The sequence below is a fragment of the Knufia obscura genome (assembly GCF_036327395.1).
Source record: "Knufia obscura strain CCFEE 5817 isolate CBS 148926 chromosome Unknown scaffold_2, whole genome shotgun sequence".
NCBI lineage: Eukaryota > Fungi > Ascomycota > Eurotiomycetes > Chaetothyriales > Trichomeriaceae > Knufia > Knufia obscura.
In genome coordinates this window covers 2,264,216-2,804,938 of record NW_027042688.1, presented here as the reverse complement: position 1 = coordinate 2,804,938, position 540,723 = coordinate 2,264,216, and the positions used below count along the sequence as shown (strand labels likewise).

General features: G+C 50.3%; 198 protein-coding genes and 1 non-coding gene across 199 annotated transcripts in view; 95 read left to right on the top strand and 104 right to left on the bottom strand.

Moving 5' to 3' along the window:
• Positions 1-1,203, bottom strand: part of PMZ80_002882 (uncharacterized protein) — a gene marked incomplete at both ends in the record, with an annotated part of 1,915 nt that extends 712 nt beyond the window's left edge. Inside the window, 6 exons of the mRNA XM_064871313.1 lie at positions 1-72; positions 120-291; positions 368-754; positions 840-909; positions 958-1,050; positions 1,108-1,203. The exon at positions 1-72 is cut by the window's left edge and continues 712 nt beyond it. Coding sequence (XP_064733766.1) covers positions 1-72; positions 120-291; positions 368-754; positions 840-909; positions 958-1,050; positions 1,108-1,203 — 890 coding nt within the window. The remainder of the gene's footprint in view (positions 73-119; positions 292-367; positions 755-839; positions 910-957; positions 1,051-1,107) is intronic.
• A 951-nt stretch (positions 1,204-2,154) lies between these two features.
• Positions 2,155-3,228, top strand: PMZ80_002881 (uncharacterized protein; the record flags this gene model as incomplete). Its single annotated transcript, XM_064871312.1, has 3 exons — positions 2,155-2,410; positions 2,483-2,756; positions 2,814-3,228. 3 exons carry the CDS (start codon positions 2,155-2,157, stop codon positions 3,226-3,228), a joined length of 945 nt encoding a protein of 314 aa, XP_064733765.1.
• A 953-nt stretch (positions 3,229-4,181) lies between these two features.
• Positions 4,182-5,115, bottom strand: PMZ80_002880 (uncharacterized protein; the record flags this gene model as incomplete). The annotated part of the gene is made up of 2 exons (XM_064871311.1): positions 4,182-4,961; positions 5,110-5,115. 2 exons carry the CDS (start codon positions 5,113-5,115, stop codon positions 4,182-4,184), a joined length of 786 nt encoding a protein of 261 aa, XP_064733764.1.
• A 345-nt stretch (positions 5,116-5,460) lies between these two features.
• UTR2 (putative glycosidase CRH2) lies at positions 5,461-6,873 on the bottom strand (the record flags this gene model as incomplete). The annotated part of the gene is made up of 3 exons (XM_064871310.1): positions 5,461-6,221; positions 6,274-6,711; positions 6,762-6,873. The coding sequence occupies 3 exons, from the start codon at positions 6,871-6,873 to the stop codon at positions 5,461-5,463; spliced, it is 1,311 nt and encodes a 436-aa protein (XP_064733763.1).
• Positions 6,874-12,051: 5,178 nt separating this feature from the next.
• PMZ80_002878 (uncharacterized protein) lies at positions 12,052-12,941 on the top strand (the record flags this gene model as incomplete). Its single annotated transcript, XM_064871309.1, has 1 exon — positions 12,052-12,941. A coding segment is annotated over one exon (890 nt), but the record flags the coding sequence as incomplete, so codon positions are not given.
• Positions 12,942-14,168: 1,227 nt separating this feature from the next.
• On the bottom strand, positions 14,169-18,275 carry PMZ80_002877 (uncharacterized protein; the record flags this gene model as incomplete). Its single annotated transcript, XM_064871308.1, has 1 exon — positions 14,169-18,275. The coding sequence occupies one exon, from the start codon at positions 18,273-18,275 to the stop codon at positions 14,169-14,171; it is 4,107 nt and encodes a 1,368-aa protein (XP_064733761.1).
• A 912-nt stretch (positions 18,276-19,187) lies between these two features.
• On the bottom strand, positions 19,188-22,305 carry KIP3 (tubulin-dependent ATPase kip3; the record flags this gene model as incomplete). The annotated part of the gene is made up of 2 exons (XM_064871307.1): positions 19,188-22,056; positions 22,106-22,305. 2 exons carry the CDS (start codon positions 22,303-22,305, stop codon positions 19,188-19,190), a joined length of 3,069 nt encoding a protein of 1,022 aa, XP_064733760.1.
• Positions 22,306-23,412: 1,107 nt separating this feature from the next.
• Positions 23,413-24,936, top strand: PUT1 (proline dehydrogenase; the record flags this gene model as incomplete). Its single annotated transcript, XM_064871306.1, has 1 exon — positions 23,413-24,936. The coding sequence occupies one exon, from the start codon at positions 23,413-23,415 to the stop codon at positions 24,934-24,936; it is 1,524 nt and encodes a 507-aa protein (XP_064733759.1).
• A 706-nt stretch (positions 24,937-25,642) lies between these two features.
• Positions 25,643-26,884, top strand: PMZ80_002874 (uncharacterized protein; the record flags this gene model as incomplete). The annotated part of the gene is made up of 2 exons (XM_064871305.1): positions 25,643-25,717; positions 25,766-26,884. 2 exons carry the CDS (start codon positions 25,643-25,645, stop codon positions 26,882-26,884), a joined length of 1,194 nt encoding a protein of 397 aa, XP_064733758.1.
• A 1,191-nt stretch (positions 26,885-28,075) lies between these two features.
• On the bottom strand, positions 28,076-30,199 carry PMZ80_002873 (uncharacterized protein; the record flags this gene model as incomplete). The annotated part of the gene is made up of 1 exon (XM_064871304.1): positions 28,076-30,199. One exon carries the CDS (start codon positions 30,197-30,199, stop codon positions 28,076-28,078), a length of 2,124 nt encoding a protein of 707 aa, XP_064733757.1.
• Positions 30,200-31,173: 974 nt separating this feature from the next.
• Positions 31,174-31,800, top strand: mxr1 (Peptide methionine sulfoxide reductase; the record flags this gene model as incomplete). The annotated part of the gene is made up of 1 exon (XM_064871303.1): positions 31,174-31,800. The coding sequence occupies one exon, from the start codon at positions 31,174-31,176 to the stop codon at positions 31,798-31,800; it is 627 nt and encodes a 208-aa protein (XP_064733756.1).
• A 424-nt stretch (positions 31,801-32,224) lies between these two features.
• Positions 32,225-33,846, top strand: FRS2 (Phenylalanyl-tRNA synthetase, beta subunit, cytoplasmic; the record flags this gene model as incomplete). Its single annotated transcript, XM_064871302.1, has 2 exons — positions 32,225-33,702; positions 33,753-33,846. 2 exons carry the CDS (start codon positions 32,225-32,227, stop codon positions 33,844-33,846), a joined length of 1,572 nt encoding a protein of 523 aa, XP_064733755.1.
• A 1,068-nt stretch (positions 33,847-34,914) lies between these two features.
• On the bottom strand, positions 34,915-37,057 carry RPS21 (40S ribosomal protein S21; the record flags this gene model as incomplete). The annotated part of the gene is made up of 3 exons (XM_064871301.1): positions 34,915-35,149; positions 35,289-35,485; positions 35,960-37,057. The coding sequence occupies 3 exons, from the start codon at positions 37,055-37,057 to the stop codon at positions 34,915-34,917; spliced, it is 1,530 nt and encodes a 509-aa protein (XP_064733754.1).
• A 491-nt stretch (positions 37,058-37,548) lies between these two features.
• On the bottom strand, positions 37,549-38,784 carry PMZ80_002869 (uncharacterized protein; the record flags this gene model as incomplete). Its single annotated transcript, XM_064871300.1, has 1 exon — positions 37,549-38,784. The coding sequence occupies one exon, from the start codon at positions 38,782-38,784 to the stop codon at positions 37,549-37,551; it is 1,236 nt and encodes a 411-aa protein (XP_064733753.1).
• Positions 38,785-39,140: 356 nt separating this feature from the next.
• Positions 39,141-40,319, bottom strand: PMZ80_002868 (uncharacterized protein; the record flags this gene model as incomplete). Its single annotated transcript, XM_064871299.1, has 2 exons — positions 39,141-40,068; positions 40,117-40,319. The coding sequence occupies 2 exons, from the start codon at positions 40,317-40,319 to the stop codon at positions 39,141-39,143; spliced, it is 1,131 nt and encodes a 376-aa protein (XP_064733752.1).
• Positions 40,320-40,666: 347 nt separating this feature from the next.
• Positions 40,667-41,802, bottom strand: PMZ80_002867 (uncharacterized protein; the record flags this gene model as incomplete). Its single annotated transcript, XM_064871298.1, has 2 exons — positions 40,667-41,588; positions 41,618-41,802. The coding sequence occupies 2 exons, from the start codon at positions 41,800-41,802 to the stop codon at positions 40,667-40,669; spliced, it is 1,107 nt and encodes a 368-aa protein (XP_064733751.1).
• Positions 41,803-42,568: 766 nt separating this feature from the next.
• PMZ80_002866 (uncharacterized protein) lies at positions 42,569-43,693 on the bottom strand (the record flags this gene model as incomplete). The annotated part of the gene is made up of 1 exon (XM_064871297.1): positions 42,569-43,693. The coding sequence occupies one exon, from the start codon at positions 43,691-43,693 to the stop codon at positions 42,569-42,571; it is 1,125 nt and encodes a 374-aa protein (XP_064733750.1).
• A 1,658-nt stretch (positions 43,694-45,351) lies between these two features.
• On the bottom strand, positions 45,352-46,407 carry PMZ80_002865 (uncharacterized protein; the record flags this gene model as incomplete). Its single annotated transcript, XM_064871296.1, has 1 exon — positions 45,352-46,407. One exon carries the CDS (start codon positions 46,405-46,407, stop codon positions 45,352-45,354), a length of 1,056 nt encoding a protein of 351 aa, XP_064733749.1.
• A 460-nt stretch (positions 46,408-46,867) lies between these two features.
• On the bottom strand, positions 46,868-47,995 carry PMZ80_002864 (uncharacterized protein; the record flags this gene model as incomplete). Its single annotated transcript, XM_064871295.1, has 1 exon — positions 46,868-47,995. The coding sequence occupies one exon, from the start codon at positions 47,993-47,995 to the stop codon at positions 46,868-46,870; it is 1,128 nt and encodes a 375-aa protein (XP_064733748.1).
• Positions 47,996-48,403: 408 nt separating this feature from the next.
• PMZ80_002863 (uncharacterized protein) lies at positions 48,404-49,576 on the bottom strand (the record flags this gene model as incomplete). Its single annotated transcript, XM_064871294.1, has 1 exon — positions 48,404-49,576. One exon carries the CDS (start codon positions 49,574-49,576, stop codon positions 48,404-48,406), a length of 1,173 nt encoding a protein of 390 aa, XP_064733747.1.
• Positions 49,577-51,864: 2,288 nt separating this feature from the next.
• On the top strand, positions 51,865-53,781 carry PMZ80_002862 (uncharacterized protein; the record flags this gene model as incomplete). Its single annotated transcript, XM_064871293.1, has 3 exons — positions 51,865-51,937; positions 51,984-52,068; positions 52,089-53,781. The coding sequence occupies 3 exons, from the start codon at positions 51,865-51,867 to the stop codon at positions 53,779-53,781; spliced, it is 1,851 nt and encodes a 616-aa protein (XP_064733746.1).
• An 884-nt stretch (positions 53,782-54,665) lies between these two features.
• On the bottom strand, positions 54,666-54,736 carry PMZ80_002861. Its single transcript has one exon. It is a non-coding gene; the product is annotated as a tRNA-Gly (tRNA).
• Positions 54,737-55,987: 1,251 nt separating this feature from the next.
• On the top strand, positions 55,988-57,841 carry PHO8 (vacuolar alkaline phosphatase; the record flags this gene model as incomplete). Its single annotated transcript, XM_064871292.1, has 1 exon — positions 55,988-57,841. The coding sequence occupies one exon, from the start codon at positions 55,988-55,990 to the stop codon at positions 57,839-57,841; it is 1,854 nt and encodes a 617-aa protein (XP_064733745.1).
• Positions 57,842-58,741: 900 nt separating this feature from the next.
• Positions 58,742-60,497, top strand: PMZ80_002859 (uncharacterized protein; the record flags this gene model as incomplete). Its single annotated transcript, XM_064871291.1, has 5 exons — positions 58,742-59,210; positions 59,259-59,331; positions 59,383-59,517; positions 59,583-59,892; positions 59,976-60,497. 5 exons carry the CDS (start codon positions 58,742-58,744, stop codon positions 60,495-60,497), a joined length of 1,509 nt encoding a protein of 502 aa, XP_064733744.1.
• A 365-nt stretch (positions 60,498-60,862) lies between these two features.
• On the bottom strand, positions 60,863-63,624 carry hmt1 (ATP-binding cassette-type vacuolar membrane transporter Hmt1; the record flags this gene model as incomplete). Its single annotated transcript, XM_064871290.1, has 2 exons — positions 60,863-63,358; positions 63,406-63,624. 2 exons carry the CDS (start codon positions 63,622-63,624, stop codon positions 60,863-60,865), a joined length of 2,715 nt encoding a protein of 904 aa, XP_064733743.1.
• A 1,726-nt stretch (positions 63,625-65,350) lies between these two features.
• On the top strand, positions 65,351-69,618 carry RTC1 (SEA (Seh1-associated) complex subunit; the record flags this gene model as incomplete). Its single annotated transcript, XM_064871289.1, has 2 exons — positions 65,351-65,544; positions 65,595-69,618. 2 exons carry the CDS (start codon positions 65,351-65,353, stop codon positions 69,616-69,618), a joined length of 4,218 nt encoding a protein of 1,405 aa, XP_064733742.1.
• A 1,422-nt stretch (positions 69,619-71,040) lies between these two features.
• Positions 71,041-72,918, bottom strand: PMZ80_002856 (uncharacterized protein; the record flags this gene model as incomplete). Its single annotated transcript, XM_064871288.1, has 1 exon — positions 71,041-72,918. The coding sequence occupies one exon, from the start codon at positions 72,916-72,918 to the stop codon at positions 71,041-71,043; it is 1,878 nt and encodes a 625-aa protein (XP_064733741.1).
• A 428-nt stretch (positions 72,919-73,346) lies between these two features.
• On the top strand, positions 73,347-74,891 carry PMZ80_002855 (uncharacterized protein; the record flags this gene model as incomplete). The annotated part of the gene is made up of 1 exon (XM_064871287.1): positions 73,347-74,891. One exon carries the CDS (start codon positions 73,347-73,349, stop codon positions 74,889-74,891), a length of 1,545 nt encoding a protein of 514 aa, XP_064733740.1.
• Positions 74,892-75,859: 968 nt separating this feature from the next.
• Positions 75,860-77,249, top strand: PMZ80_002854 (uncharacterized protein; the record flags this gene model as incomplete). Its single annotated transcript, XM_064871286.1, has 2 exons — positions 75,860-76,657; positions 76,704-77,249. 2 exons carry the CDS (start codon positions 75,860-75,862, stop codon positions 77,247-77,249), a joined length of 1,344 nt encoding a protein of 447 aa, XP_064733739.1.
• A 4,310-nt stretch (positions 77,250-81,559) lies between these two features.
• On the bottom strand, positions 81,560-82,106 carry RPL34B (60S ribosomal protein L34B; the record flags this gene model as incomplete). Its single annotated transcript, XM_064871285.1, has 3 exons — positions 81,560-81,751; positions 81,845-81,968; positions 82,069-82,106. 3 exons carry the CDS (start codon positions 82,104-82,106, stop codon positions 81,560-81,562), a joined length of 354 nt encoding a protein of 117 aa, XP_064733738.1.
• A 487-nt stretch (positions 82,107-82,593) lies between these two features.
• Positions 82,594-89,682, top strand: PRP8 (pre-mRNA-splicing factor 8; the record flags this gene model as incomplete). The annotated part of the gene is made up of 1 exon (XM_064871284.1): positions 82,594-89,682. One exon carries the CDS (start codon positions 82,594-82,596, stop codon positions 89,680-89,682), a length of 7,089 nt encoding a protein of 2,362 aa, XP_064733737.1.
• Positions 89,683-90,802: 1,120 nt separating this feature from the next.
• On the top strand, positions 90,803-92,308 carry PMZ80_002851 (uncharacterized protein; the record flags this gene model as incomplete). The annotated part of the gene is made up of 4 exons (XM_064871283.1): positions 90,803-91,348; positions 91,405-91,603; positions 91,670-91,775; positions 91,849-92,308. The coding sequence occupies 4 exons, from the start codon at positions 90,803-90,805 to the stop codon at positions 92,306-92,308; spliced, it is 1,311 nt and encodes a 436-aa protein (XP_064733736.1).
• A 1,653-nt stretch (positions 92,309-93,961) lies between these two features.
• On the bottom strand, positions 93,962-94,841 carry PMZ80_002850 (uncharacterized protein; the record flags this gene model as incomplete). Its single annotated transcript, XM_064871282.1, has 2 exons — positions 93,962-94,021; positions 94,074-94,841. The coding sequence occupies 2 exons, from the start codon at positions 94,839-94,841 to the stop codon at positions 93,962-93,964; spliced, it is 828 nt and encodes a 275-aa protein (XP_064733735.1).
• A 2,142-nt stretch (positions 94,842-96,983) lies between these two features.
• PMZ80_002849 (uncharacterized protein) lies at positions 96,984-99,155 on the top strand (the record flags this gene model as incomplete). Its single annotated transcript, XM_064871281.1, has 1 exon — positions 96,984-99,155. One exon carries the CDS (start codon positions 96,984-96,986, stop codon positions 99,153-99,155), a length of 2,172 nt encoding a protein of 723 aa, XP_064733734.1.
• Positions 99,156-100,042: 887 nt separating this feature from the next.
• Positions 100,043-100,951, bottom strand: PMZ80_002848 (uncharacterized protein; the record flags this gene model as incomplete). Its single annotated transcript, XM_064871280.1, has 1 exon — positions 100,043-100,951. One exon carries the CDS (start codon positions 100,949-100,951, stop codon positions 100,043-100,045), a length of 909 nt encoding a protein of 302 aa, XP_064733733.1.
• A 1,448-nt stretch (positions 100,952-102,399) lies between these two features.
• Positions 102,400-104,166, bottom strand: PMZ80_002847 (uncharacterized protein; the record flags this gene model as incomplete). Its single annotated transcript, XM_064871279.1, has 4 exons — positions 102,400-102,505; positions 102,556-102,766; positions 102,940-103,053; positions 103,104-104,166. 4 exons carry the CDS (start codon positions 104,164-104,166, stop codon positions 102,400-102,402), a joined length of 1,494 nt encoding a protein of 497 aa, XP_064733732.1.
• A 925-nt stretch (positions 104,167-105,091) lies between these two features.
• PMZ80_002846 (uncharacterized protein) lies at positions 105,092-108,275 on the top strand (the record flags this gene model as incomplete). The annotated part of the gene is made up of 7 exons (XM_064871278.1): positions 105,092-105,541; positions 106,775-107,189; positions 107,234-107,365; positions 107,415-107,430; positions 107,714-107,736; positions 107,793-107,948; positions 107,998-108,275. The coding sequence occupies 7 exons, from the start codon at positions 105,092-105,094 to the stop codon at positions 108,273-108,275; spliced, it is 1,470 nt and encodes a 489-aa protein (XP_064733731.1).
• A 546-nt stretch (positions 108,276-108,821) lies between these two features.
• On the top strand, positions 108,822-111,611 carry PMZ80_002845 (uncharacterized protein; the record flags this gene model as incomplete). Its single annotated transcript, XM_064871277.1, has 1 exon — positions 108,822-111,611. The coding sequence occupies one exon, from the start codon at positions 108,822-108,824 to the stop codon at positions 111,609-111,611; it is 2,790 nt and encodes a 929-aa protein (XP_064733730.1).
• Positions 111,612-135,073: 23,462 nt separating this feature from the next.
• kap95 (karyopherin Kap95) lies at positions 135,074-137,871 on the bottom strand (the record flags this gene model as incomplete). The annotated part of the gene is made up of 4 exons (XM_064871276.1): positions 135,074-135,263; positions 135,314-137,658; positions 137,720-137,778; positions 137,832-137,871. 4 exons carry the CDS (start codon positions 137,869-137,871, stop codon positions 135,074-135,076), a joined length of 2,634 nt encoding a protein of 877 aa, XP_064733729.1.
• Positions 137,872-138,450: 579 nt separating this feature from the next.
• Positions 138,451-140,946, bottom strand: PMZ80_002843 (uncharacterized protein; the record flags this gene model as incomplete). The annotated part of the gene is made up of 1 exon (XM_064871275.1): positions 138,451-140,946. One exon carries the CDS (start codon positions 140,944-140,946, stop codon positions 138,451-138,453), a length of 2,496 nt encoding a protein of 831 aa, XP_064733728.1.
• Positions 140,947-141,578: 632 nt separating this feature from the next.
• Positions 141,579-143,312, bottom strand: PMZ80_002842 (uncharacterized protein; the record flags this gene model as incomplete). The annotated part of the gene is made up of 1 exon (XM_064871274.1): positions 141,579-143,312. One exon carries the CDS (start codon positions 143,310-143,312, stop codon positions 141,579-141,581), a length of 1,734 nt encoding a protein of 577 aa, XP_064733727.1.
• Positions 143,313-145,372: 2,060 nt separating this feature from the next.
• PMZ80_002841 (uncharacterized protein) lies at positions 145,373-146,293 on the bottom strand (the record flags this gene model as incomplete). Its single annotated transcript, XM_064871273.1, has 1 exon — positions 145,373-146,293. The coding sequence occupies one exon, from the start codon at positions 146,291-146,293 to the stop codon at positions 145,373-145,375; it is 921 nt and encodes a 306-aa protein (XP_064733726.1).
• A 2,878-nt stretch (positions 146,294-149,171) lies between these two features.
• PMZ80_002840 (uncharacterized protein) lies at positions 149,172-149,744 on the top strand (the record flags this gene model as incomplete). Its single annotated transcript, XM_064871272.1, has 1 exon — positions 149,172-149,744. The coding sequence occupies one exon, from the start codon at positions 149,172-149,174 to the stop codon at positions 149,742-149,744; it is 573 nt and encodes a 190-aa protein (XP_064733725.1).
• Positions 149,745-150,037: 293 nt separating this feature from the next.
• On the top strand, positions 150,038-150,790 carry NAS2 (putative 26S proteasome regulatory subunit; the record flags this gene model as incomplete). Its single annotated transcript, XM_064871271.1, has 1 exon — positions 150,038-150,790. The coding sequence occupies one exon, from the start codon at positions 150,038-150,040 to the stop codon at positions 150,788-150,790; it is 753 nt and encodes a 250-aa protein (XP_064733724.1).
• A 565-nt stretch (positions 150,791-151,355) lies between these two features.
• Positions 151,356-152,284, bottom strand: PMZ80_002838 (uncharacterized protein; the record flags this gene model as incomplete). Its single annotated transcript, XM_064871270.1, has 2 exons — positions 151,356-151,810; positions 151,924-152,284. 2 exons carry the CDS (start codon positions 152,282-152,284, stop codon positions 151,356-151,358), a joined length of 816 nt encoding a protein of 271 aa, XP_064733723.1.
• A 1,378-nt stretch (positions 152,285-153,662) lies between these two features.
• GSP1 (GTP-binding nuclear protein gsp1/Ran) lies at positions 153,663-154,541 on the bottom strand (the record flags this gene model as incomplete). Its single annotated transcript, XM_064871269.1, has 4 exons — positions 153,663-154,000; positions 154,053-154,206; positions 154,259-154,351; positions 154,473-154,541. The coding sequence occupies 4 exons, from the start codon at positions 154,539-154,541 to the stop codon at positions 153,663-153,665; spliced, it is 654 nt and encodes a 217-aa protein (XP_064733722.1).
• Positions 154,542-155,062: 521 nt separating this feature from the next.
• PMZ80_002836 (uncharacterized protein) lies at positions 155,063-155,527 on the bottom strand (the record flags this gene model as incomplete). The annotated part of the gene is made up of 1 exon (XM_064871268.1): positions 155,063-155,527. One exon carries the CDS (start codon positions 155,525-155,527, stop codon positions 155,063-155,065), a length of 465 nt encoding a protein of 154 aa, XP_064733721.1.
• Positions 155,528-155,667: 140 nt separating this feature from the next.
• PMZ80_002835 (uncharacterized protein) lies at positions 155,668-156,565 on the bottom strand (the record flags this gene model as incomplete). The annotated part of the gene is made up of 2 exons (XM_064871267.1): positions 155,668-156,362; positions 156,448-156,565. 2 exons carry the CDS (start codon positions 156,563-156,565, stop codon positions 155,668-155,670), a joined length of 813 nt encoding a protein of 270 aa, XP_064733720.1.
• A 515-nt stretch (positions 156,566-157,080) lies between these two features.
• Positions 157,081-158,269, bottom strand: fsf1 (Sideroflexin FSF1; the record flags this gene model as incomplete). The annotated part of the gene is made up of 3 exons (XM_064871266.1): positions 157,081-157,856; positions 157,907-158,040; positions 158,166-158,269. The coding sequence occupies 3 exons, from the start codon at positions 158,267-158,269 to the stop codon at positions 157,081-157,083; spliced, it is 1,014 nt and encodes a 337-aa protein (XP_064733719.1).
• A 932-nt stretch (positions 158,270-159,201) lies between these two features.
• On the bottom strand, positions 159,202-160,586 carry PMZ80_002833 (uncharacterized protein; the record flags this gene model as incomplete). Its single annotated transcript, XM_064871265.1, has 2 exons — positions 159,202-160,312; positions 160,447-160,586. 2 exons carry the CDS (start codon positions 160,584-160,586, stop codon positions 159,202-159,204), a joined length of 1,251 nt encoding a protein of 416 aa, XP_064733718.1.
• Positions 160,587-161,731: 1,145 nt separating this feature from the next.
• On the bottom strand, positions 161,732-162,371 carry PMZ80_002832 (uncharacterized protein; the record flags this gene model as incomplete). Its single annotated transcript, XM_064871264.1, has 2 exons — positions 161,732-162,319; positions 162,366-162,371. The coding sequence occupies 2 exons, from the start codon at positions 162,369-162,371 to the stop codon at positions 161,732-161,734; spliced, it is 594 nt and encodes a 197-aa protein (XP_064733717.1).
• An 887-nt stretch (positions 162,372-163,258) lies between these two features.
• On the top strand, positions 163,259-164,365 carry PMZ80_002831 (uncharacterized protein; the record flags this gene model as incomplete). Its single annotated transcript, XM_064871263.1, has 1 exon — positions 163,259-164,365. One exon carries the CDS (start codon positions 163,259-163,261, stop codon positions 164,363-164,365), a length of 1,107 nt encoding a protein of 368 aa, XP_064733716.1.
• A 277-nt stretch (positions 164,366-164,642) lies between these two features.
• Positions 164,643-166,645, bottom strand: PMZ80_002830 (uncharacterized protein; the record flags this gene model as incomplete). Its single annotated transcript, XM_064871262.1, has 3 exons — positions 164,643-165,436; positions 165,483-166,436; positions 166,495-166,645. The coding sequence occupies 3 exons, from the start codon at positions 166,643-166,645 to the stop codon at positions 164,643-164,645; spliced, it is 1,899 nt and encodes a 632-aa protein (XP_064733715.1).
• Positions 166,646-167,127: 482 nt separating this feature from the next.
• On the bottom strand, positions 167,128-168,315 carry PMZ80_002829 (uncharacterized protein; the record flags this gene model as incomplete). Its single annotated transcript, XM_064871261.1, has 2 exons — positions 167,128-168,251; positions 168,309-168,315. 2 exons carry the CDS (start codon positions 168,313-168,315, stop codon positions 167,128-167,130), a joined length of 1,131 nt encoding a protein of 376 aa, XP_064733714.1.
• Positions 168,316-169,472: 1,157 nt separating this feature from the next.
• On the top strand, positions 169,473-171,098 carry PMZ80_002828 (uncharacterized protein; the record flags this gene model as incomplete). Its single annotated transcript, XM_064871260.1, has 1 exon — positions 169,473-171,098. One exon carries the CDS (start codon positions 169,473-169,475, stop codon positions 171,096-171,098), a length of 1,626 nt encoding a protein of 541 aa, XP_064733713.1.
• Positions 171,099-171,870: 772 nt separating this feature from the next.
• On the top strand, positions 171,871-173,022 carry PMZ80_002827 (uncharacterized protein; the record flags this gene model as incomplete). The annotated part of the gene is made up of 1 exon (XM_064871259.1): positions 171,871-173,022. The coding sequence occupies one exon, from the start codon at positions 171,871-171,873 to the stop codon at positions 173,020-173,022; it is 1,152 nt and encodes a 383-aa protein (XP_064733712.1).
• Positions 173,023-174,468: 1,446 nt separating this feature from the next.
• Positions 174,469-177,939, top strand: PMZ80_002826 (uncharacterized protein; the record flags this gene model as incomplete). The annotated part of the gene is made up of 1 exon (XM_064871258.1): positions 174,469-177,939. One exon carries the CDS (start codon positions 174,469-174,471, stop codon positions 177,937-177,939), a length of 3,471 nt encoding a protein of 1,156 aa, XP_064733711.1.
• A 1,622-nt stretch (positions 177,940-179,561) lies between these two features.
• PMZ80_002825 (uncharacterized protein) lies at positions 179,562-183,012 on the bottom strand (the record flags this gene model as incomplete). The annotated part of the gene is made up of 3 exons (XM_064871257.1): positions 179,562-182,865; positions 182,918-182,945; positions 182,997-183,012. 3 exons carry the CDS (start codon positions 183,010-183,012, stop codon positions 179,562-179,564), a joined length of 3,348 nt encoding a protein of 1,115 aa, XP_064733710.1.
• Positions 183,013-183,561: 549 nt separating this feature from the next.
• On the bottom strand, positions 183,562-185,199 carry PMZ80_002824 (uncharacterized protein; the record flags this gene model as incomplete). Its single annotated transcript, XM_064871256.1, has 2 exons — positions 183,562-185,102; positions 185,157-185,199. 2 exons carry the CDS (start codon positions 185,197-185,199, stop codon positions 183,562-183,564), a joined length of 1,584 nt encoding a protein of 527 aa, XP_064733709.1.
• Positions 185,200-185,789: 590 nt separating this feature from the next.
• On the bottom strand, positions 185,790-186,716 carry PMZ80_002823 (uncharacterized protein; the record flags this gene model as incomplete). The annotated part of the gene is made up of 1 exon (XM_064871255.1): positions 185,790-186,716. The coding sequence occupies one exon, from the start codon at positions 186,714-186,716 to the stop codon at positions 185,790-185,792; it is 927 nt and encodes a 308-aa protein (XP_064733708.1).
• Positions 186,717-187,244: 528 nt separating this feature from the next.
• PMZ80_002822 (uncharacterized protein) lies at positions 187,245-187,976 on the top strand (the record flags this gene model as incomplete). The annotated part of the gene is made up of 1 exon (XM_064871254.1): positions 187,245-187,976. One exon carries the CDS (start codon positions 187,245-187,247, stop codon positions 187,974-187,976), a length of 732 nt encoding a protein of 243 aa, XP_064733707.1.
• Positions 187,977-187,993: 17 nt separating this feature from the next.
• SPT14 (Phosphatidylinositol N-acetylglucosaminyltransferase GPI3 subunit) lies at positions 187,994-189,445 on the bottom strand (the record flags this gene model as incomplete). The annotated part of the gene is made up of 1 exon (XM_064871253.1): positions 187,994-189,445. One exon carries the CDS (start codon positions 189,443-189,445, stop codon positions 187,994-187,996), a length of 1,452 nt encoding a protein of 483 aa, XP_064733706.1.
• A 327-nt stretch (positions 189,446-189,772) lies between these two features.
• On the top strand, positions 189,773-192,271 carry DBP6 (ATP-dependent RNA helicase dbp6; the record flags this gene model as incomplete). Its single annotated transcript, XM_064871252.1, has 1 exon — positions 189,773-192,271. The coding sequence occupies one exon, from the start codon at positions 189,773-189,775 to the stop codon at positions 192,269-192,271; it is 2,499 nt and encodes an 832-aa protein (XP_064733705.1).
• Positions 192,272-192,569: 298 nt separating this feature from the next.
• On the top strand, positions 192,570-193,681 carry PMZ80_002819 (uncharacterized protein; the record flags this gene model as incomplete). Its single annotated transcript, XM_064871251.1, has 2 exons — positions 192,570-192,641; positions 192,701-193,681. 2 exons carry the CDS (start codon positions 192,570-192,572, stop codon positions 193,679-193,681), a joined length of 1,053 nt encoding a protein of 350 aa, XP_064733704.1.
• Positions 193,682-195,126: 1,445 nt separating this feature from the next.
• Positions 195,127-197,201, bottom strand: PMZ80_002818 (uncharacterized protein; the record flags this gene model as incomplete). Its single annotated transcript, XM_064871250.1, has 2 exons — positions 195,127-195,318; positions 195,369-197,201. The coding sequence occupies 2 exons, from the start codon at positions 197,199-197,201 to the stop codon at positions 195,127-195,129; spliced, it is 2,025 nt and encodes a 674-aa protein (XP_064733703.1).
• Positions 197,202-198,579: 1,378 nt separating this feature from the next.
• On the bottom strand, positions 198,580-200,331 carry sif3 (Sad1-interacting factor 3; the record flags this gene model as incomplete). Its single annotated transcript, XM_064871249.1, has 2 exons — positions 198,580-198,923; positions 198,978-200,331. 2 exons carry the CDS (start codon positions 200,329-200,331, stop codon positions 198,580-198,582), a joined length of 1,698 nt encoding a protein of 565 aa, XP_064733702.1.
• A 585-nt stretch (positions 200,332-200,916) lies between these two features.
• PMZ80_002816 (uncharacterized protein) lies at positions 200,917-201,999 on the top strand (the record flags this gene model as incomplete). Its single annotated transcript, XM_064871248.1, has 1 exon — positions 200,917-201,999. One exon carries the CDS (start codon positions 200,917-200,919, stop codon positions 201,997-201,999), a length of 1,083 nt encoding a protein of 360 aa, XP_064733701.1.
• A 503-nt stretch (positions 202,000-202,502) lies between these two features.
• On the top strand, positions 202,503-204,605 carry PMZ80_002815 (uncharacterized protein; the record flags this gene model as incomplete). Its single annotated transcript, XM_064871247.1, has 1 exon — positions 202,503-204,605. One exon carries the CDS (start codon positions 202,503-202,505, stop codon positions 204,603-204,605), a length of 2,103 nt encoding a protein of 700 aa, XP_064733700.1.
• An 871-nt stretch (positions 204,606-205,476) lies between these two features.
• On the bottom strand, positions 205,477-207,507 carry PMZ80_002814 (uncharacterized protein; the record flags this gene model as incomplete). The annotated part of the gene is made up of 1 exon (XM_064871246.1): positions 205,477-207,507. One exon carries the CDS (start codon positions 207,505-207,507, stop codon positions 205,477-205,479), a length of 2,031 nt encoding a protein of 676 aa, XP_064733699.1.
• A 582-nt stretch (positions 207,508-208,089) lies between these two features.
• PMZ80_002813 (uncharacterized protein) lies at positions 208,090-208,886 on the top strand (the record flags this gene model as incomplete). Its single annotated transcript, XM_064871245.1, has 3 exons — positions 208,090-208,161; positions 208,216-208,378; positions 208,429-208,886. The coding sequence occupies 3 exons, from the start codon at positions 208,090-208,092 to the stop codon at positions 208,884-208,886; spliced, it is 693 nt and encodes a 230-aa protein (XP_064733698.1).
• A 1,302-nt stretch (positions 208,887-210,188) lies between these two features.
• On the top strand, positions 210,189-211,646 carry OYE32_1 (NADH-dependent flavin oxidoreductase; the record flags this gene model as incomplete). Its single annotated transcript, XM_064871244.1, has 1 exon — positions 210,189-211,646. The coding sequence occupies one exon, from the start codon at positions 210,189-210,191 to the stop codon at positions 211,644-211,646; it is 1,458 nt and encodes a 485-aa protein (XP_064733697.1).
• Positions 211,647-212,750: 1,104 nt separating this feature from the next.
• Positions 212,751-214,790, bottom strand: PMZ80_002811 (uncharacterized protein; the record flags this gene model as incomplete). The annotated part of the gene is made up of 3 exons (XM_064871243.1): positions 212,751-214,347; positions 214,616-214,688; positions 214,742-214,790. 3 exons carry the CDS (start codon positions 214,788-214,790, stop codon positions 212,751-212,753), a joined length of 1,719 nt encoding a protein of 572 aa, XP_064733696.1.
• An 855-nt stretch (positions 214,791-215,645) lies between these two features.
• Positions 215,646-217,479, top strand: PMZ80_002810 (uncharacterized protein; the record flags this gene model as incomplete). The annotated part of the gene is made up of 2 exons (XM_064871242.1): positions 215,646-217,251; positions 217,298-217,479. 2 exons carry the CDS (start codon positions 215,646-215,648, stop codon positions 217,477-217,479), a joined length of 1,788 nt encoding a protein of 595 aa, XP_064733695.1.
• Positions 217,480-220,904: 3,425 nt separating this feature from the next.
• On the bottom strand, positions 220,905-222,744 carry PMZ80_002809 (uncharacterized protein; the record flags this gene model as incomplete). Its single annotated transcript, XM_064871241.1, has 3 exons — positions 220,905-222,375; positions 222,536-222,644; positions 222,699-222,744. The coding sequence occupies 3 exons, from the start codon at positions 222,742-222,744 to the stop codon at positions 220,905-220,907; spliced, it is 1,626 nt and encodes a 541-aa protein (XP_064733694.1).
• A 772-nt stretch (positions 222,745-223,516) lies between these two features.
• Positions 223,517-225,326, top strand: PMZ80_002808 (uncharacterized protein; the record flags this gene model as incomplete). The annotated part of the gene is made up of 2 exons (XM_064871240.1): positions 223,517-223,521; positions 223,577-225,326. 2 exons carry the CDS (start codon positions 223,517-223,519, stop codon positions 225,324-225,326), a joined length of 1,755 nt encoding a protein of 584 aa, XP_064733693.1.
• A 1,760-nt stretch (positions 225,327-227,086) lies between these two features.
• PMZ80_002807 (uncharacterized protein) lies at positions 227,087-228,101 on the bottom strand (the record flags this gene model as incomplete). The annotated part of the gene is made up of 3 exons (XM_064871239.1): positions 227,087-227,438; positions 227,492-227,625; positions 227,694-228,101. 3 exons carry the CDS (start codon positions 228,099-228,101, stop codon positions 227,087-227,089), a joined length of 894 nt encoding a protein of 297 aa, XP_064733692.1.
• A 1,020-nt stretch (positions 228,102-229,121) lies between these two features.
• Positions 229,122-231,137, bottom strand: PMZ80_002806 (uncharacterized protein; the record flags this gene model as incomplete). The annotated part of the gene is made up of 2 exons (XM_064871238.1): positions 229,122-229,255; positions 229,304-231,137. The coding sequence occupies 2 exons, from the start codon at positions 231,135-231,137 to the stop codon at positions 229,122-229,124; spliced, it is 1,968 nt and encodes a 655-aa protein (XP_064733691.1).
• An 865-nt stretch (positions 231,138-232,002) lies between these two features.
• Positions 232,003-232,841, bottom strand: PMZ80_002805 (uncharacterized protein; the record flags this gene model as incomplete). The annotated part of the gene is made up of 2 exons (XM_064871237.1): positions 232,003-232,423; positions 232,477-232,841. The coding sequence occupies 2 exons, from the start codon at positions 232,839-232,841 to the stop codon at positions 232,003-232,005; spliced, it is 786 nt and encodes a 261-aa protein (XP_064733690.1).
• Positions 232,842-233,846: 1,005 nt separating this feature from the next.
• Positions 233,847-234,614, top strand: PMZ80_002804 (uncharacterized protein; the record flags this gene model as incomplete). Its single annotated transcript, XM_064871236.1, has 1 exon — positions 233,847-234,614. The coding sequence occupies one exon, from the start codon at positions 233,847-233,849 to the stop codon at positions 234,612-234,614; it is 768 nt and encodes a 255-aa protein (XP_064733689.1).
• Positions 234,615-234,751: 137 nt separating this feature from the next.
• Positions 234,752-235,552, bottom strand: PMZ80_002803 (uncharacterized protein; the record flags this gene model as incomplete). Its single annotated transcript, XM_064871235.1, has 1 exon — positions 234,752-235,552. One exon carries the CDS (start codon positions 235,550-235,552, stop codon positions 234,752-234,754), a length of 801 nt encoding a protein of 266 aa, XP_064733688.1.
• A 673-nt stretch (positions 235,553-236,225) lies between these two features.
• PMZ80_002802 (uncharacterized protein) lies at positions 236,226-238,160 on the bottom strand (the record flags this gene model as incomplete). The annotated part of the gene is made up of 1 exon (XM_064871234.1): positions 236,226-238,160. The coding sequence occupies one exon, from the start codon at positions 238,158-238,160 to the stop codon at positions 236,226-236,228; it is 1,935 nt and encodes a 644-aa protein (XP_064733687.1).
• A 1,838-nt stretch (positions 238,161-239,998) lies between these two features.
• On the top strand, positions 239,999-241,696 carry PMZ80_002801 (uncharacterized protein; the record flags this gene model as incomplete). The annotated part of the gene is made up of 2 exons (XM_064871233.1): positions 239,999-240,279; positions 240,334-241,696. The coding sequence occupies 2 exons, from the start codon at positions 239,999-240,001 to the stop codon at positions 241,694-241,696; spliced, it is 1,644 nt and encodes a 547-aa protein (XP_064733686.1).
• A 1,137-nt stretch (positions 241,697-242,833) lies between these two features.
• OSH6_2 (Oxysterol-binding protein OBPa) lies at positions 242,834-243,578 on the top strand (the record flags this gene model as incomplete). Its single annotated transcript, XM_064871232.1, has 4 exons — positions 242,834-242,936; positions 242,990-243,095; positions 243,142-243,252; positions 243,302-243,578. The coding sequence occupies 4 exons, from the start codon at positions 242,834-242,836 to the stop codon at positions 243,576-243,578; spliced, it is 597 nt and encodes a 198-aa protein (XP_064733685.1).
• Positions 243,579-243,642: 64 nt separating this feature from the next.
• Positions 243,643-244,843, top strand: OSH6_1 (Oxysterol-binding protein OBPa; the record flags this gene model as incomplete). Its single annotated transcript, XM_064871231.1, has 2 exons — positions 243,643-244,187; positions 244,234-244,843. The coding sequence occupies 2 exons, from the start codon at positions 243,643-243,645 to the stop codon at positions 244,841-244,843; spliced, it is 1,155 nt and encodes a 384-aa protein (XP_064733684.1).
• Positions 244,844-245,421: 578 nt separating this feature from the next.
• PMZ80_002798 (uncharacterized protein) lies at positions 245,422-248,503 on the bottom strand (the record flags this gene model as incomplete). The annotated part of the gene is made up of 2 exons (XM_064871230.1): positions 245,422-247,283; positions 247,345-248,503. 2 exons carry the CDS (start codon positions 248,501-248,503, stop codon positions 245,422-245,424), a joined length of 3,021 nt encoding a protein of 1,006 aa, XP_064733683.1.
• Positions 248,504-249,367: 864 nt separating this feature from the next.
• On the top strand, positions 249,368-250,492 carry PMZ80_002797 (uncharacterized protein; the record flags this gene model as incomplete). The annotated part of the gene is made up of 2 exons (XM_064871229.1): positions 249,368-250,011; positions 250,066-250,492. 2 exons carry the CDS (start codon positions 249,368-249,370, stop codon positions 250,490-250,492), a joined length of 1,071 nt encoding a protein of 356 aa, XP_064733682.1.
• A 58-nt stretch (positions 250,493-250,550) lies between these two features.
• Positions 250,551-251,297, bottom strand: PMZ80_002796 (uncharacterized protein; the record flags this gene model as incomplete). The annotated part of the gene is made up of 1 exon (XM_064871228.1): positions 250,551-251,297. One exon carries the CDS (start codon positions 251,295-251,297, stop codon positions 250,551-250,553), a length of 747 nt encoding a protein of 248 aa, XP_064733681.1.
• A 685-nt stretch (positions 251,298-251,982) lies between these two features.
• On the top strand, positions 251,983-253,251 carry PMZ80_002795 (uncharacterized protein; the record flags this gene model as incomplete). Its single annotated transcript, XM_064871227.1, has 1 exon — positions 251,983-253,251. One exon carries the CDS (start codon positions 251,983-251,985, stop codon positions 253,249-253,251), a length of 1,269 nt encoding a protein of 422 aa, XP_064733680.1.
• Positions 253,252-253,831: 580 nt separating this feature from the next.
• Positions 253,832-255,457, top strand: PMZ80_002794 (uncharacterized protein; the record flags this gene model as incomplete). Its single annotated transcript, XM_064871226.1, has 1 exon — positions 253,832-255,457. The coding sequence occupies one exon, from the start codon at positions 253,832-253,834 to the stop codon at positions 255,455-255,457; it is 1,626 nt and encodes a 541-aa protein (XP_064733679.1).
• A 425-nt stretch (positions 255,458-255,882) lies between these two features.
• On the bottom strand, positions 255,883-256,419 carry PMZ80_002793 (uncharacterized protein; the record flags this gene model as incomplete). The annotated part of the gene is made up of 1 exon (XM_064871225.1): positions 255,883-256,419. The coding sequence occupies one exon, from the start codon at positions 256,417-256,419 to the stop codon at positions 255,883-255,885; it is 537 nt and encodes a 178-aa protein (XP_064733678.1).
• An 816-nt stretch (positions 256,420-257,235) lies between these two features.
• Positions 257,236-258,135, bottom strand: PMZ80_002792 (uncharacterized protein; the record flags this gene model as incomplete). Its single annotated transcript, XM_064871224.1, has 2 exons — positions 257,236-257,603; positions 257,691-258,135. 2 exons carry the CDS (start codon positions 258,133-258,135, stop codon positions 257,236-257,238), a joined length of 813 nt encoding a protein of 270 aa, XP_064733677.1.
• An 857-nt stretch (positions 258,136-258,992) lies between these two features.
• PMZ80_002791 (uncharacterized protein) lies at positions 258,993-260,966 on the bottom strand (the record flags this gene model as incomplete). The annotated part of the gene is made up of 2 exons (XM_064871223.1): positions 258,993-260,587; positions 260,642-260,966. The coding sequence occupies 2 exons, from the start codon at positions 260,964-260,966 to the stop codon at positions 258,993-258,995; spliced, it is 1,920 nt and encodes a 639-aa protein (XP_064733676.1).
• A 1,040-nt stretch (positions 260,967-262,006) lies between these two features.
• On the bottom strand, positions 262,007-262,381 carry RPL43 (60S ribosomal protein L43; the record flags this gene model as incomplete). Its single annotated transcript, XM_064871222.1, has 3 exons — positions 262,007-262,175; positions 262,276-262,306; positions 262,363-262,381. 3 exons carry the CDS (start codon positions 262,379-262,381, stop codon positions 262,007-262,009), a joined length of 219 nt encoding a protein of 72 aa, XP_064733675.1.
• A 1,072-nt stretch (positions 262,382-263,453) lies between these two features.
• On the top strand, positions 263,454-264,743 carry PMZ80_002789 (uncharacterized protein; the record flags this gene model as incomplete). Its single annotated transcript, XM_064871221.1, has 1 exon — positions 263,454-264,743. One exon carries the CDS (start codon positions 263,454-263,456, stop codon positions 264,741-264,743), a length of 1,290 nt encoding a protein of 429 aa, XP_064733674.1.
• Positions 264,744-265,200: 457 nt separating this feature from the next.
• Positions 265,201-266,798, top strand: PMZ80_002788 (uncharacterized protein; the record flags this gene model as incomplete). Its single annotated transcript, XM_064871220.1, has 2 exons — positions 265,201-265,679; positions 265,736-266,798. The coding sequence occupies 2 exons, from the start codon at positions 265,201-265,203 to the stop codon at positions 266,796-266,798; spliced, it is 1,542 nt and encodes a 513-aa protein (XP_064733673.1).
• A 674-nt stretch (positions 266,799-267,472) lies between these two features.
• On the bottom strand, positions 267,473-269,428 carry PMZ80_002787 (uncharacterized protein; the record flags this gene model as incomplete). The annotated part of the gene is made up of 1 exon (XM_064871219.1): positions 267,473-269,428. One exon carries the CDS (start codon positions 269,426-269,428, stop codon positions 267,473-267,475), a length of 1,956 nt encoding a protein of 651 aa, XP_064733672.1.
• A 715-nt stretch (positions 269,429-270,143) lies between these two features.
• On the top strand, positions 270,144-272,099 carry srp72 (Signal recognition particle subunit SRP72; the record flags this gene model as incomplete). The annotated part of the gene is made up of 1 exon (XM_064871218.1): positions 270,144-272,099. The coding sequence occupies one exon, from the start codon at positions 270,144-270,146 to the stop codon at positions 272,097-272,099; it is 1,956 nt and encodes a 651-aa protein (XP_064733671.1).
• A 702-nt stretch (positions 272,100-272,801) lies between these two features.
• Positions 272,802-275,606, bottom strand: PMZ80_002785 (uncharacterized protein; the record flags this gene model as incomplete). The annotated part of the gene is made up of 2 exons (XM_064871217.1): positions 272,802-275,341; positions 275,396-275,606. 2 exons carry the CDS (start codon positions 275,604-275,606, stop codon positions 272,802-272,804), a joined length of 2,751 nt encoding a protein of 916 aa, XP_064733670.1.
• A 388-nt stretch (positions 275,607-275,994) lies between these two features.
• Positions 275,995-276,706, bottom strand: PMZ80_002784 (uncharacterized protein; the record flags this gene model as incomplete). The annotated part of the gene is made up of 2 exons (XM_064871216.1): positions 275,995-276,357; positions 276,416-276,706. The coding sequence occupies 2 exons, from the start codon at positions 276,704-276,706 to the stop codon at positions 275,995-275,997; spliced, it is 654 nt and encodes a 217-aa protein (XP_064733669.1).
• Positions 276,707-276,983: 277 nt separating this feature from the next.
• ROK1 (RNA-dependent ATPase rok1) lies at positions 276,984-278,960 on the top strand (the record flags this gene model as incomplete). The annotated part of the gene is made up of 1 exon (XM_064871215.1): positions 276,984-278,960. One exon carries the CDS (start codon positions 276,984-276,986, stop codon positions 278,958-278,960), a length of 1,977 nt encoding a protein of 658 aa, XP_064733668.1.
• Positions 278,961-279,265: 305 nt separating this feature from the next.
• PMZ80_002782 (uncharacterized protein) lies at positions 279,266-280,370 on the bottom strand (the record flags this gene model as incomplete). The annotated part of the gene is made up of 2 exons (XM_064871214.1): positions 279,266-279,917; positions 280,144-280,370. 2 exons carry the CDS (start codon positions 280,368-280,370, stop codon positions 279,266-279,268), a joined length of 879 nt encoding a protein of 292 aa, XP_064733667.1.
• A 1,201-nt stretch (positions 280,371-281,571) lies between these two features.
• On the bottom strand, positions 281,572-283,881 carry PMZ80_002781 (uncharacterized protein; the record flags this gene model as incomplete). Its single annotated transcript, XM_064871213.1, has 2 exons — positions 281,572-283,676; positions 283,725-283,881. 2 exons carry the CDS (start codon positions 283,879-283,881, stop codon positions 281,572-281,574), a joined length of 2,262 nt encoding a protein of 753 aa, XP_064733666.1.
• Positions 283,882-283,931: 50 nt separating this feature from the next.
• On the bottom strand, positions 283,932-284,360 carry PMZ80_002780 (uncharacterized protein; the record flags this gene model as incomplete). The annotated part of the gene is made up of 1 exon (XM_064871212.1): positions 283,932-284,360. One exon carries the CDS (start codon positions 284,358-284,360, stop codon positions 283,932-283,934), a length of 429 nt encoding a protein of 142 aa, XP_064733665.1.
• Positions 284,361-285,072: 712 nt separating this feature from the next.
• MRD1 (Multiple RNA-binding domain-containing protein 1) lies at positions 285,073-287,527 on the bottom strand (the record flags this gene model as incomplete). Its single annotated transcript, XM_064871211.1, has 2 exons — positions 285,073-286,530; positions 286,724-287,527. The coding sequence occupies 2 exons, from the start codon at positions 287,525-287,527 to the stop codon at positions 285,073-285,075; spliced, it is 2,262 nt and encodes a 753-aa protein (XP_064733664.1).
• A 2,524-nt stretch (positions 287,528-290,051) lies between these two features.
• Positions 290,052-291,248, bottom strand: PMZ80_002778 (uncharacterized protein; the record flags this gene model as incomplete). Its single annotated transcript, XM_064871210.1, has 1 exon — positions 290,052-291,248. The coding sequence occupies one exon, from the start codon at positions 291,246-291,248 to the stop codon at positions 290,052-290,054; it is 1,197 nt and encodes a 398-aa protein (XP_064733663.1).
• Positions 291,249-291,786: 538 nt separating this feature from the next.
• PMZ80_002777 (uncharacterized protein) lies at positions 291,787-294,857 on the top strand (the record flags this gene model as incomplete). The annotated part of the gene is made up of 3 exons (XM_064871209.1): positions 291,787-291,839; positions 291,887-291,996; positions 292,045-294,857. 3 exons carry the CDS (start codon positions 291,787-291,789, stop codon positions 294,855-294,857), a joined length of 2,976 nt encoding a protein of 991 aa, XP_064733662.1.
• A 1,789-nt stretch (positions 294,858-296,646) lies between these two features.
• PMZ80_002776 (uncharacterized protein) lies at positions 296,647-298,104 on the bottom strand (the record flags this gene model as incomplete). The annotated part of the gene is made up of 1 exon (XM_064871208.1): positions 296,647-298,104. One exon carries the CDS (start codon positions 298,102-298,104, stop codon positions 296,647-296,649), a length of 1,458 nt encoding a protein of 485 aa, XP_064733661.1.
• A 1,692-nt stretch (positions 298,105-299,796) lies between these two features.
• On the bottom strand, positions 299,797-300,718 carry PMZ80_002775 (uncharacterized protein; the record flags this gene model as incomplete). Its single annotated transcript, XM_064871207.1, has 2 exons — positions 299,797-300,434; positions 300,487-300,718. 2 exons carry the CDS (start codon positions 300,716-300,718, stop codon positions 299,797-299,799), a joined length of 870 nt encoding a protein of 289 aa, XP_064733660.1.
• Positions 300,719-302,019: 1,301 nt separating this feature from the next.
• On the bottom strand, positions 302,020-303,131 carry vps66 (Lysophosphatidic acid:oleoyl-CoA acyltransferase 1; the record flags this gene model as incomplete). The annotated part of the gene is made up of 3 exons (XM_064871206.1): positions 302,020-302,755; positions 302,807-303,044; positions 303,101-303,131. 3 exons carry the CDS (start codon positions 303,129-303,131, stop codon positions 302,020-302,022), a joined length of 1,005 nt encoding a protein of 334 aa, XP_064733659.1.
• A 1,737-nt stretch (positions 303,132-304,868) lies between these two features.
• On the top strand, positions 304,869-308,482 carry PMZ80_002773 (uncharacterized protein; the record flags this gene model as incomplete). The annotated part of the gene is made up of 3 exons (XM_064871205.1): positions 304,869-304,959; positions 305,012-306,783; positions 307,454-308,482. The coding sequence occupies 3 exons, from the start codon at positions 304,869-304,871 to the stop codon at positions 308,480-308,482; spliced, it is 2,892 nt and encodes a 963-aa protein (XP_064733658.1).
• A 357-nt stretch (positions 308,483-308,839) lies between these two features.
• On the top strand, positions 308,840-310,036 carry PMZ80_002772 (uncharacterized protein; the record flags this gene model as incomplete). The annotated part of the gene is made up of 1 exon (XM_064871204.1): positions 308,840-310,036. The coding sequence occupies one exon, from the start codon at positions 308,840-308,842 to the stop codon at positions 310,034-310,036; it is 1,197 nt and encodes a 398-aa protein (XP_064733657.1).
• A 1,036-nt stretch (positions 310,037-311,072) lies between these two features.
• Positions 311,073-311,756, top strand: PMZ80_002771 (uncharacterized protein; the record flags this gene model as incomplete). The annotated part of the gene is made up of 1 exon (XM_064871203.1): positions 311,073-311,756. The coding sequence occupies one exon, from the start codon at positions 311,073-311,075 to the stop codon at positions 311,754-311,756; it is 684 nt and encodes a 227-aa protein (XP_064733656.1).
• A 549-nt stretch (positions 311,757-312,305) lies between these two features.
• On the top strand, positions 312,306-313,439 carry PMZ80_002770 (uncharacterized protein; the record flags this gene model as incomplete). The annotated part of the gene is made up of 1 exon (XM_064871202.1): positions 312,306-313,439. The coding sequence occupies one exon, from the start codon at positions 312,306-312,308 to the stop codon at positions 313,437-313,439; it is 1,134 nt and encodes a 377-aa protein (XP_064733655.1).
• Positions 313,440-314,641: 1,202 nt separating this feature from the next.
• FCY21 (Purine-cytosine permease fcy21) lies at positions 314,642-316,207 on the top strand (the record flags this gene model as incomplete). Its single annotated transcript, XM_064871201.1, has 1 exon — positions 314,642-316,207. The coding sequence occupies one exon, from the start codon at positions 314,642-314,644 to the stop codon at positions 316,205-316,207; it is 1,566 nt and encodes a 521-aa protein (XP_064733654.1).
• Positions 316,208-317,956: 1,749 nt separating this feature from the next.
• ENT3 (Epsin-3, clathrin recruitment and traffic between the Golgi and endosome) lies at positions 317,957-319,773 on the top strand (the record flags this gene model as incomplete). Its single annotated transcript, XM_064871200.1, has 4 exons — positions 317,957-318,038; positions 318,090-318,161; positions 318,214-318,335; positions 318,382-319,773. The coding sequence occupies 4 exons, from the start codon at positions 317,957-317,959 to the stop codon at positions 319,771-319,773; spliced, it is 1,668 nt and encodes a 555-aa protein (XP_064733653.1).
• A 775-nt stretch (positions 319,774-320,548) lies between these two features.
• On the top strand, positions 320,549-324,166 carry PMZ80_002767 (uncharacterized protein; the record flags this gene model as incomplete). Its single annotated transcript, XM_064871199.1, has 1 exon — positions 320,549-324,166. The coding sequence occupies one exon, from the start codon at positions 320,549-320,551 to the stop codon at positions 324,164-324,166; it is 3,618 nt and encodes a 1,205-aa protein (XP_064733652.1).
• A 1,023-nt stretch (positions 324,167-325,189) lies between these two features.
• On the bottom strand, positions 325,190-327,096 carry IMD1 (inosine-5'-monophosphate dehydrogenase; the record flags this gene model as incomplete). Its single annotated transcript, XM_064871198.1, has 3 exons — positions 325,190-326,334; positions 326,535-326,843; positions 326,895-327,096. The coding sequence occupies 3 exons, from the start codon at positions 327,094-327,096 to the stop codon at positions 325,190-325,192; spliced, it is 1,656 nt and encodes a 551-aa protein (XP_064733651.1).
• A 2,970-nt stretch (positions 327,097-330,066) lies between these two features.
• PMZ80_002765 (uncharacterized protein) lies at positions 330,067-331,119 on the top strand (the record flags this gene model as incomplete). Its single annotated transcript, XM_064871197.1, has 1 exon — positions 330,067-331,119. One exon carries the CDS (start codon positions 330,067-330,069, stop codon positions 331,117-331,119), a length of 1,053 nt encoding a protein of 350 aa, XP_064733650.1.
• Positions 331,120-331,369: 250 nt separating this feature from the next.
• Positions 331,370-333,510, bottom strand: PMZ80_002764 (uncharacterized protein; the record flags this gene model as incomplete). The annotated part of the gene is made up of 5 exons (XM_064871196.1): positions 331,370-331,940; positions 332,250-332,374; positions 332,423-332,533; positions 332,592-332,912; positions 332,977-333,510. 5 exons carry the CDS (start codon positions 333,508-333,510, stop codon positions 331,370-331,372), a joined length of 1,662 nt encoding a protein of 553 aa, XP_064733649.1.
• A 193-nt stretch (positions 333,511-333,703) lies between these two features.
• Positions 333,704-334,103, bottom strand: PMZ80_002763 (uncharacterized protein; the record flags this gene model as incomplete). The annotated part of the gene is made up of 2 exons (XM_064871195.1): positions 333,704-333,784; positions 333,846-334,103. The coding sequence occupies 2 exons, from the start codon at positions 334,101-334,103 to the stop codon at positions 333,704-333,706; spliced, it is 339 nt and encodes a 112-aa protein (XP_064733648.1).
• A 5,412-nt stretch (positions 334,104-339,515) lies between these two features.
• Positions 339,516-340,334, bottom strand: PIB2 (Zn finger protein; the record flags this gene model as incomplete). The annotated part of the gene is made up of 1 exon (XM_064871194.1): positions 339,516-340,334. The coding sequence occupies one exon, from the start codon at positions 340,332-340,334 to the stop codon at positions 339,516-339,518; it is 819 nt and encodes a 272-aa protein (XP_064733647.1).
• A 2,122-nt stretch (positions 340,335-342,456) lies between these two features.
• On the top strand, positions 342,457-343,038 carry PMZ80_002761 (uncharacterized protein; the record flags this gene model as incomplete). The annotated part of the gene is made up of 1 exon (XM_064871193.1): positions 342,457-343,038. The coding sequence occupies one exon, from the start codon at positions 342,457-342,459 to the stop codon at positions 343,036-343,038; it is 582 nt and encodes a 193-aa protein (XP_064733646.1).
• Positions 343,039-343,443: 405 nt separating this feature from the next.
• On the bottom strand, positions 343,444-343,932 carry PMZ80_002760 (uncharacterized protein; the record flags this gene model as incomplete). Its single annotated transcript, XM_064871192.1, has 1 exon — positions 343,444-343,932. The coding sequence occupies one exon, from the start codon at positions 343,930-343,932 to the stop codon at positions 343,444-343,446; it is 489 nt and encodes a 162-aa protein (XP_064733645.1).
• Positions 343,933-344,555: 623 nt separating this feature from the next.
• PMZ80_002759 (uncharacterized protein) lies at positions 344,556-345,627 on the top strand (the record flags this gene model as incomplete). The annotated part of the gene is made up of 2 exons (XM_064871191.1): positions 344,556-344,980; positions 345,027-345,627. The coding sequence occupies 2 exons, from the start codon at positions 344,556-344,558 to the stop codon at positions 345,625-345,627; spliced, it is 1,026 nt and encodes a 341-aa protein (XP_064733644.1).
• Positions 345,628-346,001: 374 nt separating this feature from the next.
• Positions 346,002-347,711, top strand: ECM14 (putative metallocarboxypeptidase ecm14; the record flags this gene model as incomplete). Its single annotated transcript, XM_064871190.1, has 1 exon — positions 346,002-347,711. One exon carries the CDS (start codon positions 346,002-346,004, stop codon positions 347,709-347,711), a length of 1,710 nt encoding a protein of 569 aa, XP_064733643.1.
• Positions 347,712-348,171: 460 nt separating this feature from the next.
• On the top strand, positions 348,172-349,419 carry PMZ80_002757 (uncharacterized protein; the record flags this gene model as incomplete). Its single annotated transcript, XM_064871189.1, has 1 exon — positions 348,172-349,419. The coding sequence occupies one exon, from the start codon at positions 348,172-348,174 to the stop codon at positions 349,417-349,419; it is 1,248 nt and encodes a 415-aa protein (XP_064733642.1).
• A 1,008-nt stretch (positions 349,420-350,427) lies between these two features.
• Positions 350,428-351,666, bottom strand: PMZ80_002756 (uncharacterized protein; the record flags this gene model as incomplete). The annotated part of the gene is made up of 1 exon (XM_064871188.1): positions 350,428-351,666. The coding sequence occupies one exon, from the start codon at positions 351,664-351,666 to the stop codon at positions 350,428-350,430; it is 1,239 nt and encodes a 412-aa protein (XP_064733641.1).
• A 3,061-nt stretch (positions 351,667-354,727) lies between these two features.
• On the top strand, positions 354,728-356,353 carry PMZ80_002755 (uncharacterized protein; the record flags this gene model as incomplete). Its single annotated transcript, XM_064871187.1, has 1 exon — positions 354,728-356,353. The coding sequence occupies one exon, from the start codon at positions 354,728-354,730 to the stop codon at positions 356,351-356,353; it is 1,626 nt and encodes a 541-aa protein (XP_064733640.1).
• A 701-nt stretch (positions 356,354-357,054) lies between these two features.
• Positions 357,055-357,843, top strand: PMZ80_002754 (uncharacterized protein; the record flags this gene model as incomplete). Its single annotated transcript, XM_064871186.1, has 1 exon — positions 357,055-357,843. One exon carries the CDS (start codon positions 357,055-357,057, stop codon positions 357,841-357,843), a length of 789 nt encoding a protein of 262 aa, XP_064733639.1.
• A 270-nt stretch (positions 357,844-358,113) lies between these two features.
• Positions 358,114-358,639, bottom strand: PMZ80_002753 (uncharacterized protein; the record flags this gene model as incomplete). Its single annotated transcript, XM_064871185.1, has 2 exons — positions 358,114-358,481; positions 358,570-358,639. 2 exons carry the CDS (start codon positions 358,637-358,639, stop codon positions 358,114-358,116), a joined length of 438 nt encoding a protein of 145 aa, XP_064733638.1.
• Positions 358,640-359,739: 1,100 nt separating this feature from the next.
• PMZ80_002752 (uncharacterized protein) lies at positions 359,740-360,801 on the top strand (the record flags this gene model as incomplete). Its single annotated transcript, XM_064871184.1, has 2 exons — positions 359,740-360,183; positions 360,232-360,801. 2 exons carry the CDS (start codon positions 359,740-359,742, stop codon positions 360,799-360,801), a joined length of 1,014 nt encoding a protein of 337 aa, XP_064733637.1.
• A 540-nt stretch (positions 360,802-361,341) lies between these two features.
• On the top strand, positions 361,342-362,772 carry POA1 (ADP-ribose 1''-phosphate phosphatase; the record flags this gene model as incomplete). Its single annotated transcript, XM_064871183.1, has 1 exon — positions 361,342-362,772. One exon carries the CDS (start codon positions 361,342-361,344, stop codon positions 362,770-362,772), a length of 1,431 nt encoding a protein of 476 aa, XP_064733636.1.
• Positions 362,773-364,320: 1,548 nt separating this feature from the next.
• PMZ80_002750 (uncharacterized protein) lies at positions 364,321-365,876 on the bottom strand (the record flags this gene model as incomplete). The annotated part of the gene is made up of 3 exons (XM_064871182.1): positions 364,321-365,064; positions 365,120-365,284; positions 365,334-365,876. The coding sequence occupies 3 exons, from the start codon at positions 365,874-365,876 to the stop codon at positions 364,321-364,323; spliced, it is 1,452 nt and encodes a 483-aa protein (XP_064733635.1).
• A 2,677-nt stretch (positions 365,877-368,553) lies between these two features.
• Positions 368,554-369,515, top strand: PMZ80_002749 (uncharacterized protein; the record flags this gene model as incomplete). Its single annotated transcript, XM_064871181.1, has 2 exons — positions 368,554-368,907; positions 368,961-369,515. The coding sequence occupies 2 exons, from the start codon at positions 368,554-368,556 to the stop codon at positions 369,513-369,515; spliced, it is 909 nt and encodes a 302-aa protein (XP_064733634.1).
• A 633-nt stretch (positions 369,516-370,148) lies between these two features.
• PMZ80_002748 (uncharacterized protein) lies at positions 370,149-371,907 on the bottom strand (the record flags this gene model as incomplete). The annotated part of the gene is made up of 2 exons (XM_064871180.1): positions 370,149-370,887; positions 370,934-371,907. 2 exons carry the CDS (start codon positions 371,905-371,907, stop codon positions 370,149-370,151), a joined length of 1,713 nt encoding a protein of 570 aa, XP_064733633.1.
• A 341-nt stretch (positions 371,908-372,248) lies between these two features.
• On the top strand, positions 372,249-373,974 carry GWT1 (Glucosaminyl phosphatidylinositol (GlcN-PI) nositol acylation protein; the record flags this gene model as incomplete). The annotated part of the gene is made up of 2 exons (XM_064871179.1): positions 372,249-372,374; positions 372,427-373,974. The coding sequence occupies 2 exons, from the start codon at positions 372,249-372,251 to the stop codon at positions 373,972-373,974; spliced, it is 1,674 nt and encodes a 557-aa protein (XP_064733632.1).
• A 4,421-nt stretch (positions 373,975-378,395) lies between these two features.
• PMZ80_002746 (uncharacterized protein) lies at positions 378,396-378,848 on the top strand (the record flags this gene model as incomplete). Its single annotated transcript, XM_064871178.1, has 1 exon — positions 378,396-378,848. One exon carries the CDS (start codon positions 378,396-378,398, stop codon positions 378,846-378,848), a length of 453 nt encoding a protein of 150 aa, XP_064733631.1.
• A 793-nt stretch (positions 378,849-379,641) lies between these two features.
• On the top strand, positions 379,642-380,613 carry PMZ80_002745 (uncharacterized protein; the record flags this gene model as incomplete). The annotated part of the gene is made up of 1 exon (XM_064871177.1): positions 379,642-380,613. One exon carries the CDS (start codon positions 379,642-379,644, stop codon positions 380,611-380,613), a length of 972 nt encoding a protein of 323 aa, XP_064733630.1.
• Positions 380,614-381,560: 947 nt separating this feature from the next.
• Positions 381,561-383,651, bottom strand: PMZ80_002744 (uncharacterized protein; the record flags this gene model as incomplete). Its single annotated transcript, XM_064871176.1, has 3 exons — positions 381,561-381,868; positions 381,925-383,105; positions 383,644-383,651. The coding sequence occupies 3 exons, from the start codon at positions 383,649-383,651 to the stop codon at positions 381,561-381,563; spliced, it is 1,497 nt and encodes a 498-aa protein (XP_064733629.1).
• A 2,642-nt stretch (positions 383,652-386,293) lies between these two features.
• Positions 386,294-387,253, top strand: PMZ80_002743 (uncharacterized protein; the record flags this gene model as incomplete). The annotated part of the gene is made up of 3 exons (XM_064871175.1): positions 386,294-386,299; positions 386,330-387,068; positions 387,150-387,253. The coding sequence occupies 3 exons, from the start codon at positions 386,294-386,296 to the stop codon at positions 387,251-387,253; spliced, it is 849 nt and encodes a 282-aa protein (XP_064733628.1).
• A 1,188-nt stretch (positions 387,254-388,441) lies between these two features.
• Positions 388,442-389,563, bottom strand: PMZ80_002742 (uncharacterized protein; the record flags this gene model as incomplete). Its single annotated transcript, XM_064871174.1, has 1 exon — positions 388,442-389,563. The coding sequence occupies one exon, from the start codon at positions 389,561-389,563 to the stop codon at positions 388,442-388,444; it is 1,122 nt and encodes a 373-aa protein (XP_064733627.1).
• Positions 389,564-390,231: 668 nt separating this feature from the next.
• On the bottom strand, positions 390,232-391,089 carry PMZ80_002741 (uncharacterized protein; the record flags this gene model as incomplete). Its single annotated transcript, XM_064871173.1, has 3 exons — positions 390,232-390,373; positions 390,426-390,570; positions 390,630-391,089. 3 exons carry the CDS (start codon positions 391,087-391,089, stop codon positions 390,232-390,234), a joined length of 747 nt encoding a protein of 248 aa, XP_064733626.1.
• Positions 391,090-392,051: 962 nt separating this feature from the next.
• Positions 392,052-394,071, bottom strand: PMZ80_002740 (uncharacterized protein; the record flags this gene model as incomplete). The annotated part of the gene is made up of 2 exons (XM_064871172.1): positions 392,052-393,272; positions 393,319-394,071. The coding sequence occupies 2 exons, from the start codon at positions 394,069-394,071 to the stop codon at positions 392,052-392,054; spliced, it is 1,974 nt and encodes a 657-aa protein (XP_064733625.1).
• A 96-nt stretch (positions 394,072-394,167) lies between these two features.
• PMZ80_002739 (uncharacterized protein) lies at positions 394,168-394,651 on the bottom strand (the record flags this gene model as incomplete). Its single annotated transcript, XM_064871171.1, has 3 exons — positions 394,168-394,401; positions 394,481-394,495; positions 394,643-394,651. The coding sequence occupies 3 exons, from the start codon at positions 394,649-394,651 to the stop codon at positions 394,168-394,170; spliced, it is 258 nt and encodes an 85-aa protein (XP_064733624.1).
• A 327-nt stretch (positions 394,652-394,978) lies between these two features.
• Positions 394,979-397,809, bottom strand: KAR3 (kinesin-like nuclear fusion protein; the record flags this gene model as incomplete). The annotated part of the gene is made up of 2 exons (XM_064871170.1): positions 394,979-397,194; positions 397,254-397,809. 2 exons carry the CDS (start codon positions 397,807-397,809, stop codon positions 394,979-394,981), a joined length of 2,772 nt encoding a protein of 923 aa, XP_064733623.1.
• An 855-nt stretch (positions 397,810-398,664) lies between these two features.
• Positions 398,665-399,995, bottom strand: PMZ80_002737 (uncharacterized protein; the record flags this gene model as incomplete). Its single annotated transcript, XM_064871169.1, has 2 exons — positions 398,665-399,849; positions 399,918-399,995. The coding sequence occupies 2 exons, from the start codon at positions 399,993-399,995 to the stop codon at positions 398,665-398,667; spliced, it is 1,263 nt and encodes a 420-aa protein (XP_064733622.1).
• A 734-nt stretch (positions 399,996-400,729) lies between these two features.
• Positions 400,730-401,449, top strand: RPL17B (60S ribosomal protein L17B; the record flags this gene model as incomplete). The annotated part of the gene is made up of 3 exons (XM_064871168.1): positions 400,730-400,732; positions 400,782-400,998; positions 401,109-401,449. 3 exons carry the CDS (start codon positions 400,730-400,732, stop codon positions 401,447-401,449), a joined length of 561 nt encoding a protein of 186 aa, XP_064733621.1.
• Positions 401,450-402,047: 598 nt separating this feature from the next.
• PMZ80_002735 (uncharacterized protein) lies at positions 402,048-402,905 on the top strand (the record flags this gene model as incomplete). Its single annotated transcript, XM_064871167.1, has 1 exon — positions 402,048-402,905. The coding sequence occupies one exon, from the start codon at positions 402,048-402,050 to the stop codon at positions 402,903-402,905; it is 858 nt and encodes a 285-aa protein (XP_064733620.1).
• A 1,855-nt stretch (positions 402,906-404,760) lies between these two features.
• Positions 404,761-407,565, bottom strand: PMZ80_002734 (uncharacterized protein; the record flags this gene model as incomplete). The annotated part of the gene is made up of 1 exon (XM_064871166.1): positions 404,761-407,565. One exon carries the CDS (start codon positions 407,563-407,565, stop codon positions 404,761-404,763), a length of 2,805 nt encoding a protein of 934 aa, XP_064733619.1.
• A 3,210-nt stretch (positions 407,566-410,775) lies between these two features.
• Positions 410,776-411,685, top strand: PMZ80_002733 (uncharacterized protein; the record flags this gene model as incomplete). The annotated part of the gene is made up of 2 exons (XM_064871165.1): positions 410,776-410,891; positions 410,953-411,685. 2 exons carry the CDS (start codon positions 410,776-410,778, stop codon positions 411,683-411,685), a joined length of 849 nt encoding a protein of 282 aa, XP_064733618.1.
• A 748-nt stretch (positions 411,686-412,433) lies between these two features.
• On the bottom strand, positions 412,434-413,849 carry PMZ80_002732 (uncharacterized protein; the record flags this gene model as incomplete). The annotated part of the gene is made up of 1 exon (XM_064871164.1): positions 412,434-413,849. The coding sequence occupies one exon, from the start codon at positions 413,847-413,849 to the stop codon at positions 412,434-412,436; it is 1,416 nt and encodes a 471-aa protein (XP_064733617.1).
• Positions 413,850-417,366: 3,517 nt separating this feature from the next.
• On the bottom strand, positions 417,367-417,974 carry PMZ80_002731 (uncharacterized protein; the record flags this gene model as incomplete). The annotated part of the gene is made up of 2 exons (XM_064871163.1): positions 417,367-417,550; positions 417,604-417,974. The coding sequence occupies 2 exons, from the start codon at positions 417,972-417,974 to the stop codon at positions 417,367-417,369; spliced, it is 555 nt and encodes a 184-aa protein (XP_064733616.1).
• Positions 417,975-421,264: 3,290 nt separating this feature from the next.
• Positions 421,265-422,217, top strand: PMZ80_002730 (uncharacterized protein; the record flags this gene model as incomplete). The annotated part of the gene is made up of 3 exons (XM_064871162.1): positions 421,265-421,330; positions 421,377-421,396; positions 421,662-422,217. 3 exons carry the CDS (start codon positions 421,265-421,267, stop codon positions 422,215-422,217), a joined length of 642 nt encoding a protein of 213 aa, XP_064733615.1.
• A 301-nt stretch (positions 422,218-422,518) lies between these two features.
• Positions 422,519-423,718, top strand: PMZ80_002729 (uncharacterized protein; the record flags this gene model as incomplete). Its single annotated transcript, XM_064871161.1, has 1 exon — positions 422,519-423,718. The coding sequence occupies one exon, from the start codon at positions 422,519-422,521 to the stop codon at positions 423,716-423,718; it is 1,200 nt and encodes a 399-aa protein (XP_064733614.1).
• A 731-nt stretch (positions 423,719-424,449) lies between these two features.
• PMZ80_002728 (uncharacterized protein) lies at positions 424,450-425,997 on the top strand (the record flags this gene model as incomplete). The annotated part of the gene is made up of 1 exon (XM_064871160.1): positions 424,450-425,997. One exon carries the CDS (start codon positions 424,450-424,452, stop codon positions 425,995-425,997), a length of 1,548 nt encoding a protein of 515 aa, XP_064733613.1.
• A 739-nt stretch (positions 425,998-426,736) lies between these two features.
• Positions 426,737-428,683, top strand: PMZ80_002727 (uncharacterized protein; the record flags this gene model as incomplete). Its single annotated transcript, XM_064871159.1, has 1 exon — positions 426,737-428,683. The coding sequence occupies one exon, from the start codon at positions 426,737-426,739 to the stop codon at positions 428,681-428,683; it is 1,947 nt and encodes a 648-aa protein (XP_064733612.1).
• A 283-nt stretch (positions 428,684-428,966) lies between these two features.
• Positions 428,967-431,094, bottom strand: PMZ80_002726 (uncharacterized protein; the record flags this gene model as incomplete). Its single annotated transcript, XM_064871158.1, has 8 exons — positions 428,967-429,282; positions 429,336-429,424; positions 429,473-429,783; positions 429,834-430,270; positions 430,378-430,522; positions 430,573-430,699; positions 430,749-430,784; positions 430,843-431,094. 8 exons carry the CDS (start codon positions 431,092-431,094, stop codon positions 428,967-428,969), a joined length of 1,713 nt encoding a protein of 570 aa, XP_064733611.1.
• A 628-nt stretch (positions 431,095-431,722) lies between these two features.
• On the bottom strand, positions 431,723-433,435 carry PMZ80_002725 (uncharacterized protein; the record flags this gene model as incomplete). Its single annotated transcript, XM_064871157.1, has 2 exons — positions 431,723-433,111; positions 433,160-433,435. The coding sequence occupies 2 exons, from the start codon at positions 433,433-433,435 to the stop codon at positions 431,723-431,725; spliced, it is 1,665 nt and encodes a 554-aa protein (XP_064733610.1).
• A 1,181-nt stretch (positions 433,436-434,616) lies between these two features.
• HIS4 (trifunctional histidinol dehydrogenase) lies at positions 434,617-437,715 on the top strand (the record flags this gene model as incomplete). The annotated part of the gene is made up of 1 exon (XM_064871156.1): positions 434,617-437,715. One exon carries the CDS (start codon positions 434,617-434,619, stop codon positions 437,713-437,715), a length of 3,099 nt encoding a protein of 1,032 aa, XP_064733609.1.
• A 4,461-nt stretch (positions 437,716-442,176) lies between these two features.
• PMZ80_002723 (uncharacterized protein) lies at positions 442,177-443,874 on the top strand (the record flags this gene model as incomplete). The annotated part of the gene is made up of 3 exons (XM_064871155.1): positions 442,177-442,225; positions 442,279-442,638; positions 442,688-443,874. The coding sequence occupies 3 exons, from the start codon at positions 442,177-442,179 to the stop codon at positions 443,872-443,874; spliced, it is 1,596 nt and encodes a 531-aa protein (XP_064733608.1).
• Positions 443,875-444,641: 767 nt separating this feature from the next.
• On the bottom strand, positions 444,642-445,670 carry thp1 (uracil DNA N-glycosylase Thp1; the record flags this gene model as incomplete). The annotated part of the gene is made up of 1 exon (XM_064871154.1): positions 444,642-445,670. The coding sequence occupies one exon, from the start codon at positions 445,668-445,670 to the stop codon at positions 444,642-444,644; it is 1,029 nt and encodes a 342-aa protein (XP_064733607.1).
• A 413-nt stretch (positions 445,671-446,083) lies between these two features.
• On the top strand, positions 446,084-447,129 carry PMZ80_002721 (uncharacterized protein; the record flags this gene model as incomplete). Its single annotated transcript, XM_064871153.1, has 3 exons — positions 446,084-446,146; positions 446,195-446,259; positions 446,316-447,129. The coding sequence occupies 3 exons, from the start codon at positions 446,084-446,086 to the stop codon at positions 447,127-447,129; spliced, it is 942 nt and encodes a 313-aa protein (XP_064733606.1).
• Positions 447,130-448,178: 1,049 nt separating this feature from the next.
• On the bottom strand, positions 448,179-449,251 carry PMZ80_002720 (uncharacterized protein; the record flags this gene model as incomplete). The annotated part of the gene is made up of 3 exons (XM_064871152.1): positions 448,179-448,391; positions 448,432-449,176; positions 449,226-449,251. The coding sequence occupies 3 exons, from the start codon at positions 449,249-449,251 to the stop codon at positions 448,179-448,181; spliced, it is 984 nt and encodes a 327-aa protein (XP_064733605.1).
• A 466-nt stretch (positions 449,252-449,717) lies between these two features.
• PMZ80_002719 (uncharacterized protein) lies at positions 449,718-450,227 on the top strand (the record flags this gene model as incomplete). Its single annotated transcript, XM_064871151.1, has 1 exon — positions 449,718-450,227. One exon carries the CDS (start codon positions 449,718-449,720, stop codon positions 450,225-450,227), a length of 510 nt encoding a protein of 169 aa, XP_064733604.1.
• A 703-nt stretch (positions 450,228-450,930) lies between these two features.
• On the bottom strand, positions 450,931-451,682 carry PMZ80_002718 (uncharacterized protein; the record flags this gene model as incomplete). The annotated part of the gene is made up of 2 exons (XM_064871150.1): positions 450,931-451,418; positions 451,472-451,682. 2 exons carry the CDS (start codon positions 451,680-451,682, stop codon positions 450,931-450,933), a joined length of 699 nt encoding a protein of 232 aa, XP_064733603.1.
• A 174-nt stretch (positions 451,683-451,856) lies between these two features.
• PMZ80_002717 (uncharacterized protein) lies at positions 451,857-452,024 on the top strand (the record flags this gene model as incomplete). Its single annotated transcript, XM_064871149.1, has 1 exon — positions 451,857-452,024. One exon carries the CDS (start codon positions 451,857-451,859, stop codon positions 452,022-452,024), a length of 168 nt encoding a protein of 55 aa, XP_064733602.1.
• A 1,169-nt stretch (positions 452,025-453,193) lies between these two features.
• On the top strand, positions 453,194-454,180 carry PMZ80_002716 (uncharacterized protein; the record flags this gene model as incomplete). The annotated part of the gene is made up of 1 exon (XM_064871148.1): positions 453,194-454,180. One exon carries the CDS (start codon positions 453,194-453,196, stop codon positions 454,178-454,180), a length of 987 nt encoding a protein of 328 aa, XP_064733601.1.
• A 1,346-nt stretch (positions 454,181-455,526) lies between these two features.
• PMZ80_002715 (uncharacterized protein) lies at positions 455,527-457,395 on the top strand (the record flags this gene model as incomplete). The annotated part of the gene is made up of 1 exon (XM_064871147.1): positions 455,527-457,395. One exon carries the CDS (start codon positions 455,527-455,529, stop codon positions 457,393-457,395), a length of 1,869 nt encoding a protein of 622 aa, XP_064733600.1.
• A 935-nt stretch (positions 457,396-458,330) lies between these two features.
• Positions 458,331-461,382, bottom strand: PMZ80_002714 (uncharacterized protein; the record flags this gene model as incomplete). Its single annotated transcript, XM_064871146.1, has 3 exons — positions 458,331-460,455; positions 460,507-461,120; positions 461,167-461,382. The coding sequence occupies 3 exons, from the start codon at positions 461,380-461,382 to the stop codon at positions 458,331-458,333; spliced, it is 2,955 nt and encodes a 984-aa protein (XP_064733599.1).
• A 721-nt stretch (positions 461,383-462,103) lies between these two features.
• PMZ80_002713 (uncharacterized protein) lies at positions 462,104-463,505 on the bottom strand (the record flags this gene model as incomplete). The annotated part of the gene is made up of 2 exons (XM_064871145.1): positions 462,104-463,289; positions 463,339-463,505. 2 exons carry the CDS (start codon positions 463,503-463,505, stop codon positions 462,104-462,106), a joined length of 1,353 nt encoding a protein of 450 aa, XP_064733598.1.
• Positions 463,506-464,589: 1,084 nt separating this feature from the next.
• PMZ80_002712 (uncharacterized protein) lies at positions 464,590-465,567 on the bottom strand (the record flags this gene model as incomplete). Its single annotated transcript, XM_064871144.1, has 1 exon — positions 464,590-465,567. The coding sequence occupies one exon, from the start codon at positions 465,565-465,567 to the stop codon at positions 464,590-464,592; it is 978 nt and encodes a 325-aa protein (XP_064733597.1).
• Positions 465,568-466,929: 1,362 nt separating this feature from the next.
• On the bottom strand, positions 466,930-467,442 carry PMZ80_002711 (uncharacterized protein; the record flags this gene model as incomplete). The annotated part of the gene is made up of 1 exon (XM_064871143.1): positions 466,930-467,442. The coding sequence occupies one exon, from the start codon at positions 467,440-467,442 to the stop codon at positions 466,930-466,932; it is 513 nt and encodes a 170-aa protein (XP_064733596.1).
• A 1,116-nt stretch (positions 467,443-468,558) lies between these two features.
• Positions 468,559-471,378, bottom strand: PMZ80_002710 (uncharacterized protein; the record flags this gene model as incomplete). Its single annotated transcript, XM_064871142.1, has 1 exon — positions 468,559-471,378. One exon carries the CDS (start codon positions 471,376-471,378, stop codon positions 468,559-468,561), a length of 2,820 nt encoding a protein of 939 aa, XP_064733595.1.
• A 1,008-nt stretch (positions 471,379-472,386) lies between these two features.
• Positions 472,387-473,537, top strand: PMZ80_002709 (uncharacterized protein; the record flags this gene model as incomplete). The annotated part of the gene is made up of 2 exons (XM_064871141.1): positions 472,387-473,197; positions 473,245-473,537. The coding sequence occupies 2 exons, from the start codon at positions 472,387-472,389 to the stop codon at positions 473,535-473,537; spliced, it is 1,104 nt and encodes a 367-aa protein (XP_064733594.1).
• Positions 473,538-473,989: 452 nt separating this feature from the next.
• On the top strand, positions 473,990-474,598 carry PMZ80_002708 (uncharacterized protein; the record flags this gene model as incomplete). The annotated part of the gene is made up of 1 exon (XM_064871140.1): positions 473,990-474,598. The coding sequence occupies one exon, from the start codon at positions 473,990-473,992 to the stop codon at positions 474,596-474,598; it is 609 nt and encodes a 202-aa protein (XP_064733593.1).
• Positions 474,599-475,127: 529 nt separating this feature from the next.
• Positions 475,128-476,975, top strand: RPS25 (40S ribosomal protein S25; the record flags this gene model as incomplete). Its single annotated transcript, XM_064871139.1, has 5 exons — positions 475,128-475,565; positions 475,641-475,707; positions 475,761-475,909; positions 476,614-476,668; positions 476,743-476,975. 5 exons carry the CDS (start codon positions 475,128-475,130, stop codon positions 476,973-476,975), a joined length of 942 nt encoding a protein of 313 aa, XP_064733592.1.
• Positions 476,976-477,216: 241 nt separating this feature from the next.
• Positions 477,217-478,050, bottom strand: PMZ80_002706 (uncharacterized protein; the record flags this gene model as incomplete). The annotated part of the gene is made up of 1 exon (XM_064871138.1): positions 477,217-478,050. One exon carries the CDS (start codon positions 478,048-478,050, stop codon positions 477,217-477,219), a length of 834 nt encoding a protein of 277 aa, XP_064733591.1.
• Positions 478,051-478,497: 447 nt separating this feature from the next.
• PMZ80_002705 (uncharacterized protein) lies at positions 478,498-480,363 on the top strand (the record flags this gene model as incomplete). The annotated part of the gene is made up of 2 exons (XM_064871137.1): positions 478,498-479,469; positions 479,518-480,363. 2 exons carry the CDS (start codon positions 478,498-478,500, stop codon positions 480,361-480,363), a joined length of 1,818 nt encoding a protein of 605 aa, XP_064733590.1.
• A 1,509-nt stretch (positions 480,364-481,872) lies between these two features.
• Positions 481,873-482,927, top strand: PMZ80_002704 (uncharacterized protein; the record flags this gene model as incomplete). Its single annotated transcript, XM_064871136.1, has 3 exons — positions 481,873-482,019; positions 482,070-482,257; positions 482,435-482,927. The coding sequence occupies 3 exons, from the start codon at positions 481,873-481,875 to the stop codon at positions 482,925-482,927; spliced, it is 828 nt and encodes a 275-aa protein (XP_064733589.1).
• A 1,501-nt stretch (positions 482,928-484,428) lies between these two features.
• On the bottom strand, positions 484,429-485,284 carry PMZ80_002703 (uncharacterized protein; the record flags this gene model as incomplete). Its single annotated transcript, XM_064871135.1, has 2 exons — positions 484,429-485,134; positions 485,181-485,284. The coding sequence occupies 2 exons, from the start codon at positions 485,282-485,284 to the stop codon at positions 484,429-484,431; spliced, it is 810 nt and encodes a 269-aa protein (XP_064733588.1).
• Positions 485,285-485,566: 282 nt separating this feature from the next.
• Positions 485,567-487,816, bottom strand: PMZ80_002702 (uncharacterized protein; the record flags this gene model as incomplete). The annotated part of the gene is made up of 2 exons (XM_064871134.1): positions 485,567-487,679; positions 487,782-487,816. 2 exons carry the CDS (start codon positions 487,814-487,816, stop codon positions 485,567-485,569), a joined length of 2,148 nt encoding a protein of 715 aa, XP_064733587.1.
• Positions 487,817-488,471: 655 nt separating this feature from the next.
• RPS22 (40S ribosomal protein S22) lies at positions 488,472-489,123 on the bottom strand (the record flags this gene model as incomplete). Its single annotated transcript, XM_064871133.1, has 2 exons — positions 488,472-488,731; positions 488,991-489,123. The coding sequence occupies 2 exons, from the start codon at positions 489,121-489,123 to the stop codon at positions 488,472-488,474; spliced, it is 393 nt and encodes a 130-aa protein (XP_064733586.1).
• Positions 489,124-489,649: 526 nt separating this feature from the next.
• On the bottom strand, positions 489,650-490,672 carry TGL2 (lipase 2; the record flags this gene model as incomplete). The annotated part of the gene is made up of 1 exon (XM_064871132.1): positions 489,650-490,672. The coding sequence occupies one exon, from the start codon at positions 490,670-490,672 to the stop codon at positions 489,650-489,652; it is 1,023 nt and encodes a 340-aa protein (XP_064733585.1).
• Positions 490,673-491,217: 545 nt separating this feature from the next.
• PMZ80_002699 (uncharacterized protein) lies at positions 491,218-491,784 on the bottom strand (the record flags this gene model as incomplete). Its single annotated transcript, XM_064871131.1, has 5 exons — positions 491,218-491,391; positions 491,442-491,542; positions 491,597-491,639; positions 491,688-491,726; positions 491,782-491,784. 5 exons carry the CDS (start codon positions 491,782-491,784, stop codon positions 491,218-491,220), a joined length of 360 nt encoding a protein of 119 aa, XP_064733584.1.
• Positions 491,785-492,087: 303 nt separating this feature from the next.
• Positions 492,088-492,333, top strand: PMZ80_002698 (uncharacterized protein; the record flags this gene model as incomplete). Its single annotated transcript, XM_064871130.1, has 1 exon — positions 492,088-492,333. The coding sequence occupies one exon, from the start codon at positions 492,088-492,090 to the stop codon at positions 492,331-492,333; it is 246 nt and encodes an 81-aa protein (XP_064733583.1).
• A 79-nt stretch (positions 492,334-492,412) lies between these two features.
• PMZ80_002697 (uncharacterized protein) lies at positions 492,413-494,051 on the bottom strand (the record flags this gene model as incomplete). The annotated part of the gene is made up of 2 exons (XM_064871129.1): positions 492,413-492,885; positions 492,932-494,051. The coding sequence occupies 2 exons, from the start codon at positions 494,049-494,051 to the stop codon at positions 492,413-492,415; spliced, it is 1,593 nt and encodes a 530-aa protein (XP_064733582.1).
• A 13,772-nt stretch (positions 494,052-507,823) lies between these two features.
• PMZ80_002696 (uncharacterized protein) lies at positions 507,824-508,296 on the bottom strand (the record flags this gene model as incomplete). Its single annotated transcript, XM_064871128.1, has 2 exons — positions 507,824-508,189; positions 508,240-508,296. The coding sequence occupies 2 exons, from the start codon at positions 508,294-508,296 to the stop codon at positions 507,824-507,826; spliced, it is 423 nt and encodes a 140-aa protein (XP_064733581.1).
• A 1,262-nt stretch (positions 508,297-509,558) lies between these two features.
• Positions 509,559-509,933, top strand: CSR1_1 (phosphatidylinositol transfer protein csr1; the record flags this gene model as incomplete). The annotated part of the gene is made up of 1 exon (XM_064871127.1): positions 509,559-509,933. One exon carries the CDS (start codon positions 509,559-509,561, stop codon positions 509,931-509,933), a length of 375 nt encoding a protein of 124 aa, XP_064733580.1.
• Positions 509,934-510,027: 94 nt separating this feature from the next.
• PMZ80_002694 (uncharacterized protein) lies at positions 510,028-510,249 on the top strand (the record flags this gene model as incomplete). Its single annotated transcript, XM_064871126.1, has 1 exon — positions 510,028-510,249. The coding sequence occupies one exon, from the start codon at positions 510,028-510,030 to the stop codon at positions 510,247-510,249; it is 222 nt and encodes a 73-aa protein (XP_064733579.1).
• Positions 510,250-513,287: 3,038 nt separating this feature from the next.
• Positions 513,288-515,672, top strand: PMZ80_002693 (uncharacterized protein; the record flags this gene model as incomplete). The annotated part of the gene is made up of 3 exons (XM_064871125.1): positions 513,288-513,620; positions 513,681-513,787; positions 513,839-515,672. 3 exons carry the CDS (start codon positions 513,288-513,290, stop codon positions 515,670-515,672), a joined length of 2,274 nt encoding a protein of 757 aa, XP_064733578.1.
• Positions 515,673-516,741: 1,069 nt separating this feature from the next.
• On the top strand, positions 516,742-518,081 carry PMZ80_002692 (uncharacterized protein; the record flags this gene model as incomplete). The annotated part of the gene is made up of 4 exons (XM_064871124.1): positions 516,742-516,831; positions 516,958-517,485; positions 517,532-517,687; positions 517,737-518,081. 4 exons carry the CDS (start codon positions 516,742-516,744, stop codon positions 518,079-518,081), a joined length of 1,119 nt encoding a protein of 372 aa, XP_064733577.1.
• Positions 518,082-520,099: 2,018 nt separating this feature from the next.
• On the top strand, positions 520,100-521,030 carry PMZ80_002691 (uncharacterized protein; the record flags this gene model as incomplete). The annotated part of the gene is made up of 2 exons (XM_064871123.1): positions 520,100-520,243; positions 520,293-521,030. 2 exons carry the CDS (start codon positions 520,100-520,102, stop codon positions 521,028-521,030), a joined length of 882 nt encoding a protein of 293 aa, XP_064733576.1.
• Positions 521,031-521,783: 753 nt separating this feature from the next.
• On the top strand, positions 521,784-522,842 carry PMZ80_002690 (uncharacterized protein; the record flags this gene model as incomplete). The annotated part of the gene is made up of 2 exons (XM_064871122.1): positions 521,784-522,407; positions 522,468-522,842. The coding sequence occupies 2 exons, from the start codon at positions 521,784-521,786 to the stop codon at positions 522,840-522,842; spliced, it is 999 nt and encodes a 332-aa protein (XP_064733575.1).
• A 613-nt stretch (positions 522,843-523,455) lies between these two features.
• PMZ80_002689 (uncharacterized protein) lies at positions 523,456-525,081 on the top strand (the record flags this gene model as incomplete). The annotated part of the gene is made up of 1 exon (XM_064871121.1): positions 523,456-525,081. The coding sequence occupies one exon, from the start codon at positions 523,456-523,458 to the stop codon at positions 525,079-525,081; it is 1,626 nt and encodes a 541-aa protein (XP_064733574.1).
• Positions 525,082-525,875: 794 nt separating this feature from the next.
• PMZ80_002688 (uncharacterized protein) lies at positions 525,876-527,697 on the top strand (the record flags this gene model as incomplete). The annotated part of the gene is made up of 4 exons (XM_064871120.1): positions 525,876-526,365; positions 526,417-526,718; positions 526,769-526,890; positions 526,944-527,697. 4 exons carry the CDS (start codon positions 525,876-525,878, stop codon positions 527,695-527,697), a joined length of 1,668 nt encoding a protein of 555 aa, XP_064733573.1.
• A 562-nt stretch (positions 527,698-528,259) lies between these two features.
• Positions 528,260-530,068, top strand: PMZ80_002687 (uncharacterized protein; the record flags this gene model as incomplete). Its single annotated transcript, XM_064871119.1, has 1 exon — positions 528,260-530,068. One exon carries the CDS (start codon positions 528,260-528,262, stop codon positions 530,066-530,068), a length of 1,809 nt encoding a protein of 602 aa, XP_064733572.1.
• A 351-nt stretch (positions 530,069-530,419) lies between these two features.
• On the top strand, positions 530,420-532,123 carry PMZ80_002686 (uncharacterized protein; the record flags this gene model as incomplete). The annotated part of the gene is made up of 1 exon (XM_064871118.1): positions 530,420-532,123. One exon carries the CDS (start codon positions 530,420-530,422, stop codon positions 532,121-532,123), a length of 1,704 nt encoding a protein of 567 aa, XP_064733571.1.
• Positions 532,124-533,983: 1,860 nt separating this feature from the next.
• PMZ80_002685 (uncharacterized protein) lies at positions 533,984-535,640 on the bottom strand (the record flags this gene model as incomplete). Its single annotated transcript, XM_064871117.1, has 2 exons — positions 533,984-534,754; positions 534,807-535,640. The coding sequence occupies 2 exons, from the start codon at positions 535,638-535,640 to the stop codon at positions 533,984-533,986; spliced, it is 1,605 nt and encodes a 534-aa protein (XP_064733570.1).
• Positions 535,641-536,492: 852 nt separating this feature from the next.
• Positions 536,493-539,102, bottom strand: PMZ80_002684 (uncharacterized protein; the record flags this gene model as incomplete). The annotated part of the gene is made up of 1 exon (XM_064871116.1): positions 536,493-539,102. The coding sequence occupies one exon, from the start codon at positions 539,100-539,102 to the stop codon at positions 536,493-536,495; it is 2,610 nt and encodes an 869-aa protein (XP_064733569.1).
• Positions 539,103-540,723: the final 1,621 nt, after the last annotated feature.

Genomic DNA, 540,723 nt, shown 5'->3' with positions numbered 1-540,723 from the left:
ACCTTCCCACTTCTAACCTTATCGACGACATTGGACAGAAAGTCGCGCCGGTCGCCACTCTTTTCGAGTCGTCTAGTAAGCGGTCAGCCTTGCAAGAGATCTCTGCGGAAAATGCCCACCTTGTTGTCTTTTCTCTGGCAAATCCCGTGACCTTGTTTCTTAGGGTTGTAGTCCATCTGGTTGGAATCAGCCTCGCTAAGCGCAAAACGAGTGGGAAGCGACGGATGTTGTCCATGAAAGTGACTGTATGTAGGTGGGAGAAGATAGTGTCAAGCCAAGCATTTGACGTTTCTGAATCCGGATCAGCCGCTCGCCCATGTAACATTTCGATTCGAGAAGGCGGACGAGTGGGTAGGGGATCTCGTACCTGATGCTATGCATCCGAAGGACTCGCCGAAGGCCATCTCACCCGCAATGTCGAAAGAGAGCATCATGTACCACTTTGTGAGATCCAAGCCTCGCTCGGTGCATCCGAGCTTCCCGAGCTTCTCGATGAATGCATCAATAGATCGTTGAATGACTACTTCTTGTTCGGTCAAGGCCTTGACTGACAAGGCTGTCGAGAAAAGAGCTCTCTTCTGCACTGCTGTCTTATGATCCCTTTCGCATGCTATGTCAGCTTCGGAGAAGCCAGAGCCGAGCATATCGTAAAACTCGCTCTTAGGGATAACAGGGTTCCTGGCAATGTAGATATCCTTGAACGCCTGAACTGTTGCGAACGAGAGCTCATTGGGACCAACACGGAACACGTCCCCTACAGAACATGTCAGCTCTGTGCTGCTCGCGAGGCCGAGGGAATGCCTTGCAAGCAAGACAGGCTCTGCAGTTCCATCACTCACCATACTTGCGGTGGCAGTCTTCTATGGCTCGATGTGGATGCCCACTCATCGAATGCCAAAATCTCCAGAGCTGAATGCCTTAGCGTTGACTCGTGCAGCGGATAATAGCTTCACCTACCAGCGTGGTCCTCGCCCAGAATGGCCCTGGATATTTGGCGAGACTATGGAAGTAGAGGTTGTATAGCACCAGCAGAGCAAAGTATGCCACCACCTATACCACCGATCAGCATGATCTCTGAAATGACCGGAAAAGAGCAGTCCGTCGTACCACGATAGTCCAGAAGCGGAATGTCAGCATTGTATGTACCGCCATGTTAATGTAGTCGTCGTTGACGAGCTGTCCATGGTAGTGCGATTTAAGCATGCTGAAGGTGATGATTGTTGCTCGGCAATGAGCATGGACAAGAAGCTGGCGTGTCGGTAAGCACGTTCAGTTATGCGGTTATGCTTCGAGACGCTTCAACCCTATCGTTGCTGAGCACTTTTCTTGCAGCCAGATCCGTCTAAGTCATTCCTGGAAGCCGCATCGAAGACCGTGTTGCGTCCTTCTTGCAACAGAAGAGACATGGATGATGCACCAAGATCGACAGCACCCAGCATGCACCTGCAGTGACACGTAGCAATCGTGTCTGGAGTACCCTCCAGCATAACCCTGCTGTCCGAGCATGTCATACATGAACTTGTTCTTCACATCTATGTCGGGGTGTTCTTGATTTATGTGATCTGCGGGATGCCTTGCTGCTGGTCCGCGATCCCCTCGTTATCATGCATGGACGCGAATTATGCGACCCTGTCATATGTCGATTAAGGTCACATCGGGCGGCTATTACCGCGCCATGCGCCGACCCCTGTCAGTACTTCTGCAGATCTATGCCGGCAGACTAATTTGCTATTTGTGAAGAATCCAACATTCATGCTATTGGTGCGCTTGCGATGATGAAGTTGGTGCCGGGGGTGTTCGTTATGGGTTGTTGAACGAGTACGCAGGACCGAGGCCATGGATTGTAGACAACTGTCATGGTCTTCACGCCTGATAAGTGGCTTCCAATCATTGGCATGATGTTGCTGTACAATAATCCTTCTGTTCGTTGTTGATCCCGCCGGAATGCTCTCCAGGATACCCATGAGCCAGCTCACACTACTGTCAGCCGAGAAGACGCTCTCGATCGAGTATTGACGCACATTCCATGTGATAAGCTCTGAGAAGCGGCCAGGACATCTAGATAAGTGCTGTGCCGGCAATCCCGCATAGTAGCAGTCGTTTTCTCCTTCGTTGGCTGATCAGTGCCAGATAACCGTAGTCATGGGTTCCATCATGGAGGATGAGCCCACCTCTCTATACAACCTGAAGCCATCTCTTCTGAGATCCCTATGCCATCCACGAGTTGAGGAAGTCTCGAAAGAAGTGGATGACTACTTCTCGGAAAACTGGCATTGGAAGGACGACAAGACTCGACTGAAATTCATTTCCCAGGGCATCCCGCGAGTCACTTGTCTTTACTGTGCCAAAGCGCTGGATGACAGGATCGCATTTGCTTGCAAGCTGATCACAATCACGTTCCTTACTGACGGTCAGTCAACGCTTCTTGCACATGCTGCTCGCCGGAAGCACCTGTGACTGAAAGCAGTGCTGATCTTCGCAGATGTCCTCGACCATATGTCCATGGATGATGGCATTGCATACAACGAAAAGCTCATGCGTCTGGCGCGTGGCGACGAACTTCCTGACCGTTCCGTGCCCGTCGAATATATGATGTACGACATTTGGGAGAGCATGCGTGCCCATGACAAGGAACTGGCAGATGAAGTCCTCGAACCCGCTTTCGTGTTCATGCGGGCACAAGTTGACAAGGAGCGACTGAAGCCAATGGAAATGCGGAGATACTTTGAGTATCGAGAGAAGGATGTCGGCAAGGCGTAAGTCACCTGCATGGATGTACCCTCTCTTCGTACGCTGATCATTCGTTCTTGCAGCTTCCTCTCAGCGATAATGCGTTTCTCCATGGGTCTGCACATGTCGGAAGCAGAGCACGAGCTCGCGAGACCGGTCGAGGAGAATTGTTCGAAAAGTATCTCTGTCGTCAACGACATCTGCAGCTATGAGAAAGAGGTCCGTGTTGCAGCTCGAGGCCATGAAGGCGGTGCATTGTGTTCCTCCGTACCGATCATGGCGAATATTGCTGATGTGGATATCGAGAGCGCCAAACGTATTCTGTGGTCAATGTGCCGGGAGTGGGAGGTTCGGCATTTGCAGCTGGTGCAGGACGTGCTCAAGAAGAATAACACGTCCGTAATGGCGGCATATCTCGAAGGACTTGAGTACCAGATGGCAGGAAACGAGGTGTGGTCGAGAAAAACCCCACGATACAATGATCCGACGGTTGGTTAAACCTCTCATGTTGAATTCTTCATAGTCTGAGCTTCTAGCTTGCCAACTTAGCATCTTCGAGCCTTCATAGCATAATATGCGATGAATCAGTGTGTTGCTAGCAGCCACGTTCGGTGCACACACAGCCTGAGAGTTGACATTTTTTGGAAAGTAAGACGGTATCTCCATGAGAGGCTTTGGATGATCGAAACAATCTTGCGAGCAGTCCGTATGTGCACTCGTAATCTCGGAAACGCCGGGCCTGGCTCCACGCATTGAAGGTGCCAGGCTGAGGATGATTTTAAACTAGGAATCAGTGCTTTAGAATGAACCGTGAACTTTTGAAGACGTAAACATTCTGCTCGTCACTCGTCACCAGTGCGCCTTCAGAAGACGAGACTCGAGGCCATGTTCCTTGCTCAGAGAACTGTGAGATAACGGACCATGAAGCTGGTGGCAAAACTTGCGGCTTGAATCCCTTGCAAGGCAGTCTCGAACCTGTTCGATTTGGAAAGGAAGGAGCGGCTTAGTGGGCCAATTGGAATGGTCGCAACAACAGGCCGGTTAACAGAGTAATGTTGAACAGGCAAGCACCATAGATGCTGTTTGAAACCTGGGAGGCGCACTAAATCAACCCAGTCCATGTGCGACAAAGGTGCGACGGACTGATACTAATACTCGGTCCAGAGGTCACTCCATTGAGCCCAGCTGCGCAGTATGCACGTTTGCACAGTTGTATATCGTTGCTCACAACGGCATCATGTGAATACCTAAACGAACAAACGCCGTTCGGTCATGAAGCGCTCCCATCGGTCGCTGCAGATTTATCCTGCTTCCTGATGTACACCAGCTCTTTCCCCACCAGTGTCGGCCCATGCAGCCGTACTCGCACAGTTCCCACGGAACCTAAACCGACTCGAACGAAGCCGCACTTCCTCATCTGCAACAATCCACTCATCCCATGCCCTCACGCCTCACCGTCTCCCCCTCTCCCTAACACCAACCCACCCAACCGGCAAAAATAAACCCCCCACCCCCGCACCCCCCTCAACCCCCCTCTCCTTCGCCAACAAATTATACGCCGCCGCCGCATTCGCCGTATCCATAACATCAATCCTACACCCCAAAACCTCACTAATATACCCCCTCGCCTCCTTACTCAACATCCACAATCTCCCGCCCGTCCCAATAATCAGCAGATCGGGTTTCGGGTGGACTAGCTCCAGGAGACTGAGACTGCGCGGGGGGATGCTCAGGATACCTTTTCTTGTGTCAAGTAGACTTCCTAAGGTTGGTTCTGCGTCTGTTGTGGTAGATGTAGACGCCCGCCAAGGCTCCCATTTAAACGCCTCGCCGCCCACTAGCATTATTCCACTGCCACCCTCTGTTTTCGCGCCGTTGTCGAGGTGGAAGCCGTCGGATGTGCATGCGTCGACGGAGGTGGCGGGGGTGGGGATGTGGCCTAGTACATCCATTGCGCCGAAATCTGTTTGGGTGTCTTCTGTTGAGCGGGGGCCGCGGTCTGCGTGTTTGGGTGCGTAGCGGTTGCGGGAACGGGAGTGTAGTTCATCTTGGGGAGATCGGTGGGAGGTAGTGCTTGAGATGGGGCGGTGGGAGGAGGGGAGGCTTCGAGGGCATATTTGTGTTTGTCGTGCTGTGACTTTCGAGGATGAGGTGAGAGGTGTGTTGACTGCTGAGCGCAGAGCTCGGAGGAGGGTACGAGATGGTGCTTGCATTGTGTCTGGATCCGTGGTCTGGCTGGTAGGATAGCGTGTTGGTCGCTCGATAGATTCGTCGTAGACACCTTGACCTATTTGGCAGGTATAGATGGAATTCGCTGCTGAAGTACAATGCAGATGCAATCACAAGTAGCTGTTGATGAGCTGCTGGTTGTTAGATCACGAACATTTGTTACGAACCTATGATGTATTCCTTCCGCAGCCCTGCAGCTCCGAGTCCCTGGTCATCAACCAATCAGAAATGCTTGAGTTAGCTCCCCAAACAGCAAGGATGACATCTATGCATTTGAAGATGCATGCTCTACTGCCTACGAGCAAATCTGAAGCAAGTCTACATGAGCATTTACGGAGCCTGAAGTTCTTGATTCAACAGCATTAATTCGTAAATATCCAGACAGCTGCCGGCTAGATCAAAAGCGCAATGCACCGCAAACAACGTAAACAACTGGTTTCGGGCCTTAACCAGCCAATGCTAATAACACAGATAAAATAAGCAACAGCTCAAGCCTCGTCATCACAATATACACAACCCCACAATAGCCACCACCACAGCAAACAGACTCCCACTCAGCACAGTTTCAGGCTGGATATTCGATGCGCCACTCGAGCCTCCCTGCACGAATCCTGTCGCCGCGCTACCAGTACCCGCAGCCTGGGTCTGCTGTGACTGAGTCACAGTAGCACTCGTATCACCCGCATGGTTATCAACACCATTTCCAGCACCAGTCATACCGGGCACCGTATTCGCTGTCTTCGAAGCATCACCACTAACACTTGCGCTTGCGCTTTCGTCCTGCTTGCCTTCATCCATGTTAAGACCTGTCGCAAGGAACGAACCAAGCACAGTCGGGTCGTCCGTAATCTCGAAGTCGCCCTCGTTCGCAGCCTTGTCGGTCAGCTTGTAGGTCTTCTTGCCGTTGCCCTTGGCGTCTGAAGGGGCATCGTAGCACTTAATGTCGACCGAGTCGAATTGAGCGTAGTAGTAATTGTTTGTCATATACGGGCTGTCCCAGCTGATTTCACCACCAGCCCAATTGATTGTGCCCTCTGGGTTAGAGGGTAGACCGGCAGGCCAGAGTGAGAGTTGCACTCGAGCAGGCGATTGTGGGTACGAGTATCGATTGGAGGTTTCGTTGAAGGTGTCTGATTTCTTGAGCGTTCGGAGGACTTTGCCGTCGATGGACCAGGTGAGTTGATCGGGAGACCAATCGATTTCGTAGTCGTGGTAGTTGGCCATTGAGTCGCTAGAGATGGTAAGGTTCTCGCCATTGTCATCTAAAAATGGTTAGCTAATTCATTGCGAAACCGAGTCGAGTGTGTAACGTACAGTTCGTTATGCCCAGCGAGTAGAAGTTGGATTGTGCAGTCAAAAGATCTGTACCAACAAATTCGAAATCGATTTCGTCCTTGGTGTCGGATAGAAGAATGAAAGCAGTAACAACACCTGCGCCAGCGCTGGTCTTCATCCTCGCGCCAATCTTTCCATACCAGACGTAATGTGTGCTGGCCAGTAACGTTCCAACTGTGCCTTGGCTCATGGTGAGAAGGAGACTATCTTGGTATTCTGCAGGCTCGCCGGAAGAACTCCAGTCAGCCTCGGTGGCGTCTCCCAGATATTCCGTGTTGGCCTGTATGCCCTCGAGACTGCTGAAATCGTATGATTTTGACTGGCACACTGGCATGGGTACGCATGCGTCGAGGCTGAACGAGTTGATGGGGTCGCATCCACCGAGGCAGTATGCGCCAGTACCGCATTCACCATATTCTAGCCACCGTCAGTGAATATCCTCGTCTCTTACATTGTGGCCAACATACGTGAGCAGCAAGGCGAGCTCTCGGGACAAAGAGAACCAGCACCACATTTCTGGGCAACAGCGGGGGCTGCGACGGCTGCCAACAGCAGAGACGCTGTCAAGTATCGGCCCATTCTGCAAGTCTTCCTAGTCGCCGTATTCCCAGCAATCATGCAACGAGTGTTCAGAGGCTGGACGTCAATTTTGTTCTCAGCTTCGGGTGGGGGTCGTGCGACAGGTGGTCAAGAAGGTATTCGTGGTACAAAGATGCTCGTCGATGGAGTCGTTTATATTTGCTGGCGTCTATTCTCGGATTTGCCGTGTCACGATTAAGGCAAGGGGTCAGACAATGGCGAGTAGTAATAGTACAGCCCCTGAGTGTTACCGCACAGCGAGTGACTAGAAGGATCGTAAGGGAAACGTCGAGAAAGATGTGCGTCGACTACCCAGAATGAACAAAGAACAATGAAGTCGCCGTGGTAATGGGCTGAAATGCACGTAAGAAAAGATGGTGAGCGCAGTTGAGTCTGAACACGAGAGATGTGAGGGAGCAATGGCGAATTGCCTGCAAATGATGCGCTAGCTGGGGCTAGGCAGGGGCCTCAACTGGTAAACCATGCCCTAAACGTGCCAGTCGTGCGCGTCAGGTGAAACCATGCTTCCAGAATTGAGCTTAGCTTGACATCTCGCATAGCCCCGGTCACAGCTCATTCGCCAATCGAGCTTCTAGTGTGGTTCGAAGCATTAAAAATATGCCACTGGTTCCCCAGCAAGCCCAGCTCTTTGGCTTGATTTTTGTCCGTGGCCACGAACATCTCATTCCCGATCACGGGAAGCAATGATATAGAGCAGGAGAGTGATGATAATTGCCTCGGCACCAAGCAGCTGCGAACAGCCCAAAGGGCTTTTGGACAGCCTGCGTGACCTCAGATGCTCGTTGGCGCCGACAGCTTGGGAGGCTATGCTCGACGACGTACTATGCAAACTCTATCGAAGCGGCTGCTGCCGTTCAGCCCTGCATCTGGGCCATGCAGGCTGAGCGCGAAAGAGAGAGTTCACGATACAGACAGTGACCTGTCCCATCTTGATATTGCAATGCAGCATGCTTGTTTCCACAGGGTCTACCGATGAGGATGCGGAAGTAGTATGCGATAACCCGGGTCGCGTCGAGCATGATATCAATACTTCGATGCACACTGAGTTAGGTGAATAAATTTGGCATTGAGCTTTGAAGATACTCATATCTGCACTGTCACTTTCTCAAGCAGCCACCCATGCCGGGACGTCCACTGAGTCCAAGCGTCCACTGTGGCATGCAGGCGACAAAGCCTCGCACAACGCAGCCAATCCTTTCTACGACGAGTGTGGTATTTGGCTGCGTCCTCCCTTCGCGTCCGCGTACTCTCGAAACAGTAGATGGTGTATGATATGGTACGCGTTGTCCAGGAGCGACAGACGACAGAACAAGCAGTGATCAACAGCGCTTCATTCTACTCGCAGTTCGTGTTTAGTGTAAGAGGCTAATGCTCCGTAAGGCTTTCCTCATCTGAAGAAGAAGCCGAAGCCACACACCTGCACCGACCCCCTCCAGCTTCGGCTTTCAAGACCTGGTGCAGCGACGAGCCCGCCCGCCCGGCCACTAGCAAGACTTTTCAACAACAGGCAGGCAGGACAGCGTCACACAATGACCTGCGTGTACCAACATGCGACCATCAAACTCATAATCGCTGCTATCTAGAAGAAGTGAGTGGCGATGGATGTGAAAGTAATCGATCAGCAGCACGACGGTATGTACCTGGAGCTCCTGCCACCAGATTGAGCAGAGGAAGGCCAGCAAGAATAGATATAGCACATAAACTGCATGCCGACCGTTGTTGTAGCGGCTGCTGCGGAGCAAGGGACTCTTGGAAGACGCCGCATACGGATGGAGCTCAGGGGACCTGTTGACCGCCGACAACGACTGTTCCGCTACACGATCATGCCGTGACGCCATACGCCCGGCTTCGCACGATGACGTTGTGCTCCAAGTTTCAGGGTTCTGGTCGTTCTGAGGAGGAACGCAAATCTCTGTTCCCCTCTTGCAACCTTTGTATCTGTTGTCCTCCATCATTGGCCTAGCCTGAAGGTGAACTCCAGGACCCTTCTAAGCCTTAACGACGTCTTCGTCTCGAAACGCTGGGCATAGGCTCTGACTGCTTCTCTTTTGGCGATGCACGCAGGGTATTGGTTCGGACCCCTAGGTATGGTGAGCACTCCCTGTCTAGTTAGCAAGCATCGCACCGGCGGCCTGGGCGGCTTGACAGTCTATCACTTGCCAGCGAGAAGTTACTTAGCCACGCCGCACGCAAAGATGGTCGTATGGGCGTCGGAATGTTGCGAGATAGCACAAGGATGTTAGGGGCAGCGTTCAATGTATACAGTAGGTCCATTGAGGCAAAGAGTCTGCACTCCTCCCTGCGACCAGTCACGTAGAAATGCGTATGAACAAGTCGCTCACCGCATCTTGCAGAACAGCTTTTGGAGTGCCGTTTGTCAGGGATAAGGTAAACAGGACACTATGGCAGACACAGTCGTCGGAGATATCGCTCTGCTCGCACTGGAGCGTAACGATGCCTTGTCTAATACACTCTCAGCTTCCACGGATGGCGCATCGGAGGTTGGCAGCTGCAGTCCCTGATCGAAGTACTTCAAGGCCCCTCAAATCGATGATGAGATTTCGCATGATTAGGAATGCGGAGTGAGTGGTCCTCCGAGTCGCGAACCATACATCTATGCTCCGCGTGCACGTGTGCCCGAGTGAGCGGCAGCGGGGAATGAATGAAGCTGCTATCCATAGGACTATCACTTGCAGATCCTGGTAGACACCAAGACCTGATGATCCTCGTTGCTGGATCCTGCACATGGGATGTGAAGTGTTGGATCGCTCACCATGGATTCGTCAACAACTGTATGCACGCCGATCAAGCCGTGAGGCCACGGACCGGATTGCAATGATCGCTGGCAGTCGTTCCATGTAGACGCAGCCAACAAGCTCTTGTGCTTCTAAAGTCCGTAGCTTACATCCTTCTGGTCTGGCCAGAGCACGGAGAACTTCTGCGGCCGCATGAAGAGTGACGTCGATGAATAGGAATCATAGATTTGAGTTAGAACATGTCTGGGGTAGCAGGTGCGGACTCGAGAAGTCTAGGCACGGCTTGCAGAGCAGCGCAACGCAGACTTGGTACAAGTGCTGCGTGTCTGGTGAAATCGAGGGGGAGCTTTAAGCTCAGCCAAGTCGGGATGATGAGCACGATCTGCTCGCGACAAGCACGTCCACCATGAATACGGGTAGTGCTGACTATTCATCCCCTCCTGGACCAGTGATTCTCGTAAAGTCCGCCACATGTTCATTTCGACTACCACAAGGTGTAAATTGTTTTCTCGGCAGGGTGTAATCAGAAACGCCCTGTTCAATAGTATGTGCACGAGTGTTGTACAGATACGAGTACCTGCTTACAGTCTTGTGAAGAAGTCGGTACCGTCGGTCTTTCTTGTATGTGCCACCGATTGGTCTGTCGAAAGTGATGATTCACAGATAAGGCAGGAACGCAGCCAAAGTTCGTGTATACCTGGATCCGATCTCCGTAGTTCCAAGTGGCATGCAGTAGCGGAAGATCGCCGGAAAGTAAGAATCGTAATAGCACACACCAGAGCTCTTCGCATACAGCTTTTGTGAGCGTTGTGTATTCATAGTTGATAGAGAAGGACCTGGCTGTCTTCCTTAGACTTCCTCGGTCGTTCGATGTTTTGGGGGAAGCCGCTCGGAATCCTAATCAAGTTACTACCGGACGTTGACCGTAGAGGATGCGCTTCGATATCATGAGGACGCGCATCGATCCGGGAAGCAGTACAAGGTCGTTTAATAACCCGATCCGCTGTAGCGAACGCCATGCCAACGTTGCATCTTTCATGGTGTCTGAATCTATCGCGAATCAGCGAGCCTTCTGTTTTCGTGTCGGATCTCTAACAGCATTTTCTGCTCACCTAAAGTACTCTAGCTGCGGAGGCATTGAAACAAATCCTAGAATTTTGGCATGAACCGGTGCCGTTTGAGACCCATGCAAGATGCCGAGCTTAGCGCCCGGCTGACGACAATCAGCATTTGCGAAAAGCAACGGCTTGCTGTCTCAAGTGCATCATCATTTTTCGCCAAGCGCAATCATCCCGGTTAACGAGTAATTCGACGGCCTTGCGATGTCGCAAGGATTATTGTTAGTATGGTGATGTTACTCGTAGTGAGTACTCTCTCTCAGCTTGTGTCACAGAGCTTTGCTCACAGTTGCCTTGAAGGGTGAAACAGTAGTGATCGGCCCCCAAGTCGCCCGAAAAATTGCTTTTGTACAAACGTCCGCTATGTAACGTAGTGGCTCAGGTGGAAATTTTCGTCTCCTTTTCGAGCGGTCATAATTTCTGCTATTCATTTGCCAAGAAATGCTTCGGTTGGCTTGTTTCAGGGCTCAGTCGTGCGAACAAAGTGTTCATTGGTTAAAACCGCCGAGCGCTACGCTTCCTTCCGTGTTGGATAAATTACAGCTTGCCTTTGCTGTCATGCTCTGCAACAAGGTGATGTGTTCATTCTGGCTTTCGTTCATGAGCGGCATGAGGTGCAGTGAGCAGCAGCGCATCGTCCTCGGAGCAGGAGTCTAGGGTAGATGCTGGTACGGCGGACAGTGTTCGGATCCAGTTCGTCGCTCAGACAAGCTTGTCGATAATGCTAAGATAATAATGAGATCCATTTGTGCAATCAACCTTGCACGCGAGATGTACCCATACCGTCTCCATCAAGTACGCCGCTTGATCTTTTCCGCTCCGATACTGGCAGTCCTGTCGAAGATCAGTGGGGTCATATTAGAGTGTTTACCTTATGGGCCAACCATGTTTCGTTCAGGCTTACGAGTAGCACTCCGTGATAGCTATCATTATTATGCAGCTTGTTCAGTGGTGGCGGTCATCAAGCAGCATGCCAAGTAGACTTGTATCATGGACCAAGCGACCATATTCCTTCCGTGTACCCTGAGTTGGGGTCAGTAAGATCAGGGGATCAGCATTCATAAACCGTAAAAGAAGCACCGGCAACCTTCTTGACGGACCAAAGTCAAGTCTTTAGTGACCTTGTTCTTGTTCGACCTTCTCTTTTCCCGTCCAGCTCAACCACGTTCAAGACTCTTGCGCAACCTTTGCTTTAAGACGAAGGGCCCCCAAACATTTTCAGCTGAGTAGTGTTGTGTGACAGAAGGATATTCTTGGGACGAGCAACAGCATCTAGCCATCAGTCGCCGACCTCAAATACGTCGAAGCTCGCACTTCTTATACCGACCAGGAGCTTTACAACTTGCTCACATCTCCATACGGCACAATGGGTCACGCAGCGTCGAAGCCGGACCCGAACGCAAAGTTCAGAGTCATTGGCGCAGGTCTTTCCAGGACAGCAACGACATCCTTCGGTGCAGCATTAACAGAGCTGCTCGACGGCCCGTGTCACCACGGTGGAACACAATTGTTATGCTCTGATGAGTCGGTGATCAAGAGGTGGATCGATGTATTCCGAAAGACACCAATCCAGAACGAGCAAGACAAGAAAGTAATACATACTGAAATCAAGTCTTTGATGGACGGATATGTTGGCTGCACAGATCTGCCAGGTAATGCTGTCGTGGAAGAGCTTTTGGAAATATACCCAGATGCAGTCGTCATCTGCACGGTCCGTGACCCAGAGAAGTGGTGGCAGTCGATCCGACCTATTGTTGAAAACGCCAACTTCACGGTGCTGTCCTGGATCCTAGCGCCAGTACCAAGGTTCAGGTACTTTAGGACGTACCACGATGCCCTGGATGAGGGTAACTTCGGCAAAGCTCATTTCAAGGAAGGTGAGAAGAAGATGCCGTCAGCAGTAACATACGAACGACATATCGAATACCTCAAGAGAGTGGTACCGAAGGACAGGTTGTTCTTCTTTGACGTTCGAGATGGTTGGGAGCCGCTTTGCCAGATCTTGGGCGTGCCAGTGCCGAAGGACAAGCCATTCCCGAGATTGAACGATGCTGCGGCTGTTGAAGGCATCATGAAGAGTGGCATCAAGCAGGGCATGGTGACTTGGGCCGGTATCGGTGTCACTGCTGCGGCAGGTCTCTACACTGGTCTCCGCATGGCGAGGATTCTGTGATGACGCCACGCATACCATCGATTTGGTTCAACATTATCTTCCTTGGGTGGAATAGGGTATATGGATAGGGTTGCTTGCTTGGCGTTTGGGTCGGCTGCACTGCAGAGATAGAAGTGTCGCTAAAAGAATTCTGTGAAGTCCTAGACGGTTATTTCGTATTTGTTCGAGTATATTTTGTGTTGATATCCATAGGAACTGCATAGCCATTTGGTAGTTTTATGATTAATTATTGATTTTGCTCCAGGGCGGGTTACTGGCTTGGTAGAGTCGTTGCTTTATGCCAAATGCTTCAGGCTGAGACTAAGACATGGGAGTCAACGTCTCAGACACTTTCGGCTGAACAGGTTGTCAAAGTAGCATCCTCGAGGGCACCATGATACGTATATATTTATATCGCATGAGCAGTCGTTAGGGGTTAGCCATTGTCTCCCATTTGCGGTGGCTTGAGCCGAACGAGCTGAAGAAGGCGTGGGGTTGTACTCAACGAGCCTAGATTGGCAGTGTCCAAGTTAACAACAGCGGCGAGCCGAAGTATGAGCCAGGAGAAGTCCCAGGACAAAGGGCGAACATAGTAACAAAGCATGAAGATGTCGAGAAAATCACAAGAAACCTTGTGAGCTGGAGGTTATATCTGTTGTCGTAGAAGGAACACTCAGCCTGAGCGAACATCCTTGTTCAAGAAGGAGCGAATCAGAATTTGAAGCGATCGATCCTTCCACACCATATTCCAATCTACTTCTAAGACAACGAGATCCTACAGCCGCACGCCTGATACTCGGTGTCTTCAGCAAGAGACTAGCCTACCCAACCGACAACGCGCTGACGAAGTAGAACACATCATAATAACACAAGCAATCAGGGCTCGCGCAAGGCCCAACTTGGCATTACTTGGTGGACGTCGAGTCCGACCGGTGAGGACGGCGTACCCATGAAGGTGATGAACCCCGGGGTACCAAACCGACACAAACCGACACGAGTGCACCGTAAGGGACCGCTCCAAGAGCTCTTCGGTCGCTGGATCAGGAATCGAATCTCATGGAGGATACCGCCATGGAGACGACGTTCTGCGTGGTTCCAGAATTCGCTTGTGACTGATCACGTTCAGGCCACACCCATATCATGATTATCATACCAGGGCCCAACAACTCCACCGCTCGCACGCTTGCTAGAACTCCTACCACAAGCACAAGCAATCCAATGCCACTTCACCAAACATCATGATCACCATTACCTCCTAATCACACTCGGCCCAGTCATCCTCCCACCCCCACTACTCATCAAACTCTGCCTCACAATCATCTCCGCCGCCGCCGCAGCCGCCAACCTCTCCTTCTGCCTCGACCGATCCCTCAAATACCCTGCAGCCTCAGGCCTCATCCGCAAGATCCTTAGTATCATATCATCGCTCGGCTCAGCCTGCGCAGCCTTCCACTTCTCCTCTTTCGCCTTGCGCATAGTGCCCAGGTTCCTCGCCAACATTATCGACTTCGCACGACGGGCTCCCGGTGCTGCGCCCGCGGCTAGTAACCCGCCCGCGGAGGGTGCCCCGAGGTGCGCGGGCGCAGAGAGACGGGAGCGCTGGGCTTGCTGGGATTGGGCGGTTGCGGATGCCATGCGCTCGGATGTGCGGACGAGGTTCTCTGTTGTTTCGAAGTAGAAGAAGTTGAGGGTTTGGATCTCGTGGTATTTGGGGCTTTTGAGTACGTTTGTTGGGACACCGTTTGCTTGGCCGGTTTCCTCGTCGACTGCGTTGAAGAATTCGAAGAGGCTTTGCAGCCATTTGAAGACGATGTCTAGTTCTGGTTGTGATAATTGTTTCTGTTGGGAGGGGAGGTCGGATAGTGCCGGGACGAGGAGCGATTCGATGGTCATGAGGACTTCTTTCCATAGCCGCGTCATCACTGCTATCATGGCGTCCGGTGTGAGTGTCTGGTTCATTATGAAGAAATTATCATCGAAATACTTGAACAATGGCATCAACGCGTTCGAGATATCGGCTTCGGTTGGCCCGGTAGGACCAGTGGGTGGTGCATTACGATTGCGATAGGAGGAAATGTAGCTCGACACCTTTGCAACAGAGATGGTTTTGTTGGTCAATTGCCGCAGTGTCTTCACAGATAGACAATGATTGATATACGCCGACAACTTATCGGTGATGTTCCTCGTCATGTCTCTTTGCGTGCGTTGGAGAGCGCGGAAGGCTTTGCCGAAGTAAAATTGGATGTCGTCTCTTTCGCCTTCCATACTGACCCTCACGAGGACTCGGCCTTGAGTATCAAGGTTAAGCCAGTACTCGCGCGGGAGGAAATCGCCGAAATGGTTGGGGTCAAGTTTCAAAGACGTGCGACCTACGTAGTCGTGGTCTTTCATGCTGTCCCAATCCCAGACTGTTGCGATGAGGTTGAGGGGTCCTTGTGTTGTAATGTCGACTGATTCGTCCCAACGAGGGTTGAGATTGCGGTAAATTGTCTTTGTCTTGAAGAGGCGCTTCTGATACTCGTCTGTAAGTACCACGTAGGGGTCGCTGAAGCCGTTGACATCGAGGGCTTTCAGGCCTTCAGCTTCAACGAGCTTAATGGTGAAGACATAATTCGTGATTTTCCTCCTTTGCTGTAACGAGACCGGGTTGTGGCGTTTGATCACGTCTGCGCATGCGTCGACGTTCATTTGCGATTCAAGTTTGTCCCACTCATGGATAGCGAAAGAAATGTCGTTTAGTTTGACGAAGGACTCGGGATAGAATTGAAAAGGCTCGACTCTTTGCTCGTTATTCCAGGCGTCTTTGGCATATTGCAAATACTTCTGCTGTGTCGTCTGCCTCGCCATTGATTCTTGTTCAGGGGTTAACCTATCCATTTCGCGATGGAACATCTGGTCGAGGACTTCGCAATATCGAGATATGCCGTTGCCGAGAGATTTTGATAGAGCGGTCATGAATTTCGCGTATGTGAGATCATCATCCCACTCCAGCTTCGCGACCTGCTCAATGACCTGGTTGAATGATCTGAAAACGTCCAGTACTGAGTTGCTGTGTCTTTCGTCTTCAGTTGGCGGTATGTTCTTGTCCTCGTTCCGAACCTGAAAGTTGTCGTGTTTTATTGCTTGCTCAACCCAGCCCATAATTTGCGAGTCTGTAGCGTTGATCCACTTCCACACAAATTCTTGTAATACATCTTCGACCTTGTATGGAAATGGCTTCCCAGGTAAGGCATCAGCGTAGACCCGCCTGAAATCAGCCAGTTCCTTGTACAGCTCGAATCCATCTTCTATGGGCACATCTTGTGCTTTAGCTTTCGATGTCTCAATCACCGACTCTATCATGGCCTTCGAGTCCTCCGCAAAAGCAGGCAGCATACATTGCAGCAATATGCTCAGCGGCTCGATACCCAGAATCTCGGGATTTTTTCGATACCTTTTTTGAATCTTTTGTGCTTTCTCCAGCACGCGCTTGCCCAGTTGCATGACATGGTAGAACTCCCAGGTTTCTTGTTCGCCAGGAATCTCCTTTTCAACGAATTCAGCATACGTCTCTCGCGCTTTATCCTCGAGCCCTTCCGATACCTGCTGCCTGAAATGCCCAAAGTCGTCTTCTGAATAGCTGAAATTGGGATCGCTCTTGATGTGCTCATCTATTATCGCCAGAATCGGTCCTAGTAGAGGTGACTGTTTATTGTCATAGCATGTCATCATCGCACCATACAGTTCTCGTAGCAGTCCGTCATACAGTCCTGAGAGAATCTGTTGCATCAGGCTGAAATCTGTCACGGTCCACTTGAAGCGGTCATATAGCAAGGAGGTCATGATCAGTGAGCTGCGCTTGTGCTTGTTGTCTTCTTGCACTGGCTCCTTGACATAATTGAAAGCAGCATCGAGCTGGTCCAAGGTCAGCATCTGTTCGCTGAATTTCTCGCGTACGCAGTCGAGAAAGAGGACTATCCGCGAGAACTTTGGTATGCGCCATCTTAACGCGAGCTCGTTTAGAAATTCTGCTGACTGTTTCGATAGTAGTGGAGGCATAGCTCCGTTCGCGCCGCTGTTCGGCTGGTCGCCAAGGTCCCATGTTATAGCTTGGTTCATGATATATCTGAACGTGCCCCTCGCGTCAGCAGGAATGAAAGTGTAAACATGCTCGTCATCGTCGCCTGTCGAGGGTCGATCGTCGATTTTCAGACCGTTCAGATCAGGCATCTCTAACGAATAGGAGGATCCACTAGTAGGCGAGAGTGTTTTTGCAAGTTCTGCATATTGACCATCCGCAATCGTCGAGGCTCTAGGGTTAAATTGAGGTAAGCTCGCGGCACCGCTAGTCTTTGCCAATGTTGGATTTGTCTGCATTATAGCCAGCACCATTTGTGATAGGTCGGGCGCTTCATTCTTCTTCCATTCTTCGAAGGCTTCCCTTGTGTCGAAATCATGTTCGCTGAGCGTCCACCTCGTGCCCATGTTCAGATGTGCCTGATACGTCTTCAGATCGCGCAGTGCAGCCTCCTCTGTCCATTCATGCTTGTGCTTGTCAATATCCGACTGTAGCATTGTGTTCCGTAGGCCGAAAATGCGGCCGACAATTTGTACATGCGGCATATCTTTGACCTCGTACGTGAGCGGAATCTCCTCTTCCACACTCTCGCCTTTTGTTTCTGTGCTCGGGCTTGCTAGATCCTCCTCGTGCTTCAGCAGCTTGCGCTCAAGATTGCTTAGCCGTGCAGCGAGATCTCGTCGCTCGTCGGACCAGCCTTTCTCCTTCAGCACTGAGCTCATCAGCCGCACGAAGAGCGCAAGATGTCGATCGACCATTCTCTTAACTCCATCGTCGTGTGGTGGCTTCCCTTTACTGAGTTCCTGGGTCGCTTTAGAGAAGAACATCAGGACCAGATCTTCCGCTCTCTTCGCCTCTTCTATTTGCTTGTGGAATGTAGGATCCATGAAATGGTTGAAGAAGATGGCGAATGTCCTTCGAACATGCGGGTCCTGGTACTCTGGTCTCTTGTCCTCACTCTTGATGATAGCCTGTAGCCTCTTCTCCAACGCCTTAACGAAGCCATGCGGGTATCTTTCACTCTTTGAGTCTCTGACCATCTGGAAGTCCTTCATCATGTCATTTAGAGAAGCAGAGGTCGCCGCACGAGGGACTTGTTTCTGTATTGTCCTCGTACGTTTTGCTCTTGGTTGAAGCAGGTAGGCGAGATATGCCACGCGCAGGGCGTAGAGGTAGGCATCGCTGCCATTGATCGACTTCTTGCGCGGTCTGCCTGTGCTATATGTTCGGTCGTTGCCATTTTGTACACTGTTCACCCGCCTGTTGGGGACGCGCGAGTACTGTGAGGACACAGACATCGAAACCACATGTGGTCACCAACCGGGAGGATGCGACGCTGAATCTCCCTCGTAAAAAGAATTGGTTCGCTCGTTCGTGGTGGCCCTCGTGGTGGCCCGGGGAGTTGTGACAGGCGAGGCCCGCTCGCTGATTCTGACGCAATAAGAGGGCTGGCGTGGTATAAAGTACTGATGCCGCAGCGCTACGCCGAAGTGTTCGTAGTAATATTCCAGTGACAAGCACAAAGAAGCAGGGTATCACAGAAGAGTCGTCAAGTCGTAAAATATCTGAAACGTTGGTAAAGCAGGGAAGGATCGCAGACCAGTGCCCAATTCCCACAACTCAGTGTCGGCGAGTCGGATGGTCCTCTAAAGTGGTCTCGTGTTCTGCCGCTGAAAGAGGAACAACTTGAGATGGTGGCGTCCTCCAGTTTTAGATCATTCTATTCGTGTAGCATTGATAGTTCCTGCCAGGCGGACTCTACTCGTAGCAATCAATCCTCAGACAGAAGCTGGGGATACAGATAATGATTTCGGCACCAAACATCTGACAGTTCAATAAAAAGAGTGTTATAACACCGAGCACCATGGACTTGGCTTACGAGGAAAATCGCCATTTGTTCACGAAGCCCAGCATTTCGTAGTCACTACTTTGTGACAGAATGAACCCTGGTCATGAAGCGTGTTGGTAAGACAACTCACTAGTGTATAACACACAATAAACAGAACCAAGTGCTCATTATTGATATTGATCATCAATACCAAAGCATAGACGCCATGCCCAAACAGCTCCGAGACATGCCGTCAAGTTCCATATATGCAATTCCACGAAGCTCTTTCTGTATGACAGCCTGTAGTCTGGCCAGAAACGTGGACTCTTTTCCCGAACACCAATCTTGCATCTGTACCCGCAACCAGAACAGTAATTGTACATCAGCGCCATGTGCCCTTGCCAGAAGGCATCAAACTCGATCTGGCCCCAGCGAAATCCCTTGTGCCACTCTGGTTGACACTACTCAATCTCATGGCAGCCCGCTCACCAACGCTCATACCTCTAGAGTGGCTGTTCTCGGAAGCACCTCCCATCGTTGTTCTTCTCATACCTCCTGAAGCGACTCGGTGGTGACCCGTTATCCCGTCCACTCTCGGGCTTAGGACGCCAGCTTTCCATCCGTCACCCTTGGCTGGCGGTGGCATTACCATTCTTCTAGTATGGCCCGCTCCAAACAAGTCCCCACCGCCTGGCGGTGAAGCAGCTGTTGCAGCTGTAGGAGATCGGCGGCGATGAGCCTTGCTGACCCCCGAGTTTCTGACTGATGATGAACGCTTGACGGCATTACTTATCCTCACAGCATTCAATTTTGACGTGACATCAGAGGGATCATGGTTTTCACCATCTGAGCTGTTAGCTGGCGTGCTTTCATCATCCCGTTCGGAAGGCGGTGACTTGGACTGCCGGTTGGTGTTGACTTCGCGCAGAGGCGATTGCTCGTTATCGGAAGATGAAAGAATCGTCACCTGTGGCACTGGTGGCAGCATCGATGCGTTAGGCGAACCTTCTGATTTCCTAGACAGAAAGCCTGTCTTGAACCTGTCGTTCTTGGAAAGAACGTTTAGCGTTGGCTCAGGGGCAGGAGATATTGGCGAGGATTGGGGGGACGCCGCGTCCTCCATTCTTCGTGTAAAGGAAGAGATTTCGGACACTTCTGGCATGGCTGGCAACTCGTTCGTCGGCTCGTCGACTACGGGAGATGGCGTGAACTTCTTCGGTGTCTTCTCGTATTCAGCAAGAGCACCGTCTTCGGTATCGTCCTTCCAACGTACGGCTCGTTTGGATGTCTTCACCGGTGACCTTCGCTTCTTAGGCGTAATGTTCAGCTGAACACCCTTCTTCGCGCTACCCAGGAAAGCACGTTTTCGTGGAGATGCTCTTATGGGTGTCCCAGGCAGATGCTGACCGTTCGGCATCAGATTGAGAGGTCGAGCTGGACTGCCTTCATCAGGGGCCTTGAATTGTTTGCGCCTCTTGGGTGTGCCTGCCTTTCTTGGTGCGAACGCTTCGACAGGTACAAGACTTCCATCTGGCTTGACGACGTGCGATACGGCGCTTGTGGCACTAGTAAGCATCTTTGATAATATGCCTGTGGCCTTCTCTATTGCTTCGTCGACGGACATTCGATTCATTTGGTTGATCGCAGCAATTGTTTCGAAGTGTGCTTGAAGCAGGACCTGTGCTGTGACAGCATCGCCCAGTTTATCTTGCTCAGCAACTGCCATCAAGGCTTCTCGCTCGGCATTCGCCTTCAGCAGCTCAACCTCTCGACTGAGGGTCGAGGCGTCTAGCGTGTCCCCCGTATCGAATTCTTTCAGTGAATTGAGCCCAAATTCCAATGCAGAATTCAGCGCACGCTCCCAGTTGCTCTTATTGACCTTCTGTTGACAGTGATGACGACCAGATTCAAGCTCGATCATGATACCCTGTGCAGTTTTGCGAATTGCTTGGAGATTTTGCAGCGGGTCCTCCTCTTCCATCATATCGACGACAGCGTCGAAAGCAGCAATCCAGGAAGACAGCATCGAGATTCGTCGGCCAATCTGGCGCAGCTTGACCATATTGGTGACGCGCTCTTGACGTTCTTGCGTTGAGTGTTCGTACGCATTGCGGATTCGCACGATACCTTCTCGTGCAGCTGTCTCTTTCTTCTCGTTTTGCTTTTTGAATTTGGTCAAGGCTATGGTTTCCTGATCTTTGGCCTGTGCTTTGAGCTCGTTGATGAGAGCCATCTGTTCATCAATTTTGACCAAAAAGTCCTTGACATGACGATTGACATTGTACACATTCCTTGTCACTTTGGTCTGGATATTCTTGGCTCGGTTCGCATACCTCAACGTGTTTTGCGTCTCATCAAAGTGCTCGCTCGAAGGACTGACACAAACAATCATCACAGTCTTGCAGTTACCACCCAAAGAGAATTTTAGTAGCCGTGTCAGCTTCGAGTTCCGATAAGGGATGTGGTTGCGCTTTCGGGGATCGCATAAAGCATTGATACAGCCTCCAAGAGCAAGGAGCGACTTGTTAATGTTGGCACCTTCCAGGAGTCGCTCCCCTCGGTTCTTGGTAGCACTTGCTCGTTCACTACCAGCTAAATCGATGATGCTGAGAGTCGCCATAGTATGTGGCTCCTCAACGCCTGCGCTTTTGTCTTTTTGCGCGACGTTGATCTGTAGGACAGCGTGTGATCGGGAAGAGGTGGCGTTGGCTTCAGTAGGAGACATGGTTCTCAGCTGGTTGCCTTTCATGATCATGTCCATGACTTCTTCAACATTGCGTGGGTGATGACTCGAGAGACCTGCCACAGACACAGCTTGATGCGAGTCTTCCCTCAGCATAAGCCCTCCTTTAGGAGTTGTCCCTTCTGTCAAGAGGTCGCGAATGGTCTCGTTGTATATCTCGAGGTACGAAAGGGAGATCTCCGTGACTTTCTCGGCCGCCAGCTCTCCCACTCTTTCAAACAGCTCCTGCATGGTGAGAAATATAATGCCGGGTTGTTGGACTGTTCCTGTTATTGTATGCGTCTTTCCACAGCCTGTGGCGCCGTATGCAAAGACTGTAGCGTTGTATCCGTCAAGCACACTGTCCAGCAGCGGCTTCGTGGTGGCCTCGTAGACATCTGCTTGTTGAGCGCTATCGTCAAAAATACGATCGAATCCAAAGGTTTGGTCCTTCACCCTCCTTCCCATCGATGGTACAACGGACCTCGAGAATTTTTGCACCGGATTGTCTTCGGGAGGGTCGAACACTCTGTTGATTGTATTAGCTATGAGATCCCGGCAATGGTCTATTGACTTACAAGCACTTATCGTCGACGACCTTGATGATAGGGCGCAGCCCCTTCTTGTTCAGCTTCGGTGTCGGCGCTGCAGCCAGGGAGCCGTCTCCTAGGAAAAGGGTCGAGTCCTCGCATTTCGTTAACTGGGCAGCTTCTCGTATTGTGAATGGTCGCACTCGAACTGTGACCGAGATGGACGAGGCGCCATCAGTGACTCCCATAGTAAGCTAAGTGTGCCGCCTGCTCGTAATATTCAATGCTTATGAGGTCAATATACATGCAAGAAGAGAAGGGACAAACTCCAGAAGCTGTAAGTCAGACGCAAGAAGTCGCAGCATTGACGATGAGCAGGAGTGTTGCAGTGTATGGGCAGTATTGATACAAACATCACAGGCCAGTGTTTAGAGGAGTTTAATTGGTTAGCTTTGTTTAGTTTTGCACATTTCGGGGAAAGTGCCAAAGAGCCTCCTCTAGCGCCGTTTCGACTTGGCCCATGTCAATTATCCTCCGGGACTGCGGGCTCAAATTAGCTGGCAGGGGGCGCAGGTCAGCGGCCGACAAGCAGCCCGAGCTACAGTGGTAAGCTTGCAAGAGGAGCTTCTCTTGATCTTTGCTCTGTCCTCGTCGGCTCGTCCAGAATTGCGATGCTTTGACGTATCGTGTGAGAATGGCTAAACGGTGTCCTCCCTCTTAAGCACGCGACATATGCATTTCCGACTCGCTGGTTGCCGCAGACCACTCGAAGTACAACTCACCTCCCGAGCTTTGTCGTTGTTGATTCCATGCGGATCTTGAAATGCAGCAGCAGCAGCTAAATCTACAACTTCAAGCGTTCCTGTCCATGAGCGATGTCGGTGCAATCAGCATTCCATCGATATCCGAGTCTGCGCAGAAGAGCCTGGTCGAGATGCCAGTCTACAAGGGCAACTGGAGAAAGCCAAATCAAAGATCCGTTGATAGCAGAATCCGCCAGCTGAAGAATTCATCCCTCGAATCGTGGGAGTCGCGGATAACAACGGTAAGCGAAGGATCGGAAGGCCAGCCGCTGGAGGTTTGTCAGTGGTGCGGGCGACACAACAACGGTCTGCAGTGGAGATGGACGCTGACGTACCGCTTTGTCCAATTCGTCCTTCCCACGCTTTGTGAGGCCAAGTGCTCTTGTTATATGGCTGTTGCTATCATCGGAGCACGGTTCTCCTCAGCTCAACGGGTATGTATGCGGTGCGATATGAAGGTTCATGTATGAGATAAGTATAATCCTTTCATATTGTGTCTAGATCACTTGTCCTCATATTCATCCTTCTGCACATAATCTACCATTCACTACCATGGCTTATCAGTGCTCCGTCCGCCCTCGTGTTCTCATTCTGTTCAACCAAGCCAGCACCGATTGTGCTACGATCAAGGCGCACAAGACTTGTTTGCCAGTCCTTATCCGGACAAACCAGATATCAGTGGAGAACAGGCCAAGATGTATACATCAACGGAGGCACGCTCATGGCAAGCGACGTATCTCGACAGCTTCTATTGATATTCCCGACGACGGAAGGGCACCTGAACAGAATAACACGAACATAATGCCCTCGCGGACAGCACTGTCCGTGCTATCGTGGCCAAACTTGCTACGATCCTACATGATCAGCTCAATTTCCTCCGTACCTCTCATACTCAAGCCATCCATCTCCGTTATGGCTTACCTTGCACATTCCAAGAGCCGCCTGCTTAACCCTGATCACAACAGACTACTTCATGCATTGCTCAAGAAAACTTTGTACGTTCAATTTTGTGCTGGTGAGAACGCAGCCGAAACACGAAGAACAATAAAGCAGCTCAAAGAGATAGGGTATAAAGGTGTAATACTCGGACATGCTCGGGAGGTTGTCCTATCCAAAGAAGAAGCAGCATCGCTAGGCACTGTCCAGGAATCGACGGAAGCGGATTTGAAAGAGGTAAAGCGATGGCAGGATGATACACTGAACACCGTCATGCTCACGGAGAGAGGCGACTATGTTGCGCTAAAATTCACAGGTTCTGGAAAGCAAGCCTTACAGTATCTCAAATCCACAATACCGTGCGCTCCTCACTTGCGGGATGCTGTGCACCAAGTGTGCAAGCTTGCCAAAGAAAGGGGGGTGTCGCTCCTATTTGACGCAGAACAAGCAGCTCTTCAAGAAGGCATTGACAACTGGACCATGTACTACATGAAGCATTACAACAAAGAACGAGCTGTCGTGTATGGCACATATCAGGCTTATGCTAAGAAGACGCCAGGTGTACTCGCGCAACACCTGGCAACAGCTCAAAGAGAAGGATATGTGCTAGGTGTGAAATTAGTACGCGGAGCATATCTGGGTTCGGATCCGAGAGAGCTTTTCTGGGACACTGTCGAAGATACGCACAAATGCTACGACAACATTGCGAAATGTGTTATGGAGAGAAGGTACGAGGGTCTTCTACAACCTGCCAAAGGCGCATCGGCAGAGTTTCCGGAGGTCGAGTTGATTTTAGCTTCACATAATATGGAATCAGTGAGGAAGGCACGAGCCCTCCGAGACGAACAAGCACGATCAGGTCAACCTAGAATTCGAATGGCATATGGTCAATTGATGGGTATGGCAGACCATCTAAGCTGTGAGCTTGTTCAACAGACCAACTCGAAAAAGGATATTGTGGCTCAGACCGTCGACGTGCCAGAGGCGTTCAAGTACCTGGTATGGGGCACCATGAGAGAGTGCATGAAGTATCTACTTCGAAGGGCTCGAGAAAATCAAGATGCAGTTGCTCGAACTGCTGATGCTAGGAGAGCATTAGGTAAAGAGATAGCAATACGCTTGGGACTCGCCAGAACGTGATTAATGAGCTGGAATCGAAATGCCACCTGATTTGATAGGTCAGATTTCAATATACCTTCCTGCATTGCGGCTAGCCATTTTAGGACTGGTGGTCCCCCTTCTTGTCCTTGTCACTTTGCCTCTGCCAGCACCGAAACCCTTCACAACAGTTTGTCTGAGCTCCTTCTATTCTCGAAAGGTGCAGAACGATTAGGTGGAGGGACAAATGATAATGATTTGGGAAGGACACGATTTCCTGGTGGGAGCGACCAGCAAATGTCCGATGCAGGTACTCATGCCAGTCGCGCCTGCCGTGGGTGGCTGCATTAGAGGTGAGTGCTTCCCCGAAATCTACATGTCGTCTTTGTCTTCACTTGCACTATTTATTTCAACCGATCCATGTGTTTCATATCCCACAGCACAGTGCAATCATCTAGATTTTCTTATCGATTTCGTCACGGAGAGCCCGCCATGGTTGCCTATCCGAACAACCAACAAGGCTTGCAACGCGACTTTTACCACCTCCCCACCGACCAAGATTCACTGCCCTCGCTCATTCACAGCGAGAATTCTGATGATACGAATCCGAATGTAAACACATATCTGCCCACATTTACCACTTTTCTTGTCGTCAGCCCCTCCTTCTTGTCTCAACATACCTTTTTCGTTACCACAGCATCTGCAAATCTCTCGCAGCCCGCTTCTGACAGCATCTCATCAGCATAACATGGGTGGTCCACGAGAGGACATCAACGACGTCCTGGACGATGTGATCGTCAAGATCAACAGAATAACTGACCACGTATGGTTTCCACCTTCCCTGCGATTCAATTGACTAACCTCTATGCAGCTTCGTGGTGCAGGTGAAAACGAGGCAGCCAATCAGTTCACCCGAGACATGACAGCCACCTTTCAGAGTCTCATGAATGTCATTGCACCCTGGGACCTCGAGCAATGCTTGATGCATTCGTGCAGTCAACAGAAATTAATGTCGGCCAAAACCGAACCTCCACCACGTTCCTTCTCCACGACACCAAGCAACACTTGGGCATCAGTTGCTGCCACCGAGCCCGTCGCAGACAAGCATGGCATCATCAAATTCCGACCCAGCGATGCAGTGAAGCGAACCATCGAGCCACAGGAAAAGCAAGAGCATAGACACGATGCGCGGGACAGACGAGTGGTTTGGGTTAGTCCCTGGTCCGAGATGCGACCACTCAGTGACATCTCCAACGAGATGAGGGAGGTCGGCGCTATCTACTCTATCGCCTATGCACCTGAGGCACAAGCAGTTTGTATCATCTTTCAGCACGCCTACTGCGCTGTTCAGTTCATGCACAATTGTGCCGAATACATCGGTCGACATGGAATCAGCCCGTTCGGCAGCGAGCACGATGTATCCCCTGGCCTGCCATACCAAGTCAATGACGGTCTTCGAAGAATGGATCCTCCCCACAACGAAAGACGAAGATTGACCTTCGCAAGATCACAACTCTTCAGTAACGGCATTTCGGAAGCTCGCTTCCGCAAGGACATCGAGGATATCGTTGGTCCTTCCAACATTGAACGTCTGTGGCTCTTCAACACTGGTAACGCCACTGTTGTCTTCTCTGCCGTACCTCTTGCCAAGATGGTAAGAGAGACGTTTCTCAAAAACAGTCGAACCAAGAGGCATGCATACGAAGGTGTTATGGTCAGCTTCTCGCATGATCCTTGCGAACGAGATCTCCATCTTGTTTCGCAGATTCCTGGCCACGCCAACTACATAGGAGGGAATGGCAGTGACAATGGAAATGGCTACAGCAGAACTCGAAGCAATACTATCTCTACCGACTACTCTAATGCGTCCTCAAGGAGGATGTCGGCCAACTCTTCTGATTTCCAGACTGCGCTTAAGCGCCGCAATACTGGCTCAATGAAGCCACCCGTTGACGAGGATGGATGGCAGACGGTCAAGAAGCGACGATAGCTTCTGGCATCGACCGTGTGCCCAGTAAGGCACGCTTAGCACACCCAGATGCACCACAAGTGTCGAGACGGACACGACTTCCACGCATATTCTCGGCAGGAAGGAGAGGAGAAAATGCGCTGATACTTTGCGAACTGCGATATGGTTCAGAGCATGTTGAATCTCCACGTTGTTACAAAAAAGCATGTGCAGAATGAGGTGTGGCGGCGAATGCACGCGCCAAATATTGATGTTCTTGAGCTAGACAGCATTTTGTACCTGCTTGCCATGACCTTTGCATAGCATATATTAAAATGAATCACGGATGTCTTCCACCGATGCCATAGTCTATGCCGAAAAACACTGCTATTCTGGCAATCAAGCTGATCCATCCTTCTCGGACCTACCGCTGCTCCTCCCGTATCAGCTATCTTCCCTGCAGCATCTGTAGATTGCTGTATATACTCACCTCAGAACTCTCTATCCAGGCACGATAGAAATGCCCACCGTAGGTAGCCAGCAATAGTGTCACAGTCCATGGCAAACGTTGCATAAATCATAATCATGCTCAGGACAACACTAGGGATATTATCCTAAGCGACAAGTCCTGGCTTTACCTTCCACACGAAGCAAACCAGGATTAACACATAAATGGTTGACGATACGTAGATCGGCGGTGCGCAAATTAGGAATGTTCTGCAAACCTTGCAATTGCCTGTCTGGTGGAGGTTCTTAGTGTTGCCGTATACTTACGCTAAGCGGGTAGATGTATTCCTAAGTAGACTAGAGGAGGCTAGTTAGGGCTAGTAGTTCGAGTGAGTCGACGCGCGGTTACTAAGGTTAAGGCAAGGATGTCGGTATGGGTATATGAGATATGGCGGGCGGGAAGGACGAGGGCGTGGCTGGTGTTGAAGCCTTGAAGGTGAAGGTGCTATCACATTACTTGGCTGGACAGGACATGCTCTGCCTGCAGTGGTTGGAAATAGTTTCTGCAGCTCAGGCATGTGGAAGCTATCACGATGTCGAAGTTATTAATGAACCTTGTAGAAAGCGTGATATCTGGTTTGATGAATGAAGTGGTTCAGTACAGGAGTCTGTGGCTTATAACAAAGACATCTCATTCACCGAGGGTATTCATGGTTGTTCCTCAGTGATGGAAGTTTGCACTCATGTAGATAACCTCAACTAGTCATACTGTATACACTCGTCTGTTCAGCGTCCGGCCAGAAATTTAGGAGGTCGGTAAGCAGTTGGCCACGCATTTCCACCTTCACACGCCACGTTGTTCTCTCCGATACCTTGAACACGACAAAGCCACCGCCCACTTAACATTGGCTCGGGACCACCACCAAAAGGACCGGAAAGGTACCGTAGATCCCATTCACCGGCGATGACTACTAGCGTTGTAAGACCAGAAGGATTAGGTGGATTGTTGCGCTCACAGGTTGCCTCACTGCCAGAATCGATGGAGAAGCACGTACTTGAGTCCGAGTACAGGTTCATTCGTTCCTGTCGTAGGGATAAGAATAATTCTGTGATTGTAAGATTTGTGATTTGAGGGTCGATGTTGATGGAGGGGTTGTAATTGGTGTTCCAGGCGCCATGGTGTATCCGAGTCGTGCCGTTGCGTTTTCGGAGGGTGTCGATGGATGGGAAGTGGAGGGTAAGATGGGCTAGATGCGGAAGGGCCGCTACGGCGGAATGGTATGCTGGTGTGAGGACGAGGGAATGGTTGTAAGGACGCGGAACGTCAATATTTAGGTGTGTGAGGCGTGGGAGGGTTGCGAGCTGCTGAAGTTGTTGGGGAGAGAGGTAAGGATGTGGTTCCAGGGGTTTGGGAACTGCGAGGTCGTCAGGCGCGTATGTGGACGGGACCAGCAGCGCAGGTAATGCAGAAGGTGGATTGAAAGCAGGACTGTGGCTGACTGGACTCGTTTGATTCCGATAGGGAAGTGGGATTGCTACGTCGAGATTGCCCTCCAGAACATCGCTCGACGGTCTGAAAAGCGTTTCGTGGGACCAGATGGTGAGGTTCTGGAGAGTGCCATGGTTGCGTATGATGCTCTCGTAGAGTGAGCTTAAGCAGTAAGGCTCGGAGAGAATATCGCGTGGGTCTGTGAGGTTGCCTTTGATATCGATCAGTGTTAGGAAGCTGAGATTATTGGGTAGCTGGTCGAGGAAGGAAGTTGCTGTCTCGACGTGCACATTGGCGATGCTGATGTCTCGAAGATTGGGCAGATGGGCCGCGAGCGCACCCAGGGTAAATGACTGTGTGTTATGGAGACTGAGGGTGTGTAGCTTGGACCAGTCCATATGTTGTAGCCATTTGTAGACGTTCGGAATTTGTCGAGATCTTGGCATAGGACATCGTACCCTCCTCAAGAACCAATAATCTTCGCTATCTTCACGACGCGGATCGAATTCAGCATCATAACGTCCCTTGACCCAGAACACGAGATGGATCCATGCCTTGCGCAATTCACTAAAGAAGTCTTCGTTGTCGCCCTCGATACAAGCGTATTCGTGCATGCCGTCTCCATCGGCGTGAGCACCCAAGCTGTAGCCGTCCAGATGTAGGGTCTCAAGAGGAGGGAACGACTGACGTTTCTGAAGCTGATCGAAGGTGAAAGCGACTGGCTGCTTGCTGGCAGGTAGACAGGTTGGGTAGTGCTCAAGCTGTAAGCTGAGCTGTTTCAGGTTCGAGGCTGAACCAACGAGACGCTCGAGTGCTGGCATGTGTTCTGGCTCCTCTTCATCGCCGTATCCGATATGTGCTACGATGCTGTGAAGAGTTCCACGACCTGCGAACGTGCCGAGCAATTGGCGAAACTCAGCATTCTGCCATCGATCGTTAGAGAACCTAAGGTGTAGCCGCGCATTGGAATGCTTCTTCTCAAAGGTATTGAGCAAATCGTGGGCTGGCAAGGCGCTGGACTCCCAGTGTAGATCTTCAAGAAATGTCAAGTTTGTGAGGAAGTCATTGACCAGGCTGGTGGGTACCAGCGGTTGATTGCCTTTGACCATGAGCTGAGTGACCGGTAACGTGGCGTTCAAGAAACCTTGACGACGGAGTGTTGAGAGGCAATCCCCCACATCATCTGTTCCTTCGAAGACGTATCCGCGCTTTTCGGTGAGCCAAATCGAGTGTTGCTCGACGTAGAGCGTTAGTGAAGGTCCCTGCAATGAGGCGAGGAACTCAGCCGAGCAGTTCGAAGTGCTGTCACTGGTGAGTGTTGCGGATAAAGGACGTTGTGTATCAGCTGGAGTCGCTAACGCAAAAGGACAAATGAGGATGAGGCCGCATAGTAGGATGCATTGCCATGTTCTTTGAGACATGCTGATGGACGCCACAAGGTCGCGGTTGAGTTGGGTAAAGAGACAGCTACGGCCGTGGACTCCTCGGCTCGACCTTTGGTAGGGATTGCGGGCTAGAAGGCCGTACAATTCACGCATCGAGATCGAGGTCTTGGAAGAACACCTAATGCGAGACATTCATTGCTGTAGCAACAGATCATCTCAGTCAGCCAACACAAACATCAATAACCACATATGCGCTTGCACAGATTGACTCCGGCAGCAGTACTCGAGTGATACAGAACCTGCAAACCGAGAATTGGTCGCTGTATAAACATGTCAGTAAGCTGCCGAGGCAACGAGGCAAGCAGATAATCTTTCATTCCTAATATGTTTCGTGATTTGGACGTCCCACTCAAGAACGAAGGACGGCAGAATAGTGCGATGACCTCTGCACTTCAAGTTGTCCAGTACCATCATGGTTTCCGAATCGTGAAGCAGCTGCGTTGCAAGTCCTTGCCGAAGCTGAGGGAATTGGGCTTTTGACTTGCTTGCGTATTAAGGATGACACCGCAGCACGCTCGAGTCGTGGGACTGGTTGAGCATTGCAGTCACATGCTAGTGTATCTCACTGATATAGACCAGGACGTTTTCACTGTGAATTGGTACTTCAAGGGCAGCGTCCAAGGACGTCGAACTTGAACTCGAACCTCACGGTCCACGGGTGATTGCCTAGCTTTACCATATTTGGACTAGTGAAATATGCAACGTGATCGACGTTCCGAGGCTCATGACGTATCACATCCCTCTTCCAAATACTTCGAGACTCTCGCCACGATCGAATTGGTGAATGCGCAGCACGGATTGCATAATCACGAAAAGGTAAACAATTGGTATATTAACATTAATATTGCCTCACAAACTCCCTGACACCGTGAACTTTGACACCTACCATCACCGTGGCACAACCCTTTAATAAATCAGCGCTCGCCGTCCTCTTCATCGCATTCGCAATCATGGCCTTCCAGATGCCCAGCTTCGTCAACAAGCTTTTCCGACCATTCACTACCGCAGTGTCGAGGCCATATGTACAAGACTCGCTGGCAGCGGCAAACTACCCACAAGGTACAGAAAGAGCCATCTTCGCAGGTGGCTGCTTCTGGGGTCTCGAGGAGCTCTACCGGAAAGATTGGGAAGGCAAGGGCATGCTCGATTGCAGAGTAGGATATACAGGTGGCCAAAGTGAAGCCCCAGACTACAGGGCTGTCTGCTCCGGTCGGACAGGTCACGCCGAGTCTCTCCTCATTGCCTTCGATCCTCAGAAGGTCACTTTCCGACAACTCACTGAGTACTTCTTCAAGATGCACGATCCAACAACTATGAACAGACAAGGTGCCGATACCGGAACACAGTACAGGTCGGCTATCTTCTACGAGAACGAGGACCAGAAGAAAATTGCAGAGGAGATCAAGGAAAAGGTTGGGAAGGAGTGGTACAAGGGCAAGCCAATCTCAACTGAGATTAGGGCCGCCACCAAGTGGTACGATGCCGAGGACTACCATCAAGATTACTTGAAGAAGGAACCATACGGCTACCACTGTCCAGCTCATTACGTTCGACCGTTGCCACCGCTATCATCATGAAGCTAGCGCACGATGATCGGTGGCTATGGCCTTGTTCATAGTTTGAGACGGCTGTAGGGGGCTGTAGCCTCCTGCTGAGTTCATGTCCTGCGGGACAATGTCGAAATACTTGAATGCAAGTTCACTAGACTTCCCAGCATGTATGCAATCACATCGCTTGATTCTCTAGATTGTGAGCTGACAGCGAAATTGAGGCAGTAAGGCACCATGCTTCACGTGATCTGTATCGGGAAACGACTGTTGCAGAGGGGTGATTTGGAGTCATACAAAATAATTGTGTAGAATATACAACTGGAATACACTAGTCTTTGCTGAACGTCTCGCTATAGCACTCTCGTGAGAACTTACGGACTTCACCCGACGCTGAGCAACTTTTCTCCGCCGTGATCGTATGGTAATTGCGCAGCGAGAACCAGTCGCAAACATGGCTGAGGACTTGACGGCGCAAGTCCTCAGCGTGCTCAACAACGCCGATGGCACCGTCCTGACTTCCGAAGCTTTCCCAGACAAGGACTTCGTTACAGTCAAATCTGCTGTGGACAAGCTACGTTCACGAGAATTCCTCGAAGCCAAACAAGTTGATCGGATAGAGCTCGAACCTACACAAGAAGGCGCAACATACGTGCAACACGGCAGCCCAGAAGCACGTGTGTACAATGCTGTTAAGGAGAAGGGGAAGGTTGCCATCAAAGAGCTCGGAGCCCTGATAGGGGACGCAAATGTAGCCAAGTTCGGGCAGGGCAATGCATTCAAGAATAAATGGATCAAGAAAGATGGCGACTCCCTAGTGCCCGTGGCAGACTCGATACAAGATGTCACAGGCAATCAATTGAAAGAGATTTCAGAGACGAGAACCTTACCAGATTCGAAAGCGGTGGCAGATCTCAAGAAGAGGAAGCTGGTCACGGAACGAAAAGTCGTGACATTCGAGATCAAGAAGGGACCCAACTTCTCCATGGAGTTCGTGAAAGAGCAGACAGATCTGACGGCGGAAATGCTGGCAGATGGCTCATGGAAGAAGATCAAGCTGAAACCATACAACTTCAAAGCAAAGGGCGCACCAACACCTTCTGGAGCACTACATCCGCTGAACAAAGTACGCCAAGAATTCAGAGACATCTTCTTTGAGATGGGCTTCGAAGAGATGCCAACGAACAGATATGTCGAGACCGGCTTCTGGAACTTCGATGCTCTATTCGTACCACAGCAACATCCTGCTAGGGATATGCAGGACACTTTCTTCATCTCAGATCCTCCGAAAGCTGATCCGCCGCGAGAAGATCCACCCTTCAACAAGCTCGCAGATATGAAATTATCAGATTCGCCGTCGCATGCGAGATCAAAGTCGGACGTACAACAATCAGATGATTATAAGCAATACTGGCAGGACGTCAAAGCAGTTCATGAAAACGGCAAGTTTGGCTCAATAGGCTACAGATACCCATGGACGGAGGACGAGTCGTTGAAACTAGTGCTACGGACACATACCACTGCGATATCAACATACATGCTTCACAAGCTTGCAAAGAACCCGAGGCCGGCACGCTACTTCTCGATAGATCGTGTCTTCAGAAATGAAACAGTCGACGCTACACATTTGGCAGAATTCCACCAAGTAGAAGGCGTGATAGCTGATTGGGGCCTGACTCTTGGTGGTCTGATAGGCTTCATGGAGGTCTTCTTCGGCAAGATGGGTATCACAGATTTGAGGTTCAAGCCTGCATACAACCCGTACACTGAGCCAAGTATGGAGATCTTCTCCTACCACAAAGGGCTGGGGAAGTGGGTTGAGATCGGGAATTCTGGTATGTTCAGACCTGAAATGCTTGAGCCGATGGGTCTGCCGAAGGATATGCGGATTTATGGTTGGGGTTTGTCGTTGGAGAGGCCGACTATGATCAAGTGAGTCAGAATTATCAGGTAGTGAGGTCGCGGGTCGCTAACGTGTCCAGATACGGCGTCTCCAACATCCGAGAACTCCTAGGCCACAAAGTCGACCTCAACTTCATCGAGACGAATCCCGCCGTACGACTTGACAAGGACTAGTCGTCCATACGACAAAGGCGCAACAGAAGACCGCGAAGAGCCGTCTCGCTGACTCAAGTAGGCCCAACAGAAGACACACGAATTGCACGAGAACAAGCCGAACGTGAAGCCGAAGAGGCATTCATAGGGCGTATCAGGAGGAATGTGGTCGCCTGTCATCCTGGCCCTGTCCATGGAAACTCTGGCCACATTACCCCGAATGGTATCTTTATCGCTGATGATCTGCTCGCGATGATGATTGACTCCGGCATGTCTCTACGTGAGATTGTGATTCAGGAGTCTCATAGAGGATAGAGAAAAGCTGATTACGAGAGGACGATAGAGACGATACCCATGCCATTTTTCACAAGGCTCTCTACCATGACATATCTACCCTCCCTCATTCCCGTTCTCACATCACTCGTTCTCCGCCTCCCCTCTATCTATTGCTTTGCACTTGTGGGACTGAGGGGACAAACCGGCACATCAAGGCTTCTTCATTCCTTCTCCATAGGTGAAGAGGTAGATCATACTTCGTACATACAATCAGCCGAATATCAGCATCCATTGCCATAACCGCTTACTGATGAGCTGTGATTCCTGAGGATTCGGGTCGGAGCACAGATACGGGCGGGACATACCAAGGCCATTCGTAGCACGGTTGTAGCACGGTATAAGAGAATGCGTTGATTCTGGGTGCGGGCGTCAGGTAGAGTACGCACAAACTCAGCTATCCTTTTGTATTGAAGCTCTTCGCTTGTCTGAGTTTTCACATCTTGCGCTTGGTATTAGAAAGGCAGGCACGATCAAGTGCCTCGTTCTCTCCCACTCAGAGCAAAATCGTGATAAAGGTTGTAATCTGAATTTACATTTCTTGAATCGTGTCTATGCCATTATTTCATGCCATGACCTTGGATAGGCTCTTGACCACATCTCATTCAGCATGACGTGCATGTCTTCTCAGCGAAATGCCATACCAGCAAGTCAAGCAGCTTAGACCTTGCTCACAGCAACGCTTCTCGCCCACTCGAGCTGGCTCTCCTGCTCACCGCCCCACATCCCACCTCCCAGTCTCTCACTCGTCCACACCTATCGCGTCTGCTGCCCACTCCAAACACTCTTCAAAAACCCATCCTTCTGCGCCAATCTGTTCATGCAGTCGTCGCCCTCAGCCCTTGATCGCACGAATCCACACAGCGCATACGTCTGGTTCTCGCCCGTGTAGCGGCCGTTCTCGTCGACTTTGCCGACGCTGATTTGCACGCTGGCGTGGTCTTTGGCTTTGATGATTCGGTTTGTGGCGGAGCATTTGCGGGGGACGTAGCTGGGTGGGTGTTAGTATGTCTGATTGTGTGGAATGTGTGGGATATGGTGGGAGGTAAGGTGTAGGCGTGTTGGGGTTCTTCTTGGGTATTTTTGGCCTGTGATCTTGTGGTTTGCGGTTTTGTGTTGGTGTGACTTACAGATCGACGATCTCTCCCTTTTCGTTCTCCATGTTGACTGTGAGGGTTGTATGTGACTTGAGGACGTGTCTGAACTTGTATTGTATCGTAGAGGACGTAGGGTTGTGGTCTAGCGTGCGCAATTGTGGTGGTGAGCGGGCAGCGGAAGTCGCAAAGTGCGATATGAGCGGGTCTGCCAAGACTTCAGCCTGAGGCAGCTACAACGGGAGAGGAGAGCAATTTCGATGAATTGAGGATGCCAAATTGAGGACGTACTGTATGATACTTATACTACTGTAGGTACACATGCCTTGATCTTCATGCGACACGAGTTTGTATTTGCCAGTCAGCCTCTGCATTCCCGGCACGACCGACGTGATCTAGGATGCCTCCCATCCACGTTGATGCCTACTACAGCGATATCCTTACTGCCTCAACCCGGACGAAGGCCCGTGTCCCGAATTCATAGGAGCTACGCGTCCAGATCGTCTAGAGAACCGGACAGCGCCACCTCACCTGCTTGCGGACGTCGTATCTTGTCATTCTCTGCGATTGCTTTGCTGTTCATAACGATCATCAGCTGAACCATGTGTCCATCGCTACTCCATCACCCTCGAGCACTGCCACGTCGATCAAGTCTTCCTCTTCGATAAACTTTTTGAGGGTTATGGGCACGTTTCTCCTGATGATACGGCAGTAGGCTTTGGACAGGAATTCTCCTCCTCCTTCAAGTCTCTTATGGTAGGAATCCCATCGGTGGACACATTGCCATCCTCAAAGACCTTTCGTGTGAACTCATCGACCATTATTTCGTTGCTGAACTCCTTCCACATCTCAGAGTCGAAGAGCTTTTCGAGTTTTTTCGACAGATCATCTTCTTTGGGACTTGCACATGTCAGAATGCGCCACTGCTTTCCTCTCACATATCTAACCATCGCCTCGTGCTCCTGCTGCCCAGCGAAGTCCAGCGGCTCATCTCCTGCCGAGACCACATGGCTCATTTGTTTGGAAAATCGCACATATGCCATTATGAACAATATCTGGGTCTTGACGCAGACGCCATCGTCGATGATCTTGGACACGTACTGTTGGTGGTTGTTCATCAAGAGAGCCTTCTCGAAACTTCGGCGCTTGAACATCTGCGCTACGATCTCCATTTCCTCTGGAATGTCCGGGTGCGACCCACCCCACCTTCTTATGAGGCTGCAAACGTCGGTACTGGTAGGGTATAGGTGATCACAGATTCTGCGTATCGTGTAACGGAGGGTCATCAGCCATTTGTCGGACCATAGATCCTTCCTCGCCATCGCGACGAGACAGGCATTGGATCGCGTATCGCTGTCCGGGATACCAAATGCAGTCATCCTCTCCAGCATGAAGACGCCCATGGTCATCGCCTGTTTAGCCTCTTTGCTGTCATCGTCTTTCAGTACCTTGTTGGTCGTGTTCACAATTCTTGAATACAGCTTTGAGAACGATTCCAAATCTTGAGGGGTGATTTCGGTGAGATCTCTAAAGACCGCCAACTCTGGAAACTGGTTCTTTATGATCTCGCGGGGAATCGCAGAGGAAGCGATGATATCGCGGAATCGAGTACTGACTTGGCCAAGTGGCGTATGCGACTGGGATATGTCTGGTGGAGGACCGCTATCATGGCCTTTTGCAGCAGGAGCTGTCAAGTGCGACAATGTACCAATCCCCTTAGGCACATATGGCACAAAGGCGAGAATCTTGATGAGGATCTCGTTCGGAATTTTGTGGATGCCTTTCAGCTCTGAAGGATACATCATTGCGATGTTTTGAGGTCGACGTCTCGTACAGGTATTGGTCCTTGCGTTCGGTCGACAGATACTGGGGGGTGCAGATGGGAGGATAACAGCGACAATCGTTAAGTTTGGGGTGGAGTAGTCAGAGAAAGACAGAAATACACAAGAGAAAGAAAATGGATTGGCAAGATTCATGCATTTTGTACGGTTCACAGTCACACGCGATCGAAAGTGTCACTTGAGGTGAATGCTCGACCACCCGCGAAGGAGACGTTCAGTTGGAGTGAAGCGTGACTCTTGCGACAAAACACTACATGTCGTCCATGGTCGACACTATGCATACGCCACGCACCCACGCTTCTAGCTGTCCAGAAACTCTACCAAAAGCATCCCAACATCTCTCTCGAATGGAGCAGGCGACCTGACATACATCAGCACCAATTTCTAGCAAATTCTAATGATTTGGCTGATTTCGACACTCTGCCCTCTAGCCGCATGCTCCTTATCGGCATGCTTCACCCTATATCGCGATCGTCCTCGCTATCCAGATCCTCGTCGTTATCCTCATCACCATGGCCGTCCTCGGCATTGGTGTCCTCTTCCACGTCCTCATTCCCAACGTTGACTGGTCCATCATACAATTCCGAAAGGTCGAAAAGGCCTAGTCTTTCGATGTAAGTCGTCAGATCTTCAGGTATATGTCGTCCTCTGATGGCTTGGTGAGCTCTGCGCAAGAAGATCCCAGCCTGCTTGAAATCATCCATGGTTGTCCTTGCCGATCGATGAATGTCTGCCAGATATTGCTCAGTGCAGAAGTCCTGAAATGACTCGCGCATTACTGGTCCCAGTACTCGAGCTATGTGTGACTCTCCAGCTAGAGCAACACCAGGTTCTTGATCATCGGAGAGTATGCGCCACTCCATACTCATTGTGAACTTGCAAGCCTCCTCGAAATCTTCTTCGTTTTCCACAGGCAGAAGACCAGCTATGATAGCAGTTTGGCGCAGTATCACTCGTCGAATGGTCCAATAAAGTCTGGTGGTGGTTACTCTGAAGTCGGTGTCATCCTGTGCGATGACCGTCTCGTGTAGCAGGCCAGAGTGGTTGTTGGTCAAGAGAGCGGCCTCGAGCGTCCTCAGACGAATAAAGCGCAATGAAGCACTATGTGGGCCTGGTTCGAGCTGTCCGAGCTCTCCTACCATCACTTCCCAATCGGAATCTGTTGTATAGAAGTGATCCCGAACTTGCCGAGCCGTGAGCCGTAGGACCATGCGCCATCGATCACAAAAGAGATCCTTTCTTGCCCATGCAAGAAGATAAGCATTGGTCAGGTTCTTATCACCACCATCTACAAGTATGGACATGTATACAAGCAGGTACAGACCAGGGATTACAATATGCTTCAGCATGTCGCCTTCCTCTTCCTCAGTCAACTCGTCGCTGGCTTTACGGATCCTGGAATCCAGCCACCAGAAGTCTAGCAGATCCGTCGAACTGACACTAGTGACACCCCACAAAGACGCCACTTCTGGAAGTTGATATCGAACCGTCTTGAGGCGGTGTGCCGGTGAGTCGATGACATTGCGAAAGCGGGAGTCGACTTGTCGAAGCTGATCATGCGAACCTGAAGGGAATCGTGACTCGTCGGATGTGGTGGAATTGGACGGCACGAACGGTACGAAGGCAAAGATCTTGACAAGAATCTCGTTCGGTACTTTGTTTATGCCTTTGGGCTCTGGAGTGGCTGCCATTGTGATGTCCAAAGTGGTCTACCTTGCAAGAATTGACCTTCGTATTGGGTATTATGGCGCTGCTGAAGGAATGCTGGAGAATTACGACGACGATTCCGACCTTCGTCCAGCCGATCTGTAAATGGTGGTGAGGCTCGAGAAGTAAGAACCATTTGGGCGAGGAGAGCCTGAAGTGATGGGTGAAGATCAAAGTCACATGCACGTGAGGTATTGTTGAAAGTGAAGACCCTGACTGAGAGTGAAGAAAGCTTTACTTGGAAGCGACGCGCGACGTTTTCAATGCAAGGCTACTGATTGTCATAGTTGGTCTATGTCGATGCTATGCATGAGAGCTTTCAGGGCTGATGGCGTCAACATCAACTCAGCGGATATCCCCAGCTTTCGAGCACATCAGCCTCTAGCAAGTTTTCTTTGCGGATGAAGCTCTCCAGAGGTGCGGGCATGCCTTGCTCAACAATGATGTTGCGCATGTTTCTCAAGATTCTTCCACCCAGCTTCAATTCCGCATAAGTCAACTCTACCTGTGTTCCTGGTAGACGACCATTGAACACATCTTCAATATAGCTCTGATTTTCTCTCTCGGTCGCGTCAGTCAGTAAGACGAAGTCATGCATGGTGTCAGGATGTAGTTCATTGTCCGGTCCCTGCTGAGATAGCATACGCCAGCGCTTGCTCTTTAAGAACGCAATGGCGTCCTCCTTGTCTTCCTCGTCGCTCTCAGCCATCGTGTGGATCTCGTCGGCATAGATGGCAAACTCGATTTTGCGGTATCTACAGAGTGTGTCATGCACCCAGTCACCTAGATCTGCGTCCAGGATGGTCTTGTGGGGTGGCCTGCGCCAGTTGTTCTTCAGGACGGCACTCTCGAAACATAGTTTACAGATCAATGTCCGTATGGCAAGAGCAGGAACTTCGGCGGCCAGCCAGGGATCTTCAATTTCGAGCAGGTCCATAATAGCGAAGTGGCTCGGGTAGAAGTACTCGAAGATGCATCGAATGGTATATCGTAGGATCATGAGCCATCTCGACGAGAACAAATCTTTTCTTGCCCAAGCCATCAGGAACAGATTGACACTGAACCATTGTGTGTCGCCGATAATATAAGTCATATACTGCAGGAGGTGAAGACCTGTGGTCACAACTTGTTTAGCCTTTTCTCCCCGTTGTCCTGCCACGAGCTCAACCGCATGTTGGATTTCGACGTGCACCTTTGAATAAGAATCGAGTCTCGATTGACTGATATCGTTCTTTGCATTTAGGGATGTCACTTCGGGGAATTGGCATCTTGCTGTCTCTAGGCGGAAGGCGGCGGACCGCACTATCCCTCAAAACCTTGTATCGACTTGGTCAAGGAGGTGATGCGACGTGTGTGTGGGTGTTGTCAGATCTTGCTGAATGTATGGCACGAATGTGAGGATCTTGACTAGGACCTCATTCGGTACCTTGTCGATACCTTTTGCTTCGGTGGGGGACGTCAGGTCCAAGCCGATGTCGAGTTTCTGAAAGACGGTCTTGCGTTTCGATTTGCGAGGCATGGTGCGATTGACGAACGACGTTGAGCTCGTGAATGATGTGGACGGATCTGGTAGTCCAGGTTCAAGTTGTCAACTTATTGTGACTGAGGGAAAAGATTGAAAGCACGTGGGCTTGGGTGGAAAAGTGAAAGGATCACTAGTCAAATGCCAAATATTTCCGTTTGTCACTAGCTAGTGTTGCGGACCGGGTTAGAACTTCCCAAGGCAGGAACGTATTCATGTAGGGCAATTCGAGGAAGCATGGCATCACAAATATAACGATGCCCTGTACTCACATTGCATCGACCACATCTCGAGAACTTTGCGTATACCAACCTAAAGCGATCGAGCCAGGCCGAGAAGCATTCTCAAGCTGACTGGGTCTCGTCAGGTACACGCTCCAACAACCGAAGCCTCACCACAGCATCATGGACGGGTCGCGGTAGGCTATTTGTCTGCACCTGATCCAAGGTTCTCCTCGCAAGTTCGCCAAAACCCTTCAGATCCGTATCTATGTTCATTTTGCCAGCAGCCGGTCCAAGCTCGAAAAGTTGTTGTGCTGCCATATCCTCTTTCATCTCCGATATGAATGGCCTCGTGATCGCAGGATTTGCCTCCGAGGGGTCCCTGATGCATTTGAAGTACTTGCGCTCCAACTCAGCCTCATCCACTTCTTTGGACCCATCATGGTCCTGTGCGTTCTTTCGGAGCATTCGCCACTGCGTCCGCTGCACATAGTTCAGTCTCTCTGGATACCGTTCATCCTCATCACCAGCCCAGATATAATCTGTACTTTGGAACAGTGCCACATAATGACGAGGTGCCTCGCCTTGCAGCACACCCTTGGTTTTTTGACAGATCATGTCGCTGAGGTGTTGATTGTGCTTCTTCATGAGCAAAGCAGTCTCAAATGCTCTTCGTTTGAGCATACTGAAAGGTGATCCTTCCACTCTTTGCATTTGCATCTCGACAAGAGGTGTACCGCCGACTGGGTTGAAGAGGAACTCTGCAAAGTTCATGTCGGTTGTGAAGACGTAGTCGTATATGCGGCCAATGGTAAAGCGAAGAGCTTGAATAGTCCTGGGCTTTAAGGATGCTCTTAAAGCAGCCCAGACGTACACGATGTTCCTTCCTCTGCCATCTGCGACGGTCGACAGGTAATCGAGGAGATGAACACCAAGAGTCAATGCTTCTCTTGCTGTCTGATGGTCACCCTCGTTTGAGATAAGGCCGATTGCAATCTTATCCGCGCATCCTTTGACTTCAGCCCAAGCAATTCGATATATGTCACTTTCCTCAGGTTATTTAGAAGCCCCAACTCTGGATATTGGCGTCGACCGATCTCAAGTAGGGTGGCAGGGCACGGAACAAGATCGCGGAATCTGTCGTTCACGTCCGACAACGCGTAGAAGTTTTCGACCGTGAACGGCACTTGCCCGAGAATCTTGACGAGGAGTTCGTTCGGAAGCTTGTGGATGCCCTTCGAGGCGGTCGTGTTCACCATGTTGATGTCTGGAGGAAGGTAAGATGGAACTTTTGCAAATTTTGTAGTTCGAAGTAACCGTGGCGGGCGCAGTTAGTGGTCTTCGTATTGCCAGGAGGCCGTCTGTCTTCGATGAGGACTCAGAGTCAGCGTAATCGACGCTAGAAGACAGTGAGTCCTTGACTGGGTATCTTGGGAAACAGCGGGATTGTGGAATGAAGGATCTTTTACACCACTTGGGTATTGAAGCATTAATAGGACGCATATTTAGAGAGATAAGCAATACAGGGCGAACGAATCTTAGTGAACGACAAACGCGATCGTGGCTGGAGGTGACAAGCCAGCAGTGTAGAATCTGGTGTTGGTGCAAATCACATGGTCTGCACTTGTGACACTTATCTCTAGCGCACAACGTATCGGCAGTAATCCTGATTCGACGCTCCTGCATTTTCATCAACGGCCAGAGTAACATGAATTTACTCCAGCGCTGCACAGCTACGTTCAAAACGTACCACTGCACGTCGTCGTCCTGCTACGTAGCTGTGAACGTAGCAGCTCCATAGCTAATGTACCTACCTATTTAAGCTTAGTCTCTATCTCGGCGAGATAGTCACCTGATTAAGCTTAGTAAGCTCATCACGTGTACTATGATCGTATCATCTAACCAGGTATAGTGTACTCTGAGGACTCAGCTTCATAGCGGCTACGTTCACTTCACTTCAATTCATAGCGGAGGAAAGTCGCCTGCTACGTTCAGTGCTATGAAACGTAGCTGTGCAGCGCTGGTTCACTCGAATGTCTCGAGAAGTCTGTTTTCCTCAACCTCTCTGTCCCATTTCGCTGGAGACTGCCCGAGGTCAATCAGATATTGCGCCTGGCGCAAGACGCTGCCAACCTTCTTGTAGTCACAATCTGATCTGAATCCTCCTGCCGTCGATGTATCCTCGAAGGTCTGATGCATCTTGCGGTCGAGGAGCAACTCCGTTACTAATGGCACCCCAATCGCTTTGTTCTGAGGTTCTGGCGATCCGAGAACAGGCGGGGCATCACGATCTGCGGGTGACAGCATCCGCCACTTCTTCCCTTGAACGTACGCAAGGACGGCGTCGTATTCTGAGTCGAGAGTGTCCAGCTCCTTGACATCTAGGTAGCGCACAGCCCTAAGGAGTGTCATGAATTGCCCCTTAGCGGTTCGATTGAATCCCGTGAAGGTATTGCCAAGCACAATGTCTGAGAAGAGGCATTGGTGGTTGTCGAAGAGAACGGCTATCTCAAAGGCTCTGCAATAGAACGTATTCAATAATCCAATGTGGTCGTTCTCGACGCGCATATCTTCCATTGTAATTGGGACGTTCAAGAAGATCAAGAAGTGAGTGAGGGTCGGAAAGATCGTATCACATGTGCGATATATCGTGTATCGTATGGCAAGCTGAACATTATCAGCGAACCCACTATTCTTTGCGCCGATTATGAGGCGTGCTCTTCTCTCGCCGTCAGTGTCCATAAGAGTGAGCATCGATATATGGTCCAGTAGATGGACGCCGATGGTCAGAGCTTCGATGGTCTCCCTGCTGTCCTTAGCCTCCGACATCTTTCGTACTGCAGCCTGGACTCTTACATTATCAGAGACAATGCGAGTCAGAGCCTCGGTCGAGACGGACTGGATGTCTCTCAAGGAAGCAATTTCAGGATATTGGCATCTGACTAATTCCGTTCGGTAACCAGATGACGTGGCCACAGCTCGAAAACGTGTGCTGACTGCACACATAGCTCGGGTGTTCTCTGGTCTATGTGGTACAAGTGCTAGTATCTTGCTGAGGATCTCGTTGGGTAGTCTTTGGAAGCCGCTAGGATTATTGGAGACAGGCAAGGGGGCTTCGGAGGTCTTTGGGGCATATGAGGCTTGCGTCATCCTGTCTGTAGTTCCTTCTGCTACTTCTAAGTCTTTCAATACCATGTGTCTGCAGATCGTTGTAGCAGGTTCCGATAGACGACTGATGAGCTGACCGTGGCCAGACTGATGAAGAGACGGGAAGGTGAATAAGTAATTCTGCTCTAGTGCCGTTCGTCAGTGGTGATAAGCGGGTGACAGCATAGCAGTGTCACTGATACTCTACCCTTCCGTGACTGTCAGCCTGCCATTGACAGTGAATTGGCGACGCGGACCTCTCACGGCTTGCGCGACACGATGTCCGGCCTGTATTGCTCATCAAAAGCATTGATCATTCTCGAATGCAATGTCGATGGCACAGCTGCAACATTTGCTTGCCGAAGGGCGACGTGAGGCATTCTGAGCGCATCTAGGGACTGACAATGTGGGCACTCCTCTCTCTCTTTATTGATTCGGCTTGCCCGACCCAGGCGAAGTCCCGTGCCTGAATATGCCTGGGGAGCTTCAACCTCTCCATCTCACCGAAGCATGCAAGCATCGTTTCCCCTTGACACAAGACAACCCAGCTCTTTCGGTCACTTGTCTTGATAGCAGCGGTGCGAAGTCCCTGTACTCACATCGCGACGGACACATATCTTGCAACCCAGGATGAGATGCTAGAAAAGGAGACGCCCTGCTTGCTGAACGAGGTAACGACGCGTGACTGAACGTGTTCACCCATGATAATGTACAAGATTACACACTAGGTATCGCAAGCTGCCTCGCACCGTTGCAGCTTCCATTGTCGATCGCGTGCCGACGAGTATACGAGCTAGGATGTTAACGGGCTGGAACAATCGGCCAACCTGCTTCAATGATGAATACTGACATGATCGGAACATGAACGAAGCTGCGCGTGAAGTACTAGCAGCAGAAGTCAGCTGGAACGCTAGTACCAAGAGAGATTAGTGGCACAGAGCGCCAAGGAGCTCGTCCTCGGGCTGGGCTGTACTCCGTAGTAAGCGGCAAACTTAATAATCAGCGCTGATAGGGCTCGGAATAGGAGATCGACTGCTCAACTTATCAACCTCTTCTTTCTCCTGCTTCTCGCAGGCATCTCACTCGTCTCGAAAATTATCAATGGAAAAGGACACCTCTCGCGTGGCGCGGCGGCACCGTCGACCACTAGTCTATGCCCGGCGCGTGTCTACTGGAAACTGGCTCATTCGCTTTTGACATCCTGCGGCATGAAGAAAGGCGAGGTCTTCGGTCATAAAAATGCTCGTTCTCAATTATACCCTATGTCTTTCTGACTGTACGACCTATGGGCTGAAGTTCGCCAGGTTGTGATAGTATGGCATGCCCTATACATTCGCTGGATGATGCTTGTGAGGAGATCTATCCTCGTCTGAATCAATTACTGGCTTTTCAAACAATCGAAGTCATGTTTTGGGTATGATTGAGCCATAGTTGGAACAACCCTCCAAGTCAATTGTGGTCCGATTGCAGCCTTGCTGCATGTTACTGCTTGTGCTGAATCTGCTGAGTTATAGCATCTCGTTTTAGTATAGCTTCAGCTCTTGTTGCCTCGTGGACTTTCAGCTCCAATCCTCCAATGGCCAATTCGCTCCTTGCCCACGACTCGCGAAGCCACGTCGTTGTCTAGCGGACAAATCCTCGCTCCGTGTCATCTCAATCCATCACGCGAAGAATTTGGTCAGCTGCTCTTCTTCAACCAATTTCATCAAGTCTTCAGGGATGTCCTTTGCCTTCACATGAGCTACAACGGTTCGAAGTCCAATGCCAGCACGCTTGAGATCAACGTCGAAGTGGGCACCACAATACCCACCCTTGTCCTCCACATAGTCCTTCACGAGGTTATCGACCAAAGTCTCCGAGAACACAGGCACAAAGAAGGCTGGGTTAATCTCCGGGTCTCTGGCCAAACGCAACGACGGACCTTCTCTGTGAGACAGCATTCGCCACTGCCACGCTCGGAGATACCCAATTCCTTCAGCATACCTCGGCTTGTGGATATCGCTCTTCGTCTGGTACTGCAAACTGCATAGCAGCAACTGGAAATGAGATGCAGCATCCATGTAGAATTGGTCCATCTCGTTCTCGTTGATGGCATCGACAATGCGCACATTGTGATGCTTGCGGAGTGCCGCGGCTTCGAAAGCTCGCTTCCTGAATGTCTCCAACCACACGATGTTCTCACGGAGGCCGTTCTCTGCAGCTCTCAGCTTACGAATGTCCTCGAAACGAAGCAGGCATGCGTAGAAACCGTATGATGGAAAGTATGTATCGCAAATTCGACTGACGGTGTACCGAACAGCAAGCTTGACTGGACCAGGTAAAAAGTACTCTCTTGCAGCGACCCAGAGGTACACCCACGTTTCGACGCCTGGAACGTCGTACTCAAGCGTGTCCATGAATTCGAGGAGGTACATCCCGAGTGTCAATGCTTGTGTGACCTTGGGCGTATCCTCCTTCTTCGCGATCTTCTTGACTGCTGCTTCGACTTTGGCATATCGAGCCATGTAGCGCGCCAGATGGTCAGAGTGCAAGACTGGGGTGCCGCAAAGCGCTATCATCTCGAAACACTGATTGTGAGCGATCGCAAGTCGCAAGGCATTGGAATCAGTGATCTCGCGAAAGCGCTTGTTGACCTGTTTCAGCGTCTGAAGGGCCTTTGGGCTGTACGGTACGAGTGCCAGGATTTTGGTCAGGAGCTCGTTTGGTACTTTGTGCATACCGACAGGGGTCCAGCCGGCACGAGGCTGAAGTCATTCATGATCATGCAGAGTTTAGCCGACATCGTGTGTGCAGAGGACGATGAATCTGCGAGGGCTATGTCAGACTGTCCGAGGTTGACCTGGGTTATGTCAAGTGCAGCTCACGAGAGCCCAAGATCTGACGAAGATAAGAGTCGCGGTACAGAAATCTTCTCGTTCAAAGCAGCAAACATCTGATGCACGTGATGCATTAGTGAAGGGAAGATGCAGAGGATTTTCACTAGCTATGCGATCCACATTTCTACCAACAGAATCAGCTTCTTGCTGGCACAATCGTGGTGACCTCTTGGTAGCAGATTTATGCAGCAACAGAACCATCCTGCGAGTCCTGCCCGTCGGCATGGCCACCTATGGTTCCTCCACTCCAGCCAACGTTGCACTGTCTATCCTGCTCCCATCCATCTGCCAGATGGTGTTCCTAGGAAGCAGCATCGAGACCATTGAGCTTATCGAGCATATTCTCCAATGAACATGGTAGCTGCAGCTCTTCCGGTCCACCACATAATCCGATGTTCTGAGCCTTCAACAGTAATGATTCTCCCAACAACTTTAACGATATTAACGGAGTATCTGGGTGCAAGCTCTTCAATGGATCGTCGTCGAAATGTATTTCCAGAGCGAGACTTGTCCAATACTCTTCCACGAATGAACCGACGACCTCTGAATATGGAGCTTTATGAGTAAAGTTGGGCAGAGAATCTATGGATACCAGCGAGTCCTCCTTACTCAATGGACGCCATAGATATCCTTTAGCCCAATCGAGCCGTCTGTTCTCTGACATGAAGTCTGGGCCGGAGAGGACGCCGTTGGTCGGTGTACCGTTGACCATGCTCAACACAAGCGGTGTTCCTCGTTTGAGTGTTTCCAGTATCACGGTTGTATCGTGCTTCTGGCGGACAAGCTGTGTCACTGACCGGAGGTTTGGCATGGATAAGACCGTACTTTCGAAGGCCCTCACTTTCAATACTTCGGTCAGTGGCAGTAATTCTGGTGACACTTGTGACACCCGTGCTGCCACTGTTCGGAAGGGCGCGATGGCTGAGCCTGGAGGGTAGAAGGCGTGATATAGTTGTGCGATGGCGTATCGCACCGAATATCTAGCGAGGCCGCAAAGAGTATGCTCCATCGACCAGCGGGCTAACGTCATTCTCTGATTAGAGTCTAGGTTCATTATGTGTGATATGTTGAGGAGATGTTCCAAAATGTGAAGGCCAGTGAGAAGCATGTATCTTCGCGTTTCGTTGGCGTCGTCAGGACACAGGGTCTGGGATAGGGTCTCGAGCTTGGAGCTGACCATTGCGATGCCAGAGAATTCAAGCATCGTAACTGTTCTGATATCGTGCAAGGCAGTGATCTCAGGGAATTGTGCTCTCAAGGCTTGCATTCGGTATGAGCCCGAGTTTGCGATTCTTTCGAAACGCGTGCTGACATCGGTCAGTGTGGCATGTTGCTCTGCAGAATATGGCACAAATGATAGGATCTTCGTGAGGAGCTCGTCGGGCAGTTCGTTGATGCCTGTAGGAACAAGAGACACAGATTCTGACATTTCGAAAAGACGAATGAGGAAGTCGAGTGCGACTGTGATACGCTCTGCCGTGATGTTCTTGAACCCGATGGAGCAAAGCGAGATGTATCAAGGTGTGAGGTAAGACAGTCGGTGATCAAGGTATCGAGAGGTTTAAGTACACATCTCTAGGAAAGGTGGCGAACATAAAGACCAAGGTATGTGTTTGCCCAAACTCATAAAGTGCAATAGAGTGTGGTAGTTGGAGTGCATTTGGTGTCACTGATGACCAAGCCTCAGAAAGACATTTCTACGACCAGGTGCACTCTCTCGATAACATAGCGCCGTTTCGCGTAGTGATCCTAGTTAAACCATCATCGACCATCAATGAGTCCAGGAACGCCATCTTCGCAAGCTTCATCTTCGCTCGAACTCCTATGTACACCTCGATCATGTGCGACCCAAAGTCTCTTGGAACTTCTTAACCAACCATCCGTCCACCATCTTTGATGTGTTGGCAACCATGTCCTCGAGCGTCGGTCCTATGGCTTTGAAGATTGTAAGAGTGTTCGCATCCAAGGCCGACGATGCAGCCATCGCCTCGAGATGTTTAGAAAAGTCATCATCATGATGTAGCTCCGTCATGAACTCCTTGAGAAATTCGTGGTGTTCCCCACCAACATCGGAGGGCACCTGATCACCACAGTGGCACTCTTTAAAGCTCAGCATTCGCCAATTGAATGACTTCGTCTTCTGAAGGTGAAGCTTGTGGTCTCGATCGTTATGGATACCTCTGTGAACACTTTGAGCATGGTCGTAGGCCGCTAGGAGAGCTCGGTACTCAGTACACATTCTCTCGCCACAGATATCGAACGTTTTGAAATGTTTGTCGCCGCACAGTGGATTGCCACACTTCTGCCATTGTTTGCGGTGGTCACTCAGGACGAAATCGGTGAGGTTGTGCGTATCGTTGAGCAAGAAGGCTGTCTCAAAGGCGCGTCGTCGCAACATGAGGATGTAAGGCTCGGCGCCGGTGGCTTGTTGGTAGGAGGACGTTTCCATGTAATACAAAGGATGGAACGTGCCTAACTCGATTTCGGAGAAGTGACTGACATAGCTGGATTCGAAGACAAGCTTGAGGACATACCGCAGAAGCCAGGCGTGCAACGGCCCCAAATTGGATCGTACATACTCGATTGACCGCATCTTCTTGCGCTCGCTAAGAGCTTGGTTGTTCAAGACCGTCATGATATGGTCGAGCAGATGGACACCGTCGACAATAACTGCCTTGGTTGTGGTATCATCACCATTGTAAATCTTGCAAACAGTGATTTGGACCTTGAGTTCTTGTTTGGCGTACTCCAGAAGGTCTTGCTGAGAGACTGTGACTGGATTTCTCAAAGCCACCAGGGTGGGATATTGGTACTTGAGCACTTTTAAGCGCAGGTCATTTGAGTCAATGAGGTCTCGAAATCGTTGGCTGACGAGGCGAAGGGACGCATGTTGCGCTCTCGAATATGGAACCGTGCTGAGGATTTTGAGGACAATTTCATCTGGTGCCTTCCCAAAACTCGTTGGCGCAGTAGCGTTAACTGTCTTCGGAGTGGGTGAGGAGGACGCCATGGTGCTTTACCTGGTTCAAATTAGCAGCTGAACTCTAGGACTGAGGAGTTGGACCATACTAGACGTGCCCAAAGTGATAACAGATGTCTAGTGCAAACAACTAAGGTCGCAGATCGTTAGCATTCGCAGGAAGTGTTGAGAGTCTGTGACTGGACCTCTGGCACGTGATCTAGAACTTTGTGAAGTGAAGGGTGAAGATAATCGACACAGCATGCGGAGTCAACGATTGCATCGCATGGCCATCCAGGAAGGCGCCTACCTCGCTCTTTCCATCTGTACCAGAAAACCATACTTGTAAGTGCAACCTGCCACAGAGTTCATACTGCCTGCTGCATATTGCGGGATGCTGTGCCTTGCCATACCATGCAAACTTCAAGGTCTGCTAGAAGTCCCAGCCTAAAGGCGGGTTCTCCATTCTCTTGATTTTTTACTTCCAGTCATGCTCATTTCAAGTGGACAACTCCTCTATGATCGATCTTTCTCAAGGCAACCTCGCAAACGGCATCTGCCCCAGATGTGTCCTCGACCTCGATGACCCTCTCAATGTTTCCCACGAACACATGTGAGCTGTCGCATTTATCCATGGCAGTCGTGGCTGGGACATAGCTTTTTGATTCGAAGATATCACAGAAAACGTGAACCATGTCCCGGTGCAAGGCGGTATCACACCTATTTTGTGCTTTAGGGTACCGTGCTCTCCTAAGCATGTCGGGTGCTTGGAATTTGTATACGTTTGCAGGTAACAAGTAATCGTACGTCTATACCAGCGTTAGAAGTGGCTCACGAAGATGCTTCGATAAACATCCCAGCGTGGCCAGCACCTTTCTATGCCTGTCAGCTGGCTTCGCTTATCTTGCCACAGCTTGCTGAGCTCTAGATCCTTGACTCTAGATCGAGTCGAGCCACCTCAACACCCACCCCGACTTCTGACCGTCGAACGATTCTGGAGCCTGCCAAGGCTCAATCGATCTTCCGAAACTCATAAGGGGACTGACTGTGAAGGTTTTCTGCCGTGTATTTGAAGTACCGTGTATTTGAAGTACAGGGTAGGAACGTAATATTCAAAAAGTGGTGGTAAAAAGTGGGTTGATCTTACTCAGAAATCTCAGTCAGAAACATGATGGTATCTGAAGCATAGTAGCATCTTGAGCGGGGACATCGGCGAGACAAGCCTAATCTTTAGCTGCTCTAGGCTTCGAGCTCAGGCTCTACCACTTAAAAATCTCCAGCGTCATAACAAATTTGTAACGTCCCACTTTTTTCCACTACTTTTTGAATATTACGTTGGGACCCGGCAGTCTGCCTAATCCACCTTCTGTACTCACCGGATTAGGTATACATAGAGCTTGGCAGCAATCTCGATTCTCGAATCCCTCAGAATCTCGCTTACAATGGATCTATGGATTAGGTCCGAGAATCAGGTCGAGAGTCGCCTCAGAGACTTGCAGCATTTGGCCACCGGCTCCGCCCGGACAAGCAAATTTGCCGCTTTCTGTACGCTCAACCTGCCTGAACTGTGCTCGAAGAGCGGCGACTTTGCTCGTCCGGGCGGAGACCGGTTGGGCGCCCTGCCAAGACTTGAGCATGCGGCCGAGGCGAGGTTCCTAGGCCCTTTTCAAAACAGATTAGCGTACTATATTCACCTGTGCTTGTGCTTCTTGGGTGCTGCCACAGTCGTCCTCCTCGCACCCCGATTCAGCAATGTGGCTGGTCTACCTCGTCAAATCCGTGCACGAGATTGGACGCGTCGATCCGATCAGGCTGTCCTCCGGTAATGTGAAACCAGGATATGCATGGGGACTGGATGGGGCATGCTTGAGGCGCACCAGCGAAACTCAGGCTGCTGTAAGACAGCAAGCATAATCCCGTCAATTCATTCTACATCAGGCCCTCTTCGGCCCCATCCCCAAAACGGTACACGAATGGTTTCCTGCTGTGTCACATAACAGGTCGAAATTGCCAGCTGTGATAGTAATCAGCCAGGCAATGATCACATTCAGGGTATGCCTTGCCGAACAGCCCGACTACAATGTCCCAACCTTTGAAAACCACAATTGGGAATATGTCAGACTATCAGTGGTGGAATCCTTCCAAAAAGCGACCGCATACGAGGCGGCGACGATCTGGACGATCTGGCCCGCTACGATAGTACTGCTCGGAACATATGGTACAAAGGACAGGCGAGAGACGATACTACCATATCTACAATCCTGCACGAGTTCGAGTTGAGCCGCAACAACGGTCTCACATGCTCTTGCAAGGAGCCATACTAGCATTGTAACGCTTACATGGACTTCTCCCACGACCTGTACAATGCTCATGTCGCGCAATTGCGATCATCAGAATACCCACAACTCGCGAGTACGTCCTCGCTTCATCCTTCCAACTGCTCGCTAACGTCACATAGATACTACATACTTAGACCATGCTGGAACCACCCTCTATGCAACCTCACTTATCGATGCATACCAACACGACCTGCGAACACATTTGTATGGGAATCCACATTCAGATTCTCCGCATCAGATCTCTCGACACAACGCATAGAGCACGCGAGACTCGCTGTGCTTGATTACTTCAATGCTGATCCAAACCACTTTGATGTGGTGTTCACTGCCAACGCTACCGCCGCGATCAAGCTAGTCGCCGACTGTTTCAGGGACCAGGACTTCAGATATGGTTACCACAAAGATGCTCACACCAGTCTTGTCGCCGTTCGGGAGCTCGCCAGTCTTGGTGCACAGTGTCTCGCATGTGTCGAAGATATCGACGACTGGGTACAGGCTGGAATTGACAACACAGATACAACGAATCTGTCACTGTTTGCTTACCCTGCACAATCGAACATGAACGGTTATAGACCACCTTTATCATGGTCTTCCAGGATCCGGAGTCTGCACCAAGGTCGAAAACAGGACATCTTTGTCCTTCTTGATGCCGCATCGTATTTGACCACCGGCCGACCCGATCTATCTGATCACGATGCAGCACCTGATTTCATCACGCTATCCTTCTACAAGATTTTTGGCTACCCAGATTTAGGAGCTCTTCTAGTGCGTAAGAGTGCGTCGACAGTACTCACTCACAGGAAGTACTTTGGAGGAGGTACGGTGAATCAGCTAACCGTCATCGGAGGTGCTTTCCGTACATTGAGGTCACAAAACTTGCACGACTTCCTCGAGGACGGCACTTTGCCCTTTCATAACATTATTGCCTTAACTCATGCTATCAATGTCCAACGACATCTGTTTGGCACCGCTGAGGATATCTCAAAACATACCGCTCATTTATTGGCGTGGCTCTACGCCCGCCTGACTAGTCTCAAACACTCGAATCACCGGCCAGTCTTCGAGATATACGGGGACAGAAATGCTACGTATGGTGATGTCAAGACCCAAGGCCCAATACTAGCATTCAACGTGCTTCGCTCTGACGGCACATATGTCGGCAAGACACACTTTGAACGTCTGGCTATCGATTGTGGTTTCCAGCTTCGTACCGGTGGCGTCTGTAACCCAGATGGCATTGCCTCAATGTTAGACCTCGCATACTGGGAGGTGCGGGACAACTTCGCACATGGCGTCCAATGCGGAGGCGATATTGATGTTATGGGCGCAAAGCCAACGGGCATCATTCGAGTAAGCCTCGGAGCTATGTCAATAATGTCTGATCTCGAACGCTTCGTGGACTTTGTGGAATACTTTCTTGTGGAAAATACGACTGGTACATCCTCACTCGCCACGCAAGCGATGCAGGATACCTCACCTAAAGTCGTCGCACCCGTGGAGGGTTGCAGTGGCATGATAGTAGCTCATGCAGATTACCCACGATATCGAAATTGGCATAATCAGTGGTGTGTCCTCAACTCCCACACTGGAGCATTAGTCAAGTCTCCGTCAGAACTCTCCTCAATCAAAGCCACTGTCGAGCCCAAGATCGGTGTCTTGCGTCTCACTCACGTGAAGACTGACTCCACGTTCAGCATTTCACTTCGGGAGCACCCATCCTCTATGGGCACGTTAAGTACACAAGCAATCGACGTCTACACCGCCACAGACCTTACCGACTGGCTGACTGCGACCCTGGGCTTTCCAGCTGCACTAGCACGTCACCCTCTTGTGGATGCAAACACTAGTCTAGACGGCACGACACGACTTGTATCGTACCAACTTGCCGTATACAATTTACCTCACGCACGATATTGAACGAGCACTATAAAGTCCATGCGGCAGAGTTTCTAGCGAAGGAACCACTCCAGCATGAACCCACGTCGAAACTGGACAAAGCTAACACCAACATTCATTGGTATACACAAGTTGGTTGGTGGAAGACACGGTCAGTACCCTCGTTGAAAAGTGAGAGAGATAAGCAGCAGAGTATGCTAGCTACTGCAGAAATCGAATTCGTGCCAGCCAGAGATGATCCCGAAACAAAGCGGCCATCGACTGCGAAAAGTGCGAGGTGGAAGGGGACAGGCGCTCAGAGATTGGTGGCACGCGTTTTGAGGCACCGGGAGCGGGGTTGACAAAGGCCCAAATGCAGCTGCCGCTGTCAGGTAGCATATAGACATAGAGGGCCGTCTTAACACTGGGTTGATTCTTCGAGCAATTCATACTTTTCCAGCATCACTACAGCTAGATGCGGTGGGTATGACACGAGAAGCATTGGGCCACTCGTCGTTGGTAATCACAGCATGATCTTGCTTGGAGCTTCGATGGTGCCACCGGCAGACGATAGGCTTGTCCCAGTAGATTCTGCAACTGTGCGATCGTGGCGTCATACTCTAGGCAATAACTAGTGAAGCACGTGACACTAGTCTTTCGTCGGCCAATCAGAAACGCGCCTCCTGATTCCTCAATCGAGGTGTGAGCTGAGTGACTGAAACCCCTTACCTCCTTCGCAAAACGAAAGAGACCAGAAGCTTGAAAGCTCTTCAAAGGAGCGCTCGTTTTGCTGAAGGACGCTCGGCTGGAACGAGAAAAACTAAAATTGGGAGATGTCCGATCGGCGCATCCAAGAGGCAAATCAATCGACACATACAACGACGACGTCGATGCCGACGCCAGCAAGGTTCAGGCGCAAAAAGAGATGCATCAGCCGGGAATCGAACCCGGGTCTAGTCGATGGCAACGACCAATTCTACCACTGAACCACCGATGCTTGGGTGGAAGATTGAAGCATATTTGTTGGGGTCGATGCATAAGTCCGTATATCACTATTACTCCGTAAACCGAGCAGGATTTGGCCGGCAGCGTTGCCGCGTCCGCGAACCTTAGCGCAACACTAGGCGGCAATCGGAGGCTTGAAGCTCCGACCATATCTACAGCAATCCCAGTCGCTGGCAAGGCTATGGTTGCCCCATAGTTGAAGTCGCTTGAGTGACCAGATGATGCAGACTGCAGAGATGCTGAGAGTCTGTGCAGCTGCTGTAGGAGAGAGATCTGTCCGAGGTGGATTTGTCTTGCCATGCAGGTCGAAAGGAGATTCGTCAAGCTCGACGAGAGGTAAGCGATGTTGGGCATCGTCGTGAGGCCGTGCGACCACATCGTTCCCGTTGCCCATTTTGATTCATGTCGCCATTATGTTCTCGTGCCTGTTAATGGATTTGATAATGCCTACCTTGATTGTGTAAGACCAGTCGCCCATGACCGATTGCAAAGCTATCAGCAACGTGCTGTTCAACGACCGAAGCTCCAGCTCCCTCTTTGATTAACTCTGCTGCATCTGTCGATGAGGGTACGATGTTAGAAAAAGCCCCTTCAAGCTCTGGAAGGAATTCAGAGACATTGTCGTTCATGTAATATTGACTGAGTAACACGGTAGAACATGATGTGGCTGATCTCGTGATCCGATGAGTATTTTCACCAAAGAATACGGACACTTCCAACGCCTGGCATTGTCGGTGCAGATACTAGTAGTGTATTGCTGAGGTATCAATAGTGATCTAGAGGAGCTCGATATCGAATCAAGGTATCTGCACCAGCGCTTGATCCATCAATGGTTTCTGGGACGAGCTCCGCGATGCACAGGATAACAGTCGCTGTTGGAATCATGTTGATTCCTGTCATCATCTCAGCATCTTGACATCAAGTCCTCACCGCAGCTGGGCTGGCTGGTTTTGGTGGTTTGAAGTGGTTGTAGACACGGCATCCAGCCGAGTCAGCCATAGGAAGGCCGGCGACTGCGACTGCGGCAGGAGCACTCGGACCAATGACGTTATAATTTAGGGGTGCAGCAACTCCAATTCGGGCGTATGTCAATAGAGGAAGGCACGTACTGTAGCAACAGTGTACGACGAGACACCTCTTTTGTGACACCTGCGCCGAAACCTCTACCAACCATTTATTTGATCCAGCTACTTTTCTTCCTGTCATCAATGTCAAACTCTACGTCGATTCCTGTAAGGTAACAATGGCTCCAAGCGATCGGCCTCTCCTCGCCAGAGCAGATTCACAGGACTCGTATCGTGAAGCCAACGAGGAGGATGCTCTTTTGACTGGCCAAGCTGCTCCTGCCTCAGAATCAGAGCGTTCGCGGTGGCAGAAATATCGAGAAGCTGGCCTGAGCATATACGCACTCCTTGCGACTATTACTATTATAGCACTTGCAATCGTGGTCAACCATGAATCGAAACGAGCACATGCCAAATTACCGAATAATGGCTGGGGCGAGGATGGAAAGCCTACAGGAAAGAGGAATCTGATATTCATGGTGTCGGACGGGATGGGTCCTACGTCTCTGTCGTTGACAAGAAGTTTCAGACAATATACAGAAGTGCTACCAAAAGAGGATGTACTGGTCCTGGACGATCATTTGCTCGGCTCATCGAGGACGAGAAGCTCGAATTCCCTGATCACCGACTCTGCAGCTGGCGCAACAGCATTCAGCTGCGGCATGAAGTCTTACAATGGCGCAATCTCGGTCCTGCCAGATCATACTCCCTGCGGAACTGTTCTAGAAGCTGCAAAGAAAGCTGGTTACTTGACCGGACTAGTGGTCACGACTCGGCTAACAGACGCGACCCCGGCATGCTTCGCTTCCCATGTCAATAACCGGGCATACGAAGACATTATAGCAGAGCAGATGGTTGGCAACCACCCGCTTGGTCAGGTAGTGGACGTGCTGATAGGTGGCGGAAGATGCCACTTCCTGCCGAACACGACTGAAGGTTCTTGCCGGCAAGACGATACAAACGTCGTGAAGATGGCACAAGACAAGTACGGGTACAACTACATCGACAACCGCGAGGACTTTGACAATCTGCAAGCCAGAGGTGGTGTTGAGCTACCTTTGCTAGCACTAATGGCAGACACCGATGTCCCATACGAGATTGATCGAGTCCATATGGATGACGTCTACCCATCTGAAGCTGAAATGGCGGAATTAGCTCTCAACGCGCTTGAAGCTGCCTCGAAAGACTCGGCTGCGAAGGGCTTCTTCCTCATGATAGAAGGTAGCAGAATTGACCATACAAGTCATGGCAACGATCCAGCTGCCCATGTTCGAGAAGTTCTGGCCCACGACAAAGCTTTCGCTACTGTTCTGGACTTCCTCAACGATTCGGAAACACCAGGTGTTGTTGTTGGTACATCTGATCACGAGACTGGTGGCCTTGCAGCAGGACGGCAAGTTGGCCAAGCATATCCAGTGTACGCGTGGTATCCCTCAGTGCTTGCCAATGCATCCCACTCCGCTTCCTACCTTAGCCACAAGTGGGCTGCATACCTTGACTCTGATGCGGGTCAAAAGGCATCACGGAAACAAAAAGCAAAATTCATTAGGCATGAATTGTTTGAGAGGGACTTCGGTCTCTACAGCATTCTAGAAGAAGAGGTTGAAAGCATTATTGATGCTACAATATTCTGGCCGCCGAGCTGGATATTCGCAGACCTCATTTCTCAGCGGGCCAATGTCGGCTGGTCTACACACGGACACACGGCTGTTGATGTTAATATATATGCATCAGATCCAAGACACGCGGAAGCCCTGATTGGGAACCACGAAAATATCGAGGTCGGCAAGTTTTTAGCTGATTTCCTGGAAGTGGACGTTGAAGCCATCACAAAAGAGTTGGTGCAGAAGGGTGTACGCACGCACGGCTCAGACGAAAGTGAGTGGTCATGGATGGGTCCGACCAATTCTCCAGTCTCAGAAGAGGGCCTCGCGCAGAGTCATGAGCACCAAGATATACATGCTGAACTGCTTAATTCGAGAAGTGGTGGGCGTTTCGAGGCGCAGATTCGCGAAGACCGGATCTTAGCATGATTGGCCTACTTGCATAGTGTGGGATAGAGAAAACACGATTTTGTTGCAATGCACATATAAAGGACGGGAATGCACATATGCTGACTCGCTAGGGCTGACTGGCATTCTGGATAACGCTGAGGTGGCATGAGTGTCCTGTCTCCCGCTAGACTTCCGGGTACCATCGTCGTCGTACCGTCACGCCTCTCCTCGTACTTTGGTTATTGTCTGTTATTCTTCCACAGCCTCAGACACCAGGCTTAACCTACGATTTATGCCTAACGGCACGACTGAACCGCGGTCAATTTCCGAGATGCATAGCAAACCAGGATGGTCCGAGCGAAACTAAAACGGCACGTTGCGATCTCTGCAGGAAGTTCTTCGATAAACCAACCAGCGTTGTGCTCGAAAGAGCACATGGTGACTCCCCAACATCAACCCTGGGGTCTCCGCACTTTTCCGCACTGCCCAGACTTGCCAAGGGCATGGCAGTGGGACAACTCAGTCAACTTGCCACTCATGAGCGCTTGGCTAAGCACTTCACTGGTCTCAATCCATGCAAGCGGCATGGCGAATCCTTGGCCTTCAAACATGCTGCATCCAAGCATGATGGTCGTTCTTTTGGATGGGCTGATAATCCCAGAACAGAAGTCGCCACACTCGAAAACATTTTGACTTGACTCGAGCATCAAGTGCCGCACCAATGGTCAGTCCGATCAAGCCGCGGTTCAATCGATGTCCAAGATGGGCTACGGAAGTTCACCTTTGCGGGGACCATTGGCATTAGCACATACAGAAAAGTCTGAGTCTAAAACAGAGGCATAAGAACGATGTTATACAGCATTCCTATCTTCGCAACCCTCGCTTGTTCACCCTCCTTCTCTCAATTGCTGAACCTCTACAGCCGTCCGTCTCTTCGAAATGGCAGCCCCTCAAGCGGTACCGCCATCTGCTGCAGCTGTCTACGCTGAGAAGTCCTACCACAACCAAGTCGAAGATGCATCTGCGTCTTCGAGCAACTCCAAGCATGAAGCTGAGCCAGCCAATGAGGCTCTCTCTCCGTTCTCCGCGAAGCAAGAACGCAGCATTCGACATCGCATCGACTGGCGACTCATCCCGGCCCTAGGCTTGATGTACGGTGTCAGCTTGATGGACCGGAAGAATGTCTCGAACGCCTACATCGCCGGCATGCGAACTGACCTCGACTTGAGCGTCTCATATCGCTACAGTCTTATCACATTGGTGTTCTTCGTCACATATGTTATCTTCCAGCCGCCTCTGACATATATGTGCCGGTTGATTGGCCCGCCCATCTTCTTGCCTGGGTTATGCCTCGTCTGGGGTTGCGTTATCATTGGATTTGGTTTCGCTAATTCCTGGACCACTTTGGGTAAGGACATCGGAGTACTTTCAACGTACGAATGCTAATAGAGCTCAGTTGCTTTGAGACTTTTGCTTGGGACCCTCGAGGCTGGTTACTTCCCAGGTTGCGTCTACCTGCTTTCAACTTGGTATGTTTTTGTCCTCAGTCGACGTACTATGACAAGAGCTAACATTCACAGGTATACCCGTTATGAAGTCGCTCGCAAATACTCAGTTTTCTATCTCATCGGTTCTATGGCCTCCGCTCTCTCAGGCATTCTCGCCTATGGTATCATGCAGATGGAAGGCGCTTCCGGTATTCGTGGCTGGCGATGGTACGTTCCCTCCACTGCACCAATTCCTCTTCCTCTGTGGCAATCCCTCTAATTCACCATACCAGGATCTTCATCATCGAAGGTGTAATCACCTGCGGCCTCGCCATAATCGGCTACCTCCTCATCGTCCGCTTCCCCGACCAAGAACGCGACAAACCCTCCTTCAAATTCCTCACACGCGAAGAATGCGACTTCGTGATCGACAAGCTAAACCGCGACCGCTCTGACGTCGCAACAGACTCCTTCTCCATCAAGAAGTTCCTCCGACCAGCTCTCGACTTCGAGATTTGGGGGTTCGCGATCATCTTCTTCTGCATCACTACCATCACCTACAGCTTCGCTTTCTTCTTGCCAATCGTGCTAAGGGACAACATGGTATGTAATCCTCTTACACCTATCCTAGCGCATCTCCAACGAGACACGCTTCCACTCCTCCATCCCACAACTAACAACCCCAGGGCTTCTCTGTCGCAGCCGCTCAATGCCTCGTGGCTCCGCCCTACGTCTTCTCTGCAATCTTGATGTACTTCACCTCCTGGCTCGGCGACAAATACAAAATGCGCGCCCCAATACTCGTCCTGAACGTCGTCATCTCCTTGATTGGCCTGCCAATGATGGGTTTCGCACCAGGCAGCACAGTCCGCTACATCGGCGCTTTCATCGGCGTCGCCGGCGCAAACGCAAATATCCCCGCTGCGATGGCCTACCAGGCTAACAATATCCGTGGACAGTGGAAACGGGCATTCTGCTCTGCGACGTTGGTGGGGATGGGTGGGGTTGGTGGGATTAGTGGGAGTTTGATCTTTAGGAGTCAGGACGCGCCGGGGTATAAATGGGGTTTTGTGGGGACTATTGTGGCGAGTTGTACGGTGATTGTGGTTTGTGCGATTTTGAGCTTTGTGTTTTGGAAGAGGAATAAGAAGGCTGAGAGGGGGGAGTTGATTATTGAGGGGTTGGAGGGGTTTAGGTATACGCTGTAGGGCCTTGGGTGGTACTAGCTGAGCTGACTCTCGGATGCTAGATTGTGGCCTGAGGTTGTTCGCGGCAAGAGCACTTGTGGTTTCTGCTTGGTGAGGACAGCGCTCGGGAACATTTTGTGGCAAGAACGATTGGCCTCACTTTCGAGTCGTCTAGTCAGGTTACGTCAAGCTGACTTGAACCTCGCAACAAAACGTTTCATGTGTCATTTACATGTAGCTCATATCTGAGCTCAATTTCAAGAGCTCCTTTTCAGCTCACCATTGCTTCACTTGAGCTCAATGACATAAGCTCACGTTGCTGATTACTTTCACAATCTCATTACATCCCCCTCACAACCCCCTCAATCCCCCCTCACAACCCTCCCTCACGGATGTCCCTCCGGCCTCCCCCCATCAATACTCATATTCCAAGCCGGTGTCCTCCCCAAACTACTCTGGCTAAAATTGACCCTCTTATGCCCCTTCCCACTCCCACTCCCACCCCTCTTCCCCTTCACCCTCTCCATCTCCTCCTCACTCACACTGGCGCTATCAATTCCCGCCGCCTCCTCCGTCCTCTGAGCCTGCTTCCTAAGCATATCAGCCTCCACCGCCGCCTTCTGAGCCCGCGACTGTTTCCTCCACATACGCGCGTATTTCCCGTTTAATTCGATAAGGTCGGAGTGTGTGCCTCTTTCCACGACTGTGCCGCCACTTAGCACGAGTATCTGATCTGCTTCGACGATTGTGGAGAGACGGTGCGCGATGATGAGCATTGTGCGGCCTTTGGCGAGTGTGCGGAGCGCATCTTGGATTTTCTCTTCGGTTTCTGTGTCGAGGGCGGCTGTTGCTTCGTCGAGGAGTGTGATCTTTGGATCTTTGAGGATAGTCCGTGCTATTGCGACGCGCTGGCGTTCGCCCCCAGATAACTTCACGCCTCGCTCGCCCACTTTTGTCTCGTAGCCGTCTGCAAATTGGAGGATGCGGTCGTGGATTGAGGCGGCGCGGCAGGCAGAGTAGATCTGCTCGTCTGTGGCGTTTTGGTTCGCGTAGCGGAGGTTGTAGAGGATTGACTCGTTGAACATGTTGCAGTCTTGTGGGACGACGCCGATGTTGCGGCGGAGACTGTCGATTGTTATGTCGCTGACATCGTGGTTGTCGATTCGGATTTGGCCTGTGGTGGGGTTGTAATAACGGAAGAGGAGGCGCATGACGGTTGTTTTGCCGCCGCCGGATTCGCCGACGAGGGCGGTGGTTGTGCCGGGTGCGCAGTGGAAGGAGAAGTCTTTGAGGGCGGGTTGGCGCTTGTCGTAGCTGAAGTTTACGTGGTCGAAGACGATATCCCCTTGGCAGTCTTGGAGGTCTGTGGCGGTGGGTTTGTCGGTGACGTTGGGTTGTTCTTTGAAGAGTTCGAGCATGCGTTCTGCGTTGATGAGGTTGTTTTGGATGGCGCGGTAGAATGTGCCGAAGAAGTTGAGGGGCGCTTGGAGTTGGGCCATGTATATCAGGAGGGTGACGAAGTTGCCGACGCTTTGATAGCCCTTTGCGACTTGAAATGCTTCGATGAAGCTGACGGATAGGAGGGCGACCATGAAGAGGGTGCCTTGGACTGTGTTCATGAGTGCAAGTGTTATTTCCACAAAGAACTCAAAGCCTTGCATGGTTTTGATTGAGTCTCTATATCTGTCGAATTCGTATGCTTCGGCGTTGAAGTATTTGACCGTGTCCCAGGAGTGGAGTGAGTCGTTCTTGACTGCTTCCATTTCTCGATCGGCTGTTGTGTAGTTTCGTCGTAGGGTTACTCGCCAAGCTGCGAGTCTGATGGTCACATAGATGTACAAGAAGGTGACAATGGCAACGACTAAAGCCAGGTAGATGTCGAATTTGTATGTGAGGTATACTATAGCCACAACCAAATCGAAAATCATGGGTCCGACATTAAAGGTGACCATTTCCAGAAATGAGTTGATGGCGCTTCCTTTGTTGAGTGCTGAGATGAGTTCTCCAGTTCGCTTGCCAGTATGAAACTCGGCGCTCAGGCTATGAACATGTTCGAAGGCGGCTGTGGAAATTGCTCTGTAGGAATATTGCTCGACTGGTACCCACAAAATGCTTCTAGCAGCACCAAGGATACCTTGGCCACCTTGCAGCCATCGGAACAAGATATACAGCGTGATAATGATCCATGGTGCACGAATGCCATTACCGTCCTCTCCTGATAAGGCGTCCGTTATCTTGCCCGAATAGATAGGGACCAAAAGGTTAATAGCACGTTGTGCTGCCATCAGACAGAAGCATGACAAGGCAAGTGCTTGCAGCTTGAGCGATTTTCGAGGCCAAAGATATGGGAGGAGTACAGCAAACCCTTTTAGGTAGGCGTACCAGGTGACAATGGGTGTTTCTGTAGGCTTGGCCCAGGCATCTGGCTGCTCCTTGCTATGAGGCGTCGAGCCATGGGTTGCACCGTATGTGTGGCCATTAGCATGACCGTTCGAACGTGGAGATGCATCAGTGCCGCCGAGAAGTGGTTGTGTAGTTTCATCAGGAGTGCTGGAGGTGTCCCTTGTCTTCCTCGCAGCAATTTTGAGAGCAGTGTAGAGAATAATCAGCCCAAGAATTATGATTACCCGAATAAAGTACACAATCACTTCAAAGACTTCCCATGCCGTAATATCGTTTCTCAATTCGCCACCAAGCTGATCGCCGACTGTTGGTTCGTTGTGTGGCTGTGTATAAATGTCGAGAGCGCTTCCGAGTATGACTAGTTCGAAGGGAAGAGCGAAGGACCAGGTGAGGATATGGACCCAAGTAGGAGACGGTGTCGTATCTATTACTGAGATGAACACTATTCCCCAGCAAAAGAACGACCCAACGATGAATAGCTGTTCTGGTTAGCTAAGAAAGAGACCATAGAGAGTGCCACACTCACAATTGCGCTTTGTCCTGGCCACCAATCTACACTCCTATAAGTGATCACTTGAATGAGAGTAGCCACACCATTGAGCACAAATGTAAGAATAACTCCACTCGTCAAGATAGCGAAAGCAGTCTTGGCTCGTGGAGAGAAGTCTTTGGTGGAGACAGCCTCTTTGATCTGGTTGTTGGACTTTCTTCTGGTTGGTAACGGGCGACCTCCGGGACCTTGCATCGAGTGGACCGTGATCTTGTCACCATCGTGTGGACTATTAATTATACCGAAGGTGATGAAAGCGATGAGAAAGATGCCAAGAAGGATTCCTGGGTACAGGGATCGAGTATAGTTGAGGATGAGGAGAACTTTCGGTAACGACAGACTGCTTGATGCTATGAACGCCATTGCTGGCGGGTTGACATTGATATTGATGTCGAAGAAAGGAAAGACAGAGAAGGAAAATTGAATTAAGTGAGAGTGGCGTCAGCGTCAACTTCGTGAAGAGGGTGAAAGTGATCACGAAGAACAAGCACGCGATTCGCTCGTTCAACTGTTCGATGGACAACTGCCTGGATAGTCAGTCGTAATCAGTACTCGCTCAATAGTAACAGTGAAGCTCGTCTCACCTTGATTAAAGGTCTTCAAAGGTCCTATCGAACGTCGTTGTACATGAATCAATGGTCAGCTGAATGGTGTATCACGTGGTTGTATGTTGCTGCGGTTCGCCTCGAAGCTTACTCCAGTGCGTACGAGAGAATGTGGATCTGGACCGTGGCGAAAGCAACGCAAGCTTGCTGAGCCTGGCTCTGTCGCCTCTGACGCTGAGGACGAGGGATTTGACAGGGAATTGCTGCTGGCTAATGTAGAAACTTGACATGAAGAGAAATCAAAGCTGAACACAAGAATCTTTGACAGTCAAAGGCGAGCCCAAGGTTTTTCCAAGCACCAGAACCGACAACCAATGAGAGCTTGTGCGCAGTCGATGGGACCGAGCAATCTTTGATGATGAGGGTGTGGAGGGCAGAACCAGCTGTTCGATGGACGAGAGCTTTCTCTCAGAATCTGTCATCGATGTCTTTTGCACGCTTCCATCCGATAGATTCCTTTCTTGCGGTGAGTATGCAGCTTTCTCACTCGTCACACCTGTTCAAGGAACACGGTGACAAGTCACTATCTCAAGCTCGTCCGATCTTGCCCGCCTCGTCTTGCTGCCACAAAGGCCCGATGTAAAGTCACATATGTCGCTAAAGCCCAAGGTTCCAGTCTCTCATCCTACGTAGTTGGCTCAATCACTTGGACCGGAGCCTCCAGCATGCTTTGTGGCGTTTCGGAGGATTTGTCGAAACAGCGGTCGAGAGAGCTCGAAGAGCCGAAGACCTATAGGACAGTGACGGTACCAAACAATATACATATGCATGCAGCTCTGTGGTGCAGTTGCCGACAGCAGTAGTGTTATGTTAACGTGCCCAAACGCACTGTAGCTGCATAGTAGCCGTATTCTCCGGAAGTGGTGAGCGGGAAAGTTAGGTGCGGTAACCTAAAAGGGTACCAAAGTTGTCTCCCCCGAAACGCCCAGACACGTAGCTTGAAAGGATAAGCCGCGGCCGCTGCATGCACCTTGACTCTTCCCCGAGATCGATCAGCGCTGCATACCAGTCCGGATTGAGCTTGGGGTTCACACCCTTGTCGTTGACTAAACACCGTTGTCGACTTCATTTTACTGGTTCTGTGATCGCCTGGGCCATTTTTGTTTGCATAGCTGTACCACTTGATCCAGAAAGCCGACACGCAGCCTCGTTTTGGGCCAAAACAACTCTCGTGCACAGTCACCCTCACCTGCAGCCCAGGTTACGACAAGCATTCACAAGTCGACCAACAAGGCATTGCAGTTGTGCAGGTCCACCCACAAGATGAACATTGGTGCTCACGATCCTGTACCTGTCGATTACTTTCCGACGTGAACATGGCCGAGTCCAATCAACTGTCGAATGTGTCTCAGCCTCCGCCGGCCCCTCCATTACCTCCGCAACGACCGGGCGTGCTTCAGAGATTTATCGGACCATTGGCATTCAATAGGCCTTCAAGAGTACAGGGCGCGCAAGCTGCTCGGTCAAGCAGTGCTAGCCCCAAGGATGTCTCCCACAATCGTCCGTACAGGTGAGAGGAGGATGCGCATACGTATAGAGTTCCTGGCTAACATTTGGCAGGAAACCACCGCAAAGAGAAGCTTTCCATCGTACCGGCATCCCTATAGCTGCCATTGACATCAACGAGAGCGCAACCCATGCCATCTTGGCTGGAAGAGATATTCTCAAGACCGTGAAAGTTCAGGACAGGACCACTTTCGAAGATCTGAACATCCGCAGCGCTGTGAGCAATTACATCTCCACCCAGCCGCTCAAGCCAGATGATATACATAAGAGACGCGAATTTCTGCCGGCAAAGGACGTCCGTTGGTCTCACAAGCACTACTCGCACGTAGTAGCAACTGCCGCCCAGAATGGCAGGGTCGCTCTTTATGATGTGTCGAGGGGCAGCTCTCGAGTCGAGCTACATCACCTCTATCAACATACCGGCCAGGTCAACAAGCTAGATTTCGACCCTCATTCGGGTTACATGCTGCTTTCTGGCAGCCAGGACAAAACATGCAAGATCTGGGACATCCGGGAGCCTAAGAAGCCTCGTGGTTATGCCCAGTTTCATGTTCGTGCTCCGGTACGGGATGTACGATGGTCTCCTACGGACGCCATGGAGTTTGCTCTGTGTACCGAAGATGGTGCTGTCCAGAAATGGGACATTCGAACGCCACAGCAAGCCCTGTTAGGTATCAAGGCTCATGAGAAATCGTGCTACACAATCTCGTGGCACCCTGACGGTAAGCATTTGGTCAGTGGAGGCGTCGATAAGAACCTCAAAGTCTGGGATCTTAAGAGCCAGAATCGTAGACAGAAGCCGATATTCTCGTTGCGATGTCCTGCTGGCATCATGAACCTGGCGTGGAGACCACCTTGCTGGTCAGCTGAATTCGCAGAGCGCGGTACCTGGCAGAGCACCCAGATCGCGACCTCTTACACTGACGACGATCCTCGCATACATGTCTGGGACCTTCGCCGGCCACACATCCCGTTCCGAGAGTTGGCTCAGTATGATACCCGTCCTATGGACCTGTTGTGGGCCAACAAAGACCTTTTGTGGACTGCAGGAGGTGCAGGATTCTTCGCTCAAAACGATGTCTCGTATGCGCCCCAGCCAGAGGACTCTTTGCCTCTCGGTGCAACTGCTTGGGCTGCAGATGGTAGTTTCTATGCTGTGACTGAGGAGAGGAGGGTGAGAAGGCATGATTCTGCGACGGATCCGGCTGCGATATTTCTGAATATTCCACAGGAGAGGTTGAGTGGGACTGAAGATGGGTTGGCTAGCCGTAGTCTAACCGATGATGAAGGGACCGACACGTCTTTCTCGGAACACACTAGCAGACGTCAAAGTAAAGCTGCATCAACGCGGTCAGTCATGTCTCAAGCAAATACACCACCCACTCACGACGACTTCCCACGAATTCTACCTCTCGACAGAGCAGTCATGGCAAAGAAAGACATGTTTATCAACGGCCAATTATCTGCATTGACACATATTCCTGGGCTGCACTTACCTCAGGAAGTTGTCGACGCAATCGCCAATGGCTATGCCCGGCCGATGACAGCAAAAGAACGAGAAGCCGAACCTGATCAAATACTTCCCAGACTGAGAGACAGCTTCCAGCACAACGCTATCATTGCCCAAGCTGCAAGTCTTCACGGAACAGCAGGAAATTGGAGACTGATGGGAGCTGTAATCATACCGGAACTCGAAGCATGGGCAGATAACAATCGGAAGAAGAGACTGGACGCAGAAAAGACAGAACGACAGCTCAAAGAAGACAATAACGGAAAAGGACCTGAACGGGACATGTTATCTCCATTTGCCAAAATCTGGCCAAAAGACAAAGACGTAAAATCACCTGCACAGTCAGAGAAAGTTAGGAGCAATCTCTTTCGTGGAGTGATGGAATCTGAAAGAGGAAGTAGCGACCAAGGAAGTCACGCTGGTTCGAACATGACCACCCCGCGACAACAGCCTATTCTTGGCTCTCCAGCAAGCAACAGACCTGCAGGAAGTACTTGGTTCACGCTAGACGATGCTATCGACCCTATACAACCATTACCGCCATCGCTAGCTAATGCCCATTCCACCGCAGCCAAAGCTTCACGAGCGCTACTCGACACCACCAGCGACCCTTCAGAATCTCCCCTGGCTTCACCAGAAAAAGCCAAAGGTCATAGAAGAAATGTCACAGAATCCTCCAGGCAACGAGTGAGCAACCTAGGCATCAAAGATAGCCCGAGCTCAGCTCTCAAAGCAGTTCCCACAGATGACCTCCCGAAACGTCTTTCGAGTAGAGCTCTAGAGGATAGAAGAGCAGCACTGAAGGACTACAAGGCGCCTGCGAGGCAGCCACTATCCCTCGACCCGCCCGTTCAAGCTCCTCGATACGGCAGCGAATATAGGCACGATTCGACCGAGAGCTTCCCAATGTTTCCAGCATCAACATCAAGCTCTGCAAGAGCCGATATCGGCCGGTCCTTTGAGGCAGCGGAGAGCATGGAAGAAGGTCCGGCTGTACCCAGACACGATTCGGATGTCTGGGTACAGCCGGACAGTTATTACAACTCGGTCGGCAGATCCGACGAGTACGAAGAAAGTTCGGGTGGTAGTGGGGGGAGGGATACCCAGACCGCAGATTTCGCCATGGACGAAAGCCCAGCGTCCATGGCGTTTGGTCTAGATGGGACTACAGACTCGAGGCCTGTCCGCGCTTCCGAGTCTGTAGAAGCAAAGTTCAGAGAAGTCCTTGCTCGGAGCCCGAGAAGCAAGGATGAACTGGTGGCCAAGTCACCTGTGGTTCAGGCAGGTGCGGAACAAGAGGGCAACCAACCCTCGACTGGTGGGTCAAGACTTGACTCGCTAGTTGAGGAGTCAGTTGCCTCTTACTCTGCCCTGCTTGGACCACCAATGCACCACTTCAATCCTCTTCTCCGTGGCTCGAGCAAGGACATTGAGAGCCTCAGCCAAATAGCCGAGGGTGATGTCAGCCGGAAGTCAAGCTACCAAGCTTCAGATTTCCGCCCGATTGACATCACGAAGTACGAGCCGTTGGTTCCCTGGCTGTTCTCAGCCTACCACCATGTCTGCCAAGCAATCGAAGCAGACATCACCGAGGGAACCTACGGCTCGACTTCCTCTCAATTCTCTGCCCATCTCCTCTCCCACATCCACCCGTTCTTCTTCCACCAATCCTTCCGGGTCAAGCCAACACCTGCCGACCTCGCCAACGTGCCTACCAAAGTCGCAGATAAACTCCAGCACCCAGCCTTCTCGAGCCGCCTAATTATGAACATCTTCGCAACACATATCGAACGCCTGACAAATCTCGGTCTCCACGTCGCAGCAAACAACCTCCGCAAGCTCGCAGTCGAAGACTTCGATTATCCTCTCCTCGCAGGCCCCGAAGCACGAACCCGCAAAGACGAATCAACGGGTGAGACACTCAAGACAGACCCGCGAAAGCTCACATCCACATGCTCAGAATGCAAGCAACCAATGCCTGCCCACGCAAGAGCATGCAAGAACTGCAAAGCCTCTCGTGACCCATGCGCAATCTGCGAAGAGCCCATCGGGAACCCCAATATCATCGATGCAAATAACGCTACAGCTTTATCGTCGACCGTTCGAAACCAATCAAATCTGGCGAGCTACTGCCACGCCTGTGGACATGCCGGCCACCTATCGTGCATGTCAGAATGGTTCTCCGACCCGTTCAGCAAAGGCGAATGTCCAACAGGCTGCGGCTGCGACTGCGCACCAGGAAAGCTCCGAGAGGAAAGAATCGCAAGACAAATAGCTGCCCGAGAAGAAGAGAATGCGATCCGTGGCACGACAACATCATCTAGCATGGCACGAAAAGACCCAAAGATGGCCGGGCATAGTGCTGCCGTCGATAAAGCACGAGATACGCTGAGAATAAGTGGAAGCGGCTCGGGAGGCCCCCAGGTTTTAAACACGAGTCGTGAGAGAGGAACACAGTCTAGTGATGAGAGGACGACGCCCAGCTCTGGCAGTACAGCTTGGAGCAGAAGTGGTGGAACGAGTTTTGGGAGACGCGTGAGGGTTGTGAGACCTGGTGAGGACGAATAATCTGCAACAATGATTGGAGTCGACGTTTCAGGAGGACGCCAAGTGATTGGAAAGATGCTTTATGAATTATGAGAAATGACTTATGAGGGACGAGTTTATGTGCTACGATGATGAGAAAGCGAGCGATAATTTTTAGATACCCGGGAGGGCACCAGTTCCCAGATGCATGCCAGCATGCAGTGATGTACAACAATGTTTCAATACGATGGCCTTGGGCTGCTTATAATTTTCGGTTCTACTCTTTATTCCTTTGCTGTTTTTCACGCTCATCCCGATGTATAATTTAGTCGTGACTACAGTACCAGCTTCTATTCCATGAAACTATCAGTCTCCTCCTCAATGACCACACCGAGCTAGGTGCCACGACTCGTGATGGACTCAAACGGACAGTGACGCCCTCACTTTTCTGAAAGAACCCTCGCCTCACGCACACAATCACGAGATCATCATGCGGACTCTAACGGGTGTTGGAATTATCCATCCAGATACAGGGGTCTGTCCGGGCGCGAGCGGGAAGAATGGGCTTAGGAGGCTAAGAACACCCTCCGGACATGTCCGCCTCAACCATAAGAACATGCCACTAGGACTTGCAAGAACTTTGCTATGTACAAACTACAAAAAAGACTGGGAATACTCGTTTGAATATTTACGTTCGACGTGCTATATGACTTACTACGTCTCGACGAGTATTGGTAGAGTACATCACCTATGCACAGGTTCACATCGAGCATGCTCATGAGTCGTTAACACAACCACCGTGATAGTATCACCAGCTCATCCGCGACACCCTACAAGGAAGACTCACAGCCTAGCAGTTTGAGAAGCTTCTTCGTTTAACCCATTATCAGGTCTTGAGCTTGCGGGAACGCTGGTGCAAGTGCACTAAGACTTGGACTTGAAGCTCACACTTTCACTATTGGGAAGGACAACCACGGCGACTGTGACACGTGCCCAGAAAGCAAGCTGCTCAATTAGACCGAAAGCAGATAGAAGTGCCATACGGCAGTACAGAGATGGATGGGTCGCGAAGTTGAACGGCTTGGACGAGAATGCGAATAAGTTGTAGCCATGATGTGGTATACAGTAGTTACCTTGAACGGGCCCGAGGAAGAACTCAAGCTGGTTGTTTAGTATTCAAGATTGATACCGGGGGCACCCCAAGAGTCTCGTCGAATGCGATCTTGAAGCAGCACGGATGCTCAGAGTGCTGGTATGGTCGAAGTTTGGGTCTCGAGGGTATGTCACTGCTGCTAACATGTCGTCTTCGATACCTACTCCGGCAACATCGGTCTTCTGCAAGACACTGCCAGAAAGTACGATATCTGCAAGTCGAGACGAAGTGGAGTTAATGATATTGATGCCCTCCCGAGCCTCCACTGTAAATATGTGACGCCTTCGCTCAATGACAACAACGCGGTATGATCAAAACTTCCTTTTCTTCCTCAAACCGTTTCCAAGACCTGTATTCGAGGCAGTAGCGGCACTCGTATGCCCAATCTTCCTCTTCAGTTCCTCCCTCCGCCTATTCGCCTTCTCCTCTTTCGTCAGTTCTTCTTCTGGTTCTGGTTCTGCTTCCTCCTGCTTGTCGTTTATGGACTGATGCTGTGACTGGGAACGAGACGTCGCAGATGCATCGCCAGCCTCAGTCTGCGGCACCGGAGAAGAAGAGTGCTTTAGCCGACCAAGATTGTGTTTCGTCTGGGACTTGTTGCGTGAGGGGGAGGCTATCGGGCTTGAGGCGTGCGATGTGTCGTGAGCTGCCACGTCGGGCATCTCGTCGTCTGCCTTAGCGTCTGGGTTGTGCATAGTGTGCTGGGCTTGCGAGGCGGGCTGGGAGGCGCCTCTGCCAAGTCTTCCGAGGCGTCGGCTGGGTGTATTCTGGGTGCTGTTTTGCTGCTGCTCATCTGCTGCCTTTTTCTCTGGCGTTGCAGATTCTGTTGCTTTGCGCGAGCCTCCTAGACGGCCTAGTTTCCGGGGTGTGGAGGGGGCTGAGGCTGTTGCGGCTGAGGATGACGATTTGGGTCGCTTTGTGTTGGTGTTTGTTGTTGGTGGTTCTGGTGGCGGTGATGAGGATTCGACTGGTGCTGTTGTTACGGGTCTCGAGGGGGGCGGTGAGGATGAAGGTGGTTGCGTTTTGCGAGCTGAGCGTGCCGGAACGGGTTTGGACTTTAAGCCAAGGTGACCGATACGACCTTTAGGCTTGCTGCTTGGGGCCCGGACCGACGAAGCTTCTGTATCCGTTGAAGAGCTGGAATGGCTGCGTATGTGTTCACTCGGTGGTGGAGGCAGTGGAGGAGGACTAGAGCCGAGAGGTGACTGCGCTTGCTTGTCGGGCTTTCGTGGTGTTCGTCGCTCCAATGGCCTCTCTTCATCAGATTCAGTATCTGAGCTATCGTAACTGCCCCGCTGCTTCGCAGCACCGTTACGCTTCTTCTGAGTCTCGAACTCATTGTCGCTGTCAGTATCAGGTCGTACTGGACTTGACGAACGATACAAAGCTGACTGAGCTACTTGACTAGTAGTGGCCGTAGCTTTAGGAAGCTTCTCTAGCCACTTCTCATGCTGCTGAGGTGTATGCTTTGGACACGACTCTACTGCAAGCCTGAAGAGCCCTGCTATCTCGAAGCTTGCGTAGTTGCTATCAGAATTGAAGAACTCTTTCCACTCAGCTTTGTTGAACTCTCTCAGACCTGGAACGTGCTTCTGCGCATCCTTGATCGTTACTTGCCCCTTCCGTGCCCTGGCACCAGTAATTCCAGGGAAGATCAGGCTCAGGTCCATCGATGAGCCTTCGATCTTTTCGAGCAGTCTCGAGATAATGTGGTCCTTGGTCTCAATGGTACCAATTAACGTGTCGATTTTCTTCGCAGATTCTGACGCCTCGAACAGACATGGTCGCAGAATATGCTCTGCCATCTGGCCAGAACCTTGCGATTCAAGATGAAATTGCCATTTCAGAGGCTCCAGAGGTCGTGGCAAGGTGAGGGTAGTCTCCAGCAAGACAGCTTCCGAATCGGATCCTTCATCTTTCTTCAGGACATTGGTGCCCTCAGCAAGGCTTTGGCCCAACTTCTGGAGCAGGACTCGAAGCTGGGATTTGGAGTCTGGGTCAATGCTGGTTTTTGTGAACTTGGCGTGTTCGCGGACAGCGTCTGACGAGGCTTCGGCTGCCCATAGCGCGATGAGGTCTGTAAACCTAAGCTTTATGCCCTTTTCATCAGCGGCATAGCTGTAATATAGCTTCGGACATTGCTTCTTTCTGTTTGTGGTCAACTCCTGCCAGCCTGTATTCACGATCATCGCTACGGTGAAAGTAGAGGTGAGAGGCCTATTGAGGAGATTCCAACAGCAAGAAATCGACCATCATCGGTCAGTGTTGCACCCTTCAGTATGTCAATTTGACGGTCACTTTGCGAGGCTGCAGCGACTCCAGCACCACACAGCATTGTGTCATATGTGCATTCATTTGCATGTTCTCTCGAGGAGTGAAGGAGGAACAGGTAAACAAGGCCTACAACCTGGCTGCCTGATCAGGCAATAAGATGTAGCTTCTCAGGCACTCAGACAGCACGTGACAGTCTGCAGTGCCGTTTGTGGTCGCAGCCACTACCACTCACTACTTCGACTCAATTACTCCGTATGTGCCAACCGTGATACTGCCCGAGCTAAGCAAGAACTACGTGATTTATCTACGGCGACTACAGTGATCCCTTTCTGATAAGGTCACGATGGAACATACGCGCGGCGAGAAGAGAAAGCGCGACGCTCGAGAGTCATCACCGTCACGCTCTAGAAGCGAGCGACCTCAGCATGATGCCAGCCACCGTGGTGGGCGACCAAATGGAACGAAGAGCTGGGCACACAGCGACCAGGCACGCATCAATCAGATACAGGAAGCAGAACGACATCGGGAGTTCCTAGCGCAAGAAGGCCAGTTCGTTCTGCGGCAGAAGAGGAAGGCTGCGGGAATACGTGTTAAAGAAGGTCGCGCCCGTCCTATAGACCTGCTGACGGTAAACCTGCGGCTCATTGATCCGATTGAAGATCTGATCAACGACGATGGGCAAGAAGAAGAACTTGAGTACATCGACCCAGGCAACGTCATTGAAGGACTTTTGCCATCTCAACTTACGGAGCTTCGCAAAGGAATTGACGACTTCCTCGACCTTGAGCGCAAAGCCGCCACTAGGGACTACTGGGCGACCATGTGCATTATCTGCAAAGACCGGCAGAAAGGTGTCCACGACAGAGCCGTTCGTTCCGTATCAGCTGATATAGATAATCTCCTACGGCCAAAGTCCTACGAGGAGCTCGAGAAGCTAGAGAAACAAGTCAATAGGAAAATTGATTCTGATGAACCCATCGACACTGATTACTGGCAGCAATTGCTCGCTAGTCTGCTTGTGTACAAGGCCAAAGCGAAACTCAAAAAACTGTACGCGGGTGTTCTTGACAGCAAATTGGCCAAGTTACGGAAAGATAATGCAGAAGCAGCCGACCAAGCCCAACGCGACCTATCAAAAGAGCCTGCACCGTCAACTGGATACTCTAAGACAATTGACCCAGATGCATTGCTAAATCTTGATGCCAAGGACAAATCATTGGTGATCACGGACGAGCATAAGTTCCTTCAAGACATTGCACATGAGAGGCGCAAGGTCGTCAAGCCTGGTTATATACACACCTTCACCAAGACATCGACTGCACAGGCAGGTGTTGCATTGTCACTTGGTAGATCTGCTGACGGCGATAAAACAGCTTCCTCTATGTTCGACCGTGAGGCTGCGAAGGGCGTTGAGGAAGACGAAGAAGTGTTTGCCGGCGAGGAGCACGTCGAAACCAAGAGTGCCGATCTTTGGAAGGGCAAGTACCGACCGCGCAAGCCACGATACTTCAATCGAGTGCAAATGGGCTACGAGTGGAACAAATACAACCAAACTCATTACGACCACGACAACCCACCGCCGAAAGTGGTGCAAGGATACAAATTTCACATATTTTATCCAGATCTCATCGACCCGACCAGAGCTCCGACATACAAGATAACAAGGGAAGGAGGTCGAAAGAAGGGCGAGACTGTTGCCCCTGCAGGTGAGGAAGATACCTGCATCATTCGGTTCATCTCAGGCCCTCCATACGAAGACATTGCGTTCCGGATCGTTGATCGCGATTGGGACTATTCAGCAAAGCACGATCGTGGCTTCAAGAGTACTTTTGAAAAGGGCATTCTGACTCTGCATTTCAGCTTCAAGAAGGTCTACTACCGGAAGTGAAGGTTCCGGCGGCATGTTCTTCCGGAACCCGATTGTCTTTGTTTCCAAGACATGCAAAGCGTTCTGAGCAAAAGTCCAATAGGTGAGTTCGGAAGCTTCCCCGAACTTTCTAATCAATTCGATCGTGCCAAATGCTCTTATCCTTTAGCAACGTTGACTTCGTGGACATCTATGCTAACACGCATGCCGGATGCTCGATTCCGACATCGGCCTGGTAGCCGTGTAACATTCAGGTTCAGAAGCTAGATCCTTACTGATAATCTGATGTACTACAGCTACATTATCGAAAAAGGCCGGCATGTCGATTTAGGCTTGATCTGGTTCTGAGAGGCTGAAAGTCCTGCATGAAATGTTCTGGAGCATGAAAATCTCCGTCCGGGTTGATAGTGGGTCAGACGTCTGCAGCCTGCAGGTTACCAGGATTTCAAGCTCGACCAAGTATGCAGAAGCATGCAGAGTGCCGTGCGGTACTTCAACATGCGTTTTGTGCCACAGAGCAAGGCTTTGCATCATGGAATATTTCCATTCGTCGCGGAAGGAGCTTCATCTTAGAGCAACCAGTCACACAGGTCCTTCTTCAGCACTACCGCTCAATCAGGCAAAATCTGGAGCCTTGAGTACGGCAGAAGTTGATATCTTCATCTCTCTGAACTTCTTTGTTTGTGCGTGGCTACAGCCAGTTGCCTGTTTGCATGAAAGCCCAGAAGAAGTCCAGCAACCTTAGCTTGAGCTACGATTGCTGTCAAATAATGTCATTGAAGCATTTGCCTCTGCTCTAGATACATCTCCATGCACGGGTTTACCAAAGACAAATCCCAATTCCTTTCTCCTTCCTCATTGTTGTCTCTTATGCAAGGCGCCCGCTTTGACAGCGAGTCCTAAAGTGAAAAAGAATTGCAGCATTCTGCCGACAGCAAGCTCTAGAGGCATCTGGTCAACAGCATAGCAAATATCCTCGCCAGCCTTCAATGGCACAAGAACGTACCAGCTCTTTTGGTGGTGGTGATTGCGTCGAAGACGAGGGCCACCAAACGTACTTCGTACCTCGGACGTCTATCTCAAACGAGCACAACATGCTCGCCTATAGTCATCTCAGCAATCACGACCAACACTCTCTGCCTTTACTCCCAGGCAACCCCTTCAGCCAGTCTTTCACTCACGGACCGAATTACACTTCACTCAGCTATAGTGGGGCGGCCAACCCACCGAGCTACCATCAATTCGCATATCATCCACAGTATGACTTCACCAATTTCAACTCAAACGTTCTTTACCTGCCTAGAAGCAGGTCAAGCATACAGCCTAAGCCATTCTGCGGTACCATGGAACCTCAGATGATGCTTCGGCATGACGACCACTCGCCTGTCACGCAGCCCTACGACTTCAACTCGAACTTTGCCATTCCCGCCTCGACTTGCTCCCCCGAGATGATATCTACAGCAACCTCTTCGCCTCCTTTGTCTTTCAGCTCCTGGAACGATCAGTATTATCCAGGCTCTACCTGGCAACACAATATGCCGACATTCCAATTACCAGAAGTAGAAGAAAGCACTACAAGCATGAGCGATGGCTTCGAGGATGAAGACGAAAGCATTTATGACAAACCATATGCCCAGCTTATTTACGACGCTCTTATGGAAGCACCAGGTCACAGAATGCTGCTTCGCGATATCTATGAGTGGTTCGTCCAAAACACTCGAAAGCCACGAGAGTCGGGCACAAACGGTTGGCAAAACAGCATACGGCACAACCTCTCCATGAACCAGGTATGTGCATTCGCGGCTTCTGAAACCAGTCACTAACCACAAGCAGGCCTTCGAGAATGACAAAAATGACCCGGCTTCGAGTCGAGGCGCGCGAAAGGCGAACAGCGTGTGGGTGCTGACCGAGCACGCCATCAAGCACGGAGTGCAATCAACAACACGGTATCGCAAGACTGGAACCTCCAAGAAGGGTGTTGGCAACAGAATACCCGCAATACAACGTCAGCGATCAGGGGCAAAAGGCGGTCGAGCTGCACGGCGTGCTGCACGTTTGAAACGTCAAGAAGAAGGTCATCGACGAGCAAGAACCGTTCCACCAGAGAGCGAAACCCCGACCTCTTTCGGCCACAGCAGAAGTCCACTGTCTATTGCTCAGGACCAATGGTCCAATTACAGCTACAGTCCATCAACACCCGCTGAGGATCATTTCCTTAGCACAACCTACAGCTTGCCCCACCGCTCATATTACGAGTTTGATCAGGAAATTGAGCAGAAACAAGAGACAGAGACCTTACCATATGAGGAGGAGCACCTACGTCAAATGCTTTCCCAATCAGCTTCAGACGATGTATTCGAAGATGCTGCTCGTCTCTAATCTGCGGAACTACTAAGCGATGGCGCTTGGTCAGGAGGAACGGTGAACCCCTGTATTGTATGTATTTTGGCGAGGCTGTACAGCACATAGTCGCTTTGCATTGCATCGGAGTGATGGAGATTGGATCTCTTGTTCTGCGTTCGGCGATAGTATTGCTTTCATGGACGAACCTGATTCATCACAAAAGCATTGTGTACAATCTGCTGTTGGTGTGCTCGGTCGTGGGCAATGTTAGCAAAGCGACAATACGACTTCTTGTGGGCTTCAGCAAGGTTCACTACCACCGGTTTCCTTATTTACTTCTTACTCCACCCGTTTTATGCCGCCATCATTGGCTTGGCGCTGACTTTGTGTCTGGTCATGGTACTCGCTCCTTTCGTTCTGCAGACTTTGACTGACAGGTAGCACGCGCAGCTGTCGTTCTTGTATTTTGACAGCACTAGCTTCACAGGGTCAGACGTGCCGGTACACTTCCGAGGCGATACGGCTCATCCTTGAGGATTGACTACTCACTTCCTAGTGCGCGGCAGGCGTTGTACAATGCAGTCGTCGGACACGTCAGCAATAAGTAGTCAAATTGTGATTGTTCTCTCCCAGCGATGCTTTGAGTTATGTGCTCCTGATAACCAAGAAAAACAACCCGGGATAGCCCCGTCAAGAATCCTTGGTAGACGTCAAGAACCCTTGCGGAGCGGTCCGGGACATGAAGAAGTGTCACCGAGACCGTGCAAAACAGTACATGCCTGCCAATGCAACCTAAAGACAACGTCGGTGAACATTCTACAGTTACGAACACAGCTTAAGCAGAAGGCCGTGAGGAATTCATTAATGATGACTTGCTATGCTAAAAGCTTTGTGTTCAGTCCTCTGTGCGAGCTAAGCATGACCCGCAGATGACAACCTCGTATGGCGTTGGCTTCGGTCTGATCAATTGATATCAGAAACCCATTTCTGCTGGCGAGCTGTTATCATTCGCTCGCCTACGACTGCAGATGCGAGCGGCATTCGTCTCCTGATCGGTACGTAATGGGTGACAAGCCACGACTCGCAAAGGACAACCAGGGCAATCTCAACATCCGCTCACGCCGGTGGTCGAACACGAGAGGACGTTCGCAGCACCAGCACAGCACATCGTGAACTCAACACGCTAGCCTGATACTTATTTCCGAAGCCTTCAAGCACGATGGACTCCTTCAAAGCAGTAAAATATCCTATGGCCGTTCGCGACATGTTCTCCGGATCTCTCGCCGAGTTGTTGCTTCTGCCTCGCTAATACAGCACCTTTGCCATCCGAGCAAGATTGCGTTTCGCTTCTCGCCAGAAGAACACGTTGACCGGCACTGAATCTGGAATTGACGATGGGTACCGAGATGCATCGACCTTATTCATATCCACTCGTAAATCGTTCCGAATTGGGAACATACGAGGTTGTTCTTCGACCAGCCTTCCCTGTCACTGCACTGACGGGTCGCAGATCAACGTTTTCTGTCACGCCACCCAGCTAACTGTCACAGCTGCATCCATGCGCAAGCTTCATCATAGTTTCATCCTTGTCACAGTCTATGGCCGCCTCTGTGTTGGTAAACTCGCGAATGTCGCGCTGGTAACGCACAACATCAGAGCCAGATAAACGAAAACAACTCCAAGGATTCTCCCAGCGGGTTTTCAAGGTCGTTTCGTTTCAAACCAGGACATGCTCACGGTCAAACATGCCAAGAGTCCGGCAGCCTGTCAGATTCGGGACTATAAGATCGTCGCGGCGGAAGGGTCCAGAGTCCTGTACTCTTCTAGAAGCCTAGAAGCAGTTTGGCGTATAGCCAAACCAACCTCGCATTGCCCTAACTGACGTTAATAGCGCACGTGGAGAACACCTGCAGTAAGAGGGTGGACCCTAGTAATCAATCCAGGACTTGTGACTGATCAGACAACGGCGCCGTGACTGTGACTTAGCAGGAGTCTCCAACAGCGAATATCGCACAATCCCCTGCGAGTCTGCCAGCATTGCACGTCACGGACGAATATCATGCCGCGACTTGGATCGGGGTCTGGTGAAGACAGCTGAAAGTCCATCGCTCGAGATGAGGAAGGCTAGCGGAAGGATCATGAGACGTTCCGCGCTGGAGAAGCGGCCTGAAATTCGAGCAGTACACGTAGGCTCGTGAGGGAGCCTTGCAGACGTCATCTACAAGGGAAGCATAAGCCGGACATTATCAATCCCGATGTACAGAAAGTAAGGACAGCGTTGCCCACCTCCTTGTCCGATGTCGCAGCGCCTGATCGGATCTGGGACCTCCCAACCACATCTACGATGAGAGCAAGGCTGTTGCCGGTACAGCATATGCAGGCCCGCATTCATTGATGCTGTTGTACATCTTTCAAGCTATGATCATGCTTCACACCGGATAGTCCTGACACTCATCACACTATCTAATCGCACCACTCTAGCCATAGGGGTAAAAGCCTTTTCAGCATCATCATAAGTATCGATACCTACAACATCAACATAACCAGAAACCCCTAACACAAGCCCAACAACCTCATCTCAGTCTCAAATCAAAGGTAACACAAGACCACCCGCCAGGCCGCCTTGGAGCCACTCAACGGCCTTGCAGTTCAAAAGTGGCCTCAACGTGCATGAGGTGCCCCGCTCGTCCCTGAGCTTCAACGGCAGCACGCAGAACTGACGGCTGTCATGGCAACAGGCAGATATGACAGTTTTGACAGCGGATGCCTCGTCTATACTTACTTGTGCGTCTCCATCATCGACTGGAGTTGCAGGTAGGTGGGTGGTTTGTGAGACGTGGGATGACGACGCTGAGATGTCGAGGACTGGTTGTGTCTGCGTCGCAGTTAAGCTTGCGCGTTGGGTTAGTGATGGGTGGGTGGGTGGTGTCTAATAAGTGCATTGGTGTCCAGCTGGCAGCTAGCACGACGATCTACCTCGGTGAGCAGCGCTCTTCTGCCATATGTTCATGACCGCTACCAGCAATACAACATCACAAGCTCCAACCTCCCAACATTCGCAAAATGCCCCGATCGTCGTACACACGGTGGTGTCCGCTGTCAAAATCTAGCATGTTGGGACGGGTTGGCTTCGCTACACGGACCCTTCGCGCCGCACCGTAACGGGGTACACACACGCCAACGAAACGAGCCTCCCGCCTCCTTGCGAGATGAACTCGAGAGGGCCGTGATACGTAGCTCGTACATAGCCTGCTGCTCAAAAGACCGTGCACCGTCGATAGGGCTTCTGAGAAGCAGGATTTTACTGCTTCGGGCATGGTGGGACAGGGTGATGTATGGGAAGTGGGATGTGGGACGAAGCTTTTTTGGACGACGATGCAAGACCGATACGAGGCTTGGTTCTTGAGGGAGTGGGTTTGGTCCAATGATGTGCGTGCGCTGAGTGGTTGGAGCTCTGCCTCACGCAGAGGAAGTGGGTACTGCACACTGAAGGTCTTGCAATCTGAAGGCGCACAGTAAACAGTCAGACAGGGGCGGCTGGGTCGAGCACGACTCGGAGTATACATGCGCGGCGCAGCACAGAGTGGTGATCACGAGATAGGAGTTCGGACGGAAGTATGAGGCATTGATGAGCCCGATTCGCAATGATGGTATGGGCAGGACACTTGTGGGAGGCATGCTATACGACCTGCGCTTCTCAAGAGCGCAGATAACGAGAAAGTGAGGACCAGGTGTAGCTTGTGGGTGGGGTCAAGGACCGTTGGTACAGTTTCGGAAGGGTGATGTAAATCATTGTCGTACGATCCCAGGTGTCCGCTGTCAAAATCTCACATATGGGACGTGATACTGCGCATGATCATAGCTGCCACAGAATGGAGACTCGGACGGCCAGTGCTGGTGCGGGCGTCGGTCGTCATAGGCATGACTGAGAGGCGTTGAGTGCATGGTCTGTCTATTGTGTTAGCTCGGTTTTCAGTACATCGTTCTTCAGCCTGGATCTGTTTCACAACAACGAACCACTTCATAATAGGTATGCTCACGGTAGGAATTCGTTCAATGGTATCATTGTATCATCCACGCCTCATAGTGATCAAATGGGCTGAAGTACTTTCTGATTTTGCCGGTTGTGCGACCACAACAACTTTGGCCAGGCACGGATATACACTCTCCCACTGAGGCAGCACATTCCGTGCTCACTCGGCCTCAGCTTCAACTTCAGCCCTCAGCTGCCGGCTACCACGCCGATATCGCAAGAAGACGACCATGCCACAAAAATGCTTCGTTGCTCTTTCCCATCATTCCTTCAGATGCCAGACTAGAACACAATCGAGAGAAGTAACGTCCGCTTATTTCTTGCCAGTCTTCTTCTCCTGCGTCTCCTTCAGAACCTTCTTGACAATCTTTTGCTCCTCAATAAGGAAAGCACGGACAATTCGGTCTCGGACGCAGTTGGCGCATCTTGAGCCACCGTATGCTCGGGATACTGACTTTTGGGTCTTGGATGTGGTTGCGTATTGTCTTGGTCGAAGGGCTGGGATCTATATGGGTGTTTCTGGTCAGCACTCGTCCTCCTTACATATCTCTTGTCGAGTAGACAGTCCTCTGGCGGCTATAGAATAGAATAGACGTACACCTGGGAGTTTTGTGCCGCAGTCACCGCATTTCGGGGCCGTTCCTCTCTTCTTGGTGTGCAGGTATCTGAGTTCACCACCTGGAGTCTTGATGATCCGGACCTTGTTTGATCGGGTGTTGTATCTGTTCAGTCCATTGTGTTAGCCATAGCGCCCTCCCAAAGGAACTTTTTCGTAGTCGCATTGTGCTTCGATGCTCGTTTTGTGGATTGTGGGGGACATACGGGTTTCGTCGTCGGTACTGGAGGCGTTGGTTGACCATCTTGACGGTATTGACGAGGGACACTGGGTGGTAAGAGGTCAAAAGTAATGGTCGCTGTCGTTCGTGATGCGATACTGGAACTTTTTAGCGCAGGAAAGTGCGGTCTTCGTTGCCAAGGCTAGATGGGAGCCAATCACAAAATGATACCTGCAAGCCCGAGAATTGAGGCTTCAAGGCAGCTTCAGCGGGGAGAGGAATCGCGCTAGTGACTCGCAGATGCAAAAAGTTGAATTCGTTGCTGTATCTGCCTGCAGAGATCTTCTGAACAACTCTGCTTCATCCGTCGCAGTCCTCAACGTCGCGCATCTCGCGTTGCTGACTGGTATAAAGTCACGTTTGGCGCAAGGAAAGGAATTGCTGGAGCTCGCTCGAGAGCGAAAGCAGCAGTTGCGCATCAAATGGTAAGGTGAACCTATACAAGTCTACAAGACAGTCAAATTCATCCTGTACCTCAGCAGTCATAACACTCAGCTCACCTCGAGCCATCATGAGCTCAATTCCACCCCCACCACCGCCAGGATGGGGCTCTGGCCCTCCACCACCTCCAGGCATGTCCAGCGCACCCGCACCACCGCCGCCACCCGGCTACCGACCAGCACATGATCCTCAGAAAGCCAAGTTCGATCAGCGAAAGAAAGAATGGCTGCGCACCCAGAAGAACCGCTTCGGCGAAAAGCGGAAAGGTGGTTTCGTCGAGACACAGAAAGCAGATATGCCGCCTGAACATCTGCGGAAGATCGTCAAAGATATTGGCGATGTCAGTCAGAAGAAGTACAGCAGCGACAAGAGAAGTTATCTCGGTGCGCTCAAGTATATGCCTCACGCTGTGCTGAAGTTGCTTGAAAACATGCCTATGCCATGGGAGGCTGCGCGAGAGGTCAAAGTGCTGTATCATGTCAATGGTTGTCTGACGCTCGTGAACGAGTCGCCACGAGTCATCGAACCGGTATTCCATGCGCAGTGGGCCGCTATGTGGGTTGCCATGAGACGGGAGAAGAGCGACAGACGACACTTCAAGCGCATGCGGTTTCCACCATTTGACGATGAGGAGCCGCCATTGAGTTGGAGCGAGAATATCGAGGATGTGGAACCGAGTGAGCCGATACAGCTTGAACTAGATGAAGAGGAGGATTCAGCGGTTCATGAGTGGTTCTATGACCATAGACCGTTGCTGGATACAAGTCACGTCAACGGCCCGAGTTACAGAACTTGGAATATGTCCTTGCCCCAGATGGCCACGCTGTATCGGTTGTCACATCAGCTGCTGAGCGATGTGGTTGACAAGAACTATTTCCACATGTTTGATCGGGAGTCTTTCTTCACTGCGAAGGCGCTGAACGTGGCTATTCCTGGTGGTCCAAGATTCGAGCCGCTGTACAAAGACATCGATCCCAACGATGAGGATTTTGGCGAATTCAATGCGATCGACAGAATCATCTTCAGAGCGCCCATACGCACAGAGTACAGAGTAGCCTTCCCATACTTGTACAATTCATTACCCAGAAGCGTCAAGCTCAGCTGGTACTCGCATCCACAGACTGTTTACGTCAAATCAGAAGATCCGCATTTACCTGCCTTCTATTTTGATCCTGTCATCAACCCGATTTCGAGCCGATCTGTCGCACCGAAGAATATTACAGTCAGTCATGAAGACGAGGTTTTTGGCGCAGGCAACAACGAAGATGAGGACTTTGAAATGCTCATGGGTGCTGAGCCTTGGCTTGCGGACGAAGAGCTGTACACAAGCGAGACCTCTTCTGCGATCTCACTGTGGTGGGCACCATATCCGTTCAACAAGCGGTCTGGCAAGATGGTTCGTGCTCAGGATGTGCCGCTTGTCAAGCAGTGGTATCTCGAGCACTGCCCTTCTGGACAGCCTGTCAAGGTCCGAGTTTCATACCAGAAGTTGCTGAAGGGCTACGTGCTGAATGAGCTGCACAAGAAGAAGCCAAAGGCTCAGAACAAGCAGGATCTGCTGAAGACACTGAAGTCAACAAAGTTCTTCCAGCAGACGAGCATTGACTGGGTTGAAGCCGGTCTTCAGGTCTGCCGACAAGGCTTCAACATGCTCAATCTTCTTATCCACAGAAAGAATCTCACATATCTGCATCTCGATTACAACTTCAACCTGAAGCCAGTGAAGACGCTTACCACCAAAGAGCGGAAGAAGTCGAGATTCGGAAATGCTTTCCATCTCATGCGAGAAATTCTGCGGTTGACGAAGCTGATCGTTGATGCCCAAGTGCAATACCGACTCGGCAACATCGATGCATTCCAGCTTGCAGATGGCATACTGTACGCTTTCAATCACGTTGGTCAGCTGACTGGCATGTACAGATACAAGTACAAGCTCATGCACCAGATTCGATCTTGCAAAGATCTCAAGCACTTGATCTACTATCGTTTCAACTCTGGTCCGGTCGGCAAGGGCCCTGGCTGTGGTTTCTGGGCGCCAGCTTGGCGAGTTTGGCTCTTCTTCCTTCGAGGTATCATTCCATTGCTAGAGAGATGGCTCGGAAACTTGCTATCTCGACAATTCGAAGGCCGACACAGCAAGGGCGTTGCTAAGACAGTGACGAAACAGCGAGTCGAGTCTCACTTCGACCTTGAGCTGCGAGCGTCTGTCATGGCTGATCTACTCGACATGATGCCGGAAGGTATCAAGCAAAACAAAGTCAACACGATTTTACAGCATTTGTCAGAGGCGTGGCGATGCTGGAAGAGCAACATTCCTTGGAAAGTGCCTGGTCTTCCTGCTCCAATTGAGAACATCATTCTCCGATACGTCAAGTCGAAAGCAGATTGGTGGATCTCTGTTGCACATTACAATCGTGAACGAATAAGGAGAGGCGCCACTGTTGACAAAACTGTTGCGAAGAAGAACTTGGGCCGACTGACCAGATTGTGGTTGAAGTCTGAACAGGAGCGACAGCACAACTACATGAAGGATGGCCCTTACGTGTCTTCCGAGGAGGCTGTTGCCATCTACACAACCACGGTGCACTGGCTCGAGTCACGAAAGTTTTCTCCAATTCCGTTCCCAAGTGTTTCGTACAAGCACGATACCAAGATCTTGATTCTTGCTCTAGAGAGATTGAGGGAGGCATACTCAGTCAAGGGTCGTCTCAACCAGTCTCAACGGGAGGAGCTGGCCTTGATCGAGCAAGCATATGACTCGCCTGGTACAACTCTGGCACGAATCAAGCGCTTCCTCCTCACGCAAAGAGCCTTCAAGGAGGTTGGTATCGACATGAACGACAACTACACCCAGATCAACCCTGTGTATGATATCGAGCCAATCGAGAAGATCACGGACGCCTACCTCGACCAGTATCTATGGTACCAGGCTGACACGCGAAACCTCTTTCCATCCTGGATCAAGCCATCCGACTCGGAAGTACCTCCTCTGCTGGTCTACAAGTGGGCTCAAGGTATCAACAACCTGACCAACGTCTGGCAGACTGAGAACGGCGAATGCAACGTCATGATGGAGACCCAACTCTCAAAGGTCTACGAGAAGATAGATCTGACCTTGCTCAATCGACTGCTGCGACTGATTATGGACCACAACTTGGCTGATTACATCACTTCAAAGAACAACGTCCAGCTCAATTACAAGGACATGAACCATGTCAACAGCTATGGCATGATTCGTGGGCTACAGTTTTCCGGCTTTGTGTTCCAGTACTATGGTCTGGTCATCGATTTGCTCTTGCTTGGTCTGCAGAGAGCCAGCGAACTGGCAGGTCCGCCGTCAAGCCCCAACGACTTCTTACAGTTCAAGGACCGGGAAACAGAGACAAGACATCCCATTCGACTTTACACAAGATATGTTGACAAGATCTGGGTCTTCTTCAGATTCTCGCAAGACGAGTCGAAAGATCTCATCCAGCGCTTCCTGACAGAACAGCCTGATCCGAACTTCGAAAATGTGATCGGCTACAAGAACAAGAAATGCTGGCCGCGAGATTTGAGAATGAGATTGATGCGACATGATGTTCACCTTGGCCGCGCTGTGTTCTGGGATCTCAAGAACAGACTGCCACGGTCGATTACGACGATTGAGTGGGATGACACTTTCGCTAGCGTCTACTCCCGAGACAACCCGAACTTGCTCTACTCGATGTGCGGCTTCGAAGTCAGAATCTTACCCAAGATACGCAACTTGACCGAGGAGTTCCCTGTCAAGGACAGTGTTTGGGCGCTCGCCAACAATGAGACGAAGGAGCGGACCGCCTATGCTTTCCTGCAGGTCACCGAGGAGGACGTTGCGAAATTCAACAACCGAATCAGACAGATTTTGATGTCGTCTGGAAGCACCACTTTCACGAAGATTGCTAATAAATGGAACACCACGCTCATTGCGCTGTTCACTTATTACCGAGAAGCTGCTGTGTCGACGGTCAATCTGCTTGATACGATCGTCAAGTGCGAGACCAAGATCCAGACTCGAGTGAAGATTGGTCTGAACTCCAAAATGCCCAGCAGATTTCCCCCCGCTGTTTTCTACACGCCGAAGGAATTAGGTGGTCTGGGCATGATTTCTGGCTCGCACATCTTGATCCCGACAAGCGACAAGAGGTGGTTCAAGCAGACCGATACTGGAGTCACACATTATCGTGCCGGTATGACCCACGATGAGGAGACTCTAATACCCAATATCTTCAGATACATCATACCATGGGAAGCCGAGTTCATCGATTCGCAGCGTGTTTGGACCGAGTACTCGCAGAAGCGACTTGAGGCCAACCAGCAAAACCGAAGACTAACCCTGGAGGACCTCGAGGACAGTTGGGACCGCGGTCTACCTCGAATTAACACCCTTTTCCAGAAAGACAGAAGTACATTGAGCTTCGACAAAGGTTTCCGAGCCAGAACAGAATTCAAGCAATACCAGCTTATGAAGAGCAATCCGTTCTGGTGGACGAGCCAGAGACACGATGGTAAGCTGTGGAACTTGAACGCGTACAGAACCGATGTCATCCAAGCTCTGGGTGGTGTGGAAACTATCCTGGAGCACACCTTATTCAAAGCAACGGCTTTCCCATCCTGGGAAGGTCTCTTCTGGGAGCGCGCAAGCGGATTCGAAGAATCGATGAAATTCAAGAAGCTTACTAACGCTCAGAGGTCTGGTTTGAATCAAATTCCGAACCGTCGATTCACACTCTGGTGGTCGCCAACGATTAACCGCGCAAATGTGTACGTTGGTTTCCAGGTGCAGCTCGACTTGACAGGTATTTTCCTGCACGGCAAGATCCCCACTCTGAAGATCTCTTTGATCCAGATCTTCCGTGCTCATCTGTGGCAGAAGATTCACGAGTCGGTAGTCATGGATCTGTGTCAAGTCTTCGACCAAGAACTCGAGCAACTCGGCATTGAGACCGTACAGAAGGAGACAATTCACCCGAGAAAGTCCTACAAGATGAACAGCTCTTGTGCTGATATTCTGCTATTTGCAAGTCATAAGTGGAACGTTACGCGACCGTCATTACTTTTCGATACCAAGGATCAGATCGAGGCTACGACGACGAACAAGTTCTACGTAGATGTTCAGTTGAGGTACGGCGACTATGATTCACACGACATCGAACGATACGTCCGAGCGAAGTACCTCGACTACACCACTGACAGCATGAGTATCTATCCCTCAGCTACCGGTTTGATGGTTGGTATTGACTTGGCATACAACCTTTATTCCGCATACGGCCAGTATTTCCCTGGTCTGAAAGCTCTTGTTCAGCAAGCGATGGCCAAGATTATGAAAGCCAATCCTGCTCTGTACGTTCTGCGAGAACGTATCAGGAAAGGTCTCCAGCTGTATGCTTCCGAAAGCAACCAAGAGTTCTTGAATTCGCAGAACTACTCTGAGCTGTTCAGTAACCAGACACAATTCTTTATTGACGATACGAACGTCTACCGAGTCACCATTCACAAGACCTTCGAAGGCAACTTAACGACAAAGCCAATCAACGGTGCTATCTTCATTTTCAATCCTCGTACAGGCCAGCTCTTCCTCAAGATCATTCACACTAGCGTCTGGGCTGGGCAGAAGCGTCTAGGCCAGCTCGCCAAGTGGAAGACAGCTGAGGAAGTCGCAGCACTAATTCGCTCCTTGCCTGTTGAAGAGCAGCCGAAACAGCTGATCGTGACAAGGAAGGGTCTGCTTGATCCCCTCGAGGTGCACTTGCTCGACTTCCCGAACATCTCAATTCGTGCCTCTGAGCTACAATTGCCCTTCCAGGCCGCAATGAAGGTCGAGAAGCTTGCTGACATGATTTTGCAAGCCAAGGAGCCTCAGATGGTGTTGTTCAACCTGTACGACGACTGGCTGAAGAGCATTTCGTCATACACAGCATTCAGTAGATTGGTGTTGATCTTGAGAGCCCTGCATGTCAATACCGACAAGACCAAGCTTCTGCTTCGACCTGACAAGAGTGTTATCACACAACCGCATCACATCTGGCCATCGCTGTCAGATGAGGACTGGATCAAGGTTGAAGTCCAATTGCGAGATCTGATACTCAACGACTATGGAAAGAAGAATAACGTCAACACACAGTCATTGACCTCCAGTGAAGTCCGGGACATCATCCTCGGTATGGAGATCTCAGCTCCGTCGCTACAAAGACAGCAAGCAGCAGAGATCGAGAAGCAGCAGCAAGAACAACAACAACTTACTGCTGTTACCACCAAGACTCAGAACGTTCGAGGTGAGGAAATGGTCGTCACGACTACTTCGCAGTACGAGCAGCAGGCATTCGCGTCGAAGACCGAATGGAGAACTCGTGCCATCGCTACGACTAACCTGAGAGCAAGAGCCAACAATATCTATATCTCGTCAGACGACGTGCACGAATCAGAGGATAGCTACACCTACATTCTGCCCAAGAATGTCCTCAAGAAATTCATCACCATAGCTGACCTACGAGTTCAGATTGCCGGCTATCTGTACGGCTCCTCACCACCTGACAACAGCGTCGTGAAGGAAATTCACACGATAGTCATCGTACCACAGGTCGGATCAACTCGAGACGTCCAGCTGCCTCATCAGCTGCCGCAGCACGAGTACCTCAAGGAGATGGAGCCTCTCGGTATCATTCACACCGCTAGTGGCAACGAGACGCCATACATGACAGCTCAAGATGTGACACAGCACGCGAAATTGATGCAAGCACATCCAACATGGGACAAGAAGACGATTACTCTCACAGTTGGTTTTACGGCTGGCTCTGTATCCCTTAGCTCGTGGAATTTGACCCCTGCTGGCTACGAGTGGGGTGCCCAGAACAGAGACACGCAATCTGATAACCCATCCGGATTCAGCACATCCTTTGGCGAGAAGAGTCAGCTGTTGCTGAGCGACAAGGTTCGAGGATACTTCCTGGTACCAGAAAATGATGTTTGGAACTACTCATTCATGGGTGCCAGCTTTTCGGGCAGAGTCGAGAAGGGCGGCGTCTATGTCAAGGTTGATCAACCTAAGAGATTTTACGAAGGAGTTCATAGACCTGTGCATTTCGCTAGCTTCAACGAGTTGGAAGAGACATGGGCGGATCGGGAGGATGTTTTTGCTTGAGGTGAACCCAAGAAAAAGGCGTGACAGGAATGAAAGAAACGCAAAGGTTGGACGGCGTCCAATCGAACCTATGTGTATACATAAGACACAGGCGCATAGGCGTTCATGCATTGCTGGACCTGGGGAACAACAGCGATCGGGCTATATGCTGGCTCTGTCTGCCTCGCGGTGACCACCTTCGTGGCAATTCTAGACAATGAAATTTTACATCTTCTTCATCTCCTCGGTGCAAAGGTAGTTCGTAGTTTTCACAGTGCCGCTATTACAGAACCTCCGACGGAGAACTAAGCTGGCCGGATCCATTCTGAAGTTGGTCTCGGGAGCACCCCAGTACCTTGTTAGATATGATATTTCGAGCCGTAATAAGACCTAGATGGGGCGCGTTATGAAAAAGTGAATCAAACCCTAGTATAATGAAAGTCAGCGCTCTGGGGCACGCCCGTACTCGCAAGAAAGGTTATTCGATACATCAGCAACGTTGATTGTCCGCTAGGAGAGAACCTAGTGACTGTTCGTTACCCTACCAGCCTACGTGCGTGCCTGTTAAGCATGCTGCTCTTGCGGGAATCTACGACTGCCAAGCACGTAAGGGAACCTCCGCAGCATGCCAAGCTGCACGATGCTAGGAGCTTCCAAGACTTGGTTACTCTCCTCTCCTCGCACCAATCGTTTCGACGTAGCTTTGCTAGACAAGAAATGCCATGCATTTACCATCATCAAAGAGGAAGGAGAGATGGTGCCTGACATCACGCTCTCTTGTCATAGCGCTTGTAGCGAACACCAGGTGTGCTCGAATCCTTTCCAGCATCAATCGACAGCACGATTTACGACGCTTGGAGGCCAGAGTCATGGGTTGTGGCCTGTCCTACTCGTCTCACACCGCAGATATGCTCGCATGTGGTACAGCATTCGACGCGGTAACGATGCGATAAGCCAAGCTATCATGATACTACCTCCCTCTTTTGTGTAGCTTCGTTTCGCGAAGCTTTCACATCATTACTTTAGCATTGGTACATATAGCTCATATCACCCAGTCAGCGTTACATGTCTCGGTTGCCTTCACCCTCTCTGTCGGTATTGCTGTTTATGTGATTGAGCCGCATCCAGTACTCTTGCCAGAATGAGGTCCTTCCTCATCAACTCGCTCTTGGTAGCGCTTGCATCGAGCATAGCAGTCCCCAAGCCTGGCTATGTGAGTTACGATGGCTACAAGGTTTTTCGAGTGAAGACGCAAGGACAGCTTGACATTATCCGACACAAGCTCAGCTCTCTAGCATATGACGAATGGAGCCAAGAGCCAACACACCTCGACATTGCCATCTCACCGGACGAGCTGTCCACTTTCGAGAGTCTAGGACTCGATTCTCACTGCATGCACGAGAATCTCGGAGCATCCATCAGGGCAGAGACCAGTAAGTCCTCGATCTGGAAACGACAAGTAGACGACATGTCATGGTTCGACACCTACCACCCATACGAGGATCACATGGCATACTTTGATGATCTGCATTCGAAATTCCCGGACAACTCAGAGATGGTGTCTTCCGGCACATCATACGAAGGACGAGACATCTTCGGCATACATTTGTGGGGAGCGGAGGGTCCCGGGAAACCAGCAGTACTCTGGCATGGCACAGTCCACGCTAGAGAATGGATTACAGCTATGGTAGGCCGGCCTCATCGACCTTATGGAATTTGCCACAAGCTGACTATCTCACCTAGGTGATCGAATATCTCTCTATGCAGCTCGTTACTGGCTATGCAAGTGATAATGTCACCACATCCTTCGTGGACAACTATGATTTCTACATCTTCCCCTTCGTCAACCCGGATGGCTTTGTATACACACAGACCAACGAGAGACTGTGGAGGAAGAACCGCATGCCACCACCACCCGATGCAGAAAATCAGACCTGCTTTGGTAAGTCTATATCGACAACGTCCAATGAGGGCAATCTGAACACCGATTAGCTAACAGTTCTCGTAGGCAGGGATGTGAACAGGCAGTGGCCGTACATGTGGGATGCTAACCCGGAGGGTGCCAGCCCAAACCCGTGCTCGCAGACGTACAAAGGAGAGACACCAAGTGATAGGTGAGTTCACGGATCTGACTATGTCCACGTGGACAACGTGCTGTTCTAGAATCATGCTGATGTTCTACCACAGTCCCGAAAACCAAGGTCTCGTAGCATTCGTCGACCACCTCCGCGACACACAAGGCATCAAACTTTACATCGACTGGCACTCCTATGGCCAATACATCCTCTCCCCATGGGGCTATAACTGTACCGTCTATGACGAATCACTCGGCCGCCACATCAAGCTCGCCGCTTTGACTGGTGACGCCATCCGGGAGGGTGCGAATGGCACTACATTCACTTTTGGACCTAGCTGCAGCACGCTTTATGCTACGACTGGAAGCAGCGTGGACTACATCTATGGTGTGGGCAACTCGGATTGGAGCTATACTATTGAACTTCGTGACACGGGTGACTACGGCTTTGTTCTTCCACCTCAGCAGATCAGGGGTGCTGCTGAGGAGCAGTGGGCTGGGATGCAGGTCATGTTGAGTTTGTTGGATGAAGTCTTCTTCGATAATGAGGGTCCGGTTATAGGATCGGCTTGAGAAGGATCATTAGCACAGGGAGACTAGCTGCTCTCCGTATATTCAGGGAACGAACTTGCGAGCCAGCGCTCGCTACCAGTAATGGATGAATTTGTTGCATCTTTCATGGTGCGCCCTTGCTTCCTGTATGATCATTGGTGGCATGAATTTTTGACACGAATAAACTTCATTTCCAGACTCCTTTCCATGCGCAAATTCAAGCTTGACAGCTGCCTCAGTTCCAGGGGCACGCCAGTAGCCCGTGAAGGGTCACCATCAGAGAAACAATTGTCGATATATTATGGCCGGTCTGCGAGTCTGCGAGACGTACATGAGACTTTCATCTCATACCTGGGGAGTACGCCAGTCGTGAGTACTTGTGCGTAGATGCGGCCACGTCGACATTCTAGGCGGAGAAATCGCCAAGGTACTACTGGTATAGAAGCCACGACTGAATTTATTCCCGAGTCTGACGGACAACTCCCCCTCAACACACACAACAAAGGGCTTCATAAGCTGTGCATTGTCTCTACATCTGATAACGTCTACAGTACGTCCGTAGAGCAAATCCAATGCAAGTATCGATGATAATTCCCGCTCCTTTCTGCATTTCGTGATAAAGTTGGTGCAGGTTCATGACATTGTAGTGCTTACAGTTGAGGCGGCAATATCCGTGTTCGTTCTTAGCTTCCTCTTTAGGCATGCGCCAGTAAAGAGCCCTCTGCCATGTACCCGGCAGCTAGACGGAGGTGTTGTTTGTTTATCGAACTTACAGAACGATCTCGTGGTTGCTATACAATTGGACGGCGTCCAATGCAAGTCTCATAATAGCGTCAATCGACCAAGTATAGAAGCGTCGGACAGAGCATTCATGAGAGTCGTGTTGTTTGACTACTGCAACTACTAGTACATAGCATGTGGTACGGTCTTCTCCGGGCTATGACAGCTGCCCACAATGACTACTGTAGACGCCCTGTTACCTGGTGGCCGCTGATAATACCTTAGTAACTTGCACTGTATCTAGCGAATCGAAAGGAATACACCAACCTACAAGTTAGCGACAACACGTTGGAGATGCTGTCGTGTCGTGAAGGCTACCTTGTAGTTCTACGGATGGGTAGTAGACGTGGTGGTAGGTGATGGCTCAGGGTATGAGTATGCCGAGGAGTATGCCGAGCTAAACTATCTTATAGCTAGTAACAGGTCGGGATCGTCGAGGAGAAGAGTAGTCGTTTCTTTAGAATCGAAGCTGGTCATTGCATATGAACTGAATCTTAAAGGTGAGCGTGAGAAGCACAGCAGAGGGACGAAGAGTATGCCCAAGTATCCAAAGTAATGTAAGCAGTCCAAAAAGCATCATATTGAAACACTGTTATACATCATGCTGTATCAAACGACCAACGAAACCACTGGGCAGCACTGGCGTGCCCCTGAACCCTAACTTCAATCATGCCAGCACTAATTACAAATTCCGGACCGCGCTCGTTGCGGATATGTACGATTTTCTGCCAGCCGCGGATCCTACAACTTCGGTCGTTCACCCGATCCAGAAGATCACAATCTGCTTGCATTGTTTGTACCGCCAGTGGCATCCTTGAATTGCAATCCTGGTGTCACCTCTCGCTATTCCTGTATCGTCGTTGCCGGGGAATAGTCTCGTTGTCTCGACATGGTTTATAGGATTTTTCTGGACACCGCAACCACATTCTCAGAAGTGACTCGATAATCGATCACCTACGATTCGTATTAGCAAGACTTGTGAGCGAAGTAGTGTGAGTGAACGTACCTGCCAATGGTAGATCCCTCGCCCTTTGGCATTCCAGTCTACTCCAGAACTGAGGTATACCTCAACATCGCCCCTGCCACTATTCTCGAGTATAGCTGCCATCTCCTTCAGATCGAGCAGGTCGACTGGATACACAAGGTTGTCATCATCCCCTCCTGCTCGGAAGCGCTCAACATCGAGGCATTGGTATTCGTACGTGTAGGTGGGATCATCGTAGCCCTCGAACACCTGCCGCATAGCGTTGTATGGGACTGTGACTTTCTTGATGTTGGGAAGGTGGGCCGCGACCAGCTCAAATGCATCACCCAAACCATAACCTCTGCTCCGGCCGTCGTAGCCTCCGAGGGTCAACTCCTGGACGTTGGCGCGAAGGGTCTGAAATCGGCGGCGCAGAGTGCAGACAAGGTGTAGAGCATTCAGGCCTTTGTCCTTGTCGTGTGGGATCGTGAGTTTGTTTGGCATGTTTGCGCAGAAAGATACCACATCTTGCGAAATATCCTTGTTGACGAGTAGAAGGGATGGCTTAGACCATGGACTCTCCACGATGTTCAGCTCTCGCCGTCTTCGTTTGCCGCGGCCGGTGTAGTATCTGTTGAATGTGATCGTGACCTCACGTGATGTGAAGTAGTACCCGTATATCTTGTCTTTCAATTCTTGCGGTAGCTTCATAAAATCGAAGAACTTGGCCTTGGGAGCGGCAGGAGGAGGTGGCGGAGGTGGAGGGGGTGCGACAAGCGCTTGAGCGTAGGTCAATTTGCTGGGTGGCATTGCGTTCTGAATAGAAGGTGCTATGGTGCTGAATGGGTCGAAGGCAAGACACAGCGCAAGCAGTAATGGCGTCCAGTACCCAGAGAAGAAGGTGGCGGCTTCCCTTAGTAGTGATCCCGAAGAGCGATGGTGTTCCAGATCGTGTGTAGATTGATTGTTTGGTTCGAATGGGGAGTTAGGAAGCAGAGCAGATGGTGCTTATGACATAGGACGTGGTTTATAGTGATATATATAGCTAACAAGCCGGTGGGCGTGAATGTGTTTGCACGATCGGCATCCTTACGCAGTGCTGTGAGCATCACTCTGAACGGTATTAGATCCAGTGCAACCGAAACGTGTATGAAAGGAGGCTAGGCGGCTGAAGATGTTGATAACAGATTGAGAGTGTCTGTTGACCCAGTCAGCTGGTTGCGAAGAGTTCTGTTTGTTCCCAAACGTCACTGATGACAAAGCTTGTCAGAACATTCGTGCCGAGTCCCAAGGATACTGGTAACGCGATTAGGGGAGCACCTGCAAACATATGGGTAGCGTCTATGGCTGACCTCCAAGTAGAGTGGCAAGCTGATTGACGGTAGAAGCAATTCTGCAATGTAAAGGAATCATGACCAGGTGCGGTGTTGCTATCGGGAGATGAAGCTCGAGCCGGAGATCTATGCCGTGTCTTTAGGAACAATTGCCCTTGTCCACTGACAGCACAACGACGATGATCGGACAGCGATCCAAAAAACATTGACAGCCACACTCAAAGTAGATCAAGCATCTGTTGAGCCGCAGACGCAGGCGTGCGCGGCAAGGTCCTCATTCGAGCGCTATCGATGACCACGTCAATCGCTAGTAACTTCGCTGACATCTCAAGCGAGCGAGGATGGTTTGTCATGGCGACGAGGTACGCGAACACATCTTGAGGTGAAGGTCGAAACGAATCGCAGATCGCTGCCGGACGCTGGCCGAACGAGTTGAAATACGTACTCGAATGGTCTCGAGCGGACGCAACGCTCTGTAACGATATGGTGTGATGAACACTCAGGAAAGGAGCAATGAAGAAAGGGGAGCACATACATGAAGCCATGAACGTTTTCCATCTTGGTCTGGTGATTCGTCGGACATTCTTCTACGTTGACTCCAGAAAAGTTGAGAACCTCTAGCAATGGTCTCTGCCCACTTCGACCGCCATGCTCGTCAATTTGTTGCTTCGCCAATGTCTGGACGGGGACAAACAAAACCGAAAATGAGATGGATCCTAAGACGAATTCCTCATCCCGCCGTAGTGGCACTCAGGGTCGGAGCACTTTAAAGCAGCAGATAAACCAGTAGTGAAGACAATGAGTGTCGCGACTGCGGTGCCATGACCGGCTCTGGATGGATGTACTTGCGTGACGAGAGATGCTCGGAACGTGACAAGAACGTAGGAATCACGCGCGTTGTTAGCACGGTCAGGCGTTCAGGCTCTCATTCCTTTGTCCACAGGCTTGGCGAGCCCGCTAGCAATCCCCGGACAACGCTACCGGTAGCTTCTCGGAGCTGCAAGGGCATGTGCCTTGTCGCAATCGTGGCAACCACTACCGCCTATTTCTGCTCTAGTGTGTGCCTCACTCTGAACGATTGAACCTGCACATGAAACACAAAGAATACCTGGAAGATTACCTCTCGACTAGTATTACTTGGAAGAAAGCCAAGGCTCATTGCCCTCAAGTCTGTCATTGATCGAGGAAGACCAAGAAATATCCCAGTCTCGGCCAGCTGGTCTTACATCACCTTCGCAGTTGCCCGCGCGTCTTGGTAGTCTTGGAAGGCTGAAGCACCATTCATACACGAGAGAAGAGCCTAAGCAGCCCCACTACAAGGCCGGCGATTTTCTGGACTCAACCACTAACAGCGAGTGCTGCGCCTTCGAAGGCCGTCGTATCCAAGTCGCCTCAGTAAACCGCCTCCGACACTTCCTGGTCCGAAGCCCATCCCACTGCCTGAATCTCTCTTTCTTCTACTGTTAAACCCAAAGGCTGCGCCTTCAGTTCGCCTACACCGCCGCTTCTTCCATTGTTCTTCTCGAAGACATCCTATCGCAGACATTGGCTTACTGATATCAGTGAGCCTTAAATTGCACGCCCCACGCTATCACCATCTCACCTCAGTCCTACGCCGATGGTCGAATCCGTCGACGAGCCTCCTTTACGTGGTTTACACTCATGGGCTAAGAAACTATTGTCTCGTCGTAACCCTTCCGAGAAAGATACACGATCCTCTTCACGAAGTCAAAATATCCTCCCCCAACATGCTGGCGACACAGATCAAGTTCGTGGTCGAACTACAACCTCAGATTCCCGCACCTCCAACCACACGGATACACAGCAGGAAGGCACACATGCTGTGGATAAGGAAGGAAATGGAGCGGAGACTACCACCATAAATGGCGAACAAGAGAAACCTCCCAAAGCTCCAATCCACCAACGTTTTGTGCGAGATGCAAAGCGTATCATTACCGCCAGCTGGATCAACTGGTTACTCGTCACCGTTCCAGTTGGCATCATTCTAGGTGCCGTCAACGACTGGGGTGGCCTCAATGTTGTCAGCCCAAGCGTCGTCTTTGCCATCAATGCAGTGGCCATAGTTCCGCTAGCATCCCTGCTGGCATATGCCACCGAATCTGTCGCCTCAAGAATGGGTGACAGTTGGGGAGCCCTGCTCAATGTCACTTTCGGAAATGCGGTCGAGATCATTGTCTTCGTCCTTGCTCTGGTTGCGGGCGAGGTTCGAATTGTCCAGGCAGCTGCCGTCGGCTCCATCCTGTCTAATCTTCTCCTGATACTCGGCATGTCATTCGTACTCGGAGGGCTTCGGTTTCGAGAACAGCTGTTCAACCGCAGTGTCTCCCAACTGAGTGCCTGCCTGGTCAGCTTGAGTGTCATCAGTCTTCTGCTACCGACAGCTTTCCATGCTGCATTTGCAGACGACGAGCTTGCAAACGTACTGGTGCTGAAGGTTAGCCGCGGGACTTCGGTCGTCCTGTTATTAGTCTATGTGCTTTACCTCCTCTTTCAGCTTAAGTCACATGCCTTCATGTACGAAAGTACACCTCAACATGTCATCGACGAAGAGTCACACCCAGGTGTGCTCGCGCAGATGCTTGATAGCTCAAGTTCATCAAGCAGTGACAGTTCCTCAACCGACTCCGACTCAACAGCCGGATCTCACAAGACTGCCAATCGAATCAAGCGCGCACTGAGACGCAAGCGTCGCAAGTCAAGCTCAAGCACCAAAGAAGGCGCTCCTGGATCGTTCTCTCGAAGTGACACCCACACCGACACTCTAGTAAATGCTACTCGAGGTATTGATGATGCTGTTCTGAGTGGTGATGAGGCTGATGCCGAAGGTCTTCGTGGTAGGGGACACAATCCAACTGTTCACACTAGAGACTTCGAGAATCGGGATGACAAAGAGAAGCGCAAAAAGCGAAGCAAGAAATGCAAAAAGATCAAGCCTTCTGAGAAGAAGCCGGACAATCTTGAGCTAAAGGAGCCATTTGCAGAGAAACCGACTGTTCCAAGCATTCAAGTTGGATTTGCGGAGAACATCCAGGAAATTCCTGATGGGCCTACTGGCCGCCCTGTTCACTATACACGCAACCTGTCTAGTGCCATCAGGCCTGTATTGAACTCAACCAATTTCCCACACCATGAAGCGACAGCACGATCCTTGGCACCACCTGGTATGAGAACATTGGATCGGGCGACCTCAAATGGAAACAGACCCCGTGCATCATCCATGCCAGATATCCACCGACAACAGAGTTCCGTCCGAGCGGCTTCACCACGACCTGCCAGTATTCCCGCCAATACGACTGTCGAACAGGAAATCGTCGAAACCGTCGATCCCGAGATACACTTGTCAACTACTTCAGCTATAGTCATGCTTCTGATTTCAACAGGCCTCGTAGCACTTTGTGCAGAGTTCCTTGTCGGAAGCATCGATCATCTTGTCACCACTAGTGGTGTTGGTCAAGCCTTCATTGGTCTCATCATCCTGCCTATTGTCGGAAACGCTGCTGAGCACGTTACTGCCGTGACAGTTGCATACAAGAACAAGATGGACTTGGCCATCAACATTGCCTTAGGAAGTAGTATCCAGATCGCCTTGTTCGTGACCCCTTTGATGGTACTCCTAGGATGGGCTATTGGTGCAGAGATGAGCTTGTACTTCAGTCTCTTCGAGACGATGTCGCTCTTCGGTGCGGCTTTTGTGGTCAATTACCTGATGATTGATGGAAGAAGCAATTACTTGGAAGGTGAGTTTTTCCAAAAACCTGTTCCGGATTGAGCATATGTTGGCCGCCGGGCTCTTGATCCCACACCGTTTGTGCAGAGTTACTAACGGATTTAGGCGTGCTTTTATGTGCAGCATATATCATTATCGCCATCAGTGCCTTCTTCATACCGACATGTGGATTGTCTGACACAAATGGGTTGATAGATTCGCCTGGGTCGTGCTGAGGGTGAGAAATAGGAGGAGATCTTCGGAAACGAAGTTGATGGCAAAACCAGGACGCGACTGGTGTGGATTAGCACTCGGTCTGCTGTTCTTGCTAATGTGATCACGAGTTTATGAATTTTACGCCAACTTAGCTCGGTAGAGCTACCAAGCCATTCATTTTGCGACACGCATCACGCAATGCAATGAGCTTCATAATGGTTGTCTGGGTGGCCGGGTGCTACAACACATCATGTTCCAACTTGACATGCTGACGCGGTACATAGCAATGCATAATATCTGTGCTCAATTTCTTCCTTGACTTCTTCCTCTAGTAGTGATGATTATCGGCCATGGTGCTTCGGGTCGAGGGCCGAGCGCCGAAGTAGCCGATTGCCTACCAAATCTACCCCAGTACCTCGTAAGGTGCGAAATCTGGAGCAGCACGATACTCAAACAGCTCTACTTCGGAACCTCTACTCCGTGTTTGTGGTGGGCGACGGTTGAATCTCGCTTGACTTGGGTTCTTGATCAATTGTTTTACAACCAGGTTGACCTATAGCAATCTCTGATGTGGCGTCGATTTGTGGTCTGGTCCCAGGAGTACACCAGAGTGCCGAGCTGGCCGACTGCCTGCCAAATTCGAATTCTGGAGTACTCCAGTATCTTGTAAGGTGCGAATGCCATTGCATCAACAGTTGTCATACTTGTTCATACACATAGGATACTGGGCCTCTCTAGCTCTTGCTTCTCCTTTCCTCACCATCAGCTTTGACCTTAGCTTCCTCCTTGACCTCGACTTCTTCCTCAATCTCAAACTCATCATCGCCTGGGTCCTCATCTTCGTCCTCATCCTTCGCTTTTCGCTTGCGTGAGCCCTCGTCCTTTTTAGCCGCCTTTTCTGCTTCACATTCTGCTTGATAGAGTTTGCCGACATCAAGGACAATCCTCTTAGCCATAATTGCATGATCCTCCATGTCTTTTCCTCCATCTTCCTGCTCGAACGCTTCCAGTAGTCTCTTCCGCAATATACAAAATCCACCCTTGCAGGTATTGTTCAGGCCTTGGCGAATTGTCTGAAGAGTGCTCTTGCGGCCGTGGAAGAACCCTCCTTTGTACAGCTCATTGAGCCTTTTGAAGGCAGGTTGAGCGGCACCTTGTATTGCGTTCGTCCCTTGATCCTTCAGAAGCCAGTCAGCCATTACCTCATGCAGTACGTCCGTCTCCTCAGGCGCCCAATAAGGCATGTGTTTCCTTAAGGGTTCATACATATAGCCGCCGTAGTTGTTCTTGCCGAGTGTATGCATCAAGTCCTCAAGTCCAAGTACAAGTCCCTGTGCCGCAGTGGGCGTCTCCAATTGCGCTTCTTTTGCTTTTCGCTGTCCTTCTACGTATGTTAGGTTGAAACGATTGAATGCTATTGCTGTCGTGATCTTTCCATCTAGGATCTCAGAAGTTTCCTGGGCCAGTCCGGTCGGTTTGGTATCCCAAATTTTCGTAGTCGTCGTGTTTCGCAGCTCGTCAAGCGACACTTGATTGTCTGACTTGTGGAGGTTTAAAGGGGTACCCGAACTTCCTGGTGGCACGCGTATTGGGCAATCTTTGGTCACCTGCTTGGAGAGAAAGTAGGCTGAATCATTCTGCATCGGGTCATCAATTCTGTGGCTACATGGTAGTAACCAAAAACATGGTACTTGCCAGGCGACGCCAGGCTCCGCGTAGCGTAAAAGAGGTCGAGTTTCTTTTAAAGGCTGGGGCCAGTCCATTTGTCATCCTTGCCAAAGATGGTCCTAAAGTCTGTGGTGTAGGAATGCTCAATGATAAACTTGAAGATCTTCTATTGCTGCCGCTGCCGCATCGAACCATGGTATGAAGGCCGCAGTAATGCTTCCTAGGCCACCAACTTTCGAGCTGGGGTTAGACTTTCGAGCCGACACGTGCTTGGACGTGATACGATATTTGTCGTCGGTGTAGTGCTCGACTAGCCACTGGGCAATCGCTCCGTAGCGTGTCTGAGTAGAACTTGATGTGAAGTGGATGAGGTTAGACGTTGCTGCTAAAGCGTCTTTCGCTGCTCCTGGAGAACTCGCAGAGCGTCATCGCTGTCAATGACCTCAATAGGTGAAGGAGTAGCGTCAGCGGCAACGATTTCATTCTCGGAAGGAAGAGGGCTTATGTCAGACATAGTCGTTCTGATCTTGAGCGTGCTCGGCAATGAAATCGGTGAGGGCCTGAGCGAGAAGTAAAGATAGTGATTGAGACCGCGGCCAAGGCGAAGTCGAGCTTAGAGTGAGTTTGCTGGAAAGGTTGCTGGAAAGGTTGCTGGAAAGGTTGCTGGAAAGGTTGCTGGAAAGGTTGCTGGAAAGGTTGCTGGAAAGGTTGCTGGAAAGGTTGCTGGAAAGGTTGCTGGATTGCAGACGCACGGTCGTACCACTGCTTGATGAGTAGCCATCGCAGAAATCATGCTTCGGAAGGCGGTGAGCAGGAAAAGTTGATTGGGGAAGGAACGACGCGCAAGATGGGAAGGAACGACAAGAAGAGATGGATTAGCAATTTGCAATGAAGAGCAGAGACTATACGCAATACCAATTCAGTCAATGGTACATCCCAGCCACAGGAGGAAGCCTTCCATTCTCTGTTGCCCTCTTCTATTCTGGTCGCTGCGGAAGGGGTTGCCAATTTGAAGCGAAGGAAAGGTCGCTCGGCGAGCGAGCCAAATGATAACGGCCAGCAAGTCCTGAATCTGTCATAGCTACAAAGCTCTGCGAGACCAGACGCTGGGGTTCAAAGCTAACCGACCTTGCGACGTGCATCTGAAGCTGGCTGGCCCTGTCATGCCGGAACCAGCCCGATGTCTCGCAAGGAGCAGATACGATGGCAAACAACCCCCTGACCATGACTAGTTGCATCAATAATACATGGTCGTATAATTCTGATATGCAGGAAGATAGGCTCAGTCCATAAGCTGTCTGGCGCTGAATAGGTCGGAATGATCAAGTCACGTGACCAAGATGATCAGGTGACGATCGTGCATCTTTCGAACAAAATCTCGGCAGGCTTATGCTCTCCAAACAGCACCGCTCCTTTCTTCCGGCTAACTCGCCACATTGATCAGCATGCTCTTTACGCTCAGGTACTCGTCTATGCCCTGCCTGCCACCTTCTCGCCCATATCCACTCATCTTGACACCTCCGAAAGGACTGCGATATGTTAGCAAACAGCCGAGGATGGAAGAACTCAGAGACCTCACCTTTCGCAAGCCGACAGCAGGCCCAAGTTGACGCCGACCATACCCACCTCAAGAGCCTCAGCAACCCTCCACATCCGAGGCATCGATTCTGTGATCAGGAAAGACCCGAGTCCTACGTCGCAATCATTCGCTAAATCAATGACCTCTTCTTCCGTCTTGAACTTGTACAATGCTACAACTGGAGCGAAAGTCTCCTCGGAAGTGGTGATGGCTAATGCACATACGTTAGTAAACTTGTAACAGCGTTACCTGTGCTGGGAAGGATGCTCAATGTTGCGCTAGTGTTTTTCAGCCGAGACACATTGTGCAATACGTCTCGGACATTTAAGCATGAGGTGAGGCTTGTTGCTGGTTAAACCGTAACGGATTGTTTGGAGAACTTACCCTCTTTCGACATGCCGGAAATGATAGTTGGTTCCAGGAAATACCCCTTGAGTTTGCCGTCTCCTTTGTAGGGTGAACCACCAAGGATAACCTGGCCTCCATGCTTTTTGGCATCTAAGAGGGTATGATCAGCTTTATCACAGGGTTCGGATAGTGTTGCTTACCAGTGATATGGTTCATTGCCTTCTCAACAGCTCTCTCGTGAGTCAGAGGCCCCACAAACACACCTTCCTCGGTGCCAGGCCCAACTTTCAGAGTTTTGATTTTCTCTGATAAGGCTTGGGTAAACTTGTCATATATTCCCTCCTGTACGAAAACACGGTTCGCCGTTACACAAGTCTGACCCGAATTACGGAATTTCGCGAGTATGGCAGCCTCCACAGCAGTTTCGAGCTTTGCGTCGTCGAAGACAATAAAAGGGCTGTTGCCACCAAGCTCCAGGGACAGCTTCTTCAGGCTATGGCTACACTGGGCAGCAAGCAACTGCCCGACTCTTGTACTGCCCGTGAAGGACAGCTTTCTGACAAGCTTGCTTTCGCAGAGCGCCTTGCCTACTTCGCTGACTCCGTTCAATGTGGTGATAACGTTGATGGTGCCCTTGGGAAATCCTGCCTCCTGTGCAAGAACTGCTTGCGCAAGGCAACTCAGTGGTGTCTCGCCGGCGGGGTTCCAGACTGTTGTGCACCCGGCAGCCAGCGCGGCCGCGCACTTGCGCGTAATCATCGCGATAGGGAAGTTCCATGGAGCCAGACAAGCAGCAACACCAAGCGGCTGTTTGAACGTCAAAATGCGCTGGTTCAAGTTCGCGACTGGCACGGTTTCGCCATGCGTTCTCTCAGCCTCTCCAGCAAACCACTCCAAGAAACTTGCAGCATATGTCACTTCACCTTTAGCTTCAGTCAGCGTCTTCCCATTTTCGAGACACAAAATCAGTGCCAGGTCTTCGGCGTTCTCTAGGCAGAGGTCAGACCACTTCCTAAGCCACCGTGCTCTTTGGCGGGCCGTGGTCTTCTTATACGATTGGAATGCTTCATGGGCTGCCTTGATAGCTTTGTCTGTGTCCTCACGACCCATTTCCGGTATGGTCGCCAGCTTGTCAAGTGTTGCGGGGTCGTAGACGTTGAAAGTCTTTCCATCCGCTGCTTCCACCCATTCTTCGGCGATATAGCCCTTTTGCTGGAATAGATCCGACCTTTTGAGGTCCTTGAGAGACTTTTGCTGTGCCATGATTTCGAGATCCGGATAAGAGCGATACACTACGACAGGTCAGTACTACCACGTAGTAAAGGATGGTACAGCCTCTGCTTTACGAGCTGTTGGCTCCCTGGAATTGCTGAGCTGAGTACTTCGAACCACAGGACAAGCATATCGTATGCGGGGCCACTCTCGGGCCAGACTCATGCGGAGAAGGCAATGGGGAGTAGCGCTAATTCACGAGACCAGCATTCAAGAGCAAGCCAGTCGGAGAACAATTGTACTCCAGAACACAAGACCGCCTCGAATTCATCTGCTCTTTGTAGCCTTGGCATTGCCTCATTGCTCAAACCGCGCCCTGGACTTCTGATAGACGGTTGTTGTTTGAAGATATAATCGCAGCTCGTGCCAGGCGGCAACCATCTTCTCGATAGTGTCTCTCTTCACTCATGTCAAGGACACTTAGCGCCCAGGAGACGGTGGCCAACACTTCGTGTCTACGATGACGAGCCATTAGCAGCCATCGGCATCGCTCGTGAGCTTACCAACAAGACCCCCTATCTTCTTCAGCAAGACGGCTTCCACTGATAACTACAATCGTGGGCTGTTCATTCACGTCCAGCATAGTGATGGAGATGTAGGTAGCCTGGGTTCGAAAGTGATGCAACCATATTGCCGTGATCACATTGTTCGGGTCTTTGATGAAAGGAGCGGTGCATCACTGGAGGTGAAACGATCGGTCAACACTTGAGAACCACGTGGTTTGTGAAAGTGACACAACTCGCCAAGCGACAAACAAATGTCACTAATCACCTCCACCACAAAGAGCATCATCTGCGTTCACGCTCAGGGTATATCTTTGCCCAAAAACGCTTTCCAGAACCTCTCCTCCTGACCAACCAGAACGTGCCGTTACGCAGACTCACGTCCTGGACCCTCAACACCTCTCCAAGAAATAATGGCATTGTTTCTGCTACGACTTCTGTTGCTTGGTCTTCTGGTGGCCGCGAAGCATGCGCTTGTGCAAGAAGACTTAGCACATATTGGGTTAGCACTCAGATCGGATACGGTCGTCCTCGCACAGCTCAGTGATGATGGCAGTCTCAACTACACGGTGAAACACAAGGCAGATGAGGGCTACTGCGCTTTCATGGCCTTGATGCAGCACGAGCAGACCGATGCCATGTACCTCGAAGAGCACGAATTACTCGCGAAACCATTCGCTCCCATTTTCGGCAAGAACAGCAGCGTCTTTGATCTTCCAACAACCAACCTACAATACACAAATGCCTTAGCTCGCAATATTCGAGCGGTCGTCAACCAGGCAGTGCTAGAGCTCGGAAAGGCCGTTAAATGCGACTGTATCGTGACGCCTCAATTCGGCACCAACCACGACTATTACATGCTTGTGCGCTTAGCATCTTAGCTCGCTGGATGTGGCAGTGTTGGGGTCGGACAGGTCAAGCTTTTGCACGATGCGGTTCTATGGGGAACTGAGTCTGATATGGTTGATGGCAAATGAGGGCATTTCCATCACAAGATAATGCACGCGCGGCGAATGATCATGCTATTAGAGATCGAGCGCAGCTATATACGAGTTGCATCCATAAATCTGAAGCGCTCACGCCCACGGCCCTACTGCGCTCGGACCTGCGATTACAACAACACCGACGACTTTCTTGCCAGCCTGCAGGAATGCTTGGGTCGATTCGACAATGATTGCCTCAATCCTGACAGGAAGCTGCTAGATGAATATGCTCCCCGGCAGGTCGCGAAGACAGATCTGACGAAGGTGTTTCTGTCTGGGAGCATCGGGACTCGTACAAAGGAGATTGTTGCTTTGCTAAAGGCTCGCTATGGTGAAGATATCATCGATGCTGCAAGTACTAAGATCGACCCTGAAATTCTTGGAGCGTTCGGAGCAGCTCATTGGGCCAAGATAAGCCACAATTTTACCTATCTGCGACATGCAGAGTCATGGGACCAGCGGGTGATGAGGATGGCCTATCAAGGGGAACTGTAGAGAAGAGTCAAGCACAAGGACGTCGATTGGATTGAACGACACAGATCTAAGAGCCAAAGTCAATACTGTACTAACGTCGAAACCATAACCTGAAGACGCGGATTCAACAGCCGCAGCACCAATTGCACAGTTGAGCTAAGCTTCTCCACCGCTACTAGCTAGCACTGGACGCAACATGTTTCATAGTGTTTCCTACGTCTTATACGGCTTTGCTCTATGATTTGGAAGGAAATACCCGGTTCGCAGGACATTCATTCTCCTCTGTTCGCTGTTCTTATCAATTCCAGTGACTACACGTTCTATTCTAATCGCCACACTTACGAGCATACTTCTGACACAGTCATGATGGTCAAGAATAATCTACCACATCGGGATGTGAAACAAACGCGATTCAACACAATGATATTGATACGATACTGTCACGACCGCAAACGAGTCACAGTCCCAGCAGTATATAAAAAGACCTTCCTCTCGCTCGGGTTTCAGCAATACACGATCTTGACCAGATACGGTCTTTGTCTTTCATTTGCCAACCTTCAGGAACAATGAGGATCTTTCAAAGACTGTCCTTCGCCATTCTGGCTGTCATCCCTCTTCTCGTGCCGACAACACTCGTAGAAGCTCTACCCACAGCCGTCGAGACTAGGGACGCCGACACCACAAGCGTTCAGAACGCAATCGATTTCCTGCGATTTACTGCCACCACTGATCATCGATTTCACAGCCCGTGACTCGGAAGGAGTTCAAGCCGCCCAAGACGCAATCGATACGTATTTCAAGAACAACTGGAAAGGCTTTAGGTTTGACAATCTCAAACAATCATGCCCCGATAGGAACTATCTACAGTACTACGATGTGGTTCAAGCTTTCCGCGACCTTACAGATATGATGGACGAAGTCACTTTGGAGAAGTACAAAATGCAGCCAGATACGGATACACAAGCTTGGGACTGGTTCTTCATGAGATATGACCCTGGCGATGACGATGGCTGGGGCGTTGGCGACAAATGGTCGAAATGGATCAACATCCAGCGTAAGTCGATTCAAGCATGTTCTGCTCTCAATCTGACTCTGCAGACAATATCTTGACTTTGCGCAAAACACCGAGGACCGGTATCACGCTCGACGGTGTGGACATTACGGACGACCTGTCTGGGTGTACTGTGGGGACAATCCCGATGAAAACACCTGCGTGCGCGACGGTGCAGCGTACGTCCGAAAAATGCTATAGGCAGGCACAAATACTAATGGACACCAGGCGTGCATACACAGTGGTTGGGGAGGTTGTCCGAGGCGGCAAGTATACCCAGCTGCCTGTTCACTTGGGAAGTGCTAACAGATATTGAATTAGACTGGGAGCTGCGTTTGTGCCCGAAGTTCTTTTCAGCGTCAACTTCCACACGAGGACGACTGGAGGAGCAGCAGAAAGAGGGAACGAAAGCCGTATGGCTTGACAGCCTGGTAACCTGGGAATCGATCATTTATCATAAAATGGCTGTAAGTACCTTGCTCTCAGTGTGCTGCTCATCTGCTTACTAGATGAAAGCATATGTACAGGTTCGATTACGATGAGATGAGCAGTAAGTGGCAGCAGCGGCCAGCTCTCGCAGCTCTGAAGCGCTGACATTACATCTAGCCATCATCGATTATCCAGACGCAGACATTGCTTGTGATGTCGCTAGTAGAAATCGTACTTACGAGCCAGAATGCTCATTTGCGTTCGCATGGAAACTCACACCTTTTCCACTGCAGGACAATGTTCGGACTCCAAATCCCGAGGCTGGCAGAAATGGTATGTCGCTCGAGAAGCTCCAAACACAGACAGAACTAATGTAAAGTAGCTGATAATTATGCCTGGTGGCTTACCAAGCGATGGTTTGATAAACGAGGAATCAGCCCTCCTTTGGACGAAGAAACAGTCCCAGGTGGCAGAATACCTCCCGCAGCCAGGGCTCAGACCCTTGGCCAGAACATGGCTTTTACAGAGGATCAGGGCTGGGCCATCCCGAATCCCATCCCGTTGACAAGACCTCTCATCAATGGTTCGGAGCCATACTATCCAGTCGATGATGTCGGTATATACGTGCAACCTGCACCGTCGATGCGCAAGAAGGCTTGAGTCAGCCAAGGAATACTATCATATGCGTTAATGGGAGCGCAGTCAAAAGTGACTATCCAAGGAGAAGGGGCAGTATTCAAGGAAATATTGCAAAAAGCATAGAGATTACACTAGCCTAAGCTGGAATAGCTCGACGTCTAGTCAGTGAATGACGCGGTACGACGCGAAATGCTTCAGTAATTTTCGAGGAAAGACATGGTCACTCGCGTTATCATAATTTTGAGCCGCTCCCTCATACATTCACTTTGATCCGGCGTGTGAAGCTGTTCTTCGAGTTCGTACTACCAACACATCTGCGTTCTGGCAGGCGCGGTGGCTTCACTTCTCCATCCCAGGTTGTCTCTTCGATTCAAGCCAGCCGGTCTGTGCTCTCCGCGTCCATGCATAAGACATCATATATCTTGGGTTTCTTCGCTATGGCATAAACATTCGGTAGCCAGATCTCAAGGAAGACCCGAGCCTCTGATATTTTCAGACGAGCAGAACTGTCAAATCGAGCGTGCAGGTAGAGGCTCTAGGGGGAGTGCAAGACACTTCCCACCAAATATGTCTCCCACCTCAGACATTCAGAATCCGGTCGACCGGCACAAATTCTACTTCCAGTTTGTGACGACTCCCACCGCTGATACACCGGGCACAACCGTCCTCCTGCATTTCGACAACAAACGATATCTCTTCGGTCGCGTTGCGGAAGGAACTCAGCGAGCATGTGTGGAAAGAGGGGTGTCATTGAAGAAAGCCAGGAACATCTTCTTGACCGGCGAAACAAAATGGGAGCAGAACAGTGGGCTTCTGGGCATGATTTTGACCATGGCAGACGTGGCAGGTGATGATACCGCGGAAGAGAAGAAGACCCTAGGCGATATCGTTATACACGGCGGTCCCAAGATATGGCACAGCATCGCATGTGCACGAAGGTTTATCTTTCGCACTGGCATGCCCCTCAATGTCCGAGAAGCTGATCCAAAGGCTTGGAAGCTCTCCCAGCAGCCGGACTACGTGGATGCCAACATTCTGCTATGGGCCTTGCCCGTTGAAAGGAAGATGCGTCGCGGTAGCGGTGATGCCATGCCGAATGGCCGTAGCGCAAGCCCGAGTACAATCCAACGAGAGCAGAACCTGCGCCAGAAAACCGTCCACGACATGTTCGACTCGGACTGGAGAAAGGATCGCTTGACCGAGGCCGTCTTTCGTGACATCAAGTTACCCGCCATGATCTGGAAGCGCGATCCCTCGACGAAAGACTTGCAATCCACATTCTGTACCAAGATGGAGGACGCGCCATATATCGATCCTGATGAGAAGGTTTTAGTACGCATGCCTTGGCCCTCCGCGCTTGTCACTGAGCTTCCTCCAGCTGACAATCTTCCCACGTCTGTTTCTATGTCCTATTTTGTCAAGGGAAGGCCTCAAAGAGGTGTTTTCCTGCCCAAGAAGGCAAAAGAGCTTGGTGTTAAGCCTGGTCCTGACTTCGGTAAGCTCAGTTCAGGTCAGTCTGTCACCCTGGAGGACGGACGAGTAATCAAGTCAGAAGATGTGCTGGATGCGCAACTGCCAGGCTATGGAGTCGCAGTTCTGGATGCACAAGATGTACACTACCTACCAGACTTGTTGCAGAAGCTCAATAACATGCAAGATGCCGAAATATTGGTCAATGTTCACGCGTTCATTTGGATCCTCGGCCCTGGTGTCCTCCATTCTCATGGCTTTTCCGAGTTCAGAGCAAGTTTTCCTTCTGTCAAGCATATTATATCTTCTGTGGACGATAGTCCGAACTACCTTGCAATGGACTCGTTTGCTGCTTCTGCTGCACGGCTCGCTCAGATACGACCCAACGTGTTTACCATACCGAAGCATAATAATGACACCAGTGGCAAGGACTTTTACGGAGACGATCTAATTCAAGCACAGAGAGCTCTCCTACTGCAAGCGGCTCCTAAGTTCGAGCTCTCAACCAAGGACATTCCAGAATATGTCAATATCGATGCTAAAGTGGCGGAAATGTCGGACGAAACACGATCGCTGATATCTGCACTGGAGACCTCTGGTCCTTCGGCGGAGGAATTCAAGGATATTTCTATCACTACACTTGGTACTGGCTCTGCACAGCCTTCGAAGTATAGAAACGTGTCTGCAAATCTTCTGCATATTCCATCTATTGGGTACTTCATTCTCGATGCTGGTGAGAACACAATAGGCCAGCTGAGGAGACTATACCAGCCTGACGAGCTCGAGGAGATCCTATGCAACCTGCACATGATCTGGATCTCACATCTACATGCTGACCATCATCTCGGAACGTTGTCCCTTATGGTCGCGCACAGAGAAGCTACTCGAAAGCGGGCAGAGGCTGGCAATCCCGTGTCCCATAAGCTCTACCTGGTCTCTGAAACAAATATGACTGACTACCTCGAAGACTACAAGTCCGTCGAATCAACAGATGCGGTCATGCTGCGAGTCCTTCAGTCACAAATTACAGACGTGAATTACCAGCCTGTTCGCCTCAAAGACACGACGCTGCCAATAACACGACTGGATACAGTTCGAGTCAGCCACTGTCAGAGAGCACAAGCCATCTCCATTACGTTCTCGAACGGCTTCAAGGTTTCATATAGCGGTGATTGCCGTCCTTCTGCAGCTTTTGCCGAGATTGGCAAAGACTCGGATGTGCTAATACACGAAGCAACCTTCGATGATGGCATGGAAGGTGATGCCATTGCAAAGAGGCATTCGACTATCGGCGAGGCGCTTGGTGTTGCAAGTGCAATGAAAGCGAAGAATGTCATACTCACTCACTTCAGCCAGCGATATCAGAAATTGCCGACGCTCACAGATGTCAAACCTCCCAATCGACTCAACTTCGAAGAAGGCGGCGATGCCAACGATCCACCAGGACCCATCGAAGATCCAGCTCTTACTGAAAATGCCGTGCTCACCGGTGACGACCTCAAACAAATGGATCAAGCTGCGCATGGTGCAGCACGTGTACAGTCTACCTCTCTTCCACCGGCATTGAAGCATCAGACGTCTTTGCAAGAAGCCGCCGAGCAGATGTCCATTTGTATCGCCTTCGACCTCATGCGGGTCACCATCCCACAAATCAAAGACATGTATAAGTACTACCCTGCCATTGAGTCGATGTTCGAACACGAGCAATTTAAGAGCGACGAGAGAAGAGGAGAGCTTCGAGCTGCAAACGAGGCGCTCATCAGTGCTAGGAATAAAAAGGGTCAGGATAAGGTCAAAGCTGGCGAGCAGAAGAAGAAGGACAAGAATCAGGGTGGCAAAAGTGTAAGTGGAACACAGACATCCGTGAGTGACGGGGTCGAGGAGTGAGGCTGTAGTTCGAGGTTCGGCGCCACGTTCCTGTATGGTGAAGTTATGCTAACAAACATTCTACGTAGGACAAGAAGAAGTCAATGCCTCAGAAGCAAAACAACCAGGCGGACGGAACGAATCAAGCCAAGCCCAACTCTGCCGCCGAGGCCAATATACCACAGCCTACAGCGAAGCGAGGTGCAAGCCCTGTTTCGGCAGAGAAAGAGGAGGAAAACAGCACGAAGAAGCCGAAGCTGCAAGCTGAAACCTGAGCACATGTACTACTGGGGCATACTCTCAGAAGCCACATAACTCTCCTCCAAGGAGGGCCAGAAGTCCTACATGTTCGCATCATGCTTGCCAGACATCGAGGGCTCACGTTCATTGGGAAACACATCGCGCACGCCGTTCAGCACCGCAACGGTGTTCGACGAGCAACGAAACATGTCGGCGGAGGGGCGCACTACGCTTCGCATGCCTAACCGACGAAGATATTGAAGTGGTGTGTAATCGACGACAGCCAGGTAGAAGCCACATAAGCAGACCCAAAGCCGACCTGCGATGTGTGCAGATACTCTCGCGACGGTCCCCTTCAGGGCGTGCTGACTGTATGTGCCTAATTTTGCTCAAAGCAATCCCATTGATACTTACGGGCACATCTGCGAAAAAGGGCCGTTTTGCTCGATGTGCCCCCCAGAGTCCTAGGCCTAGCAACTCGCGAGTAAGAGTCAACTCACGAGTCGCTCTCGATATAACTCGTAACTCTTAAGTTGACTCGCGAGTTATAACGAGTTAATTAGTTATAGTTATCGTATCTTAATTAAGCTAGCTTTAAGCTATTATCGTAGGTATTCTCGTTTCTTGATTATCTTATTATTTATACTTATTATTATTACTAAAATGAGGTACTTAGTACTACTAAAAAGTTACTTATACTTATATAAAGTCGCGAGTATTAATATTAAGTTATAAGCTATCTATTATAGCTATAAAGAACTATAATTATTCTATTATTTAAGAATATAATAGTCTATCTATATTAAAAGGTTTATAGAAAGAGTATTAATATACTTATTAAAAGAATTATTATTATTCTTTACGTTAAGATAACTTATTTATACTTTAAAGATAAAAGATATTCTAGTTAGTAGCCATATACCCTCTTTTTTATAATATATAGTATATTCTATCTTAATCTTTTTAGTATTATAGTTTTTATTTTTTTTATCCTCTAAGGTTAATAACTAATTACACCTAAAGTAATCTACTTTACTGTTAGGTATAAGTAAGATTAGAATAGTATATATTATATAAATAAGATTAGTCTTCTTATACTACTTTATAAGTTTTTCTTATATATATTAGTATACTTAAGTAAGATAATAATTAAACTAGTTCTTATCTTTATATTTTTAAATAATCTTCTTTATTAACCTAATTAAGGCTTTTATAATAGATAGCTATTTCTATATAAAGCTCTATTAATTATTACTAGCTTTATCTTAAATAAGGTTAATCGCTTATTAAAATAGTTAAAGAGAAGCTTAAATCTTTTTAAGCTCTTAATAGTCTTATTTAGTAAGTTTCTAGTATACTTTAATATTTTACTATTCGCTTTAGTATATAATAAGATATTCTTTAATCTTTAAAGCTTATTTAATAATATTATATTAACTATTTTATTATATTATATTATTAAGTTTAACTATAAGTTCTATAAAATAAAAAGATATTAGTAAAGTTCTATTAAAAGCTTACTATACTTACCTAATTAGACTTAGTATATAAGTACTATACTTAATTAAAATTAATAAAGCTTAATAAGCTAAACTCTAAGAGTTATAAAGCTAATAATAGCTAATTATTTAATAGTATCTTAGCCTATCTTTCTAAACTACGATTTTATAAAATCTTAAAATTTATTTAATAAATATTATAATATACTATTAATATCGTAGTTATTAACTATTATTACTTTAAATACCTCTTTTCTTTTAAATAATAACTTAATATATAGTATAAGATTAAATAGCTTTTTTAGTACTCTCTTCTTTTACTATTCTTATTATATAGTATAAACCTAATTAACTTTTATAATAGCCTTTTTATTACCGACTTATTTAATAAATAGATTAAAATCGTCTCTAAAAAGAAATACTTTTATAGTAAGGTTAATAATATAATTAAAGTAGTGTAAGTAACGGGTATTAATATCTTTAATATTAGATTTAATTATAGTAAGTAAAGCTTTAATATAGGTATTATTAGAATTAATATTATTAACTAAAATAAACCTAGTATATAAAAACGAACTAAGATACCTATAAAATAAGAAAGAACGGGATCCGATACGATAGATAATAGGTAAAGAGATACAGTACGTAGATAGTTCGTATACGATTATATATTAAAAAACTACTATAACCCCTTTTCCGCTACTATTAACCTCCTACTATTACGATATCGATATACCTAGCGAAATAGGTATAGAAACCTTTAATCTACGCGGTAAGAATAGATTAAAATAGGTTTTAGTACTAAGTAAATATATAAAAAGCTACTTTTAATATACTTCTATAAGCGCTTTAAGGTATAATTCTATATATTTTATAACCTAAGTAGTCTCTAATATAGATTTATTTTAACCTTATTAACCTTATTACTTAGACGTTATTATTATTATTATTACCTATATCGTTACGTATAAAGGCTTAGTAGTTATATTTATAATCTTCTTATATTCTAGTTTTACGCCTATCTTCTTTAACTTTTTTCTTCTTTTATTAATTATATATAAAGTAGGTATTCGCTTTTGTATAAGTTAATAATAACGTTCTAGATCTACTTTAATATATAACTATTATTATTAGCTAATACTACTAGCGTTAGAAGTATAACCGTAATTATTTATAACCTACGATATTCTATAATATAAAAGCTAAATATACCTTTTAGGTTAACTAGTAATACCTTAAGATAATAGATATAACTATAATCTATTACGGTATCCTAAAGCGATATACCTTCTATTAGAAATTAGTTAATATTAAACTATAAATAGTACTTAAAGAATATTAGATTATACCTTAATTAAGTATAGCCTTTATTCTTTCTTTATAACTAAATCGTATTATAGCGTAAATTAATTTACTAATGTCACAGACGTGGGTTGAACTGATTATATTAACTAATAGACGAAAAGCAGTACAGAAGATCGTAATAAAAGGTTGCGACTGCGTCGGCCTAATATAACAATAATCAGGCTGTTAGGCATTAACAGTCACGTGGTGGTTGGTGGGCGTGATATTACCCCCCCCCCCCCCTTTCGAAGCAGCTTGGTCCTCTAAGCACCGTCATATCCTAGTTCCTTTTTTCAAAAACAAACTCACATATATTACCTATACAACCGTGTATCCTTAGCTCAGGTTGTAAGTAGTCGTTATCTAGCTTAAACTTTTCTTCAGACCTCAAATCGGTCTTAGCTTTTATAAGTAATTTATAGCTCTAACTTACACGCTTCTAGTTGCTATTATCACTTTAAAGTTTTCCGGTACTATCCTAGCTTACGCTTAAATACCGTATACCTTTTCGGTTTAAACCTCGTCCCAGCGCTTATAAAGGATCAACTCTTCCTTACCTACGCTCGGAGTCGTACGCCTTTAGCCGTTAATAAAGTACTTCCGTAGGTTTACGAGTCTCGCGTCTAATATTACTTTATATTTCCGTAAATCACTATAAAGAGTAACGTTTTTTATTAAGTAGCTATAAGCTACTAGGGCGACCTAGTTAGGCTATAATTAGAGTAACGCTGCTTATTAGGTACAACGGTTATTAACTACGATACTATAGTGTTTCTACAGCGCGATTTATCGTTTAGTAAGCGACTCGCTAATACCTTAAACTTAATTAAACCTCTCAGCTAGCACTTATCTATCTAAGTATTTCGCTCGGCGTTAATGCATTTAACTTTCTTTATCTTTCCTCTAGATCGTACCGTAAACGATTACTTCTTATCTATCTCTAGCGTATCGTGTCTTTAATGATCGTAGACGGAGTCTTCAAGGTTTAGATTCTACGGGCGCGTCCTCTTCTTCTTCTAAAGAATTAGGTACCACCTAGAATTAGTAATCCTTCGGCGAGCCGGATTTATCTAGGTATTTCTTATAGAATATCTAAACATGGTTATCGCAACCAAAGAGTACCTCCTTCTAGTCTCTTTAACCCGGTTTATCGCCTTCCTAAGCTACTTTATATTATAATCGTTTACTCTTTCGTCCTTACTAGCGAGAGCTAACTATCTCTTTTACTACCTATTCCTCTTTCTCTAAGTCCGGTTAAGTGATAACGATAAGAGCGAGAGGTTCTCGTTTCTTAGCTTAGCTAAGTAGGATAGGAGTATCAATTAACGGATAGAGTAGCGAGATATAGAAGACGTCGTAGATTTATATACTTTTTGATAATTCTAACTTAAATACTTATAGGTTAACTTATTAAATCACTTTAAATAGTCTAAGGTTCTTATCATTAAGTTTCTTCACAGAACGCTTAATTCGAATATAGCGTGCGTTAAGCTAGACCTTATCGCCTACTCTAATAGCTATAGTTAAATAATTAGACTTAGTTTCGTATCTAGCCTATAACTACGTAATTTCTTTACGTAAGTATTAGTAAAGTTCTTCTATTTAACTTATAAATCTATCTACGTTATTAGCGTTAAAGCGCATAGGGCCTATTATAGGAATTATAGTTAGCGTAGGCACTACGTTTATACGAGGGTAATAACCGTATATCGTAAAGCAGGGCGTTATCTTAGTTATTTCTAAGATATAGTTATTAGCTACGAACTTAGCGAGAGGCAGCTATTCGATTTAGTCGTCTTATATATAATTTATATACGCGCGCAGGTATTATTCTATAAATTAGTTAGAGATTTCTAATTAACCGTCGGTTTATAGGTAAAAAGATGTACTCTTAGCGGATAATATTCCTAGTCTATTACTTAGGCGTTTATAAAAGGTCGAAGTGAATTACGTCCCTTTATTAGAGACGACCTTTAAGGGTAATTCGTGTAACTTATAGATATTTACTAAGAACAACTTTGCGGTAGAGGTCGCGTCGATCTTCTTTACGGGTATATAGTGCCTTATCTTCGATAAACGATCCGTTACTACTATAATATTAGTGTAGGTTACTCCTTCGTAAGAGGTACTTAGTAGGAGTTTAACTACGAAGTCTACTATAATATTAGTCTATAGCCTATACTAAGGTGGCGTTAGCTAATAGAGGCCTCCGTCCTTAGTATCTTAAAAGGCTTTCGTTCTCTTATAAGTGTAATAGTTAGCGATATAGTTCCGCGTGTTATTCCTTATATCGGGCTACTAGTAGTTCCTCTTAATCAGTAAGAAGGTTTTCGTCTCGCTACCGTAGCCCGCGGGTCCCTAGTTATAGTATAACTCTAGGATTATCGTTTATAGACTACTAGGAACCTAAACTTTACCTTAGTATCTAAGGTGCGTTCCGTTTAGGGTATAGTCGTTAAGAGAGATATAATAACCTCTTATCTCTTATATAACCTTAGTAGGGAGCTTCCGCGCTTCCTTCTTCACCGCGTTAGTAATCTTCTGTATTAGGGTATCTTAAAGGATTACTTCCTAGAGCTCTTTATCGATACTCTTCTCTGCTTTAGCTAGTTTCGTAGCTATAATATATACGGTATTTAACTATGAGGGAGGCAGGATCCCTTAGCCTAAATTATAGGGTTTAAGAAGCACTTATTACTGGTACTAGATCCGGGCGTCCTCTACCCCCTTCAGTAAGTCGGCTAATCTCCTAGTTAGCGAGTCTAGTTTAGTACCCTGTTTCCCCGGGCGATAGGTAATAGTAAAGTTAAATTATAAAAGGAATTCTCACTATTAAGCTTAGCGACGATTCAGCTACTTTATTGTCATGAAATATTCTAGAGCTCGGTAGTTACTCTTTACCTAAACCGGCTATACAGTTCCTACTAGCTCGGGTCTCTATTCCTTAAAGGCCTTAACGATCGCTAGGAGTTCTTTATTATAGATCTCGTAATTGCATTCTTATAGCGTTATCTTCTTTAAAAAGTATACTACCGGTCTAAGTATACCTTAATTATCTATTTAGGACAGCACTCCTACGACGATATAATCGGAGGCGTTAACTTTAACTTAGGTTTCCTTATTAGGGTCGAAGTAAATAAGTATCGGCTCGGATATGAACTTAGCCTTTAGTTCGTTAAAAACCCTCTAGTGGAAGAGGGTCTATTCAAATTTCCCGTTCTTAGTTCGAGTAAGGTCGATAAGAGACCGAGCGATACGGCTAAAGGCTTTAATAAATCTTTAATAGAAGTTAGTAAAGCTAAGAAAGGACAGTACGTTCTTAACGTTCCTTAATACCGGCTAGTTTCTAACGGTTTCTACCTTATCGGGGTCTATCTTAAGACCGTCGGTAGTAATTATTATCCCTAGGTACTTTACCTCCTAGATATAAAATACGCTCTTATTTATATTAATATATAGGCCTTCCTTCTTTAACCGCCGAAGCACTTCTTTTACGTACCTCTTATACTCGGTAAGCGTTTAGCTAAAGATTAGAATATCGTTAAGGTAAGCGGTATAGTATTTATTAAGTATATTCTAGAGCGCGGAGTTAATATAGCTTTAGAAAGTCCTAGGCGCATTATATAAACCGAAGGGTATTACTAGGTACTCGAACTAGCTAAAATATGTGTTAAAGGCGGTTAGCTATTCCTAGCCGAGCGTAATTCTTAGTCGGTTAAAGGCCGAGATAATATCGAATTTCATAAAGTACTTTACCTTACAGAGCTAATTTAATATTTCCTTAATTTGCGGTATCGGATATCTATTCTTAATAGTAATTACGTTTAGGGCCCGGTAATCTATATAAAAGCGTAGACCGCCGCCGGATTTACGTACTAAGATAACTAGCGAGGCTACTTAGGATAAGGAAGAGCGGATAAAGTTCTTACCTAGGTGTTCGTTTATATACTTCTGTATTACCTTTAGTTCCTTTCTAGTCTAGTCATAAGCTTTCTTATAGGGGAGGGGCTTACCTTCCTCGAGTCGGAAGACGTAGTTATAGCTAGGGCGCGACGGCGGTAGTTCGTTAGCCTCTTAACGAGAAAACACTAATAAGTATTCGTAGTATTCGGTCAATACCTTCGTAGTAACGGCTACAAGGTCCGTAGTCTTATCCTTATTACCTTATATAAATTTCACGTAATTATCTACGCTCACGTTACAGTAGCGTAGAGAGGGTAAGCTTATAATATAGGGCTGTATATTCTTTAGAGTAGTATTCGTAGTAGATAGTAATAATATCGTAGCTATCAAGTACTTAGAGTTAGTAAGAAGATCACAGAACTCACTAATAGAACATTCGGTAATCTCAATTCCGTCTATTACGACTATAGGATATATCTTTACGGGAGTATACCCGAAGACGGTATAATCATATCTATATAGTAAACAATTCTATAGGCAGTGAGAAGTCTAGAACTTTACGATACGGTTAGCCGGGTCTAGAATAACGTGGTATTTCGATATCTAATAGGTTCTAAGGATAATAGGGAAGTTCAGCGTAGGGGCTATATAACAAAAGAGACGTTTATAGTATTATTCAATCGCAAGATCTAGTTTAATATAATATTCGATTCTGGATTACTTACTAGTATTAGCTAATCTTATAACCTTTACTTAGGTAAGGGGTTTCAGTTCTAATCCTAACCGTCGAGCTGTTAAAGCGTTGATAAATTAAGATAAAGCGCTAATATCGATTAGGTACTGTATTTCCTATTATAGGCTATCTTTTTAGGAGATAAACCTAGGCACTATAAGAAGTTATCCCTCTCCGACCACGGAAAGGGATAATATCTATAAGTTTAAGCCTTCTCGGAGGGAGGTTTCTAGTATAAGCGAGCGGTTCCTCGTCTTAGTTTAATAGGAGCGAATGTACTAGGTATCGTTAGTTTAACCTTTACCTTATATAGTAGTATCGGCCGCGGCCTAACCCTTAGGTAGTATAGGTAGCCTAGGTTTATCGCACTTAAATAGAGGTCGTTCTATATCGAGACTTAGATATAGAACGTCTAGTTTTCCGACTTAGTCGGTAACTCCGCAGTAATATCTTCGTTAGTAGGGAGCTCCTCTACTATAGTATTATTATTAGATAACTTCTAGCCTCGCGCTTTACGTCGTGCTCTACTCTATAGCGCTAACGAACAACTATTACTAAACGAATCGTATCCCGTCTTTTAATAAGCGAAACACCTACCCTCTTTCTCTAACTATTCTCGTAAGCCTAGAGTAGTTAAGGGAGAAAGACGTTTAAATTCCTCCGGGAAGGGGCCGAGTCGGCTACCGTCCTTAGGCTTATAGGAGGTAGTAGTAGTAGTAGTCTTTATCTATTAAGAGGTATTCGTACTAGCGCCTACCGTCTTAGTTATATTCAACCCCTAGTTACTATTAGCGGTTTTATTTCGTAGATATCTCTTATCGTTATCTTTAAAGGATTTATTTACTTTATAATAAATATTAACGAGGTCTTAAAACGTATTAATACGGTATTTATAGTTCTAACTAATAATAACTCCTAGTCGTAGTAGAAGCTTCTTATAGAAGTCGTCTTATTCTACCTTATCTAGTAATTCAGGCGTCTAGCACTTTAGACTGCGATATCGGTTATAGAAGTCCTAGAAGGACTCGCCTTACTTCTATTAAAGGGCTCTAAGCTTAGGGAGCGCGTTCTTAACTCGGTTTCTCTCTTAGAAGTTCTATTTAAGGACCTTTAACACCTTATCTTTAGTCTAGAAAGCGTCCTTCTTCTTTTCGTAGGTCGCTAGGTTACGGGGCTCAAGTATATTAAAGGCCCTATTAATCGTCCGAGAGTAGATATACTAAATAGTACGTTTCTCCCTAATATATATAAAGTATTCGTAATCTTCGTCTAGCTTAAGTATAAGGGAAGTATACTACTCTTTAAACTTTATCTTATCCTCTCCGTTATACTTATTAGGGTTAGGATACCGGCCTTAAGGGGTACGAGACGAGTTAGTAAAAGTGGTATAACCTATAGCCGTAAAGGTATAGATAGCTTCCCGTCAATTATAACTAGCGTCTAAGTCTTCGCTATTAGAGTAGTCTCGCTAATCCTTTCGTTAAGTAGATAAGCGAGTAAGTATCTTATCCTAGCGCCGCCTAGGTCCGCGATTACCGAAGTTATCGTCGGAATCAGAGTCCGAAGGCTCGTTTAAAGGAGCAGTAGATACTACTTTCTTTAAGGTAACATCTTATACGGCCTAGAACGCGGCGACTAAGTCTTACTAGCCCTATAATTCCGCATTAAGAGTATCAATCTTCTTATCCGACTCCGCTAGCAGCCCTCATACCTTCTTAATAGTTACTTTCTTCTATTTAATCTTATCGTCCTTCGTTATAACTACCTATTCTAACTCTTAAACTCGAGCTTAGTATTAATTACGATCTTTAGAGGCTTAAACGTTTTAAGACTTAGTGAGTATCTTAACTTCTTCCTTCTCTTCTAGAGTCTTCTTTAGGGCCTAGTTGTATCGGATAACGCGGCTAACTATTCGAAACTAGATATAAGGTAAGGCTACGACGCGCTTAACGAACTCGATCTAGGTTTTAGTAATAAGGTTAAAAGGATCAATACTAGAGTTAGCTACTGCGACAATACGTTCTCCCTTATCGTTAGTCTCGTAGTTAAGATAAGATTAAAGGTTAACTGTCTTCTTTTAGATAGTCTTTTATAGTTCGGCCTACTAAGCTCCCTCTATAGGCTGTAATAAGGTATTAGCTGGTTTAGCGACCCTCGGTAGGAGGTACCGAGAGGTTACTTTATCGTCGGAGATATCGTTATCTATTAGGAATACGCCTAGTACTAGCGACTCGTTACGGGTTTTAATAGACTTTCGCGGGGTATCTAGGTTATCGTCCGCTCTTATAGTCTAAGAGGTTACTTATATATCGGTCTTTAGAGGAGGTAGGTAAGGAATACCGTTTAGGGTAACTAGCTTGCCCTAACGGTCCAATTCAATGTGTCGCTGTAGTAAGGGAGATCTTCGTATTAATCGTTCGTAATTCATATAACAAAGTTAGCGACTACGCAACTACGATAAGTCTCTGTTACTATAAGTTACGAGTTACTTCTTAAACTCTTTATTAACAGGTGCGCTGCACCACTAAGGTTAAAATAGAACTCCTCTACGATTTGTAATTAGAATGCGGTGTCGTAGAAGTGTCCTCTAGGTTTAGTAATACTGCTTAATATCATAGACGTGGGTTAAACTGATTATATTAACTAATAAACGAAAAGCAGTACAGAAGATCGCAATAGAAGGTTGCGACTGCGTCGGCCTGATATAACAATAATCAGGCTGTCAGGCATCAACAGTTACGTGGTGGTTGCTGGGCGTGACAACTTTCTTTAACTATAAGTAACTTTATATACTAAGTAGATCTATAATAATATATTATTACTTATTAATATAGGTAAGCCTTAAATAAGAATATTTACTAATAATTTATAACCTCTTAATTACCCCTTATTCGCCTTCTTACCTATTCGCTATTAAAGTCTTTTTAAATCTTATTTTTAACTCTTAACTTATTAATAATAGCTTCTATTAATCTTAATAACTACTTAATTTAATATAGTAAATTCGTCTCTAAGATACATAGGTATCGTATCTAGATTATAGTATAATTACTAACGATTTAATAGCCTTTATAACCCTTTAAAGATTACTATTCTTTATAATTAATTCTTAAAGGTCTATTAAGAATATAAAAGAGCGTATAATTTAAAGTATAACTTAGTCTTAAAGTAGCGATTTTCTAATAACGAGATTCTTAAGAACTTTATTAACGCTACTCTTAAGAAGATCGTTAAGCTCGGCTTTAGTAAGATTATAAAGTATAAGATAATTATTAAAAAGAGTATATTAATAGCTAAGTACTATTTAATTCGCTAACGATTTTAGTTATAAATAAACTTAAATCCGAACTCTAAAAAATAATTAAGCTTACTTAAACCCTTATTGATAAAAAAAAGGCCTTAAAAGCTACTTGTCTTAAGTTCGTTAAGGCTATTAAAACGAAGCCTTTGTAATCCGCTAGCGACGCTACTTAAGCTACTTTCGCTAAGCGAGTTAAGGCTTAAATTAATCTTAATATCGCCTTCTTCTTCCTCTTAATTCTATTTAAGAAAGTTAAGCTAAACGCCGGTAGCGGTTATCTATTATTAGCTTTAAAGTCCGGTACTAGTATCTTATTTATTAGTAATATCGCTAGTAGTAAGTAATTAATTTCTTATAATAATATTTAATACGTTTAAGAATCTATTTAAAACCTTATAATCGTTATTTAAGAACTTAAGAGTAAAGTCGCTAGTATAGATTTAACTATAAAAAAGATACTAAGCGTATACTAATTAGTTATAAGTAGATTAGGTATATTATTTAGAGAATAATCGCTAACGAGTCTAAAACGAATCAAAAGAGTTCGCTAGCGAAGATAATAATAGTAATAAAGAGATAACGCTTATTAAGTAAGAGAAAACTCTTCTAATCGTAGTTAGAAACGATAATAAGAAGAATAAAAAAGGGTTTTAGGTATAGTTTAATACGGTTTAGTAACGAGATAATAATAATATTTTTATAACGATTTTATAACGAGTTAATAGCGATAAGTTATCGTTCGCTATTAAATTTAAATTAAAAGTAATAATATTAGGTATATAACGTTATCTATTTTATATTAGAGCGCGATTAAGTAAGAGTTAATACCGTCTTAGCGATAATAAATTAAAATAAACCTAGTACGTAAAACGGACTAAGAGCGCCGGCGAAGAGAAATTTAATTTAGTTAATTAAAGTAAGTAAAGTATTTAAAGTAAGACTTAGAAAACTTTTTAATTTAGATAAGTATTAAGTAAAGTATTAATTTAATTACTTACTTATTTATTAAGCTATTAAGTTATATTATATCTAAGCTATAGTGTTTATCTACTTATTAAAAGGTTTACTAAAGTATTAGTTTAAGTACTTAGTTATTAAGCTATTAATTAATCTACTACTTTTAGTATATAGCTAATAAGTTATTTATTAGTATATTAATTTAAGTATAACTAAAGTATTATTTTATATATTAATCTACCTAGTTATTTCTTTATTTATTATTTTATTACCTAAAGTATTTACTTATTAACTTAGTAATTTATTAATTTATTACTTAATATATTAAGTAAAGTATTAGTCAATATATTAGGTAAAGTATTAGTTAATATATTTATATTAACTATATATTCATTAACTTAATTACTTAATAAAGCTATTAATTAAAGAATTACTTAGGTACCTACGGCCTGTAAATAAAAATCTTACTGAGATAATACTGACATCGCCAGCGATTTTAAGCCGAATTAACGCGTGTTAAGCACGCGTTAATTACGTAAAAGTTACTACGGAGTTGCTAATATGTTGCCAGTAAGTTACTAATATACGCTGAACTATACTGAGATACGCCGATTTCGCTAAAAATAAAAATCACATGTCAGTATCATCTCAGTAAGATTTTTATTTACAGGCCGTAGGTATCTAAGTAACTTAGTTATTTAGTTATTTAGTTATTTAGTTATTTAGTTATTTAGTTATTTAGTTATTTAGTTATTTAGTTATTTAGTTATTTATTAACGTATTACTTAAGTATTAACCTAAGTATATAGTTATATAGTTATATAGTTATATAGTTATTTAGTTATTTAGTTATTTAGTTATTTAGTTATTTAGTTATTTAGTTATTTAGTTATTTAGTTATTTATTAACGTATTACTTAAGTATTAACCTAAGTATATAGTTATATAGTTATATAGTTATATAGTTATATAGTTATATAGTTATATAGTTATATAGTTATATAGTTATATAGTTATATAGTTAATAGCTTAAGTATTTAAAGTAATAGATATTTAAGTAAGTTTTTAATTTACTAAGTAAGTTCTTAATTAATTAAGTAAGTTACTAATTATTAAAGTAAGCTATTAATTAAGAAAAGTACGTAAGTATTAAAGATAAAAAGGTAAGAAAGTAAGAAGTAAGAGAGCGAGTAAGTTAATGCCTTAATTTTAAGGTATCTAAGTCTGTTTATAGTATAACTTCTCCGCGCCTTCGTCGACAACGAAGAGGTCTTATAACTTTAGATAATCTTTACAAATAGAGAGTACGATTCAGCGGTTTTAGAAAAATAATTGCCGTCGCGCAAAGACGATTCGTTATCGTTACGCAGCTGTTAAAAGAAAGCGGAAGTTACGACGCAAAGAGATTTAAGGTATCGTAAAGTTATATAATTTAGAATCATATATAACTAATTATATATACTAACTAATTAAAAGTATAGCTTTATTAATATAAAATACCTTTAGATTCCTACTTCGTAGGATAACTTATATATATCGTATTCTACTTATTATATATAACGTAATTACTATTTATAACCGAGTTTAACTTCTTTAATAGAATTAAAATTATATTTTATTAACGATAAGGATACTAAAGAGAAGGAAAGTAAAGAAGAGAAAGAGAAAAAGTAGAAATTATATAGCGCTTCGCCTAAACGTAAACTCTTATTTAAATCGTAGTATAGCTATTCTAGAATTTAAGTCGCTTCTTACTTTCGGTAACTTAAATTACTTCTTACTTTTAATATATAAATAAGTTAATAAAGTTCTAATATAATATTAAAATAAAACGATTAGCCTAGTTAGTCTTATTTATCTTATCGCTTTTTAACGTAATATTAAAATAAAATAATTAGCCTAGTTAATCTTATTTACCTTATCGCTTTCTAATATAATATTAAAATAAGATAGTTAACCTAGTTAGCCTCGTTTACCTTACTACTTCTAAATATAATATTAAAGTAAAAGAGTTAGCCTAGTTAGCCTTATCTACCTTAACGGTTTCTAAAAAAAAAGAGTTAATAGTAACTATACTAGCCTTAATATTAAATATTCTTATTATAGCTTTAAAATATATAAAAAGAAAAAGAAAAGAAATAGAGAATAAAAAGTAAATAGGTATTATATATCTAATTATAAAGAAGAAGTAACGCTAGTAAGAAAAATAACTAGTTCTTAAGTTTTAGAAAAGACGAGAATATAAGTAAGAGAGAAGAAGGTAAAAGAAGATACTAGTAAGATCGTCGCTATAGGTTAGCTTAACGATTCTTTATTATCTTACTAGCTTTAGTAGTTCGGAAATATTTAAAATTAAAAAGCTTCTTAAATAAAATACTTAATAGAGTCTTAATTCGAGAGATAATAATATAATTAAAACCTAAAGTAAAATCGTAGGTAAAGAGATTAAGAACGACTTAATTAACTATAATACCTTATATCTTATATACTATAATAGCGAAAGCGAGTATAAAAGGAAATTATATATAAGTATAAATAGCTACTCTTTAATAAAACTTATAGTATTTATAAAGAATAAGAATATTATTAGATATAAGTATAGAGCCTATATAGTTATTAAAGCGAAGTAATATCGCTAAAAAAAAGATACTTACTAATTCGTATTTAAGTACTAAACGATATTAATTATAGTTTCTAAAGAACCGTTTATAAGTTTATTTTTAATTTAGATATTTTTAATAAGTATAAAGCGAGCTCTTATTAAGATTAAGATATTATTATATAGATTTCTAGCTTAATTAGAGAATACCTTACTAGCTTTTAGCTTTTTATAAGTAGTATAAGTAAGATATACTAGCTACTAAAGGTCTTATATTTAATTATAGTTATAGATTTAAACCTTTATTTTTATATTATAAATTTAAATCGCTTTATTAAATAATAGTATATTATTAGAAATAATAACTTAAATATAAGAGAAAAGTAGTCTCTAGTTCGTATAGGTAATAGTATTTAAGTAAAGATAGTTAAGTACTAGCTTAAACGAATCTACTTTAGTACTAGCTTATTATTAGATAACGTTAAGTTTAATAGTAATATTAAACTTAAGGTAAAAGTATATTTAAATAGTTTAATAAGGTTTATAGAAGGCCTTTAACTAAAGAGAGGCTAAGCTATAACTAGTAGTAGCTAAAAGAAGTCGCTAGCTAATATAATAGTAAGTTCTCTAAAAGCCTTATAAAAACGATAGAAAAAGATCTTATAATATCGTAAGTTAATCTACAAAAGTATTTTTAAATTAATTATAGACTTCTTATTAATAATAAGGTAGTATACGTATTAAAAACGGGTTTAAATAACTTAAAGATTAGTTTAGTTAAGCTTCTTATACTCGATAAGAAACTAGATTAAGAGTTAAAAAAAAGAATAAAGCGTATACCTAATAATACTATAAGCGATAATACTAATAAGAGCGGCTTAGATGATAAAATTTAAGTAATTAGCGTTACTAGTTATTTACTAATAATAAGTAAAGAGTAGTATAATTATAAAAGACTTACTAATACTCGTCTTTTTATTAAAATTAATTAGAAACTAATTAGAATAGAACTTAATAAGTATATTAATATAGTAGCTAATAATAAGGTTATAAAGCTAGTACTACTTAACCTTAAGATTATTTAAATTTAAAGTAAATTTCGTAACGAGATTAGTAGAAAACCGTTTCTTCTTTTACTTTTAGTAGTTATCGTTAATATTATATTAACTAATATATAAACTCTAATTATAAATATAATTAAAATTATATAACTTAAGGTAATTAGAGTTCTTAATAATTACGTTATTATACTATAATAGCTATTAAATAAGATCTATTTATAATATATTAATCTTTTACTAATTAACGTTACTAGAATCTTTAAAGTTATTCTTAAACTTAGAAAGTATCTTTTTTATAAAATAGTTATTAAGAAGAGTAAACTAAGTCTCTTTCTAGTATTAATATATATCTTAGAAGATAAGAAATAGTTTCTAAAAGTTTCTAAGCCGAAGTAAGTTTTATACCTTACGAAAAAAAATATAAAGTATAAGCTTTATATAAGTATAGTTCTTCTCTTATATAAGCTTATATTAAAAGTAATAACTAAGAATATAAGTATTAACTTTGAGTCGCTATTAATATATAAATAACTTTCCTTAGAAATTAAAGATATAAAGAAATTAAAGATAGTTAATATAATTATAAAGCTTAAGTTAAAGCTTATACTTCTATAGTAAATTATAACTATATTTAAGGTACTTACTCTCGGTATTAGAATCGCTATTAACGTATAGAAACGTAAGCTACTAATTTTTAAAATAATAATTAATATTAAATATAGTTCGGTTACTCTTTTATAAAAAAAGATTAAGAAGAAGATAATAAACCTTTTAAGCGAACTAATTACGTTCTTTAATAAGTCGGTTTATCGTTTTTAATATAAGAAAGAGTAAAGAGTTTTAAGTATTTAGATTTAAGAGTAGTAAAGCTATAATTTATTTATACGTTTTCGACTTTAACTTAGCTTTTATATAGTATTTACTAATATAATTAAGAATTATATAAGATCTAGTATATAAAACGATATTAATATTAGCTATTTATACTATAAAAAGGGTTCGGTTATAGTTATTAAGAATTAAGTCGTTATAAATAAATTAAAAATAAAGAAATCTAGAATCGATAGGTTTTTTAGTAATAAATTAATCTCTCAATAGAAATAAGTAATAAAAATAATACTTAACCTCCTTAGTAGCGTATTTCTTTTACTAATAATAGAGGTTAATATACTTATATTATTATATATAATTAAAAATACTTAAGAGATACTAAAGCTCGTTTAGTTACTAGTTAAGAGTAAGAGATAAAAGGGTCTCGTTAAGAAGTAGCTATTATTTAACTTAGGAGTTAATAATAGTAATATAAACTCTTTAGAATTACGTAAACGCTTAAATCGCTTATATATCTATCTTATTTAATTCTAAAAACGAATATTTATTACTTTAGTAGATACCGTATATATAAGTAGATTTATAGCTTTACTATTTTATACAGAACTAGTACTCTCTAATATTAAATTTAAAAAAGAGTATATATTATTTAAATAGCTTAAATCGTTACTAATAGTAATAAATAGCGATTAAGAAGTTATTATGAATATTTTATTAAGTAATAGTAATTCGCTTCTAAAGCGTATTATCTTATTACTAATTATAGTTTAAGAGATATTTATAAAGGCTATACTAAGTTTAATCTATTATAAAAAGCGTAATAAAGAAATAAAGAGATTTAAGGTTCTTATTATAGGCTTTTAGATTTCGATATTACCTAATTTAAAATAACTAAGTACCTTATAAGCTACTTATATATTAAGTAATTAAGTTTTATAAAGCTTAAACCTTAAGTATATTAATAATATAGAGATCTTTAAGTATATATTCTAAATATTAATTTAAAGATCGCTTAATATACTAGTACGTCTTACTATTAACTTAATTCTATATATATATATTAAACGTAACGTATTAAAAGTAAGAATAGTACGTAAAGCACTTATTATTAAACTTAAAGAGATACTAAATATACTTAATATAAGTAATAAATTAAAGGCGAGGAGTAACGAACTCGGCTTACCTAAGAAGAAATAGTATAAAAAAGATAAGAGATAAAAGAGTCTAGAATTAATTAAACTCCGATAGCGATATTTATTAGAGAGTAGATAAAGTAAGGTAATATTAATATTAAGAAGCGAGTTTATTTTATAGTACTTCTATTTTAACGGTATTAGTAAGGAGGTTAGAAACGATAAAAGTATTAGTATTATTATTAGCCTCCTTAACTATTAACTCGTTAATAGAAATAAAAATATTCTATATTAAAACTTAGTAAGTAACGAACTCGTTAAGAAGTAAGTGATAACTAAAGATTCTTCTTACCTATTTAAATATTACGATATCTAGGTTAGCGATACTAAAGAAAGAAAAGTTACTACTAAATAGTACTTTATTATATACGAAAGTTATACTTAAATTACCGTATAAATTAAGAATTAGTAGTATAATCGTTAGCGAATTAAAATAAAATAAGCTTAAGGTCTTAAGAAAGAAGAGAAAGAGAGTTATATACTTTACTAACGTTACGTAAAAAATTAATAATATATTCTTTATACCGGTATTAGATACTATATACGTATTAAATTCTTAAAAAAACGTAAATATAAGTAATAAGTATCTTCTTAATTTAGCTAAGAACTAATAATATAGAAACGAGTTTAAGATTAAAAGTATTAGTATTACTAAATATAAATAGTTTCTCTACGAGTTTATATTAATTAAGATATAAGTACTAAGTATAAATGTTATTCTTAAGCTTAAGATTAAACTATTACTCTTAGTATTAAATATAGAACTTAAGCTTTTTATTTTTAAGTACTTCTTAAAAATCGTTAATATACTACTAATTAAGATTAGTTATAATAGAGCTAGTAGACTAGTTTAAGTTAAAAGTATTTAGTAAAGAATTTAAAACGAATAAGACCTAATTTTAGATACTAGTATTACGCTAAGAAGAACTCTCTTAATAATATAAAGCCTATAAACGTAAGTACTAAGACGATAAACTATTATTTTAAGAGTTACTAGCTTAGAATAACTATTATAATAAATCCTTTTAAGTTTAATTTAATAATACGGTTAAGGTTAGTAACTCTTTAAAGGTAAAAAGCCTTTAACCTTATAGTTAAGAGAGCTATATAGATAACGAAATAAATATAAAGAAGAGTATATAGTTCTAACTAATACGTAATAAAAGTAAAAAAAGTTAAGAATTAAACTATAAAAGAGATAAGGCTAGTAGATCTATACTACTATTAAACTAAAAAAGAAAAGATAGTAGTTAGTTACTCGCTTATAGCCTTATAATAAATCTTAAAAACGGTTATTATAAAAGAGAGGCGATAGGATTAATACTATTACTACTTAGTATAAAAGCGATTAGTCTTTAAGGCGATAGGGGACTAAGAGGCGCTTACTTAATTATCCGCTTCTTTAAAGCGTTAAAGCTATTATAATATACGCGATAGTTAGCGGTAAGACGTATTTTATAAGTAGGTTAAAAGTTATAAAGAGAATATAGCTTCTAATAATTTAAATAGGTTTTTAGATTAGATTATAAGAATAAAGTAGAATTACTAAATAAGCTTATACTTAATAGATAAATAATAGAGGATAAGTAGGAGATAAGAAAGCCTATAGGTAAGAGATAAAGCTAAAGCGAAATTAAGTAAATATTAAGTCGCGATTATCTAATAATCGTTATATAATTTAGATAAATTATATAATTCTAAATTACATAATTTAGAATTACGTATAGCTAATTAAATACATTAACTAATTAGAAGTATAGCTTTATTAACATAAAATACCTTCAGATTCCTGCTTCGTAGGATAAAGATACTAACCTTATTAACGATTTTATACTTAATTAAAACGTTCTTTAGTACTTTAGTTATATTTTTATTTGAATATATACTAAATAACCTATATAAATTAATAATAACTAACTAAGTTATTATTTTATTATTCTACTTATTTATAAAGTATATAAGTACTATATAGTAATATCTAAATATTAAAGTTAATATAAATCCTTAATAGTAACTTTAATAGTAACTACTTAACCTTAGTTTTATTAACTACGAATTTATTCTTTATTTAATTCCTTATAGTTAATATACTTTATAAGTAGTTCTTGATATTACTATTTAGTACTAAATAAGCCTTATAAAAGTTATTATCTTTAATCAATATAAATAAAAGATATTACTTAAAATACTACTATATAATATATACTTAAAAAGCTTATATATTTAAATATATAATTAACTATACTTAGTCTTCTATTAGTCTTATTTATAAAAAGAAAGTAACTAAAAAATCATTATTAATATTAAACGATATACTAGCTAAATACGTATTGAATATAATCTTATATTATTTTTTTAAGTACTTTTATACATTTAATAATCGGCTATTATAAAGAGTATTATAATTTTTATAGCGTATATATTTTTAATCTCTAATAACGTTTAGTATATCTCTTAAGGTATAAATCTTTTTTCTTTTTTTATACTTAACTTAATATAGCTTTAGAATAACGCCATATTAAATTTAAACGTTTATAGAGTACTATTAATAACTAAGTATTATTAGTAAGCTTTATTTAATTAAAGTAGCTTAATAGTAATTTAAGAGATAATATTTCTTTAGTATTAGCTACGATACTATAAAGAAATACTATAAAAGAAGTAAGAGGAAAAGATAATACTACCTTTAAAACCACTATCTATACTGCTATAGTAGTAACGTATAATACTAAGACTAACTCGCGAGTTAACTCTGTACCGTTATATAACCGACTCGCTACTCGCGAGTAAGAGTTAACTCAAGAGTTGACTCGGAAGTTAATAGCCCTGCCCCAGACATTATGCCACGAAAGAATTACACCATAGATGCATTGATATGCTGGGAACCTACGAGGATAAGAAGCATATCTAGCAGACCACCAGACGATTGTACTAATCTGACCAGCAAGGACGAATCTACTCTCCCCGATGACCGTTCTGGGTCACAATGCCTTCTACTTGAACACAACGGCATCTCAATCTCATCTACTTATACCCATCCGACGTTGGTTCAAAGATCCTCGTCCAGGCACACTTCTAAACTCCATAGCTTTTTGCGCGTCCCACTACACACTCTCTCCTCTCCGCTTCTCTCTACCCGATGCCCTAGTCGCCCAACCATCAACCACTGTTCTGTCTCACTGCACTTGGCCCGTCGTTGATTACACACATATTTCCAACACAGTCCAGTCCATCTACGTATTCCCGCCAATTTCTTGATAGCTGCAATGATTTCCCATTTACGATCCTGCTTGAGATACTGACCAACTCACCGGCCGTGCCCGCCCTGCTTGCAGTATGCATATTATTTCACTCAGCTGCCGACACAACAAGGCAGGCACCACCCTAGAATGGCGTCAGCAAGACGAGGCAGGTACGGCTTGTGATGGGCTAAGAAGGCACGACCGTGAGAAAGTGGGAAAAGGAAGGTACGAATCATGCAGAAGAAAGGTACGATTACGAAGAAGGGAGGCGCGACCACGAAAGACAAAGAAAAGGAAGGCGCGACTGTATTATAAGGCAAGCACGACCAAGCGACGGCCATCAGGAGGGTGCGGTTCTTGGTCCAGGAGTGACTAGGCAGGTACGACCTATGGCTAACCAGCAGTGACAGTTCATACTTGGGAAGGCGCAATGAACACCTTATCAATTTTGGGAAGGTACGACCATGACCATGGAGGAAGGTACTACTCGAGCAAGCCGGCGTGGCAGGCGCGATCATGAGAAGAGGAAGGTACCACCTAGTCAGATAATATAGGGAGGAAGGCGCGATCGCGTAAGGAAGGCAGGAACGACTGTCCAAATAGATGGAAGGCACGGCCGAGCAACTTAACAACAAAGGGGAAACTGCGATCTTGATCCTACTAAGTAACGAGTCAGGTACAACTACGGTAAGCTATGCTATGGAGGAAGGTGCAACTCTACTCTGGTAAGCTAGACATGGTAGGTGCAGTTGCGGGACGAGGCATGTACGACTAAGGACTTGTTAGAGAGGAAGGTGCGATCGTTAACAACCGCAGGCGCGACTATGCAGATGGAAAGTACGACTAAGTCGTAGGAAGGCACGATCTAACAACGGTCGACAGGAAGGCGCGACTCTTTATCCGGGTGGCAAGGCAGGTACGACCCGTGGTAAGCTATACCGCGAAGAAAGGTGTAGATTAGCCTAGCTGAACAGCAAGTACGGTCGTGAGATAAGTAAGGTCCGACACCAGGAATTCTGTAAAGATAAGGCGCGGACGCATAATAAGGCAGGAACGACTGTATAATAAGGTGGGAACGATCGCATAACAAGACAGGAACGACCGTATAATAAGGTAGGAACGACTACACAATAAGGTAAGAACGACTACACAACAAGGCAGGAACGACCCGCAGATAAGGAAGATACGATCGTTAAAGGAGAAGCTACAACGGTAAAAGAAGGAAGGCACGACTGTGCAGGAGGCAGGAGGTGCCCAGGAAGATGATGGAAGGAAGGTACGCTACATATAAAGAGGAAACCCCGACCACGGCATGAGAAGGTGCGATCTTGGTGGCACAACGAAGACAGCGTATGTTTTAAAAGTACGGAATGGGACCGAGAGCTGAATCTGAGTGCCGTGGCGGTGATACTACTATTCTGCAGTAAATGTATAGATAGAGATGTACCTGTGGATAGACGAGGTGACAATTTCTCGATAACGGATATCGCGCAGAGCGGTCTATACTTCTGCATTTCGAAGTGTGGTCATCGCCCACCGAAGCTCCACGAAAGCAATGCCCACTCACCTGATCGGCCGTCTCCTACCGCTGCAGGCAGAGAGGCACGCATTCAACCCTTCGGTCAGAAGACTCGAGCTTGTTGACGCTATCCATGGACAAGGCGGGTAATGCACAACATGACATTGAGTGATGCACTCCAGGTCACAGCTGCCGGCAAATCCTGTTGGTTGTCATCAGACGAGCCACATCAGCGCTCGCCGTCCTTTGGTGTCAGATCTGTACACGAGGTCAGTAGCAAGCACAGCTTCGACACACTAGGTACAAGATTTGTGTTCAACTTCTCGAATTTCAGGGATCCTACATAATGGGCATACATGCTAGTGCTAATGGATCCTTGAACTCGCGCTCTCCTTCATCTCCTCGGCTCATTGGCAGTTCCCTGCTGCTGCGCTCTCTTCAGTTTTCTCTCTTCCCAATTACTTTCAGCGTATGGGGTAGTGCGATCTTCAATGTTCGCTGTGTACATGATTGGGTATCGATGTCGATTTCGTGGTGATATCGGATTCATTTGGGGGTATCGTCTTGGAGGGATAACCAGGGCATGCTTAATGCAGAACCTGTGCTGGTTGGTAAGTAGGTGGCGGCGTCACTCCATTCGTAGTGGCCAATGCTGCTTGTTCCCATCAACATGGCCAATGAATGCGAAGCAGGTCTCATCAGGTGGTCCACAGGAGCGACGTGTTGCTCCTGGCCGACTTGTTGCGTATGGTCCCAGAACGTGTTGTTGAAGATGTCCACGTCGATCCCAGGCCGCTGTCGACGCGGTCCTAGGTACGAAGGCCCGGGACAAGACTTCTTTGGACTCCTTGACGGACTTTGACTCGGGTCGGCCTCAGCCGGCAGTTGACGCTTCCGTTGCTATAGATGGTCGTCTGCCAGAGTATCGCCACTCAGAGGATCTTGAGACATGTCAGTGTCTGGTGCACTGAACGGTCTGGTGCTATGTTGTGGTGTGTAGGGGCGTCGTGGATGTGCGACAGGAGGGGGCAGGGAGGATAATATATACTGCGGACATCAGGTTCATGAGGCATTCATGAGATTACCTTGATGCGCACTTTGTCGCTTGACTGTCTCCCTTGCCCATCGCGCCGCTACTATCGTACGGTTGGAGAACTCGCGTGTCTGTCGCGTCTCCTTGATGAGCTTTGTAAGCCAATCAGCTCGGAAAAAGTCGGCAAGCTGTCCGTCAGGGAAAGCTTCACCCAGGTCACTGTATCATGTTAGCAAGAATATCCAGAAAGGTGCTCAGAAAGCACTTACCCAATGATGCCCATACAGGCTCGAAGAAGCCCCTCGTTGTGGTTGACGTCTCCTGCGACGATCTGCAGGAACTGGAACATGGGCTGCGCATATCCCTGCAGAAGATTGACTCGTTGTGTACCCTTGAAGGCGACGATAATGCCATCCCAGGCATCCGCAATACCTGAACGTAGCGACACAATATAGTCAATCATGTCATACGAGACATCATTAGCGACTGTAACCTGCGATGCCTGCGTCAGGACCTGCGCAACGACTGTGAGATAAGTTTCGAAAGCTGGACCGATGTTCGAGGCAATATCTCCGAAGGTCTCCAAAATCGGAGGCTTGAGCTGATTGGTGATCTTGTCGGAGCGCAGGTTGTTGAGCAGATCATTCATGAACTGGTCGCAGAAAGGCTGTGCTTTGTCCTCAAGGGCACGAACGATGTCGCTAACAAGACCAATTCCTAGAGAGCACATATCTGGCGCTTCCTGATTGCGCAGAGCAGCATTGAGGTACGGTGCAAAAGACTCCATGTACTTCAGGAAGTCACCATTGAGGGCGTTGCATAGTCCGGACACGATCTGGAAGATGACCTCGGGTACTGCTGTGTTGCCAGTAGCATTGAGCATCTCGATGCAGATCTGCATGATTCGGTCCGACTGTCCAGCAATATGCTGCTCCAGTCGTTGAACGATGGTCAGCAAGACACTGGACAAGCTGATTTGCTTCTCCTCGAGGTTGAGCTTATCTTCGATGCTGACGACGTCCTTGGCTTGTGACAAAGACTGGCTCAGGCGGTCGATGATTACTCCTGTAAGGTCATTGACCATACCTAAGCTCTGGTTCGCAGCGTTTGTGATGAAGCCGCCAAGGACTTCATATGCGGCTGTTCTAACTTGGTTGGCTCCGTCCTCTTTGGTATCGGCCTTGTCAGTGACTTGCAACAGTGCCGTGACGCTGTCCTGGAAGTGAGGTGTAAGAGGGTTTGTGTCGGAGCCATCCTCGCTGACTAGTCTTTCTGCCAGATTCAGCAAAGCCAAACAGCACGATGATGCCATCTTCGGATTGCTCATAAGACCTTGGAATAGTGACTGCATCAGTGGCTGCAAGTGAGTGCTGGTATCAATTGACTCGTAGCAGTAGTCACAAATTCTGCTGAGAGCATAGGCTGCTGAGTCTCGAACTTGAAGGGAAGGATCTTGCGTCATGCCAATAAGTACAGGCAGGGCCTGTTTGACAAGAGGATCGAGGACTTTCGTCTCTGGTCCGTCCATTATGGCACCGAACGAGGCCACTGCGGCGTCACGCTTTCGCCAATCTTCTGCTCGCAAGTTGCCTTCGACAAATTGCAGAACCATTGGTACAAGCTCTGAGCCTATGGTCTGTGCATACAGTTGCAGACATTGGTAAGCTGCTCGTGCGGTGTTGTACTCGTCATCGGCATCGTCCTCCTCAACCTTGGACATGAGATCTAATACATGGGGGATGACTTCTCTTGCAGCGACTCGAGCGAAGTTGAAATAAGGTCGCAGCTCGTTTGAACCTTCTTGTTGTGCCTGAGAATTGTCGTCCTCAATGCTGATCTCTTCTTCGCAGACCGTGCACCAGAACTCAATGGCGAGCTTGGCGACGTCTTCCTCATCGCTTTTCATGCCTGCAATGGTCAAGCCAAAGAGAGCCTTTTCCATGTAGAATCGCATCTTATCGTAGTATATGCCCATAATTCTGTTGAGGCAGCCGAAAGCACCAGCTTGTACTCTCGGGTCTTCAGACTGGGTGGCCTCGCAGACGACCTGCATGATGTAGTTGCGCTCGCCTTCGTTCTCAAAGTTGGACCGAATGAACTCTGTAGCATCACTAAGGGCGGCCAGAGCAGCATTCCGGACATCTTGATTTGTCTCTTCCTTTCGAGCACCTTGCACGACGGCTGTGAGGATGGCGTTTGAGTGCATAACGAGAGCCTCTCTCAGATCAGCATCCTCGCTCTCGCAGATGAAGCCAATAGTGGTCAGACTCGACATCTTTGTTCTTTCTGGGCCAGAACCTACGTTGCTGACGAGCAACGGCATAAGTTCAGGCCACTCATTTCTTGGAAGCTCAATAGCAGCGATAGTAGCCACCAATTGCGCGGCGGAGCTGGCGGCCATGGAAGGAGAGCTGAAGGTCTGTAGTGCCAACTCCTTGACCTGTTTCTTGATGCTTGGATCCACGGTCTGCAGCCATCTTGCCTGGACTTCTCTTAATCTTGCAACGTCTCGGTATGTGAAGGCGTTTTTGAGGGCTAGACCTGCAGCCTGTCGTATCGAGGCATCGGCGTTTTCATTGGCAAGTTCGCGGGATAAGACGGATAGATATTCTGACTGTGGTGGTTGTTAGCATTCTGTTTCCTGAGACCAAGCACAGTAGTAGGAGGGGACTCACAAAATTCTGCTGGGCAGCCTGCTGCAATTGCTGTTCAGCGTTCCCACGAGTAGCAGCATCTGTGTCGAATTAGCGGTCAATTTTCTTGATATTCAATATGCTGAGATCTTACCAGGCGACAAAGTGTTCGTCAGAACTTGGTTGACATCCATGCTGGGCCAAACAGTCCTGCAAAGCCGTGGGGAAAGAAATCGAAGTTGTTGAAGTGGTTAGGGTGGGTTGACCGCAGATTTGTTTAGGTGAGGAATTAATGCTGTCGGCGGGTCTGATATCAAGGAAAGGAAGACTCGCTGAATGCGCATTGAATGAGATAAAAAAGGCCCTCTGCGCTGCAAGTCTACTGAGCGCAACTGCAATGCACAGAATGAAATGCAGATGTCGTTCAAAGAAAATTGGTTGGTCCTGTCACAGGCGGTTTGGACAACAAGACGCAGACATTCTGTAGTGGGCAGCCTTGCAAGCGCGGCCGCTCTTGCCTACTTGCGCCCTAAGTCAGGGTCGTGCTTGCACTTGTCTCCCACAGCCAATCCTCCGCTAGTTTGCACCTTACGCGGCAAGTGCGGCACTAGCCATGCTAGGCGACCAATTACAATTAGGTGGAGAATTCAGTTTGCAGGAATAAAGCAGAAGCAAATCTCACATCACAAACCACTCAATTTCCCGACCAAGCGGAGAGTGCCTCTAGAACAGCTCATCGCGGTCAGGCGTCAATGAGAATTGTTGCCGACGCTTCATCCACTCATCGACTCATCCTCGCCGTGACCGGCACCGCCGGCGCTGTCCAGATCAAAGACACCATACCCACGCCCTTGCTCATCTAACACAGTTATGGTCCTTCGTAGCTTCCTTCCATTGATCTCTAGCTTCCACGGCCTCAGCCCAGCCTGCGTATACGGATCACCTCGACCACCAAATGTGTGCCTGACAGCTTGTTGAATATCATCTTGCAACCTCAGACTCATGACCTTCATCTGTGTGGAAGTTCTAGTCAGGATCATGGCTTCCTCGTCATCAACGATCTTTATGTCGAGGATCTCCTTTGCACCTTCTATAACGACCGATTTTGAGGAAACGTTGCTTCTCGCCGAGGTGGCGTCAAGAGTTTTGCGTAGCCAGCAGATCTGTCCCTCGCCTGTTGAACGCCTGCCAAGGATATGAAGGACGGCATATTCTGGTTGATGTACAATTCTGCTATCCATGACTTCTCCGTCCATGTCATCCGTGAGCTTGCACATATACTGAGCAAGCACGTTTTCTCGGAGTCTAGTACCCACCTGCTGGAACAAACGGTCACATTGACCAGTCAGCCGAGTTGTCAAAGTGTTCATCGACGGACTCAAGCTGGATTCTGTGTCTGCCTGTCGAGCTTGCTTGAACTTGTTGTATGTGTCAAGTTCATCCTCGTCTTCTGTGCCGGTTGCTTGGCCTTCCCTGATGTATTTCTTGACCGACGTATCCTGCAGCCTCTCCGATACGTACTTCAGCACCTTCCTAACCTCGGAGTGATCACTACTCTCGCGCATCTCATCGAGCTTCTCACTCGTATCTTCAAGCCCCGCCATCTCGACCTCTCGTTTTAGCCATTTGATAAAGGCGTTGAAGCCAGCGATTTCGGCGTTGGTGTCTCGTAGCAGGTCTTCACCAACCACAGCCATGATGTCGATCGTGTCTCGCAAGCCATCCAAGACGCGCTTGTCGATATCGAAAGTGCTGCTAGCTGCAGCGAGGCCAGTTAGACGTGACACAACAATGCCAGCTCTCTCGACAGCCGGGTTCCAATTCTCGCTGATTAGTCTACGGACCAACTCAAGGCACTCATAGACGGCTTTCTCCCATCTCTTTACTCCTCGCTCACCGAGAATGTCAACCAGCCACTCCTTGAACTTCCCATGCACTTCACCTGTCAGCATGACATGATAAGCTGAGGTTTCGAATGTGCTGCCTTCGCCGTCCTGCTCCTTCAGATCCTCCTCAAGCGTCCGGATGAACCTGCCTGGCAGGTCGAATGCAGTCTTGACTTCTCGAGCCAGCTGTGACTCGATCTGCCGCAGATACCGGATTAGATTGTGTAGCTGTGTGGCTTTTGTGGCCAGTATAGGAAGTGTATGCGACGATTGTCGGATGAAGCGCAGATCAAGGCTGAGCAGATGAAGTGGCTGAGAGGTGTCTTCTGATGCATCGTGTGACCTTGTCTGCCTCCTTCTAGAGACCCCGTGTCTTTCCTCTACGATGGCATAGATTTTCTCAGAGAATGGATGGGTAACGATGTGTCGGATCATGCCAAACGTGCAGCCCGTCGGCGTATTGAGTGCTCGGTTAAGATCGACATCGCCAACCTCGAAGGAGTCGAAGACACGTAAATGTATATGAGAATCGCTCTGCGCTACTGCCACCACATCTGCACTGATCGAGCCTGCATTTTGCTTCGCGGGATGGAACATAGTGTCGATGGATGTGCGAGTGGAGAACACATCATCTTCTCCCATGCCATTCGATGGCAGTGTCGCAAGCTTAGGCAGAAACTGCTCAACGTCAAGGTTCGCAAGCTCTTTCGGGAGATTGGCGTTGAGTTTCAGTAGCTGGTCTATATCAGCATTCAAACTCAGCAGGTCATCAAGACTGGTCCCTTTCTCTTGCTTAGCGGCGTCTAGCTGTTGACTTGCAGTCTGCGGTGCCGTGAAATGTGTCGAATAAAATACCGAGGTGGGCATACATCGTCGCTTGTTAGATCCTGCATTGCGATCAATGGACTTGCGCTTGCTACTAGGAGACTTGGGGGCACCCGAGCTGCTTGAAGATGTTGGTGGTAGCGAAGACAACGATGAAAACGTATGCACAATCTTGCCACTGAAGCTGTTGACAAGTCGAGTGGTATTGTCGCAGGTGACTATAGTAAGAATAACACCGTCGCTTCTCCATGCGACATCGACGACACCAGTGGCGCCGTTGTCGCTCTCAATGCTGATCGTGAAAACTTTCTGGCCATTCAGGCGGTAGACATCCACAAGCACTTCTTCGTCATCCTCACCGGTATAGTTGTCAGCACTGGGCACTTTCGACACGACTGCATCGATCGTCGATTCAGATGCTAGTATTCGAGGAAACACTGCCACTAAGTCCATGGTCGGACAATACTTCAGCCCAAACTCTGAAGCTAAATCATCCTTTGCGCCTGGTCGGGTTGGCCCGATCGGCATAGGAAGCAGGTTTGTGCCAATGAGCTGCATATTGATTGTGACGAAATCAATCGTGGCCTCGGGCGGATTGGCCGTCGATAATAGTCTAGACTCGTAGAAAAAGACAGAGGTAGCACCGATAATGAAAAGCACGCGTCAAGACAGGCAGTGACGCGGCTGCTGTTCACGACGCGTGGGTAACGGGCGATTTCTGTAGACTTCCACGCATGCGACAATCGTCTCTTGAGAACGCACACATAGCATGGAAACCTGAAGCAAGCATGATCTGTTCAGGAAAGGGGGGAGCAACGAAGTCGTTATGCATAAATCCTACTAGGACGAAGACCGGAGGTGCTTTCGCAGCGAAGATAGGCTTGCACGTGCCTGCCAGTGGTTCATGCCAGGTCAAAGCGGAGCTCCTGAATCGCGTCTGGTGTGGATATTTTAGGTATTAATTGTCCGGATTGCTTAGAATCAGCCTCGAGGCTTCCTTCATAGCCACATATAACGAAATTTATAGAGCTTCGTCACTATATACAGTACTTTTCGTTCACATAGGCACGCTTGCCCCTGAACCCAGACATATGCCACGGCGCCCTTGAGCCGCAGCTCGTAAGCATATACCCTCTCCATGACACCGCGCGTTTAATCCAACGGAGAGTGATCATGTTATTAATATTAATCTATTGTTGTATCATGTCGCTGAGGTAGCTCAATTCGTCTAGAAGTCGCTGCATACTCTCCGAGTGCACAATATCGTCTTCACGATTGTTTATGGCAACATCACGATCAGTATGCATTGACGAAGTATTGTGCACAAAACCTGCCAGTGGGCGTGGCGAAGCTGGCTTCAATGTAGTCTGCGATCGGCAATCGTATTCTGGCAAGGTGTAGTGCTGGACCTGACTGGGTAGCGCCACGACCTGCGCGGCTCTACTAGCGTCCAATTCGGCGAATTCAGCGTCCGTGCAAAAGTTGGAGGTGGAAGGTGTGGTACTGGTGCTAGAGGTCATGCTTGAGTAGCTGAAACTCGCCGGCAGGGATGGCTCGTTTGCAGCGGTTTCTGCATGGAACCTGCTGTTTTTCATTTGGTTCCTCCCGTCAAGTGATGGCACTGGTACTGATGTATCCACGTGTATCGAAGATGTGTCGGAAGTCGTGGTCCAAGCAGAGAAATGACTCTTTTCGTGGAATGCCCTACTCATAGAACACATTTCGGTGCCAATAGTGGTAGCAGAAAAATGGCTCTCCAGCTGCTCAATATCCAGTGGTTGACGTCGTGGCGGCGACTCTCCAGAGATGCTCATAGGATAAGCTGAGGAAGGTGTATTCGGCAATGTCGGCAACCTCTTTTCGAGATCTAGCTCGGCCATGGAGGGCATGTCTTCGGCCTGTACATCGGCAGGAGTGTTTGCCTTGGATGCCACTTCTTTCAAAGCACTCAATGGGTGATAAGTCGATTGCAGTAGTGGAAGACCTTCGCTGGGTCGTACTTTCTCGACTGAGATCGCGTTGGGTGGACTCAAATGTTCGCCGGGCGCAGATCGATGTTGGCAATGCTCACCAAAGGACAAGGTCGGAAGTGTGTCATCGGAGTTCGCTCTGAGAAGCAAGCCACGCTGCGGCGTCCGCGCTCGATCTGTTTCAGCGTTTCCCCTTCGAGAGCCCGCTTGACGTTCCGCCGATACAGCACGGCGAGTACTGATCATCTCGTTGTCTGCCTTGGACTCTGGGCTCTGCGAACGAGCTGTGCGGATACGGAATGCCGCGCGAAGTCCGCCACTCAGAGCACCGCTGGCCGAGGGCGTCGGGTAAGCGTCCACAGACACCTTCCTTGGCAGTCGAAGGAATCGTGAGGCATTGGGTGTCTCCTTTGACGGCGTCGTAGTGCGAGACATATCGTTGGTATCGGGACACTCAAGCGTCGGAGAAGTGCTAACGCGCAAGAGTTCGGGTTTAGCCGGAGCTGGTCGTGGATTTATGAACTTGTCCTCAGGGCGCATGGTTCGACGCTCAGAGCTTGTTGAACTCGTACTTGGGTTTCGAGATCTATTTCCACTGAGAGCATATGGTACGTTCAAAACGTTGACAAGTTGACCGGGCATCATGGGACAATTCGTTGTGGCTCGTTCACATACATTGTGAAACTCCAATTCATCGTCCACCTTGTAATGATACCAATATGTTCCACCCATCTTGAGTCCACCATCTCTCGATCTGATGGCCTCGCTTGGTCGACCATCGCATATGATATTGGTGAAGTTGAAACAGCCAGACCAGTACTCGGAGCCTGACTGAAGATCCTTGTGCATAGGATATCCTATTGTGAAGTTGTCCCAAGACCCATACAGCACCAGTGTTCTCGTTGAGCGCGGTGCTCTGACGCGAAAAGTGATTAATGTAGTTGCTGGAGACATCTTGAACCTGAAATAACGACTGCTGCTCGGACGCCTAATAAAGCATGTATAGTAATGAGCGACTTATACCAGTATCGAGGTCAGTACAAGGAAATGAATGAATATGCGAACACCAAGGAAAATCGTAAGAACTTCGTCGTCGTCGAAGTATCGAGCACCAGGCTCTATCGGAATGAACCAAATGTTGGAGGAGAAAGCCAGCAACGACTTTGAGATTTGAGGCTGTTAAGAATCTGTCCCGACAAATTACAGATTTGAAACTGACGTTGTAATCCACCGACACTATTTTCGAGCTGTTGAATCCGGCTTTCGAGGACCAATAGCGAAGAAGTAACAATGACCCCTTGTCTCGAGAATGTCGTTGCGACAGTCGTGCAAGATGTCGCTAAGCGCAGCGCGGCTGTTTGAGATTGAGGGCGAAGGTGTTTGAGCTGCGAAATGAGGTGCGAGCCAATAAGAGGCGGCAAGTGCGATTGCCTGGCGGTTAGTTGATCAGGTAGGAAGGTCCCAAGCCGAAGCGCTTGCTGAGATTGTGATGTGGTTTACTTCCCAAGTCGTGCCGAGCATAGATTGTCAATAACCACGGCGATCGCACAGAATCATCGAAAGGACGCTGTATGTCGGAGAGACCATAAAGAAAGCAACATGTTTACCTGTGGAGACAGAGGTCGAGAAGAAGTATCGAACGGCAAGTCACGACAGCCCCATGCACCGTCTGCATCTCCAGCACCACGAGGACGATCTTTGACACGACTTCATCAGATCCCCTGCAAACTAAAGCCTGTCGAAGTCGAGCTTGTCACACTTTTGAGCTCAACAACCATAAAGATGTTGCCGAAAGCGTCACTGTAGACAAGGTTCAGGAGTCCAAACAACTTGACGTGGAGCTACCAGCCACAGCAGGTGGACCAATCCCTGTGGACTGGAGGAGACAAAAAGCCATTTTTGGCTGTGGTCACTCAGGCTACCCTGTGAAACAGGAAACGTGGCTTGTTAGATTGACGGATAAAGTGTAGTTCGAACCCAATCTCGAGGCCAAGAGAAGCGGATGCGGCTGATCTGTGGGATACAAAGGCATTAACGGATGCTAAACCAAGAAACGGAACGGAGTTCACTGATCTGGCTGGGAAACAACCAATCAACTTCTGAGACAGCCAAGACGAATCCCGTGCTTACAACAAGATTCAGAACTGTTCGGATCTGTATGACGAGATGGCCAGCAGCTCCGCCTTGTTCCTGTGGCATGATCCCATTAGTAGCGATCGCTCTTCGTGTGACGCGGCAATAGAAGTACTGAGTTACAGAGTTGTTGCTCAAGCTTCATGTTCGAGTAAACGACGAACGCATTTACCCATAGACTGTCGTTGGCCCGGTCTAGAACTGTGTCTGGAGAAATCTTTGCTACAGCCAAGCTCGTCTCGAAACCTGACACAAAGGGTGCACAAGCAAGGCGTTCTGGGGGAGGCATTCCGTTTTGTTTTAAGATTGCAGCGGACGTTGATAGCCGAATCAGAAGCAGCCCGCAAGCGCCGCGCTAGATCACTAAGCGAAGGTCAAATTACAAGGGCACGAATCATGCTGGATGCATAACTTGAACAGGGTCGAGAAGGTCATACGTTCTGCAGTCCATACGAGTATCATGATTGAATTCCATTAATTATGCTAATGTACACGCCCAGTTCATCGGCTATGAAGCGATATTGCAGGTGAAGCATTCGTTCTTTCTCAGTCATATCTGTGCGAGCTTCTGGCTTCGGATCGGCTCATGACCTGATACAACTGCGACCAGCAGCAACGATAATGTTGTCTCGCCCGCAGCTTCGATGTCGGCCATACACCAGTACCGGCCCGGACTCAAGGTGAGGATGTATTCCAGTCTTGCGATACTGCACTCCAGTCAATATATTGTGGCTGCAGCTAGCAGATTTGAAGACTGCCTCCTTTGGATCCAGGACCAAATGCAATGACAATAGTGCAGGCTCCACAATCATCATATAACGTGGAGATCGTGCAGTCTGATCAACGTATGGTGTGTTCATTCTTGGGAGAGTCTCTTCACTTTATCTCTTGCGCAACGCTTCATCCGAAGCTCGTTTTCGATCGAGTCTTCGATTGATTGCGCCCATCGTGACCTTCATAATGCCTTCGGCCGTCAGAACCGCACCATCAACTCCACTCCATGGTACAGTATCGACCATGTCGCGTACGCCATGCTCATCTGCCAGAGCATCATCAAGCTCCTTCAAATCCTGGGCAGCAGCTCTGTCTTGGCCAACTTGGAAGAACTGAATGCCAACTTGCCACGGTTCAGCACCCATTTTGTCGAGCTTCTTCGCGCTACTAACGATCGCAGATTCGACATCATCAGTTGCAACTCCATCGGTGATGACAATGATGTTGAGCGGTTTTACAGTGGCCGCCTGACCACGGGCTTGTCTCTCAATCTCTTTTGGCAGATCCTTGAGGTATTGTTTGAGGATCGCATTGAGTCGAGTCCCAGTCGGCGTTCCCCCTGAAGGTCGCACGCTTCGGAAAATCTCCTGCACGGCCGCAGTGCTTGTCACATTGGTGTACGCCCCAATGTTATCGTTCGCATATGGGTTTCGATTATTGAGGAAGTATACATCTATACCATCTGCGTCCTGCTCAGTGCATATGGGAGTGATCGCGCTCAATGCGTCCGAAGTCTCCCTCCAACTTCGACCTGCCATTGATCCACTGTCATCGATGACAAAGACTGTATCGAATTGGCCTAGGAAGGCATACGGTGAGTCGGCAGCTGTTTGGAGCCCTGATCGCGATGATTGAGATGCCATGACTGGAGGTCCTGCTGAATAAGCTGGAGGTGCTTCACTTTTGGAATCGGTCGCAGGTTGTGCGGTCGGTCTGAAAGAGGACGTGGTTGTAAAAAGGCTCTGAGTGTTCGAATCCATGGACGAAGTCTTCGACTTGCGACTGGCTAATCTTTTCAAGAAGCTCATGTTGCCTTTGGAAGGTAGGTTAGATGAGGAATGACAAGAATCGAAACACGTTAAAGAGATCATGGTCTTCGTTGTTTGTACCTCGTGATACAAGTGTCAGACGTGACAAGGGCAAGAACAATGGTTTCGGCCGCTTCCTTCGGTTGAACTTTGGTTTGCGTATTAAGGAGCCGTTCGTGTTAGCGCTACAGTGTTCTCCATGGGAAGCTACGTTGGTGAGCATATATATTCACTGCCTCTTGAATCATGAACACTGTATATTGGGACATTCAGGAGGCAGTTCTCGTTACCTACGAGGTTGGTCAGGCAGAATTTGCACTGCACACAGTCAAGAATGCTCTATGAATTCTCATTTTCACCGTGTTTTCTCTGAGCAGTTGATGTTCAAACGATACCTGTGCTCACTCAGATAGTCATTGGTCGCTGGGCGGTGCTGCCAGGGAGGGGTGTTCTGGCCACAGTGACTCCACAACCAGTAGCTAATTGGAGCGCACAGTGCAAGGCGCACTTGCTCCAGCGGCGGCTCCTAAGGCTGAGTCTTCGTGAGCCTTGCCTTAGCCCGGAAGCGTTTGCCGGGCCCAAGCTCGCACCGAGTCTGACCAAACACGCAGAGAAGGATCGAAGAGGGCAGACTTCGGAAAAGCCAGAGACCTCACTTGCATTCACTTGTTTAGCCATTAAGAGAATCCTTCTGTGCGTCTGAGCTTTGCTAAGGCCACAAGCCCCGAAAGATGCTTGCAGTCGTTCTTGCAAATGGCAAATGTCAGAATCCCCTTTTAAGTGCAGCTTCAGCTGTGATCCGTGAGTGAAGTTTCAAAGCACGTGTTCGATGGCCAGTACTTCATGTCTATGCCGGCCTACTGATGATCGTTCTTGCGGTATAACATTGTAGGATACCTTGTCAGCGCATCAAGGAGTAGATACCTTGTAGCCCATCAAGAAGTAGGTGCACAGGGGCGCGATCGACGAAGGGACAGTACGTCGTGATACTTGTCATCATCCGCTGCTGCCTTTGAAGTTTCAAGAGTTATCTTACTAGTAGGTACCTGCGATGAGTACTACATATATCGGAGCAATTACTACGCGCCTGCTCCGGCCTTTCAACCCTTTCGCTCCTGCTTCGTAGCGATTAAGACAAAAATTATTCTCCTCGTGCCAACGACTCTTGAATATGACATTGCGACAGCTAACCTCCTGGTAGGCCGGAGCTCTCGGCAGAAACTCGATGTACTCCTTAAGCACAACTGCAGCCACAAAACCAGCAGGCAAAATAGGACAGCACTCCACACAAGCCTCGTCGCAAACGTCGACTGACTACACTCTGTCAGCCAGCCAACCCCTTCTTGGCTGCACAAGCTCAGTATGCCTCCATTGCGGCGCCTACTACTGTCACAGGCATTTCTATGCATCACACAGTACTACGTTTACCACAGAAACTGCCTCAAAGAGTGATCCAGACTTCTGCTCTGAAGTGATACCTCTTTGCATCATTGAGACTGTGCATCGACCTCCTCAGATAGGCTTGCTCACGGCGTGGGACAAACTCATTAGTGGGAGTGGTCGTCTGCACCTGTGTGATGAAGCCTTCCCACGAGCTGCTCTGACACGACCAATACGTTGCCGGGAACACGCACATGTAGAAGCCCCCAATGGACGGGCATCCGGGGCTCGACCAGATGAAGCCTGCAAGTTCTCTGTTCGGAGCCGGAGACATGCTCGGTCACCCCTTGTCCTCTCACCGAGCCTAGACAATACCGATGTCGAAGACTCTGGTGCTGAAATTGCATCCACATCAGACGCCACTGCTCGCCCATACTGTCGTCCAACATTGCGACAGCCCCCTCCCGCTACTCCCAAACTGGATTCGACCATAAACAACCCTAGCAATGCAATTCGAAGCGTTGCCGACCCAGGGGTGAGACCAAGGAAGGATATTAGGATAGACAGTCCGGCAAAGCGGCAGGAACTAGACTTCGCTTGTCGGACATCCGTGGCCATGTCGAAGTGCCCCGGCCCGCCACCGCAGATTCCACCACCGCCTCGTCCATGGCAGAGTGTTCTGCCTAGCTCAAGGCTTGGGAAGCAATCCACCGAACTCGACAGACCATCGATAACAGAGGACTGCTCCAGCCAGAGCGACACATATCAGGATCCTAATTCCGGATCGATAGGTCCAAACTAGGAGTTTCGAGGCCTTTACAGAAGTTCGAAGGCGGTGGCCCCGCAGTCATCTGATCTAAGTGCTGGACACAACAAGAACGACGACGACCAACTGGCAGATGCCGAGACGAGCTCCTACCGGGACAGTTCGGGTACACAAAGAGTCGTTTCCTGCTGGGACCCTCTGTCAAGACGGTTGCGACTAGCCCATCAAGGCGATAAGGCGTTCGCGACCTACCAAATAGACCAATTTTCCGTAGGAGCCTCGGACGAACTTCCCCATTCACTGCGTACCGAGCATCAGAAGCTCATGCACTCAAGAGGTTTCAATGCAGCTGGGACTGTCTCCTTGTCAGGGTCACCACGTTCGTGGAATCGATCAGCAAGCAAGAGTGAAAATCCAGCATCATTTGCACAAGAGATGAGGAAATTTTTGGATGATAGTGAATGCGCGTTACTAACTGAAAATGCCATCGACCCTGGATCGCAAGCCGAATGTGAGAGCGATGGGTCATCGAGTGAGACTGACCACGAATCCATCCTGCGACTAGAGCCACCTTCTCTGACCTTCACCAATACTTCTGCGCAGACTTCATCCTCGATAGCAGATATGCCTATTGCACGCGCACTACCATCTTCGACTCTGTTTGGCCTAGAAATATCCTCTTCCTCAGGCTCGTGCCATGGGGAAAACCACAAACCATGCGAAAAAAACAACATGCCAGCAGAACATGGTGGCGCAGAACGACCTAAGGAGAAACAGGCGTATCCACGAGCTGCCAAAATGAATTTCGACATCGACGAGCTTGAATTGTTCCCGTACGACAGCTCGAGAGCCATGGTTTCTGCCGATAAGCAAGATGCAAAGGCAGAAGTACAAGAAACAACAATGAACAACCAAGACTTCATGCAACACGAAGAAGAGAAGAAATTGTTGCAACACGACGAACATGAGTTACTCCCAAACCGACACAGTGGTTTCGAAGGATCAAGTCATGTTCAATGGACCAGTGATCTGCCTGACCAAATGGGTGCGCTACTGGAGTGCGGCAGGAACGCAGATCGTGAGAACGCTGTTAAGGACATCGTCGACGCGTATTTGGCGGCAGATGACGACCTTCCAGATGGCAAAACATATCGTCAAGCAGTTAAGCGAGGAGGATGTGAATGGAGGCGGAAGAGGGAGGAGGAGAAGGCTGTTGCCCGCAGAATTTTCAAGTCGCCATTAGACTGGAACGATGCTACGAAGATGAGAACGTTTCTGAAAGAGTCAAGGAGGATTTGGGAATGAGGACAAGTCTTCTCTCGTAGCATGAATCAGGATAGGATCGTGAAAGAGTTTCAAGATCGCGAAATATGATCTCTGCACGTGACATGCCCTGCAGCATGCGGGCTTCTTCTCCACGATTCGGACCAAACAACCTTGCATCATCCGTCAGTACTGTATCACCACGCATTTCAAAGTTGCCTTGCGCATATACAGTACTACATACCATTCCACCTTGTATTACCAGTCTATCAGCAACCCATATCTCTACTCCCACACAGTCCAACTCACCAACCCACCACACAACAAACCCTGACATGGGCCTCAAAATGGACAACTTCACCGACCCAAACCTCTCAACCATCCACGTCCCCTCCGGCCCCACCACCTACACCCACACAACCCCCGACTACAGCACCCTAACCCTCCCCCAACTAATAACCCGCAAAGACAACCTCGAGGCCGAACTCAAGGCTCTCGGTTCAGTCCTGGACTCCCACGGTGTAACCATGAATACCACCCTGACGACATTCGATGGGTATCCACGGGCGGACATCGATGTTGCGCAGATACGGGTTACGAGGAGTAGGATTATTTATTTGCGGAATGATTGGAAGGGGCTCATGGGGAGGATTGAGAGGGGGTTGGTTGAGCATCATGAGGGGATGAAGATTAGTGGTCAAGATCGAGATGGAAAGAGTGAGGAGGAAGAGGGGGATGTGTCTACGACGTCAGAGAGCGGGGAGGTGCAGACAAGTTCGAGCCCGCCGTCTGCGCCTGAGGCCCCGTTCGCGAAGGTGAATACAGTTGAGCCTGGCAGTCCAGCGCACGAGGCAGGCCTCAAGGTGGGAGATCTGATCCGGCGGTTCGGCAGTGCAATCTGGTCGAATCACGAGAGATTGAGGAGGGTGGGTGAGGTGGTACAGCAGAATCAGGGACGGCCGATTTTGGTGAGGGTGCAGAGGAAGACGACGGATGGGGTTGGAGTGCAGGAGTTGGAGGTGAGGGTTACGCCGAGGGGTGGGTGGGGTGGACGGGGTAGTTTGGGGTGTCATGTTGTGCCGATATAGGAGATTCGGGTCAGCGTGTGAGACGGTTGGGCGGTGTTTGGCTGGCAGCCTTTCGAGAGAATGTATTAACAATACCCAATTCACTATTGTGGCAGAGGCGGAGAACTGCGATGTGCTGTGGACAGTGGTTTCCTCGTGCCGAACACCGGGCTCACAATGCCGTTCGAGGGAGGCCATTACTATGCGATCAGCTACGGTGATTGCTTGATTCTATTCTTACAGTGTATGTTCACATCGGGCATCTCGTGGAAGCGGACAGTCCTTGTGCATCAAAGCAATTACACGACGACTATCATAAGAACTCACGACGTGACGAGAGCACGGAATGATCAAAAAAACTCAATCATTTCAATCAATATCATTCATTGACCTTTTTGTACAAAAAGCCCATCTTGCAGATAGATGGCATCGATCCACCATTATGCAGATACAGGAGATCACTACCGAGTATCCGGTCTGTACAACCTCAAACTCATATCAGAAGACTTGCTTCCAAAGCATCATGCGACCACGCCTCCCTATGTACCACTCAAGAATCGAACACGCTCTCGACTTACAATGCCGCTTACAAAGCAAACATCGCAAGTCCAGCGAAGCCAACAACACCAACGACATTCGCAAACGCAGTCGGCAGCGCAGCAGCACCGGTGTATGGCTTTGGTGTCGCGCTCGTGGCAACAGCTGCGGCGGAGCTGGATACATGGCTAGCATACACGCTGGAGCTAGCCTCGGCGGCCTTGGTGGTGCTGGTTTGGACCTCGGGGGCCTTGGTGTAGCTGTACTTGCTTGAGCTTGTTGCGGTGCCAAGTGGGGTGGTGGTGGTGGTGTTCATGGTGGTGGCCCAGCCGTACCAGCTCTTGCCGCCGTCGGGGTAGGAGGTGGAGGCGAAGGTTGTGACGGCGGAGGAGGATGTAGAGGCGGAGGTTGTGAGGGTTGTTGAGGGGGTGGATGTGCTGGCGGATGTGGTGGTGGTCTCAGCGCCGCAGGATGAGCCCTTGGTGACGGAGAATTGGGTTGAGTCTGGAGTTGTGTTAGTGACGCGTGTCAAGGAAGGGGGGGAGGCGCGTGGCGGGCGTGGTAGGAGCGCGCACTCGACACGCGTGTAACGATGTGGTTGGGTGGGTATGACTTACATTGGAATTCACCAGTGCCATCAACAATGATCAACATGCCGTAGCCGGAGTCTGTGTTCTGTGTGCCCTCTGACAGAGAGCAAGGGACGCTCCATGAGTAAGAACCTGCTGCTGCTGAGACACCCTCGACGATGGCAGCGCCCTGGAGCTGGCAGTTGGAGCCTGGGCCGTTGCAGAGAACCAAGCTGACGGTCTGGCCGGCGACTGAGCTGGGAGCCCAGGTGACTGAGTAGGTCTGGCCTGTGGTGACTGGGGAGCTGAGATCTGGTGTGAGGAGGGCACCGAATGTCTGCGAAGTTGGCTGGGTGAAGGCTGAGGCCGCGGCGACGAAGCCTGCAGCTGAGATGACGGATTTCATCATTTTGATTTTGGTAGGATTAGTGATGTTGGGAGTTCCTTGTAATTCGTGGGAGAAGGACGGGGATATTGTTTGCAGAAAAAGAGTGACTGGGGTGTAGAATGAATGACTATTTTAACAAAGAATGGCAGATCGACTGGCGAATCTAGATTTGTGAGTGAACAACACGGTTGACGAGGAGAGAAGGAGGTTGAAGGTGGTCGAGCGCCATATTGTATTCTATTTCACTTCTAGTTTGAGAGCCCGTACCGTAGATTGGTGTTGCGTCCAGGGGAAACAGTCTAACGAGGCTAAAGATGGACTCGGTGCACGCCACGAGCGCATAACCGGCCTCTTGAACGCTTTAGGCTATAGTCCAAGCTCGAAGCAGCTAGCCGCAACTCAGTATGCAGACTTGAACCAATGACGTGCAGTGAAGGGGGTTTACCCATGCCTTTCACTTTTGCCTGACAGTTTTATCAAATTGTGATTTCTATTGGTTCCGCGCATCATGCTTTCGATCGCTTATGACTTCAGCTAATTTCTACCCGGTGGCTTATGGGGTAGAGTTTCAGAGTGATCTTTTGTCTGCACCACCAGCTGGCGCAACAAGATGCCTGTTTCTAATCAAATGACATCGTCCTGCACATCTCGCGTGGTTTCTTGCCTGCAAGGAGATTTTACACGGTGATTGTGCACCGATGACAGAACGTGGAGCACTTTACGATTCCTTGTTCATCGATCTTTGCCTTGAAGCTGGCCGGTGGTTCTCAGCGCTTGGTTCGACAGAGGGTGGTAGCTGACAGACGTGCTGACACGAGCGCGCAGGTAGTCTGTCGATAAGCACAGGATTACGAGGCCAAAAGGGTTTCAAGAACGCCTTCAGTCCAGCCTTGCGGTGCTGTTACTCAACATGACTGGACCACGGAATCTTGAGTCAGCAAACCCCGATCCTCGTCCGTAGCGGAGCACTTCTTGTAGATTAACTCGATGAGACGAAATAATTGTCACGGGCAGATTGAGCCCGTACACCGTGATATCTTTGCGTGACTTTTCTATATGCCTCGCTATGCTTCTGATTGTGTAATGATCTATCGTAAGTCATCTGGCTTGCTAAAGGATATCGATTGTTGGTATTGAAACCATGTCCTGGAAAATGTGGTTGTGATGTATCCTCCAGCGACCGGCTGTATAAGAGATGGCTCGCAGCTTTTGACAGAAGTATCGCCTTGCGCTGGCGCGGCGATCCCGGATTCAGAGGCCGAATATCAAATATCAAGGATCTTCTTCATCCCCTCGCTCACCCAAATCCCACCATATTCTCCTATGCAATCCGGCTCCGTTTGTCATGCAAGCTCATCAATTCGCCTGAGGTCGTGCCTCTTCTCGAGCGGTTTGTCATTTACAGATCCTGGTCATCCTCATCAGGCAGAGGCATGGCAGCGGCTTCGGTCATCTCCTTCTGGTATGCATCGAGAGTAGCCTGGTCAACTGTAACCTCTGGTGGTGCAAGAGCTGGAGCTGCAACGAATTCGAGGGTGCTGTTTCCGACCAGCTTTCGGGCGAGCCACAGGAAAGGCTTCTCGAAGTTGTAGTTGGACTTGGCCGAGATGTCGTAGTATTGGAGGTTCTTCTTTCGGTGGAATGTGATGGTCTTAGCCTTGACCTTTCGCTCCTTCACGTCGACCTTGTTACCGCAGAGAACGATGGGGATGTTTTCGCAGACACGGACGACATCACCTACACCTGATTAGCCGGGTCCTGCCTGCTTGTTTGAGCCTGAAATGCTTACGATGCCAGTTGGGGACGTTCTTGTATGTGATTCGAGATGTGACATCAAACATGATGATGGCGCATTGGCCGTTGATGTAGTAGCCATCTCTTAGACCACCGAACTTTTCTTGACCTGCGGTATCCCAGACATCGAATTGGATCTGGCCAAGGTTCTGAGGATGGATTAGTCGAACGCCAGTTGGATTGAGGACTGTAGATACGTACGGTTGAGAAGCCGAGAGGGTGAACTTCTACACCTTGTGTTGCAATGTACTTCTTTTCGAACTCTCCAGAAAGATGTCGCTTGACGAAAGTGGTCTGCGGTTATTTGTTAGCTTCCTCTACGGACATGCGGTGAGTGGTGTATGTGCTGATTGCGCTGAGCTCCATACATGATCTGCGCAACCGCTGACAGTGGAATGAATGAATGTGGTCGTACCTTTCCAGTGCCACCGTCACCGACCAGGACGAGCTTGAAGGTAGGTGGGGCCTGCGCGGCTTCGGCCATTTTGTGCTGTGTTTTTGATAAAGAGTATTGAAATGAGAGACGATGTTCTGCGCAACGGTCAGGTGTATAGTGGTGACCGATGAGAGTGGTTGAGTTTCTGCTTGAGACAGAAGATGTAAGAAGACAAAAAGTTGGGAGTTGGGTAAAGGTGCCTGCTTGGGTTTGTTGTCAGTCGTTGCCTCACCCAAACTTGAGAATTCTCGTCCGCCCCAGCCTTGGCGTACGGAATTGCGGCCTTGTCAGGTCATGTCACGTGCACAGGCATTGAACCAGAAGCACACTTACAACGACGGTTTCGTTTGCCATCGATACTGGGTTGTTGTCACATCTTACGTGAAAGGAGGGGTGCTTGTTGCCGCAGGACAGACGGCAACTATGTCAGTCAAAAACGACATGCAGCGACAGCACTGATATAGGAGAAGTCACAGGCAATAACAGAATCTGTGATGTTAAGCTAAAGTAATTGTATGGTTGTTGTGTCTGCTTCTGCGCTTTTCTAATTTCTTGTGCGCATTATTTCTTCACAAATCATGGATAGCTTTGTCTAATCTTGGCCGCTTGCGTGGCACCGCCTCCTCTTCATCGTCAACATCGGTTGTCCCATCAAGGGCACCTGCAATCTCACCACCCAGCACAGTCTCTTCCCCCTCCACCTCATCATCAGCCGTCTCCTCTTTCGCTTCGAGATCTTCCATCGTTACCAACACCATCCCACCTCCACCCAACTCACAAGGCGGCCAAACCGGACCCAACGCACCAACCGGCAACCCAGCCGCAAGGTTCCACTGACCCTGCCTGACCCTCACAGCATCCCTCTGACCAGCTTTGTGCTTCATCTGCTGTGTCCATTTCTTTCGCTCCTCCTCCTTTCCCTTTGGCATAATGAAAGCCCGGTTGAGGAAACTGCTTACGCCCTGGCTGCCTCTTTCGATAGCCTTCAGCACAGTTCTTCCGGGGAGCCAGCGACCTTTGAAAATGGGACCCATTTCAGAGGCGACAGAAGTGTATTCTGGCAATACACGGCCCGCGCCACGACCAGGGACACCTGCCTTGTGACCGGCATGGAGGTCGGTAAGGGCGTAACGTGATGTGCACCACCTTTCCTCAAGTGGATGCCAGTCGGGTGTCATATTGTTCGTGTTTGCGTTGCTGGTGCGATGAGCCGATCTCGTGATGGCCCGACATGTTCCCGGAAGATCCTTCTTCGCCAGTTGTTCAGGTCATCGAGGTGAGACTGGTTCCGCCAATTGAAGGTAGCGTGACCAGGATACTTGTATGTAACTTGATTAACTTGCTTGGGCCTGGGCGCAGTGAGGTTGACAGTAATGGCAAGTTTACCGGTATCGAAGTCATTGTGTTTGACTCTTTCTGTGTCCTCCTCGTGAGGTAAGGGAGCTGTAGCCAGCGAGCGATCTAGAGAAGCGTTGTATTGCGCGAGTGTTGGGACGTTTCCAGTGGCATCTGTGTAAGGAGTGTTGCGATCGAGTTCGTCGGCTGTGTGTTGAATGCGTGCGGTACTGAGGTTCCAGTCATACGCCTCAAGGTAGAACAGAGCGTCTCTCAAATCGCTTGTAGGTGACATGGAACTGACGAGGGAATGGATGATGCCGAGTTCGGTAGTGGTGATGCGCCGTGTGCCAATGTGAAGAAGTAGCGATTGTGTTTCTGGCGAAAGCAGCTCGGCGAGGATGGCTCTCTTCTCGGCGACGATGCCGGTCCTAGCGAACATAGCTGCCGTGAAGAGCACTGAAGTGGGAGTGGTCTGTCTTTTGTGCTGCGCTGACAGGTCGTCGTGCTCGGAGTCAGGTCGTGTATCAATACCTATATTGAATTTAGTACATGGAGATGAACCCAAGGTTTGAGCACGCCTGGAGGCCCAGAGGTGCTTGTATAGGTTCTTGCTTACCATTGTCATCGCTTTTGTCGTTTGCTTGACTTTCGGGTTCCTCCATGTCAACAAACTTGTCTTCATGACTTTCGGCAGCACGCTCCTCCGTCATTTCTCCGAACGACCGCTTGGACATATTGTTCTGCTTTAGCTACTAGAAGCTGCTGGCTGGGAGAAGATACTGTATTCTTCAATGTAGTTCAGATGTCTTCTGCCCAGTTCGCGTCTGTTGTATGTGAGCACAGAGCAGGAAGAGAACAGAACAGGCAAACTGGGATTTCGAGGAAAAGAGATGGGAGATAGTAGAGGAACAATAGGAAAATATGACGCTCTTGTAGTAGCAAGGAAGTGCAAGCATCGAACAGAAACATCGAAAACGAGGCCAAGGGACGACACGCGTTGAACTCGAATGCAAGTCACTGTATGAGGGCGGCACACCAACGACACGAATAGTGAATCTGAGCTCGTCGACAGTCATGCCAAAATCCTGGTGTGGTCCGCTGACAGGCCCTTGCTGCCATGAAGAACCGTACGCTCATCACTATGCTCTCTGGACCACTTCTGTGTACCTCATCGTACTCACATGAACATGTGACAGACCAACTGAAGCTGCTCGCGCCTGTATGTCGTTCAAACTGTGCATTTCACCGATCATATTCCCCTATTAAACTCCACCGTCCCACCCATTCCACCTCTCTGATGGAACTCGTCCTCCAAACTACTCGCCATGACAGCCTGCCTCTGCGGGAAGGCGGCCAACGCAAGAGGTAATGCAAATATACTCGTCGTCAAAATCAAGCCAAGGTTCACTGGCAGCACCATCCTCGGCCTCTGCTGCAACCACTCCGTCTTCTGCAGCCTCACCAACACCAGCGGCGGTACAACCATAATCGGTGTAGCATTGAGCACACGACTGATCGCAGTCTCGCCAACAGCTAATGTAGCGGCCTTCTTGCTCTTGCCTAGACTTTGCACCTCCTTGCCTGTTCGTTCTCTTTCTGCTTTCTCTTCTTCGGTCTGTACTGGGAAGATATCTATGCCGCGTCTGATCTCCTCCCCGCGCATGAGGAAGACGTTCAGGGCGCCAGCACTTGCGACTGCTGCGAAAGGGACGAGACGGCCGAGGATCATGCGGGTATTGGGAGAGACGCGCTTGAGACGGGGGACGATTGCGTTCAGGCCCAGGGCAACTGTACAGGAGGCTGATACTGCTGCGAAGTAATTCTGGACGAGCTGCTTGCGGGTGAGGGAGGTCGATTTGTTGGAGTTTGCGTTATTGATCGCAACATTAAGAGACTGGTTGGTGATTTGCCAGAGGAGGGTGCCAGTTGTGCCCATTCCTGGCGTGAGCATGCCCGCCGTGACTACCAGATTCGACAGGACAAAGCATGACATGCGAAAGGGAAGCAGGACTGGCTGGCCGGTATCTGCGAATGTGGTTTAGCAGTTGTATCCGAGCTCGAGCTGGCTGCCATACCAGGATGAAGTGTGGAATCTATTATCTTCTTCGCCTGCCATATCTCTGGCGTCATGTTCTTGACTTCGCCTTTCTTGTAGGCCGTGACCGCTCGTTTGGCGTTTTCGAGACCTGAGGACGACACAAACAGCGTCCTTTGGTCGATGTTAGTGTAGATCCTCGTCACAACTGAAAGCGAGGAGCTAGGAGCTCAAAAGTATGTACCTTGAGCATCATGATGCGATGCGCCCGGTAGGAAAGTCGCGCATGTTGTCCCTACCTCGGATCTGCGATATCTGCTGATTGTCGCACGCGGCCCCAGTATGTCGACAGGTCATACTGTGATGTGGGCAAGTCTCGATTGCCTGGCAGAGAGGCCGACATGATGCCAGTGGGAGGTCTGAGGACCCGGCGGCAATCGAGCGGACGAGATTTGAGCTCGAGACTGGCTGTGAGCAGTTGAAAGCTCAACTTCGTGCTCACCGATGCGGGAAACTCGCAAGCTTGAGGTTGGTGAGCTCCATACAATTCTCGGCCCGGTCAGCTTGGCACCGATACAGGCGGGTACCTACCGACCAAGTGCCAAGGCAATGGGGGGAAAGCTGAAAAGCTGTCGTTCGTATCAGCTACTTAACACTCTGGCTGGTTCGTAAAGCGTTGCATTCTTCCTACTCTATGAGCGCTCCAAGTCTATGTCAGGGTGGAGTCTACGGTCAGCTGCCGTTATCATCTACGCTGGTTTTTTCCGGCTGGTCTACTATGCTCACGGGCTGATTCTATCCGATCAACTTCGCTCATCGTGCAGCTTCGAGAAAGGTCGCCGCAGATGAGATTAGGGTCCAAGTCGGGAAAGTCTTCAAGCTGGGCGAAATTGTTGAGGCTCACGATTTGATGGATAAGAATAAGGCAGATGGTAAGATTGTATTTCTGATATTGAGAGAATATCGCAACGGAATGATTGGCGCAAAGTGGATATGATGATAGCATGGGAGACGCTCATTGATGTGGTAAAACTAGACCTTGCTGATAAATGCGATGTAATATCTATGCGATATGATCCAACATCATGGCGCGTACCTGAATCCAGGCGTTCCCTCCAACACATACTCTCGTCCTTCAGCCTGAGCCTGGTCCGCCAGCTTGTTCTGTCTCTTGAAATACATCGACAAGCTGAAAGTAATTATCATATACAGTATCAGCATCGCTATCGTGGACCACATGCCAGGCAAGTACAATGGCGCGTCCTTGGTTTGAAAGATAGTAGATCTGACAGCGTTAGCATAAACAATCTTTGGTTCACATCTTGATATTGGCACCTACCCAGCAATACCTCCAGCAGCTCCTACACTGATCATAACTGCAGCAACAACACCCTTTTTCTCGTTTCGTCCAGTCTGATTGTTGCCATACGCCAGGGTTGCAGGAATGTTCGCCTGACAGCCGAAGACAGCGAGGAATAGACCGAAGTATCGAACACCAGGTGGCTTAGGGTAAAGGATGAGTAGGAGGCCTATTGCACCTATCCCAGCTTGCGCGCAGAGTATAGGCCACCTTATGCGCATCTTATCACTAACATAGGCCATGGAGAGACTGAGGAAGATAGCCAGGAGGTAGGGCGGTGACGAGAGCAGCTGAGCCTTGGCATAGCTGAAGCCCATCCCCTCCCTCAAGATGATCGGTTGGAAAAACGCCAAAGAATATACCGAGGAAGCACAGACGAAGTACTGTATGCTGTAGAGCATAAGTTTCCAGTCCAGAAGCATACTCATGACTTCTTTTGCGCTTGGATGTACGACGTCCTTTCCAGACCTATCGACCTTCACTCGTTCGATCGCGATATGCTTTTGCCTGGCGTCGAGAAATGTGACCCGCTCCGGAAATTCGACCAAGAAGAAAGGCGCAACAAGGCCTGCCACAACGGTGGCAATGCCCTCGATGATGAAGATCCATCTCCAGCCTGCATGGTACATACTGTCTGGTCCGCCGACTCGGATCAAGGATAGTACGTAGGCGAAGATCGGGCCGAAGGCAGAGGTAAACATGGAAGCCATGTAGAAGATCGAGATCCTCCTTGCTGTCTCGTATTGCTTATACCAGCAGCCGATTATGTAGACACTTCCTGGAAAAAGACCAGCTTCAAAGGTTCCGAGCATCGCTCGGAGGACGGCAAGCGCGGTCCATGTGTGGATGAAACCCATTGCCAGGACCATGAACCCCCAGGCCACGATGAGGAAGCTGAGCCAATATCTTGCACCAATGCGTCGAATTACATAATTCGAAGGCAGTTCGAAGAGGGCGTACCCTATGAAGAAAACTAGTAAAGCTACCGAATATCGGGATCCAACTGTGAGCTGTAGATCTTGGGCAAGACCTGCGATATAGGCGGCAGAGATATTTGTGCGGTCGAGGAGCGACAAGCCGAAGACACTGGGTAGGTCAGACGATACGTCAAGTGACAGGTATCGGATACTTGCACGCATAACATCGGGAAGACTCTGAAGTCAATTTTCCATCTGTACAAATTTCAGTCACAGTAGGAAAGATCATGACTGGTTACGAACACTAGCTTTCGCTCCTCCTCAGGTGTCCAGTCCTCGGCGGACGATGACGGCGATTCTTCATCCTTGCGGAGAGAGTTGTCGGAGGAGTGTACGGTGTCTTCCTCGATGTGCGAAGTATTGATCTCCTTAGCGTCTGCCATGGTGAGACTGTAGAAGCAGAGGGTAGGATGCTGAAGTTGAATGCTCAAGCTAGGTCGTACATAGAAAACGAAGAAAACTTATGCCTTGGACCCCTGCGGGAAGCCATGATGCAAGTCTTGTCCCTCGGCGTGTAGTCCTACTCATGCGTGGTCGATACCGAGCACCTTCTGTTGCCTGGCTGAACCCAAGCCGATGCTGTCTCGCAAATGAAGCTTCTGATCATCACGACGCGAAACGTGGCAAGCGGCCAAGCTATAATGTCCACATACGACCGCAATTCTAGATCTGGTCAGTGGTGGATGAAGACAAAGATCCCCATGCCAAGACGCATGGGGAAATCCTTCGTTGGTAGATGCTGGGGCTGCCTGTGGAAAAGACAGATGCCAAGTAGATCAAGGTCGCTGCCAAGATGAGCACGAGTCAACTCCCCGCGTTACCACTGACTCGAGCGTTGCAGTGGACTAGGATCGTGGAGAAGCGACTGGGGCAGGTTTTCGAGAATGCTGGGTCCGTTTTCGAGATGTATGATCAGGACAAGAGGCGACCTTGACGGTAGCCATTGTCAAAGAGCGCGGTAGCAGCAAACCAACTTGCGAGAATACTTAGGGAACATAGGTAACATCCGGAGAGCGCCACTGCAGCTATCGACACTACCAGCACGTCGACAACTGTCAATGCTTGATCTCGAAGATACGCGGCTGATTCTCTGCCATTGCACATGTGGAAGTGTACTGCTGTTTAACCCCGATGTATGACTCCAAGAATTCATTTACTCCCGACTCCAAGGCTTCAACCAGGGCGCTGTCCATTCGAATGTTCGGCTTCGCTAGCGATTGGCGATACTGAGGAGTTCCCGGCGTTGGAACGTCCGTAAGAAAGACTCGGGAATCGCTGTCTCAAACTCTTTCATCCACGTCCTCACCAGTAGGACTAATTGAACAGGCACTAGTGCTGACGAGCGCAGACCAGCGCCAGCATTGAACCAGACCTCTCAAACTCATCATCATCTTTGTAGGGAAAAACCACATTTACCAGGTAGCGGTGGACGGGAAGACCTTATACTTAGAAGGTGCTCCGTAGCTGGCTTGAGACCAGAAAGATATCTTGAGATTCTTTGCCACCAATGCGATTCAAGCTGAGTCTATCAGGATAACTGCCCAACCAAAGACGAGCCGAACCCTCGTCTAGACCGGTTTTTCTGCTTGCCCTTGCCATCCATAGGGTGATCCTTTTCCCACTGTTCATCGGCCCTGAAGGCTTCTACAGCCATGTCGAGATCCCACTGACTGCCTTTCAGGTAAAGCTGTGCCATACTGTACTCTGCGCATTTTGTGGTTACCATCCACCTCCTCACTTTGTTCTTCCTCTCCTCTTGCTCCGGATCTGGAGGCGAAGAAAGTGGAGGCCCGTCGTAGTAAGAACGCGGTATCAGCACGAACTTTCGCGCAACGAGTAGCGAATCGGAAAAGAGGCTGTTGTGTTTGCGCAGCACATCCTGAGGCACCCGGTATGCTAGGGATAAGGAAGAAAGGGTGTCCTCCGGCGTGAGGAAGTGAACAGTATCTTCTGTGTCTGCCGGCGGTCTGATGGGCGCCTGACCGCCCAGTCGAGCTTGCGCTCGAGGCGTTAAGGACTCGTAGGCCGGAGGAGGATCAAGCGGCTTCTTCTCGTCATCCCTGTAGGACGGTGGTAACCGCAGACCCTCGGCCGGGAGCGCCGAAGGCCCCGTACTCTGCTGACAAAACGGACAGTATGTTCGAAATCTTTCATTCTTGTACTGGCATGTGGCGCATATTGTTCGTCCGCAGCATTCGAGGCGGCGATCTAGACATATTGGCTTCTCACTCTCGGTATCGTAGGGCACCTTAGTGTCAGCAAGGACAGTGGCGCAAGTACAGCATGCCTCAGTCAGGGACATTGTGCGGATAGATTATGAATGATGGAGGTGCAAGAACCATGGTGGCCACTCCTGGATTATGAATTGATGAAGGCCCTCCATCGAGTCTCCTGCGTGGTGACATCAATGACAGCCGGCCTTGTCTTATCGATTGGGACGCGTCTGATTGCCTGAGGCATCATTCGACTACGCGTCAAGTTCTAGATACAGGGTAGCTCCTTTCCAAAGATAAGGTTCTTATTGATACTCTCCGGTCAAAACCTCGTGGAAGGGTGCTGACTCACTCACAAAGTCGATCGTGATACTTCTGAAGTGTTGTAAACCTCATGGTCCCAAAACGGAACATGCCGCACTCCTGCGCATTGAATGCCTCTGAGACACTGGCTGAGTCAAGCTGAGACAGACCACTCGTCAGACCGATATCCCTGGTAGTACTCAAGTCATGGTCTACGCTGGGGTGAAGAGAGACAGGAACCATGTCACTCTTTTTAGCAGAAGATGTCGTGGGTAATATGAAGTTGGTAGAGTATCAACAGCCCAGACATAAAGTGCTGCACCATCGGCCTTTTCTGTGGTCAGCGCCTGCGGTTGAACGGTCTAATAAACTAGCTCGTCCTTGGTTGTCGAAGCCCATGGCAGTTCTGGCGCCTATCGACAGCGTAGTGGCCGTAACACATATCTTCAAATATCTATCCCTTCGTCGACTACAGATCTGGAGGAGCATGCAGCCTTTGAGTTCAACTCTAGCAGGTCCGACAGATCAGCGAAAATACCATGGTACTATTACGACTATCCTTTAACTTGTTCCAGAACAGTGACTCCACCTTCCCACGACCAAGGATTGAAAGCTTGACCTCCCTACTGGCTGGCGATGGGCTAAGCAAATACTCTTGCTCGTGCGAGCAGGTTCAGAATAACAGAAGTGTCGTGCGGAAACTGGGTCCCAACTTCAGCTTCTTGCTGCTGAACGAGCAAAGCCTTGAAGACCTGATGACTGAGTATGCAGCATTCTCCTCCAAGAACGCCGGATTGCTCTCGCAGGATCAGCAGGAAGATTTGCTTTTCCGTCTCAAGACTCATTGCAGTTGCGGAACTGTCGAGATTACTTCTGCAGTGGTCAGTCTGCCTAGCAATGAGCAGCCAGCAGAGCGTCGTCCGACCAGAAAACGCACAATCGACGAAATCTTTCCGGCACCTTCGAAGAAAGCCAAGGTGGAAGAGTCCCCTCTCAAGCTCGATCGAGGCTGTCGCACCGCGCCAGCGGCTCTCAAGATATTTCGACAGTGCTCTGGACACAGTGACAGGAGAGCAGCTATCAACAAAGGCTTACTAGGAGAAATTAAAGCGGACGTCAACCGCGAACGCCGAGGCAGAATCTACATACTCCAGTCTGCAAGCAAGCCAGGCTTTGTCAAAATTGGATCTACTCGAGCTCCCCTGGCTTTGAGCCGCTTACAGGAGTTGAGGAGATGCTTCAACGATCTCACCTTTGTGAAGCAGACAACCGACGTGTTGTGGCCCATTAAGATCGAGCGTCTGGTTGCAGCGGAGTTTGTGCTGCACCGCAAGTATCAGGATTGTGCGATGTGTGGGACACAGCACAACGAATGGTTCGAGATCGATGCATTAACTGCAGAGAAGGTGATTCAGAGATGGTCGAACTGGGTCAACAAGCAGCCTTACGACAGTGGGACCAGAAAGCTCAGGACAGAGTGGCACAGAAGATCCGAGATCAAAGCGCTGCTTTCTTGCGAGCCGGGCAAGTACGAACAAGACAATACTTGGGATGAGTACACCAAGATGGAGTTCGTGCCCCAAGCTGGTCGTTTAGACCGGATCAAATGGGTGCAATTGGTCGAGAAGTCGACATTCGGGTTTTGAATCGCTTTAACCTTTCGGGCCACCCCAGCCTCCCTATAGGACTGGTGTTGCTCAGCAGCCTCCTCAACAATTGGGAATGCCAGAAAAGACCCATTCCATCTATGTATCTAGCGACTTTTCACCTCTACCAACAAGCTCCTCCTATCGGACCACAACCTGATCACCATGTATTGACTAAGAGGCATGAAAGGAACCAGCAGCGAGCGTACGTATGTCTCTATGCGTCCAAAGATACCCGAGTAGTGCCCATCCATCTCTCGGCTCTCTGCCGGTCAATTCACGATGAATGATCCGGCTTCTTCAAGGCCTTTTGCAGCATTTCCGCAACCACATGAAGTCCATCGAGTGCTGTAGTGATGCTAACAATACCGTCGGGCCTCACCAACGCCACAGCACCTGCCTCTTGCTTCACACAGTATGTGTCATAGACCTCTTGATGGGCAGTATGCAGCCTCATTTCAGCTTGGATGTAAAGCTCCTGTGGCATGTCTTCCCATCCAAATCCCCCCTTATCGTTTGGCTGCAGCACAACCTCCTCGACGAGCCCTTCGTACTGCCGTACCAATGCACAGACTCTTTCGATGGCCTGTCGAGACCTGCCTTTGGGGAAGTCCTTCGCTGCCAGAACCAAAATTCGGTATCTCCCGTCCGAAGGGAAATCTTCGTGCAGGTCGATGGCAGCCCCATCGGCCCATCTGTTGACTTTGACGTTAAACAGCCTCCGACCAGTTCGCAAGACGCCGGTTAACAAGTCCTTGCCTTGCCATTCCACGGCGTCGTTTTTCTCTGAAACAAGTAGGCTCGGTCGTTCCTCCATTCCGCATGCGAGGACCTGCTCACTCATTTCTCTCCATATATCTCCCCATCCTAGGCCTTCCTGATTCCAGCGCTTGTCTGAGCTGACCACCCTTGCCGCCCAAGCGCGTCTCTCGTCCTCATAGCTCCGGAGCACCTTGACAGGTTCAGGTGTCAAGCCCAGCAGGTCGTACGCCAGTCTCCACGAAAGATAATACGAATCCTGGGTGCTGATGTTGAGGCCCTGTCCTTGACGAGGACTATGGTTATGACATGCTGATGAGTATTAGCCAGATGCTGCCTCACCTGCGTGACCACTTACAGTCTCCCACCAGAAACACTCTTGGATGGCCAACAGCATCATCCACAATGAACCGCTCCGCCAATTTTTGCCCAACGCTCCATGTCGCCCACCATATCGGATAAGTCCCTGCCTTGACCTCGACCTTGTACGGCGCAAATAGCTTAGCAGCCCGGTCAAGAACATGCGCCTTTGTAATCTCCGCTTTCCTTCGTTTCACCTCGTCTCGACTTCCGCCGCCTTCTACAACGACAGACTTCTTGTCCGCACTAGAGCCCATATCGACATAAAGTCGGCACAAATTATCACCATTTGACAACCTCTCCCTCGGTATGAGCAGTCCAACATTCCTATTGCCATCAGTTGCGTCCATGAACCGCACGATACGGCGAATATCAGGATGATCTGACGTAGGTACAAAATCTATCACTCCCCAGACTTCGTCCGTAGAGTCTCCTTGCAGCTTCACGTCGAAGCTGCGTCTCACAACAGAGTGCGCCCCATCAGCACCAACCAGATACTTCGTCCTCACAGTCCTGACCTGCTCGCCATTGCGAATTCTCACAACAACAGGGTACTCAGGATCGTCCTTGTCAAAGCTAGCCCCCAAAACTTCAGACCCATATTCCACGCCACGCGCAACATACTTAACCAGATCATCACTCAACACCTTTTCAAAACGCCCTTGATGTAACCCGTAAGTCTGTCCAAAACGAGCTGGGCTGAAAAAGAAAGGATTGGCAGTCGTCTTCTCGAGGTTACCAGTGGCTGTGCGGGTCCATTGACTGGACTCCGCGAACTCGCGGCCATACTTGAGGACGTCGTGCTCCAGGCCCAGTGTAGCGAGTACCTCGACTGTGCGAGCAATGATTCCGTCTGCGTGGCCAAGGACTGTACGATGCGGTTTTGGGTCAACGCACAGGACGGAATCGTCACCCAGCCCGAACCGGGCGAGCAGTAAGGTTAGGAAAAGGCCTGGAGATGATGTGAGCAATTACTTAGGTATAGTCGGCCAATGCCCTCAAGCACGAACCTGATGGTCCAGCACCGGACACGACCACCTCATATTTGCTCTTGCTCGGTGTATGTGGTGGGCTGAGTCGTGGGAGGGGCCATGCTTTTGAGTAGCAGTACTTCTCAGCCCACTCATCGGACACATCGAACTCCTCAGTCAAGTCCGTCATTATTGTAGCACTCGTCTGAGCAAAAATTGCAAGCGATGCGAGATCCTAGCCTCGTTGTCCTTTGACAACCAGAATATATACTCTTGATGGCACACATGGTAGCGAGATGTTGCAGGCATGAACATCCCTGTCAATCTGCCCCTCGCCATCTAGCGTCTACCAAGCAACCGGCGCCCTGCAGAGAAAAGAGGCCTTAGATCTCTCACACCGCATTATTCCATTAATGCTTCAGAAAGCCAAGGAGGGTTTCTAGTCAAGACGGCTAACTACTTGGGGCAAGTCATGCGAGGAGATTGGCTGTCCGGGCGGAGGGCGGGTCCTGCAAAGCTGGGCTCTAGCTCTGCGTAAGCAGAATGAATAATACTATCACCATAGGTTCTATATTATAAATCTTGATATGAGGCGCATCTAGACTGTAGCTAACGTCCGGTTTGAGGATATTGCCCTCACCCTTCATGCCTGGACTGATCAGATAACAGTCCTTAATCCGAGTATAGATCGACAGTCTGCGCTCCAATCTTCTGTCCGCCCTCGGCCAGAGGCACGCGGTACAACATGAACGGTTTCTGCCTCAAGTCCTCGCCCCCAGTCATACCCGGCATCCTGAACAACTGATTGGCGGTGAAGTACAAATAGCCATCTGTGCCGATACTGAAAGTATCCGGCCAACCAATCCTTGGATCCCTCGCATATGTTGACACGGAAGCATTGGCTGGGTTGAAGATAACGATTGAATTGGTTTCGATGCTACCAGCATACACCAATCCGTTGCTATCACTCTCCAAGCCATCAGCATGGCCCTTCTGACCCAGATTCATGACTGATGCTTGCGCGAGAAGCTCGCTCGCTGGACCACTATCGAGTAGTCGTGCCGTGGGAACAGCGTAGAGATATCTCGATGCAACTGGACAAAAGTACAAGGTCTCACCGTCGGGCGAGATAGCGATTCCGTCTGCGCCACCGCTGAAGCGCCTGATGGGAGAGCCGGTGCCAGGGTTTGTGTACAGAGGCTGGCCCCAGATGGTAGCGAAGAACCGGTCTTCACCTCGGACTTGCATCGTGCCTTCAAGGTGGCGCCAGGATTTTCCGGTACCAAGATCGACTATGATCAAACCATTGCGACCTTCATTGGAAGAGTCTGTGATATAGCCTACACCTTGACCTGATTCCGTGATGTCGAACCGAAGGTCGAAGCGAATATCGTTCAGGTAAGACTCAGGGTAAGCGACCTCAGGCGGGAAAAGTATTGTCTTGATCACACTATTGCTCTGTAGATCGACTCCGATAAGCTTTGGCCCTCCGTATTGAGATGCAGTAAGTGTGCCATTGGGAAGTGCTGCTCTTCCTGTGTCTAAGATCCACAGCCTGTCTTGAGCGTCGATGACCACGCTTTGAACGCCAATGAGGTAATCTGGAAGACCTTTGCTTCGTGCTGGGTAGGAGCTGTAGTCGTAGGGACCATCGGGGGGAGTATTGATCTCAACTGACGGGTAGGGAGTCTCGGAGGAGCTATTCACCAGTTCGGCTACTTGATAACGGGTATTTTCAGGATCGAGGCCGAGGGGGTAGTTCGAGAAGAGTCTGCCAGAGGCTGAGACTGCGATTCCTGGCAAGGTCAGCTCAAGCTTGACTTGTATGAGACACATCCTCACCTGTTGGCCACTGGTCATAGTATCGGTGCACTACTTCGAGCGCAGGCCCGGCTACTCCTGGGTCTTGGGGATCCTGCTGGGCAAGCACAGTCAAGCCAAAGAAGAAGAGGGGAAGCGTGTTCATGGTCATCGTATGGAAGCAGGCAGCATGCTATGCAGTAAAGATGTCAAACAACAATCTGCGCCAGTGCTTTGCTACTGTAGACGCTCGAAGTGCTCACCTTCGCCTGCTGTCGCAGCATCAACCATAGTCGCGTATGTCACTCATCCTGCGACTTCTTTCGAAAGACCGGGGAGTTCGCAGATCTCGCATTGAAAAGGCAGGAGATACCCTGCTTGGCTAGCATTAGACGCAGAAATGTTGTACAACGAGTGGACTCGACAAGGAAGTAGGAGGGTAAAGAACTGATTACAGCACCACAGGTTCGGCAGATATTCCTCAGCTGCTCCGCGTCATTGGGCAGGGATTCTCGGCTCTTGGCGCGGTTTAGGTAGAACATTGAGCAGTGGTGATAATGTTGTCTTCAACGTCGCCCAGACGATGTGAATTGTACCGCAGCTGACTACATCAAAGGTGGTAAAGAACTAAGTGTCGTGAGCACTCTAGATGGCACGATGAAATCGCTCGGATTCAAGGTGCCGTTTTTCCTCCAACCAGTCGCATCGCAACCTAGCAGCCATAACCATACATTGCGGTGAGCAAGTTTTAGGAGCATCTAGTGTAATGGTCGACATGTTTGGCCATCGACCGAGCAGCGCGTACCAGCCTATTATCGGCGCAGACTTCTCGAATCTAACTCAATATCGCACAAACCGGTACAGGCCATGACTGGAACATCCTTGGATTGGGGTACCAGCAGAGCTACAGAACCAACACTTTCACCTCGTCAAACATGTCTGTTCACTTCCTGTTGTTGCTGTCTTGACTTCTTGTACCACCTTCGTGACCATTGTCGTTATTGACAAGTCATTGTCTTTTCTGCTTGTCGCAATCACGTCTTCTAACAACCCAAGCCCATGGCAGCATTGCAGCGCGCTTAGTTGGCCACGAGAACACAATACCTGGAGGTACTCGTGATCACTCAGCGTGCGCGAAAACACAAATTCGAAATCCTAGGACGACGCCAGAAACTTCTGCGGCTGTGACAAGCCCTTGAATCGCTTGTTGCAGAGACATGGAGTTCAACCGACATGGCTTGCAAGCCGTGATCGTACCATATCTTCCAGCCGACTGGAAAAGTGTTTCCAATAAACGTCTAGGTTATAGCCTTCAGCCAAGAGCTACTGATCCAGACCTACACACCTACATTGGCACTTCGGTGTATCTGAGATGCCATTTCCAATATCAGCAGCTGCGAGTTATCTGCACCGATGCTGTTGCCGATCCCATCACGACTGATCCCAACGTCGGTGTTACGTGGGTTAGCAGCGAGCATATCGACCCGTCGACGGGCTCCCTAACCAGCGTTTTATCCACTGCGAATGCGGAAGGAGCTTATAGCTACTACCCGCGATTTGGCGAGAGTGTCGACTCCCTGAAAGGGATGCAGTGGTGTCACGCGGAAAGCTACGCAGGTCTACTCAGTAAACTGCCTGCGGATTTTAGAAAAGACCTTATACGATACTTGTCGGCTCCGACGACCACTAAACCCTACACCTGTTCACTACCACCTATTCCTATAATCAGCACCTCAGCGAAGAAATGTGGCAGTAAAAGGCCCATCGATGGCGATTTTGAGCCTGACACTGTACTTGGACTGTCACATACCGCCTCCACAGGGCAGGTTGGTAAAACACGAGAATCTGACTTAACGAACCGCAGTTCTACAGTGGGCAGCTCTCTAGCAAGCACCTGTCGACTTCTCAACGCTGATGCAAAAGCACTATTGTTTATGGAGAATGTTTTCATGTTCTATTGTCCTAGCCAGCTTGGTCGATTTCTCGAGTGTGCTACACCGGGATCTGCGCTGCTCAAAGTATGGCCTCGAAAGTTTAAGCATATTGTGCTTCATGTCAGGAGCCGCGATTTTTTCGCGCATCAAGAGGAACGTATCGAACACACCACAGTTATACCTTTGAGCCCCCGAACCTACTTCGACGGAAAGGACAAGAGGAGCAGTGCCATTGCAAACGCTAGCAATACCGGCAACAGCGTAACCACGGCTGGGCCACAGACAGCCATGACCAGTAATATGCCTGCACTCCATGGTATTATCGCCACTACTACTACTGGGCTCAATCCGTCAATGTACGGTCACCCAGGTACTATTGCACCAGCACCAGCAGCTCCGTGGCTGCCACAAAACAGTATTACTCAGCCTTTGACACAGCTCAATCCTACTGGGCAGGCTGCAGTGCCGACAGGATCAGTGCCACAGCACACGCCTGGCACAAACGTCCAACGAGACGATGCCCGACGAGGGCAACCAAGTCAGCCACCAGAAATCACCAACGATGCATCGAAGATGCTCCGATGGTGCGACAGAGTGCAGGTCGGTCTTCTCACAGCGAACCTGAAACATCGACATCGAGCCATTGCTCTTCGTCGAACACAACCAGCGTCTTTTGTTCCTCCCGGTAGCTCTCAGCTTCAGAATGACCAACAACGAACGAGGCAAGAGAAAGATAAACGTTGCGAGTGGTCCAATAGGGTGGGCAATCTTTTGAGCACTTACAAGGTGGAGAGATTGGATATCGTGTACGGGAAGGGGCCCGACCTTATTGAGTCTCCTGACAATCACGTCAGGTCTTTCAGAGATCCTACCGCTCCAGAAGTGAAGGAATTTCTGTTGAGCCTCTAGGCACGTCTCCACGCAAGCAACTTGGCTAAGGAAGTTGATGAGCTAGGAAGTAGAGAGTCGGAAGCTTGCATCTAGTGTGGGAACGGGGCACTCCTGTCTCGAGGACACAGCTCCCCGTTCCATCTTCCTCAGCTGTGACTCGAAGGGCAATACCGGATGTACGGGCGATGCCACGTCTAGCAGCCGCTTCAATGTTGGACCTAGATAGGGATTGCACTTGAGTGACTAGTGCTCGTCCGTACATAGCATTCAAAGATATGTGTCGTGTTCTTCCGTACCGTCTATTGCCGACACTTTTCTACCCATCCATCTTGCTCTGCTTTATTCATTAGATGCCGCACATTGTCGTTGGTTGTGACCACCATGGAGTCTAATCATTTGGACATGAACATGATCTCTCATTGTTAGGGACCTCCACAGTCAGAATGGATGCACTCTGAAGTGTAGCTTCCGGCTGTGGGGAAGACCCCAAATCAGATCGTGAGAACGGCATGCTTTGTGACGCGCGAGACGACATCATTTGAGACTCTGACCCTGATGATATATGTCTAGTGTCACCTCACTGTTTCCGCATCGAAAATCTTTGCGAGACTCCCCGCTAGAACATCGCTAGGAGATAAACGTCTGTTCTGTCGCAATAGGCTTCGGTATGATCAAGCAGTTCGCAGATCCTCGCTATAGCCAAGCCCACTGATCCTGCGCAATTCATCCTAAGATCAACTCAAGTGACTGACATATACGAGGAAGGTCAGCTCTAGAACGACTTCTCAGTATGGCCGCCGATACTCCACCCATCGTCCTCTTCGGTTATGACTCGAGTCCGTTCACGCAGAAAATCCGGCTTACTCTACGTCTGCTACAGCTCCCATACACGTTCGTGCTTGTACCCAGCATGATGCCACGCCCGGTCCTGGTCGACAACTTCAACCTCACATACCGCAAGATACCCGTCCTTGTCATTGGGAAGGAACTTATCGTAGACACTTCGCTTATTGTCGAGTGGCTGCACTCCGATCCACGTCTCAGGGCCTACCGCGGCGAGAAGGCCAGGACCGATGGGAGAAACGGCGGGCAAGAAGTGCATCACGATGCACGAAGTAGAGTGCTGGCACGGTTGCTGAGCAGCCATTACACTGACCGACCACTTTTCCGCCTCACGACTGGTCTCATCCCGAGTGTAGTTTGGCGAACAAGTTTCGGAAAGGACAGAGCTGGGCTCATTGGTCACAAGTTGGATGCTGACAAGCTGGAGCGGAAGGTACCGAAGAACTTGGCGGGGCTGGACACGTTTCTTAGTATACTCGAGCCACTATTTGCTGGTGAGGAAGGTTGGTTGCTAGGAGGGGAGAAACCAAGCGCTGCAGATGTCAGCCTGTACTATCAATTGGACTGGGGTGAGAGGATCAGCAGAGGAGAGGGCATCGAGGACTTGACTGGTGGAGGGACCGCGGATGGGTTTGGCCAAGGTATGAGAGAAGTATTCAATAGCGGGAGATACCCAAGTTTGCTTGGATGGTATGAGAGATTCCGGAAGTATATTGATGGTTCACCGAGCACCGAGACCAGGGTCGAACGAGGAGATGAGAAGGGCGTAGATGAAGTTATGAAACGATTGGAACAAAGTGGGAGTAGTGAGAAGGTGCCGTTGTTGCCTACGCCGTGTGCCAGTTTGGAGACTTTAGAAAAGAGGAACGGCCTGGACATTGGTAAGAAGGTAAGTGTTGCACCACAAGATACGGGTCAAAACTATCCTACAGTTGGGACGTTAGTGGGAATCAGTCCCGAAGAGGTAGTCATCATGCCTGACGTGCCTCAGGCTGTTGGTAAAGTCGGAAGGAAGGCGCGGATCGAAGGTGTAAGATTGCACTTCCCGAGAGTCGAGTTTGTGGTCGCTCCTGCCAAAGTCGATAGAGCGAAACTGTGATCGTTGTGGTCGAGCGATGAAAATATAGCCCATCGTATAAAAGTTGCCGGCCTCGAAGTTATGTTGAACGTCGTATATGTACGCGCCTTGTCAAGCACGATAGGTATCGCACCAAAGCCTTGCCTATGGCTTTATAATATCTTGCTGGACAACTCACGGATGAGACATAAAGGCTACACCGTCGCGCCTCTGAATAGTGTCGTCGGCGTCGTGCTCCTCAACACGCCCTCCAGGCAAGTCAGTCGGGCACACGAGCACGAGTATGTGAGACCTGACGTGCAGAGCAGCATCCTTCTGGTCTGTAAGGAGGCGCTCATGTCGCAGAAGGGGGTTCACGCAGGATTTGCCTGCGCGACTTCCATCGCTCACGCCAAACTCCATCGAGACCCACCGGCCATACAGATAATCTTCTCGAGGTTCGTCATCGACCACAACATCAGTGCCTGTTGATCTGCAGTGGATGCACTCAGAACGTTTTCATGACGAGGAAAGATTCTGTCGAGCCACCAGCAGCACCTACAACTTAAGTGTTCTTGGTGTTGTAGCGTCCAGGAAGACATATGCGAACCTCGCTCATGCATAATATGTTTGAAAAGCGACCGTACCCTGTGCCAGATATAGAGCGGCCTACCAGGATCTGACTCGCTAGACCAGGCTTGCAGAAGCTCTATGAGAAAAGAGGCAAAACGGCACAGAGCGAACGACTCTAAAGCGGCACCATCCCTCGAATGGGCCTAGCTCTTGCCGGGAGCCAACAGCTGCGCCTCTCCTCAGCGACTTTCTTGGGCTCCTGGTGTCACGATGGAGCTTAAGGTTCGGGTTGCGGCTGTCCTTTTTCGACGCCAGAGACAGTCAGCGACGCTATCCCACCTGCGTCTCGACGCATGTCTGGGCCGGCTCATCAAATCCATCGAAGTCCGCAGTTGAGTTCAGCGTGAGAACTTCTCTGATCCGACATCAGCTCTACACTTTCTTCACGTCAACTAGTCATTCGCTACTTAATATTCACACCGCCGTTGATTTGTTGTTGTGCTTGAAAGCATTATCGAAGTGTAACAACGATTGCCGATCCTCGTGGGAAATCTGGGTCATTGGTGATACAACGGAAGATTCGGCCCATCCTTTCGATTTTGCCAACACGTTTTTGCTCTACATCAAGACACGCTCGTTGCAGAGTCCAGCTTTCTATCGACCTGTCGTCGCTGCGTAGTGACTCGAACCAGACCAGCATTGTGGGGATTTGACATTGGTTACGCTTGGGGATTGATTCGCGCGATCTTGCGCTTCACGCGCCCGGACGGCCTCGCTTCAGATCGAGGTTTCATTGCGTCGCTGATCTGAGACTGATGATGTGCGCGTAAACTGTCAGGACAGCTTGGGAGAAGAACGAGCCCCATCGGACAAGAATTGGCTGTCGCGGCCCAGTAAGAGCGAGGAGTTACAACCATGGCTCACGACGATGGAAGGCCGAACAATTTCCTGCAGATACTGCTATATACGTGGCTACTCTTGTTCACAACGTCAGTGAACGGTGCGTTCGTGGAGTTTTCGAATTGCGCTCCGGACAACGTAATTACATCGAACCCTCGAGTACTGCAGTTTGTACCTCTCAATGTCTCGGCTATCTTCAACACAACCGGTGACTCACACCTACTCAACGTCACGTTCTACGGAAACGTGACTGGGCAACTCTACAACGGGACATATCCGCCACCCGACGATCCGTCCTGGAGTGACTCAAATAGTACCTTTGGCAAGATTGTGGACGTGCAAGACGGCGCCGAGTTGGCGACCACGCTTTTCGCGACCTACAATGTGCTCAGCTACACACCCTACTCTGCAAATCCGTCTAGGCTTTGTGAAAATGTGGTGAACGAGGGTTGTCCCCTCGGCCCTGCATTCTACCGTAACAGCACCGATTTATCAGACTTGCCCGGTTACACCATAGCTCATGATATGGGCTCATCGTATGCCTTTTCCACGATAGAGACAACAACTAAAATTCAAGCTGGGACATCAGATGGACCATACTATGCCTGTGTGGCTGCTCGAATCACACCAGATCTAGGTGATGGGCTGAAAAGCTTGATAGGCTACCTGCCCTTGGGTATTCTGGTTGTTGTGGGGATTGCTACCGTTGCGGCTGCTATATTCAGTCCTTGGGGCTCCAACGACATATTCCATTGGAGCAGCAACTATGGTCGAGATGAGGATGTCCTCAGGTTGATCACGCCTGGCTTCGGCGACTGCCTCCAATACATTCAATTCGTGGTCTTCACAGGCAGTTTGAGCCTCCATTTCCCAGGCTTCTATCAACCTGTTGTTAGCGAGCTGGGCTGGTCTTCTCTTTTATTCAACGAGAGTCTTGTTACTGGAGGCAATGGCTCAACCCCTGTGGTTGATGGCATTTACCAATATCGGCAGAACTCCAACCATGGCCTCGACCGCATCACACAACTGATCGGTATGACCTCACCAAGCGACGCTTGGGCCGATATGATGGTCTGGCTCCTGGTCATCACGGCCAGCGCTGTAGTTCTGACGCAAATTGGCTTCCTGCTGCAGTGGATCTATCGGACAGTCAAGGACGTTGCTCCAGAGGATCTGCGGTCCAAGAACTGGTACTTTTCAGTCGGAAATATTGTGAGGATAGCTATTGGCTATTTCTTGCTTCCATTGGTCGCGCTGTCTATGTATCAGTTCGTCATTGCATCACTGGGCCCAACCTACGCAGTTGCTCTTGCTGCTGTTGTCCTAGTGATGATCATAGCTTTTGCCTCTTGGCTCACTTACAAATTCATCCACACCCGACCGAGGTCATTCATGTTCGACGATCTGCAAACCGTGCTACTCTATGGACCGCTCTACAACACATATCGAGACGAGACCGCTACATTTGCGCTGATACCAATTCTTGTCAATCTACTACGAGGCATTGCGATCGGCGCTGTACAGGACTCCGGGGTGGCTCAAATCATTCTGCTGGCTATATGCGAGATTATCCTCATAATAACGCTCAACTTCATTAGGCCGTACTCGGCTGCTACTTCGATGAATGTCTATCAGACCTGCTTTGCCGTCCTTCGACTACTGACGGTCCTGCTGTCGATCGCTTTCGTTCCAGCTCTAAGCGTGACAACAGCATCTCGTGGCTGGATTGGATATGTCATCCTCCTGATTCATGCTTGTGTTCTCGTGTTCGGCTTCCTGATCAATGCTATCCAAACGCTCGTTGAAGTCATCGCACGACTTGCTGGCGCTGGTGCCACTGGCGGTAGGGACGTCGCAAGAGGTGGATTGGTCAAAGTCTTTGGGGTGAGGCAGCTATCCAGAAGATTACCCAGGCAAGACGCTGCAAGGAATTCAATGGGCTCGAATGCTCATATGTTGATAACACCGAGTGACAAGGAAGAGATGACAATGGCACGTTCACGCACCAGGACCATGTCAGGAAGTTCGGACATGCTCTTGGATGGAACCAGACGGAAACGCACAAGTCATGTCGATGGCTCGAGCCAAGGACGCCAGACACCTGATGGAATGAGCACGTTGTCGAGATTAAGCAAGAATTTGGCCTCCCCTGGCGCGATAGTCGGTCTGACGAAGACGGAATCGAGAGACCCTTACTACCGCCCACCAAGGAGAAATACAAACGATTTCATGACGACGAATGGGAAGCCAAGGCTATCGGGCTTGGATCAGAAAGATGCTGCAGAAGCTAAAGAGGCGGCTATTAACGATGCAGGTGAAGGATCGTCGCAGCTCCGCACTGATCGAGATGAAGAAGATGGCAATGGAGCCGAGCTCACCAAAACGAAGACCGATTACGCGATTAGAGAGGTCGACTACTATTATGGGGTGAGAGGAGGGCCACTCTCAGGGGGTGGTGGCACAAGGAAAATGAGAACTGGTCCCGCTGATCCCACAGGGCGTGTATCATCTGCTCGAGGCTGGTTCAAGGGCATACTCGGTGGCAAGACAAAAGAAAAAGGCAAAGGGTTTGAGGTTGTCAGAAGTGCAAAAGCACCACCTCCGGGCTTGATGCCTCCAACGTCTGAAGATGATAAGGATATGGAAGTCTCAGAACCATATCAGGATGAACCCGAGCATGGCCAAGAGGAAATCGTGCGTGACCGAGAGGAGGAGATGCCTCGCGCCATTGACGATGATGCAGCATCGTTCTCAACAGCTGGCGAGTCTTATGCCAGCCCGATCCCAAGAGCACCGACCAGACCACCAGCATTACCAGCATTTGACTTTGTTGGTGGCATAGAACTTCCAAGCCGCATAAACTCGGAAGCATCACGTAAAAGAGCGGCACCCGTCGACAATGATCTGCCACCCGTTCCTCCTGTCCCGCGCAAGAGCTCAAGACGAACCTCAAGTCCACGAGCAAAACCGGAAGATCTACGAGCACCACCTGTAGCTGCAGCTCCATTAGAGAGTCCAGCAAGATCTAATCGTGAACTCCATATCGACACTACCTCACCACAACAGCGGCTTCCTTTTGCTCGCACAGCATCGAGTCGACAGACTAACAAGCGCAATTCCGCCGCCGTGTCCGAGATCTCAAGCTACATGGAAGAGCCGCTCGCCGACGACATCGACCAGCCACAAGCTCGCCGTTCGCAGGTGGCAGAACGTCCTAGTAGCGTCGGCTACGTCAATCAACACCGAGCCAGCGATAACATCAAGTATAGCCCAGACGAGGCTCACATACCAAGGCTAAGCACAGTCGAGTATGGCTATCAGCCTACACAATCGCAACAATCACAAGTACAAACGCAAACAAATCAGAAGGCGCCACGACCGGAACTAGAACATGTGTCGTCGCCCGAGACACCATGGACGCCAGCATGGAACGGAAGCAGCGCATATGGTGATGGAACGCAGAGACAGAGCCGTTTCCGAGATTGAAGTTCATGAGAGGGAAACGTGGAGGAGGAGGATCGGTGGACATATTAATAGTTATTCTGATGGAATGTGTTTGAACAGAAATATTTGCTGGATATAGGTAAGACCAGATACATGACGAACGAAACGACCAATCTGCACAGTGAGCATAATGGGTTGTGCTCCGGATTTGTGGAAAGTGATGGCATGGCATATAACCGAGTAGCATGGCATAGTATAGCACAGCATAGCATATATTTTTCATTCATGATATGAGAAATACAACTAAGGTTCTTGAGCATCCGAGTCCTTATCAACAGCCTAATTCAGGCATTGATAGAAGATCGCTTCTCCCAACCCTGTAAAGCCGTCCTGTTCGTACCTGCGTCCCACGGTAACCTGTGTGCTGGTGAAGTCGCTTCTGCTCCCCTTCAGTCGTTTGCACCCGTTGCAAGCCAATTGTCAGCAAGCCTTCCGATCTATATTATGTTACTTGCGCCTCTGATACGCCCTCTAACTATATAGAGCCGGACCCATCATCGCAAGGTTGCTACTTCATCGGTGGGCGTTGGACAATTGTAGAATTTATACAGGTGCAGTAATTACTGTCCTCAGACCGCCTCCGCACCGCGAAGCTTTGATTTGTCCTCGACTCCCTCCATTGTACTCAGCTCTAGCTTGTTCGTTATACCAGAGTATGCACACAGTAATATAAGCCTTCCCAAGCTGGAGAGTGATTGTACACTGCCCAGTCTGATATAAGATAGCACACCGCGGGGGTTCGGCGGAGTCTTATTTCGTGCTCATATCCGAGGCATGGGCGCTCATCTCCGGGTACTCTTCCCAGCACTGAAGATACCCAGCGAGGCCAGGCGCATAGGTACATCAATATAGTTGCCAACTGGATATTACCGTACTGTAGCAGACCACCTTGAGTATCGTCTACTCTTTTTGCTACACACTCACAGGATCAAGTGCGAACCGTTCCTGTCACGCATTACGAAACAACCATGGCACCTTGAAAATTCTACGTCCTCTCGCACCCGTGGTCTTTTCCTCTCTCCACAGAGTCACTCCTGCCCCAGTGAAATAGCCAGCCATAACAGTACTTTCCCTGCTCGGGTCGTGCCTTCCTCCCTCCCAGCCGTCTGCTGGTCGTGCCTCGCCGATCAAGAATCTGTGCTTCGAACGTAACAAGCGAGATCTGCGTCCTTGCGGCTCGTAACGACGTTTCCTGGTTCCATCGAGCCGCACCCACCTCTTTTTGGTTCGCACATTCACGCCCATAGGTTTGCGTCGGAATTGCACAGGCTCGTTGTCCCACCTTCCGTTCTAGATCGTGCCTCTGTCTGAGATGTAGTGCCGTGGGCGGAGTTGTGCCTGCCAATCCATGAACAATCTGCTGCGTACACGCCTGATAACTTCTGGTTCCAGGTCTGAATGCTGCGGTTGTGCGGAATGATTAGCAGCTCATCCTATGCACGGTCCATAACGTAGGAAGAGAGCACACACAGCAGTAGTCGTGAAACGAGAATTTGGGATACTTATGTTTCGGTCGTCGTTGAGAACACAAGGCAGATAGATGTGTGACCGAGTCTTGCTAAGCTCACTAGATGCCCACAGATATATTATCCCATGTTCGCTGATCACGAACCATGCGCCACCCCAGCTTCAGCGTGCCAGTCGTCGAACGACAAGGTCGTGTCTTCACTTTGACCCATGAGCATATCTTCGAATCCGCCGTATTGGCCGAAAATCTCGTCCCATTTGTCCCAGTCGAAGTCGACCTCTGGCATGAAGTTTGTGTCCACATCCATATTCGGGTTCGTGTTAGTAAGGTAATTCGATGGGTTATTGTTGACGGCCTCAGGAGGTATTCGAAGTTGCGCTTCTGCTTGTGAATGTGGTTGAGTGCCAAAGCCACTGGGATGTGGTGAGCTGAAGAAGACCTGCGGCCATGTCATCATGCCTAGATAACCAAAATTGTTCGTCGTGGGTACTGCAGAGGCCGTCTGCGGAAGAGCGGCTGTTTGATTCCATGGTGCAGTGCCATGTTGTTGCTGGGTTGTAGTGATATGCTGGGTACCATAGCCATTCACCTTCGGGACGTTGAACGTCGGTCCTGGTGGCACAGGGTAGTCGCTGAACTTCGGGCCTGTAGGACCGCCGGATGAAATGGTCTGGTCGCCGTTATGATTAATGAGATGCACAATAGGCGCCGAGCGGCGCTCCTGAAGATCCTGGTATGCGACTCGCTCCAGCTCTAGAATGTTTCGAAAATTACAATCGTCCTTCGTTGATTGGTCTTCCACACCTGGAACACTACTCAGCGTTGAGGTAGGGGGTGCCTGCCCGAATGCTCTGTTAGGCTGGGACCCTCGGATCTTCTTGATGAGTTCACCGATGTGGAAGGTCCCGGCACCTTCACTACCAAGACCAGACCTTGTCTGCAGGATGTCGCCGGTCTTCTCTCCACTTGGTTGCTGATGATCTGCAACATTGTTTGTGACTACTTCAACCGGATAAGGCATCAGCTCTTGGTTGTGTGAGGCTCGTAGAAGTAGAATCTGTGGCACTTCAAGTGCGATGTCAAGATCAGCCAGTCCTCGAACGATAGGACCTTCTACTCGATCTCCCGGGCTTAACTCCGATGGATGGAGACGCTGTTTCCTCGCATACTCAGCTACTGTGCCGCTGAAGAGATTCCGGTGGCCCAGCCCAGCGTTCGACTCAGTACCAGTGCGATTGCGCCTCTGCTTGTGACTCAGGATGATGTCCTCTCGAAGACTGCGGATGAACAGATCGTTCTCGCTCAGCGGCTTGCCGACGCCAACAGAGATCTGATCCTCCTCTGACCACAGTACATCAGGATCAAGACCTGCCTTTTGCCACGTTCTGTGTCTCAACTTGCGGAGCATTGTCCAGGCTTCAGTGCCTCCTTCTTTCAAGGGCAGAGCAATGAACTTGTTGTCCACAATCCCCTTTTCTGGAGATGCAAGCGAGAACATCTTATCGATCATAGCTCGGCTTCGTGGTGCTTCATCACTGTGCGGCCTATCATGCAGATCAATCAGCATAATAATTGTGGCATGCATAGGATGTAACGTGCCACCCCATGCCCATCTGAACCTGCAGAGCTCAGGATCTTTGGCAAGTGACAAGAACTTTCGCATAAAGCCATGGCACACCTTCAAAGCACAATTCCTGGCCACAGCCCACATCCGACTCTTTGGGTTCTTGAGGAAAGGTGCGTAGGAGATACAGTCAAGTCGATCTACTAGCAGAGAAAGCGTGATTCGTGCCCACTTATGGAATGCGATAGTGGCTGTTTTATGGTGCATTGTAACACCCTCCAGGCCCTCCGAGCTCGAATGATCGCGAAGGAAGAACCCGATTTCGTGCTCAGTGATTTGAGATCCCATGCTGTCGAGGTGATCGAATTCTGTAACGGCTCGGACCACCTCGGGCGTGAAGTCAAACTCAGGTGCACCTCGACACGGGATACGACTGATGGTTGCATGCACCTCCTTGCTCGTCCTTACTATGAGCTTCCGCAGTTCTTTCAGTTCGTTCATGGTCATCGGCTGGGCACTCATGTTGACCTTCAGTGTTCTCTTGGTTGCAGCTGCGAGGATGTGTCTTGCCTTGGCCACGAGGTGATACACAGACACAAATGACGAGGTTTTGCAGCTAGCAGGATCGTCGGGTCGGTCAGACTGCGTTCCTGGTTCTTGCAGATGTGCCTCATACTCTTGCGCTTCTGTCGTGCCTACCAACATCTCTTTGAGTTCGGAGACCATTTCCGTGTCTGTGTAGATCTCGTCAAGGACAACCGGCATACCGGACACAGTAGAAACATCGACATCAAGGGAAATTGTCTCCCACAACAACCGTCGCTTCATTTCGGCTTCGGTAGCATCCAGAACCTTCAACGTTTTCTCACTATGCAAACCAAGACTCTGGGCCGCTCGAATGATGAGCATGTTGCATATGCTGTTGTTGACAATATTCTGTCCTCCGATCGCAAGGTGCTGGCCTATGATAGCTGCGGCTAATGCCCAGATTGATGGGGTTGCTTCGGATCTCATGGTCTCAAGTTGATGCTCGAGTCGTCCTCGAAGGCTCTGGACCCAGAATGGCTTACAGTTGGTCCTCGGGAACCACTTATCTTTTGCCCGATCCGACAGACTGATATAGCCTGTATACCAGATGAGGGTCAAATACGGCATGAAAGAAGCATCTGGATTTTGCTCGCCTTTGTCCATCCCGCGTCGATACCACTGATTGAACGCCTCGTACTTCGCCAATACAAGTCGTGGAGAAACACTAGGATAGATCGGATAAGTCGAGAACAACCAGCTTCTGAACAATACGCTGGACTGCTCTTCCGTAGGAGCCATCGTGTCTGTCTCGGGCGAATATGCTCCAGTCAAGTCATATCCAAAGGGCAGCAAAGCATTCTTAGGGGGTTTGGATGGGACGTGACCGGGCTCGATAGAAGGCTGTCCTTGACCGGCGCTTCGCTTGTCCTCCATAGAACTCTCCTGAGCCTTTCGTGGCTGAGGTTTGATGCCGCTCCTGAGCAGATTGTTGAGTTGGTCAAGCTTGGTCAGCACATTTGCCCAGGGTGCTCCATCTGGCACGGAGGTGGCGTTGGGAATGCCATACAGGGTGAATGGGTTGTTTGATGTATCTTCAGCCGCGCTGGAGGATGTAGTGGCAGCATTGTCATATTGGCTGCTACCAGGCGAGCTGCCGTTCGAGACTGGAGTAAGCCGGTTGATGTCATGCATCAAGGAGGTCAGCTGGTTCAATTTCTGCTCGATGACCTTGATTGCTGGAGGCGGGATCGCGTCATCGTCACGATAGCTGCTATCAACGGCGCGTCGCTTGCGAGAGTCATCTTCTTCGACGGGGAGCGCGTGTTGCACAGGCTGTTGTATGGCTGGCCTATGGTCATCGGCATAGATACATTCTTCGCCTGCTTTTTGGCATCCACTACATATCGGATGCGCCTTGTCGCACTTGACCTGATGATGCCATGTTAGCTTGGTTGGACAACAAAAGGATGATGGACTGACCTTTCTTCTGCGACATGTTTGGCAAGAATAGCTCGTTCGATTCCTCGTGATCTGCTTCTTTTCTGCTGCCATATCTATTGGCGACGACTTTGAAGTGGGACCGGAAAAGCTTCCAATGAACCTGTCGGGCTCAAACCTCGATTCAGTTCCTAGCACTGCCGCGCATCGTCAATCTTGCACGCTCTCTGCGTAGTGCGAGCAACAATTCACAGTCCACTCAAGTGAGTGCGTCCAGCAACCCAGAGGGCAGAAAAATGGGACCCGGATAACGTCGTCGCATTAGAGACTCGCAGGATATCCGGGAAATCTTCTTTTTGCATTGGAAACAGACCTGGCAGTCGTCGTTGCTTCCGCGTCGAGGGACTCGGATTAGTAAGAAGTGGAGCATGATCAACGAGGCAGCCAATCACAATTCACATACATGCTTGTTGATTGAAGGCAACCGGGAATCATTAAAGTCACAGAAGACGTCGCAGCCCCCAAGGGATCCTAATTTCTTGATAATCGTTCCTACTCTATTGAAATGTAAATTGAATGCATGATATGGGTTCAAGCTACTCTCAATTCATGAGCCTTCGACACATATCTCGCTCTTTCTCCTATCAAGTGGCAGTCTGTGCTCGGGAAAGAACCTGACCTCATGTCCCTGCAACCCATTCATCGCCGGCGGGTAAGAGCGTCCGTTGCATGCTGGCACTTTCCACGTGAAGGAACATTCTTCAGGTTGTACCTGCTGTACCTGCTGTACCTGCTGTGCCATGATTCTGCCTGCCGCGTACGCGCATGCACCATAGCCGAACCTGATAAGAGAGTCGCCTGTCAGACTCCCAGTTACGAAAACACCAGGCGTAACTTCTAGATCCTCGCTTACTCTTTCGCGGAGCGTAGCACCTGTGACGTTGCTCCACTGGGCTACGTGGTGACATACTTCCTGGCGAAGCTGTTGGTTCAGGTAATCTAGCGAACCTCGCCTACCCACCACGTATGCGAAACTGCCTACCGTGCGCTGGAATGGAGGCTTGTCACCCGTTTGTAAAGTGACCACGGCATTATCGCCGTGAGACTCGACGTCCACGATTGCTGTGTTCGGTAGCCCTTCGTAACTGGTATTCCAATCTCTCGATAAGTCGATCTGCGAGGGTTTTCGTTGGTTCGATGGTCGTCTTCCTTCGGCCTTGGCTTTTTTCGAAGCGAGAGCTGCCAACTTCATCTTGCGATATACACCAGCATATTCTGGATATGAGTCTTGGTGACAGGCACGCAGCGGAGACGGGTTCGTACTAGGCGCCCATTTGTAGATGTGAACGATCTTTTGGTCGGATGGTGCGGAAAGGATGACGTCTGCTGCACTGAAGCCAGAACCGACGACCAGCAGCGGCTCTTTCGAGGCAGCAGGCGTAGGAGGGCGCAACTCCATTAGTGGTTGAAGAAGTGGTCGTGGTGGCACGAGACTGGTGAAGGTACCTGAAGCCAGCACAAGGTGCTTGCAGAGCAGGCCATGCGACGCAATGTAAAATCCGTCTCCGTGTCTCGAAATGCCCGACAACGATTCGTTGGGAAAGATGGCATCTTGTATACCGACCATGTCAGGATATCTGGCCAGATACCCAGCTACATCTCGCCGGGTCGGCCGCAGGTAGAAGGGCGCATGTTCACCATGGACGCTGTAGTAGTATTCCTCAAAGCTGTATCCTGGAAGAGACAGCATACCAGCATAGCTCAACGCACCAATGTCCCAACTTGCCTTGACTGGATTGTCGGCCCATTGTCCGCCAGTATGCACGTTCTTGCCGACCACCACATGAGGCACTGCTCTGGAAGGATCATACTGCCACTTGACGCAGGTCTTTCGTTGGGCTTCGTCGGTCTCGCCGTACGGCCGGATTAAGGTGTCAAGCAAGACATTAACGGGAAGTGCTTGCGTTGAGTATGAAAACCTCGAGCCGTAAAAATGCTCGGTCAGATGGTCGACATTCGCTGTGAGCAAGTCGATATGGTTCTTGAGCTTGTTATGTAGGATCGGGTCAGGATGGGGAGACCCAAGGTCATAGAGGGGTATATTGCCGTGCAAGATATACGACAGGATCAAGGCGGAAGGACCACTACCTGATGAAGCTGGTCAGTGTTCGTCTGAGGGTGGAGGGGTATATCTCGACTCACCCACGATCACCGTATCAACCTGGTGTGGCAGCTGTCGAGTCATGGCATGCTCGTGGTCTGAAAGGAGACATTATGAACGTGAAGTTCGGGCTGAGCATTTTGCGCGCGGTAAATGAGATTAACTCTATCTACCGGCCCAAATCTACCGTAACATGATGTTCGTTACCTCACGATGTTCATGATGGCTAGACCAGGATCTGCTGGAGTGCCAGCAGAAAGCAAATTTTAGGCCGACGCTGGTGCAAGTTGTGTCACCCCACACTGCCTAAAAATCCCATTCTTCGACCGCCGAATAGGGCAGCAATGATCCGCATCACACCCCGACCACATGATGCCACACGTTGATATGACGGGTCGACCTGCCAGTGGAAAGCTTTCCTGATTCATGTTTCCGCGTCTTGATATGTCATCATAGCTCGTACATGTCTTGATACGGCAACAGGACAGCGAGAAACGCGTGGTTGATGCACGAACTGGTGCACGAACGATCACGCCATCGAAGGACGCATGCAGCGTAAGCTCAGGTGCAGCAGTCGAAGCACTATTTACAACAACTCAACAACGCTTAAGCATAGATATGCATATAAGGACACGGATACGACGCGAACTATGCGATAGGCAAGCGAGTTGTTGTTATGTCTGCCATTTCGGTTGTCGCTTCTCGAAGAAAGAAGCAACTCCTTCTTGAGCATCGGCCGACCTAGCGTGCAATGCCATGACTCGCCCTGCCCAGGCTACAGCATCTTCATAGCCGTCAGCACCAGATCCGGACGCGCCATTGAAGGACAGCTGCGTCCAGTATGCCCACTTGCCAAAAGCTTGTGGCTGACCAGCCGTCTGCTGTGCGAGCCGATCGACAATGTGGGCAACGCGTTCTTCTAGCTGAGCCTCGTCTCCTACCACTTCTACTGCTCCAGCTGGCAGATTTTGTGCCTCCACGGGTTCGGCCATTGCAAGCATCCGATACGTGAAAGCTGAACCGAGACGTCGAGCAACAGCCGTTGATGGGGATGTGCATGGTAGTCCTATCGATGCACCAGGTAGCTGGAACTTGGTGGTGCCTAGTGTGATCGGGAAGTCAGTAGTAAAGGCAAGTTGAGCACCTGCAGCGGTCGCCAGACCCTGTACAACGGCCACGACTGGTGCTGGTGACCGCCTGATCAAATTCATGACTTCTGCACATAGTGCGAATGCCTCCTTAACCTCCTCGTATGGCAATTTTCGAAGTTCAGCGAGATCATGACCCGATGAGAAGACTGGACCTTCTGTCCTCAGAACCAGTACGTTAGGGAGTCCCGCACGTGCCTTTTGCCATTCGCCCGCGTCCACCAACCACGAATAACGACTTCCCGCACCAGAAGTTGATGCAGCAGCTTCAAGTTCGTCAACAAGACCTGGCTTGAAAGCCGGCAATATGTTTACCTTGCCGTCAGGGCCCCTGTTAAAATCGTGCAGCTGATCTCGCAGACTGCGAAGCACGGCAAGACTCAAGGCGTTGCGCCTCTTCACGTTGTTGATGGTAAGATATGCAGCCCTTCGTGGCAAGCCTGGAAAGCTCATCTTGGAAGACACAGGAGACTTTCCTTGAATTCTTGTGGCCCGGAGGTGGGATATGAAATTGGCCGGTTATCTCCCTATGGGGAGCACCTTAACACCTCGAAAACAGTGGCAGCTGAGAGTTTACTGACACTTCAATTAGCGACCTGTATCTCTGCCCACAACCTCTTCGCAAGATAGTCCTTACCTAGAAGGCACGCCAATTACCAGATTCTTCGACAGTGGTACCCGCTTGCCGGGTGTCAAGTTGAGGAAGCTGGGCCGAGGCACGGCTGGTGCCTCAGGCCATCATATGACGTCTGATTGCTTGATGTGACGCACTTCCCAGCACTTTCGTGAAGCATTTGTGCAACCGTTTCGATGAGACTGGTGCACAAGTTTACCAGCACAAGTATATCGATCGGCCCACCTAGGATCTAGTTTATGAAAAGCTTCGCACAACGCATATCATCTCAGATAGTAGTCGAACGTGTACAAAACTTGGTCTTCAAAAGGACCTTACCGACTAGCAGTTCTTGTATCTTCAGCACCATGTCGTGGATGGACTCATGGTCGCGTCCAAACAAGTCATCTGCTACACCTCCTCCCTTGTACCTGACAGATGAGAATGTCAAGTACTGTGCAGCTTGCGGTCGGGTGATTGGTGCAAGGAAGTCACATAAGCAGAACGAGGTCGTGAAGTACTGCTCGGATAGTTGCCGAAAGCGTCGGCTGAAGCCTCTGGATAAGAAGATCGACTCGACCATTCTTGCATTGCTTTCGGGCCAGGAGGATTCGGGAATTGAGAAGATCGACGTCAAAAGCAGGTATCGAAAGGGTGATCGAAGGAACATGATTACCTGTGACGAAATTGAGGCGATTGTGTTCGATCGGAAGGTAGCAGCAGTCAAGACGCCCGATGAACAGACAAGTGACGAGTTCGAAGAAGATCCATATGCTTCAGAGAAAGAGATACCGGCTGGCGATCTTCAGGGCAAACCTCCCAATCCAACGGGTCCAGGCTCGGAAGAAAAGCGGCAAGAAGGACAGAAACGTGCTGAGGAGCGGGAGATGGTTCGTCGAGCAGCTAGGCGCGCTGTTGTGTTTGGCTTTCCCCTCGACGAGAAGGAAGAGGTACGGAAGGACGGTAAGACCAAGCCTGCCGCTGACCAGCGTGCATCGTCCGATGAAGCACCAAGACGAAAGTGCGAAGCTCTCATGAATGGCCATGTTGTTGAACCAAGCTTCGCAAAAGGCAACTGGTCTATTCGATGGCGAGAGTGAAGCAGTCGTACTTTTACTCAGTGTACGGCAAAGCTCCCGTTGCGGCGATCCATCAGGTCTGTATAACGAGGTCGGTGCGAATTGTGCTCCACAGGCTTATTCTTCTCATTGACGAATGGCTTTCGAGGCCAGTCCTTGGCGAGGTCGATTTTGTCGCGAGGCGCGAACAATTCAAGGAAGAAGAAAATGAGGTAGTCAATGATGGCACAGAGGCAGAACAGCTTTCCTGCCCACACACCACAACCATAATAGCGCTTGAGACGGTCGATCAGCGCATAACTTTGGACGCCAGCTCGAACCCTCGCAGCACTCCAGCTGCCATCAGCATGTACACCATAGAATTCTTCTTCACTGATAGCCCCGGTAATGCCATCATATACACGTTCAGTGCGTTGGGCAACATCAGTCCACGAGTACATCATCTTGACCTGATCGTGGAATTTGTCTGTCGTGACCTTGCCTGAGCGTAGTTTTGCTATTGCAATTCCAGTTGCCCTTACTAGATCGTCTTCTTCAGGCTTTGCGAAAGTGGTCATGTGGGGAGGCAACACTTCTGGGATACCTCCGACTCTGGTACAAACAACATACAGCCCACAGCTTGCCGCCTCAACAATGACAGTACCAAACGCCTCTGTCAGACTTGGATGTAGGTAGATTTGCCCGCGCACCATGACGTCTCTAACTTCTTCATGTCGAACAGGGCCGAGAAGCTCAACCCGGTCTTGTAGCATACGTCTTTCGATCATCTGCTCGAGGTCGATTGCCTTTGGACCCGACCCAGCAATTAGAAACCGGACGTTGGAATCTGCAGCGAGAATTCTTGGCATAGCTGCAATGAGCAAGTCTGTGCCTTTGTTGTAGAAGAGTCTCGAAATGACAACGATGGTGATCTGATCATCTTGACCAAGTCTTCTGGGCAACGGCCGTGGCTTCATGCTATAGCCCATGTCCTGCGACTTCGGAGCGTATGTCAGTGGTTGGAAGTTCTCAGCAACCACTGCATTGGGAATGACTGACACGATCAAAGGATCAAGCTGTGCTCTCAAGACCGTGTTCTCCTTGCATGTATGGCTAACGCAGATGATGTGGTCGACATCACTGAGACTAAATTTCAGCAGCTTGTTGGTCAAAATAGATCCTGCATCTGCGAAGCCGAACAACGAGTGGTCTGAGAAGACTGTCTTCAGCCCCATAGTCCTCGCATGCAGAATGGCTTCATGGCAGAAACTGCTCAAACTTGCATGACCGTGCACTATTTCGATGTTCTCTCGTAGAATGATGTTCCGAAACATTGGGAAGAAGGAGAAGACTGTCGGAAACGTCGTTTCTCTGTACATGACCAGAAATGGCACATGGTAGACCTTCAGACCATTGGTGAGGTAGTGGACTCCTGTGCGACCTTTATAGGCATGGGTAATTACCACGACTTTGTGGCCTCGATCAATCAGTTTTGTGGATAGCTGATACATGTGACTTTCGACCCCCCCTGGCTGGGGAAAGAAGAAGTCACACACCATAGCAATATTGTATGGCATTTCGGGTGCGTGGAACAGTCTGTACACGCTTCAGTCTGACTCTAGAGGCCATCGCACGGCTATTCGGCCATCGAAACGGCACGATACCTCACATATAGCCAATATGTCTGGAGTAATGAAGACTTTCCTTGTTGTTATCCTTTTAGGAAGGTACGACCTGCGTACTTGGTCATTCTAGGTGGCCGTGATCTTATCGATAGAGTCGCGAAATACTCGAGCCGCAGCATACTAGAAAGAAGTTCTGCTTGTTTAGCTGAAAGGATGTCTCAGTTCTATGCGCGCTACATTCCTCTCTCTGCTCCAAAAGCTTCATCAGAGGACTCGAGATCCAGTCTCAAGCGACTCAATACATTAAAGCCACCTTCGGAGTCAAAGAAGAGGAAGCTCGAGCAGGAACGAGCTGGCAAAAGTCAGAACTCGAAGCACGATGCAGATGAGATAGCGCAAAGACGAGACCAGGAGTCAGTAGAACAGACGAAGTCAAGAGATCGAGGAGCGGAGAAGGAGCGACATGAGCGCAAGAAGTCACGGCAGGAGCGCGCGAATGGTGCTGTGACGAAACACGAGGAGCCGACTGCCGTTGCGCAAGACCAAGACGATGGTGTAGGCGTGGAAAATGATGCAGACATTTCTTCTAGGCACTCGAAAGTGCTCTCAAGGTTCAGCAAGTCGAAGGAAAGAGCAAGCAGACACCCGCCGACGACTCCAGATGAAGAACAGCAGCCTCCACTCAACCATATACACCCAGACAGGACGAACATAGTACATGACCTGAAGCCTATACCTCAGCCTGCTGTTAGTATACCAGAGAGGCCGATTCCGACATATTCTACGGCTCCAGACTGGCTGAAGAATCCTTTGACTGTCAAGCACAATGAGCAGCGCAAATTCGAGGACTTGGGTGTGGGCAAGAAGATACTGCACCAGCTAGCTGCTCAGCAGAAGGAATACACTCTGCCTGTGCAATCTGCTGTTCTGCCACTGCTTCTAGACAGAGAAGTGCACCAGAGACCTGATCTGTGCGTGGCAGCTGCAACAGGGTCTGGGAAAACATTCGCCTATGTTCTGCCTATTCTCAATTCTCTGCGAAAGCGGAAGCAGATACGCTTGCGGGCTGTAATTGTTGTACCTACTCGGGCGCTGGTCAAGCAAGTCGTACAAGCACTAGAGTCATGCTCGGCAGGTCTGGATGTTCGGATAGGTACTGCCGAAGGAAGCAGAACACTTGCTGAGGAACAGGGCCAGCTAGTGGAGGAGACTATGGTGTACGATCCAGAAGAATACAAGCGCCAGCGAGAAGCACCTATCGACTGGGATACATTTTCTCTGAATGACTTGATCGATCAGGCGAACACAAAAGAGCTGACGACCAACGTGGGCCATGTCCAGGTGTTTCTGTCAAAGGTCGATGTCCTAGTATGTACACCAGGAAGGCTTGTCGAGCATTTGCAGTCGACAAAAGGATTCAACCTTAATGACGTGCAGTGGTTCGTAGCTGACGAAGCAGACCGACTGCTGAATGAGAGCTATCACGAGTGGTTAGAGACCGTGCTGCCTGCTCTCAAATCTCAAAAGGCTACTGAGCAAAGAGACAAACTTTTGAAGCAGATGTATATGGATGTGCCGAAAAGGAGGGTGACCAAGATCTTGTTATCAGCCACTATGACGAGCGACATCTCGCAACTGCTTGGTCTTGAATTGACTGACCCCAAACTCGTGGTCGTGGAAGACGCCAAACTTCAGCAATCTAACCAGGAAGCAGATATCGATATGACTGATGTGAACGACAAGGCTGAGTTCAAAGTACCACCTCAACTAACAGAGTCTGCAATCGCCTTCAAGGACAGTGAGAATAAACCCTTGTACCTCCTCGAGCTTCTGCATAAACACATCTTCGTCGGTGGCTTGGTGTCACAGGAAAAGGGGAGGAAACGACTTACCAATGGGAATACACAACATGACACCATTGCCACGGGCAAAGATGATGTGTCGAGTAGTTCTTCGGAGAATGATGAAAATTCAATTGCCGATGACACTAGCTCTTCAGCATCCTCAGAGAGTGATACCGGTAGTGATGTGAGCAGCATCGCGTCTGACGATACCTCATCCTCAGGGTCAAGTCCAGACTCGGCTTCAACGATTTCTTCGAAAACAAGGCAAAGCAAGCAGACAGCGAGTCGGTTCACCAAACAGCCTGATGACCGCGCCCAATCGAGGGTCCTAGTCTTCACACGTTCCACAGAGTCAGCTCACCGTCTTGCCCGTCTGCTCGCATTGCTCCAGCCACCACTTGCTTCACTCATTGCCACCTTTACCCGTTCCTCGACTACGACCGATGGTCACGCGAAGAACACGAAGTCGATATCACGCAACCAGTCAAAAGTCCTCCAGTCCTTCACCGCAGGTCGCACTCGCATCTTGATATCTACTGACGTTGCAGCCCGTGGTCTCGATATACCGAATCTTGAACACGTTATCAACTACGACGTTCCTCCCTCTCCACTCATCTATGTACATCGCATTGGTCGGACAGCAAGAGCGGGACAAACAGGAAACGCATGGACTCTACTTGAGCATCGACAGGGAAAGTGGTTTTGGGAGACAATTGGCGGAAGAAATAGCGAGAGCGGGGAAACGAAGACCATCGGACGGGGTGAGAAGCTCGTGCACAAGGTCAATATCGTGATAGACAAGGAGAAGTGGATGGCTCCATATGAGAATGCCTTGCGCAAGCTAGGTGAGGATGTCAGGGGACACTGAGCTACCAGCACCCGTCAGCCTATGAAAGCATTCCGCGACATGGCGCTCTTCGTCGCTACTGCTTCTCTCTGCATCAGTAATGCCGCTAACTCCGCCGAGACTTCCTGGATGGTCTAAAAGCCGTTACTTCCATATGCTGCGCCAGCTGATCGAAAGCAAGCACGGCAACAGCACGATCTGCTAGAGCATACTACTTCTTAAACGACCTGCTCGTTTGCCACCCAGGTGACCGTTCATGACGGCCGTTTAGAACAATAAGGACTGACTCCATTCCCAAACCTTCACCACTCACACAGCTATGACAGGGCAATATGCCAAAGACCAGCCCAGCAGCTCCTCCAATCGCATCGAGAAGGTAGCCATCGTCGGAGTACGTTGACTTCCCACCCACCGCACAAGTCAATACAGCCAACTCTAACCACATGACAGGCCGGCGGCTCAATAGGAAAACACATAGCATCGCACCTCCTAAAAACCGGCAAACACACCATAACAGCCCTCGCCCGCCCCGACAGCACAGGTCAACTCCCCGATGGTCTCCACATCATCAAAATCGACTACACCAGCGACGACGACACCGCACTAGTAACCGCCCTCCGCGGCCAACAAGCCCTCATAATTACCATGTCAGTCTCCGCCCCACCCAACACAACCCTCAACCTCATCCGTGCAGCCGCCAAAGCCAACGTGCCATACATCCTACCCAACTGGTACGGTCACGACCCCGCAAATAACAGCCTATGCAACGATACCTTCCTCTCCGACCGGCGCGACAGCATCACGTCCGAGATCGCGCGGCTAGGAGTGAGTGCGTACATCCTGCTAGCATGCAATTTCTGGTACGGATTCAGTCTAGGCGGTGGACCGGATCGATACGGTTTCGACTTCAAAAACCGCTCGCTGATCCTGTTCGACGCTGGGAATGTGCCCATTAACACTAGCACGTGGCCGCAGTGTGGGAGGGCGATTGCGAATCTGCTGAGTTTGAAGGAAGTGCCGGAGGATGAGAATGACACGTCGCCTACGTTGAGTCAGTTCCGGAATGGATCGGTGTATATTTCTAGTTTTCGGGTGAGTCAGCGCGATATGTTTGAGAGTGTGAAACGGGTTACGGGGACGAGAGATGCTGATTGGAGTGTTACATGTGAGAGTGCGGAACAGCGGCGGCGGGATGGACGGGACGCTGTGCAAGGGGGCGATATGCGGGGATTTATCAAGTTGATGTATAGTCGGATGTTCTTTGGTAATGGGGATGGGGACTATGAGAGTGCCAGGGGCCTACATAATAAGTTGTTGGGTTTGCCTGTTGAGGATCTGGATGAGTTTACTGCTGTTGCGGTTCGCTTGGGAGAGGAGGGAGAGGTAGTGAGTTATGGGCATGGTGCTGCTGATAATATCACTTCGTGGTAGAGAATGGTCAATGGTAAGTTCAGAGACCCATCGGCAAGAACATTTGAAGGCACGCGGCTTCTTGAGCTTTGTTCACATTCTCACGGAAGGTGCTCTTTTGCTTACGCAAAACCTGTCAGGACAGGAAAGATTGAAAGAAGTAGTCGCCAGCCCGTTTCACGCTGAAACACGAATACAGATCACTACCTGCATTTCCAACATGAGTGATTCAGATAGTCCTGCGTAGATCTATATCGTTGGTGGTCGCTTGTTACCATAGTGTGACTCTGCTACCTGATGAACACAGCATGTCTTCGAACGCTTTCAACGTACATTAAGATATACTGTCAACGATTCCCTTTCGATCTACGGCATCTGCTCAACTTGACTATCCTCGAAGTCCTGTGACCCTCAGCTTGCAGCCGGAGTAACAAAGTGCATGACTTGACGTGTTGGCGGGTCAAGGCGGGATAAGCCGGTCCTGCCGCAGCACATTAGCCGGAAGGGAGCCTTGTCCAGCGGAATCCGTACTCAAATGCATTGTCGAAAGCTTCGTTTGCTATTTGGTATTCACAGCACAGCACACAAACCGTGTAATACCGTGCGAAGAACCTACGTAGGCAGCAATCCTGGTACACGTGCTATACAGTCCAAGCATGATGTTGACCCGAGCTGACCGTGCAAACCCGTGTGATTCGATCACCTGCTTCGTCTCGAACTGAGAAGACCCTCCATGACTTAATGCCTTCATTCGTTACCAGTACAGCAATCTGCTACTCATGCTTCCCTTCGTATTCTCCCCATCCAAGTGTCTCGCCGTATAATCAATAGAACTGTCCGTTCATCATGAATTCAAGCGTGCCTCATCCCGGCTTTGCCCTCGGGAACAAGCTCCGTTGAAACCAACACGATATCACGATGTTCCGACCTCGAATATACCTCCATGTGTCGACTTTCTCATGCTACTCCGCGACCAGTGCAAACAGTCCGAAGCAAGCGTGAGCAGAGCCTACATTCCCCGTCGTGAAGGACAACAGTCTGCCGAGTCTCGTGTCTCCCGCAGCTGGAAATGGGTCTGGGCCGTCTTCGAGAGCAGATCGGAATTGCGGCCGGCGCTCTTGCACCGACATATCTGATTTCCAAAAGTCGCTGCGACAACGCTGGGAGACACAAGGTAACGCACCCAGCCGGCAATCTCAAATACCTTCTGCCGGTCACCCACGTCACCCGATTTGCGCACTGGTCAGTCAGTAGCACAACTCGTTACAAAGAGCGGTTCAACAGATAAGTATAAGATCTTTGTTCGTCATTCATGGAGATAGATGTACATCCAGCATAGGCAGGTATATGTTCAGACATTCATTACCAAGAATCAGATCCCACCAATGCCTTCTTGCCACCCGCTGAGGACACTCAACTTTTGTCTGATTGATCATTACACATTCATTCTGAACTCAACTGGCCACCTAAGACGCCGGTACAACGACCGCGGTCTGCGCCGTGACGACCAACCCAGCCACCGCAGCCGACGACAGCGTCGAGATGACACCTGCAAGCAGCGCTGAAAGTGCAACCTTCGAGACATCACCTGCTCGCTGCGGTGCAATCTGCGAGAGCACACCGATCTGGGTACCGAGGGAACCAAGGTTACCGAAGCCCTGTTTCTATTAGTATCTGGTCTCGATATAGCAGGAGGCGAAAGACTTACACAGCAAGCATACGTAGCAATAAGCACAGATCGCGGGCTGAGATTCTGGTACTCCGGGCTAGCAAGCGTCGTAAAAGCAACGAATTCATTGATGATGACCTTGACACCGATGACTTCACCGACTGCACGGAGATCCTGTCTTGGGACACCGAGGAGGAAAGCAACGGGGTAACAGATATATCCGAGGATAAGCTGGAGAGTGAGACGAGGGTTCTCAATGCCGAAGAATCGTCCCCACCAGCCGAGGAGGCCGTTGATCAGACCGACGAGGGCGATAATGCAGAGGAGTGTGGCGATGATCATACCGGCGATCTTGATACCGAGCCATGCACCGTTTGCGAAGGCGTGGAGGGCGTTGGCGGCTTTGTGCTCGTCGTCGTCTGGGACTACGACGCGGCCCGATGTGATTGTTTCTTCTGTTTCTGGGTATCGCAATTTGGAAACAGCCAAGGAAGCTGGAATGGACATGATGCAGGAAGATACGAGGGCTTGCGGGTTGAGACCGAGACCGATGTATGCGACCAGCACTGAACCGGCGATTGTCGCGAAACCACAGGTCATGACTTGGTGGAGTTCGGCCAGGGTCAGATGTGGTACGAAAGGTCGAATCAACATGGCGGATTCACCCTGACCGATAAAGGGTGTTGCTGCTGCGACGACGGCCTCGGCGCCAGAGACACGGAGAGACCAATAGAAGAAGGTTGCGAACTTGACGACGAACCACTGGAGGAGACCGGAGTAGTACAGTAGCTGCACGAGCGCAACGAAGAAAATGATGGGTGGAATGACACCGATCAAGAACCAGCCGATACTGGGGACATCAGCATCCGTGAGGAATGTAGTTCCTTCCTGTGCGAAACCCAGAAGTTGACGGGCGAGGAATGAGATGAAGTTGAAGATATCGTAGCCAGCTTCGGTTCGGAGCACGAACAGCGCAATGATGAATTGCGTGAGCATGCCACCGATGACCGTGTGCCACTGGATGCGCGAGCGGTCGCGGGACGTGGCGTATAGACCCGCGATCATGACAATAAGACCGAAGAAGGAGACGGCACGGTTGGCACGGGTGTTGTCCTCGACTTCCTCGGAGATGAATGTGCCCAGAATCATGACCACCACTGTTCCGGCAGCCGCAAGTGGCTGGTGCAATTTCTTTGGGATCATGTCGTAGACACGGACAACAGAGTTGTTCCAGACAAAAGCTGTGGGCCTCATAACGATGGAGACCGGGACGTGGAAGGTAATCAGACGCAGAGTTATGGCAAGGTAGACCAAGAACGGCTTCAACCAGCCCAGGTTATCTGAGCGGTGGTAGATCAGACCGACGATCCACCATGCTGTGAAGAGTAGCCATATGGCAAGGTGGAAGAAGATGCGATATCTCTTGTAAAAGTGAGAGACGCGGTGTTTCTTGCCATCTCCTTCTTCGCTCGAGAGGCGGGTGGGTGAGACCACACCTTTTTCTGAGTCTAATGCATTGAACTCTGGCTTCTCATCGACTCCTCGAAGCGTGTGAGAGGTGTAGTCTTGGGAAGATTTTTCGAGCAGGTCTCGTCGTGGCTCGTTTGCTCCTGTCGCATAAGTGACGTGCTCGTCTTTGTCCTGGGCGGCAGAGGCTTTGCGTCCGTGGTGCATATGCGAATGTTGATGTTCATGCGAGTAATGGAGGGCCAGATCTGGGTTCGCGTCTACGCCATGTTGGGACGACGGATTGTGACCGTGCGCAGGTAGGTCGCCGTGGTGTGGTACGGTACCTCCACGTGCTCCCAGAGTCTCGGGCTCGGGTTGGTGGGTGTGGGAGCCCACGTTGGTCTCCTTGTCCACGCCGCTCATCTTGTCTCTCGCTTAGTATGAGGATCGTCGAGATACTTGGACAAGATGGTGCTTCTGAGGAAAGCGAGAGCAAGTATTAAGACGGGCGATGCAGCCAGGAAAGTAAAGATGAGGGCGGGAGACATGAAATAATATTATGCTAGGGACCTAGTGACACGAAGCTGAATTGGTTAAGGGCAAAGATAAGGCAGGAGCTGCAGACAGGGTTCTAAACCGAAAGAGATGGCACCCCCGACGGCTTAGACTCGCTTGTCGTTGGCGGACAGACAAGAAGAGACTGGGCTCGAATGGAGAAGCGTCTTGTCAAAGATATCGCATGGCTTTCGATTCAGTGGGTGGATATGGATCATCGTTGAGTTTGTGAGCCGCGACCGAGCTTGGAGTGCGCGAGCTCTGTGAGTGGTGGAATAACGAAATGGGGTCCCCTTCGATGGCGCTCCCAAGATGCAACATCGCTATCCAGCATCCTGTCAGTTGTGCGGCGATTTCAGGTGGGCGTACAGAAATCTGGGCTGACAGCACATGGACTCGAAATTAGTCCTGATAGCATCATGACAGTTTAGTCGTTCCGGTTGCTCATTGTTATGCGAAATCTACAATTGCAAGAATGAAAGCATTTGTGTGATACCCAGCGGCATCAATCGCCCTTTCGAGTTCGAGATGCCAAGGAAACGGCAAAAATCTTGGGACACAGTTCTTTCTTGTCCTGATAGCATAATTTTTATGGATGACCTTTGCGCTTCGACGTCTGATTCGGTGCAACTCCAAGCTCGTGTTCGTCTTGCAACAGCGTGGCAAGTAAGATGCCCTAGCTTATGACTTCCTGTTATTTCCAATCGCATCTTTTTGGTGTTTGGAAATGCAGGTCTCCTCAACTCGGAACAGCACTAACATCAATTCCGTTAATGCATTAAGAATACCCCACTGCCACTAGCTCACGCTACGAACTGCTGCGAAAGCGACTGGTGCGGATGTGAGGCTCGAGCTGCTGTTATCGTCAAAGTCGCGTGTCTCGCAGGTGCCGGCTTCGCCGAAACTGGTGATCAGCATTTGCACTGTCCTTCATGCTGCAAGACTACGTGACTCTGAGTGTGGGACAGTGTCCCTCGTGGCACATGCGGAATTCTATATACTCATAGCAAGCCAGAGGTTCAGGAGACTGCAGCAAGCACATCCCGAGATCAGTTCAAGGAGAATAAAATTATTGACAATGACAGACGGTCGCGTCCGATACAGAGACGATGCCCAGAGATATGCAACCGCGCCACCAACGCCCTGCTAAGTGATTACTTCCCGAAATGTCAGACGTGTAGCAGGATCATAATCCTTGTTGTCGGCTCTAGAATGTAGATATGCGCCTGAATCCGCCGGGCTTTTGTTACAAAAGTTCATGAGATAGTGGCGGGAGGCCCCCAGCTATCACGTTTGCTCCCGCATGTCCCTTCTTCGCGGTCAAGATGCCGAATCTCAAGAATACCTCGGAACAGGTGACCAGAATCGAGATTCCAATCAGGACAATAATGATCCAGGTAATTCGTGACATTTTGTTGTCGGAGACGTAGTCTGATAGCACTTCTGCCAAGTCCAGGAACACGCGACATCGTTCGTTGAGGACCTGAATTCGTGGCTTGATCTCCAGATATTCCGTCAGTGCGGTGTACAGCGGATGCAAGGTCGGTTCGTCTTCCCAGATTAGGTTGGGCGTGTCAAGCACGTTTGATGCTAGTGAGCCGAGGTCAGCATATGCAGTAGGGCGTGGGTGGGGCGGATACTTACATAGGTTAACATCCACGCGACTCTTGAACAGACCTCCAAGTAGCTTGATGACTTCCTCGCGTTTCATACCGAGCTCACCTGTCTTGGCAAGGCGTGCTGGAACGTCCTTTGCAGCTTCCATCTGTCCTGCCATGGTTTCTTCGAAGAAGCTCAACTTTGTGCTTTGTGCTATGGCATGGCTGATAGCCAGCTTGATCATGTGGTCACCGCTGCGTAGGGTGATCATGTCGTTGTAAATTCGTGGTCTCGAGAGCTCGTTGTTGTATTCGAAATGGAACTCTTCTGTCTCGAAATCTTCCTCGTCGAGAGGATTCGTGGTCAGAGACAGGCTAGATGTGATGTGACCTTTCTCATCAACCAAAGTTGCAAATGTGAGGTCGGCAAGCACATCTTTCTCTTGCCGTTCAGTGAAATTCCAGAACACAACCACTCCGTAGGAGAAGACAAACATTTCAGCGTATCTGTAGGCATCAGTCGGCACAGTGTTGCCGGTTGGACTGACAGATCGGGCTGAGAAATTGCCAGTGCTGTCTCTTCTGATGCCATTGATTTGAGCCCTTTCGTCTTCCTGCTCAGCAATTTCGTATTGATTGGCATCTTCGGGTATTTGGTCTCCTCTTACGGAATGCTCTTCTTCCTCTTCATCGAAGTCACCTCGATAGTTCCTCTGCTCGCTGCGCTCGATAGCTTCGTCCAGCACCATTCCACCTTTTGCGCTGACGACGGGCGGGCTGCTCAACAATCGGTAGCCATCGGTTCCCGGCAGAAGAGGGAGATGATAAGCACAGTACAAGCAATCGTCATACAGCTTCGCTCTTGCGCCATGGCGTTGCCTGACGAAGGTGGCGGTAGACTGTAGCTTATAGGCCTGTGCGGTACAGAACGCTGTCACTCTCGGCAGCTCTTTCTCTGTACGCTTATGCTTGGGAAGGCGCTCAGCGTAGCTCTTGGACTTCTCTCTCCCTGGTCGTCGGTAGTCCTCATCGTCCTTAGGCGGACCTGTGTCCTCTGCAGTGGCCCCAAACTCGCCCTTCTCTTCGTCTTCTTCTATAGCTTCTGGAAGCAAGACCAACTTCTCGGATGTCTTTGTCGACCGAGGAGGCATATGCGACGGCGCAAATCGACCGCTTAATCTTGGATCCAGCGGTCTACCCGACATAGTACGAGACTGCCGGGGACGTTGAGGTCGCCTTTGCTGAGCTGAAGGGACGTCTGAAGCATACTGTAATACACTATCGACAGTGATGAAGCGTGATGGCTGACGGCGGGCTTGTTGTGGTCTTCTATCACCACTATCGGCAGCTAATATCGAGGGATTTCGTCGAGGCGCTGGGCCTCTTGGAGGTGGTGCCATCCTGGGATTGTCGAGGACAGTTGGATACGATACCCAACTACTCGAGCTTCTTCAGCGCAGAAAGATGTCTCTTGTTTTATTGCTTTGCTATTGCGAATGCTAATTACCTTAAGTTATGCTCTGGACAACAACTATTTCAATGAAAAATAGCGTCATCGGTACCACTGCCACTAGTGACTGGAGCGCCCGTAGTGCAAGACTTGGGGGCAGCTTTTAACCAACCTACACTCTTCAACATCACTATCAATTACTACTACTGTATTGCTGAGAGAACACCTACATGAAGCTTTGCACGTCTGTGATATGAAAATGAGATCCATTGCTGCCTTGGTTTGGGCCTAAGGATTCGATGAGCCGTGCCGACCTCTTTACGCTGGTGGTCTATTTCACCATAACCTCCGAGCTCCAGACATGCATGTAGGCTAGAGGCATCTCGGCCATTTGCTTATGCATGCGTTATTGGTCACTATCGACGTCTCGCACTTTGTGAAAGTGAACATCACCTAGCGGACTCGAGAGTAAAGTAAGTTTCTTGTCTTATGAAGTGTTGGGATTGGCCTGTCCGTTCTTTCAGTGATCGCAGCCATGACACATCCGACACTGTTCTTGACAACTGAAGATCCGTACGCCATCTATGGCCCTGGCGAGAATGTTCGAGGCACGGCGAATCTCGAGTCGGTCGAACCTGTCCAGGCCAAGTACATAATCATCTTCATATTGGCTGGGTGTAGAGTCACGAGTACAGGCACAAAGGCAGCGAAGCAAACCTTCTTTCATAAGCAGTTCAAGGTCCCGTTCCGCAACAAGCGAGGCAATGCAGCCCGACAACTGTCTGCTGGTCAGCACAAATGGAACTTCGAATTTATGATGCCCGCCTCGAATGAGCTACCGCCATCCTTCTTTTACCGCGATCAGGAAGGCTCCGTGGAGGTCTGGTACCGCCTGGTCATGTGTCTCTACAAGAGCGATTCGACCGGACCTGCGAAGGACGACATGAAGACCTTAACGATCAAGTACTCGCCCAAGCGATCGCCGTCGATAGTCGCTGACGGGCCGCTGTCTCAATTGTGTCAGTCGGTACCTGTGAAGCGGTATGGTGACGAAGTACATTTTCGGAGGCAGAAAACACGCATGCGGATACCTCGTATGATCAGACGAGCATTAGGCCGACGTCAGCCATATGAAGAGAGGTTCCATGTGACTATTTGGGTGCCACGCGTTGCGCCTTTCTCAGACCATTTGGATATCTCTCTAAAGGTACAGACAGAGATCGACGACCCACTGCGTGTGGTCGAGGTCAGGCTTACGAAAGTGGAATATCGTCTCTGGGCGACAACGCGTATAGCTTACGATCAGACAGTGCGGACCCGACGACACCAGATACAGTCCAATGTATGCACATGTAACAGTTTGCTTGAGCTGAACAGTTATTGGGTATCTTTACGAAGGCACGCGCCGTTTAGGATACAGCCCAAGATACATGGCGTGCCCCTAGACAAGAATTCGTTCAGCACGCTCGGGCCAAGTTTCGGAACGAACAATATCTTGAGGGAATACAGCCTGGATATTGACCTTTTCCTCCTCATCTATGGCAAAACTCATCGAGCCAGATTCGAGAACAATGAGTTAATACTGCTGCCTTACGAGATGCACCTCGTAGAGGAGTGAAGCAACAATTATCATAACATTCTGTAGTGAAGAAGAATATACAGCAAACCAGACCGCCATTTTCGTAAAGTGTTTGCTGCGTGGGCTGAGCACGTCAGGCTGGTACTGTGACATGAGCGGTGCAGGATATGACTCGATGAGTCGGTTTGTGTGGTCGAACCATTCCGAAACAGGCTAGAGTGAAGGTTTGTACAGCCGTAGCCTTGCGTGCACCTCGAGAAATGCTGCCTGCCAATTTTGTAATCAAACAAATTTCTGCACCTCGAGTTTCATCTTCACAATCAGTACACACATTCATCGACTTTTCTGTTCCACGTAAGCATCAAGTCAAAACTGTCACTCACTGTGCTTCGTCTTGATCCGAAAACATCACTAGTGCGGTTGGTGAAGGGCCCACTTGGTGAAATCAACACTCGACAATCCTACAAAAAGTCTTCTTCTGCCAACCCATCTCTACTGTAATGTTTCCATCAGTCTGAAACAAACTCTACACCAAAATCGCAATGGCTCGGGTTAAGGCTTATGCAGCGCCTCAAGTAAAGGCAGAAGACGAAGCCGAAATAACTCCTTCAAGAAGGACGCGTCGCCAAACTAAGAGTTTGGTCGAACCTCGAGACGCGTCAATTTCTGAAGCTGAAGACGTCGAAGAAGCCGAGCCTGCTCGATCACCTTCACCAGAGCCCGTTGCCAAACCAAAACCAAAGCGCAAATATCGGAAGAGTAATGCCACAAAGGCAGCATCCGATCCAGCCGATGACGGAACTCCAGAACCAGCTCCCCAACTAGCCAAGGACGGTAGACGGAAGGGTGGCAACAAGCGAAAATTCCATCATGAGTATTGTCTGACTTGTGAGAATTATGGTCGAGCTTGTGGTGGCCGACGCGAGGGCGAGCCAGGGTGTGCTGTTTGTCGTGAGCCTAATCGAGAGAAGGGTGAGAAGTTGCGAGAATGTCTATGGGCGAATCCAGAAGCAGGCATCACTACTTACAAAGAAGCGCGTGAGGTGCACAAGAAAGCCCAGTCTGAAGCAAGGGAACAAAGAGTCAGAGCACCCAAGCGACCAGTACCAGTGGCAGATCTCACATACGAGAGGACTCCTTCCTCCTACCTCACCGCTACAGATCCTTTAGGCATTGTGCCTCATCCCCGACCAGTCGGCGGTCATCAACCTCGACTAAGCAGACCCTTGAACGTGGTGCCACCACCAACAGGCACTGTTCGGCCATCATCTATCAATGGCTACTATACATACAATTCTCCACAACCTCCAAGCGCACCAGGCAACGAGGGTGATACTATCACTGTCAATACGTCCCAACATGCCCGACACCAATCTCACCCAGACATTCAAGGTGTCCACCGACCACAAGTCATAAATCTACCGAACGGAGGAGAGCCACAGAATGATCAACCACGACGAGCTTCAATGCCACATCCGCCACACTACTTCGCACCACTCAGTCTTCCTCCCGGTCTGAATCCATTGCCAGAGTCCTACTGGGCATATTACAACCCAAAGATGCGCGCATACATTGTTCCCATACACCCTAACTCAAATCTCCTTCCACCGCCAGCATTCATGCGAGACCACGCTGCAACATACATATCGCCGTATGATGCAGATCAGTCCCTGCAAGTCTCGATGGACGGCCGAAATCCTCCTCGCCCCGTCTTCCCAACGGACTTGCCTCCGAAGAACACTGGATTCAGTGTCCCGGCTAAGTTGAAGCTGACAGTCGGCAAAAGAAACCCGCTTGATACGAGCGGCACTCCTTGCCGAAAATGGTCTATCAGCGACTCCAAAGTCCCAACTCTCGGTGGACATGAGTTCAAGTCAAAGCACTGGAGTCGAGCTGTCGATGGAAGTGGAAGTAGTCAAGAGCTAGGAGCTACTCCCATCAACGGCACTGCGATAGCAAGCAACGCAGTCTCCAGCGAAAGCGGTACACGAAAGAGCGTCGAGAGCTCCGAGCTCAGCTCCGCTATCGATGTCGACGAGAGTATGCTCGCAGCCACGCCTCAAAACAACGACGGCGATGAAGATATGGTTGAAGTCGTCGAGATAGCAGCTCACGACGACTTGCAACAAAACGCAGATGAGACCGAATCCGATGAAGAGCAGGAGCAGGAAGAAGAGGAAGAACCGGACCGTTTCCTCTCACACCTCTCAAACGTCTACAAAGAGACCATCAACGGCACGAAGCGCAAACACATCTCATCACCAGCCCCAGCAGAGACCGCAGCCCGCTTCGTCGCTGTGAACGAGAACTATGACGACTCTGACAGTGATGCCACCGACTCAGAAGGAGAAGATAAAGTCGTGCCTGTGAACGCGCGGAAGGCAGTCGCTAAAGCTAAAGCGCTCGATGACGCGTGGAAGGCCTTCTCGGCTGATGACCCGAAGGTTCAGCCAAGTCGTGGAAGAGCAGCGAGGGTGTCTAGGAGTAGCAGTGTCTATGAGGATGCGGCTGAGGAGCCTGTGCGAAGTAATGGGTTTGCGGCTGTGAATTCGGGTTCGAGGAGGAAGGGTGCTACTTCGTTGGAGCATAAGCGGAAGATCTTTGCGGATTTGTCGAGTGGGGATGTTGATATGGATGGGGCGTAGGGAGCCGGCGGGCAGAGCATGGAAGTGGGCGGAGAGGTTAAGGCTGAGGCTGGTAGGGTGCGAAGCTGCTCGATTATGTGAAGGGGCTTGAAACCTTGTGAGGTTACAATAAGGGTGCTACGTGAAGGCGCAGGGGACTAACTATCTTGTTACGCATCTTGTTTTGACGGTATTGGAGCTGTGATGGCGAAAGGAAAAGTGTATGGGATAATGGTGTGTGGTGTACGTGCTAATGGTTCAAGAGCTTATCAATAGAGAATTGTGGGCGTGCGAGGCATGATTAGGGTACCAGTTGAGATAATGATCAGTATCGTAGCAACGCTGTAGCAGCAGCAGTGGTAGCACACAGATATTACAATCATATTCCAACCTCTTGGACATTCAGTCACTCTATTAGTCCTCTAGCAGCAGCACAGTCCAATTGCTCTTCGATACTTGCGCACCTTCATTCTCATACCGTACAGCTCTAACATGCCCCTCGCCACTCTGCTCGTGCGCTGAGCGACGATCAAAAGTCAGTCGGTTCTCGAGTTCACAACGACCAGTGGGAGTGGGCAGGGACGCTCGATCAAAGGTCGCAACGATGCTGATTCATGGACTGCGTGTTGGCACGCTGACCATGTGAATCGAGCGAATCTACTGTAGATCTGAAAGGTTTCTTCTGTCTGGGGCTAGTGCGAGCCGTTAACTGCCTGAAGGTACGAAGCACCGTAGGATGAAGGCGCGACAGGCAGTCAGACCTTGTGCCAGAGGAAGGAGCGATCGGAGGGGACAGAACTAATTCGTCATCAATATCATTCATCATTCATGCCTTCATTGGCACAACCCGTCATTATCAACTGTCAAGTAGCTCCATCTCATCAACCTCAACCTAAGTATCACTCTTGACCGGATGCAAAATCATCATCGGCAAACACATCCTCCCATTCCCACCCTCCACCTGCCCCTCCCACTCAACCTCCCCATTCCCCTTCTCCTCCCCCAACCACCTCCTCCACAAATAACCCGCAAACCCCGCATTACTATACCAACTACTCCCTCGAAAAACATGCTCACCCGGCCCAAACACACTCCCTCCCTGCCCATGAAAATGTCCCTTCCCATGATCCATACCCGCCGCTTTCCCCTCGGCACCCACCACAGCATTATTAAAGATCTCGTCTGCGTGCTGAGCTGGCCAGTCTCGATCCATATATGTCGTTATGGGCGCGTAGACCGCCTTAAGACCGTAGTGCAGCGCGATGGAGGCAGGGTACATCTCGGGGAACATGGTGTGTTTATTCCTATAGGTTTCCTCGTGCATGAGGAGGAGGAGACGGCGCGAGAGACGGGTGGCGGCTATCAGGGCTGCGCGGGTTGGGGGGCGGGTTGAGGTGGCTGTGTTGTAGCCTGTTATGTCGTTGTGGAAGGCCCAGCGCGTGTTGTTTGGGTTGAAGAGGGGGCTGAACGTGATTAGGTCTGTTATTTCGCGGGACGCGGTGGGTGGTGGTTGGGAGGGGATGGGTAGGAGTTGGTCTGCGGGGAGTTGTGGGCCGGAGATTGGTGGATTGCCGGATGCCGCTGTTTCTTCGATGATGGATTGTGCGAAGGATGCGTAGGAATTGTTGTGGAGGGCGGGGATGAAGTATTCTGATGAGCGTTCCCAGAGGTGGGAGCGGTCTTGCTTGTCTGCCCATGCTGTGACTTTGTCGAGGAGTTCGCCGTAGTGGCCTGTTACTCTGATGTCCATTTCCCATTGCCAGAAGTAGTCGAACTCTGGGTGCTTTGAGGCGAAGTACTGCAGGGGGAAATGGAGGGATCTGTATGCTTCGTAAACGTCGCCGCCAGAGAAATTGACGATGCTTTTTGGGAAGGGTGGTGGGTAGATGAGTTTCATTTGAGCTACGGACCATAGAGTGCCCATGCCTTCGAATTCTGGTGGGAGACTGTTTCGGAGTGTTTCGTTGTAGAGCTCTTCAGATGCCCAGATGGGGAGTGAATCGTCCTGAACATGGATCAGGAAGTGGACGTAGACCTGCCCGCCGCTTCTGAGAGATAGCTCATTGATCATTGCCCGTAGGATCATGATTCGGTACGGAGTGTAATTGAATGTATGCCATGTGCGCAAGATGAAGGCTGTCCGAGGGCGAGTAGCCAACTCTTCTGCGTTTCTTCGCACGCAATCCTCTTGCACATCGCTCCATCTTTCCGGCTGACGCTGAGGTCGCATCTCTTCCTCAAGCAAACTATCTCCCCGCAACGGTATTCCAAGCCCACCTTCTTCGGGAAGCCCGGTCATGCCGTATGGCTGAAACCGATTCATTCGATCGTAGCAGAGGGATGTGTCTATGTCCATCTCTTCCAGTGATCCGAACAACGGAGAAGGCATGCCTTGTGGCATCCCGTGGTGGGCGCGTATCGTAGGAGGATCTATGGCGCACTGAAGAGCGTCATCTCGAAGTGTATCTGTTCGCACGATGCCCACAGGGGTCGATGGACGCGGGAGGAATGGCTCTCCTGCTTGTTGCTGCTCGGGTACATATTCTGATGGAGGCACAATTTCATGGCGACCTTTGTAGAACCCATTCAGGCGTGGGAACTGCTCCCACCAAAAGACTTCTCTTCCTCCTCGATCAACCGATTTGCCGAGAAGTATAGGCGCATCATCATCTACTTCCTGTTGCCTCAAAGCATCACTTACGTAGCTGGTGGTAGTGCCCAGAAGCAAGACCCCAAGAACGAATAGACCTGCTGTCGCAAGCCATGCTGCTTTCCGTGGATTGAAGCTCGAGAGACTGATCCGGCGTCTGTGACCAAGCTGAGGAGAGCCGGAGCCAAGTGGAGAGTATCCCACAGTCTTCTTGTTCGTGAAGGGCAGCAATTCTAGCTTATCGGAAAGCTGCTGCTGGAGCTGCTCGAGCATTGGCGGGTGATGAAGGTGGCACGGACAGCCACAGGGATTACAGGCACGTGCGCCTCCACTGGGATCGCGCTCAGGTGATGGCGGGAACACTGTCGACACCAGAGATCATAAAATCAATGACTACCGACATTGACGCTGAAGTCGTTTACACCGTCGACAGTAGACAAGGTATGTGTACTGTCCAACAAACACGCAGGCATGCGGCCCTTATCGCAAAGTCGTTTACTTCACCACTTCTAATTACTCTAGCCTTCGCGTCCTGCATTGGACATAGCCTATTTCGGCTATTGCACGCCGTGTGAAGGTTCACGGGCTCTAGCATCGTGCCCTAAGCCTGCCGAAGTCAAGCCCAATTTATGCTTGTTTTTCTCCTCATCTCTCCGGAGCCGCAACTCCTCAGTTTTATCGTTCGACATTTCCACTGCTTCCATCGTTTCCGTCGAACGTCATCCACGGAACACCCAATGATGTGACATCCCATCGTTTGTGATGCAGATGTAAGTTTCAGCTCAAGAGGTAGGTCAGAGTGTCCAAGCACTGGTCTCTATCATCCTTCACCATATCATATCTCCGTTTGACAATATGCCAACTGCTCTGGTAACTGGAGCTAATTCGGGCATTGGTAACGCCTTTGCCCAGGTACTTTTGAAAGAGGTCAGCTCAAGCTACATACAGGTCAGTACCAGCATGGTCCTGACACATTGGCAGGGCTACAAAGTATTTGCTGTCGATCGTCATGTCGGCGAAGGCTTGAAAAACCTGCGCGAAGCCAGCGTGGGTGAGCTCGATGTCACTTCACCCGATGCGATCAAGCAGTTCCGGGACAAATTCATACAAGACGACCCGATCGACCTGCTGCTGAACATTGCAGGTTAGCATGCCCGCAGCTACGGCTGGGCCACCCATCTAACAGTCATGCAGGTGTAGCAATGCCCAAGGAGAAGGACAGCCTTGAGTCAACCACCATAGACACGTTTGAAAAAGTCTTCGCGGTCAACACTTACGGCCCGATGTTCGTCGTTCAAGCACTACTTCCAAATTTGATGAAGTCACCGAACGCTAAGATTGGTACCGTCACCTCCAGGGTGGGCAGCATAGGCGACAATACAAGTGGTGGCATGTACGCCTATCGATCTTCCAAAGCAGCTGCGAACTCGATAGGTAGGAGCATGGCAATGGATCTCAAGGAGAAGAACATCCCTGTCCTACTGCTGCATCCAGGGTTTGTCAGATCCGGTCTATTGCCTGGAGCGGATGGACCAGAATTTGTTGAGCCCGAGGAGGCCGCCAGCAAGTTGTGGAACAACGTGGTCAAGGTCAAAGGTATGAATGACACAGGGACGTTTTGGCATCGCGAAGGACACGAATTGCCATGGTAAGGTTTAGGGTAAGCACAACGTCACTTCAATCACCTCAGCCGTTCTAGGTGCCAGGTTGGGTTCGCGAATAGCATTGACGAGTCTGCAATTAATCGTAATGCTATTTACTTTCAAGCTGAATTGAAGTCTGCCTCTCACGGTGAGTTCAGATATGCTCAGCTCCTACCAGCACGGGACCTCTGAGACTTATACGCCGCAAGAAGATCTTTGGCTTGCTCTGTCATTTGTCTTTGCTAGCGATGCGTATCATCTGCGCCAAATTGAGATACGAACCAATCAATATTTCACATGACTGATCAACGACTCGTAGGAACATGAGCTTCTCTTCCTTCACGGAGCCAGGTCACAACTGGCCATACCCCGATGGTGCCCCTTCGTCCCCTGAACTCTTTACTGAGGTCGGATCGTCGTTGTTGAAAGCGCCACCATGATCAATTACTAACTCGATGTCGTGTCTCAAGAGAGCGTCAACACGGTCTTCAATGCGCTGGCAAGGGGACGGGTAGGGCCTATGTCGGCAGTAATGGTGCTGACCAACTTTCGGAAGCAGGACGCTGCATGGGTGTTGCTGGCCGGCTGACTGTCCATGGCACGAACGCTTCTATAGCTCGGTAGGTCTTGTATTACAACGTAACTTAGAATGCCCATATGGACGGGGTAGTATGTCAACGGATGGTGGCGCCTTCACCAATCAAAGAATCCCCGTGCTCCTTGCATTGCCTTCAAGCTAGGATGTCATTCTGTTATGAGCATTCTAATTGTACTTCTAACACCTCGGCATACAGATCCCAGCAGGCACATTAATAAGCACCATATCACGTCATAGGCATGCCTCAGTAGTTCCCGGCTCATGTATTGGCTTAGGTAATGTTACTCCCTCAAGTGGAAAGGTCTCCGGTCACCCTCGGCGGAGAGTTAGGCGGGAATTGACTGGAGACTTTCTGACTTTACCTGACATAGGGAGTGGTACTTTCCTCATCCGGCACATTCAAGAAGGAAAACGTCGCTCCTGCTTCGTCCAAGTCTGTTGACTAACATCGTGGCTGCTCGGTGGAACCCAGTGCGTATACAATCATCCCAGTTAAGGTACTCGACTCCCAACATATATGTATATATATCGGGTAAATATTGAGGTGTAATCGAGATCTCGGGGGCTTGAGTCTGGAAGTATAAACAACAGTGAACATTCACCTTGGACGACGGTGGACAGTATGATAACCACCTGAGCAGAATAAGGCAAAATCTAGTCGGCAACAATCGGTGATACCACAACATCAACAGTGCGCTCCTCATATCAAAATCATGGCACCTTCCACCATTTCACCAGCATCCACTTCCACAACGACCCTGCACGATGAAGCCTCCAAACATCATGCAGAAGCACTCGCCGCCCAACCTAATGTCAATCCAGGCGTCCCAGGAATACCATACTTCATTCCCCAGCACAAGACCTCACCAGGCACCGCCTACCCTTCGAACACCAAGACTCCAACGCTCTTCCAACCCCTCACCATCCGCTCCGTCACCCTCAAGAACCGCATCGTCGTAGCACCAATGTGCCAGTACTCCGTCGCCGCCACAGGTCCAACAACAGGTGTCCTGACGCCCTACCACATCGCAACTCTAGGCCACTACGCGCTCAAGGGTGCAGCTCTAGTCTTCATCGAAGCAACATCCGTGCAATATAATGGTCGGATCTCACCAAATGATTCTGGTCTTTGGTCTGACGCACAAATTGACGGAATCAAATCCGTTGCTGATTTTGTGCATGCTCAAGGTGCACTGCTGGGTATTCAGCTTGCACATGCAGGACGTAAGGCGAGTCAGGCTGCGCCATGGATTGGGGGTGGTCATGATGGGCGGCGACGGAACGGGATGCGAGCCACGAAGGACGTGGGCGGTTGGGGTCCAGGGGGTGTCGTCGGACCGAGTGGTGGAAAGGAGATGATTTGGGATGGAAAGGACGAAAGTGACCCGGAAGGTGGATTTTGGGAACCGCGGGAGTTGACGCTGCAGGAAATCCAGGAGATGATCGAAGATTGGAAGAGCGCTGCAATCCGTTCGGTCCGAGCCGGTGTCGATGTGATCGAGATTCACGCTGCACACGGGTACCTAATTCATCAATTTCTGAGTCCAGTCACAAACAAGAGGACGGACAAATACGGCGGCAGCTTCGAGAATAGGACAAGACTTGTGCGGGAGATCATCACTGCCGTCAGAAGTGTCATTCCAGAAGGCATGCCCTTGTTACTGCGCTTGAGCACAACAGAGTGGCTTGAAGGCTCAGATGTGGAGAAGGCGGCTGGTGGAAGCTGGGACGTTGAGAGCACCATCAAGCTTGCGAAGCTCTTGCCTGACCTTGGTGTTGATCTGCTTGATGCGAGCAGCGGTGGAAATTATCGCAGCCAGAACACTAGTCAGTTCACGATTAAGGACTACCAGACAAAGAATGCTGGCAGGATCAGGAAGGAGGTGAAAGAGGAAGGTAAGAAGTTGTTGATTGGTGCGGTTGGTCTCATTACCGATGCTGAACAAGCACGGGATCTGGTCGAGGAGAGGGAGGCTACGATTGGCGAGGAGGCGCAGGCTGCTCATGAGGTGACTGATGCGGAACAGGGGAGAGATCCGCATGCTGATGTTGTGCTTGTGGCGAGGCAGTTCATGAGGGAGCCCGAGTGGGTTCTGCGGGTTGGTCATAAGCTTGGTGTTGATGTGGCTTGGCCCAGTCAGTTTCTGAGGGTGAGATTTCCTAAGTTGTAATGTCATTTCTTAGGTAGATGGATATGGCAGGCGCATATGCGAGTTCGCATGAGTTCGTGGAGGTACAGCACGCGGCAAAGCATAGACTCATTCTTCAATCCGCCTAAGTGTGCTAGTAGCGAAGTCTTGACGATGAATGCAAGCGTTCGGCACTCCCTTCACCCGGATATTGTGATGTCAAGAGCAACAACATCCGAAAGTAACCTTGATCGACATGCTATGTGCTGCAGGTATGCCGCGGCACTATCTCGAAGCTTCACGCTCCGGCGCTGTTCTCGGTGGTCTCGTTCGAGCCACTATAAGCGACGGGTTATAATTCGTGCTTGTCTGGATCTCGGTCTGTGAGGTTGATGCATGATTCGCCCATACTCTTATGCGCCGGTTCGTACTTCTGCATACATGCGTCTGCAGCAGTTAGCGTGCCCATGAACGGTCTCACGTGCCATCTGAGCACGAAGGTGGCGAAGAATGCTTCTGGCATGTGCCGCTGGAGGAGGACCAAATAGTTCATTCTTTACAGATGCCGGACGCTGGCTTCACTACTCAATACGTGCATTGAGAGTAGAGCTGCAAGTACAATAGAGGAGCTATGCTCAGCAGGCGATCGCACTATAGCTTCTTCAATCAACCACCATTGACACAGCCCACCAGATGGGATATCGGATCGTGCTCTTGTTTTGACTGGCACTGATGTAGTGTGACTGTGAGCACATGTAATAACAACTTGTTGCGCCAGAATTCCTGTTTCGTCGTGTTGCATAGCTAATACCCTGTTAACAAGCATGTATCATTTCCAAAGAAATTCGTAAGGCCGCAGAGCAATGTCCACAACGCTTTTGAGCAGCGCGAGTGCCACCGTGATGCTAGAGTGATTCGCGACCTCGCTGGGCGGAACCCATTGAGAAACACATGTGGTGAGGAACATTTTTCCAACTGTTCGCCACAGCATAGATGGTGCCATCGCCTCTTATGCCAGCACGTGGCACAAGGAGGTCAGAGTCTCCAGCCCGTTTATAAGCCAGATGGCACCAGACTCTGGAACGTTTGTGTCGATTCAACGACAATGCGAGCCCACCGGAGGGCTCTGAGCTCAAGGTCAACGGATTATATTTTGAGCTCCTCCTTCACGTTGGCGATCAGAACCTGTAAGTCCTCGGCGGTCACCTGACCGATATCCATGACCTTGACGTTATACTTCACCGTCGATGGTTCGCCTAGAGGGATCCGGCTTGCCACGTCCAGAGTTTCGTCACTTCCCGTCATCTGCACAGCGATGGGACGCTTGATGGTCCTGGGCTCATCTTGTCCATCGAGCCGTATCCTCTTAGGCTTCTTCGTGCTATCGTATATGATCGCATGAGAATTTATGTCTTCTCTGCTCAGGCCAGGCTTGAGGAGGGCACGACCACTATATGTGGTCACTGAGACACACCAGCAATAGCCGTGCCTCGTGGTGATGACGACCATGCGACGTGGGTGGACGTAGATCTCTTCGCCCCTTGGCCCGAGCACGAAGTTCTTGCCGCGTGCGCTGGCTTGTGATCGAGCTGAGGCGGCCCTGCCCGTCGAAGAGCCTGCAGGCTCCGGCCACAAGATTGCGAAGACTTTGCCAGAGGTGAAGAAATCAGGGCTCCGAAGCTTGTATGCTTGCTTCCAGTTGTTGCGTGTGATGGGATCAACGATGGCTTCAGGATCCACCACGTCCAGCTCGTTGTTCGGAAACTCTCGAGTCAACGCGTTCAGGGTATTCGCGGTATTGATTGGACGCGCAATGGCCGTGGCATTGTCCGAGGTTGCATTAATTCTGCTAGAGCTTCTTCGAGGGCCGACAGGTGGTACATCACTTACTTGCAGTGGGGGTTCTCCGATTGCCGCTAGGGGTCTGGGTCCGGTTGTTGGAGGCTGGTGGAGTGTTGATGGCAGCAGTCGATAACTAAAAGGAATTGTATTCCTGCCGCTCTGAACAATGACTGTGCCTGCAGAAAATCCTGCTTGGTTTGCAAAGCGTCGATTTTGATGCTGCTGGTCTGCTAGTGACTCCGGTATGGCCGGATCTGGGGCGTTGGTAGCACGCAAGGTGCTGGAGACTGTCCGCTCTGTAGGAGCGCTTCGCGCAATACTTAACCTTCTTCGTCGTGGTCTCGCAGGGATTGCGAGAGGACCATGTGCTTCAGCTTGATCTTCCACAGTACTTCTCAGCGCACTAGCCCTGTCGTTAAAGTCGCGCTTTTCCCGGGTGCCAGTTCGCTTCAGATGCACAAAGAACCTACCATTCTCGAGATTCGTTTGCCGTTGACCCCACGTGATCTGTAGAAGCGCCAAACTGTGACGACAATTCTTGGACGAGTCGGATTTGCCCATTCTCTCAAATCTGATACTTTCCCTCAGTAGAGTTCGTTCGGCCTCTTTGTCTTCTCGCCAGAGGTCGGAGTCGGCCTCGATGAAGTCGACGCGTTCATCTGTAGAGCGGCACTTCACCAGACGCTGCAGGCCAGAACCTATCTGCGGAGAAAAAGGAAACTCTTCATAATCGTCATCGTCATCGCTTTCTTCTTGCGTATCGTCTACAGCTTCGACTGTTTCTCCGATGGGTCGTGTGGCCAAATTTCGAGCGCCTGCAGGTACACTCGTCCGAAGCGGAGCAGCTCGGGAATCCCTGGGTTGCCCAGTACCGGCCACAACTACCTCGGCGTCCGCACGTCTGGGGTGATATGATCTGGACCTCCCCGTTTCCGATTGTACAACGAAACTGTGGGCGGATCACAAGGTCAGAATTACCGCTCTGCGATCTGGCTCCGTTTTTGGTAAAGGATGGAGTCAATCAAGAATACTCACGCGCTAGAAGGATCAGGCAGTCCTGACTGTCCACTTGTCAGTCTATCTGTCGGCTGAGGTCGTACAGAAGGCGGATTTCGAGGCCGACTACTAGATCAGTAAGAAAACTTGTAGATATTGCTGAGGCGGCGTACCTCGGCAGAGCCTGTGCAGATACCGGAGCGCGTTCTCTCTGCGTTGGGAGAGGTTGATCCTGCTGCTGTGGCACTAGTGGAACGCATTCAGACTGGGGATCGTTGCGCAGAGGAAAGCATACGTACCAGCTCCAGGTTGCTGTCGCCGATGGCGATCTGGCGTATCAGCAGGCATATTGGCTGATACGGTCGATCAAGGCGTTCCAGTACAAGCATATCGTCAACTTATCCTACCCATCATCCGATGGTGATGCACATGTACAAAGGCGAGCTTCACATACAAACGGAAAGACCATCGCAGTTAACAGGAGCAGCTGATCCGTTCTCCTATGATGCACCCCATATAAGCGCGCGGAATGTGACCGAGTGACAAGCCGTGTAGACATGGCTCTGAAGGTTGCGTCGCATCGTAGTCGGCTCGAGAAGACCACATAACTGGGGGAAGATATCTGCATGCAACTAAGAATTGTTACATTAGGCCAGCGCTAGCCACCTGGTGGTAGTGGCGTTTCGAGAAAGGAGAGCTGTAATGACCAGGACGACTTTGTAATTTCGTTACGCTAAGCAGTTCAACCCTCGGTAATGAGCCGGGAGCTCAGGCTACCTAGGTAACAGTACATTTGCAATCGTCTCAACTTCGATTGGATCAACTGAAGTACTTTCTCACAAAGCAATCGCCTGATGAGTCTGCAGCGTTCCATAGTGAGGCGTTGACTCTGGAAGGATGCTTGGTTGACAGCTGCTCAGGTGCGATCCGAAATTGGCGGCTTCGGATTATTAGGTATGGCTGAAACAAGCTTAGGCCACTCACTTGTTTTGGCCCACAGAGCCTCTTTCTGTTTGTGCCGTTCTTACCACTATCACTACTGCTCGTGATCACATCGGGGCACGGGGCTATACACGCTGGGTCCGACCATGTGCATAAGCATAAGCAGGTTGCCGCTTATCGACAGCTCTGCTGATTCATGACTTCAGTCATGGTCGACGTCGTCCAGATCATCGCTAGATCGCTTAGCACTGATCTTGGAACATGGAATCTCCCGTGGACGGAAAGTCGATAACATGGCCCATATATGGGAATGCAACCCATGGCTCGAACGCTGAAATTCAGGAACTAGTGGTACCGAAGCCAGACAGCCTGGCCTCGTCGGGCAGCAAAGATGAACCTACCGCTATCATCACTGATGATGATCAGGACGTGGTCATCAGAGGGTCAGAAACTGGCTCAGTATCATCGGCGCGCACGATGGATTATGGTGCACTGTTGAAGGAGATGCCAAGTTTTGAGCCATACACATATTCTAGTAGTGGATCTATGGCAGGCATTGGCGAAACAGGCAACCTGCAAGGACAAAGCATCAGAGATCCGGTCAGAGAGCCACTTGTGCGTCCTGTCGTGAGTGGTGCTTCTCAAACTCTGGACGAAGTACGAGTAAGACTGGAGGCAGTCGAATCGCAACGAGAAGAATTGTTACTTGCACAATTGAAGGTCGAGGAAACAGAGACTTTGTCCGCAGAAACACGCAAAGATTTCAGGCGCGAGATTGCCAAAGGGACTATCATGCAGCAGAATTCAGCGGCACCTGACGACGAGGCTAGAGGATATTGGGGAAAACACCTGTTGAGGCTGGACCAACTACTGAGGACGTTGGAAGAGAACGCCAGAGTTGTGCAGCGCCAGCAACGTCGCGTGACTTTGGCACAGACCAAATTCAGAAATGCTCTTGATGAGCTCTACGTGACCTTCACTAAAGGTGCCCGTCTAGGCGAGAGTCAAGCCAGCCTCGCCGATATCGGCGATGAGACTCGAACTTATGGTCCTCAGTTCCTCGGTGGCCTCGCAACTGGCAAGAATGATTGTACAGAAGACCAGGACATATTGATCGCAGAATTATTCGAGGCGCCACTTCACCCAATGAGTGTCCATACCGACTCCGCAAATCGAAGTCTAGTTTCATCTTCCAGCTCTGGTCTTGCCAGCCATCAGCCGCAGACGACAGAGCAAGCATCTGTTGCCAGCCGCAAAGCACGATCGAGAGCCGCAAGGCGAGACGTTCGCGCCGCATTAGCGTCAGCTCGAGAAAGCACGGTCCGTGGCCAGAACCTACCTGCTTTACGTGGCTTCGGCGACCAGCTACTCTTGCACGACTTGCCCGAAACCATGCTTGCTGCAGAAGAATTCGAGATACTGAAGGCTGATGATGCCTTGGTTCGCATACGGCTTGACGATTTAAAACCCGAGCTCGAAGGCGCTTGTCTTGCACTGGATTCCGAGCATCCAACCAAGCCAGTCGCTCAGCCACGGCGGGGGTTTGCTCAGAAGTTTTCTGACATAGATCGTCCTTCACTCGACATTAACGACTGGGTATCTCTGTGGGGCTCGAGCATGTCTCAGGACTCCTGGGTCGATTTTCAACGCACAGTTCATTATCAAGACATCGTACCAATTGAGACTCACAGCGGAAGAGTGCCGAGATTTATGTTGCGGCGATATGATCCAGCTATGATTACTCCTGTAACAGACTTGCTTCGAGTGCTCGACATCCCGTCGATCCCTGTTCAATCCGGGATTGTGCAAAGATTACAAGTGAAAGTGGCGAAAAGTATCACTGATAGCTTGAAGGTACATTATACAGGTATGCTATGATATCCCCTTTCTGCATCATCCTAACACTCGAGCAGGAAGGCACTCGCCACACTCGCCAAAGCATCGACTCTCACCGAACCTGAGTCCCGACGCCTCGTATGAGAACGTCACTGCCGCAGCCGCAGAAGTGCTGTCAGGTGTTCAGTCGGAACAGCCACACGAGGACCAGCCACAGAGCTCAGAACAAGGTACGGAGAAGCCTCTTGAGCCAGACTGAGTACGGCCGACTGCCACATCATCCCACTTCATCAAGCGCACTACAAAGAGATCGTGCTCACACGGCCTGTGCATATGTCTCGTACGTACAGCAGGACGACTGTACGAGTTCTTTCAGCACATTCTTGGCATTCCCCAGCGGCATCAGATGGCGCAATGCGCTTCTGGCTCAAGCGCTCCACCTACAGCAACAACGAAGAGGTAGCATGTCAAATGCCATAACCCAGCCATCGCACGGGGTGTAGCATTGTGTTCGCTCTGCAAATTCACAACGAGGCCTTGAAACAAATGCATCTCAGAGGCTGGGGCATACAGCCGTTGACGTCGAAGCACTCAATTTGTCGTGCTCAGATGGCCGCAAATGAGAGCATATCTTGATGTGCAGCCACTCAAGCTTGGCATCAACCTCGAATGCATGGCACAGAGGACTCACGATGTCATCGAGCAATCGAAGCTCAGGCACTGTAATGACAAATACGACTGAGATGGAATAAGATGACCCGAATTCTGCACTTGGGATGCTGATGCAGGAACAGATGGCCCAAATCCCTGCAATCCCGAGAGTGTGGTCGGTCTGCTTGGCACCACGGCTGTAGAAGCGAAGAGATAGACTCTGGAGGAACCGAAGAGGCTTATGCACAGTGCCTGAGCGTAGAAGACTTGATTGAAGTAGCATGTGGCATCATAGGTTGGAAGACTCGCGGCACAGCATGTGGCGTCCTTCCCAATTCGCGGTTGTTGACGTATCACGACGCGATGTTTGGGGTTGAAAACCTTTCCCGTAGGCGAGGGCATGCGAAGGTCGTGAACAACACGCTTGTTTACTAGTATTTCTCGTTTGGAAGCAGTCGCAGAGTAGCATATGCGCGCCCTGCATTGGTGAGGTTCGTGTCCTCATTCTCAGGTGACGAAGCGCTTTTGTTTTGCCTTTTCTCGAAGATGTGTCCTCGCGTCCCACTTCCACCTTGTTCCCAAGGCAAGAGCACTATTTTGGCGTCATGCGTCCTGCTCGATTTGCTATTGTCCCCTGCTGCAGAAGCTTTGCTACGGTGAGCTATGTAGGCAGCTAAACTTTACTTGAACGTGCTATGTCGGCTTCTGCTCCATCAGGCGGAGCCAACCATAAAGAAGAACAAGGGCGGGAGCGGAGCAAGCTGATCGAACATCTCCTGGATCCTATAAAAAATTGTGATGACATTGCCTCCTTGTACGCGTTCATTAAGCTTCTGACATAGTGCAATCCTGTTGGCACACAAGCTGGTACTTGACTGTCAGGACTCTTCTGCCAGCGCACACTGACACGTCGACGACAGAGTCATCTACAAGCGGGACGTTGGGCATTCAGGTGAGCTTCACGGCTTGGAGGATATGGTCGACTTCCATGGAACGTTCACATTTGTCATTACACTCTTGTACAGTCGAGTCCCACGACTACGGCAGCTCATGATGCCAAAAGGTCATGGCCGCAGACGAGACACTGGATTTTGTCAGGCCGTGTGTGCGAAAGCATGATCATCCTTGGCAAAGCTGGCACAGTCGAGCTCGCAGACGCACGAGCCAGCAAACCAGTGGAACGAAATATCGAATGCCACTGCCTCACCTATTGGGTATACCGCAGGTCCGTCGCAAGCTAGTGCGGGCTTCTCAGCAGGCAACAGAGTCCGTGGAAGCCAATCCAGAGGCGAGATTGTGGTTCTGACCACTTGCCTCTCCGTTTCGTCCATGCAAGCAGACGCAAGATGACATGGCTTCGCTATCAGTGGTCAGTCAATATTAGCAGCACGAAAGAGCGGTGACGGGTTCAGCTAAGCCTATTCTGGGTCGGCGTGCTGGTAAGGCTACCACTTGTGTCTTTCCAACAGTGTAGGGTCAATGTGCTCAGCGCTGGGCTCAGTGAAGTGTGCTATCACAAATATGTGGTGGCAACGACGATGACTCCCACCTACGGTACGTCGAGCGGTGCTACCAGCATTATAGATGGTCTTCTACGTTCTTGCAGGCTGCTAACGAAGGTAGGCTGGTTGAATTGGATGCTGGCGACGATCTCGGGAGCCGTCTTCCTAACCCTAGGCCAAATCACACCTTGTTGATAACCCTGTGGACTGCGATGTACACTCCTTCTCATTGTCGCAAATCCCGAACAGTTGCTACCAATGGAACAAAGCCTTGTATTACACGAGGCCTTACATATCCCTCTACAGGTTGCAGCCACTGAGCCAAAGCCGTTACAACAGTCTTGGAACCCAGCTCTCGATGCAGAGCTCGGCGTTGTTGACACGATAGGAGAAAGTAGGGGCTGCATTTGTGCGACATCTATCGCTTCGGTGTTCAACAATCTGTTTCATACCAACAAGAAGCTCTTGAGGCAATGGTTCATGATGTGTGTATAGCATTGGCCCATGGTCCGGGCCATGAAGCCTGTGCGAGGTCTCAGGAACCCGGTCTTGGCACTTCATGACCATACAATGCGCATTTAGTACCTCGCTGCATGCCTCACTATTGCGACCAGATACCACTCGCGTGCAAGCAGCTCGTCAAGGGTTTTCGTATAGATCCCAAGTATTTCAGCCACAGCCGGAGGAACCAAAACAAGTGCGCAGCTGCTGTGGGCAACAACTGCCGTTCCAATCGCGGATAGATCTGCAAGGATCACACGAGAATCACACCCCCATCCTTGCCAGATTTGGTCTTCTCCTCTTTTCTTGGTAAGCTTGTACACATCGCGATTGACGCGTTTAATCAAGGCTCAACACGTAGGCCGTCCGTTCCGTAATTTGTGCAACCGTCTGGAACGAAATGCCGTCTAATGCCATCAAAGGCAATTCTGGCTTTGATACGACTCAAGGATCGGGCGTGCTGTTGGTCTTGGCAGCGTTACAGATAGCGAAATGAAGCTGTCACAAACTCGAATTGTTTGTATCAAGCTGTTGCTCGTGGTATTCGCAATCAAGCCGCGGCATCTTAGCCATTCATCCAGCTCACAGCCACAGACATCTAATTGGCTGAGCATCTGAGTCCGGTGTGACAGATTCCTGGACTGGTGAGTATTGTTCATGCTCTCGGCTCGGTTTGGGCATTGCACCGAGGTTGCGGAGCGTTCCGCTCGTGTCGATTCTCCGAAGACACCCAGTGTCACGTCTTCAATGCTTCTGCGGTGGTCGGGGCAAGTATCACGAAGTGCTGCTGTTCTCGTGAACTACTTATTGTCCTTGCCGGACACTCAAGCCCCTGCCAAAATTGGTTCTGAGCTCAACGCATGCGCCGTGTCTATCGCTCAGCGATAAGGCACAATCTGCGACGCAATTGTTATGCGCTCCAATGCGATCAACTTCGTGCCTGATGGCGACTCTAAGAAGATCGAACGTATATGTTGTGATGAGCAATAATCCATCAAAGTTGCTGCTATCTCAATGTTTGAGTCGCTGATCACGCTCTTGACAGCGGCGAAACCTCCTCATCGAAATTTAGAAGCAGAGTGTGAATGTGGCTTGGGATCACATTCCCCAGATGTTGAACTTTGATGTTGTGATTGATACTCGATGGCTTAGCATAATAGAGTCGGCTGGACGGTTTGAGGGTCTTGCCATCTTTCATCTTGACTGCGATTGGATCTTTTGGAAATTCAGGCTCATTTGGCAGTAAAGTAGGCTTCAGAGTGCTATCGTATACTATCGTGTGAGCCGATCTTTCTCTGTCTGACAATTTCTTCGCAGTGATTCCCTTGCCGCTGTAAGTCGTTATCGGGATACCAACTGAAAATCCGTCTCGCATGTTGACAATGATGAAACGGCGATAATTACTGAAGATCTGCTCCTGGTTGTCAGCTTGTGTGATGAACCCGCTCTGCCCAAGCCTGTCCAGAGACGCGCCGCGTGGCACATCTTGCATCTCAGGTGGTAAATGTGAGCCATAGTTTTCATGCCAAAAAACAGCCAACATGCTGCCAATCTGAAAGACTTCGTCCTTCTTCTTGCCATAGTAGACCTTATAGCTTTCGTGCAGTTGGTTCGTCACTGCCTTGGGCCAGCTTTTCGTGTACTCTGGGTTGGGTCCTGGACGGTAAGGTCGGTCTCCAACTGCTGCTGGGCCACCCCGAAAGGACCCTATGTCCGAAGTCATACTCTGCCTGCGCTGGCCTTGACCAGATGACCTTGTTGCAGTTGGTGCCCCCAGTCCACCTTGAATGTTCGGGGGCGGTTGGTTCATCGACTGCGAGGCGTGCCGGGCTGGTCCTCCCTTACTCAGGCCTGCAGTATTCATGGCACTTTGAGGTAAATTCTGTGACCCAGGTGCCTGCGTCACTGTCCCAGGCCTCCCTGAAGACTTTTTCACAGCGTTGTCGCCCTCGCCCTTCGCCTCCTTGATTGTCTTTGCATCGTGTCGGTTAGGACCTGTCGACGCTCCAGTTGGGGCTTCATGCGGTTCTTTGCCCACTTTCACTCGAGCCTTCTCGAGGTAATTCTGGCATAAGAGTTCAAACTCGTCACGGTCTTTGCCCTTTCTATTCCGTCTCTCTAGCCATTCGATTCGTCCTTCGATACTTTTAGCTCGAGAACTAAGTTCTAGCATCAAATATCGCTGAGCAACGCGTCGAGCAGCTTCCTCGTCGCCACGTTTGATGTATTCGAGGACAAGCGTGGCCAATGTACTGAAGTCTTCGTCCCAGATTGAGGGGTACTTCTTACAAAACGTCAAGCAGGTATCGAATTGCTCTTCACCGTACCCGATAAAATAGGTCAGCAATTGAGGGATTGGCTGCAAGATTTCAGCAAGCGTGGGCTCTTGAACTGTCGCTGAATTTGAAGGCCTGGGCCGCGCTTGCCGTGCTTGTTGGGTTTGTTGACGGCTCGCATGCACATAATGTTCAGGCACGGTACCGAGGGGTACATTGGAGGCGCTATCAGAGGTTAGCGACTACCACTGTCTGCTTGGTTCAGACACAAAGAATGTTGACAGTTCAATGAAATATGGTATGTGCCTGACCTGGTTCTGGGCGTGAGTGTAGTGATTTGGCTGGCACTGCGCGGCACTGTCTCCCGGTCCGGATCACTGCTGACTTTTCAATGAATGCCAACAAGGCCATTAGAGGCACGTACTCGGATGCTGTAGACGCATCCTCCGAGGCCAACACCTCGTCAACTTGTCCTTGGCGAAATACTAAGGTCTCTAACACCGATGTGAGTCCTCAGCGCAAGTAAACACTAACTATCTTGCTCTCACCTTCACGTGAGCCTAGTGGCTTCGCACGTGGCTTAGGGGGCGCCATAACATCTGTTCAATCGCTGTGAAGTACTTTGTGACAGTACGCAGAGCAAGACTGAAGCGACCGCGGAGTATTGCCTCCAGAGTCGGGTGTCCAGCCTGAAAGCAAGTAGACATGACTCTATATGTTGCTTGACAGTGGCCGCAAGCGATCTCATGCAGCTTCAGAGGCATGATGCGCTGGCGACCATCTAGTGCTCGATGATGTACGTGGCATGTGCACGCGCCCATAGTCTAGGTGTCGATGTACTGTCGAAGCTGTTCATCCAGAGTCGAGTTCGTCGGGAAATATTTAAGCGCCAGCAGGAAGGCTTAGAGGGCCGACTGGTGGATTCGCTTGTGGTTGCCAGCCATGCCCCCATGCTTCCCATTTTCAAGATCCATTACATATCTGGGTCGTCTTCGTAATGTGCTTGATCGCCTGTGACGCGCTGGTCATTACAAGGCGACTCTCTTCTCATAGCTTCATGTTGCCTTGCAGGCCGACGTGGTCCTTACCTACTAGTCCCGTGCGCACCAGCGTGCTGATTCCGGTGCCTTGTCATCGTACAGACGCCTAGAAGGCTCTGCATCTGCGACATGACGCCTACCAATCCAGGTTACACGCCGCACTTGACTCGTTCGTGATGGATTAAGTGCTTGCTTTTGTGTTAATGCGTGGTCTCATGAGATAATATATCTCTGGCTGTGATCATGAGTGTGCGATCTGACGCCAGTTCGTCTTCCAAATGGTTTGAAGCATGCCCGACGAACCAGATGCCGACCATCAGCAACACATGCGGTGAGTTCGCCCGGAGTTGTGCTTTGCCTATTATGGGGCTGACGCTCACACGCAGACCGGTGCTGGCTACTCCAACGCAGCTAGATACAGGACAAATCTATATGTACCCTTCTTTCACTACAGAAGGCCGGCTGCAGCAGGCTGGCTGTGAGCCAATTCAAGAGAGCTATGCCCCAATCAGCCCGCGAGTGCCCGAAGATAGCGAGCCGCGCTCTTCGCTCGACGGCAATACCGTAGATAGCGGAGATGAATCTGATAACAAGAACTTGGAAAGTCAGGAGCCCTCAGAGTCAGCTATAACTTTGGGCGCTCTACACGACAATGAAAATGGCATCACATCCGCGCTCATCGAGCGAATGGCTCAGCGACCATCGAGACCAAGTGATCGGCTTCGCCTCGAGGCCTTGCTAGCCGAGCTTCGAAGTGTTGCGAGATTGAGGATGAGCGCGTTGAGAAGGCGGTCTACTGCGAAAGAGCGAAGCGCACAGATGAGGATCTTGCATCACCACTTGCTGCAACAAATACATCGTATGGTCCAACTACTGGGAGAGAGGCTGCCTGTAGAACGAGACGAGAGTGCAGCGGACTGGGATGACTGCCTCATTGATATCAAAGACTACGTGGTGGAAAGTGGCAAAACTGGCAAGGAATTTGATGACGAACAAAAACGTTTGATTGATCTTGAATGGGATATGTGTGCGATGGAGAACAATCTATACGGTCAATTCGAACCACAAGGTGGAGGTGGTATTGATGACAGTGGCAACGCGTCTACGAATGATCAATCCGTCGCGGCAGACATCGTGGCTGAAATGGCGCGCCTTCTCTCGCCTACGATGGGGCCTACTCGTCAAGGGAGAAGTCATAGTCCGCCTGAAGCCCTCAGTGATGATCCTTACGCTGGCGTACCATCTTTTGCGATACTGAGCTCTGACAACCACAACACGCATAGCGCAGAAAGTGGATTGAGCGCTTTTGGACAGCGAAGTTCCGAAGGAATCGGCGATCAGTTCGGCCGTGGCGCCGAGGCTCTTCAAGACCCTTCACAGCATGTTTTTGGACAGATGTCCGAGAACATACTGGCAGATGGGTCCCAGTTCTGGGACGAAGAGGTCGAGCTGTTAATCGAAGAGGCACGCAAAGAGCTGCTGGAGAAGTCTCCTGGGGTCATTGACCCCTTTGAACGTAACTTGCAGATACTGCCACGGTGGCTTTCTTATGGAACGCCATGGAACGGCGAGTTGCTTGACAAGGAGAGGCAAGCGAGACCTCTGATCGCTACGTCTAAAGCGATCCGCGCCCTGCTCTGGCACACCTTAGCAGTGCTCTGTTCTGGGCTCCCTGCGTCCGCATCAATTGCACCGCTGAAGGACTTACATAGCTTTGCAGACGTCAAAGATCTGTTAGTGGGCACATGGATGTGGGATCCTTGGACACTAGACGACATACCCAATGGGCACAGAAACGCCTATCAAGCGGAACCATCAAGGTCACAAAATGCCGCGTCCGAGGCCAAGGTTGCTACGGCCCTACCAGGCAAGCCTTGTGATGAAAAGACCGGTGATCATGAAGATGGCTCAACTGCTCTCAGCCCGCAACCGTCCCAGCAGCCTGATACATTAGAAGGTGTCCAGATATTCGATATGCGAGACCGTACAAGAATGGAGCAAGTTGCCTTGCCATGTAGCCCAATCATATCTCCTCTCCGAGCACCATCTTCTGAGCCGGCACTGGAAGCATATTCTGGTGACGTTGTTTCACTTGAGCGAAGCGATCAGCAATTGCGTTCAAGGTCAGAACCGTGATCCGAATCTGCGCCACGACCGTTCATGCACAGTCAATTGTGGTATGGAATGGCCCTGGGGAGTTTTGGCGGAGGTCACACCCAGCGTGGCAAGCAGTGTCGTGAGCATCTTGGGTGCCGCATTTTAAAACCCATCTCGCCACCGATCTTCCGGGAGGCTCTCAGCTCCACAGCAGAAACAGCACCTCCTCAGTGAACCTTCCAATACCCACTGAAACATCGAGACAGTGGCCATCGCATGACCATCACCAGTCCGTCCTCCGAACTCCGAACTTCGGTACCATCTTGCAACTCACCCAAGTTGAGCCTACTAACTGCTGGCGCCGTTTTCCTATGTTATAGTCACACTCCATCTCGGAACTATCTTCTGTCATGTACACATTGCTTCGTTTTGTTTTTAGATTTCTGGCTCGTTCTCAACACATTGGGCGCGCTGTGACGTACAAGAATAGTCTAATCGGCGTTTCTTCTTCCTGGGCTATACAGAGGTGCCGTTCTGTTTTTCATCCTTCTCAATAATGCGCTGCGCAACTACCGAGATCTCGGCTGCGGAAGGGAGCTCTCAAGCCTCGCAATAGAACCTGCAGTCAGTCCCGAGGGCTATAAGGTGAGGTCAATCTAAAGTCAAGTCGCTAACCAGCTGTCAGCCCCGAATACATGAACAGTTGTCACAACTACTATCACGGCCACCATTCGCGCAATTCAGGACCGACCCTTGTTACAGCGCATAATTCTCCAGTGCCAATTTGTGTCAAGGGAGAGCTGAACAATAGCTCAGTCGCCATGACCGATCAAGGATAGACCAAAGAGCATGGAGTCGGAAAGCACGAACGGTGTCTCGCAGTCAGGTTGAGGTAAGGCTGGTGCGGAGTTGTCCCAGGATACTATGTAGCAAAGTACCTAGCTCTGGAACACAAATGCTCGGTAATATATGTCGAACCTCTTTTTAGTGTAGTGACGCCTAGGATCACTGTACTGTTCTTCTGCTACGACAAACAAGGCAGTATTGCACATCGTTCGTAGTACACGATGATATTTGGGTAAAAGGCTCATCCGAAAGTTAAGATCGTACAAGCGGTAAGAGGAGTTCGACAGACATGGTGCGTGTTGAACGACTAAATTACACGAGGGGTTACACAAGGCACTTTCCATGAAGCCAGCCCGAAGACAACATTATGTGCTGTCACAATAGTGATTACGCCAAGCATAGAGATTGGTTCGTTATTCATTAGTCGTGGTTCACCTGTCCAAAATACAAGTGTACATCCATCCTCCCGAGAGCCCTGTGTACATCCTGCCCATTATGTCCATGCGCCAGATGAGAAACAGAGTCCAAGTGTACCTTCCAGATCAACGGCTTCGATATGTCCAAGATATACCAGCCGAGTTTCGAAAGTGCCAAGTCCGTAGTTGTCGAGATTGTCTGTGACCTTGACTCCGAGCACGTCGAGGTTGTTCGGCGCGCGCCACAGTAGCAGCTCGTACAACACCTTGATCGGCAGCAGCACGATGGCCTTGTCTTTCGCTTTGGCTCCGCCGAACAGCTATCGCATCATCAGCATGAGGCAAAGACAGCCTTCTCCGGACAGCCTCCGCATGTCCATCTGCAGTAGGCCCTCCCCGTATCAAATCCTCGCAATCTGTCCTGCCGCACCACTCACACATCCTCGTTGCCTGAAACTCTCTTCTTTGCTCATCATTCGCCACCCTTCGCGCAACGCCAAACTCACTACCCTGAAATGCAGTTACCCCCGATCGTATTCAAATCTCCCTCCCACCCCGTCCATCCATCCCCAACTGCATATCCCCATCACTCCCCCTACTCAACCTCCCCGTCCCAGCACCACTAGGGCCCCCCGTCACACTCCCACCACCCAGCTCACGCACCGGCTCATCAACCCAACACACACTCGTCAGGTCCATCATCCACTTCCGATACTGCTCCTCGAGAAACTCAATCGTGAGCGGTTTCGGCCACGTTTGAAAGGTAGAGTTGCTGGTTGGATCACGGAGCATCTGTTCGTAGGGCTTGAAGAGGACGCGGTGGTGGCTGATGTCGCGCCATTCGTCGTCCATGTCGATGTGGAGTTGGGCGCCTTGGGCGAGTTCGAAGCTGCAGAATGAATCAGGTCTGTGCACGGTCACGAGGGGTGGTGGACGACTTACCCTATGTACACTCCGTTTGCGCTTCCTAGGCTGATTATTGATGCGCCTGGGGAGGTCTTGACGAGATGGTAGATCTCACAGTATGGCATCAGATCTGTGTGAGATGGGTATTGTGGAAAGTGTGGGAATTTTAACTGATTCATTCCGTTAGTAAGCGCTCTTTCACACCCACCACTCCTTCACCAAGATCGCAAGAACTTACAAAATGCAGATCCCTTTTCGCATTATCAGCATACTTATCCTCCCAGAAATACCTAAGCACGACCTGATCTGTTCTCGAAAGTCCACTCATCGTGCTCGGAGGCACTGGATGTGGTTGATGATGCGAGACCGGCCTGTGCAAGAAATCGAAGCTGGAATTACTCGCCGCCGAGATGGGTCTCGAGTCGTTCGCGCCGTGGTACCCAGGCGGCGCACCACCAGGAATATTCGAGGTTGCGTTCGTGGCAAGGCCGCCGTTGGGCGCTGATTGACCACTTAGTGGTGGTGTGTATGCTCCAGTGCCCGATGGCTGAGTATCACGGTTTGAGCTGAGTGGCTGTGGTGCAGATGTTGACGTTGCGCTATTCTGTGAGTTGCGTTGAGATGAGCTTCGGGAGAACCGTCTCATGGTGTTTGTAATTGAGGGTGACATTGTGAAGAAGAAGGAGAGGCTGTGAGGTCGAGGTCAAGTTGGGCTGATGTGATTCTCGAAAAAGCACGAGGCAGGCGATGTGAGATTGGTGTGATTCGGTCAAGCGATGAAGCTAGAGATGGACCAGTAAGGATGCGCCGCGACTGTGAATCAAGCCACGATAAGCTAAGAAGTGATGGCCTGGCTGTACGAAGAGTGCTCGAGGATTTCTGGTTCGGCTTTGATTTTGTGGTCTTTTCTTGTTTGTGAGAGCAGATCCAAAATCCTGAAGGTTGGGTAGCGGATCTGGTCGATTGGAGGACATTGCGATCTCAGCCAACGACGGTGAAGATCGTGGCAGAAATGTCCGTTGACATGGTGCGCTAGCCTCGGAAGCCAGAGGAAGCCCGAACAAGCTAAGTATAAATCCCGGTCGGCTTGTGGCTGGGAGGCCGCCAGGCCTGAACGCTAAGCCCGATATGGGTTCTCAATGATTTAATCTCGAAACAGGTCTTGGTGTTAGTGCTGTGAATTGAGATGAGGTTTCCAGCCTCGTAATAGTTGTGAAGTTTATCGCGCGAGTCTGATGTTGGCTGGGGCAGTAAATGTTGTGGCATATCCACGGCGAAACTCAAGGAGGCAACAATGCGGGTCATGCTACTATCAGAAGTTGCGACGCAGTGTCACTGACCTTGATCTTAACCCAGCTGGGTGCGTTAATGATCGTTACTGATGATCGGTTGTGCGTGGAATGAGATGGGCAACTTGAACATTGACGAACGTGTAGTCTGCCTGCAGTGCTGCAATTCCAATGCTATGTTTTCAATATTGATCTATTATGCGACTCGCGCTGAGCAGGCGTGCTACTGCTTTAGGCATTTCTGGTCGTAACAGAGTTGCACCACCAAGGCAATTCCCAATACAAGCATTAAGAATGGTCCTTTCTGGTCGAAGTGGAAAACGTGTCGAATACAAGTCAGTCGACCTCCTTCGTCTATGCACAGCAGTACCTTGATTCTATCCGTCGTTGTTTAGAGCCTGTAAATTGATAAATGCCGCCGGACCGCCATCTTGACTCAGTACTTCGATGAGAGCCTCGGTTTGGCGCCATATTGTTTCGAGGGCGGCGGTTGGAGATCTTCCGAGCGAGACTGCCACGATGTTAGTGATGGATTCTGTTCAAACCATGAATGACTTACTCAAAATGGCTGAATTGAGATCTTCAGCTACTTTTGTTCTCCCACTCGCATCAAGCAAATGGCCATTCTGACTTGGTGAAGGATCGAAGTACGGCATCAAGCTGAATATGTCGTGGAGATACTTGTTATGCTCTTTGCTCTTGTTGCCAAACTCTTCCCTCAGCGTCTGACCATATTCAAGAGCTTCAGTGGTCAGCTGAGTATATTCGTCTGTTTCCGACAAATCTGCTGGTGCTTTGCCGCTTCCGTTCACGGAAGATTGCTGCTCGTCATCCAGTTCCATAGGCTGGTCAAAAACATCATCCACGGCAGACGAATGACTTACGCCATTGCTCGATTGCCTGTTCTTTCGTAATGAGTCTCTCGACTTGTCTATTTCCGCTGCCTTCAACACAAGCTCAATGAACTTGCGGCACCTCAAGTGAAAGACGATCTGAGCATTTGACTGTGATTGTAGAACTCCTTCAAAGTGCTCATTGGTATGAGCCAATGCGGTATCAATATCGCCCTGCAGTATTGCCTGTCGGATCTGCTGCCTCGGCCTTGCATCAGGGGCATCAGCATTCTGTAGCTCTGGTAACATCGAGTCCTCGCCGTGCAATGCCTTCCTCTCGTCTTGCACCTGCTCAGAAAATGCTCTCGATGTTTCGATGTATCCACCGTGAGACAAGAACTGTGCTACCAGCTCCTGCATGAAGGAAGCTTCGTTGGGCTGATCGCGATGCAGTCTGTTTGTCCTGGTCTTTGATATCTGAAGAGCAACCTTCTCCTCCTCTTCCGCCAACCTGTTTCTGACATCGTAGACAAAAGGGCCTTGCCCAAGATTAACACTGATCAGGATACCATTATGCTTTTTCATGCCTATGCAGGGGAATATGGGCGTCGATGGGAAATTGATGTCTTTGAAGGCAACGCCAAGGTCATGACCATTTTTGGTGAAAAATGCAGAGCCCTTATTGAAGTCAATGCCACAACCAATGATATCCCTCTCGCCAAACCCTGATCTATAGGTATGTCCATTTGGCTGACCATCATATATCTTGCCATCATCGCCATGGTAAGCCCATGATTGTGGCTCCCACCCAGGCAATCTTTCAAGGGAAAAGAAAGAGCTCGAGAAGCCAACAGCCACGGCACAGTCCTTGCTCTTGTTCCGAATGGTGATCTCGTAGTAGTAGATGCCGCACTGCGGGCTTATGGGGTGATCAGTCCGTATTGATGCCGCTTCCAGATCTTTGCCGTTCACACCACTGTATCTCATCTCATAGTGATCACCAAGCAGGTCTAGGCCTTGATGCTTATCTGTGCTGCTCAGTTTGGACGGTAGAGGCATGACATCGTCCTCTGCAGGCGGGATGCTTTCTATCACATCATATGTCATTCCTCTGTGTGTCGGAGGTGTGCGCGCGATGGCTGAGCTGTCCCATGTCGGCCCACGCGAATCTGCCGCGCTGGCATCTTGATCTCGCAGTGCACGAACCTTCACCTCGTACGCAGCCTCGAGCTTCCTGGCGTAGCGAGAGTTCTCGAGATAGGAGGGCATGAAGAACGGCGGTACTGCTGGTCTTTGTGACGAGATAGACATGCCGCTGCGGTGTGCAGACATTCCGTGCTCACCCCCAGTCACCCTTTGATCGACTTGGTATTGAGGTGGGTAGGAATTGTTTGTGACGGTGGCAGCGTTATGATGGAAAGCACCAGATCTCGCTGGACTATTCAGGTTGTTTGCTTGCGCTCCGGTCACCACGGAAGCGTATGACAATCGCCTAGGTATGTTTGCAGAGCCAGCGTAAGAGCTTCTCCTAATCGAGCTGCTCCCTCCGGCATCAGCCATTTCCTCCTCTTATGCCCAATCCGGGCAATCACAAAGGGGCTTTCCCAGTGGTCGAGAACCTGATAGCCTCTTTCAGATGTGCAACGACTAAAATCGGAGGGTATGGGCGTTTGTTGGTGGCGCTGAACAGTGGTATCTCTCTGGGTTCGGGACGAAAGTATGCACTGGGCTTGACGTGGAGTCTATGCCGCTCGCCTTGATTATCGGATAGTCACATGTGAAAGTATCAGCTGGTGTAAGTTGGTGTTTGCGATGTTAATGGCGGGATACTCGTACGTGCTAGGTACCGGGGGCATGTCATCATTGGTCACGGGGCCGGCAAGTGGGTCAGCTATGTTGTGCTTGCGACGTGAAGTAGAGCCAGCATGGTGATGTATAATGCAATGCAGGAATCCCATTTGGCATTGTACAAGATACACCTTTTGGAGAGACCTGAATGTTAATGGGCACGTCTGTCGCACATGAAAGAAATTGAGGATAGCCGGCAGTAGTACGACGATTACGCCGCAACATGGCATTGATCTTCGACCCTTGCATCTATGGACGTGCTCTTCATATGTTGGTTCCATTCCATAAACAATGTATTCTCTCACCAGTGCGACGAGATCGTCTCATCGGAAGCATAGACATTTCATGCCAACCCAACAGTACATGCGCAAGCCCAAGAAGAAAACGCCATGCTAGATATTGTATCCCGCCTAATCCGAAGAACATAATAGATACCTGAAACCAATATTTCCATGCCAACCTCGTGCCAATGTGTAACTTAGCATAATAGTACAGTGCTGAGGTAGCGTGCCTGGGGTCAAAACTTTTGCCTTTAACGCCAAGATGATGCAACATGTTGGTACATGGTTCGGTTGTGTCAAGATTGAAAAGACGCTGAGGGTGGCGCCAACATCGGTGGCGGTGAGCTGGCAGCAGGCGTCGTGATCTCCATCTTGTCTGGATGATCACCTGCGTGACTGCCTGCAGCGTCATCACTCCTTTCGCTGGGCTTTTGGTCGCTGCCATCTTGCATAGAGATGTCTTTGTTGGAACTGTCAGATGTGCCATCCGCAAATGCAGAAGTCTCGGATCCTTTCCAACCCGAGACCTCCCAGAGGTGACCAGTAAAGCTCTTAAGCTGTAGGCCTTTGCGTGCCCACCGCCGACAAGGTGTTCCGGTCCGGTCAAGAGCTCTGAGGTTGGCGTTGATAAAGCCAGTGTTAGCCTTGGGACCTAGTTTGTGGTTGGCAGTGGTGGTGACTGGTTTGGATGCACTGTGGTCGATCGTGCCGTCCTCACTGTTTTCGGATTAGTCACTATCAGCAATCATGGTACAGAGCAAGTGACTTACAGCCGTGGTTTCTTCTTGGGCCCTGGTTTACCTCTTGGCTTTGGCATGCCGTCAGCTGGCATGGGTGTAGACCTTTTCACCCCATTGACTGGCGGAGGAATCTTGTTAATGGTACCACCTGGTGATTGTACATCTTGTGTTGGTAATGGTGTAGAGTTTGCCTCTGAATTGATCTCTTGCGACACGACTGTCTTCAGCTTCGGTGGCTCTTCGACTGTCGGAGCTGGCGATGAAGCTATTGATGGCGACTCCTTCTTGGGCAGAAACCTTTTGAGCACTTTGGGAGGTATTGACAGCACAACTATCTTGCTCTGCTTCTTCGATGACTTGTCCGTACGACCATTTGTCAGTGGTGTCGCCGACATGATGATTGTGGTCGTCGACATTGACGAACGATACTGTTACAGGTGTGTGGTGTCGATAGCAGTATCGCTCGTCGACGTGTTATCGATGGTTGTGGTCAGCAGGTGTGATGGTGAGTTTGCTGTGTCAAAATGCGGAATGCAGCACGAAGACAGGCGGTAAGGGTTGGGTGATGCGTGATTAGCTGTGAGGCAATTGTGGTCGGAGCTGCGAGTCGGTGGTACACTCTCAATTTCAGGTTGGTGCTTAATTCATTATGTCAGGTCTCTGGTTTGTATCTCTAAGGTGGTTGATGGCGATGAGGTGAGAAGAAAGGGAGTGATGCATGGCAAATGGAAAGGTTGATGATGATGGGGTGGGACTGAGGCATGATTGCTCATGGTTGCGATAATAGCTGATCCTGCTACTAAGCCGTGTGCAAAGTCAAGCGTCTCAGCGAAGATGCGCATTCTTTCCAGACTTGCCAGATCCGATGATTTCGAGTGTTCAGAAGCGTGCAGCGCACCCAGCACTAGCGCGATTTGACGCGCCCCACCCGTGCCTGCAGCAAATCACAACCTTGAAAGGCACACCTGCGGATGTTCAGGAGACCGTGGAAGTCGCTGCGAGACAAAGCCTGCGCAAACATGATGCCTCACAAGCCTGGTGAGCCAGCTCTGGCCGCCCGTGTGCCAGCTTCGCATCGAGTCTGACTTGTCACGGTGCCCGCCAGTCTCGCACTTTTCTACCTCTTTCTTTCAGGCAGGCGCAACACGCCACTTCTCATCACAAAGGTCGCTCCTGCCACAAATACACAAATACAAATGAGATCATCGTCGCCTCCATGGACTGCCTGACCAAATCTGAGAATGAGCCTACCAATCCCATAGTTCACTGAAACTGCAATCGCACGCGACTCTGGATCTACGTACTGAGTCCCCGTCTGCACAGATGCCCAGCAGCGGTCAAGCTCGCTTACTACACTGTTTGCATCAACCCACGCCTAAAGTCACTCTGTCTCTACTAACATGAATCCTGCTAAACGCAGACGACTTGATGCCACTGCCTCGACCCTCTCTAAACCATTTCGTTCTCCGTTGAAAGTGATCCCTAATCACCAGGCTGCAATACCAAATGAAAAGAATGATCATGCTGACAATCAGGCAACGACACCCTGCCAGGCTCTGCCGGCCACCGATGCACCAACAAAGCTACCAACTTCGAGTCCAACCAAGCATCCGGACGAGGAAGTGGACATCACAGAGCTGCAGAAGGAGTATTCTGCTCTAAGCCAGCAGCTGAGGAAGCTTCGACAAGATCTAGACGCGGTTGAGCAAGCGCACAAGATACAGTCGACGAACCAGGAAGAGAAACTCAATAGGCTCATCCTGAAATGGCGAGATGTAGCTCGAGACGCTGCGGATGAGGTCTTCGAATCAGCTAGCAGCCGAGTCAAAGATATGGGTGGATTACAAGCCTGGCAAAAGAATTCGATGATCAACTCGAGTCAAGATCGGTTCAGTGACTGGTTCGATAATAAGGAGGAGCAACCATCATCTGATCCGGTAGATGGCTTCGAGGAGTCCGCCAATAACCATTTTCAAGAATCATCCACACTCAATGAGGGAGATCTTGCAAAAGAAGAAGAGGTTAGCTGTTCTTCAAACACATGCAGGAACAACCGTTTACTGACAAACCCGCAGCAATCATTCACTATGGACGTGATGCTTCAACAGCTCAACATTGACCCTGATCTACTAGGCTTCGATACCAAGAATGAGCAATGGTCGAGCTAATGCCCCTACAAATGTCAACCGTGATACCGTCCAAGTTCCAGAGATTCTGTATATGCTGGTGTCCTCCCTATCCCGCTTCTCCATACCTTGTAAACCAAGCACAATCCCCTAAATCCAAAATCAACCCCACGAGCACCCTACCACTGCCCACCCTCAACCCCCGGCCAATCCCACTCCTCATCACCCACAACCCTCTCCCTCCTCCCACCCCTTCCCCTAAAACTCGTACTCCCAAACCCACTATCCCCCCTAACCCTCCAAACCGTCTCACTCCTCCTCGCAAAATCCCTCCACCCCCTCAACTCCCCCTCCCTCTTCCTCCCCATCCTCCCCTCCCACTCCCCCATCGCATCCCAAACCTCATTCCCCATATCAATCTCAACCCGCCCATGATAAAAGAACACGATCTGGTGTTTCGCTATGCCCAGTCGTTCCATAGCCGGCATATACGCATCGCATATAGCGGCTAGATACTCCTTGCGCAGGTTTTCGTTGTGCAGCGTGGTGGCGTCGGCGAGGTAGACTGCTGTGTGGAATTTTGTGAGGGCGTCGCGGATGAGGAGGGCGTGCGGGATGGACCGGGGTTGTGGCACGGGGAAACTGAAGAAGGGGTTGATGCGACTGGTTTCGGGGTGGGTGTGGGTGGGGGTTGTGTCGCGGAGTTTGTAGCGGGATGTGTCGAGCCAGGGTTTTGGTGTGGAGTGGGGAGGGTGGGCGTTGAGGTATAGCTCTTGGGGGGATGCTGGGTAGGAGAGGTCGGTTGGAACGGTTGTGTAGGGTGGTTGGTAGTGGTGTGGTAGTTGTGGTTCTGGGTTGTAGTTCTGGTCGCGCGATGGGTGTAGAGTCCGTTCTGGGTATCTTTGATATAGCAGTGTTTCGATGTCGGGGATCTGGTTGCGCTTGCGCGCGAGCATGATTGCGAGGGAGTTTTGATTCATCTTGAGATGGGGTACTTCGGAGGTTGTTTGGGAGCGATTTGTTGTGATTGTTAGGATCAGATGCTTTCGAGAAGGATATTCCAGCTAACAGGCCAATCGCCACATTGGTGAAATTTGCGCGAGAGTGAAGTGAAAGTCGCTAGTAGTGATATTCTGGATGAAGCAAACATGTCAATCTTCACGATCACTATCCTGACAATCACTGGGTAGAGAATGCAGACAAAGGAAACAGGTACACCACATCCGTGTAACGACTCAGATGGGCATGGTGGTGGCTCGGGAATGTGCTGGCAGCAATACCAAATCCAAAGTGTATAAGTAATTGTTAAATTGCGACTATTCTGTACATATTGCATACTACATAATCATGCTCCCAAAACAATTCGCTTGCCATACTGCTCAACGCCAACTGAAGCAAAGGGTATCTCGATTTGTTGAAACGTCAAATTGCAAACCAGGAACCATTCATGTCTGTATTCCAGAATTAGAGCGTACCGAGGAACGCCATGGGTACGTACGCACATCGAGTGGGAAAGTGCGTGACGATGGTGTGCTGAGCCATGACAATGTGTCAGTTTATGCTTGTCAGGTTGAGCCTGACGCCGATGTGGTACTAATCAGAGACATGGTTGTCGCCACGTTCGTCTGACCTTGAGGAAAATGCAGAAGATAGTCATGAACGAATACTCACCCGTCGGCCTCCAATAACGCCTGCGCCTGGTGTCCTGAAGGGGGAGTAGTACTCTGGTGGCTGTTCTGTCGTCGTCTGGCTAGATGGAGGTACTGCGATCGATGAATGCCGTTGGGCCTGTCTCGACGCCTGGTCGCTGTAGGCAGCCGTTGTCTGGACCTCCTCGTACTCCGGTATCGCTTCGGGTCGTCCATTATCACTAGCGCGCAAAAAAGGATTTGAGAAGTTGAGCTGTTGGTCGAGATGTCTGGCCATGGCTTCGTCGTACTCGTCTGTGCCCTCCACCAAGCTCAGATCGAGCAACGGATTCTCCATCTCTGCTGGTGGCGCAATTGCACCTTCCTGACTTATTTGTATCGGTGTGCGTAATGTCATGCTCGACTGCGTGAGAGCATTGCTCGATGAGCCGGCACTGCTGGCAGGGTGGAAGGAAAGGCCTAGCTCGAGTGTGTAGGAACGGGAGACGAGACAACTGTGGAAGGTTGGCGTGAAGATTATGCGTTTTGAGTTGCGGTTCAAACCGACAGGGGACTTGATGGAAGTACCCAATCCCTCTTCATCCGAGACCGACGTATGTGGCAGGGACACTGGGACTAGCACTTTTGCTGTGTAGAACGGTAGAGACGAGTCATACGATGATGAGGCTCCAGGTATCGATGCTAATGAGCTTGATGATGTGGAAGACACTGTGGAGAAATTGGAGTCGCGCCGTTGTAGCTCGTCCAGTCCATTGCCACCCGTGCGCTTTGAGTCCTCTGGGTTGTGCTTTGTCCAAGCCACACTGCCAATATTTCTGCAGGAAAGCGCGACTGTCTCTGGGTACAACCCATGCATTGTTGACCAATTGTTAAATTTCGCAACTTCCGGAATGACAGTGTAAGCCGCTGCGCCGAAGAAGGTGTTGACTTTGAGCTTGGCCACCAGGTTCGCCATCTGTGGTGGTTGCTCCTGTAGTGTTGCAGGATCGAAGCGTAGCGTGACCGCAGCCATGGTCGTGACAGAAGACTTGGTTGCGCTTGCGGGTACTGGTAGATTCAAACTTCTCGGTTGAGTAACTTCGGCTGTAAGACGGCCAAGCTTCTTACCGATCTTAAATACACCTTTGCGAACATTCTTCTCCTTGCGAAGGACGTACGATGTACTCTGCTCGTCAATTGATAACGGAGGCTCTTCTTCACGAGCAGAAACAATCCGTATTCTCGCAATCTTTTCCTCACTGTGGATTGTTCGACCTGTAGCAGGCGATGCCTTGCCAACCTTGGCTTTGATCGAGTAGCAAATTCTGGCCATTTCCGGAGACAGGTCATCCATCAGGGCGTTGCCTACGCCTGAGAGCATCGGGTCTCCGATACTTGGTGGAAGTCGCAGATGTGCTTTCTTAACTTCGTCGTTGGCTGTCTTATGAGAGCAGATATATGGTAGAAGGCGATCCGGCACTATAAAAGTGAAGGGTACTATGTATGCTGTGTTAGCTTTGCCAAGCATATCCTCCGGTAACGACTCGGGCGAGATCGGCTGCTGCACTCGCAAGAATGTGTGCCTCCCTGTCGTCCGCCCAATAGTTGGGGAAGCGGTCGCAACTTTCTCGACATAGGTCTGAGCTTGGCCTTCGAAGACGATACTGAGGTCGCTGATAAGTGTGTCCTTCTCAAATTTGAGCTGGATATGGCCTTTGATCTGGTCGAAGGTAGAGTAAGTACGAACGAACTCATCTTTGCCATCAAGGACGATTTCTAGCTCAGACTTCTTCCGCATCCCTCGCGCTAGCGCTTCCAGTGTAGTGGACCCTCGTCGTACGTATGGGCCAGTGATCGCATGCTGGGGTGGCTCAGGCAATGATTGTGAGCGCAAGTTTGCGCTTGAAGCAAAGAAAGAAGGCATAGTGCCAGAAGTGTTCGAAGACTCCTGCTGAGGCATCATGTGGTGATGAGGCGATTATAGGTGGATGAAGGTGGGTCTTGTGATAAGATCGCCAAGTAGTTGACCAGTCGTGGCTGCAGGCTTGTTCTCCGCGATAGGCGTGGAAGATCGGCTTGAGATGCACCACCCAGTCTTGCGCGTTGGCCAGACTGCGGGGAATAGTGATTGCAGCCAATCAGATGACGAACAGGTGCTCGTCAAGCGGAAGCAAGGAGCCGTGCAAGCTGGCAAGTTTTGGGCAACTGTTCAATCGATTCCTTGGGCTGTGATGCTAAAGGGAAACAGTAGTAACTCACAATGCGTGACCGCAAGAGCCTGTATATATCTGGTTCACGCATGATGTAACGAGATCGGCCCTGTTCTCTAAGCATGTCAACAAAAGGCGTACAAAGTGAGTCACGGCGCGAACATCTCCATTGGTCGGCAGCGTGTACCTTGATACGGCTTGCATGAAGGGCGTGAAGATGAAGGCTTCTGCACCAGTTTAGCTATGGCGGAGAATTTTGGGTCGAGCAGAAGGGGAAAGGCGCATGTCAGCTGAGTAATTCCAGGCGAGCACGACCAATCATAGAGGTGTTCTCCGTCGAGGTCCGGTTTCGCTCTCCATGGCGTACTCTTGCCTATTAGATGGATTGTCAAGTTCTTTCAGACCATAGGAGCAAGCCACATGGAAGTGTCGGTGGCTTCTGAGGCTAGCATGCCGTGATACAGAAAGAATGAAATCCTCCAGATACGGCATTCTGATTGTTCGGCGATATGTGCTGCCAAATGATTCTGTACTAGTCGGTCGACGGTCGTGGTCGGTGTAACACTGCCTTGGATTTGCGAACTAAACGAGACCTGTTGGCATTTACTGCTTTTATTAATCACCGACTTGGTTCAGCATATACCATAACCCTACTACCATCAACTTCTACTTCTTCGGAGCCCGAGTCCTTGTCCATGCCCCTGTTATGCGTAATTTTGTCGCTACCAAGGTCTGGGCTGGCATGAAGCGGCATTGTTCTGTACGAAGCACGATCAATCCTTTTCGAGGCGCGGCCTCTTGTATGCAAACGCTGAAACCCTGTGGGCACGCTACATGATTGAATCGGGTTTGCTTTGTGCCCAGTGCTTATGTGAACGACAATATATGCTGATTTGAGCCTTCGTGATGGACGAACTGAGCATGTCACTCAGGGTTACGGAGTACGAGCGACAGCGAGCCTTTCAGGCTGTCACGGCCGGCAGAAACGCTCCAGAATGCGGTATTTTCCAGAGCCCGTACGGCCCGATTGGCTTAATTTTGGCCCAGTGCAACGTCCTTTGCCTCATTTGTGATGGCCTTGCTGACAGGCTCAACCACCAAGCCTCATGCATCGAAGTCAAACGGCGTCGAGCTCTTTCGACTTCTCCGCCCGGCCTTCAGGCACGTGTCTCTGCTTCGAGAGTGACGTTGATGTCCGGCTTATTGTGAAGTGAAGTGGTTTGCAATTATTGTGCTGCTATTCTGTGGTCTTTGTCCGAAGACAATCAAAAGTCAGTGTTTCACGATTGTTTCGGCAATAGTGGGTGCTGATCATAACCGGTTTGCGTCATCGTCGGTTCTCTCAAGCCGACAACCGCCTGTTCAAAATTCCTGTTCGCTGTCTCACTGCGCTGGGCAACCAAACAGGCATCGACTACTTGTTGCTGTACCAGAGTCGCCAGAACCATTAGGACTTCGGGTGGTACTCGTACCTGATTGACATCGCCTTAAATCCTAGATTCGTCCTCCACCATGCTACCTCAAATATCATAGCGACTAAACGGACCCAAGCACATTCTCGTCGCCGTCATCGCGGCCGCCAGCCAAAATGCCAACACCACACTTTCTTCATAGACAGACAAGCAGTTCTAGTCATAGGACACTCTCTGGCTTCATCGCCCAGACTATTTCTCGTACAGCCTCGCCGGACAGCAAAGCACAAATACTATCAGCCGCCAGGCCCATCGAAGAAGAGACGCTGCCTAAATATAGCCCACAGACATTTTACTCTGCGAAGATTGGCGAGAAACTGAACGATCGATATGAGGTTGTCGCAAAGCTGGGGTATGGCATGACTGCCACAGTCTGGTTGGCTAAGGACCTGCATGCGTAAGTACTGCCTTGGCCTGCAGCTACCGTACGCCGCATACTAACTTGGTGCAGCTCAGCTGGCAAAGGCGCTCGGAAATATGTCACAATAAAGATCAATGTCAACACCCTTACCGAGGATTTCCTAAAAGGCCGAAGAGAAATAGCACAGACGTTGATGCAAACCAACAGCCGGCACCCCGGGTACACTCACGTGCGATTCATGCTGGACACATTTAAAATCAAGTCAAAGTACGGAGACCACCTGTGCATCGTGTATGACGTCCTGCGGGAGCCTATAGACGAGTGCCAGGAGAAGTTCCCTCAGGGACTATTTAACAGTGATAGACTTCGAAAACTCCTTCCCGCTCTCCTGAGAGGCTTAGACTACATGCATTCGGAATGCCATGTGGTACACACAGATCTAAAACCAGACAATATCATGATGGGCTTGGGAGACGATCCTAATGGGGTTCTCGACAAGTTTGTTGCGCATCAACATGCACATCCACCGCCGAGAAAGGCCCCTGACAGCCATGATGGACATATAGTGTACAAGTCTAGCAGTGACCTATTACTGGTCGGTGACGATGATAAAGGCAAATCAATCACAGATGCCGCCTTAGCTTCGGCCAAAATCACAGATATCGGCCTGGCAGAATTTGGTAATCGCGGCCCGCAACACAAACCAATCCAGTCGAACGCCTTCACCTGTCCAGAAGTTTTGCTTGGTGCTGGCTGGTCGTATCCGGCAGACATCTGGAATCTTGGGGTCATGATGTGGGATATAGTTGAGACTCAAGGTTTATTCGATCACATCAATACTGCGCCTGGCAAGTATCATGCCAACGAGCATCTTGCACTGATGATCTGCCTCCTGGGACAGCCCCCAAAAGAGTTGCTGGATCGGGGTTTGAAAACTTCCAATTACTTCAATTACGACCGCGAGAAGGAGGAATATGTCTTCAAGAGCCAGAAACTGGTTGACAAATGGTTCATGGATGTCAACTGGGACAATGCAGTCCACCGCATGCAAGGTGCAAACAAAGAATCATTCATTGACTTTGCGAAGAAAATGATATGTTGGCTTCCTGAGCAGCGGTGGACGGCAGCTCAACTGCTTGAGCATCCTTGGCTCAGCTCTCAACCTGGCTCAGTCACATGCACTTGTCAAGACTTTGAGCAAGCTTCACGGGTCATCTCCGAAGGCAGAAAAGCAGACACAGGAATGGAGAGACAACGATCGAGTACTGCCAATAGTGTTGCGAGCAGCGCACAGTATACTGATGCCGAAGATTACTTCTCTGCAAATAAGCAAAACGGGCTGGAGACACCACCACGGCAAGGCATATCTCAACGGAGCACAAATACCAGTATCATGAGTGTGGAGGCGCTGAAAAGCAATTTACCGAGTCTTGTTGTGACTCCTTCAAAGTAGGACTTGGAGCCTGTCACGGAAGACTTGGAGCCTCCATTACCCATCCCGACGCGCACAACATCGATCTCTTTTCGACAGCGATTGAGACCTTGGATGAGACGAAGTTTGACATCGCCAGCTGATCTGCCACAACAATCAGGGCCGAACGGGTCAAAAGCATGAGGGAACTGGCAGCATAATGAACTGATGATACATACCCCTTCTGAACCGGGAAGACGACGATTCTCGAAAGCATTACATACGGCGTAAGTGGCAGGGCTCCGATTTGATACAAAAACTCGGCAAGGGGTGGTACTCAAGGAGAGGGGTGCTCTGCACAATGGTTACTTCCTGCTTTGGCTGTTTCTTTAGCATCACGTCGCGTGTGGAGGGTGGCGTATGGTGGGCCAGAGTCGAGCTGGAATTGAGGTGATCTCATGTTTACATAGTCCTTTCTGTAGCCTTTGAGCTTGGACATAGATCGACGTAGTGCTTGCAATACAGATCGCTGTTGCGTCTCGCAATCCCTCAATTGCCAACTTAAACCTAATGCTAAGAATAAATTCTCGGATGTTGGCGGAAGCCGAATCTCAGCTGAACGAACACCTCAACCTTGATAGTCTTGCCGCACGTGGAGAGGCAGACCAGTCAATGCACATGTCTACTCGAAAAGGCGACATACGGATCAAAGGGAGGTAAGGTACTTTGGAAACCGAATGCCGCGTCCCCCATGGACGGTCTGGGCATTGTAATACGCGGACGAGGGTCACGATCCTTTACCTGGCAGATGACGTCGTGCCCTGACACCCCACAGCAAAGGTCCAGCTGCTTTTCGCATCATGCCTGACTGTGCTTCGTTTACAGCGCATGGAAACCCGCGATACCTATAGGACTATTTCATGTGAATGGCGGATGCCTTGCTGAACCATACCAAGCTCTCATCTCGCGAGCCTCCCTAGACCCTCCCCCACTAGACTCTGTCCACCTCTCCAGAAGCAACAAGAAAACGGCAGTGACAGCCCACCTTGATTCAGGAATCCGCTCCTGCCTTTGTCTCGCCAAGTGACATTTCAGTCAGGCTTCAGCCATGAAGCACTCCATCACAGGCCATCTGCGGCATCGCAGCGAGTCTCTCAAGAGTACAACATTCCGCCCACCATGAAGATCAAAGAGGCACTAACAAAATGGAAAGGTCGATCTTCAACAGAGGAACAACGAGACGATGAGGATACTACGGTCGTTGAGCCAGATCAGAATAATGGTATGGGACTCAGAGATGGAATAGTCCGACCCACGAGAGACTGACGAGCACAGTGCTCTCACATATTATCTCCCAGCTGCGCCCGGGCGCCGACCTGTCCCGGATAACCCTCCCTACCTTCATCCTCGAGGAGAGATCGATGCTTGAAAGGATAACGAAGTACGTTGGAATCACATTGGAGGATGAACGGAACTAAAAACACCAGCTTTATGGCACACCCTGAGGGCCTGCTGCCCATCCCCACCATCGACGATCCTCTAGAACGCTTCCTGTCTGTGGTCAAGTTCTACCTCAGTGGGTGGCACATCAAACCACCGTAGGTTCTGGTTGCCTTGTATGGAGGAAGTAATACTGATCCGGCATAGAGGAGTCAAGAAGCCGCTCAACCCGATCCTGGGCGAGACATTCACAGCCTGGTGGGACTACCCAGACAACACGAAAGGATATTACATATCTGAACAGACCTCACATCATCCACCGAAGTCCTCCTACTTCTTCATGGCACCCGAGCATCACATTAGGGTAGATGGCACTTTAAGACCACGGAGTAAATTCCTCGGCAACTCAGCAGCCAGCTTGATGGAAGGCATCTCATACTTGCGGTTTACGAACCGCGGCAAGAGCAAGGGTGGAGAGAAATAGTGAGTATACACCAGCACCGGAATAGACGGCACTGACATCACGTAGTACCCTCACACAACCCAACATGTACGCCCGTGGCATCCTTTTTGGCAAGATGAAGTACGAACTTGGTGATCATTCCTATGTCCGATGTCCCGAGAACAACCTCTCTGCTGATATCGAGTTCAAGGTCAAAGGTTGGGTTTCGGGTGGCTACAACGCAATCGGCGGCTACATCAAGAACGACAAGACCGGCGAGAATTACTACGAGCTTTCGGGAACATGGACCGGCGAGATGTTTGCCAAAGACCTGAAGACAGGCAAAAAGATACCCCTTTTCGATGCAAGTCATGCCAAGCACACCCCACCAAAAGCACGACCGCTCGAGGAGCAAGGAGAACGCGAATCGCAGAAACTGTGGCGAGAGGTCTGCAAGGCCGTACACGTTGCTGATCACACTGTGGCGACTGAGGAGAAAGCAAAGATCGAAGACAGACAGAGACAGGAAGCACATGAAAGGCAAGAGCAAGGCATCGAGTGGCAGCCGAAGCTGTTCAGACGGGTCGATGCCAGGCCGGGCGGCAAGGATGAAGGGGAGGAAGACTTAGAATGGATCATTGATGCTGATATGTGAGTTGTGCACAACTTGCCTAAGAAACAAAGCTGACCAAAGAAGTGACCCGCATGCAAAGCCGGACCAGATCGTCCAGCAAATACTTTCGATAGCACCGATATTGCCTGGACAGAAACCTGGTCAACAGAAGGCACCACAACGGCAGACACCACAGCAGCAATCTGCGCCAGGATCAGAGCCAGCGCCGGCACCAGCCAAGAAGGCTCCATCGATCAAGGAGCAACCACAAAATGACAATCTCATCGATTTCGCCGCTCAACCTCACTCATCGAGCTCTGCAGCATCACAGCCTCAGCCACCAATGTCTACGACCTCGCAGCCACCGTCGTCAGGTCCCGCACCGTCACAGCCACGATCGATACCTCCTTCAATGCAGCAGACGAGCGCAGACCCAATAGCAGGCAACCCTCTGCATCCGACCTCAAACCCAAAGCAAGTGCCTATCCACGAAGCGACAACAATAGGAGTCCCAGCCGGAAACCCACCAAGACAGACGAGCCTAATGGACGAAGACCAGCATTTGAACGATAAGATGGGTAGCATGAGTATGCAGCAGCCGTTGAATCCGACATCCCAGGGTAGCGGGATACCGATCAAGCGGACGGATACAGAGACGAGCGATACGGAGGTGTTTGTTGATGCGCAGGGTTAGTTGCAATGCTTGGCTTGAGCTTCGTATACCACTTAGATCACAGCGAGCGCACAGAAAATGCATAGCAGCAGCAGCAGCAGCAGCATTCAAGGCGCGAATTAACTTGGCAAGATATAATTTTCAGATGCATTCAACTGCTCAAACTCGTCTATAGAGTCATGTGGTCTGTGTCCATCGGACCACTGGTAGTCCAGGGACATCTTCGAACCGCTCTGTCCGCTTCTGCACGGCGTACTATGCACATCATGTCAAGACTCTGCAGCCGATCTCCTCGAATACAGACAGCGAAGACTAGCCAAAATCCGCTGCTAGGCTGCCGCCAAGATCAACCATCGTGCCGCTGTCGTAAGAAGAGATGAAGTTCGCCTCTGTGCCCGACCAGTTGTTACAAGGACCCTCAGTTAACGGCTGTTGACAATATAACCGTCCAAAATACTCCGTTGCACCATCTCAGTGTCCTGTGCCGAACATCAGAATGACCGCTGCCCGTAGCAACAGAAGACGTGTCGCTCACCTCGAATATGTAAGTCGAGCAGTATTTGCAGACACAAACCTACTGTGCATTGATTGTCACCGTGTTATTCTTCCTCTTCCACTTCCTCGAGCACTGAGGTGTCCTCGTCTTGCTTGAATTCTGACTGGAAGTAGACGACCAGATTTCTCAGATGGACTTTCCCTTCGATCATGCCGAGATCCTTGACCTTGATATTCCAGTCAATGCTCTGGGGTCTGTCGAAGTGCAGCCGGCTTGTCCATGACAATGTCTCGCCCTTTGCCATCTTCACAGCTATGGGTGACTTAAGGAGTTTGGGCTCGTTCTTGATAGACTGCGGTTTGTTCTGGTCATCGTAGATAATGGTGTGGGCCAGTTGTTCCTGAGTGGACATCTGCTTGTTTACAAGCCCGCTGTCACCGTAGGAATTGATCGGAATAGCCCAACAGTAGCCATTTCTTGGTTTGACTATGACGAACCGTCGTAAGTGGCTGAATATCTGCACACCATTGGTCGTTACAGTGTTTGTGTGGAATGGCTTGTCAAGCTTTCTTGAGACCTTAGATTGATTCGGTCCTTCGCTCTTCCCAGAGTTCTCGTGCCAGACCATCGCAAACACACGTCCTCGCACGAAGAATGCCCTTGCTTGTTGACCTTTACGGACGTAGTAGGATTTGTTGAGCTCGTCTTTCTGCCCGTACTTGCCGTACCCAGCCAAGGATCCCGGTCGCGGCCCCAATTGGTCCTTCTCGTGACCAATAGCTCTTGAATTCTTAATCAGAGGCGGTAGGTCCATAGACTCAATTATGGCATCATCTGATAATAGCGTGGACATGCTAGCAGCCGGCGAAGCAATAACGGACTTCGATGCATCCGACGATCCCGGAGTGACTGAAAATCCAGGCTCTGAAGTTGCTGCCGACAAATATTGAGAGCCATAAGTAGAGTCCTCCAGGAATCCATCGTCCCAGTGCAAGGACGTGCTCATGTCTGGATTTTCCCTGTAGGCATAAGGAGCGGCAGAGATACCGGTTGCCATGGTCATCGTATCTGCATAATGGCTTGTGTCTGGACGCGTCCTGAGACCTGAAAAGTGGCGTGGCACAGTACGGGGAGTACTCGAGAGCACGCCCTCGCTCGGCTCATGCAACCGTGAATATGGGAAGCGATTGGGCAATTTTGGAAGAGCTGACCGGGCAACGGCAGAAGCCATGTTCTCTTTTGCTAGCGTAGCTGTTGTAGTAGTTTTTGTTGACATTGGTGACTCAGCAGCATGAGTCAAAACGACAATCAAGTCATCGATGTCTTGGTCGAACCCAGTTTTGCTGTCCGTTCGATGCACAACACGTTCTAGCCATTGTTGGGCTAAATCGGGCGCAAGTTCCATCCTCTGAACTCGAGATAGCAGAAGCCAACGCTCGGCAAACCTCCGTGCAGTCGAATATCTGTTTTTGTGCAGTGCCTCAAGGGCCGAATGCCGAAGGATGGCTACGTCTTCGCGCCAAATACCAGGATCCTGTTTGCAGTAAGCCGCACATTCTGTACGAGTGTCGAGCTGTGTGAAGGCCATCAACTTTGAAGACATGGGTGGCTGTTGAACCGCGTGACGGCCGCCGGACCTCTGGACCGCCGTCTCTGTAGGACGCTTGAATGTTGTAGCCAACCTGGGAGTGTGGCGGGCACGGCTGCCTATTGGCGTTTCCAATTCAAGTTGTACAGAGCCACCATGCTCAAACAAAACGGGCTCTGGCTTCGGTGGGGAGCCGTAGTCGCCAGCATAGTAGAGCTTCACTGATGTGGCACGCAAGTCTTCTTTGATTGCTTGAAGGCACGCGTCTATTGGCATAACCAATATTTTCTGGAAGGCGTCCAAACCGATCACGGAGCCGATGACCTCCCCCTTTTGAGCAGCAAAAACCCAAGCTCCGCTGTCTCCGATCGCAAGACCTGCAGCTTCTGTTAGTAGCTACCGGAGGGCATGATGATGACTTGATACTGTCAATCTCACCTTTTGTGTTTTCCATAGACACTCTGTATGCGTCTACAAATTGCATGGTCGACGCGAGCATAACCCTGACTGTCCCTCGCTCCAATTGTCCCCACGAAGGCTCGTGGCCGAGCCGTGTCATAGCAACACCCACTGATTGCCGGTTCCCTGTTGCCAGGCTTTCTGATCCTAAGTATTGTGTCAGTTGCGTTGGATAGGGTAGCCTCGGTATCGTCCACAAGGGAGCGCAGTTGTATAACCTCGCCTGCCGTGGGTCGAAATCTAGCTCGATCAAAGCCCAGTCGTGGTTGCTGCCACTGCTCTGATACGACGTCGTTCTGACGCGGCCAAAGTCAGCCCACTGACTGGGATGATCAGAGCTATAATAGCTCGCGATGTTCTCGAAGTGCGAGTCTTCAGGTGACTCTGGTACCGTACTACATGCTTCATCACTGTCAGCAACACTATCAGTATCTGAATTGTCGCTTTCACTGTCACGCGGCGGGTGATCGCTGTCGATCAGGGCTCCGGCTCCATCCCCTTTCTTCTCATGACAGCCAGCTGTGGCGTCGAAGGGTGTGAAATCATCGTCGTCCTCGCAGAAATGGCCTGTCGTAAGACCATAATGGGCAAACTTCCCAGGTTCCGGCTCGATTGTTATCAGGCCACTGAGTGTGCTGTAGGCAAACCCATTCTCTTTCGGTCGACGCAGGAGGATCCCACAAGCGGACCGAGCTTGCGTGACATTTGTTGCATCCCAGTCTCGTGCAGAAATTTGCACATCCCTTGAGCCTGCTGCTAATAGTGTGGTTTCAATCACCAATACGTCGAAAGCAGGCAGCAGTGTGTTCTGAGGTCTCAATTCGTCGACGATGTCGCGCCGTTCGAAGTAGCGCCACACAGTATTGACTGCACTGCTATTGCACGAGACCAGAACTCCGAGGCGTCTAGCAATTTCTGCGACAGAAAACCCACACTGTTGTATGTTTAGTACCGTGATCTTTGTTTTGTGTTTGCGCAAGTAACGTGGCAAGCCGCTTTCAATGAGCCTGCGCAAATCATCAAAACGACTTTGCTCTTGGTCAGGAAAAGTTGGCGTGATTTCCCGAAGTTCGCTCTTTTGCCTACTCGACTTTCGTCCCTGTCTCCTCGAGAACACCTCGCGAAGGTGAATAGACATAGGACGGCTTTTGTCGATGGTAATAGTTCCTGATCTGGTGTACGTCGAGGACATGTTAGAGGACTACCGCTTCATCTACAACTCGCACTGAATCATGATCGCGACGAGAAAGGTCGAGTATACGCAGGCCAGCTTCAGGTGTCGATAGTTGTTCTCAGACGAGCTCTTGATCCAATTCATGGCGCGCAGGATCGTTCATGCCGGACAGCCAGTCGGACCATTCAATCGTGGCTGCGCAGCAAAAGGAAGGCCTCGGGCATGTTTTGCCTTCATGCAGGCTTGGGAAGGCAAGATTCATAAACCATTCGATGTGGACACTTAGTGATAGGTTTGTGCCTAACGCAGGGTTTCCGACAAGCAAAGTGACTTACAGGCGACCGAATGATGTTACGGTGGCTTGAGAAGCATGCAGAATCGAGGCTTAGGGGCGTGCATAGCCTTCGTTTGTCGCTACAGACTACGATAATACACGAATCAGCATCTGTAACGCTTCTTGGCTGCAGGTGAATAGCAGATGGCCCTCTTTACCGGTACTGGAGGTCGAACTGGCAGAACAAGTCCGCCTTGTACAGCGCCTCGATTTGCAGGTCAAATTGTGTCGATATGGCAAGGACAGGAAGGCTGCTGAATCCAAAACCACGATGGATCGTCTGTCGCTCATTCGCCAGTTCTCTCGACCTATGTGATCTAACAGACACCTGAATCCGTTCACGACTTATAGTAAACCATTGCGGTGATCATTCTGTCATGCAGATCTCACGCAGGCCCCTAAGATCGTTTCCGAACGACCACGCCTTTCGCCTATGGGCATGTCTCTGGGATATTCACCCTTGTACAAAGGGAGCTGGCGACCATCAGACTTGCATGAAGCAGAATTGCACTGACCAGCTTGAAGCACGACTTGGTCGACATTTGCGCTTCTACAAGGGACTTACAGAGACGTACTTAGTGAACCCTGCACAAGGGCAGCCTGCTCTCGACACGCATGATGAAGTCCTCAGGCTCATATGTGCTCTGAAATCTATGCCGGACCGTCCAAGGCAAGAGGTCGTACGAGCCTGCTTCAACATTCAAGCCGGAAACTCAGGCTCATCAACTAGCGACCAGGAGCGTGCGCTTGACATCGCGGTTAGAGTCATGATCATGATGAACAGCCGAACCCACGGTTTCTCTCCAGGGATCCTAGAATCTGGCGGGTATCAGTCAGGATGGGTGCATGGTCACAGCCTAGCACAATTCATCGAGTCCTCTTTTCCGGGCACAAACCCCCAGACCTGGGACCAGATGCAGGCCGCTGACGACGATACAATCTCAGCAATAACAGCCCAACGTCTTGTCAAAAGAGCAAGACTGTCGTTCGAACCAACCGACGACCTGCGCAAGCATCTGGAGCTCGATCGCAAGAGTGGCACAGTTTCAATTTTCCATCATGCGGCTTTTCTGAAAGAGCATCTGAAATTGACCAAGGGCCTACCTATGGATATGACGGTGTCGGACCAGCTAAGAAGGTTAGTCACTAATAAATCTACTACTAAATAGTCAATAAGACTGACTTCTTCTAGGGGTGCCATACCCAGATCGTTGGCTCTGGAAACTCTCGTCTCCATACAAGAGGTACTCTTTCCGCATGATGATACCAAGTCTCGAGACATCCTCCGAAATCTTGTTGATCTGAAAGATTTCGATCCCGAATGCCTTTTATTTGATTTCAGCACGATCCGGGAAGAAGACGAGCATCATGTTGAATCTCGGCACTTCGGTGCGCGACTGATGGCCTTGCGTGACGAGTTAGAAAGTCCCACGCCGCGAGGTTTCCTGGAAGAGTGGTTGCAGAGGAAAAGCGGAGCTCGACATATCATGATGGCAACACTTATCGGTGTTCTGGTTGCGGTCCTCTTGGGCTTCTTGTCTCTCGGGGTGGCTATTTTCCAGGCTTATGTTGCGTATCAAGACTGGAAGGATCATGGTTCGGGTAGACCTGTCGTATAGTCCTGAACAATTGTCCAATACTAGCTGTGCTCTCTATGTATTCAGGTTGAATTCTAACTTATATAGCCGATTCTTTCGGCAGGCTGACGCCCGATATGCCCTCCAACTCCTTCAGCAGTTTCTCCTGCTTCTCTTCACTACCCGCATCCTTCTGGTAACTCCTCTCCTTACAGTGATACCAATGTTTCCCACTTTGGACTCCACCCTCTGCAAGCATTACATATGTGTCAACGGCGGCATTGATATCGTCACTTGCACCGGCACCACCCATCTTAGTTTGGACCCAGCCTGGATCCAGAGACGACACCTCGATATTAGGCAACTTCCGGGCAAACGCGAATGCCATCATCGTGTTGTGCAGCTTCGAGTCACCGTATCCGCAGCTCTGGATGTTCCTCAGACTCGAATCACCGCCTTGATGCAATTGACTGGATAGGAACACCAGCCTCTTCGGCGGCTTCACCAAGCAAGCAAGCATATACGGAGCTAACGTGTTCGTCGCGAACAAGGTCGGAAGGCCCTCCGGCCCTTTCGAGCTAGAAGGGATATGCATCACACCTGCATTGTGGATTATGGCGTCCCAGGGACCTTTATCGTTGAGTTCCTTGGCGAGGCTCTTGGTTGCTTCTGTGCTTGATAGGTCTGCGATGATCGCATCTTCGGCACCCGGACAGGCTTTTTGAGCGTCGCTGGCCCGTTGGGCGTTGCGGCCGTGGACAGTGACTTTGTGGCCGCGGCTGATCAGGGCGTTGGCGGCGCGGGCGCCGAGGCCGTCGGAGGAGCCGGTTATGAAGACGCGTGCCATGTTGTTTGAATTGGAATGAGATGAAGGTGTGTAGGGACTTTGTTCTCGGTGGGGGACCTACCTTTGATATTTACGTCTTTGCATTTGCATCATATTTGCGAAGCATCATTGCCATCGTTGCGCTCATCGATCTCGGATTTAGGAGCTAGGGGAGGGAGATTGCACGATATACTAGTATGGTCACGTCATCATAGACTTACTACGGACAAGCAGAAACATGTGTATAGCAGTATAACGTGTTTCACATTCCGGCACTCCTACACGTCCTTAGTGCAGTCCAGTCCAGCTTCACTTCACACTTCATCCTTCACCGGCGCGCCTTCCTCATCCTCATACTTCAGGTCGTTACTCATCAACGTGATGGACCTAACGTGCAACATCATGGCACCTTCTGCGTCTGAGACTCATCCGCCCGACGCGCTTGCCTTTCGATTGTGCCAAAGTGCAAGGTCTATCAGACATGGCAGGCACTGGAAGAATGAAAGTGTCAGAGACGAAATGCGTAGTGAAAATCTCTGGATTTCCAACACTTACCTGTTGTAGCACATTCTAGCCATTATCGATACTGCTGTATCACAGAGCTACAAACAGATCAGATCGTAAGTAATATTTAATTATTTGTTCTTGTCGTTGCATCCACAGTCGTTCTCATTCGCCATAAGAATCCGATCTATCGTTCTACAAGATGGATCAACAACTTTCCACGAGAGCTGAGCCCGAGACGACAGCATCTCAAGTCGTCCGTGAACAGACGCCTGAACAGTCAAAGAGTGTTAACAGCAAGGACAATACCAAGCTTGGGAAGGAGCAGGAACCAATCATTGCAGACACAGACTCGGCCTCAGAGTACTCTGAAGACCGGGTTCTCGAAACGACGACAGAACAAGCTGATGAGCACGATCCCAACAATTCCGTTGCTGGAGACGCACCCGAGGGCAGCAGAGAGGAGGGTGATGACGAAAGTGATGGAGAGGACGATGATGACCACCATGACCATCACTCCCACAACATGGATCGAGACCCCGAAGATGACCCCGAAGACGATCTTCTCGTTCAGCCGAAGACTAGGTTCAACAATCGTCCTCATGGTCTCTTCGAGGACCTGCGCAAGACCCTCGGCTCGCCATTCAGAGAAGAGACCAAATGTCCTATCTGCAAGGAGAAGATCATGCCGTACCACCGCACACTTACGCATCTGGCTTGCGACTGGAGTTTTCACCGATCTTGCCTGGAAACATGGCTTCTCGCCAATCCAGGGGAGCAAACACCTTGTCCTATCGATCGCAAGCCTCTTCAGATGAAAGAGCTATCTAAGAACAAATCGAGATTTCTCACGCCAACGGAGCGCAAGATCCAGGAAGCATGGCCACGGTGTTCCTGCCATCTGTGGCCGAACATAGTATTTACGCCAGAAAATGCACTGCATCGAAACCACTTTTTTGAGGGACTTCCTCCAAGCGCAGATGTTCACACGCGTATGGCGGCTATCGTTGTCGCTCACCTCATCGATTGTGCTCGGTACGGTCTCATATTCAACTTCCCTGGCTTTGATGGGCTCATGGACATCTGGCACGATCTTTTCTACCGCACACCCCCGCCACCTCATCCAAATGCCGGAAACAGCTTCTTTGAGATGATCATTGCACCAGGGATTCCTGTTTATCTGGATCCTGCGCAGGTCAAGGAGATTGCTGCTGGTCGATTTCGCAGGCTCGAGACTGTGCGAGACCAACTGCCTGGCCTGCGAGATGCGATGGGTGAAGATCGAGTGGTGGAGTTCATTGGAGCGAGAAATGAAGCCATCATGGCGATTCTGGGTGGCGCTGAGGATTGGAACATGAGTTTGGAGGCTGTTGAAGCACGACAAAGAGTGCTGGAGGACAATCTACAAGGTGATCAGAACAGCAAGCGAGCAGCGGTGAAGATGACTCTGAAGAGAGTGGTAGAAAAGTGAGACCTTGGTGGACTTATGGTTAAGCAGCCATGGAGACTTGCCAACACATGCCAAGCATGCCTGAGCATGATTTTTGAATTTTGCCGTTATTGGTGAACATCCATGAGCAATACAAGGTGCTTTTGGATCACATTCTCGCTTGACATGACAGTGATGGTGATGAGCAAACAATCGAGTCTGTCTACATTTACTGTCTACGGCAGCCTGCCATCGCGGAACATTCCTAATGGCCTTCGGCCGATCATGGGTACTTGTGATACCATGTGTTGCACTCAGCGTTGCTCCAATAAGCTGCAGGCACATTTTCGAGATATGGCAGGAGCGATGGAGGAGATCGGAAATAATCCTGAGGTGCTCCTGCCTCTTCCCACTCCGCTTGACGTGCACCTAGCGCGTGCCTTCCGTCCAGAGGTAACAAAATCCTTCACCTTCAGTTTCAGCTTTGGGTTTGACTTTCGCCTGCCCACCTTGCTGTTCAACACGTGGCTTCTGGCAAAGCTGCGAGATATCTTTACACGGCAAGACCATCTATGCTGTTCTTCACGTGAGTTCTCATACATCTTTATGCTAACAGAAAGTGATGTTAGGCAGGATCTCGCCACGCCGCAACGACGGCAACGGCCAGAAACAAACAGTGCTGCAAGGTCGGGTGCAAAAGAGCTATTATCAAAGGCTTCGCCCAAAGAGCCATCGACTGCTGCAGGGTGCAGGTTCGATCAATTACATCGATACTGAACGCTTGACCTTTTTCGAGACGTCCATGCTACACATACTGTCGTTCGCCCAGAAGCTGCTCGATGTCTCAAAAAAATGTACGTCGGAAAAATGCCAACCACAAACATTGCAGGAGGTTCAACAGCCCGCAGTCCAACCGCAGGATATCCAAACAACCAAGGCTTTCACGCAGTATGCAGTTCAGCACGAAGAGAAGGGCAACGGCTCCGTGCCAGTAGATGTGGAGAACAAGTCATCGAGCTGGTCACCTTTTGCAACCAGAGCGAAAGCAGCGGGACCCAGCGTCTCCTTTGCTTTCATACCACGAATTGTTTCTGATACCATCGTCAGTGCAACAACCTGGAAGCGGACCCCATTGTCTGCATCTGTGAGCGAAGCCGGCCACGATAAAGCTGCCTCAACTTCAATAAGCAAGCCTCAGGAGGAGCAGAATGTACCAACCAAAGTCACAACTGCCGTTACAACGACGTCCGTACAGCTGAAAGCGCCACAAAACACACCCAGCGGCGTATTCCAGACAACGAAGCAGCCCACGGTCGAAGCCAAAGTTATCTGTTCGACTAGTACAGCGTTGCAGCAGCCTACGGCAACTCAAGATGCAGCTGTCGAAACAGCTCAAGGCACGCAGAACCCCTTCATACAGAGCAATGTCACCACTCTGGCTACAAAACTCCCACAAGGGCAGATTACTCCTCAAAGTGCACCTGTCCAAGCTGCCCAAGCCTCTGTTGCAGTTGGCCCTCAAGTGAAAGTACACCTCAGTGCACATACCGCCCCCGCGGCTCAGGGCATACAGCCAAGTACTGCGATTGTCCAAATTGCGAGCACAAAGACATGTTGCGGCGTACCCCATTGTGCCGCTGCACATTTTCACAAGCCGTCGACGGTCAAGAATCCATTCGCGGCATCTCAGGAGTACCCCAGTACGTCTGCTCAAGTATATTCCTTGCAGTCGATACGGGAACCGCACGCAACCACTGTAAGCAAGAAGAGGACCTACTTCGACTATGACAGTGACAGCAGTTACTACGGGGAAGCCCTGCATCCGAAGAGGTTGAAGTACTCCGACGTTCAGATCAAGGAGACGGAAGTTATCGAGATCGACGACACACACGATACTTACCAGCCACAAGCTGTCGTCTCCTACAAGGAAACTCAACTCAGTGTCTCGACTTTGCCGCCCAGCTTTAGCAGGCATGAGCTGCATACCTTCGGCGTTGCATTGGTTCACCTTCGTCACGACACCTGGATCGGTGACGGCGAGTACCCACATGAGTTTGAGAATCGTGGCGGTATACTGTTAAGGGGAAGGCCTCCCTATCAGAGTTTTCCATTGTTGCCTCCCGGCGAGACCTACAGCGGTTGCCAACGTCCTGGACCGGACAGAGTCGTGCTGGATGGCGATTACTCTTATGCAAACATTGTTAGACACGACGATGATGTTCAGGGTGGCTTCCGTCTGCTTGGCTGAGTCTGTGTAGGGAATAGATTGGGTGACACGTCCCAGCCAATATATGCGTGGTGATACGCCATTAGGTGGCTTGTACGACTAGCACGGCGGGTATAGGTATGGAGGAGGAGGTAATACACTTTAGCTGACAAGGATTGATGAGCTGGACGTACTCCAAGAACAAATAATGCACATGCAAGGAACAAAGTCATGCGAAAGTACTTTCTATTATGTATGACTCAATATGCAAACCAGCCCCCAAATCAACGAGCTAATTAGTGACGCCAATGATGCTTTTGTCTTCGTTCGTGATATCAAGAAAGTAGGAAATAAGAACGCTTTTCAGAACAAAAACACCCCAACACCATCGCTAGTCCGACATTCCGATAATGTAATCCCACAAATCCGACATCGACATCAATTTGGAGCATCTCGGGCGGACCCCGTCACTTCTTCGCGCCACCTCGGTCCGCCCAGATAGCCTTTCCTGCCTGCTTCACCCTCGCCAGCATCTTTGCTCGCTCAGCAGCCTTGAAGCTAAGACCGGTGGGGTCACTGTTGCTTTTGACGAGTCCCGGGGGGTCGCCATTGGTCTTTCCTCGATCCAGAGCCTGACCCTGAGCTTGAGCTGAAACTGGTGCTGGTGCTTGGTTCTGACCTGGCGCGCCCCCGACAACACGTTTCTTGTACTCGATGAACTCGTAATCGGGCTTCTCGTCACCGAGGTAACCCTTCCATGCTGACCACGTTTCGTTCGGGTATTTGGGCTTCGGCATAGGCGGGAGTACGTCTGCTGAGCTGATTGCGGATGGGGTACTGGGAGTGCCGGTTGAGGTTCGGGAGGAGCGGGTTGTGAAGCGTGAGGGGCTGGCGGAGGCGGAGGCGGATGTGGAGGGTGTGGTGGGGGTGGCATTCGGGGTTGAGGCTGGGGCCCCCCCCGAGGGTTCTGTAGGGTGAGTTGTGTTTCGTGGTTTTGACGACATTTTGGTGCTGTGATAATTAGACTTTGATATGAGTATGGTGTGCTCCCGAGTCGTACCTTCACTTGCTTGTGGTAGTCTTGGAAAGATAGTGGTATATGTGTATATTGGTCAAATTGAGCGGGCAGGCTTGATTTAAGTACTCTGAATGACAGGGACGCGTGACTGAGTTTGCAACTTCATTTTGATGTCCCCCGTCTTCCAGACGCGCCCGTTTGCAGTGCGTGCTGGCTGCTTGGCACCGCTGCAGTAGTGTTTCACGCCGCCGATGACTGTAGTTCCTGTTTGGGGAAAAGTGCTCAGAGACAATGAGGTTGGTGGCTGGGACACGAACTCGTGGAAAGGAATGCATTGCCTGTTTGAGTAGGAATGAAGGTGAGCAGATAGAGGACGTTAGTGACGTTGGCGGCAAGGCGTGATGCGGGCAACGAGGGAAGGAAGATGTAGCAGGTGGGAAGGTAGATGTACCTTTATTGGGAGGTGAGGACACAAAGTGTCTCGTATCTGATCGAAGAGGTATCATCGCCAACACCGAACGAGCGATTCTCAGCGTCCAAACAGGCTCCGCACGGAATATCAAGCTGGCCGCTCACGTCGTCACTGGGGGGCACGCCAGTATCGTACAAAGAGCGATCACTGGAGAGACGTTAGTCAGTATATTGACGTGGTTGCACGAATATGCGGAACGTTCATAAGTATCTAATCTCGCATGTGGGGAGTACGCCAGTTCTTGACCTCGTTGCTTGTGCGGCCACGTTGATATTCCGCGCGGAGACAGGCTGCAATATCAGTTATCCAGTATCTTCCGCACTCACCGACCTAAGCGAACTTCGAGCACCACCCAGCAATCTTCTTACCAATATCATCCGGATCCTCAACACAATACCAGTGACCCATCCCTTTGACGACATCCATCTTCTTATCACTAACGCCAGTCAAACTATCGTGGATAAACTGGCACCCGCTTACCGGCGCACTCTTATCGACTTCGCCAGCAATGATGTAGATGGGACATTGAACAGCATCGTACTTTGGCGATTTGGCGGCTTCAATGGCTTTGCAGTTTGCGCAATAGCCTTCTGGGTCTTGAGACATGATCATTTCTCTGATAAATGACTTTTGAAGTTGGGTCGTGGAGGGACCTGTTGCTGCGTTGGGGATCGTGTTGGCCATTGTTTCGATTCCGCCTATGGGATTTATCAGTACTGCGCTTGGCCCAACAATGGATGGTCTTTTCCCAGCGACTCCAGAAGATAAATAAATGGGAGACTCACCCTCAGTCACAGTCTTCACCCTCTGCACAAAAACCTCAGCAACCTGGGGACTAGGATGCACAGGTCCAATGCAGATTGCCGAAATGATCCTCCCAGCACCTTTCTTGCTAGCAGCAATAGTAGTCGGTACCATTCCACCCATAGAGTAGCCTACCACCACCGCCTTGTCGACCTTCAGGTAGTCCATTAACCCAAGCACGTCATCAGCGATCTGCTCAATGGATGTGTCGGGGTGCATATCGCTGAGGTACTTTGATCTGCCGGCGCCATAATTGTCGAATGTGATGCAGCGGTAGTCAGTAAGGTATGGCAGAATGGGACCATAGTAGTTCTGGGTAGAGCCTAGACCGTGAACAAGGACGATAGCCAGAGCTGTAGGTGAGTTTGAGGATGAGGCGTAGTCTGTGTAATGCAGTTGTCTGCCTTCTATCTTTGCGAAGGGCATTGTGGCTGGGGGTTGTGAATGTGATAAGGAGTAGGGGGAGTTGTGAACGACCGAAGTTATGGCACGATCGAGCGGTCCTCAGCTGTGGTACTGTGATTCTTTTGTTGTTCTCTTGCGGTTCCCCAGCCTGTGTAAAGTAGCTACGAGAGAAAGAACAACACTAGAAACGAGGATCAATATAAATCACTTCCAGCAAGAATTTGGCGAAATCGCTGGTTGAGTTTCATCATAGTATGTCGGGGTTCATCGCTCCTGCTCGGAAGCAGGATTCGGGTAGTGCACATGTGAATCATTCATGGCGGAACACGGGAGGTTAGAAAGGGCAAATGCCTGGCGATAATGCCTAATGTTGTGGTAGAAAGTGCTTTCTTCGAACAAGCAGAAGACAGCTGCATTGTTATGACGATCGCAAGGACTCATCGTCGATGGATGGATGCACTTGAAGATGTGATTGAAAGGAGAGGTCCATGAAGAAAGTGCGAAGGAACTGTATTAACGTCGCGACCAGAAAATCCCCCCCTGAGCGCCCTAAACTTCACTACTGTTAAGCATGCCTAATAGAAACCACGTCACAGGTTGGAAGCAACATCAGGATAATCTTCACACAAACGATCTCTGCAATTGCTGTAAAAGCTATGTAGCTCGAAATGCTCATCCAAACACCAGCCATCCTGTTGTTGAGTTGAGCTCGGGGTATCATTCGAGAAAGTTCATCATCCATCGTCCACTCCAGTCATCAAAATGAGACGAGACACCTGCCTACAAAATACAGTTTACATGTGCCCTGCCAGTACGCCCGTGCTATTATCATAATTCATGCCGTCGTACAGTGTTTCGATCCTCGATACAGAAAGAAGTCACGCCCTCAGAGCAGTGACTGCTTTGTGCACTTCATCGCCAGCAACCTTCTCCCACTTGGCTTTGCCTTCGAGATCAAGTGCTTCGAAGTCTCCGATCTTTTCATACAACATGCGTGACACATCACGGTTGATTCTGGTGTATTCATCTTTCGAGATTTGCTGTTCATGATAATGTGGCTTTAGTGCAGCGGAGACCAGCTTCTGCACGTCAGCTTTATTGGCCGTAACTGTTTCTCGGGTTGGCGAGGTTTCGTTGGATCGTGCTCTTGATGCCGAAGAACTGGCAGCAGCGATGGGTATGCGAGGTCGACGAGGTTTCGGTCTGGCAATATTCGGCGCAGGCAGTGCTCGATGACCATTTTCTCGCGGTGGTGATTCTGGACTGTTAGCCCTAGGCTCGGGTGAATGTGACCTTTGAGGTGAAAAGCCAGCAGGAGGGAAAACAGGTTGGATGGTGGACGAAAGACCAGGAGGTGAGCTTGGCCGGAACCCGTTCATCGGTGGCGGTGTGGCAGAAAGCGCTCGAGGTGACGATGGATTAGATGTGGCAGGTGATGAAGGCCGTGGTGATTGTTGCTCAGCCGGTGGACTTGCAGGATAGCGTGGTGATGGTCTGTGTGAAGGAGGGCCCGATGGTCCAGGAGAGTCTTCGACTTCTTGAAGCAGAGACTGAAGGAAACTAGGCGCAGCAGAATCTAGTACGGTCCTTGGTCGAGGTTGTGGAGTAATGCGGCGCGATGGGGATGAGCGCACAGCTGCCTGCGGTCGACGTTGTGGTTGCGGAGCAGGAGTACTAGTCCTGCGTCTCTTCACTTCTCGAGCAGGTGAGCTAGACACTTCTCGTGCTGTGACGGGTGAGGATGTCCTAGACTTGCGCTTTCGTCTCCGCGTGGTGCTTGGTTCTGGCTGCACACCGTCGCCTCGAGCTTCTGCAAAGGCGTCCCAGGCAGCTACCTCTTCTGCCGACTCCTGAGGAGGTGCTGTTCGTGCAGCATGGCGTCGACTAGTAGTATTGTCATCGAGGATAGTTGACCCGATCTCGCGGAAACTGTTCCCAGCTCCTGCTAGTTCAGCAACTCGCATGCGTCGTTCCCAAGCCTCGTGTTCTCGACGGTTGGTCTCGACAGCTTGCCGGTGGCGTCTCATAAGAGTTGCTGGGCTTTCGTCCTCTTCAAAGGGAAAGTCGAGGTCCAGACTGAGACCTGACCACACGGACTGCCAGACTTGATTCCAGCCATCATCATGTGTAGCATTGTTAACCCTCCTTCTTCTCTCCATGCCCCTTGTCCTATTTCTTCTTCGACCGACCTGACCACGGCCGCGTCTCGAGGTTCGTTGCTGTGGATCTGTTGCTCGCTCCGAGGCGCAGTTGTCGCAAAACCATGATGTGTAGGGCACCTCGTCGACATCGACGCAGTAGGTGTGCCATAGCTTGCCACAGCCGTCGCAGTACATCAGAATGTCTTCGTTATCGCCTTCGCCGCACACTTGGCAGGCTTCTTCTTCTTCATCCGGGACTTCGAGGAACATGGAAGGGTCGACATCTGCCACCTGCGCCTTGTCTTGCACAGTATATGATGAGATAAGATCGCCTATTCGAGTAGTATTAGTGACATTTTCTGGTATATGGTACCTAGAGAATCTACCTCCGATATAGTTGGTCAATTCGACCAGATGGAAACTTGCACGACATATCGGGCAACTGTTTGCACGTTCAACCCATGGTTTCAAGCATTCGTTGTGTAGGTCGTGACCACAGGGTTGTAGATGAGCAATAAGCTCAGGCGGACTTGTTATTGCATTGTCGACATTGTCGTTGGTGGTGGTGAGGACTCGAGCTGGGCTAGTGGCTGCGCTCTCAGCGTTCTCAGCGGCTGCCGTTGGAGACTTGGCAAGGGTCGTGGATTGCTCTGCAACTCCATCAATACCGGTGCTCAAGTCTCCTAAGCAGACAATGCAGGTGTCTGACATACGAAGACTTTACACTGCAAGGTGTACGCAAAAGTGAGCAAAAGTGGTGGTGGTAGGCGTGGTTGATTGTTGAAGAGTTTAACGAGTTGTTCAGCGGCGGGAGAGTCGTGAGAGTATGATGGAAGAGTAACTCCAGACTCGCGGCGAGGGTTTGGATCAAGCCAAGCCACTAAGCTGCTTAGAGACAGGAACCAGGCAAGAGCTTGGAGATGGACAAGTCACGATGGACTTGCCGCTCTTTGTCCAATCGGCCTGCTTGTGACCTCGTGGCTTCTCTGGTAACCTGTGAAGGTCCTCAGACCAAATTGGCCGATCAGATTGCGCCTATTGATACTGTCAGCAGATAAGTGACTTAGATATGGATGATGCACGTTTGTAGAACTTCACTTAGCAGAATCATTGACCCTGTCATGTGCGATTCTGACTCGAATCGTGCAGTGGTTCGCCGAACTAGCGGTGTGCACACAGACATGTACCGCTAAATGTCGCTTGGGGTCATCTCGAACCAGGTCAAGGCCGAAGGTTTACAGGCAGTCTCGTCTTCCGCTGATCGACTTCATTTCATGCTTGTCCAGTATATTGATACCAGCGCAGACTGTAGACAACATTTGCGGAGACTGAGGCTCGATTGCTTAATATCGCAAGGTGTTCCAGAGAGACAACGAAGGAAAGGGAAGATCAGGGTACTCGAACGTCCTCGGGCTTGGTTCAACTCGATTTCGCTCTTTGATTCGTCATTGAATTGAGGTATCTATGCCGGCAATTCGGTCGTTCAGCATGCTCCGTCGTGGCTAGACGTGAACATTAGGACGAAATGTGATGTTTCGTCGGCTGAGATGAATTCGTGGTATATCATCATGTAGAAAAACGCAACTCCCATCCCCATTCACAACAACTTCATCTACACCTCAGCAATTTCTCTCAGACGTCGGATCGTCGATCGTGTCGCAGCAGCGGCTGGGGTTCTGAGCAGGTCGAATATGTCAGTCTTCGATTCGCCCTGGGAAGATATTTCCTGCTCTTGCAATGATGATGTTCACTTACGAGACGGTCCATGCACCACCAGCAACGGTCTTGCCGCATCCTTTGCAGTTCCAGATGCCGACAGAGTGTCTCTTGACTGTGTTCTTGCCGCAGAATGTGCAGATGTATCGGGCGTGCTGTGTGATCTCCATCTTCTTCACCTGCTTTCGGAGGGATGCACCGTATCTGTAGGTCCAGTCTTAGCATGACACCCTACATGAGTCCGGTGATAGGGTCGCGGTGTTGCGGTCGGCTCGATGGAATGGGAATCGTGGTTGTCGCATACCTTGTGCCATATTTACCGGTCACGCCGACCTCTGCAGAGCCTGTCAGTACTATTCCTGAAACGCTCGAGGGAAGATGCTGGACGCACTCTTGGTTCGCTTCGTCATTTTGGCTTGTGTGGACGAAGTTGTGGGAGTCTTGAATATGGTGATCAGATACAGATTGTAAAAGTTCGAGATCGTTGATGTTCGCAGTCGGAGGCGCCAAGGATGTGGGATTTCGGCAAGCAGGACTACCGCTTTGGAAAGTCGGCCGATATGCCTCAGGCACTTAAGGCCTGTGCCTGCGCGCTCCAGCTACAAGTAATTCTAGAGATCAATAATCACGTCGACATGTGTGTACATTATTGATGCTGAAAGGTCACATTTATATCACAGGCTCTTTACGCGTCCTCCGACGATCCACGACTTCGCCTGCTCAGCCCAAGCGCTTGCTATCGATCTTAATGTGAAGTGACCCAGAGAAAGGTGCATTCTCCTATGCCTCTCGAACTCGTTCCCCAGGCGCTCCAGAGCGCTCCAGCCATTGCAGATATCACAATTTCCTAGAAACTCGAAAGCGTGCAGTCGTAATACGCTGCTACGAGTCGCGAGCCTGGCGCGTCTCTACGGTGAGTTGGTTGACTCCGGCTGTGCACGAGACGAGTCTCGTGCGTATCCTTCGAAAGATGTCCGATGAGCAAATACAGTCATCTTAAACACGATGTGCTCTCGTGAGCCTCATCAGCAAAGAACTTTGCACAAATGTCCTATGCAACTACCACTTTCAGCTAGAGTAGCACATGGCATCGACATCGTTCTGCCCTGTAGCACAGTTCCGGGCGGCGTTAATTTAAATCTGCCTCTTTATGCACGCCTGGCTGATGTGCAAAAAGCCCAAAGTCCTTGGGACAAGCCACTACTTTCGGCTTCGTTGGGCGTAGTCATGTCAGCCACCAACTGGTGTCGGACAGCTGGTGGAGATCTGTCCCCCGAGCTGCTGCTGCTATTGGCTTGTCAGCGTCGAACGCTGCCAAAATAAGAACCGGGCCAGGCTTGACAAGCACTCCACGCTGGCACTTCGTTTGTGAATTTCGATTCCCCTTTAAGCCGCCGGTATCTGTGTGCGAATCCTCCTCACATCGCTATAACGTCTGCCAACAAGGCCACTACCACCCGACTCGTCAAGCTCATCGTCAACATGGCTTCTCAACGGGAGTACGATATCATCCTACTGGGAGCGACTGGCTATACGGGTAAACTCACCGCCGGATACCTCACATCTTCCGTGTCGGAGCCCATCAAATGGGCTATTGCTGGCCGGTCTCAGTCGAAGCTCAGTGACCTTGCAGCAAAGTTGAAGTCTTCGAGCGGATCAGGCAGCGCGCCATCAACAATAGTCGTCTCAGAACTTACTGTCCAGGAAGTCACCAAGATAGCTAAGACGACCAAGATCCTCCTGAATTGTGTCGGACCATATCACAAATACAGCACACCAGTAGTCCAAGCATGCGCCGAATCAGGAACTCACTACTTCGATGTGACCGGCGAGACGCCATGGGTTCGTGAAATTATTCAGAAATTCGAGGACACCGCCAAGCGCAACAAGGCAGTTCTTATCCCAGAAATCGGGATGGAATCAGCACCGTCTGATCTTGTAGCATTCAGCGCGGTCAAGCTTATCCGAGAAATCTGGGACTGTGGTGTCATGGACATGGTTTCAGCCGTGTATGAATTGAAGAGTTCTGGTGCATCAGGCGGTACGCTCGCGACAGGGTTAGGATTATTCGATCACTACAGTGCCAAGCAGCTCAAGGAATCTGCAGATCCGTTTTGTCTTAGCCCCTTGTCACAGCGAGATCACAGGCATACGAAAACGCCAGAACCAACGACTTATCGAAAGACAATGGGTCAGAGACTCACAGGTGTCTGGCAGTACCCTCTGCTTGGTACCCTCACAACCAGCATCACAGCAGGACCAAACCAGGCCATTGTCCACCGAAGTGCTGGCAAGTACCCATACTACTATGGCTTCAACTTCAACTATGCTGAGTACATGGCTGTCAACCCTGGGCCGGCTGGGTACCTTATCTCTTTGGCGCTTATGTTCCTGACAATCTTCCTTGCCTTTCCACCTACCCGAGCCATCATCAAAGGCTTCATGAAGTACAAGCCTGGTGAGGGCCCAACTGTTGAGTCCACCAAGGACAACAGAGTAGAGATCCGAGCTGTTGCCGTTGCAGAACAGCTGTCCAAGGTGCCGAGAAAGGCATTTGTTAACTTTGTGTTCGAGGGTGGCATGTACGAGCTCACGGCCCGGCTGATGGTTACTGGGGCAATCACTCTACTGAAGGACCAGGATAAGGTTGTCAAGACGCATGGATATGGGTTCCTGACACCTAGCGCGCTTGGCCAGGGATATATCGACAGGCTGGATAAGGCAGGCGTGAAGATCAAGGCCAAGCAGTTGGGTGATGTTGGAAGTAAGTAAGCTCACCAATGACGAGATAATTGTCATGCGGACTACAGAAGCAGCACAAAGATGATGGCGGGCATATTTGCGTAAGGGGAGCATGGCGTGGGTATCAGAAAACCACAAGATGGCATATAGGGGCCGTGACGCGACAAATAATTCCATTGCTCATTCAGGTCATGATCTCTCTAGCTAGATAGCGTATTCATCAATTAGTAACTACTGCCCGACTAACGTCCTTTATCCTGACAGCACGTGGCCTGCCAGTGGTCAGTGCTGTTGGAAGCACGAGGCTCGTCTGTGCATAAGTTTGATGCCGCTCGGCCAATCTCAGGGTGCCTCGGCTGTTTTGAGCCCCCAACACCGTTCGTGCAGTAACCATGCATTCACTGTCAGTTACAGACAACATCCAGCATCATCCTCACTTCCCTTCGTACCTGCCGAATACTATACACAGGCCACTCTTTCCTTCCCAATGTCGATACTCACCCAGTCTCAAACAGACCTAGACTCATCAATATCATCACTACGACGACCACGAAAGTCCAAGTCCAGCTCATCCTCCGAAGTCTCCAAGACATACAAACATGCTTCACAACTATATCTCACACGTCGACTGGCCGAATGCTACGAGGCATTACAACCGGTGATACGACCATCCGACAATCCAAGTCAGACGAACGGGAACATCAGCGCATCCGAGGATGACACCCGGCCACGGGCCCCCATAGCACTTGCAAGCACATCCCAGCGGATCAAGACATGGAGTCTCTATGCTGCCCTATTAAATGCCATCATCGAGCTCGGCGATGAGGAAGGGAAACAAGACTTTGGCAGCAAGCAATACCGAGAGATTGTTCGTAATGTTCAATCTAGTGAAGTTTGGGAGCAGGTAGTGGGAGATGGATATATGGGACGGGAATGCAGTGTTGATGCTGAGGTCGTATACAATCTGTATGTGTCAATTCCAGTACTCGGCACAAGCAGTATAAGGACTAATGGCACGGCAGATCCAACCTGTTATTACAGAAAGCCCAAGATCAGACTGTGAACCAGACACGACTCGAAACGTACCTCTCCTCCTCTCCCTCAGCGAGCATCGACCTCTCAGCTCTGAATGACAGTCTCACTTCCAATGGTACACCAGCAGGCTCGTTTCAAAGCAACGGCCTAGACACACCTAAGGACCTCAACAGCCGAATCAAAATCCTCGAGCTATTCACACTACACGTACTACCGCGAAACAATGAATGGGACTACGCAAGATCGTTTATCAGCAACTCAGACATTCTCGACGAGGAAAGGAGGGAAGCATTCGCACAGACTCTAACCGAACTACAAGAGGCAGCAGAAGCACAAACCCAGACCGAAGACGAAGACCTAGTCGGCTTCGCAGACGAGACAGAAACCGAAACCGAAGACGAGAAGATCCGCATGGACGAAAACGACAACGAAGAAGCTATACACACCAACGGAGACTCGAGTGACAAGCACGAACAGCAAGAGCACAGGCCACGGACATCACATCACCAGCGAACAAGCAGCGAAGTAGACTACGGCATCGACGACGAATTCCTAAAATCACATATACAAAATAAACAGCAAGTGCAGACACAATCAGAAGCACAATCTACAGCAACAACAAAAGCCACCTCCCAACGCACACTCAGTCCCACACCATCCGCACCTCCACCCTCAACCTCCTCCGCCCCATCCCGCCCCTCAACATCCCCATCCGCACCACAACCTACCCGAAAACCCTCAACCGCCCCAACACGCCGACCACCCACCAACGGCGCAAACAAGAGAGACACAAACAAGAGCACGAATAACCATAACCAGAAATCCGGCATCTCAAAGCTCTTCCTGATACTCTCGAACCTTACAAGCACGATAGCTACATCCTTAACACGGAATCCGACACAGGTCTTCAGGACACTGATGTTCCTGTTTGCGTTTCTGGCGGTATTAGCGCGCAAGGATGTGCGGGAACGGCTGAGGAGGGTTGTGGCGGGTGGATGGACGAGATTGAGTCAGACGGCGGGGATGGGTGTTAAGGTTAGTTATGTGTAGATTGGGTAGAAAGAGTATAATGGACACTGTGAGCTCTGACCACCCAGGTCTCACATTGCTTCCAAAGAGCTGGCTAGAATGCCGGAGTGATTCGCACATCTAAGTTATGCTACGGATGAGCAGTAAAAAGTGAACATCTCATGCATCTTGCTTAACAATGCAGCCATTTGCACAGTACTACATCAAACTCGGACGGCAGGAACAGCGTAAGAGTGGGAGTAGGAGGGGTCTGAATGATCAGGCTCAATGCTGGAACAATGGGCGGTAATAACGTAAGCCCAGGCCAGCGCACACAAATCTTCTGAACAGTGAATTATAGTCGTAAGACTTGGTATGATTCTCAAGCAGGCATGAGTCCCGCTATTCTACATCTCAAGCAGTTCTTCTTCCTCGCCCCAGCCATCAGGTATAATCATATTCTTCATCTTGATGAGTTCCTGTCTGATCACGAGGAACAACGGCTGTGCTAGTGGCTGCCACTCCTGTGCTTTGGGGTTGAAGCGTCCAGGGCCCGTTGCTGGTGTATTGCACCATGTCTTCGCTTCAGGGTTAAGAGCTAAGGAGGACGCCTTGACGCGTTTGTGGGTAGTATCGTCCCCACGTTTACTGGCGTCCTTCAAGCTCAACAAATCAGTCTCACCGTCCTCCTCATCCTCGCTCTCATAATGCGGCTCCTAATCCACAATCCTCAATACCCCCTCCACCGTCCCATTAACCTGCAATTTATTCCCATAAACATCCCAGAATGCACCCTCTTTATCCCATCGTGGCATCATCTTGCCTTCTTGTACCATTCTGTCCATTTTCGCGTTTACGTCCTCAACCGGTGTGATCGGTCGTGATTGTGACTCTTGCTGCTCACCTGGCATTTCTGCGGCGGAGCCGGCGATCTTGTCCCATATCGTTGTGGAAGAGAAGGCGGAGCGAAGGGATGCGACGGCCGATTCGTCTTTCCAGTCGACTGGTTTGGAGATTGAGGTTGGGCGGGGACGGGGGGGTGGTGGTGGAGGTCGAGATTTGACGGCGACGACAGAGGTGGGGCTGGTAGAGGTATTGGATGTTACGGAGGCGATGCTGTCGTGTTTGGAGTGGCCGAAGGATCTGGTTCGAGAAGGCTCCGAGGAGGATGTAGGTGAGCCGACCGCTGTTCTTGTCGCTGTGACTGGAGTCTTTGGAGTTTGTGGCTGTGAGGTGTTTGTCTGTCCTGCGGAAGAAACTTCACTGAGATCATCCATTGACTCCGTGGCAGTGACATAGCCATCCGTCACGCCGAAATCAGGTAGTGAGGAGGATACAGCCGCCGCTTTGGCGACATCTTGCTGCTGTCGGTCGTGGTCGCGTTTCCTAGAGCTACCCCCCCGCTGCAGCTTTGATGCCATTCTGATTGCCACGATGGCTGTGATGTAGCTGTCGTAGCCAGCCTCGTGTAACCATGCACCACTCGTATAGCGATCAAATTCGCCTGATGTGTATAGCTCTGGCCCACCTTCTTCTAGCTCAAGCTCCTGAGCCACGCTTCCTAAATCAAGACGGCCATGCTTCTCGCTGAAACAGCTTGAGAGGAACTTGGTGTCAATTATTGCGGGGAACATGTCGTGGATCTTGTCTTTAAACTCTTCTAGTGATTGTGGCAAATCTCCAATAGCCATTTTGTAAAGAAACATGATATCTGTCATGCAGTTGTGGCCTATCAGTATCTTCCTTCGTGAGCGGAGCTTGTTGTTGAGATCCGCTAGAAATGCCTTGACTGGCTTCTCACCGTCTGCTGCGCTGACTGTGGCTGGGAGAGCGGGCAGCAGGTAATCGTCGGGTAGTCGTGAGAGATCGCGGCCCATTATGCCGTCTATAATCCAGCGGAAACCGATGGCTCGGGCGAGATCACGTTCTCGGTATTCTGCTTCTAGTGTCTGGCGGCTTGCTTGTTGTGTTGAGGTAGGGTTTGTGACTTGGATGAAGTGACCCATGCCTTGTGTTTTCATGGCCGGAAATTCATTTTGGACGGTCTGGTGGACGAGTCGTCGCTGGTAGCCGTTCAGCTCGTCTGGTATGCCAGCAGGTTGACCATGAGGGATGTTGAGATACTCGGCCTGTTCTTCCTTCGGTTGAGCTTGCCACTTCAAGATGGAATCTTTTATGTGCGTTACTAAGAGTTGATCGTCTTCTTTGAGTACCATATCGTCTCGCTTCGAGTCCGCCGTCATCTTCTCTCGTGCCTTTTGTTCTTCCTGTATCGAAAGGTAAGGGACACCTTGAACCATCTGTCTGCCAAAGTCGAAGCCATTCTTGTGAAGGAATGATATGGCTCCGCTACTCATAGACCATTTTCTAGTAAATTGACGTTCTCTCAGAAGGGGTAACGGGCTGATATTGAAGTTGTATGGCTCTAACACATATCGGCCTTTCTCCTCGTCAAGCTTCACCAAGGTGAGACCTATCTGCAATGGTTGGTATTCGTGCACTGAAGCTCTAGTTTCTTCATATCGATCCTGTACAGTTGGCTTGCCTGAGCGATCCCTATTCCGCTCGGCAATACCAGAAAACTCAAAGTCGAAGGAGATAAAGTGAGAATCAGCTATGTTTTGTAGCAAGCGCACTGCTTCAGGACCAAATTGGTTCTTCGTGATGTCCATCCTTGAAGCTGAGATGGGAGCTCTAATTGGATATCGCGATGGCCCATCGTCGAAAAGGCCAGGGAGGAAACGTCTCAATACATTAGGGGCACGCCAGATAGATGAGGTCGGTGTCGCTTGACTTCTCAGATGCTTGCTAGTTAGTGGTTTGCTGAACAAACGCGCAATGAGAGAACGCATAAGAGAGTGATCGAGGTCAAAAGAATGTCAGATGTTAATGAAGATGAAATTAGATAAGTGAAGTGATGGAGAGATCAAGTCAATGACGAGGTCTTCACGTTGTTGCCCTTTGCCATCAACACGCTTGACGGTGGCGCCTTCCTCTAACATCGTGACCTCCTTCAACATGCATGGTATTCGTTTCAACAAACGTGTCGAATCGAAGCAGACGCGTTGCTGCTCATACATCTCCTGATGCGTCGCGTGCCGTCCTTGAACACTTGGAGAAGCCAGCGTCATTTTCGCACAGAACTTTTGAACTTCATGATTGTGGGGCACGCCTGTACCCGAACCGTGACCACTAGTACCATCGATACCACAATATGGCATTAGTATGAGAAGTGATGGTATTGTAGTGCCTGCTGGATATTGTTTTGCTCTGCCTGAAGTCACAGCCCAACCTCTGGAGTACTATCGAGCAGGAAATGTTACGTGAGCTGGGCGCAATACCTCGAGATCCACCTGCTACCCACCACCCTCGGCGGCAGTCGCAACAATGAGTAAAACTCTAGCCTCTTTACTAAAGAAGAGCACCCTCGACGACCATGATTCTTTTCTTCAAGCGGCCGACGACGCCCTCAAAGCCTCCTCAAACGACACACAAGCACAACAGGTCAAGGCTGTTGCGCTGGTGAAGTTGGAGCGATACTCAGATGCGCTGAAGTACTTCGACGAGAACAAGGGCGTGGAGGAATCGTTACCCGAGGCTTATTCGTATTGTTTGTACAGGAGTGGAAAATTTGAGCAGGCAGTGGAAGCGGCATCAGCAGCACAAAAGTCGAGAGGAGCACAGCATATCACACTACAGGCTGCCTACAGAGCAGAAGACTGGGATGCTGCGGTTCAGGCATACAATACCTTATCGAGTTCGACGGTGGCCAAGGAGGACTTCGACCTTCGAGTGAACAAGCTTGCAATCGACGCAGAAGGACTGTGGCTGGAAAAGATAAGCAAGAGTGCAGTACCACGAGCAAAGACAGATGACTTGGCAGCCTTCGAGACAGCATACAATGCAGCATGTATATCAGTGTCTAAAGGTCAGCTTGGGGAGGCAGATGTGTTACTGAAGCGGGCTGTCAGTCTCTGCGAACACCATGAAGAACTATCAGACGAGGACAAAGCGGTTGAGCTGGTGCCTCTCAAAGCACAACGAATATTCATTCTACAGAGGATAGGCAAGGCCGAAGAGGCTGCTACTCTCGCGAAAGAGGTTGAAGCCAGCATGAAAGGTGCTGCAGTGGACGCCAGAACACGCAAAATCGCTGAGAGCAACGTCTTAACTGCATCCACCGACATCACGAATCCATTCATGGCACACAAGATGTTCAACTCAAGTTCGATACCAAAAGAAGAGAGATTCTTCGCCAATCAGTCAGCAGTACTGTCTTCCAACGAGCGCACAGTCCAGATGCAAAGCTTCAAGTACGATGGCCTGATTAACGCTGCAAGAAGGAATCTGAAAGGCGACGCACTACCATCAACATCCTCCGACATCCTACTCACCTCCATGTTCGAAGCAGCAGCCCTCGCCCGAGGTGAAGTAAGCAAAGCCGCAATCAACAAAGTCCTCCCCGAACTCGAAAAACGACCAAACGACGTCGGCCTAGTAATGACAATCGTCCAACTCTACATCCTCACCGGAAACGCCACAGCCGCCGTCGACGCCCTCCACGCCTTCTTCGTCCGCCTCGAGAAATCGACCAGCGAAAAGGACAAAGACATCAGATACTCCCCCGGCCTAGTCGGCCTGATGATCAGCCTCTACCGATCCCAAAACCGTCGCTCCCAACTAAAACAAGAACTTGCCAAAAGCGCAACATACTGGCGCACCAAATCGAAAGCACCGTCCTCCCTACTCCGCGCAGCAGGCATCGCACTCCTCGAATCATCAAACCTCGAAGACGCCCAAACAGCAAGCGACATCTTCGACAAGCTATACGAGCAGGAACCCGACGACCACGCCACAATAGCCGGCTACGTCGCCTCACATGCCTCGTCGTCAGACTCAAACTCAACCGTGCAATCTCTCGCCGAAAAACTCAAACCAATCTCAGACCTCACCTCCACCATCGACGTCGACGCCCTCGAGTCCACCGGCATCCCTCAATCCGCCAATGCCCTCGCCATCGCGCAAGCAGGAACATCCCGCAAACGCAAGGCCGGCGTACCAGATGACACATCATCCAAACCGAAACGAATCCGCAAAAGCAGATTACCCAAGGACTTTGATCCGAACAAGAAGCCCGACCCGGAGAGGTGGCTGCCTCTGCGAGATCGATCAACCTACAAACCGAAGAAGAAGAAGGGGAGGAAAGATGATCGGACGCAGGGGGGTGGGAATGTTAATGAGAGTTTGGATATTAGTTCGAGGGCTGAGGGGGTTCGGAGTGAGGTTGTGACTGGGAAGGAAGGGGGTGGGAAGGGGAAGAAGAAGGGGAAGGGGAAGAAGTGATTGGTTGATGATTGAGGCATGTCAAATGTGCATGAGCATGAAGCATGAAGTATGAGATATGAGCATGTGGGAAGCTGTAGGGCCATCATCACCGCACATTTGCGTCTCCCGGAGGGAGCTGTGAGCTATCTGAAGAATGAAGAATTTATGCTCGCCCTGCGTGGATTCATCTGCAGCATGTACATTGTGAATCGTTTTGTGACTTTGGCAAGGTGGTCGACGGGGTGCTACGTTACATGCGTGCGTGATCACTCGCAAGAGGTGCTATACCCACGACCTATCAGAACAGTATTAGGGCAGGCACGATCCTATGCCATTACCAAAGCAGGTGCAACGCAGTGATTATATTAAGGCAAGTATTACCCACGACTAAGGGACCCGGAACGCACGATCTAGAGAAGCAAGGCACAACAGCAGGCACGACTCGTTCTACAGAAGGCACGACTCGTTCTACAGAAGGCAGGACCCATCACCAGGAGGAACGACGTAGCTCAAAGTGAATGGGGCAGGACCTTTGTAGAGGACTTGTACGTTGGGCTGGTCAGAAAGTCGTTGTGTCTCTCGGGTGTTGTACGCCTTCTTGCGAAGAGGCTTTACCACAGCAGGGGATTCCACCTCATCTGAGGAGCGGAGCATACTATAGCCACGACATTGCGCTTCCAGAGGCCACTTGCCCTGCTGTTGTGTTGGGTAATGACTCAATCAATCCTCCCTGTAATCCCCTCCGCTACTCTCCTCTGTCCCGCCTCTAGCGTTTCTCGGATTCTTCCACGCCTCGATGTTCTGCGTGTCCCATTCATCGTCATCAGTATCATCCCCACTCATCTCATAGTTCTGCACATTGGCAAGTGTGCTCGCTTGACCACGTTCAACCGACTGCATGATCTGGCTTTTACTCGGCTGGGCTCGTGCAGTCTTCTGCCAGTTCTCGACGGAGAGGTCCTCCATTTCGTCGTCTAGGTCGTTGACGTCGACGTCCTCGTCTTCGCCACCATAGGCTGCGAGTCGTGATTTAAGTGGGCGGCGGGGTGTGGCTTGGTCGTCGCTTTCCTCATCCTCAGCCATCAGGTCTTCCTCGTCGGTACTGTCTAGTGCTGCACCTGCCATTTGGCTACTGTGTTTGTGCGGTGTTTGTGTTTCTGCGATCTCGATGCCATCATCGTCGTAGAGACCTTCTTCTGCAAGGTCCTCGACCTCGACTTCGTCGCCGGTCTGGGGGGTATTCGTCCCGGTTGGAACATCTGTCATGTTAGCGAGCATATCGGCGGTGTATAGTTTGCCGTCTACAACTTTTGAGCCTGCTGGTCGACCGCGACGCTTGCCTTCGTATGACTTCATGGTTGGATCATCGCCGAAATAATACCTTGGCTTCGGTGGTGCTCTTGTGCCTGTGGTTGACAGCATTTCGGTCGCCGTTACCTTCTCGCCGTTTGAGATCTTGATGTGAGCACGCCATGATGTGAGGGTGTGCATCGTACGGATGTCGTGATAAGCTGCTGTCTCTAAGCCGTTGACGGATGCAAGAGTAAGTGCTTGTGCTCTGCTATCAGAGACTAGCCACCGAATACCATCTGGTTCGTCTGGCGGTAGCTCAGGGATTCGCTCATCTGCCTTTGTAGCATATTTTCGACCCGCAATAATACCTGTTATGTCGAAGCTGAGATCTGGTTTCATTGCTGCTGGAGATTCTCCAGGTTTGTACTTGTATTCTCTTTGGCCTGACCATAACCGAATGACATCTGCCTCGTAGAGTCGTCCTAATACCTGGTCGTAGGATACCTCGTACTTCTGATTGGCAGCATGCATTAACCACCAAGAGCCATATTCTGCAGTGCCGACTGGGCGAAAAGTGTACTTAGCATCTTCTCGCCGGATCTCCGTAGGAACACGAACTTGTGATGACGTGTTCGGGTCCTCAATCGTGTAGGCACTTTTGATATCTGTCGTAAATGCTTGACCGAGAAAGGTCACTGCATGGCTAGAGCATATCGCAGGTGTATCATGCTCCTGATGCTCGGCTTTGAACCCTGCCATCCTAAGGCGAATGGAATCGACCACTATGACGTCTGTACATGCCACACCTGTCTCGGGGAGCAATCGAATGGTATCGCCGATCGTGATCAACTCCGAACCAAGATATACACCTTTTGCTGATATGTAACCTCCTGCCTTCCAATCACCATTGTAGCGCCACTTTTCGACCAGTGACACCGAGGTCATACATGTGAGGGCATAGAGGATCGAAGGATGTAGGTCTTTCTGAGGGATACCTTTGAGCACTAATTGCCAGTGCGATAGCGGACGTATGCTGCGCATAGGAACATACTTGTACTGTTTGGACATGGACTTGTCATCATCGTTGTTCGGATCGACCATTGTTTCAACACGGAAGCCAGCAGTATTCAAAGAGGTCTTCTTCTCCGGCACATCGAGCACGTCGGGAAAGTCGACTGTGCCATTCTTCGATGCAGCCGAAGGTACAGCAGCTATAACACCTGCTCTCCATCGGGGGAATCCCAGAAACTTCTTCTCTTTGGCGTCGTAGAGACAATACTCGTTGGTCGTTGGATCGCGAAGCAAGAACTGCCCCTCAGGAAAGTTAGGAATCCACAGCACCAGCTCGCCAAGGCGTGGAACGAAAGAGTGTTGTTGCTCGATCTGGGTCAAGTATTGTGGCATGCTCTCTCTTTCAGACAACCAGTCAATAGAGTCTTCTTCTCTGATATCATCCTCAATGCCATGACGGCTGTCTTGACTTCGGAAAGTTAGAGCAATGGCTTCTTTCCAGACATTTCTCGTCCCTTCCTCGTCAACAGGATAAGCAGTTTGTACTTGTCGTGCAGTACGGCGGGATCGGTCTGTTACCATGCCCCCAGCGGAAGCCGATCTTGAAGATCTATCGTCTTCGCTGACTCCTGGAAGGCTTCTTGTGGGTAAGGCTCGATCCTGGCGTAGTGTAGTTCTAGGAGTGAGTACTGCGCGCTCGGAAGCATCAAGGCCCAAGCTTTTCCTAGGTCTTGGTGGACCTGGTTCTGGCTTGTAATTCCCACATTTGACACAGAAACATAGCCCCTTCTTGCCGTCTAGGATCCAGAAGAAGTGAGTCTGAAATCTTTGTATCGAGTCGTAGTATTGGCCTGATGGGTGACCAAACAATCGTTTGTAAGTTTGTGGTCCTGATGGTTGGTCCATCTCGAACAGGCCATAGCCATCAGGAAGCCGGTCCAAGTAGTAATTGGTACCTGCGATCCAGGTCAGTATGTCTAGCAGTCGATATCATATTGTAGCAAACTTACTAGGGCGAGCAGTGCCGTCGCGCTCTGCCCATGCTTGAGCCAGTTTTGTCAGGTAATTTCTCTCGTCGGACCTACGATAAGGATGCGATGGCCATTTCGACTGTGAACCATCGCTAATACCTGGAGGGAATTTACGCTCCTCCCATCCCCCAGCACGAACCTTCGTGCCTGCACCCTTGGGCAGACCTAGTGGAGGCGCGTTTCGCGACATGATTGATAGCGAAGTCGTGTCTAATACACTACTTCAATACTAGCTCAGGCTTCTCGATGAATCTGTGCAGATTCATGGTAGAAAACTTGTTCACAGTGGCTGCCTAAATCAGTAGATGCTGTGGTTCGCGCTCGAAGTGTAAAATACTGTCAAGTGAGAGATAGCATGTGAGATTTGTTGCGCATGCACTGCACTCTACGAAGAGATGTATCTATCCCTTTGACATGTCTGGTAAAGACAGACTCTGGCAAGCTGCGCAAGGTCAATTCAGATGTCGAGTGTTTAGCGAGTCGATGAAGTGTGAGATTATGGACGCGTCGGTCTCTGACTCTCAGATCAACACGTGTTTATTCACGAATTTCGACACATGCTAGTGTTCTTGTATATCTCATGTTGCGGTCTCTGCTTCTTCAGCAGTTACGACCATGTTTCTATGTAATTCAACTTGCACTTTATTCATTTTAGCAGGTAAGTAGCCAGCTAGCTGATCGCCCTTCCAGTCGAAGAACAACTGCCACTTCCCAGGAAGTCTCTCTACGGCATAGAAGGCGTTGATGAAGGCAGCTTCCATGTCATCAAAGACCACTTGTTCTTCATCTTGGCTCCAGTCCCACGGCCCAATGTGGTGTGCTATACTTGCGCTCTTGCCCCCATATTTCAATTCCATTGTATCTTTATCGACATAGATCCAATTGAGCAATGGAGGATCGTCCCATACCTGGCTCACCAGGCCCAACGGAGCAGGTGCGCGCTGTGAGGAGTCAGCATTTCTTTCTTCCTTCATCTCTCCGTAGGTGTCAGAAGTGTACCTCAGGATCCGGGTACTCGATGTAAAAGCTTTCTGCTACATAGCCATAGTCACCTTTTTGGACCACATCAGGAGGCCCAACCCAGAGTCGATCTGCCTTGACAACGATCCTGCCACCATTCAATTCTTTCGCCTGTTTGCTATCACCGGCACATCGCACATCAAGGTGAAACTTCTTCATGCGCCTCTCATCTATCTTCTCTTTATCTTTGTTCCTTTGTGCTGATATGGCTTGGGCGACTCCAGCTGTAGTTGGAATCGCCGTAATGATCAAAAGCGCTATCATGTCCATCTTGCTGGCATGACTCAAGCACACTTCACATCGTCATGTCAAGTTCCGCGACACCATCGTCATTTGGTGTAGCCTGCAATGTCAAGAACATTCGAAGTAGTCTTCAGAGAGTGCAGGAAGGCAGATTGAGCCGTATTGTAGGCATTTGCGCCGGTTTGTCTTCGGCAGATCTTTTCACTAGCGCCATATTTTTCTTGAGGATAGGCTATGGTTTCAACTGATGGGCTTTCTGTTTCTTCGTGGACTTCTCGGACCGTAGAAAGTGTTCGACATAGATATGGACTCGTTGCGACTGCTGACAAGAGGTTCGGGGTTCAAAGTAGCCGCCAAATCTGCGCAACAATCTCAGCAACGACCGTCGAATGGGGTGGCCGAAAGTCCTCGGGAGACAAGTCCATCCGCCAAGAAGCGCAAAAGGGCAGAGTATGAGGCGGATAGCAAGGGTGTCGATTACAAGTTGTCACAGGACGAAGTTCGGCAAATACAGAAACAACACAAGATCAAGATCACTGACTTAAGAGCGCTTCACAAGGAAGATGAACAAGAAAGTCGCAAAGCTCAGAAAGAAGCTTCGAGGCTCTACCCTCAACCATTACAGAAGTTCTCAGCATTGAGGAATGTCAATGTCAACAATGCACTACTCTCAAATATCGCTGAGCAAGGTTACAAAGAGCCTACTGAGGTGCAGCTTGCGACAATACCGATGCTGATGCCAGATGATGGAACCGAGCCGGACCTACTCACTGTTGCCCCTACCGGAAGCGGTAAGACCTTGGCATTCATGATACCACTGATCAACAAGATCAGCAAGGCACATCAACAAGAAGTTGAGAATGCATCCCACCGGCAAGTCAGCGCCATAATCATCGCCCCAACCAAGGAGCTAGTCACCCAGATAGTGAACGAAGGTCGAAAGCTAGCAGCACGAACAGGCGTCAGCATCACAGCCTTCAAGAAAGGCATGCGGCTACACGAAGACATCTCAACCGCCGAACACGAAGACTCAGCATCAGAGCCCGAAGACACAATAAAAACACCTCTCGTCAAGTCCGACATCCTAGTCTCAACACCCCTCTCCCTCCTCAACGCCATCACACCCTCGAACTCAAACTCACCACTTCCCCTCCCAAACATCACCAACCTAATCCTAGACGAAGCAGACGTCCTCCTCGACCCCCTCTTCCGCACCCAAACCCTCGCCCTCTGGTCCGCCTGCACAAACACCCACCTCCGCACCTCCCTCTGGTCAGCAACAATAGGCAGCAACATCGAAGAACTCACCACCTCAACCATAACCACCCGCCAAACCACCCTAAAAATCAAATCGAAGAACCGCTCACCCCTCCTCCGCTGCATAATCGGCCTAAAAGACACAAGTCTCCCCAACATAACCCACAAACTCATCTACGCATCCACCGAAGCCGGAAAACTCGCTGGTCTCCGCCAACTCATCCGCCCGCCACCAAGCAACATCGGCAGCACTTCAAAATCAAAACCAGAAGCCCCAATACTACGCCCACCCTTCCTAATCTTCACTCAAACCATCCCCCGCGCCACAGCCCTCCACAACGAACTCAAATATGACATTCCCGCCTCCTCATCCTCTGACGTCCCGCGGATCGCCCTCCTACACTCCAGCTTGTCGTCCACCGTGCGCGCAAAGATCATGCAGCAGTTCCGTCTGGGACAAATCTGGATCCTCATCACAACGGATCTATTATCCCGCGGCATAGATTTTCGAGGTGTAAACGGCGTAGTCAACTATGACATCCCCACCACATCTGCATCCTACGTCCATCGAGCCGGTCGAACTGGACGCGCAGGACGCGAAGGAGGCGTGTGTGTTACGTTCTATACGCGGGACGATGTGATGTATCTAAGACCGATAGCGAATATAATTTCGAAGTCGCAGAAATTACATGGCGCCACGGACACCAACGGTGGCGCCGAAACAAACTCTGATAACGGCATCCCACCCTGGCTTCTCGACGCGCTCCCCTCCCTAACAAAGAACACGAAGAAAGAGCTACGGGAGCGGGGCGTAGATGTTAGAAGGGCGGTGAAGGAGAGCGATGATAAGAAGGAGCGGAGGAGGAAGGGGAGGAATGCGATTGGGACGAAGACGGGGTATGAGAAGAAGTTGGAGAATCGGAGGAGGGGGATGGTTGAGGGGAGTAGGAGAAGGAAGGAGAGGGAGGTGCAAGATCAAGATCAAGATGGTGGCGGTGAGGATGAGTTTGGAGGGTTTGATTAGACTAGAAATTGCGTGTCTGCTCTTGTGTAAAAACTGGTCAACGATTCCATGTTGTTGTTATAATTACCAGTGCGGAACGAGCACTCAGCATGTCACATTGCCATCCCATACCCAGTCAACCCGCCGAATAATATGTCCAAATATTCCGCCTCAGCGCCTCGCTAACGTCCCAACAACATCAATGTTAATGTCAAACCTAGATCACGTAACTTCGTTCACGCTTGTTCCTCGCATGCTTCACTCCGGACAACTGAAGTCATCCTCGGACACATTCACGACCAAGTGGCAGACCAATCCCCGTCAACTCAACCCAGCCCATAATTCGCATATTCACACCCACACTCCCCACCCATCCCCGCCGGCACATCCACAGCATCGGTCTCCTGCCCATCAACATACCTGTAACACTCCGGCCCCCCACTACTCGTCTCCACATACCCAATTGCATAAGGCCAATACACAGAACTATTCGTCGTGCCCACCGGCGGCCCAGTCACAGTTCCACCACCCTGGCTATCACTATACAACCTCACACTAACGACCGTATTGTTGTAGTAACACCGTGTGGCCGCATTATCACCCGTTATGTCCCCATCAGGAACAACTTGCTTCCGATATGTAAAACTAAATGTGAACGCTGAACTGTCCACATCACCTGGGTTGTCAAGTGAAAGTGGTACACCCACAAACGGATATGAAAACGTCGGATTCGTGTTACTTATCTGTAGGTCGAGCGTGCTGTTGGTGAGACTAGTGATGCGCCAGAGGAGCGTATTGAATGCGCTTTGTGGGGATGTGGTATAGGTGGTGTAAGGGTAGCAGCGCCATGTTGCGGAGTTGGAGGTGCAGAGGGTGGACTGGGTGGTTAGGTAGGTTGGGATTGACCAGGTGCCGATGGGGAAGGGTTGGGGGTCTGTGGTGCTTGAGTCGGAGGGGGCGGATTCGGATACGGAGACGCTGGAGAGTGTTAGTTGGACGATCTTTGTTGCTCATGTGGTGTGTGGGAAAGGTGAAGACATCGAATGGGTTCGAGAGCCCATACCTCGTATTGCGGAAGTGATTTCTGTGTAGTGGTGGGTGTGCGGGCGGAAGTAAATACCTATTAACTTTTCTCCGTGTCAGTCCGACGCCTAGTCCAGTACCAAGCGCAAGTGCAAGGATAAAGAAAATGACAGCGACACACCCAAAGCAGATCATCTTCCGCCGGCGTTTCCCTTGCGCAATGAGATCCTTAGGCTTATTCTGTCGAACGTCGGCGAATTTCTCGCCTCGTGGGCCGACGATGGTATCGTATGCGTCTGGTGGTGGGACATCTGCGTCCGCTTTCGCCCACGTGGGAAATGGAAGGCCGAAGAACCTCACTTGCTTGACGACACGATTTGGGTTTCGAGGGGGCACGTCCGGGGCCATAGTGTTGCTGTGCTCGTCTATTGCGCCGAGGCGAGTGGAGGCTCGGTGGTCTCGTCCGCGACCACGGCCGTTTCGTGGCGGTGTGGAAGAGTGCGGCGCATGGTGGATGCGTGGAAGTGTGTCGGACTGCTGTTGCTGTTCGGCAAGTAGCGCTATTGGGGATTCTGGAGTGGTGGGCGGGCTCGAAGTACTACCTGAGCCCGAGCTGGAATTTGAGCCGAAGTTTGAAGTTGATGGGCTGTGGTGCACGCCTGAAACTGCTTCTTTCTCGATGTCGTGGTTGTTGGCCATGTTCTTGGAGACTTGTACCAAGTAGACGGAAATGTTCAGGATGTACTTCAGTCGGAAGATTTGAGGTAGCAAAGTGACAAAAACGGGCCGGTATATGGATGCTAGGTCCTCTTCAGCTCATTTTCGCGATCCAGAAGACCTCAACTGAAGTCAGCAGGATTCAAGCGAGCGAAGCCTGATAAGCGAAGCAATAGCAGACAAACACATGCGACAGCGCTTCAGCCGCTGATTCTCAGAAGTTCATATCCAGCGAGTCCGGTCCAAGAGATCGAGCTTGAATACTTGATCTCGGCATGTTGTCATAAGTACACGGATGTTTGACATCCCTGACCTTGTCTGTGATGACGGGAAATATGCAAAGCACTGCCATTCGTTCTTGAAGAAAAGATGCTTTCCAAGCCCAGGATAAACTCCGAATCAGTCTTTGTCCGTCAGGCTGGCGCACAGAACGCAGCTGAAAGAGGAAGGAAGCATAGTAAAGTTCTGGTCAAGCGACCGCAAAGAGAGGACGGTGAGATTGCACTGCCCTCCTGTTGCGCGAATCAAATCTGCTGTTGGCTTGCGGGGGTGTGGAGGTGACGTGTTCGCCAATCGCCGTGCCTAGACCGAGATTCTTATCGATTGGCGATCAATAGCTAGCTTACTTCGTGAAGACAAATACTAAGATGAAGGTCACGCGTGACAGCACCAGCACTTCGAAGGGGAGGTAATGCTCTTAAACAAAGGCTGGCATCGAATAGCAGGGGTCGCAGAGTCAACTCGCTGACGAACCTTCAGGCAATTGTTATGCGAATAGGATCGCTTGAATCTAGCAAGAGTAGGAAGCCACCATATATCGATCATTACCTACGCATCTATATTCAAACAAGCTAGCAAAGTCGTAATCATATCAACGCTCACGCTCACTCCTCTATATCTCCTCAACCTTAACCTGGTCTAGCACGTGCCTCCCTCCCATGGGCGAATCGAACTGCAAGCCATTCTCATCATTTGATGGCAGCACAGGCTGACTCCTCGGCCGCCCAATACTAGTATTGAAATCAACACCAGGAAAGGCCATCTGGTCTATGGTCGGATGATGGTCACCAAACAGATCACCTGGACTCTCATACTGTGTATGAGCGCTGATCAGCCGGGCAAAGTCGTCCCGAACCGGCGTATCGAACGTGAGCTGGTCATGATCAGGCTCTGAAAGAGTGTCAAGATGCTTCAGCCGTGAGGGTGTGCGGCCGTGAGCATGATTGCGATTGTGATTTTGTAGAACACCAGCGAAGCTATGATGACTCATCAAAGGCGGCCTTGTAGCCTTCGGTGAGTCAAAAGCGATCGGATGCTCCGTCATCCCTTTCTCCTCGAGGTCTGCGATTACCGCTTGACTCATTTGTTCTTCTTCGGCGGCAAGGTCGAGGTGGGTCATGTGGCCTATCATGCTGTGCTGGGAGTCGAAGGACATGCCGACGTCCGGATCTGGTGGGCCGATCTCTGCGGGCGTTGGTGTTGAGTTCTCGTAGTGCTCGGGTTCTTCGACTTCCAGATTCTGTGTGTCATATTGAGGGTCTTGCGTATCGAATTCGTGGTCCTGCGTCTCGTATTCGTCTTCCATTTCTGCTCCAAGTTGGGCTTGAAGCATATGGTGCGCGCTCATATCGAAATTTGCTAGGGAGCGCCGGCCACCACGATCGGGACTGCTCATTGGAAGGTGATGGGGTATGTGATAAGATGATGTGACTGCGGTGTCATGATTCGAAGGTAGCTGGAAGTTGGAAGGCAATGTGCTGTGGTTCACCACAGTATGTTGTACTGGCGCAAACGAGGACAGAGGTGCTTGTAATGGAGCAGCAAAGTTGAACGGCTCACACTTCATGTCTGTGAAAGTGAGAGACTTTGGTGTAAAGCCAGTTGCTCCATTGAAATCAAATAGCCGTAGAGGGTCGTTGCTCATCGTATGCAAGGGTGTAAAGCCACTATGATATGCCGAGGTCTCGAATATGTTCGGTGATAATGGAGCATCGCCTACTGTTCCGTGTTGCGAGTAATCCTCATCCGTCATGTCTGTGTCGAAAGAGCTACCAACCATGCTATCCATAACAAGCGGCAGCAGCGACGACTCCATCTGATCAGGCAACGGGCTGTTTGTTGTGATGCGACTGGGAGGAGGCACAACCTTTTGCCAACTAGTGATGCCAGCATGTCCGTTACTTGCCTCTGAGAATGCCCACAAGAGAACAGCCATTTTCTTCTTAGGACCTTCGGCATGAGGAGACGCATAGACTTCCTGCATGATCGTCAGACCACGGAAGAAACTTCTTGAGTGATCTTCTGCACTGGCAAGCACAGACGCATCCTTGGTGTCCTCTGCCTCTTTCCTCCTCTGCGTGAGCTTTGTGAATTGTGATGCCCACCAACCAGCCTCAAACCCCAGGGGAACGACACCAATGTCGGTGATCTGACATTGTTTGTGCTCCTTCTTTTGCAGATGGTGACCGTTCATGTACATGTGATTGACGCAGCTCCATGTCTCCAAGTCGCCTAACGCTTGTAAGTTATCCCTTGTGGAATTACGGAAGTCAAGACTCAAGATGTGTACAAGCTTCGATGACTGAGGTGGAAAATCCGACATGAGAGAGAACCTTGATTTCACAACAATGATATCGAACTGTTCATCTGTTGAACGCAGTGTGGGCTCGAGGTCGGGGAACTTGCCACGCCAATCCTTGAAGTTCTCTAGTGGAATTGGTGGTCCGGCACAGTGGCTGGTTGGAAGGCGACTGTAGTCGTGTATTGTCTTTGTGTAATCCTCGGGTAGGCCAACCCACATGTCGAAGCTGATGTTTTCGACGCTGTGTTTTTGGGAAAGCAGTTCAAACCAGCTTTGGCCATCACCGCTCTCCAACTTGGCTTGGGCGGTCAGCTGTCTCTGTAAGCGGACTTGATCGGCTATCGACCCAAAATAGAAGTCTGGTGAATTTTCGACATTTTGACCTGTACTCTCGTCGGTAATGGTCAAAGCTTGCCCTAGTACTCATCAGCATCGGTCATGTGCAGAGCCAAGGGTCGACCTACAGTCTGGATCTTCTTTCAGAAGGTTCGACAAAACCTGTATATGACTTGAAACCTGCTTCCGGGTACGTTCCTCTCCCGTGTCTTGTAGAATCCACTCCGCGATTAGCTCATTGCGTCCATGAGGTCGACCATACTGTGTCTTCTTGTGTCGACCCATTGGGGGTATATGAACCAGTGCTTCCACAAGTCAGTAAAGATTTTGGGACTTCATAACGACGACTTGCCATTTTGGAAGGAATCCTCAATGGCATCTGACCAGACAGGCTTGCCATCTTTGCCCGAATCTAACCTCTTTCGATCACGATAATTGATGTACTTAGGGTTGCGCAGGTATGGTCGGTCACGACCATGCAGTAGTCGGTGTTGAGGGTGAGAGCTCCGTCTTGCCTTGTGTTGAGCAAGTCGATCGTTCAAGGCTTGTTTGTCGTTGGATCCAAGTATTGGCGCTGATAACTGATATTGTGGTTCGCTCACAGCACGGCTACCATTGCTGGATGGCTTCTTGAAATTCAGATGGTCCTTCGTGTCTATTGCATAGTTTTGAGCATTGCCTGATGTGCTTGTGAGTATTCGACTGCGATGTGCCGATTCTCGGGTGTGGCCAGACCCAACACCATGTGTATGCCAAAGCGCCATCACACCGACGAAGTCTGCTCAGATCACCTATTCGGCATGCGTTGTGCTATGTGAGCAAAGGTCACGAGCAGAGAGGACTTTGCTTTGCGGAATTTGTGCACGAAGAATACCTTTGTTAGCAAAAATGCAAGAAGGAGGATGTGATGCGATGTAGGTATTTGAGGGAGGAGAGGGAGCCCTTTGCTCGAGCAAGCACTTTCCCTTCCATTCTGTATCTGGACCACTGCGACCCTCCTTCGACCAGGCGCGCGAGCAAGTCATTTCCATCGAGCAGTGAAGCAGTAGCGATCACCAGCAGTCGAGATATTTTGCCGCAACAACGCAATCTCGATGCCCCTGCAGCACAGACCCCGGCACTTTGCGGACGAAGTAAGGGGGGCGAAATGCTTGACCCCACAGCGCAACCTCATCAAATGTACGAGAAGCACTTTCGCAAGCTCAGACAACATAGCAACAAGTGCTTGCATACCAATGCAGGAACAGATTTGTGTCATGCGATCAGAAAGTGGTCGATTCATACTTGCTCGAGACCTTTGAGCCGCACGCAAATGCTGAAAGCAGATGTAAAGAAACATCTGGATAAGGCTGCTGCTGACAACAGGACGGTTGTAGAGTAGAGAGCTTACATTGGATAGAACACAATTCTTGCTTGTGTTGGCACATCTCCAAGGGAAGAATGAAATTTCTTGGCGCCACTCGGGTCCACTCAAGATCATCCCTCGAGCTCTTCGTCTCGTGCAGTCTCGAGGCTAAACTTCTTACGACCTGGACCTTTCAGGCTGTTGAAGTGGGCACGGTTGCTTTGCTGCTGCACTTTCTTTTCAATGGCCCTGATCTCCTCCTCGGGATCGACATTGTCTCCCTCCGCGAACTGAAGCACGAGCCGACGTCCAAGAAGATGTGTATTGGTGAGGGCATCCATGGCATTCTGTGCCTCCTTTGGTGTCACAAACTCGGCGAAAGCAAAACCCCTCGTGGTATTATCAAATTTCCGGGGTACTCGCACCATTTTGAGCTCGCCATATTGAGCGAACAAGGAACGTATATCCTTCTTCGATGTTTGGAAAGGCAAGTTCTTGATAATGATCTTGGTCTGGTTTGCGTCCTTCTTGCGCTGTTTGTCTGCTTTGCGAGTTTCTTCGCCTGCATCGGTACCTTTTGAAGATATCTGCGCAACCAGCTGATGGCCGTCTAGTGAATGGCCCGCTAGAGCCTTGACTGCTGACTCGGCTTCTTGCTTCGATCTGAATTCCACAAACCCGAAGCCCATGCTCAAGACCTGGCCCGGTCGCTTCGCATCAGTCCTTGTTTTGACACGAGCAGACACGAAACCCGGCAGGCTGCTAGTGATCTCCTTCAGGCGTGAAGACGTCGTTGAGAAATTGAGGTTCTTGACAAAAATGGTTGAGGTCGTACCTGTGCTGGTGGGGGTTGGTATATCTGGTTTAGGCTCATCCATCCTAGTCTCGATAGGAGCATCCAGAATTCCTTGAGGTGCCTTCTCAAGATAGAGCACCGAGCCTTTGATATTCTTGTATGACAGGTTCTTCAGAGCTTCGGATGCAGGGTAAGCCTCGTCATATTGCACCAGAGCCATGGTTCCAGCTGGTGGGAGCAGAAGCCTGCTGATAGGTCCAAAGGGTTCAGTCAGAGCTCTCAACTCAGCTTCCGTCGTACCATAGGGAAAGTTCTTCAGGAGGAGGCATCGGTCATCGCGATTGCGACTCTGGAAGGCTTCAACACTTACGCCAGCACTAGTCAAGTATTGCTTAGTTTCTTTGATCAATTGAGTCTCAGCATGTGCTTGCTTCACGGCTGCATCTGCTGAGGTCGGATCGAGGATATCGGATTTTGCGACCCCTAAACGATCGGCTATCGAGGACAGTACGGCGTCCGGGTTCATATATAGTGAGTTCCAGCTGAAGGTCTGTTTTGCCGCATCCAGCTTCCTTCGCACAGCCTTTTGCTTTTTCAACGGCATCTGGGAGATTTCATATTCTGTGAGACCTTTGTCCCTTTTGTCAGAAGCTGGCAGAACATGTAAGAGCCGGCCTTGCAGTGTTATGCCGTCACAGCTCTGCAATGCAGCTTCCGCTTCGTGGGACTCGGCAAATTGGATGTAGGCGGTGCCTTTGCTGGTTGATAATCTGGCGTCCTTCACGAGGTGTACCTATAGGCTGAGTTAGCTCGGGTGTCCCAGCCACGCTTGTATTTGTGCAGCAGATAGTAACCGACGTCAGAAGTGAGAAGCATCTACTAAAATACTCTTTCCCATTCTCAGCATATGCAATTGCATAAGCTGTCCCTATCAGGAAATCATCATGTCGATGTTGGTTTGATGTAGGAAAAATGGATATGCTTACCTCTTGAACTTTTCCGAACGTCTCGAACTGCTGCCGTAGGTCATCTTGAGTCACAGAAAATGCAAGGTTACGCAGAAACAAGCGAGCATTAGGCACCTTGGTGATCTGTTGCTCCTCTTGCTTAAGTGTAGGTCCCGCATCGTCATCAATCACAGAGCTTACCACTGCCTCTGCCGCATCAACATCGTCGTCTTGTCGTATGTGCACCTCGTCCGGGTCAAGCAGATCCAAGGTGCGATTTATCCTGCCTCTGAGCCAATCATTGTCTGTCGCCGCAGAGGGAGGAGCCTCAGTGTTATCTTCGTCCTCGGCAATAGTTCCAGCGTCGTCCCCTGCTTGTCCGTTGCCTTCTTTCTGCGGCTGTCCCGCGGTCTTCTGTGCTCTCAGTGCTTCGCCATCATCTGCTTGCAATCTCTTTCGTTTGCGATTGGGCTCAGGGTTGGTCAAGTTCGGCCTCCGGTGGGATATTGGTGCAGCGGCGCCAGTACTGTCCCTCGAGACTTCAACGGGCCTTGCCAAGTCAACTCCAATCTTGGACATGCGAATATAGGTTTTGTTGAAGTGTTTTGCAGCATTGTGAGCGGCAGCCGAATCGGCAAAACCGACGAAGCCTATACGACGATCAGCTAGCACATGTGCGTCTGTGACCTTGAACTGTGAGCCAAAGTGAGAGGCAAGCTGCTCGCTGGTGAATTTGGGAGGCAATCCAGAGACAAAAATGCGCGTTGTTTCAGGTACATTAACAGAGGTTGACAGTGACCCTGTGAGCGCCGTCTCGGAAGACAGGGTCTGCGTTTGTGTCATCTTGTATGCGCGACCTGCGTGTTCATGAATTTGGTGGATATGAAGCAATAGCAGATGGTCGGAGTGGGCCTCCAAAAAGTTCTGGAGAAATTTCCTTCTCTGATTAGTGCCTCAGGCAGGAAATCCGGGATCCTGCAGGAACGGTGGACATGGTAGTCGCCCGTAGCGCATTGGGCTTTCGATGTTGTTTGTGGAGGCTGCAGGCGCAACTTGAACTCACGGTCAGCGACTGCCATCCTTCCACGAAGCATTTTCTACCCTTCCTCTTCTAGCCCTAACAAACACATATCCTTGCTGCAACTGCCTTAACACCACTGCCCGTATCGAAGTGACTCAGTCAACATGGCTGGCGAAGACAAGAAGGACAAGCTTGAGCGTAGGATCACCGGAGCACGCAAGATCATGCGCTGACTTTGTGACAGCTCAAATCAAGTCGGTTGATATGGTACTATTCACAGGAAAAGGTGTAGAATGAGGCTGATCGGCTACCAGAGCGACGATATGCAGGCCGAAGCTATTGAAATAGGTAAATAAAGATCACGGTGACCTGGAAGGCATCCGACTGAGCATGTCACAGCGCAAGAGGCCATGGAGAAGTACACAATTGAAAAGGTGTGGAAACCAAATCTGAGGAGAGCGTGAGCGGGACTGACATCTGGCTAGGATATTGCGCAGCATATCAAAAGAGAAGTACGGATCACATGTTCGGAGGAAGGAGGGAGTACTGGCTGACTGATCAGTTCGATGCGAAGAAGGGTGCGACATGGCATTGCATCGTCGGGCGAAACTTTGGCAGTTTCGTGACACATGGCAAGTTCTATGAGTGATGATCTTGAGGACGTTACTAACTCGTCGCAGAAACCAAGCATTTCATATACTTCTACCTCGGACATGTCGCTATACTACTATTCAAGACACAATAGATCCGGCTCTTACGATGCCGCCCGCTCTTTGGGCATCCTCTGATACCCAAGGACACTGAACGAACGCCCTATGAACAATGGCCTCCAGAAGCAGCTGGGGTGGATAGATGGTCGGTTCTTTGGCTGGCGCTGATTTTCGGAGGGTTGAACTTTTGATATCGGATATCTGAGAAATCGTTACAGAATTGCGATTCATTGGTTCTGCTAGAAGGTGCAAATCTAGGTTCAGTCGCATGGAGCAATGGAAGTTGTTCAGGCATCATCTGGGCTTCGGATTTGGTCTCCGCAGTTGACCCAAGGCTGAAACGATCGACCGCCAAAACTGCTCCAGGTGATCGTCAGCGCCCAGGGTGGCTGAGCCGAAAGTGGTGACACGCGCTTCACCTTGGTATTCTGTACCTTCCTAAATTCTCTACGTACTCTACATAACCCAAGTTTTACAAACATCCTTACGAGTCAAAAGAAAAGCAGCCGCATCTTGACTTACCACGTCGTGTAAAACATTATTGCTGCCACGCGCCAAAGACAAAACCGCACCGACAACATAAAGAACCTCGTCGCATTTGCCTCAACGACACCCACTCTTGTGCATCTACCACACCTCAACATCCCTCATAATCAAACAAGATGGCCTTCTGTATCACATTTGGCACGCAAGAATTTTCCAACAACCTCAAAGGCGCCGAGAATATAACAGCCCAATGTCGGAACTGCGGCAACTGGTCGGCTCGTTGCATAACTCGATGGCCCTTCTTCACCGTCTGCTTCATTCCGCTGATCCCATTGGCACTGCACAAATACGAGGAGGTTGCATGTCATATCTGTCGCTTCCACCAGGATATTAAAGATCGGCCGGATGTGCAGAGCATGATTCAGAATGGTGGTCAGGGAGGCGCGCCGCAACAGCAACATCCAGGACCGAATCAAGGCCACGGTGGTGGACAGCCGGGACAGGGTCAGCCAGGTGGGTATTATGGTGTTGGTCAGCAGGGTCCGGGTGGTGGTGGCGCGAAGCCGCAGTATCATTAACGTGAAGGGAGGCACAACCGCGAAGAGTTGGCTGTTTACAAGCGCAGCAAGAGAAAGGTGTTGCCGGCAACTTTCAGGTCTGGAACGAGGACGACCAGCCAAAGTAACCAACCAACCCGGTGCGCCAACGAAGCGTTGAAGGCACAATTATCTTCATGTACAAACAGAATCCGCTACGTCAGCGTTCATCCTACCGCAGAGAAAGCATGTTTACGATGATGGATGCAATCGCATTCATACAGTTGCGGCAAAGAGTTCGGGGTCTATTGGCGCAAGAAAAGTCGGCATCGTCGACGACTTCCTAATACATAATTCTCCAGCGTCAGCACATTTTCAATCATGGTTGGGCTGCGGCCTCTCCTGACCGACCATCAATCATTCACCACCATTCCGCCACATGACGATAAGAGCACGCCAGAGATGCAACCTCAGAACCAAGAAATGCCTGCTCAGAAGCCCTTGCTCTCCGCCTGTGGTCTTTGAACTCGCATATGAGGCCAGTCGATGAAGGTATCATAACTTGATCTAATCTGATGGCACATTCTATCTACACAACATGCTTCTTCCAAACTCTATTTATCTTGCCGCAACGATGGACTTTTCGCAACGTAGTCAGTCATGCGCACCAGCCCCTTCAACCTTTCGTCTCTGCTCCCACCCAGAAACAGATTGACCACGGGCCAAGCATGAATTCCTGCAGGTTCAGCATGTTTCGTCACAAAAGCACCGTCCTTTTCCATCCCTTTGACCATCTCACTTATCCCTGGTGCAAAGACTTCTTCTGCACCGTATATCACTCGCAACCCATCTGTAGGACTTGCATTCTTCCATCGACCAACACTAAGACCAGGACTTACGATGCCGTCCGTGCGACACAGTTTACCAGCATATTGAGATGCATATAGATGCAGACTGTCTCGGTTGAGGTAGTCACTCGGTGTGTTCCTGTTCAGCTCGCTGACCATATGCGTCCAGGGCGACAACAGGACAGCCAGCGCGGGTCGCTCGTCTTTCTCGAAGCGGGAGTCTGCTCCAAGCGCACCCGGCTGCAACAGCAAAGACAGAACAAGCGTCGCACCAGCCGAGTCCCCACTAACAACAATCTTCTTCGCACTTCCTTCCCCAAACGAGCTGCACAGAAATTTGTATGCATCCCGCGTCTGCTCGAACTGGGTCGGCCACGTCGCATCAGGTACTAAGGTGTACTCCAGCGCAAAGCAAGCGGGATTCTTGTACCCTCTGTCCTTCAGACACGTGAGCCACGCAATTAGGAACTCGAGATAGAAATAGCTACTGCCCATACTGAACCCGCCACCATGACAATAGAAAATTATCACATCTGGCTCCTTCTCCGGTTCAGTCGCGACCCACAGTCCAGTAAATCCATGTCGCTTGACTTCAGTATACTTGACGGGCGAGTAGAGATAGCCATGCCGCAGCAGACGCCAGCGAAAGAAGGGATGAGCAACCGCCTTTGAGAAGAAGACGCGGCCTATCGAGGCAGGTATGAATGCGAAGGCGTACCTCACGCATCGAATGACAATGTCCTGGAACAGCGTAGCATTCTGGCAAAAGGGCGATTGTTCCGTTTCTGGTAGACGGTATCGCTCGTAGATGAGCTGGTAGGGAAGCTGGAAGAGAAGAAAGGGTAGGACTTTTACAACCACCAGAAGGACATCGTATATTCCTGCTTGTATGAAGAGTTGTGGGAGGAGACAGACGACGAATACGGCACAGTCTACTAGGCTTATTGGTCCCAGCATTGGCATGGTGACCGGGTATGTGCCTCTCAAACTCGAAGACTGCCAGCTCTCCTCATGGTGCTTCCTTAAAACACCTCCCACGTTGCCAACGCCCTACTCTACAGAAAATACAAAGATCTATGCTAGCAACGACGTTGATGATCTCATCAGTGGAGGAAAAGTCCTTCCCACATCTACTCGTAAGAAACGGCTAGTACCTGGCGATCGTCTAAAATGGATTGCCTGAGCACCTTCCGCACGTGACATGAATTTTGTCCGCCGACTGCCCGTGCAGTGCTGGAAGTGACATGAATACCATAGAGTAGTCCACGTATTCATCAAGAAGTGCAGCAGTCGCAAACAACGAATATTTATTCCAATCGCCTTACCGCAGTCGTTCCTTTCCTACTCTACAATGAGCATCCCGCTTTGAAGCAGAGCACGAATTGGTGGCATTGTAGTTCTGCCTTCTCCAATTGTTTCAGCCAGAGAATCGACCTCGTCTGCATACTATCGAATACACCACATTAAACATACGCGCCAGCAGTTGTTGGCAACTTAAAAGATGGCTCAACAAGCCCCTCTGGGACCTGGCAGCGCGCTCTATGAGCTTGCAATGTATGACAATACATTCAATCTCAGCAGCACATGTTAACAGTGACCAGGAGCGCCGACCTCAGCAAAGTCCCAGAGAAACTAGTCTGCAAGAACTGTAGCCACTTTCTGCTGAATGCCTTCAAGGCAGTCTGTTGCGATGGTTCTCTGTGCGAAAACTGTATGGTCCTATTCCTACTCTGCCTGAGCGAAACTGACCATGAGGCAGGCAACACTACAGCAGCTGGCAGTGCATGCCCTCTTTGCAAACACGAACCTCTCCTTAGCAATCCTAGCAAAGCCCTCCGTGGCACTGCACGAAACTACCTAAAGTCTGCCTTGGCCAATGCTGAGAAATCCACTGAGCCGACACCGAGCGTACCACCCACTGAATCCCAAGAGAAAATACAAAATCAAGCTCCAGAAACGCCAGCAGAGAATGGCGCGAATGGCACATCTGCAATGGAAGAGCAGGTTAAAGAAAACATTGAGACTGCACAAGCGAACGAAGAGTCAGCTGAGCCGTCTACTGAGGTCGTACAGTCTATCGAGGTAAGGCTATCTCTCCAGAAGCACGATCGCAGCCGTGCTAATGAGACCCAGGAACCCACAGAGACCTCAAGACGAGATACGTTGGGCTCGGCGTCAGGCAATGAACCTGACGACGAAGACATCGAAATCAACGTTGGTCCAGACTACGACCTTTCCCAAGTGCCTGACCCGAAGCAGTTCGCGCTTGAGGACGAGCAGCAATTACCTCAAGAACAGCAATACCACCACGAGCAGCCAAGGAAGAATTCTACAAAACCACAGAAGCAGGACCAGAGTTCGAATAACTCGTTCAACTATGATAACAACAATAGCATGCCGCCCGAGGCTCAGATGAACCAGATGCAACAAGCGTGGCAACAAGCCAATGGTCCGGATGCTGGTACTATGCCCAACATGAGTACGTTTATGGCCCTATATTGTGACCTTGTTATGTTCTTTTCTGACCCACCTCCTTCAGTGAATGCCAACCCTGCTATGTTCGCGCAAATGCAGATGAATTTCAACAGCTTTCAGCAAATGATGCAAATGAACCCAGCGATGATGAACATGATGGGACCAGGCATGCAGAACTTCATGCAGAACATGGGAATGCCGCCTATGGGTTTCAATGGCAACCAAGGTTGGGCCGGAAATATGATGCCTTTTGGCAATCAAAATTTCAATCCTGTCATGAATAATGGTGCTAGCTTCAATCAAGGCCAGTACAATCAGAACAACTTTGCAAATGGTAATTTTCGTAACGATAGGCAAGGTTCATTTACTCGCGGTCGTGGCGGCCGCAAAGGTCGTGGCCGTGGTGGGTACTATCAGCAGCAGGACCAGTATCAAGGCTACCAAAACAACAACAACAACAATTACAACATGCCCTATCAGAACCAGTATGGCCAAGGGCCGAATTACTTACAAAACCAATACGACCACCAAGCCCAGGACGCTTACCCTACTAACAATGATAAAGAGATTGATCAACATGCAGATGATGATGACTTTGCACCAGGAGGTCAAGATGAGGTCCAGGAGGCCCTTGGCGAATCCTACAAGAAGAAAGAGTCCGAGCAACCTGAAGAGGCGAAGGCACAAGACGAGGCAGCTGAGGAAATCAAGCAGGAAAGTGATCAAGAACCGTCGACTACGATCGAGCAACGACCCATGGTTGAATCACCGAAGCAGGAATTGAAGGAAGAATATATCCCAGAAGCATATCGGGAAGACCTTGACACTGCGCCTTCCGTACCTTTTAGTGCTCCATTAGGTCCATCCGCCAAGGATGTCCCTTTCCGTGCTCGAGGTCATGGTAGATTTCCATCTAGAGGTCGAGGATCGTACCAAGGTTCGAATGGATATCCTCCTCGATCACCCGCAAGACCAGTATCTCAACAGCAGAATGTCCCACCAAGTACAAACCAAATGCCTGGGGTTGTAGGTGCACCGACCGGACCTAGAGCGATGCGAGAAAAGGATGCACCTGCTCCCAAAGCTCCATCACGAGCTGAGAGCGACGTTGGCTTGAAAATCAGAGGCACTGCCAACAAACCTAGAGAAGACCTTCCAAGAAGTGCCACACCACGAAGTATGCACGATGACTACGACGATCGAGATAGAGACTCGTCTCGTCGGCACTCGAAATACGACAGAAAGGAAAGCACACGCTACAACAATCAGACAGATGGATATGGCGCTGAATCAGAACGGGAACGTAGACGAAGAAAGTCCAGACGAGAGGATGATTACGACTACGACCACGAAATGCAAGATGCAGAGTACTCCCATTCAAGATCTGACTCACAAGACCGAGACACATCTCGCCGCAACGGTCACTCTAAACGAGACAAGGACAAGCCTAGAGATAAGTACTCTAGCAGCACGTCCAAGCACAAGCCATCACGACGCCACGAAGACGAATACTACGACGATGACGCCACCAATGACTACGGCGAAGATACCACTAGCCGCTCGAGGACGTCCAAGAAATCAACCAGACACGAGGAGAAAGACGAACGCCGAGACCGAGACTACGAACGAGCAGAAAAAGATAAGCATCGCAAACGATCACGGCATGACCGCGACAGAGATGATGGGTATGAAGATGCAGATGAAGAGGAGTCTAGAAGACGTTCTCGGAAACACAAGAAAGAACACGTCTCGTCTAGCCGCAAAGACCGAGATCGTGAAAGAGACCGAGAAAGAGATAGGGATGAGACAGATATCGGGATGCGCATTACGGGCCGGTCACATACCTCGCATCGCTCTGATGTTGCGACGCCTACGAAGCCGGCTGCGGATAAGGATCCTCATACGCTGGAGCGCGAGGCGAGGAACAGAGAGAGGATGTTGAAAGAGCAGCAACGACGTGAGAATGCGGCAAAGGGCTCGACGACGCTTAGTGGGGGGAGGAAGATGGCGGTCAAGTATGAGGATGAGCTTGATGGGTCGTTATCGTCGGGCAGGTTGAAGGGGGATGGGTATAGTAAGAGGAGTCATCGGAGGTAGGATCTCAGCGACAGCAGTGAGAACAATAGCAACAGTGACAGCTACAGCAGTGGTGCTAGACCTAGTCGTGGTTCGTCCTATTCACCTGCACTTCGACGCGCCAGGCGAAGAAGCAAAAACCTTGGCCCGGAAGCAAGGCGGAGAAGGAATCGAAAGAAGCGGGAACGACGTGAGTTTCGAAAAGCCCTCGAGCAGCAAGAACAAGCAGATGAGATGCTTCGGTGTCACTGGGCGGTAAAGCTCAATCATCTCGGACATTGCTGTAGCCGCTTTGCTCACCCGCACGTCTGAGCAGAACATCACAGGGCAGTTGCGTGTTCAGATGGCGTCACAAATCAAGTCGCTATACGGTGCTGGCTCGGTGTCAGGTTGATCGTATCACCCACAGTTCGATGAGCACAAAGACGGCGAGATGAGCCCAAAGCATGTCCCAGGAGCGGCGTGCAGATGCGCAAAGAAGCTTGTCGTGAGGTCGCCGGACCTAAACTCAACACGACACAACACAATACAGCTCGAGCGATACCATGAAAGCAGATTCGATGCGGAGTATACTCGCGGCAATCATCATCGAATGATGTCTACACATCCACTTTGATGTCGCGCTATATCTTTAGATCAGATGTTCATGTTCAAACATCTGATACTGGAGCAGTGCCAACGTGCGTCCAGGACGAGCAGGTCAACATACTGTACTATACCACACCATATGAACAGGTACGGAAAGGCATCATTCGCTGCGATAACCGGTGTCATACTCTCTGGTGCGTGGCGCGCATCCATGTATGTGCGGGACCGGGGATACATGGCAGACCCATCTGCATATCTATGACCATGTCCACATTCATTCTCGTCCTTGAACAGACAGGGCAAGACATGATAGTACTCAATAAAATAAGAATCAAAACTACATTGTGTTTAATGTGTTCCTGATATTCTGTTGTCCCACCGTGCATCGTACCACTTCCAATGCCACTATACTACTTGCTCACCAAGCGTCCCTCCTGCCAGCAAGAAACCCGAATTGGTTCTTCAAGACTGTTAAAGGCTATGTAAGATTAGTAAGCTTGAGGTGATCTCGAGGTAAGACCAACACCTAACCCACACAGCGCCTTACAAAACAAAAGAAGTTCGTTCATCTCTTCGCATGAGAAGCACAGCGCGTTCGTGCACACTCACGTATTCCCCTGTCGATAGTCAATCAGGTCTGTACGTGGAGTACCTAGACGGGTATCGACGAGCACTACAGTACATCTAGCAAGAGAGCGGATGTGCGTGGGTGGGAGTAACCGGGTGGCTACGGTAGATTGTCTGCTTGGATGGGGGGAAGGTGTGCCTGCCTGGCCTACTCCAGAGAAGCTAGAAGGGTTAATGAAGACAGCTGAGATGGTAGAACGATCTGGGGAGCAAACGAGCTCATAGCTTAAGTGAGGAGCACCCGGGATGAGCTATGCCTGGGACGCGGCGAAATTGGCCAGTATTAACAAGGAGGGCTACACCATGGTCTATAGCAGAGGTGTGAGATGGGTAGACAGTAACGGGAGATGAAACACTGAACATAATTGTTGTGCAAATGTATGCAACTGATAAAATTCTGTCTATATTGATATACTATATACACACGAGACACTACACCTATCTGTCTTCTTTCCTGCATCGCTATGCTGGGCTGCGCTCTGCTGTATACTATAGTTAGCTGAGTATGATATGCTTGACTGTGTTTATAGACTCATTGTCTTGGTCTTGATACTGGTTCTGTGCTGTTGCCCAATTGCTCGCTCAACGCCACGCTCTAGTTGTAGACAGTCCAGCAGTAGGAGAAGAAGCACTGCTGCTTCGATTGCTTGTGTTCTTGTTCGGGTGATGAGTTACCCCAGTTACCCCATTGGTTGTTATCGTCGTTGGAAGACGGCTTCGTGCTTGTGGGAGCTGCGGAAGTAGTTGTGCTCTTGCTAGTGGTCTGAACGGGCTTCGTAGTTGTAGGAGCTGCGGAAGTGGTTGTGCTTTTGGTGGTCGTCTGAGCGGGCTTGGTTGTGGTGGAGAAAGTGGTTGGTGCTGCTGACTTTGTGGTGGTCGAGGTCGTCGTCGTCGTTTTGCCCTTGTCGTTATCGTCCTCGTTATCGTTATTTCCATTTCCATTTCCATTTCCATTGCCATTGCCGTTGTTATCAGCTGGCTTCGTGGTAGTTGGTGCAGCTGGAGGTGTTATGCTTGATGTTTTTGTCACGACTGTGCTGGTTGTGGCTGGGGTTGTTGCTGGGGTTGTTGCTGATGAAGTTGTGCTAACCTTGCTCGAGCTGGATGAGGTGCTGGCAGAAGAGCTAGCAGAAGAGCTAGCAGATGTTGTTGGCACAATGCTGCTAGTTGTCGACTTGGTCGTGCTAGATGAAGTGCTAGCGGAGGAGCTGGCGGAGGAGCTGGCCGATGTGGTCGGCACGGCTGAGCTAGTCGAGCTTGTAGTATTCTCCGTGGTAAAATGAGATGAGCTAGACGAGGTGCTAGCGGAAGTGCTGGCTGAGGTAGTGCTGCTGACGAAGCTGCTCGTGGTTGACGAAGCTGACGAGCTGGGCGTCGTCGTTGGTATAATCACTGTGTCAGTTGTTGTGGTCGATCCGGCGGAACTGGTCGTAGTTACATCCGATGTGCTGGAAGTGGTAGGGAGTGTCGTGGATGTGACTGATGTAGTGGAAGACGCACATCCACCCTTGTAGGCGTTTGATCCAGCGATGACGACGTGGAAGTCAGAGCAATATTGACCATCGTTGGTAGCATCACTTGGGACAAGATCCTCAGACCAGAATGAGCACTTAATACGGGTGGTAGAAGCTGGGTTGGTGCAGTTCGCGCCTGGGTCTATAGTAGGGTTGCGCTCGTAGTAGATGTTGAAGGATGTGCATCCTGACCAGAAGCCGCAGCACTGGGAAGCGCAATAGCCGACATCGTAGGATGTGATCTCTTCGACGCCGAGATATCCCCCTGTAGTACTGGCTGCCTGCTTATCTTGGTAAACAAGGCCCCATCCGGTCGGTGTGTTAGCTGATGTGGCAGCATTGGAGTAGGCCGGGTTTGCAATGAAAGCATCAGCAGTGTCCGGGCTGGTGACAGGGCCACTGCCTAGAGGCTGAGGAGCGCAATCGCCCTCTGTTCCGAAAGCATGTCGCTTGTTGAAAGACTGGCCGGGCAACGCTCGAGCGTTGACTGAGGCGGCAGCAAGGGCGAGAACGCCGTAAAGGATCGTCGAGGTATGCATCGTGAGAATGAGTGGCTAGGTGTTGAACCTGATAAAGAGTGACTGACTCGTCTAAAGAGTGGCTGAACAAGATGCTGATGAACAGAGAGAACGGTGCAAGGAAGGAGCTTACCTGGTATTATGTACTCGTGCAGAGTGCTTGCACAACTCTGGACAGGAGACCGCGTACCAACCATTTTAGTGTGGACCTAGCCATGGACTGATTAATAATGGGTTCGAGTCTAGCAACAGTCTTCGAGCTGGACACAGCCTTGGCCCCAACAGATCCAGCCAGGAGGTCTTCGTCCGTCGAAGGTCGTCCGCTGAGCTATGCCCGCCAAAGACTGCATCCGGAAGCCAGAGGAGGCCAGAGGAAGCCAACAATGCTCGGACCACTGCGCCGAGGGAAGCCTTTACCGCCACTGCTAGAGAACAAACTTTATTCAGCCGAGACGAGCATCTCATTGAGGGCATTACGCGAGCGTGTGGATCGATACTGCTTCTGCTTCATGCGGATGGTGCGAGACATGGAGTGGGCAAGACTGTCTGGCCCAGCTTCTTGCAATGTCGTTGTTGTTGCTGCACGAGAGTATTCAGACGGAGTCTTGGAAAACCGTGCTACTCCTATTGTTGGGTCGACGTTGGCGCAGGTTCCCAGAGCACTATCGACATTCGATGGTGGATCAAGATGTCATGCGCAAGCGCGTGCCGTCCAGATCTCGCCAATCTGGCGCGAGCATCTTAGTCAAAGCAATTTCGTACAGATGTGACACTTTAGGATGAGAGGAGATGCTTTAAGACTGGTTCAGCAGGTGTGAAAGTTTCTGCAAGGTCCAATCGAGACTAGCGGCAAGGCGTCAGCATCCCTGTCTCTGCAGCATTTATTCTCCGCGCGCTATGATCGAAGCATGATTTGGGACTTTGTGTCAACAATGCGGAACAGGGAGAGCAAAAGGAGCTGCATGAAGTACAGCAGGAGATGAAAAGTGCCGTGCTCAGTAGAGCAGTCCAGGTCTGCTCGGGCTCGAAGTTCAGCTCGGATGTACAAGAGAAATGTCATTGGGTTGTAGGCTATTGAAGAGGTTATTTCGGTAGCCGGGCGCACAAAGGCATGATCCGCATGTTGATAGTCGAGTAGTAGGCACGATCTCCTGCTCGAGTGCCTTCCGGTACAGTATCCCTCAGTCCATCGTGGCTGCTGTCAGGTGGAATGCGATGCATGACCCTAATGGATGGACTGCTTCGGCCAAAATTGCATCCATGGTTGGGGCTCATCGATTGCATGAGATGTCTCATGCTGCAATTCGGTGCAGAAGTGGCTCATAAAGGAGCCAGCAAGGACATGATTTGGGAGGTGGATATCAGAGTCCACGCGATCGCAGCCACGTTTCTGATGCTCCATCAAGCTAAAGTCAGAGGATCTGAAACTGCAAAACTTCGGCAAGCAGCAAATGCGGGCCTGATGTACGTATATCAACTGAGCAGTTGTCCTGATCGTTTACTATACATACAGTGGCCGATGGCCGACGGAGAATCCCAGGTGGATGATTTACTGCAAAAACAAGTGGTCCCAATTCCACTCATTGTTATCGGTTTCATACGTGACTACGAAAATCTAGACAAATAGGAGAAGTTTCTCTTCGATACTGAGGAACCAAAACAATGCTCTTTGCGTGTCAACTGACCAGGTCCGAGCGCTGGGACCTTTTCATTTCATAGCGCAACAGCGGCACCTACAACTGCGAGCACACCTATCAAGACTGTCACCAGTATCCTGCCTTTGCCAATCTCGACTGCTGCTGCTGCACCCTTCTGGAAGGTCACAGTTCCGTTCTCGTTTTTGCTGCCAGTATAGGTGATCGTTGGAGCAGTCGTTGCGGTCATGCTTGGTGTACCTGTCCCATTCATGGCTCCTGTGGCAGTCACCGAGGCTGCGGTGTCCGTCACATAGGAGGTCAGATTATACGCAAGTTCCGAGCCTGAGCTTACAGCAGAGCTCAGAGCAGCGCCTGCTGATGGAGATGATGTGATGCCTGCGGCAGCAGTGTCTGTTGCAGACGCGGAAATGGCGGAGGAGATCTCGTTGCCGATTGAAGACGCAGTGGCGAGTGGGTCCGTGGTGACATTGGTCATGTTGGCGTCATCACGGATTGCTGGAAGTCTATATTTGCCTCGTCGCTTGAGCTCGCCGGGTGCAAACGATGTAACGGCAGCTGATGCGGAACTGGTATCCGTAGAGTTGCAGTTGACTTGCCACGAACCGATCTTGGCTTTAGTCGCAGCGACACATTTTCCGGAGGCTGGTACTGAACCGACGAGGCTGGAGCAGCCATAGTCTTCATATGCAAGCACTTTCTCGGTCAGTGATCTTTGGTTGGCGATATATGAGCAGACCTGACTTACCAACACAGCTTGAATCAATGCCATCGATTAACTTCATAGCCATTGTGCCAGCCGGAGTCTGGTGGCATATCTTGTCATCGGCCACTGACTGTGATGAGGTGTATCGGTCGATGAAGAAATCTGGGCTCTGAGCATCGCAGAAGACACTGCGATAGTATTCGAAAGATGTTGCACTGACAAGCGCTGGGGCCAGTAGCAGGCAAGCGAGACCAATTTTCATGTTGAATGCCATTTTTGTTGTGATGTAGCAGTCAAGATGGCAGCATGCAGATGAGCATCGGTCATGTCGAAGAAGTACATTATTACATTGCTGTGCAGTGTTGCGTCCGGTGGTCGAACAATGAAAGCTGCATCTGCTGTCATGGGTGGTCAGTGCGCATTTGTGAACAAAGACATTGCGAAAACGGTTCCGCTGCGACCAAGAAGAAAGTCGCGCGTAGACAACAGAGACCTCGATGATACAGTAATGAGGTGATGGTTGAGCTGCCCATTGTCCTGCAATCTGCTTGTTTCATCGCAACGTGGATCGAGAGAAGGACTTCGAATTGCATCAGTGCATCCACTGGCTTCAAGATACCTCTACTTGCTTTGCTCAGCTGATATTTCTCGCTGTGCTTGCAGACTGTTTCTCCAAATTGATGTTTGTAGTAAGGCTGACCAGGTGTGTTCCCTGTTGGCTGTCGGGATGAGATGGTTCGCTCAAGTACTTGCCGTTGTATAGAGGTGAATTGGAGAGATGTGGGAGTGGTTAGAGAACGTGATAAATATAAGATCCACCTGAATCACCTGATTCGAGACTTCCCTCTACCTCCAATGCAATGTGTCTAAGAAACACTTCACTGGAAAACAATGCTTGATCCTTTGCTTGAGAAATGGTTCCACAACTCTTATCATCTTGTTCCTATACTGGCACGGAACAAGAGCCAATGCCACTTCGGCGAGATGCTTGAAGCGTAGGGCTAGGTCTATCATATAGCTTGTATTTCCCTAAGCATACCGAATCCCTTCGCATAGGACCAGTCTCAATCATTTTCAGGTGATTGAAGCGCCGGGCACAGGTGCAATGCACACGACCCTGAGTAATCGTGAATAGAACGCTAGGTCGAGACATGAAAGTTGTGCATGGTATGTCCGACATCGACATTGTCAAGGTTGCGTTGGGAGATACCGCCCGGCACCGTGGTGCTGACTGCCTAGTGCGAATACATGCTCATGCTCCTTTTGTTTGTCAGCGCTGTCTGAGGACTCCAAGCTGCTCGTATGGCCATTGAACATGAGATGTCAACGGTTCCGATTCGTGTAGGAACCATTAATCTTGCTTCAGGAGGGCGCCGACGGTCGGAGCCACCATATGGGTGCTCGGCGCATGACGAGAAGAACCCGGCACGTCGAGGTTCGCATGGAGCGGCGGCTGCTCAGGCCATCGAAAAAGCCAATCGCCTCTGAACGATACAGGCAAGGGGAATGGGGGCTAGAACGTCAGATCGCTGGATCGCGTTGATGCTTCATCGCCTCCCATATAGCGCGTCATTTTTATTTTCGCTTCTGTTTGGCACTTTTTGTCCACATGGCTATGAAGTCTTGTTTCTCCTTGACTCCCAAACCGACGCGCTTGACTCTACCCAGTCTCGCAAGTGCTTCTGCGATTTTATCCAGGAAGGCTCTTTCTTCCTGGTTCATCCCGTTTTCTTCGTCACTGCCAACCAGAGTTTCTGCCTCACTTGAAACGTCTGTGGTGTCAATTGCAGTAGTCCTAGAAGTGCCCTGCATGTTTGCAGGATTGTAGACATACTCAGCTATCCTGGTCCTGATGCAGTGAGTAGGCTTGCTGCATAGGTTCCAAAGGAACGTAAAGTAGGTATGGGGTATGGGCGTAGTAATGTCAGGGGAGGTGTATCTCAAGCTGACAGGGTATACCTTCGTCTTCGATGATGCTGAAAGAAGGCTCGGGCTGAAAGGCAATATAGCTCGACCATTGCTCGTTGTGCATTCTGGAAAGACCACGACATATCTCTTTGGGCTTTGTGCTGTCAGGGTCTGCAAGTCTAGCATCTCTGCACCTTCTGGAGGAGTAGTCTGTGGATGGAAGAAGCTCCGTGAGACTGCTTCGAGCAACCCTACTCGCCGGACCTGACGAGTCGTAGGATAAGAAGCTGTGAAAATAGGATCGAATATAGCCGCAAGATACAGAGGGTCTATGGCAGAGGTGCTAGAGGCAGCTATAATGGAGCCAGCTTGTGGAAATCGGTCCTTCTGAGAATTAACAGTCCTATACACTCATTAGCCTCTCTTCTTTCTGCGCTGTGTGTGATGTAGCCACCCTCTGCGCACTCCGTCAATCTGGAGGTCAATCCACCATATGCCCGGCACGCCCAGTATCGACCATAGCGAAGCCTTCTTGCCAATGGCCCCAATCGGAAGCCATTGTAGAAAGAAGAAATATGTCAAGCTGAACGCAAGGAGGAACGGTATTCGGATCAGGAAGAGGAAGATGTGGAACGGAAGGTAAACACCAGCTGGCTCGGGTGGTATGGGCAGGAAGGGTGCAATTCCAGATCCTTCATCCAGTCAGCTTAGCAGTTCAGGTAAACGCATTTCGTATTTAAGCACCCACCACGGTCGCGGTAGGCTGAGAACTTCTCCATCTTGCTCAATCCTTGTCTTGCAGATGCCAGGAACACTACTAGGTGAACGCAGCAGGGTCTGCGCGTGTCCTTGCTATTTTGATTTGTCTGACCGCTGTAGGATGGTCATCTTCTTACCGGGTAGACACACAAAGCAGCAAACGTGGATACACGAGTGCGGAGGGGTTATAGCATTAAGATATTGCCTTTGAGTCCTTCGGTACCTGAAGAATGTCAAGCGTCACATGTCACAAATAAATCAATCTCCGCTGCAAATGACGGCTTGGACATGTGCAGTGCTTGGCAGAGTCGGAAGGTACGGTGCATAGTACCGCTGGGTGTTCGGACTACGACGCCATGTATAGCATGGAGAGAACCTCGGGAAATGTTTGATTTCGGGGTTCCCTATTTGTATGAGATGTTACTGCCCGGAGGTGACGAACTCAGGATGCGTGAACTTTGAGTCTTGGAATGCCAGTAATGCTGAACCCAGGGACTCCTCGATGCATTCGTCCTTACTCTTTCAATGTTTGAAATTCCATAGACGAACAGTATAAGTAGAAGCTACACGTGTACCTGGAACGAACAAACAATAGATTATTGGTGCTCACGTCGACCTCGGTTGGGAAGAGACGTTGATGTGTCCAACTCCAAGGCAAGGGCAGCTAGCCCGAGGACCTCACAGAAGCCCGACTGCCTCGATGTCCATCACACGAACTGCGGACTATTCCCACCAACCCTTCCGGTGTTGTTGATGTCTGCAAGCTGAGTTCGTGGCCTGGTTGTCTAAGACATTTCGACACATTAGACAGGTTTCAGAGTCGATATCGACTCTTTCTTGACTCTTTTCTTGACTCTATCCCAGTTACCTGATCAGGTAACTCATACTGTTAGTAAGCACTGCTCGATGAGGATAGAAGTGCCTAGACACTTATGGAGAGCCTGTATGCTGCGAGGATAGAGAGCCCACATTCCTTTTTAGGGAGTCAAGATCATCTTGACTTAGTCGAGATGATCTCGACTTCGTTGTACGAACTACTTGAACAGGTAATTGACTCAGTTACGCGATAAGGCAAGTACTACTAGATCGAGGAGTCAAGATGAAGTCGATATCGACTCTGAAACCTGTCTATTAGGAGTGGAAGTCGAGATTCCTAACGCACCTGGCTGCCAAGCGGTTGATGCTGACTGCACAGGGTTTGTTAGCCTAAAGATAACGCTCTAGGCGCCCGGGAGCACAAAGCTGAGCTGCTGATAGGTCATGACCTGAATAAGCAGCTGCGTGGCATGCCAATCAGGCACGCCACTATGAAGCTAAAAGTCGAAACGGAGCGCGAGATGTACTTGTGAGACCCTCCCATTCAAGGGCGCACAGCTCAGAGAATCGTGCAGACGTACGCACTACAACATGTATAGGTCGCACATCCATGTGTATAGCGGCAACCACAGTCGCAGTATCTGACACAGCATCGTAAACAAATCTCATACGGAGCATAACGGTCTAGAGAAGAACTCGAGTGTGCTGCAGGTTGCAGATCTCGAACACGAGGTGGGCAGGGCAAGTCCGTCGGAGTGCAACCCTGCACTTGCTGCACGTCCCGTTCTCACCATTCCATATCGCAGCATCGTGTACTTCGCTTCCTTCTCGATGAATCGGCTTTCCGGTAGTAAGCTCAAGAGCTTCTGGTTGTAATCAATCTTCCTCTGGCATTCTTTGCCAATTACATTCGCTTCGTCGATTTCCCTTCTACCATAACCATGGCATCTGATGTCCGGCCGCGGCATCCCTTACTACTAAGCATCTGGATATGCCTGTTAGCATCGCTTGCGAGGGCCTTCTATGTGCCAGGTAAGTCCTCCAGATCGCATGTATCGGACATGGCATTGACAGCGGCGATCAGGATACTCGATAAAAAGTTACAAGCAAGACGAAAACATCCCCCTACTAGTGAACAAAATCTACTCGGACAACACTCAGCTGCAATACGCCTATTTCGATCTGCCCTTTGTCTGCCCACCAACAGGTAGCAAGCACCATGATTCGAGCTGGGCTAGCGGTCAGAGCTTGTCCCTTAATCTAGGCGAGGTCCTCCGTGGCGATCGTATCAAGAATTCAGACTTCGAAATCAATATGGGTCAAGATGTGGAATGTGCGTACCTCTGCGATAGAATTGTGAATGGACACGATATCGAATGGGCTCAACAGCTCATAGAGGACGGCTATGTGACCGAATGGATCCTAGACAATCTGCCTGGCGCAACCTCTTTCGTTACAGTGGATAGAGAACGCAAGTACTACGCTGCTGGCTTCAAGCTTGGATACAAAGACTACGATACGACGACCGGAAAACCTACATACTACCTGAACAACCACTACACTATGGTCGTAAGATGGCGCAAAGCACCCGGGTCTGCCGGCGACAATGGTGGCAGAGTTGTGACTGGTTTTGAAGTATACACCAAGAGTGTCGACCGAGGACAGCGCAACGAGACTGGATGTCCCAGTGATTTGGACGAAAGGCCGAATCCTCTACCTCTTTACATTGCACCGAATACGACGGATCTGTCCGAGCAGTATCCCGATTCCTCTTACATACCACAGGCGAAGATTGATTTGGATCAGGTTTTCATGAATATTCCATATACGTATTCTGTCTATTTCAGGGAAGAGAAAGAAATCGAGTGGGCAAATAGATGGGATCTGTACTTCAATGATCAAGCAGAGAGTAACACCACACACTGGCTGGCAATAGTCAACTCCATCATCATTTCGAGCATTCTCGGGGTTGTATGCATGATCATCTGGGTTCGCACGACTAGCAGAGACACCAAAGGAAGGGGTGATGGCCTACTTGAAGAAGCCACACTACGACCCAAAAGAAGAAGTGAGAAGAAGACGAACGGGTTGCTCGAAAAGGAGGGCCAGGACCTCATGGACGATGATTTGTCGGACGATGAAGCGCTTGAGGACCTTTCTGGCTGGAAGATGCTGCACGCGGACGTTTTTCGACCCCCGGCTCTTGCTGGACTCCTTGCACCACTAGTAGGCTCTGGCTTCCAGCTTGTCTGCATGATAGGAGGACTGTTATCACTCAGCTGTCTGGGAGTGCTGAACCCCAGCTGGAGAGGCGGCTTCATCACGGTCGGCGTTTTCATTTTCTTCTTCGCTGGCGGCGTCTCTGGCTACCTCTCAGCCCGGCTCTACAAAACATTTGGAGGCCAAAACTACCGCAAGAACACCCTGTTAACAGCACTTCTGTTCCCAGGACTGCTTTTCTCGCTGGTGTTCTTCCTCAACCTCTTCACATGGGCACAAGCCTCGAGTACGGCAATTCCATACACCACATTGCTGGTTCTTGCCTTCCTTTGGCTTCTGATCCAGCTTCCTCTGGTCCACCTCGGCAGTCACTACGGCTTCTACCGATCGAAAGGGTACAGTCACCCAACTCGGACCTCTACGACCCCTCGCCATATCCCATTTGACAACACAACCTGGTATTCGCGAAACCGACTCCTCCTTTCGGTCCTCGCGGGACTCGTACCCTTCGCAGTCCTCTTTATCGAACTCATTTTCGTCTTCAAATCAGTCTACCTAGACAAATCGTCATACTATTACGTCTTCGGGTTCCTCAGCATAATTACTCTACTTCTCGCAATCACAATTGGCGAGACTGTAATAATTTGTTTATACGTACAACTGTGCGCAGAAAATTACCACTGGTGGTGGACGTCCTTTTTAACTGGTGGCAGCTCAGCTGTCTGGATATTTGTGTACTTGAATTGGTACTACTGGACGAAACTGCATATTGATGGGTTTGTGTCCACTTTGTTGTTCTTCAGCTATGGAGTATTGGCGTGTCTGGTGTATGGGCTGGCTACAGGCACAATCGGCTTCTTGGTAGGATACACGTTTGTGAGAAGGATATATGGCGGGGTCAAGGTCGATTAGATGAGATGATCAGCACGGCACAGCTGCTGGGATGACAGGCTAGAGAATAAGAGAAATTCAGAACAACGGCCACATTGGCGCAATAATACGCGATATGAAGTTGTTTCGCTTGAGGGCAGCGGCGTCCGTTCTTTGAGTGTTGCATTTCTGCGCAAGCACGTTGATAAGATGTACGGTCGTTTTGAGCCTTGAGCACAAATGAGCATGGCATATGTCAGTAGCCAAGGGATATTACACGTGTTGACGCGTAGAATACGCGCTTCAACGCGTTCGATGACAACCACTTACGCCATTCTTGGGAACTCCGGATACGACCCCAGGTTCCAACAACAGCACCCTTCTTGTCCCAATCCATCAAATCAAGAATCGACTCACAATGGCTACAATGGCACAGTTCATATCTGACGCGCGCCCACACATCCTCTGGGCAGATATGTACCACACAACAGGCACAAAGAAAACCGCAAAGTGCATCCTCTGTAGGAAGAAGATCCCACCTTCTAAAGCCACACTAACACACACAACGAATGGCTGCAGCAGCACCATCTGTGAAGCATGCTTCGGCGACTTTCAAATTCGAGAGCGTGACGCCAACCGCGCATTCGCGTGTCCGTACTGCGAGTTGACATATAAGCTCCGTCCAACGTTTGGGCCACCTATGCCACCTCAGATGATCATGGATCAAAACCTCCAGTACACAAACTGGATGTTGAAAAAGATCGTGGTCTACAACAATGATCTGCGGCTCAATAAGACGAGATTACCAGGTGACGACGATTACGTGGACGACGATCTCATGCGTCGGAACCGGCGGGGTATTTGGGATTTGGCGGCTGCGTTGCAGACTGCTATCATGGCTCACAACGAGCGGATGGATAGAGAGGAAGGTAAGGGATGCATCTACTCGCGGTGTCCGCCGTCTTGGTTTGGCTTGCCGACTGAAGCTTTGAAGGATGTGGAGGAGACTCAGCTTGAGAGGCTGAGTGAGGAGACTACACCTTATATGATCCTCAGCAAGAACTCGATGGACATTCTGGAAGACTGTCCAGAGTGGTTGATAGAGGAGCAGATTGAGAGGGGTGTCAGACTTTATCATGACTGGCTTTGCGAATATGATTATGCAGTTGAAGCTGCAAGAGAAAAGGGGAGTCCATTGTCGTGGAATGACGATGAAGGCGAGCATGACGAATACTACAGTACATTTGAGTGGGCTGATAACATTGAAGGGTTTATGGATAGCAAACTTGAAGGGCGGCGATTAACGGGCAGTAGGCATAGAGCGGAATGGTTCACAATGGAGTCGAGTATCAGAGCGGCGATCTCGAGGGAGATTGTCAATGAGTTTCTGATAAAGGACTATGTTGGGTGGGACATGCCGAATCGGGCATCTGAGCAGACTCAGAGGATGGCAGGAGCTGCATGAGATGAGATCCTGCTTGGTCTGATGATTTCACAGCGGAAGAATGATTGCCAGCAATCAGAAACATGAGCGCAAGGAAACATCTCTGAGTCCGAGGCATGGCAAAGCGACTACGTTGGATCTAATGATTAACAGTCCCGTGCCTCGCTCTGCGGCTTGTGCCTTGTATAGGATCAGACATCCTGCAGCGCACCGACGCTTGGACCGTGCGAAAGTTCAATAAGTGCTGCCTGCGGACTTGGCGGTGAAGCTTGTCAGCCAAGGCATTCATGCTCCACCGAGTCATCTCGCCAAATTCCGGACAGCACCACGACTCACCAATTTGATCCCACCTGTTACACACCACAGAATCATAGGACTATGGCAGTCTCGGGTCTCATCGATCTGCCTGCAGAACTCCTCAGCCATATCCTAGAAGAAGTCGGTGGCAGAGAGCTGAGGCGTGGCAATGGTTCCGCTAGGCTCTGTGTCTGCCAGAAGTGGTACAAAGCAGCTCAGCCTGTCTACCTATCTGGCTTGGAGGTTGGAGACATCAACATCTACAGACACAATATCAGTAAGCTGAGGACTGCTTATGGCTACTCTGGACTTCGACCCCTCATGCATAAGAATACGAGAAAGTTGCGGGTGAGACTAGTCGGGAATTACCGGGAAAAAGACAGCGCTCAAGCTGATTATTACGGTCATTACTCTGACGATGAGACTGACCACGATGTCGACGTCGTTGACAACAAGATCGAGAATATATCTCTTGAGAAGAGGCGAGATAAAGTACTGTCACGCCATCTAGATGCACTCTTTACAGACTTAAATAACTTCTCAGTCCTGGAAACTTTGGCTTTCGAAGCTAGCCCTCAATCTACGCGTCAGCGCCCGGAGGGTCCTCGATGGAGTTATATCCAGCAATCCACAATGTCGAATTTGCTGAGGAATGTTCCTTTAACATGGAACCTGAAGAACTTCACCTTGGATATGTGTGGTGTCAAAGATGACTTCGAAGGGCTGGACAGCTCCGTGCACCTCTGCAAAATGATAGCGATCGTGCTCCCGCGCATCAAGAATGTGAGGCTGAGGATGCCCCGATTGTGTCCAGCAGTGTTGCAGGTCGGAGCGATACGCCCAGATGAGATAAAATTGAAGTCCTTGATCATCAAGCTTCATCTCCCAGTATTAGGCCGTCGCGGCTTTCCAATCACAACGCCTTGTGCCCAGTGGCATGGAGAGCTATCGCTGATCGTGCTTCTCGCGCGCACTGCACGTTCTTTCCTCCAGAAGCTAGGGCAGATGCGCGGTGATGCAGCTGACACGAGTTCGAAGCATGGCATGGATCTGTGCCGCATATCTTATAATCGGGACACCGAAGGTCTGATTCGGACGCTAGACTGTCTCATAATGCAGCACGTTTGGCTTGGTAGAACTCCTCACACCATGGAAGACTGTGGAAAGTCATGGTGGTTCGAAGTCACGAAAGGAGATCGGTTCGCTAAAGAGCGAGTATTCAGATACGATGTCCCCAGAGCTGAGAAGGAGATGCGAGCATCGATGCCGGATATTTAGTTGCTGGTGAGACCGTGATATTGCGGAGCACTGCACCTGCCTATATACAGTGACTGTCATAAGTTTGAATCTAGACCTTTTTCGAGGGTACTAAAACCTAAATTTTATAGCTACCTCCTGTACTACAGCTATACTAAGTATATATATCTATATCATAAGGTCTTGTTTACACTTTATTATATTTTTAGTTTAATAAGCCTAAGAATAAGTATAGAATTTAGAAAATTCGTCTTTTCCTATAATTACTATAAATACTTTATTAGATAAAAGACCTAGCGTTTTTCCTCTTTATACTAGTAGTTAAATATATAAAATATAATATAGCGTACTTAGAATCTCTTAATTAAATTTAGTTAGGTAGGGCCTAAAGTCTAAAATTTAGTATTCTAAAATTTTCGTCTTTAAGCTTAATTTAGTACCTACTATTAAAGTATACTTATACTTTTTCTTCTTTATATATACGTACTAGCTACTTAACTTTAGTCTTAGCTATTTAGAATTCTAATATTCCTTCTTATTAATAGGGTCGATACTAGAAAGTCGACTTTACTAGATTTTAGCGCCTTATATCTACTTTTCTACTCGATATATATAAGAAAGTTCGCCTAGTATAAGTTATATACAGTAATAAACTACGCTTTTAGTCCTTAGGTAGCTTAGGTTTATACCTAAATAAAGAATTTACCACGCCTACGAAAGTTGCTACTTTGGCCCTGAACTGACACTTGGATTTAAACTTATGACGTAGTACTGTAGGTATGTGGAACATGACAGCGGTTGTTACTTGATTGAGACTAGCGCCACAGAGGACTTTCTATTGACTCTTTCACGTTGATTACATTTATACTTACGCCTCACCTCAGCTCGAAGTCAGTCCGCCATTTCCATTGGTAAAAGCATCATGACCTCCTCGAAACCTATAATCTTCTACGACATCGCCTCGAATCAACCTTTACGAACCTTTGCCCCAAACCCATGGAAAACTCGCTATGCACTCAACTTCAAAGGCTTGTCGTACCAGACCAAATGAATTGACATGCCGGACATCGCCTCGGTCCGTGAGAAATTGGGTGTAGCGGCCAATCGTACACTTCCAGATGGCACACCGTATCACACTCTACCCGCAATGCAAGATCCGTCGACGGAGAAAGTCATTGGTGACTCCTTCGAGATCGCCTTGTATCTCGACAGAACATATACCGACTCCCCGAGACTAGTTCACCCCGGCACGACAGGCCTCACAGCCGCGTTCAACGCGCAAGTCGACGGACTGTTTACCAAATACGTTGCACTCGCGGATCAAATGCCCCATGACGCCCGCGTAGCAGAGAAAGTCAACGACATGATCGCCAAGCGATTCGGCGCAACTGCATACGAGGACTTCAAGTTGAGCGGAGAAGCTCGAGAGAAAATGTTCGTTCAGTTCGAGAATGCACTGGGTGAGTTTGTAAAAGCATACTATCACGTTGGTGGCACAACAGATTATTTCTGGTCGGAGACCGGAACTGCGGTCGCGCAGGCGCAGAATAGGGGCAGAGAAGAGAGTGGACCGTATCTGGAAGGGGACGAGTTGATGTATGCCGATTTAATTGTCGGAGCATGGTTGGCTATGTTAGAGGCGAGTATGAAGCCAGAAGATTGGCAGAGAGTGAGAACGTGGCAGGATGGATTCTGGGCCAGACTTCATGATGCGTTGGCGCCGCTGAGGGAAATCAAATGAGGACAAGGCCTGGGCAGTACGGGGAACGATGAGAGAAGCTGTGAGTACTGCGCCAGGGACACACCCCTTAGTACTGAAGCGACAGTTCGGCATCTTACCCGATCGGGTCACGCCAAGCTATGATAGTGTTGGCCTAGGCATCTCTCGGAATTTTTGCTTCATAAGTTGTAGACTATACACAATTGTGAGACCGAGCAACGTTGAGTTGCAGTAGCCCAACGTGCGTCGCGCGTAGCACAAAGTTGTGCCTCGTTTCAGGCTGCCGTACGTTAGATGTAATGTGTCAGTCGCGACCGAACCGACGCAGCTGATCCGGTTGATGTAGCCACGGCGACCCCTTACTTCCTCCCATTCAATGCTTCTAATTACGCGTTTAGGATCAGGCTCGTCCAAATAATCTGGTGCTAGGCTGTCACATTCACAAGTTCTTCTTTCCTTTCTGACGCTCTTATTGACAGCGCAGCCAAATAAAGTCTGTCTTAACCAGACTGCATGTACAACATATCTCATGCTTCGACTCCACTGATCACAGAGCTTCTCCGACGCGATATGTCTTCAGAGTCGTGGACGTGCAAATTCCAGCTGCAGCAGGGCTCCCAAGAAGGGTCTGCGCTCGTGCGCCTCCCAGCAGAAGTCAGAAACCAGATACTGAACCAGCTTTTACTGAGCGATAAACCATTGAGCCATCTTCCTGCTGAACCGAAAGATGATGAGCATCGAAAGATCTCAAAGACGTACGACGACGATGCTAAACTCTCACCGAACTACAGCTTCTCTCCGGCTGTACTGGCGACGTGTCAAACCTTGCACCAGCAAGGCTCTGCGATACTCTACGGCGAGAATGAATTGACAATCACTGTGGTTGTTCGCCCAGAAATTGGGAGATCCGACGCCTGCTACATCTTTGATGGCTCCGTACCGATACAAGGAGACTGGGACGCCTTCGCTTCGGATTTCGACTTCTTTGTGCATGGCAGGATTTTCAGGCTTCGATGCCCTGATCAGAAGTTCACCAGGTTATCGTCTCGGCGCCAAGCAATTAAGCGTTTCCAGCGCCTCCGAGTGGTAGTGGAGGCTCGAAAGTCAGGCTACATCGATGATTACGAGTACAGCTCTAACTTTCGACTCTGGTTCATGTCGAATGCTTCTTTGTACTTGCGAATTCTTGTATCCGGCAAAGATGTAGTGCTAGTCCCTATCGCTGCACGGCCACTTCCTGAGCCGCGGAAGCCTTGGAAGCTAGATGATCTGTTCATGTACCGTTGGTGGAGGTGTAAATCATTAGTAATCCAAAGAGCAGGCCTGGATCAAGAAGTCGCAAAGCACATCGAGGATGTTGTCACAGCATCGGACCCAGCAAACTGGAAAGACCTCGTTATTCGCTTTCTCGAACTGGACAGTCACATACGTTCGATAGATACCGAGACGCCGCTGCCGATCTGCCGCCATGAGGAAGTCTGTGGTATCATGCACCGCCTCGCCCAAGCAGCTGTGCGTTACGATGACGAGGCTTTCGAGGATCTACAGCACTCTCTCGTGAAGGCAATTCGAATAGCGCACCTAATATGGGTAGATGCACAGCAAAGGATGATCGCATCGAACACAGCCATTGTCGACGACCACCTTGATCACATTATAGTCAACCACCGCGATGACGAAGAGTCATTATACAGAACTTGTTAAAGGACTTCGCTGTAAGGCGAAACGCTAAATGCAAGTGGTCTGGCTTGACTAGCTACCAACCAGTCATCTACGCAGCTAGACTAGCAGCGGGTCTTCTCATTGAGCAGTCTTGCTGCAACGGTAGCCCTTATTTTGGAGTGAAACGGCTCGTCTTATTCCGTAGGAGTGTTTGACTGTAGTCGACTGCTTCGAGTTGAAGCCTTTTCGTCTTAGTCGTGGTCTCACAGTGAATTGCTACGTCGAGCACATCATGTTGAAACTTGAATACAGCAGCCTGACATGCGAAGTTAGTGACTGGCACATCAGGGTATCATATGACCTTCGCAAGTGGAGGGGGCTGGTCTGCTGTGTGTCCAGCAAAATCCGGCGCACCAAATCCGGTTTCTTGTCTCTTGTGTGGCATCTGTACAGATCAGCAACATCTAGGATCGCTGTCATCTACGATAGAATGGTCCATGCTGTTTGCGCTATACTTCGCAGCAATGCAAGCTCATGTCTGCGAGCTCGGAGCATACCATCCCAGCACCACATTGCACCAGCAGCCCCGCTTATCTTTCAAGCCTATCAAGCTTTCGCGATGCCGGTTCCGACAAAGCTTAGACGGCACCCACCGCGCGCGTCCACCCAATGGATTGGGCAGCCATTCTGAGATGGCACTTCCCGAACAAAAGCCTCATGCACAAATGGGTGTGTTCACGTGGTAAGGGTCCGCTACAGCCCACATTTCGTGCAGCGAACTTGTTTCGAGAAGCAAGCGACAGCTGCATCAGCCTGATCGGGCATGCTGGCCCGAGACCACTTGCCTCCCAACGTGAACCCAGCTCAAACCTCAAGCTTTCTGGTTGGCTGAGCACATTTCCTTATCAACGCACTATCTAGCCCTTCATGGACCCTCGCACACTCGATCCCAATTTGCGTCTTCGCTATCTGCAGCTAACTTGGAGATACGCAGCTAAGTAAAATGGCTGTCGACATGTCCAGAACACCAAGCTTCATATACAGTAGTGCTAAACCCTCCCTCCAGGTGTTTCTCGGTGTTCTTGTGTGATATCTCGTCGGTCTTTGAAATCACTGGATCTCTGAACCATTTCTCTGGTCGATTGATTGTGTCACCAGATTGCGCTACTACCAAGGTCAACGGCACACGACAAGTCTCGGAACAGGTCAGGCTCAGCAACAGAGGACGAAATCCTATGACCACCATGGCGGACATCGAAAAGACGGCCTACGAGAAACATGACTTTCACGATATCTCCGACTCCCCCCCTTACCGACATGGCACCATACTTCCACCGGACGACTCCGGTGCCGTACATGGCGAATCCTTCACAGCCGGAAATTCATTCTACGCCAAGTTCCAGCGTCTTGCAGCTAGATTCCGCGTCGAACTGCGTGGCATCGAGCGCGTGCCCACAGATGAACGAACAGACAAACATGTCTGGAAAGTTGGCACGATGTGGTGCGCAGCCAACATGGTCGTCTCGTCCCTGGCAATCGGCGTCCTTGCAGTTCCAGTCTTCTACCTAGGCTTCGTCGACGCTCTCCTCACAATCTTCTTCATCAACTGCCTCGGCGCCATGCCCGTGGCCTTTTTCTCAACCTTCGGTCCGCGCTTCGGCCTCCGTCAAATGGTCCTATCCCGCTTCTGGTTCGGCTACTACGGCGTCAAGCTCATCGCCCTCTTTAACTGTCTCGCCTGTCTAGGCTGGTCATCCGTCAACGTGATCGTCGGGTCCCAGCTCCTCCATGCCGTCAATCCAGCAATGCCAGGCTGGGCCGGAATCATCGTCATCGCAGCCGGCACATTCATCATCACCTGCTTCGGGTACAAGGTAGTCCACTACTACGAGATGATCTCCTGGGTGCCCTGCCTCATCATCTTCCTCATCATCCTCGGCGTCTTCGCCCACACCGGCGACTTCTCCAACCTCCCCATGGGCCGCGGCGAAGTCGAAGCCGGGTCAATCCTCTCCTTCGCCGCATCAGTATTCGGCTTCGCGACGGGCTGGACGAGCTACGCCAGCGACTACACCTGCTATCAACCCGTCAATACCTCCCGTACCAAGATCTTCATCTGGGTCTACGGCGCCCTCATCCTAACCTTAACATTCACCGAAGCCCTCGGCCTCGCAATCGCGACTGCAACGGTAAACAACCCCGCTTACGCAGCCGCCTACGCCGACAACGCGATCGGCGGGTTATTAGCAGAAGTGTTAATCCCGCACCTCGGCACGTTCGGCAAGTTCTGCCTGGTGATTGTTGCCCTGAGTATCATTGGAAACAACTGTCCGAATATCTACAGTATCTCCTTCTCCGTCCAGATCCTAACACACTACGCGCAATACATTCCACGATTCGTCTGGACGTTCGTGGCCACGCTCATTTACTGCGCGATCGCGATACCAGGATACAGCCACTTCGAGTCCGTACTGGAGAATTTCATGCTAGTGATTGCGTACTGGCTCGCCATATACGAGGCCATTTCGCTGCCCGAGCACTTCATTTTCCGCGGCGGGTTCTCTGGGTATGCGCCTGAGACGTATGACCAGCCTGCTAAGCTTCCGCCGAGTTTTGCGGCGTTGTTTGCGTTTTGCTGTGGGATTGCGGGGGCGGTGGTGGGGATGGCGCAGGTGTGGTGGTTGGGACCGATTGGGGGGTTGATTGGGGGTGAGTTTGGGGGTGATGTTGGGTTTGAGTTGGCGTTTGGATTTGCATTTGTGAGTTATTGTTGTGCGAGATATTTTGAGAAGAGGTATTTTGGGAGGTAAGGGTGTGTGTGTATGGCGAGTGAGATTGTTAGAGGAAACAGATTTCATTGCTGACTGATAAGGTATCTATTTTCATCAAGATGAGATGGTGTTGCTTGGCATTTCGTGTCCGGGAAAGTGCTATGCAGGAATTATCGGCCGATTGTGCCTGTTCGTGCAAGGAACGTTCACACCCGACTATCGTACGAATTAGGGTCGTAACACTCAATAAGTGGTGCGAAAAGGTGGGTCGTTCTTCGATTGTCTCACGGGATCTGTGCTTCGAAGGTCTGATCGCCTATAGTCAGAGCTGGTGACCCCCGGAGGAAGCCCAACAAGCCTCTAGCCCGAGAGCTTAGAGCACCATCGGTATCAGCACGGTATGTCAATAAATGACAGTCCCACTCTTCAGCACCATTTATTAAGTGCTACGACCTTGACCTGTATATCTAGTAGCGTGTTTGACCAAGCCCAGAAGCTCGAAATGCACGGCAACAACCGGAAAGCACCAGATCGACCTTCCACAGCGTGCTGGCTGGAATGAAGATATGACATTTGTTGATTCATGCATACTTACCAGACAAGTTCAGTGGACTGGGGTTGTACCCGAGCCTTGAAACGGGTGCATTGTTCTGCACAATGAGACTATAGTCCATGAGCTTGTTCGACGTTGGATAGGACCGAACAAAGCATGTGCTAAGAATGTTCCCAGAATAACACACAATGTTGCAACGGCCCGAGCTCATATACTTGAGCGCGGCCAGTGCAGATGCAGAAAATCCAACACACATCTCCCTGAACGTGCAGCGCACAGTGACTCAAACACATACTCAACGATTTCCCTTCACAAACCACCTCATATTGATCAACGTGCAGTGCACGTATTCCTCCAGGTAGGTTCGGAGCAAAATATCACATCCCCAGGTAAGTCTCGGTCCATCGCCATGACACCCTCATCAATGCTAGCATTGCTAGTCTCGACCTACACCTTCCTCAGCACATGTATATACACCGTCGCATCCAGCAGCGGATGCGGAGGAACATACTCATTCAACGAGTTCTGCTGGACGATTCAGAGTTTCTTTATGTTGCCATGGCAGATTCTCAGTGCAGCCGTATTCATTGCGTATGACATCTCATATTCGATGTTGTCCAGCTTGACTGATTTCCTGGAATGGTGGTGCGGCAACCGTGAGGATGCGGAGAAGATTATAGCTGGTCTCGTGGCGTTTATGGCGACAGGAGCGGCATGTTTGTTGGTAAGTTGGAAGGTTTCGTTCAGAGTGACTTCGATATCTATACCGGTACCAGCTGTGGGACTTATATAGAGCTAGCAAATTGTAAGAACATATCTGTAATTTGAGTTAACCGTGTTCAGCTGTGTTTCGATGCTTGGTCGCATGGCTTCTTGGGTTAATATTCGCTCTTCCCTCTGTTCGTTCCTGAATGGCCTGGTCGTGCATCACATCGGAATTAATATTCGTGAATTCGATCAACGTGAACCTTACAAGGACATACAAGTTCATCAAGCTGGTGCTTTGTTTCAGGTGGGTGGACCCTTTATTGTTTCCGAGCTGGTGAAATGTGGCTGACCAATGACATGCGACCAACCAAGACCCTGTCCGGCGAGGAAGGTGCGGAGCGGGAACACATTTCACAACTTGGACTTTTGGACGAGGCCCCTGTCTATTGACTTCCTCTTGTAAGAAGCTTCTCCTCGTCGGACGCGACTCATACTCTCATCAGCATCAACACCTTACTTATCTCACTATGGATTTCGACAGTCTCAAATCGCAGGTGTCGAACCTGACCCTCTACGACCTCAAAGCCGGCGTACGGAAGGTTCAGAATGGTTCGTGTAGAGCTCGAGTCCTTTCTGGGTGAAACACTAACCCAGGATCAGCCGTGATGAACTTGACGGAGATGGAATCTATGGTCCGAGAAGCCACCAACGCCGATCCTTGGGGAGCTCCTAGTACGAGAACAAAAAGGCATTCGAAGCATATACTGTGCTAACGAACAGCCAGGCTCTTTGATGCAGCAGATCGCCTCAGGAACACACAACTACCAGCAGCTTAACGAGATTATGCCCATGATCTACAAGAGGTTCACAGACAAGACCGCGGAAGAGTGGAGGCAGATATACAAAGTGCGCTTGCAATATGCGCAGGACAACTTGTTACTGACTATTGTAGGCCCTTCAACTACTGGAGTTTCTCGTAAAGAATGGCTCCGAACGTGTCGTGGATGATGCCCGATCACATCTGTCCTTGATCAAGATGCTCCGGCAATTCCACTATATCGATCAAAATGGCAAGGACCAGGGTATCAACGTGCGCAATCGCTCTGCTGAACTGGGGAAGCTGCTGGGAGACGTCGAAATGATCCGAGCTGAGCGAAAGAAGGCAAGGATAAACAAGAACAAATATGGTGGTGTCGAGGGTGGCGCTGGTCTTGGTGGTGGCTTCTCCAGTGGCAGCAGCAGCAGATACGGTGGCTTCGGTAGTGAGACCGGCGGCTTCGGTGGTGGTGGCTACGGTGGAGAAGTCTATGGTGATGGAGGCGGTTTCGGCGGTCAGGATCCAGAAGCCAGATTCCAGGGCACGCAACGTAGAGGAGACGACTTTGAGGAGTATGATGCTGGTGAGGACGATGACAGCGCTGCACACAGAAGACCGGCTGCCACAACAAGCGCAGCTCGCCCGAAAAGGGAAAGCAAGCCAGTAGCGGCAGCACCACCTAAGAAGAAGGAGCCGGTGAAGGATCTCTTCAGTTTCGACGATGATGAGCCAGCAACCCTCTCTCAGCCCAGTAATGGCGCTGTTGCAGCTTCTTCTTCGGGTGCCATGGACGATTTCGGCACATTACAAAGCAGTACTGCAGCAGCGGACGACGACTTCGACGACTTCCAGTCAGCCACCTCCCCAACCCCGGCTCAGACGAACACAAACCCGCTGGCAGCACTATCACCTCCTCCCACTACATCTACAACGACTTCGGCAACACGTTTCGCAGCTCCACAGCCCGTTGCGCCTCCACCAGTGAACACGATACTCTCTGCTCCATCACCAGCACCTTCGAACACCTCATCGATAGCGCCGACCTCGGCAGTCACATCTCCCACCACGCAGCAAAAACCTCTACAACCAGCAGGCGGCTTTAAGCCAGCTGGACCCAATTATTTCACATCAGTCCGTGCAGACATCAACACACCTGGCTCCAGTCAGCCGGCCTCATTCGCCTCCAGACCCTCCGCTACGCCTTCAACTTCGGCGTACACATCAAGCACATCGATGGCTAGTCTAGGCAAGCCAACGCCAAAGCCAGCGGCGTCATCTGGTGGCGATGCATTTGGCTCCATCTGGAGTACAGCCAGCACGAAAGCAGGCGTGCAACAGAAGGCCGCGCCAAGCAAGGGACCAGGTATGGCAGCTATGCAGAAGGAGAAGAGCTCGGCCGGTATCTGGGGTGCTGCTTCGTCTACACCTCCGCCTGGTAGAGCTGGCGCGCAAAACCCACCCATGAGCGCGCAATCACAGAAACCAGCTACGCCGTTAGGCAATGGCTTGGATGACCTGCTTGGGTAGATACAGAAGTGAGTGGGCTCTGTTGGGACGAATACAAAACACATTTTCACACTTTAATCTTCTTCCGGATCAGTATATCGTGGGAATCCAAGAGCGCGCTGAGACAGCGGGTGTCGTGCTGCTGTCCGCTCGGTCGACATTTTACGTTGTAGATGCACTGTGAGCGCTGTAATCAAGCAGTCTACTAGTGGTCGAAGCAGGCTGGTATCGTGAATTTCACAACAACCAGGACATTGTGCACAAGGAAGTTACCGTCCGAAAGGTTAAGGTGGTTCAAGACTACTTATACCTAGGTACGCATCCCTGTAGTCCCGTTCCGGCCCCGTGGGTTGAATCTGTACGGAACCCCGCTCGATCCGAGGTTCGTGGATCAGTGACGTAGGTTATCGAACCCGGTCAGAAGCTGTGTACAGACTTTGAAGTGTAGCAAAAGTAAAGTCGAGCGCCTTTTTCTCGTTCTACGCGCCTGCCGTTCTCGGTTTCAGTCGTTCTCGTTCGCTGAATAGAAGGCGTGGCCAGCGACAATTTGAATTTCTGATGCTCGCGAGCTTGCCGTACCTTCGTCATCTCGCAGGGCTCAGCTTAGAGGTCGCCCTAAGTTAAGCCACAGCACCAACAAATTAGCATTCGGCAGTGTCGCAGCGCGGGGATACAGCAGTATCATTACAGTAGAGCTTCCTAAGTACTAGAATCATTCTCATTCTCGTTTTATCTTTTCTTCCCTATAGGAGCTCCACCTCTATTGTTTGGCGGTGGGATCCGAACGTCGAGCGATATGGAGAATAGACCAAGCCATAAGCGCTCCAAGTCGTCACGGATCCTGAATGCATTCCGCAGCAACAGTCCCTCTGGCGGCAGCAGGGACAACGGTTCTGACGCTGACTCTCCAGTCGAAGGAAAACTTGGTCTCTTGACGCCTACGAGTGCCCTCGATACAAACAGATTGACGCCCACATCGTCGCATATCAGTATGGCCTCGTCGAGCCCAGTCAGTCGAACGAGCACCCATCAAGCTTCCGAAGAGAACCAGAAGGCACCCACAACAGGCTTGAGCACGACACCGTCGATTGAGGATTCAGTGCGCACGTTCAAGCTCTTTGAAGCTCTGCGAAGCAAAGACGAAAGTGCCATCTCAAAGGCCATTCAAGAATCACAACCTACAGCCTCGAATACCCAGCCGATCCCGGGCACCACTATACTACACCTAGCTATACAGTGTGCCGAGCCACAGATCGTCGACAAGGTCATAGATGAGGGCCAGGGTCTCGACCTGAATGCGCAAGACAGGGATGGCAATACTCCTCTACACCTAGCTGCACACCTGGGAAGAGCTTCGGTAGTCAACAAGCTGCTCGAACAACGAGGTATCAACGATGCTGTATCCAATAGAGCTGGAAAGACGCCTCTTGACCTTGCCCGCACCCCGGAAATCTTCAGCCAATTGCAGCTGGCTAGATCGCTCTTCATTGATTCTGTCGTCAAGCAAGTGCACGAAGCTGTTTCCAAGCAGAACTACAAGAAGATTGAAGACATACTGGTTGACACCAGGATAGAAGCCACCATCGATGTGAATGCTCTGGAGCTGGCAACAGACCAGGCTACTATCGAGAGTGGAGGCACTCTCCTTCACGAGGCTGCTCGCAACAAAGATTTACAGCTGGCGCAACTGCTTCTTTTGCACGGTGCTGATCCGTTCCGACGAGATCGGAGAGGAAAATTGCCTCAAGATGTTACAAAAGATGAGAGAACAAGAGCCATTCTCAAGAAGTCTCCTGCCGCAGCAGTGGCGCAAAGAGGTGTACAAGAAAAGGCAATTTTGGGCACTTCTCCAGGCGCATCACAAGACAAAGAGCAAGGCAAAGATTCACGCGAGATGAAAGGCTACCTCAAGAAGTGGACTAACTACACCTCTGGTTACAAGTTGAGATGGTTCGTGCTCGAAGACGGCGTGCTGAGCTATTACAAGCATCAGGACGATGCTGGCTCGGCTTGTCGAGGAGCAATCAATATGCGCATCGCACGCTTGCACATGGATGCTCAGGATAAGACAAGGTTCGAGATCATTGGAAAATCCTCCGTCAAGTACCACCTCAAGGCTAACCATGTGGTTGAGGCAAAGAGGTGGTTCTGGGCTCTCAACAATGCTATTCAGTACACCAAAGATGAAGCCAAGGAGGAGAAAAGAGCTACCGATACAGAAAGTGAAAGCGTTAGAGGAAGGCAAGCAGCAGCTCCAGGTGCTACACTGAGCGTGCCTGCCGCATCTTCGAAGGTCAGTTTCAAGTCTGGCGGCGACACTATTTTCGACTCTCGAAGTGAAGCTGGTGATGAGCTATATCGAACAACTACCGCCGCCGGCACAGCATCTATTCCTGGTGAGGAAGACTACGACGGAGACGATGCGAGCAGTCATGAAGGTCAGCACCGAGCTGGTCAGGACACCAAAGATGCATTTGCCATTACTGCGCAGTCCGCTAAACTCCAGCTGGATCTGCTGTCGCGCGTGTCCGGAGCACTGAATTCAAGGCAGACGCTCAAACCTGACACGCCCATGTCTGATCCAGATGTGGTCCAAGCATTTTCTACATACGATACGGCCGTGTCGAGCCTGAACAGCTTGGTCGCTGATCTGCTCAAGATTGCTCGAGATCGAGAGGCTTACTGGCAGTACAGATTGGAAAGAGATGCCGATGCCAGGAAGATGTGGGAAGAGAGTATGGCTGCTATAGCCTACGAACACGAAGATCTTAAGAAGACTATTGCCGTCTCGGAAGATAAGAGGAAACGAACGAAGCGCGCCCTGAAGGAAGCGTTAGAAGGCCAGACTAACGTACCTCAGGATTTGGTGGAAGAGCCTGGGCAAACCGATCAATCAATCTCCTTCGCCCAGATTAGATCTGAAGCTCAGCAATCCGCTAGACGCAGATCCTCAGCATTTAGACAAGGCAACAGGAGAAAATCGGTCATTGCGCAGTACACCAACGTGTCCGATTCGGAGTCTGGTGATGACGATGAATTCTTCGACGCTATCGACGCAGGCGAGATTGAAGTCATATCAGCTCCTTTAATGAGTCCACCACCAATTGAGGTCCCAAAGACCGGCGAAAAAGATCCTTTTACCACAGCCGCCGAGGAAAAAGAAACCAACGAAAGAGTCCGCAAGCAAAAAGCCATCGAACCCTCCTATAAAGGCTATGAATCAGGTATAAGAACAAAACTACCCATAGACGCCGACAACCGCCCCAAAATCTCCCTCTGGGGTATCCTCAAATCCATGATCGGCAAAGACATGACTAAGATGACCCTTCCCGTTTCCTTCAACGAGCCAACATCCCTCCTCTACCGTGTCGCGGAGGACATGGAATACGCCGACCTCCTCGACATAGCCGCCGACCGCACCAACTCCCTCGAACGCCTTGTCTATGTCGCTGGTTTTGCCGCCTCAGAATACGCAAGCACTATTGGACGTGTCGCTAAGCCATTCAACCCGCTTCTGGGCGAGACATATGAGTACGTCCGTCCGGACAAAGGCTACCGTTTCTTCGCAGAGCAAGTCTCTCACCACCCACCCATTGGCGCTGCATACGCCGAGTCCGCGCGCTGGGATTACTGGGGTGAAAGCGCAGTCCGTACAAAATTCCAGGGTAAATCCTTCGATGCAAACCCTCTAGGAACATGGTATCTGAGACTTCGACCGAAAGATGGACCCGAAGAACTCTACACCTGGAAGAAAGTAACCACGACCGTCATCGGAATCATCACCGGTAACCCCACAATCGACAACTACGGCGCAATGGAAATCAAGAACTGGAACACAGGCGAGACCTGCGTGCTCGACTTCCGACCACGAGGGTGGAAGGCAAGCAGCGCCTACAACGTCATCGGCAAAGTCACCGACTCACACGGCGTAACGAAATGGTCCATCGGCGGCCGCTGGAACGACAAGATTTACGCCCGTGAGACCGAAGGTTTCGAGGATGCTGCTATCGGCGAGGGCAAGACCTCCAAGAGCGGCAACCAAGCCATCCTCGTCTGGCAGGCTGGCGAGCGACCGGCTGGTATCCCCTTTAACCTCACGTCCTTCGCTGTCACTTTCAACGACGATAATCCGAAATTGGTGCCGCATCTTGCGCCTACGGATAGTCGGCTAAGACCGGATCAGCGGGCCATGGAGTTGGGCGAGTATGATAAGGCGGCGGAGGAGAAGAATCGGGTTGAGGAGAAGCAGAGGGCGGCTCGAAGGGAGAGGGAGGCGAAGGGGGAGGAGTGGAGGAGTAAGTTCTTCAGGCAGGTTAAGCATCCGGTTACGGGGGAGTCGTACTGGGAATTTAATGGGGAGTATTGGAAGCGGAGAGATGAGGGGGATTGGAGTGGATGTGGGGATATTTTCTAGGGGTTGGGGGAGGTGAAGTGAGTTGGATGGTATCAGTACATAAAGTGAATTCAGGATCTATTCTTATCATAGCATCGTTCCGTGGGAAGTGTTCCGTTTGCCTTGATATGACTGACCTCACCGTGTACTAACTCGATGGCGTAGATTTGGTTTGAGTAACTAGACAAAAAGTCTGTCTTATTGAAGCTGACGTGCAGGACTAGACCGACGTCAAGCCTCGAATGAACATTTGGTCACCATTCAGCTCAACACGCGGTTTTGGACCTTGGACACAAGCGCATCTGACCGCAATGTTCTTTCTCGCTGTCTCGAAGAGTAGGAGTTCAATCAACGTATGTGCTTCAGGTAATGTGTTGTGTCGTATTGGTTCGGTGCCCTCCTCGGTCCACAACTAAAACCCATTCTTCAGAGCCGCATCTGCCACGCGTAGAGATGCGCCGAGATCTGAGCAAGGTATCGAGGATTCCGAATATCCGGGCGGGAGAGATAGATGGATGGCTGCTGAGCGCTGAAAGAGGGTGGATGTGTTGGGTGCAAGGACTGCAGCGGCGTCTTCTAGGCTATGGAGGGCCCTTCGTGTCTCCCTCGGCTCTGTGAGGTTGGTAAGTGCTGGGTTCGCCTGGTTGAACCTTGATGAGGGTGTTCGCATTGAGGTGGTTGAGAGTGCGCCCCGTCCTTCTTTGGTTGTAGAGCGGCGAACGGTACGACCACTGTAAGACCGTCGGTGCCGATGGCCAATCCAGGAAGTTCCCTCCTGACTTATAGCCAATTCAGTACACCAGAATAGTTGTGGGGGATGGGTGGTCAAGCACTGGCGTTGATGAACAAGCAGAGAAGTTGACATTATCATCAGAATCGTGTTCATTGCTCGCGCCAATATCTAGGTAATCGAGTCTCTTCGCTGTCGTGTCCAACGAGCGGTCCAATACGCCAACCTGTAATGCTTTTGCTCATAATACATCCATGCATCTCTTCGTTGGGTATCTTTCTTCACATATCTTCTTTACTATCTCATACTGGCATCTACGAGTAGAGCTTCTTCTCGTAGCTGTGTAGACCGTGCACATTGCCCTCGGCCATAGCGCTCACAGTCCTCAACTCGAACCGCACCTTCCCTTCTCGGGTGTGCTGGCGCAAATCCTTCAAGCTGGTTTCACCCATATCTTGAAGGGAATGCTGCAAACCAGCAAGCAGGTATGGCACGAACTTCGTGATCGAACCTCGATCGGCCACTGATCCACTTACACCCTGCGCGACAAGCACAGAAGCACTTTCAGAGAAGTATCTGGCTGTACCAGCACTAGCAGCTTTGGCGTTCTTTGCATTGCCACCACCTGCCCGCTTGTCTTCCATAGCTGCAATGGAACCCATACCCCGGTATGCCTTGACAAGTTTGCCCTCTGAGCTGACGAAGTACTCACCAGGAGACTCAGTCGTGCCAGCCAAGAGACCACCCATCATGACAGTCGAGGCACCCATCGCAAGACCCTTGACGATGTGACCGACGTTCTGGATGCCGCCATCAGCAATGCATGGCACGCCGAACTTGGCAGCGAACGCAGAGACGCTGAACACAGCAGAAGCCTGTGGTCTTCCGACCGCCATGACTTCTTGTGTGATACAGGCGCTTCCACTTCCCATACCAATTCTCAGACCGTCAACACCTGCTGCGATCAGAGCTGCAGCTTGTTCTCGAGTCACGACGTTTCCGCCAATGACGTCGATGCCAGGGTACGTCTCTTTGATGTACTTGATCATCTCGATCTGGAACATGCTGTTGCCCTGACTAGAGTCCAACACAACGATATCTAGGCCTGCATCAACCAGCTTCTGTAGTCTGCTCTTGTCTTCTGGTCTTGTGCCGATGGCTGCGGCTGAGATCAGTTGCTTGGAGTGTGGGAGTTTCGAGGCTAGAGGGTAGTGGAGGTTCTTCATGAGATCGGATCGGGAGACGAGGGAGACAAGGTTGCCTTCGCTGTCTACGATGGGTAGTTTACCCTTCTTCGACTTTCGGAGGACTTCGTTGGCTTCTTCGAGGGTAGTACCCTGGGTGGCTGTTACGAGATCGGAGGACATGACTTCTGTGACTTTGGCGTAGGAGTCGTGGTGAAACTGGATATCGCGGGTTGTGATTATGCCGATGAGCTTGGACTTGAGCTTGCCGTTCTCTGCAGTTTGTGTGTTAGCGCAGGATCCTCACGCTGGTATCCAAAGCCGAGAAGTGGTTGTTTGAGCTGATCAGACAGAAATCTCCATGTATTCCCCATCGCAAGTTCATGCTGCGGATGAACGAAAGTTTAAAAGGGTAAATTATGTTTGAACATCATTTGAGCTCTTTTGTGCAGATCTGGAAGAGGAATGTGCATACCTGTAACTGGGAACCCGCCGAAACCCCATTGCTCTTTCAAGTCTTTGGCTTCACCGACGGTTGTTTCCGGAGAAAGGACGATTGGCTCAGAGATGAAGCCGTTCTCGAATCTCTTGACTTTTCTAACCATTTCTGCTTGCTCGTCTGCAGAGCAATTGTGGTGGATTATGCCGAGTCCGCCCAGGAGAGCCATATATATGGCCATTTTATCCTCTGTCACGGTATCCATGGGTGAGGATAGGAGCGGAGTCTTGAGGGAGATTCTCTTTGTTATCGGGGAATCGAGAGTCACTGAGGAGGCTGCAAAGCCTGCAGAATCGAGTTAGGACAAAACACTTCCGACTACATCGAAATGCTTACCAATGTAGCCAGGCAGTACAAGAAAGTCATTGTAAGTGAGAGCACCGTGCTTCTTGGAGTCAATCAATTCATGAACGCTGAGTCCATCTCTGGACTCATAATCCTTCTCAAGAATCTCTAGAGCTTTGGTGTGATCCATTGGCTTGCCCACAGCAAGAAGTGGTGCACTCGAGCCGCTGGCGTCGCCGTTAAGGATAGGCATTTCGATAAGTAGTGGAAGACAAAGCAAAATGCGGGAGAAAGGACACACAGGTAGCAGTGTAGATATCACAAAACAGAGCTATGAGCCGTGTGAGGTCGAGTCCTTTTCCGAGAAGAAAGAAAAGAAGACCATGACCAGATGTCGCGTCCAGAAATTTTTGACCGCCCGACCCTCGAAAACTGCCAAGCTTCAGATCAGGCGCTAATTTTATCGATAGCGCAAGAATCTGGGGTATCACGTGCAGCTGCACATCCTTGACATTTCTGGACTTGCTGGGAGTAAGCATGCAAATTCGTGTCCATTGAAGTCGCCAACCTTGAAAGCGTTAGATTTCTTTGGACCTCCATCAGAGGGAGTTGCCCTGCCGAAACGACGCTGGACTGACGCAGAGCACGTGATGAGCCTCAAAACGTTCACAAATCATGAGAAGTCGTAGAAACGGGCGAACACCCTGGACGGATATGGTGAGTTTATGTATTCTTTAGCTACTTCTGGGAGTATTATCAAATGGTGATGTATCATAATTCATGAAAGTATTCTTAGGCTCGCTCTTCGCCCGAGATATTAATGTGGCCGCATGTACGCACAAGTAATCACGACTGGCGTACCCTCTAGAAAACATGATAAAAGTCTAATGGACATCTCCCAGATTCACGAACTGACCTCAACATGTCGATTAATGTTTCTCTAGAAACTGCTCTTTACAGGCTACTGGCGTACCCCAGGAACTGAGGCAAGCGGCCAGCTTGAATTCGCGTGTGGAGGCTCCCCTTGCTGGCACGCTGCAGTTGTAGCCTGTATTCTAAGCCCAGGTAAGACTGTTGAGCGCGAACTGGTAACCCGTCACCTGCATATTCTTGTCCACACTTGTGATATTCATGCCACGAGCACGTGGCTTGCCTGACCACCAAGAATTATTAACTCCCCGTAGCACAGAATCTCATCGCAGGAGCGGAACGTTTCAATCCCGTTCAATACCTGGAGTGGTTGCTGCGGGAATGTGTCTGATATGTATGCAGAGGAGTTGGTCTGCGCGAGCGTCGCTTGAAGACTGGATTTCGAGGCTCGGGGGCACCCCAGTACAGATAGCGAGACCTGCTTGACTGCAATAATCCACTCGTCTCAAGACTGGACTTCGAGGCTCGTGGTACCCCAAGTGTACGAACAAGACCTATGAAATCATGCCATCATACTATCGATCAGGGACTGGATTCCGAGGATGGGGGCCACCCCAGTACACAAAACAGGATCTAGTAAACCATGCCGCTATACAACTGATCAAGTACTGGAATTTATACCTCGGGGGCACCCCGGTACACAAATCGAGACCTACCCTTCGATTATGCCGTTGTGCTGTCTTCGCCGTCGTCGGACCCATTGCCGAGCGGCGAATAGGACAGTCTCTAGCATGGCATTTGCTTACTACTTGAAACGTGAAGCATTGGTTGAGTCGCTGAGGTCGAGCACTTTCGGCACAAACAGAGCCTCAACGACTTCTCTTCCGGTGGTCTTGTTCAGTTGCACAAGGAAAATTCGTCGCATGTCAACCATGTTTCCGGCAACATCGTCAGAGAGTCATCCTCAGGTCGATGCAGGTGATGCGGATGCCAGGATGGTCAAGCTAAGAGCTTAAAGAATTATCGTGGCTGGTATCACGACATGTGTATGCCTCAGATGCGGTCGGAAATTGATCTGGCAAAGGAGATCGTGTTTCAAGAGTGAAAGAGTTCACATTTTATGCCATTATGCTTGCTTTATGGTTCAATCCATGTTTGGTGAAGCTTGATCAGCCCCTCTCCGCAGTTTGTGTTTGTTGACTAGGGTGACTTCAGGTTCTAGGGGAGGGTGGAGGTTTGGTGGTGTCTGTGCCCACAATACCAATGGGAGGATCTAGTCTGCTCAAACTGACCATAGAATAGTGCACGTCCTCGCTCGTCAACGAAGGCAAGCCTGCCCGCTCGTGGTGTTGCGACAGCCCTTAAAAGAGCTTCAACGAGTGCATGGTCTGTATCATCGACGTTATGGCGCAAAGTCTAAGAACCAGGTTGCTAACAGGGCGCTAGCAGATGTGCCTTTCGGAAGTAGCTTCCGGACTTCCGTGCACGGCGAAGCTTAAGCGTGTATTGGTGAGAAAGATGTGGCGATCATCACCAACCGACACGCTAGTTTTCTGTCAAAAGAATTTCCGCACACCGATGCTCGACGCAGACAGCGAGATGCTGTTCGCCATTACTTACCAGACTGTTGGCTGAAACTTTGGTATCGTTACACAGTCGCCGGCATCGAAATGGTGTTCGAATCTGAGCATGCACGCCGCCGCCGTTGTCAAGAAGCTCGAAGGCGCTCTGTGCCTCGGGAAATAGGTGGACTGCGGGGTTGGATCTGCAAGGCACTGTGACTGACTTTCTTACATGCGTCGATCTGGTGCACCAAACTCCGTACCAAGTGTCATTGGACGAAAAGCAGAGCAAACTAGATTCCAACAAGGAAGGTACGTCGTATAGCTCATGGCGGTTCTATTTGCGAGCATCAACCGTTCGTTGTTTAGTACTCAAGGTACCTATTCGAGCAATGGTGACGTTCATGATCCAGGCGCCAAGCCGTCTCTCCGCTCACAGCCGTTCCCCCATCTCTTGGTTATCCTTCACGCTAAGGCGACTGCATGTCAACGGCTCAACATCGAATTGAGAACCTTGCCATGTTCCAAATTCTATTGCTACAAACCCGGTGCTACCAGCCACATGTTGGCAAAGTCAGGTACTTCGTCCAGTAAGACACCCATGCCAAGGGAACGTGCAGCGCAATCGCAGCTTGGCCAACGACATCGCTCCGTGGCCAAACTCAATCTATCATGGAGCCGGACAGAGCTCAGCTTAAGCTCGAGTATATAGCTGCGCAGTGTAAACATTTCCCAGGTATGTACCTTCCTCTCACTCGTGCTCTCACTTCCTCCAACGAACCACCACAATCATGCATTTCACCTCCCTCCTCAGCGCAGCAGCGCTCGCAGCTACAACCGCCGCTCAATCCTACCCTCTCACCCAAGTCTACCAATTCGAAAACTCCTTCAGCGGCGTCGGCTATGTCAACATCGAGAACATCGCCCTCCGCAAATCCAATGGCCAACTCCTACTCAACACTGTCACTGGTGCGAACATGGCGCAGCTCGACCCCGCAAATCCCCAAGCAGAGCTTCTTGTGAACCTGACGAATGCCCTTGGCAATGGCCAGCCAGGCTCTCTCACTGGTATCGCAGAGACCAGCCACGATGTCTATACTGTTGCCGCAGGAAACTTTCAGTTTGGACCTCAGGTGCCCGGCGGTGTCCTAGGCGTCAACGGTTCCTTCTCAGTATGGAACGTCGACCTAAATGGTTCCCCGGCGAAAACTAGCCTCGTGACCAAGATTCCTGAAGCACGCTCGCTCAACGGAGTAACCGCTATACCAAAGAGCGATCTCGTCCTGATTGCAGATTCGCTCCTCGGCGCTGTTTACTCCGTCAACATCAAGACGGGCGAGTACAAGGTCGTCATCCAGGACTCGCTCTTCCTCCCCAACCTCGGCGTTGTCAACTTCGGCATCAATGGTGTCCAGGTCAAGGGCAAATACCTTTACTTCACAAACTCAGCACAGATGATCTTCGGTCGTGTACCGATTGATCTACAGAGTGGCAAGGCAGTTGGTGCCATCGAAATCGTCGCAAAAGGACCCGCGGCCGGCGCAACCTTCGATGATTTTGACTTCAAGCCTAGCACTGGTGATGCATGGATTGCCAGTCAACCCACCAATGTCTGGCAGGTTACACAGCAGGGACAAGTTAACCTTGCTGTCAACAGCACGGAGCTGCTTGGCCCTACAGCTACCGCCTTCGGTGCGGATGGCTGCACCTTGTACGTTACCACTGGTGGCGTCGGTGGTGGTCCATCTGGACCCATGAGTGGCCAAGTGTTTGCGGTCGACACTTGCGGAGAGCAGCAGGGACAGAACCAGGGAGAGAAGCAGTGGAGGAAATGGCGCGCATAGAGAACCATTGTCGATAGTCACTAGCATAATATCCTCAGCTGTCTCAATACGACCGCTTGTAATGTTCACGAATTCATGTATCACCATCTGATCCCTTGCATCTTCGGTGTCATGTTATCGGTTCTTGCAATTAAAGACTTATCTAATCTCTACAATGTTCCTTAACAGCTTCAGAAGCAAATAGTCCTATCTCCAGAACCTTCTGTCATTCCCCTACCACGTCTTGCTATCATCTCCTCTTCCAGTACTCTTAGGACTTACTGCCCAATGACCCATCGCTCTTCTCATGACCAGTCGCCATCATCGTAGCAAGCTTCAAATCTCTCCCATTATTGGGACAATTCGCAATCTGAACACTCTCGTCGCTCGCAGCATCCCTGGCAATTTCATGAACACGATCCAACCCCACAACGCCCTCCCCAGCAGGAGCCCATCGCAGCTCCGACTTCACTCCCATCTCCTGAATCCGAGCTGCTAGCAATTTGATCTCCCCTAGCTCCCTTAATCGCAGGTACCCGCTCTGTCTCTCTTCTGACCAGGTATGAAAGTCTCGAATAGCCTCCAAGGCCTGATTGCTATCCGAAAACACAACCACTTCCTCGATCTTCAGCCAACCTTCATCCTTTTCGGCCTGACACTTCGACATTGCGATCTGCATGGCTGCCATGATGGCGAAGAGCTCGACAGCATGCTTCATCTCTGCATTTGATACGTCCCCAATCGCGATGTACTTCTTGCTTTTGTATGGTCTCGAGGTGCGATTCTCCGGGACTGGTCTTGCATCTCGTGAGCTGGGTTGGGTGAAGTTTTGCGATAGCTGACTGTGAGTGCTGCGTTGTTCTCGGTCGCCTCGCCTTCGATCTCGACAACGAGTCCCACCCTGATGGACCTTATGACGACGTGTACGTCTAGGTCTCGCTGTCAGATGGACGCTCGTCTTGTGTTCAAGCAGCTAAGCACAATTGAATTTCGACTAGAGGCATTTAGTGGCCTGCTGCCAAGGTTGTGGCATCCCAAAGCACAGTGATGGGTCAGAGAGGTCACCTCAACTTGGTGGCATACTGCGTCGGATGGTGAAGGCTGGGAAAAGGTGGCGTGGAGCAAAGTTGCCCGTCCGGCGCAATCTGTACCATTTGAGACTGATCAAGGCTAGACCATAAGTGACAACAGCGAATGCAGCGATCATGCCTGCAAAAGGGGCCATCGACTTCACCAAGTAGCTGTCGGAAGGTATATTGTCCATACCAAAGAAGGCCTAAGATTGTCAACTGATCGTGCTATAAAAGAAGAGAGGATGGCTTACCGTGACAAAGGGCAAGGGCAAATAGACAATGGTGACGACAGTGAAAACCATGATGTTCTGATTTGTATGTCCAGCTTGCAGAGCTTCGCGTACGGAAGTGGCATTGAACAGCTGTGTCAGAGTCAGAGAGCTGTATCTAACGCAGGCATAGTAAGGGCTGGGTTCTCACTCCGTCCCTCAGGGACTCAATCTCTGCATGCTTCCTTTCAATCCGATTCTGGATTCTGTTCAGCTCCAGCAAGCACGATGCCTCGATTTGCCGCCAACGAGTATTCAGTGCTTCCAGATCACTCTCACTGCAGAACCTACCTACCAGGGAGCGACGAAATTGGTGTTGCCATTCAAGAGGCCACTCAGCCACACGCTGCTTCGTGTCTTCAACAGAATCATGCATAATACGCAGTAGCTGCAGCACCTTAAAGTAAAACTTTGATTTCTCCAGGCCAGCTTGGTCAAACATAATCCTCGACATCAAATTGTCGTCCGAGATCTGTGAGAGCTGATGTAAAAGAGAGGTCAGTTATGATGTCTTTGTATGGACGAGCAAAAGATACCTTAAGCTCGATTTCCTCTTCTATGCGACCAAGTACGTTACTCCACTGTGATAACGCGCCTTTGAAATGCTTACGAAGCAACTCAATGTACATCAGAACGGGCGTTAGGGGTCCTCGTATGGTATGTTCATCATTGCTGGGCTGGCGCCCTATCGGGAAATGGTCCCACGGACTACCTCCGTGGTCAGAAAGGAAAGTGATCGAAAAGCAAGATGTTGCAGGCCCTGGGTAAGCCTTGAGTAACAGAACATCTCGCGCTTCGCGTATGGGACATCCATGTTTCGTCCGGTGTGCATGAAAGGATTCGGGCAATGTTGGCAGCATAGTCATCTCTCGAGCGAGCTCGAAGCCGGTGGCTGCAGACCATGCAGTCGATGCATGACGCTCCTCTGAGAAATACCGGATAGCGAACCACATCATGAAGTATGGTTGGTCGTGGTCGCTATCAAGATGATCGGTGTGCATGAATACTTGGTTGCTGAAGTATGGCACCTCTGCAACTGTGGCTAGCTTCCAAGGATCGACAAATGACATTATGAACTCTGTGAGGAACCGGTAACACCACGGCTGGCAAGGCTTGAGTACCTCTGCACATTCGCCTGCTAGGTGTGCATAAAGAAGTAACAGTATCTGATAGGTAGATAGCTTCTGCTCGGTCGAAATTTGCTACGTTGAAAATTGGTTAACGCATTCTTCCACAAGCAAAGACTTCGATGTTGCTGCAGACCTACAGGTAAACACCTCTGAGTGGTAGTGCGGCCACGTATTTCCCTAGCAGTTCTACTTCGTCGAAAGGTGCCTCATCTAGCTGCGGCAGTCTTAGCATTGTTCCTATCGAAGGGCGTGTCACACAGGCTCTGTCTCCTTACAGGATAGTGGCGTATGGTGTCCTCGTCTTCCGCGATGAAGTAGAATATGTCCATTCGTCCAAATCCGGCCGAGGACATCTGGAATATGGAGTCGAACTCGAATAGCAGATTCTCCGGTAAGTGCATTCCTGAGACCATACGAGTGGCCTGGTCGCACAGTTGACTTCGTATCGTCGGGACTTGATGACCTGCTGGCTTGAGTGCCACTCTATCTGCTTGGGGTGCCTCATTCGTCTTTAAGAAGGCGAGGGCGGTCATGCTGTGGCCACGTATGATGGCGTTCAGTTTTTCCTGGACGCAACGAGTCCTGACCGAGTTCATGAGGAGAGATTGCTTCCATGCTGTACAAGCTATCGATGTGTCCTCCGGCATGAACACCATTAGTCAGTGAGGAATTGGCAAAATGGCGTGCACGATTGCTTACCACTGCGTCTTTGGCGAAACGGAGCCACTACCTCCTGAAGTGCCACAGTCTGAAAATTGCTTTTCGCCGTCAAGGTCGCCGGATGTTTCCTCCAGAGCAGCGAGGCTTTGGAAACTTGCTAGGATTTGGTTTTGGGATCGCTGCTGCTGTTCTATCTGCCGTAGGAGCATATGATAGTGCTTGACATCTTGTTGCGAGGAGGCTGTGATCATCTTTCGGTCATGGGTATCTATGAGCGATGTAGAGATGAGGACTTAGCGAGTTCGCTAGATTGAATTCTGTGGGAAGATCATTGGAAGACACCTGAAGATAAGTGCTGTAGCTCCGTCAAATCAGAAGGGCTGGGATGCATAGAGCGTCTAGCAGCTTTTCAGTCGTTGTAAGCACGGCCCCAGCTCAGATTGCCCAGTTGAGATATTCCAAATAAGTGTGCGCTTTGTGTCACGTCAGTCGTGTCTGCCATGACACAGACGGTCGTACAGGTGTACAGATTTCACATGTCTACTAGCAGATGTCCTCTCCAGGATGGCTTGTGCCATTCGGGGGCAACATTTCGTGGCGGCCAACATGTGATTTCAGTTTTCCATGATTACTTTGCACCTGCTCCAGGGACCACGATTTGTTCGTGCTTTGCATTCGCGTCACTGCGCTAGCGATCACCTCAAATATCTGTGACAACCCCGATTCGAATGGCAACTCCCAGCAGAATGTACTGCCTAACGTGCCTTGCAACATGATCTTTATCAGTGTTGAGACATGAAGGTATATCTGGAAGGTAAAACGAGCCGTTGATCTCGTAGCATGTTTGCCCTTCAGTCTTCAACGTCTAATGTAGCCACATCCGGGCGTACACATTATGTGTTTTAGACCTTGCCATACATAATGCCATGAATCAAGCAATCTCCAACAAGCTCGTGTGTGTCCGGAGGGCTCTCCTCATGGATTACGAAGTCTTTTCGGAAGCCGGCAAGCCTGTTCCCTCCATAATTTGCCGGTTTTGGAAACAGGGCTCAAGAATTATCGCCTTCACAACCCCCTCAGTGCACAACGCGAGAGGCATATCATGTGATATCCCTATAGCTGATTCTCTGATGGTAGTCGAACATCTTGTACTAGTTTGTAAGTTTATTGTCCCAATATGTTGTGAGCAGGTGCTGCTGAAGGGAAACCATTGAACAGGTGTGCCAAGGAAACCGGCAAAACTATTGAGGGAACGGGCTTGCCGGCTATTCCGCGCTTCCCCCATGCTGCCATGCATGTGAGGCGCAACGCTTGATGACCGTCGAGGCGCGAGCACCCTTCAGCACAACGATGAAGTCGCTGTTTCGTGTATGAGTTAGACCCTACCCCAGGAATCTTTTTGTCTCCAAAACAGTCGTTTATTGCACAGCATACGAGTATTACCTAAGAAGGTCTCTGATAATGATATCCTGTGACGCTATCCAATGAGCATTGCTTGTGGGAAGCGCTCGATGGCCATACGAAGTAGTAGTGCTCCATAAGACGCTCTCGACTCTCTTCGCCGCTCTGGCAGTTTCAGAAGTGGTATAACAACAGAACGAATTAGTTTGTAGACATCCTGATCAAACAAATGATCCTCGTAACGCACAGAAGCACAACAGACTTACTGTAACGACCAAAGGTTGAGGTAATCCATATTTTACTAGATAGGAGAGAGCAACTATCTAGCCGAGGTTGCGAGCGACAAGAGGGTCAATCTCGAGGCACGTGGTGGACTGTCAAGACATCAAGGGGCCAACTCCATGACACTTGCCAGGAAACGTCGCTGAGGTGTTCGCCCCTTCGATTGTACCTGCTAAAGTCGTCGCCGACAACAAAGACACAACTGTGTGGTAACAGATGACAAAGCAGAGCAATAGGGTGATTACATCTGACCAGGTGGACAGCATAGATCAGGCATGCGTCATATGTCCTTCAATTCCTGCACCGGTAGCAGGACGATGGTCACCGATAGCATCGACATCGTCTAGTCTCTGACCTTCGCAGTCGTGGTACCTGCCACGTTCAGACACGGCGACTCCAGCAGAAGGGTTCCCAGCTGCATGAAATTCGTGACTCGATTCTCTCAGGTATGCTGGGCCCGCATATATTGCATGGTTTGTCATGTCGAGCTCGACTTTGCGGACGTGGTCCCACACCCATGAAGGCTGGGATGGCGGTCTCGACTCCGGTTGCGGAATGGCAGTTAGCAACTTCAGACTGCTGGTGCCCCCTAGATGTGGGACGGTGAATGCCTTGTATACCTCACTAACATCAAGTGAGTAATCTGGCTTCAACCTCTAGGTACGTTCGATACCCGTACGCTCTGCTGAAACCTAGACTGCGTAAATCCTGTCTCTATTGTCGCTCGCGCCACATCTGCGCTTGAGCACAAAAGTCTCGCGAGATCACCGGCGTCCTCCTCACGGTTCTGATAGATTCTCCTTTGCTCTGCTAACCGCTCCACGTGCGGTATTGTCCGTGTACTGAGAGACACGAGCGCTTCGATTTCGGTCCAACCCAGCTCGTGTGGTTCGCACATTAGCGTCGCTTGCGGTGCGACAGCGAGCTCCCGCACAACCCATCGCCGGCTAAACCAAGGTCTCGTCGAATCAGGGTTGGGAGAAGTGTTGACAAGCCCTTCATCGATATAGCTGAACGACATTGAATCAATGTTCTTGGCGAGTGAGCTTTGCCCATAGTCGAGCGCCTCGGGAATATTGAAAGTGGTAGAAGTATTGAGGCTTCCAGGTCGCAGCTTAGCATAGCGGAGAGGTGCGCCAATACTGTTCAAGGCCGCCTCTGTGTCTGAGCCTGCGTCCTCAAGCCAACGCGTTGTGTGGTGACAGAACGTGGTGACTTCGCAAATCGTTTGTATTGCGCTTCGTAAGCTGCGCCAGAACATGAATGTTCGTGATGAATACGTTTCAGACAATGACTGTCATGGTGAAGTCGACGCACGCACAAACGACGCTGTAGGTATATGATCGATGTTGCTGCTCTCCGAACATCCCATCGTGTTCCGTACCGTCCGTCCAGATTCTCTGCGTCGGTGTTCTCTGCAAATCCACATCTGCCGTTGTGCCTAGCGACTTACCACTCGTACGCTACCATGTGCCAAAAATGGCACCACGATTGCGTCTGCTCCACTTGCCACCGGGAGTACTTCGTATCTATCGAATGGTACCACGACGACCTGACCAGATCCGAATGTAAAGGCTTCCGCGGCTGCGGCGCAGTGTATTGCAAGCCATCCCTTAGGGCTGTGTGCGGTACATGTCCGTCATGCAAGCATTCTTCGACTTGCAAGGCTTGTCGCAAGAAGTCCCATGCAAATCGATTTTGTGCTCAGTTCATCGCCCAACGTAAGTTTGCAGGGATCAAGCATTTCAACGAAGTGGACCGATGACAGTCGCAAGCTGAACTTACCGGCACCTACATCTCTACTGAAGGGCCGCTGAATGAAGATTGGTTGTGACAGCGAATGGTGCGCCATTGAACTCAATGAGTTTCTGTCCATCGTTGTCGCCCCAACAGTACGATAGTGCTTCATGGGAAGGGCATGTTGGATCATCAAGGTTGCAATGGAACAACTGAAATTTGATGGGTTGATCGAGGTCGCCAGGAAACAGTTGGAGGAGACGGTATTCATGCACCCTTTCTGCCAACTGGTCATACACGAAGAGTGCCATGAATGAACAGCCGCTGCAGTACTCGGGGGCACGCCAGTATCCTGTAAAGAGCAATTACCAGGAGAACATCAACTAATGACCTGAAACCAGGCTCGGTCGAATCGCGAGCCTGCGAGGAGTCTAGAATACGTCAGTCTCGTGTTTGGGGAGCACGCCAGTTGTTAGCTGTGCGTACATCGGCCACGTTGATATTCCTGGTGGAGGCTCATTGACCAGAGAACGATGAAAGTAACGGTGCCTAATCCACCGTCCTGCACTGCCATTATGCAGACTGAACTTCGGCAAGCAGCGCGCTTTCTCCTTAAAAGACCCGACGCGCAAGAACTGTTTCTCATCGCACAGCTTCGAGCCTGCTTCCTCCTCTGCTCAAGCTCCCACGGCATTGTGAGAAATAACGTTGCAGCTTGCTCAGCCTCAATTGTTACAAATGTTGCACCAACTCCACGCCAAGACTGAATCTCGTGCTGCCTCAGGCCACTGCTTGACAGCAAGAGGCATCCAAGCGCCAGCCCCGAGTCCAAGACAAAAGCGTCTCAGCTAGTACTGTTGTTACTTGGTAGGCCAAGTGTGATTGAAGTTGCGATGCGCAATGGAGACACCAGGATGCAGCAGGATAGATACGACACAAGATTCAAATGAAATTCAGGCAGAAGGCACCGTCTAAAATCGCAAAATGTCTCTTTTCTATCATTCTATATGAACTCTATGGTAATACCAGCATGTACAAAAGCACATCTCCTGCGTAGCTGGCCGATATTGCCCGGACTTCATGCCCGGACGTGTCAACTCATTCTAAATCCTAGGTTGAGACCGTCCTGCAGGTTGGTTGCACAGCATAAACGCCGTACCACATCGGTTCCCCATCTATCAGATGATCGTCCCCTCAAAACCGGAAAATCCCAAGAAAATTGTGCTAAATCCTCAGGCTGCCGACAACGCCACGCTCTCAAACATAGATGGATAACAAAACAATATAAGCAGGAGCAAAAAAGATCTAGTCTATTACCAAGAAGTCATCTGAACATATTAGCGCTCGAGCGCATCTTCCCAGGTTAATTGCTGCTGACCGGTCACGGAGAAGTGCCGATGAGGATGAAAAGTAGCCGCGGGGGCATACTCCGGGACGCGTGAGCTCTGAGTAAGTTGGTTCAGCTATTGATCTCAGCGCCAAGCCAACGATAGCTTCGACTCGGTCCAGGGGCGGTATGGAGGGTATGCTTTCGCCGACGATGACTACGCATCGTATGATACCGGTTCAGCTGTTCAGTGTCCTGACCGGTCATCGAGAATCTGTAAGCTGAAATTAGCAAATCGTTGCCTTGGCCGTGGCGGGTGCATTATGTTCGATAGTTTTCGACAGGTGCCATATTCAGACAAGCGCGCCGATGCTAGCCGACGAACGAGTCAAATTTGCGCATTTCATAGGCCGGCCCCTGTACCTCGGCACGGCTTGCTTCATATCCACTGTATGTGGTAATGTCTGACGGTGCGCCTGTCGCGGTGCTGGGTCCTTTGTAAGCATGGATGCCGATTGTTCAGTTAGAGAAGGATGAATCAGAAGGTGCTCCATGCCCAGTCTCTGGGGACACTGTTCGCCATCGACTGTTGTTCCTGTTTCCCGCCTTTAGTGGCAATGGCGGAAGACACCATTCTGCGGTGGCCAGGCGCATGGGCAACAATGGGAGCCGAGTTGTAGCTTTTCGAATCCTCACTCCCAGCGCTGCCACTGCTGTTCTTGCGCTGCAGGCTTCTAGCTGTGTCCCATCTTGAGTACTGTCTGTGACAGGTTTGGCATGCCCGAGACTGATAGCCGTTGGGGTGGAATTTGGCCTCCTGGTCAAGTGGGATGGTTTGGCTAGAATGTGATGAGCAGAAGATATGCCCGCAGTGTCGACAATGATGCTTGCGCACAAATAGGTTGAAATTGCTCCTACATTGGGGCGAATCGCAGCTCGTAGAAGCCTCGTCTGGTTTCCAATGATCTTGCTTGGGCGGACCAGTAACATCTCCTAGGTCCTCTTCATCGGCCTGTATTTGCGACAAGTAGACATCCAGATCTGATTGCTGTGATTGCGAGTCATTCTGCTCCTCAAGATTGTCCAGCGAGCCTCTCGTGCTTTTCGGTGGTGTCATGGGAGACATGACTGGAAAATGCTCCGTGGGTCTGAGAACTGCTGGGACATACAATGGTGACTTTAGTGGCCTTAACTGTTTCGTGGGGTTTGGATTGTATGCTTGAGGCATGTCTCCCATTCTGGGCGAAGCAGGTGAAGTCGAGCTCACAGGCGATGGCTGTCCGTTTGAGCCATAATAAGACATCATGTTGTTTTGCGGGATCGTATATGTCTGTGTAGGGTACGCCGTAGTTGCCATATTTGCGACGTGTTTAATGCGACACCTTATGGTAGGGAAGCCGGTGAGATCGTTGCCAACTCTTACGAGCACGACGCTGTCGGATGAGTATATGTGTACGGAAACAGAAGCGGCCGGCTAGTGGCGGTGCTAACAACCAGACGCTCTCGGGCTGCGGACTGCGCGACAGTATTTCTCGAGTAGAGTTTCCTATTTCCAATTTCACTTAGGTCTCGTGCTCGGTACCGGAATATCGGGCTCTTCTAGAAGGAAACAATGAGAAGCGTGTTGCTTTAGCGGCAGGTACACAACGTTTCGTGGGGTGAAGAGGTGGGATATGGGGAAGGTGTGGTGGACGAAGGAGGAAAGAGCACATGCGACAGCCAGCAAGATGATAAGAAACTCGAGGAAGCGGTTGTATGATAAGACAGAGGGCGGAAGCAGGTGCTCTCGTGCTTATGCGCAGCTGTGACGAGCGAGCAACAAGCATCTTCCTCGTTTTGATCGCCGTGGCCGATAGATGCCCAAGGAACTCTCTTGCGCTGGTGTATGAACGATGGCCAAATCGAATTTAGTTCTAGGAGACAGTTGCGCGAAGTGGAAAAGCATGTGCAAATCGTCCGACTTAAGCCTGCGCTGGTGCGCGCTCTGATAAGAAACCAGTATCCATGATTGGTTGCGCAAAACAACGGAAGCCATTGTGAGGGATGCAACTGCCGTCTGCGCTTTGGTTGAGAAATCGCGCTGTTTTTGATTCGTCGGCACGCCTCTCGTAGTACCTCCATCCAAATCCTGCTGCCTTTGAACTGCTCGCCTTCCTTATTACAGTACTTGTACCCTCGTCCTTAGACTCTATGCTCGTTTGTGATCATTCCGTTATGCCAGGCTACCTTTTCGATTGCAGTGATTGAGCCTACTGTACAAGCTCGTGAAAGGCAGTCTGATAATGGTTGACCTGCATAATTAAAATACGCGTTTGGTATGCCCTGGAGTCGTTGTTCACGCTTGAAGACGTTCTTACCCTATGGACGCTCCTGCGAGAAATCACACGAGCAGAGCCCACATTAACTAGAACAAGTGGGCTGCTGCTTTCCTCCCCACCGTACTGGAGTTGCAGGGTCACAATGCCGAGATTGGCCGAAATTCAAAGTTGAACCTCAACTCAAGTCGCGAGTCATGCAGAGCTTTGTCGAACCATTATTTGACGATGGGGCAGGCAACCAGAGGGCTTCGGGTGTGGTTCAAGCCGACCACGAAATAGTACTTGTTTCCGTGTACACGTAGCACTACAAGCGTTGCTGATGTACCGCAACTTGCTTGTTCGAGCTCACGGCCGTAGCAGCCTCTCGCGAAGAGCATATCTGTGCAACAGGAACAACAGACATGAGCGTAATAAGCGTCTACCGAAACAAGATGGTCCCATGCAACACATCCGCAGATCTGGAGCTGCAGCCAAAGCCGCGCAATATGACACCATGGTTTTGTCGCTTCGCACTTCAAGTTGCCAGGAAAGCTCCTCCTCAGTCTTCGCACCATCTGCTTTACTCGTAGGAAGAACATCATCTCATTGGTCTTTCGCAAAAGGACCTGGGTGAGCAACACCGTGCTCCAGAAAAGCTCAACAGTCTAGCTACAAACAACAACTCCTTCCAGGATGACAGTTGCTGCTAAAGTTGTCTAGGGTAGGGTTTGACGCCTAAAGTTCCGGCTTCTCATCCTTATGCGGCTATCCGGTGTGACTTGCAGGAACCCTGGACTGTGCACCGAATTATTGGCAAGCGCCCGTCCTGTCCCTCATTGCCATTCGAGCCGAGCAGTTAAGCGCTATCCACCCTTCCGAGGAATGTGTGACCACGACCCATGGCTTCGGTAACTGTCAGTCATCCACGTCAATTGTTGGATCCAGCACTTTGGGTCTTGCATAATAGTAATACTTCAAATCGTACCAGTCATTTGCCTCCGATCAACGTCTGTCCATCTTTCTGGCTGCCCGTCTGAGGCCTGGCCGTCTTTCCCTCAACATCGCGCACAGAATACACGAAGAGTCCTCCTTTCGCTATTCTCGCCACAGCCCCACTTCAGGACTTTGTGCATCACCTGGCGTGGCGAAACACAACTGCCTTTGCTCATTACCTACAGGATTATGTCGAGAGCTTCAAAGTCGAAAAGCAAAAGGATAGAATTACCGCGAGATGTGACACCTTACTGGTTAGAAAGAGGGTACCGGCCGGAAATCGCTGCTCTTGGTCCGGCACCGAACGAAGATCCAGCCGGTGAGGAGGCGTACCAACGAGCATTCTTGGAACTAGCACAAACCGTACCGCCACGGCTACCAAACCCTTCACATTATCCAAACTCACCATCTGCACGTGAGTATGTGCGGAAGCGAAGCATGGACTTTCAAGGACTACGAGGCGAGAAACGGCAAGGCGAGCCTGATAGTCAACAAGTTACTCGCAAATTTCGAGATCCTGATCAAAGCCCGATCGTACCTGGGAAGAAGAGTACGAGTACGTCGCCAGCAAGCAATTACAGTGCAAGCTCTATGATGCCACCGCCTTCTTTCATGGCGACCCCCCGAACAAGAGAAGAGCCACCCAGCCAATATGGTTTTCAACCTCAGATTGCGCAGCTACCACCGCCTCAACCTTTCCAGACTGGACCTCGATTGGGCGTACTGGAACCGTTTGGAGCACCAAGCGGTCCCGTCAACAAGCTGAAATAGTGATTTCTTGACTCGACATCCCACCAAAATTACGGCATGGATGGATTACAGTAATTGACTGCATTCAACGATTTTACGATGGAACGAAAAGCACACGCATGGACACGCTCCATACGGAATATCAAGCTGGCCACTCACGTCAGTACTGGAGGGCACGCCAGTACCGTCCAAAGAGCGATTATCAGAGAGACGTTAGTCGGTATTTTGACGTCGATTCGCGAATTTACGCAACACCTATAAATATTCAATCTCGCATCTGGGGAGTACGCCAGTTTCTGACCTCGTTGCTTGTGCGGCCACGTTGATATTCCGCGCGGAGACACGGTGTCCAGGAAGGATATTCGGTATAAGCGGACGTTCAGCATTTGGCTCGGTTTGCATTATGGCGTTATGGTTACGGTAGACTTAGACCGGCTTAGTACCAGGACATTGCTCAACCAGGTCAATCATCGGCATGAACAGGTCGTGCTTGCCTCCTCCACCAACCTTCTCTCCTCCATCAGCCATCTTATTCTCCTCATACCACCGCAACATCTCCTCCCAACTGACCCACTCCCAACTTTCACACTTCTCCGGCTCCAGCAACTCCGGCTGAACCCCCTCCTTCACCAACCGACTAACCATGAAAATAGTGACATAGTGCTTCGACCCGTCTATCCGTGGGCTGTTCGTTGCTGCCAAATACCGCACATCTCTGATTTCGAGACCCGTTTCCTCGAGGATTTCCCGCTTGGCACATTCTTCGAAGGACTCGTGAAGTTCAAGGTGGCCACCTGGTAGTGCCCATGTGCCTTGGCCGTGACTGCCCTTTCGTTTACCGAAGACGAATTCGTTGTTTGAGTTGAGGATGAACACGCCAACGCCGACGCGTGGGACTGAGTGATCTTGAGGCATGCTTGACCTTCGTGCTTGATAGGCTTGATGAACGGTGAGCTGGTCTTGGATTGGGATAGTTTGCAGAACTCGTAATGGTCGGATGGACGTCTTGCAATTTTGTTATTGTCGAAGCAGATGCGTGCAAAGGAATGGACGACTTGAGATCAGTCAATGATATGCAAAAGGCTACGCGGCTCTGCAAACGAACGACAGTGAATCAACACCGTAACGGGTGAAATGGCGAGGCAGATCTCAGTGTTGCACATCGAATCGACCTACTGTATGATTGGTCGGTGCCAAGTGGTGGAGCAAACACTCTCTTCTTCGCACCAGCCCGGACGAGTTCAGCCTTCACTTCCTTTTGAACACTTTCAATGCTGCAACTCATCGATGTGGTTCGCCGTCCACGCTGTAGTTCTGCTGTTCGAACCACGGAGATAAGTCGACATTCGAAAGGATTGCATGAACGGGGCCGCTTGTGAAGCCTAAGGGTCATTTCTCAAAGGAGCATGGAAGGGAAAAATGACTATAAAAGAGGTTCAAGTCCTCCTACTTTTATCGATCCCTTTTTTCTCAAGTCAGCTCGTGCACTCAACTATTAACAAGTAACCGCGCCCCAACAACTGATTTCCACCAACAATATGTCCCCATCCACAAGAAAGGTCGGCCCAGACGGTCCGCAAGTCAATGCTATCAGCTACGGGCTTATGTCCTTAGGGCACGCTTATGGCAACGCTGGCGATACACCTTCACGTCTCGAGTCTCTTGACAAGCTCTACAAGGAGGGCATCACCACCTGGGATGGTGCCGACATCTACGGTGACACCGAACAGCTGGTTGGAGAGTGGCTCAAGGCCAATCCTGATAAGCGGAAGGACATCTTTTTGACCACCAAGTGTGGTATCACGCCTACTGGCGTTCGATCTGACCCTGCATACGTCAAAGAGTCTTGTGCGAAGAGTTTGGAGAAGATGAATACCGAATACATTGATTTGTACTACGTCCACCGTGTTGACCAGAAGACGCCCATCGAGAAGACTATGGAGGCGCTAGTTGAGCTGAAGAGGTAAGCCATGCAGACGTGTATCTCCAGCGCTTACTGACAAGCGCAGCCAAGGCAAGATTCGACAAATCGGCCTCTCCGAAGTTTCAGCTCGCACTCTACGACGAGCATGTAAGGTTGCTCAAGTCGACGCTCTTCAGACAGAGTACTCGCCCTTCGCACTCGACATTGAGAGGGCCGAGCCCGGCGAGAAGTCGATCCTCGAAACTTGTAAGGAGCTCAACATCAGTGTCTTCGCGTATTCACCACTCGGCCGCGGCTTCTTGACTGGTACCATCAAGTCACCTGCTGACTTAAAGGATGACTTTCGAGGTATGGTACCAACCTTCAAAGAGGATGCTTTCGACAAGAACATGGAAGTGGTTCGAGCTATCGGTGCCGTCACAGAGCAGATCAAGAAGAAGCAGCCTGAGGCTACGCAGGCTCAGGTTGTGCTTGCATGGTTGCTCAGACAGTGGGAGGGTATCATTCCATTGGCGGGCACAAGAAGTGTTAGCAGAGCGAAGGAGAATTTTGGCGGAGATAGTGTGACATTGTCCGATGAGGATGATGCCGCTATCCGAAAGGCTGCTGAGGGGTTGAAGAAGATTGGCGATCGATATCCTGGAGGTATGCAGGAGCAGCTGAATGCTGACACTCCTGAGTTGTAGGATGCCTTTAATGGCGGAAAAGCATGTCCTGTCCCGAGCCAATAGCATTTATAGAATGAGCCGTATGTTGGTAGAGTAGTGCCCTGTTTCTGCATGACCTCGGTAATGCTCGTGTCGCGTGCTCTCCTGCCAGGAACTTGATATCGTCCTCAGGAACGCCTCTCCGATAGGCTTAGTGCCGCTACAGCTGACCCACTCGCACAGCCCGGATCGCAACTTCTTCAGCTGCGCAAAGCCCTGAGCGCCAACTTCAAGGCTGCATCATTTTCTGTGCCAATGTGTTCTTGCCAGCTTTCTGCTTTGTGGTCACAACAGCTGGCTTGATGCCTCACTTCCGAGCACTTGTATGATTTTACGATATTCATGAACCAATAATGTATATGCCTTCGATTCGCAGTCTGTCTCTTTGCTTGTTCTTTGTCGCATCGTCATTATCAGTACCCACAAGCGAATCGCACGCTGACCAGCAAGTCTTGCTTGCAACCAACGCCCACTCCTCACAATTGAAAGAGTCGACATTCATAAGCCGGATCTGCGGCGGAATCATAGAGGCGGTATGGCCTTACTATAAGAGTTCTCCGTCCAGGAATAGCCAGTCACCAACAACATCAGCCAGAGCCAGCAAGCTTCAGTCCAGGTATGGCGACGACGTGGTGCTTCGTTTCAAGATCAAGACCGAAGAGGAGGCCAAGCAGTTTGCAGAGGCTGTAGACACGCTCTTTCTAGATGTGTGGGAAGCAAGCAAAGACTGGGCAGATGTGAGGATATCTAAGAAGGTCTTGCCATCGTTTATGACTTTACTTCCGGAGTCTATGCAGCAGTCACATACTCCAATCATTACACAACTATCGAAAGCTGTATTGGACACCTTTCCAGCTACTGGCGACAGCCAGGATGAACGATTTCGACCAGGCTCTGGCATGCCGCATGACCTCTTTTTCGAGAACTACCAGCCACTGTCTGTCATTTACCCATGGCTGAGACAACTAGCCTCAATGTTTCCGGACAGGACACAGCTGTTCACAATCGGTACTTCCTTCGAAGGCCGAGATATTCCAGCACTTCGAATTGGTGTCGAACCGAGCGACGACGACCCCCACAAGGACGAGAAGCGACATACAATCGTGATTACGGCTGGCAGTCATGCAAGAGAATGGATATCTGTTTCGACAGCAACATATCTCCTTCGAGGCTTACTTCACAACTTTGACCCACATCATCACGATACTATCGAGAAATTGCTGACACATTATGATTTCATTTTTGTACCCATTCTCAATCCGGACGGCTATGAGTACACGTGGACCACCGATCGACTCTGGCGCAAAAATAGGCAAGATACATCTCTACCCTTCTGCCGAGGCATTGATCTCGACCGCAGCTTTCCGTTTGGCTGGGACGGTGATACACAAGCAGACAATCCATGCTCCGAGTCCTATGCCGGAGAACATGCGTTACAGGGCCTTGAAGCACACAGATTAGCTGAGTGGGCCTTGAACGAGACCGACAAAGGAGATAGGATCTTTTCTGCCTTCATTGACCTCCACAGCTATTCTCAGGAAATCTTGTACCCTTACAGCTACACCTGCGATAAACAACCACATAACCTTGAGGATCTGGAAGAGCTCGCCATAGGTCTGGCCAAAGCTTACAGATTGACTGCTGGGCATTACTACGGCGTGGACAGTGCATGCGAAGGGGCAGTCACGCTTACTACTCCTGGCTCCACCAAGAACAGCGAGCCTGTTAGAACGAACGTTGAGCTGTCTGGTGGCAGCGCGTTAGACTTCTTTTACCAGAACATGACAGTGAAATATGCTTTCCAGATAAAGCTGAGGGACACTGGCAGCTACGGTTTCCTGCTACCCAGGGAGAATATTGTGCCGACTGGTATCGAGACTTTCAATGCATTTCTGGGACTGGGCAAATGGCTGCTTGGAAATCGCGGCATTGAAGGGTACACGAGTTTAACACCGGATGAGACCTGGGGTCAAGAAGAGCTCATTGTTAACGAGACGGGTGAAACCAACGATGTTAGTGACGAGGATGATGACGGCTTTTGGTGGCGAAGAAGAAAGCGGTAGCTGTCGCCGTTAAGGTGACAGGTTCAAGGAATATCGAAAAGTGACAACAGTACCGATTTTATACACATTATGAGACCACGCTTTATAAGAGGACAGCATCTTTCAGTGTTAAATTTGGGCAGGGTTGTCACTAGAGTTGGCATTCACTGGTAGATCCTGATACATCACGGCCAACTTTTTGTCTTCACTTTCCTATTCGACTGCACTGCACTTCGACCACGCTCAATAACGCTAAGTGATCACATCTTACTTGCAGTTTGCGCTTCATGGGTATCACCAGCACTCTCCAACGCTCGATTTTTATGTCCTACTTAAGCGGTCTTCACGCTTTCAACATATACCGAATGCTGATTTCCACCATAAGTCGACCACTTCAACAAAACACCTGCCCGCTCCCTTGAGAATCCACGAGCTGATTCGACTCTGTTAGACTACTAGAATACACCATATTCCTGCCACAATGCCGGAAACCCAAACCAAGAGAAAGAGAGCTGGTGAAGGGGGCCTTATCCGCCAAAATAGAGCCAAATACCAGAAGATAATAGCTTCGAAGAGAGACGACTACGAAGATGACGACGCTTCCATGAGTGATGCATCCACGCGAGATGCCGAGCCAGAAAGCAGCATAGACAGTCCACCTTCGCCCCTTCCATCGCGATTCACGGCCGTCCGACCGCCACACCCAACGCCTGCAGACCATGCCGCCGCCGCCCGCACCAATACTGCATATGATAGAGACCCAATATCAATAGCAGAGTTCAGTTTCATGGGAGATCAAGCTGAAGAAGCAGCACGACAGGTCGAGAAGGAGGTTGCCATGACTAGCGATCCGAACGGCAGACTTTACGTTTCAGCTACTCATGGCGCCGAGTCATCTACCCCAATGATGCAGGACGCGAGTACAGGCTTCAGAGACGCCAGACCCTCTTCTCTGCTGAGCTTCAATCCCTTCGCGAATACACTGCCAACACCAGCAGCTGCATCACATCTTTCGGCATCAGAGACGTCTAGAAGCCCGTCACCGATTCCAATAACACCGAAGAAAGGTCGGCCAACTATAGATGATTCAATACGAGAATATGCACCCGTCCCGTCAGAAATTATTGGACATAACGTGGATACAGGTTCGCCAGTTTACCTGTCTGGTTCGAAAACTGTACCGTCCAGAGCCAGGAAATCGCGTCACGCTTCGGCATCTACAAAGGGTACGGGCGGTGCAGTCGATGAGGATAGTGCAGACGAGGACCTTTCGAATAACAAAGTTGGAAGGAGCACAGGCAAGGGAAAGGCGAAAGAGAAAGCTCCTCGAAAGTCGACTGCGAAGGCAGCAAAGACGGCTGCCGCAAAAGTACCTGCGAAGAAAACTCCTGCTACTAAGACGCCATCAACGAAGCCCAGCACAAAACCCACCAAGAAGCCTGCCGCAGTCAAGCGACAGCCCGCACCATCTGAAACAAAACCTTCCGAGTCACCTTTCACCATACCCACGTCTCCTCCAACCAGCACGATTCTATCAGCTATCACGAATGCACCTCTAACACCCGAACACACCGACCAAAAAGACGAAACTCTCCGCAAACAAGAGCGCCGAAAGCACCGAGCACAGCGTGAGAAAGAATTGGTAGAGGCACGGAAGACGTGGCAGGCTGGTGGACACAAGATGCCGAGGAACTGGGGGTTGGTTGGGTTACCGGAGGATGAGGCGTGAATCGCAGAAGTCAAGAAGAGGAATGTGCCTGGAGGAAAGTTGGAAGGGAAAGCGAAGATGGAGCATAGGATATCTGATTTTGTACGGGGGGTGTCCCAAAGCTCAGAATTCGAGATAACTGTATAAAGGCGCATGACCAGTAGAGGTTTACTTGAATCCTAGTCACAATTGTCAGGACTACAACGTGGATGTGAGGCAAGAGCGAATACATGTAGATATAGAAGGTGAGAATGTGAAGAAATGATGAATCAATATTGATCGCCACGATTGAAATCCTGTTGGCAGCTGGAACCCACACCGTCGCGAGGATCATGTATGTAAATTGCATGTAATATACTCAAAACGAGTCAATCAATGTAGCAGAAGTGAGACGTCGGGGGGGCCCCATGTCAGTCAGTCGGCAAGTAATCCAGGTCAGCAGAAACCCTATGGAGAACGCGTGCTGCCACAAGGGAGGAATGAGTCTCGTCGCAACTTCTTGTCACTTCGACGCATCACCCGTTCCTCTATCGGTGGCGTCAAAGGGCTATTGGAATTAGATACTTCGACCTGTGCGGTCATTGGCACAGACTGAGGGATGTCGAAGGCGAGATTGGATTATGGATGGCTCGAGGGTGCTCGCCTGGCAATGGCGGAGATGAGGTGGTACGCTGTGCATCTGTCGGCCTTGGTGCTTTGACGACGTTGCAGGAGTGGAAGGCTGGGAAGTGCGTTGTGGTCGATGAACTGGTTGTGCCTTCTTCCGCCGCCGCCGCTCGCGTTACGTCTGTCCTTGTAGGTATCATTTGAGTGCACCGAACAGGACAATTTTGGCGTACTGCAATAGATTGTATCTTCAGGACTGAGGTTCCATCGACTGGTTGTGGAACAGGCGTTATAGGTCCGTTCATACTAGCAAGTAATGTCTGGTTGTGGTCATACCGGTTGGGAATCTTGGCTCCATCCGCCGTCAGCGTTATGTTGCGCGGAGGTATGGGCAGTCGTGCTGAGGGTCGGTAGAATTATCCTCTACGAGGACATATGCTGCTGGAGATCATCGAGAAGACCTGGAAGGTAGATGACAGGATGGCCATCGTGGTTCTTAGATTTGCCGACCAGTCGCATGGTAAGCCGCAGTATCGGTCTGCAACAATGGGGGCGAAGAGCCAAAAGCCGTGTTATCTTCATGTCGAATTCTTGAATGTCTTTTGTTGAAGTTCGAGCCAGTCTTTGGTGCCTGGGTAGTCTTCCGTTACGTGGCTTCCTTGCTGTCCGGTTCTGAGCACCTGCAGCTGGCTTGACCGTATTCTGCTTGGTGGAGTGGAGGTTCGCCACGGCTGTCGTTTCTTCTTTCACCTTGTTGTCCTCTGCGGGCGCTAGGTCAGACGCATCTTCGCCTTGCACGACCTCTAATTTAGCTTTGATGTTGGCCAAACTCTTCTTGGACGTCTTCGTTGCACTAGTCTTGGCGATCCTGCCTGATTGAACACCATGAAGTGGCGCCTTGACCATTTTGCGATGAGCATCTGCCTTGCCCTTCTGCTCACGTTTTTGGTACTTCATGACCCAAGCTGAAGGAGGCTGTTGAAGATACATATTCTCGGATAGATCGATTGTAGGACCATGACCCTTCGCAGCTTTGTCAGCGGCCTTGTCAGCTTTTACGTTGCCTGTAACTCCGTAGTGGGCCGGACACCAGATGACCTGAAGATCGATCCCCATATTCTTTATGATTCGACTCTCCGCCTTCATATCAGCAAGTTGACTTTGGAAGGGAAGCTCGTATTGCTTCTTCTGTGGTATTGTGTGGAAGTTCTTGATCCAGTGCAGCGCCATTACGGAGTCCGAGAATATTTTGACACGGTGTACCTTGGAGACTCCTGTTTCGTGCGCTGCTTGACATCTATTCAGTGCCTCTGTGATCTCATAGCAAATGGCTAGCAGTTCGAGCCAATCATTCTTGATCTTGGAATCCCTTATGACGTGCCAGCGAAGCTCCTTCCAGTGCGCCTCTTCCTCCCTCGACAGCCATGCAAATGCGACGCCACCAGCAAAGCCAGTGTGTAGCGTAGACGAGTCTGTCCAGAAGATGAGGTCTTCAGTAGGATGTTGAGATGCCAGTGTGCTTTGGGCATTGTTGTGAGCGACATCTTTATCCTGCAGTCCTACCACTTCGCCTCCAAACTCCGTCTGAAAGAGAGCATTGCGCTTTTTTGGCAGATCTACAGAAGTGCCACTTGCTGAGGCGCAAGCTTCTAGGTTGTGCATTGTCTCTGGAAGCCGGTGGTCATCGGTAGCACGATCGTTGCAGTCAAGCAAATGCGTTGGAGCGTATTGCTATGGTCGTAGCTAGATGACAAGATAGGTTGCCCAAGACATGAGTACTTGCGAAGAAGGGAGCCAGCAGTAGAAGCAAGACGACATGATGGAACCTCTTCGATGTGGGTCATCGCACGCAGCGACTGAGTGCAAGAAAGTGAACGCAGGAGGGTGAACCATGCGAGCGACTTCCTTATCGACACATAGCGAAGTAGTGCTTGCTCCAGGCTACAGACTTGGGGTGACACTTTTACTTACTGTCGGTGATTTAGTCAGTAAAAACAGTACTGCAGCGACCAAATAAGGTGCTTGCACAGCCGTGTTAGTCGAAGCACAAACCGACCATGTATCAACTCTGGTAAGGAAGCATCAGTGTGGGAAGCCGAGCCATACTGAGGCTGAGGCTGATCATGGGGCGCAACCTGCTCAGGTGTTCTGCTTGTAATGGGGAGAAGCCGTGATCTCAATGCCTGCGTCGTGACAGTCTGCGAAGGTCGTGGCAAGAGCTTTCTTTCCCCTACATGATCGAGCGTTGGAGATAGGAAGCAGGATGGACTCGCATCGTTGCACGCGATTTCCGAGATTATCATGCTGCTTCATCGTTGAGGAGCAGGATAGCTCGCGTATCTTATCATTACCAGTATACCAACGTATGAATGAGACAGGTCATGAACTATTTGTGGTACTACGTAAGGAATGCAGATGTGCCAGCTAACTTGGAAAATCTTATCGAGCTAGCCTCCGGGCGGAAAATCAAGTTGGCCAAATCCGCTTCCGATTATTCGTCCCGGGAGCACCCCAGTACCTTATCAGATATGACACCTAAGCTACACCACTACCAGGACGATACGCGTTACAAGAAGTGTACTGAAAACTGCCTGCGAGGCAACTTAACGCATGCTCCCAAGGTTGTCTGGTACTCCGGTAACGTTGATTTTCCGCCAGGAGCTGGCGAAGTCGATCACGTGAGGTCACATCGAACAGGCAAGGTGGTGAGCAGCAGTACCCGACATAGTAGCCGAGTAGTCTTACAAGCTGTTTCAAGTGACGGATGTTGGAGAAGAACCAAAATCTAGGAAGACATTCATTCATTGCGTTAATGCAGCTTTCATGTTGTATTAATGGATGTGTGTATTCATGCAGGGGCTAGATATGTGAGGGGTGCCAGACGCTTCAAGCTCAGGACTTTGGTAGAGATACTGGCGAGCTATTCAGCTCACTATGTTCCGGGAGACGTCACACAAGCTGTTGTACTGGAGAGGAACCTGACCAGTGACAACGTCCTGCTTAGAGAACCGGTCCGCACTTGGAATAACGCTTCAGATCATCTGAGGTTGCTGCTGTCACTTTTCGAGCAGTAGCTTGGGTTCTTAGGGTCAACCGCCTGACGCTGAATACATTCCGATCAAGTGACCAGTAACATGTTAGTCCAAATACCTGCCTACCCGACTCTCGAGAACGTCAGCGAAGAGATACAGGCCATCCTTTAGGTCGGTCGATCACCACTCGCATGTTCCCGGGAGAATGCCACTTTGCTCTCATAATCACAGCAGCAATCTCAAGTAGATACAGAAGCTCGAATAAGTAAGAATAGCTCTATCACTAAGATACCCAGAGATAGAGAAGGGGGGCTAAGATGTTCTTACTCTGCTGCGCAGCATGGCTAGCAGCTTGGGAATTCCAGCAAACCGCCTGACGCTAACACCCCCTGGTTCGAGAACCAAGGTGTGGAGGTACAAGAAGTTGCCTACCCGACTCCCAACGGCGTTTGTAAAGAGATACAGACCATCTCTTCAGAGAGCCGATCACCACTTACATGTCCGTGAAAGAATGCCACTTTGCTCTAATAGCCGCAGCAGCAGTTCTGAGCTGCCACAGGAGCTCAGACGAGCTGAGATTTTTCTGTCGTTGACATACCCAGAGATGAAGCAAGACGACCACAAATGTTCGTGCTCTGTCGCACAGCCTGGGCCAGCAGCTTAGGTTCTTAGGGACAATCCGCCTGTCACTAGATGCACCCTGACTCATAAACCAGGATGCACCAGCTCATTTGAAAAAGCCTACCCGCCTCTCAACGACGTTGCGAAAGGATGATCACCACTTACATGTCGCTGGGAGGATACCGCACCCTGCCCTGCTGTCGACAGCTGCACTTCGTCACAAAGGACACGCCATGGAAAGGGTAACCGCTTCTTCATTTGCTGAGTAGCATGGAAGGGATCTTGGGACTTATGGATGGCCTCTGAAGCTCTGATGCCACCTTCTTCAAGGAAACTGCGGACAGTATGCAGCGCCAAGATAGCGGGCCCATGTTCGTATATACCTAAGTGACCTGGTTAGTAATGAGCTTCGTAAGGATCGACCGTCTACCGCGTCCGGTCGCAGGAGGATAGCGCCTTTGCTTAAGAGCTATATGAAATGTGAAATGATCTGATCGAATGGTTGATGTCATGCTGCCAATATTCTGAATTCGCAGACCGCAGTGTAAAGTGGGAAGAAGAAAGGAAAGAACGACTGCTGCTGCAGCAAAAGCTTCTAATCGAAGATAAATCACGTGACATGCTACGCGTGACAATTGGAACCTTGCACTTGCGCGTCACGAAAGTGTCAACACGAATAGTGCTTTGATCGCTGCCATGTTCGAGGGTCCGCGTAGTGCAGCTGCTGGATATAGGCGATTCACTCTTATCATTGACAGTGACATCGTAGTCATGAAGGCTCGATGATTGCGATGAAGGGTATAGCTGCTACGGTAGATCCCACATGCAGTTGTGGCAGACGCGTCGGAAGGCGGACAGCCTGAGGTTTGTTGAGCTTCCATCGTCCTGTACTGGCATAGCTACCCAACTAGAATGTTGCATGCAATAGGTCCCTTCCCTCACAACGACTGCATTGGTTTTGGCGCAAGCTCGAAATCAACTTTGTCCTGTGCGAACAACTATATTCGCGGGGCATCCTTGTGTCTCATTTTTGACTAGGTGAGGACTACGAGTCTTTTCATGAGTGAAAGATGTTGCGACCAGTGGCTTCTCCTGGGGGTCACCATGTCGCGTGGATCACACTGAATGGCGAGCTTCAGATCGCTGTGCTACCATCCGATGGCGTGCAAACTTCTAAATCAACGACCCTGAGGCTTGCACCGACCATACGGACGCTGCTGCCCAAGGTGCGTTTCATGCGATGGTCTAATGCTATCTATGTCGACTCTGTTGCTGGCGATACGGAGGATCTAGTCATGTCAACTACTACTGTCACACTGAAGCTCATACTTGCGTCCGACTACAGGGTCGTTGTGCTAGAGCTCGACACATCTGGACGTAGTTCAAGCTCGATAGAAATGCTTGGTGTACGCATGGATGTGGAGTTCCCGGCGCACCATGGTAAGATATCCGCCATGGATTTTGTGTTCGACCATAACTCAGCCGTCGTCCTGTTCGACGTTGCTCCCCACGCTTCTATCCTGTCGCTAACCCAAGCGCATCGTAATGATATACCGAACCGGAAGTTTTCCGCGGCTCAGGGGTACGCCATAGCACAACGACGCAGCAGTGCAGAGTATGATCCCACAACGTCGGTACTTGCACTGCTCGTGCGCGATAAACACAATGACGAGGTTGTGGTCATGGAAAGAGGTATCGTCGTTTCCACATTCAAGCCAGATACAATAGATGCACAAGGCATTATGTGGTCTCCTGATGGAAAGCCGATGCTCATGGTGTGGGACTCTCCTGCATATGGTACGAAGCTGAATTTCTTCTCCGCTCTAGGACACCCATTGAAGCAATTGACCATTGGTTCGGAGACATCCGTCCCCATGGGACTTAGCATTGACTTCTCAGGCACGGGGGTTAGCGCTATTGAATGGATTAGAAAAGCAGGCAGCCGGAATGTGACTACGCTTGCTGTCGGAAATGGTTCAAAGCAGATCTATCTTCGAGCTCAAGATTCTCAATCTCTCACCATCACGTCACGGTCCTTCCAGCATCCTACAGCTTTGAACAGCTCAAACACGACGATATGGCAGCATCTTGGCCTCGGTACCTACAGGCCAGTAGAAGGCGTGTGGGACATTGGAACAGACAGCGTTGGTGAAGTCGAGCTTGTGGCCATTAGCCCTGATGGCCAAAGAGTTGCTTCTAAACTATACGGATGTCCAAACGTAATTTTCATCTGGTGCCCCCCCGAAAAGGCTGTGTCTGCAGCTATCATTTATGACAAGGAGGTCCGCCAGCTGGTCTGGGACGGCGTCTTTGGGAGGCTGATTATCGTGACTGCAGACAATACCGCAAGTTTCCATTACTGGTACGATGTGAACGAACCACCGCTTCAGGTCTTCCCTTCCCGCCTGAAAGGTTTGACGTCGAGCAGGTGGGCAGGGCAGCTGTTGCGCAATGAGTCTATATTAGACATGGGTAAGTCGTCTTCGGCGCGGTCATTCTTCATGATGTCGAGCACAAATTACATTGATATCGTACACCTGGAGGACCCCAGCTTTCCAAGCGTCTTCGAGACCAGCAGTCCTGATCGCAACGAGTCGCGTCTGGACTTCACGCAGGCAAGTAATGGAACGGATGGACGAAGCATGCAGCCTGCAAGCTCTAGTCGGGCCTCTGCTGGATCATCAATCTTTTTCTGACCACTCTCGTTCAATGCAGATCCTATATTCCTGTTGAGGGCGGATAGCGCAGGTTGGCTACCGCACAAGGCAATGTACTCGCATCCAACCGTCCTCCACGCGGGATATCAAGCGAGCCACTTGCTACAACACTGAGGGGCACGCCAGTACCCTGTACAGAGCAACTACTAGAAGAATGTCGACCTACATCTTACGATCAGGCTTGGTCGATTCGCAAGTCTGCGAGGAGTCTAGACTACTTGAACCTCATACTTGGGGAGCACGCCAGTCCTCGTTGCCTGTGTGTATACCCAGCCATCTTCATATTCGGGGCGGAGCCATCTCATAGCAAAGTTTGGAGACACCCGCACATCTTACCGTCCTCGAGCGTTGCGGTCTTGGTTTCCATGCCCACCGCACGCTCAGCACCCGACATTCAAATGCCGTTCAAACGCCGAAGTGGGGCATGTCCGCCCGCGTCAGAAACATTTCTCTATACGGCAGGCACGCCGCGAGTTGCGTTTGTACCTCCATTGGCGAAGATAAACAGCGCGAGGAAGTTGCGACTGACCAACATGGCGAGCCCATACAAGAGTCCTGTGTCTCTAAGGCAGACTTCCAAATCCATAGACCCTACCTGAGACGTCTGTCACTACCTATTATCGACACCGGCGACCTGTACGAGCAACACCACATTTTCTGCGAAGAGGATCAAGCACACCATGGACGCCCTCACAAAAATGTTCTCCCTCGAGGGACGAACAGCCGTAATAACAGGCGGCACCCGTGGCATCGGCGCCGCCATGGCAATAGCACTAGCCGAAGCAGGCGCAGACATCATCCTCATCCAAAGAGACGAATCAAACAAGCAAACACACGATACCATTACCTCCCTCGGGCGCAAATGCACGATTGCAACGGCTGATCTAGCAGATCAGTCCTCGGTCTCGAAAATAATACCCGATCTCGTCGCGGCAGGTCACAACATGGATATCTTACTTACCTGCGCCGGCATCCAGAAACGACACCCAGCACACCAGTTTCCCGACGATGACTGGAACAACGTGCTACAGGTCAATCTAACGACCGTATTCACTATGTGTCGGGACTTCGGCGCCTACCTGCTCTCCAAGCCTGAGCCGCCAGCGGGCAAGAGCAGGGGGAGCATCATCAATGTTGCGAGTCTGCTCACGTACCAAGGTGGAATCACGGTGCCGGCGTACGCAGCGAGTAAAGGTGGGATTGGGCAATTGACGAAGGCGTTGAGTAATGAGTGGGCGGCTAAGGGGATTAATGTTAATGCTATTGCGCCGGGGTATATTGATACTGATATGAATACGGCGTTGATGGCGGATGTGGAGAGGCAGAAGAGTATTCTGACGAGGATACCAGCGGGACGGTGGGGTCAGCCGGAGGATTTCAAGGGTGTGGTTGTTTTCCTGGCTGGTGATGCGAGTCGGTATGTGAGTGGGGAGATTGTGAATGTTGATGGGGGGTGGATGGGGAGGTAGAAGAGCCTACGCGTTAGTCAACGAACAAAGGGTTGGAGGAGCATTATGCGTGGCACAATTATGATAGTTACAGCATGGAAGCAGATATGCATATCAATACATTGTGATTGAGAGACTGCCGGCCTGTTGTCGCTAATTGCACAGACCTTTACGCCTGAATGTCACGCATAATTCAGGGTCTTCGGCTGCTCACTTGTCCCTCACGACATAGTTGTCTGCACACGTGTTGCTTCCTGCCGTGTCATGAGAGACCGGACTCGGATGTGCCACCTAGTTCTTCTTGCTTCCCAGGTTGTCCTGCACAGAACCACCAACGCTTCCCTTGTCGGTAAACTGCTTTCCAATCGCACCCTCAGAGCTGAAAGGTCCACCAACAGCCTCACCCACGCTACCGATCTTTCCATCAGGCTGGAATTCCTTGCCAATTGCACCGTCCTTGTCGAAGACTGATTTGGACTCGGCCATCTCTTGTGCTTTGCCGCCGACTGAACCCTGCTGTGTGAATTCCTTGCCAACCTTGCCGTCTGCGGCGAAGGGGCCACCGACTTTCTGGGCTGTGCCACCGACTTTGCCTTCTGTTGTGAATTCTTCGCCGACACCGCCTTTGTTGGCGTCGAGGGGAGATTTATCGGCCATTCCTGGGTGATGAGTTAGTAAAAGTTGTTGATGATTTGTGATGCTAGACTACGATTCCTCGAGAGTAGAGTGGCGTGCACAATAACTTACTTGGTGCAAGGACAGAGAACTGTCTTGTGGTGTTTCGGAGGGGTAGTCTGGCGAATCGTGTTAGAGACATGGTTGATTGATTGTCGGTTATTGGTTGTGATGGTAAGAAGAGGTGTACCTGCGGTGACTGAAGTTTATGAAGGTTATTCTGAACGTAATGTTTCCTCGCTACAGTTGCTTGCAAACAGAAGCTTCAATCTAGCTGTCATACTTGAGTGACTGCCCTGGAGCACGAGGCGTTCTATGGCGTAGGCCACTGACGTCAAGGAAAGGAGGAGCTTTCCCTTGCCAATCGGAGTGCGAGTTTGAGATCTCGCGCTATCAGAGCTGGAGCTTCGTCTTCATGTTGAATCCAGGTTGACGATGAAGACTTTGCTGAACTGAGAAAGTGCTACATCATGCTTGGATCTCAGCTTCTAGAGCAGCTACTTGAGAGCTCAGCATCTCTGTGGACTGAGAAATGCTCTATCTCTTGAAGGGCGAGACATGCGGTGTGATAGAGTTACACAGCAGAAAACCTTCGGGGTAGAGCTGCTCTCACAATACGAACGATCCCATACTCACGCTTGGGTTTGCACCGACCTCCTCGAATAATGTTAGCCGTAACGAACAGATATGAGTAAGCAAGGTAAGGCCCGGCTGACCTTCCCACTTCTACGAATTAGCGCTGTACGCGTGCGCGTGAGGATGATTGTCGCGTCGCAGTATCAACTTCGTCTTCGCTTGTACCAACATGTGCTACCTTCACTTTCTGTGAGCTCGACACAGAAATGGTGAAGGTTGCAGCCCCGATTTTGGACGGAGCAATCCAGAATGCCTGTATAAGGTGGACACCATCGCTCCTGCTGAATCAAGACTGTACCATGGGGTGTGGGAAGGTAAGATCATGTTATGCACCTGCCACGGGAAGCAGCATACAGCTCATCTCCTTATCCATGTTCGATGGTCAGACTGCGAACACGCTCGTCACAACCTCGATGCTTTGTCTTATCGACCAGCGGCTTCTTGGAGAGCTCTTTCACTAGCTCATTTCTGATTGTTCTTTTTGGTCGCAACATTGCTGTGCATTTGTTATTCAACCCATATTTTCTCTGGCAACTCACGCTCCTCGTACGGGGGATCTAAGGCTCGCAGCACTCTCATCTTACGTCTTGCGGTCGCGACCCAGAAATGGTATCTGATCAGCCGGACACTTCGTATGAGCAGAACGGTAATGGTACCCCATCGACTGCGAGTCGCATCAGGCCAGCCCCAGTCGAGAACGCTTTCCCAACGCCTACACCACCCAGGAGACAGGAGTCTCGACGATCCGAGTCTCAAAGGAGCGGTCGACAGTCTCCTGCGCCAGGCCGACTCTTCCTGTTCGGAAAATCATCGCCTGCGCCAAAAGAGCACAAAAGTGTTGAGGCATTGAGATCTAATGTGTCAAGAGGAGGCAGCAATGGTCTATCAAGTGCAAGTGAGCTTGAGAAGTCGTGGCAGAGGAAAGAGCTGTCGAAGAGGACCAGCTTATTCTTCGATCAAGCCTTCGCAGTCAGAGAGCCATACAACTCGGCAAGAGAGCGTGTTGCAAGGGATGCGATGATGGTGGCAGACTTGCGGACTAACTGCTGTGTATGTATCCCTGAAAGCTTTAATGGTTCATGCTAACACAAGCTACAGTTGGAAAATGAGCAGACCTTTCTTAACGACTTTCTTATGTCTATCTCGGAGACCTACCACAAGCCTCCAACCAACATCATGATCACCACTACGACCGATGCACATATCATAATTGGGGCTTCAACCGAGCCAGCGTACCTGCTTACACTTACAGCTGTTTCCGCGGAAATTGCCTCCGTCAAGAATATGCGGGCCACATCGAGGTTACAAGCCTTTTTGTCCGAGAGCTTGAACGTCCCACTAAGCCGAGGAGTGGTCAAATTTGTGACAATCAAGGAGGAAGACTTAGGCACGAATGGATCGACTGTGCGCGAAGAGATCGACAAGCTCGAAGCAGAGGAGAAAAGGATTAACAGCTTGAGAAGTAGGCAGAGCAACAGGGCAAGCAAGAAATCAGCCCTGCCGAGCACGTCCGAGTATGGAGATCTCGAGCAAAGCAGGTCTGACACGCCCATATTGCTGCCAACCTGTATCGAGCCTGATGAGGAGAAGCCATACCGTACTGAAGTCTCGGCTGGTAAGATGGCACGAGGGAAGAAGAGTATCATGTCGTTTTGGAAAAAGGGTTGACTACGAAATCTTATACGCACAGCATTTGGCGGAGATTACATGGGTTACAAGAAGCATAAAGATAAAAACTGGTATGAACATTGCAGTCGGCAGGAGCTTGGAGAAACCAACCGATTTGGCATTAACAGGATACCATTACAGCAGACACGATACAAGAAATAGTGGTTGGAAGCAAGGCGACGGCGAGGTTCTCCACGCCGTACGATGTCCGATCACACCACAATGAGACGCATAGGTACTTTGCATGGCATGCCATTTATGCTACCTAATGATGTGTTGAGCTTAGTCTGTCCACGACATCCTCACCACACTCACTAATGTTCTCGTGAACGCCCTTCTCGCTATCAGTTGCGTCAACCAACCATCGCACCTGCCAGATGTGCTATTGCCTCGAGGTTTGCACTTGCTTCACTTTCACCTTAGTGCCTATCTACGCCTACAAGTATGTGTTACCTCCGTAAACCGCCATTCTCATCTCTTCTCTGGGAGCTCACATATCACTTACAGCTTTTGTTGGTGACAGTAATCTATTCAATCAGCATGTCTTATCAGGGGTTTCCAAGCGGAACTGAGCGAAATGAGTTCGATGATCTGCTAGAAGAGCAAGAGGAAGAGCGGCCGTCCCACAATGCCATAGATGCGCCTCGGGATCGTGGTCCGAATATCTTCACCGAGCCTCTGCAAGAAGATCCACATGACTATCTGGCAGATCTGAAATTCCTCGCCAACCAACCAAATTATCAGCAGCCGCAACAGGTCCAAACTGCGCAGCCTTTGTCGGCAGTACCTGTACGCACCTCACCAAGTCTGCCACAGCAGGTTCTGCAACCAGTCTTGTCCAACACTATCAATACCCGATCACTTCAGTCCTCGTCGCATCCTTCACAGCACAAACCACACTCGATTGTCATTCCATCAGAATTACTAGATCCACACTCATCTCCGGCAGCGTATGCACCACAGATCTACTCAGATCCACAGCCAGAGCACTCGCCCTTCGATTCCATGTTTCTGACAGTGCCCGCAAATCCTCACGATAAGTTCGGCGATCCCGCAATGGACGTTGAGAACCAATCCCCAAGACCAACGAAGCGCAGAGCTCCCAAAGATCCTATGACAGCCGGAAAAACACCAGCCGAAAAACGAGCCAAGAAGTCCAAGACTGACATCAAGTCCGATGAGCCACCCTTGCGCCATGCAATTGGTGATATAACTTCAACAACTCCAGCGATAGCCAGCCCATTTCAGATATTAGATACAGATCAAACTATACGCAACCTACCCGACGACTCCATAATCGTCCATGCGACGAACTGCCTTTCCACATGGGGTGCAGGGTTCGCACTGGAACTCCGTAAAGAGTACCGACAAGCCGAACAAGTCTATAAACGACATTGTGATTCATTCATACCTCCAGGAGGAAAAATTGCATTGAGAGACGATCTGATTGGCACATGCTTATTGATTCCTCCGCAGTTCGGATTTGCCAAAGAACGAAGGGTCTGGGTCGCCTGCCTTTTTGCCAGCTATGGCTATGGCAGAATGAGAGACCCCAATCCAGGCGTGGATAGGCCAGACCAAGTTCAAGCAGCTACGAGATCCGCACTGGAGCACCTTCACTTGCAGTTGCGCCAGGTTTCAGAGCGCAATTACAAGGTAATCATGCAACCGCGGGCTTATGGCACGCTCGACTTGAGGACCCTCCACTTGACTGAACCACAGTCCAATATTGCAGTGCCGTCGAGCATTGGGGGACAAGGATCCGAAACAGGCGCAGTTTCAGCAACGTTTAACCAGGACAATGTCAAGAGCAACTTTGTGACCGAAATGCCTCCGCCACCTAAGGACATCTATTCACCCAAAATCTGCCAAGGTAGATTCAATGTGCCATGGGAGATCACATCTAGTATGATCAAGGAAGTCTTTGCTGATTGGCAGAGCAAATGGTACATTCTGCCCGAACCTAAGTAGTGGGGATGCGGATGTGGTATTAGGTACAAATGGAGATGGACAGGGACGATAGAAGTGAGTGGACGATCGAATGGACAATTGTTAATGTGTGCGATGGCGGACTGAATGTTAGCTGGGGGACATTGCCAGAATGTCAGCCCTCGAGTACTGACTTTTTTGTATCAGTCGCGTGGGAGATGCGTTAACTCCCTCAGTCTAAGTAATGACCGATGACTTATTCATGCTGCAATGCTGCATACCAGCCTTGGTGGATGGAGTTTTCTGCAGACGTGTGCAACTTTCCAGATGCTGTTCATCTGGCACCTTCGTTGCTGGCCGTCTTCGTCATCCATCCTTTCTTCACTGCGGATCTTCAATGTACCAGCTGTATAGCGAATGTCATGGGGAACCGAACAGCTCGCCATGCTGTGACGCTCCCATCCGGCTTCGTGACCATACACTCACAACAATGGTCCCCTCTAACACAGTCACAGTCGATCACGCCAACCTCGTTAATATGACCTGCACCGTTTTCGTGCAAAAGCAGGCTGCATCAGTCCGATCAGCATCGTAGTACCAGCCAGCTGTAGGTACTGGGAAATCCCAAGAACGATCAACAGACAGAACTACCACAACATACCTGCGTCGAGTTCCGAAATAATAGATAGAAGTTCATAGCTACAATTACGTGAGGGGGCGGTGTGCCCATGGGAAGAAATTCGAAAGCAATGTGTTCTCATCGATATTATAAATTTATACCAAGTTCGCGATAATGATCAGCCAAGTATTCTCACGGGCGTCCTCCGCAATTAGAGTCCAGAGTACAGTGTTATGCGTCCCTGACGCCTCTTATGAGCATGCTCCAGATCGGCAGTGTACAACATCAGCGACTTCGCAGCCAGATTCGAGAAACGTACTGTAGTAGACGTTGAATGTTAAGTTCCTGGCCATTGATGTTCGGAAGACTCCGTTACTCGGGAGAGGTGAAAAGCGGCAATGTCCGGGCGCTCTAGTACCATTGAAATGGCCTCTCAAGCCCCAGACGAGTACTGAATGAATCCTCGAATCACGACATCTATCGGGATGGGAAATCGTTGATGTGCTGGTAACAAAATCACATCGAACGCCAGTACTTGACCGAATGAACGGTGATTCCACGCACATATACAACTACCGTGGATATGGTTATTACTGTAGAGTACCTCATGTTGTATTGCAAGCATTTGCGAGGATTTATAGCCGACTTGCATATCAGCCAAAGCCGCCCCAGGTTCCCCGTATCCTCGTACCTTTGACCCAACGAAGCGACACGAGGGCATCCAGGATGAGAAGGTCCTTCAGCCAGTTATAACGTGTTCCTTGGATGCACGTACAGGTGTTTGGAATATTGTCATATTTTATGACTTTCTATGACAATGTCTAACAAATAAAAAAAAATGCTCAGAACGCTTTTGTTTCAATGCGCTTGTATACACGCCGCAATCTTCTCTTGACTTCGTCGCCCCTACCACTACCGCATTTGAGCAAACAACCCCGCTTTGCACAGGCTTCGCGCAAGGTCTGAACAGATCAATGCAGCCCGCTTTCACCCGTCTCCGCCATGTACTTCTGACACTGTAACATCAGTTCCATCTGTGCTGAGACCTCGGCCAACCTCCCAATGACCTTCTCATTGCCAGGCACGAAGGGTAATATCGTGTACTTGATACCGGTGTCCTCACAGAACTCGCGGACCAGACACTGTAGCCGCCGAAGATTGTGTCTTGGGACTCTAGGAAACAAATGATGCACAGCCTGGAATTGTAGACCGCCGTGGATAAAGTCCAACCAGGCAGGGCAGTCGACATCCATTGTGGTTCGCAGCTGACGTTGTGGGAAAGACTCCCCCTCTCCAAGATCCGCTGTTGGCATACCCCAGTGCGACAATGTGATCTGAACGTGCAGTGGCATGGTGACGATGTGCGAGATAAGGACGAATGCGATTCGTGTCGGCCAATCTGGTAGGGTGCGCCAGACAAGACAGTAGCCAAACAGGAACCAGTAGCATGCTATACTTGCAATTTCGGCTCTTCGAATCCAGAGGACGGAGCGCGAGGGTTTGGGACCTAGGATGAGATGGTGTATTGAGAGGAGATAGAGATTGAAGCGGGCCACGCCCATGACGGGATAGTACGTGTATTTCTGGTAGCGGACAGCGATGTCGGCTGCCTTGTCCCAGACGTAGGTGAAATTGTAGTAGCTTGAGTGTATCGATTTGAAGAAGGAAGGGCAGGTGGCGAAGAGTGGTACGTTCTGAATGTCTGGATCGTGCTCCTATATGGTTGTTAGTGTCTTGTGCCTGGCAGGTCATAGAAGGCGAGTAGCTCACTGCAGAATTGGTGATGAGATGATGCACATTGTGGCTACTCTTCCACCAGCCGATGGAGAGCCCACAACAGAAGTCGGCAATGAAGACCCCTATTAGTGTATCCTTGACGAAGTTCTGAGTGATGCCTCGATGACCAGCATCGTGGGCGGTGAACATTATCTGGTGCTAGACTCTTGTCAGTACTGGTGTATGTGAACCGGTGTCCATTGCTTACCCAGAAGAGACCAAGCAGAGCAGCAGAGGTCCAGTACCAGCCGTGGACCAGTGCTGTCATGAACAGAGCAAAGATGGAGAGGTATCGAGATAGTTCTTTGGCGTACTCCTGGTACCGACACTCATAATATCCCTCATTCTTGACACGGTCGTGGAGTGCTCTGTACCTATTCTCGATGGCACGTTGTGTCTGTGTGTCTAACGACGGGTAGTCTCTGATGTTGTCGTCCACCTCCCCTCGAATAGTCTTTTCTATGAGTGCTTGGGTAGCGGCATCTCTCTGTGGCACTGCTGGTGGGAGCGGCTTGGAGGATGCAAGGCAATCAGATACATCCTCTACCTCTTGTATTATGGCATGCCGTAGCTTGGCGCCGCTGTCATATACAGCATCATCATTGGATGTGCTGTAAGCAACGAGGGTTGAAGCATCGCTTAGCTCGGAGTCGGAAGTTGATTCTTCGGGGTTAGTGAACACACCCCCTCTTATTGGCGGTGTCCTGTTTGTCCACGGATTTATGAGTTTTCCAATGCGATACTTTTGCATCGAACGGAGAGTGGAGGAGGAATGGTAGCTGCAGAGTATTGGTCAGCAAGGTGGCATAAGATGGGCATGGTTGGCCGCGGGATTAGAATTCCGGCCACAGCAGCATCCGGTGCATCCGAGGGGAATATAACACGTAAGGCGCCCAAATCAACTTCATCTCCTTTTTTACAGTCGTTGTGACCTTCCATATATTCCTCTCACGAGCATATGGGGGATGAGGGTATGTGGGCTTGTTTTTGACAGTAAGAGTGGGCAATTTACATATGAATCTCGTTCGATGCATCACGTCCGACCATATGCAAAATGGCCAGTCGCCCGCCAGGATGTTCGTTTAACCAGCCATCCAGCTGCAGGACTGTTCCGTCGAGTATGACAATCTGTCGACCTTCGAAGAGCAACTTTTCCACCTCTGTCGATGTGAGAGAGCGAAGGTGACCCATTGTTGCTGGGGATATTCGAGTCTGAGGAAGGGTCGTGGTTCAGGTAGGTCTTGTGGGAGGTGATTGTCACAAATTTTGTCGCAATTGCATGTCAAGATAGTCTCTGTTCTTACGATCAGGTTGCACTTTGAATCCGATGAATTCTGACGGTGCAGGAGGGAAACTGCGATGCACGCAACTACTGCCTGATTACGGTGTACGGGCAGTGTCAGGGCTTCTCAACAGTGGGCACCCGCCGCGCGGACGCCTGCACCAGCCGAATTTCAGCAGATGATTGTCACGACACTTGTTTGCTTCTGGCAGAACACAGGGGCAGCGGTCATCGACGCTTGTTCGCTTGCACGGTCCTCTTTTCATAATGGCAAGAAACTGCGACTCTGCGTTCTCTGCCAAAAACTTGGGCCTGGAAGCCTTGGCACTTTGGGGCGCAGCAAACTCAATCTTATCACGCGCATTGGCCACGTTGACTAGTCGCTCCATACCATGGGCGGGAATGCTACTGGCGCCCAGGCATACGCCAAAACAAAATGAAGCTTATGCCACCTCGTGCGAGAAGTTTTGGACGATATCTACCGTATGCTTGGATAGCAGAGCTAGGCATAGTAGGTGGTGGGTCTGGCCCTACGGTATCGTACCCTCTGTGAAGATGGCGCAGCTACATCTCCGCATCCCTTCTTGATATGACGCAAACTTGCAGTGCAAGCGAAAGACCAAAGCTGCGACTCTCTGGAAGCGAGGAGAATTCTACTTCCCCAACTGGAGGACACCAGTGCCTCGGTAAGAGCAATCCTCGTACTGCACACCAGTGCATGAACGTTGGGATAGCGACGTCAGAGGCAGTCCTGAGTGAGATAGGTTGTCGTGGCTGCATCGCCAGGAGGTACTTGAGCGCGTAAATCAAGATCATACCATATGCTCACCAAAGCTCCTGCCGTACAAGGAAATTCTCGCGTCCGTTATGGAACTTTGGAACAGGCTAGGGTCTACAGGGGTGTGGCGCTTACATCTTTTTGGACAGTTCTTCAAGTTTTAACAGTCCTGCGACTTTCCCCTCCCCAACTACTCAAGCTGCTTTTGCCAAATAGCAGATTCTGAGCAAAAGAGTGTAGCGGCGAACTGCAAGACCTATCCAACCGCAAGAGATGCCCAAGACGTAAGTTACCATTAAAGCCACCAAAACATTCCGATTTGCGAGGTGATTTGCCGAGGGTCTTGCCCCAGGCGATCGACGCTAAACGCAATCGAAAGAGCCCCTGACTATCTGGTCTCAATAATAATGTTGGGCTTGGTGCCTGTGGTCACTCAGAACTCTTCACGAGATCTTCAGTTATCAAGGTCATTGTTGTCGATTGTATCCCCTTCGTTTGCGCAATTTTGAAGGACAGTCTCGTTTGAATGGACAAATTATGCTGCATCCGTCATGTTGAGGATAGTGGGTATCGATAATCCTTTACCTCTGTCTGAAACCCCATGCGCTCCCACACTCGAACCCGCAAATGGGCCATTTTGACCGACTGCCCGCGTGGAAGAAAGTGTACTCATACCTGTCTCGGGCTAAAAAGCACCATTTTTTTAAGAGTAATGGCCAGCGTTCCTATCTCAAGAAGCCAGTTACCGCCCAACCTGCCTCAACTCCAATTTGTGCGTAATTCTCCCAGAGAGACAAACGTCTCTCGAGGGTCTGTTCGTCTTCGCTGTACTTTCCCCGTTGAGCCGACCGGAGCTTTTTTTAGGCGGTTCCATGAGGCCGTAACCAAATCTCCGTTGTTCACCTTTTCTTTGGAACAGCAAGTCGCTCGAGATTGTGAGTTTCCGGAACTCAGCAGGTCTCAAACACAGACTTCTTGTCCATATACCATGTCACTCATGTCCCCTTACCTGTTCTCTGGGACACCAGCAAGAAGATTTGGGGTGTTCGTATTCGACACTGTGGCTGAGGCTGATTGACGTCAACACTTTCTTTACTTCCATGCTGAGACACGCATCGGAATAAGTGAGGACCTCCGTTCACCATGGAATGCTAATCCAAGAATCCCTCGTGTCAGGATGAACAGACAACATGAATCCCATAAGCTGACCATGCACTGCCGCCGCGAGTGATATCTGGAACCACAGCCCGAGCATGCGACCAGCCTGAAAGTCAAGTATCGTAGAAATATCGCGATATTGAACCAGAAACCAAAACGAGCAGCTATAACAACGACAATCTATTGACATCGAGGACACAGCAATTCGCCATGTCTTCACAGTCCGACCGCGATTGCGCCAGCGCTGTCGCACGAGGCGGCTACGTCGATCCAAACTGGCCACGACCCGACACCGCAGGCTCAGCATGCATAATCATCTACGGATACGTGCCCAGCATCACCATATGCGCACTCGCACTCGCCCTCTTTTCCATCGCGCTCATCATCCACGGCTGGTTGCTCGTCAAATACAAATCATGGTACTTCATCCCCGTCACCGTCGGCCTGGTCCTGGAGCTGGTAGGCTACATTGCGAGGACGTTCTCGAGCCAGAAGAACCCGTACGCGGTGATTTATTTCGTGATTCAGTATTTCTTCATCGTTGTGGCGCCTGTTATGTTCAGTGTGGGTTCATCATGTGTTGAGCCACTGTAGGTTCCGGAAGCTGACGTGCCCAGGCCGCAATCTACACCTTGATCAGCATTGCGATCAACAGAATCGGTCGACAATTCGCACCGCTGTCGTCAAAGCTCATTCTGTGGATCTTCATCGTCTGCGATGTGGTTGCAACGATTGTTCAAGTCGCCGGCGCAGCAATGATTGGCGTCGCGTACAGTAACGGCAAGGACCCCACAACGCCAAACCACATTCTTCTCGCTGGCCTCGCCTTTCAAGTCTTCGCATTCTTTCTGTTCATACTGGTGTTTATTGCATTCATATGGAGATCGCGTAAGGTCACAACATCCGAGTTCAAGACTTTCGCGGCTGCAACGTTCGTCGCAACGCTGGCTGTGTACCTCAGGACGATCTTTAGGTTGGCGGAGACGGCGGAGGGTCTCATGGAGAATTTGAGCACGCATGAGGTGTATTTCGGTTGTCTGGAGTTCCTACCCATTGTGGTTGCGGTGTATATCTTCACCTGGTGGCATCCCGGTAGATGGCTTGGCAACAAGCACAAGAGAGGCAAGGCGTTGGCTGGTGTCCACGAGAGACTGGAGCTCCAGAAGGCTTGAGCCTCGAAAGGGCCACTAAGGACAGTACTTTGAAACTTTCTTGTGACAGTCAGGCGACACTGGCGTGCTCCTGGGGGTTGAAACAAGTGGTCGCGAGAAGCAGCAGCGAAAAACATATGCAACTGAATTTGATGGTTGATGCACATTCGTGAAGTGTTTCGTTTCATGCCTGAGGAACGCCCCAGTATCTCGAAAGGACACCATGCGAAAAACAAGCGACAATCGTATTCGGCCTGTGTAGCAAATCGTTCCTGACATATGACGATCGAATCAAGAGTCTTCGAGACGTCAATCGGACTTGGATGCCGCATCTCGGTAGGACGCCAGTCCCGAGAAGAGCGCCGGTCATTTTTTGCGTTTTTCTTTTCAAGATACTGGGGCGCTCCCCAGGCATGTTCTGAAGGTCTCTAGGGGAAGCATATTGACCCATGAATTCGTCTATTTTGTGTGCTCCTGCTGCTGCCTCTCCCAGCTGCTTGTGTCAGCCCCAGGAGCACGCCACTACCACATGGGAAGCGGATTCACCCTGAATATGCATTGGCATATCATGATCGATCCACGAGTCTGCGAGACATCAATCTGACTCGGATACCGCATCTGAGGAGGACGCCAGTGCCGAGAAGGAGGACGTAGTTACAGCAGTGGGCTGTCGTAAAGCAATTCCTTCGCCTTGTCCACACTGTACAAATATTCACCTCCGACAGCCCACCTACCATTGAGAATGCCCAATGTGTCACGCAGCAGCATGTACGCATCTAGCGTCCCTGCTTTCTCGCCTTCGTAGACCCGCCATGCGAACGTGACAGTGCCCATATAGAGGCAATTCGAGATGAGTGGTGAGATCGCTGCGGGCCTCAAACTCATGCTCAATCTCAGTTGCAGCGCAAACTTGGCAATATCATCTGCAACAGTCTTGATGCCACTTATGCAGACGGTTTGCAATTCCGCCTCTTCCACTGTGTGCGCACCTCTGTTCGATTCTGTGCAACAAAACGGGTCGCAGAGGGCCATAAGAGCACTATATGCCAGTGCCATTGGCGTTGCATATGCATCTGGCGAGTTGAAGAATTCTTGCTGGAGAAGTTGAATGAATGCTGTCAACGTGCGATGAATATGTAGTGCTGTGACGAAGCGGTCCTCAGCTTCTCTTAAGAGGTCATTTAGGACTGCAATGACCTTGCCGAGGAGATGTGCCGCTTGGCAGGCACGTGCGAATGGTCCTGCCTTGATGCTCGTCGGACTTCCAACGTAGAGCGGCTCGCTACCAGCCATCTCAGCTAGATCAAATTGTGCATCGTCGGCCGGGAGGACCTCGTTGCGAAATGGATCTTCAGTAGCCAGGGCATGTCCGGGCAGGCCGAGATGGATATACCTGGTGATGGTCAGCCCGTTAATATCTAAGATTCTTAGTATCTCACCTGTCAAGCAGCAGAATTGCCCACCACACCCTGCGCAGCTCTTCGAGCTCTGCCCAAGCACCATACCTACGAAGCATCTGCGGTGCGTCTTTGCGGTTGTCAAGTCCGAGAGCCCTCCCGAGAGTCGCACATTTGCCGACAGATAAGTATGCAGCAGGATAGATAGCGTGGCCAATCTCATACGCTGCAATCAGCACATTTGCTTGCAATACTTGAGGAGTCATCACCGCATTTGCTTCCAGTGCCACAGCATAATTCTTGATGCTCCAGTAAGAATTGGTACGCGTGCTATTGCGGCAGTTTGAGCCTTCGTCTGTGAGTAAATGCATAACAGAAAACAGTAATGCCACGTCAGGAAGTGGCTCAAAACCAGGGTCGGTGAGCATGATCTCGAAGCGCTTCTTAGAAAGAATGGGGAACCATGTATGTGTAGCTGTAAAGAAGCGCTCACAGATTCCCTTAAGACCATCAACATTGCCTAGCATTTGATAGATGTCCTCGGGAACTGGCGGCGACGGTCTCGGAATGGACATTCTTGCTTCCTTGAACATTTCATTGTCGAGGAAGAACAAGGCGGGAAACTGCTCGAAGGGATTGGCGTTGACAAGTCTGGCAGCCGGACTGTAGAACTGTCGCGAATGGCATGGGCTGATGGACTGCTGCTGAATTTGCTTGTCTTTCTGCTGAAGTAGAGCTTCGAGCTCCGCAATGCGATCTTGCAATACGGTAGAACGATCTGAGGCAGGAGTGCTGGACTCATAGTAGTTGCATTCTCGCATCATCCGTAAGCATAGCGAGCATTGTGGCAGCTTCTTGTCACATTTCCGCTTCTGCCTTTTGCAAGCCGTGCAAGCTTGGGGAGCCAATTCTAAATCATTCTCGCGTTCCGCCATGGAGTAGGATGCGACGCCTTCGGAGGAGGAAGCGGATGGTGTAGAACCATCACCTCGAACAACAGATCCGTTGATACGCATCTAGACAGTGTGGAAGCCCGCGGCTCCCAAAGACTTTATTTGCTGTATCTACATGATGGCGGCAAGGAAAGAGAAATGGCCTGGTCGATGCCGAAAATGGGCACCCAAACCTATCGAAGCGGGACAACTTCGGGGCTTCTAGGGCACAAGGTGAACCACCAGGGGCTGACTCCAAAGCTTTTAGATATTGCAACTGTGGTCATATCCTGCTTATACTTAGTAGCTTTATATACAAGATCCAGCGCAGCGAACCAACTCCTGCTCCGAGCGTCTCGATCCAGTCATTATTCGTGTGCAATTGATTCACTTGATGACGGCCAACGCAGAAATCTCGAGCCAAGATGGACGATCCTAATCCAGCTGCAAGAGCAGAAGCATTGAGCTACAAGTTACGAAAAGAAGCTTTCGTATCGAACCTATCTGGCAGCTCCTTGACCGACATCAACCTTGTGACACTGGTGGCAGCGGTATGTTGGTCGACATGTTGAATTATGCAAAAACTAAACATGTAATGCTTAGTCAGCAATCTTGTTATGGACGGCGCTCTCTAAACGAGACCTCTTAGGCGACTCGAGCCTTGTCGTATATGCGATCGACTTTCTGCTGAATGTTTGCGCCATATTGTTTGCATTCACGGCATACGCGTCTGCTCCAATTTTTCTTAACCTGGCCCTGATAGTGCCTGCCGGCTTACTCTTGCTTCCTTTGCAGCAGCAAGCACGAAGCAGAAGAAGTACTAGCAAGGCCACGTCAGACGGCACAGCACAGAATGGAGGGACTAGAACCATCCACGCCGACGGGAAGGGTAAAGCTCAACCGAAGGCGGACATCACCCTCCAGCCGGGCACGCTCATTACTCGTCCTTTCCTCACGAATTACCGCGGCGCAATGCTCATAGCTACTTGTCTCGCAATCCTTGCCGTTGACTTTCACGTCTTCCCTCGTCGCTTCGCCAAGGTCGAAACGTGGGGTACATCACTCATGGACCTAGGTGTTGGCAGCTTCGTCTTCAGTGCCGGCCTGGTAGGTGCACGGGCCGTGATTCGTGATGGGCAGCGGTCGGCATCAGCAAGCCATCGGCAAGGCGTCAGTATCGAAAGCAGGATGTTTGCGGCCTGCAAACACTCCATACCACTGTTCGTCCTTGGTATTGCCAGACTCATCTCCGTCAAGAACCTTGACTATGCAGAACACGTCACCGAATATGGCGTCCACTGGAACTTCTTCTTCACACTTGGGTTCCTGCCACCATTTGTGGAGGCAGTTGACTGCTGCTTGGCGTTCCTGAGGGGCTCTGCAAGCACGGGTTCACGATCTAGGTCTATTCGGTATGATGTGGTGGCTCTCCTGATCAGCCTTACGCATGAGCTCGTCCTGAACAATACAAACCTCCTCGCATTCATCCTCATCGCTCCACGGACGCCAAATTCCGATCTACTCACTAAGAACCGCGAAGGAGTTTTCTCCTTCATCGGCTACCTCACCATCTTCCTCAGTGGCCGCAGCACCGGCATCCTAGTCTGCCAGTTCCAAGATGCCACTATCACGAAACCAGCCACGACCAAAAAGGGGGCTTCAGGCACTGAGATCGAGCAACAGCAAGTGGCAGCCGAGCGTAAAAAGGTCGTGCTACCGAATCTTTTGATCCGAGCTGAAGTATACGCTTTGCTCTATCTCGTATCGACTAACGTCTACGCCGCAAACCTCACAGTCTCCCGCCGGCTTGCCAACCTCCCTTACATCCTCTGGATAGTAGCCTACAATAACGCCCAGCTCTTCCTCTTCGCTTTGATTGAAGCAGTTGGCCCACGCTTTACATTCAGCAAGCAGGAATATCACGACTCTGCCTCAGCAGTTGAGATAGCAAGCCCGATCATGCGAGCGTTCAACCAGAGTGGCTTGGCATTGTTCTTAATTGCAAATCTGGGCACGGGAGTGGTGAATTTGAGTCTCGATACGCTTGATATGGGAAATGGATCTGCTATGGCTATGCTATTGGGCTATGCGGGAGTCTTGAGCGTTACTGCGATTTGTATGGAGCGGGCAGGTATCAAGATCAAAATTTGAGCTAATTTCGAGCACTGGTGCCAATCCGGAGGAGTATACACAGGACTGTGATTGAGCAGATGTGCTGAGGAGGCATGAAAGTGCAGCGCTTTCGAATTTCTCGTTCCTTGTTTTGAGGTTACACCCGATCGTGAAGTGTGCGCACAAGTAGCACCGATATCGCCTTGATCTGATTTCAATTCTATGCATTGCTGTTGCTTGCGGGAGCCTAGCTACACCACCTTGTGCCTCTTACTGTCTTCCCTGCGTTCCTGGTGCGTATGGCATCTCTTGTGAAGCAATAACGCCGACTGGCTAAAATGCATTCCACGTCGTGATATTTTGCCCCACCAATTGTCTTCATCGTTGGCTGGCAATTTCGTCTTGCTCCTCTGCCCCGATGCAAACACATCTATTTCTTGCCTGAAACAGCATTGGCGACGGTGGTCTGTGCTTCGGCCATTTTCTTCTCGATCTTGTCCCGCCCATCGTGCATGTATGCGAGTGTCTTCTTGTATTGGCGGTCTTGTGAGTAGTTGCCCATCTGTGTGAGAGCGACTGCGCCTACGCCTAGGACGCCCATGCTTGCGAGGAGGTATCTTGCTTGCATTTTGGTTGTAGAGGTGCAAACTTGGGCGTGTGAGGTTGAAAATGAGGTTGATGTTGGATTCGTGTTTCGCACTCGATAGGAGAGAAACCGAGTTGAGGGAAAGTTGGATTTGGTATCACTTGAAAAGAGTAGCTGCCCGTGGGTACGCTGTAATACCAGTGTCACTATAGTGCCTGAGACTGTGATCTGTGCAAGGTAGCACTAGGAGGCTGTGAGCAGGTTGATCAGATTTTGCGAATCAACTAGAAGGAGAATGACAGGAAAGCACGTTTCCGAGGTTAAGTAGTTCGGAGCATAGGCATGAGCTTCCCAGTCACTGGACAGTGTTACAGCCAAGGCTTGTTGTACCTGAAACCTTATGCAAAGAAGGCAGGCTCCTGACAGCGGTCAGCCGGGTCAAGCGGCTTCGCGAACCACACAGGAGGAGAACAAGCGCCATGTGAGAGGCAGGTGAAGTCAAATCAGACCCCGGACGTGCTCCCCAAGCTTCCCCGCACTTTCTTATCAGCCTCAGATTGGTATCAAAAGTCACGTTGCGGGCCGGCAGCTAATCTCGCCATACCTTCCTGTCGTGGGGTGTTCCCAGATCTTAACACACAGCGGAAGAACTTTTTCATCCAACACTCCCGAAAGCCAGGAGGAATTCCTATGCGAGCCGGGCGTGATTCAAAGAATCTTCATTCGACAGGCAACGTATTCGCCCTGTTGCGTGCAACTCCACGCTTTTGGTGCAACCTCTCGAGTCATTTCGGATGCCATCTTCCTGTCCCCGATATGTCTTCCCAGGGGCCTACCAGTAGCGAACCAGAGTGCACTGAGGCACGTTGGATGTCTTGTTCGAGGGACGTAAGCTATGATCACTTTCGAACACGTAGCTTACTATTATTGGGCTGCCTTCGCAATTTCTTGAATTGTGCGGCAAGCCGCCTAACATAGCCTCAGGAGACGATCTCGGTGTCACGATCCGAGGACCTTTGCGATGTATGTGCCTTATCGGCGCCTACCGTCTTGCCTCTGATATTGACAGGCAGAATCTCGAAGTGCTTCGATGAGCACTCTCCATCCAGTAAATCAACGTGAGCGGATGTACGCACCATTGACTACTGGCGTACCCCCCAGCTACGAAATCAAGGTTCCGAAAAGATCCCACAGGCTTGGAAAAACATCCACGGTGCAGTGGCTGGTTGTCCTTTAGTAATAGTCACCTACAGGTCACGGGAATGCTCCCGGAGTCAATGTGGGCGAACAGCATGATACACATCTGGAGCTATTAGCCAACCACGGTTCATTTCGATCCAGTTTGACCTTTTGTCAGTGGATATCTTTCATGATACTATCTGCCACAGTCGATTGTACACTGCACTAACACGCACCGTCCAGTAACATAACAGCTCCAGCTCCTGATCTGCAGAGCGCTATGTCGGCTTACAACGACGTCACGTTGCCATCAGATCGAAGCCATCAGCAGACCAGTGCGTCTATGGGAGAATCCGGCACCGAGAACAATCATGACCAGCAAACACGCCTCTCGGAAGCTTGCCCTCCTAGAAGCATCGAACAGCTCCTCGAAAGGCAGTATGAAGTGACTTACTGCTTGTGGTGGATGCTAGGGGGGTACCAGGCGCCGCTTCACAGTCATGAAACTGGTACTTCAGTGAATGTCCATTCCCAGCCGGAACAACACAGCTCAAGCATACAAAATGCTTCAATGACGGTAAGGTGAGAGCAAGTACCTTCCTGAACTTTCGCAGAGTAACTTTCGTTCTGATGTCTTCAACGCAGGGATTACGAAAGTTTTCGGCACTGGCTCGATGGACATATAATCAACAAAGACAAATTTGCTCGACTCATCGACGTCTTGAGCAACGTACACTCCTTCCCTCCACACAAGTACAAAATGCTAAGCATAGCTTCGGAATCTTCGATATCCACGTCGCTGCCTGAGTTGAGAACCATAAAGGGCGCCCTTCCGGATACTGAGGGAGTGCATCACATCCTCTGCAAACTTCAGTCTCGCAGCGCAGCGAGCACTGTGCTAGATGAACCTCTATTACAGGACCTCTGCTCATCGGCTTATGCCAGCTGTGGCCTCCTACCACTATCATACGACGGGAAAGCCTTTCCCATCGAGCGAAACATTCGTGGCGTAAGCTAGAGCCAATTATGGATGGTGTTAAGAGCTGACCGAGAAGCAAGCCGTCCCTATTCAAGTCGCACCCCGCAGTCCGTGGGCTATTGCATGTGAGTTTGATCGGTGGTCCCCGGCGTCCTCCCCACCACGCAGAAAGTCTTGAAGCTAATAGCCATCACAGGACCTTTCGCATACGGGGCCAGTTATTGAGTTTGGAGGTTCTGCTCGTTCTCATGAATCATCTCATGGGCCGGTGCCTTGAATCTGAAGTTCACGATCATTGGTACAAGGAGTTTTCTGCGTTGGACGATGTCATTCATGATTTTGTGGAGGCGTGGTCGCGAACGGTACGGCAGACTATACACCGCAACGCTCACCGAGGGTTCTCAGATATATCGTGCCCAGAGGCGTACTATGGCCTACCCTTCGTATTCACTTACCTGACGCGGGATCGCAGAAATCAACGTGTGTGGCCACCCACTGTTGGTTACAAACTGAAGCGTGAGTCTTGCATCCTCCCAAGCATGAGACATGCTAGCTTCAACGGGCGCAGTAAGCTAGCATCGCCATACCACATTCACGAGGTTCGTCAGGCTTTCCTCCTAAGGCTTCACCCGAGGCAGACCACTGTTGGCTTTTCACTCCTCATTATGACAGACGACGACGAGTATCAGCCAAGCCAAGATTGGGGCTATTCACGTTCAGACCAGCCACTGTCCATGCATTTGGGACCCATTTTCATGCTCATTCGAGCAGTGACCGCCGGTCTGTATCACGCTAGTCAATGCTTCACACTTATACTCGACGAGATAGACCAGGAAGTGGGCATACGGGTAAGGCGTCAAATCCTCTGTGCAGTTTGCCTGCGCAATCGTTAACATGTATCATAGCTCTCCCAGGTGTCTGATCCTTGCAGTACCTCGAAGGTCATGTTTGACAACGCAGATCTCGAGAGGTCCAAGCTCTACTTCAATATCTTGCAGGTCCTGCGCATTATGCAGGACAACATCGAAGGCATTTAGCATGATATCAAGGAGTGGCTCTGCAATCATATAATGGCTGTCTGGCACCGTGACCCGGTGGGGGCTGGTCCCTGGCACCCCCCTGAAGAATGTTTCCAGCAGTTGTGGTCCTGTGCAAAGAACGCGGAAGCAGAGCTCCAAGCTCATTTCCAAGTTCGTTTGGAGAGGATTCGGAGAAAGCAAGAAGAAATCACTCTACTGAGGGAAGTGTAAGTCCTCCCTTGCTTACGGTACGTTACCCAAGCAACTATGCTCACCTTCATCATGCGCGTGACCAATCCACGCTGTGATCCTTGCAACTAGGCGGCCACGCATTGAAGACTAGTTCCATTATCGGAAAACAAGAGCCAGCATGTGCCATGCGTCAGCTCTGGCGGACGCCACGACTATGCCGGAAATATCTTGACCACTGTCACCAATCCGCAAGTCGACTCAGCACAATATGCAAGGTTACAGGCCGCCAGCGTCAAGTCCATGTGGTCCTTGTCCGGATTCTTAGGAGGACGTCAGCATATGAAAAAAGTGGCATGAATCGCCTGCCAAGGGTGATGTGGCTTCTCGATCCAACCAACAATTGGCCATAGCTGGTCAACTCTCAAAGCCTAGTTGCTGACACGTTGGTGAACAGAGCTTCTTTGGAATGAACAACATCAAAGATACGGATAGCCTCACGAGCACAATGACACCGTTCCTCGCTATGGTCGTCGCGTTTGCTATTAGCACCTACGTACTATCATATATTGGCCTCGAATGGTACAAAGACTACAAAGCAGCGGGAAGTCCTCGGCTCACGAAGTGGCATACGCGGATCCTGTCGAGGTTGAAGAAACTTCGAACATCTGGGTCTTACGAACCGCCTGATTTAGAGTCTCTAAGTCAGACTGTCGACATTACACGCTCTCCCAACGAGTCAGGTTACTGGTTACCATATCCTGATCCGCTGAGGATGTTCCGGCCCAAGCACAAAGAAGAAGAGCCTCCTATCACCAAGTTAGGCACAGGTATCCTGGACAGCTGCCAGTCGGCGAGCATAGGACATCGGACATCTATCGCGTCAGATAGCCGCATCAGGCCTACAGCACTTGGACAGCACTCAAAGTCCCCCACACTGTCCCGCTCCACTACCTTCTGACTTTCTGACTGCTAGGCTATACGACTTGACGACATCGCCAATCACCTTTGGCGCCAACGACGACATACGAGGAGGCATAACGATGGAACAACTTTATGCATGCTTGAAGCAACCGGGGGACTCCTGGACGACGAAAAGGAGCCTTTATTGAGCGCATTCGATGCATGCAGGCGTCTGGTAATTGATTGCCATCAATCGACTGCTTGCGTCGACGAGCAACTGTGTCAGTTGCGTGGATGTGGGTGCGCGAACAAACAGCGTGTCATTTATGCTGTCTTCATCTCTCAATTGCCGAAGAATGTCAATCTACAGCTGGCGCGTCATGAATACACAATGAACGTCTTTCCAGGCAGTCCAATGTACGGTGATCGTTTGTTGGTCGACATTGAGGATGTTAGTCGAGTGTTCTGAAGTGATATTGTGTGCTATGAGAGGAGCCATGTGTCCAATGCACTATATATCATACCAGAGTCCGCTTCGTTGATTGAACCATGGTCATTAGCTCACCGTGTCGGTTGTCGGTTGTCACCATCGAACAAAGGAGTGCAAGTGCAGTCGACACTCTTCAGAGTGACTCGACACGCGTCGTTGAACTTCGCAAAAATGCGGCTTCTTATATCTACCTCAAACTTCTGCTCCAGGAATATCTCGATCCATACCATCTGCACATTACCCAGATCCCTTCGAGCCAGACTTGTTACTCTTTCAGACCGATCAATCTCAGCTCTGGACCTTGGATAACTTATACCAACCAACTACAATTCTCAGAAGGAGGGTAGCAATAGAGACAAAGATGCGAGAGGAGCCGTCTTTTGTTCACACCGAGTGTGATGTCAAGGACGAAGTGCCTCTTGGTGCAGTCTTGGGCAAAGACACTACGGCTGATTCGTCAAGCAGCTGTCGGGACGAGTGTGTAGAAGACGAGATTGCAGGAGATGGAAAGGCTCCCACAGCACTGACGGCCAGAAAGGAAAAGACAGTCGCAAATGAAGAGACGGATGTGCCAAGCTTGCCAGCCACAAATGCAGACAAGATCAAGGGATTGTCGAAGGTACTTGAGTCAGGCCTTCGCGACGTTCTGGCTTTGGTCGAAGACGACTACCCACTCAGCACGGCTTTAGAGACCACGGTCGACACCTTCGAGGAGCACCTCGCCGAAGTCGCGCGCTGCATCAGTCCTGAGTTCAGCACAGCTGAAAAGCCATCGAGAAACTCATCAAAGGCAGTCTCCGATGACATTTCAGGCGACTTCGAGAACGTCCTTCCGACCGTAGGCCAGAAGCGCCGTCTCGTGTCTCTCCATGGCGCATATCTTACCGTAATCTTCAGACTTCTTGCCGAGCACCTTTTGCGCAATGAGAATACTCTGGAGGCACAAATCCCAGACATTCAAGATGTGGCAGCCGGCCTCACTCTAGTCGTCAAGGCATTCGACGCCAACTGGGAGCGGCTGAAACTCGATCATAGAGTGGCAGAGAAGCCGGAGATACCGAAAAAGGTTATCACCGAGCGACCCAATAATCCCAAGGAAGGCCCGCCAGATATGTGGTGCGCCATCGCACAAGCTAGAGCTCTTCTTGCACTGGCGCTTGCTCGAGCAGCTCTGATCACAAGCGACAAAGATGCAGTCGGAAGCGTGATCGACGAGCTTGTTGGTGGTGGTCTCGCTACTGTCAGCAAAACTGGTCATCGCCACACCGCCGCCACTCTTGGCGTTGCCAGAGCCAAGGAGCATCTCGCTGAGGCCAAGAGTCTTGCCAACTAGACTTGGTGGAACCGAAAGCTCTGTTCGAAGAAGGCAAAGGAGGCGGTGGTACACTGGCAGGACTGGTTCTGGCCCATCTACGGGATGATCGAGGATGGTATAGCATATGCCAGATCCGAGAGATCAGAGTTCGGTGAAGATGTGCTACTTGAGCCAGTGTTCGTTGGTCCTGTGCAGGTGAAGGTGAGATGGGACTACCAATTCACTGATGTCAGTGTTGGGTACGGCTACGACTCATGCTAGTTGAGGTAGCGTGGATAGGAAAGTTATATAAGCGCAGCATGAGAGGCGAATTATAAGCATACAGCAGGGGACAAAAGATGACAATTCTGTAAAGTTGAGAGGGAGTGGAATGACAAGACATTTCGAATAGAGCCTGAATATGCTTCAATCGCTATGGTCGACCTTCGCTCATCCGTTGACGACCGCATGGCTTGTGAAAAGCATCGTCTGGTCATCATAATATTCATCTGGACCGCGGCGATCATCACTTCTTTCTTTTGCGGCATGGTAATGGTAGCAGGTCTTTCAGCTCGAAAGATGATGGCGCGCCTTCGGTCTACGAAGGCAGCATTAGGTAAACAAGCACTAAGATAAAGGTGTTGGCCGTTGTGAATGGTATGATGGTTTGTCTACGCCGCAGTAACGGGGCGGTCACCTTCCACTGACTATGCTTATCGATCATTGAGCTGATGTTGATACCCGTATCATGAGACAGCCCTATCGCGATCTTCAACGTGGTGCACCCACCGAGGTCAACCTGTTTGCGTCGCTTCCTGCCTTCTGTCACATCTCATTATGTCTTATGTTGTCGGGAGTGCCATTGTTGTTCGTGGTGGGCTGACAAGACTATTACTGTAGTCTCTCCCTTCTTAACTCGATCGTGCGTGTCGGAGTACGCCACCGGGGACAGACAGGTTGTGCAACATTCGGAATTCATCTCGGCCTCAACTCTTCGTAATCTTTGCCGAAAGAGTTTCGTAGCTCTGCCGGATGCGACGGAAGACTCGACCGATGCGGCCCACTGAAGGTGTCTGGGTGTGAGTCTTGTTCTTCATGTCTCCAGAAGCTAGAGGGTCTATCTGTTCGCGCATCGAGGGCGCACCGTGGGCCAAAGGACGGGAAGAACGACCTTGGGCGTGACTCGGGATTTCGCCTGGTCTCCTGTCCAAATAGTGCTCCACGTAACTCGCAGCCTCGGTCCTCGCTTGCGCCAAAAGCCCTTTGCGCAGTTCTCGAATGCTTGTAAAGGCCGCTAGCACATCAGCATCGGGCACATTGCAAGACGTATCATCATCCTGTTTCTCCAACTTCGACCACGCTTTGCCTCCCCAATGAGCTCGAGCATATGAAATCTTGCATCCTTGATGGTCGGAGCTTCAATCTTCTTTGATTTGTGTAACACAGCCGTCGTAATATGCTCTTCTCCTTCCGTTGTTTCGTGCTCTGTACTCGTCTCTTCCGATAGAATATGCGCGTCGTTCTCGCATGGAGGTACCCATCCTCCTTGACCCCGATCCATCTCTGCAGCTTCGGACTCGTCGTCATCAATGGACATTTGCCGCTCATCAAAGCCCTCTCGCATTGAGCCTGGTTCATCCATTTCCATCTCTATGTTGTCTCCTGCATCATCTTCACAATCTTTCTGGTTGGAGACTTGCCTCACACGCTTGTTATCGACCACGTTCAGGTAAGCTTGAGCTGTCACCTGCAATCCTATAGCCTTGTTCTTCTCCTTCTTCTTAACGACTTTGTCATGTTGGACCTTCCTCGATGTTGACTTGACAAACGCCTGCACAGTCTTCTTCTTGCCCCGCCTGGTCAGTTTCGTGGCTGCTGCCACTCCCAAGGCACGAGGAGGAGGATTTCTCAGGATGCCGTCGAGTTCATATGGTAATGTCGGAGCCCATGGATCCACCGCCGCAGCCTTTGCCAGTCTATCAGCTCGGTCGTTGCCATCGATAACAGGTTTATTGTGCGCAGGGACACATCGGATCTTCAGCAGCACACCCATTGTTGAGAGAAAGTGGCTGCGATGCTTGATGACTGCTATCTCGCGTTGTTGTGGAAAATGGTTTTGCTTTGTCTGCGAAAGTTTCTCCCAATCTCTGATCTTTTCTATACTGAACTTGCTGTCCGAGTAGATTCTGACCTCTCTGATGAGCGCCCCGCCATTAAGTTGCGCCTCCTCGATATGATCTATGCTCATCTCGATTGCATTGACCATAGCGAGGAGCTCCGCGTCGTTAATGTCTGTCCCGCGTTCAAGCGGCCAATAGTAGTCCTTCCACCATCTCTTTTCTACTGCGCTCTGCATGGTGATGCCGCAGCCAACACCTGTTGCGTGCGGTGGTGGTGTGATTGAAACTTGAGCAGCTTGGTTCTTCGATGCATCGGACCAGAAGACGATGATGCCTGGATCAAGGTTAGTGGCTTCGGCTCTTGCTGCTTGCTCTGCGTCGTCTCTGTCAAGCGCTGTTGCTTCGCCTTTTCTAGGCAATTGGTTGAGGACACGAAGAAGCTTTGAATCGTCCAGGAAGCGACAGGTCGATACTTCTAGAGCTAATTGATCCCCCATAATGTATAGTGACGTTGAACGCGTTCACGTGTGGGAGTGGCATCGGTGCGGGAGGGGGATGGATATGCAGGGCCTGCACGATGTTCTCGAGGTACAAAGTCATGAGTATGCGAAGGCGCAACTGCCATTGGCCGTCAGTCGCAACGTTGTAAGTTTTTGCCAAGATCCAAACATTATGTCCCTGACTTTCACTCACAAGAGTGAGGAAGGCGAACATTTTCGCTCACATTTTTCGGAGGGCCAGCAGTCATCACATGACTCGACAACTCTAGGTCTTCAGCGCCATATGCCACCATTTTTATGTCGCCCAACTTCTTCTGTTACCACAACCACTGGAATGGACATGAGTTGCGTTGCCGCGAGCACAGCTTCGGTGAGAGACCTTCGATGAGGAATCCCGGGATATGCATACTGGAAAAAGATGACAGCCTCTGCTGATTGTGTGTACTTACTTACGCATCTTCGTCGGAACTGAGTAGGCATCGAAGAATTTCATTTCGTATCTGGCAGCATACTTTCAGTGCATGCGCACTCGTGCTTCCACAGATACGGTCGTAGGATGGGGCCGCTTTCAGAATACAGAAAACCTTACCGACATGGACGTATCGCTATTCGTCGGGCGACTTCCATCCTGGCACAAGATGAGCTAAAAACAAAGTCTGCTCAGCTGGAATTGCTTCTGATTGGCATAAGATGTTATTCCAATGCATTTCATTGACTTGCTCACATGACGCTTCGCAGCATCCAGCTGGCTTGGAGTGGTTGCCCCATCGTCTACACTACTCATCTCGCGCGCAAGCATGATGTTGCGCGGCCATGCGGGCATATGTATGAGAAGAGAGACTTTCGCAGTATTGGTGGTAGGTAGCAAAATGAAGTGAAGTGTTCGGATGCGATCTGAAGCAATTACCGCACTAACTAGAATTAGTCAAACGCCCAATCACGTGAGATCATGATAGGTCTAGTACTCCGTGCGTCAGTCGTACTCAAGCATCAATTTCTCTTTCCTAAGTGTCACTGTTCAGAAGTTGTCGCAAATTTGCAGTAACATCGACGCTCCAATTCCATCTTCGCAGTCCGCGGCAAGTAGCATGAGTGAGCTAGCTGTATCGTCGCCTCTCAACTGTGCTCATTCGCGCGTCTGATGGCCTCGGGAGTACATGATTGCACATTAGCGCACTTCGAATACGGTTGTACCAGGACCGCGACCGAGAGAGATATTGCATCATGCGGGAGTTGAACACCAGTATCGACGGAGGTTTATGTGACATATGAAGTAGAAGAGGCTTCGAGCGCCAAAAAAATCTAACAAACCCTAGACGGTATCACCGCAATGGGACCCATGTCTAAGTTAACTCCAATCCTTGGGAGGTCGTGTCCCGCGTCTGTGATTTGGGAGATACCTCTGACTAACTCTACGAAGACGCCCTCATGGAGTAATTTGTGTCGATTCTCGTTGGTTGGATGCACCAAAATTGCCTTTCAGTCAATATAATGCTTACTTTTCACAGTGCCGCAAACGAAGTCTTTGCCACAGTCATGGCCAGCGGACATGTGGCGCACCCTTGGCGCGATACCCGTGAGTCGCCATTAAGATGTCGTTTCCTGGTCAGCAACGCGCTCATAGTCGCTGTTCGCTGCGTTCCTTGACGTACCATGGCAACAGTCTCTTCTCAATTTCCGCTCTGTTGGCCGAGCAGTACAAATGAGACTATCGCCACCAACCAACGAGAGCACGAGATCGTCTGGGAGCCTTGATACTTCTTTACAGAATCCAGCTGAGACTCGCGGTCCGCACATGTGTAGCGGACTGAAAGACGATGAATGGTTTCGGGAAGCCACCGGCACACGTATCGCGATGCATCGGGTTTGCGTGACTCTTGCCTGGTCACGCTCCCCGCGTTACAGCTTCTATCCACGACACGCTATCCAATTTTCTGAATCGCAATCAGACAGGTCGATGATGACGGCAGTTCACTGAACCCGACGCTAGAACTCGAACGTTACTGCTCAAATTCTTTTACTCAACGTTACCAAATTTTTCCAGTGTGGTCGGTGATTCCAACACTGAAACGCCTCTTCTCGGACAATCGCAAGCACAGGTATGTCGAAGAAGGTTATCCTGCACTCGAGTCAGGCACCTAAGGAGCAGACGTCGACAATGGATTCTCTGCTACAGTCGCCCGAACGGCAGCTGTGCATCCAGCACGACCTGATCAATACTCTCAAAGCACGTCAAGCGAACATCCTCGATCTGGAGACGAATGTTCCTGACAACCAAATCACAAGGTGGAAAGGTAAGCAAATAAATCTTGATCGATGCGCATCATGTCTATACTTGTCAGACACGCAGCTTAGAGAATGGATCGCCGACCTGGAAAGACTCCTTGGATATCAGTCCACTCCACTTGGGCGTGGTGAAAGCAAAACTGATCTCGATAATGATTAGCCCCGATCACCCTAAGCATAGCTTATATGCTCTCGAAAATCGGGAACACTCCGGACTGCCAGTCTTGGTACTGGAAGTCCTTGAGAGAGTTCACACTGGCATTCGTCGATCTTGGGAGGGCCGCCTCTTCGGCCGGAATGTCATATAGTGGCAATCAAGTATGCACACTTGCAGAAGAAGCACAGCGAGGAATTCATCGCCATCTGGTTTGCAATCCGCGACTTTGCAGATAGAGATTGTGAGCCTGAACAACCTCCTTCAGAAACTGGCTTAGAGCTATCCAGAGAAGTCAGCGCTCTCCCATGCCTGAAAGAGGCAGTCGATAATGGACCCGACGCAGCAAAGGATTCTAAACCACTACTATTATTCAGGTGCGGGACGTGCTCTTCGTCAAGGCCTATCCAGCCAGATCAGGACCGTGCTTCTCTGTGGTCTTCCTGACGCACGAGCTAGCATATTCGTGGACCGCCGCGCAGGCAAAGCTGCATTTCAGTGACGGGAATGAGAATACGTTGGGCCCACTGTCGCCATTGCGCATCTATATACGATCTGTTCATCTGCATTTCAAGCATGCGATAGACAGACGGGCAGCGTCCTGGGTCGTGTGGAAGAAGCAATAGAGCTCAAGGTTAGTGTTCTGGCACCGTTCTATCATGGTTGTTCGTCTCTTTTGACATGCTTCCTTTTAGCTCTCACAAGTTGCGAACGAGGAGTATATGTCCGACATCATGTTTGACCATACTGGACTCGAGCGTTCGAAATTCTACTTCAAAATGCTACAACTCTTGCGCATAATGAATGACTCTATCGACGACACGAGACAACGGCTGAGAGACTGGCCGCCTGAATGGCAACGACAAATCAACAGATTCGTTGTTGGAAATTATTGCGACGTAGCTGAATTCGAGACACTGAAGTCAGCGTGGCAAGTCATTCAAGCTGATTGTGAGAGAGACCTGAACGGCATTCAACAACGCATTGTCAAGAAGCAAGCAGAAATCGGGTTCCTCCGTGATGGCCTTTTCAACGCAACAGCAGTTCGCGAGGCACTACTCGCTAGAAACACAAACCAGAACATCATGGTCTTCACGGTCGTGACCATCGTATTCCTACCGCTTTCTTTCGTTACGAGCTTTTGCGGCATGGACAGTGTTCTTGGCGGCAAGTCCATTACTGCCTCGATGGTACCTTTTGGTACAATGCTAGCCGCGCTATCAGTCGGCACGTACATCTTCGCATTCGGTAGCCTGGAGTGGTACAAGACTCGGCGATCGGGTACGAGCAGCACGATAAGGGCGTATAGGAAGTGTATGGCCGCTGCGAAGTGTGCCTGGAGAACAGTGATACCACAACGGAACAGGAGAAGCGATTTGGAAGACCCTGAACAGCTTACACTCCATTCGACCTCGGCGAATGCTTCAAATGGAGGTAAGTCCCAAAGTATTGCCTGCTGTTCCACCCTTCTATCGGTATAGTCTCTGATCCTTTGTGCTGACGGAACGATGTTAGGCCCCACATCACCCGTGACAGGGCATGTGCCTGCTCAGCCTGGCAATAATGCTCTGCCAGCTTCGAACTCTTCGAGGTCGACAATCGTGCAATCGAGTGGCTGAACGAAGGCGGGCGCGCTCCCCAGTAGCTCACAATGGTAATGACTCCTGATTCTTCAGAAGACCATTGTAACCACCGTCGCAGCACTGACCACGAGTTGATGGCAGAAACCAGCGGCTCTAGAGAAGACGCTTCCAAGAGCTCTGACTCGTTCCTATATATCCTCGCGCTCGCTTGGAGAAGGACGGAATCTTTCGAGAGTGATCTCACACGAGTGCGAACCTCTTTTTGCCGACTACGCATGCGAACTTATGCCCTTGATTTTCAATCGCCAGCTCCTTGATGCCTGACAGCCTTATAGTATCCGTGAGGCTACGAACGCGACACCACAATGTGCAAGCAGGACGGAATGAATGTTCACTCACATAAGTGAGAGCAAGTAACAGAATGTGTTCCTGCTCGAGATTCGAACACGATACCTATTCAGCCAGAAACCAAAAAAATACCCCCAGATCCACGAACGAAAGGCTCCTCGCCCTGAGCAGATCATACTACGGTCTACACTACGTTTCCACTCAGGTTTACCCGGATCATCAGATCAACCATTTCAAGGACTCGACGATCCAAGAAAGAGGGTCATCCTACCCAGGAAGCGAGGCCCATTCTGGGGGCAAAATGTGCTGGTGGACAATATAATGCTTTCTGTCGACGGAAATCACGTGATGCAAACGAGGATGGTGTCACTTGTCACTGTTGCGCCGCCAGTGCTAGGCAGTCGCAGCGACTGATGTTGCAGGAAGTCCATGCATTCAGTGTCTTCGTTGTCGCTATGACATTGAAATATCGCCGACACCTTCTATGCATGGTCTCTCCTCTCGGGGGCACCCTTTTGAGCAGCAATGGACCACCACACCTTCCTGCTAGATCTCGTTTTCAACGAACATGCTCCTCTTCTTCCTACGCTATGAGTTACCACGATTCATGACCTGCACGAACAGGAACGTCTCTGTGTGCCATCTGACCGCTGCGTCTACCCACTCATCCGCTCTCGACCCAGGAACCAGAATCAGCTGCGGCCACCCCAAAGGGATTCGAGTATCTGCCTATTGCTCATACCAAAAGCAGCATCTGAAAGCTCATGCTGCACATTTCGGGAGGGCACCGGTACCTCCAATCCATCGAATACTCAGTCTAAGCCCTCAAGTTCTTCCAGTCGTTTTCATGAATACCTCGCTATCCTTCTTTCTTCTTCACCCCATCAACTGCCCCACATCAAACACCTCCCACCTAGTCTGACTAAAACTCACCAACCTCTTCAAACTCTGCAACCACTTCCTCGTCGCCTCATCACTCATGATATGCGCAATCTCCCTGTCCTTGCCGTCCTCGTGTAACTTCTCCCGCGCCGAACGCTCATGGATACCCACCATCGTCACACCAATCGGCCACGCTGCTTTGCCAATCGACAGCCTCAAGTAGGCGTCGACCGCGTCTCTGTAGTGACGCTTCTGCGTTAGATGGAGGATTGAAACTAGTGGGACAAGAAGCGCGTCGTATTGCAGGGGTGTAGATGTTGTTGGCGCGTCTGGTTTCGGAGTCGGATTGTAGACCGCTGCTTCGAGGCGGCGCATCAAGGGCTTGAGATCCTCGAGCGCGATTTTGTAGTTGTTTGTTGCGGCTATGCCGGCGCTTGACAGGGCATCATCCTTCTCTCGGCCGGCAAGAGCAGCTGACCACTCTGTAAGCACGAAGTTGAGGTACGATGAGATCTGGCGGTGCAATTTGACATATGCTTCTCTGTCTGACGGCTGTGGTGGCTTCTCTGGGAGAAGGATTTCGTCTGCTGGAAGTGGCTCGATTGTGGTCGGTATGGGTCCTGGATACCACTGTCTCCTTTTTGACAGCGCTTTTGACGTGAGCTTGTAGTATCGAAAGAGCCTTTCCGCATGCGTCTCGTTCTCGAGTGTCTCTGGATGCTTCAAGTCTGCCAGTTTCGTCCGCAGCTCATCATCCGGAATATCAGGTCGTTCTTCGTCTTCTACTGTGGACGGCGGCCGCTCCGGCAGCCCTAGCCTCTTCCTCCTCTTCCTCTCCTCTTTTGCTTCCTGCGCCTCCCTCCGTATCCTACTTTCCTCTGCTAACTTGCGTCTCTTCTCTTCCCTCGCTGCATTGCGCTCTGCTTCCTCATCTTCATGTTTGCGCTTCTTCTCGAGCCTCTCCAGCCTCTCTTTCTCTAGCCGAGCCTGCTCCTCGGCATACTTCGCTTCCCTCTCCTTCTCTGCCTCACTCCTCCGCTGGTACTTACTTGCGCCATTCGTGCTGGCGGGTTTGTTCTTGCTTATCTGCGCTGACATCAATGATTTGAAATCCATGATGGCGGATGGACGGACAGTATAGTTCCTCAAGCATGTATCATCACAATGCCACACCGCGCCAAAAAGTGTTTATGGCTCAGGAGGAACGGTGCAGCTCGTGCATTTCTGTAGGCAGGCATCAAGGCAAGAGTGGCATTGCTCGGCATGAATTGAGCCGAGCCATTGTTTTGGTTATGACATCATGTAGTCCTTGGGCCCTCCGCGCATTTCCGAAGCAGATACTAGTTGACATCAGTTTTCAAAGGGCGTCACCAGCGGCGGAAATGCTCACGAACAAGTGCAGCAGACGAGCGCCCAACAGCATCTCTTTCTAGTGCCAAGTTGAGACTCGTTTTGAGTTCACACAGAACAGCCCCTGGCCTAAGTTAAGAGCTATCGATGACTGTGCACTTGTTCTTGTCTTAGACAATTAAGGTGGCCGCTTTTAAGCACAAACCAGGGTAGCTGATGTAAAGAGCCAACTACACCGTCATTGTAATTCCGGCACGAGCTAGATTCCGGATCAGTGACGAGGAGTACCTTGGAGGTGGTCAGGAAAGAATAGAATTCAAGCGGCTGTCACTGTTATAGCAATTGTATACATATCCTGAACTCATGCTATGTTACAACTTCTCTTTCCTACCCACGCAGCATCAGCGAGGTATCCCTGCGAGGCTTCAATCAACCTACGACTGGTTGTACTTCTCGCCAATACCTCTCTGTACAGCTGGTCTTTGAGCGATGCGGTCGATCCACTTCAGTAGGTGAGGGAAGTCGTTCATCTCTTCTTGAGTAAAGCCGGTCCTCTCCCAGCCCTTGACCCATGGCCTATAGTATTGTTAGCGGTGCACTCTTGCCTTCGCCGTTCCCTTCTACTTACCATGTCTTCATATCAGCAATGCTATACTTTCCCTTTCCGAAGCCTGCGAGGTACTCTCGTGGTTCACCAGAGTATTTGCCTGATAAGTGAATCTCCAAAACACCATATACTCTGAGTGTTTCCTTCTTAAAGCGGTTGATTGCATCTGAGTATTATGTCAGTATATGTTGCCAGAGTAGGAAATGGCTATGCTGTAGGACATACACTCAATCTTCTCTGGAGCCGCTCTCGAAAAGTGGTTGACCTGTCCTTGATATGGCGCACCGCTGCCGTGCCAGAAGAAAGTCCATTGAATAGCTTCATTTCGCTCGAGCTCATCCTTGAAACCGAATTTGTCTTCCTTGTCTGCATACTTAAGGAGGTAGAACATCTCAGCAGATGTCTCATGAACAGGGAAAGGAGGGTCTTGTGAGTTGTCGATGAGGACTGGGATTCGGCCGTTGGGGTCGAGTCTGAGGAACCATTCCTTCTTTTGCTCATTTGTCATGATGTTGATGAGTGTGGTTGTCCACTGAGTGCCGTATGCATCTGCCAGCTCTTCGAGCATGATCTGGACGGCCTGTCCATTGGGTGTGCTCATGGTAATCAGGTGTAGTCCTTTGGCATTCTTGACCTCATCGGGTGTCTCGCTGATGTACAGCTTGTCTTTGCCTGGTCTAGACATCGTTGCGATAGGTCGTATAGTATTTCTGGAAGGTACGGAGCGAGCTAGACGAAATGTACTTCGATAGCAAGTTTGTGGTAGAAGAGGCCGAGCGGTCGCACGAGAGAGAGATTGGCGACTATATGTACTCGATCTGGCAACAGTCGCAGTCCACGTCATGTCAAGCAGGAGCGATGTGAATGCTTGTACTTGCATATGATTTTATGGCAGTCGCTGAGGGGCATCATGATGCCGTGCTTTGATTGTTGCATCACCGAAACTACCTCCCCGCGCTTTCCGCAGGAAGTGCTTCAGAAGCTTTTAACGGCTGATAAATCGTCTAGAGCTCACCCCTAAGGAAACTTAACTCGTAGATCATATACTGCCTGAGGCAGCAATAACCTTCAGCTCCTATCTTACATAAGAAAGGTACTGATTCGTAATCACCATTAGAGTATCGGACGAGAGTAAACGAGCTGTGTAATTGGACATTAGTGATCGCTCTTTCGGGATATTGAATGCTCCCTCAGACATACAGGATCGATCAGCTAGGGTTGGAATCTGGATATCGAATATGGGAGAGCTGTAGTCTTCTTGCAACGACTCATGCTAATCTATGCGAGTCAGCGAGAGGAAGCTGAAGCTGATTGATCTCCGCCCCATTGCCTTTCCATGCTCCAGGAGGAAAACCAAGCTGGCCAAATCAGCTTTCAATATTCGTGTCGGGAGCACCCCAGTACATTAATTCGATACAATCCTCATAGTCACATATCCGCTGGATCGAGCGCGTTCCACAAAGTGTAACAAAATCTGGCGTGATACAATCCGGCTTTCGGGAGCACGCCAGTGCTCGTAAGCAAGGTTGTCTGATACTCCAGCAACGTTAATTTTCTGCCGACGGCCATAGAAAGGCCCAGCTAACCCGAGTTCAGGCTGCCATGATCTGCAACGAACCTGGAACCATCCCGGAACATGTTCAGAACTCATCGTGACCACCTCCACTCTCTCTTCAAATTCGCGATCTCCTTGTCCACAGGCCATCCATGCTTCGCATCCAGTTCCTCGAGGAGACGAAGCAACGCCTCCTGCTCGGTCCTATCAGTAAAGTGTTCCCCGAACATAGCGATGGCATTGTATGCCTGAACCAGACATGGCTGCGTCTGGTCTGTACTTTTCGCCACGCCACAAAGTTGAATCACTATATCTCTCACTTCCTCCGACACTTTGCGTTGCGCAGCTGCTGCGCCAATGCCGGGCCCAATGCCATCGAGATTGGGATTGTATACCGTGAGAAGGACTCGAGCGAAGTGGAAATATAGCATTCCCATGGCATTGACTTCATGTACATACCAGATCTGTGGGAAGACTTCTCCTTTTGACCTATCTGGCTCTTTTCTGTGGTAATGAGAGAACGATAGTGGCCGAGCCTCTTCCCACCTTGTCTCAAAATCTTTGAGCTCTTGCCAGCGTGAGCACCTTATCTCTAAGTCCCTGAGCTCTTGCCAGCGAGGGATCCTTTGCGGGCCAGACTGAGCACGTGAAAAACAGAACTGCAGGACATTGGCGTAATGGTAGAGATGGCGATCAGTCCACGTGCTGTCATCTGCATCGTCGAAGCCATCTAGCAACTTCCATGCTTGTAGCGGAAGATTTACCTCTTCGCGCTTCAGTAAGGCGCGCTGGCACTCTTGCCTTAGTGCTATGCGGAAGGAGCTATGCTGGTAAGATTTCAAATATGGCTCCGCCAAATTTCGCACGTTCTTGAATGCTCCTGGCACCTTGAAGTCATAGTGATCATAGGAAACCTGGAACAGATCAGGTTTTGCTTGTGCCGTGACGAACAGTTGAAACTCGCGCACGACCCTTTCTTGTGACGTCCCCGTAACCAATTCGTCAAGCTCTTCATAGAAGCGGATGATCACTGTCGAGGCTAGCATGTCTTCATCACGTGCATGCGCATCATTGTCACAGAGAGCACGTAGGTATGCTGTCGTGGCTTGGTAGTACTTTATAGTTGAGACCTGGTTGAGATCTGGTAGATCCCAGCCTGCATAGTGGATAGTTCTGCTCGGTGACCTGAGCCTCGAGACGTAGCGAAGGTGAAGAGCTGCAGCAGAGAAGATCGCATTGAGTAGAGGTGGACATTTTCGTGCTCGTTGGGGGACGGCTGATGTAAACTGCCGCGTAGGATCTCCAACGTCGAGCTGTCATGGTCAGCATCTGATTAATACTGCTTGCATATATACTCACCCATGGTCCTAGTACGTCGATATAGTATTTGAACAAGCATACGCACTGCTGCGTTGTGTACTGATTAGGCCACCTGAAATTCTTTTTCCAGCTCGCGAAGCTCAGTAATGGTTCGTCTGGTATCTTTGCTGCTTCGCTATCAGCTAACCTGGCGTATTCTGCTTCGATCCTTCGAGTCTCATTTGCTTCCGTGGGGGACGCATAGTTGTAATATGTTGAGCTGTGGTAGGAGGAGTTCGAAGGAGAGTTTCGAACAGGTAAATGGTTCTGCAATTCTTGACTGATAGGTGGGAGCTGAATTGGTCGGTAATGCTCGGATGGTGTCGTTGAGTCGTTGGTTCTTCTCCTTTTCGCGCCAGAGAAAGACAAGATGTTGTCAAAGGATGCCGGACTGACATACGTGGGAGATTTGGTCGCAGTTTCGAATCTCCCTATGCTCTGTTGTCGAGGCGAATGACTCGTGGTCTCCAAGCGTGGTGGTTGAGGGAAGCTAATGGAGCTGTCAACGCTGCTCGGTGGTCGTGGTGCTGACTTTGGTCGCTCTGCTGTCGGAATGGGCTCGGGCTCCGGGTCGTCGACAGAGTAGAAATTCTCGAGCTCCGCCGTCTGATCGACAATTTGGATCTTAGCTAGATAGTGCTTGTGGTTAGCAAGATACTCAGGGTACAAAGAGCAGGCAGCGAGCAGTTGCGGAGGTTGGGGGCTGGAGTATGAGCAGGCGGGTATGATGTAGCACGCTATTGGCTCGGTCATGTTGACGAGGCAGGCGCGAGGTGACTCAAGACTATCATAGCACTTCTTGATGCAGATGTCGCGGCTGAAGGCGTCACCTACCATTCTTAGAAAAGCCTAACCATACTTGATCCTTTGAAAACTGCTTCTCATATTGAGCACTCGACCCGTCACGAAATTTCCTTTGGCCTTTGGTGCGACAGCACCTCTGGCCAGTTCGCTCGCATTGTAAGCATCTGGGACGGTGGTCGTCGCCTTGATGTTCATTAGCCATATTCCGAAGAGGCTGATGGCAGGTGCATAGTGGCGGATAAGATGTCCATCACCTGTGCCGCATGCATTGAGCGTGCCCTGCAGGATGAAATGGTAGACGACGGAAAGGAACGATCAAAGGCGCATTGACCCGAGTAGCGAAGAGAAAAGGACGTACATTTGAGATGACGGTCTGGGTAAAAGACATCAGTCAACAGCCGATAATGATAGAGAGGCTCACTGACTTCGACATTCTTCACAAGGATCGTCTACCTTATTTGTCGTTCCTGGCATAACGCTCGGTCCACCAGCAAAAGTATGACGGCGAGAGAAAGTTCACGTAGGACATGTTGACAGGAAGGCGGGAGTGCCTGCCTTTTGAGAACCGAAGAGGCAACTCCCAGTCCCAAGTGGAGAGGCACCAAAAGTTGAGAGGGGCACTTTCCCCAGACTTTGCTGGTGTTTGCGCGCTTGCCATGAATACAGCCGCGCCGACTGGTCAGCATATTGTGCTTAGGCATCGCGTTAAGATAAGCGAGACGCGTCAAGCAATTTATGCAAAATTCGATGGATTGGGAGCTCGACAAAAGTACGCTATCATAACAGTCATCAAGAAGTCATCAAAGAGACCAACAAGTCCAAGTCGCTCAACGCACAAATAAGCAGTGCCGCGGACCTATTTCACCTTCTTCGCGACACCAACCCTCGTCCTACTGACTTTCTCCGCGAACTTCAAACTTGTGATCGTCTCACCGAGACACCTCTTCTCCGGTGCAACCATAACAAACATGAGCGTTTTGCAGTTTCCGCCCAGACTCAATTGCAATAGATATGTCAGCTTGCTGTTGCGGTAAGGTATGTGCGCCGTCGACAAACTATCGCGGTTGTTGGTCAGGCTGGCTCGGGAATCTGCGCCCGCTGCATGTCCCTGGCCGAGCGCACCGATCACATCTCCGAGGCAGGATAGCGACGTATTGATTGATTGGGTTTCCTTGAGACGTTGGCCGGACGTTTCGGCGTTCTTGATGCGTTCCGATCCAGCGAGATCGACGAGATTGAGCGTTCCTTTGCTTTCTTTGCCGGTTACACTATTCCTGCCAACTAGCTTCAGGATAAAGACTGAATGGCTTCGGCTACTTTGCTCATTGGCTTTTGTGGCTGCAACGCTTCTTCTGGCCATTGCTTGTGATAATAGCGACTCGACTTGGTCCTTGTTGTCTAAGCTGAGCTTTGTAGCATTCGTGACTGTGGTCTCTTCATTTTCCATGTCATGGTGAATTTCGAGCTTCTTGGGAGTTTTCTCTTCTCCCAGCAAGTCTCGAAGTTCTTCATTGTAAACTTCGACGAACGACCCTTCCATGGTATACTTCCAGCCGCGATCTTCGAGGTCTTTGCTAGTGCTGTATATTTGGCGCAGAGCTCTTGGGATCATGCCGTCTTCGGAAGACATCGTATATGTCTTGCCTGATCCAGTCTGACCGTAGGCGAAGATGCAGACATTGTACCCATCAAGTGCACTTTGAATGAGCTGACTTATTTCATGGAAGACCTCGTCGTTTGTCTGGCTTGGATCAAACACTCTGTCGAATGAGAATGGCAGTGTCTTCGTTATGTCTTTACCCATAGCATTTTTCTGGTCAAGACCGCGGACCTCAATTTCCGTCGACTCTTCTGGATCCGGGTACTTCATCTTAGCCAGCTCATCGTCGACTGTCAAGGTTGGCCTGACCCGGCAGAAGACGCGGATGTTGCCCTTCAGCTCTTGCACCTGATTGTGCAACCTTCTCCTTATGGCTTCTTCTACCCGCAGCTTCTCCTCGATGGTCTCGGACTTGGCAATAGCTTCGTTCATACGCTTCTCCATGGCCGCGTATGCTTCAGACTGGGACTGATTATCTGACTCGAGATATGCAATCTTTGCTTGTAGTCCTTGACGTGTCGATTCCATGCTCGAAGCGTTGTCGCCAGCACATCTTAGAGATTCGCGGAGGTCGTCGTTGATCTGTCTTTCTCGTTGCAGTACGGGTTCTATTCTTTCAAGCTCAAGCTTTGCTGTTGTGACTTCTTGATCTTTGCGGTCGAGTTCTAGCTGGTGGCGTTGCTTCTCCAGCGCGCCTTGGGTCGATACCTGACTCAGCGCGTCGTTCTTTTTGCAGCGCTCCTTATCTAGCTCTTGCTGATACCTCTGCACAAGGAGTTTCAGCTCATCTCTGTGATCGTTCTTCAGGTTCTCAATCTCGTCTCTTTGCTCCTGGCGCAGAGTTTCGAGGTCTATGCGATGCCCTCGCCGCAATTCTTCCAGCCTGTGTTCGTGGTCTTTCTTCGTTTCTTGCATGCTCTTTTCCATCGCCTCGACCTGATACTGTAAGGTTTGGTTCTCGGACTTGAGTTGTATTATGCTTTCGGTCTGGGAGGAACGTTCTTGTTCGAGCTGGGCCATCTTGTCGCGGTAGTGATTGGTATCTTCTCTTGCGCTGTCGATCTTTGTCTGCGTATCTTGGTACATCTGCTTGTAGTCTTCGAACATCTTCTTGAAGTCATTGTATCTTTCATCTGGGTCAGGTAATTCTATAGAAGTATGCGGTGTTAGAAAATGCCTTGTCTTCGTGGGGGACTTGCGCCTGAGCCTGGGAGTTTCCATCGGAGTAGGGGTTGCGAGGGGCACAGGTGAAGCTTTCGGTATTCTGGTGGGACTTTTGCACTTGGTTGGTGTCTGTGGCAGCTCGACAGGCTCGAGCAAGGAGTCGGACAGGTGGAAGCGGTCTAGCTGGGTGCTTAGACTGACATCTCGGTTCTTGTCGCGGACCTGGATGACTACACTGGAATCCGCCCTGAACTCGCTTGCCTCAGATTGGACATGCTCATAGGCCTTGCTGGGGGAGGCATGCTGGTCTGAGCCATGTCACTCATACTCCTGGGGCCACGCATCTTGGGAAGGGATGTTTGCTTACTCTTGTTTGCATTTGCCTCGTGCGACGCTTGCAAATCTGCTATCGAGTTGGGCCTCGATGCGGCTCCGAACGGTTTATTCGATCCATACGAGGACTTTGGCCTGATCGTGCTGTTGGCAGACTTGAGGGATGCTGGAGGTCTTATGCCTGAATTCAGGCTGCCTGTGTATGAGGAGTTGGAAGTGTTTCTGGAAGATATTGAGCCATTCCGTGAAATGGTGGAGGCGTTTGAGGAAGTGCGGTATAAGGATGTGTTGGAAGGATTCTGGCTAGCTGCGCTCGGTGGTCTTGAGGCACTCGAGGCTGGACGTAGGGGTTCGCCGGCTCGTTCGATGAGAGTCTTTCGCTTTTGGGCAGGTTCAGGCACTGAAAGTCGTAAGCCGAGCACTTGCATGGACAGTGAGCGCAACCCACAGTTTGATCCTTGACGCTTCAATCCAGTTGCGGAGGCAGATGGAGGTGGCATGGCATTTCGAGCGTTGTTGTCAGACTCGGAAAGATCATTCAGAACCCTCATCACGCTGCCCGCCGGCCTTGTCGACGGCTGTGGAAGCATCGAGAGTTGCTGCAGGAGCGTCAGTATACATGTCGCTTCAATCATCGTGCCCTGAGTATACATTTTCCATGCTGATGCGAATGACCTTTGCAAGTGGACTAGGTATTGGCCATGTTATGGATGAGAACCGATGACTCAAGCGCGGATGCTAGATTTGCTTGATGTCTCGGTGGTTTTGCATGTCTTGCGTTTATCCAAGGGAAGGTGCGTCCATGTCGCAGTTGCATGTTTAACATCTACGTATTTACCTTCTTCCTTTTCGGGTTAGATACAGTGGGTCTGCTTGAGCGCGATCAATCACGATACCGGACTTCCGGCAGACCAGTGCAATCACTGTACAACATCTGCACTCTCAGTGTATGTAGCAGATAGACATGACTTGGGGGAGGCAGAATTGTTGAAATCTGATGTGTTCTACCACACGAACTGGCAATCCTTTTATAGATCTTGTAGATATCTTGATTCGAGCTTGATTCTAGCTTCTCAAGGAGCAGCGTACTACATCGCACAGCTGAGTTGACTTTATTCGCCTCCACGGGGAGTATCAAGCTGGCCGCTTACTGGGTATCCTGGGGCATGCCAGTACCCTGTAAGAGCGACTACCAGAACAATAGTAACCGATATATCGAGGTCGATTCGCGGTTCTATAAGACGGCACGTAACGGAAACTCGTCGTGAGCGCATTAAGCACCAATTTTCGCCGCACAGGCGCTCATCTTGAGTTTCCGGGTTGTGGACGTCTACAAGACTCTGATCACGCATCTGGGGAGTACGCCAGTCGTCGGCCTTGTTACTTGTGCGGCCACCTCGATATACCGAGCGGAGACTGACTCGTTATTGTACGCGGCGCCCGGGCTACCAGTCGGCCGTCAACTTCCTGTACTCATCCTCCGGCACTTTGCCCTCACCCTTCTCAATGATCTCATCCAATACCTTCACCAGACCCTGAACTTCCTCTCTTGTATTGTAGTGCAGTAGTGAACATCTGATAACGCCATCATCGCTATCCCTGATCCCAAGCACATCGTCGCATAGCCTTTTGCTATAAAAGTGCCCATTTCGACATCCATATCTCGACTTCGCCTCGACCGCATCAATAACAGCCAATGAGCTATGACCTTTTATCCGAAAACTGATCACAGGCACTCTCAGTCTCCGATCAGAACTCGGCTCACCATAGATCTTGATAATATCAGGCTTACTCCGCAAGAAGCTAAGAAGCACTTCCTGAATCTCCTCTTCCTGTTTCGAGATGGCATCCCAGCCCACTTTCTGCAGATATGAGACGATTTCCGGCACAGCTTGGACACACTCGTAATTTGCCGCAGCGAGACCAAGCATCTCTTCCAACGTTTTGCCAGGCTTGAAGTAATGACCAAGGCTCACCAATTCCTTCTGAGCCTTCTCGCTGACGTACAACATCGCAACATGCGGTCCGTAAACTTTGTACCAGGAGAAGGAGTAAAAGTCGATGCCCAATTGCTTAACGTCGATTGATACATGCGGAGCATAAGCAACAGCATCAACGCAGAACATTGCTCGCGGACTTGTTTCGTGAATCACCTTCGCTAGCGGCGCAATATCTGTTACTGAGCCGAGGATGTTCGATGTGTGAGTGCAAGTGACCAAGCGTGTCTTGTCGGAGAGAAGCTTCTTCAAATCCTCAGGGATAAGCTTTGGGTTCGACGTGGTATTCTGAGACGGCACCCACCACTTGACTGTCAATCCTTTCCATTCTGCTAGTTGTACCCAGGACGCAATATTTGCCTCATGGTCCAGCTTCGAGATGACGAGTTCATCGCCAGGTTGTGTCTTCAGAGCCACAGACACATTGCGGAACATCTGTGTTGTCGATGGCCCGAAGACCACTTCTTCAGGCTTGGCATTGATATAGGTAGCTCCTGCTGCATGGCCAGCGGAAAAGAGGGCCGTGCTAGTCTGTGCTACTGGGTAACTTGCGCCAAGTTGGACGTTGGTAGTTGTGAGATATGTTGTGATGCTATCGATGACAGACTTCAGGACTTGGGCACCCCCAGCGTTCTGAAGTTGTGGTCAGTAGGCGTCTCGAAGGATGCATGTAACTCAGCCAATAGTATCATAGTACTCACGTCCATGAACACCTGTTTCTGGCCGAGCGCTGGGAAAGCAGCTCTTGCCGCCGCGACATCGAAGCCTGCGTCGCCCATCGTAGGAGTCTTTGGATCACTGCAAATCAGAACTAGGAAGCAGCACTGTGTAAGAAGAGTCGTTCTTGCATACGATTACAGCATCATGCTTTTCGGAGAACTGCACCAGATCCTGTTGGGAAGGTCACATCAACTTCCCCTCATAGGCTGCAATATGTCGCTCGCTTGAGTAATCTCGAAACTATCGTGAACAGACGGGCATATTCTGGATATCTCGTTTCATGCGCCCAAGGCTTTCTGCGCATATCGAATCACGAAGTGGTTTGACATGATCGGTGACTTAAGGCGTCGGTCTTGGAGAGTGTTCGGCCAGGAATAGTGAGCAACGACACAAGCCTTCGAGTTAAGCTCCTTTCTGGCACGTCATATCATCCAGCGACTGCATAGCGGTGCTCTTGAGCACCGGAAAGTCATCGAGCTTGCTGGTCGGCCAGAGTATTCCGGAGATGTAGGTAATCCCATCAAAGATTAAGGACAGCAGGCGAGAGTCTGGCAAGTTCTGGTAATGTAGAAGGTCGCGTGAGTTTCCATGCCCGTAAGCTATTAGAACAGATTCAGGGAAAGTGCTACCGGGTCAGTCACGTGTTTGTGGTTCGCCTAAAGCTGCTTCGAGATCTGCAACTTTTGGCTTGAATTTCTGGCTTGGCAGTTGCGCACTCTGATTTTCGTAGAGCCGACGACACCACTACACCTCCTCCCACCGACCACGATTCAACCACACCGAACACGTCAAAATGGTACATATGACCGTTATCTCGTGGCAAACAGTGGCTCACCATTTAACAGGTTCGATACGGTCCCCAGGACAGAATTTCGTCCGCAAAGTCGGCAAAGAGCCGTGGCTCCTACCTTCGAGTATCCTTCAAGAACACACGAGAGACCGCACAGGCTATCAATGGCTGGAAATTGGATCGCGCCCTCAAGTATCTCGAGAATGTGCAGGAATTGAAGGAGGCTGTCCCGATGCGAAGATATGCTGGTAGCACTGGTCGAAGCGCACAAGGTATGCTACTTCCACAGACAAGGGTCGCAAGCGGTTATGGCTAGAAGTGGCGTTGGCGACATAGGGTCGGGGGTGTAATAGAGCAAGGTCGCTGACAATTTGATCTACAGGCAAGAACTTTGGCGTTTCGAAAGCCCGACACCCAGTCAAGTCAGCCGAATTCCTCCTCGGTCTCCTCAAGAACGCTGAGGCCAACGCCGATGCCAAGGGCCTCAACACCGACAACCTGTTGGTCAAGCACATCCAAGTCAACCAGGCACCGAAGCAGCGACGACGAACTTACCGAGCTCACGGTCGAATCAACCCGTACATGAGCAACCCATGCCACATCGAGTTGATCCTGACCGAAGGTGAGGAGGCTGTCACAAAGGGCGAGGAGACCGCTGTTAGCAAGAAGATGAACTCCAGGCAACGAGGTGCGGCTAGAAGACGTGCCATTACTTCTTCGTAGACGATGTGGGAGGGGAAGAAGATGGTTCGGCGAGATGATGTGCAGCATGAGGGTTTTGGCGAACTGTTTCTACGAGGACGGAGAATTTGAACGCTCGCTTGATAAGCAGCGTGCATCTTCATTATGGCAGAGAAGTCATGACATCTTAAGTGCGTATATCAAGCGCTGTGGTCTATAAGGCATGAGAAGTACGACCAAAGAAAGCAAGACACAACCACATCATGATACAACATCTTCAGCCTGCGCCTTCCTCATCATGAATGACTTGGGCAGCTTCCAGCGTCAATCATCTCTCGGTCGAACCTGCCATTGGTTTGCATGGCCCATACGCTTGAATCGCTTTCTTGATGCACCACGAACTGGAAGACTTGAGGTGTAGTAACTGTTCCATTGTGCATGTATTCATTCTTGATTATTCTCCATGCATCTCAATCTTTGACATTGTTATTAGTGACAGACAGCAGCAATTTATTTCCCTTTCGCGCCTAGAACTCGTTCGACTTTCGTTTACACTCTTTCCTTGCGACTGCTCGCCCCGAATGAGGTCAACCTCCACAACTCTTTGTCGTGTCAACCATCGACTCGATCGAAAAGCAACATGGATCTGCCTGGAAATCACACGGAGCCAGACAGAGTCCCCTACTACAAGAAGCGAGGCCACACCGCATCCACCTTTCTCCTCCAGAGCCGTCGAGAACTCCTGACACGACTGCCAGTGCAACATGCCATGCGGGAGAGAACCGGCCCCAGTGGCATGCTGCGCCAAAGACGCTTACCAGCAATTCCACGACCTGCATTCACCGACGAAGAGATCAGAGAAATCAAGAAGCACCGTAACGAGGTTGCCGCAGATCCAGATCATGCCCATTCTCATCTCCAGAGATCTCAACTTGTAAACATGTGGAACGCAGATTGTGACCATGAAGGACAGTGGAAGGAGTATGACCAGGCTCAGCCTATCATGGAAGAAAGAAGAGAATATTCAGGCTTACCCGATGAAGTCTTCGACAGCCACGACATTGTCGGCGAGAAGAGAAAACGAATCGTTTCCTCCAACCATGAACAGCCACCTGCCACACCTAAGATGAGGTTTCTGGATGAGGACGATGATATGATCACCGAGGCTGGAGATTTCGAAGAAGGAGAGATCGACGAGAACGTGATGCAAAGCATCGAAGACATAAATCAACAGCTGCGAGAACAAAATGAAGCATTGCGACTGTTGATCGAAAACGGGATGAGTAGTTCTCCTCCAGAAGCACCGCCTTCACCACCCGAATCGGACACATCCGAGCAATCAACTGACGACGGAGAAGCTGTGGGCCATCATGTTGATACTTCGCTCGACACAAGAGCAAGCAGTCCAAACACTAGCCCTGATGAGACATCATCAATGGAATACCTCGAGCCGTCGCGGAACGGTTCGTCGTCGTCAGAAGGGGAACAGCAGCATTAGTTTTGGCGGCTGATAGACTCATTGGAGAACGGACCCGCAGAGATGCTTGCTAAAAACGCGTGGCAGCCGTTCAAAGGGCTATTGTGGGACGTCAGGATCAGGTACTGCCGGTGCGGTGATATTTCTGAGTAGGCGAAGTTATGGCCCAACTTGTTGCATTTTGAGAGGCGTTTAAGGACAGGACTTAGATCAGACATCATGAGCACAGCTGCGTTGAAAGTATGGAACTTCCTCTCAAGGACAATAAAAGCGCTAGACTGTTTTTACTCTAGCGCCTAACGTCACTAAACAGCTTGTGACCCAGTATCTACTTTTGACCCGGGTAAACGAATCGTGCCTCGCTACCACGACGCCTTTGATTTAATCACTATGAAATCTATATGAGGAGGTAAAGAATTCAATTCCCTATCCCAGTAGGTTGTTTTTGTATATCACAAGCCTGTATAATAAAAGTACACGTCGTTGATGGAAGACAGCTTTTTGGGGGTGGTGGTTCGGTCGGAAATCCTCCGCAAAATTAGTATTGGGCCAAAAGCAGATACTGGGTCACAAGCTGTTTAGTGATGTTAAAGGTAGTCTGCTTCGGCGTGCACTGCACGTCAGCTTGCTCTTGTCTTTCAACTTTCTCCAGACTGTCGTCTCCTGCTTCCCATTGCCTCATAAAACATTGCCTACATTACGTTCCTCCCAGTCTTTTGGAACACCCCTGTCGGCCACCAGGCCCCAGATTGGAAGTCTCAGGATAGATTGCAGCGGCGATGGTAATCTTGCTCCAAAAGCATTTCACATTGATCAGCGTCATGCTCTCAGTTGCTCAACCATGTGCGTATCCTTGATCAGCTCCCAGCAGTAATGCGTGACATGTTTCACAACCCCTCTGGTCGTCAACTGCTCACTTTTGTCTTCCTCCCCGAAGCTAACTACCCAGTGGAGTCGGCCTCACGTACACACACAGGATCATTCTGGGACCCCGAGGAACCCCCATACTTCTTTTGCGGCATTACCATCATTGGTCGTAATGCCGGATTTTTGTATTTGACACACAGATAGGGAGCCATGGTGACACAGTGCTCAACCCAGGGTCATTCACGTAGCCTGAGCTCTCGCAGCTTACCCATCACAAAGGGTAATATTTCGTGGTGTACAGTACCTGTGAAAGCAAGACCCAGCAATTTTGGAGGGAAAGTGAAGCACGAAGGATCCTGTTTCTAAGGCGGATGCGCGGGATTCAGGAGCAAGACGGAAGGCATGATCTGTCTGGGCCTAGTGGGAAGGTATGACCCAAGTGATGGAAGGAGGAAGGCACGCACCCGCCGATACACCGGGGTGAGCGGTAAACCTGCCTAAAATTGTGCTTAGAGCGCTCAATCCGGTGTATCGGCGGGTGGCACGATACGACTGAGAAGGAAGGTGAGACCCGGTTCTTGAGGAAGGCACAACGAAGGACATGGCAGTACTACGATCAGAGAGAAAGGCGGGAAGGTACGGCAGTGTTGTTGGACAAAGATGCGATTCCGTGTACGAGGGGGGTACCACGTCGAAGAGGGAGGGATGAAGGTGCGACCCAGCCAATGTGCACTAGGTATCGCGAGTTGTTCTCAGCATGGAAGGAGAGAACGATGAGATTGCTCTGGAGTCTATAGGATACGTCAAGGATCTGATGGTAAACAGCATAAGATGTGATAATATACATTAATTCGTCATTCCCAGGGTATCGAAGCCAAAGATCTCACCTCCATAACAAAAGAAAGAAGCCGAATAGGCAGTTCTGTTTTCCTTCAAGCCAAATCGTCTCTCCAAATGATGGTGCAGCATTGAACCATTCCAGAATGGCAAATCAAGCCCACGTCCCAGCTTAAGCCTGCTCACCCAACAACATCGCTGCACCCTCGTCCCAGCCGCGCTCACGAACGAAGTCTAGCACTGTCGTGCCCGAGTCGTCCTTCTCCTGCAGGTCAACCTGGTTACCTTTCTCAATCAACAACCGTAGAATCTCTGGTTCACCTCGCTCGATAGCCTGCATAACGCCATTCCACCCTCGGTAAACGAGGTTGATGTCTGCGCCTCTGACAAGCAACATTGTGATTCGCTCTGTGTCGCGAGGGCCACGACACCTTCGCAATGCCTTGACGATGGGCAGATGCTCGCCCGGCGCGTTGATGTCAGCACCGGCGTCGTCGAGGAGGTACCGCACTATCTCGGTCCTCTCCTCTCGTAGCGCACTAGTGAGTGGACTGAAGACACCGCCCGTCTTGTCTTCGACGCTGAACCCTGCGGCAACGAGCAGCTTGATACTCTCGAGTTGGTTGGCTACGACAGCCATTTCGATTATCCCCTTTGCGTGGTACCCCTTCGGCAAAGCGGGCAAAATCTTGCGTAGGAGTGAAGGCTTCTTGACTGCCATGTTTATTGGCCAATCCTCCCCTCTGACCGCCGGACTAGCGCCGTGCTTCAGGAGAATATCAACCATCTCCTCGTTGTTTTCGCGGATGGCGGTGGTGAGGGGCGTATGGCCATCGCTATTTCGGTCATTCGGACTAACACCCTGAGCCAGCAGAAAATTCAGCGCATCTTTGTTCTTGTGTTCCACTGCAACGTCTAGGATGCCCTTGGGGGTGTGGAGGTCTGCGCCTGCGGCAATGAGTTCGGGGAGGAAGTGTAGGCGGTTGTGCGATACGCATTTGAAGGCTGGATATTCTGAGGCTGGGACGTTGGGGTCGGCGCCGTGGGCGATGAGGAGGGTTACGATGTCGGTGCGGTCGTCTCGGATGGCAGAGCAGAGGGGTGTGTAGACGCCGTCTTTTTTAACGTTGGGGTCGACGTTGGCTTTGAGTAGGATTTCGACTGCTTCAATGCAATTCATGCTTGTGGCGAGTTCCATTATGCCTGGCGCCATTTTGGACTTTGCGCCGCGGGAGAGGAGGAGGTCGAGGAGGGCAGGAACATGTGTGGCGGGCCAAAGAGGGTGTTTTGGACCGGCAAGGTTGGGGTTGGCGCCGTGGTCGAGGAGCAGCGTGGCGATGTCCAGTCGCTGGATGAACAATGATTCGAGGAGAGGGGTCTTGCCGTGCTTATCCTTTCTGTTTGGGTCTGCTCCAGATGTGAGCATCAGCTCGACGATATCGAGAGGTGCAGTCTTGGTTATAGCTTTGATGAAGCATGTATCGCCGTCTGGTAGGATCGCGTCGACGTCGCCGCCATGATTGAGGTACAGCTCCAGAAACTCGAAGTTGTTTCCAGTGATGGCCATTGCGAGAGCTGATTCCGCGTTGGCGCCTGCAGTCATGTTGGCGTCGGCACCATACTTCAGTAAAATGCTTGCCACTTCCAATAATGACATCTCGGTCGCCGTAAGGAGAGGTGTAAGCCCATCTTTGTCAACGCGGTTAGGATCGGCACCAGAAATCAACAAGAGACGGACGCTTCCGCAGTCTGCATTGACAACTGCTTGACTCAGCAAATTGAGGTCGGCAAGACTCTCTGATGCGACGCGTGTGTCAAGCAGTTCCTCGAGAGCTTGGTGGTTCTTCTGTTGAACTGCAGTCGTCAATGCTGTTCTGAGAGTGGGCGAGCTTGTGTTGGGAGGAGATCTAACAATCCTACGAGATTGAACTGGCGATGGAACGACCCGCCCCCGGTCGTGCGCGTAAGGCTTGGGAGGAGGAGAGGTCCGGTCATATTCATAAGACTTGAGCATGTCCTCAAACTGTATCATAGATTCCACAGTAGTTTGGCTTCCAGCGCTCGACAAGGTGCCCCGACGCGAGTCGTCTGAATCGGTCACGTCTCGGACCATAGATTTGGTAGATCTCTTATCTGAAGAGGCATTCGTGACTTGACTGGTTCTCGGCATTGGCGGCTGTAAATCGAAGTGTCTCTGGCGCTTGCTAAGACTTGTGCTGGGAGGAAACGTGCCCACCGGGCTAGGCAGTGGGCTTGGATTGGTATGCGTGGGCTTGAGCGGCTGATGGAAGGCTGACGGATCGAGCGTGGTATTGTGCCAGTCGGGCAGTGGTGGCAGCTGAGCAAGCTTAGGTGTCTGCTGGGTAGTGATTGTACGCTGAGAATGGCTCGAGGATTCTCTGCTAGGTAGCTTTCGTTGCTGCTCCGGCGCACTTTGAGGCAATTTTTGACCATTGGCTACTTTGAGGGCGGACACCAGACTTGTATATGCGCTACCCATTGATGAAGGTAGGTTTGCATCCCCGAGTATCCATTTGAAGGCAAGTGAGCCCATTCTGAGCGTATCTCGGTCTTTCGCCAGCGAGCCACTTAACTTCTGAATCTCCGAGTCGATATTCATGAGACCCAGACTCTTCGTAAACTTGCTAAACCCCTTCTTCCTTTCGTACGTCAACAGCCTCGACAGCAGCAAGTCGAGAGAGTTGAAGTCGTCAATGGCTTGGTTGACTTTTCCAGTAAGCTCCTTGACCACATCTGCCGGCAATGGGCCTTGCGTGTGCGAAGCGTCCATGAGGCCCGCTTGTATTGGCCATAGTGTCTGGCAGACTTCTAAGAAGTTGATTGCAAGTTCTCGGAACCCATGAGTCTGATGTCCCTTCGAAACAGTCAGATACTCAACAGTGCGCGTTGAGTTGGTGTTAGCCAAGTTTGTCGCTCGTGAGCAGAGCTCGAGTAGCGACGTAGTTACAGCTGCCATGTCTAGTGCTGCTGGCCTGCTGGGATAAAATATTGGAAGATGGGCGTAGCAAGCACAGGCAACAGCAGAAATCGGAGGGAGACGGGACAGATCTCGCGACGATATGGCCCATATAGGGTCAGTCAAGGAGAGCGGGTTTCTGGCTGCATGGTCTGTCTGTACCGTGACCGAGATGATGTACGGAGGTGGCGACACGCTTGGGAGGTCTCGATCGTGATCACACCCGACTTGCTATGGTCAAATCCAAAGCCTGCGGGGACATGGCAAGTTTGATTGGCGCGACATTCTCCATGGGGCCAGTCCCAGACATAACGTCTAATCTTGCTGCGACTATCGAATTCGACACATGGAAGCCACGACATCGTCCCGTGAGGCTAGCTGGAAGTATAGTAGTGTCCATCGGAATATGGGTCCGCTCAACGTACTGTTGGGTGTCAGTCGATGCCTTGGTACTCCGTGAAGATTTAGCTTTTGGTGGAGCGTGGCATCCACGTTTTGGGGCTTGCTGAAAACTTTAAATAACGACATGGGAAGAGCCAGCAAAGTAAAGCTAAGGCAGAGCAACTGCAGAAAGAGCCACCCACGGTAAAGGTGTCTTGTCGCTGGCAGAAGCTTCACGAAGAGCTTCACTGCGTCTCTGCTCTGCGCAGACGCTAGCTTGACTCATTGATTAACAACTCAGTTCGATGTTCCAGGACCAAACCTTCTTGTGGAGCACGTCCTTAGCCCACGAGAACAAAACCTGCGGTTTCTGATGTACAGTATCGCAATAATGTGTACCTGCATACGGAGCCCGACAAGCTGTTTCTCCATCCCTGCTAGACACGAATGGTGCATATCATTAGTGAGTCTGGATTACAAAGTACATGCTTGGCGGCAACTGGCTTCTCTTTTACCATCACGGCACTTGTACTCGTGCATACGTAGGTTGAGTCGAAGTCAATGCCTCCCATCATGAATCCAGAATGCAGAAGCACTCTCTTGTCTCAGTAACATCTTAATGAGGACTTTGTTCTTCTCGTAGGAAGCGAGGTCTGGTCCCGCGCGCTGCCAGTGACGCCATGGATCAGATGCTGCAACTAAGTTGGGGTCAACCTCGCCTAGAGATTAGGCTTGGGGACTCTGTTCCAAGCACGCAATGATCCTTGCAGGTGCATGACGAATACGTAGACATGAAGCCCTTGATGTGGTGATACGGAGTCCTAGACTGTGGCTGAAATTGACGATTGGACTGTTATGTCGCCTAACCAGAATTGTACTCAACATGCGCGATATAGAGTTCTAATCACCTGTAACATATCTAAACTCACGGCTCCTTGAGCACAAATGCAGGTGACATCGGAAGTTTCCAGTCGCTCATCTGCTGTCTGCCGTACTTGGAAGACCGCAGAACTGACCACCTGCATCAGCTGCTTGGCATGCATATGGGCTTGGGAAAGCATGATTCATTGGCCATAAAAGTCCCCGTGCGCTAATGCGGGTGGTTAGTTCTGCGGTCTACTGACAACAAAAAGAACAGTGTACTGCGTCAAGGCGTAATATTCATAGCTATCTAATGACAATCAACCAGCTGTACGGTCTTGTGATATAGAGGGGCAAGCTAAGACTAATACAGATAAGGAAGTCGCGCCCCACACTACTAAGTACAGGTATCCTTCACTCGTGATACTAGTACTCCAAAGCTTTGGGCAAGAGTGGTTCTCAATACAAGGTATCGAGGGTAACTTTCACAAAGATGTGGCCCCACTTCACAGGCATTTTGGTAGGCACTCATGGAGCCCTTTTTGTGAAAGTTACGCCCGATACCTTGTAATCACACAACGGCCGCTACATTTGACGGTTCTGCTCGCTTCGCTGCCCAACCATCGGCGGCTGCGTCCCTAGCAGTCATCGAAGGATAATGGGCTCAAGGTCTTCTGACTGTATTATGTTGTTACACACGTAGGTGACTCGCTTATCTTTTTCCACTATTGGCGAGGTTCCCGCCCCAGACCTGTAACACGGGCTTAAAACATATTGGCCACGGCAAAAACGGCATCGATGCATCTCCTCGTCGAGCTTATGGCAGACCCTACACGACCTGCCTACATCGTCCACTGTATCTTTTCCTGACACAGACCCAAGCGTGCGGAATTCGTTCGTAAAACTCTTGGGTCTACTCGGTAGCTTTTGCGAATTCTAGATTGCCGAAGAGGAGACCTGTAGAATCCAGCAACGGATCCACTTGGTTGAGGCTGAAAACTTTGGCCGTGATTATTGCAACTTCCAGATTCTTCACCCAGCCGGAAATAGCTCCCAGAAGGAAGTGAGCAGCTGTTCAGGGGCTACTTCGAGACCTTGCTGTCCTGGTACCGATACGGAATGTCAAATCACATGTCTGCGAAAACTGCGACGTCAACCTCAGAGAACATGTGGACCATTCTTCGGCGCACCCGTTGAGCGCATCGTAATCTTCTTGAAGCTCGGTCGTTGCACCTTCTTGGTACAAGTAGCCTGAAGAAAGAACACCTGCTCGTGTTGGTTCCGAACCATGTAGCATTATTTGTCGTCTAGCAGATACTTGTACAACTCGCTAACAAAAGCAAGGCTACACCCATACCCTGGCTTCACAGTCGGAGAGTGGGAGAACGAGCAATTTCCTAGACGAGGATTCATGACGACTGCACCTTCTTCGTCTTCTTCTTCTTCTTCTTTCTTCCCCTCGGCTGTCGCGTGCTCAGCGCATGTCGCTCATGTCATCCGACAGCCATGAACGGAATCTGAGCTTGTGCCTCATCGGACAATACAAACTCAGAGCGTAAACATCGAGAAGTGTTTTTAGGGGCGCTCCAGGCAGCTTGAAGCATTCCCGCAGATGACCCCTAACGCTACGGTGAAGCATCGAGCACAAAGGTGATCATGTTTTTCGCAACCGTCCTCGGACCGAGCTCGGAATCGAAGTCCGACTAGCACCAAGTTTGCTCTGTTTGCATAGTTGAGCAGCACGACGAATCACGGATCATCTCCATCGTGCCTCGGCATCTCCAGGAAACGAGTCGTCTCGAACATAGCTGCAAAGTTACTTTTGTGACAGCGATATCTAGACCACGCACGCGAAATTCGACCTCGATTTCTCAGTAACCACTATACCTGAATTCTAGTACCGATCGTCACATCATCAAGCCATCTTAGCTTGCAACCTCTCCGTAGTCCAAACCCCAACACACCACAATGTCCGCAGAACAAGACGTCAAGCTCGAGAACTTCGGGAACATCTTCCGCCTCGATGGAAAGGTAGCAGTCGTAACGGGAGGCTCAAGAGGTCTCGGTCTCCATGTAGCATCTGGGTGAGCCCTTAATCTCTCCTCTTACTATGCCCAGCTCACCCTGCTAACCCACCTTGTACAGATTCATGCAATCCGGCTGCTCAAAAGTCTACATAACCTCCCGCAAAGCCAAAGCCTGCGAAGAAGCAGTCGCAGCCCTGAACGCCCTCCCCAATAAAGCACCCGGCGCCCAAGCCATCGCCGTCCCAGCCGACAGCGCCAAGGTCTCCGAGATAGAGCGGCTCGTGACCGAAGTCAAGAAAACAACAGACCACGTCGACATCCTATTTGCGAATGCGGGAGCAACGTGGGGCGAGAAGTTCGAGACACACCCCGAGAATGCGTTCAGTAAGGTTATGGATCTGAATGTGAAGAGCGTGTTTTACACCGTGCAGAAGTTTGAGCCGCTGCTTAAGGTGAAGGCGAGCAAGGAGGATCCTAGCCGTGTTATCGTGACGTCTTCTGTGGCGGGACTCGAGGTTGGAACACTGGGGCCACAGGCAACGTATGGCTACAGTGCGTCGAAGGCGGCGGTGCTACACCTTACGAAGAACCTGGCGGTTGAGTTGGGGCCAAGAGGTATTATGTGTAATGCTGTAAACCCGGGTTTTTATCCGAGTAAGATGGCCAGTGGACTGATGGAGATGAGCGGTGGTGTAGAAGAGATTGCGAAGATGAGTCCGAATGGGCGGTTAGGTGCGCCGGAGGACATCGCAGGCTTGGTTGTGTTTATGGCGAGTCCAGCGAGTAAGCATTTGAACGGGGCGCATGTTGTGACTGATGGTGGTGCTATGCTGGGACGACATAAGCTGTGAGAAGGGGTTTTGTGGGTGTATAGACTGACCTTGATACGTTGGGAATTGTACACTATAGATTTAGCCTTTGATATCACGGTGTTTCTATGATCGGCATGAGCGCGTTACGATATCTGACTGATGTTTTCAGTAAACTATATGTACGTTGATTCACGTATGGGGAACCCCCCGAACGATCTGAAGGTCGAGTAGCTAAGTCGCTCAGGAAATGGCTATCGGCGATTCAAGGTGCTAGCCACCTGGGTGCAGGAGTCTCTCAGAATCCACGAGGCATTCCTGGTCGAGACTATTCCCACAACAGACGACATTCAATTGCTGGCGATACTCGTATGGGCGATCACTTCCCAAACAGAGTGCATGTGGTAGGTCGTCACCGAAGTGTACTTCAGCCAGGACGAGGTCTTCCACAACGAAACCCAAGCTGAACAGTTCGTGTCCAGATTCGAAAGCCTGATCTCAGGGGAGCCCCAGCACCCTATAATCTAGACTTTCCTGCGATCGCTGCAGCATGACCAACTCGCATATCACGCGCGATCGCCAGACCTACGACAAACCTACAGTCTTCAATCGTGTCTGGGGAGGTTGCGAGAGAAAGAGAGTATGGATCATTGCGTTATGAGTAAGCTCAAGCAGCAACAGGCATGGAAAGGATCAAAATCATCGCATTCATGACATTCAGCTTGGTAGCAGTAGCCAAGCCGGTTCTCCTCGACAATAGTTTTGCTCACAGTGGAAACACAAGGAATCATCACGGCCACCTGGTGCGGAAGCCCCTAAAAAGCGACCTCAGTCCGCAAGCAAGCACATCTCTCCTCTTTTTCACAGCAACATGCTTGAACACATCGCCAGCAACCTTATTCACGGCCCTTATGATGTCCTTGTCCGTCTGATCCCAAAGCAGCTCCTGCACGCAATCGAACGGGTTGCCCACCTCTTCGACGGGACTATATACAATCGGCACGTCCATGACTTCTGAGAACTGGCTCGAAGCTGTTGAAGTGGAAGCTTCACTGCGCCAGTCATCGTTCACTGCCATATGCTCAAGCGGCGCCAGAGCGTCCTCCCATGTGCCTGAGCGGAGCGTGCAAGAGGCGAAGTCGATGTGTCGAACACATTTGCGGTGGGTGGTGATGAACCTGCTTGCTTGACTCGCATCGAGTGTCGCGTTTTCCAGTTTCATGGAGCGCAATTTGCGGAATTTTATCGGCCGACAGGCTGGTAGGGTGGCAGTAATTGGACATGACGTCGAGCAGTCAAGTGATGAAGGCCGCGATGTACAAGGCTCAGCGTCCAATGAAAGAGGACAGGGACCTGACTCGCCCAGCCAGCTGAAGGTCAATTTCTCCATCGACCGGAAGTTCTGAAGATAGGTATGCAGAATCTTGAGGTGGTCGGTCGTGTCCTCTTCTTGGCCCGGGAAGTTCTGCATCTTGATATTCACATTTCTGATACGATGCCAGACACGGGTTGATGCTGGAGTTGTACCAATGCCATTGTGAGGCCGAAGATAGAAAATAGCTGAAGGGTATATTGGATCGAGCGAAAGCGTATCCAAGAAAGGAGGGTTGACAGCCTCAATCGCGAGTCGTAAGGAAATTAGCGCATAGTCGACTGCGCTGCGTCTGTAGCGTTGACCAGCTGGAAGGTCAGGACATGAAATCGTAATACTTCGTAAAAATGGCATTGCGGTAAAAGCTCTAATGAAAGACGTGATGTTCGTGGCTGCGTGAAACAAGGGTGGATATTGTCGGACCAAAAGGTCGTTCATGTCCCATGAACCGTATTTGCATGATGACGGTTCTGAAGAAGATGAAGAAGGTCGTGAAGACTGCGTGGTCTGAGGCTCGTATTGGAAAGTGATTTCGTCGAGTGTCTCAGGGTCTATAAGTGGCGGTAGAAATGTGGCATCTGAATGAGGCAAGCTGAAATGAAAATGCTTGACATAGTTGCCAATGCTGTCGAGCCCTAGCATACGAGACCGGCGAGTGAAGCTGCTGACATCGAAGTTGACTTTGAGTGTTTTGAATAATATGATTGCAACATCTTCCGCTATCTCACGCGACACCAGTCGCAGTGAGCATAAATCATCCTCCGTCGTATAACCGAGAAATGCTTCTCGAGTAAGATCTGTTTGCCAGAATCTGGCAAATGCTGAAGTAGACATGACGTTCGTTTTGCATTGCCGTGCTGTAAAAGGATGCAGGTGTGCGGGTATGCCTTGACGAGTAGGTTTCCGAAGTACAACAAATTCCAGGTACACAACCAAAAACACCAATCCGGAGTGGAGAGTAATACCATGCAAGACGAGAAAGGTCAGAAGGATGGGTTCACTCCATCAGGATCGTGATCGTAGTCGTCGTCAGATCGATGAAGTGTGGTAGTTGAGATCGTGGATTGACAGCAAGTTAGTTGCCTGAAAAGTGAAGCACGAGAAGGGTGTGGTGTGGGAATCGGGGAATTTTCTAGGAAGCTCATCCTGACCAGAATTCGAGGGGCTTGTGTTTTGAAGTGGGAACTTCCAGAAGCTTACCGGTGCACGAAGGCAAAGCATCGAAGCCAGCAAAGTTGAGCGTCGCTTCGTGAGCTGCATGAATGTTGTGAGCTATATCGCGACTCTTTCACGAGCGTGAATAGCGCGAGATGACAGTGGGGAAATGGATAGTAACCACCACCGTAAAACCCACAAGAAGCTCTGATCTTCGCTTCGGAGGTCGCATTTCTCTGCTGCTTCCGGATTGACTCTATTGAGTAGGTTCATCTCAGATGTTGCTGTGTATGAGAGCGGAAGGTGAGCTCAATACTGCTTGCTCCTGGTGACAGACGAAGGCAATCACCCTGGCTGCGTTGGCAGCCACATCGCGGAGGTGGAGGCCACGCGATTGTGAAGTGCCGATCCAGAGTTCCGGTTCAAGTTCTCCCAACCACCCGAAAATACACGACGCGGCTTCCGCCTCCCACCGACGCGCCGAGTCGGCGTTACCACAACACTGCACATCGCGTTTTCATAAGAGGACGTTGTTCTGCTCACCGAAGAGATCGGTGAAGGCCATGGCGCATATGATAGAAATAAAATCAACCAGCTAAGGGATGCTGGAACCGCTATATTGCTTTGCAAACATTATATTGACATCCCAGAATAGAAAAGCATCTTGACACGCCTGACCGATCGCGCTCTACGACTTTTTGTTACCCCAGCCTGAACGTTATCCTCCGTGCGATGCGTTCGCCTTGAACACGTCGCAGTGCATTGAGGAGTCCAAGTTGAAGGACTTCTTTTGCAGACTTTGGACTGTCTCTCCAAAGCTTCTGCGACTGCCATGAGTTGAGCTAGGTCGAATGACTAGATGCGATACAGTTCTACGGCAGCCCTCTCAACAACCTGGTAGAGTTCCTATCAATGGCCGCGTCTACGGGAGTACTACGCGATGTGCGCGCGAGTAAGGGTGTAGTGGTTCTCGGAAACATGACCGAGTCCCTTTTACAGAAGGCTTGAAAGCGGTGCTTTCGTTGTAAGATTTACAGTATGGGCGTGGTTAACGCCATTTGCTCCGTCCACAGACGTTCCACGAAGCGTGTCATGTTTACACACCACTACGCCAGAGCATCGAGTTCCGTGTTCGTCTTTTGGGTTGGTGAATTATTAATGCCGCACTGCGTTTGGCAACGCCTGTTCAAGCTGCGCACCTCGGTCCCGAACCAGTGCTATGCCCTTTCAGTTTCCTATAAAGAGAGCCTTGAAGTTTAACGTCGGCTTGACCGAAGATCCGGTGCTGTGAATACCTCTGCATCTCGCAAGGGACTGTCGCTGGCATCAGCACAGCCCTAGACGCGTCAGAATAGAGCCCGCTTCCATAGCCGTAACTCCTCCACATTTCTCACTATGACTTCCCGGAGCACTGCCGTATCCGAATCTGTATATCAGCCACACTGATCTTCTGCCGAGGGCGAGTGTCCTTCCAGAATGAAGTCATGCGGCGCGATGGATCGTATTCGCTCAGTGCGCAGGTTTCGGCTGAGCACTTCGTTGGCCTTGGTGCTTAGTGGTCGGCGAGGCGATCTGAGAGTGAGTTAAAGCATCCTATAAAGTCAGAGGCCGTTAGGCAACGAAGTGCCCAGAAACGCTTGATGACATTCTTTGCATTGCATCCCTCGCATGGTGCTATCTGAGATTCAAACTCCGATGGCAACCGAAACATTTTCCTTCCTCAGCAGGATTGTGTCGTCAGAGCAAGTCTAGATAGCTCTGACAGCTCGCAGCCAGAATTGCAACCATTTCGATCCGATCAAGGTAATCTTAAAGCAAACTGAAACATGGCGGACGGAATACGAGGCTGCTGTTCAGTCTGGTTTTCGGGCATGGCGCCCCCCAGAACGTTGTTCAGGCATGCCTGACTGCTTCAAATATGGTGCTTGTAGATCGTCAGGACTATATTGTGTGCCATGCTGCTCGGCTGAGTAACAAGAGATCACCCCGACTAATGTTATTACGATGCAATCATTGCAGTATTGTGCATCGTCAGAGGAATTTCTTGGTTTGATGTTGGGAATAAAATTGCCGCTGGCCGCAGCCCAGTGATCAAGCTTCCGGGATTATAAACGAATGTATGATTATCATCGGAGACTGGGTGTTACGACATTCTCGCGAGGCTTTATCCCGTAAAGTCGAGTTCTGTATCCATGTGACATGAATCACATAAATTCAGCTTCGTAACAGCGTATGCATGCTAGTGCCGACGTGATGTTGAGAGAACAGCGGAGATATAGTTCCGCTAGTAACCTACTGGTTACGATTTACCTTCAGCTCAAGCTAGCTCATCTAGGATGATCCATGGTTCTGGGGTCGCCGTAAGATGCACGATAGCGGGACGGAGTGATGTCTGGTGCTGCACCTGACTTCAAAGCTAATGGTAGTCGGTGAGACCCAAACATTGGCTGGCAGATGACGTTAATACATGGCACATCTAGGCATAGGAAAGTCACTGGTGTACGAGTACCTGCTCTGTATGACAAAACCAGGTACCAACAAGGACAACGATACAGGGAGCAGAAAAAAAATACTTGAGGATCGATAAATATTTGCATTGCAATGACTGTAGCACTTGCGGGGTATAATAGTGCTAAGCACAAACGTGGACGACGGTAACGTGTCTCGACGACAAAATTCCTGTGCCAATGATGGCCCGTGCTGCTCCTGCGCTTGCTTGATTCGTGGTCATGAAGACATAAGTGTGATGCTGTTGCGTTCGATGTGCTCATGGACGATTAATCGTAAAAAATGCTTCTCCCAACCTGAAGTGGTATCCATGCTGACCTTGAAAGAGTAGTACCAACAGACGCCTGAACACCGACCCTGGGGTTTGCTGACTGGTAGATAATGTACACATGCTTGCTCGAACCCGGAGCCGAAACTAGATGATCGTGAATGCAGAGAGTACTCAATACTGTCAAGCTCTAAATGCTGAAAGGTTCGCCGTAGAATCGCAACGTGAATGCGCTGGATTGTCCTTGCCGACAAGGTGACATGAAGCGTCGACGGCGTGTATGGTGAACCAGGTTGTGTCGCTCATGATTGTAGGAATGGTGTCGTTGACCCGGCCAAAGTACCATAGTATTAGTGGCCAAGGCGCGAAGGTCATCAAATTCATTGAACATGGAACCACAAAGTCGACACCAGATATGCTTCACTTCTTGCCTTTCCGTGTACTCGAACTACGGCCAAGGTTCTCTTTCGACATGGATCTGGTAAGGCCGCCGATGTACTCTTGCAGCAATCGGTTCTCGTTCTCTAGCCTGTCATGATCCAGTCGGACTTCGTCTATGCGCGTCGCAAGCGCCTGTAATGACGACTGCAAAGTATGTGCTTGACTAATACCTGTTAGCATACCGTTGTTCAGGCCAGAAATGGACGGGTCACATACGCTTGTAGGCTTTTCCGTACGCCGAGCTCTAGCCTTTCCAGGTCTTCGCTGTTTCTTCGTGGACTCATAGCTCGTGCGTCGTCTGGAGGATATTCTGGTTTTTCTCTTTGAAATGTGTCGCGACCTTTCGGTATGATGATAGAAGATGACCTCTGCCTTTCCGCCATTCTCGGTCTGTCCATGCGACTCTTCCTCAATGATGATGTGGCTGTCGAGGGTCTGTTTAGCTCTGATTCTGAATTTGAGGCTGACGACGATGCGCTCGAGAGAGGCGATGAATCTTGCGCGCTGTGTTGTTGTAATGAGTTCGAGATATAATTGACAGGCTCCGGGTGAACAGAGATAGTGGTGGGGGATACTGAGCCGGACATAGTCAACGTGGCTCAGATGTGGTTGCTGCTGCACCTCTCAAGAATGTAACATGAGATCCAAGCTTGCGAATGACACAGCAGTCGTCTTTATCGGAAATGCAATTCCGCCCCGGGCGATAGTAATGAAGGCAATGATAATATCTGGGTGTAGCTGAATTGAAAGAAGTGAGACCAGCCAACACTCGACCGGCCGCCTTTTGGACGGTGTTAAAGACTCGGAATCGATGCGCCTGAAGTTGCTGCTATGGCATGTCCAAGTGAAAGGAAACTTAACCTTGGCGGCATAGCAGTGGAAAGTCAATGCGCATGAGCAAAAGTAGAGGGTCAAGAAACAGGACAGAGGGTCAGCAGACTTCCGAGTAGGTTTTAGAAAAGAGAATGCTACTCGACCGCCAATACAGAGTGGATGGACAGTAGTGGACAAACAAACACTCGGCGGACTGAGTCGTGGTGATCATTGATGTGCAGCCCATCATGTCCCTTGTTTGTGACGATCCGACGACCTCTAAATTGCTACCAGAAGGCTAAACAGGAGGCACCTTTTGCTACCCGCCCCAAACCATCTACCAGTGGAGGCTTTCTGCTGGTATGGAGTGCTCTACGATTTCTGTGCCAGACAAGAGTGCCGCTTCTTGTGTCGATCTATAATCCTCCCTGCGCGCCGTTGCAGTAAGCGAGAAGCGCCAATGATGAAGGCATTCAGCGACATTCCTTTGCTTGTGTTATACTGTTTACTGCCACTATGGAGGACTGAAACGATCGACCCAAAACCACGCTGCTGCTAATTGATGCAGACTTCAACCAGACACCAAAGTGCTTCAGGAATGCCGGTGCCGACACCGACAGCAAAAGATTAATCAGCTCCACGTTTAATGATAACCATCGTCATTTCCTCGGGTTAGAGCTGACGCTTAGGCGGGCGAGGCTAGCGCTCAGCTGCGAGATTGAAGCCATCACTTGTCGCACGATACGGTCATGCCACCATTTGCGAGAAAACGTGCGTCTCAGTACTCGAGTAAGGAGTTTCTTCTCCTTTGCCTCCTTGCGGGGAGTAGCACGATCTTGTCGCATGAAAAGTGTTTGAGGACGACCCTTCAGACCCTTCGTGTTCGTGGAGGCTCAAAATCACACGTTGCAATGCATACCGGCATCTATATTTCGGAACAATCCTCTGGAGCATGCAAGTCTTCTTCCCAGCCAACCAAGCACAACACCTGGAGATCTGATGTAATTATTTATGGAATTGCTGCCGTGGTGCAACGGGGTCCAGTACCGAAGAGTCCGTGCTTCTTCGCGTGCCGCTATCGTTTAGGTGCAGACAAAATGACGTCGACCGTGCGGTTCGGTGTGCTCGCTTCCAGCAACAGGGGCAAGCTTTCAGCTAGGTCAAACCGTCAATTTAACCGGGCCTGGTCGTACAGATCAACAGCAGATGCCAATCAAACGTTGCATACTAGCCTGTCAAGCTGTGATACACCTTGCTGTCGCTTTCTACAGCACATCACTGTACAGGCAGTCCAGCCACCTCGATGCGCCATATATGATGCTGTCATCGATTGCGCTGCCAGCCTACCAGCCTTCAGGCTGCCCGGCCATCACCACTGCAACCACTTTTGTGTCTAGAGTACGTTCATTATTATTCTGAGGTTCAGCAGTGCCTATTGATCCCGGACTGATGAAGATCAGGCGGACCTTCAAAGCACAGATATGGAGATCCGTCCTTTCAACCATTATTCGAGCGACGTGAGCCCCAAGATGGGTAATCGGCACTTGATGCAAGATTCGCCAAGGACTTCTATGCAGGGCGGCTGGAAACGTGTTTTCGTGCACGATACACTCCCGAACTTCAAGTACCTGGCACCCTGCATCCCGCCGGAGTACCCAAAAGGCTGTTAAACGTAACTTCGGCAGGTTTGGCGAACCTTTCGTTGCCGCCTGGCGCCTGCTCTCTGACTTCGAGGCCGTGTTCGTGTTGATGTTGATCGTGTGGGATTGATGACGACGACGAGATACTCATGTCGCTCCTTCACTCGAACTCGTTGTGTTGCAGGTCAGGAAGCCACGAAAGAAATTTCACCCCAGACCTAAGGCCCACTAATCATACCCATAACATGCACGATCCATGCTTGTAACTCCTTCTCAGGCCGGTAAGATACGCATGCGAGACGTAACACTACTGTCTTCGAGCAGAGTATTGAAGTAGCAGCAGCAGCATGTCCACAATCAGCATGTCCGAAGTACAGCCCTGCTGCTCAGGTATATTTTCATGCTTCGCCATGCTACAGACTCAGGTCGCTATACCAAGAAAGCCGGCCTAGCTGTGTCTGGCAGGCTCTTGCAAACGACTACTCTAACAGCAAGGGAGAACACCGAACTTTCGAGTCCGACTGCCACCGGACAGTTGTTGCGGTCTTGATGATCGATTCGCACCTCCATTGCTTCAAACACTAGTCGTCTCAAGCAAGTCTCGAACTCAAATGGTTCCTCCCAACAACCATTGTCGCTGATCAACAAGCATAGTCTTTGCACTGCCATGGACGATTATGAATGGCCGAACGCGGTGACGCGAAAACGTCCAGCAGCTCTCAACGTTCCATGATTGCTCGACGGCATTGCTATATTCTTCGCTACGCGGTTTCGATAGTAGTGTGGTAGTCTCTGTCAACGCGCCGCATAGACGTAAAGAACGATAGTAGCAAGGTGGCATCGCCTTCTGGCCACGAACGAGTCAGCAGACCGACGTCTCACCGCTTTTCTTGAGCTTTCGAAGTCTCTTATGTCCAATCCGCTTGGCTAAATGCTCCCATCAGCACCTTCCTGGACTACATAGGCGTGTATGCAGTAGGCTCCTAGCACGTTGACTATTCGTCTCTAGAAGACGCTGTTCTACTGCACACGAGCACTCGTGCGCCTAAGTAATTGCTGTCGATTTTCAGGCAAGTCGTGCTTACAAAAGGTCCTGACTTAGTTTGCTAGAATCTGAATAATGTGGGTCTCGCCTGGCCTGATCGCGACTTCCACGAACCTTGTGTGGGCAATTCTCTATGGAAATCGCGACGCAAGCTTCCATCAGGGTTAAGGCAAGAGCAATTGCATGAGTCCCGCCAAATCAGCCTCGGCAAATCAAGCGAGCCAAACCTCCAACTTGACGGCTGCCTTGAAGGTCGCTGAACGATACTACTAAGCTGACGCGGCTGACTAGATACATGAAGATGTATTTTCCCGCGTTCAATCTATATGCTTCTTCCACCGTGAGGATTGAGGACAGCAAGACTTTCAGAAAGTAAGATATGGCAAACTCAACAATTGTCGTAATCGTCGACCTGGCAGCAACGAGCAAAGACGCTCGGGACCAGGTAAGTCCGATTACTAATTCTGCTCACACGTAGCTGCAGGAACCAGATCGGGCCGCTGACGACGACGTATGTTCAGGTGCTCGACCACTTACACAAGATAGCAGAATACGCGAGGATCAACGAGCCGGGTCTACTCAAATATGCTATTTGCCTTCCCGACAATGCTGAGGATGATACGACTATATACGTGATCGAGGAGTAAGGACGCCCTCCTATGCTGAATTTGCGTGTTATTGATGTCTCTGGTCATCACGGAAGGAGTTGGCAGCTATTCTAGCTTTCTTGTTGTGAAACAAATATGGTGACCATACTGACTAGCAATATCACCCAGATACCTCGACAAGCCCGCCTACGATACCCATATGTCATCTCCGCCGCTTGCTACATTGTTTGCCTTACAAGACAGTGAGAAGCTCCTTGTCGCAGCCCCGAAAATTTGGACCGTATCCTGGACTCCAGCTCTTCTTTCCCGCCCCGACCGCCTTCCCTCTCGCGACCAAAAGACGACAGCATACGACCTTCGTGCCCGCATCGAGAATCCCTATGTTCTCTTTGCGACCATCACAGACCCAGATACCGAGGATATCGATAGTCTTGAGCCATATGGCGCCGCTATTGTCAAATACGCAACCGAGAATGAGCCTGATACAATTTTCTATGGCGACGCACGATCAGTGGAGATGGGTAGCGGTGACAGCACAGCTGGAAGCAGTGGTGCCACCAAAGGCTTCATTTGTGCTGTCGAGGTGTATGCGAGCAAGGATGCTTGTTTGAAGCATTTGCAGGACGAAAGTGTCAGAAATCTGTCCATTGAGGCGCATAAGCTCGGGTCGAAATTTGAGATCGTGCAGTTGAATATGATGGAAGGATGGTTGATTTCAGAATAGAGTCATCGGCTTGGCTGTTGGTGAGCATGGTAATGAGTAGCATGAGGAAGCACCACTTTGGTACTTATCTGTATGTGAGCATTAAGCACTGAGAAGTATGAATTCGTATTCAGAGCAACATCGACTCGAACCAAATAATACGATCGGCTGCTTATTGTCATAGGGAACAGTTTCAGCGATCAAGTTAGTGACCACTATGCGAAATGGAAGCCTGACAAGACCAAAAGTCTTGGCGAACACGCCATAACGCGTGGCGAAACCAGGGGCCAACCTCGTCGCTTCCTGCAATCACCTCTCAAAAATGCGTCGCATATCGCGTTTGCTTACGAAGTCGTCCGCTTCAGCCGAAGCGAAATGCGAGGATAAACATCCAAGAGCATTACCTGTACAGGACTGTCTCTTGTGGGGTCTCCCTACAGAAATCCTTATTGCCATCGAAGCCTTCTTGCCATATGAGAATGCCGTGGCCTTCAGCCTGACATGCAGAATACTCTACGACTTATTCTTCAAGCTGCACAAGCCTTCGCCAAAACACCATGGACGTGAAGCGCATCTGTTGCGGTTGATTGAGAGGGACCTGTCTAGTCAACTATCATGTCCTGTCCATGAAAGACTGTACTCCTGGCGCAAAGCCAAATCGAGGCATTACCAGTGTCCCTCCTGTACGAGTAAGAACCGACCTTCTACTGGCTCGCTCGTCATTTGCAACAAGGGTTGCAAGCCGTCCTTCTATGGCATATTCGAGCCAGAGCGCCGCTTAATGATCCGTCATGGAATACTCGGTCCTGAGTTTGGCATCTCCAGGAGGACGCTGGATCACGTTTGTAAGAAAAGCTTTTCGAAGCGGGCAAACGAGATCCGACCAAAACTTGTCAATGGCGCCTTGATGATCTGGAGGACACACCATTATACTGTGCGTATTGATTTTCAGACATGGGCAGAGCTCGAGCTTGAACACTTTGATGAAGCAATCTGTGTACATTCGAAGATGGGATTCCAAGCTTTAGTTTGTGCCGCGACGGAGCACGCCAGGAAACAATCTGAGATCGCAACGATGCAATTTGCGTCCGGACCGCGAGCCGTCCATACAGAGCACTGGCAATGTCCAACTCTTTTCAAATGCCAATACTGTTCGACAGACATAAAGGTGAGGATGGATCAAGTGTCTGGTTGCGAGGTCGTTGTGAGGTTTGATGTCTACCAACACCTCGGTGGTCTGAATGAACTGACCATATCGCAACGCCAAGTATTGGGGGGCAAACACGAGTTGACCGACGAAGAGAAAGTCGAGAGACAGATCGAAGACCTTGAGCAACGCTACCATGGTGGCGAAGGCCTAAACAGAGCAGAGATTACGGACGTGTCTCGGACAACACCAAACCGTACCGCCTTGCTTAACCTGTGGACTCGCGATGTGCGCAGCAATCCACTCTGTCCCATGTCATTCCGTCTTGATGCCACCCTGTCCAAGCAGTTCCGCGAGATACAATTCGTCCCTTAGAAGACTGGCATCACGGTTTGAATATCCTCATAAGCGAATCTCAAAACAATCCTTTTGCTGTTGCCCAACTTGCACCCTCAAAAGTGCAGGCTTTGGGGGGAGCAAGAAAGTGTGTACTGGTTCATGGACTGATTCGGTACGCTGCGAAACGAGCTCGGATGTCTTCACACATTCAACATTTCCACACCGGGTGTCAGTGGGAGAACGTCCATCATAGCAGTAGAAGAGCCTCCGTCCACCGACCATGTTCATCAGATATGCCTGAGCACGATTAGGGCGGCTAGGCAGCAATGATGACATGTTTCGGCTCCGAAGTTTATCCTCGAGTCTGGAGGCAAATCGCTTAGTTACGACAGCAAACATTCGTGTCTTCTTCTATCAATATTTCACTCTTCCGTGACGATATGTAGGTATGGATGAGTGGCACGCAGTCTAGGATGCGGTGCGTTGTAATACCAAGGCAGCCTAGACCACGCGTCTGCACGCAACCCCTCGATTACACACCATCAATGGTGTGGCGGAAGACCCTTCTCGCATGTTCGAGCAGATCAGACAGGCCTCGTGAGCTGTGATTCGTTATCTAGGTAAGTTGTCCGCCAATCGTATGCTAGCAAAACATGACTGCCTGTCCGACTCGAGTCTATAAGATCATCGATTGTGGCTTGACAGATGTGCAATCACTCTCTCAACCTTCACTCCGTTGTCTCATCAATCAAAACCAAGTTTCGAATATGCCTCCTGTTTACTACCTGAACCCGCCGTCGAACCCATTCTGGGATTTCGTATCGTCGCTCGAGGACCACCCTCTCTTCGCCGGTCCGCCAAGCCAACCGCACCGCCACCATGGTCCACCTTCATCTCCACCTCGATCATCACCAGCTGGAGTTCCTCCAGCCAGACCAGCACAGCCTGAGATGAGCGAAACCGCTCGAGGCAAGCAACCGACTGTTGAAGATCCACCAGAGACGGATCCATCCACCGCCCAGCCCAACCCTGTTCAAGGCGGTCGAAGGGACATGCCTTTCCGTGGTCGTGGTCGGTTTGCTTCTGCATTTGATGGCGAAGCCGAGAATAAGACAGCCGAGCCAAAGACGACCGAACGGGAGATCCCATTCCGTGGTCGTGGTCGGTTTGCTCGCGCCTTTGAGGGCGAAGATACTGAAGGCCGACATGGCCGACGCGGTCATCCTTGTCGCAGAGGACGTGCTGGCTGGGGAGGACCACCTCCGTTCATGTTTGGACACCCATTCTTTGCTCGCGGACCTTGGGCTCCTGAAGGCACGGAGGGTAATGAGCACCGCGGTCCTCCAGGCCCACCAGGACCACCACATCATCATCCTCATGGCCCGCCCCCGCATGCTAGAGGACCCCACGGACCTCACCACCGGCCATCACCACCACGTGGTCCTCGACCAGAGTTCAATCTCGGGGACTTTCTCAACAAGCTCGGTGACAGACTTGGTGTCGACCTAAGCAACGCAGCTGAAGGTCTAGGTCTTACGGCTGATCGCTTCACCGCCGGCCGAACTAGCCAGGAAGTTAATTTTGAACCACGAGCCGATATCTTTGAGAACAAAGACCTCTACACGATACATCTCTCCCTACCAGGTGCGAAGAAATCAGATATCGGCGTCGACTACGATGGCGAACACAGCATGTTGCGCATCACAGGCGTTGTCCATAGACCAGACGTCGATGAGCAAATGCTTAAAGAACTGGTCGTCGATGGTCGAAAGCGCGAGACTGGAGTTTTCGAGAAGGCTATCCGACTTGGGACTAAACGTGATCCAGCTAGCATAGATGTCGCAGGAATCAGTGCAAAGATGACCGATGGTGTGCTTGTGGTCAAGATCCCGAAAGTCGAGAAAGTACACCAGAAGCGTGAGGTGCCTATCACCACTGATCCACTCGCTGAAGGACAAGCCGATTACGAGGATGAGTACTCTGAGAAGCCAGTCTTGTTCGATGCGGATGAGCAGGCTAGTGTTGCAGCAACCGAAACAACAGATGCACCCAAGAGAGAAGAAATTAGCCTGATCGACATGAAGAACCACGAAGTTCGACCTGAGCCCAATGATGAGGAAGCATCACCTGCTGAAGCACCTGAGCCGCAACCTAAGCATCATGAAGCTGAGCAGGACAAGGAGGGAGTCAAGACCAGCACATCTGGGGAACAACTTCCTGCGTACTCAGCTGAAGACGACCACGAGGAAGACGACTGGGAGAAGTTCTCCGATGCCAGTGGAGAGGGTGAATACATCAAGATCAATGTTGATTAGGAGGTTGTCCAAAAATATGGCCGATGCTAGCACGAGAGCCTCGAATTAGGAGAGTCTTAGGGATGGAAATAGGATAGTATAATGATTAGAAACATGATAGCTTTCCACACGTTGTTACCTTCATGTGTCCTTTGCTTGCAGTTCCGTGTTTACTGTCACCGGAACTTACGTACTACTCAATGCGCCGTGCGGTAATATCTATCGACATACTCGTAAGCCCGTGTCGCAATAGCTGAGTAAGACTATGCGACTTACAAGTGACCAGCTGCCTCGCCTTCCCCGTTAGCAAGTCCACGTGATTGCTTTCTCGTGGCATCACAGCTGGGGGCCTAACACTGCTTCCATCCTGACGCTGGTTTACCGAAGCTTGAAAACAGCCGTCAGATCCTAGTTACATAACCAGGCCAGAACCCTGTCCACCAGTGCCCGCCGAAACCCCACTTATTATATTACGGGCGTATCTTGCTTGCGCCGAAACACAAGTGTCGTTCCTTTGATCCATAAACGGCTAGATTTACGAATTACTTGGTGGCGATAATGCACTTCTTCCGGCCTTGTCGAAACATATGCTCTCTTTTATCTTGTTTCGACATTGTTTCCGGCGGATTACATTCCAGCAAGCCGCCTTGAAACACCTGCGAATGTACGACAAGGTCGGAGTGATGTAACCAAAGCACGGCTAATGTAACAGAGGACTGGAAAGAGCTTCGCGACATAAGGAACTCTCCAAGAAAACACGATGGCAGCGTCCATGTTCGACAATGAAGAGCTTATCTCGGTATGCTATCAGCTTCTGCGGCTATCGCTGCTCCTGCTCTTCGTCTTCGTTGCCTACAAGACTGCCCTGAGAGTTATCTTCACCTATCGCATCCGCCATAGGTACAATGACATCCCGTACCTGCCGCGACACTGGGCAGCCGGTAACCTCGTCAACTGCGGCGAGAGGCTTTCGCCCTCCATCAACCACCATCCCGACTATGCCTTTGAGGATATTTGGAACGAGCTCGGTCAGCCGCCGGCGTACATGATGGATCTTGCTCCGATCGATAGAGCGATGTTGATCATAGCAGATCCAACCATCGCTGAAGCTATCACCCAACCCTCACCAGAGTACAAACATTCGTTGCCGAAATCGAACACGCTTCAGACGTTGACGCGACTGGTGGGCGATCATTCTCTCGTGCTTATTGAAGGCGATGAATGGCGAACTCAGCGGAGGAGATTCAACAAGGGTTTCGCCCCTACGCATCTCAATACGTTGATTCCGCTTGTTGTTTCCAAGACGAAGGTCTTCCTGAACAGGCTCAAAGACCATGCAAGGATCGGTGACGACTTCTTTCTGAAAGACCCAGCTTCAGATCTGACGACCGACGTGATCACCCAGGTTGCTATCGAGAAGGACTTTCAAGCACAAACTGTACCTGAAGGCCAAGGCCCAAAATCCACATTCGGGATTCTGACCTCAATCAAGACCATGTCGAGCTTGACGGAGAAAACTGGGCAGGGGTTCAATTTCGTAGCCTACCTTTACCCTCAGCGTCGAATCAAAGAATGGATATACGACCGACTCTACACCAAAGCTGTCTACAACGAGATCATCAACAAGCTACCGTCAATCAAGCAAGGGGATTCCTCGGCGGACAAGAAGCCCTCAACCGTATCCTCCGCCAAAGCAATCGTCAATCTAGCACTTACGGGCCTAGATCCAACCCCATCAGTACTGAACGCCACAGTCTCACAAGTGAAAACCTTCCTCTTCGCCGGCCAGGACACGACCTCAACACTCATCCAGTGGATGGCACTGGAGCTATCGAAATCCTACCCATCCTCACCACTATACTCCGAGCACCACCGACAAATCCGCGAGCTCCTCTGCGCGGAACACGACGCAGTCTTCGGCACCCAAGACCCCTTCGCAGCTCTCGACATCCTCAGCAAAGCCGACGCGAATGTCGACGAGATATTAGGTCCAAAGCTACCATATACAACGGCATTCGTCAAAGAAGCATTGCGTCTGAATCCACCTGGTGGAAGCGCAAGACTCGTACCGCTTGCGCCATATGATCCAGAGTATCCAAACCACAAAGGCCAACAACCATATTACCTCGACCTGCCCGCCTGGACACACAGCAAAACAGGCGAGCATCACGAAGCAATTAGGATCCGCGCCGACGGCCTGAGATTCTACAACTCCCACTTCCTCATTCAGCGGAATCCGAACATCTGGGGTCCAGACGCCCACGAGTTTAACCCAGCACGCTTCCTGGATCGAAGCGGCAAAGGCTCGGTCGATGAGCTCGAGGAAGCGATGAATACACACAAGCAGCCCAACGGGTCCGCCACGAAGACTGAGACAAACAAGGGCGACCTCCCGCATCCCTACCACATCTCAACACTCCCAACGGGCAGTTTCCGACCTTTCGAACGAGGGCCAAGAACGTGTATCGGTTCGAATCTGGCGTATATGGAGGCGAAAATAGTGCTAAGTATCATGGCGCGGGGCTTCGAGTGGACGAAGGTGGGTCTGGATGGGACGAAGCCGAAGCCAGGGCAGGTGGTCTATGCAGGCACAGGGAAGGAGGATGTGAAGGTTGGGGAATCGAAGGGATGGCAGGTTTGGGGTATCAATCAGGTTACTACTGTGCCCGTTGACGGAATGAGGATGAGGATCAAGCTTAGGGAGTGATGATATGTGGTGTGATGGTGTAGTAAGTAGAAATAGAAAGGGAAATCGTGTAGCCTGCACAGTTCGCAATGTACAGAGACAATGAGCCGGAGAGCAAGGTACAACCTCATGACACGCAGGAGCGACCGCACATCTCAATGATCCTGCCGCTTGAGAAGGGCTGGCCGCAGTATTCCTTTTGTTCTATCTACAAGGCTGAATAGACATATCTTCCTTGCTACCCAACCAAGCCCGCACCCACTCCCTTCCTGGGCTGACTCAACGTGTCGCCGCCTCGACACGTCTAGAGCTTCTCATTCATTGTCTTCCCAACAGGCTCCTTCTCCCCAGCAACACCAACACTACTGCTCCTACCAGTCAAGCCTTGAATCCTGTCCTCAAGCCCTATCTCAACATTGATAGCCTGCATTCTTTCTTGGTCCGCAATCGCAACACCACTGCTGCCAAACACGATGTCCATCTCTTCCAATGTAAGCTTCGACGTCTCTGGTGTGAAGAACCAGATGAAGCCTGCGCCCATGGTAATGAGAACGCCGAAGAGGATGAAGGTGCCGTAAGATATGCCGGTGATCATGTCTGGCGTGACTTGGCCGACGATGCTGAATGGTATTAGCTGGCATGTTAGTGGATGGAGGCAGGGGTGGATGCTTACAAGTTATTCATCCAGTTGGAGGATGCGCCAAGGGCGATGCCGTAGGGACGGGCGGAGAGAGGCCAGACTTCGGCGACGACGATCCAGGCCTAGATCTTGTTAGCAGAGGTCTTGAGATATGAACAAGTAAGTCTTACACAAGGACCCCATGACCATCCGAAGTTTGCCACGAACAGCCAGACCATGACGATACAGGCCCACGCGCTAGCCTGTTGGTTCTCCCACTTGTTCTCGTTCCGAGCGAAGATGACTGCGATGACGAAGTGGCAGAAGCCCATGCAGAGCGCACCGATGGCCAATGCCGGTTTTCGGCCGATTCGATCAATGTAAAGGATTGCGGGAATAGTAGCAAGAAGCATGACAACGCCGACGACACCTGTGGCTAGGAGAGACGTTGTGTTCGAGCTCATGCCAAGGGCGCCGAAGATCTGGGGTGCGTAGTAGAGGACTGAACTTGTTAGCAAACAACACCAGGGCCTATCAGACTGGAGAACTTACCAGCATTGATACCAGTCCACTGTTGAAAGAACATAGTAACCGTCGCAACCATGACACGTCTGAACATCGGCATCGTCTTGAACAGCGAAGCAATCGATACAAACTGAAGCTTGACCGTATTCCACGCTGTCAACTCCCTGAGATGTGGGAAATTGGCTTCGACGGTGCGCTTCTCGAACAAGGATTGTGCTTTGATTTCGAGGAACTCGAGCTCGATCAGGTCATGATCCTCTGGCATGTCTCGCAGTTGTGCTAGGGTTCTTCTGGCGTCCGCTTCGCGGCCGTGGTGGACGAGCCATCGAGGAGTGAAAGGCATGAAGATCATGCCTACGAGGAGGATCAATGCTGGGCCGAGTTGCAGACAGATGGGGAGTAGCCAGGCTGCTTCGACTTGGGTTGTTCCAGTGCCGCCCCAGAAGTGACAGCCGTAGTCGATCCTGTTCCAGCAGATTAGCACAGCTGGAATGACCAACCAGTGTCCGGACCCAGTATGTGTGGAGCTCTAGGTCTCCGAGGAAGTGTGTCAGGAAAGGGAGAGTCTCACCAGAAGGAGATCATGATGCCAAACTCGATAGCGAATTGTTGCATCCCAATGAGCAAGCCTCGTACTTCAGGCGGAGCGCATTCGGCGACGTACATCGGCACGATCATTGAGAGGGAACCAACCGCCATACCAACGACGAAGCGACCTAGAACAAATCAGATATGGCTGTGGCTGTAGCTGGTTTCAACACCTTACCTCCGAGGATAGCATTGTGGCCGGCCGAGATCGCAGTGGCTTGAACGATGACTCCGAGTATGAAAATGCAGGTGTTGACAATGATTGCATACTTTCGGGATATGATCTCAGCAAGAAAGCCGGAATACTACAACTGGTCAGCAGGCTCGAAAGGGCTGCTGGTGGATCACACATACCAATGTTCCCGTCCACGCTCCAAGCTCGAGAATCGACTGTGGTGCGTTAGTGAATCGCCTCATGCTCTTAACTGTTATCAAGGCCTGCACTTACAGTGAGCCATCCCTTCTTGGTCTGGTTTGCGACATATTCCCCCATGTGTCTTTCGAAAGCTGGCATTGTCAAGATACCACTGAACACGCCTTGATTGTATCCATAAAGCAGGCCGCCGATACAGGCGAAGCACGTTATTCCGAATACTCGAGCGTTGGCGAAGAGCAAGGCAAAGCCTGATCTCTTGCCGGCAAGCTCGAGACGATGTTGCAGGGCAGCATCGCTGAACTGAGATGCTTTAGTCGGCGCCATGTTGAGGAAGTCGCAGGTGAAGACTTGAGTCTACCGCAAGCAGCAGTTTGAGCGTGGTGTAAGTCGTGAAATTCATCATCTATATCTGTGGTCAAGGCGGTCGGAAACTTTCAGGCTAAAGTCACGGCGGCAGATGAGATGTGCCCCCGAACACATGATGGACACCGCGTTGAGCTTACTTTCGTTAAACACCTGATCGACGTGATTGGCACAAGCTTCGACTATGAGTTTCGTGCTCGAGTTCGTTCCGTGAGCTGCGGATAAGGCGGCCAAGACGAGAAGCGACCACAGGTAACCTCAGCATACGCAAATGACCGTGGTGGATCGCGGAGGAGTTTTCGCGAGCTGCTGTAAGCCTATGGGGCCCTGCATCCCCGCAAAGCGGCGCTCCGGAGGGACAGGAAGGCCTGTAAAGGGTAGGGGTGTGTTTAGGCTGAATGCGGGAAATAAATGTTATTGGCCATTACACACTGCGGGGGACCCACCTGGAAGTGACTGATGACCACGCGAATGTGCTGGGGTAAAAAGGAAGTTTGTCAGATCGAGAAGGATATTAAAGAAGCGATGCCTAGCACTGAAAGGGCGTCGTGGAGACCGACCTCGTACCGGGCCCATTCGTCAGGGACGATTATCGACTCTTGAGAATAGCGTCCAGCTTTTCCACGACCAGGGCAAGATATTCATCTTCCTGCTTCATGCCAACGACCTGGATGGTGGTTGGGGCATCCGCAAACTGTTCGGGCCCGCTGTATCTGTTGTAGACTTTGGCGTCCTTCGCACCATATTTTGCGGCTTCATCAACTCTGTCGTCTGGATTGACCTGACCGATAGGAACGATGGCCGCGGGATAGTCCATCAGATTCCATAGTGCAGTGTATGCGGCAAGCCCACCCCACGTGTCGATCTTGGGGGCCGTGAAGGGAGCAGGTGGCATGATGAGAGCGTCCAGGCCATTGCTTAGCCACATGTCTCTATACTTCTCCTGGGTACCAATGCGTGCAACAGTGAAATCCAATATCTCGTGAATGCTTTTCGCGGGTAGAGCTACCAGACCTGTCTGCCGTACAGAGTTCACCATGGGCTCACCAGACTGGTTGATGTAGTCTACGGTGTCCTGCGATGGGTGAATATCATAAACAATGCATAGAGATAGGGGACTCACTTTCATGCCATCCATCGAAAACGAGAACCATAGTAGGTCCATCGCCTTGTCAACCTCGGTAAGCTTCAGTGGTATGAGCTCAACTCCAGCGTTCATGAGCTTCTGGGAGACGTCGCGCATCATCCGGCGCATAGGTGGCGTTGGGGTATTCTGTCCATCATCCTCGACGACGCCAATTTTCAAAGGACGGTTGGGCAGTGTCAGGCCTCGCCAGAATATGTGGTTGAGCATCGAATCGCGTTTCCAGAGCTCCGCCTCGAGGATAACTTGCATTATCAACGCATTTGCTCGAGCTGATGTAGCCAGCGGACCCGCAACGGGCTCAACACCAACGAGTCCAGCTCGACCAGGAGATCTTTTGCCCTGCAGGGATACAACTCTTGCGCTTGGCTTGAACCCGTATGTGCCGTTGCAATGAGCGGGAATGCGAATGCTTCCAGCAATGTCTGTTCCAATGCCGACAACGCTACCCCTCATGGCAATGAGTGCGCCCTCTCCGCCGCTAGAGCCTCCAGCAGTCAATGAGGTGTTATGGGGATTCAAGCAACGGCCAAAGACATTGTTGTCGCTGTCAGCAGTCATCAGTGTCTGCGGAATGGCTGTCTTGCAGTAGAAAACAGCTCCCTGCTCGAGAAGCATTTCGCAAAGGACAGAGTACTTGGTGCTTTTGTCGTTCGCGAAACAAATGAAGCCGATGGTGGCATCGGTACCCGGTACCATGAAGCTGTCTTTTAGTGAAATAGGTAAACCGAACAGCTTTGGCAATGGCTTATCAGGGTTCGTTGCCTTTTCATGATCCAATTGTCGCGCCCGCTCGATAGCTTCGTCGAAGAAGATCTCCGTCAAGCAGTTTGTCTTCAATATCAGTTAGCTGGTCCTGATCTGATAGAAGCGGTCACCAACCAGTTGTTGAGCTATAGCGGCCCTTGCACAGAAAGCTGTCACGACTTCCTCCACGGAAAAGGTGCCATCTCGCATCCGAGCAATAAGGTCAACAGCGTCATAATTTGAGGTGATGTCAATCTGTTTATCGGACAAGATGCCACAGTCGATAGGTACGGTGAGAAGGTTGTTCCTGCTCTGGTATTTGGACATATCAAGGCGCCATTTCGAGGGAAGGAGAGCGTCTCGCTCTGCTTGCTTCTTCGTCGCGATCTCTTGCCAGCCGGAATTGGACATCGTGGGTAGGTTGAGATGGTGTAATGATGCTGAACTGACAGTGGCTGCAGCCTGTCAATGTAGGGTTGACTTTCTACTTCTATTCCTGCGATAGTAGTAGTCTCCCGCTTGAGAATGCCGCGGCTGTGGATAGTGAGCAACAGATACTGCACGTTGTGAGTCGCAGAAGTCCGACAGAACAAACTGCATCTCGACCATTTCTATTCATGGGCCTTGCGAACACAATCTCCTACATCATGCCAATGCCTGTACGCTGAAGCCGCGATGCTGACCGCGTTCGTTTGTAGTTCAGATTCGGCATGTTAGCACTTCGGTATGGGCCATCGTTGATTGCCGAGTATCGCAAGTTGAAGGCTGTGAAAGCTGAACCCAGCTCGCCCCTTTTTCGAGCCCAAGATGCATTCCGGGCTGAGAACAAGTGTAGGTCGAGAGGAATACGGGTCAGGTCATCTTCTCAATAATAAATCGAGTCAACGAGAGACAGTCGTTCAGTGACCGGATCAGGAATCAGGCCGCGAGATAATCTGGTCATGTGTCTTGGATCATTCTAGGCCTGAGTTCTTGACCTGGCACACCCCGGAAACTCAAGATGAGCGCTTCTGACGAGAACATTTTCATACCTTCCAGGCAACTTGAGCGTGACGAGGTGCTCACTTTCAGTTTCCGGGGCGTGCCTGGAAGCCTCAGATACGAAAAAGGAGGGTGACTTGAAACGGAAGCACTACCGGCCCGGCCTTGAATTCGAACTTCTATTCGATCGTCTAAGATCTGCATTATCAGTATCACCATGTGTTGCACGCACGAGCGAGGGATAAATCACCAGTAATACCGAAAGGCCTCGAGCACACGGAGTAGATGGATGACTTCGTTGACCATCGTGCCGTTGATGCTGAAGACTTCATTCAATTCGATGTGAGGCACTCTCGAGGTACTCCGTACTGTAGGAGGAAGGTGGCCACGGTAAAGCTTTCGACCATAAAGCGCAAAAGTGGCGTCACAGCCATGCAGGCACATTGATAGAGCTGCAGGGACTGCTCCAAAAATTGTAAGCTTGGTGGGGATCAACATCTCAACGCCGCAGCCGGCGCGGACAGTACAGTCATCTTGAAAAGCACTGATGGGGCTATCGGGTTTGATCTCTTTTGTAGTTGAAGCTGTTTGTTCACAAATAATTGCTCATAATGGTGCTGGGGCTCTTACCATCGGTCGAGTTGTCGACGTCGAGCTCGGTGTCGACAGCTGCAGGCCTAACGCTCGACCAGGTATCCTATCTCGGATCATGCCTCATTGATGTTGATCACGACTCGTTGCCTGATGCCCTCCAATTTCTGCGACAGAACTTTAACAAGCTTGAGGTGCATGCGGATGTGCGACGCATAGCCAGCCTCGACGAGGTCTTCCAGCTACTCCATGCTGGCGCAAGGCGGGTCTTCGTCACCTTCGAGCAGCTCAAGGTGCTTTCAAGCTATCCTGAAGACCAGCTTGCGCCGGGAAGGCTTGTGCTGACCATCGCCCCGGACCCTCCCATGACAAATCTGCAGAAACTGAAGAGCTGGTTGGCAGAGAACCCATACTGGAAGACTGCGCCATGGGCTTTTGACGGAGATCGAGGCAGCGAATACGTCGACGCTGTACTTGCGGAGCTTGAGAACAGCCCACCGCACGCCGATCAGACTATCTGGGTCATGGTCACAGACAAGACATTGAATGAAGATGTGCTCTCCAGATATCCCGGTAGTTCCTACATTGTGTCTGCCGGCAGGTTAACGCTGGACCCGAGCAAGGAGGGCCACGATAAGCTCATACCTGTAACGGATATGATACTGGCTGGAGCAGTTCCGGATCGCAAGACCGGTCTGTACACTACAACTGTGGTCGATGAGCGAGGTATTGCTCTGGGCTTGGTTTACAGTAGCAAACAGAGCATTTCTGAAGCACTCAGAACGGGGACTGGTGTGTATCAGAGTCGCAAGAGAGGCTTATGGTACAAGGGCCAGTCCAGTGGGGATACCCAAGAACTCATCAGTCTCGACTTCGATTGCGACAAGGACTGCTTGCTGTTTCGTGTGAGGCAGAGAGGAAGGGGCTTCTGTCATCTCGGAACCATGACCTGCTGGGGTCCGGATTCTGGGCTGGCGAAGCTCGAAAGGACTATCAAAGAGCGAAAGCAGTCTGCCCCTGAAGGCTCCTACACGAAGCGATTGTTCAACGACCCTAAACTGATCAACGCAAAGATCCGAGAAGAAGCTGACGAACTTTGCGAGGCTCAAACCAAAGATGAAATTGCCTCTGAGGCTGCTGATCTTCTATACTTCGCTCTAACTAGATGTATTGCTGCAGACGTATCACTTTCGGACGTCGAGAGAAGTCTTGACCTGAAGAGTCTACGAGCGAAGCCCAGGCGGAAAGGCGACGCCAAACCTCAGTACCTCAAGTCAGAGCCCTCATCACAGTCGAAAACGAACGGTACATCGCAGGCCGAGCCCACGCCCAGGAAGGAAGAAGTCAAAGAGGCTGCCTCGATACCAAAAGAGCCGTCCGACCCAGCCGGAACCGCCGAGGACGGCCGAATACAAATGAAGAGGTATAGCACGACACAAGCATTCTCGCAAGATGCCATAGAATCAGCCTTACAACGGCCCTCACAACGCTCCACTGAAAAGATCATGTCGCTTGTTCAGCCGATCATAGCTGATGTTCAAGCAAAGGGCGACTCAGCAGTCCTGAAATATACTCATAAGTTCGAAAAGGCCACTTCGCTGAAGTCACCGGTACTAAAAGCGCCATTCCCAGCTTCATTAATGCAATTGCCGCCAGAGACTATCGAAGCTATTGACGTTTCTTACAACAACATTCTTACATTTCATTCAGCTCAAAAAGAGGAGAAACCTCTCATCGTTGAGACCATGCCAGGTGTTACATGTTCTCGCTTTAGCCGACCCATTGAGAAAGTTGGTCTGTACATTCCGGGAGGCACAGCTGTTCTTCCCTCCACAGCTCTTATGCTCGGTGTGCCAGCAATGGCAGCTGGCTGCAAAAACATTGTCATGGCATCACCGCCTCGAAGCGATGGCACAATATCGCCAGAAATCGTCTACATCGCGCACAAGGTTGGTGCTGAAGCCATCGTACTTGCCGGTGGCGCACAAGCAGTCGCTGCAATGGCATATGGCACAGCATCGATCACCAAGGTGGACAAGATTCTCGGGCCTGGCAATCAGTTTGTGACTGCTGCGAAGATGATTGTCAGCAATGACACCACAGCCTCGGTGTCGATAGATATGCCAGCTGGCCCATCAGAAGTGCTTGTTATCGCAGACAAGACAGCGAACCCTGCTTTTGTTGCATCAGACCTACTATCACAGGCTGAGCATGGTGTTGACAGCCAAGTCGTGCTGCTTGCAGTGGACTTATCAGAAGATAAGCTACAAGCAATCGAGGACGAATTACATGCTCAAGCTCATGCCCTGCCTCGTGTTGATATCGTTCGTGGGGCTATAGATCATTCGGTCAGCATATCTGTGCCTGACCTTGCAACAGCTCTGAAGTGGAGCAACCACTACGCACCAGAACACTTGATTTTACAGATTGAGGACCCTCATGCTACGTTGTCGTCGATACAGCATGCAGGATCTGTTTTCATTGGTCAATGGACGCCGGAGTCGGTCGGTGACTATAGCGCTGGTGTTAACCACTCGCTACCGACATACGGCTACGCTAAACAATACTCTGGTGTTAACCTTGCCAGCTTCATGAAGCACATTACTTCTTCCGCTGTGACAGAGGAAGGGGTAAAGAGCGTTGGACGTGCGGTCGTCGAACTTGCAAGGTGTGAAGGACTAGATGCTCACAAGCGTGCTATGGAGTTGCGCATGGAGGCACTGGGCCTCTTGGAGCCAAAGGTCAAGAAAGCTGAGCCAACCACAACCACACAGACACAAAACGGTGCCCCCGAGCCAACAAGCGGCAATACCGGTGGCACAGCAGGTGCAAGTCAAGGCTTCGATACCGCAGCAGACGATATCGATGACAATCTGCCATCGAAAACCGCCAGCACATCGGCCGTAGGCACGACCGGCCAGAGTCTGGAGCAGTTGCCGAGCACGAAGACGGAACAACAAGCTGTAGAAGAGAACAAGGTGGCACTCGAAGCGGGGGACGTCGATGGTCAGCGTAGAACGGCACAAACCATTAATGCTGGTGTCGCTCCAGCGGGCGACATTAATGGCCAAAAGGCCACGAACAGGCTACACCAAGGTGGCATTTCAATGGCTGAATAGAACACCGCCTTTGTTGATGCATTCGCTCACGTTACAAGCAAGGAATCGTTGAAGGTAAACTTGTGTTCGAGCACCTGAGTCTGGGACAAATAGAGCAGAAAATGCTCTTCCGTCTCCATACACTACTGCCGCCAGATGCTGACTACCATCGCTTGACAGACCTTATGGCGCTCACTATGAGCTGCCCTGGAATGAAGGAAAGATGCGTGAAGAAGTTTTGTGAGGTGTTAGATCTGAGGATGGATAGGTTGCATGACGTTGTAAAAGAGATCATGGACGTGAAAAAGGCGATGGGTGATAGCATCCCTCAATAGAATACAATGCGCGAGCTGTATCAAATTCCCTCACAGGGTCATAGAGCGTAGAAACTATGAAGTACTTTGTATGGACCTTAACGCAAAGCACAACAATCCGCTGAACCAATTCCGCTCATACCCTAGGAAGTCGCTGCCGGGTTTCTGAAGACAATCAATGCATCAAAGGTTAGTGCCCTTCGCCGTACTCGGCCTGAGGATAGGACCTTTGGTAGTCGGGAGCGGTTGCATCTTTCCTTGTCTTAACTACAATGACGTACTTTTCGTGCACCCCTACTTTTCGTGCGAATTCCTCACTCTATATCGTCGCCCTCGATAAGCAAGCTTGTCCTATCCTTTTCTATAGGTATTTGTATATAGATAGGACCTGTTATACTTATATCGCTCGGTACACTATTCTAAGTGTAACTCTGCGACGCTACTTCTTTAGCAGCCTTATCTTTAGCAGCTTTAGCAGCTTTAGCTGCTTTTTAAGCAGCTATTACTGCCTTCTTTACTGTAGCTATAGTAGTAACGACTACTTTACGTTTTATAGCTCTACGTATATTCTCCGGGCTCTTAAATAGTTAGTTAAGTTACTTTACTATAATATTAACCTATACTACCTTAGCACGGTTTCTCTTCTCTTCTTACCGTTTATATACTAAGATCTACTCGTTCTAAAGCGTAATAGTTATATTTAGTGTATCTATAGTCTTATAAGTCTTCCGAATAACTTCGTTTAATCTTATAGCTATAGTAGAGTACTATACTATAGTCTCGATTAGGTCGCGTAGCTATTAAGTAGTAGAGAGCGTAAGAATTAAGGATACTTAGTATATTAGTTAAGGCGGAGATAAGAGTCGTTTACGTCTAATAAAACGTGAATTTAGTAGTAGTTAAACGGTTAATAGCTAAATACTAGTAGCACTAAATCCGAAGAGGATATTCGCTTTTATTAGTACTTATAATCTTACTATATAATATAACTAACTAAACTATATCTTTTTAATCTTAACGGAGTTCTAATATATTAAAATACTTATAGTACGTAAAACGAACTAAGAGCGCCTACGAAGCGAGATTAAACTTAGGTAATTAAAGAAAGAAAAGTAATTAAAGTATTAGTCCTAAGTTACTAATTAAGTTATATATTAAGTTACTTATATTATTAAGTTACTTATTAAGTTATTTATTAAGTTATTTATTAAGTTATTTATTAAGTTACTTATTAAGTTATTTATTAAGTAAAGTATTAGCTTATATATTAACTTAAGTATTAACTAAAGTATTTATTTAGTTAATACTTAGTTATTATACTACTTATTAGTTTATTAATCTAAGTATTAACTAGAGTATTATTTAAATTATTATATAATCTATTAATTTATTATTTAAATTATTATATTATCTAAATTATTATACTATTTAAGTTATTATATTATCTATTAATCTATTGATTTTATTATTAATTAAAGTTTTAACTTAAGTATTATCTAAATTATTATATTATCTATTAATCTCTTAATTCTATTACTAATTAAAGTATTTAATTAACTATTATATTATCTATAAGTTTGTTAGTTTTATTATTAGTTAAAGTATCTATTTTATTATCTAATTACTTCTTAACTTATTACTTAAAGTATTAAACTAAGTATATAGCTATATAGTTATATAGTTATATATATTAAGTAGTAAAGGTAGAAGAAAGAGAAAAGGCGAAGGTTAACGTAAAGGTAAGAGAGAGAGATACCTAAATTTTTAGGTATCTACTACTTATAGCATCTCTATCGTAACTATCCCTCTATACCTACTACGCTAACGAGCGGTCTCTTTCGCTCGAAAAAACTTTTATAAATAGAGAGAACGATACTACTAATTTAGTAAAGTAATCGCTATTACGCAGAGACCATTCGTTATCGTAGCGTAGGTAGCGGAAGTTACAGCGCGACAGGATTTAAGGTATCGTAAAATCACGTACAGCCAATTATATGCATTAACCAATTAAAAGTGTAGCTTTATTAACATGAAATACCTTTAGATACCTACTCCGCTCGTTCCTCGCTTCGTAGGATAATCTCGGTAATTACGTCTTTATATAGTTATTTAAGTAAACTAAAGTATATAACGTTTAATAGCTATATAAAGTAACCAGTATATATAGGTAAGACTAAAAGAATAACCTTATACTATTTAATTAGCTTAAGTATTAGTAGTAGGTTAATATACATTTTATAGTCGTTAAAGATAAGTAATTTATACTCGTTACTATCTTATAATAGTATACTTAGTAGAAAGACTAACTTAATCTATACCTATGCGATATTAGTATTAGACTAGCTATTAGGCGAATTAATATATAGTAAATTAGGTACTCTATCGTTAAGGAACTATCTTAATAGTACGTTAGCGCCTTTAAAGATAATAATAGGCTTAAGTACTTTACTTACTACTAAAATATACTTAATAATAGTTATCTACTCTCGATTGATACTCTTCTTAACCCTAATAAACTTACTTAATAAAGAACCGATAACCTTTATACCTTAAAAGCTATTAAATACTATCTCGGTTTTATTTATATTGTAAACGTTCTATTACTTTAAGTTATACTATTTAAATAACTACTTAATATAACTACCCTATCTACGTATATTCTCTTCTTTTATAGTATTCTTACACTTACTATTAATACCTTTACTAAGTTTCTTACGTATATTAGGCCGCCGAGTAATAAATCTGTCTAGCTAATACTTACCTACTAGTCGAGCGTAACTAGAGGTAGTAGCTATTCTAAAGCTATCTACTTAACCTACGTAAGCGTTAATATAAATCTATACTCTTTAAGTATAAGTCTATACTTATAAAGTAGGTCCTCTTATACTATACTTAATAGTTACTTATTAAAATATACGATACGATAAGGTTATCGTTTACGATTTAGATAATCTCTAAATATCAATATAGCGATACTATAGTGCCTTGCGCACTTCGGGATTTTCTCAAAATCACCTCGTCGCCAGGTACGGACAGCCTTAGCTATGATATCTTCGTTAACTCGACCCATTATAATGAACTGTAGTGGTGTAATTAATTATCGGAGTTGTTGTTGTTGAGCGTTATAGAAAAATTGCACGAAAAGTAGGTGCGCACGAAAAGTACGTCATTGTAGTTACATGTCAAGGACGTCCAAAGTCGTGACCATTTCATACTCACCAAAGCATGTTCTTCAAGTCGTCGGGTTTGTGGTACGCGGCCTTAGCGGGCTGATGGCCCTCCTTTCCCCAACCCTCGGGAACAGATAAACATCCTTTCCTCCCGCATCCTGCCTCCTAAGAATCGAATCGAGACCAATTTGAAGAGAAAGATGTTCTGGTCGATTCAACACGTAACTACCATACAATGCGTCCAAGAGCAATCATCGTGAGCTTGCTGGCAGCAAGAGAATATGTTTCGAATCCAGGGGAACGACCTGCGCCACGCTCTGTGCCAGTCCAGTAGCTGAGCAGTGACGGTGGGACAATATAGTACTCGTTGTATACGACCTCGACCTTCGCGAGGGTTCACGAGTTTGGCGACGCGGGCCTGCATCTTTCCAGACTGCAGATCCCTTCTTATATGCTGCTTAGACAGCATAGAATCTTCCGCCACCGCTGATGCGCCGCTAGAATTGCGCCTAAACATCGGTTTATTTTCTGCGGAAAATCGGTCTTAGGCGCCCCCTCCATCACAGATATCGGAGCTTTACAGCCTATCTACTGCTGCCGAGATCGTGCTCCAAAGAGCGGTCTGAAATCTATGCATGCAACATCGGAAGCTTTGCCAATTCCAGTCGCAAGACAAGCGATATTGCAGTCGTTGTGCTCGCCACTCCCCGCGCCTGTGAAAAATGGCAGTGTTCCCCTCGAATAAGCCGTCTTCTCGGCGACGCCTACTCCGCTCTCTATATCTATAAGCCGTCATCGTATCACCAGACTCCATGGCCATTCGTCCCAGCAGTGTTGAACCATTCCGCTCAGCATAATTTCATGTTCAATGAGCCGTCTTTCGATTTGACGTTGACTTTGACTTTCGACAGCGTCAAGCACTGTTACAGTTCACCTTCACCCTCAAAGCCAAGCTTCATATATGAGAGATTGCCACGAGAGAGCTCGTTGGTTCTATTATGGCGGAGCCCAATGATAAGTTCCCATGGCAGCAGTTGGGGGTGCTTTGTAAGTTATGATACCATTCATCGTGGCGATACCACCTGCTGACACGAACCCAGCCATTTGCCGTCTAGCGGAGCCGGTAGCATTCGTCTCCATTGTGGCCTATGCATACCTGATGGTCCAGGACATCAACGGCGAGCAAGATGCTTCGTTTTATGCCGGCTTGTTGGTCTCAGCCTTTGCTCTTGCAGAAGCTTCCACTTGTTGGATATGGGGTCACCTGTCGGATCGCTATGGCAGGAAGCCCATCATCATGGTTGCTCTGGCTGGTACAGCCCTGTCAAGCCTGATATTTGGTTTCGCAACGAAGTACTGGATCGCCCTTCTGGCCAGAGTTGTAGGAGGTGCTCTCAACGGCAACGTCGCTGTTATGCAGACGATGGTGGCCGAGATGGTTCACCGACCAGAGCACGAACGTGAGCACCCCCTTCATCTTCCAGTGGAGATTACTGATCCATCATGTAGCAAGAGCTTATGCCCTCCAACCATTTATGTGGAGTCTTGGAGCCATTGCAGGTTCGTCGTTGGGTGGCTTCACCGCACAGCCGGCCAAGTACTACCCTAAGGTGTTCTCCCAAGATGGTATCTTCGGGCGCTTTCCGTACCTACTACCGAATCTTATTGCCGTCGCAATCGTTTTGACAGCGATGGTCCTCGGCCTCCTGTTCCTCGAGGAGACAAATCCTGATCTAATTTCTCGAAAGCAAGGGACTGCAGAACCGACTACGGCACAAATAGCACATGAGACAGCTCCCCTCCTCGGCGCACGAAGAGACCGTGCACCATCGATAGCAACAGCGCGTAGTGGCGCAAGCGTACCATACGTCGCTGTTCAAGTACCGCTACCCAATGACCCTAACTTCGACCTTCGTCGGTCCTCCATCGCATCTGTAGCTTCGTTAACCGCCTTCAAGAAATCAATACCAAATATGTACGAAACCCACGATACGGCCATCGCCGACGAAGACGAGCCTCCCAACAAAGAGCCCACCAAAACATTCACCAAAGCTGTCATAACCTGGATCGTAGCCCTCTGGCTCCTCTGCTACCACCAAATGGCCTTCAGCTCACTCCTCCCGGTCTACCTCCTCGACGACCCAGCACAACCACAAAACTCCCACCACCTCGATCTCCACGGTGGCCTCGGCCAGACCCTTCCTCAAGTCGGCACAATCCTGGCCGTAAACAGCATCATCTCTCTTCTCGTTCAAGGTGTTGTCTTCCCGCTCTACGTACACTGGCTGGGCGTGTGGTACACGGTCGTCACACTCACGCTCGCGTCTCCCATCGTCTACGCCATCACACCATTCGTCACACTGCTGGGCAATGCAAAGCTAGGCGTATATATCGTCTTGACGATGCAAAGTCTGTTCACTACGATGAATTATCCTATCTTGCTCATCCTGATCAAGAATGCAACGCCTAGCCCGAGTGTGCTAGGCCGTGTCAATGGGCTGGCGATGAGCGGGTGTTCCGGCGCGAGGACGATCGCGCCGCCTCTAGTGGGAATCTTGTATAGTGCGGGTGGGAGCGCGGTTGCGTGGTGGAGTTGTGGGGTTATTGCTGTGGTGGCGATTGTGCAGCTTTGTTTTTCGAGGAGGCCTCCGGAGAGCAAGGTGGAGGCAGAGGTGGCACGGGAGGAAAGTGGTTAGCGGGCATCAAGTCGAGACGCTGCGAAAGGATTGGGCATTTCGATATGGCATCGACGGTGCAATACGGTTACGGGACATTCGGAGTATATTGGTAAGAAAGTGCAATGAACCTTCTTCGACATGGGAAGCGAGCATATATGCGCCGGTTTGGGATGCGATGAATGCTGTTTCCTTCGGACGGTGTGGTTTGTTACCGGTCGGTTTGGTTGGCTTCGAGAGGAAGGTGCCGCAACTCGAAATGCTCATGGTCTGATTGCATGCTATGGAAGAGTCAGTGAGTGATCCGACGCATTGGCTTCGGTGGGACATATCTACATGGTTGGGAAACATATGAAAACATCGACAGGCATGCTGCTAGAAAGAGAAATAATACATCTCAACGACTTACGTTAAGGTTTTTGCCACGAAACCCGACACAAGCATACGCACCTTACTCATGACTGCTCTTCTGGGTTACTAGGATATGATTGTGACCAGCATGAAACCCGACTCAAGAATGTAACCGTTGGTCAGAGATCAAATCTCCTAATCAAGATTCAACCCTACGGACGAATTAGAAGTAGTCGACTCGACGTGGAGGGCGGCTGCCCGAAAAGTTCTCTTGAAGTCTCTACCATATTCTCGCAGGAGATGATAATCCTCGGCTGACAGTGAAAGACTTAAAGCTCACGATAGTCGCGTCCTCAAAATAGCAAATGATCATAACAATCTAGATCGTCAGGAGAAGGTCTAAGCATCATCTTTGCATGAAACATCAATCATCTACATCAAACAATTTGCTCTTCCTCCTTGTTCACCACCTCCTCTTTCTCCTCCCGCCTTCTCTTCATCCACTCCTCCCTCCTAGGCTCAAACCACTCCCCCAACGGCCTCCAAATCGCCACCCTCTCCTCCTTACTATGACTCGTACTAGCACCACTCGTAGTCGTCGTCACAAACGTCCTTGCCCCCTCCCACTCCCCTTCCTTCCGTCCAATCCATAGCTCCGGGTCCTGCCACCCATACTCAAACCCATCTCTCTTAACATTAAACTTCCTCCCCTTCTTATACCGAATCCACTCCAGCCATATACCCTTCCCCACAATCGCGACAGCCTCAGGTCTAAACCGTCGGATCTTGGCATCGAGCGCGGCGGCGCCAGACATGTAATCCGCCGTTGTGAGCGTGCTGCCATCACGGCTGGCGATGCTGGTGATTATGTTTGTGTGGCCGAGGCCATACATATCCATCAAGTCGTGGGTTTCGGAGGGTTTGTGCAGGACTGGTGTTATGCCGCTGGCGTGGAGGGTAGGCCAGTACCGGTTTGTGGGGTGGGAATAGGCGTGGCCGGTTCTGCCGGTTTGGATGCCGGGGTTGAGGCCTATGCTTACTAGGATGAGGTTGGGGCAGAGGCTGTCTTTTAGGTTGTTTTCTGGGGTGGCTGGTTGGGTGGATGGTGTTTGGCTTGAGGACAGACGGGGTTTCTTGGGTGTTGAGCTGGGGGTGGACTTGGTGGTTCTTTTGCGTTTTGTGGTGGCGGTGTCGGTCTTTGTGGGCGAGGTTGGTTCAGCTGCATTACGGTCGTCCGCCACAGGTGTTTCCGAGCCGCCTGTACTGTCTGCGACCTTCTCTTCGACACCAGTGAGCTTCTCATCCTGCAAGGCGGCGGCGGTTCCTTTCCGGGTTCTTGGCGGCATGGTCACCGTTTTCGATTTGAGCTCTGGTGTGTAGCTGAATTGCGCTAATCGAGCTTTAAAGGTGTTGCTTGCGCCGGATTGTGGGTGAACATCTGAGGCGTCATCTTCTGGCGTGGACATGAGAAGTTACTGCTCTGGCTGTGTAACCTCCGGCTAGAAGCTTCCTTGCCAAGTTATATTGCCTGAAGTTCTCGAATCGTGTGTTCATGCCTGCTTGCTCCCAGCTCACATTGCATGGCTCGATGTCATACCGGGTTGTCTGAGTATCTTGTGAGGCACAACACTCCGGCTCCAGCTGTCTTAGCACGGAAACAATATTGAGGCTGCCGAAGAAAGAAAGGTTAGGGACAAGGCACGGACTCTCGCTGAGCTTCGGTCCGGAAACCAGGTACGATGATCCGAGGCTAACTATCTTCAGACTAGTGTGGCATCTCGATCGTTATCACGCACTGGCATGCGATTGTGAGGACAAAGACGCATGACTGCTTGCTCTGATGTCGCAATCCATGTCTTCGAGAAGCTAGCAAATCGCGATGGCACGTCCACGGAAGACGTCGGTCACGTCCGAGACCTCTACGGTTACGGATGGCCAGCAGGTACTGCAGCTAGTCCCTTACCTTCCGACTGCATGCTAAGTCAAACAGGAGCTGGGTAGCATGTATGACTACCTAGCCAAAGTTATCCTACTCGGCCCATCGGGGTCAGGCAAGTAGGTCAGCATGCACCGTCACCGAAGCACGATTCTTATCTGACAACCTCAATCAGATCATGTCTCCTACACAGATTCGTCAAAGGCGAATGGCGGGTTCTCTCCTCCCAAACCATTGGCGTAGAGTTCTCTTCGAAGATTGTGAAGATTGGGACCGGACCTACAAGGAGGAGAATCAAGTTGCAGCTGTGGGATACGGCAGGAACAGAACGCTTCCGATCAGTGTCGAGATCATACTACAGAGGAGCAGCCGGAGCAATACTGGTATATGACGTTGCATCGATAGCATCGTTCAACGCGTTACCTACTTTCTTGACGGATGCGAAGGCACTGGCTTCACCATATCTGGCAGTGATATTGGCCGGAAACAAGGTTGATCTAGCAGATTCACAGCCGACTCAAGAGGCTGACACTACGCCGTCAAGTGTCTCGAGTCGGCAGTCGTCGTTTCCAATGGATGGTGGAGGATCAGCAAGATCAGTGTTACCTGGTTCTAGATGGACTGCGACCAAACCTGGGGAAGGCAGGGAGGTACAACCAGATATTGCTACGAGGTGGGCCTCAAAATCAGGTATATCGATGGTCACAGAAGTCTCCGCATTGTCGGGGGAAAACGTGGATGAAGTGTTCAACAGGCTTGCAAGAATGATTCTCACGAAGATCGAGCTGGGCGAGATTGATCCGGATGATCCTCAAAGTGGGATCCAGTATGGAGATGCAGGAGCATGGGATGGCAGTAGTATACGGTCAGGTATGACCACTGATGACAATACAATACGGCGGCGAAAGAAAGGCAAGAAAGGGTTGCTGAATGGGTTGTCGGAGTTTGGCGATGTTTTCCACAAACCTGGAGGAAGAGCTTGTTGCTGATGTGCAAGCGTTTGGACGATCTAGACCCATTCGATTGCTTGATACTCCTTTGCCGATATGACATTCACAATGCTGATGTGGAAGCAGTGCAGTTGCTCGACCACAACCAATCTTAATGATAATTTGCCAAACCAAAATCATGCGCAGATGTTCACGCCAGGCGGATGCCTACCGCCTCATGTGGCGCTGACTTACTCGGAATGGCAGATGCGGAAGAATCAGGACATACGCAGGAAGGCGCGACATGGCCAGCTCATTCATATTCTCATTTCGAATTGACTGGCAAAGCATCATTTTTACCACCTTCGCGAGGCCGATGGCAAACAATTACTCAGTTGTTCCGAGAACATTCGAACCTTATGCAAATAACAATCGGGAGATCATATCGTGCATTTTTTAGCTGTCAAATGCTCACACAGACCTTCACCAACACCTCTTCAATCTTCATGACGCGGCGTCCGGGCTTAGTCTTTTGCCTGCGAAAGTCGACACTTTATATCGCAGCATGCAACAGAATAGCGTACACAACATACGGCCTGCTTGACAAAATAACACAAAGGCCACTCAGATCAAAGCACCGATCGCTTTGACTCAGCAGCAACGCGAGTAAGGATTTCCTCGCCGTATACAGCTATCGCATGTATATCTCGCACTCGACCCAACAGCAGTGCCATCATCACGGAAGTGTCTTCGCGCTGGCGCGTCTAACCAGCATCCACAACCATACTTCAGCCTCTTGTCGGCACCAGCACCATACGTCTCAAATCGGAACCCAGGGCCCTTGCTCACGTATCTCATCCTTCCATATGCGTCTGAGAAGCTATGGAGGTAATGACCGCCACCCATTGCCTGTCGGTCTCGAGGAGTTTCGCCTGGTTTTGGCGGCTCGTATCGTGGTGTATCGACTGCTGAAGATGGTTGTCGATAATTCATCATTGGCGGATGAGTCGTTTGAGCGCGCGTCACAAGGTCAGAGGAAGAGACAGTTTTCTGGTTGCAAGTCAGTGGGTGGCATCGCTCGTGTCGCGGATGTGGACATGCATAGAACTTCACTTCCGAATGAGGTTGTGTGTGGTGGCGACAAGGGTGTCGGTGATGGTGATGGGAATGGTAGCTGTTGCCATGGTGGTGGTTACTGTTGTTGGTGCCGTGAATGTGGATGTGGACTGGAGCTCCACTAGAATGGTGCTGACCATGACCTTCACCAAACAGATGTGGGTAAGCATGCCGAGGAATCGTCCAAGATTGACCAAAGGTCGAAGCTGAGCAATATGTAAGAACAGACTGAGGTGGAGGAGGAACAGGTATCGGAATCTGCTGAGCTGGGAACGCTTGGTGCATGAAAGGTCCAGGCGCAGGCATGATTGCGCCCATCATTGGTGGCACAGCCTGTCCTGGTTCGACTTTCAACTTTTCTTTCCTCAGCCACGCTGCCTCTGCCTCACCTGCGTGTGGATGCCAGTTGCATTTCTTCAGAGCTTGCAAAGCTGCAGCCACATCTTGATGGAACTTCTCGAAGGTAGTGCAAAGGCCAAGGTATCTCTTCACGTCTGGCAGACGACCTGTTGCGAAGGATCGAGCGATGTTGCCAATTACAGCATCTTGGATCTCTCGAAGGAAGGAGTCGAGCTCGGCAGCTATGGCAGCCATCTGGTCGGTCGTCAAGAGTTCGGTCTGCAATCGAAAGGCCGTCTGGTGGACTTCGTGTTCGAGGAGTTGCACGCCGAGCTGTCTGGCTGCGCCCAGGGCTAGAAGGTATCTGATTGAGTTTTGAACTACTTCGCTGAGAGCGCAGAGACGACCACTACCGCAGCAGACCTGCATCCAGTTAAAGATGTCGTGCAATGCCAGCGCATTACCTTTCAAAATATGAATGCGACTTGCTTGAAGCATATATGCACTGCCGTTGACGCCACCAGTGCATTGCTGCTGGATCGTGGTGGAGAAGTACGTGAGCATTGCTAGGGAATATGGACCTCCAAGGTGCTGGTAGGACCCGTCGCCATTGTCATCGTGGTCGATGGTGGCTTGTGGCCCTGCTAGCAGACTGTTTGTGGTTAGCACATTGGAAACATCATCAACAGCGACCGACTTACGTCTGCAAGTTGAATGGAGCAGCCATGCTTCAGGTATGTTGTGGCGGGCTTAGTTGCGATAGAGATATCGAGATCGTGGTAGAAGCGAGAGAGAGAACGAAAGATGCTGGGTACTCGATAACGAAACATGTGGACAATGGTACAGTGCAAGTCTTATGATACATCGACGAGGGAATGTCCACTCATGCAGATGCACATCAAAACGGCGACTATGAAACAAAGCACTTTCACTTGGCTCACTATAGTGCGAGCACATTTGTCGTTGTGGTGACTTTGCCGGCATCCACCAGAACGTCTTCCTGAAGTATTCCTTCAACACCGTTACGAAGCGAGCAAACTGATCGTTGCACCACACTTCCTGAGCCGACCAACTCTGAATGGTCTAATAGAGATACCCGACATCGCAGTGCGACTGTGAGACTGCATTTTTCTGATCCCAAACAGTGACTGACCATGAGTATAGACATATATCACCGATCCATAACGCTTACAATGGCGAACGCTCCTTCGGGTCCTGCAAAAGGATCAGCCATGACCGACCTTCTTCGCCTCCGCCGACTCGAGAGGATCGAGAACGTCCTTAAAGAAGACCACCCTGAGACGTACGAAAAAGTGATGAAACGAGTCGACGAAGCCTCTCCACCTCCTGTCCACCGTATCAAGGATGGGATGCGAAAGGTGTTGAATAAGGTTACGAAGCGCAAGTCACGGCCAAGACCCACAGCACAAGAACAACACGCTGTGGCAAATGAGAACGTTATGACGCAAGAGTCAGCTCGAGATGATCATGATGAGCACAATGGAGCAACCACCGCCCAGGTCGATACTGTCGTCTTTACTGAAGAGCCGAGCTCAAACCCACAGGATATTACGAGCTTCTCTGCAGCAGAGATCGAGCAAGTGATGTCAACGGAGGGCCCAGGCTCGAACAAGGATCTGTTCGACAAGTTTGAAGCTGAGCAGGCTGAGCGTGCTCGACGCCGAACACTATACGGCAATTGAGAGATCCGCTCGAAAGCGATGGCGGTGACGACTTGGTGAGGCCAGATGGAAAGAAAACCAATGATTGAGCAAGGGGCTTTTCACAGCAAAGGCGTCGAACCTGGCCGGCGAGTCAACTGTGCTTCATACACCACGTATGCAAGCAGATATTAATTGATGTCATATGTGCTACTAGACGACGAGGATGCATGGCGAAGACAGGAAATGAGAAACACATACCACAATGACAATCGGAACATGCATGCATCGCTATGAGTGGTTAGAGGTCGCACGTCTGGTATTAATTGAGATCTGCAGATGGGAGGGGCTGCAGATTGAGTAGGCATGCAAACTATAGATGGGCTGAATAGTATAGCCTCTGAGAACAATATGATGTAATCGAGAATGCATGACCAGCGCAGTGTGTGACATACCTTCGCGCTATACCTTCGCCCTTTGCGCTGTGCGTGATTGCCACCTAATTACACGTGCATGTCACGAAATGACATACACTGGGCATGACCATCTTAGCATGGGACACATTCAGGCTTGGCACACGACGCAAAATACGCCCACGAAGGCAAGGAAGATAGAAAAACACAGCTTTCGGTAATTAAATGACGATGGATTGAAGATATACACCACTTGAAAAGTGATGACCATCAAAGATGACCACGGTCATCGCACGCAACTGCGCGCAGAAGCTCACCTATAGGTTTCGCATTCAATGACCCTCCTTCTTCTTCTCCTCATCATCCTTCGCAGCCACAGCATTATAAGTCTCATAGCTCAAGCTATCCAACAACGTCGCCCCAACAGCCGGAACAGCATACTCAGTCGTAAACGTAACAGTATCAACGCCAATGAACTTATCGCTCAGCCTCGCCTCCACCATATCACTAGTGAGCTGCAGCAACTCCGGAGTAAACGTGAACTCCTGCTCCGCAACCTCATTGCTTGCCCTATAACCCTGGACTTTGACGGTGCAGCCCAGCGCGACTGAAGCGACGGATTCGGCCGTGGCGATGACGCAGCCAAAGTAGAATTTATGGAAGTCGAATGTGTCGGTGACAGAGCCGGGGTATTGGGTTGTGATGACGGGTGTTGCGCCGTCGAAGAGTTGGCTGCGGGCGCTGTAGGCGCCGACGTTGGAGGGGCTTTCGGGGCTGACGCCTGCGATGTCTTGGCCGGCGAGGCCTAAGGTGATCAGGTCTGGAGGGGGATGTTAGACTAGTCAGTTGACAAAGAGTGTGTGGAATACGCACTGATGCCTTGGAAGTCGAGACCGTTGTATGGACCGACTTCTTCGATGGAGATGAGACCTCCGGCGATGGGCTCAAGGTCGTCGAAGGTGGATTCGTATTGTGTGGTTGTTGGCTTGCTTGGGATGGATTTCCACTCTGCGCTTTGGAGGGGCTGGGATGGGGCGGCAATTGCGAGGGCCGCGAGGGCGAGGATGACTGCTGTCTGAACCATTTTGGACTGTGATTATTGGATTCCTGGTGTCAAGTGCTTAACGAGTGTGGGGCTGTAAGAGCTTGGTGTTTAAAAGAGTGACTTTAGTTGGTAGACGAAGTTGTCGTTGCTGATAGTTTGAAGCAGAGGTTTGCTGAACACGAGCAGCACTACCGCTTTTGTAGAAAGAGCAAGATGCGCTCCTCGTCGGCTGTCGGCTTCGACCAAGACGATGTACGTGATGTGATGGATGAGGCGGACAAGAATGCATCCTGCGGCAATCTCGTTGACAAGCCGGCGGCGATGATCTTCGCCGGCTATCTGGCCTTTGCGTTGGTGGTCTCGCTACTCCGGAGTGATTGACACGTTCCGAATGGAGTATATAGACCGTTATACACCTGAGGCTCTAAGTAAGATCCGCATAACGATAGCCGCAGGTGTGTTCAGCATTGCTCCTCTCCTTTGTTAGGTCAATTCGCCAGTAAAGCAGCCAAGCGACGCATGATCGATAGCCAGGACCTAATTCTCAAACACATGCTCTCGCAAGTTCAGTAAAAGTGGTGAGCTTCGGCCTGCTGCGGAACCATTCGAGTCAACAGCCTCCGATACGGAGTGGTAGTTCGGAGGCTGACACTCTCCATATCCGGCGATGTGCAGAGATTATTCTTTTCGGGTCAAAGCGACAGCAACACCCGGTCTGAAAGGAGAAGCACTGAACCTCAGCCACACGACGAGCTTTCCTAATTTGAGCAGGTGAACTGGGGAGCTTTCATGTCAACCCGAGCGTGATCGGCAACGAAGATATCCCCCTTGATTTCTCCGGGCCGTGGTAGACTCCACAACTGTACTGTGGCTGGATTTAGCGGCCAGCAATGCAGATCGCATTAAAGCGTTCTCAGCGGTTGTCCGAAGTCTGTAAGCATGGTCTTAGTGGCACGCTAACAAATGATGTTTACAGTCTTCGGATAACCGCTGAGGCGTTGCAAGGTTGGTTTCTCCCACAGCTATTTCTCTTTCACAAACAGGGAGATCATGTAACCGAAGCCAGGTCATCGCCAGTAACGCCGCGCAATGTTTCTGCATTACTTTGACAGAGATAGAACGCCATGTATGCGAGCATTTGCTGTTCAACCGGCTGGCTCGTATCCTCCTCGGACGGAGGACCACCTCCAACTGATCGGCTCGGGTATTGTTATTGTTCTGGGTAGCCATCATGTTATCGAACGGCCGCAGCTCTTGCGAGTGCTTTGAAGCAGAGCCACAAGGGCTTATGTCTCCTCTCACTGTCTGATCTGCCCCGCACAGCCGGGCCTGACACTGTTGCCTGATAATCCTCTAAGCCTCGTCCGAAGACAACTCGACGATACTAACTTCAAGATCTAGACGCACCAGGACGTGACAGCTGCAAATATCTGGACAATTTCAGTGACGCCGCAAAGCGCATCACGTTGAGGTTATTGATCCGAAGGGCACCAAGTCATCACCACAGACCCCAGTTCGGCGTGCATCGGACGAACTACCCGGCACCAACTATGTCGGTGGATACGATGAAGAACAACGAACCTTTCTTGAACACTCGCATACGAACTGCGCTCTACGGCCTAGCAGTCTGCGACGCCCTTGGTGCACCCCTCGAGTTCCAACCGCGCCAACATGACCGACCCAAATATGTTAGAGACATGCTACCTAACGCCAACTTCGACCTCCCCGCAGGCCACTTCACAGATGACGCATCCATGGCCCTCTGTCTAGCCCATTCTCTCGTTACCAGTAATGGAAAACATAACGCTTTCGACCAAGCCATACGCTATGTCCGCTGGCTTGACGAGGGATACATGTCAAGTGTAGCCGATTCGGCATTCGATGTAGGCACACAGACGCGACAGGCACTGCAGTACTGGCGCCAATCGGCTTCGGCTGAGACCTTGAACTTCGTTGGGCGAAAGTTCGACGAGGATTGGAGATGTGGTAACGGCAGTTTGATGAGGGTACTTCCCTGTGCACTCGTTGCCAAGACAGAGCAAGAAGCGGTGGTGTTGGCAAAGGAAAGTAGTAGGGTTACGCACCCTCACACGAGATGCGTTGACGCCTGCGGATTGTATACGCGTTTAGCGTGGCATGCTTTGCAGGGAGCTAACAAGGAACAACTGATTGGAGAGATGCAGAAACATGTCGAGAGCCTCGAGGTGGAGTTACGGAAGCGGCTGCAGCAGTATGACAGCATCGAAGCTTTCGACTCAAAGCCTCGGAAACAGATTTCGTCCAGTGGGTATGTTATTGACAGTCTGGAAGCTGCCTTGTGGGCATTCTTCGCTACAGAAACGTTCGAAGCTGGTGCAATCGAGGTTGTCAATCTTGGCGACGATGCAGATACCGTCGGTGCGATATATGGAGGTCTTGCTGGAGCATTTTATGGCAAGGTCGAATGTATACCCGAAAGGTGGCTGAGGGACATGAAGAGCTTCGAACTGGTCGTTGAAGCCGCACAGCATCTAATAGACTTGCATACAAGAGTATAGACTGGTGGTTGCACGTACACGGTATGGACCAATGATGCATTGCAACTCTTGGGCGTTATGAAACCAGGACGTTGGGCACTGAATAGCGTAGGTCCAGGATTATGGTATGCCACTTCCTCTCAGAGAGGGTCTTTCTGCGTCCTGACCTCTTTTGCCATGCTCAAGTATTGTCAGAGCTCTGGTGTGACTTCTGGTGCGCACTAGCTCCTTGTGATACTTGTGCCTTACTTTCTCGACCGTTAGCAAGCCGGGACAATCTTGGAACAAGTGGAACAGGTGAAGAACGCGCCAGTGCACCCTCAGAGAACAGGCGGCACGATGAGGCCCACGGATTGAGCCGATATGTTCACTATAATACTACCTTGCGGACACCACAACTTTGACACGTAGCATCTAAGCAAATGTGCCACGCATCTCGTATGGCCCTTCACATCCATATCCAGCCCTATTCCGGTGGTGATATCGTACATGGACACGAGTGGCAAGCTTTTTGTGTTGTTTGCTAGTAGGATTCTCTCCACGACGCATTCGAAATACGCGGCTGCTCGAGATTCATGCCAAGCCTCAGAGCTCGATATAGTATACGCTTATACAGAAGCTGCTAGCGTGACCATTGGCACGAGCTGCAGATGGGGCAAGTTAGCCGGAAGCAATACCATGCATGAGGCCTCGTGTCTTCTGTCTCGAGTCTCACGGCCACGAGCTCGTGGTGTGGTGCAGCGTTTCATGATGAAATGACCAAATGTTACTGTTGTATTAGCAGCCTCTCATTCGGTAGTTTCTCGAAACATTGTTCCACAACCTAAAGTACAGGATCTCCCAAGGCCTCGGATGGGCATGCTCGACGTTCGTATCATGCCGCAGATCGCCTCAACGTGGTCAACCTCGTCCATCAGTGACTGAAGCTTCGGTCCATGTCAACAAGAAACTTACAGTCCAAGACAAACACGAAAGATGACTCTGTGCAAGCCTTTGTCGAAGCCCAAGGTAAACATCGTCTCGTTGAGGGAAAGGTGCACAACTCACTGAATGCCTGCCCAAGTCGGTGTTGCCGACTACATCTGGCTTGCTCCGAAGATGCGTGGGGTCGTAAGTCGCTCAATCCGTGATCAATATTACACCTTTTGAGTAGTAATCTCAAACCTGCTTGAAATGATCTCATGAGATCTGCTCATTGTCCGGTCTGCCGGATGATATGCTCCTACACACTACTCGTACTGGGCGCCACTGTTGAGGCACGGGCGTGAAGAACCAAGCGGACTACCTTGACTTATCTCAGCAGTAACACACATACTGCCACTTCTACCTCATCCAAGTGCAGCACGATAACCGACGTAGCCGCTGACATGGCACCTTGCCTTCCTTCGGACAAGCTTACTACAGATACCCTCATCATCGGGGCTGGTCCCAGTGGCCTGTTCACTGCTCTCCTGCTGCTCCGGTACGGCATATCAGATGTTACCATCATCGACAAGTACCCTATACGGACTCTGACGGGCCATGCGTCAGGTCTACAACCACGAACTCTGGAAATCCTGCATACACTCGGCCTGAAGTCGCAGTTTGATATCAATGCTGGAGGTGTAGCTGACACCGCATTCTGGGCACCCAAAGATCAGGACAGCGGAATCAGTAGGGCAAGTGCCGCGCCCGAAGTGACGAATCCCACAATCTACAAGCGCCTAATCATACAACACCAAGGTCGCACGGAAGAAGTACTCAATGCAGAGCTTGAGAAGCTTGGTCACCATGTTAAAAGACCTTTCGAGTTTCTCGACTACGAGTACACCGAGGACAAAGATCATCCCGTCTGCGCGTACGTAAAAGACATCGCACGCGGCCAAGTCCAGCAGTACCACTGCCGCTACCTCATCGGAGCCGACGGCGCAAACAGCGTTACGCGAGCAGCATCCAAGATCGAATCCACAACCCACGAAACAAGCGACTCATGGCTCGTGGCAGATTGTGCCATCAAGACCGACTTCCCCAACATCCGTCGAAGATGCGCAATCAGAACACCAGCCGGCAACCTCATGCTGATACCTTCTCCGCGCAACACAATCCGAATATACATGCTCATCACCAACAAGCAGGACCTGCAGGATCTAGCAGCAAGCAAACTCGATGACCTTCCAGCACCCCTTTTCAAAGAAACCCAAGGCCGTACACGCACAACACCACTTGAAATCCTCCTGAAACGCCTCCCACCCATCCTCAAACCGTACACCATCCAAATCACCCACATAGACTGGATAAGCAAATACGTCGTCGGCCAAAAAGTCATCAAATCCTTCACAGACAATCGAAACGTCCTCTTCGTAGGCGACGCCTGCCACAGCCACTCCCCCAAGGCAGCACAGGGCATGAACACCGGCATCCAAGACGCATACAACCTCGCCTGGAAACTCGCACTCATTCTCAAGGGTAGAGCGAACCCCTCCCTCCTAGAAACATACAATTCCGAACGATGCCACATAGCAAACCAACTAATCGACTTCGACACTAAATTCGCCAAGCTCTTTGGCGACCAGTCAGCGCTTAACTCGGGGGACTTCGAGAAGACATGGAAGGAGGCACAGGGGTTCACGAGCGGGCTGGCGCAGGAGTATCCTGCTGGTCCGCTTGTTGTTCCGTTACCGGCTGGCGCGGCGTCAGAGTGTCCCTGCCCGCTTATCCCCGGCCAACGTCTTGCGCCTATGTCCCTCATCCGCCACATCGACGGGTACCACCTCACCTCCCTCGACACAATGGCCTCCCTGGGGCACTTCAACGAAGTCGTCTTCGCCGGCGATATCTCGCGCGAACCCCGAAAATCAGAGTTCCGCAGGCTATACGAGTTCCTCACGTCACCTGGCTCGGTGCTTACGAAGTACAATGGGCTTCCGCCGGAGGGTCAAGATGGCTGGTTACCAGACGATATCTTCTCGAGTCCGCCGCTGCCCCTATCATCGGGTGAGAATGGAAAAGTTATGAACCTGTATGTCGTGCACACGGCTAGTCGGTTTGATGTTGAGCTTCGGCCGGACTTTGAGCTGTGGAAGTGGAATTTCTTTGAGGATGAGGGTGGACGAGAGCATAGGATGCATGGTGTTGAGACTGATGGGCCGATTAGGGTTGCGATTGTGCGGCCTGATGGGATTGTGGGGATGGTAAGGGATGGGGATGGGGGTTTGGGGAGGGAGGTGCATCGGTATTTTGGGGGGTTTATGAAATGAGATGGAGTGATGGAGGCGTTGTGTCGTTATTTCTTCGTGGTCTCTAGGTTTCTGACTTCGGCGTCATGAGTTGACACCGAGTGATGGATCGACTCAAACAATTTACAGTCAGTTTGGACGATGTTTTCGTTCTGTGCCGGCCGGTTCTCTGTTTGAGAGCTTCGTTGATACCATCGCTCTTGAGTCGAAAGGCGGCTCTCTTTCTAGCATCTGGCAGGCGCAGCCGCAAGCTGGCTTTCATATGTCCTTCGTCAGCTGATCCAGAGCCCATCAGATGCGAACACCGGGCTGCACGTCTCTGCGGCCGTTCATAGTGTAATCAGCACGAGATATGGACATTGGCCACAGCTTGGCGTCTACGTGCGCTCACAATATATGCTGGAACCGTGTCTCGAGGACTCAAGATCGCGGTTATTCTTTAGGTTCTCGATATTCGACCTCACTCGCCGCGGCACTATCTGGGAAGAGGCCAAACCTAGGCTGAGCCCGCATATACTGTAGCACAGTTGCAGCTCAAGATCTAAGCCTCATCGTGGTTTGGAACGAGATCCGGTGGTGTTGGAGCCGATGTGCGTGCTTTTGCTTGTTGAGGACCGAATATGGCCGTCACTGCGGCATTGTGGCGCTCTGCAATGGTCCAAGACGAAATCTAATATTTCAATAACCGAAGACAAATGTGAAGAGAAGTATCTCAGTATACGCAGAATTTCGAAAGATAAGACATTGGCTGTTATTATGGTTGTGTCATTCCTTCATGAAGTCGCTCATATGGTCGTGGCTTTTGATACTCGTTTATTGCCTGACAACACTCTCGCTCAATGCCAGTCAAGCACAATACGTTGAGATGGTGTTCAACAACCAGGTACTCAGCTCATGTACTCGCTTTGTTGCTCTCAGCCTGCCCTTCATGCGCGTTTTTCGGCAAGATAGCTACATCAATAGCCATATCCACCGGACCTGCCTCCCCCATAACTGCCCTCATCCTCGTCATCTCGTCTTCTACTGTAACCTCGTTGGTTGTCTTCATCTTCCGCAAACCCGCCGGGCATCTCTTGCTCGTTACTGCCTCGTCGTCGGGCATTTCCATAACCTGAAGATTCGTACTCATCGCCGCCTCGTCTCTCAGAACCTTGTCTCCCAGAATAGCCGCTTGAGCCATAACTTTCTTGCTCGTTACTCCCTCGTCGTCGGCCACCACCAAAGCCCGAAGATTCATACTCATCGCCGCCTCGTCTCTCAGAACCTTGTCTCCCAGAATAGCCGCTTGAGCCATAACTTTCTTGCTCGTTACTCCCTCTTCGGCCGCCACCACCAAAGCCTGAAGATCGATACCCATCGCCACGGTTGCCTTCACCGTAATTCCTGGACGAGCCGTAGCTCTCTTGCTGTTGGCCATAGGCTGAGCTACTCCCATAACCAGATTCTTCTCGTCTGGACTCGCCATAGTTGCTCCTCTCGTTCTCGTTGTTGTATTGGTGGCCATAAGTGGTTCTTTGAGTGTCCTCATCATCCGTTCTTCGACCGTACGAACGTGGCTCATCATCTTGGTCGCGCCTGCCGTAAGATCGCGGCTCGTCATTATCGTGACCTCGACCGTACGACTGCTGACCGTACCCAGATGTGCGCTCCTCGTCGTCGTTGCGTCTCCCACCACCAAAGCCTGAAGACTGGTAGGAAGGAGTCTGGTATGAGCTGCTAGTATTGGACTCGTATCTTCTAGACTCTGAGGAATACCCACCACTCGAAGACTGGTTGTAGCCCGAGTACTGCTCATTCTGGCTACCATATCTGTCCTCTGTACGAGAATGTTGACTCTGTCCGTAGTTACCAGAACCAGGTCGACCTCCATACGTGGATGTGTTCTGTGTTCGGCGCCCGTTATTACCGTAGTTGTAAGACTGGGTATTGTCGTCATCGTTGTCCTTGTCATTGTTGTTCAGACTAGATAGAACTCCAGTCCCAACAGCACCAGCAAGGCCGCCAACGAGTGAGCCGACTACGCCACCACCCACAGCTTCTCCAACAGTCTGGCTGATCTGATGAGTTGCCTGATTGGCAATGTCAGGAGACATGCCGGAGGGAGCACCAAATCCACCTGGAGCTCCAGGGTGAGCGGAAGTGTAGACGTTTGGCATGCCGAGTTTCTTGGCAGAGCCATGACCGTGATCTTTGACACCAGGCTTGTGGTTTCGACTCTCCTCAACTCCATCTCGAGAGAGCTGGTCTCGAAGGCTGTCTTTCTCCCGCTCGGATTTCTCTTCCCACCACCTCTCAACCACGGAGAACATGAGGTTCCGACCATCAGCAGCGCCATCCTCTCCCTGGTTGCGAAGAGCTGGGTGGTGGAAGACACCGCGGATGATTCGGTTTAGAGTTCTGTCGATGTCGATGTCGTCGTCATCCCACGCAGCAATGAGTTGCGGAACAACCCACTTGAGGACTTGACCAGCAACCTTGCCGGCAGGCTCATTGAGGACATTGCTGAAATGATCCTTCGAGAGCATGGAGTGAGTTGGATCAGAACAATCGTCATCTCTAAAGACGATGTGCTGCGCCTCGACGGATGACTGAATGATGGCATTTGAGCCTGTGTTAAGCTCGTTCTTGATGGCGGAGACAATCGGTAGGACGAATGGTGCAAGGAGGCTGAAGACGAATATGTTGACTTGCTCTTGAACTTGCTCTATCAGGTCTGGCAAGATAGGGATTTTCTCAATCGTCTCTGTGATACCTTGCATAACTTCGTCATGCCATTCGATAATAGGGTAAATTTGCTGCTGAACATCGTTGACGTATTGGAGCCACTCTTCCGGTTCACGTGGACTAATCTGAGTGTTGCCCATCTGGTGTTGAGTTGCATTTGTTTTGAGCTCATCAGCCTTACCCGCCTCATCTTTGCCACCGAAGACGCCGTCAGGAATCTTTTTGAGGAGGTCTTGCAGCACGCTGGTGTTCTCGCCTTGGTTTTGTGCCTGTTGGAGGGTGCCCTCGAGCTCCTGAATCTCGGATTGGGTGGCTTTGTCATCCAGTTCTCCGCAGACAGAGTGAAGGAAATCTACCCTGGATCTCGTTAGTAAAGTGGATGAAAACACTTTTATGACTTCTTCTTACCCGCCAAAGGTCCCGGTGACGATTGGATACACTGCCGAGCGCGCCCCTCTAAGACGCACTTGGCAGTTTCGGCCAACATGAGGAAAGACATCTCTCTCACCGAGTTCGATAAGGGCTAGTTCAGTGTAGTTGGAATGGGCCGAGAAGTCTTCAAGACAATGGCATCCAGTACCGAGAAGTCTGAGAGCTTCGTAGAGGTCTGCTTTGTTCTTGTTACGACCATAGCGACGTCCGAGTTCAATAGAACGGCCAAAGAGTTTTCGAACAAGACCTGCAGATGTATCAATGCCCAAGTTCTCCGAGGCGATGTATGCCTTGAGGCCTGTCACAGGGTCGATAGCTAGTTCTGTTCTTTCATCAACGGGTCCTCGAAGTCGACGATCGTATTGGCGAGCATCTTCGTTCTCGGCGTAGTCTTTGGGGTTGTCAATGTGCTCTTCTGGACGATAACATCCAAGTCGTTCAGTGGTCACTTCGAATTCCTTGGTACCGTAGCCAAAGGACATGAAGCCAAGAATCCAGAGGACGACACGAATAGCTTCGGCGCTGACATATTTGACAGTGCCCACATCAACAGCTTGGGAGTAGTCTCGAAGCCAGTTACCGAAGTAGACCTGTCGATGGTTAGTGTCGTTCTGATCTTGTCTGAGAACGACTTACTCTCTTCACATCAAGCTTGCTGAACTTCTTCCCGCTCATGGCTCTCGAGGCCATAAGCGTGAGGAGAGTGTCTTCGAGGTCGCCATGACGCCAATTTTCACCTTCGACCTTGGAGGTTGAGCCAATGTTACCTGCGCCAAAAGCCTGAGCAGGTCGTGCAAGAAGGATGATACAAACCACGCAGAGGAGCGTGAATTGGGTTGCGGAAATAGCCATTCTAGCGTCTTTGGATGAGTTGTGGTAGTGTTGTGATCCCCTCTTATTGGCTGCGGGGTGAAGCTGGTAAGGGACTTGAAATGTGGAGGGCCGAAGCCAAAATGTCTGGGAAAGTAGACCGCAGTTCTGATGGCCTGCTGTAAGTCTCGAGTAACGTGCAAAGATTTCAGACCTCTGCTTGAGCTTTTGAAGATTGCTTTGGAAGACTTGAGGTTGATAGAGGTGGGAGGAATGTTGGACAGAGAGGTTTCGTCATAGGGACTTCGTTTGTGCCCCAGAGAAGATCTCCATCGCCATGTTGATAATCAAGCTTTTCTTGGCTGCGGTACGCGTTTCATGTCAACAACAAACGACACAGACAGCCTTCGCGTGAGTGTCCAGAGAAGGGAAAGCACAATAAGCGCCACCACTAACTACGCTTTGCCCATCGCGCCAAAGTGATATCGAGATTGGTGTCCAAGAAGAAACGGGCAAGGTCGCACCTGCCTCGAGGCAACGCATGGTTCAGGGAAAGAGCTAGGCGTATACACATGGCAAGAGCTTCGGACTAGGCATGAACATGCAATCGTGAAGATCAAAGAGAGAGATTTGTCAAATTTGAAGGAGATAATTATTGAGCTCGATCAGCTAGCTATGGCGGCTGCTAATAGCTCGGTCATGTTGCAGAGCCAGCTTGCGACAGCTGACGTGCCTGGTCCAGTTGCTTGTCATCAAACATCATTCATAGACCACCACTCTGGCGGTTCAACGCCTTCCTCTCCAAGCTCCGGGAGTGGATTCTGTATCTGTTCTGACCAGGATCTGCCATACCACCAGCCTCGTGCGACATAGCAGCATTGTGCTCGACATCTCCATCCCGATGTCCCTGCCCCATCACTCCTCCAAGACCACCATGCTGATCCCGACGGGACAGTCTTCGCCCTATCCCACCTTCATGGCCATTGTGACCCATGCTTTGGACCGTGTGCACAGCATTGTTGAAGCCTGTCTGAGCGCCTCGCAGATTATAAGCAGCATCGAATGGCGCACCACCATATGCTTCCTCGTATCCCCAGCCAGCCTTTCTTGTGAAAACCGCAGTCTCAAAGCCACCTGCGCCTGCTGCGCCTGCGCCATAGGAGAACGGAGTGTGTCTTGTGAGAGGAATGTGGTTGAATCTGAAGTCCCAGACTGAGGCGTATACCATTCGATAGGCCGAAATAGCCATCACGCTACCAATGATCGCACCCGCAAGACAGTCATACCAGTTGTGGAACTCGTCGATGGTCAGGGCACCGGTGATGAGGAAGGCGCCGAGGACTGGTGCGTAGGTTGCGAGCAATTTCCACATGGCTGGGTGGTAGTTGGACCACACCTTGAGCTTGGCATTGAGGTAGAAGTACAAGTAAAGGAATCCAGCCCAAGCGGCTGTGCTGTGACCCGATGGCATGGACTCCAATGAGTCGTTGATCTGATTTCTGTCTCCAGTGCAGATATCTCGTTGGAACATAATGTAATTAAAGCCCTGTCCACCTTGTGCTGCAACACGATTGAGATCAGGTGCGCAGACAGCGAGGAAATGCGGTCGCAGGCCGCCGATCAGCCATTTGATGAAGACCTGGAAGACAGCTGCCGTGATCAAAGAGTACAGCAGGCCAACAATGGCATTATTGACATCCCAGAATGACCGGACCCGAATCTGCATGAGCAGAAAAACGGCGATTGGAATAAGAGAAGCCAGTAATGCAGCCGCCCAGATGGGAACGATCTCGTTTCGAAGAGGGTAGGCGAATTCTGGATACACGATCTCGCCATCTCGAAAGGTAATCGGGAAAGATCGTGAAGGAGCTGGATCGGCATTGTAGACACCCAGTCCTACTGCGCCCATTGCTGCCATGGTCAAGATATCGAGCCAGTGGAACTTGAGCCTGCCGTTGGAGTCAGTATTGTTTTCGGGTGAGATAGGACAAGACGTACCATTGCCCGAAGCTCGGTCTGCGATTGAAGTTGCCTGAATGCATATCGAAGAGAGGCCGACTTGTCTTCTCGCGCTTGTGGTGCTTCTCTGTTGTAGTTATTGGTCCTGCGGAAGTGTCATGCGCAGGGTCCGTTCCTGACCGTCGACCTTTGCGTAGGAAGTTCATCTTTGCTACCCTCCAAGGATGATTGAAGAATGTGGATGGATGAGCAAAGGCAGTGCAGAACGAAGAGGCAGAGACGTGTAGATGAAGAACAGGCACGACGCAGTCCAGAAAGATCGTGCCTGCAAGGTGATATTACCTGTTATTAGCGACCAGACTTGTTTGCAAGATGGTTCACTTTTCTATCACCCGACCATCGAATCACTACGACGATCTTCACTCATCCTTGCAAACCCTAAAGAGCTTGTTTGCTTAAGACAACAAGGAGCATCTTAGCGGACGAGCTAGAGCTCGAAACGTGTTCAGGCTGCACGAAGTTCAGGTAAATTTTAGACGAAACTTGGAACATGGCACGCATCTGACGTAGCCAAAATTCGCCAGATTGGCTGGACGCGTGTCCTGACGAAGCAATCTTCGTGACACCCAGGCAGTGTAGCAGGTCCCAAGCACGGTCCTCCATAATGCTACAAAGTAAAGCTGAAGAAGCCGTAGTTCAGTGACACAGAAAACGTGGCAGGTTTTGACTGTGTTCAGGAACGCAGTAGTGGAAAGTGGAAGGGCTGTTCCGGCAAACAGAACATGTACTCTCTAACTCAAGCTTTGGACAAGCAATTTTGGAGGCGTAGCTGTGGCTCAAGAACTCAGATCCTTCGTGGAAACGCCACAAAGTGTGGCAGCTGCGTTTGCACGGTAGCTGGGAAGCTTCGCCCACTAGCTTCTGTGATCACGTCCTTCTCTTCCTCATCTCGCACTTCCACCTCGATATACTTCGACCTGACATGCATCGCGCAGAACATCTTCACGAGCGACCAAGTCGCAGACATGCTGCTGAAGCCCAGACTCTAAGAACGTATCGATTCTCCGCGCTTGTGCGTAGCAAAGCTCATTTCTTCAACCAAGGAGATCAGGGCAGACAGGTGTGAAAAGTTCTTGTCATCAAATCATGAATGAATGCTACTCTCAAGGAATGTATGAAAAGGTAAACCCCTCAGTCCCTGATGGCCTGGTACATCAGCGAAAACAGCTCTGCTCCAGCCACCACAACCCCAGCCCCTGTCTAACCAATCAGTCGACTCATTTCCACCATCTACAACCCAACACTCTGCTGGATGAACTTCGCCGCAGTCTGCGCATCCCCACCATATGACAGATGACCACTGCCACTAGCACCACCACTGACCCTCCCACCACAAACCGTGTCACCACTAGCACAGAGGTTCAATACCGGCGCACTCCCCACAGCGGCACCTCGGAAGGGGTCACCAAAGAGCACAGCAGCATCGACATCACTCGCGCTGAATCCACCTGCTCCAACCGCGTTGTGCACCACACACGCACCCTGCGAGTATCCACTGAGCACAAGCTTCGTATCAGGACACCTCCCCTTGATCGTGCGTGCAAGCGTGGCCATCTGACTGCCACCACCAGATCCACAGTTGATGTTCCCGGCGGCGCTGGCGGGGTAGTCGACGCCCTGGAGGGTGAGACTTTCGGGACCGAGGTTCTGGATCAGAGCTTTGAACATGGGAGGTGCGGAGATGATGCCGACGTTGCCTGGTTCGCCGGTGCCGCGGGCGAAGATGACGGTTAGAGGGGTGCAGCCTGTGTTAGAGGCGACGTCGTTGGCTGAGGAGCCGGAGGTGTAGCGGGTTCGGCCGCCCGTGCTGGCGCCGCCGGTCGGAGCAGCAATGGCGGTGTCGACATCGCTCGGGACGAGGCTTGGGGTAGCTGTTGGTAGGCCGATAGAGACGTCCGGGACGCTAGTCGGCAGATCTGTTGCAATGGCAGAAGTGGGGCTGGCGCCCGTGCCTGTAGGAAAACTGCCGCTGGGCGGGAAAACCCCCGAAATCCCCGAAGGCAGGAGCGAGCTAGGGATTGCAGTGGGAATAATAGCCGTTGGCACAACACCTGGACATTCTGTCGCTGAAGGCCCGCTGTTTGTGGCGCACGGGTACTTGATGAAGCCGAAGATGGTGCAAGTGTCACGCTTGCCGAGTTCACCAGCTGGGATGGCGAGAACGCCGGCGTTCAAGGCCAGAAAGGCTGAGGCGGCGAGAAGCTTCATGTTGGCTGTTGAGTAAATTGAATGGTCGAGGGAACGAATGTGCTTTTAACAAGGATGCTGAGGGTCTTGGACCAGCCAAGTAAAGAAGAGAAATGAATGAAAGTGAGTTGCTGATGATGATGGGAGAGAAGATTGGTTACCTGAGGTCTGTCTCGACATATATACCTTCAAGCTCCTCCTTCGAAGACCAGCAGCCATGACCACGCACAGTATGGTCAAGCGAGATCCAGGGCGTAGGCAGTGTTCGATCCAGCATGGACAGTGCGGCCGTCTGAGCAGTTCATGGAAGGTCCTAGTAATCTGCTTTACTCACCAGGGAACACGACCAGTCTGTTACAGAACATCAAAGTCTGTTCTGCAGCCATCAGAGATGCGCGTATGTGTCCGGAGGATCGACTTAAGGTACCTCGGAACATACCTCGTCGATCAAGTTTCGTCTTGATAAGCGAGATCGAGAGATGCCTGCAGGTATTGGCACGCGTTTCATGTTGGGTTCGGATGGCATTTTTCACCCAAAACAACCAATCAGAGGCAAGCAACTCTTCGAAGAGCCGAGGAGACTTGCCATACTCAGTGTGTTGTTGAGCGCGGATAACGTTCGTTTGAGATGTGTCTGCGGCCTCGATCATTGTCACCTTGTATGAAGGGGGAGATTGTGCACGAGGATTTGCTTGGCCTTTGGGGTTTGAGCCAGGTCTTGGCAGGAGCCGACATGACAGGAACATGCAGCTGTGATATACATGACTCTATCACCTTCTGGACAAGCAAGGTGGCTGCTTGCAAGCACAAGTCTGGGCAGATTAAATGGCCGAGGACACATACTACGACGCATATCGGAGAGAGTGCTCCGGAGATTCAAGCTGCGATCGATATCGCACAACGGAGCTCTGCATGTCGATCGGCCTGTTTCACGGCTTCGCAAGGTGGGAAGGCGGCTGGTCTGATGTGGCGTGATACCTTGGACAGTCAAAATCGAGCGAGTATCAGCCTAGATGGCGCCTTGAAGGGAGACCGATGCGAGCTCTGGTGAAGATAAGTTGACTCTTCGGCTCACCCGTGCAGTCCAACTCATCCTTCAAGTCGACCGACTCGCGTCTGTCACACTGTACTGTGATATATAGATGCTGATATTCGAGGACAGAAGTGCGTACCACGCGGTACAAGTAAGCCAAGGCCGACAGACATTTGGCATCTGTCCAGGACAGATCGCGCTTTCTCCTCTTGCAACTTAGTGCCTTCGTCATTGCACGATTAACGGTTTCGTGCCGGACTGCGAATGGTGAACCATAGAAAACTGCTATCTCCTTGTGCAGCTCGTTATCTCACATCACACCCACCACATCGACTTCACTCACCACCACCTCATCCCAACTCCCTCCGAAAATAAACCCTCTCATACCCATCCTCCACCCGTCTCCCAGTCTCAACAAACCCCAACTTCACATACAACGCCACATTCTCCCACATCATCACATTCGTAAACAATGTCATCGCATTACACCCTTGACTCCTTGCTACACCCTCCGCAAACTCCATGAGGAACCTGCCATATCCGCGTCCCTGGGCTGAAGGGTCAACGACCAGACTGTTGATCTTAAGCGCAGCTGCGCTCATGGTGGTATCGGCTTCGGTGCTCAGTTGGATCGAGCCGAGGATTGCACTTGCATTGTCTGGACTGGCACGAAGGACGTAGAGCTGCTGTGTTGCATCAGCGAGGAGAGCGTCGTAGTCTGTCAGCATGGGTGCGGGGGGCCGTCCGATGCGTGGGATGTACTTTGAGTAGGCGGCGTGGATCATGGATTTTATGGAGGGGATGTCGGCGGCTGTGGCGGGGCGGATTGAGAGTGTAGGTTGGGAATCGGGTATGGCAGTCATTGCGTGCTGTGTATTTGGTATTTGTAGGATAGTATGGGACAGTAGTGTATTTGTTCGCGGATAAAATCGTGGATGAACGTGAGATGATGAGGGATCGGATAAAAGCACATCTTCCTGTGAGTGACTCACTATATTCAAGTCAGCGGTGTGCAAGAGTGTACTTTGGTCTGAATGCATACGTATGACAAGGAGGTAGCTCGAAGGCCACCCGCCTTGTGACCACTGGTGATAGTGGATTAAGGAAAGAGTCGCCGTGGGTTGGAGCGTAAAGTCGCACTTGTGGTGCTTAGTCATCATATCATGCTGGAGCTCAAGAATGGTACAGAGTATCAAGCACTCTCTTCAAGCAAAACCAAGTGAAGGAACATCGAGTACATTGAACAACTATACTATCATCTTGCGCCGAGTATCATACAATTCGTCTCATACTAATCCTTGGTATCAATAGAATACAAATAACCTCCCACCCGTGCATTACCCAAGCGTGATATGAGCCATTTTTCGTGATTCGTGAAATCGAAATTCTAATAGGTGACATTCTTGAGATTGCCTTGTGGCTTATTGGCTGCGCATCTCCTTCAAGAAGTAATGAAGCTCACAACCAACGTTGAATGTCCACCAGACAGCTTTCCTGTTTGTAGACGAGCTTTTGCGTATCTCAGCCACAACCATGTTGGGCTCCCCTCTCAAAGCTCGACGCACGGCCATGGACATAGTTTTCCTGGATACCACGGCATAGTGCGGGAAATGTTGCTCTATCCAATCACAAATTCCGCCTGCGTCGAGACAACGGCCAGGTGCACGCAGCAACGCCATCGCAGTCAACTCACTATATGTGTAGTGACAGCTTGTATCTGGAGAAGGCATATCCTCAGGTGCTGGGACAACAACCGGTGTTTGTGCAGGCAACGACAAAGTACCGTCGGGAGGTGCATTCATCTCATCGTTATCCTCCGTGACCTGTTCCTCTCGAGAACTTGGCTCAGAATCGATGTACTCGATACTGGTTTCCTCTTCACGGCTCAAAGTGGATCCCATAGCATTCTGGATGTCCGAAACAAGCTCCGGTTCTTGCTGCACGTCTTCATCGTCCAGGATCACAGGGTCATCTCGAGGCTATCGTTGCCCCTGCTGCCCTTGACCCATCATCTGCTGCATCTGCTGCATATGCATCTGTTGTTGAGCCTGCTGCATTTGCATCTGCTGCATTTGTCTAGCCTGCGCATTCTGCTGATGCATGGACGCCATGTTCCCATTCATGTTATTGCCCACTTGCATGTTTTGCATGTTCGGATTAGCCATCTGGTTATTCTGTCCCTGCATCATGCCGTTCTGCATCTGCTGATTTTGCATCATAGTTCTTTGCCTCATCGTCTGCATTGCTTGCTTTTGAGCATTAACTTGAAGCTGCTGCTTAAGCGGCGCAGGTATCATATTAGGGTTGCCTCCGTATTTCTGCGATTCTTGTGTCATCATTTGCTTAAAATATTGCATCGTGATCTGATTGAGCATGATGTGGGCTTGGGAAGGACGCTGTTGAGGTTGACCATTAGGTTGCTGTGGCTGTTGACCTTGCTGCATGGCGTGCTGAGTTTGCATTTGTATCTGTTGTTGCATCTGCTGCATCTGCTGTGGTGACATTTGGTTTGGCGCAGGCGAGCCTTGGTTGGGCATCTGAGCCATCATGGCGCGACGAACTTGAGCATTGTAATTCTGCTGCTGCTGCGGGACCGGCGACATATGCTGTGGCTGAGGGGTGCCTTGTGCGGCTTCGGACTGTTGTCTTTGGAGGGCGGCTTGCTGAGCTTGTGCTCGCTGCTGGGCCATATGCTGAGCCATCTGCGGATTCATCTGCTGACCATTCATCTGCGCTTGCTGAATTTGCTGTCTTCTCTGTTGCATCGCTGCCATCTGTTGTGGTGTCACATTAGGATGCATACCATTCGGCATCTGTTGTTGCATTTGTGCTTGTCCCATTTGAGGAGTTGGCATAGCCATAGATACCATAGGACTTGCTTGGGTCATTGTATGAGCGGGAGTATTCTGTCGCATAATTGGTGTAGCATTGTGCATACCAGGAGTGCTATGAGGTATTTGTGGTGTACCATTTCTGCTCGGTGCACCTTGGTTGCTGGACTGGCGCATCATGCCTGCGGCCGCGGGGTGAGCATGCTGCAAAGAGGAGGCAGGTCTGGGCGGAGATGCCGCCCCACCTGCCTGGGAACCATTGCGTGCCATCGGTCGACCGTTAGCCGCAGCAGGTGAGGAAGCAGCGTGAGGTGTGCCCTGCCGGACAATAGGAGACGAGGCCTGCTGCATTATTTGATTTTGCATCTGAGGTGGGATTCCATTCGGTTGTTGCTGCGCAGCGTTCCTTCTTTGAGCATTCTGAGCATTCTGAGCATTCTGCTGCGCAGCGATTGCTTCTTGGTTCTGCCGCTGTTGTTGCATCTGCATCTGGTTGTGCTGCTGCTGCTGCTGTTGCTGACGCAGAATGGCCTGCTCTTTGCGCTGAGTGATGGCCGCCTGGTTTGCCTGTCTCTTCTGCTCTTCCTCGTGACGTTGTTGCTGTTGGCTTCGTCGCATCTCGTCTTCTTGAACTCGTTTCTCATTATCGCGCTGCTTCTTCTCGTTGAGCTCACGTTTGATATTATCAAGCGCGTTGAATCTCTCAAATCGCGGCTGGAACGCGACATTACCAGCCTGAGGATCAACACCACCAGCATTAGTGGTAGTAGCTCCTGAGCCTCGAGCATCCATAACAAGCATGAATCGTTCCTGTTCTTTGGCATGTCTGTCCTCAGCAGCGAGTTCAGCAACAGTTCTCTTCCTGCTTCGAGGCGATGGAGGTGCTTCTTGACAGAGAGGGTCTGCCAACATGGTGATTATTCGGTCCACGTCTTCCACATCTTTAGCAGGCTCGAGGTATAGCGGCGGAGCAGTGGCGTTTACAACTTTTGCTTCATATTCCAGATGATCCTTTGGGTCGATCCTCAACTTCTGTTTCTTCAGCGGAGGCGGTCGCTCGGCACTAGGGGTCGGCGGTACTGTGCCGACCGGTGTGGGTGGCTGCACAGGCTTTTGTGGCTTCCTGGCTTTTGGATCAGGAGCAGTACAGTCTAGCATCAGGTCAACGTGTTTGGAAAGATGAGTCGGGCGAAGAGCTACGTAGAGTACTCTAGGCTGTGATTTTGCCGATTTTGCTGGCGCATCACTCTGTTCTGGTGCAACATTCTCCTTCTCCGTCGATGTGGATCGCTCCATCTTGACAGGCGGGGACTGGTTCAATTGTTCTCGGCTAGGGTATGGCGCACATGGGGAAGGAGTGATGAAGTGGTTGTAGTTGTGGATTGAGAAAGGCTTCTCATCTTCCCCAGCACCATTCGAGCTGGTTGCATCTGCCGCAATAGACTTGTGGTCCACGACCCTGACAATCAGCCATCCATCGTAGAACCTCACATTGTCTTTCCGAAACTCTTCCAGCATGTCATGTGGTATGGTCTTCTTCCTGAGATGCTCAATGAAGATGCGCATCTCGGAGTGGTATGCGAAACTGCCTTCTTGCTGGTCGAAGCGGAAGTAGGTGGGGTATAAATGGACGATGAGGGAGGGTGGTCTGTTCTTGTACTTGGTGAGGATGTGTCTCTCGGTAGACACATAAGGCTCTGGGGCGCAAGTTGCCTTCTTCTCCGTGTTGACAGTATCCGAGGTATTGATGCGAGTCGAAAGTCGTTGTAATCTGCGATTCGGGCGGGCGACGCCATTTGTGTTCGGCCCATTTGCGGTCGGTGTCGCCTGTGTTTGCGCAGAACCCGGTAACCTCTTGGCTGCACTCGAAGGTGAGGAAGAGTGAGGGCCCGCTTTGCCTGTCGCATTTGTCTGTATCGTGACACTCGGCTTCTTCGTCTTGGTCGCTGTTCCTGTTGGTTTCGACATGACTGCCATATGCTCAGACTGAGATTTTCGGCGCTAGCTGCACTCCTCGAAGGGATCAATTGGCTACACGATCATACGCTGGTCGCTATTCTCGAGTCTACTGTCGGATCCGGCGCGCGCATTGTAGAGTGGGGAGCGACGCAGGCGCAAGCGCTGAGTCGTAAGTCAGACAATGCTGGCCGCCAGACATTCGTTTGGGGTGTTCATATGCAGGTTTTCGAGTAGACAGGCCGCTTCGTGCGCTATGGACCAGATGACTGTGCTTCACCAGTACAATGGGGGTTGCAGTGAGTGGTTCGGCGAATCACGCCTAACTGACGTCTTGCTACGGCAGGATATTGGTTGCAGTGATAGTATGGGTTGCTCACGTGATTATCCATACGGTGATCGTGAACATCACTCACGCACTTTTCCATGCTTGAAGCTCACTGTCAATTTATGAGACTACGTTGTGCTTGTGTCGGCATGTGGTCGAGCGTTGCACAAGCGACGAAAGCACGAAACAAAGTGATAAGTTGTGCGAAACGATGCTGTCAGCTCGTTGTCAGGCTCTATGGATGTGGCCCTGGATACTTTCGTCAATATGATCAGCCAGCGTGATTTGTTCAACGTCGGCAGATGACACGTCCTGTCGGTGGGTCTATCAGTGCAACTATCTATACAACAATTTGTTGAAGGCGCTGTCGTGAGTATCAGGCCGGAATTCAACATGGCAGGTCCTCCTCAATGCTTGCGATCGTGATTAGCACCATGGACCATCCTATCCGACCTTTGTTATACATACTGATTGCGGTACTGAGCGACAGATGCTTGCTAAAGTACAGTCTATGATCAATGCTTGGCTTTTGTTGCTTGACTCCATGAACTCAAGGAGTTTGCTCTTGCAAATGTCCCTGCGACCATGGCAAAGCTTTCTTTGTATAAATCGAAAAGCCCTCCATAAGGAGCCTCAGAATAAATGTGCAGAGCTGCTTACTAGAAGTGCCACTCCTGTCATCATATGCAACCATGTCTGAATCAGATGATATCAATCTGTACCTAGACTGCGATCATGCTAAGCTGCAAGAAAACATTGAGAAACTGCAGAACATCAAAAGCCATCTTCTTCAAGCATTCTCTGAGTGGCATCAGCTGAACGGTACCGAAGTCGACATATCAGCAGAATATCCACGAGTCGATGACATCTCACATGAGAAGTTAACCATTGTCGCAGATGTTTCGAGAGGTCTTGAACTCCTTCGAAAGCTTCCCGCTGGTGTACCCCGTGGTGTCAGGGACAACATCCGAGAATTGCACAGCTTCTTCACCCAAGACCTCTACTCAGCCCTCGCTGAGCTGCAGGATCCGATAACTATCCTCACAGAATACGATCGCGTCTACTGGCCTGCCGTTATCAGTCCTGACTCCATCCCGGCTCTTGCGAATACCTTGCATTGGAACGGAAAAGACCGCAAGGCTACCCTAGCACAATTGAAGCAGATGCTTGATGTAGCCAAAGATCGCATCATTCCCAACAACGATGCTAGCCAGGACCATCAGCAAGGCGACACTTCGACCGAGGAACAGACCAGGATGGTGCCTGCTGATTCAAAGATGGCAGAGGTCCCCATTCTACCAGAGGAATTCTTTGACAATCTCGGTCGCTTGGAGACAGCAATCACTGTTGTAAAAAGCATGAAGAAGGATGAATCTGGCCAATGGGTGAATCATGCTCAGCAAGCAGACATTTTGACGACCGAAGATGAGACCATGACTTGCGATGACGAGAACTCTGGCGATGTCGATGATGCTCAGGACGATATGGACGATGACCAGCAAGGTAAGCACGTCCGCAGATGTGATGCGCAGTCCAGCTAACACTTGCAGAAGCAGAGGTAAAAGCTGCAGAAGTCACTGAGCCAGGCGATGAAGACTCGGCTGAACTCAGTCCCTTTTATATCAGCAAGAATCCATATTCGTCTCTAGCTTCGCCAACAAATTCACCTCCGACAAGCCCAGAACGACCAGAGGCCGGTGCGGCACTCCCACTGACCACGAATGAGCATGACGATGCCACTGATAATCTCGCTTCAGACATGGCAAAGTCTAGCATCGAAGAACTCCAACTAAGCCAGCCACAGACGCAGATAACGGCAACGATGAGAACAAGGAGTGAGTAGCTTTACTCAGAGTGACCTGTGAGGAATAATGCTCAACTACTCTTGGCATCTTGACGTACATTGGTCATGCCATCAGTTCAAGTGAGATTACTATATGCTCATCAGCGCAAGTCAGACGATTTGGGACACCGACCGAGGGGTTGCGACGGAAGCAGGACATTTAGCCATGATTGACCCGGTCGATGTGCCTACCATCTCTGGCGCATGTGTCGATTTCACTCAAACTATGGCACTTCACTTTTCTGCTTCCTGCTTGTTCTGTCATTCCACTCCAATACTCTGCTCGGCTTGGAAGTCAATTTCAACTGTGTTTTCCCCTCACCTGCCACGTTCTGCTTGCTTCTTCCTATACCGCGTGCACTCTCGACAACCAAGTCCCTAGTGCCTCCTTTGTGAGCACAATGCTTGCCAGCCAGCGACAGCAAACGCTGCATCACAAGCAGAACGCCACCATGAGCAGGGCTTATAAGCAGGTCAAATCCAGCTCAGCTGTAGCTCTTCCCTCAATCCACATCATGGACCCCCAACGGATCTTCGCTACGATCCCGAAAGCTAGCAACACTCGCATCCCCGCCGAACTCACCACCCTCACCAACCTCCAAACATCTCTAGCCCAAGCACGAGCAACCTGGACCAACATCAACTTTGACATCCTGCGCGGATACGTTCACGACATCGACGATACATTCTCGTCTTTTAATCAGCCGCGCTTTACGCCTCAAGGCTTTGGAGCTTGGGCCCGACCAGTTGGCGTCGCACTCAGGAATGCACAGGAAGCACTCGACACGCTCGTCACAGGCTTGCGTGACTTCGATGGACGGAATTGGCTGCTTGACGCGCCGGTTGGATTGTTGCAAGGCATTATCGAGACGGGGAGGTGGAGTGAGAAAGAGGTCAGGGAGAATATCAAGGAGTTGAGGAAGGTGCAGAGAATGATCCTGGCGAAGTATGAGGGGTCAGCAGCAGTGGGGGGTGGCGAAGGGGATGAGAGGTATTTGGATTTGGGGAGAAGGATTGAGGTTGCTGAGGCTGCTGTTGCGAAGAGGTTTGGCGGCGGTTAGTCGTTGGGAGGAGGAGACGATTGTGGATGGTGGATAGCGTGGAAGGCGAGGCAGTATGCCAGCGATGTGATACCACTACCCATTGGCTGTGAACATGGGCTTGTAGTAGAAGGAGCGATGCGTATCACAGATGCCTGCCAAATATTGTACTTGAGGTCGCGTCTCGGCGAGTACTTCCAAACGTGGCGAGTTGTTCTGATACTTGACGGTCAGAAGACAACCTACCCTATCCTGCTCTGATTTGGCTCTCTTCTGCCTCCTCCACCGACTGCTCCGGTCTTTCATTCGAGAGTTACGCAAGTTTCAACAAACGTTCCGCTGACCGGCCGGTACACTCGATGGAAGAAGTGGACCAAAGGCTGGCTCTCTTCCGTCATTGCTGTAGAGACAAGCTTGCTGCCAAAGACAAGCATATGTCTGACAACTGGCACAAGTCTCATCAGAACTTAGCAGCAATCAGTCCTGATACAGCATAAAAGCCGGTACTCATTCAGAACATCATGATCGCATTCTTCCTCTCACCACCGCCATGGATCCAGCAAAAGTTCTCGAAGCTTTTCACAAAGTCAAACACCTTCACCCTACTCATACAACGAGCCAGCTCCAATTGGTTGTGGGCCTTCTTGAAGAAGCCAAACGAGCCTGGGGCTCCGTCGACCGCATGAAGCTTCAATACCGCCTTGACGACATTTACAATGCAGTCCGAGCCCTTGGCAAGCCCCTTGAGGAAGACCCAAAGTACGATTGGCGGGTAGGGTCAGTCGCGGCAACACTCGACAACGGTTTGATCAGCGCCAATAAGCTGCTGAGTGTGCTGAACGAGTATGTAGGCATAGATTGGCTTACTGATACCCCTCTTGATCTCGTCGAAGAAATCGTTATGACATCTGGTTGGAACGCAGAGCAGGTGCAGCAGAAGATTGATGATTTGAAGCATAGGCTTGGACTGCCGAATGGGAGGTGGCCGGTTTCGCGCTGGGGGAGATGCCCCTTGGACCATACTCAAGAAGAGAATCTGAGACGGAGACTTTAACTAGTTGAGGCTGCATTTGAAAAGAAGTTTGGCGAGGCTCAAGCGGAAGACGGCGGCATTTCATCGACCGGGCCGGGTAAGTCGGAGAATGTGCCCATAAGTTTTGAATTGATCACTAATCAAGTTTAGCAGGTCAACCCCTTCCTACTACGGCTGCGGTGACAGCCGAGGCCGATAACGCCGGTGCTGGCGCAGGCACTGAGACAGAAGCAGCTCTGGAGGAAGTCCGGGCAGGAGTAGCGGGAGTCGATGTTCAGGACGGAGGAGTCAATGAGGAAGTAGACCGCGCAGCATAGAGGGTAGAACGACAGCTTTCAGTAGCGTTATGCGGTAATAGCACTGACTGGCCAGATTCGAAGAAGAAGAAGGCACTTGCGAAAGGCTAATCGGGCTGATTAGGTGGCTGTTTGACAATCTTGAGGGTCGATTTGGCATTGTAATCTGTTATGGCGCAACGATTGTCACCTTAGCACCTCTCATTTGATCGGCTCCTGGTCAGACTGACCATATCTGGTTCCAGACATAATGAGTGTCCGTAGGTGAAGGTAGACGAATCAGTGCAGTCTAGGACAAAATTCGTGGGAGCTTAGGCAAAGACTGATTAGGGCTGCAAGAGCACAACTCAACCATTCACTTTGTTTTCGCTCGTCGTTGTGTGCTTCGCAAAGCGAAGGAGAACATGAAAGCAAACTTGAACCCCTTTGCAGGCTTAAACGGCCTGAGGCAGCAATTCATCACGTGGGATTGCTTCCCAGTCTTGGCGCACTTTGTGGTGGGGCCTGGTGCAAAGCCATACTCGGAGTCGCTACATCAGTTCATCGTCTTCTTTCCCATCTTCACGTCAACCACATAGATCCGACAATATGGTATGTCGCACTCCCGAACCGCCTAGCACGATTGGTCGATTGCACGAATGATTAGCGATCGCGCATAATCCAGAGACGACTCATCATGGAACATCAAAGCTAACGATATTTCATAGGCGCCAGCAACATCCGGCGGCAAGAAGCAAAAGAAGAAGTGGTCAAAGGGCAAGGGTACGTCGACAACATTCCGATCTCGAGGTGTGGAAAAGGATTGAAGGACAATTACTGATTCAATCTCCATACAGTCAAGGACAAGGCCCAACACGCAGTCATCCTCGATAAGGCGACATCCGACAAACTCAACAAAGATGTCCAATCCTACCGACTCATCACGGTTGCCGTACTGGTTGACAGACTGAAGATCAACGGCTCTCTCGCCCGCCGAGCTCTGAAAGACCTGGAGGAGAAGGGAACCATCCAGAAGGTTGTCTCTCACAGCACAGGATCAATCTACACAAGAGCGGCTGCTAGCGATTAGATGCAATGAACATGGTCAGGGTGGACAACCGCTTGTGATGATGTGACGATATGGGGGGCTGGTCGATATGTATACCCGCATAGGCAAATATGGTCGACACAACGCTGAGGCAGGGCAGAAGATGCTCAGGATGCTCTCGGCGCAGCCACATACGAAGACGAATGCATTGCATTAAATTGCTGGTTGAATCGAATGATATCGAGAAAAGAAATGCTCGAACGATATGTGCATGTATACGGCATTACTGGACTGGTTTTCCAGGAGCACTTTCCCTCTTGTTCATGTTCTTCCTCTTCGGCCGTCCCTTCTGCGCCTGAGCACACAAAGTCGGAGCAGGACCAACAGGCTCATTTTCCACACCGATTACCTCTCCAACCTTGAAATACTTCTTGCTGTTCGTGTAGAACTTTACCCATTTATCGACTTCATCTTGCACCTTCTTCTTTGCTACTCTTCTTTCTCGCTCTGCTCTTGTCTTGCGCTCACCACTGCTGATCTCCTCGTCTGGGTCCTCAATGGGTATATAGATCTCTTCTGCCCCTCTCAGATCGCTCGTCCTGTCCTCCATGAAGCAGCCCGTGACGAAAGCTCTTGATGCATCATGCCCAGCAAATGCATGATATGATCCTCCAGGCCCGTAGGTATGAGCGCCTGCACTCACATCGAAGATCGTTCCATTGACTGCTAGGTAGATAGGTAGGATCGGGTCGCTGCCATCATACTTGGCAAGTTCAGCAGGCGCCAGGTATACCGGTCCTTGGAAATATTGCTTTAGCTCAGCCGGCTTCGTGAACCATGGTCGAGGCAGACCAAAGATGTAGGACTCGCCAGAAGTAACATAGTATGATGCTACCACAGTCACACCGATCACGGCGAACAAGACCCGGAAGATGTCTAGCACAGAGATCACAGGCGAGGATTTGTCTTCAATCTCAACTTCAGTCGATACTTTTGTCGACGCAGCATCCTGCTGCTCTGGCTTGCGCTGCCTCAGATCTGATGGCATCTCTTTGCTTTTGGCTGTCATGTACACGTCGTCTTCGAACTCATCGGCGAAGGTGGACTGCTGGACCATGAAGAAGGAATGATTGTGACTCCGTGATGCTTACTGTTTCACAACCTCTTAGTTCCGTGATCTCAAAATCGCATGTGTTCCCTGACAACCGGACAGCCACCGCGCATGGTTTGTTTTCCCCACAGCGCCCTGAACGCCTCGGAGTCGTTAGCTTCACCAGCCTCAGCTCGGTTGGATCATGCTTGTCAGTGACCTCGACGCCAGCCATCGACATTTCTACTGCTTGCCAAAGCCAGTCTGTTGCGCTTACCCGACCCGCCTTCTCACAACGTACTGGACTTGCTCACGCCCGCGAGTCTGCATCTCGACGTCAAAACGTTAGGCAGCATTGCATCTGCAGACAACGAGCCTGATACAACGAGGACTGCGCGTCCAAACCTCAATAGACACTCTACAGCGCATGAACGACACCAATATTGCTAGAAGCTGATCACAGCTACGTAAAATATGGGTTCAGAACAACGTCGAACAGTTAGGACGGTTACCACAACCCGCACTACTTACGGCGCATCCGGCAACCGTTCAGCACTGGGCTACTGGATACCATTAGCCCTGACTGTAACAGCAGCAACAGTCGGACTCGCAGCATGGATATGGAGCGAGAAGGAAGATTCAGAAGATTCATCAGAGTCCGAAGCAGAACACTACCATGCCACAGGCACTCGTCCTCCCGGCAGGCCTAATGAAGGAGGACTTGGAGGTGCCGCTGCTGCTGCAGGTGCCGCAGGATTGGGTGCTGCGGCGGGCTACTCGAGCATGAGTGGTGGTCTGCCGCCAGGACCTGGTCCAGCAGGGCAGCAGCCACCTCCACCGGGATCCTTCCAGCCACAGCCGCCGGCGCAAGGTGGTTTTCAGGGGCCACCGCCAGAGCAAATGCCTCCACCAGGAGGAGAAGCAGCTGGATACTTCAGAGATGACCAGTCAAGGGCCATGTCGACTGGTGTTACCACATCTCAGGAAGACCAGGGATTCATGGCCCGCATGTCAAACGCCGTAGGTCTCACTCGAGCAGATACACCTGTCCGGAGCAACAACACTGGTGGTGGTTGGGCGACGAGTGCGAGGACCATGGTTGAAGGTGCCGTCAATGCGGTTCGAGGGACTGGTGAAGGTGACCAACACTTCAGTGACCAGGAGAAGTGGTCAGAGGAAGCGGATAAGCCAGAAAGGTCCCACAGCATGTCACCAAGAAAATCAACCGGCTCACTTGGAGGTGCAGTGATCGGAGCCGCTGCAGGCGCCGGTGCTGTTGCCGCTTCACGGAGCTTACAACGACAAGGTACTGCTCAAGAATTCTACTCTGGGGCTGTTGAAGCACCGAGGAGAAGCTCAGTATCCTCAAGAAAACGCAGAACTGTTGCTGTCGTTGTTTCTTCGGTTGAGAAAGGCACAGATGGTCTCGAGGTCGATGCTCATCAGGTAAGCCACTAACATCCCGACTTCTCCAATCGTACTAACAGAACGCAGTCCATCCTAGCACACCTACCAGAATATCTCAACACAGAAACAACCAGAATCATAGTCCTTATCTACTCGCCCAACCTCCACACCCACCCACTCAGTGCTATATCTCGCCGCGCTGCAGAACGTCAGCAGTCTGCCGCTTCGGAACGCAGCCAATCCACATCCTCCTACGCAAAGATCAACACACCCGGCGCAAACGGCACACCCTCACAGACCCCAGGTGACTTCCCAATGGAGGCACAAAATGAAGACTCGCAAGACAAAGGCATCCTCGCGCACGTCGACCCACAGCCCATGGAGAGTAACTCCTCCCTTCCACATCACGGACCAAGAGATGAGCTGGAACGTAACCTGGGTCGCAGGGCTAGTCGCTCGAAGGACGGTAAGGACGACAATACTCTCGAGAGACAGATCACCAATCCACTAGACGAAGAGGCAAACAGCCTGTTCAAGACGCTCTATAATCAAGCTAATGCGCTCGTGGACCGAGATACATCTATTCTGCCATTCACCAGCCGCGAAGGACATAAACATATTCTAAGGAGTATCCAGCCTGAAATTGTATACATCCAGGAGAGCTTATGTGGAACGGACGGTTCGCTGGTGAGCGAGTTGCAGGGCTGGGTCAGGCAGACTGTTGTCGTTATTGGCGATGAGGGTGGTTTTGGTGGGTTGATCGATTCTGATACGGAGGATGAGCAGGGAGCGCGGAAACGTGGTGAGGGTGGGGTTGCGTCGGGGAAGTGGTGGAGTAAGGAGAGTGTCACTGGCGTTGGGAGGGGTGTTAGTGTGGTTGAGAGCTTGCATGTTGGTGAGGATTGGAGGAGGAGGGTCAATGATGAGGAGTAGATGAGTAGGAAAGATTTGTGATGTGTTTATATGATGAGTTATGATACTATTTGCTTGGGTGCGTGTCGTGAGCCAAGTATAAGGAGATGCTGTGAATCTTTGGCAATGCTACATGATCAAGGAGGCATCAATCGCAAGTCCATGCTACCCGCCTGAAAGACCTGCCCGTGGGATTGACGTCGACGCGTATGCTGACACGTATTCGACATATCATGTGGTCTTATAATCTATTCATTTTCATCTGCTTAGAGTCACCGTCAGATGAATGGTACAAGATGTGGTAGAGTAACCAGGCATGACCTCGCGACATGCACATATCAATACAACTGGGAGGACCATCAAGACTCATGCGTGCCGAGTGCGGGTACACCTACGAAGTCCTGACCAGAAGGATAGGGTGAGATGCCATCCCGAAAACTTGTGTCGGTGATTGGCGACATGTTCATGGCGAAAATGAGCTTTCACACTGGTCATTGCAAGTGCAACAACAACTCCTTCGACTCGACTTCGATCGATATGTCAAGACCATGAGGAAAGAATCATCGTGCGCGAATGTACATACATCCGATGGAAACAAAGATTACCTTCTCGAGCCGCAACTATGATAGCTACGGCAGCCATCCGTATTTCAGAAGCATCCACGCAGCTCAAATGATAGAGTACCGTCCGCTGCTCATCATCTCACGTTGATACAGGATGTTGGCATTTTATGTATGCTTCCTGCGAAAATCCATCGAATGCTATGGCACCGTTGCAACACTCACAGACCGCACGATGCTCCTGCCGATGACTTGCTATACTATTGGCAGTTGCCACTGGGGTGCATGAATGGTTCCTCGCCCAGCCTGCGCCTCATCGTGCCTACTGCACGATCACTCGCTACTGCTTTGACAGTCGTCTGGGCTGCTTCTTCGAAGCCAGACATCTTGCGCAGCCTTTCTTCCATTCGTACCGAGATCTCGTTGCAGCAGACCCTAACGGTTGCAACAAGGTAGTGGACACGACTCTCTTGCGCCCGTCTCTACGATGCCCCATGCAATACATGCTTTGTCCTAGCCATTCGACATGGCGTCAAATACCGCAGAAGAACCTCGTAACTCGCGTCTAACTTCTGAGCATAGCATCAATGACCTTCTGAGCGTTACGAGCTACCAACCACGTTCTTCGAAAATCATGTCGAACATCGGACTGTTTATTCTGACAGATCGCGTGGTATCAGAAGAGGAGTCAAAAAGCAAAGATGGGCTGATGAGCGGCTTGTGGGCCGTGGAGGTTTCGGGACCGTCAAATTGTAGAAGGAGACGAAAACAGGAATGCCAAGAGCCGTGAAGGAGGTTGCCCGACTCGCGACGGCAATAAGTCCCATACGCGAGATAGTTGCCATGCGGCTCTGGCTCAGGTAAGAACAGTTGGTCCTGACTGGCGACAAGCTTACACGGCCTTCAGGATGAGTCGAACTTCGTTCAGATACAGGGTTGGTTCCAGAACGAGACACATCTCTACATCGCTATGGAATATTTCAATCTTGGGGATTTGAAGCAATGTGTTGCTCGCGCGTTGCCAGAGCAAGAGTGCCAGCTTATCATCTTCCAAGTCACCGAGGCAATGAAGTTCATGCATGAACGTAATTTCGTGCACAAAGACCTCAAACCTGCTGTGAGTGTTGCTCCTCAACAGAATGTATCTGAATGTATTGACAGATTCAGAATATCTTCGTCGCCCAGAGGGCCCCGGAGTGGTGGGTGAAAATAGCAGACTTTGGTATCTCTAAGAGACACTCCGAATCTACGAAACTGCATACCACTCTCAGTGGCGGAGGAGATTCCGACTTCGCAGCGCCAGAGATGCTGGGTCTAACAGATGATACAACAGTCACTGACAGGGTCGATATGTGGTCAGTAGGATGTCTAGTGTCCTGGCTCTTGTCACAGGATCTACCGATACGCGGTGTTCGTGCAATGTGCCGCTTTGCTGATGGCATCGCACCGCTGTCACTGGATAAAATTAGTGCAGCGACAACGACTAAAGACTCTTTCGATTTCGTTTCGAGACTATAATTTCTTACGGCTAGCCAGCGCATGAGCTCCACAACAGCTCTGGGACATCCCTGGCTTCTTCCATATGTGAACAGAGTGGAAACCGACGAATCTAGCTCTATAGAGTCGGACATGCCAATCTCGAATGTCTCGGGGGAAACCACCGTCCGACCAGCACCAGCTTCAACAGCAGACCGGTTCCCCTTCACTGAGGTCCGAGAGTGGATTAGGGTCTACACCCCATCTAGAGACTCCGACGAGAGTTGGCAGCACATCTCGAGCTCGTCTTTCAATGAGCGGGATTACAGACTGTTCCAATTCAGGAAAGAGGGTAGAAGCTGGGCTAATGCACCCCTTTGTACAGAGAGTACAATGTCTGAAGCAGAAATTCAGAAGCGTTGTAAGCGCACGAAGGAACGGATACACAGCGTCGACCATCAACTTAAGAAGATGAGCCAACCTAGACGTATGGCCGTCGAAGACTTAATAGAGAGTATTCGGCGACGAGATCCAGATGGCGATCAATAGCATGTTGTCGCCATCGATAACGATAGCCCCGAACGCACCAAGAGAACCGGTGAGGTTCTTGCCTTCTCCGTGACACTTGCTAGAACCAGGATCAGGAAGTCGCACTCCTATCCAAATCCGGAAGTGATCGTGCCTTCGCATGGATGGGCTCATGACGAACCTTCAGCAGCCGGTTCCCAAACACTTGACCTGCTGCTGACGACCTGAAGCGGAGCGCCGAAGAGGTTTCGAACACGAGTGAGCGCAGATCAAGCCAGACGGTCTTTCATGGTCCACCAAAGCAGCGAGGGGGAGGAACCGTGATAAAGAATTCTAGTGGAGAAGTGCTCAATTTCAGTAAACAAAACCACATTTTGCCGCCCTTGCCGCGTCACAACAGGAAATTTTCGAGCGCAGAACGCATGTCAGCTTACTCAAACCTTTGCGTAAAAGAAGCTTTAGAAGCGAGAATAGCTGCCCTGGAGTTTGAGGAACGGCCCGAAGCGGAAAGGGAGGCCTTCAACGACCGGTGAATAACAGCGAGATGATAGTCTATAAGTCGTTCACTCGACGGATCTCGCCTTGTTGGGGCCTCGTACAAGAAATAGCCAGGCCGACTGCCAGTACCGCATGGAATTGTCCCAATGCACATCTGACCTACGCGCGTCCATGACACATCAGCTAAATACAGCTGAATCAGCGGTCTCTTGCAGAAATGGCCCTGAGGGAAATAGCTTGTATCTGAGTGGTGTCTCATAGATCGCCTTGGATGCTTGTGAGTAACAATCCTGCATCGGCCAGATATGCATCAAACCGAGCTTCTAAGCACTGAAGCCCGCCGATGTCTTGTTGATTATGCCACGAGGCGAGTGGTAAGTACTGCTTATAGCAGAGAAGATATTACCACTTCGTAAGGAAAAGTCTGCGTCCTAGGGTTGCTCACCAGTGATAGCAGGGAAGGATGGATGACGCTTGGAGCCGTGCTCACTTCGACCTACGCATTGCTTGAGCAGGCGTTTAGTGATTCAGGTTAAGGCGGCGATGTTAGGTATTTTATGCCTGCGTGTTGTCGATCAAGTTTACAGACTGCAATGCCTCAGAAACTAGCAGTCAGACTGACCAAGGAATTCAGAACATACCCGGCACTGCGGGTCATAAGCATGGCGAGGCGCTCTCGCACCATTGCGGTCGAATCCGGTCGCTCTTGCGGGCTTGAAATGTCTCTTCAACATTACGAACCAAAAAGGGTCGACCTGATGCATGGGGCCGCGCGACCGACCGGTGCACGTCACAAGAGGCACCTAATAAAAGTCAGCCCGGAAACACCACAGTCCTGCATCACCTGTATCTTGTAGGCTGTCTGGCTTTGATCATGACACGGCGTATGTAGCCCCGTTAGAGCTGGGGCTTGGCTTCTTGTTGTCCCCGTTCTCACTCAGATGTGCATGAAAAGGGACGGCGCTGGGTACAAGGAAGTTCGATTCAACGCGACTGGCATCATCTCGGCATTGGAGGGCGGTCGCTACTTCAACCCTCCCGACAACAAAAGACTCTGCCCAGTCATATACCCGGTCCTACACAACATCGTCACCACATTCGCCGTCTCCTGCGGCGTCCCCAACCTCCCAACAGGTATATTCTTCACATCTCCCGGTGTACCAACCAGAAATTCCGCATTCGGTATCATGCCCGTCTCCCCAATCATCGCGGGCGCAACATTGTTAACTGTTATCCCGTCTTTCGCGAGCTTGCCGGCCAGATTCCGCATCATACCGTCGAGACCCGCCTTGCTGGCAGCGTAATGTGCCCCGTTGATCCCACCTCCAAGCGCAGATATGCTGGACATGAAGATGACACGACCCCAATGCTGTTTCTGCATATGCGGAACTGCATATTTTGTAAGAATGAAGCTGGCACGAAGATTGACCTGTATCGTGTAATCCCATTCCGATATAGGTATGTGGACAATATCAGGTATCCGCTTGCCGTAGCCTGCGTTGGACACGAGGATATCTGGACCGTGACCATGTATCTGCTCCATCTCTTCATATAGCCTTTTCATGTCTTCGTCGGAGGCCATATCGACTTTATGGGAGGAGACTTTGCGCGATGAGTCCTGGGCTTGTAGCTCAGAGATGAGACTGTCGACTGGGGCTTTGTTCGAGGAATATGTGAGGGCGAGGGAAGCGCCGTGGAGGAAGAGGTCTCGGGCGCAGCCGGCTCCGATGCTGGAGAGGTGTCAGCTATGTTGACGCGAACTTGTAGCTTGCTTACCCCCCTGATGCGCCTGTTACGAGCGCGAGTCGACCTTTGATCTCGTTGTCAACTGCTGGTGCTGCTTTTGCTGGCGCAGCGTCGACAACTGGTGCTGTCGCCATGGTGCCAGAGGCGCGCCGAATATGACGTGAGGTTATCTCGAGGCGATCGATAGCGGCGGAGCTCATGTGTGGTCTTGCTCACCTGGCCCATTCGTGACAGCTTGTGTAGTTCCTGTTGGACTTATGCCGCTGGTCGGTCAGGTCTTCTCCGAGGCAGAAACCCACGCGGGGAAGAATCAAGACACTCCGCATGCGAATCAACGGCGTTCTGGCCTCAATTGCCGTACTCAGTCAATCGCCGACTGATCATGAGCACTTGCTTTTCCTTTCGCATGGCTGAAATCAAAAAAGGAGGTTTCCGTTCAAATCGAGCTGGAAGCCGTTCATAGCATCTTGTCCTTGCCAATTCATCGCATTTGGTGAAGGCATGAACTGCGCGGAATTTTGGTAGCCACCCATGTCCATGAACGGCGTGCCCGAGTTCGGCATAGCGTCGCCAGACACAAAATCACCCACGGCTTCAAGGTCGAGCCATGAGAACCCTGCTGGACTGTATTGCATATAGCCACCCGCATCCAGCTTGATTGAGCCTGTACTTGACAGCTGACTGTTCGATCTCGCAGCTGGTGACTGGATAGGCGGATAAGAGTGTCCGTGCTTGAGCGGGCGCATCCAGAGTAATTCAAGCAGGCGTGCGTATCTTGACCCGGCATCTTGAGGCGAAAGTGATGCTTGTCGAAGAACATCGATGCACTGATGAATCAAGTTCGTAACAGCTTGCTGCTCAGGGAGGTTCATGACACCAAACGATCTTGCTTTGTACAAGAAGACGGCAGAGTAGATGGCGTAGAGATAGAACCGCAGAGGCATGTATCGCAGGTGTCTCGTGGGGTCAACTCCAGCAAGCATGCTCAAGAACTGCTTAGCAGCGGCAACACTTCCCCAAATGAAGCGTGCATCTGGGAGGGCGCCGACGTTGCTGAAAGTTTGTCTCAGATGCTCCCGCAGCGGTTTGTCCTTTTTCTTCTTCGAGATGGCTTGTGATATTTGCGCCTGGAAGACGAACGCATTGGTGTACAATCGAAGGTACTGGTATGACATCTGCAATGTGACTTTGATATGCTGTGAGCATTGTATGTTGCCCCACGTGCTATACCATCGGTCGATTGCTGTGCGAAAGTCATCGACGTACCTGACGTATTCCCCCATCAACATCATCAAGGTACTGCTTCTCATGCCAGAGTAGAGCACATCGTGAACATTCGAGAAGAGCTGTGTTAGGTCCAGTTGGGCCTGAAAGATTTTGGCATAGTCCTCGTCACCATCAAATTGCGGTTGGAGGGTTGGAAAGTCTCTCGTCGAAAGTCCCGTCATGGAGCCGGGACCACGAGACCAGAAGGCACGGCCGATCCTGACTGAAATGAGTCTGTCGGAGACATAGCAATTTGCCCAGGCAAATCTCTTGCGAGCATCGATCTGCGCTTCCTCGTCTGGTTCCTGTCTGAAGGCTGTTCTGTCTAGGCCGAGGAAGTAGCCCGTCCTTAAAGCCATGCCGACGTGCATCCATGCCGACCGATCCTCTTCACCTCTGCCAACAGTCTCAATGTTATTCCTCAAGCCTTGGGGTTCCCATTCCGCTAGCAAGAGCAGTGCTTCCACGGCTTCGACCTCACAATCATGGCCGGCTGCAATTCCTGATATCAGATCGTGCATGTACCTCGATATGGATTGGTGGATATGTGGTTGCTCAACAAGGTCTTTTGAGGCTATTGTAAGTACCGCCGTGAGTAGGTGTTTTGCAGTAACGGCCCAGCTATCAATAGCGTCCTCCTCGAAGTACGAACGTGGCACTAATGGCAGGTAGCAATGATAGTGCTCACGATATTGGTGGATGAGCGCTTTGATGATCTCTGGGGTTAGATAACCTTCTCGAACCAGTCTATAGGTTGCAATTCCGGTATGTGAGATGGGACCTGATCCTCTGTGACCAGCTTGCTCTTGGATTTGTGTTCGATGAGCGTGGCCCAAGCCATTCTGCGCACCTCCTGAAACAGCAGAGGCAGCTGTGTTATCATCTCTGGCAACATCTCTGAGCAGCTGCCATGCATCCGAGGGGTTGCGCGGGATGGTATCGTCTATTGGCGACTCTCCTCCAGACTCAGATGAAATAGCCTCGTCCGGACTTGTGGTTGGGATGGTCGAGAGCGGTAGTGGTTGAAGAGCGTTGAGCTGCTGAGGTGAATGCAGAGTAGGAGTTGATGTAGGCACAAACTGGCGATTGCTGGAGCTCTCCTGCACTGGCAGTAGCGATGGTAGATTCTGTGTTGTGGAAAGAGCACCACTCGATTGTGTCTTCTTCCTCACACGCTTTCCACCTCTATGGGAACTACCCAAGATGCATTCTCGATTCTCTTTCTTGCAGCGACCACATGGGGGTGTCCCACCTGAGGCGTCCCTGCATCATGTTAGATCAGCGCAGACGAGCTTTCCAGGTATCTATGTGGCCGGCTATCGTGAGGAATTCTATTTCGCGAAGATCAGAAGCCGGCAGCGAGACTTTACAGGCTTGACGGGCGCCCGGGAAGTGCTCATAAGCGTTGGTTCCACATCCTCCGGCGGGCGATTCCTGGCATCTCAAGCACTTACAGATCGCAACGGCTTTTGCGAGCTCTGCAGAAGGTGCAAGCTCGAGAAACTCTTTTCATTGGTGTCGCATTCTTGTCCGCCATCTCGTTGGACAGCCTCTACCTGAAACTCAGGTAGCGAGCATATTTTGTACAGACAAAAGTCGATGGACGATGCGAAGTGGCATTTGCCGACCATCCAGCTCGTGAGGCATCTAACCTGCTCTGTTTAAGCTTCGGTTCTTACCCCAGATCAGCATCGGCTGACCTGGATTCAGGCTCGACTAGACCTGGAAACTGGGATCCATCGTGCCTTCGAGCAGTGACTTGGACAGGACCTAGGCTTCAACACGAATATGCGTCTGCCGATCATGGGAATGCTACGTCCTTCGCAGTCCAGAGGCTGATCAACTTATACGCATAGAATATCAGATGCGAAAAGCAAGTGTATCTGAGAATGAAGAATATCAACATGAAATGGCAGGAAATCTTTGATTGACCACACTATCTATGCCATGCGGTCTATACCACGCCCCATGCTGAACTTTTGATGGGTATCTTCAAGGACATTTCAGTCATAAGCAACCAGTATGCAACACATCATTTCGAATAGATATGCGCATCTAGTAGAAGAAGCCGATGATCTTGCCAGAGACGTGCTTGCGTCTTGCCTCCTCGTGGTCCATGATGCCGGAGCTGGTGGTCAGGACGATGTAGCCGAATTGACGAGATGGCAACAGCTTGACGATCCACTTCTCGAGGTCTCGGAGCTGGACGTTGTATCGTGGGGAGATGACACCGGTCTTGTTGAGTCGGCCGTTGAGCTGGATGACAACCTTGCCGGATCGGTGGTCGTCGACTTCTTCGAATTCGCCGATGTAGCCTTTCAGATCTGTTAGTATTGGTTGCGCAACATGACATTTCGTGAAGCGCGATGTTGCGGACAAATAAACGTGTACCAGACATGGAGAGAGAGAAAGGCAATGTGTAAGAATGACCGCTGGGTGTGTTCTTCTTTCGGACACTTAAAGGATGGATGTCGTTGGGGTACAAGTTCGAAACGTCCATCTAGTTATCAGCCCGAGTGGGTTTGCCTTTCCATCTCTTGTGCGCGCGATTCTGTGTGAGGATATAAGACATACCGTGCTTCTGCATGACGCTGAGGAACTTGATGATGACCTTGGAGCTGGGTCGGATCATGACCTGTCGCTTTCCAGCCTTCTCGGCATTGTTCATCGACTTGAGGCAGTCATTGAGGACAGAGGTTCGAGTCATTTTGACGGTGTGCTAGAGTTCTTTCGACGAGGAATCGTGGTCGAGAAGGTACTGGACGAGGGATTAGCCTATGAACCTGAAGAGTGCGCATTGAAGCGTTCTTCAGGTTGCTGATGAGATGAGAGTATCGATCGCCATATGTGCGCAGAACATTTTACAGCTCCTGACAAAGCTCTTGATTTCTCATCCCAGGCTCACTGAAGAGGTCGCTGTTGTCGACATACCTCTTTGCGTGTAGTGAGTGATTGTGGTATCAGAGATCGTGGTTGAAACAAATCGCAGCCAAAAATTAGACCGAGTTGTGGGCAAAAACTTGGCAACTGCGTAGATGCCTGGTTCAAGACTAAAGCTTCACATGCCTCAGGCACCAGAACGCGGTCTCTCACGCATCAAGAGAAATGGGATCCAGCTCAGTAAGAAGTCCTTGTTCATAGATAAGAGATTATTTCGTTGCTTGAACGCTAGAGTCATGCGAATTCTACTATACAATGGTCTTGCTCGTCCTCTTAGAGCAAGGGCGTTCCCTTCACAGTTTCTCCTTGGCCAGCATATCCGCAATATGCAAGTAGAATGCTATTGCGTTGAAATCCTGATGGACAAGATGCAACCTTGCAGCCAACGTCTTGATCCTGTTCGTCCAATTGATGAGATCCAGATGTGTCGTCCCCATCAATGTGCCTTTGTACCCATCCTCTCCACCCCATCTGCTGCTTGCGACACTGACCAGACCATCGTTCGGTCCTTCGATCTCGTACATTATGTCGTGACTAATCCTGAAAACAGAGAAGATATGTGGTTGGGCGCTTGCACCGTAGCTGAAGTATCGAACGGCATCATTGTCGAGTACGTTCGGATTGAAGTCTTCTTCGACATACTTCCGGGTCAGCTGCGAGAAGGCACCAGTGCTAATCTTCATTCGTGCAAGAATTGCGTAGAGGCGAGGCAAGTAGTCTGGGCCGATCTCGCGCAATATGATGTCTGCTGCTGAGCTCCCACGATGAGGCGTAGCAATAGTCGTCAATGACTTGACGGCATATTCCTGAGGTTGGATTTTGCTAATGAGGTATCTCGAGTCAAGGCCTCCCATACTGTGCGCAACAATATTGACATCTTTGCCGGCTGCTTTGGTCTTGATTTGCTCGTGAAGCACTTTGGCACGTTCTTCGATGGAGCCTGTAGATGGCACAGCGGTCGTTATCACCTCGATCCCATTCTGGCGATAAGCATCTGAGATACCACGCCAGTACTGGACGCCAGGGAGCAGCTTTCCAACTAAGCGGAGCTCATCGAAGCCCATGAGGCCATGAGCAAGGACAATTGGGTGCTTCGGAGTGTCATATTTGTCCTGGAAGTTGGCGAAATCGTCTTTGATCGTGTGGCCCAGCTCTGCTAAGTTTGGATCGAGTGGCTTGGACTCCTCGCTAGCATCTGGTGTTTGACGCGATTGGGAGCTCTTCGTTCGGATGAAGCTGAAGTTAGGACATGTTCGAGATGGTCCATGTGTTCCGAGCTGTACAACACGACGCGATGTGCCTAAAAGCCATCGCATGCTACGGATGGTTAGGTCTAGAAAGTATGGCGCATGCTTGTCGCAATTATGCCAACGTTGATCAGTGGCGCTTATGAGAATATTGGTTTCGAAAACCGGCGTCAGGTGGGCAGGATTCACTTTAGTCAAGCGCAACGAGAATATATTACGGCACGAACTTTGTTGAAGCTTGAAAGCCGATGAGCTTCTAGGTTCTGGTACTGATTGCGAACCTAAGTTGAAGTTGGAAGGATAAATTTATTTGATCACGACCATGTCGTCATGCTCAGCAATTCCGCGACAAGTGCCTCACAACACTACCTTCGTCTAGCAATGCCTCTTGACCGATACTCTGCAAGCTTCGAGAAATGATATGGGCTGCTACATATGCTTCTTGCTACTTGTAGTTCTCACTCGGTGCCTCCTCCAATGAAGCTAGATAGATATCCTTTCATTCCCTTGCTTGGTGAAGAACCCTCTGATCGAGGCTCGTCTCCTTGCATAGAAGGCGCATCAAGCCGTGAGTTCCTGACATCTGCATCTTGGTGAACATGTTCGGAAGCTGCCTAGTCCTCCCTGGACACCTTATCGGGTACTTCTGGCATAGGTGTTGTGACGGCCTTGATCAGATCATCGACCACTTTTGAGCCCTTCTCATCGCCGGCCTTTGTGATCTCCTCGAGCTGCTTCTCTGCTTCCTTGTTGGCATCCTCCTCGGCCTTCTTGTTACCACCTTGTTGCTGCGCAAGTTAGTAGGCACCAGAAAAGCATGTTCGATGTGGCTGCATACCTCAGATTCGTACTTCTTGAATTCTTCCTCCTTCTTCTGGCGGTACTCGTCTATCTCCTTCTGTGCCTCTGATTTTGCATCCTTGACTCGTTTCGTTCTGTCTGGGGTTTCTTGTCAGACTCGTAGCTCGATTCCGTAAACCTAGCATAACATACATTCTCTGGCCTTCTGGACGATTTTCTGGGCCTCCTTCTCTGCCTAACACTGTAAGCGTACTTCCCAAGCTTAGCAGAGTCTGGAACGTACATCGAGCAGCGTCTGGATGCCTGCTGAGTTCTGTGCCGACTGTCTCTTTATCAGCATTCGAGTCGGTAGGGCGGGTCACTGGCAGCATGCGCACCATCTTGGATTATTGAGCGCAAAGGCGAGGACAAACGAGCGGACAGAGTACCGATAGGAGTTCGTGAGCAATAGAAACCAGACTCAAGCCGACGCCGAAAACAAGAAATGCGGGTAGTGCTGAAGCTGTTGAAGGTGGTGGTGTATTCGTGCCTGGCTGGATATGCGCAGGAACAAGCATCGGGAAAGCCCCATCCTTGACGTAGATCACCTGCTCCTTCCTTCGTTTTCATAAACATTTTAATTCTTTACAACTACTCTCATCAGCTAGCATACACGATTCTAAGATATTGGAATCGCTAGAGAGATGTCTGCTGCTTCGAAACTCACGCTGGCGACTACACTGGTCGGCACCATCGGCATCGTCACTTTCGTGCACTGGGCACAGGTGTCCGAGAAGTCAGCCATGCATGCCGGTGTCATCAGAGACGAGGAGAACCAACGGAGGAAGAAGGCCGAGCAAGAAGAGCGGAGAATTGACTTCGAAATGCAGCGGCAGCTCGAAGAAGAGTACAGGAAGACGCAGAGTGTTCATGACAGCACCTCTGGATGAGCTTAGCTACACCACGTCTCTATACAAATTATGATACCAAGTCAGAACTATCCACGACAGAACTCCAGTATCGGATACGTTAAGCTTCGAATCTCGAAAAGACATCCTTCTTCGCCCCAGCGTACTCCCTGTCAATCGTCCTTCTCCTGGCATCAGACCTGACTTCGATCTGGCACGGGAAAGGCTTAGCACATACCAGGAAGCCCTCACTGTAGCCTGTGCGCGGATCGGTATCAAGCTCAAGTGTCTTGCCAGAGTCATCTGTGCCGGGTGAGAATTCGAAAGCCCACAACAGCTTAGATATGGCTAGAAAGAGGTTGCGCTCAGCAAGATGAATACCAGGGCATAACCTCCGACCACTGCCATACCCATAATGGTCCCGTTCATTCTCGTCTGTGGCAGCTGCAAGAACTGGTGCAAGACTGGTCACTCCTTTGTAGTGGTCAGGGTCGAAGACGTCTGGATTCGGGTACCGCTTCTCATCGTGGTGGAGGCCCCAAGCGTTGATGAATACGATCGAGCCTTTAGGAAGCTTATATCCATCGATCCAATCTAGAATGATTAGCACAAACAAAAGATCAGGAGGAAGTGTACCTACCATCCTCCGTCAAAGCATGCGGAAACGCCAGCGGAACAACAGGCCTCCATCTCATCGCCTCTTTCACCGTCGCCGCAACATACGGCAACTTCTCATAGTCTTCCCAACTCGGAGACCGCTCCTCCCCAACCACAGCATCAATCTCCGCCCACGCCTTCCTCTGCACCTCCGGCCACTTACAAAAAGCCTGAACAGCCGCAATAATAATACTCGAACTAGTATCACTCGCCCCCTCCATCATCGTGCCCCCCAAAAACCAAGTCTGATGTCTATCCAACTCCAACTTCTCCCTCTGATCCAACACCCGATCCATAAAACACCCCCTACTCCCCACCCTCTCCCTCCTCTCCTCCAACCGCACCAACATATCACTATACAACCCATTCATCTCCTCCCCCACATTCCTCGCACGACTCCTCCACCGCCCAAACACCCCCTCAGGCACCCAATGCAAAAACGGAAAGATATCAACAGGCGGCGTATTCCCCGGCTCCATCACAACACTCCAGTTCTCCATCAGATCGTACAATCTTGTCATATGCTCCGTGTCAATCGTCGGAGACCTAACCCCCCAAATCGTCGAACACGCAATACTATTACTATACCGCTTCGGATGTAACATGTGATTCCCAGGGTCATGCATCATATCATACAACAACTGACTCGCCTCCCCATTCTGCACGGGCAAGTGATCCTTCTCAACTATACTCTCCATGAAGTTCTGATGGATCAGTTTCCGGTACCTCTGCCACACCCGTCCATAATGGCTAATCAACACATGGTCACCCCCCGTAATCAGATTGTGGCTCACATAACTATGCGGCCGATCCGAGTAAATCGCGCTCTTCTTGTCGATGAGCGCTTTGATGTATTTGCGCGATGTGAGGACTATTGCGGTGCCTGACCCGAGTTTCAGGCTGAAGATCCCGCCGTATTGGCGGGACCAGGTTGTGAAGGTTAGGTAGGAGCCTTTTGTGGGGATTTGGTGGATGTTGCCTAGGAGGGGGATTGTGGGGGGACCTGGGGGGAGGGTTTTGGCGCGGTGGCCGATGGTGAGGAGGGCGTAGAGGAGGAGGGAGAGAGCGGTGAGTATTGGGGCGAGGAGCGAGAGGGAGGGCATGGTGGTGGATGAATTTGAGGTTCAAGGTCTTGAAGAAGTTGTCAGTAGTATTTGTGTTTTGTGGGCTATATCAACGGTCTATATCTCTTCCGTATACCGCTTTATGGTAAGTGCTCTGTGGTACCAAGAAGGCGTTCGTCCGTGTCGGTGTCTACATGAAGCTGATATGCAGGTCACTGGGTCAGCTTCCCCGCAAGATCGTGCATGGTGCTCCGAATCAGACACGAAGTTTGTCCTACCCCAGGTTTTCGTTCCTTGTGATCCAGTTGGTTGGGTAAGAGACTGGACGCTAGCGACTGAGTTTGGGGGCTGGTAGGAGGATATTGACCAACAGGGCGGTATCGTGGGAGGCGGTCAGTATCGGACGGTCTATCTTTGCTTTGTTTGATTCGAAAGAGTACAAATATTGTGCAGTAACTGTGACAGAAAGCTTTGCTGGTACGTGGGAAGAGATGTAAAATTCCGCAGCTGGTTGCGATATTCCATTTCTATGATTTGTGTCCTCCGAGCAAAGATCTGTCTAATCTTCCACGACGCGAGAAACGCCGTATTGACCTTGGTCTAGCTTGACAGATGTACACCAGAGTTCCACCTTGACCTAGCACAAACCACGTCCGGATATTTCCTTCCTGGAAGGCCATCACACAGAACTCCTTCGGTATGTATGGCACGAGGCGGTTGGAGCGGTTGACATGGAAAAAGCGTCGGTGTGAGCCTGAAGAACGACTATGTTATCAAAGCTGCGGTTGGGCAAAGCTAGCACGCGTCTGGACGCTTCTTCTCTTTGCTTCTCTGCTTTCTGACGTTCTGGATATTCGACCGTGGATATGGTGCTCCTGGCAGGACTCTTGGGGGTTGCGCTTGGCAAATGTTGTCAGTTGCTATGGTCCTGCTGTGGTGCTTGTCAGCAATGCATTGAATCATCCACTTCAGAATGCTAAACCGGTTTCAGGCTCCTCGTTCAGTTGATATGTAGACCGATCTTTCTCACTGCAGCTTGTGTGATCGATCCAGCGGTTTGGGATCATTCGACTGATCACCGGCCGGCAGCTGCGGCAAGAATCGACCCTCGCGCCAGTAGCTTGCCCTTTCAGTGGCCTCAAACGACCTCTGACCCCGAGTTCTGCCACCTGCAAGAGCCCAGCACATCGATACTCGTCTACAGACGTGCCGTGTATCACGTAGACTCCTCCTACCCGCTGTAGCCGCACCGGAGAGCTCTGAAACGTGCCGTGATCAGCGCGATTGCTTCACCTGCTGCAGGTTTGGCCCCTGCAGCCTGCGGTAGGCACGGTCCTAAGCGTTCCCTGCCTCCAGATTTTACGCTTGTCAACTCCCCACATTCTTCATCCTTGCAGCATCTTTCATCCTCATCCTCATCTCCATCATCTCAATAACATACCTTACCATTGGCCTCTTGGCTAGAAGCACAAACGAAGACTCGTTGATACAAAGATATATATCGTAAGTGATCTTTTGTCGTTCACAGAGACCAACAATTCAACGCTTTCAACCCTCTCGAGTCACCCACTAATGTTTCAGTCAGAGATCCATCCATCTTCATCCATCCTCGATCCGATCTCGACTTCCTCTCCCGTCGAGATGACCTACCATCTCTCCTCGACGTCGACATCGACTCAACTTCTCACTGCCGCCTCGGCAGTGAAGGCCTATCCACCTCAACACTTTCCCAACCCTGCTTCGGTGGGATAGGAAAGCCGACATCGGGCTCAACATACCATCATCGAGTCGACGATGGCATAACCATACATGCCTCAGGCCGAGGATCGGATCTGGAGACAACGCCTTCAAGCTTGCAAGGCTTGCGGCAAAGTCAAGGCCTTTCACACAGTTGGAGCTCCGCTGGATGGCATCATGTCCTTCCGAGTGGAATGGACTGAGACACGAACCAACGTCATGCATGGCGGGCTCTGGTCTTTGAGTTTGAGGTAGCAGACCAGGTAGACTTCTGACCGGGCTGCTGGCTGGGGTGTCCGCTATAGATGGTGCTGACGTGACTAATGCCGTACTTCCTCTGGTGAGGTCGTCGCTGTAGACGATACAGATGCCTCTGCTGTACTGGTCGTTGGCTTCGGGTCCTGCAGTTGTTCTGCCGTACTGGTGGCTGTCGACGGATGTGCAGATTAAGTGTTCTGTGTCTGGTCTCGTCCTCGTCGTGCTCGGGCTTGCAGGTTTACCGACCCTGGCAAAGCCAGGTCGTGAAGAGGCGGAAACAAGTGCCTCGCTGATGGTCGAACGTATGCCGTGCAGCTTCCTCTGCTGTACTGGTGTTGGCTGGAGCTGGTGCCGATGTTGGTTCGTGCCTGTGCTGGGTGCCCGTGGACGATGGGTGATGAAGGTATTCGCCGTACGTGCTCTGCTTCGTGTGCTCGTTGTCGGTCTGGTATACCTGTCTTGCCTATTGAGAGGCAGGCCAGACTGACGTTACTGGCCTGCCAATGGCTATGCTATCGGTATGACCTCTGATAACTGCTTTTCTTCACCTGCTGACAGTCACAGGGATCCCGAGTTAGCATCATGCCAACAGCAACGTGGTTGATATCATGAAGATCATGCTTGGACAGGACGTACGAACCACTGTGAGCAGGCGACATCGTCGCCTACGGATCCTCTTGTCCTGGTGGCAGGGAGCAGGTCGAGCACGGTCTGCACATAGCCCTGTTGCGGTTATGTGTACGACCTGGTGCGAATCTTATTCCTTCCAGTGGATTTTCTGGGTATGGTCTCGGTCGAGTACGTTGACTGCAACGCCGCCAAGCAAGCTCTGTACATGACAGGCGATTTCATCTTTCGACACCAAAACATTGCATGCTACAAACTCCTCCCACGTGACGCTGCTCAGGCCAATGGTGAGTCGACGATTGGTGTCTCTAACCACGCCGCCGAGTACACTGTCAGTGTCATTGACGTCGGCAATCGTTATCTCCGACCACATCGCAATCGATGCTCGGAGTCGAGCTTCAGATGGACGGCAAGAAACTCAGCTTCTACTTCTGTCCTGTTTGAGTCCTTGTCAAGGGCTTTCTCGAGGTTGCTGGACTCAGTTGGCACGAGAGGTCGTCGACCTCCGGACTTACTCTGTCTGGGATGGTCGTGCGTACGGTGCTGCGGAGAATGCGGCCAGATGCCGCAGATGTATGCCTCGGCCAACCACCTGGCAAATCAATTCGACTCGCTACCGCTGGCACGGCAGCGACAACGAGCTGGGTTTGAGCAGCGGTACTCGATGCTGAGTGCCAGGTGGACGGCACGAAGCTGACATGCTACTCCTTCTCAAACGAGTATATAAATTGTTGGGGTCTCGCTACCGACCTCTTCAAGATGTATGCACTTGTTTGGAGTTACGGCGGTGTGGCTCCTGGTCTTTTCGGCGTCCGGACTGGACATGCTTATGGCGTGGTGGTGGAGGCGTCATACTCGACGCTGAATCCCAGATGGACGGCAGTGACTGGAGTTCTACTCCTTCTCAAGGGAGTATATATATTCGGTGCTGTCCTTGCCAGGTGCGCGACCTTGAGGATGCACAGGAACGCCGGCGATGGCGGACGAATTTACACCAAGCCCGGGCTTCTCCACGATGACAGTCAATGCAGGCTTTGCCTGTCGTCGGCTTTACGTTGTCTCGTCTTGTGGACAGGCCATGGGCGTGGGAGGAGGTACTCGACGCTGAATGCCTAGGGAGGAGGAAGGACTGATTGTCTACCTCTGTCGTACCGACCAGGAGAAGACGCTGGCCACGAAAAAGGGCGCTCGGCTTCGTGGGATCCTCTCTTTAAGGACCGCATGTTGCAGTCTCGGGGTAGTGGGCTTCGCGGTCTGCCGAACGAGTTTCTAAGGCGGAGTGGTCCTTGACCTGGGGGGTGAAGATGCTGGCCTTGAGGAAGAGTTCCCGGCACCTGACAATCATGCCAAACTCAAGCGTTCTTGCGACAACGCGGAACATGTTAGTCTGTATATCCCGGAGACACCGACCACACCACGAAGATTCTCCCCCTCCTATGGCCCAGAGACAACCCCAGCACCTCGAAACCAGAAGTCTGGTGGCGTCTACACGAAGCCAGCTCCCACCCGCCGAGCCCTTGCCGTCAAGCAAGCCCTCAATCACCTCGAGGGTCGTTTCGCTGAACGTGAGAGCGATGCTGATCTTCATTCCTACCATACCACGTGCGGTGGATGTCTGCTTCAGGCACAACAAATGCCATCTGCACGAGCCATGCCGCCACCTCTCTACTACGGCGGCTGCGGCCAAGCACCACAGCTAGCATGCGAGACCTTGTGGCAAGCTGCGGCAGTCTCGAGCCCGCAAGGAGCGAGTCCACCGGTGTGTGGCGCACAAGTTGCTGGGTGTGGTAGCTACGCCTCAAAATATCAACAGCCTCCCGCAGATCCCTTCTCTAACTACAATCTTCAACAAGGTTACGGATGCGTGCCTCACGACCACAAAACATGCAAGTCAATCGACAAGAGGAGGCTCCCCGCCTGTTGGGATGGGCATGGTGGTTGGCGTGAAGGTGCCCGAAACTCCGAAAGACCTGTGCGCTTTTGGTTGTGGATGTGGATGTGGATGTCGGTGTGGAGGTACAGACGCTGTACTCGCTCGTTGGCAAGCTGCCAACCAATTGGACCACATTATTCAAATGCGATGTTTGGCAATACTCGAAACATCCCACACTGGTCTTCGATCCTTGCCTTTGGGCAAGTCGATATGATCTCGCGGGTGTTGTCGCCGCATGAGCGGCGGATGGCCGAAGCCTGCCAAGGGCGTCCACGCCAGGTGCTGGGATCTGGAATCTCGGACTCTTGACTTCGGTCAACTTGATACGACTCCACAGAGTCGAAGACATTCATCCCGGGGTCGCTGCGGGTGCGGCAGGGTTGTTGGTCTTGGTTGTGTTTTCGGCAATAGTCGAAACATTCCACACTGGTCTTCGACCTTGCCTTTGGGCAACTCGATACAATCCCGGGGGTCGGCGACTTCATGGGCGACGTCGCTCCGGTGTGGCAGGGTTGTTGGCCTTGGTGGTCGAGCTCCGGGTGGAGCTTGGGCTCCTCAACCCTTGATTTTGGACAACCCGATACCATTCCACAAAGTCACAGACATTCATTTCGGCCGTTGCTGCAGATACTGCAGATTCGATCGTATTGTTGGTGGTCTGCTCCAGATGGTCGAGACTTGGGCATGGATGTTCCTTCGCATGGGAGCCACGGGTTTGGGTTCCAGGTCTGCTTGGGCGAGTAGGTGGACCTTACTGAACACATCGAGCATTGGCTCGTTTCATGGTCCGGGCTGCTCCTCTTCGAGTCGTCAACTTCGGAGTTTGAGCTTGGGAACGTTCATGAATGGGCTGGGCCAGGCCGGAAAGTGTCGATCATCTTTGGGCGAGCAAACAACCGAACCTGCAAAACAATGAGCAGCATCAAGGCACAGGGAGGGACCAGAAAAGGAAAAAGTTTGTAGAAAATCAATACCATTCTCACATAGCGACCAGTCCGGTCTCGAATGCTGCTCGCATTGAAGTCCTCTCGCCGCTGCACACACAACAAATATACCTTCAGGGCCAAAGCCCACACCCAGCGACACAATAATAGTGTCATTGCTTGCACGGGTCTGAAGCCACCTTCTCGGTGCTTCAGACCTGCACAGTCTGGACCATGGCCACTCGCATCTGACGGTAGCCATCGATTTGCTGCACATGGCAGCATAGAACTTCTTGGGGCCTGAGGATGCCATGTTAGCTTGACGAGCAACAGCAGAATGATGTGAAGATGACATACCAGGGAAACCAGCGACAGCGCCATCACTAATCCATAAGCCAAGCAGCAAGACCCGGCTACTCACGTCGAGCCTCGGCGGCCCGGAGAGGCCACGACCATTTCGATGACTGGTGTTGACGCAATGTGATTTCTGCGCAGCCTCTCCGGCCGCGCTACGGTCGAGATCCTCTTCGACTCTGCCAAGGTCAGCTTTGACGGTATCAATAGCAACGATGACATACCCAAGGCCAAACAACAACGCACCACCTTCGTCAGGCACCGAAGGTGCTCATGGCCTTGGAAAGACAGTCAGTTGCATTCGGCCTTCTGCATGGAAGCAGCTCACCTTTGGCCATGGCCGAACGCACCACCATGCGGTATTGCAGGAGGGGCGTGAGCACTCCCGTCCATTTTGTAGGACGTACTCACGCCCCCTCCGAGGGACAGACAAGAGACCAGAATCGAAAATGCCGAAGGAGAGGTCAGACATGGAAACGAGATGACCGAAGCAATGATAACATACCTTCGGCAACGCCGAAGCGCACCACCATAAGCAATTCGACACCAGTAACGACATGAGACCGAGCTCATGGATCCCCCATCCCGACAACTCTTGCATCGAAGGCGGGTAAAGCCGGGATGAGGGATCCATGATGAGACCGAAGTTGAATATGAGCACCAGAACCCGGAACAGCGATAATTAGCCGATTGGTTGTCGACTGGCACGCCGGCCAATAGATCGAAGGCCGGCGGCCAGTCGACAGGAGGACAGATGAGCACTGCTCTGCATGGATGTTAGCAAGGCTGCAAGCAACGTGGGCATGAAGACTCACCATGGTCCGAGCGATCAATAAACCGGAAATGACATGTCGTGAAATGATGTGTCGACCAGCACACCGGTCAATGAGCTGAAGGCCAGTGTGCTGGCCGACAATGGTGCATCATCTTCCCAAGGGGTCCTTCGATTGTCAGCATACTAACGTCGACGACGATGTGCAAACTCACCTTTCAACAAACACAACAACACCACCATGAATGTGGTTGCTGCCAATCCGCATAAGGCTGGGGCCCACTGGGGAGGGAATTGTCTTGTCATCCTCCCAGGACCGGGTGTTGATATCTTTTTTGTAGGCCCAGGTCCTCCTATTACGGCAGTGGGCCCAACCTCCATCATGCCATACCCCAGCTTTGCGACAACCACCTTTTCTGGCTTCCTCGGAGGAGCCCATCTGGGAAGGAATTGCTTTGTCATCTCCCCACACCAGAACAAGTAAAATTGACTCTGGCGATGAGCTCCTCCTCCACCAAATGTACACAACCCAACTGAAAGCGGAGACGGCAGCGGCGTAAACTGCTTGGACGGATTTTTCGACATCCACCCACCACCCGTCGATCTTGTAGGGGTGGCTTGGAAGAGGCACCGTCTGGCCTCCACCAGCCACCCGGTGGTGGGAGAGTATAGTCTCTTGGAGCATCGAATTGCCGAATCCATTGAACGGTGGATACGCCATGTGGCGACGCCTTGGGTGGGAGGTGAGAGGTTGTTGCGCATGTGTACCTCCTCACCTCCCACCCGGCGATAGGCTTGTTGAGGACGTTGTTACGCCATATGGCGATGCCTTAGGTGAGAGGGAAGAGGCTTTGAGTCGGTGCCTCCTCACCTCCCACCCGGCGTTAGGCATTGTTAAACGAAAGACCGAAACCGCCCCCAATTCGCACCGCATCACGCGATGGAGCAGTTTAAGGCCATGCTCGGGGCCGTCGTTTGTGTTTCGCTTTGTGCCGCAGATCATGTTGACTTGAAGGAGCGGACCTGCATATCGCTTGGATTCTGCTAGGCCACCAACGTCGAATCGAGTTAGGGTTGCCTCTACCGGCGCCCGACAACGAGGACCTCTCGAGGTTGAACAATCCAGTAACTGACTTGTGGCAGCCAAGCGTTCATAGCGACGTTGCTTTTTGATCCTTCGATGTCGGCTCTTCCTATCATACCGAAGCAGAACTCGGAATGGTGACCGGTGTTCAGGTCTTTGCAACATCGATCAGTTGATGAGCACACCGGTGCTTGTGTACTGCTTTGCGAGAAAGCCCTGATCAAGATCGGATGGCCCTTGAGGCAGGCCTGGGACATGCTTGCCCAAGCATTCTTGTTGCCGAGCAGGCAACGATGATGTGTCCTCAGATATGCTGATGCAAAGTGAAGGATCGAGATGAACTTCTGGTCGGTGCAGGAGGTCTTGCCAGAAGTGATCCTGCCAGGCTGTCATGTGGTCAACCTGAAGGTCAATGGAGTCGAGGTGGCTTGGCCCCTGTGATTGGCAGTCACCTTGTCATCATTGAGCATCTGGGTCAACATCATGTTCAGGAAGTCCTTCTGCTCGACCTCAGTGAGCCAGGAACTTGGACACGATGATAGTGTCATTGCTTGCTTGAACAAGCATGTTTGTGGGCTTGCTGGAAGGCGAGGACTGGAGCTGTAGCAAGGAGATCATTGACAAGGTGGATCCGTAAGCAGAAGACAGTCAAGATGACGATATTGTCATTGCTCGCGAGACGAGAGCAAGCAGTTGAAGCCAGACGACGATGGAGGCGTTGACGATCTCATCGCTTGCTCTGAGAGGAGCAGCAGACTCACCAGACTGTGGTCGACGATGAGCATTTGTGTGATGCTGTCATTGCTTGTGGTGGTCTTCTTGGCTGGCTCAATGAAGTATGATGCTGCCGTCTGGCTAGTTGTGTCTGAATTGTGGTCCAGAAACACGTTGAGCGTGGGCAGTTTGTACTGCAGGCTCTTCATGTTCAAGAACGTCGGTCATGTTTGCAGCAATCTCTCTGGATGCTCAGAGTCTCTTGACTGACAGCTTCTGTGGTAACATGAGCTCTTGAGGACATTCTTGAAATGGTTCAAATATATCCTTTGACTTTTGTGAAGGGTGTGTTGGTTTGTTTTTCCTTGTGCCATCTTGTCTCATTCAAGTCTGCTAGGGACAGCCATCCCGTGAGCTGTTCTGCTGGGTGCCGGTGTCAGACTTGTGAAGGGGAAATTGCTGATTCTTGGGAAGGTCAGTCAAGTCTCAGAAGGCAGGTGTGGTGAAGGTGTACTTACAGCAAGTGGTCAGCGATGATGATGAGACTGAAGAACTTTGGTTGTAGCAGCATTGTTTCTGCACTCCAGGTACTGTGGTTCTTCTAGCTTATTGTCGGACTGCTGTGATTCTTCAATGTGATGTTTGTGGGCAGATTTTCCGCTATCTCTCGAGGGCTGGTTGCAAGCTGACAGAGTGTTCCGGTCAGAAGACGACTTGGTTCTTGAGAAGCTGTTTTGATATGAGTTGACTGTGATAAGAGGCGTTAGCTTGGTCGTGGAGCTAGTTGCTACGATGGATTTGGTTGATGAAAAGAGTGAGCTCTTCGAAAATGGATTGCCTGGGACAAATCTTTGCACAGTCTCGAAGGTGGTGAGATCAGGGGGAATGTCAGGAAACATTCTTCAGTTGACGAAGATGTGCTGTTCGTTGATAATGTTTGAGGATGACGATGATGAAAGGAGAGATGAGTATTGGTGGGTATGGTAGTACTGGTCAAGGGGTGGAAGGCAGTTCTTCGAGAAGAAATGGTTCGTGCTTACCTTCTAGTACCATTCGAGCTCTTTCATGGATTGATTGTCGTCAACGTGCACCTTGAGAGAAGCTAGAAGGGGATAGGACTTTGATGGACTGGGTAAGATGATAGAAGAGTGTAACTTCGTGTGTGGAAGGAGGAGCATGGAAAGCTAGATGGAAGGCTTTGAATTTTGCAAAGAGCTGAAGCAAGAACGTGGGCCCCACGTCAACCTTCTCGACGCGTCCCTGCTTGCGTGTCTGCAATTGGACAAGGCAGCTAGACGACTGCAGGCCTTTATTGTTTTGCATCATAGGGCCTGCCCCGTCAAGCGGAGACCATCAGCCATTTGAAGAGAATGGCAAGATCACGAAGGTATCATGGCGAACACTTATTTTGAATTTGACAAGCCACCAAGAGCTTGTTATTTGGAGCCTCGTTTGAGGAAACGCAATTATCATCAGGATACCGCCCCTCTCCAAACCATTCTGCAACGTCTGCGTGTGAAGCAGACCGCTGCCGCATGTATCCGCAAAAATCAATGCTCGTGCAGATCGTGTTCGTGTGTTGTTGCTGAAATTTATCAAATCACCCTATTCTTCTGCTCATATCAACCTCAGTTCACGTTTGCAGGTGGACGGAGCTAGTGCCAAGAGTTGATCTGGTGAAGCAATCAACCACAGGTTGTGGGTATAACCCCAACACACAATACTCCCACAACACCAATCACTCACCCATTTTGTCGTCAAACACTCTTCATTAGTCTTACCTAGGCAACGACATCGGACAGCATGGCCTGCTTTATTTTTCTGCTAGGTCATGCAGTAAGACCACCGGAGAATGACCTGCAAAGATGTTAGCCAACTTCAAGTTGTAAAAGCATCAGTAAGTAAACGACTCTCACAACACTTGATTTCCTATCCACAACACATCAGAACTTCTTGTCAGCAGCCTCTGCTCATAAGGTCATGTTCTGGTCAGCCAGAACTCATTGCTAATTGAAACCAACAGAACACGAACCTAATGAATCAACTCAACTTCTCTCAAACGCCAGAAAAGGCAGATTGAGACTCGAGAATAACAGTAAGTACTTCTCTTAACACATACCTAATTCCTCACCCTTGCATGAGAACCTCTTACCAGCCTTCACTCGTCAGCAAGGGCTCAGTCTGAGAGAACAAATCACTGACTTACTTAGTGCAAAGGGGCCACCTTCTGAATGTTCAAAAGACGCTTTCCTGTCAGTTGGCGTACCTTCGGGAGTGTAGCTGGTCTATATGGCGGAAGCCGAGCGTTCGTTCTGATAGCGAATGAAGATTATTCGCCAAAGCCTCTCTCTCGTGTAGCAACTTGCCTCTGCCTGCTCGTAGTATTGACGCTGCTCAACTGATCACGTAGAGCGCAATAGCCTTTTCAGTGCTTGTGTATATGTTCCGGTGAACGCCTGCCAAAAACTAAAGGTCCATTGGCCGGCCGCCTGCATCTGCTAATTCTTGAGCTAGGCGACCACTGGCAGTGCAGTGTGGGCATTACTTTCACCTCTCGATCTGAACACTGACCAGAGTCCTGACATGCTCGATTGAGGCCATCATACTCTTCTGCATATTCATCGTTGGCGCCAGGTAGCACCTTAAACTGCCTACGATCGTTGATCCCGAATTCAGCCGCCGGATCTTGCTGTGGTCAAACATATTCACACACACAACCATAACCCTTCTCCTCCTTCCAGAGCAATTGCTAGCGAGCACTTCGGTCAAGATGTCTGCAAGAGATGGAGCATGTCCTCGAGACAATTATACTTTGGAGGCGATGACCTGAATTGAAGCGGCACCAACTTCATGAAGAGAAGGAATACATCTGCCGGAACGGCGACGACATGGCCTGAACCCCACGAGAACAGATGCTGCGTCGACCACTACCTGGCTCAGCTGCTCTCACTGCAGTTCACACCGCACCACATCGAGCTCACAAAGCAGAATTTCGAAGCAGCACAAGGTCAGCGACCCATTATGAGCACATTTCTCCTATAACGACCCGGCGCCGACCCCTGCACACAGACCATTTCAGAAGTGCACAAGTGTCGATTATGATTGGTTACGCTGATCCACGCAAGCTTTCTTCCAGGATCTTGCTCAACTTGGCGATGGCGACTTCACTTGCGAGCATCAGCACAGACATCTCGCCCAGGCTTGACAGCGGCTACGGGCTAGAAGAACAACTCGAGGCAAACAGACCAGACAGCCGCGAAAACAAATTATCTGAATCAGCTGTCCTTTAACGGGTTCGAGGATCCTGGCTGCCTTCACCTCTACAAGCCCGACCTGCACGTCGATTCGAAGGCATCGGAAGGACAACGGCCTCTCGAAGAGGACGTTGTGCTCCTTCATATGGACGTCATGATCATTTCAATGGATCCAGGTGATTTGTCTCCACACTGAAAATCAGAATCGAATCCAGCTCCATTGCAGAAATGTACACGCTGAGACTTGGTACTCTTGCTATCTCGCTATTACCAATGGCGACACCGGCTTATCTGCTGGATCACGTACGGCATCCAGATCGAGGTGCGTGGTCCGAAGGCCTATTCGTTCTTTGAAAGCGGTGACCTGGCGTATCTTTGGGCTCGGCTTCCTGGATGCGAGAGCTCGACCTCCTTCTCACAGACAAAGATCGATACGAGGCTTCATCTCACACGTCTTACTATAGTATCCAACAATGGTTCTGACTGCTCGAAGTGCCAGTGGTGGAGAGGTACCTGCTGTTCTCGGCGAGGTGGAATAAAGGTCGCTGAGGCTTTCGATCGTTACAGCTCACTCCATGGACATGGTTCAACTCCAAAATTAGACGTGGCCGGAGCCGACCAACCGATGGCCAGGCTCATCTGTGCCAATGAATACTAAAGCTCCAACGGCCGGAGCTGCAAGAGAAGACGAAGATGTGCTCGGCCACCCTTGAAAAGTGATGCACCAACGGTCAAGGGCTGAGTACGACGAGGCAGCCTACAGCGTACGCCTGCCGTAACACACTACTAAGAGCAGCTGCCGTCGACACCTTAAAACTATCCTGCGCGGCATTTCCCGCAGTTTCAGTTTGTAGGCCGGGAAAGTTCACAGTCGGGCTTTCGAAGCTCGTCGCAGCCCGATTGGGAGCAGACAACGACGTATGAGTATGACAGATCGACAGCCGACCACTATCAGAACGGTCAATTGACAGTAGACCTGTGAGACGCCTTCGAACGCCTGGTCATCGTCTTGGAAGGCTCACCAGACCCATGTTTGCTCTGGAGAGGCTGGCCTGGTGCGAAAGACTGGTTGAAGATTTTGGGAGCAGTCCTCTTGTCGGCTTTGGAGCTGATCCATTGGTGGTCGGGAGCTCCGGGCCTGACTGCTGGCTACTCCAAGGTCAACATTGGTGACGAGCGCCGTGGGAAGAATGGATGTCCCACGCAACGACTCTTCGACCTCGGACGCCGACCTATATCTGCTGAGCGAATGCTGCACAAGAGGGGCAGGATTGAGGCCAAAGAGATCATAGACTACCTTCAGCTCTGCTTCACTCAGCTCAAGCAGGAACCTCAGACAGCCTCTACATCTCGTGAAGTGAGACATATCTAGGTCCCAAGTGAGGCTTAGCAGGACACAAGCGTAGGCTCAGGCACAGGTCTGCCGCGCCCACTGTGTCACATGGCCATTGTCGTCTCTGGTTGAGGCCGAGGAAGGCATTTGGCGTCTGAGCCGCCCCACATGCGCCCATACCTCCTACAAAGGACTGCATGAACTGGTGTTAGGACTCTACCGACGCGGTGCCGGCACCGGGCACGTCCGCCTGACATTGGCTCAAGGATCAAATGGCCACACTACCATGTAACCCACCCAATTGTCGGGTGCTGAGCACTTCTATTGCTGTCGTCTGTCGTTGATAGTATGCCAACATGCCTTGGCATCTGCAGAAGTCGTTCCAAGGGCTGAGCAGCTCGGTGGCCAGCAGAGACGCAGTGAAGATATACACAATGTTTTCGCCATTTGAGGTGCAGATCATCCCAGACCATGCGTGGTTCTACAAGGACATAGATCCTGCTGGCCAGCGAAGGTGGTGGCAGGACGTTCTTATGATCGAGTAGATGTGCTCAGACCACCTCCTGCATGAATGCAGGTGGCCAGCAAGATGGACGCAGGAGCTTACATCCGGCCCATCGAGCCCGCCAGGTGCGAGGTATTCGCTGGACGCGAGCTGTGCAGGAGAGATCATCACCGTGAAGAACTCCACCATAGGCTTCCCCGAACATGAGCATCAGCACCAGATATCCATGTTGAACGTACTGGGCAAGGACAAATACGAGGCCTACTCCGACGACGAGTGGATGGGGCTAGTTGTTCAGATCACCACTTGGCCCAATATCACCTGCGACGAGTGGAGAAGTATCGAGCAACAATGTACCATTTTCTCGCATTGCCATCGGCCCATGATGGCACTCCCCAAGTCAAGCTTGGCGCCAAAGCTGAGCTTGAGCCCGGCACCGACAGCGGCCACGACCAGTTGCCGGACTTGCCAGCTTGAGACGGCCCACATCGGGTGCCTCTTGCTTCTCCATTGGGTTGTCGACCATTGCCTTGGCCGACGAGGCGGAAGTGAGAGCTCTTTGAGTCGTGGTGCTCAATGACCTTTTCGAGGAGCCAGATCTTGGAGGAGAGCTCGACCTCCTCGTATTCGTTGGTGGCCTTGGCACGTTGGGCGTTGTCGCTGTTGTCGCGGAAGATAAGGAGCTTGGATTGATAGCCCCGGAAACTTAACGCCAATGAGTTCAACATCGAACCTTCTGAGCGCCCAGCATGCGCGTCGGCCCATCGGTCAGCGGCCCAGGGTGGTTCATGGACGGGACGACTGCGCCATACCACGTGGGGTGCCACAAGCTCTCTTCTAGTGCTTGGGCAGATTCCCCTTGTCCGTACCAGTTCTAAGTTGGTTGTTAATCGTGCGCCGTACGGTCGAGGTTTTCAGAAGCCGCTAAGGCTCAGGCCGAGCTACCCTTGTTCCGAGGGGTGGAAAGTCTTGTCGCTGTCTCCGAGGCAGTCCAGAAATACGCTAAGGAGCACTGCGGCCTAGACTCCGAGATGATCCCAAATCATGTATGGTCCTAAATAGCGCACAGGTCTCTCGGAGGCTTGGGCACCATCACGCCCTTTGCGGGAAGGACAGGTGATCCAGCGCGAGGCTGCTTACTTGGCCGGAACGCACCGCAGCGCGTTCAGCCAGAGGAATGCAGCCGTTCAAGTACGGAACCGTGAAGGTCGCCATGGTGATGGTTTAAAGTTGCCGAGCCAGCTTTCGACAACATCAGCGTCTTGATTGTTCCATCGCTCTGACAGGAAGCGTGGGGTCTTGTTGCCACCGAAGCAGAACTTCGAGGCATTCCTGTGATCGCTTCTGACGTTGGTGGTCTAGCAGAATCCAAGCGCTCTGTAGGTCCGCTTCCTGAGTGGCCGACTGTGCTCCCTCCCACCAGAGCGCCAGTCAAGCGGGCTAGCTCGAAGACTCAAGAGGCTGGACCATACGGGGGTGTTCTGGCGTCCCTAGAACGATTTTGGTTCGCGTCCGAGGTTCCGGCAGTCCCTGTTAGGGGACAGCGACAAGGGGAGGAAGACCAATATACGGGTGATTGGCCAAGATACCGACACAACTTTGCAAAGCAGACTGTTGCCATGGTCAACCCTGCTTTTGTCAAAGGACCCGGGTCTCTTTGGTCTTGCAGGAGAGGACAAGCCGCGAGTTGTCGAGAACAACTGGGCTGCACTACGCGGTCGACCCGCGTACGACTTCGTCGCATTCCCTTCCTCGAATGGTTACGTCAGGGGACCATGTGAACCCTGACGGCGAGGTATGGGTAACACGCTTAAGCGCCATCCATTTTCAGGGCCAATGCATTTGGCTGGTGAGTTGTCGGTCTTCAAAGACAAAGATACGGGCGATTGGCCAAGATACGACACAACTCTGCAAAGCAGAATGTTACCAGGGTTGCGAGAAAGGCTTCGGCTTCAAGGGCAGCTCTTTCCACTGGATCATCCCCGACTTCATGCTTCATCATTACCGTGGGTGAAGTACTCAAGCCACAGTTCTATGTCCTTCGACACAACAATGTCGCTAGGTGATGACTTCACTCGAGGCAACGGCACTGGAGGAAAATCGATCTACGGCGAGAAGTTCGCAGATGAGAACTTCAAGCTCACACACGACAAGAAGTACCTGCCCTCCATGGCCAACGCAGGACCAAACACAAACGGCAGCCAGTTCTTCATCACCACCGCGGTTACCACTTCGTTGAACGGAAAGCACGTCGTCTTCGGTGAGGTCGCTGATGAGCAGAGCAAGAAAGTTGTGGACGCATTGGAGAAAACTGGTAGCAAACCCTGCTTTCGTCAAAGGGTACGAGATCTTCCTGAGAATGGCACGAGGAGATGGACAGCGAGGGTCGAGAACAGCTGGGACGCACTACTCGATCGACCTACGTAGGAGTCTCTTCTGCTGATGTGATAGTACTGCGGCCTGGCTTCAGCTGACGGAGATGTCGGAGATGGTGTAGCTACACCCTCTATGTCTTTTCACAATGTCAAACTTGTCTGGGGGTGGCTCAAGACGAGCGAACCTTATCGCCGTTTGCGATGCTCCCGCCAGCATCTCGATTCTGCAAAAGAGAGCAGCACGAGTCGAAGTCATCCGCGCTGTCGCGCAACCGCCAGCTGGCCCATGTGCTGGCGGCGAGCCAACCCACGGCATCTTCAGCGATGCCTTCGCCAGCGGTGTGACAGCCAGCCTGCCAGATTTCTGAGGGAAGCGGCACGAGTTGAAGTCATTGCCCGTGTCGAGCCGCTGTCTGCCTGTCCTCTCGCAAGCATATGTTCGAGGACCGACAACGAGCATGGCTCTTTGGTTGTATGAAGCGTTTGATTCTGATGCGCATGTATTCCGGCACCTTAACCTCGCTTTCGGATCAAGTTTTGGATATTGGAGGTTTGGCGTCATGCTGCATACAAAGTCGTTTTCCGGCCGGTGGATGGCGCCTGAGATTACCATTTGGAGCTCATTCACCCACGGTCAGAACAGCTTCGAGCGCCACAGCCACACCTACCCAGCGCTGTACAAGGCTCGCAAGAAAACCCCCTTCAGAAGGCCTGCCATCAGGCTCTGGCAGTCTGCTCTTTGTGCTTTGGCAAATGTAGAAAGCTCCGCAGGCAGACTAGTGTGGGTGAGCACTATATGTGGACTTGGCTGTGGCGCAGAAGCGCTGCTGCTTCACTCGCCGTCACTGAGGCAATCCCTGTCGGTCTCTGTTCGGCTGCTGGTTGGAGAGTGGTGGTCCCTTGGTAGTTTACCAGAAGAACACCAACCATAAAGATGGCAAGGGCAGCAGTGTGTCACGTGCTGTTACGGAAGTCAGATCTCACATTCTGCGTGGGAGGGGCTTGGTCGTTGTCTTCATCGTCCTGGGCGGGTCGGAGTGTCTCGCAGTAGCAGAGTAAGTTGTATCCCTGAGCCGACACGAGAGCCGGAAGGAGTAGGCTGGCCTGACACGGACGCAGGACTGCTGTCGCTTCTGCAAAGGAGAAGCTTCCTGGGGACTCTGCTCCTGGCGTTTACAAAAAGCTGTTTTCGCCTGTTGCTCACGTCCCTGACACTGAAGGTCAGGAACGCAGCGAACAAGTCATGCTTGTCTGGACCAGAAATTACCTCCGAGATCGTATCGACGAGATTCGCCGGCTAGGGCTCGAGCTCAACCCCAAGCCCATCGCCCTCAGTGGTTCGGCCGACTGAGGAACAACGACTAAGGTGGACAAATATCGCAAGGCCAAGCTGAAGAATGCTTCGAGATTGGCCGGAGCACTCCATCACGGTGTACCTGTTGCCGCTTCACTCGCCGTTACTTTGTGTTGTTTCTTCGCCTTTCGAAGCTCAGTTGCAGCATCTGACGAGTCGCTCCGAGATCACGAGATCTACCAGCAACAACGAGAGGTCTTTCGGGCGGTACGCAGCTCGATGTTCATCACCACAAGCAGGTCGCCTTTGCAACAGCTGTATGCCTACAGCCACCTTCTAGAGGTTTCAAGTCAACTCCGCTGATTTGTTGCTGTGCGATGGATGATGCGATGACGGAGTTATAGGCGTTGTGAAGGCCTCTAATCGTTCGTTTTACCTCATCAATTATTGATAATGCTCGAAAAGCTCGTTCGACCGCTGGCGAGGAAAATGGTGGTCTCGAAACTTGGAAAGCCTCTCAGAGGTACCTCTGCTTCTGTCTTTGCTGTTGTGACTTGAGGTCATGGTCCACGTCTCGCTTCGAGGTCGTCTCGGTCGTAGGGGCTAAGAACGATGGCTTTTGTGAATCCCACGCCAGATGGTGCGTTCGTCTAAGGGTTGTCCAGACTGGAGCGATCTTTTTTCCCGCCATACCCTCCTCAATCTAGGGTCCGTCGACGAAACAGTGATGCGTCTCAGCTCATGTCTTGTATCCGACCTGTCTCTCGCAGGCTTTTTAGCTTGTGGTCGCCGTTGGCCTTGTCATTCGCCAGCAATCGCCATCCACACAGAACCGCCCAACGCCCTTGTGGATCCATCAAATATGACCAATCCATGTCGGGCTTGAGGATTACGTGGGGATGTATGTCGAATGTTCCCACATTCACCCTAATGAGCAATCTTGACCAAGATGAACCTTTGCTTGACATTAGCTGAGAAGGACCTTGGATGTGAAGCAAACGAGTCCAGCTCGCGTACTGCTGCGGCTGCAATGTTTCTCTCGTTATCCTCCTTCTTCACCTGGCATGCGCCATATCCTCGAACAAAGACCAGATATCATGATCGGCGATGCAACTGTTGTGGTTTTGTGATGCGGGGTGTTAGATCGGATGTGAAGGTCGGGCGTCGAAGTCAGCCATCAGACTTATTGATCGTTCGAATGTGAGAGACGATTCGTGTTCAGGATATGGGATCTCGTGCATACGAGTCTGGATGCTGTCGCTGCCGGCAACGGAGAGATCTCGAGACTTGTGGCGCCCTTTGTTCCCCGACCGTAGGTGCTTGCCGCTTTGTGTATGCGGGGTGTGATGTCGATGCTCCCAACCTTCTTTGTGCTCCCGCCACGAGAAGGACATCAGGTGTGCCTGTGATCGTGCCAGATACCCTGCCAGATGCCCTCGAAGCCCATGCGGTGTTCCCATCCAGTACGGCCACCTAATCAACGTCTAGCACTGGCTTCCTATTCATCAACCAAGGTGTCAAGATGCAGAGATTCTCTGCTGCACACAGCTCAGCTGCAGATGTTTGAGATTGGTATTGATGTGCTGCATCTGCGCAAAATGAATAGAGCAAGGTCGAGGGCAATTGTGCGCCTAGGGAAGGGTATGTCTGGTTCATTAGTGACTTCAACCCTATGCTTCCTTTATGCCCGCGTGATCCTTATCAACCAAAGGTGTTAGTTGCTTGTTGTCGAGATCGATGCTGATAGTGCCGGCGTGGTCGGTGAGCTCGATAGAGGTCGTGCGTGGCATCGTGACATCCAGTCGAGCTCTACTACTGAGACGAGGTGTAACAAGCATTTGATACCTTGAACCTATGGCAGTGGACATGGTCTCTTGTCTAGAATGGTGGCATCTGGTGCTCATCACCATCATGACGGATGTATGGAGGATTTCCTCACTTCAAGTTGGCTAGGAGATCTGGCAAGCCACGCTAGTGCAGACCACCTTCACCAACGAGCAGCCAACAAACGAATAGGGTAATAGCTGCGCACGTGCCTGATAGCGCTTGCCTACAAAATATAACTCTCGAAGAAATTCTCGTGGGGATCGCTCTTTCCTCCACAAACCAACAATGAATTTTGTTGGAACACCCGTGCCGGAGGGCGTCTGGGCCGCTGGCAGCCCCAGCGCCCTCGACTACCTCCTGCGCCTGGCTCAAGAGCGCATTGAGCTAGCAAACTCGGGCCTCCCTGGCGCCAGGAACCAGGGAGATGCCATTGCAATGGTGCAACGAGACCTGGCTCACCACCATATCAAGGTGTCGTCAGCCTTGAGACAGAAACATCTCAAGTGCTACGGCACCGACGACGAACTTGCTCGAATGCAAGTAGAAGCCATGAACAATGTTCTGGCTCAAGTGACCGAGATCAGTCTCTTTTGGGACATCCACGAGGCCGTTCCTGGAGTGAGTCTTGATATCGAACTAAACTACATGAGAACACTATCTGACTGACTTCTTCCTCAGAGGATTGAGACGCAGTCCGACATTTCCTCCTCGTCAGAGGCTGTCTTCTCGGCGACTTCAGAGCCGTCTCAGAAGTCACAACTGGCAATTCGTGAAGAGCCTGCAAGGTAGTTCTTTCCCTTCAACTTTCTTCTCCATCAAAAATTCATGTTTCAAAGGTACAACTCCAGGCTCTTCGACAACTCGAACCAGAGCAGACCTGGACCAAGTTCTGCACAACTACCAATGCATCCCAGTGTCCAGCGATACTGGCAACTTCAAGATCAGATCTCGCAAGCCAAATCCGACTTTGAGGATGCCCTCTCACAGAGATCACGAACACCGTCGCACGCTCACCGCCAACTCCAGGATCAAGCCGCTGAGATAGAAGCATTGAGGGCTCAAATCGATACACTCGAAACCCAGCAGGATAGCTTGAAGGAGCAGATGGATACTGAACGACGAAATCATGCGATCGAGATCCGACAAAAGAACGAAGCGATTCGCGTCCAGAGTCAGCAGATCTCTGGCTATCACAACAGACCCCAGAAATTCGAGAGTCAACCTTTCCTGTTACCAAGGGAGATCGCCAATGCTGAGAGTCACGATTACGCACATGCCGCTCATTCTTCATCAAAGCCGAAGCAGATCGAGTATCCCAACTATCCTCAAACCACATCGTATCATCCTCAAAGCGCGTCTCGATATCCTCAAGGTCATCCTCAACAGTACGGTAGCCAGCCTGCCTACAATGCATACAATCAACATGGTGCACCATCCCCAGGCTTCGGCGCAAGAAGCTCAAGTATACTGCCAACCAAATGGGGTCCTCTCTGCAATAACAATCCGCTGCCTGACCCTTTCAGAAGCCCGCAGAATCAAGCGCGAATTGGTGCTGACCCAAGTGGTTCCCCAATTCCAATCGATCGCATGAGGTCTCTGAACATCAAAGAGGGTACAATGGCAGGAGGTGGTAACAGAAACATCAGCACACCACCCCGTCAACAGCAGGAATTAGCGATGAGAGAGGGTCCGAGCGATACTCCCTACAGCGCTCGCAGTCACAGCTCTGATGCATACTGTCTTGTGCCAAGAGTTCCAAATCAAACACCTGCTCGAACGGCATCCCAAGCATCGTCAAGCGGCAAAAACAACAGTGGTGCTCTAGTACCTGTTACTGGAAGCTCCAAAGAAGCCAAGATGACTCAATCTTTCCAAGCGCTTCACGACGAGGTAGTTCGTTTTGCATATCGACACATCAACGTGCCAAGTACACACGGTGACAGCAATGCTCCGCAATACTTGAAGGACAGACTCATGGAGCTTGCTACAACAACCACTGCTCATCGTATCATGTCAAATCAGAACACACGATACTTCCTCATTGCAAAGCTCATCCTGGCTTGGTTTCTAGATGAGGTCTTTCAGGAAGCTGCCTTTGCTGGTTTTGACAGCAACATCGACAATGCTGTTCGCAACGCCCGAAGCAAGATCTTCCATGATACTCCACCATCTGTTCGAAAAGTTCTACTACAGGAAATCGCCAAGAACTTCAGCACACTCAAGAACAATGTGGAGTTCGAGCAGTGGAAGGGTCAAAGATGTCACAAGCGCGCATTGGAACTCTGGGACATCCTCAAGAATCTCATGTATGTCAAGTCCAACGGTGACTGGGATGAACTACACACGCTCGTGACGAATGCGCACAAGCTCGCTTTGTCAATGCTCAGTGACGAAGCAGAATTCCGGTTCGAGTTCCCACGAATCAATACGCTCTTCAACGAATTCAATATGTTCAACATGGACCCGGACTTCCGCCATTATTCCACCAAAGACATCATGGCAAGAGGTGGTCTGGTTCGACTAGGTGCTCTACCGCAGGTCATGGTTCGTGTCACTGCCGCAAACGGCAACACTACAACAAAGCCATTAATCAAAGCTGGTGTGCTGATTATGTTTCCCAAAACGAACGAGGAGATGAAGGAGCGAAGACAGATTGACATCAAAAGTTGAGAGGTGAGCATGGAGAGGACGCGAGCGATGAGAGAAGTGCTGAAGAGAAGCAAAAAGAGCGTGCTGTTTTCTTGATTTTCTTGAGTTTTATGATATTCCTCGGATGCTCGTATAGCATACTGAGGAGGGCATCAGTGCCAAAATGCAAACATGACTCCAAAGCTGTAGTTAGTCTAATGAGAATCTCCTTGAAAACGTCCGGGCCACACGACATTCCCGTTGACTCTGACGGATCCAGCTGAGACGATGTGAGACTGCACTGAAACGAGCAGTTCCATGCTTGTTGAATATGTCGCTAGGAAGAACAGCCAGTGGTCTGTGAGGTATTCTGCTCGAATTGGACAGGCAAGAAATACATTGAACTCAGGGTTCTGTTTATGCTGGCTTGACTCGTCTTTGGTCGTTCGCGTGCTCGACTGATCCGAGATTATAGCAGCGAGCGGATCAAGGCTAATATCAAGACAACAACACCCTCAGCTCGACGGCGCTGCCTTTCGCAGTGTCCCTGGTGTTCGGATTAACTGCTTTCCGATGTCCCGTCAGCTCGGAATCGAATAGTGCCGATCTGACCTTCGGCGTCTGACCGTGTTTGTGCTAGCGTCAGGGCGCAAAGCTAGCCACACCGAGCAAGCTGTCTTCTCAGGGTGCTTTCCGGCTCCGAATCCGAGTCAAACATGCAAGTCCCGGGTCTTGTACAATCAAGCCATGGAAGCTGGTTGGCAGACGCGTTGCAGATTGGTGTGAGATTCTCTCGACTCACCTGAAGGTGCAACATAAAAGCTTCAGAGATGATGGAACCACGACGATGCGACTAGTCCTTGGACTGTCGGTTGAGGTTGCAAACTATGCAAGCGTATCACGAATGATCTTGATCCTTGCTACGGCGCAAAGACTTCCAGGAAGATACAACGCGACCTTTGGTGTATGACTATGCATCGACCGCTGTAGCTCTATCGTCGAACACGTTGCAGCATCTCCCTTCAGCGGAACATCGTTGGTTTACGTCTGAAGCTAGTTCCTCTAGGCCCAACAGCATGGTCAATAACGGTGCCTCGCGAGCTTGCCGGACATGCAAGCAAAGGCACAAGAAGGTAGTCACCCCAGCATCTGCGCTAAATCCATCTTGCTAATCCACGTCAAGTGCGATGAGGCTCGACCGGTAAGTGGCAGAGGATGAAAGTCGCAGCACCTGCATTAAGCACGCCAACACCCCTTCCATACGCCAATATGTGCTAAGCCCCGTCCGATCAGCTCGGGAAGATGTAGCTGACAGCACCGGATGCAGATATGTACCCGTTGCTCGAAGTCGAGAAAACAATGCTCGTACGAACACGAATCAGGAACTGACCTTATCTTCCGAAACTTCGCAGCCAAGCTTTCTTTGCAAGTTGAGCCTCCGCTGGATGATAGAAGCAACAGCATCCTTACCGCGGCAACTCATCCCGCAATTTCTCATATTGGTACGGCATTAGACAACGGCTTCATCAACCCGGCACTCAACAAGAATGTGCTTCTGGAGGACTTCCTTCACGGCTTCTGCATCAAGTCGAAGGACCATAACTTGTCACGGGGATACCTTGATGGACTGCCCAGGCTTCTCGAGCACGGCAACACCAATACCAATGTATCTAAAGCAGCTAACGCTGCAGCCCTTGGTTTTGCGGGGATGAGATACCAGCGGAGAGACCTCCTCGTAGAGGCTGAAAAGGCATACGCTAGCCTACTACGATCTTTCAGAAAGACCATTGTCGAGATAGAGGACTCGACCCGCATCGACACATTCATGACAACCGTTCTGTTGGGGCTATACGAGGTGGGTATTCTGCTCAACACATTGCATTCATGCTGATTGAAACAAGATAATGACAGCGACGGATATATCGCCTGGAGCACAGAATATCCATCTTCAAGGTCTGTCAGCTATCCTAACCGCCGCAGGCCCGCCTTTCGACCTGCTCGGTGGAATTCGGGTGTTCTCGTCGGCCAATGCGCTACCAACGAAGTCACCAGCACCGGTAAGCGCAGCTTTAGCATGCAACAAGCTACCTAGCTGACTCAAAGCAGAGTATCATTTCCTTTGCGACAATGTTGGAACCACCTGTGCCGGGACCTGTGCAGAACCTTGACGCGACCATGTCCAAGCTTCAGCCAGTTCTGTCACAATCCGATGAATTGCTGTCATCAAGCTCTCATAATATCGAGGCTTTGTACGCATTCTTCGATCAAGTAAGCGAGGCCGGGCAAGAGCTCGATACGTGGCGCAGCAGACAGGTCAACGAATGGCAACCTCATACGCTGCTTCACTCGGCGCCTGACAGATGCTGCATCGGCAAGCTAGAGTTGAGGCTGGGGCGCATTGAGACATACTACGATGGTAAGCCCATGCGAGCTGCTCAAATTCAAGACTGACTGTTCTTAGTGTACGTTGCAAGCGTCTGGAACACCTATCGAAAATGCCATATTCTTATTCTAGACCTTCAATGGCGATGTGCAAAGAAGCTTCAAGGCATGCTAGCTGGAAATTCGAAGACTTCAACCGAAGAACAGGTACGAATGCAAAGCAAAGCGAATGAGCTTTCCCAAGGGCTGTTATCGTCTGTTGCGTATCATCTGACCAACCTCTCGACCTTGCCCGACCCTACAAGTGCCGGCACAGACGATATCAGTCGCAAGCTTGAGGAGACCGGTAAGCCAGTCGGAGGACTCTTGCTTATGCACCCAATGTATGTCGTTGCGCAAGTGTCAATCATCGAAGACGAAATGAGGCGATACGCTAGGAGGACACTGGGGTGGATTGGTAAAAACATGGGCATCGGCGAAGCAGCCGTCCTTGCTAATGTGAGCCTCCGATACTCGCTGTCGATGATAGGCAAACTGACGGATGTACAGGAGCAATCGTCTATTCCGTTCCGATATGCTGCGCAGGGACATGTACTTGTTTGGGCTGGCATGCTGATTCAATCGCCCTTCGTCTGTTCTGGACTTCGGGCAGGACGATGAAGGGAAGGAAGCTATTGGCACCCACAATTCGACCAACGACCTCTTACGATATTCGGTGCATGGAACCCACCTTAGCAGACCAGTGGTGTCTTGTGGACATGTTGTCTGGAACCCCGATTCTGCGACCAAAAATTGTCCTTGCTCAGCCCCGAGGACTAAGACCGCGAAGCGCTGAGGCAAACAGCAGCAAGGCACAATTCGGAACCCGATCAATCTTCAGCATTGATTTATGAGGTCGACCAGTACAAGTTACAATGCTCAAACAGACTCAAAACCCCGATACATGGCAAATAGTACGCCATGTTCTCTGCCGCGGACGGCAGACACGGGTAGAGCCTAGCTTTGTACTACAATGGGTTGTGGAGGGTTCTGAAGACATCTGAAACGTGGACCATCTGTTCGTCGTTATCGAGGACTTCTCCACTGGCTCGTCCATCGCTGGATACAGCGACCTGCAGGCCTCATCTCGATCTATCCAAAGCTGCCTGCCGCGCCAACCATCACTTTCACTCTAGCCGCGAGGCTTCATGCTAGTCATATCGCTAAGGTACGTCAAGGACAATCTCGCATGGGTTTCTTGAGATGCCCAATCGAGTCTGATCGAACCCCTTCTCGGCGCTTATGGACTTAAGTGTTTGACTCCTACTGGTCGGAAAATCGCCTACTGCAGGTCGGCCGCGGACCCTTCTTGGCATTTGGCATAGATGGACGCACTACTTCATTCCGACTAGGAGTTAGTGATGTTGACATGCTTCACGCGCCAGGATACTTCTTTCTACGTCCTTACACAAGCTTGTAAGATGATGCTCACGCGCTCGAAGGACGCCTGTCGCGCAATCTCATCAAGAGCTACCATGAAAGGCTAGCATCACGTTCATCCCTCCGCAGCTTAAGTCAACAGCATAATATGGCTCCTCTACATGCACTGCCATATGAAATATCTTCGACCTGCAGCCAGCTGCAGCCAGGATTATTGCGCTGGGTATGCACCTAAGTTACGGCTGTCCCAATCTAGACACTTTGCGCTCCCCATCGAGGCTTTGTTTCGCTTCAAAATGGGATCATTGACTTTGCCGACAGAATATTGCAAAGTCAATATGATCGAAGGCGGCTATATTGGCTCTAGTATGGACCAATGCGCCAGAGAGGACCTTCTTCAGCATGACGGTCCAATCGTCCGGAACGCTGAACCAGGGTTCAACCTACGCAAATCTGCCTTGTACCTGAGTCGGCCGATCTAGCGGTCGTCAATCGCAGACGATGGATATTGATAAGGGCATGAGGACTCGGAGCTTTGGTGCTCACCGAGGCTTTGGCAGTCATCTTGAACGCTGTTCATCCATATCCATCGTCAGAGCCATCCAGACTCAGGTATCGCAACATAACTAGCAAGAAACTCGGGACAAACAAACAAACCAAGAGACGCAATGATCACGCCGAACCTTACAACACCACCTGCTACGCGGCGACACACGGCATCAGATTCGGATAGAGTGATCAAGAAGTCGCCACCCAACAAGTACGGCGAATCAAAGATTGGTCGGAACGTGAAGGCATGGACTTCAGATGAGGTGCGTCTGCTATGAGAAAGCACCAAAGGCTTGTACTAACCATGGCCAGGAGCGTATATTGCTTCAGCTTCGAGTCGATCGCGTACCGTATAAGCAGATCGGAGCTCGGCTGCGGAAGACGGATCTTGCCTGCCGTCTACACTTCCACCAGATGCTCACAGCACAGAAGACTCCTGAGTCTTTACCAGGAAGAAGCATCTACTTTCTATCAGGCGGGCATCCACCTGAAGTTCACCGCCTCGCACCTCCTGTCACTAGTTCGAACGCACCAGCTACTCGCTCAAGCTTGCCGGCCTCCACCAGCAATACTCCTAAGCATACCATGGCGATGCTTCTGCCACCATTTGAGAACTCCCCAACACATCAGCGCTCGTCTTCTTGTCCTCGGACAGGGATGACACAGCCATCGTCATGGCGCCAAACACCGTCACCCTACGCCTCCGTTCAACAAAGAGAGAACCCAGTCGACCTAGGCAGACTCGGTCGCATCTACCGTGAACACGCTGGGCACTTCTGGTCCAGGATAGCCGAGAAGTATTCTGACGGTGGACACCTGTCGCCATCCGAGCTTGAACTTGCCTTTCTGAATGCGCCGTCTTCCCGCGACGATTACTTCCACAGTACATCCGACAGGCTTTCAGAAGAGCATCTGAGGGCCACAAGCGTCACAACAGAGATTGATAGGCCGCTAAGCTTGAGGCATCTGCAGCATGTGCAAGGTGACAGGAACATGTCAATTGCAGGGAAGTGTTCGGTTGAGTCTTTGCTCAATCATGCTGGGGTATGATTCTAAAGCGTTCGACGTCCTTTGGCAAGCGGCGTCTCGCTTTCTTGCTTTCTTCCCCCGTTTATCTCCGCGCAATGTTTGCTCGGTCGGCCGAACAGATGGTCCGTGCTTCGGTAGCGAAGACGTAAGATACATATACAGGTACCTTCCTCATTGTTCTTGGCAGTATATTGGTCTCTGGGCCTATGTCCTGAAACTTGCCTGGTATGGGAATTTTGCGTAGGAGCGATCTTGGCGTACTACTTATAGGTGATATGTCGCCTCTTATGTCAGCGCTATTGCCTAGGACGCAAAAACCCGCCCCAGCACCCTCACCGGCTACATCCCGCAGAATACCCCTACACCAGTCTTCTTGACACTGCTCCATACTATGTAACCCAAACCGCGGCTTGACCATTTGTCCGTCCTCACAAGTTGCATGTCGTGGTAGGCCTTACAACCAGGACGCTGACAAATCAGCCCTCAAGCTAGAATTGCTTGGCTATTTGGTGCGCCTGAAAGTACTCGTAGGTCCAGACGCTACGATAGGCGTTATATCATGAGGGGAACGGGGTTCAATACAGGATTTAAGACTGGTTGATGTGTATGAATATCGCTCCGAGTCCAGAAACTTGAGATTATTCGAGACTGGACGGAAGACCAAACGCGCACTCGGAGCATTGATTCACAGGACCTCGCTACTACAACATTGACTTCACCACATCTGTTTACCTCGCTCTTGCAAGCTCACCAGGGACTAACGAAACGACCAATATGGCGCCACAGTCTAACAAGATCGTCTTTGGTGGGGCTGTGTTCGGCAGAGACGACATCTGGGTCGAGCTGAATGAGCCTGAAGTCACCCAGCAGCTGCTGGACATGCTGAAGGCGAACGGATGCACTCACATCGACACCGCGCAGCTGTATCAAGAGGGTAAGTCGGAGAGTATCATCGGTCGGGCCAAAGCGATTGAGCAGGGCTTCACTGTCGACACGAAATGGCTCGGCGGCTGGTCTGGCCAGCCGTGGGCTTCTCGAGAGAACATAGTCAACTCTGCAAAGGATAGTCTGGAGAAGCTCGGGGCTGGCAAGGGCAAAGAGGTTGATATCTTCTACATGCATTGCCCTGATCCGCATACGCCAATCGAGGAGACGTTGAAGGCTATCAATGAGGCGTATCAAGCGGGCGGCTTCAAGAGGTTCGGTCTGAGCAATTACCCAGCTGCGCAGGTCAAGGAGGTTCTTGATGTCTGTAAAAAGAACAACTACGTCATGCCTTCGGTGTATCAAGGTAATTATGCTGCTGTGGCTCGAAAGGTTGAGGATGAGATCTTCCCAGTTTGCAGGAAGAACAACTTGGCGTTCTACGCATATAGCCCGATTGCTGGAGGTTTCCTGGTAAGATCGGCCACAGTACTGCAACGTATTGGACAAACAGTGAAGCTAACAGGAGTATAGACCAAGAACAGGAAGTTCGTCGAAGAAGGACAAGGCCGGTTTGACCCCAACTTCGTCGGCGGTCTCTACCAGAAGATGTACGGTAAAGAGAACTTCATGACGGTGCTCGACGACTGGGAGAAGATCGCAGAGGAAGAGGGAGTTTCGAAGGCTGAGCTAGCATTCCGATGGATGAACTACCATAGTTCTCTGAGGCCAGAAAAGGGTGATGCTGTGATCTTCGGCGCGACTAAGTTCAGTCAGGTTGAGGCAACCTTGCAGTACCTAAAGAATGGACCACTGAAGGACACCTCGGCCAAGCAGATCAATGCTCTGTGGGACAGAGTGAAGGATGATTCCATCATGGACAACTTCCAGGCTGCCTTTGGTGCATAAGAAGACCACCATCGACTCGATGGATGTTAGGACGAATATTGTCAGTGTGGTCAGTGCTCCGGGTCACCCGTGAACGGACTCAGCTGGAACAGATGTAGCTTTAGTGGAAAAGAAGGCGTTGCTGTGAAAGACGCGTCTAATAAAGAGCTTTCCCTTCAGCAACACTCATGCTCCTGTAGTTAGATGGTGTCGAAGTCAGACTAAAGGTCTTTAGGTACGTACTCAAGTCGCGAAGATGCTCAGGTTCATGCAAGCCGAAGACGCCACCACACATGGTGGTTGCTACCCCAGACTCGCCCAGACCTTGGCATGAATAGGCGTGCCAACATTGGCTCGTGGGCTGTGCGGAGGACTCTTCTAGCGAGACTTGCAAGCATCATGAGCGCCTCGATGCGTCTCAGATTTTACTTAGCGAAGTGCCCGCTCGATATCTTCTGCTGTCGTGCGCATTACAGTGCTCGCTGTCAGTTATCTGACACTTTCCTCATTTAACATGGCGCTGAGATAACGCCTCGACTCAGTGGTGCTTTTGATCGAGGTTCACAAGAGACGGTACGACCTGATGAGCTGAGCTGCTGCCTTGAAACAAAAGCTTCTGGCTGCGACCTCGACAATGAGGCAGTCGAAGTATGCGATCCTCATAGTAGGAGCACTGGCCCCGCTGGTCTCAGCAGCGTCCAGGGCAACGACGACACTACCCTACCTTGACAATGTTCAGCGACCGATCTCACACGAGCCACAGCGCTTTCACCCTGTCGACCGTGATATCACCCAGGCTCTACAAGACGTGCTTGATGCGCTCGAGTCGATGCAAGAGACATATTTTGACGCCTTCGCTGGAACGTGGGCCGATGCCATAGACTGGACAGCTGCGGTCACTGGGGCGCATGTTACATTCACCTTGAATGGCATCGTCGAAGGACTAGACCTGAAATTTGAAGAGGCATGCTCAGATATCTTGCGATGGGAAAATCTGGTCAACCAATACTACACACAAACCGCGTTCTTCTACTTTGGAGAGAATGCTTTTGGTCTGCGGAACCAGGCATACGACGACATGCTGTGGGTTGTGCTCGGCTGGCTCGAGAGCACGAAGTTTGCGGACTTGTATGCGAGGAGACATGCTGGAGGCGACGAATTTGAGTCTGCTGCGTGGTATGGGCTACAGCTCAGTCCCATGGCGGCACATAGAGCCCGTGTGTTCTACGAGCTTGCGGCGGTGGGATGGGACGACTCGTTGTGCGGAGGCGGCATGACCTGGAATCCGTCGTTGACTCCCTACAAGAACGCCATCACGAACGAGCTATACACTGCGGCCAGCATTTCGATGTACCTCTATTTCCCTGGGGACAACGACTCCTCGCCTTTCCTCGGTACACAAGGAGATCGCTTCTACAATGGCCATGACCCTGTTTATCTGGAGAACGCCGTAAAGTCTTACAAATGGTTGAAGGAGTCGAGAATGCGCAATGCAGCTGGTCTTTATCAGGACGGCTTCCACGTTACAGGGTGGCACCGCTTTCCGAACGGAACCATTAATCCTGGAACGGGTTTGTGCGATGACCTAAACACCATGGTGTACACGTACAATCAGGGTGTGCTGTTGACAGCCAGTCGTGGGCTGTGGTTGGCTACTGGGGCCCGATCATATCTTGACGATGGACACGACCTCGTCAGTAGTGTGATTAGAGCTACAGGCTGGCCAAACGAGGGTAAAGATTGGCATGGTCTAGGTCGTGGCGGAGTGCTGGAAGAATACTGTGACCACGGCTTGTACTGCAGTCAGGACGGCCAAACCTTCAAAGGCATCTTCTTCACGCACCTGACTGAGTTTTGTCGTCCCCCGCGTCCCTACGAGCGAGAATCAACTTTCGGAATTGTATTCCATTCGTTTGACGAGGAGGGCTATCGATACCATTTGGCCCGTTGCGCTGCCTACGCGAAGTGGATTGAGCACAACGCTGATGCTGCTCTGGCCACCAAGAACGAAGATGGTCTTTTTGGCATGTGGTGGAGCGTCCCGTACGAATCCGACAACCGAGCTGAGTGGGAAGGTCTTGCAAGCGGTCAGCGACTACCTGACGATGCCGTCGACCATCTCAATCCTATTTCGTATTTTCGCCCGTCGGTCAGCGATGGAGATCTGAACGATCGAGGTCGAGGTCGAACAGTGGAAACGCAGGGCAGTGCCCTCGCAGTGCTGAGAGCCAAGTGGATGTGGCAAGCATTATACAGATAAGTTGCGAGATAGCTGATGAATATATGCTAGGTGTTTCCATTTGGCATGTGCACAGTTCCCTCTCATGCTCATGCCGCAGCTGCCAGAGCGAACACAAAGATGGAATATGGGGGATCTGAGTGGTCACCATGCGCCAAGTGCAGTTCGCTAAGTATACAGTGCTTCCGATTGGTCAGAAGCCCTTTCCCGATCAAGAGTGGTGGTGCGCCGCGCATCGGCGCCTGCCTGATCTGGATTACTTAATGAGCCCTTTCGCCTGCAGAGGTCCAGATTGGTCTCCAAGACCGTGATGCCTCCCACTTCAAATCGTCACTCTCGCTTTGGCGAGCTTTACTCAATGTATTGGCGCACTCATGACGCAACCGAACCTGTTTGTCAGGCATCTGCTGACTGGACGTGTCCCGGAACGTATCCCAGGCTGGCTTGATACCTGTTAGGTAAGCATGCAACTTCGAAGCTCAGAGGCGGCGCTCGGCAGGTACAGAAGTTTTCGGCCCAATGATGGTAACTTGAACTGTGGATTCCAAATATCCATATGCCTCTGCATGGCAGCCTCCTCTATCGCGCGTGCATACGCCCGACGCCTGCTCGAGATTATCAACGCTATATTCGTGCGGATGGACCGAACACAATTTAATGTCTACCAGCTTGTGAACTGTTGGGTCTAAACACGGCGTGAACGAGCTGTCTTACCACAAAGATTGGAGGGAATGGGGGCAACGTTAAATCGATGATTATCACACAAGGAACGGACGACAGCTCGAAGCTAGGTGGTTCCATCGTTAATCTCGGACATGGCGACAAGAGTGCTATATAGCAGCCATGAGCCGCATTTCCTTCATGGACCGAAACGGAAAGCGTTTTTCAAGGCACCGTTTCCGACGACGCCACAACCAGCCACGGAAGTGAGTAGTACGTCCTACACGATCATGAAACCACAGAACGTCTTCGTCAACTATACACATCCCGGACAGCAGAATGATCGACGCAGGAGACGAGAAGTCGCTTCCTATATCGGCACGTACTTTCGAAATAGGTCCAGGCCAGCAGCGAAGCGGGAACGGGAGAGCTCATTGGCACGTGGTGCACAACACGAGCAGGCAGAAGGTCTGCCGGTCGCAAGCTCGAGTTCCAGGCCGAGCGCCCTTCAGATGTTTAACTGGCGATTAGAGCCATCCGGGGTGTCACCGCTTGCTTTGCGTGATGGCACTGGTTTGAGGGTTGACCCCTTCAGCTCCTATCCTGTACAGCCGACAGCGGCCTTGCCAAAGGCTCTTGATTACTGTACGTTAGCCCTGTCATCTGGCTGTTGTTGTCTTGAACTAACGCGGGCAGTCTTTGGAGCGTACGCTCCAACTCATCTCTTACGGTCCAATCTTGGTCCCGAACAGGCACCGCAAAAGTTAATCCAGAACTATGTACGCTACGCCATGCAACACCCTGTTATGTTTGAGTCGATCATCACGCTTTCCTACGCAAACATGCACATATCACAGTGGGTCGATGGACAGCCAGATATCGACACAGCCCGCCATTACGGCTCTACACTGAAGAGTCTTAGAGAGGCATTGTCGGTTGGAAACGGGCTGTTCGAGGATGCGACCTTTTTAGCAATCCTGGGCTTAATCAATGCTGAGGTAGGGGCGTATGAAACCGTGCGGAAGATGCCAAGGACTAACAAATGCAGTATCTGCTCGGTAACGTCAATGCTTACCGCGCTCACACAACCGCGATGATGTACATAATTCGGTATCGTGGTGGTTTGAACGCTATTGGCTGGCAAGACATCACAACACCAGTCGTCGCTGGGTAAGGATCACACGAGCAAAAGATATGCCGCAATCTACTAACCCGTGAAATAGCATGAAAGCCCAGTGCCAGTTCTACATCAACACTTCGTCGGAGAAACTGCGCAGAATGGTGAAGGACAAGAGCGAAGACCTACTTGAACCGAGCATTGCCGCTCTAACCCCACAGGCTCCGTTCTGCAATTTTCCACCCAAGGCGTTACCACCTGGCTTGCAGCGCCTTGCCAGTGATGGTCGAATCACGGATCGTGTCTTTCACTTAGCCAAACTCACCATGAACACGCCCTGCATAGACCTCCGCCATAACAACGCAGCTGCGAATACAGCACTAAGTACTGAGCTTACGGCATACCTCGAATGGACAATCTCCCTAGGTTCGTCGTCACTTGCGGACGGGATACTGCTCATGGCGCTCCATCGCGAGCTGTACGACCTTGGCTCGGCGGAAAGATACAGCGTATTCTACGAGGATGTGGTGCTACATTGGACAAGAGAGTGTCTGGCGGTGATAGACAGAATTGACCCTGACGACGAAGCATTGGTTGAGATGTTCATTTGGACTTGCTTCAAACACAGCGGTACCATGGTTGCGCCGTTCCTGAGGATGGAGTCCGATGACCCGAACGATCTTCGGATGCAGCTGATGGTCAGAGCTTTTCAGAAGTTTTGGCAGACAAGAGAGTGGCCATTTTGTCGGGAGCTGCTCCTTCGCTTTGCACCAATGCGCGAGTGCGTTCATTGGTGGCACCTGATCTGGGAGAGGACCATGAAGCTATATGAAGGGTCTGAGGGAGAACCACAAATATAGCTCACTTGACCGCGGAAATTACAGATAACAGCCGGGAAGCGGAATGGTCTTTACTCGGGCTGTCATCAGCGGTATGCGTCCCATACAACAAACTCGCTGTAGCCAAGACTGGCAGTGCACTGAGGTCGGGCTGCATGAAGCAGCTCGAACTCTGCGTAGCCCTGACACGTGCAGTACCACTGGACGCGATTGTCTCACAGACGGCCTAGTACTGAACAGCACTACGTCACAAGCTAAGCGACCAAATTAGGCTTGGTTCGGCTTGGCAAGACCAATAAGAACACGCTGAGTCGAGCTCGCTATTCCCGTTCTACCAGAAGCACCATCAATTCAGCCAATTAGCTGGCGGGTAAGTCATACATCCGCGATTGCCGACTGTGATATGAAATTGACTGAAGCCGTCGCCGGTTGTTGCAGAATCCGAAACTTTCGTGATGCACATCGTTCCTACGTACCGGCGCCCGCTCTTAAAGACTGTTTCGCTCCGGAGTGCTCTTGAGAGGGGAGCGAGATGTTTCCGTCGTCAGCCCGGGAGAAGGACGACCAGCTCTAGTCACTCGAAATGAAATCTTCAGACATCTTCCCAGAGTACATCCTTGGACATCCTAAAGGTCAACAGCGCAAAGGCAATGCTCCGAATAAGGAGAGTCCCAAACCAAGACCGCCAGATAGTATCAGGGATAGAATACCATATTATGGCCGGCTACCAAAATACTCTGGACCGTACGAGGTAGGGGTCATTGATCTGGAAGTACCTGTAAGGGAGCCTCGCCATTTCTCGAACATCAAGCGAAACCATAGACATGCTCTTGTCTTGGAAACGGTGCTTGTGACGATCTACTACCCTGCACATCTCGACAGTGCTTCCGATGAACGGATTCGCAAAGCTCGATCTCAACACAATGCGCGTCCAACATGGCTCGCCAGGCCGCGACATCTTACAGCGAAAGGCTACGCGAAATTCGCTACGCTGCCTGAATGGCCGACCATGGTGTGGTTCATGATGACTACTATGCTCACTAAACTCCCAGCATATCGGAACGCGCGTATTGCTGAGCATTGGCCAGAAATCAATGAGCAGTGGCACAACCGCAAAACAAATAGTACCGCTGGGCCGATGCCCGCGTTAGGTCCGAAGCAGCCTAAATTTCCCCTCATTCTATTCAGCCATGGTATGGGTGGTACGAAAACTGCGTACAGCAGTATCTGCGGTGAATTTGCTAGCCGCGGTTTTATGGTATGCGCGGTAGAACACCGCGACGGCAGTGGTCCTAGGTCACTGGTCAACTACAACCCTCATGATTCGTTGCGCAGGGTGGAATCGGAGTCAGCCGCACAGAAGAAGCATGGGAAGTCGACGAAAGCTACGCGTTCCTACGACATGATTGATTTTCTCTTTCCACAGCACGACAAGTGGGATACCTCGCCTGACCACGAAGTTGATCACGAACTTCGTGACGCACAAATCAAGCTTAGAGTGGCAGAGGTTGATGAGGCATACTATCTGATGACGGAGATCTGTGCTGGGCGGGGCAATGAGTTAAAAGACTACAACTTGAGGAAGAAGGGCATGCCAGGTGCGTCCTCTCTTGGACTTGATGGTGTCGATTTCTTGGCTTGGAGAGACAGACTACATTGTGACAACGTGACCATGCTCGGTCATTCGTTCGGATCGGCAACCACGATCGATATGCTTCGATCGTCAACGAAGTACCATTACATCACTCAAGGTATAGTGTACGATATCTGGGGCCAGCCTGTGCGAGACCCCACCCCTGAGCAGCATATCAACGTACCGCTTCTCGGCATCAACAGTGAAGCATTCATGTACTGGGATGCAAATTTCAATGTTGCCAAGGAGGTCTGTGAAGAATCGAAGGACGCCGGCTATCCTGCGTGGCTGATGACTGTTCGAGGCACAGTACATATTTCACAGTCCGACTTCTGCATACTTTACCCGCGTATCGCTAGTGGAGTAATGAAAACGACGATTGATCCTGTCCGAGCTATCGACGTCAATATCGACGCGTCGCTAGACTTCCTAGATCGCACATTACATTTCAACGGTGAGGAAGACGAGCATCAAGCGTTCCGGCGGAACTTGCCAGAGAAGAAGTTCTTGGACTTGGATTTGGTGAAGGAGATGCCCACCGAGCACAAACCGGACCCGAAGTGGACCGCGGTTCGGTTGAAGGTCAAACATGAAGGGAGGAAGAAGTTACAGCCGCATGCCAGGGAGAAGTACTGGGAGAGGTTGAAGAAGATGGGTGAGGAGGAGGTATGGGTGCATATGGCGCCTGGAAAAGTGGCTGCTCCTGACGCAGAAAATGAGGAACAGGAAGTGGAACAAAACCCGGAAAACGCAGAGTAGGTATCTGCTCGTTCTGTATAGCAAGATTATAGATTTGTACCACACGTGTCAAATAGCGAGACACGTGCTTACTAGGCCTCTGCTCCAGTTGTAAGAAGGAATTTATGCTATCGAGCTTGTCACGTGCTGGCGCGTCACGCCTGGGGGGTGGGGGACGCGCCATCGACGTCAGTCACCATTTCGCGAAGCCGATCGCTCCTGCTGCTTCGTTATGCCCCTGATCAAGACCGCGTCTTCTGTCCCCTTGAGTGACTATTCATCTTGCCTCAGCTTGGTACACTCCGTCCTCCTCTGAACCTGCTGGTCAAGCTCAACACCAGCGATCTTTCTTCTCACCAGCGCTCGAGTCGCATGATGTCGCATACAGCCAACGAAGACGCGCAGCTTCTTTCTCTGCCTGTAGAGCTTTTGGAGAATATCCTCGTCAGGGTTCAGAGTGATGAGCTCAAAGCACTGCGGCAGACCTCGAAGTTCCTCCAAAAATTGACGACGCCACGCCTCTATGCAAGATTCACCCTCTACCCTCACATTCGCAGCTTCGAACGGCTATTGAGCATTGCCGAATCCGAGGACCTTCGACGGTACGTCCGGCACTTGACATACGATACGGGCTATCTGGGCCTGACAGATAGATTCATCCGACGCCTGCAGAGTGTATGGAGCAGTGAGATATCCGTAGATGAAAAGAAGAAAGCTATCGAACATGCCCATGTCATCAATTCGCAGAAGATACGGGCCGAGGTGGCCATGGACAACATGGTACAACTGAACTATCTCGAGCGAGCATTCACCGCGCTGGTCAATCTGAGACATATCGTGGTTGAGGACTCTTCTGAGCACCTCAACGAGGGTTTTACGCGCGAAGAGCTGCCCTCCTTTTACGCACAGCTTGCAGAAGAGACTTGTGGGCGTTACCCGCACACTAGGCTTGAGCGTGGCACGTTGGGTGTACGCCACTTGGCTCGAGCTACATATACTCATGCAGTCCTGATAGCTGCTAGCAAGCTGTCCCAACCCCTCCAGCACCTCGAATTGAACGGCCTGAGCTGGCAAAACTTCCTCCAACAAGGCACATTTTCTAAGTTCAGGTCGCTTTTTCAACGCAACATGGCTGGTCTCAAATCCTTGAACCTCTACGCAGAAGGGATTGGTTACTTCCCTGATACACGGGCCATGGCAAATCTGCAAACCCTCCTTCGAGCGGCGGAGAACCTAGAAGAACTGACGCTTTCTGATAGATGGTGCGATGACATTCGCCTGTATGGACCAGACCTAGTGGACGATGACATTGGCACGACCTGCAATTCCATGTTTCAGTCAAGACCTGGTGAGCAGAACCCTCTATCAGTCCCAGCCCAACTTATCTGGAGTCCAAAACTACGCTACCTCGATCTTTATGGCATCACCATTTCTGCCAAGGAGTTCAAAAACGTGCTCAAGCCATGCTGCGAGACGCTTGAATTTATCTCGTTGGCCAACATCATGCTGATGCCTGAAGACTTTTCGGTGATTCGAGGCATAGAAATTCCACGTGCCTGCTGGGTCAACATGCTCAAATGGATGCAGCGTCATCTGAAGAATCTGAAGTCATTGAACATCAACGCCCGCCTGACGAATGGAGGCATGCAGCATTGGCATGTCGATCCTTTCATGCGCGATGAGAACTCCCTACGCATGAGAGTGTACTCTTTTCTACTCAAAGGCGGTCCCTGCCCGCTTGAGCACGTCGCCATCAAGCCTGGCGACTTTGACCTGAAGAAGAAAACGTGGAAGGGCGCCGTACCCGAACTGCTGGAGACTCCCGAATATGCTGGTGATGAGAGCTGGATGATGGAGTACAATGACGAGAGTGATATCGAGTCTGCTCTGAACGACGACGACGATATCATGGATGACTGGGAGGTGGAAACTGATCTTGACGAAGAGGACTGGAATGAGGAGGATGAGGATGACGATGATATCTTCCCACATGGGTTTCCTGGAATGTTTCCGCCTGGGATGGGGCTGCTGCAGGGGACGCTCCCTGGAGCGCCGCCGCCGCCTGCCTTGATGTGAGCTTCCACACGTCAATAGATGTGCAGCAATCTTGCACCGGGATGAGATGATGAGCTTCACCTTCTGTCGTTGCATGGAAACTGAAGTACGAATAGCCATTTGGTTAGAGATTTTGGTTACGTGATGGACTGAAGGACGCACAATTGGTAGGGCATATCTTGGTCAAGGTTCGGTCTACCACCCAAGCTTGTACAGATATTGTTTGAATAGCTTCGTGCATGTAATCAAAGGTTCGTTGGAATACCATCGTCACACATTCGATGATGAAATATTAGCATACATATGCCATGCATGTGCCGTGGTCCTACAATGCAGCAGTGCACAAACCCATGCATACAAGCCCATACCCATCGACTACATGATTCTAAGGCGAGGGAGCACCCATACAGGAAACGAGACCACATCAACCGCAGCGTCGACCAGCCCCATCCGCGGCTGTAGTTCCAACACGTTTGTGGGAGCCCTCAGGCACAACGCGACGCCCAGGCACGATGGAAAAGAGTCGTGCCTTCCTTGCTCTGGGCCGTACCTGCCTTATTCAGCTAAATCGCACCTTCCTCGTGTATTGTTCATATAGCAGGCGGGTACGACTGACAAGACGGATCGCGCCTTCTTTGCTGTGGACCCGCCCCTTCCTTGCATAATAGCAGTACAGAAGGCAAGCACGACCGACCGACAGGCGCGCTTTCCTCATCCGGACAGACCGCACCTTCCCTGTGTACTACTGGTGTAGTCGGCAGGTACGTTCGGTGGTCGTACCTTCCTTGCATGCTAGCAGTACAGAAAGGTAGGTACGACTGAACCAACCGATCAGTCGCACCTCCCCTGTTCTTCCTAAAACGCACCTTCCTTGCGTACTGAATACCAGCACAGCAGGCAGTTACGATTCACGGTTTGCACCTTCCTTGCTCTGGGCTGGCCTGCCTAGTCCCACACCAAAGAGTAAAGGGCAGGTCCGTTCCACAGGGTCGCGCCTTCCTTGTATAGAAGCAGCACAGACCGCAGGCGCGACCGACCAGTCGCGCTTCCCTTGTTCATGTAACTCCCTCCTTCCTCGTGTACCATAGTATCGCGAGCAAGCACGACCAACGAGTCACACTTTCCTTGCTCTGGGCCGTACTTTCCTAACCTTACACCAAGGGTAGAGGCAGGTGCGACCACGAGGCGTGCCTCCCTCGCATAACATCATCACATCAGGCAGGCACAACCGACCGACTAACAAGTCGCGGTTTCTCGTTCACCAGAGTCGCGCCTCCCCCGTGTACCATCAGCGTAGCAGGAAGGTACGATCCGTGAGTCCTACCTTCCTTGTTATCGTTGTGGACCGTGCCTGCCATGCATAACACTTCCGTACGAGCTGGTAGGTACGACCCAGGAGTCGCGCCTTCCTTGTTCACGTAAGAGGCACCTGCCATGTGTACTGTTAGTATAGTAGGCAATTATCTCGGGCGAGTCGCGCCTCCCCTGAGCAGCTTCAGCTAGGGTGGGTTGGGCTTTCCTTCAGGCTTTCTTTGAGAGATGTGGTGTGGTGTACCTGGTGCGCCATGACTCGAAGATTGTGGTACTATGCCTTTATACGGCCATGAGGTCTGATCGAAGTTGGTGGTGAAATGATAGTCAACTGGTATATCACTGGATATTGCGTGAGCGCGAATGATAAGCACTGCCATGAAATCACGAGAGGAATGCTGAACTTCGAGACTTGGGTTGGCCATTGTCATCATTCATACCTCGACATAACCTCATCAAATCGTGTGCTCCTAGTTTTAGTGTTACATCCAATTCCTTTCAGATCGAGCACGCTAATCACATGTTACTGTTTGTTGCAATCAATATTCCACGCAGTTGCAATGTCACCCCTCAGTAGTATTTCTTCCTGTCTCCATCCACAGCTGACCCTTCCGTCGCAGCGCCACCAACAGGCTTCCGTTTGAACAACTTGCTCAGCGTCCCTTGCTTCTTAACACCGCTCCCGGGACTCATCGGACTCACGACTTCCTCACCACTAACTGCAACAGCTTGGTTTGTGCCAGGCGCAGCATGTTTGACAGTGGGAACCCGTTCGACATTACCCGATACTGATTCGGGCGCTGTACCACTGTTCGCTCTCATGGGCGCGCCGCGTGGTGGGGCATAGCCGGCTGCGGGCGTACCTGAGCTGCTCGTCAAATTCGATACGCTGGAGTAGTCATTCGTCCCTTCCGGAGCATGCTGCTGCGGCGGTGTCGGCGAGGGAGTGGTGTCTAAATGCCTGTGGCCATCGGGCGTCAAGCCAAAGACAGCACTGTGAGATCCATCTACTGCGTTGCCTTTAAGGTTCGAGTTTGGGTCCGGTGGAAGCGAGACACGGTGATGGTCTGTCGCGGGTTTCTGTGTGTAATTGTCACCGAGTCCTGGCTGATGGGTGTATCCTCCACTGGATGCTGGTTGATGGGTGTAGCTTCCGCCATTACCTGGTATCGGGTCTGTAGGGTGATGGTTCCTTTGTGGGATATGCTGCATTTCGTTCCGGCCTCTTTCCATGACTGCGGCGTTCTTCGCGTGGGCTGCAGCTGCCTTGTTAGGGTTATGGCGGGGAAATCGATCGTCCACGGTGGAGTTGAGAGTGCCGCGGAGGGTTTCGCCGACGCCCTATAAATATGTCAGTAGGGGATGAGAGGTTGGTATGCAGATGAGAACTTACATGTAGACCGATAGCAGCGGCTTTGAGGTCAGCAAATCGTCCAGTCTTCTTTGCATAACTCTCCTGTTGAGGTGTATAGCCCGTTTCTGTAGCAGCTGGTGGATTTGGCGGATTTGGTGGATTACGACTAGGGTAGCTGAAGTTCTGTCTTGAAGGGGATGTGGGCATGTCTGCCATGCTATTTCCAGGTGGATAGTAGGCGCTATCGTACTCTCCTGATCTGCGTGAATTTCGGGCTGGGATGTCAGGTGCCGTCAGGCCAGAACCTCCTGAGGCATATGCGCTGTCCCTCGACGACTGAGGCATGTGCTGCGGAGCGTGATGTGGGGTGTATCCTGGGCCAGCTCCAGTGGTGGTCGTGACCCCTTGACCTTGTGGCTGCTGATGTTGGGTTGTTTGCACATCTCTCTGGACATCTTGTTGTTGTTGTCTACCTCCTCCTGACGTTGTGGTTGTTGTAGTGGTGGTTGTGGTAGTCGTGACAACTGTTACCACTTGTCCTGTATCCTCGTCGAAGACTTCGCCTGTGCCTTTGTCCAGGGCGAGATTCTGAGCTCTATTGGTGTTGGGTATTGAACCATCGTTCTCAACTTGAACGATGTCATGGTTGTTATGGTCGCTATGGTTCGCATGATCACTCGTGGCGTAGCCCGAGTCGTGCTGACTCGGCTGATTCATTGGAGGAGCAGGTCGCTCGTCCTCATAATCTCTGCTACCACTCGAGCCGCCCAAAAAGCGGCTGAGTCTGTGCTTTTTCTGGCCTGCTGGTGGCGCGTTCATTTGTCCGTATGATGAGATGCTCTCTTTTCTTCCTGGCGTGTCAGACCTGAACATGTTGAAGGATTGCGAAGACTAGTCAGGGCGGGCGGTGAATAGAAGTTGCACTGGTATGCCAAAGCGCGACAAGGATGATATGATGTCGATTCATCTCCACTGACGGCCAGGTGCGGGCCATTTATGCCACCACTTCAGCAATCGAAACTTGGTCACCTTGGAGCTCGATCCTTGACATACTTGACGTCAGCGAAGAGCCAAAAATGAGGAACGAGAAACAAGCTTCTTGAGCACAGCCACAGTGGACAAACGCCACAGTTCTCACAGGTCGGCAATCGAGGATCGATATCTGAGTAAGCCGCGTCGAGGGCTTTCAGTGCCCGAACCTTGTGATCTCGTCTATCCGATGTACAGTAGATGACCCTCCGAATGCAGCGATCTCCAAGCAAGGGTCCATCGCACATGGCAAGAGTGAACTTAGTAGGAATTGAGCAGATGGGAGACAGGGATAAAGTTTGCCATGCTCAATCATCAACGATGCTGAAGGTGAGCAGCGTGAAGCGATCTGCAAAATAACGTTCTCCAACAAAGCTGAACCGAAATGTCAATGCTGTAATGCGTCCTGCGCTTGCCGTCTAGGGGAGGAACTGACAGAGAAGGCGCATTGAGCCAGGCTAGCTTCACATGGCTGATACGGGACTGAGTCGTATCAGATCTTCAAGACGTTCTAGTTTGGTACACGAAGCCGCAAGCTGCAGAACAAGAAACAATGCGGCGCGCAAGGAGAGCAGAAAGGTCTTGGCGGCCAACCAAATACAACCATGAAGCGAGAAACATCAAGAAACCGCATATGGCACAGCGTGCTTTGGAAGCAGCTGAATGTACTTGTTCTCCTTGGGTACTATTGGCTGACTATCTATCATACGCACCCAGCCCAACCTTCCTCCTCCTAGCATCAATCACAGCACCCAGACACTGTCCAACCCCTTCCAGATCGCCAAGCAAGCCAACATGTCCCCTCTCACTCTCAATTCTTCCGCCCCTCACACATCGATAACCAGTCGGCAACTGCGCAGCACTAGCAAGCACAACGCCGTCCCCAGCCGCGAACGCAAGCTCCTCGAACGCATCATCATATTTGATCGCTTCTCGTGACTGTACGAACGCCCCGTAGACGGTTGGCGTGTTCTTCGCAAAGAGAATGCCTGCTGGTGGGTATGCATTTGTGCTTTGTAGATCCGGGATATGTGAGAGACTCTGCTTGAAATCCAGCACAGATGAAAGAGTATTGGCTAGATATGCTTTGGCTAACGGAACGGGGATCGTGCTTTGCGTTGCGACCGTAGGTTTGTTCTTGGAGGATTGGGACGAGCCACCTGCTAAGGCTGGTGAGAGTGGTGCTTCTGGTTTGGCGGCCTCCGCGGCATCTGCCACGTCGTCTTTTGCGTCGTCTAGTTTGTCACCGACTGACGGAGGCTGATTGTGGTGCGATGAGCTGCTCGTATCGTTGTTCCAAGATGGCAGCCATGAGCCGCGCTTTGCTGGCTGAGACATTGCTTCCGAGATCGAGCCCATTATGCTCATTTTCCTCTCTGGCCTTTGACGGGGTAAAGCTGGCTTAATGCATGGCGAGAGCCGGTATTCGTCCCAGCTGTTGGCGTCGAAGAAGTCGATGTCGTAGCGCTCCTCGGTCTGCTTGTTGATGAAGCATCTACCGTCTTGCGGTAACAAGACATAGCTAGTACGCAAGGTGAAATTAACTTGGGCAGTCAAGACGCGAGAGCTGAACAGGACATCATCCCCGTTGCGCATCGGCCCCAATATATTGACACAGTTCTGGGGTGTCCCGGCGTACACAACACCCGCAAACAGATCAGGCCGCTTGTTAACAGCATATCGTGTAAGGAGTCCCCCAAGACTGTGTGCTATTACCCACACGCCTCGCTCCTCCGCCGGTACACCTCTTCTATTGCAAGGCAGTGCTTCAATGAACCCAATAAATCTGTCCGCAAGAAGATCCGGACTCAGCCGCCAGTCATAGCCATAGTCATGTATCCTCAGCTTGCCGTCCTGTACATTAGGACACTTTCTGCATTTCCTAATCAACCTTCGACAGATATCGACAGGACCAACGTGTGATAATGTGCCACCAGGGATGATCTTGTCTTCCATCTTCAGTTCGTCCTTTCGTGTAAGGCCAACCTCTAGATCTGCCTTTCTCAGATTCATGCCCACTTTGATAGGTACCCAGAGTTGCCGATGTGGCGGCTGCGCTTCTCGCAGGATACTGCCTCTGTAGCCTCCCAAGATCACAAGATCTCCTTCAGTCCTAGATAACGCTTCCTTCAAGACAGGGTGCTTCGAGGTGGAGGCATCACTAGGGCTGGCTCTCTGCTGGTTCTCATTGGTGTTTCTGGGCTGCAGTAGAGAGCCAGTATTCATCCTCGTATTGCTCCTCGTTTCATCACTATTAGTCCTTTGCCTTGGTCTCAGGTATTCTCGATGGTTCATGCTCGGTAGCTTCGGCATACGTAGCGATGAATCCTGCCAAGTATCTGATATAGCCTTGAAACGTGAGTTGACCATTTCCGAAACGTTAGCGAACGCATTGTAGTCATCGAACTCTGATGCGCCCGTGGCGGCCTTCCGGAGATAGAGAGATTGATCAGATGTGGAGCGACGTAATAGGTCCGGCTTTTGTGCCCTTGGTTTGTCATTGCTGACGCACGGGCCACCATCACGGCTTGTACTTTGCTGGCTGGACTTTAGAGGCGAGGCCAAACCCTCCGAGCCCTCCAGCGGCCGCTGGGTGTTCTCAGCTGCCTGACTTCTAGCACTAGGCCGTACGAGACCTGGACCGGCGGGTCCGAGCGTCGGTCTGCCGGAGTCGCCGAAGCCAGAGAATTCATAGAATCTCGGCATGCTCATCGAGGGCATATTTGGAAGCCTTTTCCTGATTCCATCGACTATGCTTGAACCGGATGAGGCTCTAGGTCTCGTATAGCTTTCAGCAGCACCAAGTATTGAGCTTACTAATGAAGACCGCTTGTCTGGCTTTTGGTTCGCAGACGGTGCCCTCCAAGGTGAAGGGGTAGGTTGGATCTGCTTCTCGGGCTCACTAGATTTATTTGCCTGCTGTCGTGGATTAGCACGAGGATGTTCTGGCGGAGTTTCCTGCCCCGACGGTTCATCGAAGAGTTGTGTCTCGTTTTCAGGTTCGGCTTGGAAGTAGTCTTTCGAAGCATTGAGTGCTTGAGCTTTCATTGCAGCGGGAGTTGTGGGCGACTTCATGTCATTCTGAGCACGACTGATGCTGACAGCCACCAGGCTGCTGGCATCGTCTCCATCGTTAGCCGACGCATCTATGTCATCTTCATCATCAGTATCGAGGTCATTGTCCTCTGTAACGTCTGCGTAGAATGTGTTGCCGCTCAAAGTTGCTGAAGTCTGTTGTGTTATTCCTTGTGGGCGAGGTGCTCCTACTGCCTCAGGCAAGTTCAGAGCAGGCGGCGAGGCCGCCATATCGTATTACGGCTCTTGAGAAGTATGATGCTGCGATGGTAGAAGCATTCCCTGGTATTTTGAACGACGACATAGGTAAGGCCAGTGGAAGTTTAATCTTGAATGATCGTAGTACTAGTGGAGAACCGCTGAAAATATGTACATATCGCGGAACAAGCATCAAGACGAAGAAGCAACGGTGAGGTTGCTCTCAACGTCCTGGGCCGGTACTTTCGGCACCTGCATAGCCACACTGGGATCTGAGGAGTGATTAACAGGGCCGAATATGTTTGGAGACGTCATGAAGTCTAAACCTTGCAAAGGGATAAAGATAAACGAACGTCGATAGCATTGGGAGACTTGCATCGTGTGTCTGGTTGTGACCAAAGCCAGGAACGATGACAGAAGAAGATACGTATGTACTAGTAACCCTTTGCGTGAAAGCGAGACGAGGCCGTGTGATAGTTACTCGAATGATTGGGCTTTGAGAACTAATCCGCCGATAGATTACCCGATTGCCTCGCTGGTCGACTATGATTATTTACACAGACTTCAAAATCCGAGCAGGTTAGATGCTAATGGCGATCAACAATGGAACACAAAGCTCCCGCCGCCGCCTTAGGAGTCTTACGAGGCATGTTTGAGTACCGCTAAATCCCTGATGCCTGACTCACGACATCTCATCACGGGCTTGTACTTGCCTACGCCATTAACCGGTGTATGGTTTCGAGATTATGGTATCAAGCATCGATATTTGCCGGCGTAAATACGGCTCAGTTTGTCAATAGCACGATAACCAATGCACTCGTTCACGGATATGATTGTATTATGTTGAGGGATGGCTGCGCAACGATTAGTCCTTAAGATGCGTGAGACTGTGTTGTTTACAATATTGCAAGTATGTTTGGCTTCGCGGTGGACTGTGAGGCGCTTGGAAGAGATGTTGAGATGTCGCTCGCTGAGAAGAGTTTGTGACCCTGGGCATGGGGTGATCAAATGATGTTGTGAGGCATTGCGACTCGAGAACCCCTCCGGTTCGCTCCTGCTTGATGAGCAAATGAGTGTTTCTGTCTACGTCTGACATAAGAATATTTCTTGCTTCAAACTGGTTCGCCTCTGCCAGGTGGTGAACCAACGACTTTCCACACACGATGTCGGGGAGGTAGGTCAGAATGCTAATGCCTCCCTGAGAAGCAAGGACTTGTCACCTGCTATGTGTATGGAAAATGTAGCATAAGCAAGACGGCCAGGACGTACCTTGACAATGCGACGCAGCTTCTGTTGCACCTGGGCTCAGTCTGAATCATGTCACTGTCTTGCTCGGCTTGTGGTATGCAAGTAGTTTCTGCTAAAATCTGACGTGCTATTCATGAAACAAGCATGCGGGAAACGTAGACTTGAAGGAGTCAACAGCGCTGGCGCCTGAGCGGGAGCGGATATAGCCAGGCTGAACAAGAGGCCCATGATGGTGAGAAGGTGCTTTTGGTCTTTATCTCCTTTCTAATCCCCAGAACCCGCATATTGTTGTGGACATGGCTAAATATGGCCAACTGGACCCTGATGTCTGGCATATGCGAATCTCTTTTTGATCCGCGTCCGTGCGAAAGAGAAAGCAGCACCTGTCATCGGTGAAGAGCTTCGC